Here is a 462,836-nt window from a genome sequence, read left to right as displayed (position 1 = left end):
TCTGGTAGGGATAAGGAGCCAAATGGTATGAGTTGTTGCAAATGAATGTACAAAATATGAAACAAACACTTCATTGAACCAGCATTTGTATCGTTGAATTAAAATACAAAGTTATTACAAATGAGTCTCATTGAAGGTCTTTTATTTTATTGCTTTCAATCGCTTTGGATGACAAACGGCATATCTTAAGGCTCAACCATTTAATACCCCATCCCTATTGATGGCACTTAATTTTGCAGCACATCTAATGCATGACAATTACACCACTTGTGTGTCTTTTATAAAATAAACTCTAAATCCGTTTTCTATCATTTCTTTCTCTCTCTCTCTCTCTCTCTCTCTCTCTCTCTCTCTCTCTCTTCACACACACACACATTAATTTAATCATTAAGTATCATATATATATAATAGTGATTTGGAAAGGGAGGATAAAACATAAAATTAAAGCTCAGTTTAATTGAAAACGAGTGCTCCACCCGTGAGCTCATTCAAACAGGTGGGTGCTATCAAACAACTACTTACATATGCATACATATAATATAAAATTAAAATCAAATTTTATATTAAATATTATATTATAAATAATACAAAAATTTAATGATAAATTAATGACAATAAGTAAATTAAAATATTTAGTTGATATAACTGATCAGTAAATATTTATCTTATAATATATAATATAAAATCATTTATGCAATATATTTTATATAATATATTAAGTATATAATAATATACAGTAATATTGATGATAACAAATATTTAAAAAAAATTATTTTAAAAATTATATAATTAATGATTAATAAATAAAAGATCAAATTTATTTTAAGCAAATTATTTTCATTTTCTACGCTAATAAAATAATAATTCAATAATTTATAATATTTTATAACGCTTTTTGTAATATCGTGTACTACAAAATATATATTTACTAAATAAATAGTAAAATTTACACTAATTATATAAAATGTCAATTTTGACACATTAAACAACAAATTATAGTCAATGAAAAACATTATATCATTTTATCCTTCAATATAATCATTATTATAAATAATTTTATTTTTGATATTTTATTTCTTTTTTCTTCAATTGTAATTTATCTTCAATTTATTCGTAGATTAAATATTATATAAAAATAAAAACTACAATAAATAAAAATAAAATTCAAAATTATTTGAATAATGAAAAAAATAAAAACATGAATTTTATTAATATTACTATTACTAAACGACTCTACTGTTTATATAATTTTACAATTTTAACCAAAATGATAACAACTCTACTTTCAAATACATTTTATTTCTATTCTATTGAATAATAAACAAAATTCTTGGATTATGACTTATTTTTATCTCTGTATACTTAATAACCAACAAATTATATACAATTCAAAAAAAGACGTCAATGTAAATCGAGAAAGGAGTTAATAAACTATAATATTGATGATAATGGACTTACATAGGAGTGTAGACAATAAGATATTATAAAATCAAATTAATTTTTAGATATTTATATACAATGTCGTAAACATAATATTTGAATATTGATTTAAAGGATAATATATATAACGATTCAAAATAAAAGAGATCAACAATTATTGTCTTAATATTATGGCGTCTTATTTGAAATACACTTAAATTTATTATTATTATAAGATTACTAATTATTAATTAAAACATATAATAAATTTGATTAATATTCAAAAGAATTGAGATAATAATAGTAATATTATAGCATTGCAAAATTTTAACATGGTCAATAATTATAACAATTTTTAATTAATTCTACATATAATTTAAAATTTAAATATTTTTTGATTATAATAAAATATAAATACAGTAATACAGTAATACAGTAATACAGTAGTAGAATAATGTATTAAGTTTTAGTCAACAATTTACAATTAAAACCCAGTGGTGTGGAAGCTATTATAATCACATATTTTTTCCTAATATTTATTATAATATAGTATTATTTATTTGTTTGTATTTTTATAAAAAATAGTACATTTTGTAACCTATTTATTGTATTATTTATAAACACTATTGATAAATAGTTTGCAGTATATTTTATAATACATATACCATTTTTCAAAGCAATAGGTAAAAGGATTTATTATATAATAAAATGTTAGTATAGAATAAATAGTATATATCAATAAAATTGTATTTTTAGAAAGATATCACAATATGTAATGAATAAAAAAATACATAAAATATTTTCAATCATTTTATTATTATTAACACAATAAAAACTATAAAATTAAATTCAAGGCAGAAAAATTACTTCCCAATCATTTTTAACAACATTATAATAAAAAAATATTTAAAATTGATAAATTATATAAATGCTCAAATTAACCAATGATAAATAAAACATAAAATACAAATACGTACTTAAAAATTAACAGAAATATCTTATTAAATATAAATTGAATAAATTTTTAAATGAAAATAAATGATAAATTGATTTTTTACTATTTAATTGAAATAGCGTTTATTATTTGGCTTTTATTGCTAGTATTTGTAGTGAAGATAACACATAAAATAGAAATAGATATAATATGTCTTTAAACAGTTGCCAAACATATTATTAAAACAATTAATGAATTGATTTATTAAACATTTTGTAGACTAGCCTTTTTTATTTAAAAAAACACTTTTTTACTAAAAAAATTTAATTAATGATTAAAAAAAATTTCCAATAATAGATTGAAAAATTTGTAATAATAAAAAACATTATAATTATATAATTTATATTATAGTATTGTGAAAATCAATTTCGTAAAATAATTTTAAAACAACTTTGTGTATTGTAAGCCTCGCCTATAATAAAAAACCCCTAAATGGGTACAAAGATTTTACATTATTTTTAAAATCACTTGAAGTCAATAAATATAAAATACAACCACTTTTTCTTGTGAAAGCATTTTTAAGCTGTTTTATCACAATTATATAAATATATTACTTTTAATTCCAGTTCAATGTTTCAAATTTTATAGAGAAAAAATGCCGAAAATAACTTTGATATCTATTTTATAATCTATTATAAAGCAATTTGAGATTTTAGTGCAACACTAGTATAGAATTGAAATTATATCATTTTAAATACATAAAACTAATACTATAGACAGTATACAATGTATTACATATATATTCTATATTTTTTAATAAAAAAATTATATATAATGAAAATATAAGCTCTAATAGTAAGTGACTGAAAAAATCACAATATTCTAAGATATTTGACTTGTGGTACAATTTGCAGAAAAAAGTATAATTATATAAAGATTGTAATGCAATTGAAATTAAACTTGTAATGGATATACAAATCTTATTAATTACAATAAAATATTTTAAAATTTTTTTACATTCATTAATGTTTTAGTAAATAAATATTTATTATAAACAATTTCTAATCATTTTATAAGTTTATTAAAAATATGTCTAATTCTTAAGCACTTAAAAAATAAAACTAAAATTACATTTTATAGTCTAAATGAAAACATATTTTTATTAAATGTATTATTAGTAGGAAAAAACATTGATATTTATGTTTATCTCACGTATAGTTCGAGATATTTTAATTCTGTAAATGTATTATAAATATCTAAATACTATATATATTGAGGATATTTTTATATAATAGAATTTTATACAAACATGATGTGAGCTGAATAAGTATAATATAAATTATGTAATTTATTTTTTTAAATATATTAAAAAATAATAAATTTTTATTTATTTAAAATTCACAATACAATAGCAATATTAGTTTTTGAATAAATTATTGCAAACAATGTTATACTTATAGCTAGAGATGGGCAAATAGAAAGTTTCTAATAAATTTCCGTGAGAAAATTTCTCAGGAATAAATTTCTATAGAAACTTAACTTTATTATTATACTATGGGATCCCCATATCTATAACTATTGTAATAATATATAAATAATGAGACTTACTACTACTCATATAACATTATACTATACACTACTACAAAATACTGTATACAAAATGCGATACCTATATGTAAAATAATTATTATTATTTAATAATAATCAGTTTTCTAAAATTTTAATAATCATGTTATTATATATATAAGAATGTAAAATAATTAAAGAAATTAATTGTTACTTTAATTAATAATTAAAATATTAAAACTAATATTTAACTATTACTTTTAAAAACAATGTATTGTTACATAATAACATATATCGAAAAAAAACAAAATTAATATGGAGATCCCATATATAGAAATTTCCTTTAGAAACTTTCTAGAAATTTCTCTATTATTTTATAAATTTCTCTTTTTTGCCAACACTACTTATAGCATAAAAATTAAAATAAAAAGTTTTATACTGTATCATGTAACATTTATTGATTAAAATATACAGTATAAAAATACGACTATACAATACACTTTTGAATATAAAAAATATTTTTAAAAGTGACAATTTAATTAAACAAGAAATAATATTATAAATTAATAATAAATATATTTTGATACTAATTAAGACTAATTGAAATAATTTCCATTTACAAAATAAAAATACACATTTTAAGTAATATAAGAAAAATCTAACATTAATTAAAATAATATAATTCACATAATATCACATTAACTACTAATAAATAATCATATGTTTACAATATAAATTAAAATGCGTTTTTCAAAAAATCTTTAAAATAAATCAATTTACAATTATTTATTTGTCCATCTCGTATAGAAACACCTATAAAATCTTAAACAATAACATATAGACATGTTTGGGGTTTACTTTCAAATTGCTATATCACATCCCAGGCCATCCATCTTAATGCGCGTGCATTTGTGATTGTTATAAAATTTTAATGTATCAAATAATGTAAAATTTTAACATTGTTTCTATCGCTCTCCATTCAACTTACCTTAAATTGATGTGTATTACTATAATTGTAAATAATTGTATTTTATAACATATGTATTTCATTGCTTTATTTATTAAAATGATATTAAAGTTTTTAGAGGTATACGAAATACAAAATAAATGAATTGTATTCTAATAATATGATATATATTTTCATTAATCTTAAATAATATGAATTATAACTAAAATTTATTATAAAAATATATGATAAATATTAATACATTATATACTTGCGCACTGAAATATGCAAAAAAAACCCATAAATACGATTAAATATAATAAATATCAAATAAATTTATACTTTTGATTTAAAATATAATTTTATATATTATAGTTTGGCTAAATTAGATACATATAGTAAAATATGCGAAAAATGTTGGAATTTTGTATATACTATATAACTTATATTGTATTTGTTTTTTATTAAAAAACCTTTCCTTAGTTTATATTATTAAACGATTTAATTCAAAAATACAATTAACGATGAAATATAGTGCTAACAATATAATACTACAGTATTTAATATAATAATTTTTAATACCCTATAATGGATGATATTGTTAAATAAAGAAAAAATTACAAAAAACAGAATAAACACTCTTTATAAACGCATTGACTGACCCCACCCTCGCCTCCTTATTATTAAGAATCCTATTAAATGTTGACTTTAAAATAATATAACATTTAACCAAATATATTAGTAGTTTGTAAACAGAAAAAACAAAATATCTTAAATCAAATCTTATGAATCTCAAAATATAATATTCAAAATCATACTTAAATTAAAAATATATCATTTATAAATTTTACATAATTTTCTTAAGTCAGTGATACTGAACATACTGAAAATAACATATTATAATATAATATTTATTATAATTTAAGTAAATAATAATTTTTAATTGCTTTAAAATAAAATAAATAGATATTGTACTAAATGTTATAGTTATAATTTTAAAAAAATATTATACAACCAGATAAATAATGATTTATTTTTAATAACTACATTTTTAATAAATGGCCTTAACACATTTTATTAAATATTGTCTATAACAGTATCGGCACAGTTATCTGAAGCCAATAAAAAATAATTAAATGTTAATTAAATGTTAATCAATACATTAATAGAAAAAATATTATTATAAGTTAAATAAAATAAATATAGTGAATAAATACATACATTATGTTAATTTACTATTTAATATAATTAAGTAAATACAATACATAATCTGTTACCAAAGTAATAACAATGTAGTGACAGTATTAACGTAATATAATATACTATTATATTTAATACTGTAAATGAAACATATAAATACATGTACTGTATTTATGTGCAAAAGTAATGCATTGTTTAATTTATTGTATTCACATTAATTCAATTTGACTAAATATGTTATACTTATTTTAGAAATTTTAATAACTAAAATAAATATAATAAATATAATAGTGCTTATATTTATAAATTTATGTATCTTATATAAATTGATATAAAAAATGTCTCATTAATTATACATGATTTTATACAGTAGTAACATAATCAGTATGAAAAATTTAACAATAACTATTTTAAATTAATTTAGATTTAGTAGTTTTTATACATAATTTTAAATAATATATTTATCAACTTAAAATAAATAAGTAAATTATATACATTTTTAATACAATTAATTTGTTTTTATTATAATATATTATTTTAATAACGTATCACAAATTATATATAATATAATGTAATATTGTTTAAATTATTATAATTAATCCATTTTTAAAATTTCAATTTTATATAAGTGCTTAAACCAAAATCATATACACTATGTGTATAGAATATGCACATCAATCAAATATTTTTACTTCAATAGTTTTTATGTAATATAATTATATAATACACAAAATGCGTTAATTGTTAAACCAATTATTTGTACACTTAAGACTTGTGTTACTATAGTTGTCAATTTTTATTAATAATATTTAATTATTAACTATATATTATTTTCAATTTTATAAAAAGTTACTTTTTATGTAATACAGTCAATGAATTAATTTTTAAATAAAATATATTATGGTAAAATAAAATATCAAATTGCTGTGTATTTAAATAAGTAAGTTAATTTAAATATTGATACATAAATATGAATATCTTGTAAAAATTTAGGTATTTATCAATAAATATGTAAAATAAAATTGTATTATTGTATGTAAATATTTGTAATTAATTTTATTTTATTCAATTCCACTTAATTCTATTATTATATTATATTAATTAATTCAAAATAAATTTAATGACAATAATAAATGCAATTAAACTCATTAACGTAATGTTTTGTGAAGGGATAGTTGGATAAATAGACGGTTCATTGGCTCATCTCTTATCAAAAAGTTTGTGACTTAAATGAGAAACACTCCGGGAATGACTGCATTCCTGTATAAACTTATGGGCCCAGTATGTCGCCAATGACACCAATTCATAGATCAGGTAATCTCACTAAACTGGTGTCATATTAGGGCCCGTTTGGCCACAAAGTTCTTAAAATGATGTAAATGCTATCCATTTTTATTTGCTTCATATAAAGTAAATGGTTTAACAGTATACTGTATTACTAAATTATATTTATCATATATTGTGCAATTAATATCAAGAGTTATCATTAAATATATTTTAGAGCAACTTTTTTAACAAATATATTAAATTGTTTTACTATACCTTTAAAGTTAAGATCAATGAACTTAAGATCCAAGTATTGACTAATTAATGGGATCGGACTCTATGTTAATCATATGTTACCAATTGATGTCTTCTTGGGTGATAATCATGTGTTTAATTAGTCAATCATATAATTGCAGAACAATTTAATATTTTTTGCTTTTACGTTGTAATCTAACAATCAATGATTTTATCAATTGGTAAACTATCCAATTAATAATGAAAGTCAAATAAAACAATCATAAACTTAAATATTATTTAATTAATTTCTAAATCCACTAAATTATTATTTAATACATATTATATATAATAATATAAAAATTTCTTAAAAAGAAATACATAACTTCAAAAAAATGTTATAACTTATAGTGAAATTAATAGACAAAAAAATAAGAGATTCAAAAAAATATTGCTTTCTATCGACAAAACAAAAAATAATTTGAAGTAAATATTACATTGTTGTGAACACCAACATAAATAACAAATCAAAGTTATATTTAAAGTGAATTCAATTCAACAAAAATACTAGAATTGAGTATACATTCAACAAACAAAGCAAATAAACATAAACTAAACCCAAAATATCGGAAAAAATCAAAATTAAAACAAATTTCTGTCTCAAAGTCTATGTCTGAAAACTAAAAACTTTTCTTTGCCGCCAAAGATATGGAGAGCAAGATATAGATAGATAAGTGACATTAGTATAAGACATTAGACATAACTAACACACACCCGTCCACTCCCTGCCCCGGAGCTAACACTGCCTTCAACTGTGAAGTAAACTACAAAATGATTATTATTTTTTACTTTTAACAAAAGTTTGTGCAAAAATAAAACCAAAAAGAAGTTCCGCTGCAATGCCTTAAGGGAGTCGAAGGACTCAACGTTTTTGTTTTAATTTTCTTTTATATTATATTATTGTACTTTAGATAAAACTAGACTTTAAATTCATGAATAACACCTGTATGTCAAGTCAACTAAACTTAACGATCTTAATATAATAAATCAGTCAACAATGTCATTGAATATTCACTTCATCATTGAACACTTTGTTTATTATAAGTATATACTAAAAAGTATAGGTACTTCATATGCAATAAAATTTATATAATAAACATGGTCAGTTATTAATTGATGGATAGAATACATGATATTTTCATTTTTATTAATTTACTTCAAATAAAAAAATCTATTTATAAATGTATAACAGTGTATATAATTTAGTTATGATTTATATACAATATTATCTAAATTAATAACAACAATAAAGTAAACATGAACTACACATAATAAAACTTATAATAGTCTAATTTAAATAAATGACAAAATATTTTGTTGATTTTATGCATATTGTTCAATGGTATAACTTTTATTTGATAACTCTGTCAATTAACTTTCACCATGTTTATTACTACTGTATAAATAGTCAACTTGGTAATTTAGTAAATTAAAGGCACTAAAAACTATGATAATAGTAATATAATTATTCAGAAATATAAGTTGTTTAACCCATTATATGACTAACAAACTCATTTGAAGTGTAAATTTTTTGTAATTATTATGTGATTATAAAGCAAAAAAAACGACAAAATTTTCTTAGCTTTTTATATTTTCAAATAAATATTACAAAAATAGTATAAATTTTAGACTAAAAACTTGTATACTGTATAATGTTTATACAATATAGTGTTTATTTGCTAGCAATACATGTGGCAGTTTAATTAAATCAATTTTTTTATTGTAAAATAACTATAAATATTGATTGTAGTTATAATTACTAAAAATTATAATTTTGTTAATTTATAAAATCACATTATAAATTTTGTAAAGATTATAAATCACAGACATAGCATTATAATTTATTTAAATATTTAAAAATAAATAAAATATTAGTTCTTATATTTTTTAAAAATCATTCAAAAAATTATATATCAATAAATTATTTGGATTAACATAAGTGTGTTTTTAATACATTTATAGTATCCCTTATATCCAAACATAAACTCAAATTATTAGTCAATTAATACTTAAATGAAAGATGTTTGCAATTAAATCAATGAATATATTGTTAACTACTGTATATTAAACAAACATTTTTCACAAATTGTAGCACAAATGTGATATATTAATTAATTGATGTCATAATTATAAATTTTTGTCATATATTTAATGATATTTTTGCAAAATATAAAACTATAATAAGTGCAATATATAATTAAATGCATAATTATTATATATATATATAAATCGCATCAAATCTGATATTAATTGTCGCTAATTTATTTTACCGGAAAAAGTATACTAAAAATGTGTCAAAATATAGATATAATTTGTATTACAAATATCTTTTTATTTTTTTTTTATTTAAACAATAATTATAACATTTGGTGATATATGAATGTATGAATATATCAAATTATATATACTGTATAATATCAATATAATATATAATCAATTAACTATTTAAATACCATATGCTATATACAATAAATTTAACAATTATTGCTTACCAATTGGTCTCCAATTAATTAAAATATTTAAATAATACACTAATTGGTGAGTAAAACAATATATCAAATCATATAACATTAATTAAAATGTATATTAAAAAACAAACTCATTTTATAATTAAACTAAAAAATATATGCAAATATAAATCAATAAAAATATATAATTGTTATATAAATGTATAACAAGTTGTCAAATGTGTGGACAAGTGTGAGAAAAACGGAGCAAACATTTGATTCATTTGTTAGTATTAATAGTCATTTAAAATATAATATTATTAAATGCATTGAAAGTCAACACTTGATTATATAAATAGATATTCATATTATTCATACATTATTTCACTCTTTAATAGCATTCGAGTGTCGTTTATGTTTGTGTTGCTATGGAAACATTGCTTCTGTGCGTTCAATGGGTTTTCACTTTTCAAACGCAATGTTTAACAATAAGTGACAGTATATTCAAGTTTTACTGTATTTAACTATATTTGACTGTATATTATATAATAACATAAATTTACTGTTTATATAATTTTATATTACATTAGTATATGTTGTCCACAATGACAGTGGCGGAGACCGTTGTCATGACTTGTAATCTTTTATTATTGTGTTTTATGTTAATATAGGTTTGACTTATAATATATGCCACAACCTGTCAATTAATAATATAATAACTTTATGTACTTTATATGAAAATGTGTCCTAGCTCAAAATAATTGTTTTGCTGCAAAAAGTAGGTTATATACAGTATAAATATAATTAAAAATTTTAAATTGTAATAATTAAATAAAAGTTTTTTTTTTGAAATCTATTTGTTTGCAAAACTAATACTACTATTATTTCAATTATGAGAACTTTTTATTAATTTTTATTTAACTAATAAATATTTTGCATTTTATTGTTGCATAATGTTTAGCAAAATATTTATAAATATTTAATTTAAATAATACTTAATGAAATAAAATAATTGATATTGCTATATTAATTGTCAATTGTTTTTTTCATATTAATAATATCATTAAATTAAATATAAAAATTATATAATACTGTTTATTATTATAATTTATTAAGCATTTATTTGAATTTTAAATTATAAACTATTTTATTAATTATTAATACCTGTATAACTGCATATGCCTGAGGAATTATATCATATTATAATTTACAATAAATTATTATCAAATTATCTGTACTTTAAAATACAAATAATATATAAATTAAATGTGACATTAATTATGGTTATCATAAATATACGTTAGTTTTCATATGATTAATAGTCTAATATTAATTGATATGTAATCTAATAAACTAATGATACTAGTGTTATATAAATTTGACGTTAATATGTAAATTGAAATTGAAATTTATTGATACTGTATTTGCTATATAAATAAATAAAATGTATTATAAATAATTGTGAAATTAAATAAACATAAGTACTAAAAAAGCATAAAGTTTTTATTATTATTTTATAAATAGAATTTCAAATTGATTTTTTGATGTTATTACAGTTTTTTTTAAAGTAATTAAAATATCAAAAATGAGGTAAAATTTTATATAAATACTGTTTTCAACATTTTATATTTAATGACTAATTCACACGAGAATTTTTTAAAGATAATCTTTTAAATAATATTTTATTTTTGATAATATATTCAATAATTTTTTGTGATGCTCTCGACAGGGGTTCTCTTTTATCTATACCCACCCTATCTTTTGAGTCTATGTTTTATAATTTAACTTTTTTTAAAAAAAGTTATTTTAAAAATATCTTTTAAAAATACTGAAAATATTTCCTGAAAATAATAAAAGTTTTTATTGCTGAATACATTTTAAAAGATTATACAGTATTTTGTGTTCAATTATAATAACATTAAGAATAGCAAATGATGAGAATAGGGTTTATAAAAATATCTATTTTTAAATTGCAATCAACTAAAAAACATTAATGTCTTTATAATTAGTAAGTTTTTATTTGAAATTTCTATTATGTTTCAACTTTTTAAAGTTATGAATTATGTAACAAAAGCAAATATAATTAATGAAAAAGTATTTGTTAATTTTAATTAAGTGAAACTAAAGTATAATTTATTTTAGTTTAATTATATTACATTATGATAAACATTTTTATGTTTATACAATACTTATATTATCTAGAAAGCTTGGTATATAGTTTACATTATATTGATATAATAGTATTTCATATATATTTTTATTATGAAAATACATTATATAACATATACAGTACTTATTTTAAACTTATAAACACACACAAAGTCAATATATTTTACAGTTTAACCTGATTTTTATATCACGTTAAATCTTAGTATTATTTATGTATAATTAATTATAATTTTTTGAAGACAATTTATGTATAACATACATATAGTACTGTATATAGTATCACACTACATATACTTATCACAATGATTAATTTATTAATTTCAATACACTATAGTTTATATAGTCAAAATATAACTAAATTAATTACTATTAGATTTCAATAACTTACTAAAAACAAAATATGTTAATTTTAAAAATCTTTAATTAATATCTAAATTAATATTTGTTTTATGAAATTTACACAATAATACACATAAGAAATACTTCTATTATATTATTATCGTTATTTAAAATATATATAAATTATAGGTTATCTCTCTTATTATCTAACAGTATATCTTTATTCAATTATATTTCCATTATTATATGATTTATAACATGTGTTCATCAATAATGAAAAACGATTCAAATTTTTTATATTTGATTGATATTTATGGAGTATTGATCTCTAAATAATACAAAAAACTACTAAATGTTAAAATATTTATTAATTTGAATCAATTAATTAAAGTGAGTCACATTATCATATGATAATATCAATGTATCAATGCGTGTCTACCTGTGCTGTAATGACATTCCCTTTCTTAATGAGCAGATCTAAGAAAACCTAAGTTGACTACCTGTGCATTATCAGAAAATGGCTTAATATTAATCATGAAAACAAATCACAAAATAAAGAGCATTTTGCAGATTTATTCGCTATTTGGTATAATTATTTAATATTTTTTATAATTTTAAAATATAAGTTTCATATTTTTATAACAATTTATAAAATATATTTTTTAGATTTTCTGCTATTTATATACTATATATATAATATATATATATATATATATACCTGTATTTAGAAACAAAATTCTAAATATATCATTATATTAATTTCATATTATATATAGACTATATATAATATAGTACATTGATTTTACACACAAAACACTCATTAATTATTATTGATTATCACATTTCATCATATTTTGGGAAAATAAGTATTTTTCAGCATTTATTCAGCAAAAGAATCTATTAATTATAATAAGTATTTTTGATTATAGAAAATTCTCAACAATTTAACTATTAATAAAAATTGTGAATTCCCGGAATCGACCTCTAATTATTGATATATCTTTATATCGACTTATAATATAAAAGTTTATATTACAATAATATTATTTTATTAAATATCATTTTTAATTAATTTATTTTATTGATATCAATTTTTAAATAGATTTACATAGCAATTTAATATAGTGTATATATATAGTATCTACAATAATGCTATACATTTATATGTTGTTATTATTAGTTACTAAATTTAATATTTAAAAAATATTTCAATAATAAATTTATGAATAATAAATGATTAAATTATATAGTTATATTGATAATTGAATAAAACACATTATATTAATTAATATATATTTCATTTTAAACATTCAATAAATCCATTTTTATTTATTGCATCCAAAAATAATTTTAAATAAATTGAAACATTAAAATTGATTGTAAAATGTTTGTACTTTTTGAGTACTCTCTATTAAAATAGTAGTTATTTACGTAATAAATTAAGCTTTTATTTAAACGAATTGACAAATATTTAAATATAATATAAATAAAACAATTATTTTACAGAATATTCTCTCATTTATAACTTTTATCATTTATATATAAGTGCATGATATACAGTATTTATACATAAGCATTATATATATATATATATTTATACATAATATTCATAGTAATTATATTATTCAACTATAATACTGTATTTATATAGTATTTGTAAACTATTAAGTTTGTTATATATTTATGTATTTATATTATGTATAAAATGTTTTGATTATTATGCTGTTATAGCTAATATATAATTTTAATTTTTCATATAGCTACACTACTTTATTGAATAATAAGTTATGTCGTTTATTATTTGTATACCTAATCTATATTAAATAAATTAGTAAATTGTAAAATTATATTTAATCTAAGAAAAATACAAAATATACTTTAATGTAGAAAATATTGTTAATACTATCATATAATACTAAATTTATAAACAATTTTCAAAAACTATATAATACCTTAATTTTTAATAATATTAATAATAGTGAATAACAATATTATTAATACTAAATGTAAATAACAATTCAAAAGCTTAATAAAAAACAAAAAATAAAACCTGTTTTTACCTGTTATTTCATGTAGTTATGAAAAATAAAAATATAAGCTGTTTTTACATAACTGTAAATCAAATTAGTTTATAATTTAAATGTCTTATAATTAACAAATTTTTTGTTTAGATACTCAAATTGCTTGTATCACTTGGTGTGCGATTAAGCTTATAATCTGATGCCTCAGAGTCTGAATTAATGTCGATCTCATCCTCGTCCACAACAATCACTCCCTCTTCTTCGTCATCGTTATTATTATCACATTTGTCATCTTTGTTATTATTTTCGGGTTTACTTATGTTAAATACTGGTGCTGTTGACAAACTGTAACGATCTAAACAATTTATTAATTTATTAATAAATTAAGTTATTAATTGTCTATTGAATGGTTTATTCAATGGTCTAATACCTGATCGAAGTTTAGGTTTTAATTCTTGACTATTGGTGTCGTTGTCATTGTTTTTAATTATTATTTCTAATTTTTCATTACGTTTTTGTAAAGCATTGACACTATGTAAGAGTGCATCCCTTTCATCCTCACAGGCCCTGACCCTATGCTCTAAACGTTTGATTGTACTCATGTATGTATCGCATTGTGACTGTAATTGTAGACATTTGTTTTGATAGACATGTATCTGTGCTGTCAGCTCCTGGATATCATGTTTGTTGTCGTGGTTTTGGCTAACAAAAACTTCATCGTTTTGTTTTAAATTAACTTTAATATTACTATTGTTGTTGTTTTTGGACATATGAACCAACTCTTCCTGAAATACCCGATACTCGACTTCATAGATCTCCAGCTGTTTCTTAATATTTAATGTAAAAACTTTTTCAAAAAGTGTTTGCATTTGCATCAAATCCATGACCGGCAACCTATCCTTCAGGAACTCCATTATAGATTCAAAACAATCGCATTCAAGTATTTCCTTAGAATACATGTCCAACAATACAAGTGATACCCGAAATATGGCTTCAATTCCCATCAAAAACAGGATATCTGTTTACAAAATGTATTAAATTAATTAGTATTTTACTAAAATTGAGTGTTAATTAATTGGTTGTTTTACGGCACCAACCAAATAGTCTGGTCACGAATGAGATGGCAAATTGTGACGCAAAGAGAGTCAAAAACCAGGGGGCAGAGTATAAGGTGGGTGTGATATCATGGATCTCAAAGTGATGATAAAGAGATCGGTTGTAATCGTATAATAAGCGCGTCAATTGATAAAATTGCATCTAATTTTTTAAAAAATTAATTGTAATTATATATAGTATTATATTGTAATTTTTATTTTAACAAATAGTCATTTATTTAATAAGTATTTAAATACAATGAAAGCGTGCATTTGTTTTATAAAGCAAAGACCTTATATTAATTGATTTTATGTTTTTATATAATCTTTTGCTAAAACAATATACCGGTATACTGTACACTGTACAGTACTTGTACTGTATATATGTATATATAATGTACTATATCTTATAAATAAAAATCAAATTAATCATTTTATTTAATAAATATTTCTATTATCATTTCATTAGGAAATATAACAAAATTAAAAAACAAAAAGCATATTATTAACAATAATTATGAGTTAAATTTCAATTACATCACTGTTACTATGATTTTGATTGTATTGATAAAAATAATACATACTTGAAGTCCATCCATATCTGGTTTATATTGTTTTCTCAGTTGTCTATTCATCAAAATATATTTCATCATTTCATATGAATCGTCTTCATTCAGCTATTTAAACATAAAAACATAAATTTAATATAATTTACACTCTTATATAAGTATTAACTTACGTGAAGTAATAGTATTCCCGCAACAAAACTCAATCCTTGACAGTATTCAACTTCCTTTAAATATAATTTTTATTAAATTTATTAATTAGTAGATTTTTAGTGTTAAATTAATTTGTAGTTTAATTACTAAATATACACATATACTACCTTATCGTAAAGGGAGTATGCTTTAAGTATATTAAACAATGATAACTGTCCAGTTCCCAATGCTTGTGCATAATAAGCAACTTTGGGAAATGTCCGACCTATTAATAATATTAATATATTATGGTTTCATTATTATTACCGATAATTTTAAAAAACAATATTTTAATCTATATAATAAAATCATATTATATTGTATAATATAAATAAATTGCTATTGTATTTGCCAATAACAGGTGCAATAATTAATGGGTATATTAAGTACTAAACACACCTCTTATAAGATGTATTAAGTAATTTTAAATAATAATATTTTAAAACAAGTGAAATACAGTTAGGAATTATAAATAATAAATATTTTATTTTGAGTTTGATTTTGATTTTCATGCTTATATGTTAATGTTGTATATAACGAATTAATATTAAATAAACAAATAATCAATTTGATGTCGCAAATAGTTTATTTTGCAATTAAAACGTAATAATTTTCAATTATTATAGATTAGATAAATTTTGAGTTTAAAATCCGGTATAGTTTTTATAAAGTACTACAAATCATAATATTATATAATTTACTTTAACTCACGATTAGCCTCAGAGAAAGTTATATCAATATATTATATGGACTAACACTAGAAAGAGAAAATAATAGATGAGAGGCACCTATTAATTGCTCATTTGTTTTACCTGATATTGCATTGCAAGCGTGATATTACTTTAATATAAGTTTTCAATATAAAACATTTTAAATACAGTCATTTGCATTGTACTAAATATTTTTTATACTGAATCCTTAAGTGAATTATTTTTCAACTATTTATAGAATTTCCGGATTCTTTCTTTTTTCTCAATATTTATTAATAATAATTTTAAAAACTTTTAATTTAAAAATATCAAAAATATAATTATTTTTATAGACTAATACATTTGTTAATTTTTAAGATCTATTAAAGCTATGTAATAACATTTTAAAAAATAATGGTATTAATATTGTATATATTACAAATATTATATCATAAATATTTATTATATCATATATAAATAAATAATATAATATTTAAAAATAGCATATTTACCATAAGTACTGTATATTGTGTATAAAATATTAATAATTTGTACTTCAATCACGAGTATTCGTGAAAATTAATTCTTAAATTTATTTGTATTCATAATTAAATAATTCTATTTTAAGTAAACTTTTAATATTTCAAAATATTTATATAAAATATTATTAAACGGCTTAAATCATAACAGTGTTTAAAATTTCAATTTGATAATCTAATACTACAGTATATTCATGTTGTCAATTAATTTTTTGCCATTAAGTAAACTTAAATTAGATTTTGGCAATATAAAGTTATTATTTAATTTTGATATATTACAGTATTTATAATACCCACAATACTTTTTTTTGTATTATATTGTAATAACTATTGTAACTTTGTTTAATAAATTAGCAAATATGCTTTAAACAATTTATGCAATACTAGTTATACAAATAGTTGCATCAATATTGCAATCATATTTTTAAAAGCTATAAATATTTATCAAAAAAATATATTATAGAATTAAATCTTATTTTTATGTTAAAACTGTTTTACAAATAGATACTTTAAAATAGTAAATAACAAGTTAGTCATTTTTACAACAAATATGTATTATTTAAAAATTAACATTTGATATATTCCCTTATATAAGACATACTCGTATATCATATTTTACAATATTTTTAGAGACCACACAAACTATTGATATTAACTTCCCTAAACCCCTATTGCTTTGTTGTATTTATTTGTTTCATAAAACAGTCATATAAATTATGATATTTATAAATTAATATCACAAAAGTTATTCAATTTTATATATAATACTCTATTCATGTGATATTAAGTTAATCTTGATCAATTATTTGGAAAATTGTACAATTTTAATCAATTAAAATAAAATAATATACTTTTTAAAAATACAGTATAAATTTATATTATAAATATTTCTAGTAAATACTTATTTCATTTAATATTTTATAAAATATTACATTATATTTCCATAAAATTGTATAAAAAGATAAACACAATTCATTAGGACAGGGAGTGAGTTAGAGAGGGGTCTACGATGTCTTCCTTAATCACATATTGAATGTTAGTGATCACGATCTGCCGGTGCGGATCACTATCTTTAGAAATATGTTTTATTTCTATCTAAATATAATGAGCTTTCCATTGGAGACACAAAAAAAATCAAGAGATAGAGGAATTCATTTTATGTAATATTATTTTATTATTTTTATGTCACGTTTTGAATTAAAAGGCAATCACTATCCTTATACCACACCTCTCACACAAATTTCTGGCACATCTTATATCATCTCTTTGTTACTCTAAAAATAAGGACAAAAATTATACTTTAAATCCAACTCTAATATAACTAAGAATTAGATATTGTTTTGTTGTTACCTAATTGTTGGACAATGGGTCTCACATTTAAAAAACCATTATAAAAATAACTTTATAATATAATCTTGGTACTTAAATTATTATTTAAACTAATTACTTAAGTTAATAAACTATTTCATTCTAAAAAATATTGATACAAATATAGTATAATTTATTTCATATTTTTGTCACTAAAAAATTAAATCTTATTTTTCTACACTTAACTAATGCTAATATAATATAATCTGGTTATAAGGGATTTTCATTTAGTTGTATAATTTATTGATTTTAATTATAAAATAACCAATTTTTAGTGCTATACTGTTTCTAAAAAATCTTAAGCATAACTAAGATTATAATCAGTTTATTATTTAATTATATAACTGGCACTCAATGTATGTCATAGTTGGGGTTAACTCCGTGAGAATGGGTCAGCAATAGGGATGTACCGAAAACAACTAAGTTATGGCTTATACTATATATATTACAGTATATACTGTAATATACAGTATTATTATAAGTTATAAATATAATAAATTGAAAGTAAATGTCTCACGTTATTACAAATTTAGCACAAATTACATGCAAACTATAATATTATATATTTGTTTTATTTATAGTAAATTAATTATAAATATAAACAACAATAGAAATTATAATTTAATTACATATATTAAATTTTTTTTGTTAATATTTATTCACAATACAAACTACATTATTTAAAAATACTGTGTGAATTATATATATTTCATCTAAAATATAATTAGAAATTTATTTTAGCTATTTTTGTAATAAACTTCTCATAAAATAATTTAATAAAATTTATAATATAATATTATGATAGAAAATTCTAAAAATTAAAATTAAGTTAAATCAAAACACAATAAGATTAAACATAAATAATATGCAAATCTTCGTATAATATTTATTATTATACTGTATTTGATGCTTATTTTGTTTGGTGTTATGATTAATCACGCAATCAAAACATTCATATTCGCATAAATTGTTTGTATGGTATAGTCAGTCATCACTTTATGTTATTATAATAATAATAATATAATCTATGGATAAGTATTAAGCATTTATTGTCCTTATTTTTCTCTCTCACACATTCATATAGAAAATACATTTTTATTGTGTGTGAATGTCATTTAAAACATATGATTATCAGTTAAACCATTGCTTATATTATATGTTTAGTTCATATTTAATGACCACACGGAATGACTTTTAGATTAGTTTTTTATATAAACATTACAAATAAGTTTTATTTTTCTAATATGACTTTATAAGTGCTTTAATCATTCACTTCTAACTATTATTATGTAATGTTTACTTCAAACTTTTGTTATACACAATGAAATTACTGGTTGACCACAATAACTTTTTATGTACCATATATTTTGTATCTTATATTTCTTTGGTTTAAAATACAATTTAAGTTTTTTTTTTGTTAATGTGGCATTAATTTAACTTTATTGCAAATTTTTTGAGTCTATAATGTGCTTAGAAATATTTTTATGCAATTTTATCATTCATATTATTGTCGAAAATTTCCTGTGCATTCAAAGGTATAATCAAAACATTAAAGTTTTAAATACTTAAATATTTTTAGATATTTTTATTATGTCTAATAAATATCAACACAAAGAAAGTTCCGATTTTATGCCATTTTAACAACAGTTGTGTGAGAAAAATCACTAATATATTATGTTTGCATTTATATAGTTATTGTTCGCATCATTCATTCAATTGATGTTTCTTAAAAAAACATTGTATTAAAATAATCTCAATATTAATATTATCATAAAGAAATAGCAAAAAAGTTTAGATAATCAATATTCATTGAATTTCTTTATATTTAATTTTATCTACAATTGCTTGCATGAAAATAAATTTACTCGTTCTAGTATTTAATTACTTTTTAAATTTTAAAATATATGCAATACTACAGGTATAAATTCAATTAATAATGTACCTAAATAACATATAATAAAACAAATCAAAATTAAGTTAAATAGAAAAATAGATGAAATTATACTAATAACAATTACTAATTATGTTTGAATAACATGTTATGCTAACCAAAAAATTTACTAAATATTATAAATAAGTAACCAATAGATTAATTTTTCAAAAGTATTTGAATTATTGTATTATACTAAACATAATCAATATAATTAATTCGTGAGAATTTAAACTAAAATAAAAGTATTGCGAAAATTATAAATGCATTTTTAAATGATATGCAAATAAATGGATTAAATTAAAAGCAATAAACATATAGAAAATTATAATAATTTCAAAATTATACATTGGGATCACTTTGTAGACTGATATATTATAAGGAAATGTTCAAACGTTTTATAAAATACAATATCTTTAATACTATACTCTTTCACTTTAGGCTATTCTTAATAAGTTATTTGTGGACAACTTTTAAACTAAACTTTTATATCTTATATATATATATATTATAGTAACATACAAAAAGTGTGTATATAATATATAAAGTATAGATATATAGGATTTATACGATAAAATTACATTACATAAGTAGTATAAGATATATACCTGTATACAGTATATATACTTAAATATAGCACCACTTAATAATAAATAATAAATGATACATAAAATGCACCAGTATTTTATGAAATTCAAATTATGTATTCCCATTTAGTACACATACCCTAACCATATCCTACTTATTTTATAAGAAATAAGATGACAAACGGATTTAAATTTTCGCTAAGATATACAGTAATATCATATAATATATTTAATACTTACATAACTAATTCATGCCATGATTTTAATCTTAATTAATTTTTTATTTGCAGTCATTACTTATTCATAAAGCGTTATATATACTATAAATTTATATATAATATATATTAATATATTATTTATCTAATATCTCCCGATAATAGCGTCGTTTTCTTATAGTTGACACCCATTTATAATTAATAGCATTAGTATAGTATATTTACATTTTACCTATCTTATTTTTGTCTAACAACTAAATTGAAAATATTATACTTTCAACATAATTATAATTATGTTAATATTAGTTATGAAATAATTAATATTTATCAAAAATATAGTTGATAACTATAAACATAAATTAATATATAATTTATATATTGGTTACCAAAAATTAAAAACAATAACATATGTCACGAATTTTGTTGATTAAATGGTATAATTCAAAACGTTTACATAAAAATCTCAATATTGTATTATTTAATTTGTATTGTAAATTACAATTTATAATATCATTATTGATAATTATGCAATTCTCTTAAACTATATTTATTAATAATAAATATAACTATTAATGTATTAAATTGATTAAATCGAGCAAAGGTTATCTATAGGTTAACTCTATAAATATGTATTTCCAATCAAATTTGTATCATATAATTGTTAAACCATATACTACAGTAAAATTTAATTAGTAATATTGAAAGTATTACACTAAACAATATGTTGTAAAAATATTGAAAAGTATTTAACCTATTTTTTATAAGCATAATAATAATATTATTAATTTTAATTATCTAAATAATAATTTAAAATCATCTAATTTATATGATTTTAATTATAAAATAAAACGATTTTCAAATTCGTAATATACACTAAAGATATATTAAAAAGAAAATTTTCTATAAAGTTTCTAAAAAAGTTTTATCTATAAGATCCCCATTTAATTTTGTTCTTTCGATATTTGTTATCACATAACAATACATTAGAATTATAAATAAATATTATTATTACTATTTTACATAATATTCAAAGTAAAAAACAATTCTTTTAATTACAACAACTAAAAATATAATTGAATTATGAATAAAATTTTACAAAACTATAATTATATTAAGTTTATATATAATGATTATGTTATACAATAGTGTAATGTATATTATATATCATTAATACATTAATAATTAATTACAATAGCAGCTATAAAATTAAAATTGCCGGTAAGTGGTATCAATGATAACTTTGTCATACATATATAATATAACTAATTTAACAGATATTTTATAATAATTTTGAAAATTTATATCAAACAATAATTAATTCATAATTATTCATTTAATATGTACTAGTTTATTTGTAAGATCTAATTTTATAAAGTTTAATTTTATTCACTTCAATAGCTAATAGATATGGGGATCCTATAGTATAATAATAAAGTAAAATTGCTTTAGAAAATTATTCGTGAGAAATATTCTTATGGAAATTTATTAGAAATTTCTATTTGTCCATCTCTAACTGTACAATGCTTTAACTTGTATTATTATACACTATTGAATGAACCAATGGAAAGGGTAAAAGTGTGGAACAATTTAATACACATAAAGCTATTGATATATTGCAAGTGATTGCAAAACATTATTGTTAAATGTGTTTTTATGGTAAATAGAGACAGAAAAAATACTTTTTTATATTATTTTTTTCTAAATTTAACTAAAATAATAAAACTACTTAATTTTTAAATTTAGAAATGAACGCTATATTTAATTATTTATTAAACATTATTTTCTTATTTTGTAAAATTATTATTTATTTTATAATTTAATATAATATTATTCATTGACTCTGATTTACTATTTGAATGATCCCTATTTAAATGCAATACTCATTAATTATATACTGTATGTAAATATTATTGTATATTCTTACTCTTATATTACAGTATATTATATTATATTCTTAAATATTAGAAATATAATGTATAATCAAATATACTTACTTTAAACTACATAACTGCCATCTCTTAAATATTATTATTGATATTTACATTATTTTAATATAATTTATGTATATTTAAATCATAATTTAATTAATTAAATAAAATAATGTATATTTATTTAATAAGTACTATATATATATTGTATAATTATTTAATTATGTTAACAATAAGTATGCAAACACTAACCGAGGTCCACAAGAATAGCATGTTGTTGTATAGCTAACTGTCCTAATAGTTGTCGATATGGGATGTCATGTATAACTTGTTGGTTATTGTCATCAGAATTACAAGTTTTGTAATAATGGGCCAAAAATAGCCAAACATCCGCTTTCTTATTTCTGGGAATTCCTATTATTAAATAAATAATTAAAATATATATAAATAATAAGCTTTAATAACCTTTAAATTAAAAATATTATTCAAATATAATTAAGTTGACTGACCCAAATGCACTGCATTCAAAATATGATCATATATTAGAGGTTTGTGATGTTTGTGGTCATCGAGTATAGTGTCCCAAGTTTTGGTTGCATCCCAGAGCTGAGTGGCATCACTAAAGTTGGGTATCTCATCGTAATCCAGTTTCAAGCGTTTGTCATTAGTTATACTTTGATAGTCTTTATGATAAAAAAACAATTAATTTAATAAACAAATATAAAGTTTGAATGCAAACCCTGAATCTTTTGATTTTGTTTATTCATTTTATTCAAAAGCATTTGTTGTCTGATAGCCGATCGCCACAAATCTCTGATCTCTTGTTTTGATCGGTGTTTGTGACCACTCATAACATTCATTTCGTATGTCTTATTGGTATTAAGTAACAAATTTGAATTGTTATGTTTGCTACTATTGGATGTGCTGTGTATGCGATTAAATATCGATTGTCTCCAAGAAGATGATTGTGAGTCATCTTTAGTACTGCTATCTGTCTTGTCATCCAATTTAGTTGTTTTTTGTACTGATTCTTCGTTAAGCTTAGACTGAGAACCAACTTTCATAAATATATTAAGTAATGGTTTGGGTCGGGTATGTGAAACAGGCAGCTTCTGGTGAAGAGCCAGAGATTCGCTTCTAATCATAATTTTTTCATCGCTATCTTTTGCTAATTCTGTTATCTCCGATAGTGTATTACTTCGAGGTCGTATTTGATAATGTAATGGTGAATCTTCTGTATTAGATGATAATTCATCTACCGGTGCTGATCGCTGTGAATAACTGGGAGAACTAATCAAACTTTCAGATGACTCGTTGCGACTTAACTGTTATAATAGCAATTAACAATCAAATTTATAAAAACATATCATTTAATTATTTATTTTTTTAAAAAAAAGTTCAAATATAAAGTTGATATAAATTTGTAAATTGCTTTTTACTAACTTTCAATATTAATTAAATATTAAATGTCTTACATATCTCGCTCTAAATTTGGTTAAATAACTATTGTCCAGTGTTTCTGATCGCTTCCTTATATGTGATATCCTATTTTTGTTATTATCTACCGGTGTCTTAACATGCAAACAATCCAATTGTACCAAACGTGCATTATATCAAATAGGGTTAGAATTGCATGCATAATCAAGCAGATATTTATAAGCAAAATGTATTGACATAACTGGCCAAATACTATATTACAAAACTTACTTTGAAAATAGATTCAAATGTGTTGGAAATGGATGTTTTGGCCTTTTCCTTGAACTTATCCAACGATAATCTCTTTTCTAACACAGACTTCTCCTGAAAGCCCGAATGTTGGTGTTTGCGTTGTTTTTCTTCACAACATTGCTTGAGGACAGTCATGTATAGTTTATTTTGTTGGTAAACCGTTTGACACATAACTCCATGACATTTACGGAGACAGTCTTCCCGATCTCTAGTGGTCAGCTCTTCCATACGGTTGACAATAATAGAGTGGGCTTTTTCGGCGCTCACACCTTCCATATCACAGCATAACCTATGAAACCAAAGCATAGGACATGTCTCACAAATGTATGTATTTCTCTGTTTACTTGATTTATAAGCGTTACTAAAGGCCTGTTTCAATGAATACATTATCTCTGCGACTAATTTGTCCGATTGACACATAAACACATGAATTACATAAGACTCGGGTGTGTTAAGTGTCGATTTGCGACATACTATACCAAAATGATCGCTATGTTTGATGCCTTGACAACAATGGGATATATTGCTAAATGTCTTGTTTAAGACTACTTTATGTTTATCAGTACTAATAAGACAGAGCTCTGACTTTCCGATTAGAAAAAGCATTGTTTTGTTTTGATAGCGTATACTTCTGGGTCGCGACAGATCCAGTGATCCGCCCGAACCAACCCGAGAGCGACAAATGTTTCCAACATTTTCACCCAAAGGAAGTGATAATTGCTTTTGTAATGTCAATTCATTATCTCCACTAACAGATCTTTTTCTTTCTGGTGATTGAACAGTTGAAAACATATTGTCAGTGTCAGTGTCGGGACAGTCAATGGTTTGTGTGGTTCGCTTTTGGTAATCACGAAACTCTCTTAATAGTGAAACTCTAGTTTCCGCGTCAAGACTTTGTGTATTTGGTATGAGTGTTGTCGGCAGTAAAAGATTAGTCGTTGTTTGGGTTGCAAATACCGGTGTCTCAATTGGAGGAACAGGTGATACGCTAGTACTCGATGGCGAGCGTTCACTACCCTCTTCAACCACTTTAACTAAGAAACGTCTTGTTGTGGGCAGTGTTATGGTGTGTTCAACACCGGCTGATGTTTGTGTAGTCGATGGCAAAGTTGTTTGATTAGCACCAGTCGTATCGTTTGAATTCAATTCTTTATCATTATTGTCTGAACTCTTATCCATAGATCCATTGTTAGTATTAATCTTATTTCTTTCGCTATCCAATTGTTTAAACTTTTCAATGGCGTTGTCAATAACCTCTGGAAGAGCTCTTTTTTGAGACGTCTATTAAATATCGCAATATATATATATATTAAATCGTTTTGTAATAAAATACTGATATAAATGCAAATATCAATTGTCATGACTTACTCTAATACTGCAGACATACATCACTTCATATTGATTACAATAAGACAATATAGTGTCCAATCCGGAAGCACTTCTAGTTTTTTGCAATCCCTGAGCAATCGTTTGTTTGTCAACCGATTCTTTGCGTGATTCAGATGTCGGAACAAATTCAGAATATGAACCGCAAAGACCAAAGTTATAGCCCAACATCTTATCCAAACAATTCTGTTAACTATTTTTCAATTCAATTCAATTAAACAAATATTCATTTAAACATTTTATTTTTTACAAATAATATTAATTATAATAATATATAAACTATAGAATAATTTTTTAATTATAATTTTCTAAAAAAATCAAAATTATTATTATAATAGTATTTACTATTAAAATATTATATAAATAAATTGAAAGATTTGCTAAATAGAAATAGGACATGGACACAATGTTGGACACAATGTTGGACACAATGTTGGACACAATGTTACATACAATGTAAATATAATATATAACGTCAATATATCAATGTACCCAACAGTCAAACCACATAATATTATTAGTATTTATATAAACTAATAGTGAAGTTGTTATCAAATGTCGTAATATATTGTTTAAACAGTCCTTGAATTGCCTAAAATATAGTGTTTTATGTGCGCAAGGGTTTGATCGGGTCATGTATTTTGTATCACCAAAATCTATATAATGTCACACAATATCTATGTTTTATCTAATTTTGTTTTAAAAAATTTTCCTAACTTTTGATGCAAATAAGTAATTTGATGAATAAACTTGTATTAAAAATATTATTTTTGGCAAAAGTGTTCAATTAGTATAACAAGTCATTCATATGACAATTATATAAGAATCGGAATTACAGTATAATAATAAAAGTTTGTAGTTATAGACTGTTCGGTGCCAACACATCCAAACACATCCAAACACATCCAAACATATCCAACACATATCCAACACATTCATGTATATGTAGTCTATATTTAAATATAAATACCATTATAGTAATTACTATACATTATTATGGAATATTCTATAGTATTACTTGTAATTGAATGTATATTTTAAGAGCAAATTCTAGTTAAATCTCGTTTATCTTTATTTTTAACTTTAGTTTTTCGTAATCACTATTAGGCTAACAAATTATAAACAAACAAAAAATGAATTAATTAATAAAATATAAAATTTTCATTTAAATGTATTATAAAAAATAATGCACCTTAGTATTTTTATAAGTTTAGTTTTATTAAATAAATATATATTAATATTGTAAATTAAGTTAAAATTGATTAAAATTAAAGTTCTTTTATTGAAATAATTAAAAACTTTAATTTAAGTCATTTTACTAATTTGAACTGATCTTCAACATATTGTTTACTATTTTATATTATTTTTTAATATATTTTAACAAATAATACTGTATTTATTAGGATACATATTATTATATTAGCTAATTAAATGATTTATTTAATTTATGATAATGTAAAGAGTATTCAATAAAGTGTATAGCAATCACATGACAAAAACTGGTTAGAAACCAGTACATTAATAAATTATATCTTATATTTGTAAAAGGGTTTAGTATAAAATTTTCCATACAATAGTGTTTTTATAAATAATTAGTCATTTAATAGTCATAAAATACTTATAATTTAATAATAATAGTTACAAATTAATAATAATAGTTATAAATTAATAATAATAGTTATAAATTAATAATAAGTTATAAATTAATAATAATAGTTATAAATTAATAATAAGTTATAAATTAATAATAATAGTTATAAATTAATAATAAGTTATAAATTAATAATAATAGTTATAAATTAATAATAAGTTATAAATTAATAATAATAGTTATAAATTAATAATAAGTTATAAATTAATAATAATAGTTATAAATTAATAATAAGTTATAAATTAATAATAATAGTTATAAATTAATAATAAGTTATAAATTAATAATAATAGTTATAAATTAATAATAAGTTATAAATTAATAATAATAGTTATAAATTAATAATAAGTTATAAATTAATAATAATAGTTATAAATTAATAATAAGTTATAAATTAATAATAATAGTTATAAATTGATAATAATAATAATTAAAAATAATAATTGCAATAAATATAAGTAATTTAATTAAAATGAGTGAAAATATAAGTAATAATATTAAAGTGAATCATATTTATACGGAAGAAGAGCGGTTTTGGATAAATCATTATTATAAAAAATTTGAAAAACAAAAGGATGGTAATTCAAGATTTAAATATGTTCAGGATAAATTTAGTGAACATTTCAAAACAAAACCTCCACATCGTATGACAATTCAAAGATTAAATAAACAATTTGATGATGAAAAAACTCTCCAACCTAAATATAAAAAACCTCACAAAAAAACAAAATTAACTATTGAAAATATTGAAATAGTCAAAAATGGTAAATATATTATTAATTGGATCAGATGGTAGTGCATGTAAAAGTAAATATCATTATATAATCTTAAAATATATTATAATTAATATAGGAATTAAAACTTACAAATCTGTGCGAAAAATTCAAGAATATTTAAAATCCATAAATATTGAATTGAGTGTTGGATCAATTCATTCAATATTAACAAAACAATTAAATTTATTTCCTTATAAAATTCAAATTGTACCAAAATTAACACAAATATCAAAACAATTACGTATTGATTTTTGTAATTTAATGTTAATTAACTTAAATGATGACAATAATTATTTGGATAATGTTTGGTATGTTTATTTTATTTTATTTATTTTTTAAAGAAATGTTTAATCAAACCTCTATTTAGACCCGAAGAGCATAAACTGCAAACAATGTTGTCTTTAACTTCTTTAATATATTCTAATTCCTGTTCGACTTTGACTTTCATTTGATTTAGGTTTTCAGACGAATGCAATTATCACAAAAATGGATATGTAAACAAACAAAATATGAGGATTTGGGGAACAGAAAAACCAGAAACGGCAGTAGAAAAACAGGCACATCCCGAATATTTGACCGTCTGGGTGGCCTGGAGTGTAAAATATGGTTTTATTGGGCCGTATATTTTTCCAAAAGAAAAAGGAAAAAAGTATACAATTGATGCTGATAAATATCAGTCATTAATTGAAAATTATTTTATACCTAATTTAAAGTTGAAGACAGGTGATAATTATTGCCATCAAATTTTTATGCAAGATGGTGCAAGTCCTCATACAGGTTTGTTTATTTTATACCTGTATATCTACCATTATAATCAAAATTTATTTTATTTAATAACTTTAAAATTATTGGTCCGATTGATCTAAATTTATAATATATATTAAAATATATCAATTAAAATATTAATTTCCAAAATTTGCTTAACCGCGCCTTTTTTATTTATATATTAGCATTTTCAACATTAGATTTATTGAGACATCATTTCTCCAATCGATTAATAAGTCTTAAAACCGACACTCAATGGCCAAGTCACTCACCCGATTTAAATCCACTTGATTTTTGTTTTTGGGGAGCAACTAAAACTGAGATTTATGATTTTCAAAATCCTATAATTAATTTAGACGATTTAAAATCAAGAATTATAAATGCATTTTCTAAATATAATCAAATTAATTTTAATTCTATTATTGAAAATTTTATATATAGGCTATATATGTATAGCCAGAAATGGGGAACATTTTGCTAACATAATTAAATGACGTATTTTATATATAAATTTGTTTACCATTTATTTGTTTGCCACAAACTATATTGAATACTCTATATATACTATATTATTGTTAATTTTAGTGATTGTTATTATTAAAACTACGAGTTTTATTAATCACTGATTAATAATTTAAGAGAAATTATCGTTTTAACAATAATAACACTTTTCTTACTTATGAAAGCAACACATGTATTAAGTAATTAAAAATATTAATTTATTTAACATTAAAAGTACTTTTGTATTCACATGTTTGACACGTGAAAAGTAAGCTATCATTGTAGACAAAGATGTGCACTAATTATATATTATTTCTAACAAATAAGTATTTATTTATAACTCAAAAATAGCATAATTTTCGATAACATCTTTATATTAAACTATAGTTACTATTAAATGATGAAATGAGTATTTTAGCTTTAATTCAAATGCATTTTCATTTTATACAATGTTTGCACTCAATTGTTAGTACATTAAAGACTCAAAAGTCATATTTAGAAATATACGAAATTATAAATGTCACTATTTTATCATCATTTATTTGATTAGCATAGAAGTATCAAATATATACTTTTCCAGCAGAATATTTTTCAATCAACTTATTAGAAAAAATACAAACCATAAAACTAAGTCAACTTTTTTCAACACAAATAATATGACTTACTGTACTTATACAGTATTACATCATATAATATACTGTAAAGATTAGTACAAGTATTTAATAGAATAAGTATTAATAATCTTTAATTAAGTTTCATTTTATTAATATTGATAATACATTTATGTACAAAAAATCTCTTATAAAATGTTTATCATTTATTTGTTATATTAAATTACTTATAAATTCACAAAATACTTAATTTAGTAGTTTAAAAGTTTTTATTTCTTTAAATATAAAAATATTAAATAATGTTATATAAACATTGAGAAGTTAAATAATTTTTATATATTTGAACTTCATATAAAATAAAAATATATTAATATAAATATAAAAATGAAATGAATAATAGTAAATTTTAATAATTATTTAAGTGTTACATAATTAAAATTTTTTATACCTGTAAGAATATACAATATTTTAATTTATATATATATATATATATATAGCAAATATATTTTATAAACATATAAATGTACAAAAAATTTACATCTAAATATTCTTAATATTTTAAAAATCATTTAAAACCTTAATATTTTGTGAAAAAATTATAAATCAGTCAATTCAAATTAACTATTCAATACAGATATACAATATTTATTGATATGCAATGCTAATTATATATTTAGTATTGTGAGTTGACTTAATCTACTGTATAAATAGACAATCACTGATACTATTTGAGTAATACATTTGGATGTAATTATAGTCACAAAAAAAATCAAAAATTGTTCAATATTTTGTTTATAAACTATTAAATATATATTAAATAGCTTTTTTACTTTAACGACAAATTTAATCAACTGATAAGATATGGAGATAAATATTTAATAAACTTTTTAATAAAATACACTACTATTTTATCAATGTTATTAATACTACTAATAATAGCAACATTACTAAAAATAGTTTTATACTAAAATTTTATACAATTTAAAAAACTTTTGCAATTGTAATTTAATTCATATGAATTATATTACGAAAAAATAGTCTACAAATACAGTTGTGTGGGGAATGTTTATACCGTATTCATAACATGTAATTAATACATTTTTTAAGTCTCAATTTTGGTAATTCACAATTATTGATTAGCAAAAATATGGATAAATATAGTCAATTATACCCAATGTAACTAATAATCATGATTGCTATTGTTAGACTCAGACATCAACTAATAATTAAGATACAGTAGAGAAATTGATTCCCGGGTAATACCATTTTATTGTGCACCGAGAGATCAATGGCAGTACTTCAACACAAATGTTTACAATAAAAAAAATTAAATTACGGTAATAATAAAATTGTTAATATTCGTGTTTTACGTGATTCTTATTAATTAATGACTATTTAAACAATTTCAAAATAATAATTTTGAAAATATAGTTTATATCTTTATAAGACATCAGAGAGGATCAGTTAAATAAATTGTGAAAATATAATACACAATGATAAAAATTAGTTGTTATGTATGATAATTTATAATATGTTAACATTTAATATAAGTCCCAATTTAACATTTTTCAGTCACCATTTTCGACAATTTTAACCAATTCAAGTCCAGAAAACATTTGGCCCCGACTTAGGTATATAAGTCACTGAAGATTGATCTGGAAGTCCAATGTCTGTTCCTTTAGGAGACAGTCTTTCATTTGGTTTTTTAGTTCCATATAAACGATTGTATTCTCGATCCAAAATACTTTCGACACTATTTTGTGTAGTTATTGGTGTCGTCGGTGTCGTTGGTTTCGACATTTCTTTAGGCAAATCTATTTCATTAGGTAAAGGCATTCTTGCCTTACCTTTAGAGCCTTCACCGACATTTGGCACGCGTTCATACAAAGGGTTGACAATACCCGTCTTAATCATAGCCATTGTTGGTCTAAAAACATATTCATAAGTTTTTTCATCTTTTGTAAAGCAATTGTTAACCTCTTGCTTATCGTGTTTATCATGACTACTAAATTTAGAAGTGGGTTTAGGAACAGCTGGTCTTGAAGGTGGAGTGGCCGGCAATGGAGGAACAGTGGAGCTATTATCATAAGACTCGACCATTTTAGCTACAAAACCTAGCATTACATTGTCCCGTCTGTTAATGGTTTTGGAAGTTCTTGGTAGTGGACGGGGAGGTTGTGTTGGACGAACACTACTATTTGAAGATATGGATGAGTTATTGCAAGAGTCAACTATTTTTTGCTGTTCACCGCCCGATCGCTTAGTCTCCGTATAGATGTCTTTATAATTATTGTCATTCGTAACCATCACAGGCACTAAATCTGGTTTATTATCGATAATTGTTTGCTTAATCATAGAATAATCGTCTGAACATTCTTTGGATGAAATTATCTTTTTAGGTGTTGTTTCCTTTTCATTCTTCATCATTACAATTGATTGTTCCTCATTAGGAAAGGGATGTACCTTAGCGTAAGGCAATTTAGGTGAATGCAATCCCAACGGCTGTTTATTTAATGAATTAGTATTACTATTGCTATTGATTTTATTATTAGTGGCAACAGTTTTGTTATAAATATTATTATTTCTAATATTATTAATAATATTATTATTTATATGAATAGTGTTTGCAGTGTTTTGTTTAAATACATAAAATAATGGCACAGAAGGTGAGGGAACGTCTGTTGTTACTGAAAGACCACGACTTCGTGTGTTCAGAGTTTTAATGTGTGATTGAGATTCATGTGATATACTTCTATTAAATGCTTCTCTTTTATCTATATTATTGACCAAATCTTCGATACGAATTGGTGGTTGACTCGCAGTAGATGAAGAGCCACTAATTGTAGCCCTACGACGCACCGGGAGTTTTGGTTTTCGTGGATACAATTGATAGACTGGTTTCGAGGCTGACTTATTATTTTCATCGTTGGGAAGGAAAGCGTCATCATCACCATCAGAGCTTGTTGTGGTGGTGGCGGCATTTTTCAAACGACTTCTTGAGGATCGATAGCCAGCTTTGAGGGCTGGGATCTTATATGGCTTGAGGACAATGACCTGACCCAATAAATTGCTATGTCGTGGTCTCTTCTTAATAGTTAATATAATTTCTGTTGGATGTTCTTTCATAGAATTGACCAGTTTTTGCAATTGCCATCCGACTACTGTTTGATAGCTCACCTGAACGATCTCATCTCCCTCTTCAATACGACCGCATCGGTGTGAAGGCGATTGAAATTTAATGCCACCGACGATATGAATACCAGAATATGACGAATGTATATGCATTCCCAACTCTTCGTCCGGTTTCTTCTTGACCGTCACGATGTCGAGTACAGCCGGTTGAATGGCCAACGAGTCGTTTAGTTCTTGTACTATATGGTCACAGAGTTCAGCCAATGTAAAGCAACTTTTCATTATCACATTATTAGGTCTCTCCACAAATTGGTCTCTTTGTGATGTCGACGCTAACTCAATACTTAACCTTAAAATTGTTTTGCGCACCGGTATGTAAAGATCTTGGCCTTCAAATGGATATCTATCGATCCATGAGATGAAAGCCTTAACAGAAGCCAATATATCGGAAACGGCAGATAATGTCTGTGTTGACACTCTGTCATCTTTGTCCTTATTATTGTTGTCTTCATTATTATTGTTATTAATAAACTCTTGACTTCGCTTTAATAGTTGATTATAAAGACCGCGAGATTTACAGCCGAGTCTAAGGGCTAATGACTGAAGTGTTTCCGAACCGAAGTTGTAGTGTAAATGTTTGAGAAGATCCACGGCATCTAAGATGAGCTCCTGATGACCCACTTTCTTGACATTCAATTTGTTTAAGTCTTCACATGAAAGCAACAAAAGTTTGCAGCCATTGATGTTGTTATTCAAGAAAAATTCAATGTGTTGTCCAATACAGTCGTCCAAACCCTTTAGCCAATCGGCCGTATTATTGGCCGTCCATTCGGCGACATTAATGTATGCCATTTATTATACAAACTATTACCACAAACAATGATCACTTAGATTATAGTCAAACACTTCAGCTACTAATCAAACTCATTGTATAACTTATATCACATATAATATACAATAAATAACTTTTTATAACAATATTGTTGAACACATTTAATACAATTAGCCGTATATTTAATAATAAATTAATATAAAGTTATTTCCACTAATAAGACAAACATTGTTTCGTTTCAATCAATGTAATCAAAAAGTAATGTTATTATAATAATATTATTATTGAAATTAAAATACTGTATGTTTGACAACACTGTAAAAGACAATTAAATGGCACCACTTGTAGAGTGTATTGCTATGTCTGCACAGACATCAGTGTCGCCTAAACTACAAGTGATAGTATAGTGGGAAAGGGACTCAACACTTGAGCTAACAGTCAGCTTATGGATAGACTGGCTGTAAAACTCCCAGTGCTCTCACACTATCTATGAATGTCTTTCACTTGCACTGGTGTTTGTAGAGATCAAATAAGGGATAGGGAGAGAGGTATTACTTATTCAGAGATTCAGGGGATCTCTGATTGAGAGAGGCTTAAGGTTGAGCCCATACACCAAAGCAATACATTGTGTGTACAACGGAAGCCGTCAGCTATAATGGTTGAACCAATACACGACAACCTTCATAACAGTCCACTATTAATACATTGGGTTTCATAAACTTGTTTTCTGGCCATACATTACACCATAAGATATAATGTATTAACAAAAAAAAAGTAGTTCTCATTATAAGTTTATTATTTATTATTAGATTTATTAATATTATGAATATTAGTTGCAAAGTAGTCTCACATCACACCCTCCCTGAACTTAAATGTTATTTTTTATAGCAATCTTAGCTTAAAATATATTTGCAATTTGCAACTCAACTTTTTTCATCAAATTGCATATTAAGCTCTCTCTCTCTCTCTCTCTCTCTCTCTCTCTCTCTCTCTCTCTCTCTCTCTCTCTCTCTCCTCATTAAAATATATGTTAAGAATAAATATAATTTATATAATACTAGAAAATGTGATATTTTATTGTCAAGCTATTGATAATAAACAATATACAGTATTTATAAATTAGATTAATTGTTATAAATAAACATTGATAAAGCACTTAAAAGGTTAGTAAAACATTGATAATACAGTTATCATTCAATGATAAGACAAAATCAAACATAAGAAATAACATTTTTATTAATATTTATTAATTTATTGTTTAATCATTTGATTTATTTACACAATATTTTTGATAACAAATGAAAACATAATTAATTTTATGTGAGAATTATCGATGCATTTCATTAAATAATTAAAATGAAAATTCATTGAATTAAACTTAAATAAATAAAATAATAGTTTGTAAAGTTTGTGAATGAATAAATTATAGTAAAATAATGTCAAATAATGAAAATTGACTTATAATTAATGTCTGGGTACAGGTGTTTTTCAGTGTCGGTGTCATAAATAAGGTGTGTATTCATTGATATAATTACTGTATAAGCAGTATTCATGAAGTTTGAAACTCAAAATATGAATCATACAGTATATAGTATATAGTATATACTGTATATACTATCATATATACACTGAATATTATAATTATTATATTATATAAATGCAATATTTATAGAAATTTCTGTAATAGTATAGATTTATTGTAATATATATAAATGGTTTATAAACATTTTTTTCAGTGTTTAAGTAGCACTGTATCTGTGCAACACATTTACTACGACTGGACATTACAGTATCTGTGCATTTATTGTACAACCATTGACTGTATCGTAGACTGTATCCTACAATTGATGGACCCTTACCCTCACTCTTCCCTATACTATAAAATACCAATTATATACCGACCGAGTGTTTTCACAGTACCAATACTTTTTGTCATCATATGGCTGAACCAAAAATTGGTTCCCAGGCTCTCTGGTCTCACTGTATGCGCGCGCTGTCAGTCAAGTCATCCTTTCCTTTAAAAACATTTTACAAATACTGTAGTTGTGAGTCACCGGGAGTTACATTTATACGGGCGATATGTTTAGTACAAACCATTGTTAACCCCTAAAGGCGCCCAAAGACGTGGCTTTAAGTCGTGTCTGCTTTTTGTTAGCAGATATACCGTATTGTCTGCCATATAGTATACAGTATTACAGTACAGTATATAACGTGAATTATAAATAAGATTTTTACTCACAAATAGTTGTATATGTGTTTAGAGTATAAATGAGAGATGAGATGGGGAGATGAAAGAGAGAGAGAGAGAGAGAGAGAGAGAGAGAGAGAGAGAGAGAGAGAGTAAGGGAGAAAGGGAAAGGGAAAAGAGTGTGTATTGAATTTGGCAAATGGTATAAAAATAGGGGTCAATAGTTTATATTGAGAGCCAGAATTTTATTTAAATAATGTTAAATATTTTATATACAAATGTGATAATACTATACATAATATATAACCAAATGTTATGAACAAATACAAGAATTTTTGTGCACTTATAAAAATTATATAAATAAATAATTAATCGTATATTTAGTGAATTATTGGACCTAAAATTGTTCTCAGTTTTTGATAATTTCTATTAAGTTCTTTATTTTTCTTTTATAAATTCTCAATTTCTCTATAAAAAATGTTTACTAATATACTAAATTATATATGCTTTATATATACACTATATATACACTGTATATACTTAGTTTTTAATTTATGATATTAATATCATACAGTATTAAATTTTAACATTGTTATTAAAGTTTGCCTTTTAGTACATTGCATTACAGTATCAAACATTATATTTTATGATTTTATATGAATTTAGTAACTTATTCATTATATATATATATATATCTTTCTATATATATATCTTATGGCAACGGATGGGTGGGGTGTTTAGGTACCATTCGTTGAGACTGAACGAGTGAACCATTAAGACACAAATCAATGAGAGAGTGAGTGAGTGAGTGAGGATGAGGTCAATAACAAAGTTTGTTGTAGTTTTTAAAAATAATACCCATTAAATCATATACTTTATAATATCTGTAGACTTTCAATAAATTATTAGTTTCTTACTTTAGACAATCCTTATAGTAATGGCAAGTGTTGTATATTATTATTGAGTGCCACAGTCGAGAGGGCACAGGGCATACATAAAACAAGTTATGGGCCCATATTATGTACAGTGAAATATATATATATATATATATATATATATATATATACGATGGTGTGGGGGTCACCATCCAGTTGTGTGCCATTCAATATACAGCATATATACTGTATATATAATAGTAAAAGTTGTATATACTTTATACCTGTATAAAGTTTTTCATTGCGTGCAAATGCTTATTATTAATAAAATTGAATTTACATTACTATTTGCTTTATTTCCACCACATTATGGTAGAAGTCAAACATATAATATAAATAGAGAAAACAAATGGTATTTTTAGTGAAAATATGACCAAATTTTGGATACTATTATGTTGTTGACTGCCTTCACCTTTGATAATCCCATTTATTTTAAGACAAGTGCATAGATTTATATTCATTTATTAAAAATATACCTAATGTACAGATTCAGTAAAATTGAAAGTTAAAATTATAAATTATTTTCTGGGAACACAAAAAAGTGATTATATATTAGATTACAATATTGTATATTAAAAACCAGAAATTATATACAGGTTTTTCATCATTTACTGATACAGTAGACTAAAAATGATAATTTTGATGGGTTTGGTTTTAGAAATAAGTTTATATACATCTTTGATTTTGACAAGAGGTTTGGCATCAGTGGCACAGGTGGCACATCACATATATATATGATGTATACCTATGCTCAGAGATATACACAAACATTATTTACTGTTTGCAGTCAATTTTGTTACACTATATGACTTGTGTAGTACATAGTGTACTATACAGTATAGTATACTGAGTATATACTGCACAATGTGTATATATATTAAACTAATACCTGTGGTATATAAAAAATAAGGATATATTTTTGGCGCAAAATTTTTACTATTCAATAAATACATGTTTCCGGCTCTCAGTTTAGATCCATATTCTACACCTGTTTGTTATTCCCATTGCTAACGTCCCGCAAAAATTACATTTAAGTGTATAGTTCAGTAATTTTTTCAGTTTCTTTATCATTTGTTGTTGTGTTAGATTAAGCCATAGGTATTACAATATTGTATCCCACCCCTGATGTTAAAAACAACAAATTCATGTATATTTAAGCTTAGCAGTATATATATTTTAAAATATCTATTGGGTTAAATGTATTAATATTTGCAATCAAAAATAATTGCATTATATTGTATATCTATACAAAGTGTTGCAATAATAATAATTTTTATTAATAAAAATGTTTTTCAAATTAGAAGAGCTTTAGTGATGACTTGTAATGAAAAATGGATATAATGTTTGTTTATTTAAGATTTTTATGTTTATTATATAACTGGTTTGATAAACACGTTTATAACTACAAAAATATTAACTTTAAAGATAAATACTGTACTATTTAAGTATAAACTTAACAAAATGTAGTATTATACAATTTTTAATCTTAGACTTATAAATTTAAAAAATAGAGTAATAATGTTAAGTCACACTATCTATAATAAGATACAATAAATATATGGAATTTAAATAATTGAAAAAATTCAAAACATCCGGTTTGTAATTATATTACTTAGACTATACTATAATACCACACAATAGACCACACATTAATGTAATGATAAAGAGTTTGATAACAATAGTAAAGCCGGGAATTCCCTGCAAGAAAAGTAGCGTTTTGTCTAAAATTAAAAAATTTCGCAATGCGTTTGTAATTTAAATGTGAAAGTTTGTAAAACATTTTATTAGAATTTTATAATAATTTAACATTTTATTTTAATATAGAAATCAAAACTAATTATCTAAACAACAATGTGCTACTAAATCACGATAACTATAATATAAATAATTTATTACTAACGATAACATCCGGACGCTCTGCATATTAAAAAAATTATATAACACATACACTCCTTATATTTATTTATTTATTATATATCTAATGTATTTTATCTGACATTTTATTAAAACAACTCTAAAATTGACAAAAACTATTTTTATAGAGAATTTTTCAAAACTTGAGCCAAAATAATATTTTTGAAAAATAATACAAAAGAAAATTTATTTAAAAAGTAGTGAATTCATTACAATAATAGTGTAAATCAAGTTTTACTTTAAAATGACTTTTCCAACACTACAACACTTTTATTATTATTTGAGTCTATTTTTGTGTTATTTTTAGAAAATGTATTTCAAATTATAAGTAAAAGAGTTATATAAGAGCTTAAAGTCTTAAATAAATTACACAAACTTTTGAATAATGAATGGAAAACATGTAAAGGGATTACTACTACTCTAATAGTCTATAGTACTGTATAGAGTCGATACCAATTGAATTTACACTAATTTTTATAAGTTATTATGAAAAATATTTTGTTTTGTTTGTATTTGTAAATATTTATCTATACTTAAACTAAATATAGTAAATTAAATCGATATTTATCATTTATAAGAGAAATTTCTACATAATTTAAATTTCAATGCTTTATATATTTTATACACTATAAATAATTTATTTATATAAATATTATGCAATTATTGCAATGTATACAAATTTAAAATATTTATTTACTTTTTTTAGTAATAAAATCTTACATTAGTTTAGAAGATTAGTAAGAATTACTAAAATATATAAATATAGTATATAATTGTTAATTATAATGTTGTTTAATTTATTTAAGTTTATTTATTAATATAATTTTGATTAAAAGTTAAAATTCTATAAAGTAATTGATTGTAATTGTGATTAAAATGTTATGAACATAAAATCAAATGATAAAATATAGAAATATTTTGCAAATTTTATTTCACATATATTTATTTTAAATAAATATTAATTGTATGTGAAATTAGTTTAAACTATAGGATTTGGGACGTTTGAAAACAAGTTATTGAGTAATAATAATAAATATTGTAAATTTTCAGTAATAATATATTTTATAATAATTATCAATACTGGATGTAATATAAAATAAAAGTAAATTAATTATCATAACATACTAATTATAAAATACATAAATTTTATTTACAAAAAATTTTGAAATAACATTTGTGTGAAGTGTTACACTTTAATAAAAGTAAAAATAATTAGTTTATAATTGCAATTAACATTTATCTCCAATAAAATAAACTCTGTTTGACATCCATTTTCATATAATATAAATATTAGTAATAATAGTGTATTATATCCAATACATAATAGTTTCCAAATATAAGTTTATTAAATCTTTTTTATAACTTTAAAATCAAAATTATTTTGAAAAATGTGAAAAACAGCTATTATTCAATATATTGTTTTATTTGATTTCAACTTTAACTCATTCATTCATAATTATTAAATAGTAACGGATCATTGATTATAATGATATGAAAAAAAATTTAATTAGAAAATAATAAACATTTAATTTTACCTAAAATTTAATAAACAATAAATCTAGTGTTGATAAAAAAGAGAAATTTATAAAATAATAGATGAATTTATAGAAAGTTTCTAAAAGAAATTTCTATTTATTGGATCACATGTTAATTTTGTTTTCTCGATATTAGTTATTATGTAACAATAAATTGTTTTTACATGTAATAATTAAAGTAAAAATTAATTAATTTAATTATATTAAACTATGATATATATAATAAAATTTTACAAAATTGGTAATTATTAAATAATTATAATTATTTTATATATAGATATCCCATTTTATATAGTAGTAGTACCAGGGTTAAGTAAGGGGGAAGGGGATAAGGCCAAAATACCCCCTAAGATCAAGAAATTGGGATTTTACCAGACTTTTTGACCAAATTGGAAAAATTGTCGCTTAAAACGAGAAGAAATGACCCCCGCCCTCGGCGCCGAATTTTTTTTGAAATTTATAAAAATTTTAATTTTATTTAATACTATTTTAGTAAATGTTTTTATGTTTTTAATATTTATATGAATCTAATTATTTTGACTTATGGACTAACTTATGGACTAACTTATGGGAACTTTATGGAATTTACATGGGAATATTCGRGAATTTAAGGAATTTTAGAGAATTTTCTATTTGATTTTGGATTTTTGAAAAAATTGCCTTTTAAAAATGTAATAAAAGTCTATACCCCACCCTATACCCCAAGAATTTTGCAGATTTCACCCCAGTCTACCCCCCCTAAAATCCAAACCTTGCTTAACCCTTTAGTAGTATATATATATCAATATTATTATATGTAAATTATAGTATTACAATAGCTTTAGATATGTGGATCCCATAATATAACAATAAAGTCTTCTATAATTTTTCAAATTTTCTATAAACTTTTTGAGAGAAATTTATTAGAAACTTTCTATTTGTTCTCTAAATATATCACTAGTTTTTGTTAATTAGTCACAAATTAATTGAATTCTAATGTGTAGTCAATTAAATTTCTAATTTTCTTTATAACAAATTAAATTTATCTAAAACTTTTGAAATCTTTAACTTAAAAATCAGTAATTATTTATTTGATAAGTTGAATGTTTAAAATATAGTTTAATGATATTAAGACAATCTGATGCTATAATATTGAATAAAATTTGCAAGAAATTCAAGTTTTTTAGCTAAAACGTAAAAATTCTTTGACTTTTGAACTAAATTTTTATTTTCTTTCTTTATTATATTTTTTATGCAAACATTTTTACGTTTTATTTTTATTTCTATTTTTTCAACTCATGAAACATAAGTATTGGGGGTTTTTAATGAAATACAGTATATTTTCTGTTAATATATTTATTGAAAAAACCAGTTCTTGAATGTTATGTAATACACAAATAAGTCGTTGAGATGTTGTGTAAGAAAAGGGGCATCAAATCACTCGTCAGGTGTACAACAGCTATAATGCATACAATATTATAGACTTATTGTATTGACTTATAGTACTGTATAAAACTATACATTTATTTTCATTGAGTGCCCTCTCATTTATTTCAGTCATCCATCAGAATCAACAAAAATATAAAATAGAAGAAAAATAAATGTATAAAAAATAAGGATTATATATACAGTATATATAATATATTATGAACGTCCAGAAAGAGGACGTTTAACGACTCATAATTCAAGAGATACTGGTCATGATTTGCTCCGGGCTATTTTTATATGTATAGTTTTAATTTATATGTTATAAGCAATAATATTAGGACCCTAAAAACAGGTCCCTGTTTTACATTATAACTATTATACAGTATATACTATATAGTGTGGACGAGTGTCTATCATTTAATAAACTGTATATTCAAGGTATACCAATTTATAATGCAATAATATTGTACTTTAAGCTATACAGTATCATATATATATATATATATATATATATTTACTTTTCATATTTTATTAATAATTTTTAATTATTATAAGTGATATTTTAAAGATAATTATTGAAAATTTATTATTTAAAATTATCGGATATAAATAATTTCATTTTAAACCATTCAAAGTATAAATTAGTTTGTCATTTGGTGTACTCCTTGAGTGCATTTGATATAAATAATGGTAAGCGTTGTAACTCCACGCCCAACAAAACTGAACCACAAGAATAGTAAACTATTGCCAACAAATACAAGACTTTCATCTCTCTCTCTCTCTCTCTCTCTCTCTCTCTCTCTCTCTCTCTCTCTCTCTCTYTCTTTCTTTCTCTCTCTCTCTCTCTCTCCTTCTTTTTTCTATTTTTCATTTTTTATGTAATCAGTCTCTAATAAGTAGTCCTAATTAGTGATCAAAATCTCTGTTTATAAAAAATTATGAGTGGAATCACCAATCATTTATATATAAACATTGATTTCAAGCCTATAAACAATAATCAAAATTTAAAAAAGTAAATTGAAATTTTATAATTATTGATAGTTAATATATAATGCGCCACAAAATTGTTATTTTAATGTTTGAAGTAAAAATTGACACAAAAACAAATAGATGTCCATCAAAATGATGATTTAGTTTGATTAAAATTTATGGAAACTAAAATAAATGTAAAAAATGATTTTTATTTTGAGATTTTTTATATTTATTTAAAAACAGTCTTTAAATAGATAATCGTTTATATTTATTATATCACAAAAAAATAATATTTATAAAAATATTAAACATTTATAAAAATATTAAACATTTATTTTGATATATTTTTAAAGATTTTATATAATTTAAATGTCTTATTTTTGGAATTACATATGTTTTATATGATATTTATATTTTTAAAAAATCATAAACAGTATATAATTGCATTTCTGAAAAATTATTAAGAATTTTGTTTTTAAATTCACAAAAAAAAATTATTTTAAAAAATAATTAGAAATGTTTTATCAAATAACTTTGTTAACAAATGATTAGTTTATATTAGGAAAACAGATATTTCTAATATATATAAGATAAGTAAACTACAGTATTAATATACTGTAAACCATTAGTAGTGAATCCATATAATGGATTCAATTGTTGATTAAATTAAAAAATATATATCTATATATATATAAATATATTAACGTATCGTTTTGATCAATGAATGACTTTAATAAACATTTTCAAATAATTGCCTTAAAGGACTCCTAAACGGCAGACACTATATCCTCTTCATACTCACTGTCCTTTCATTTACTATTAAATACCTGAGCCATGCATATGCAAGGATGGTTGTAAGGGACGCCAGTACTTCTGCATTAAAAAATAGCTATAAATCATATTTAATTTACAGGTAAACATCGAGTGACATATAAAATGTTAAAACCCTTTTATTTTTTAAATTCCTAAATATATATGTAAATAATTTAAAAAAAATAGTTATCACAAAATTAGTGATTAAACTAATAGAATAAATTGATCTCAAAAGTTATGATATATAGTGTTTAAAACGTTAACATCGGTTATACCATAAAATCTTATTCATTGAGTGATTGCTTGCATGTCATGTGTCTGTAAATTACAATATATTGTGAAAAGGAATGCATTTCCGATCGTTAATAACATTATGTAATAATAATAATAATATTAAATAAATAGTTAATCGTATAAGTCGTGAGCCTTAGCTATCAAACATTAGTTTTCCATTTGATTTACAATATAATGTAATTTAATTGTGAGATAAATAAGTTGAAACATTTAAATAAATCTTTCAAACAAAATATAAATGTAAAGAATGAATACACTTTTTAAATGTATTTTAATCGCAAACATAAACAAAACAGTAATTTAAAAATATTAAGCAATAATCCCATACAACAAATATTTTTGTTATATTAATGACGGGAAATATTAAATACAATCTAAATTTATTTCTCCAATAATTTACCAAATTTTATATCGAAATTTTAAGTGTCGACTAATATATAATACTATTTTTTTAATCATAGGTTTTATAGAATTATATAGTTTTTAAAAATTGGAACATTTTTTAAAAATGTATTCATTGATACACATAATATAAATTATAGACTTAAATATAGAGATTTAGTTTAATTATGAGAAGGAAAGTTAGACCACCGGCACAGGTATATTAAAAATAGATGAGAAAATAGAGAGGGGATGACGGTTAGGGCAGTTAGACATCAATTTATTATTTATAACTTTCCCAACAATTATTTATTAGTAAATTTATAGAAATACATTTTGTTATACTGTATATCAATATAAAATATATTTGTTACATAAAATTCAAAGTTAATAAAAAAATCATAATTATCTTCATTAAAACATTGAAGTGATGCCACAATCAATTCCATGCCATTATTGGAGCACTGGTAGTATGACTTTTGGTACGCCGTTTCTTTCTAAGAGACTGTTTGTCAAAAGCCTCCTTAAACAATGAAACTTCTTCATTGGACTCAAGTATTGAATGATAATAATGTAAAGAAGCTGTGTTTACGCCCACTATATCCTAAAAAATTAGTAATATTACAAATCTGAGTCTATTTTATATTAAGTTTATCTCAAAATGCATTAATCATTTGTGGTAAATATACAGTATGTTAATATAAAACTTGAAATACAAAAGTTAATACAACATTAATAAATGCAATAAATTATAAAAAATGATTAATATTTAATGATTATTCAACAATAAGAGGTATACCTTGAGATCTGTAACTGAACTCTTCATATGATGTCTTAATTGATCCAAAGTTGGCAATAAAGTTGGTGTCGACACAATTTGACCAAAGTTTACTCTTAATATAAAGCAAATACAACGACCTAAAAGCTCCACTTCCCACTTTCGGGCACACAATTGCACCAATACTTGTAATAACTCTATTATATAATTGAATGGAAGTGTTAAAAGAGTTTCTTCTAATTCATTGGATTTGATTCTCTTTAACACTTCTAATATATAACGATAAGGACAGTCAGTTTTATAGTACATCATATTAGGATTAGGTTGTGGTCGCATAGGTAATGGTTTCTGATCTTTAACACAGACATTGCATTCAAGTTCATACTCTTTAAGTATTTCTATTTCAGTACGAAACACATCGAGAGCTTCAATAAGTTTTTCAGCGCCTTTCACTGTTTCGATAGTTTTCTTAGATGGAAGTGCTGTCTCTTTGTTTGTTTCTCCGGCAATGACAGTCTCTTCGTGAGCAAACAATGAGTCTTCAAATTGTTTCTCTCTTTCAATTTCCTGTTCCTCCTCTAAAACTAACGGTTCTGAAGATTTTTCCCAAATTCTGATTGATTTATCATGTGATGCTGTGACAGCAAATTTGCCATTTAGACTGACCGCTAGAGCCCATACCTCTGCTTGATGTCCGGTTAATGTAATTATTTTCTCAAAGTTATCGGCGTCCCATTCCTTTAGAGTTTTGTCTTTAGATACTGTAAACAAATAATGAGTTTTTGGTACAAATTGGACACACATTATATTGTCGTCGTGAGCGAAGATTGACTTATGACAGTCACCGAAATCCATTCCCCAGATCTTAATGTTTTTATCTGATGAACCGGTAGCTATAAGTGAACTATCAGATGATATGTCCATTGAAAGTACCGGGAATTTGTGGCCATATAATGACAAAAAGAATTTTAAGGTATCGTAAAAATACAGTTTGACAGTACTGTCCAACAGTGAGATGGCAACAAATTTGCCATTTGGTGAGACCCTAACACACAACACTCCTTCATCCATCTTCAGAGTTCGTTTATAACCAACAATTAGTGATCTCGTGTTTGAAACGGTGTCTAATTGTAATTCAAAAGTCCAAAATTTAACTAATTTGTCTTCACTACCCGACACCAATCCCTGTGCATTCGGTATCAAACATATCGACCAAATTGGTAACAAGTCTTCCGAGGCGTCAATAGTATTGATAAGTTGTGCGGCATTTATATCATACATCTGTAATCTACCAGTCTTTGTGCCAACAATAACATATCGATCTCCCGGTGCAAACACTGAACACAAACCATATTCTACACCATCTGATATCGTTGTTATACATTTAGTACTCGATTTGTTCCATATCTTAACCGAATCGGAACTGACTGTCGCTAATGAAAAGTTATCCGAACTAATACTAACTGATCTGATATCAGTTCGATGGCCTTGTAATCGGAGACAACCATACATTTGTGGTTCACTTAATGGACGAAACGAAAAAAGTTCAATTGAATTGTCTGTCAAAAGTGCGGCCACTTTGAACTCATTCTTGACGAGTACGACATCACATGACTTCACTTTTGCACCATTTGTATGAATAAACTCCAATTTCTCAATTTCATCCGATAATGTCTTAACGTTTATCTCTTTGTCTACTGAATCCTGTTCTACCTCTTCATTACCACTCAAATCATTGGCGGTACTCTTAATTCGTCGTTTATTTGCTTTTTTAATGCGTCTATTAATCGATTTCTTCATTTCTTCTTCTGATCGAAGTTTAAAGCATTCAATTATGGCTTCTTTTGAGTGACATATCAATAGTCTCTCCGATGAATCCACAAATAAATTTGTCAATTTTTGTGTACTTTTTCTCATAATAGTTCCCAACCTCTCAATTATTAACAAATCTGACTCTTCATTCACCTCCTCTTCTATGTCATCGTCAATATCTTCATTACTGGTATTAGTTTTAATCTTAAGATCTTCTAATTTGGTACAAAATTCGTCCAAATTATCACTTTTATGAACAATATTCCAGACCTTAAGTTCACTATCAGAGGCACCGCTTATTAGTCGTCGATCTGAGTTATAGATAACAAAACTCCAAACTTCGCTTCGATGGCCAACTAATGTCTTAAAGCAATGTTGAGTCGTTAGATCCCAAAACTTTATGTAAGTGTCCTTTGATGCCGACACTAGTACTGAATGATTAGTCATAAATTGCAATTTAGTGACCACTCCTTTATGACCTTTTAGTCGATATAAACCCGATTCGTTTGTCACATCCCATACCACAATCTCCGTGTCTTTACCACCGGAAGCAAGTCTAAGTCCATTTGTGTCAAAACAAAGTGTGGTCACCGGTGACTTATGTCCCGAGAAAGTAACTTTTAATTGCCGACTATCGATATCGTATAACCTAATGGTCCCGTCAGCGTGTCCACTGGCCAACAATGCCGTATTTGCATTAGTGACTAAAGCGGTTACTTCACTCTTGCAATTGTCATCACTTAATATCATCACTTGTTCGCCAGTCTTCGTGTCCCAAATGGCCACTCGTTCGCACTGACCGGTGGCCACCACTCTATCAATTGATCCATATTTTGCATTATTTAAGTAAACAATGTCTGCATTTTGTGAAGCAATGCATCCAAACAGTGATCTTTGAGACCATCGAAGGTATTGTCGAGTGATTCCCATCGAGAGTGATATCAATGTATTTAAACACAATATACTGTTATTTATATGATATTAATTTAACATCACTTTAATTGATCACATGTTTGACATGCTTTACAAAACAGTACATTAGATTCATAAATGACGTTAAACTCTAGTACTCTATTGTATACAATGTATATATCGGTAATGTTTTATAATAGACATATCATTAGTGTTATTAAAAATATATATTCTGTTTAAAACCCGTTTTCAAAACAGAAACCGTTTTTAAAAACCAAATTTAGGAACCGAACCGAAACTATTATAGTTCCATATCTACTGTATTTAACACAAGGTTTGCATTATTGATATTTTTAATCAAATGAATAAAATTTAGTTTTAGTACAGTTATTATAATACATATAATAGATCGATAAAAATAGTTTTTTAATTTTAAATATAATTTTCAGTTTTAATGTCATTTAATCCCAATTCTTCGTTTTGTTCAAATGTTCGCTCATATGTAACCACATCGTCGGCATTAGTGATGAAACTATTACCGCACGGGTCGTCCAAAATGATAGTCTTTTCCAACAAATTAGATAACTTTTGACAAAACAATTCTATCTTTTTCTTAATGGATTCAATATGAGAGTCTCCGGTAATAAATGGGTTCGACTTTTTCAAATCATTTTCCATGCTTTGGGCGATACCTTCAACAGTAGTATATTTTCCCGAACCAGTCATTGATAGTTTAACGTCCAATTCGGGGATCTCTATGGCACACGTGTCCGACTATTTTCATATTAATTAACAGAAATCATTCTTAACTTTCTATAATAAATATTTAAAAAATACATACAATAACCACTTCTTTCTTGAGGTCATTTTCATCCTTAACTTTAAGAGTAATTCTAATGCCTTTCTCCCCAATTCCAGCGCCAGATTTGACTTCACTAGTCTTATGTCCACAAGAGTCACAATTGGTGGCCATAATTATAACTTCTTTAAAATGTGGAATTTCTATATAGGAATCAATGAATTAGTGATTTTTTAAAAATATGTCAATTATGACATACGTTGCACTTTCATGTTAGTGAATACCGGTACCGAACAATTGGGACAATTGGTGGCAAACTGAAGCACTTCATTCTTAAGCTCATTGTTAGGCTCGTCCTTTACATCGTTATCTGCCGAATAAATGCCTAAAATTTTATCTTCTTCTATACCCCGAATAAATCGATTACTAGAAACTTGTGGATCAAGTTCTGGAGAACAAAAACTTTCAATAAAACTGTTACCACTGATGTCATTCATTATCTAATAATAAAAATTTCAAATGATTGATCAATTATTTACCGATAAATTAATAATATGAATACAAACAAAAGTAAAAGGTTTAGTGCCGTCTTTTAATTGATTCAATTGAACAACAAAATCACACAATTTTTGTCGTGAAGAATCGTCATCATTGGTCTATTCACGAGAAGACATTAAAACTTTAGATTCAATGAGTCATAAAATTAAAGAGTTAAACCTGTTGTATGTTAAGTGTTAGTCCATCGATGGCTCTTTCAATGATACCCTCAATGGTAGTGATAAGTCCTGTCTGTTTCTTCACTTCAAACTCAACCTCTGGGATCTGAATCTCAGCCCATTCTGTCTTCACTATACGTCTCATCAAATCCTATCAATACATACAATCAAATGACAGAAATGTTTGATTGTGTCAAACCTGTGAAGTGTGGCATTTGATCTCAAATCTGATGCCTCGATCACCGATATCTTGAACGGGTTGTAATTCATTGTTGCTGTAGTGACAGTGCGGACACTCAAAGGATATGACCACCACTTGTCTGAAGAATGGAATCTCTGTCAGAAGCATTCGCGTCACTCCATTGTCACCGCAGTTCATACACAATGACTCCAATTGTCGGACCAATTGTTGGTCATCGGAGTCACACAACTCTGTCAATGAATCAAACACTTTGTCAGTCATTGTTATTAAGTTGTATCACATGTATAGCACATGTGTTGACATCAATACTATTAATATTAAGTTTTTTAAAAATAGTTGTATTTTATAATATTATTATAATTAATATCTCAAATATACAATAATTGCCATTAATTTGGTATTAATTTTAGTTTTAAATGATTGAATCACTTAATAATGTATTAATTATATAAATAAATTAACTTTAATTATCAATTAAATTATATATTAATTATTAATTATATGTTATTATTGTTGACGTACTTTATGTTTGAACTAATGGATCAAAAATGTAAATATTTATTATTATAAGTAAAACAATAAAACAATTGATTTGTTGCGAGTATTAGATTGCGTGAAGACTTGTTGACCACCGATGGCTCACTACAAGGGCGCCGCTTCTGAGGCCGGAAGGGCTCTCCAGTTGCAGAAAAAGAGAGAGAAGGCATTGGAAGAGTTAGAGCACAAGAAACGCAAGATTGAGGAAGAAATGAAATTATCATACATTGGATCCAAGTTTGCCACTCATTATGATGCCATTGAACAACAGATCAAGTCATCTACTATTGGTTTGGTTACATTGGATCAGATGAGAGCCAAACAAGAAGTGGCCGTCAAAGATAGGGAAAAACAATTAGCCCTCAAGAATGAAGCCATCAAACAGAAAGAATTGGATGAAAAAAGACAACAAAAGGAAAGACAAAAACAACAGGTAATAGACATTACGGTAATTGTATTCATAAGTCACTCATCTCTTTGATTACAGATTCAAACGCTTTCGTTTCGATTCGATGATGAAGAAGACAATGACAGTGATTGCGATACTGAGGAAAGTAATAATAAGTCACAAGTTATTGATAAGAGTGACCATTGTTTGGATACAAACGCTAAGAACTTAATATCAGAGGATTCAGATTCAGTTAGATTTTCTAATCAGTTATTAAGTTATTTAAAACTAAAATGTTATTTTGATTACATTAGTCATCATCAGCGACAACATTGGCACCAAAGAGGCACAAAATGATTAAGAATCCCGACGTCGATACAAGTTTTCTGCCCGATAGAGATCGGGAGGACGAAGAAAACCGATTGAGGGAACAGTTACGTCAGGAATGGGTTGAGAAACAGGAGAAACTTAAAGATGAGGACATAGAGATTACATTCAGTTATTGGGACGGTTCGGGTCATAGACGGTCAGCCATCATGAAGAAGGGTAATAGCATTTACCAATTTCTCCAAAAATCGTTGGAAACCTTACGCAAAGAGTTTCATGAATTACGAGCTGTCACTGCAGATCAACTCATGTGAGGACAATCATTGATTTATTTGAAGACTATTCAATAAATTCTATGATCTTTATTAGGTATATTAAAGAGGACTTAATAATCCCACAGCACTACACTTTTTATGACTTTATTGTGACCAAAGCCCGCGGCAAAAGTGGACCACTTTTTGCATTTGACGTTCACGAAGATATACGACTTATGGGTGATATTAATGTAGAAAAGGATGAGACACACGCAGGAAAAGTATTGTTGAGGTCATGGTATGAACGAAATAAACATATATTTCCCGCCAGTCGTTGGGAACCATACGACCCGACAAAGAATTATGAGAAATATACTATTAGTGACAAAATTAAATAAAAATAATTTTAACAATAAATATTCACTGATTTATTAAATACAAACTCATTTTATTGAAAATCTCACCAAATATTCACTTATATAATGTCATATATTTTAAAATATTAAATTTTTACTTAAATTTGGCGCTTTTATTGCTTTTATTAATATATTTATGATTACATTATTTATCCGAAAGACAATAAACATATATATATTTACTAATATTGATCATTTGATACTTTTATTGACTATAATATTAGGTTTTATATCACATTTTATCACTAAATACTTAAGTACTAAAATAATACGTGGAGTTAAAGGTTTTTTCAATGTCATACAACGACACTGTTTTCTCATATGAGCGCAATATGTGTATGTGTTATGCTATAGAGGCGTGACTTATTGTGATTGTATGCTTTATACACATTAATCGTTTTGTATGTATATATTATACATAATCTATAGTTAATATATGTTTTTTGTGTTATACATGCAATAGTGTTTTTATTGTCGTTCGGATAAATAATGTAAAAGTAAAATATAAAATAATAATACAATACTTTAATGCAGTAATGAAAATATTATTAATTTAATTAATTATTTAATTATAATCTATTCAATATATATATATATAATCATAATAAATATATTTAGTTTATTTAAATTTCATAATAAATATCTTTTTGAATTAAATTTAAATGAATAAAACATATATATTTGTGTTAACAACTGTAATAAAATATATAATACATTAGATAGAAGTGAAGTTAAGAAATTAGAAATATTTAAGTCATCTGTAGGGCTACTATTGACCTACAATTGATATAATGATGATATCGGGCTATGATTACCATTGATTAATACATACCCGACTAATGATATCCTTTTAACGACGGGATTCATTGGTTTTATCTGAAAATTTCTTTTTGAACACAAAAATAATTATATTTTTAAATACTTATGAATTAAATTTTATATATATTTGAATTATTTGAATAAACCAAACCTAACCTAACATACAGTGTATTCTATAAATAATTGATTTTCCAATTCCTATAACAACCAATTTTTCTAAATACAAAACAAAACAATTTAATTAATATATTTAAGTTGCAAAACAATATAATAACATAAATAGTTTAAATATTGACAATAAAAATGATTGATAAAGATGTGCCCGAAGATGATCACCAAAGTCCTGGACACGCGTTTGCTTTGCTTTTTCAGTCAATGCACGACTTAAACGATAAATTGTTTTCTATTGATTACCAGAAAGAGTTTGTCCGCCAATACAAGTGTCCGCCTATTAATCGCTATTATTTCTGCCGACAAACCAATTCTGGACAACAATTCTATACATTCTGTTCTTTGTCTTCATTTCTTTTACAAAAACTCAATGCAAACATCAAAATCAATGTCGAAGAGTTTGATGACCCGAATGTCACTATTAATAATATCATAGAATCGGCCAAAAATTTTATTGATGTCACTATTTATTACAATAATGCAAATAAATTAAGACTTGGTTTCGGTCACGAAGTCATCACTTTATTAAACAATTTGATCGATAAAGTGATTGATAGTAACGACAAAAACAATGATAATATTATAATCAAGGGTTGCGATGATTTTAATGATGAAAATGTTTTGGAAGAATTAACTTCAGATGACATCAATGCTATAGATTTGGTGGACGAAGACTATGATTACAATCTCGAAGGAGACAAACTTGAGATTAAAGAAGAAGAATTGGACGATATTAGAGGTGATATACAAGACGTTTCTATAATGAAGTCGGATATGGATTTGAATGAATGGAAAGTTGAAGTCGAAAGAGTTTTACCACAACTTAGGATTCGCATCGACCGAAAAAATATGGACAACGAGTGGAGAACTCATTACAACTTACTTTCGACTAATTATAAACAAATGAAGATATATTGCGATCAAACATTTGGTTCAATTGATACTCTTTTGTATGATTTGAGAACAAACGAAGAAAAAGTTAATTCACGAGAAAAGTATTTAAAACAACAATTAGAAGATGTCATCGAAGAATTTGTGTCGGTTCGCAGCAAAGTCTCCAAACTAAGAGATGATTACTCTTTGGTGAGCTCTGGTGTCGTCGAGAAGAGCTCACAATTAGCTGAAGTGACGCAAATGATTGATAGCATGAAACAAGAGATGGAATTATACGGCAACCAAATGACTGATTCTTCGCCACTAATTGTGGCTAAAAAAGCCAAAGAAGTGCTTAAAGAAGAGCTGAATGCTATAGAACTTCAAATCGGTGTCGCCGTACAGACACTTATTGTTAATAATATTAATTCAAATTAATTTTTATAAATAAAATATATTATTCATGGATGTATTCATATACTCTATTATTATTATATCGTCTCAATGAATAATTAGTATATTTGTGTGACTGTAATCATAATACAATTTTTAAAAATTCATAATAAGATTAAAATAAAATTTATTTATCACTTAAACAAGAATTATATTGAAAATTATAAATATATATATATTTTCAATCATTCTCTTTAACAAATTGTGTGTAAAATTAAGGACACTTTTAATGGTAATACATTTACAATGACTTGTGTTATAAAACAATTCAAGGATAAGACTGATGGGAATTAATTTCATTGTTATTTAAACAAACAAAAAATTGCTAAAATCTCTATTTAGTCGATTATTAACTAAATTTAATATTAATTTGATGAAATAATCTAACCATATCTCACATAATTTACTTGTGACTCAATTAATTTCTTATATTTCAATTAACTTATATAAAATAATAAAATACATTTGAATAATAAAATATTTAACATTTACGGTAGTTATATATATATATACAGTATATATATATATATGACCATATGAGTGCTAAATGTTACCAATCATTTCGATTACTTAACTATGAAAATTAAAATCTATATTTAAAATGGATTATAATGTATAACTGTTGGTAATATAAATAAATTTAACTAAATTAATAAATATTGCGAATCAATTAAATTAATAACATGTCATATATTAAGGTAGTGTTTAAGGCGAGAGCAGATCAACGAGAATCCATGTGTAGAGTCTTTTGAAGACTGTGTCGACCACTTTGTACTTAATATTATTTATGCCGTCTGTCTTATAACGCCTTTTACCACTATATAACTTCTTATATCTGTTAAAAATAGATAATTTATATTTTAACACAAATACTAAATAAGTAAAATAATCAAATGAGGTCACTATAAGAGCCGACACTTACCGATCGGGATTAGGTGTGTCTCCTTTATGTTTGAGCATTTTATATCTGGCAATGTTTGCCGAATATCTAGTTATCCTATAACCGTAATATCGGACTCGATTGGACCTGTTTTTCATAATCAAAGTTAAACTTTATTATTATTTTAGGTTACAAAAACAAAATCAACTTTCAGGTAAATTGACAATTAATTGTTAAAAAATACTGTAATAAGTGTATTATATTATTTAACTTACATATCGTCATCCTCTCCACCCCACCCCCAAAACTCGTTGGAGAAGCCATTAATTCTCTTGAATTGCTCAGTTGTAAGAGCACTGACACCACCGAATAGATCTTTATAAGGAAGTCTATGATAAACAATAATTATTAAATCTAATACAACAATAATTATTGTATATACAAATTAAAAAAGTACCTATAGTTAAATTTATCGATAGCCACCGACATATGTCTGGGTTGTTCTGGACATGTATATAGATTTCTATCATCTTCAGGAATCAGGTCCACGTCATGGAATATAAAGCACTGGTAGTCGTATTGTTTAAGAGCTTCTAAAAATCCAACGTTCATAAGCTTTGCCCGATTGAATTTGCCGTTTCCAACCTAAATATAATGTTTTATATGGACAGGTAGTCAGTCATTGGGTGTAGCAATGGACAGAAAGGATGTAAATGAAAAAAGATATAACAATTAATTATTATATTTTGCATCAATCATAGGCTTATACATAATAAAACCTATCATATAATCGTTTGTCTATTGTATAAATTTATTTTGTTAGCTATAAAACTAATTTCATTCAATCAAAATCTCGTTCAGTTAAACATGAAATCATAATCATAACATAATAATAGCATATTTATAAGTTTAATATTGATATGTTTTTAGTCACTTTTAAATATAAACATTACTCATACAGTATTAAATTTGGCAATAAATAAAGTTAATATAAAGTTACACTTAAATCATAATATTAATAAATTTTAATAGGAAACAAAATACATTATGGATATATACAGTATATAAGTATTTACTTAATGTACAGATATAACTAAAAATAATAACACAATGGACTCCTTTTAATAGTTTTGAAAACTAATAATACAAATAATATGACACATATTATAAATATATTGAATAAAGATTAAATTATTAATACTATAGTTAAAATTGATTATTGAAACAATTGTTTAATACAATTAATAAAACAAATACCTCTTCAACAATATATATGCCGTAATCGAGTTGTTGTCTTTCAAGAATGGGATGTATATTATATAGGAATGTTCTGAGATGTTCTTCACGATCACGATATGGTATAACAATTGCCATTTTGTGTCGCGATTGACAATCAGGTGGTCGATACCGACCTCCCGATTCCAACTCCGACATCATTTCCTCCAACTTTTCAAACAATGGACTCTCTTTCATCACTTTTAATCGACCAACTATTCAACAAATGATTTTAAAACTTAATATTATTTACTAATTATGATAAAAGCAATAAATGTAATAATTTGTAAAATAAAAATCAATATAAATAAGTTAACCTTGTTACATGACAACATTGTTTTTATATACTATTTTCTATATTTTCAAAATAAAACAAAATCTCATTATAAGTATATTTCTATCAAAATTTAATTAAAGTTTCAACGCTATGTTTTATATTATTTTTTAAATATATAACAAAATAACCTTAAAATGTTTACCTAAAAACTCATTTAAACTAAATTATAATAATGAAAACAGTTATATTAATGTGGTTGAGGTCATTGAATAATTTTATTAAACCAATTTTTTAAAAGTACTAAACTATATACATAGTACCGTAATTATAACTAATCAATTGTTAGATTATCCATATATTGTAATCAATAAATACATGAGAAATACAATAACTTAAAATAATGAAAGTGGGATAAAGATTGAGTGATGGCATCAAATAAAGTAAAAATATTGATAATAGACATAATTGGGGTCCTGTTGTGTCCAAAATAACACCATTCAATGTTATTTGTGTTGTATTTTTTACATTTGTATTTAGATTATAATAAACTACTTTAAGAGATAATATACTGTATATAAAAAACTGTATGAAAAGAAATACAACAACACTATAACCTCATTAAATGTGAATAGAAATTGTGATATTTATGAATCTTTAGAGAGCATTGCAGTTACTTTAACATCCAATTTAATTGATAACAAAAACTATTTAGTTTAAATAAAATTCAATATGTATTTACAGTCAACAAAAATATTTTTAAGGTATGTATTTTAATTATATAATTTTAAATACTATATTCAGTATATATATATATACATACATTGATTGCCAAAATTGGCCGATAAATCAATGTAAAGAAGGATCTCTTGTTTATTAATAGCTTCGGGACTATTAAAGTGCTCTCATTTTAGTTCACAGTATTTACAATACATTTATATATTGAAATAATTATTAGTTTTCATAGAAATGGGTATCAGATGTTACAATACAAGACTATAAAAAATTACTTCTGTATTTAAATCAACTAAAAATAGCATTAAATTTAGACAAAATAAAAGTTTTAAACTATCGGCGAGTAATAAAATGCAAATTATTTTAATTTTCTTTGAGTTAGATTTTATATAATAAAAATTATTTTATGCTAATATCGTTTTAATAATAATAATAATAATAATAATAATAATACAGTGTCTAATTAATAGACGCTTCAATATGTATTGAAATACTTGTCATATTTGATAGTTTCGCAAATTATACCCTAAACTAATAGTTGACGTCTAAATTTTAATGCAATATAATTATTAAATGAGTAAATTTTTAATGACAAACAATTTTAAAAACTTATTGTTAGATATTTGTTAATATTTTTTCATCAAAACAATGTATATTTTAGTAATATTGCAATTATATTGTCAACAAAAAATATTTTAGCTAAAACTTATCGATAATTTTTAAATTAATTACTCAATTATGCTTTTAGTAGGGCATAGCTTAGGGAACAGGTATGTTGTACTGTAGGACACACACAAACTATTCAGACATATACTGTAAACACGTAATACTAAATAATTTCAATTTAAATTGTAAATATTTTTTAGTACATTAAACAAAAAAATAACTAAAATGCTAAATAATTAATAAAAATAATATATTTAATGTAAAAATAACTACAAAAATCAATACCAAGTTTTGGCGGAACTAATGGACACAACGGCAGACTAGAAGTACTTTTTGATGTCAATAATGTATTGTTAATGAAGTCAACAATCGGGTCGACAACCGTATCGGAGGACATGTCCGCAGATGAGGCACTGGCAGACACATTGTCTGTCATTTTAATGGCATTCACTGATTGATCACTATTTTTAAAACTATTATTATTTAATAAATTATTATTAATAATACTATAATTAAAATAAGTCCCATATATTGTCCTATTAGTGGCCAACACGTTATGGACATTATTTGGTTGAACTAAATGTTGGTTCAGATGATGACCTTCAATGTTGTCCATTAACGACAGTTGTGACCATTGAGCTCCCGAGTTGGCGGCCAATACTTGACTGATGTTAAACTTGTGCCGAAAGGCCACAAAATTGGCCGTAAATTGCATTAATAGGAACACTAAGACTATGGCCAACAATATTTTATAACAGTTAGGCCGACACAGTGACCAACTCGTGGACGACATGTAAGCCACGCCACCATTGGGTGTCACCACTGAACGCATCAATAATGGCCGTTCAGGTAACGGTCGACCACCGCTTGATGTGGTCATCGGTTTTGTTGTCTTTCAATAGCACTCCTCTGTATATCAGCTCAACATTGTTTATCACTCTTTAATATTAGCCATAAAACAGTGTCCAATATTGTCGGACAATTGTCACGACCCGATGTGTCCGTTACGAAGATATTTGTGTCAACATATGGTCAGACAAACACTGATTTATCGTATGATCGGTTAGTTTGTCACTACATTAACGCCATTTCATAATAGATTTCAAATGCATTGCATTATAGCATACATTGAGTACTGACTTAACGCTACACACTGTAGGCAAACAACACAACTACTGAATGATGAGGAAAACAGCGAGTCTTTGATACCAATTGAATGCTATACTAAACAGTCGTGTGCTGTGAGAACCTACCAGTCCTTCATACAGATTACTACTGTACTATCACTTGTATGGCTCTCTTGTTGTTTATGCATTGCGTATGTATACAGTATACCTAAGTTATGACTATACAGCGCATGCCGTCTCATAAACACTACATTCACCTGAATTTGAATGCAATTTGCAAATACACAGCACAGGGATGTTGTAATACACAGCACAGGGATGTTGACTGATCACTGGTCTGACACTAGAGTGGGTACTCAGTTGTCTCTTCTTTGAAAAAATTAATTTAAACAATTTCATGATATAAATACAGTATATTTTATGATAATTTATATTATAAAATTTAATTTAATAAGTTTATAAACAAAATTAATTTAAATCTAAAATATATATTTTATTCATTATTATTAGTAGTAGTATTGGGTAGTATTGGGTAGTATTGGGTAGTATTGGGTAGTATTGGGTAGTATTGTGTTTATGATATGGCATTTATTAGGCTAATACTGAACCTATAAAAGTCAAACTTGTTTTGTAAAACTGATTCAAATGTGAATGCAATCATTTTTACACTACATTTCATAGACAACAAACACTTTCTTTGATTTATGTTTTTTCTCTATATTTTCATTTCCAAAAATTATCTATCATTTGATATACAACTTTAAAACCAAATTTGACAACAAAATAGTGAAAACACAAACAATCATTTCGCTAATACTATAGCATTATTTTTTGTCAATAAAATAATACTTATTATTATTACTATAAACCAGTATATATTGCACAATATATCGTGTCATTTGAATATTTTTTATAAACAGAAAATTTTCGTTTATAAAAACATATTCAAAAGTAATTTTATATCGTAAGACATGCAATGTATTATTGTTAACAAAATTATAGATATTTTTGATATCGGCTATAATAAAGTTTAATGTTATGTATTAAACAATTTTAAAAGTAAATTACAAACTAATTAATAATTCATTTATTTCAAGTAACTTATAGTTAAATAAATAAAGTTTTACTTAAATAACAATTATAAGTATAATTTATATTTAAATACTTTATTCAGTATTTTGTTATTAGAGTTGCAAAAAAAAATTTCTACAATGTTTCTAAAAAATTCTATTGTATTGCCATATTAATGTGGCTAATTTTTGTTATTTTGTAATTAATTTAGTTTAAATATAATTTAGAAATAACTAAATATTATATAGTAAAATAACTATTTAATAATTAATAATAAATGACTTAATTAAGTAAAATATTATATTAAATCTACTAAATTAATATCTGTCAACTATTTTAAAATTAATTTTTGTAGGTTTTTATTTTTTTATTATCAAATTTAATTAAAAATTATTTAATTAATGATAAAATTTTGCAAAATCTTACATTAAAAATAATTAATATATTTTATATTCAGACAGGACATATTTTATAGGTCAGGTAATAGGTAAGAGAGCGAGTGTTAAGTAATACATTAGTTTATACTGTATATGGATAGGGATAAAAGTGGTGGTGCCATTTATAGATTGGTTAAAAGTTATATCAATATATTGAAATTTTATTTGTATTGTAGTGTAATGTAAGTTTATATAATGAATATATAATACAGAATTACAATAATTGTTATATTAATATATGGAAATCTTTTAATACAGTGAGAAATCTAAATTTCTATAGAAATATAATCTTTAGAAATTTTCTAAGAATTTATTAGAAATTTTTAAATTCATTTAATGATTTTATTTAAAAATTTAAGTAATATTACAATATACAGTACAAATCATTAAAATGTACTACTGTAACTAATAATATTAACATCATATTATAAAGCAATTTGTAAACTTATTTTACACATAAGTTTATAGAGTTTATGTTATTTTAATATACACTAATCATTACATCAATAGGCATTTTGATACAATATTTTGTAATATAAAAACAGTCTAAATATTATACTAATATTGTAGAGCATATGCATAATAAGCTATTTTAAATGCAATATTCATAAAAATTACTTTCATTTTATATTTTGCTTTAATAGACTATAATTTGGAATAATTAGAAAGCAATTTACTAGAAGTAAAAAAGCATTCACTTTATATACAGTAAAGATTTTTTCKAAGTTTTGAAATAAATTGTATTTGTTTTGTTGAAAGGGTTTTTTGAGATATATATATATATATATATATATATATATATAGAGAGAGAGAGAGAGAGAGAGAGAGAGATTATGAAAGAGGTCTTTACACTCATCTCTAAAATTTTAATGTCTCAAAATTTTAGCTCTCTCTCTCTCTCTCTCTCTCTCTCTCTCTCTTTTCTTTATTTATTTATTTCTCTCTTTTACTTTAATTCACTTCGACTTCATCTCAACTAAAAGATTCACAATTTTGATAATTTAAAAAAATAACTCTTAAATAAATATTTTATTACTTAAATTTACATTAAATCTCGAAAATATTTATGAATACATCAACTTTAATGCTATACAATTTATATTATTTTTAAAAATAAACATAATTTTATATTATTATTGTTTGATTATTTGAAAGATATTGTACAGTATATAAGGTATATAATTTTCTACCAAAATATTTCAATAATTTTACTATTAAAATAAATCTCTATGGATTGAAAATATACCTTTAATATAATTTATATTTTACTGTGCAATAATATTATGTTTTAGCTATATAATCAAAGCAAATTATGTACAGTACATACAGTATATGGTATAATATAAAATGTTTTTTGTTGTTGAAAACTACTCCTTTATCTAATGAACTAAAATGTTATTAAATCAGATTATGTTATATATATATATATATAAAATATACTGTATTGTAATCATATATACAAAATCATATACTAATTGAATAAATAAAATGAGTAGATCTGACAATCATTGACTATCAAAATATATGTTATTTTTAAATGAAAAGTATATTGGATGTAAAATTTATTCATCATATTATATAATTGGTTGCAATATTATAGTATAATATTATATAATACAGTAAATGTATTAAAGTGTTTGTTTGACTGTAATAAAATAGTCAATAAAATATAGAAAAGCTGAACATTGCAAAATATACCTACACTATAGTAAATACCTGGGTAATATTTTAAATAAATTATTGTTTTTGTTACATTATTATAAAATAAATAAAATTATTTGATTCTTTCAAAGAGTAAAGTTAGATAAAAATATATAATTTATTTCAAACTAAATGCCTACATTTGAGTTATATATAAAATTATTTTATTGAAAAAATTATTAAATCAATTTATTTTAAAATTTTACAATTGTATTGATTTAAATAAAAGTAATTGAAAACAAGTTTTTTTGTTTATGGCTTTTACTAAACATATAATGCATTCGTATACAAAACTTTGAAATTACTTTGAGATGAATATAAAAACAGTGTAATAAAGTATAATTAAATTTTTATGGTTTTATTGCTTGTAATGCTGTGATGTAATATTTGAATCTTTATTATACATGAAGTTTATCTTTTAAAAAATTAATTTACAGATATTTTACACAAAACTTAAAATAACTTTTAAATTTTTACATAAATTTTATTTTATTAATTTTACACTTCATCTAATTTAATGTATCTAACTTTAGTTCATAATACTGCATAACAGTGATATCAAATTATTATACGATCCTTAATATTAAAATAACAAATATGTTACATTTGCTAATTTTTAAGATACTTGAAAATAATTGTATTTTACTCATAACTTTATTTATTTTAATAGAGACATAAAAATTTAATTGTATAATAGATATGGAAATAACACTAAAAAGTATAATACAGTATATTCTTTATTTGATATCAACTGTTGTATGACAATGCATGTGATATAAAGGAGTAATTTTTGAATTTTATAATTAATATTTTGTAAATATATACAAATAAATAGTTAACATTTATTTTGTCACTGTTGTTAATAACAAACAAATATCTGTAAGATTAAAAAAAATTGCAAAGTAAAGAGTTACTGATTACAACAATTATGATTAAATAGTTTTAAAAACTAAATGTTTGCATATTTTTTTATACAAAGATCTTCACAATCGATGTTTTATTTTCACTCTTTTACTTAAAAGCAATTTTCTATAGCTTTTTCATTGAAGTTCAACGACTTGTAAAAAATAAAAAAAAAGTTTATGTGTTTGCTGTACTGCAGATATAGTTTATAATAATGTTTAAGATTTGTCACGTAAAATAGGAGATAATCTTTAAATTTTTACCTACCAGTCCTTTTAAACTAAGAAACAAACAAATAATATAGTGTTATGAGAGACAATAAATGGAAAAGTCACATAAAATCAGTGAATTGTATATCTTTTTACTTTCAAGTTTTTTACACATACAATAAGGTATAGTAAAGTTATAACATAACATAGCATTGAATAATTTTTAGTTTTTATTTACTGTCAATGTTTGTTCACCAGGGAAAGGGTAGTCAACACTAAATAAACTCTTCAAAACTATCATTAAAAAAGGATACCTGTGCTAACATATACTAAATGCTCTTCAATTACTTCACATTATTATCCTTCAAAAATAATACGTAAACATAATAATATCGTATAATTATATTATTATTATATGATAGTTACAAAAGCAAAATAATGTTATTTGGTCAAGTTTAATTTGTAAACATTTATATAATTTTATGTAAATTTTTATAAAAATTACTTTCTAAACATTATTGTTAACTAAACTTAGTACTTACAACTTAGTACTCAATCATCTAAAAAGATATACAAGTTTAACACAAATAATAATAATGTATTATTTTAAGAATTATAAAATATATTTATATAAGATTTATATAAATAAACAGTTTTATTAATCAATTTAATTATAGTGACATTGTATTATATAAATATTATGAACATAACTAACTGTATATAATATTTAAAATAAAAATTACTGTTAATATATTATAATATACTGTAATAAGTTATATACAGTATATATACAATCTTATATAATATGACTTTAAGCAAAACTTATAGTTATATTGTTGTTTTATTTGTTGAAGCGATTAAAATAATTTTATTTAGAAATCTCAACACTCAAGCAGTTGTGTGTTTATCCCATTGTTTACAGATTTCAGTAGCAAATGATATTTGAAGTGATGAACCCCTATAATGAAAGGGTGGCAAACATTTGTCCAAATATATACAATTAGGTAGACATCAATCAAAGTGATATTTTTTATATCAACTATTATTATTGTTTGAAAGGTTTTGTGTTTTATCTAATAAAAAATAATATCAAGTTGTTTGGCACATAATATACAAAAAAAATATGTATGAAACGTTTGTTTTGAAATTATTTATGAGAATAAAGTTGATGGCAAACAATGAAACTATTTATTTGTTTGATTATTATAAATAAGTATATTTTAAAAATAAACAATGAAAACTGTTGGTGACTATATATGAATACATTTATATCTGACAATCAATAAAAAAAAATTATATTTACCATATGATAAAAAGTTTTAATGTTTTACCTCACAATAACATAGTTGTTGGTTCATATTTGTGATACAATATGTGATATTTGTAAATCAAATATAACCTTATATTTAGTGTACAGTATAATGTATAGCTATTTATTATATTATTAATATTATATATAGTGATTATGTAGGAGACGATATAGACCTAAAAATGGGTGTCAATGTAAATATCGCCCAAATGTATTGCTTTGTTTAGTTAATACAAGGATTTTACTCTTATAAAATTTATTATTATTGAAAATAATGAATTAATTATTTACTATATAAAATTTAAGTTAAATTTTGATCTTTAATTATTAAAATTTTTTATTTAATTGCTAAATATTGCTTACAAATAGCATACATAAAATAAATATATTAATAGTACAGTATATACTTAAGATATAGTATTTTTGTCATTTAATATACTGAACAATATTTATATTTTTTAAACTATAAAATACATGCATCACAAACACATCTATACAAATATATACACGCAATTCAATTGTATAATTTTGTATATAATAATAATATCTAATATTTATATTTTCAATTCAAAAATATCAATAATAATTGCTTTCAAACATGTGATTTAAAAATCAAATAATTTAATATTGTTATTTGATTGAACCAATTTTCTAAACTTTTTAAATTTAGATATAAAAATTAATTCAATACTGAATCATTTTATTTTAAAATCATAAATTATATGTATTAAAAATTTAGACTTAAATTTAAGATGTAACAATTATAAAAAAATATATACTACTGTATATATTATTAGTAATAGTAATATTTATTAATTTATAAAAATTGAGTATTTAATAGTCTTATTTTCTTTAATTTAAAATTTAATTTACATATTGTTAAATATCAAGAAATTTCTATATTAAAATTTTGTCTGTTTTTGTCCATTTCTTTGAAAGATAAGTTATTATTATTTTTTCAAATAATCCTATTTTACTTATTCATCAAATATGAAAAACCTGAGACACATACAGACATACAGTGAATTGAGATTACGTACATTACATAAGCGAAGTTCAACAAAATTTGTTAGATTTATAAGTTATACATTATATGGTATTATATTGTATAATACAATATATCTGGAAATAATTATGAAAAATAAGAAAAATCAAAACACAATATATGATCATTAAATACATATAATAATAGTAACTATTATTGTATTTTTAATATTCATTTGTTTATTAAACATTGACTTATTATAAAAATTTAATATAGAAATAACAATATAATTATACAAAAATAAATACAGTATAAACAATTGAAAAATGATTTTTGTTATTGAATATAATTTAGTTAATACATACTTCATCAAAATTATATTAATATAAATTAAATTAAAAAACAAAAATTTTCAATTTAACTAATTAACTTTATAATCACTAAAATTAAATTAATAAACTAAATTCAAGAAAAATAATGCTTATTAAAATTTTAGATATTATAAGTTTTTAATTAAAATTTTTAAAAATTTTTATTATTAGCAGAACTCTAATTTTAAACCATATTTTTACAATAATATATAATATAAATATCAAATACAGAGAACAAATAATTAATATAATTTATTATATAATACACAGTATTTACTGCATTTAAAGTCTTGTAATCTAAAGAAACAATTGATTAATAAACCAGTTGAGAATGCTAGAAAGCATTTCCATACGAACTCCTAAATCCTAATTAAAAATTAAATTCAGTATGACAAAATAAAATCAACTATAGTAATGTGAAATATAGATAGTTCAGAATACCAAAATTATCTCAACTATAATCATGTAGGGTATCAAATGATTCAGTATGACAAAATTAAAAATTTAGCTGTCATTTTCTCGTAGTTCTTGGAGATAAAAATTTAAATGCATATTTCTTATACTTCATTTTTGATGCTTTACACAAATCTAAATTTAAAAATCAAAAAATATATTTTTTAATTTTTAGACGCCATTATCTCTATGTTCCTGATGAAATATCAAAATTTCAATACTTATCCCATAGCTCATTTTTGATGCTTTATCAAAAAATAAAATAAAATAAATCAAAAAAAAATTTGTAGCAGAGTCTGGATTCGAACCACTAACCTATATGGGACAGACAGACAGACAGACAGACAGACAGACAGACAGACAGACAGACAGACAGACAGACAGACAGACCGACCGACAGACTTTTAGAATGCATATACGGACTCCTTTCAGGAATTCGTGAAAATAAATTATATTTATGACAAAATGTATTATTATTTTAAAGTCGTGATGTCATAAAATCTGTCTGACATTAGTTTCACTTAAATAGTTATAAAATATAATTTAATGTTTTTACTTTTAATAATTTAAAATTATTAAAACATTAATAAAATCAAATTGTTTTGATGTCGTCATAATTATGATATATAATAACATAATTTTTATTAGATTATAATTTGTTGAAAGTCATAATAATTATACAGTATATAAATACATAATTTAATATTACAGTAATTATAAAGTTTGAATATTTCAAGCCCTATATAAATAGGTTTGTAATGAATGACTGGAAATTGCTAAATAATGCTAAATAATGCTAAATATGTAATTTATATCTTTTAAAAACTTTAATGAGTTATAAATAAATTAATGCTATTATTAATTAAAGTAGCATTTTTACCACACATGATGGATACTATTTTTGACTGTATAAATGATAGTCACAAAATTAATTTAGTGAACTAATAAAATAAATTACCAATAAAATAAAAAATAATTTTAATGTAAATTTAAATATTGAATAGTTTTAAAATCAAAATCAATTAAAAAATTAAATGTTCAAAATATAAATTTCAAAAAAGTAATTTTTATCTTTATTATTAATAATGCATTAACAACAATAATAATAATTACAATATCTGTTGTAATATATATATACTTAAAGTGAGCAATAATGGGCCAAAATTTAAACATTTACTTTATTTGGTGAATAGTTTAGCCACATTTGAGTTGATTTATTAATTATTTGATGTCAATTGTGTTGTTGATTGTAATGACGATGACTTTTGACGACATTTGTTAGTCTTTTTTGGCATTTTTCGGTGCCTTAATGCAAAATATTAGGAACAGAGTATAGAAAATGAATGCACCCGTAATTGAAGCCAATGCATACATAAACAAATTAAGCTCCGGGTGTCGGTACCTGTTCTTCCTCAACCACTCGAGCACCTCATCCTCCTTCATGAGATCACCTGTCAATCAATTATATGGTAAATAATAGTCTTAACGGCTCAACAGTTAGTTTATTTTTGTCTATTGTTATATTATATAAAACAATAAAAACTTATTTATTTATATGAAATATACAATAGTTATGGATTAGTAAATTTTTTGTTGGAAATTCATAAAAACCTGTTATTAACTGAATATATTGTGTGTAATAAAAATTTTGTCACAAAAATATCATTAAAATAAATTTACACTTTTTTTCGTCTCATTTCAAAATTTCGTGAGATTTTTACAGTGTTTTTCTATAATTTTCAAATGTTATCTAATACTGAAGTGATTTGTGAGAAACATCTAATCATTTAAAGGATATAAAACCTAATATTTATCGGTTGAAGAACAGTGACAGCAATGCAACAATCATTGCAATCAAATAGTAGTAATTATTATTATCTTTTGATGTCTAACTAAATGATTGCTCAGAACTACTAGTGCTAAATATTTCTCACATTTTTATAATTTGATGTCAAATTTCATCAAATATCAAAATATCGACCATTTATTTTGCTGTTTCTGGTTATACAATAACAATAGTATATACTTACCTATAATATAAAAACTATAAAAATGTAATACTGTCATGCCATTAAATATATATATATGAAATTTAGTATATATTTATAAATAAATAATAAAAATATACCTCTATAAATTGCAGGAAATTTTTTCCTAAACAACACCAATGCGGGTACTTCACTGACCCCGTATTTACGCGCATAACGCGTGTCACGTATTTTAACAAACATTATATCTAATTCGTCGGCCTCATCGTCGATGTGCTCCAACTCATGCAATACTTCTTCACAATCATAACAATCCTTTTCATCTAAAATAATATTATTTTTAAGAATCAAATTATTGTTAATTTTTATTATTAACAAAATCTTAATCACAATTTTTAAAATGCAAAAATAGTTAATTAAATTTTATAACAATTTAAGAAATATGTTAGAATGTTATAATATTTTAATTAATATTTTAAAATTTACTTCTAAATAACATTACAATTACATGTATGCAAAATGCTATCCTAACAACAAATAGTAATTATTATAATGTATGATATGCTGATTGTTAAGTATATATTTGAATAATTTATGTTTGAATGAGTGAATAAAAAAATCAATTTAACAAAACTATTATGAGATGATGGATATGACTCACAGAAATAGACGGACACAAAGTCATTATCATTAAGAAGTTTATCCAACATTTTTCTGTTAACTTCTTCAATCTCATCCTTGATCTCAAAGACATCATTACTAGTCAGCCATTTGAGGACTTTCTCCTCATCCAAAAGATCGCCGTCATATAAGATGGGACTCTGTTTCCTAAAGTATGCCAGAGTTGGGAACGTATGGACGTTATACTTGTGGGCCGCCTTCACATCATTTACTAACAATCAAGTTATACAACAATTGTTTATTCATTAGTATAATGTTATTATTATTAATATGAATATTATTTATCATTACTTTCTTTTGATGACACACTAAACACCAGTGTTTGCTATTTAGTGAAAAGTCTACTTTTACTTACAAATGTTATTTTGAAATACTTGTTGTGTAAGTGAGTGTATTTAAAATTTCATAATAAAATTATCAATCTACTAACTTTCCAGTACTAAAGTTATATATCATTTTATATAAAAAATAATATAAAAATAATACTTTATTAATTATCACTAAACAGAAAACATTGGTAACATAACAACTATATACTATATACCGGTACACATACTAAATTAAATAGTCTTATGAAAGTCAAATAAATATTAAACAATAAGGAAATATAATCTTAATGATTTATTTTGTTAACACAAATAAAAAACTAAACAAATATATTTCATCATTTAAATATTTGTCATCTATGAATGCTATCTTAAATGTAAAAATCAATTATTAAATGCCAAATCTATAATAAAATCAATGCACTGAATAATTATATAGTATTTAGAATATATCTTAAGTACATATAATTACATATAATATAAAGTAAAGTAAGGGTTTATAAAGCATGCAAACCATTAACAATGCACTTGTCTTACAAATTACTATCATATACTGTATATGTAACTACTGTACTGTAATTTTAATAGTATTTTGTTTTGTGTGAAAATTTTGTTTTTTATTTTTTTCTACACGAATAATGTATTTTCAAAAAATAGTTATAAATATTACATAAATATGTATAATATGTAGATATATTAGACAATTAAGTGAAATCAATAAAATAGATGAATAATACCTTTAACGAAATCAATGCCAAAAAGGTCGGCGTCGTCGTCAATGTTCTGCACGTTTGGTCGATAACAACCAGTAGTAGTAGTAGTAGTAGTAGTAGTAGTAGTAGTAGTAGTGGTAGTAGTGGTCGATATTAAAGCATCAATTAAATCAAAACAATCATATATTAGCTTTTATAATATAATATATAATACATAATTTAATGGCACAAAACAAACAATGCATTAAATTTATGTTTTAATTAGTATGATATAAACATAAAAGCATTGTTTTATTATATTTTTTTCAACTAAAATCATAAATCATTTAATTTTCTTAAATGATTGATAGGAAAACATGTGATATACTTAATGGGTCTTAAAGTGCATTGAACTACAATAAAAAACTATCAAAACAAATAATAAAAAGTGTATAAAATTATATTAAAATTATATGTAAATAAATTCAAATATTTTTTATTTGAAAAATAATGTGTTCACTAGCATTACAGTTAATGTTTGGCTCTAACACTATAGAAATGCATTAAGTTTTTAGTTTTATTATTTTTTCTTAATAAAAGATTAATAGTTTTACAGTGAATGTCAAGTCCAGCGCACTATTTATACAAAATATAACTGACTTTTTGTGGTTATGCTTTTATATCTAAACAAAAACTAATTAATATTAATAATATTTTGCAACTATAGCTTTACTTTTACTACAGTATATGTTAAGCTGCTATCAACTTATTTATCATTTTATTGTTTTTGTTATTTGTTGTTTTTCACAAATAATTCATATATAATATCAATATATCATAATAAATTACTTTCTCTGTTAGTTTATATTGTGGTTTATATGTAAAACTATAAAAAAAAATTATGCGCAAAACTAAATTGAAAAACTAAAAATAAAAAATGAATTACGATCTAAAGGTATTTATAATATATATATATTTTGTAAAAATGAAAACAATTTGTAAATATTAAATTATATAAATTTTTAGTTATTCCTATATTTTGTCTGTTTTCCCGTTATTAACAAAAAATAAATTAACAAAAAATAAATTAAATAAAAATAAATTTTATGGTTACGGCTTCCAAATAAATTTAATTAATTAAATTAAATATTAAATATATTATACTAATAAAAATAGTGAATCTATGATAATAAAGGCTAAAAATATGATAAAAATAAATTATTTTATACTTTAAAATGAGATAATGAAAATTGAAATGAAATATATGTATTAAATAAAAATCAAATGATTCACATGAATATAATTATACCTCTAGTTCTTTGAGGACTTCCTCGCAATCATCGCAATCACTGTCATAGAAGAGAACGGCAAGAAATGGCGAATCATCGATCAGTTTCTCTAACATTCTTGAGTTGACGTCCTCTATCTCGTCGGCCAACTCTCGGTTGTCATCATCTATAAGCCAATCAAGAACTGCCTCTTCATTTCTCAGATCACCTAATGGTTGAATACCAGTACAACAATCATAAGAAATACAAACAATAGATTTTGTCAATTATTTTTTAAAATTAAAAATATATCTGAAATATAAAATCACACTTTTTTATAATTGTTTAAATATAAAGTTAAGTTTTTAATCAATTACTTTTCATACCATCATAGATGAGTGGATTTCCATTTCTGAAATATATAAGTGCCGGATATGTTTTAATGCCATACCGTTTGGCTAATGGTATGTCTTGTATTTTGACAAAATGGATACCATATATCTCACAGTCGTCGTCAATATTTTCCAATTCATCCAATACTATATCACATGCTCTACAACTGGGCTTATCTGATATTATTATATTAGATAATATAAACTTCAAATCCTATTTATTTAGTTAAAACATACAGAAAAAGACAACCAAATACTGTGTGGTTTCAATCAATTGTTCCAACAATTCTCTGTTAACTGACTCAATGGTGTCTTCAGTTTTTTGTTGGACCAACCATTGCAAGACATCCTCTTCAGCAGTCATGTCTCCCTCATAAATGCTGGGAATCTGTCGTTCAAAATATATGAGTGCCGGCAGGTCTTTAATGCCATACTCGCGGGCAATCTCTGTCTCTGCGGTCTTCACGACTAATAATAATAATTAAAATTTATTTTCCAAAAAATAGCAAATAATTTCCAAAAAATATCTCACGAGAAATGTTTGTAAATTTTATGTTATCTAATAAATCTATCTAATGATGCCTTAAATATCTATTATTATAAAATATTTAATTACATATAATTCCGTGTCTATCGGTATCCGAATCAATATTTTCGAGGTCTTCGAGAACAGCCTTACATTCAACACAATCCGGTGAATCTTTATATATATGTAAAAATTATATAATAAGTAAAATGCAAAAATAGTCAAATAATAAATTTAATAATAAATAGTTGTACACAAAAAAAGCTTTTTAAATATACTATTTTACATAACAGAAAGCACAAGCTTTCACTTTTGCTTAGCTATTGTGTTATTATTTAATATATATAAAAAGATTAAAAATATTATTATTATTAAAAAAAACTAGTATTTATAATTTATGTAAAAAGCATGAATGTTCATAAGTTATAAGTAAATGTATTTATTTTTTTAATGTTTAATAAGCAGATTGTTTGTGAAATCAATGTTTTACACAATTAATAGGATAACATATAATAAAATTTATCTTTTAAATAATCTACGAACAGAATATATTTAATTAATACATATTCAAATGAGTTGTATAAATTAAATAATTTTTATTTTAAAAAATCTTTAAAAAGTTATATATGATTATGTAAATTTTGTTAAATATTTTCATATGTTGTATTAATTATGCAAAAAACTATCAATTTCTAAATTAACGTAAAATTTTCTGACAAATCCATTTAAACTAATGTTTATATATTTAAATTAATTTAAAAATTTTAAAAAATATTCTGACAAATTATGTTTTTATATAATTTACTTTATTCATATTCATAGATATCAATATTAAATTATAACTGGTCTTATTTTGAATTTAATTATAAAAATATAAGTAACTTATATTTATATTTATTCACATTTGTTATGAAATTTATAAAAAATGTTATTTGAATACATTATAAACATTTTAGTGTAAATATAATAATATATAAGTCATTTGATGAAATCCTTACAATTGTTTTATAAATCTATTACATTTACTAAGTGATGTGTTTATACAATTGATGTATTGATTTCATTCAATCAACAATGTATTAATTTTATAAACATTACATCAAATAACATTATATGATTAATGCATTGGACAGTATAGTTATACACAATTTGAATAAAAATCACTTAAATAAATTGTAAAATAAAAAACAACAAAAGTTATACTATTTGTTATTCAATTTTGAAAATCCGGGATCACATTTGGGTGTTTTCCCTAAATCAACTCTTTTTATTATTTTACTTTATAATATACAGTGTATATATATATATATATATACTGTATTATAAATTTATTTATAAGTTACTATGCAATCTATACCACAATTAATTTTAATACATTAATTGTTGTCTATAACTTATAATAAAAATTTGCTTTATATATACTGTATATTATTGAATTACCGATTAAAAATTATCTAATTAATATTTTAAAGTCACGACTTAATATAACTTATAACCTATGTATGTAACAAAAAATAATCAATGATTATATTGTAAAAATGTTTGATATAATTGATACCAATGTTTGCACACAATATACTGAAACTCATTTAAAAGGTGTTTCCCATCATCTCTTGTGGCAAATCTCGGTCTAACTGTTCAAAACATTGTTAATAATAATAATAATAATAATAATAATAATGTTTAACATAAAAAACAAAATTTAAATATTGTTATATATATCATGTTTATTTTTATTATAGTTAGATTTTTGATTGATTGCAGTCCCACATAAAAATCATAACTTTATATAAAGATAATTCCTTTATTTTTAATAATAAAATACTGTTAATATATGTACTACAGTAATATGTTGTATACTATTTAAATTTTAATAATATTTAAGTTAATAAAATATTAAACTCTAACCATTAGCTTAATAACAAATGGTTTGAACTAATAAAATAAAATAACAAATAATTAGTTAAAATAACAATTAAAAAATTAACTAATAGAGTATATGATTCACAAAACATTTAATATACAATATACATTATATTACATATTGAATAACTGTATATTTCAATAGTTTTTTTAAACAAATTAACTAATTTTTAATTATATATAATAAGTTAAATTGTATTTATATTAAATAATAATAATTTTATAATAGGATAATACATGTTATTACAAATATAAACTTTCAAATTTAAATTCAAATATAAGAATTAATTAAAATATCTAATATAAAACATTTATAATATTGATATCTAATGAAAGTAAGTTATCAAAATATATAGATATAATTGACACCATATATTTAGCACTTAACTTTCAAATTTAAATTCATTGCTATTTTTGAATCTTTATAATTAATAATAAAAAAATGATTTAGAGATTTCTGGGAGTAATACAAAATTTGTTATATAAAATATTCGTTAAATTTAAATAACATCTCACATTATAGTTTATAAATTATAAAATATCTTCAAAATTTAAATGAAGTTTTCTTTTGAATTTAAATTTATATATTAATAATAAAATATTTTTGCTAACTTTTGTGTTATAATTAGAGATGGGCAAATATAAAGTTTATAAAAATCTAAAGCTATTGTAATACTATATTAATGAGACAATACTATACATATAATAATATATTATATAGTACACTACTATATAAAATGGGATATCTATATATAAAATAATTATTTAATAATTATCAGTTTTGTAAAATTTGATTCATTTTATTATATATTATATTATATTATATAATTAATTAATTTTTTACTTTAATAATTAAAATAATAATAATATTTAATTATTATTTGTAAAAACTATATATTGTTAACAGATAACAAATATAGAAAAAATTAACATGGTGATCACATAGATAGAAATTTCTTTTAGAAACTCTAGAAATTTCTATATTATTTTATAAATTTCTCTTTTTTTACAACACTAGCTAAAATATATAATTTATTTTTCATAATAAATACAAATCTTTTTAAAAATATTGTTTAACATTAAATTTTAATAAACAAAATCAAGTTTAATATATTGTAAGAAATAAAATTCTCAATTAGTTTTTTGTTTTGTTTTTTATAAACACCAAATCAATAGACTGGTTGAAAGCAAAACTGTATATTTTAATTCCACATAATTATTGAGAAATTTATTTTAAATAAATGTATTAAGTTTAAGACAGTATTAGTTGTTCTGAAAATTTTTGATAATTTTTTTATTTGGAAATTTTTGTAATCAGTTTTATTATTGAGACAATTCCTATTATGATAATAATTTTTGTGTATATTTTTAAGGCCTATTTATTATAACAGTAAGTTAAAAAACAAAACAGAATTTTAAATTTTTGTTTATTTTAGCATATTTTAAGTTAAGTTTAAGAAAATTAATATAAATAACAATTTCAAACATATCTTATACAATTTTTATAAATAAAACTTTATCTAATAAATTTAAATGTAATTTTTTCAATTAATCCTATTTCTAATTTTATCGTATAAACTTTATCTGTTACCATAAAAATATTTTAACAAATAATATATATAATTTTATTTTTATATCAATGAAATAATTTAAAAACATTAATATTTTATTATTTATTATACATTTAAATAATATTAATAAATGTATGCTTTAATAGATTTAAAGAAGTTATTTTATCCGAAAAGAGTATTAAATTATTATTTACTTAAATTTATATTTTACTAACATTAAAAATTAAAAAAAATATATAAAATAACAATATTTATTGTAATTTTAAATCAAATAAATGTGGAGATTTTGTTAAGATATACTGTTTAACTGATATGCTATTTCTATGCAATGTATGTATTATATAATGCAATACACAATAAAATATAAAATAATTTAAAAAACTAAAAATATTTAAATCAAGTACTGAATTAGCATTTTAGTCAAAATTTGTATGAATAAGACTAACACTACTAACATTGCACAATTACATAATTCAAATTATGTGGGTGCTATTCACCTCAAATATCATTGACGTCTAAAACTAGTCATAGTATTCACACGACTGTCCCAATGAAATGTGTGGTAAATTAAAAATACTTTCGCGGCACTCAATGTCTAATAATGACCTCCAAAATGTAAAAATTTTACAGAAAAATATTAATAATAATAATAATTTGCTTTTTAACACATTGTGTATGTATTTGTAAATCAAGCAAATTTCATGAATAATACAACAACAAAAAACTTTGATATCCATAATAAAATGTCTGTAGACTATAATATTTGTTATAATATAAGTATGTATACAATAAAACATATATAAGCATTAAGGTGAGAGATATTTTTTTATAAAATTACATATTTTTAGTAATAAACATACAATTTATGGAGTTATATATTTTTATATACTATAAATTATAGTCTATAATACAATATTTAAGATACAATTGTCTCTCAGCTGCAAACATATAATGTTGGGGAACAACAGCTTTTGTTATCATTTTTGAAGTTAATATTTCAGACAATATATAAATTCAATAAAAACTTATATTTAATACTTTTGTTTTGCTTTGAATTTATTGATTAAGTCTGAATATACTGTATAAGTACTTTAAATTATAGATTTTAGTATAGAAATTTATATTGTTAATTATATTAGAAATAATACCAATTAAATTATTTAAATTAAAATCAATTTTGTTATAAAAGACATTTATCAACACATCATAAACAATATATAAAATTATTTATTAAATAATTTTCTTATTATTATTTGTTATTATTATGAATACCGTATATTATATATTACTGAAGTTAACAAATTATTTTATACATAATTTAATATTTACAGCCAATATGTTGACCAATTGAGCTGTATATCAAAAATATTGATGTGTGAAACAAAATATGGGAGGTTTGGGATATCATCTAAAGCTCATTGTATATCATATTCTGTAAATATTAAAATATAATAAAAAATATTAGTTTTTATATATTGACTCACACCGTAAATGTCTTGTATAGTGAATGAAGCACTTGGAGATCCCTTTATAGCAAATGATAAACAAAAATTGGGAAAAAGGAGATTATGTACACATAGTAGTAGTAGTAGTAATAGTAGTAGTAGTAGTAGTACTAATCTGTTTGATGCAACTATTGTTATATCATTGCTCAGCGCTTATAATTTATGCGGACTTTAATTATTAATGTAAGTTATATTATCATTATTAATCTATCAATTGTACAAAATAAAATTGATTTCAAGTCTAGTTTGCCATTATTTACAATTACTTATATAAATTTATCAAATTAATCAAATTATTAGATTATCTAAACATTTAATACTAATAAATATAATCAAAGATGTACTATAGTATAATAATTTCATTATATATTCTTTATATAATTATATGCTAAAAATCATACTCGTATTAAATTAAAATAACAACAAATTTGCTATTTTTAACTTAACCAAATAAAATAAATTTTAAAAATTATAAAAATAAAATAAAAGTAATTATATATATAATTTATAGTAATATTTAGTACATCTCTGATAGTAACAATAAAATGAAAAAAACAAATACAAAATTAAAAATATATATTAATTAATGACTATTCACTACCTTTTAAACCATTTGTGCCCTTTTGAACACATTTATCACACAACTCCTTCTCGTCTTAAAAGAGTATCATTTGATTTTGGATTTTGATATTTGGTTTTTCATCGGTTTTCACAAAATGTTTAGGAATTTTTTGGTTTTTGGATTTGCATTCAAAATGAGAAGAAAAAATAAAAATAAATAAAATGTTTTTTAAATTACATTAAATATAATTGGTTACAACACTTGACGGAAGTGTATCTTTGAGATAATATGAAATAGATTTTATTGTTTAGTTATGATTGATATATACAAGTAATATGTAATAATATAATAATTTCTATTATTGTTTTACTAAACAATAAGAATAAAATATAATAAATTATAATATATCAATGCCAATATTTTAAAAATAAAATAAATTGCAATATTAATTATGCTTATATGAAAAATAAACAATATATTTATAAATATAAATAAAAAATAATAAATAGGATTTCACAATTAAAATCTGTAGTTAGTTTGATAGTATATTTATCATTTACATGCAATTATGTTATTTATAAAATAATAGTTTGATTGAAATTTTTTGCATATTACGATAATTGTAAAATACAATAATATATTTATATAATAATTAAAAAAAACATAATGCTTAACTTATTATTAAAACTGAATGTATATTATAATTAATTAATTTTTACAATTAAATGTGGTCTCATCTAACATATTCAACTAATTTTGCTTTCTATACAATTATTATTATTATAATAATTTTTACTTTACATAGTTTATACATTTTCAGGAAATGTTTAATTTAAACATATTTTTATTTACTATTATTTGTATTCAACTAATCTTTTGTAAATAAAAATTTCTCATTTTCTTTATTTTTATCATTTTTATGTCTTATAAAATTTTCTTATTAAAAAATAATAAAAGAATACTAAAATTAATTACTTTTCACACAAGGATTTGATAATAAAATATTTATAAAAGATAGTCTTTCTCATTATACAAATAAAATAAAATTTTAAAAAATTAATTTTAAATAAGATATTCATTTTAAGTAAAGACTATTCTATTGGATTTACATTACATTATATTTAAATTATATTTTTTTTATAAATGTTTAGTGAATCACGTGATGATCACTCATTAAAAATGTTTGACTAAAAATAATAACTGTATTCAAGCGACCCGTTTAGTCACTGCTCTATACAGTTTAGACAGGGTTAAGCAAGGTTTTGGATTTTAGGGGGGTAGACCGGGGTAAAATTTACAAAATTCTCGAAAAATCTTGGGGGTGGTATTGGGTGGGGTAAGATTTTTATTGCATTTTTAAACGGCAATTTTTTCAAAAATCAAGGGGGGGGTCAAAAGAAAATTCCCTAATATTTCCTTAAATTCCCGAATATTCCCATGTAAATTCGATAAAGTTCCCATAAGTTCCCGTATAAATTCACAGGAAAATAAGTAAAATTTCCAAAAATACAAAAAAAACTTAAAACAACAAAAACTTAATAAAAACTTAAATTTTAACAAAAAATAAAATAATTATGTATTTAATACTTAAAAATAGTTGATAAAAGCATTAATAATACACTATGAGTTTTTTTAGTATTTTAGTAATTTTTAACTTTTAAAATAATTAATTTTTTAAATAATACTTAATGATTATAGTTTATAGATATATATTTTTATTTTTTAATGTTATTTTTATATAAATACTGACTGAATACTAATTATAAAATTGAAATTTTTTTAATTTTTTAGTTAAAATTTTAAAAATTATTAATAAAACCTTGTAATATAAGTATTTATTATTTTATTAACTTCTTAAACTATCTTAAACTTATATTTATATTGTAATATGATTACTCTTTTCAACAAATAGGTAATTTTTAATTTTTTAGTTTAATATTTTAATTAAAATTATATTATTTTTAGATGAGTTTTAACGTTATTTTAACTTTTTTACTTTTTTAGTCCTTACCCCCCTACCCCCTCTTTACTTAACCCTGAGTATAGACTATTAATATTAAATGTAAACCATTCACAACATACACACCCATCTAATAAACTAAAATCGTTTATTTCAATCAAAAAATGCTTAAAAAATAATAAAATAAAACCAAAAACTTATTATACTGTATATCTATGAGCTAATTATATAAACAACAAATTTTCAACATTCAATTGAATGCATAATTAAAGTTTTTGTTAAGATTCGTATGATTTGATAGAATAATGAATTAAACATTTTATTTATATTAAGTGGTAAAATATAAACTCAAAAAAATCAAAATAATATAACAATTTATATTCATATGAAAATTGTTTACTCGATTTTTTTTAAGTTTTAATATTTATTTTTTGAACTTTCATTCTCTAAGTATAAGGAAGTCATTGAAGAGAAAAACCAAAAAAAATAATTAAAAATATGCTATCATTTCATAAATAAAGATATACTCATAAAAAATAGTTATGATAAGCACTCACAGAAATAGACGGCTAAATGATCAGAGTTTTCAATCAATTTTCTGAGTGCCGGTGCGTCCACGTCCTCAATCTTGTCGAGTGACGGGTCCTTTTGATTGATGAGCCAGTCTAAGATCTTTTCAGACCGTTTCAAATCACCTAAAAATTTATAGTTAATTTTATTAATTTAATTTAATTTTAAAAATTTGGTAAAATATCATAAATTATTTTTTAAAAATTGTTATCAATTCTCAATACCGGCATAAATGATGGGCTCTTCTTCATCTCCCTTCTTAAAGAATACGAGTGCCGGCAGAGCAAAGACACCATAGTTTTTGGCCAATTGTGAGTCGTCTATCTTAACAAACTTAATACCGGCGGCATCGGCCTCGTCGTCAATCTTAAAGCAATTGAGTTAATAATATTAAAATTAAATTAATAAAAAAAATTTACTATTAATTGCTTTATTTAATAAATTTAATAGATTTTATAATGAAATTACTTACTCTTTCTAACTCTTCGAGCACTTTATCGCATTGTTTGCAATCAGTTTTACTATAGAAAAGTACCGCCAAATATACGGTTCGGGTTAACATACGCTCAAACATACGTTTGTTAACCTTTTCGATGGCATCACTTAATTCCATGTTCTCGGGTCGGGTTAACCACTCTAGTATTTCCTCTTCATCGAAGAGGTTGCCTTCAAATTTGATATGTTTGCCGCGTCTGAAAAATACAAGACCTGGTGGTTGACGAATACCATACTTCTTGGCAATCAATTGATCACTAATTTTGACCAAATGGACGTCATAGTCAGCACAGTCATCATCAATCTTCTCCAAATGTTCAATTATTTCTTCTGATTCGTCGTCGTCGAGCTTATAGAAGAAAACGGCTAAATACTCTTTTTCAGCTATCATTCGGAACAGAATATCTCGATTGACATTCTCGATGGTGTCCTCATTCTTCTGCCTTATCAACCATTCCAATACTTCTTCTTCTTCATATAGATTTCCGTCATAAATGGAGGGAACCTTATGTTCAAAGTAGACAAGTGCTGGCAATTGAATTATACCAATTTCTTTTGCATAGTCATCGTCATCTGTTTTAACCTAAATATAGCCGAATTGTTAGTCATTTATGAATCTTAAAACAAAACAAATCATACAAAATGAATGCCGTGTTTGTCAGTGTCATCGTCTATATTCTCCAGTTCTTTGAGTATAGTGTCACAGTCAGGACAGTCATCTCCATCGTAGAAAAAAACAGTTATGTGATCGATATCGTCAAGAAGTACTTCTAACATATGTCTGTCCACAAGTTCAATGATATCCTCTTTGGCTTCTTTGTGATCAATAAGCCATTTGAGTACAGTATCTTCATCTTTGAGATTTCCCTCATAAAACTGTGGAAATCTATTTCTGAAAAACATAAGTGTCGGGAATGTCAATATATTGTACTCTTTGGCAACTTTAGGATCTTTGACTTTAACAAAATCAATGTCTTGTTCTTCAGCGATGTGATCAATGTTTTCTAATTCAATTAATACTTTATCGCATTCACTGCACTTCTCTTTAATGAACAAAACAGCCACATATGAGTTCTTCTCTAACATTTTATCCAACATTTTGTCATTGATTTCTTCAATTTCGTCCGGTTTATCCAATGCTTCCTCACTGGTTACCCATTTAAGTATAGCTTCTGGTTTACGCATATCTCCCTTGTATTGTACAGCTTCTCCATTACGAAAGAGTACAAGTGCTGGAAATTTATTGACTTTTGCTTGTTTTTTGGCCAAATTCAAGTCATCAGTTGTGACGAGTAATATTCCGTGTTCGTCAGTATCGTCATCAATGGTCTCTAAACTCTTATGCAAAATTTCGTCACAATCTTTGCAATTATTGGGCGCAAAGAAGACTAATACATATTCTCTTTCTCTGATCAAGTCATCCAATATTTCTTCTGTTACTTCTTCAACAGTATCTTCAGTTTTCTGTTTAATTAGCCATTGAAGGACAACTTCTTCATTAGTAAGATCGCCCTCATATACAGTTGGCAATCGGTTTTCAAAATATACAAGTATTGGTAACTCATCGTCAACACCAAACTCTTTGGCTACCGATTTGTCGTCTATTTTAACAAAAGGGATGTCATATTTTTCTGCGTCGTCATCAATCTCTTCCAAGTCCTTTAAAACACTAGTACTCTTCGCAGAGGAACTATCATAGAAAAGAACAGCCAATGAATCGCTGTTATCGATGAGTGACTTCAATGTCCGACTATTGACATCTTCAATCTCTTCAGTCTCTTGTTGGTCAACAAACCACTTGAGGACCTGTTCCTCATTCATAATGTCACCGCTGTATTGTGTGGGCACTTGGAATCTGAAGAATAAAATAACGGGAAGTTTTTTGATTCCATACTTTTCTGCCGCTTCTTTGTCGTCGGTCTTTAAAAATACTATTCCTTTTTCATCGCAATCGTCGTCAATATGTTCTGTAATTAATAAAATTAATTAATAGCTCTTACGGTTAATCAAAATAAATAATAAAATAAATATAAGATTAAAAGTTATGTTAAAATTCAAACCAATTATGATGTCTTACCCAACTCTTTGAGTAATTTTTCACTATTTTTATCTTTCGGTTTATAGATAAGAACTCCAATGTAATTATGTTTCTCAATGAGTAGATCCAGCATTTCATGACTGACTTCTTCAATCTCATCGGTCTGTGTTTGTCTGACTAACCATTCGAGTACTTTTTCTTCATTCTTGAGGTCGCCCTGATATACACTGGGAATCTTGTTCTCAAAGTAGACCAAAGTCGGTAACTCATCATCGATGCCATACTCTCGGGCAACGGTGTCGTCGTCTATCTTGACAAACAATATTCCCTTTTCGTCGCATTCGTCGTCAATATTTTCAAGTTCTTGCAGTACTTCCATTGATTTTTGATTGTCTCTATCATCTATCATATTAAATAAGATCACATTAATTGTTTTGATAATTAAATGTAATAAATGAATAAAATGTAATACAGAATAAAACTGCCAAATAACTGGATGAGTCAATCATATTATCCAATACTACATCTGATACGTCCTCTATTTCATCACTACTTTTCTGATGTATTAACCATTTGAGTACTTCTTCCTCTACCATTAAATCGCCTAAATTTTTATAATGAAATTAATATTTCAATGTTATTAATGTTTGTGTTTGTCTTTAAATTATATAATGAATACCCTGATAAAAGTTTGGTAATTTTTTCTCAAAATATACCAAAGTTGGTAACTCATGATAATCAATGCCAAAACGTTTGGCCACTTCAACATCATCTGTATAAACATTAGATAATAATTATGTTAATTAAATAAATTATCTATTAGACAAAAATTAATATTCATTGTTTAAACATTTTTAATATTACTGTATTAATGAGTCAGTTAATATTAATTATATCATTGACTTAGTTATATAATTTTATAAATTAATTTATACAATTATATAAAAAAGTCTAACTGTTATCTTAGTCTATATATTGTTATATTGTGAGATTACAACTATAATATTTATAATTAAAAAATTCAATAGTATATGATTATTTAAAGTGATTTATAATTGGTTTTCATATAAATTTTGTTAAATTTACTGCTTATTAATATAATAATTGCTTATTATTATTATAACTAATTGTTTAAAAGTAAATAAGAGTTAAATTTTGTATATAAAAACTTTTTATAAAATAATTAAAACATTTTGGTAAATAAACTTTTATTTTTGACAAACAGATAGTACTCAGATTTTTATTAGATATTAATAATATTTTAATAAACAGTTATCAAAATATTATTATATAAATATTTATAAGTAATTTAAGTAATGCCAATTGTAACATAACTGTATGTACTTTATTTTTTTAATTGCTATAATTTCAGCTATTTTTTAATAACAAAAAGATTGAATACCAAAATACAACTCAAATTTATAAACAAATTGTAAATAGCAAAGTAAGCAAACAAACAAACTTTAAATAAACTAATGAGATATTATCAATCATTACTTGATTTTTAAAAAATAACAGTAAAAACAAAATTTTCTAAATTAAAAAAGTGTGTATAAAATAAATGTCAAATAAATATTTTAATACCTATTTTGACAAATGCTATGTTATTTTGATCGCATTCGTCGTCAATGTTTTCTGTTGTATATATAATTTTAATTATATAAAAATAGATAAATAAATAAAAATATTAATATATAGTATTAGACTATAAAAAATCAATGACAGACCCAATTCTCGGAGCACTTCCATACTATCTTTGTCTTCGTCATCATCTATAGTATGTATTATTAGAGAGTAAAGTAGAGATTAGTTGAGAGTGTATTTGTTTGAACCATAAATTGCTTACCACTTACAGAACAAAACAGCCAAAGAGTCTGAACTTTCAATAAGTTGTGTCAGTATAGCTGCGCTCACGTCTTCAATCTCATCGGAGTCGTCGACAAACTCATCCGGTTCTTCAACGGTGTCCCTAAACTCCAAGAGCCAGTCCAACACTTTTTGCTCTTCTTCCAAGTTATCTGATTATACAAATTATTAATTAAAAAATTCTATTTATTTAGAAACACAATACCTGTGTATACAATTGGGATCTTTTTCCTGTAGTAGACCAGAGCTGGCAGTTCATCCAGTCCTGTGATAAAAACATGTAATCAAATACAATAAAATAATATGACATTTGTTTGCATTTTCCGTTTATGAATCAAGTTTTACAGTAAATCTTTGAAATTTAAAATATATAATACAAACCATATTCATATGCGAGTTCGGGTTCAGATATTTTTACCTAAAAAAATATAAAACAATTATAACTAAAAATTGAATACATTTTTCAGATTCATTACAAATCCGATGTTGTGTTGGTCGGCGTCGTCGTCGATCTCCTCCAAGTGATGCAACACTTTCTCACATTTCTTACAGTTTTGTTTATCTGTCATAATATTACCAAATATAAGAAATAGTCATCATTTAGCAGTTAAAAGTCATTATAACACTTACTAATAAATTATTATTGTTTATTTATATAATTAATTCATTTATTGCTATTTTACTATTCAATGCTTATGTGTTTTTATAAAAGATAAACTAAATCTTAACTAAACTTAAATTTTAGCTAAAAATAACATTTTTATGACTCAATTTTTTTTATAAACAATTATAATATATTTATAGCACAAATTATTAAACTTTATAAACACAATAAAATCATTGTTCAAACTGTCATTTAAATTATAATAAACTATTAAATTAAAAGTATTAGTTATTAAATGAAAGTAAAAGTTAGAAAACAAAGAAAACCAACAGAAAAGTACGGCAACGAAGTCGTGTTCATCGATATAATTGTGTAGTATTTTTGCATTTACTTCTTCAATCTTATCGGGCAAATCCATTGACTCTACACTTGTCAACCATTCCAATACTTCCGACTCATTCATCAGATCTCCTATTAATTCATTTTTTAAAAATATTTTATTTTATAATTTGTATGATTTATATTATAATTAAATTTTAAAATTATAATGAATTATTCAAATTTAGAAATATAGAAAATGTAAACAAATACTAATGAATTTCTTTGAAAAATATTCTTATTTAAACATTTCTATACATACTTTATATTCCAAATATATAGCAATTAATTTATAATATTTCATATTTACGGTTATATTTCTAATTATAAATTAATTTATAATACAAACCGGTATTATACATTTATATTACGATTTATATAATTCATTAAACTATACTACTAAATGAATAAAAATATTTTTATAAATATAACCTAAATCAAATATTTATTTTATAATAAAATATTTTTTATGTATTCTCAATATAATAATTAATTAATTAATTAACCACTTAATATTAATATAATTTAATATAACTAAATAATAAAAGTGTAATATAATAAAGTTTGATGTCATATAATCTATAATATATGATTATAAACCCGAGTTTACCTTCAAAAAGGGTGGATTCCCTGTGCCTGAAGTAGACAAGGGATGGGAATTGAGTGATACCATACTTTTTGGCGGCCGCTCTCTCAGAGTTCTTGACAAACTCGACCCCATATTTGTCTGCTTCTCCATCAATCTTCTCTAACTCGTCTAATATATCTTTACAATTTTCACATGATCTAGTATCTTTTATCAAATGTTTAAATAAATTTAAATAATTTATTTTATTTTATAAAATAATTTACAATAAACAAGTGCATCATTAACTTAATTATAGTGTATGAAACAACTTGATATCTAATTTTTAATCTATAAAGTTTTCTTTGTATAAGATATGAGTAGATAATTATATTTTTAAATTATAACATTTTATACTGATTAAATTAATTGTTTTTATTAGTAATTGTTTAAATATTATAATAATGTTTAGTAATTTCATTTTAATAATTATTTTATTTTACCAAGTTTTTTAAAAATTTACCACAGTTATAAAATAATTTAATTAAAATATTATTTTTAAATTATATGATTTTTAAAACTAAATTATAAAATATAAATTATTATTTTATTTAATGTATAATTAGAATAATAAAAATAAAGTTTTACTTGAAATTTATATTATATTATTTGATGAAAATTTCATAGTTGTTAGTTGAAAGGTGGTTAAGACAACCAAAAATGGAAAGTCCTATAAGTTTAAGCAACAAATAGAGGAGGAGTGCTATTAATATATTAGTGTATATTAGTTACACTAACGCATAACTGTTTGCTCTATGCTTATGAATCTCTAAAGTTGTAAAAATAGATTTCATTTATTATTAATAGTAGTATTTGTTAGATTTGAGGGACGAATCGTTTGATTTAAAAGCATTGGAAAAATAGATTTAATATTTAAATTTTATATTCAACTTTAAATAAAATAATTTTTATAGTTTATTATTTTTTTGTTAGATTAATAGATTTGTATTAATTGATATAATTTGATAATCTCTTTCACTATTATTCTCTTTATTTCTTTATATTCTCTATTTCTTGTTTTTATTTATCGGTTTAGTCAATAGTTAACAGAATCTAAAGCAAAAAAAAAAAATGTTTGCACAAACATTTTAAAGCATATCTATTTTAATCTAAATTATTTTTAAAAATTGAATTTGAGATTTAAAATGTGAACTATTTTTTATTTATAATATTATTATTGTGTTATTATTTATTATCTTTAATCACAATGAAAAACAAGCTAATTATTATATAAGTAAAAATATTGCTATTTTTGTAGATATATATATTAATGAACACAAATTGATTTATATATTAAATAATCTACGAATATATTAAACAATTAAATGATATAATAATTAAATGACTTACAAAAAAACACAGCAATGAAGTCCTGTTCGTCTAACAGTTTCTCTAACCGTTTTGCTTCAACTTCTTCAATGAAATCTGAATGAAGCGGAGACTTGCGTTTAATTGTATCAATACTACCACTCGTACACAATATCCATATCAATAAAATAGTCAATAATCTAACACAACTTAATTTTGAAGACATTGTCTGTTTGAACACACAATAACTATAATATAATTATTAAGTTAAAAAACAAATTAAAATTTTTAAATAATATTAGTAAAAATAGATAAAACAACACATTATTATGATTATATTTAATGACACTATAGTTTTAAAAACATGTTATTCCTGGAATAACTTTGAAAACAATTTTTTTTTATTTATATAAATGGATTATAATTTGATTATCACATGAGTTTCAATTGTCGATATAACTCTCTATATCTTTAAAATACATTTACAGAATATTATTGGAGAATTGAAGTTATATTTATCCAAATTATTAGTGAATATTCGTTTCAATTGAGACAACAGTAGTTAAATGTTTTTTAAGCGCACATTCAGTCACTTTTTAAAAATATTTTTTGCATTTGTCTTTGATTTTAGTGAATGCTTCAGCTGTAAGACTTCACTAAGTATTGAATATAAAATGAGATTTTTTTCTAAACTATGGTTAGTATAAACTTTTGGATTCACTTAAGATTTTGTGCCACTCGTAAGCATTACCCAAAAGGAACGGTATGTTTGGTGTATTTATAAACTCTTTTGAGAGTTAAATTGAAGTACACTATTGTTGATGACTTTAGTGTGTGTTTGTGTCACTATATATAGAAAAAATTAGTACTAAAGAAATGTAGTGTTTATACTGTATAATAATTATAACAAATATCTACAATCCTGAATATATATATTATATAATAAAAATTTAATATTTTAAAATATTGTTAATAAGGATAAATTTCTATAAAATACTAAAAAATATTTAATCTCAACAATTTATACAAGAATTTCATTATAGACGTAGTGAATCATAAATATATTTATTTAAAAATTAAACTAAATTATCTCAAAATTAAACTTTTATACAAAATCTCAATATATTCAGAAAATATTATATATATATATATATTGGACAAAATAATCTGTGAAAACATTAAATATCTTAATTAAGTTTAACTTTGATTATGACATGATATATACTGTGTGATCGATTATGTATTGTATTATTATTAATTCTGAAAAATGCTTTAATTTTTTTAAAATTTATTTTATAAGATATTATATTTATGTTCAGAACTGATACGGTTTTGCAAAACAACTAAAACCAAAACAATTTTTGAATAGTTTAAGTAAATGACTTTCAGTTTAGGTTTTTTTGGGAAACAATAATAGTAGTCAACATAAATACAAAATATATTACTATTGATATAAATAATTTAAAAAAATAAAAGTATTACATAAATTAATAAATCGTTAATTCACCATAATTGTTATTACTAATTTATTATATTTTTTACTATATTATTATTTTAAATTTTATCATAATAATTATTATTAATTAACATAGGATTTAAATTTTTAAACTATTAACTTATATATTACTAAACTTATTTTATAACGGTTTATGATTTTATTTAAAAAGGACTTCTAATAAAACATCTATTATATTATTTTGCATATAAAATGTACAAAATTTATACAATAAATCTAACAAATAAATAATTGTAGTATAATTACTGTACTATACAACTGTATATTAAAATTAATAAATCTATAAATATAGCATTAATTTAATAAATTTTGAAACTATGTCGCCATCTATTAAATAGTTATGAATTCTTTATAAAATATATGTTTTAAAAAATAAGTTTTTGAAAACAAATCTAAAATGGGATGAATGTTATAGCAATACATTTTCTATATAACGGCTCCGGGATGAGTGGTCAGGGATGAGAGGTCAGGGATGAGAGGTCAGGGATGAGAGGTCAGGGATGTTCGATATCTCAAAATCTATAAGAGTTATTGAGATTCAGTAAAATGTATAATATATTCGATACAAAATCATTTGATACGTGTTTAAGGATTTTATAAAAATTCTAATGTAATGAATAAAAAATACATGTATTTTCTACATACAAATACATACAATACATAAAAGTAATAAATAAATATATATTATATATAATCATTCTATTGGTCACAAAAAGACATAAAATTTTAAATAAAATATTTTTGTTTTCTTCCAATTCGTTGAAAAGTTATAACCAAAAAACTATTGAAATTTGCCCCAACTCTAGTGTCAATACAATTTTAAATAAATTTTATTTAAATCATTTACCATTGATTGCTATTATCTGAATTAAAATTATTTAATTTAATTAATTTTTTTTACATATTTGGTATTTTAGTAAAAATTAAAGTTTCTTATTTAATAAAACATTTCTTATTAATATTACTAATGTCTAATGCATCAGTAAATGTGTAATAAAAATAATTTATTATTGACTCTATAGATGTCACATATTATACTAAATTTTCATATGTTATACAATTTAATTGAATATTGTATTTAATGTAATGTATAGTAGAGATCGCAATCAAAACTAATTTTAGAAACCGAACCGTAGTTACGTCACATAAAATATATAATTTTATTTTTAAAATTTTTATAAATATAAAGTAATACAGAATAATCAAAATAAGCTATAATTAATATATTTTTACTTGAAATGTAATAATAATTTAAATATGTTTTATAATAATTTTAATATATTGTACAGTAATATTAATGGCAATAGTTTTAAAAAACTGTTTTAAACCGAAACCGTTTTGAACTCTACTATATTATAGTATTGTAAATTAATTTATAGTATAGTATATTAATATAGTAAATAACTATTAGTAATATAATTTATATCCTATATTAATAAAACTTTTGTATTTTATTGTTTTAATGCTAACTTTGAAACATTTATAATAATTAAAATTATAATTTATAAACTAATATTTTACTGTATTTTGTTGTTGTTATTTATACTTTACATTAAATTATTTTAAGTATAATTTCACATATTTAATTTAATATAAATTATATTTAATAAATAAGTAAAATATATGAAATTAATGAAAATGCTTGACCTATAGCTGTCACAAGTGATTGCATTGCAAACTATTTACTTAAAATCACTTAAGACTTGATTGTCATATACTTTGTGATGATTTTTGAATGTAATCTTTTAGTCAAATCTTAATCCATAACCAGAACTACAACAACATTGCAAACATTGAACGACACAAACATTGCCGACAGATATAGTATTTTTTTTGCTTATATTATGTATTTTTACTATATTTACTATATGTTAATCTTAAATATATTTTGATTTATATTTAAGTCGACACTAAGTTTTAATTTATATATAAGTTTAACTCGAATTTTGTAATGTATATAATAAACGGTATAAATGAGTCGTTTAAAAGCCAATTATTGAAAGACATCGCAATTTTTGTCCCATCAATAGAGGTGTGCGATAGCTATTTGAAGGGGAAAGGGATCATAAATATGTGGTGATTTGGTTTACGTAAATATTGCAAATAAGTGACGAGACATACATTTTTGCAAAATTTCTTAAATATTTCTTAAACCATAAAAGTGCCGATAATAATGTTGATTACTTATGAACTTTTCAATTCTATAACAATTTATATTTATATATAGAATAGTTTGATATTTATATACAAATATACTTATTATACTGTAGTTAGTTATAATTAAATAGGTTTTTAAAGACACAAAACAACAATTTTAAAATAAAATAATAAAACTAAAGTAAATAATTTTATTTATAAACTTTGATTATTATAAGTTAGGATTTATAAAAAAAATATTATTTTAATAGTGAAGTTTTAACGTACATACTATAGTTATTAACTATTTTTATTATATTAATTCTGTGTATATTTTATATAACAATGTAACTAATCTGGTATTAATTATAAAGAAAAAATGTCAAATATGTAAACTCCCACTATATTTATATACTTAAGTTAAACATAATATTATATAGTATTTCATTTATTTTAGTATTTTGTATATTTGTTAGTTTTTTATTATATATATTGACTAATAATCGGTACAAATATTTAACTAATCTTTAAGTTATGATATATTTCTATTACTAAAAAAATTGTAAATTTTACGGGATATAAGTAAACAGTATATTTTGGTCAAAAATGTCACTTTTGTTTTACTAAATATGTAAGTATTGGGTATTTGCGGCATATTTTCTTTGAGTTGTATCACAACTTAAAATATATACAAAATTCCTTATGTTTTGTTGTATCCGACAATCCATTTATAGTACAAAATATTTTTGTTTTTTATTTCCACTGATTAGTATCTTTGTCCTCTCTCTCTCTCTCTCTCTCTCTCTCTCTCTCTCTCTCTCTCTCTCTCTCTCTCTCTCTCTCTTTCTATATGTCTGTCACCTGCACTATAATACCTGTCGGTGCTCTTTATAATATTTGCCGCAATAATATTAATATTTTAATAAACTGTATATTTTGTGAATATTTATTTTAATTATATCTAATATACTAAAAATATCTATTTAAAAAATTTAATTATTACTATCAATGCGTTTTCATACAAAATAATATGTAATTAAAATATTTTTGTATGTTATTAGTAAAATATTATATAATTTAAAAACAACAATATTTTAATAAATGGTAATAAATTATCTAAATATATTAAAATAAAATAAAATATATATTTGTTATTACTTTTAATTATAGATTAAAATTGAAGTTTATTTTGATTTACTGTATTTATTTTATATAATTGTAGGTTAATAAACATTAATACTATTGTCAATATATTTATGTGTGAAAATTTAAAAAATAATAATTTTGTATTTTTGATAATATCTATAACTAATATTAAATAATTAACAAGTTTTATAGCTAAGGTTGATTCACAAATAAATACTAAGTTAGTAAATATTAGTGTTGGCAGAGACAAAATGTTTGTATAATACACGACCAATATTGACATATAAAACAAAAGTTAGCGCCACCTTATAATAAGACTATTGATTTAAGTAAAAATAAACATGTTTTATAATAAATATAAATTACATATGATATTATTTATTTATTTTATTTCTATCGTTTTTCTTAATTTATTTTTATAAAGTTAACAAACATAATTAGTTTTCTAATAATTATATTGTCATTAAATAATTTTTAGAAATTTTTTAGCATAATATATATATTAGTTTTTGAAATGTGTAGTTCAATGTATTGCATGTATTATACAAAAACAAAATTCAAAACCTTGTATTTAGTTTTGTGAATAGTATATATTAATATATAGTATAATACTGAGTATATAAATGGTAAGTTATGATTAATATAAATATATTGAATTTTGATGATTCATAATTATACTTAACAGTGTTAACACTAGACTATTAACTTAATAATACAATTTTAAACTATAGATATCTTTTACATACAATATTTGTAAATTATTATTTTGATTTATTGTTTTAAGTAAATCGATTAAAGGGGTTATTTGTTTATTATATTGTTTATTTGATGATTTCTATATTTGTATTATATCTAATAAAATAAATGCTCAAACCATTTGTGATTTAGTGAACCACTCTATAGATGTAATATTTACATAAATATAACCCATTTTGAAAATAATCAAAAATTATAGTAACTTATAGTCAGCCATAATATTATTTATGACATATTCCTCCCGTTTCTCATTCATTCAATTCATTTGTTGACTGAAATGCAATATTAATATTCAAATACACGCATGAAATATATGTATGAATAAAGTGATTAATTATATTTTTCTTTGCAATAATTTTCTCTCAACGCTTAACATAACATAAAGTGTGCATAAAATGCATATCTCATGAATTGATATTTTGGAGGCGTTTGAATTGCAAGCAATAGGCATCAATTGCACCACTATTTATCTGATATGAATATGTATATAATATTTTGAGGTTTAATTATTAATATATAGAAAAATACAGGTCATCTTTGATATTAATTAATATTACAATTAAAGTTGGTTTAAGCATAGTTGGTCACTAATTTAATCTTTAAAACTAAGCTGTAAAAACGTCAATATTAAACATAATTTTATTTTACATATAAACATTCAAACATTATCTGTACTTTTGTTGGTTTTAAAATATTTTTTGTGAAATATAAAATATAATTATTCTAAATAAAATTAAAGTAGTTTTTAAACAAATTTAACGTTTTAATTAATTTTTAAAGTTTTTCATATAACTTTATATAATCTTTGATATAAAAAACAATTATTACTATTGAACCAACCTTTGGTTTGATTGAGCAATAAATATAAGGAATAGTGTTATGAATACACAAATTTTATTAGTGATTATCCACGCGATTGACTCAACACAACATCCCTTATAGTAATTGAGAGTTGAAATCATTTGTTCAGAAAATTATTGCGTCAAATGTTTTATATAACAATATATATTAATATGTATAATATGGTTGTGAGTGGAAAGGGATGGTGAGGGCGAGGGTGAGCTATGTTTGTATGATATTATAGTTTTCACTTTATTCTGCATTTGTTCGTAAAATATACAACAATACTATTATAGCGTTAAGACCCGCACGTGTTTCGCACAGACATCTCATACATCTCATAATATTAGCTCTAATATTACTCAATGAACAGAGTCATAGAGTCAGGAGAGTAAAGGAAAGTAAGGGAGAGGTAGACAGTGATGTATATAATAATAAATGTTATATTAAATACTGAATACCACTGTATGTGAATAATAATCAATAATATGAGGAAAACTATTATAGCGAGGAATCTCTGTATATGGATGGGGATAGTTATGGTGGGCACAGACACTCATAAGCCACACGTGCACTAATAACAATAATCGTATAATAATTTGCCCCAACGTATGCCATAGACACCATTGGCCTCCCTGTGCACTCACTCACCCACTTCTATAACTTTAATACATTTGACAATTTTTATGCTTAATTCACTGTAACCGAGCAAACATTTTAATGAAATAAATATATTTAGCATTAATAGCATATAATTTATATAACGTTATCTAATAATATCAGGAAAACAGATGCTTACTATTAATTAAAGTGTGACTATTGTTGTGCAAAATTTAATACATTTCTTAGACAATAAACATTTTAAAAAGTGAAATATAAAATTATATTTTAATTTTAATTTTAATATCTATTTTAATATATTGATAGAATATAATGTTATATGATGATAGTTTGTTATATAATAATAATAAATTTATTAATTAATATTAGCCTTAATTAAAAAATACTCAGAAAGTTCTAAATATTTGATTACCAATAATATAACTTTGTGTGTCTAAGCACTTACATATGCATACATATAAACACTCAATTATTATAAAGTATTTTTATTGTTAAATTTATTTAATAGTGTGAAAAAATAATTGATGGTCGTTAAATGTGGTCAATTATATTATTTAGCAAAATAATTTTAAATAACCAAAATATTTTAAGATAATAATAATAATTCAATTTTAATAAATAATAATAGGCTTATAAATAAATTTAAAAAAGCTAAATCTTGTATTGATTTTTAAAATGTATTTATGCTGTATTTACAAATAATAAAAATGTATATAAAAGTTATAAAAATTAAATAAAAATGCTAACTATTTTTAAAATAAAAACTAATATATATATACATAACCTTTTGAGTATAAGTTTGAATGCTTAAAGGTTTCTAATGTATGATCAATGATTTTACACTTTATTTTTATGGTATTTATTTAAAATACACAACAATAAAAAAAATTTAAAAAATCAAAAGTCAATAACTGTTTAGAATTGTTGTTTATTAATCTGACATTTATCAAAATAAAAATATAAACGAAAATATTAACTATTTTACATAAAAAATATTGTTTAAAAACAAAATAAAACTGAGATTCAAATAGTTGAATGATGTGATGGATTAGTGAAGGCATTACTTTATTCACAGTATAAGTAATTTTGGTAACTAAAGTCTAAATAGTTGTTAAATGATTTTACAATAAATCAAATTTTTTATTTTTATAAATTATGTCAATAGAGTTTACAATTTATTACAGTTTATTAAATTTAACTAAAATGCATATGAATTGCAACTGACTTTAAGAAAAATTGAATAAAAATTTGTCTTTTTTAAAGTAAAAGTACTAAATCTTTTAATCTTTTGTATATGATTTGTATTTATAAAAACCCTATATAATTATTATATTACAACTAATGATGGTTTTACTTTATATAATTAAAGTTATATATAAACAGCATTTAATATAATGAAAATATTGCTTCAAATTAGTATATCAAATAATTTTTAACTCCTCGCTATCTTTTAGTATTTAATATAACACTGTATATTTCTCTCTCTCTCTCTCTCTCTCTCTCTATATATATATATATATATATCTAGAGAGAGAGAGAGAGAGAGAGAGAGAGAGAGAGAGAGAGAGAGAGAGAATATACTGTAAATATAATTTTTAATTAACAAATATTCAAATTTATGAATTTAAATATTAGCATTTTATCAAAGTTAAGATCACAGTATCTATTTAAATGAAAATTTGTTTGTATGTATACAACTCTACTTGTTTTGTATATTAAAGTTAATTTTACTGTATATTTTCAGTGTTTTGTAGACAAATATCAGTTTACAGTTTAAGTACAGTATTTGATAGTCATCTTTAGTACTTAAGAGTTCATATGCTTTATAAATATGCTTTAATAGTATACTTTATTTTATGTATTTTTATCCTATAATCAGTTGTATAGTATTACTGTATTATTATATGACAAACTGAAAACCTATTATAAAACAGGTAATGTATATAACAATTGTAATACTGTTTAGTAAATGTGTTATACATTGTTATAATTAAAGAATTGTTGTGTAAATACAGTATATATAAAATTCTGGTGAATGAGTAGTAAATTGAATGCAATGTCCTTCCCTTTTGCCAATAGTAGTAATAGTGAGTGAATGCGACCAAAAAACGCAGTTTTTATGATATTATATGATAGTCCTGTGCTTATGGTATCCAATGCTTGCTTTCTGTTTGCCGACTCATTGCTTAACGATCCAAATAATCGCATCGTTTGCTAAAAGTTAGCGGCAATTCATTTCTGGCTCTCGACTCAAGGCTTGCCATCAAATGAGTAGTGAATACAATAAGGCATATATAGTGTACAACCATATGAATGGTATTAAATGAAAAGCCAGTGCACATCATATCACTATTTCAATGGCTTTTGTAGTTGTGTTGTGTGTTTTGCTTAAACTAAACTATACTCTACCGAATTGATGTCTTTTGCCTCTCTCTCTCTCTCTCTCTCTCTCTCTCTCTCTCTCTCTCTCTCTCTCTCTCTCTCTGTCTCTCTCTTTCACTCACTCACTCACTCACCCACTCTCTCCTCATTCTCTCTTAGGTTCACTTAATAATAGTACTAATATTTAATGTATAGCTATTGAACCAAATAATAATAAAAAGCTATTGAAGTTAGAAAATTGCAAAACAACGGGTTTTCGTATAATTTCTTTTATAATATTAAATGCAATGATAGCACAGATAAATGACTTTTTATTTTAGCGTTCAGAGTATGTGTCGTAAGCTTTGACTAACACATGAGTGCGCAAACAATTGTCTTTTTTGGTGAATTACAATATAATACAAATCTTAAAATCACTTATTTTGTTTGTCAAGTCATTTAGTTATATTGTTAAGCTTCATATAATTTGTAAACATTATGCATGATTTATAATAAGATTTAAATGTTTAAAAAAATTAACAAAATAAATTTATGATAAATATTAAAACATTATTAATATTTTGTAATCAAATCACTGGATGATTTTTTTAAAAATTTACTCACATAAACAATGCTAATAATAAAATATATAAATATTGAATATAATAGTCAAAAATATTAATCAATTAACCAAACATTGTGTCTTTAAATTTCATTTTGGTTTGATATAACTTATCAATTTTTATTGCGTTTATCTTCACTTAGTTTATTACAATGTCTCAAACAACAAATACAACAAATATTTATGAAAATTAAATTAAATGTTTTATTAAATTAATAATAAGATATAATTAATAAAAAGAATAATCAAATTTTAAACTATTTTATAATTTAAAATTATTTAAACACAGATTATTTAATAATTATATTATTTCTCAAAAAACATGCTATAAATCATAAATTAATTTATAAGTAGTTTATAAAATATTATAAAATATTTCAAGTGTTCAAAAACAATTTAAGCATAACATAAATAAAACTTTTTCATTAATGTACTAAATTTCAAAAAGTTATTTATGATTTGAAGCGCTTAATTAATATCTAAATGTTTATAATTAATTGCCAAAAAACTAAAATATTTTTATAAAACATTTTTATTAAGGCATTGGTTAAATATAAATAATATATTTTTATTAACATCTGAATTTTAATAATATAAAAATATACAATAAAAACAAACTTATAGATAGATGAAAATTTAATCCATTTATGTATTTTTTAAAAACAAATTTATTTAATTCAATTAATTCGATATAATTACCATATTTACCAAAAACTATTTTTATTAAACTTTTTAATGATAATTCAATAAATACTGTTTAAATAACAAAATTAAAAATCTAATAAAATTTCAGCAATGCTTATAGTTTTCAATATTTTAAATACTAAAATTATAAAATTTATTTACAGTTCTACAGTTTACGGTTTTACAAGTTCTAACATGTTTTAAATAACAAAAAATTTAAAAATATTTATTATAAACTATGTTTACTATATAATATTTAAAATTGCAAATAAATTTTATAATACTATAATGGTTTAATTGTATTTTAATAAATATCTGTATGAAACTTTAAAACTAATTTTTATACGTAACTTATATAACAAAAATATAATAATAAGATTATAACAATTAAATTAAAATTTTCCAACAGTTTTATATTACAAAATGAATATATAATACAATACTATACTTTGTTAGATTTTATTATACTTATTATAATTTATAATATATTATATTTAATGTAAAATTGACTATTTATTGCAAATATATAAACAGTGATAAAATCATTATTTTGATTGACTTATAAGAAGATGAGATAATAATTATATTTTAGCATAAAATGCTTTCATAACAGTATAACATTTGTCTTTATGTGTAAATTATTACCCAAAATAGAGACTTAAGTAAAAGTGAAAAGAAAAAATTACAAGAATTTTTGTTTAGAAATTTTTCAAATATTATAATATAGTATTTCATAACTTATGCCTCTTTATAAAAATAGTATTAAAAATTCATATACTTTTATATACTATTTTTGCTTGATGAATTTGTGAAAAAATATTGAGAGATAAAATGATAAATATATAGATAAATTAGATGAAAGTATAAATTGTATATATTTATGTGTATGTATGTGTGTGTATGTGTTATAGTCTATAACTTATAGAGAGAGAGAGAGAGAGAGAGAGAGAGAGAGAGAGAGAGAGAGAGAGAGAGAGAGAGAGAGAGAGAGAGAGAGATTAGTAAATAGTAAATTGAATAAATGCTTGATTGTCAACATTTCATTTATGCTAAATACTCTTTCTCTCTCTCTCTCTCTCTCTCTCTCTCTCTCTCTCTCTCTCTATCTATCTATCTATCTATCTATCTATCTATCTATCTATCTATCTATCAAATATTATAGACTTATCTAATGTAGGCATAAATAAATAAAATTGACTATTGCTTAGCAATTGTGAGATGTATTGAACAAACTGTATATCTCTTTATCGGTTAAATTTGAAAGATGTACGGAATTTGGCGTAAAATGTTTCAAAGCAAACGGTATCCAACCTATAGTGACGGCCAACGAGACGCTCACAAATAGCGCTAACTATAATCATAGTATTATGCGAATAGAGAGAACAGGGATTGTTGGCGTTCCTCTGTATGCATGCCTTCCTTAAGTTGACTTACTTTTGATATAACATTCATAACAACACTTAAGTTTTACGGCTTTTGTATTGAATTTTTTTTCATTCGTCCCTTAATTTATAAAGAAAGTGAAAATAAAAATATTTGTCTTATTTTTGTTCACATAATACTTAATAACACACTTTTTATTTTTTGCAAACATTTCAATTAATTTCATTAAAACTATGTTATAAACTCTACTGATTTGCTTCGTTGCCATTCAATAACAAACTTTATCTCAATATTATAATACTTTATAAAGCCTTTGGCATTACTATTGGCAATAATCTATTGCAATAAAATTCAGTAACAATTAATAAGGCGTGGTTCACATATCACGTTCGCACTTTTTAAGAAATCTAGACCCCCTCCCTCCCCTATTTTTGCAATTGTTCGCATGTAATCATTTAAAAAAATTACGTTCATGTCCCTAACCGCTACCCCCACCACAAGAAATAAAATATCTAAATGCGAACGTTCTTAAAGTCTCTACCCCTCCCCTCCCCCTCGTTCGCAAAAGTTTGCTTTGGCTAACCCCCTCCCCTCAAGTGCGAACGTAATATGTGAACCACGCCTAAATGATGCAAAATTAATTAATAATTGCTTGTTATATATTTTTATTATTCACAGCAATAAAAATCAATGTATATGTAATACATATTATGTATAATAAAATCTATAAACTTTGATGAAATCATGAAAAATATAGTTAATTTGACAAATTTCCGAAACATACTTTAACATTGGAAAATAAACTATAACTCTATGTTTACCAATAGTATTATAAATTACTATATACTGTAAATACTATTGTTATGTATACTATATGTTAACTATATTTTTCAATGAATTCATCAAAGTTTATAGATTTTATTATACATAATATGTATTACATATACATTAATTTTTATCATCGTATTCATTACCCGTTATATACAGTAGTAAACTTATTAAAAACAATTGATTTTATATGCATTGCTCATGTAAATACTATAATTGATCTCTCTCATATCCATTTAATTAATATTTATCAGTGTTGGCAGAGACAAAATGTTTGTATAATACAAAGCGTATTATACAGTATAATACAATGTATAATACATGACCTATTTGGCTTAAAAAATTTGCGCCACATATTGTTAAAAGCTTTGAAATAAGTAAAGTAAAACATGTTTTATAATAAATATAGATTTATTATTTTTTTTATTGAATTTCTTTTTTATTTTAAATTATTTTACTATTATTATTTAGAAACAACGATTATAATAATAGTGCATTTTCTAGCAATTATATTTTTACTCAATATTTTTAATTAATTTTTTAACATAATATATATATTAGTTTTAAAAATTGTATAGTACATGCAGTACATTGTATTATACTATATTATAAAAAGTCAAAATTAAAAGCCTTGTATTTTTCCAACCCTGATATTTATACATAAACAATATATTAAATTTTATAACATTTTATAAATATTTGTTAATAAATTAAATTTAACATTTAGTATCAAAATTATTTATTTGCTTGAATAGATAAATATTTGATTTATTGTTTTATTGTATTATTTACTAAATTGAGAGTATTAACCTATTAAGAAAATACCATTACTTTTATGTTTGCATTATTGCAATGTTTAAGTTGTTTAAAAAGAGAGATGAGAAAAACCAAATAGACATTAATTTTATTTTTAAAGCAATTTTTCTCATTTTGTCTCTCAAAAAACAAAAATTAATTTTATAGCTTAACTATATATTTATATATATATATATATATACAAAGATAAGTTAAGATTAAAATATTTACTGTTAAGATAAGATCACACCTTTCAAAACACTGTTAGCTCTTAGCAGACACAGACACATCACCTGCAGAGCACATAACATGAGTATGTATTTTGTATATACCTGTCTGCACCCTCACTATCAGGTAATTTAATAAACTGCTGGAAAATTGTTTATAATAAATACATTGCAATAGTTTAGTACTACTTATTATTGCTATGCTTATTTACTTTTTAAATAATATCTGTGTAATACATATAATTTAATTTAATTAATTAAAATATAAATGATTTACTTTATTATGTTAATTAAATGCTTTCCTATAGTATACTACTATATATATACATATATATATGTATATATAATGATATCATGTATCAATGATATTTTTATTATAAAAATGTATTGATATACTGTAATAATTATATATTCTGTAAGTTAATATAAATTATTAATAAAAATATTTTTATCTTAAAATGTTATACACCCCTTATATATTTATATAATTTCCAATTATTTATAGTTAATCCCATAAACATCATTTTTAATCATTTACATGTTTAAATTGTTTGTTACTATTATGTAATAAAGTTAGTATTTATAAAGTTTATCGTTATAGTCATGGCTGCGATAAATATACTGTAATCAAGTAATATATTATATAATGTCAAATACAATATACTGTAGATATAAAGCAAATTACTACTGTATTTAAAAATGACTCTCTCATCTGTTTTTAATAGGGTTAAGAATATGTGCTAAATTTTTTTTATAGAAAACAAAAAGTATTTAAAAATAATTGTGAATTATATATACTTTATATATATAATTCACAATTATTTTACATACTTTTTGTTTTCTATAAATTTATCAAATTGATAAACATTATTATTAATGACATTCAAGTCTTTTATTTTTTAAGATAAATTTATTTAACAGCAAAATCTCTTTGAGAGAAATATTTTTAATAGTCATAATCATTGCTCTTTGTCTACACTAAGTAATGAACGGTTAGTATTTCAAAACTTTAATTGAAATAAAAGAACTTTTTTGCTAAAAGACTAAAAGTAAATAACTATTTATTTAGAAATTTTTATCTTAACTTTTTATATATAAGTGACAAATACTCAAAAATAAAATATAAGAGAATTATATATTTAATTTATACATAATATTATATATATATATATATAATGTGAAACTGAAATCTTGTTGAATTAGAGCCAATTTTTGTTTTTTTCATTATATTTATTAAACTAAATTGTTTCAATTTTGTTTTAATAATGTCTTTAACTAAACCACACTAATTTTAATAATAAGAAAACTTTTATATACTAATGAGCAATCAATAACTTAATAATAACTAATAAAGTAGACAACTAAACAAAATTGTCAAATCACAATAATGAATATATCTTTAAAATTATGATAGTTTTACATTTTATTTTTAATTAAAAAATTAAATATATTATTATTTGAAGTGTTATATTGGAAAAAATTATAAATTATATTTAATAAATAATATATAATTTTTATAAACTTAATTAAGAAAATTTATATCATTTATATTATTTTATATTAATAAAACGTTGATCTATTTATATCAGTTATAATAATTACAGTATTTGTACTTTACTTATGTTTTGCATAACTTACTAAAAATTTGCTCAATTAATTTAGTACGAGATTAATGAAATGTTACATAATATATAACTCAAATAAAATATAGTATTTTTTAAAACTTTAAATTTTGTACACAAAATACAAATGACAAGAATTTAGACAAAAATATACAAAACAAATATAAAACAAATACTAATTTAATGACAATATTTAAGTGTTTATGTGTGTGTGTATGTATGTATGTATGTATGTATGTATGTATGTATGTATGTATGTATGTATGTATGTATGTATGTATGTATGTATGTATGTATGTATGTATGTATGTATGTATGTATGTATGTATGTATGTATGTATGTATGTATGTATGTATGTATGTATGTATGTATGTATGTATGTATGTATGTATGTATGTATGTATGTATGTATGTATGTATGTATGTATGTATGTATGTATGTATGTATGTATGTATGTATGTATGTATGTATGTATGTATGTATGTATGTATGTATGTATGTATGTATGTATGTATGTATGTATGTATGTATGTATGTATGTATGTATGTATGTATGTATGTATGTATGTATGTATGTATGTATGTATGTATGTATGTATGTATGTATGTATGTATGTATGTATGTATGTATGTATGTATGTATGTATGTATGTATGTATGTATGTATGTATGTATGTATGTATGTATGTATGTATGTATGTATGTGTGTGTGTGTGTGTGTGTGTGTGTGTGTGTGTGTGTGTGTGTGTGTGTGAGTTTGAAAAATAAAAAGAGATATTATTTTGAAGTCTTTATCTCTTGACTCTAATAATAAGTTAAAAATTCATTATAACAGCTGCCAGTGCTTTGATAGCATATGAGATCCCGACCAGACATGCATTAGACTGACTGAGAGACCATATTATAATATGTGACTACAAGCGGATAAAGAGAGGCAAACAGTGCACACAATTACTTGGCTAATGAATAGCAAACCGCACGATAAGGTCAGCGAATGAGAAGAGACACATAATATAAGCATTTCCTTAATTAGGAGTTTAAAAGTGGCTTTCATTTGATTTTGTTAATGATTTGATCCACTCTTTCATGTTTTTCAAAGATGCCGTTTGTTTTGAAGACATTTATCCAATGCAACTAAATATGTGCTACCATTAGATTAATATGTGTTACCATTTAATTGTCTGTATATATCTATTGATGAGATCCTGGATAATGCCAGTGCCGACACCGATCTAACAATACTATGAATCCGTTTATGTTCAAAGAATATATGATTATTCATATTCATGTGTTTTATTTAGTAATTTCTGTGAATATCCTTTAAGTGATTAAAACTATTACAGTGTTATTCATTTATTATTGGTATCAGTTTTACTGCAAACTCGATAGCCATCAAAGTGTCGGTCAATTACGTGGGTATGAAAGCTCTGGCGGTTATCAATAATGTATAAAAAGGAGTGAGAATTGCAAACTTGCAGTTAATTTAAGAGGCATTGGTGTGAACAGTGGACTCAATGAATGCATTACTCACACATTTTTGGCATTATTTTTGATTATCAATTGTTGGAATTTTAATAAATATTACCCAAAAAAAATTTTTATACAGATATTACATAATAAATGCGTTAGATTATTTAAATTTTTATTTTAATATAAGTTTTATGTTTGGTTATAATAAAATAAAACAATTTATGTTGCAAATATATTGATAAACAGTTTGATTATTTTATTAGATTTTCTATAATCTATATTAAATTTTATGCTTTTATGAGATCAAAATTGTCTCCGCATTTAACAAATAGGACTAAAACATGTCTTCTAATAATTCTCTCTCTCTCTCTCTCTCTCTCTCTCTCTCTCTCTCTCTCTCTCTATCTATCTATCTATCTATCTCTTTCTGGTAAATTGTTTGATGACTTGAATAGTAATATATAAATTAATTGGAAACAGACATAAGAATATATACATTTATACTGTATATCAAATTATACAAAAACTATAGTATTTTATACCAATATATATGTTGAGACATACAGACGGTATTTAAGCAGCCGTGAGAGTCATCACTGGGGCTAATCTATAAATAAATTGTAATAAATAATAAATAAAGTATAAAGATAAACGACTATATATATGAAACAGTAGATATTTTACTGTAGGAGTCATTTAAGCATCATTTTGAAGTATACATAATAAAATTATAATGATTAATAAAGAAGCCAGGCTATTATCTTTAAACTAACCGCATATCTATACTTTAAGGTGGTCTCCCTCTTAAAAAATATCACAAATAAATATATTGTAAGTAAAAACTTTTTTTGGGAAAAAATACTCCTGATATCACTAATGCATTGCTTTAAAAAAAATCTGTTTGCTTTTTAAGTGGCAATGATATGCGTTTAAAATTAAGTTAATTTTTTTACTTTGAGTTTTAGTGTTTTTTTGCTGACATTTATATACAATATACTTTATATATATATATATTACTTTTTGTTTTATAAATTTGTTTAAAGTGTTTGTTTTTCTCAATTTATAATTTGAATATTTATACTTTAGTATAGTGTATATAACTCGACATTTAACACTATGTGACAAGTAATTTGTTTTGTAAAAAATATGTGATTAGCTTAAATAAATGTAATATTAATTAAATAATAAAATTTATATTGAATAAAAAATATATTTTATTATTATATACTAATTTATATTCAAATACAATATATTTTAATATATTTAATTTAAATAATAATAATTTGTTATATTCACAAAGTTGTTTTTATTTATACAATAATTAAACTGTAAACTGTTTTAAATGTAATTTTTATTGTATACTTATATAATAATTTTTTATTTTATAATTAGATAAAAGTATTTAATTTACTAAAATATTTATAAGTTTATGTTTAATGAATTTATTAACATTTAGTGACTAGTATTGTTTTAATTTTCTTTAAACAATAAGTTTAATATGTTTGAATTATATACTTAAATGATAAGTAAAAACACATTACTAAACTACTAAAATAACATATTTTATCTTATAGTTAAATTATTATGCAATAATAATAATTTATAATTAATACAATATTATAGTTACATGAATTATAGGATATTGTAGTTTATATTAAATATTATATAATGTACAGTACAAATAAAATGAGATTAATAGTATAAGTGCCCAAAATTATATTATATTACAATATACCGGTACAATATTAATATATTTAATGCAGAATAACAAGCTATGGATTTATAGTTAAAACGGTAATAATTTAATAAAATAAAATTTAATGATGTGTTTATGAAAGAAATTTTTTGTCTCTCTTTAGAGAAACTTTTAAAAACTCAATGTTAATAAATATTAAATAAAATTACATATATTTGGCACTAAATGTAAGCAAATATTGTAAATGTGTTTTAGTGAATGAGACTATTAAATGCCACAAAACAAAAAACTATTTCAATGTTTTGTACAAAAAAATGTGTTAAAGAATGTTGTGTAACATATTAAGGGACAAACACTATACATCTAATCCAATATATTACACTCAAATAGCATACAAAAGCACTGGTATTTTATCACTTTCCTACACATAAAACACTTTAATCCCTTATTTTCATTTATTTCACTGTTAATCAGTCCTCAAATCTAAACCAATGATTTAGGGCCTCATTTTATAGACATTAGCGGACATACTTATAATATGGCAGATCATAGATATAGATCATAGGATTGACTGTTGTCAAGGACTCACACACATCAAGATGTGAGAATATACTGTATATGTAATCCTTAGTGATGTTAAATGAGAGAAATCTCTCTCTCTCTCTCTCTCTCTCTCTCTCTCTCTCTCTCTCTCTCTCTCTCTCTCACGCATACACACCACATACATATATACATACATACATACATACATACATACATACATACATACATACATACATACATACATACATACATACATACATACATACATACATACATACATACACACATACATACATACATACATACATAGACATACATACATACACACCACACTTTCTCTCACTCACTCACTATATTTTAAGTAGGGATATGCATCATATGTATCATAAAATATTGTGAATCCTATTTTGTTACGCTTTCAAACCTCTCTTACTATTAACGGTATTCAAAATGAAGAAAACTCAGCACACATTTTGGGGGTAAACAGGGATGTAATCTACGGTCTCTCTCTCTCTCTCTCTCTCTCTCTCTCTCTCTCTCTCTCTCTCTCTCCTCTATCTGAATGTTATAGAAAGAGCATAGCATTACATGATAAATGATGTTTCATTTTTGTTTGCCAGTAAGTAATGAACTAAACTCCTTAGATATACTATAGTGCTTATACACTGTTGTGTTCACAAAACGGTACATTACTTTGTTGTACAATAAGTCAATGAAACAAATATTTAAACAAAATTATGACAAAGAATTTAGTGTCTCATCAGATATCAAAACATTAGATCCAAACTCTTTTACTCAAAGGTTTGTATTAAAATTAAGTTACAGTAAATAATAGTATTTAATGGTATTTAAAATTTGCAAATAATAAAAATAAAAAGATAACATAAGAGAGCACTAAGCGATACTAAATCTATAAAAATTTTATTTTTTCAAAAAGTTGGGCAAAAGAGTGTAAATTTTTATAAATTTTTGTCAATTATATAGTAAGTATGATACGTATGGGTGGGATGTTTACTGTCAAATATGATTGTTTCCGACTATTGATTTTGTTTTGCCGTCTCTTTCAACACAATTCATATCATATGATCATATCATAAGTCGAGACAAAAAAATATTTGGTTTTATATCATTGAGCTTTGCTTTAAAGTTAAGTAAAATTACATTTTAAGAGATAGGGAGGAGATTGAGTAAGTGAGTGTGTGAGTGTGTGAGTGTGAGTGAGTGAGTGAGTGAGTGAGAGAGAGAGAGAGAGAGAGAGAGAGAGAGAGAGAGAGAGAGAGAGAGAGAGAGAGAGAGAGAGAGAGAGAGAGAGAGAGAGAGAGAGAGAAAGAGAGAGAGAGAGAAAGATCAAGCAAAGTGAATGAAGGGGATAGTGAGATAGTGAGTGAGAAATATGCTTTTTTGATAAGTTAGTGACAGTTAATTTTCAATGAATTGGCAGTTTGTAGGGTTTGTACCAAAGAGGGTATTGTGACAATCAAACTGAATACTGCTTTTATCTGTATGTCGAGATTGCAATGGTATGTCTAGTTTTCAATATAGCATATATTGCACAGTATATACTTTATTGGATTTCTATGTGTTTTTGTGTATACAATATTTTATAATACAATATATGAGGAGCCAAAAAATATATGTCATAAATATACTACACAACAAATTTTATAAATAATGCATTTTTATAATTTACATTAAAAATATAAATATTTAATAATTGATTTATAGCTCATATATGATAATAAAAAGGTTAATACCTTATCAGCACTTTAAACATATTGTATATGAATGCAACAAATAATTTTTATAAGATAATTATTGTTTTAACAAACCATATAAAATTGGCGATTTTAGAAAGATATGTATTTATATTTAATATATATTATATTATATAAACAACATTGATAATATTTTATTATATAATTACATTTTTATCAGTGTCTCGCAATGATTAATGTGTATTGCTATTGGTATGACCGATGGATATTACAAATGTAATATCATATCAACAATGCATTACTCATATTGTATTATAATTTTAATAATTATAATTATTAATCATTTATACTATTTATCAATGAATTGATATCTCTTTCAAATCAATTAACATAAGTTTGTTTTAAATGAATTTCAAATGATTTCATTGATTGATGAGTTTAATAAGCCTTCACTTGTTATATAATTTGTTGAATATATTTCTCGCAATTACTTGAACCATATATTTGAGTTGTTTATCAGATTTAAAGTATTTATCAAAGTTTTTAGTCTGTTTTAAAGCGTAGTATTTGTTTTGTTGGTTAATTGAATCAATGTTTTCAAAACCAATAAAGATCTTTACTTGAGTCCTGAACTGTTGTGTCGAGTCCTATAAATATATAAAGAAATGTTGCAATAATATAGATAGTCATTGAGTAAAACATTTACAAATAAATATATAAATATAATATAATTAATATTATTATCATATATAATATTATTAAATTAATTCTAAACTGTAATTAGTAAAGTAAATTATGCTATTAATTAAAGTCAAAAATTTATTTATTAGTATTTCATTTTCTATTTAAACTCGTTGCACAAAATTAATAACTGTAACGCACAGTAACAGCTAGAAATCTACCAGGATCATTAATATAAATTTATATATATATATAGATATATTGTATTTTCAGAAATAACTAAAGTTTTCTGTAGTTTTTTTACAAAACAAAATACCATTAATGTATTAAATGAGTAGTATTTCAGTTTTGGAAATGTATTTATTAATGATTTGTTTGCTATCAATGGTCACAATCTCCAGCACATGACTACAAACTTTTTTGTGGCAATTAATGCGTTTAACTCTCAAGACTTGAAAAAATTGAGTCTATTTTTAAAGACAGCTTTATTTTGTGATTTTTATATATGATATTTATTTGAGAATTAATGAGACAATATTGTTGTTTTTGCATTAAGAAATAACTTTATTTTTAAGTAAGAGATCCAATGGACTCAGATATGTCTGTCTATATTTAATAGTTTAATAGTAAAGACAAATTATTTAAAAAATAATAATTAATTATGACTTAAATTAATATATTACTACTATTAAAATTTGATTTAATAATAAATTTTTAAATTTTTAGACAATGTTTTTATTAAATATATAATAAAGATAATAAAAAGTAATCGAGATGAAATTATCAATTTAATTATATGATATATTTATATTAAATCTTTGTTACTTAAATTTTATTTTATTTTTTAAATAAAAACAAATGTTTTTATGATGGGTTTGAATTGCTCTTTAATTGACTCATTAATTCACTAAATCCTTTAATAATCTAAACACTGATATTGATCTAAAAACATAAAAAGTTAAAATTAAATTTTCAGTAAAAAGAGTCCTAACTTTATTAGTTTAAGTCTAGTAATTTAATATATTTACTCTTAAAGAGTATATATAAAAATTTATATATATATCTAAAATATAAATATTGAACTTATCATTTGATGTATTAACTGTCTTATATCATACTATATGTTTACTTTGACAATAATGTATTAAAAATAATAATAGTTCTCTACTATATTATTAGGCAATTCATCATATCATATATATACTGTATATACGATATTGTACTGTAATATACAGTATATGCTATTTGTCTATATTAATTGTCATTAAACAACAAATAAATCTTTAAATTATATTTCTATAGATATTACAGTTCAATTTAAATATCCAAATTAAGTTTTAAAATAGATAAAAGAAATCTTAAAAATTTATTGATTTGTGATTTTATTAAATTTTATAATTTAGCATTTAGTTAAAGTAACAATTACTCTCATTTTTTTAGTACTCAAGCAATTATAAGCAATAATATTATAAATATCATATATTCACAAATTTATTCAAAATATAATGGTATATTAAGGCGTTTAATCCCATTTATATTAACTTTCAAAGTGTTATTAAACTTCAAAAGACAATTATTTAATTGTCATCGTTGTCGGGGATGCTGTCGACACAGTGCTCAGGGAATCAGGCTTTCCATTAACAATGTATGGGTTAACTAATAATACAATAATACAATATATAAGCGATACTCAAGTCTGTAATGTATTGTATGTGTTGAGCCTTTTTGATGGCATCACTCACTGCGATATTGTGTTGAAGGCATCGCACTATATATTAGAAAAGTGATGGCAATAAATGTAGTCAAGCATTGAATGAGTGACTGGAAAATAGCGAAACAAATTTCAATACAATACTTAATATAAATTATATTATATTGCAGTTTAGGGATTCATAGTGTTATATATGATATAATTCTATCAACACTAACTTATTTCAATATTTTAAACTAATAATAATTATTAAATTATTCAACAATAAAAAAACTAGGATAAATATTAAAAATATAATTATCAACTGTTTTAATTTTGTTTAAATATGAGTTTTATTTATAATAATTTTAGTATTCTTAAAACTTTAAATAATTAAATTGTCTTAATTCAATTAAATGTCAAATAGATTTTGGGCAAAAACTTATGTTTTCAAAAGTGACTTTAATATCAATAGACTATTGATGTTTTGATTATAAAGGATATAGAAATGATAGAAATGGCAAAAGTATGGAAAAAACTATTATTGAGCTCTTTTTTGTTGTTAACCGAGACATTGCGCGTGTCAGCACTGGTATCATCAAAAAGACAGCACAAGTATCATAGCATTGATGCAAATATAGACTCAGTTACACATTTTCAAACCTATATATGAATAGTGTGTATTCCGGGTATGTTATCTAATAATAATAATGTATTGCTAAATAATTATTATAAGCAATATATGAAATGCGTAACATGAATGTAGATATCATATATTTATAATAAATACTTATTATAGAAATGAGCATGCACTATTATTTAAATGTTTAAAAACTGCCCCAAACCATCACCAGTAGTACATATTATGGTTATATTTGTTTTAATAAGCGATATGTACTATAAATATAAATACTCACATATTGTCTATGATCTGGCACTGACAGTAATACGGGTACTATAAGGTACTGAAACCTGAATGAAAATATATGAACAAATATGTGGTCCCTTTTTTTTTGTCAATTAAACATTTGGTATATGCAAACCCCACATAATTATTTGAGACAAATATTATTTGTGACAAATATTATCTGTTTTGATGGTTTGGTGGACGCAGTCATCGATATGTAGATCTCATGCATTGATTCGTCGATAGTTTGTATAACTCGTAAAAGTTGTTTTGATCTATGAATTGACCAAATTTTTTGGTAATAATGTCGACAAAAATAAATGAAAAACAAAATAAATAGAAGAAAATATTTTTAGATAAAAAACTATATTAAAACTTATTGTATAATTAAACATCTGATCTTATTATTTGTATTTCAATTATAATATTGATATTAGATTAAGTTGATCTAAATATTTTTATATTAGTATTATGGATATATTGATAGATAATCATCACATTAGTTAGTAATGCATACCAGACATGGCAGCACTCATAGCGGCCCCATAGGCAGCACTGGCACTATAATTGCTGGGATCAATAGATGGATGTGCCGCAAAGTTCATGGCCGACTCGTGGTAACGGCTAGTAGTTGGCCAACTCATTGTATCATTTGTCGACTTATCAAAGCCCGAACACGTGGCAGAAACCGGTGTTAAACGTGTTGACCTCATAGATGCCGGTTGTAACAATAGTGAGCTATATTGGGCATTGAATCTATTGCTGGCGGCACTCGAGTAACTGCTTAAGTCATGTATGGATGCGGCAGCCCTGTGGTGATGATGAGCACTGTATGGATTAGCAGCGGTAGCTGATAGAGTGTAATGCCAGGGATCGTTCTGATGATGTATGGAAGCTGCGTGTAATGCACCCGAATGGTGGTAAGCATCGGCATATAACTCATGCATTGGTGCTGACGATGAAGTGCTCGGTGTCGGTAAACAAAGTGCCGATGAGACCGATGATGAAGATGTGGTATGACTTGAATGATGGTTTGCTGAGAGCACCGGCTGATGGTTGACATTCCAAAATGATGGCGGAAAACTTCGCTGAGACATTGGCACCGGTATATCTGTATTACCATTACACATAAAAACAGTTATTTTACTGGTTTATATTTATAAAAACTAATTGTATATAAATCAAGTATAATGTAAGATACATACTATTTATGTTATATAAACTTAGCAAACAATAATTAACAATAATTTTTATGAGTTTGTTTTGAAAATTTGCTGAAACTAACATTTGAAGCGCTTTTAATGGCATTGTTTGACACAAGACTACGAGTTTTAATAACTTTGAAACAAAATTTTGCAAACAAAACAAAAAAATAATGATTTACATTTATGTGTTTTGTATTTTATATATTACAGATACTTTTGACTTTCAATTGCTATATATTTATCTTTTTGCAAAATTTATACTGAATTTGTGTATCAACGATTCAAAATATTTATATTTTAAAAAAACATTGCAAAAAACAGTGTGTTTTTAAGTTAATTATACAAATAATTTGTTTTTGTCATTTAGTAGTAAATTATTATCTAATTTCGTTTCCATAATGTTTACTAAATTATAGAGCATTTTTAAATTTTATGAATAATTAAAATTAAACGGGTAATGAAAATAAATTAATATATAAATGATGTAGAATATTTTATCGCTATCGTAATTATTAAGTATTATCTTTTTCAAAAATTTATGTTTATATAAAAAAATTTAAAAATTACTACAATAATAGATAACAAAATTGCAAACAAAAAACTTGGTTTTATATATAAATAAGTCTTTGAAAGACGACACATATATTTAATCTTTACTGTTTATCCCAAGACACGCATCATTAAAATGAGTGCCCAAATGAACGATAGGTTTTGCGGCAAACAAACACACATACAGTGAGTTAGTGAGTGAGTGAATAAGTGTATGTTTGTATATATATATATATATATATATATATATATATATATAGAGAGAGAGAGAGAGAGAGAGAGAGTAATACAAACGCCAAATGTCTTAACGACTTGAATTACAGTAACTTTTTTGTGTCTCAAAATATATAGTTAAAAGTAATTACTTTTAAGGAGTTTACATAATTAAAAAGCAGTCCAAATGTAGCTCCTAATGAACGGACACATGGATATGGATACAGTATAAGTGTATTTTCATTGTATATAATATAATACAGTAATATGAAAAAGCCTTTGATTTTTATTTATTAGAAAAATTCAATGAAAAAGCTATATATTTAAATGTAGACTACGATATATATAATGTATAACATTTATAGTACAACTATTCAAAACAATAATATCTTTTTATAAAAATAGAAATAATTTAATTATGCATTTTAATTTCTTTGTATCATTTATAAATTATAATTAAAAAACTCATTTTATAGACATTTTAATATTTAAAACAAAACAACTTATGTCTATATTCTTTTTCTATAGCAGTGATTAAAATAATTACAAATAAAACAAATATATATATTTTTATTATAATTTATGTAAAGAACTTTGACAAACTTATATTTTACTGTCATATTTGTATAATTATATAAATTCACAAATAATAATGTTTAACTTTTAAACAAAAAAGTTATCATGATAACACTTAATTTTATTAACTTAATTCACTTAATGATAACTGTTTTATATTTAAATAAAAATAATTTTATAGCATTTACTTTAGAAAATATTATTAATTATAAAATTCATTACTTATATTTACTTTTAAATTTAAATATAAAATTAGATTTAAGTCAATAATAGTATTAAAAAACATAAATGATATTTATAGTATATAGACAAATGTTTAATTGTTTTTTAAAAAATTGTATTTACTTCAATTTAAAAGTAAGTTTAAAAGCAAACTATAATATATTAAAATAATTTATAGATATAACTAAAAATTTAGTTTTAAAAATTCTAAAATGTTTTATAATAAAAAATTATTTAGCATACTAAATACTTTTAAATATTTTAATAGGTTTAAATATTAAAAGAAAAATAAGAATTATAAAGTTAAATAGTTAAATAACTTACATACTATACATATAATATCATATAATTTGAATTTATAATATAATATGATGCTAAAATAGATTATTTATTTATTTCTATAATATTTGATAGATTGCAATTATATTTACAGTAGCTCTATAAATGATAATAATTTATATACTATTATATCATATAATATAGTAAATAATAACTACTGTATTTATACACATAAACAAACACACATTTACATACTGTAGATACAATGTGCATATAATATTATATTATTCGACATGTCATTCAATAAAAATAAAATTATTAAGCAATTCATGATTTTTATAATTATATATACAATGCAAACATATCTGACACACTGAGAAACAACATAATGATATTTTGAATAAGATTATTATATACTGATAAAATCTTACGATAATAATAATTGTAATAGTATTTATAGTTTTATGATTATTATATTTAGACTTAATTGTAATACATATAAATAGTTTTTTTTTATTTATTTCAATTTTGTCTTATAGTAAAATAACTAGTTTTATATATATATATATATATATATATATTGTAAAACTAATTCAAAGACGAGATAAACTATTGTATTCAAAGAAAAACATATCTGAATTTCGTTCAAATTAGTAAATTGCAAATCAAAGGGTAAGAGATTGAATTTAATTAAACATTAGGCGATAGTATGTATTGGTGTTTGCATTTGTTTATTATAAGAGGAAGTGTCGTAGACTATGCACATAGAAAATTGGGTCCATATTTCTCTACATATGTGCCGTGTATTTAACGTTTGGTCCCTCACTTTAGTATCAAATTCAGTGACAGAATATTCTGATAAGTCATCAAAAGACGGAAACTTGAGGTCTGGTCGGCACTGACCCATACACTCTCCCTTTCCATGCTTCTCACTTTCCACTCTATGTATTCATATATATATATATATATATATATATATATATATATATATATATATGTGTGTGTGTGTGTGTTTAAGAATTAAGCTTATATATATATACTCTATATGATATAATATGTAAAAATGTTATATATTTTAAACACTAATTTAGAAAAATTAAAAATACTGTAACAATAAAAAGTTTATCAAAATATTCATATAATATAACATTTTAAATTTAACTAGTACTTATTATATAAAATGTTCAATTAAAAAATATTGTTACAATGTTTACAATTTATAGTATATATCTTATTTTTAGCAGTTAATTTGATATATATAAATATATTAAATAAATTTAGCATACATAAATAAAATTTTGTGTTAAATAGTCTACAGTATTAAATGTACTTAAGAGCACTATATAAATGTTGATTTAAATTTATGTATGTAAATGTTGGGTCAGTTTTATAAATAATAAACGATATTCACTAAAGTTACCGCAATTGTAAATCTATTATAAACATACAGTACATACCATGCATTCAAATAATGAATAACAAAACTTATATAATATTTTAAGTTATATTAAACTTAAAAGTAATAATCAATTTCTATATTTCATGATTGTTATTAATGTGACACATTGTGTAAGATTTACAGTATATATAAATTATATATAATAATGAATTAAACTTTATAAATGATACTGTAATTGATTTTACTTTAAAATATATAAATAATTATCGCAATAAATAATTAAATAATACCTTTAGTTTGCTTATCATTAGCTGAGTTGTATGTCTGTTGATTAAGAGCTCTGTTGAAGTGTTGGTCGACAACAGATGAAGTATCACCAGAAAAATATGTATAAACAACACAATTGGCGGATAAGTACTGAGCATCACTGGCATTGTCTCTAAGACTATTATTATTATTATTATTATTAGCACCGGATTGTGTACTTAGTTGTGGTCCACTCCCGCCTCCACCTGAACCTCCAGCAGATGATGAAGAAGAAGACGAGGCTCTTGTGTTAGGTATAGATTCTTTAGGTGATGTTTCCATGTTTTTACGGGAATTAGATGTCGATGACTGTAAGGGTTGGAGTGTTAAGGGTGGAGACGACGGGTCGAGTAGTTTTCTGGACGACCCGGTGCTGCTAATGGCAACTGTATGATTGTTGGCCGTCATCAGTGAAGATGTTGATGACAGCGAACTGTTGTCACTGAAAGCTAGTGCTGAGCGACTGCCTGTTGTGTCCATTGGCGTGAAACTTGTGGCGCCAAATATGGAAGCAGTAGTTGGTGACTGATGGTGATGATGGTGGTGGTGATGACCACTGGCCGGTGATGGCCGTTGCGGGTATGGAAAGTAACTTGAATAAGGCTGATACATCACTTGGGAACAGCTCATGACTATTAGCACCCAAAGGCAACGTATCGTATGTTCTTATATAACACTTAAGTGTCTCTCTGTTTACACTTTATTTATTCACACAATTTTCACTCTACTATTGGATCTTAATTTAAAAGTCTTTTCAGTCACACATATATTTATATTTATATAATTTAGTTGACTGTCTGTCTATCTGTTTGTCCGATAGGGTCTTCACGAGGACTAGTGATGAAATACACAACCATTACTCTGAAAAGCATTCAAACTTGATCTGTAAGGACAGCACTGGTAGGAGTGACAAACTGGTGATCCACACATAGGCCACACCTACTCTATGCTGCCATTTGAAGATTATTTTATCTATTCTCCAGTTCTGCTCTCTGACAGTTAGTTTGTAATATTGCTTATTATCGGTTATATCAAAGCACTCACCGCTGCCTTTGACTAAACTATGCACTGTTAGCTATAAACTATACGTGTTATTCAATAAGTCTTTCTATATATGAGTTTATAAAATATAACAATAATATTATATAACATATTATTATTAGAAAGTGCTTCTATATATATATATTATTAATTTTATGCATTTTAATATAAATACATTATCTGTGTGCTCAGTGAGATCACTAAACTGTTTGTCTCAATACTATAATTTTAAATAACATTGGGCTTATAATGTTGATATACTATATTTTTTAATATAATAAAATATGATATATACAATACAACATCACAAACACAACATTAATGTCAAACATATAGCAATTTGTAATGTATAAGCCTTTTGCTAAAAGGATATTAACTGTTTTTTTTTGTAAATAACTCTATGATAATTGAAAAATCATAATACAGTATAAACAATAAATACAATTATCGGTATATTAAAAACATAATTATTTATTTTTCATAATATTATTTTGTATTTAATAAAAATATATATAATTAATACTATTTTGTCTATTTTAGCAAATATATGACAATCTATTTATGGGTAAATCTTTTGTCTAAAACCACTATATAAGTGACAGCACTAACCATACATTTCATGTCTGATTTGTCTGTGTTTCACGACTGCAACAAATAGACTAAAATTGTAACACAAATTCATATTCAAATAAAATGATACATTTATTTTCAAAATACATTATTTTTTAATGTACTGTAATTGTGCTCCTAATAAATATTAATACTGTAGTTACCGTAAAACTAAAATGAAATGTTTTACAGAAAAAATTGATTTATATTTATATTATGAGATTAAATAACATAAAAAATATTTTTCTTAATTATTCAAAATCTAAATACAAAAATTAGATGCAATATACATGAATTAAATGATAAAATATAGAATATACGATAATTCTATTAATATGATTACAAAATACCATGATATTTAATCTATATTAAAATATTTATCAAATATGATATTATGTAAAATCTTTACATTTTCAATGAATATATAAGATATATATTATAAATTTTATAGAATTTCAATATTCCTTATATTTTTGTTGTACAACATTACAACATCTTTCTAATACTGCATCTAAAGATATAATACATTCAATATTTTTTATATAACCAATTCAAGAGACTATAGCATAAAAACAATTTATTATTATTAAAATTTTTTAAAAATATATTTTAGTAAACTTTGTAAAATAGTAAAATATTCACTTATACAAACTCGCACACAGTGTTGAGTAATATTGTATAACAGTTTATATTATATATAAAATTATTATCTTTTTGGGAGTTGTTGTTTAGTGATGTGCGGTAAATAACTTATAAGAAAATGTCAGTTAAATTAAGTTATATTATGACGACTAGTATTATATCAATTTAAGGAATGCCTACCAAAAAACTCATTTTACAAAACCCTGTAATAGTTTGTATGACAAAAAGCATTGAAAAATGCAATGTTTGCGCCTTTTTTAATAATATGCGTTACGCCCGATGTTATCAAATCAATGAATGCATTAACTAATAGTAACACTCCATCTCATACTTTGTCTATCAATGAATGTAATAATACGGCAAAACATCTAAACAATAGGACCCAAAATAAGTCGCGTAACTTAAATATTTTCTGTCGTTTATTATTATTATTATTATTATTATTATTATTATTATTATTATTATTATTATTATTACTGTTATTTTATTATTTTTTATTAGACAAAAAATCTTTTGTTTTGGAAATAACATCACAAACACATTGAGATATTTTGTATAAACTATGGTTTAAACACTCAATGTCTACAAAATGGATATTTGAGATATGTTTGTGTAACAAAATATGATGAAAATGCAACAAAATTTACAATTAAAAGTGCTTTACATAACAATTTAATTTAATAACTCTATTTTGTTACTATTTTTAAACAAACAAAAGCATCAAAATTATGTTTTAATATACGATAATTGCATTATTTCTTACATATTTTAAAACTTAATAAAATGTTATTTTTAAATTGAAATGTGATTTAATTTTTTAAATATATAATATAAATTTTTAATAAAATTTTTATAAATTGTTATATTATAGACTATTTTTATAATTTTATTACTTATTAAATACTCATTCTAAATCATATATATATAAGTATAATAAAATATAGTAATCAATTTAAGTTGCATAAAATTAAGTAAAAAACTTGTTTAACACTTTTAAAAATTGTGATAATTTAATTTAATATTTAAAATTATCTAAAATTTTAAATATTTATCTGGAATTTACATAAAAATATTTTTAATAAACATCTCATTTTATATTCATATAAAATTTGTTTTACAAAAATACATTTTATTTATAATTTACAGACTACTACTTACATACTTTCATATTCAAACACAGTTTGACACATATAAAAGATTACATATTATATAAAATGTTGAGTCAAATGAGTGCAGTAAGTGTGTGTGTGTGTGTGTGTGTGTGTGTGTGTGTGTGTGTGTGTGTGTGTGTGTGTGTGTGTTTGTGTGTGTGTGCCATATATCACAAGAATGTTATGCCTATGGCTCTAATAGTTTATCATTTGTCCAAAATATAAACTTAATTATAAGTCTAATGTTTATGGCAATAGTACTTATGGTAAGCTTAAGCGTATATCTTAAGGCATTTAAAACATTTCTTATTTTATGTCATTTAAACGATTGTGTTTAGGCTTTTAATATACATAACAAAACTGTTTGCAATATTTCGTCCAAAAATCTCGAATCTCAGGAATTTCAGTCCCAATGCTGTCATTTTGTCGACCAATCTATAGATTAGACGCTTTAACTAAATATTACGAATACTTTTATTATTATATAAACACATACTATGTTTGACTGTTATGTCAAACCACTGGTACTCTGTTATCCCATTATTATTATATTAATATTATATTGCATTGTATTTATACATTTCAATAATTTGTTTGGCGTTTATTTTATTTAATAAATATAAATATAATTTTTATTTTATTTAAATATTTACAAATTATATATTATCATATAATAAAATACTAATCAAATTTAAATCAATTTAGTTTAATTAAAATAATAAATAATAAAAGTATTTAATTTTAGTCAATATCATTAAGAAAATTCAGTTATCTTTTATTAAAATAATATTTAATAAAAATAATTATTAATAATAATTGAATTTATTTATTAAATTATTTGATTATTTGAAATAATGTCGACATCTGTTGTTTGCAAATATAACTGTTGTTTATATTTAAATGAAAAGATGTCACTATTGTTGTGAAAATCTATTAAATTAAAAATATTATTAATATTGAATTTTATGTTCAATTTTATTAATTATTTCATTTTTTATTTCATAAAATTCAAATTTTATTATAGCAATGCATAAAAAGCTAAATTATAATAAATAATTATTTAAAAACTTTTTAATTTAATATAAAAATAAATAACTTTTTAGTTATTTTTAAAGTGATTTTTTAAAACTGTATTCAATAACAACATTAATTCAAGATAAATCTTAAACAACAGCAATGATTGCAACGATTTTATTAATTATTATTATCTTTATCTTTACATTAGATTCAATGTAAAAAGTATGGATAGATATGGTGTATGCATTTGGGAGAGTATTCGGTTAAACATGTATTTCAATCATTAGTTTATATTAAATATCCGTTAAACCATACATTCAATTTAAAAATGACCAAGCACATAATTGTAGATTATATTATACTCAACATTATTATAATTGGTCATTTTTGATGAATTGTAAAACTAACTAGATAATAGTAGATATTAGTCAACTATTTTATGTCGATGCTATTATCTAGTTAGTTATAATAATGTTGAGTATAATATAATCTACAATTATGTGCTTGGTCATTTTTAAATTGAATGTATGGTTTAACGGATATTTAATATAAACTGATGAGTGGAATACCTGTTTAACCGAATACTGTCCCAAATGCATACACCATATCTACCCATACTTTTAACAATCATTAGATTTAATAGTAAATTAAAACAATTTCAAAGTCTTATATAATCTAAACATTTGTAATATAATATTGTAATTCACTATTTTTCAATCCAATGTATCGATTGACCAAATAATTATAATTATCAGTTATTATCGCCGATGTTTAAGACTCTCTCTCTCTCTCTCTCTCTCTCCTAAATACTGAATAAATAATACTCAATAACACTAATCTGCTTTATTGTTTAATTTGTATTATCATGATATAGTAAACTATATTATTTAAATATACACCAAATTATAAATACTACTCAAATTAATAACTTTTAAGCTATTTTTTGGTGATATTCAAGTGAATTCTAAGCAGTGTTGGAAAAATACAAGGTTTTGAATTTTTATTTTGTATAATACACTTTGTATAATACACTTTGTATAATACACTTTGTATAATACACTTTGTATAATACACTTTGTATAATACACTTTGTATAATACACTTTGTATAATACACTTTGTATAATACAGTACATTCTATTATTACACATTTTAAAACTAATATACATTATGTTAAAAAATTTAAAATATTCAGTAAAAATAAAATTGCTAGAAAATGCATTACTATTGATATAATCGTTGTTTTTTAGTAATAATAATGAAATAATTTATAATAAAATGAAATTCAATAAAAAAAATAATTAAAGTAGCAGGGGCGGTTAAGCAAATTTTGGAAATTGATATTTTAATTATAATCAAAATTTATTTTATTTAATAACTTCTTAAAATTATTGGTCCGATTGATCTAAAATTTAATATATTTATGTAAAATTATATTATATATTAAAATATCAATTTCCAAAACTTGCTTAACCGCCCCTGCTACTTTATATTTATTATAAAGCATCGCTCACTTTGCTTATATCAATGTTTTTAGCACTATGTGGCGCTATTTTTTTTGTAAACCAAATTGATCATGTATTTTACATTGTATTTTACATTGTATTTTACATTGTATTTTACATTGTATTATACTGTATTACAATATATATAATAATACGTTTTGTATAATACAAATATTTTGTCTCTGCCAACACTGATTCTAAGATAATCATATACTTCATATATATTATTAAATTTCTCTCTTTCTTTCTCTAACTTACTTACATTCAATGAGTGAAATTAATGCTCAATTGTCTACTCATTCAAAACAACCAAATAAATTTATATACAGTATAATACATGATGTACTACATTATATTGAGAGAGAGAGAGAGAGAGAGAGAGAGAGAGAGAGAGAGAGAGAGAGAGAGAGAGAGAGAGAGAGAGAGAGAGAGAGAGATAGCATACAAGTCTACACGTGCTTTATTCACACGACTAATCACTTTTAGGGTGCATTTGAATCATTTAGTGTTTGATCATTGTTTTTATATGCCATTAATGGCAATGTAAATGCTTTTTTAAATAAAATTAAAAAACAAAACACTTTAAAGTGAATTATTGATCTTATTTAATATAATGTTGTTTGTGTGACAAAAATATATTTTGAAAGATAATCACAATTTGTTGATGTGATGCAAATAAAGTGATGCAGAAATTCATTAATAAAAAAACTATCCATAGTTTATGTAAATTATGATAATATATTATTTAATAGGAATTTTATTCTAAGACTAAAATTAATTTTTAGCATTTCAATCAATCAAATAGTTTAAGTTATAATTTAGCAAACTTTACAAATAATGAATTATTTTATTTCATTTTAGTGTACATTATATTATATGATTGATAGAATTAAGTAAATAATTTAAATTAAAATTATCACACAAAAAATTATTTATATTATTAACTAAAATTATTATTATTATTCGTGTTTTTACTGACATATAATTATATATATATATATTAGTGAAAATCCACTAAAAATAAAAATAATCTTATATATATTTTATCACATATTTTTGTAATATACTTCTATCTATAAAAACACTTAGAAATTAGTTTTTTAAACTATATTTTTGAGTGTTATTTAAATTATAAGCAAATATAGTCAGACTTTATAAAAAAAATTAATTAAGTTTTTTAATATAATAGGATTAATTTTTCAATTTTGAGCATAAGTGAAAAGTTTTGAATAATTTAATTTTACGTAACACTTTTTTTAAAAACATTCATTTAAGTTATTATATAAAGTATGCCATTTTTATTTTTTATATTCTATATGTTCTTTATATATATATATATATATATATTTTAATTAAAATAATGTTTGATTTTAAAATTAAACTAAATCTGAAAATATATTTTTTAGATTATTTATAATAATAAAGTATATGCTTTTAAATATAAGAATTCATATTAATATAAAATTTAAATAATCTAAAAATAGTATTTGATGAATATTTGATAAATAATTAAATTTTAGTTATTATAATATAAAAGTATTGTTGTTATAGTGTACAGTATTATACAACTTATTAAAGATAACTTGTGTGAAGCCAATAGAACATAAAGTTATTGAAGCGATTAGCTAACTGTGCGCTAACTGTGTGGCCAGTCATACATACTTAACATTTATAGAATATTGTATTATATTTCTATATAATACCGTATTATATACCATATACAGTATATCTAACTAATATATATATATACTTTGGCAGACAGTGGTAGTTAATACAGGTTTTACTTTTTCTACTTCACTGATGAGTTGCTGACATGCCATAAAACCTGACAAATTCACTCACTGTACTAATGGGAGAATATATCAGCAAACGAGGGCAGGAGATAGATAGATAGATAGATAGATAGATAGATAGATAGAGAGAGAGAGAGAGAGAGAGAGAGAGAGAGAGAGAGAGAGAGAGAGAGAAAGTAGCATTCAAGTCATCCGACTCCGATGAATATAATCATACAAAAAGTTTGGGTTTTTATTTATCAACAAATTAGACATCAATTTTTGTGTTTATATACAAAGTATTGTTAAGTTATATGTGATGAGCACAGGGATGGGAATCGGCGCAGATTCTACAATAAAAAACTCAATTTTCCGCCCAACTTTGCCATACAATTGGCAAATCAGACACAAAATTAAATAAAATGGGACTCAAGTGAGAGGCTATTAATTTAATGGTGAACTGCATTCTTAATGAATGTCTGATCCGACACTTTCATGTTTGGCACCATTATGTATGACTGTACTAATACATGTATATACGGTATATATTGTATGCTTTGTATTGTATGGCATCTGTTACTAATTAACCTTTTGCTGAGACTTTTATTTTAGCCAACAATGTGATGAACAGTTAACCATTGCTGACATTAATGTTTGTTATACAAAGCAAATACTGAATACACTTAAACCATATAAAACACATTACAATGCAATGCATCGCACAATAAATAGGTTTTACTTTTACTTTATTATATCACGCAATAGAGTTTGAAATGAGATTTTAAAACAAACTTATTTATTGTTTATGTTTTGCTTTACATTTAAGTAATTTTAATTGTTATTTTATTAATTTGAAATATACTGCATAGAATATAAATTATATTATCAGTTAATAATTTTATTAATTTTTTAAAAGTTAATATCAAATAAGTTAAAATAAAAAATTACTTATAAAAATTAATGAGTCGTATATAATAGTTTTATATAAGAAAAATAATACAATGAAAAATAAATTTTGGTCATAAAATGCATTGAATAGTTTGTTCAAAATTAAATTTAAAATATTCATGTATTCAAAGCAAAAATTGCAAATTTAATGCATAAAGTAATTGGAAAAAGGATAACATGTATTATTTTATTTGATTATTTATATGCGTAAAGTCTTATAGCATGCAAAGTGTTATAATGTTTGAAATCTTTTTTAATATACTTTTTAATACATTTATTTTTAAGTAAATTGTTATAATGTTGAGTATTGTGAATCAAATCATATTTATCTGTTTGACATCAATGTTGTTATCCACTTATCATTTCTTGCTTTCTCACTAAATATTTGTTCACTTTTTAAAAATTATACTTTTTATACAAACTATACAAATAAGAAATAATTACATGTAAAACATATAAAACATGTAAAACTGTAATTGTATTGATATAACAGAGCAGAGTTGAGTTGCTATGAGAAAGGATGCAGCGGTTTGTTATATAAATGATACAATAAATATAGGGAATAGAGGGAGAGGTCAGGCTTTTTTATGCTCACTATGCGCTATCATATACTCTAAGCAATGGATTAGCTATTAGATTGTGGGGTTAATTGCATACACCTTTCCATCAATAGTGCCATACATTATACTATGAGACATCAATGTGTGTGTGAATGAATGATTAGCTCTACTGAACAGTAAGTGTGCCCTCAGCTCATCATTCATTATAATGTTATATTACACATACACTCTGTCAACAAAAGCATGTATCGGCTATTATCTCAAATCTATGATTTAACATTTATATAATGAGAACCACTGGTACCTAATAATATAATTTTGGAAAGCCATTTGAAATGTACAAACAATTTGTTTAACACCAATAATGACCATCACATTTAAAACATATAATTTACACAATATTTGTACACCTTTTTCATTGAATTCATATTTCAAAATAATCTTTTCATATGTTGGCTAATATTTGATGGCATCTATGGATTAATAATTTAGGCTACGGTTTGGCTAAGAGTAATGAACACAAAGCACTGGCACTACAATAGATGTAAAGCTTATTCATATCATTTGTCTTTTATATAGCGGAGTGCCTCCAATGCATATACTATAATAACTATACATTAGTGTACTCAAGCCATGTCAGGCCTTCATCAACACAACAAATGATCATTTAATAAAAGCATCAAATGAAACATTACTTGTATTTATTATTATTATATTGTTTGTATTACTTAAACACATTAAATATGTTAAGATTATGGAGTGTTAGCTATTATGTGATCATTAACTAGAGTTACATTAAAATAGTTAAAATAGCATAATATTTAACGGTTGTTAAAGTCATTTAGATTTTTATTACTATATTTCAATTAAAATAACTTTTCTTAATAGTTATTGGCAATAATTTTCAAATAAATTTATAATATTTTTTATTATTTTCTAACTCTAAAATCAATACTCATTCTTGGAAATAGCATTACATTTATCATCACAATTATGATGATTGCTATAATTTAGATGATTTTTATTACTTTTTACTTAATATTATATGTACTAAAACTAAGAAAACAATTTCTCAGCGCTGATAAAACGCTTATTAAATAAATAAATAAATATATATATATATATTAATTTATCATTTTTAATCAAAGATCTCTAACTCTATCTAAACAATTATATTTAATTTATAAGAATCTTTAAAATTGAAAATAAAAATCTATTATATGTTAGGTTTTTATTTGATTATATGATAAAATATTGATAAAATATTAAGATTTCAACTAAATCTTATAATCTTTGTTTCTTAATTCTTATAAGTGTGTGTTTGTTTGTTTGTATATATATCGCATTTTTATTGAAATTTTAAAATTAAGATTTGGATAAAACATAAAAATAATGTATAGAAAAACAGAACCAAAAATGACTTATCTCTTGAGGAAACAATGGAGAAAATGACTGACAAAGTATACAATTTTTAAATTTTCACTTCAGATTCGGATAGAGTTTATTAGAAATATAAAATTGATTTGTCTGTAAAAGTAATTACTTATCTTTACATAAATATAATCAAAATGTCTGACAAAATTAATTTTAGTAAATTTTAAATTTCAAATTTAGATAAAGCATTAAAAATTAAAATAGGACTCTAAAAATGTAATGATTTCTAAGCATTCATTAAAAGCATAATAAAACAATATTTAAAATTGATTCCAACTATAAATCATAAATAACTTAAAAACTTCTGCATATGTGAGGTATAATATGATAAAGTTTTAAAAAAGGCAGACATAAACAATAGATGCCAATTTTGATAAATGCCTGCCCTGAGCATCTATTTTTTATTTTATATTTTTAATTGATTAAAAATTGTTTTATCACTGTTTGTTGGTATGTTTGGTATACCTTCAATTATAGGGTAATCTCATTAGAAATGTCTATTAATTGTATATTTAATTAAATGGTAAAAACACTAAATTACGTTATTTATATGGTGTTTGTCATTTAACTTTGACATTATGGCGGCTTTCTGTCTTCACCTTAAAACTTATTTTCGGTTAAATCATTGTTCACCCGTTACCTAACCTGGTTTAGGCCTCGCAACCTAATCCTATTTATAATGGTATTACACATCCCTAATCAATAAATCATCATTAATTTAAAATAGATTTGATTAATAATGAATATATTAGATGCCTATTTAATGTGTTATGTGTCGATAAAAAAATTACGCCATACTGTCAAACTTATAACTTATAAGACACTATTGCCACTAATGTTACACTGCATTCATGGGTATAATAACGCAATGATAAATTTGTTTTGGCAATGCTAACTTTATTCTCAATGTTGTTAATGGTGTTAATGGTGTTAATTACAGTATAAACATTTAATAATAAATTAGTTTATTAATAATTTATAAAATTTATTTATTTATTTTAATTTAAATAAATATTATCCTCAGAATCAGATGTAATTATAGATTAATTAATTTAATTTATTATATATAAATTGTTATTATATAATAATTGTTTCTTTATTGGTTTGACGGGATAAATATATTTTAATAATCATAATATTTATAATTATTTTGTAATCTTTTGGTTAAAATATAGTTTTAGCATTATTTATAAGAATAAAAATACGATTTACTTATTATACTAAAAATATTTTGAAAAATAAAGTGTTATTTATCATCATTTATAACATGCAAATACCGGTGAAAAATGCATTTACATGTTATTGATGTTATGTTGTTGTCGTTGTTGTTGTTATTTATATTAAGTAAAGTGCAAGACGTCATCCTTTGAAAAGTAATGCATAACAATATTTTAAACAGTTTTATATCATAAGCTTATAAATTTGTGTAAAAATAAAGTTGTTATATATTATTATTATATTATGTCTATTATAATGTTATACACAATAAGATTTTCAAACACTTTGACACAACTTTTAAGCTATTGAGACATATGTGTTGAAGAGTGTATTCATTCAAAATACTTAATCTAACCTATTTTTATTAACATACCATCATTTAGGCGGCTTATACTAAAAACCATTAAATACCATATTATAAACAAAATAAGAAAGTTTATAATTTGACATAAAAGATAGATAATAATAATACTCTTAAAATTACATTATGTTTCAACTACACTATATCTACAATCAATATTTTATTCTGTATTTTTGTATACTTTTGAAAATTATGTTTTATATACTTTATTTTTTATATAAAATAGCTATAGTATGGTATAAATAAATCTATTGACAGTAAAAATAATATATATACAATATATACTTCCTATAAATTTACGCATTGTAATATAAATACAATAATAATTAACTTTTCAATTTTGTACTGTTCATTAAAATAATTTGATTAAAATTTTTATTTAACTTTTTTTAATAACAAATATTTTAACTAGTACAAATAACTCATATTCATACATAAAATAACAAATATCGATAACAAAATTTTTATTTATTATTGAGTCTAAAACAGTATTAAAATGGCAATTATTTTAAATGAAAAATGTATTTTATAGTATCATATTTTACAAACACTATTTATTTACAAACAATATAAAAGATTGTATTATATTATTTATAAAAATGTTTGCATATATTGTACAATACTATTGAATATACTGTATACCTATTTTAAATATTTGTAAATATAGTTTTCAAAAACATATATATTTATTATTTATTGATATATACTTTGCATGAAATCTACATAACATGTCGTGTAGTTGTATTTTTTGAAATAAATGCATTATTGGCTTATTATTTGAATTACATAAATAATACCAAACAATATTGTATGCCTTTTAGGGCTGATTTTAGAGAAAATTGAAGTTATATCTCACTTAAACCATAGAAATATATAGGTTTTGTTTTTGATATATATATAATGTTTTTATATGTTTATATATATATATAAATTTAATAAAAATCTAAATTTAAGTATTATTTTAATATAAATTTAACAATTATATAACTATTGTAGTAAGTAATCTATTTTTAAACAAAATATTTTAAAATTTATTTCGAAATTATTTTTAGAGAGAGTCTTAAACAGCGGCGCCGACGACGATAGAGGCGATGCTTTTAATCTCAATTATCTGGTCAACAATACCTTGGATTTAAAATTGACCAAGGGCAATGTTGTAGATAATTTTACATTAAATAAGATTGTAATTAGCAATTTTTTAATTAATTGCATGAATTATAAAATATAAACTATAAAATATACAGTCAACTGCTAAAAAATTTTAAAAATGATAATCCACTGCAATTATCTGCCTAATCATGCAATTAATTAAAAAATGACCAATTACAATCTTATTTAGCTTAAAATTATCTACAAAATTGCCCTTAGTCACTTTTAAATCTTACTTATAATAAAACTTATTGTTGACCAGATAATTGAAATTAAATGAATCGCCGCTATCGTCGTCGGCGCCGCTGTTTTAGACACTTTCTTATTTTTATACTAATTTTTAAAATGTAAAACACTGTATATAGTATATACTGTATAATATACAGTTGTTCCATACAACACAATATATTAACAAATACAGTTGCATAAAAATATATTTGATCATACTATTTAAATTTATATATATACATATATTTAATTAAATTTAATGACTTAATTAAATATAAATATTTATAATAGATATATTATATTAACAACATACATGTTTTATTTAAAAAAAATTTAAAAAGTAATTTAGACTAATTTGAACATCTAGTAAATAGGAAACTATTAATTTATATAACAAGCATTAGTATTAGTGATTAATTGTTATGGATCTCACATTTTAGGAGCTAACTGTGCAATCTTTGGTTTATTAAGAAAAAAGATAGTATTGTTTGAATGGGATGTTAACAATCTTGTGATCACTGTTTCAAAAGAGGAGTTGATTACTAACAATGAAGTAACAGTACATTTCATTGGTGACTGTTTGCTATGTTTTATAAGCTGTGCATATAGTGTGCAAAGCTATCTCATGCATCACAGTTAGGCATAGAGCACCTGCACCCTTTCCCAAAGCGTTTATACATCACTATACCTTATAGTTAACTATAACATTCGTGACATAGTGGCAAATGCAAAGCCCTGAAAAATGAAAGCCTGAGTTATCTATGGTTATGACTGTGTGTGTGTCTATTGAAGCTCATGCGTGCCATCCTATCATCTCACAAACAGTGAGGAGCACTGGGATGTGCAAATCTACTAAAAACTATAGACAATCAACTATTTTATATATGTTTTGCGGTGAGTGTATGAATGTTTGTGTAAATTTGATGTGACCTCTCATCCAACTAAAAATTACTAAATATAAACGTCACTTCGTTTATAACATTCAACTTTTAAAGTTTTCAAATATTGTCTGATTTCACACTTTTTTTTGTTTTTATGTTACAATTCACTCATTGATTGTAATTAGTGATATTCATCGTTAAATTATCTAAATTCCCTGTAATCATACTAATTGGCTATATTGTTAACATTAAAATTAAATAAATAAATTTGAATTAAAAAAATAAACAAAGAATTGGGTGACAATGTTATTACCCAATTAGTTAATAAATATATTTATCCGCAATCTTATGGAAAAACGTAAGTAATTTTTATTTTAATTGATGAAAAACTCATGTAAATATGATCTTTAAAAACATGTTGTTTACTATAGAGTAGTAAAAACTATAATAATATTCAGATTAAAAGATTTAATAAGATATATACCTAACTGTGCCAACAATATAGGCGATCGTTTATTAGACATTCCGTGCCGGGTATGCGGGGATCGCAGTTCTGGCAAACACTACGGCATTTATAGTTGTGACGGTAAGCATCATGTTTTGCTGGGATTATATTATTTTTGTCCATATCATAGTTTAACTATAGTATATCAATATAATTATTTCTTATATTGATGTGATTCTCATAATTTTAATTTTAATTGTAAAATTAGTAAAATTTTGATTAGCAAAGATTATTATGATTTCAAAATAGTAAAAAAATTATTAAAACTAATAAAACTGCTGTTATTATAGGTTGTTCGGGATTTTTTAAGAGAAGCATTCATCGCAATCGCATCTATACGTGCAAAGCACAGGCAGATCTAAACGGCAAGTGTCCGGTTGACAAAACACATCGCAACCAATGCAGGGCCTGTCGGCTCAAAAAGTGTTTTGAAGCGTCTATGAATAAGGACGGTATGAATCTATATATTATATTGTTATTATTATTCTTTAATTGTACTTTAATATCATATAAACTATACTTTTATATATTTTTTAATTTATATATATATATATATATATATATATAAATCTATGTATTGTTTTGCTATTTAAAGTATACAACTTTATACTGTATGCATAAATATTTTTTGTACATCATTTAGTATAGAATATTAAAGACTTGAATATAGTAAATGCAAAATTATTTTTATAGTGTATGAAAATCTATAATAAACTACAATATATAACAATATGCATCTCATGTGAAAATTCGCGGCTGCAATAAGTCTGTAAGCCGTAAATAATAGTGTTTTTGATTAGAGCACCGGGAGTTTGAATAACATTGGCATAAAAATTGGTATTTTTAATGCTTTTAGAAAAGTGAATAATAATAGTGTTTTAGATAGTATTGTGTGTGTGTGTGTGTGTGTGTGTGTGTGTGTGTGTGTATGTGTGTGTGTGTGTATGTGTGTGTGTATGTGTGTGTGTATGTGTGTGTGTATCTGTATGTGTGTGTGTATCTGTATGTGTGTGTGTATGTGTGTGTGTATGTGTGTGTGTGTATCTGTATGTGTGTGTGTATGTGTGTGTGTGTGTATGTAAAAAAAATGTTATTTTAATGCCTGAGGTTATATAACATTTCGATGTTAACTGTACATTTTATAATACAATTAAAATAACTTATATAGTTAAATGTTTTATACATTAAAATATATTGCTTTTTTGTATAGATAAAATTTTTAAAAGACAATTTATTAATTTTTTATAATATTATATAATTTCTAACTCTCAGTAATTTTAGTTTATTTTTATTAAAATTGAATAATTTTAGTAAGTTTAAAAAATATATTAGCTTCAAAATAAACAATTTTATTAACAAGAAATTAGTTATTAAATAATTATTTTTTAGTTTAAAATAACTGACTAAAACTTTATATCAATTTTTAAAATTAAGTTAAATAAGCAACAGATAACGTAATTACTTTATTTTATTTAATTATTTGTAAATTGTCACTAAAGTTATTATTTTAATTTGTAATTTTAAAAATTAATTATAATTTAATAAAATTATTTTTATTGTTAAAAGTACAAAGTTTATATTTTTAATTATATTTTAATTTATTCAAAATTATTAGTCATATTATATAAAATTTATAAACTTAATTTTATAAAAATAGCAATTTTGTTTAAATAAATAACAAAAAATACTGTATAACGGATATATTAAATATGTTATTATCAATAAATCAAACATAGTATTTGTCTGTCTTATTATAACATTTTGATGTTTTAATAGACAAAAGAGTTTTGTGTACATAATATATGTAATACAATTGACTGATGCCCTCATATACCATATATATATATATATACTGTATATATATATAGTGAGGACAATATTTTAGTAAAACATTTGTATGGATGAAGTGTTTGATATCGTGAACTGAACGCTAACAATACGGGACTACAGTCAGAGAGAATAGGATGTCTGGGAACTGTAACATAAGTGCAACAATATTTTTAAATGTATATATCTGTTATGTTATGTGAAATGAGTACTTAGATATTGGATGTCTGTTTGGGTGCCGTTAAGCCATATAGTTAGGTAGTTAGACATAGATGTTATGCACTTGAATTGTAACCTAACGTCATATTACAAACATTGATACAGAAATAAGAGATGAGATGAAAGCACAGGCTTTAAGATTTGTTGACCGAACCATCGCTTAGTTGTTTGATTGTTGTATAAAACTGTATGACATTGTATGGCACTGTACAACACTGTAAGGTCTGTATAATATTGTTAGCTATCATTTGGTCTATACAACAGTTTATCGCTGTTTTGCTTATATAATACTCAATTTCAGTAATCATTAAAAACGCATTTATTTTATTTATTTTTTTGTCTCCAATGTTTATCTAAAACTTATATAACATAAATATATAACACGATTATACATATGTGTGAATCGACATCAAAAATAGTAAATCTCGGCCTTTTGCTATCTATATGGTTAAGTAGCACTTGGCTCACACTCTATACCTCTAGTATTTACACTAATAAATGGTTTGAGTAACAGTTAAGCTAACATTTAATCCATTGAGTTCTCAATTTATATGATGTTATGATCGCCTTATAATTTTACTCTCTTGTCAATCGCTATAACTACAGCTCTCTCTCTCTCTCTCTCTCTCTCTCTCTCTCTCTCTCTCTCTCTCACTCACTCACTCACTCACTCACTCACTCACTCACTCACTCACTGTCTCTCGCTGTATGAATATATATCATAAAAGCCCACTTAAATTATCACATTTATGACAGACTTTTTGCACATAAAAGTAAAACACTTATTAAAGATTTGTTGCTTAGAAACAAAACGAATTTTTGTAAAAAGATTTGTTTGATATCATATTTTATTTGATTAGAGTATTACTTTAAATATTAAAACACTTACCTTATTTATATCATAATATAATCTATGTTTTGAATATACCATATAATGATAATTGAATTTGACATTTAAGTAAACATATAGTTAATTATATATCAGATAAACAGTATTATATACAGTAGCGATGAATCCTATCTAAAAAAGCAATTGATTTTTACATCAAATGCATTGCCTATAAAAAGCCAATGAGAAGAGCGCCTTAAATGATACTCAATGGCAATGCTGTGCATAACTGAGTTAAAGGCGCGGCATATCTTTAGCTCCGGTGTCTCACAGGCTATGACTACAATAACTACTAAAACATTAATTGTACAGTAAATATGCTATACTTACAAATGTGACTTAAAGCATGAATATCACTCATTCATTTACTAATATTGTTAATTTTAATAATATATTATTTTTTAATAATGTATAAACTATAAGTAATAATTACAGTAAATTAATACAATTATATCAAATTACTGTAAACCATAAAAATACAATAATATAATAAAATACTATAATAATACAATTATTAAGTATGCAATTCAAGTTATTTGACTTATCTATTAGATAAAAGATAATAGACATATTTTTTAAATTTACAAAATAAATTAATTTTTCATTATAAGCAGTATTTAATAGATATAATATTTAATTACATAATGTAAATAAATAGAAAAAATATTAATTAATTTCTTTTTATAACAAATTTAATTTAATGTTCTGATAATTACAACTATAAATTAGATATTATTGTATAATATGATTATAATAATATGTTTTACTAAATGTTAAGCCGTTCAACACGAAAGAGGTCCGCGAAAACCAAAGTTTAGGGATCACAACGATTTGAAAACATTACATAATCATCAAAACACCATTTCTGCATTGACTTCGCCTTTCAATAAAACAATTGCTGTATTAGAGAGACACCATCACCACCAACACCAACATAGCAATAGTGGTCACACACACCATATAACATCACATCAACCACCAGTTTCTCACATAATGAGTAAAATACCACCACTTATATCACAAACTACTGAGAATAGACAGGAACTGCTCAGTGGGTTGTTCTCTAACAGTGCTAATAAACCTGACACGTGTACACCAATCGGGTCGTTGATTAATAGTGGATTGGGAAGCACTGGTAATCCCTTTTATGATAGTAGTAATACAACTGCACCCCCGGGACTGTTGCAAATGCTTTTGAATGCAGAGAAATCTCAGGAATTGATTTGGAATAGCATTAGAAGCGGTGCTGTTATTAGTCATTTGCACAGTTCTTCAGCAAACATGCCATTTGGCATAAGGAGTATCTTTGAAGATATGACACCCCAACCAAACCCTTTATTTTTTCCGTCATTCCTATCGAGTGCTTCCAATTCTCATACTATTTTCCCGACAACACTCAACACCACAACAACGACACAGCCGTCTCAGTCAACTACTCCATCATCAACTGGTAGTGGATCAAATGGTACTCAAACACCTGAAACTGATAATAGATCAATTCCAAGAAACTGTACTTTTAATAATCTACCATTTCCTAAACCATTGGCACATTTATCCACCAATAGTAGTCCTCACTGGGATTCTGTACATGAAGTGACCGCTCGCTTGCTATTTATGGTAATCCGTTGGGTTAAGTGTCTGCCAACGTATAGGACATTATCAAAAAATGATCAGGTAAGTGTAGGTGCTCATTTTTGTAAAAACACAATTTAACAATTTTTTATTATAGATAACATTATTAGAAGATTCGTGGAAAGACTTATTTTTGTTAAATATGGCCCAATGGTCGGTCACACTTGATTTGGTGTCACCAATGCCAGGAGCGCCTACTTATTTGTCTCGTGCTATCACTAATTTCAAGTCTAATGACACTCCAAATATGTCAGCAGATATCCAATACATACAGGAAATTATGAGACGATTCAGACAACTATCACCGGATGGTACTGAATGTAGTTGTCTTAAAGCTATTGTACTTTTCAAACCAGGTATTAATCATATAATCAATTTATACACAAGTTTTTTATATAATATTATAATAATTATAAACTAATTATTAGTATCTTTTTATTGATCTCCATTTATAATAGAAACTATAGGTCTGTGTGATGTTCAACCGGTTGAGATGCTCCAGGATCAGGCCCAGTGCATACTCGGTGATTATGTCAGACATAAGTACCCGCGACAACCCACCAGATTTGGCCGATTATTACTATTGATTCCGTGTTTGCGGGCTATTGCTGCTAATAATGTGGAAAAATTGTTTTTCAAAGAAACTATCGGAGAAATACCAGTTGAAAAGTTATTGGGAGATATGTATCACATGGAAAAATTTGAATAATTACCAGTAATTATAAAATCAATAATTATAAAAGTTTTAATTACTATTAAATACTAAATAATACTTTATTTAATATTATTAACATAAATTCTTTAAAAAAAATTATTGATTATTAATTTACTATTATTATTATAGAATATTCGTATAATTTATAATAGTAAATAAAAATATAAATTACTATATATTTAAATAGAATTATGTGAGTGAAGCGTCAATTTTCGTACAATCAGTTTATACAGTATATAACTTGAATACTCAACTAAAAAGTATCAATAATTTTTATGTAAATTAATGTCTAAAAATGTCTAATATGTATAATTGTATTTTTGCTTTAATCTCATATATTAGTTTATGTTTGTATACCTGTATAAATTATATATTTAATTCAATCAATTATATTAACATTATATAAATTAATCTAATTCTCTAAATCACATCACTTTAAATAAGTTATAAATATTTGACATTTGTTTTTAGTGCAACATTTTCGATAATAGACTCTTAATTAACTTTATATTAATGTAAATATAAAAAGTAAATTTACACGATTTTTATGTATCAAATTGTATCATCATGTAACACTGTATATATTATTATATGTAAATTTAATTCATGTACAATTAATACAAAAAAATGTTTCATATTATATGATCTAATTATCAGTATTTATGAAATAATAAATGTATTACAGGTATATAAACAATAATTTCTATGTAATATTAAATTCAACAATTAGTAAATCTTCTGATTATTAAATAAATTGTCATTTTATGTTACCCATAATAATAACCTCTTTAAAATTATTTAATTTTATTTATACTTTTATGATCACAATTAGATAGATAGGTTCAGTTATTATATTTTAAGTTATTATTAACATAAATATCATTATATCAATTTACAATGATGTTAATTACTTATTGTCGAAATGATAACAATTTTCTTAAACATTAAATATTAATTAAATTTTATAATAATTTTTAGTGTTATATTGTTAATAATATAGAGTAATGATAAAGAAAATTAAAAGTAAACAACTACAGTATATACTAAATAATTATTTGGTGTAGTCATTGCAAAAAATATAGATTTTATAGTTAACTTTGGTTTATTCATTCATATACCGGTATAAACTGTATACAATAATATAATATACTGTACTGTAATTTACACAGTATATGTATAATTTCATGTATTCATTTTAATAAGTATAATTATTATAATTTAATTAAAACACCAGTGATATTTTTCAAATTTTATTTTTAATATTAAAAGTACACAATTACTATCACAACGTTAACGTATTATCGGCATTATTATCAATTTTATTATAGATTTTAACTAATATAGTAAAATTAATTATACAATCTATTACTGTTTATGTGTTCGTTTATTTTAATATTTTAAAAATTAAAGTTTGCAATGTCTAACTAATAATAATATTTAATAATTTAACTATAAGTATAATATAATTTTATTATATTATAAACTTTAAACTGGTTTAATAAACTTTATATATTATGTAAAAATGATATAATGTAGAACACATTATAAAGAATACAATAGAGATCTATAATTACTTTCCGACTTTTATAATAATTAATTTTTATGTATCTAAAAATAATAACTTTAAATTATTAACTCTGATATTTAAAATTGAAATTTGAGATCTTATGAATAATATATTTTATACATTTTTGTTTATTACTAAATGTCTTATTAATTTATGTGAAATGCGACTACAGCTTAGACTAAATAAGGTATAAATTATGTCGTATAATATATTAATAGTATTTAAAATATTTAAAAAACAGTTGAAGTGAAACTTAACTAAAAATATAAAATAATTAGTGAACCAATAAATAAAGTATTATTATTGGACAGGACTTGTTAAGTGTTGCATAACATGAAAGCATTGGTATTGGAGTGCAATGACAGTTATGGGCAGAGATATCGTGAACTTTCACTTTTCCTTTGACCTCATTTTGCTGACAATAACGCAATTATTAAAAAAATATGGCATAACTGTACTGGAAATGTAATGGCATAGCTGTTATACAACATTTGAACAATTTTTATTATTTTGTTTTATTTGCTTATTTATAACTCAGACGCCTACAAATTTTGATTTATAAAACGCATAAATGATTTCATCTTAACGTTTATTAGTTTATATGAAGTTTTCAGAAAAATGAAGATCAGTAAAGTTGTTTATAAATTGTTTGAAAATACCTCAACAATTGGCATATCATATATAAGCAAAAGATATCTAACAGTGCCTTCAATGAGAGAAGCCATCACTAAAGCCGAAATATGTTTAGGTTATTCAATCAAAGATCTTTGTATTAAACAAAATTTTAATCAAAAATTTACACCAAAATTATGTGATACTTTAATGGATAAATCTAGTAGTCATCCAGTGTTAATGGCAGACAAGTAAGCTATTTATAAAAGTTTTTTTTTCTTTAACATTGTTAGTATTATTAGTATATTTTTGAAATAATTTTTAATCATATTTATATGATTAATAATGAACTTGATAAATGTATTAGTATTGATACTTTCAATTGATTATTATATAATTTATTTGAAAAACATTTTATTTTATTTATGCCATATTTAAAAACGGTGTTAATATGAAGTTAAAGTAAAAGTTTATTAAACAACAAAATAATTGTATGATTTGTCCTCATTTAGAAAACTGGATCCTGAGATTGAGGTTAACTACAAGAGTCGAGCTTTGCTTACACTATTGCTGGCGAAAGTAGTATCGACTCTACCGGAGCCCAAAACGACCCCTCAATTCAAGTTTAACCTCAATTTCGACAGTAAATTTGGAGCTTCATTAACAAAACAATTACTTTTGGCAGAAACTATTGAATTAATACATGGCGGGTGTGTTTATCATACAACGGGTGTCGCATCAAATAACTCAGACATTACTTCCGGTGCCGATAATAAACAAACTGTTGAATTCTTATTAAAAGGTAACCGAATGGCTGTACTTAAAGGTAATCTTATGTTTTCAATGGCAACAAAAAAATTAGTGCAACTAAAGGACAGTCGAGTAACGGAACTTATGAGTAAAGCTCTTCGGGATTATATAGAAGCAGAATATTTGTCGGTTAAGTTAAAAGAACAAATAGCTGTCGCAGATGTCAACAATTTATTAGATAATTGGGTTAACATTACTTGTATGAAAAATGCAAGTCTTTTAGCTCATGGATGCCAATCAATGGTATACTTATCAACAAACTGTGAAGATATTAAAGATACTGTCTATAAGTTTGGAAATAGTGTTGGATTTGCTTGGAATATATGCGATGAGTTGGATCTGTTCAACAAACTAACCACAACTCAAGATAACTGTATTACTAATATTGATTTTATATACACTTTACCGATGCTATTATACTTTAAATCTAATCCACAACTTTTATCGTATTTTAATCAATGTAATGATAAACAAGTTTTTATTAATACTGTAAGTATTAAATTTTAAATATAAAAAAAATTATAGATTTAAATACTTTAGTTAAATGTAAAAACTTAATAAATTATTTATCTTCTTAAAATGATTTTAATTAATGTTAATGATTTATATGAATAGTTTGTAATATAAGGTCAAAAGTGTTAATAGTTTATCTCAATGAAGTAATAATTAATTTTGTTGAGCATTAAAAATAACGATAAAAATTATTTATTTAATAATTATAATAATATTTACTACACTGTTTACAGTATTAACTTTACTTATAAAAATGTTACATTATTTGCATTATTATCATAATAATGAGGCATATAATTGCAGTATTAATACATAAAAATTAATGTTTAAAAAATTATTATTATTAACTTATAAATTAGTAAACCTTTTAACAGAAAATATTAATTAGCTGTAATTAAGATAATATAATTTATAATAGTGTATAGTTCAGTAATACAATGTGTATATTTAATAATATTTAATGCAAGCATTTATTTTTTTCAAATTAATAAAATTAGTGATTTTTTCTTATAAAACAGATTATCAATGAAGTGAAAGCCAGTGATGTGATTAAAAAGACTCAATCGCTAATAGATTATTACTCAGACCATGCATTTCATCAAATAAATACATTTACCGACTCCGAGGCCAAGACTGCACTCATTAATATCATATTAGCACTAAAAATATTTTAATATCCATTGTATTTATTTATATATTATTAAAATATATAAATATATTTCACTCATTATTTTTATTTTATAAATTTTTATCAAAAATGTTTAATATTATAATATATTACACGTATTTGTATTATATGTATAAAAATATATTTTTAATTTTATTTGTATTTGATTTTTAATTTTTTTTTTAAATTGTTTTAAGAAATCTATATATATATATATAATAAGACAATAATTATATACATATCACTACATATGTATATAATTTATATGTGTGTGGGTGTATGTGTTAGCAGATTTTCAATTTGCGAATTTTGAAATTCTGATTTCAGATTCGATAATAACATCAAAAATAAGGTATAAGATATCAAAACTAAAATTTTGATATCTTTTCATAAACATAAAGAAAATTGTGATAAATTAAAAACAGAAAGTTTTAGCTTAAAGTTAAAATATAATAATAGTATTATATCTAAATGCAGTTAAGAATATTTATAAAATTAAATATAAATTATTTTATTAAAATATAACGGATAAATCTTTTAAAAAATTAATTGCATCGACAAAAATGTTACACAACATTAATATAGCACCAGAATAAATATTAAATCAACAAAATAATACTTTATTATTTTTCTAACATAAATTTTATATTAAGTGATAATTTGAAAGTTATTTATTATTTAATTGTTAATTATTTTTTAAATCTTAACGTTTGATTGATTTAATAGACTGTATTTTATTTAAATTAAAAGATATTTCACATAATTGCGATAAAGTTGTCTTTTAAATATGATAAACATGTTTTACAAATAAAATTGAAATTTCAGAGCTGACTATATAAATATTACTTCAATATTCAAACCAATTGCTAATTATTTGGGCCAACATTTTCACTGGAATATAACTGTTCCCTACTTTGAAATAACAAAACTTTTCATTTGTTAAATACTTCACTTTTTAGCATTTAATTAACAACTGATACCACTTAAACATGTTGTGTGAAACTTAGATTCAACAAAATATTAAAATATTAATTTAATCCTAACTGTTTAGTCAAATCATTATATAATTTAATTAATGTTTAAAATTGTTTAATATATAAAAAGATTTTTAAAAATTTTGTCAATTAATTTTTATGTTTATAAAACAATTAAAAATCTATATAAAACTAATAAGTGAATTAAAAAATGAAAACAATGTCTCGTTTTATTAATATATCAACAAAACATTGGATTGGTTTTGGACAACAAAGGATTATTAATAGCAGAAATAATGGCTTTAAAAATCATTTAAACTATTCATCAGTTAAAGTATATGAAGTGCTGACTGAAGGCGAGAAAGTGGTGGGGTTTCCGATGTCTTACTTTAATGTCGATAATTTACTTCGAGATCAGTTAGATCTGAAGACATTCACATTAGATAAAGTCAATACTCGATATATTGCCGAAAGTAATCATCCTATTGTCGACATTGCAAGAGATATGTTTGATAATCATAACCACTTTGAAACAAACATCAGAAATAATAAAATGAAAAATTATATTATGGATAACACAGGAAATATGCTATTATTACTGTTAGCTAAAGTAAGTCAATGTTTGCCATCATTTAATTCATCGGATAAAACAATTATTAAAAAACAAAACGATTTCGTTGAAATTTATTCAATGATTAATAAAGCATTGTTTATACATCACGAGGCTGTCATCAATTTACCGGTCAATACAACATCAAATACTCATCAAATAACTACAAACCCAGTCATCAAACGTCTGAATGACGCCAACAAGATATCTATTTTAGGCGGTGATTATCTACTATCCTATGCTATTGTAAAATTGGCTAATTTGGTCAATAATAACTCGGCATTAAAACTGATTATGTGTGCCATTGATGACTATTGTATCTACCATTTTAACAATGATAAAAATGTTGATCAAATTGATATACCATCAAATAAAATGACAATATTTGATTGGGAAGAGATGTCTGGATATTCACTAACAAAGATGTTGGCCTATTGTTCGCAAATTATGTTTTTATTGGCCAAACATTCAGATAGATATCAAAAGTCAGGCTTTGATGTCGGATACTATTCACAACTTGTCTGGAATGTAATCATTTATTCAATTTATTATTTAATTATTTTTATTTCTTTATTTTATTAAATCTATTGGTTTATATTAAAGTTAAAATATGAAATGGATATTTTTATGGATAATACCGATTATAATGATGTCCCGATAAAGTTAATGTCAGCACCCGTTATATTTCATATGCAAAGTGATCCTAAATTTTATGACTATTTGTCACAAATGATTAATAGTAAAGATGATATTAATAATAATTTAGTAAGTTTTAAATTTTGTAATTTTTATAAAATTATTTATCACAAATAAAATTATTTATTGTTATCATTTTATAGATCAAACAAATTATATTGAAAGGACCAGCCATTGACATATGCAATAGATATTTGGATTTATACACAAATAAGGCAATAAAAGCTTTGAATGTGTTTCCTGATTGTACTGCAAAAACCATTATTAGAAATGCAATTTTTGCTTAAAATAGCTGTTTATTCTCTCTCTCTCTCTCTCTCTCTCTCTCTCTCTCTCTCTTCTCTCTCTCTCTCTCTCTCTCTTTTTCTTTCTCTCTCTCTCTCTTAGAAATATATAATAAACATATTTAATATTTTAAACATATACAATATTATACTTCATTATACTATAATATACAGTACTATTATAGTAAAATTTTAAAAAATACATTTTTTAAATAAAAATTAATCTAATATATAGTGTTTTTAAACTTGAACATTACTTTTGTATTTTAACTTAAATGAACTAATTAATTATTAAAATTGTTAATATATTGAATACATAATTTATATGCAATAATTAAGAATATGCAAAATAATATATTTTAGTTTTTATTTTTTCTATAATTTGAAATAAATATATAAACAGAGTTAATTGTTATTTATTAGAAAATTATAACTAAAATTAATAAGTACAACCAATATAAAATACTCTAATACTGTATTATTATTATTGTATAAAATATATTAAAATCATGACAATTATTTAAAATAATTTATAATTTTTAAATACATAGAATAAATTTTTATGTGTAACATATATTCAAAAACATATATAACTCAAATTTATTGTTTTTATATGACTCGGATATATTATCTAAGTTTGAAATAAAAATATGCAATTATGTTTTATTATATGTTTTAATCATTAAGTAAGATTAATAAATACAGTATATAATTATAAACATTATACAATTGTATGTTTTATTTTTCCTGTTAACTAAGATCTCAGATGAAAAAAACATCTTAAATAACATTAGTCTGAAAATTAAATATTTAAATATCAAAGAATTTAATGTAAATTAGTTAGTAATTAATGATAATATTTTAGATGAGCAATCAATTTTTTTTTTTTGAATAACTGCAGTAAATATAAAGTAAACTATAAATATAATAAATATTCACTGACTTTTAAATATAAATCATCTATTAATATATAGTATCATATGTTATATATTCTCATTAATAATAATTTATAATCTATTTCTTCAAAATAAACAAAAATAATATAATTTATAAATAATAAATATATTGAGAAATATAAGATATTGTATATAAATTAATACCATTGTACAGTATATAATATAAAATTTTTGTTTAAATATATATAACGAGATAACACTACTGTATTTGTATGACATAACAACTTGTGAACCGTTGTTTAAATTCCGGTATTGCAACCAATAGGAGAGTTTCGGTATTTATTTTGTTGCAATCAATATTTTAGTGCCAAATAAATACCAAAAGTTTTGCTATCATCTCATTTTGTGTATCTATCTTTTTTATATTTTTTTATTAATTAATTATTATATATAAATATTAGTTAGTTTATATATATGTGTTTAAAATAACATTTGTACCGTTATATGTAATATTTACTGTAATTATATACCGGTAATACTACTTTATATACTGTTTATCCATCGATGAGATGTGAAATAAACAATTTCTGGTTTATTCAATGGTAAGCGTTTACATTGAAAGGGAATCATAACTATAGAAATCTCAGAGTAGCCGATAAAAACACTGTTATTTGTAGCCTACAATACAGTAGTGAGTGAGTGAGTGAGTGCGTGTGTGTGTGTGTGTGTGTGTGTGTGTGTGTGTGTGTGTGCGTAAGTGTGTGCATTGGATTGCATCTACAGCTGACTTTCAGTGTGTTAGTTATGATGATTGAGACTGAGCTCTAATGCCTGAACCTCGCAAAGTGAGACTAAACTACTATTACTGTTGTGGTAATCATTTGGAGAGTTCTCTCTCTCTCTCTCTCTCTCTCTCTCTCTCTCTCTCTCTCTCTCTCTCTCTCACTCACTCACTCACTCACTCACTCTCTCTCTCTCTCTCTCTCTCTCTTATATCATTACCAGAGAAGACAGTCTTAAGTTTACATTAGATATGAATCTTACTTTTACTTTCTGTTAACTCATAAGGATTCAGTCCATAGGTTGTCTCAATACAAAAAAATACCAACAAATGGACGAATAGGTTGTTTGGAAAGTAATTTTCAATATTCAAAACTATAGCATTGAATTGTGTCGACAAAAATTAACAATCAATACAAATCATTCAAAGTTATGGATAATATTATTAGCAAACCTTGTAATAACAAAATTATTAATAATAATTCAGACGTTCATAATAGCAGTGTTACGGAAGCCAAGGATGACATATATGAAGTTCAAGAGATTGTTGGGATGAAAACTGAAGAAGACGTGAGTTAATTACGATTATTCATATCATTTCACAATTAAATTGATTTACAATTACTACTATTTTTATATTTCTATAATTTTAAATGACATTTATTATAACTATACTATATATTATTTTCTCATATATTAGATATCATATACAGCATACTTGAGTGATAAAAATATTGTTAATAATATAAAATTATAGTTTTTGTAAATCATAAATAAATTTTACTTTAATTAAATTAATTTATAACCACTACTTTAGCATTGGTTATCTTCAATGCCAACTATGTAATGATCTATTGATGATAATGACAGTTAATTATATTTATTTCAATTTTTATTGTGTTTAATCAAAATGTTTATCATTATTTTTATAAGCTATATTATTAAATATATTTTTTAAATGTTAGTTATGTTTTAGTTATCGTTTGCATATAATTTGTATATTATATTTATACTATCTTTTAGTTAAATACATACTAATAAAACTGCTTTATTAGTAAACTTATAGTAGATTTATATTATATTTAATTTTGTTTAGCGTATTGTGTTTTTAGTGAATAATAATTATAATGTCAAGTGATGTCAGTACTACCCCATCGACTCTAACATTAGACTCTTCCTGTAAAACATACTCTCGGTTTGAGTGCACACTGAATAACATATTGGTTGATAACATTTGATAATATATTTTGTATAAATTATGCCAAAACTGATTTAATTAGTAGTAATAATAAATTTATAGTATATTTGAGAATGAGTTTTAATATTTATTTTTATTATATTTTTAATAAAAAACTTTTTTATATACAAAGCATGAGTAATAAGGAATCAATTGTTTAGTAAATGAATTGCAATATATCTTATGATAAATATTCTGAAATTACTTATAATTTTCATTACATTTATTAATATTATCACTAATTTGGTTGTCTTTATATATAAAGACAAGTCATATACTGTGTACAGTATGTCGTGTCTGTAAATGTAAAGGTATATAAATTAGAGTTTTTGTTTTTACAATTTTCCTGTCTATCTATTGAACTGTAATTTACTGGTTATACCAATGCCAACAACACCAGCACTGGTAGGTAGTAATAGTTGTTGTTGTTGTTGCTGTAGTCGTAGTTCTAGTATTGAGTGTAGTTCTGGTATTATGTAAGTTAACAGAACTGTGTATTAGTGTGAATGGCATTCACTACTACTACTACTACTACTACTACTACTACTACATAGTATGTATCAGTGAAGTACCAGAACTGGTGAACATTACCATCACTTCAATATATACATTGCACTGTGATGTATGGTTAGTGAGTGAGTGAGTGAGTGAGAGAGAGAGAGAGAGAGAGAGAGAGAGAGAGAGAGAGAGAGAGAGAGAGAACTCTGGGAATCGGTTAGTTGTCTATTGAATACATACACTGAACATCCCTGCGCTCGAAAAAGTGGTGATCGTCTGAATAGAGAAAAATCATCGACTATTGCATTCACCACATAAACCATATAATAAAGCTTCTGTAGTCCAGAAAACTCAATCCATCACTAACTGTAACACAACCTTTTCCACACATACCAGTGCATATAAGTGTGCAGTATATGTATGTACTGTATGTGCCGGTGCTCTTCAAACATTAGAATATTGCAAACACTGAATACACTATTGATTTAATAAGAAATAGTCGATCAAAACCACATCTCATATCTCTTCCCTGTTTTCTATACACACAACTCATTGCATTACGACTAACATTATGTTTGTCCCTTCCTTTGGCTTACTTTCAATAATTTCTTACTTTTCTACTTATCAGACAATTATTAGACAATTTCAAGATTCACAGCAATTATTTACAAATAATCATTAAATAAATAAATATAAAAATTATAGAAATAATAGTATTCATAATTTTAGGCATTTTGTGTGAAAATCTCTAAATTTGATAAATTTCTTAAATTTTTCTGATATTTGTATCAAAAATTAATATAAATTTCTTTATAATAATAAAATACATTTTTTTTTGCTGAGAGATTAGTTCATATTAAAGTAATTTTAAAGAAATCATGAAAATTAAAACTATAAAATATAATGAAATTTTTTTATTTTATTATTGTTGTGTATTAATTATTATTTAAACATTCGGTAAAATTGCAGATTTTTGAAGTTTTGACATCTAAATTATATTTCTATTGATTTTAGAGATAATATATTTTATAGGATCCGACAAATTGATTGTCATAATTGAATCTTATATTTTAATGAATACCATTAACACATAATCTAATCTAATATTAATATTTAGATTAATTACAAAAATTGATTTTTTTTAATTTAATATTAATTCTATTTTTTACCCCAGTTTTCATTTATTTAAACTATATATTTCAATTCCAGAATTTTTATAGTATAGTTATAGTTTACTTTTTCTGATAACATTCAAATATTTATCTACACTAAAGATGGTTTGATTTTTAATATTTTTAATAATTAACTTGTATTTAAAATATACTGTACTATAGAAAACATAACATTAAGTTAATGATATTTAATTACAGACAAAATTAATTAGTTTTAAATTATATAACAAAAACGTAATAAAAATAGTTATACCGTATTATTGATCAACAGTTCAGACGTAGTTTTGTAGACATTGAATGAAAATAAAAAGTTTTGTCTCAAATCATAACTACACCTACAGTACTGACTGTACATTTAATATACATTATATTAATATTTAGTAGACTTTTATATTTGTACAATATTTGATTACATCAAAAACATATTGTATAATACAGTATATATATAGCATATAAAGTTTTAATAATTAATGAAATATTATCTAATATTAAATTTATAAATTATAGGACACAACAGTATTTAGGGTGCGATGGAAAGGTTATGGTCCTCAAAGTGATACCTGGGAACCGGAGTCTAACTTACAAACTGTTTGGAAAATGGTTGAGAAATATAAAAATAAAATGAATAATAAAATGTCATTACTCTCAACAAATAACAAGCGAAGAGGCAGACCATCGACCACTTGCAGTAATACCAGTAATAACAGCACAGATAATAGTCAATCAAAGAAACACTCTTCACTACATATAGTCCAACAAAAACAACAACAACAACAACAACAACAATCACTATTAAGTAAATCTATTAAAAAACATAAGACTACTCTTAAATTAAATATCAAATTAAATAATACAACAAATGAAAAGACAATTGTAATGAAAAAGATTCATAAGAAACGATTGAAATACTGCTTTACTACTGAAAAAACGAAAAATACTTTTTGGAAAGACTTAGAGGAAGGCAAGATTGATGTCTTCAAAGAAGACCTCTATAGTCGAGTCAAAAGTAGGGCCTCTTCTCGGGGCAACTCATCCGACAATTCTCCAAAACAAAGTAACAGCTCTTCACCCAATTCATTGAAGGAGTGGGCAGACAATGACTCTAATGATATGATCGATGAAACTAAAAATATCAACAATGAAGAAAAAGACGACACAAATAAAGATTGTCTGTTAAACACAAACTTAAAGGAAAATTTATATAAATCTAATGATTTAATGATTGCTATTAAAAAATGTGATAAAGAGTTAGTCAAAAGTTTAATGGATAATGGATCCGATATTAATTGTAAATTCATTAATAATGATGAATTCACGCCTTTGATGATGTGCTGTGAAGACAATAATATAGAAATGACTGAATTTTTACTAAACAATGGCGCTCTCAAAGACATACAAAATCTTAACGGGGATACGGCATTAATAATTGTATTTTTATTTAATTATTATGCGATTATCTTTTTTATTAATTATTTATTTTTACACAACAGGCCTGTCGTAAGGGTTTTAAAGAGATTATTAAGTTATTATTATATAACGGATCCAATTTTGCAATAATTAATAATATAGGTATAAATGCCTTACGAATTACCAGATATAGTGGTCAACAATCAGTACAAAAACTTCTATTTGATTATATATCGAGGTATTGATTAACAAACTAATAGTTATTTATTGTTTAATTGTATTAATAAAATTTATATAATTTTTAATTTATAGACTCGCGCTATCACTAGAGGAACAGGTGATGAACATACTGTGCAATACAGCCACTATAGTTAACGCACTTTTTCCCATTCAATGCTATTCAATGAGTGAATCCAATCAATTCAGACTTTCATTTGAGTTTGATTTGAACATTGATTGTCAACAAAAACCTGGTATTTATTATTATTATTATTATTATTATTATTATTATTATTATTATTATTATTATTATTTTATTAATAAATATCTTAAACTTATCATAATAGGTGTGGGTTATATTTTGTTTGCGGCTAACACTAGTATTACAGAAAATGACATAAAATGCCGATTTTTCGGAACCGATGTCATTGAAGAAGTTGTGCTCAATGGTAGAGTACAAAAACCATTAACTGAGGTATTAATTATAAAACAATTAATTGAAAATTGATTTATTGATATAATTATTTGATTTATTTAAAGGGTTCGCAATACGTTTTTTCATTTTTACCACTAGTTAGGGGAACCAATGAGTTAGTAATGAAAACTATTGACAATATTGATAATCATTTGAAACTAGTTGTCTGTGCGTATGAGATCAAACTTATTGATAATGAATTGATTGATAATAATAATTGTGATTTTGATAAACATAATTAATTTTATTGAGTTTAGGGTTATTTTAATTTAATGTTTTTTATTATTATATTCTATTTATTAAATGTTGTATTTTTACAAGTTTTGTTAAGTTTAAGTTTTCAATTTGATACTACTGTATAATGTTATTGTTGTTTGATGTTGTTATACCATACTGTATATTAATATCATATTTGTATTTACAAATTTTAATAAAATAATTTTTCAATATTAAATTATTACCATTTAATTTAATTGATCAAATAAAGCAAAACTTACAATTAATCTTTTATAATATTTAATTTATATTTTGTTTTAATCTCAATTTATGTACAAACAATGTCAAAGTTATATAATATAAGAAAATTGACAAAGATTGCGGTAATCTATAAATTAAATGAAACTTAAGTTTTGAGATAACTTTCCACTCAAGTAATTATAATACTGTATAATAGACTCAATAAGTTATTGATACCTAAATTATTGTAATATTATCTTAATAACCATATTATCAAATTTTATCAAATTTGGCTAAAATCAAGAAAAACTCTCCAAAAATTTGATATTAAATTTTCATTATATTATAATTACTAGTTTTGAAAATATATAACAATATGTGAAAACTTTAGAAATATAGAAATATAGACATTAAACGATGATTAACTCATGTGATAATCAGTTTAACACTTAAGTTGATTCCATTCGATTTAACTTAAATGATGCACTAATTTATTCAAATCAATATCAAATCAAATGGAATCAACTTAAGTGTTAAACTGATGAACACATGAGTTAATCATCATTTAGTTTGTGTCTATATTTCTAATTTCTAAAGTTTTCACATATTTGTTATATATTTTCAAAACTAGTAATTATAATATAATGAAAATTTTATATCAAATTTTTGGAGAGTTTTTCTTGATTTTAGATAAATTTAATAAAATTTGATAATACGGTTATTGAGATACAAACCCGCAAACAGAACAAATTGATTTTAGAAATGTGTTTATATCTAATAATATTAAATAATTATCTTAATATCTGGAAATAACTAAAATGATTAACTTTTATGACTACTGTATACTGGGTTTACTGTACGGTAACACCGATTGTGGATCAGTCGTGAAATGAGCTACAAGTTTGACAGATCTAAGACCTTATCATCTATTATCAAGTTATGTTAAAGTTATACCAAATATAAATCAAACAATTCATATTATAAATTAATTTTTCACATAATTATAAATAATGCAATTAATACTGTATATAAAAATTAAGTTTCATTTGTTTGTACATAACTTGTATATACCGTATTGTATCGATAATACAAAATTTGTGAATTACAAATCATGTGAAATTACAACAAACATTAAATTAGTTACATATTAATGATAATGCAATCATCGATTTAATTTACATTAAAAAGTAATGGACTACTTGGGTATCTGTAATCGCATTGATTATTCTAATTTGAGGTGAAGTTAAAACCACAGTTTAAATAGTCACAGATAAGACCAGTTACTACCCTTCCCTTACCAAACAAGTAAAGAGATGATGAAATAAAAACATTATAATGCATATGGTTTTCATTAAAATAAACATTTGTTTAAAAAATTTATTGATTAACGGTAAAAATTTTAATATATGCATAAATATAATGATTGATATGTTATCTTATTATTATTTTTTATATATTACAATAAATACATTAATTATCAGTATTATCATTATTTTCTTCATTGACTTCATGTTCAATTCTAACGTGTTCTTTAAGATCTACTTCTCGGGCAAATGTGATGCCACAGGTGTCACAATCAGATGGTGATTGATAGAGATATATCACTTCAATACATCCATCTTCAGTGCCATATATAAGCCGGTCTTCAATCTGAACGAATGCCGTAATCCTTCTTCCAGATGATCGCCACTTTAGGTTAAGTTTTGTGCCATCGATGCAAAAAATTTTGCCCAAATGACTGCTCGCTATGACATAATCTTTGATTACTTGCAAACAATGAATGCGACCAATCATTTCAATATTTTTTAGGACATTCCATGTCTATAATAAAATCAAATATATATCAGTAATTAAAAACATACGGTAACTATAATAATATTTTTTATTGAATACCTGATTCAAATCGTAAACATTTATTTTCGACTTATTGTCTAATTTGTTATTCTTGTCTTCATTCTTGACTTTTGGCATCGAATAAGAAACAAATAAATGATTGGATAATACTTTCATAACAATAGGAGGGTTCATATTGACACTCAAAGAAGTAAGAATTCTTTCATTGTTTTCAATTGAATCACTTGTATTTAAGACTCGAAGTTTATTTTGAGTGACAGTAATAATGGGTTCTATAATTGTATTATCGATAGTAAAGATTGGTTTAACACAAACCATATCATAAATACGTTTTCCTGAGTTAACAACAAATGTTTTCCATTGGCGATCAGCTGATGATTGTTCATCAATTTCATGAATTGGAGATAATTTAACGACAACACCACTACTTAAGCCACAAAATATATGAGACCACTTGTAGTCAATGCAAGTAATTTGATCGTCCATTTCAAGAGTATTGATTAAAATACCGGTCTCGACATTAAATGCCCGTAACTTCTTATCTTTAGAGCCGGTATACAACAAATATGTGTTGTCTTGTTTGGTACACTCTATGATAATCATTGAAAACACAATTTCTTCATGACCTTTATAGGCCATAATATTAGACTTGTCGTCAATACGGTATCTTAAGACCGAAGAATCCATAAACGACACAATCAAATAGTCCTTAAATGATTTCATTACTATAATACTAATACTTTTGGATTTAGGTCCTGATTTTGATTTGATTAATCCATTAGTGTAAGTAACTGTTGGTTCGTATATAATGTTTTCAAAACCACAATATTTTATTTGTTTCTTTGTTGGTGACGATGAACTACTTGTGCTTTCATTTGGTATAACATTTTGTTCAGTTTGTTCACAAACTGTTGATCTATCACCAGACGTGTCTTTATTCAAACTATTTGCATTGGATTCGGAACTAGCAATCGACTCTTTTGTGGCGTCTTCTCTCTCTTTCTTTACTGAAATCATGGGTTCAATTTGTGGTATATTTTCATCATCACTATCAATGGTAACCAATTCAACATCATTTGACTCATTATTACAAATAGTATTGTCATCTTTGTTTGTGTCTATCAATTTAGTGTTAATAGTTGTATCTTCTCTTAATTGTTTATCATTTATTTCATTATTTTGTCGATCAATGGCATCACTTTCAGTAACAGTTGTCTGTTTATTATGAGTTTCCTTACCAATAATATCCAAATCAATTTTTTTCGATAAAACATTAAACACTTCACTATCAGATAGATCCTCCTCTTCATCATTGGTTTGTGGTAAAGGTGTTGATTCAGATTCAACACTACTTCTATCATCAGATTTTTTAACATTTTGTGTCGTTTTGTTTGAAGATTCGCTATTATCAGTGTTACGAACTCCTCGACCACAGGGTGTCCTTACGGGTCGAGATGTTCGGACACCACTTGTGACTGAATTTTTAAAAGTATTTTGTGCTATCGGTTGTCTACAAATGCGATTAACTTTTGGTGAAGACAGCAATGGATTTGAAGTATTAGTGCTGTGTTTTATGGGATGTGGAGTTAGCTTAACATTAGTTGTCTTAATGGACTTATTAGTCGGTGTATTATTGGTACCTGTTTTAGAAGTCTTTGATACACAATCAGTGGTAAATCGTGTTTTCTTAATATTAGTACTATTAGATCCAAAATTGTTTGATCTTTTAATAGTTGGTTTATAAATAATAGATTCATTATCATTAGACTTATCCTTTTGCATATTAGTGATATCACTATCACTTGAAGGTCTGCTCAATGGTTTAGATGAGATTGTATTGTTACTCGAAGACGGTTTTGGACTGTCAGCTCTTTTAGACGTTTTGTTGTTCGTTAGGTCTTTAATGGCTAAAATTAATTCATTAGTCTTCTTACCAATTTCTTCTTCTTCAGCAACCAATGATTTCTTCAATTTCTTAAGATTTTCCCTAAAATTTATCAAATTCTCAAACTCTTTCAATTTGTTATCCAATTCTTCGATTTTATTTTCGGTATCATTTCTTTGCTTTTTAATCATTTCTTCTTTATCTCTCGTTTCACTTAATTTGATGACCAATACATTGATATCATCTTTAGATTCATTAGTAGTTGTCGTGTCAATGGATTCATCGGTCTCTTTATTAGCCGATTTTAAGATATCTTGGAGCTGTTCCACAGTGTAATCACATGGAATCACTCCATCCCAAACATTCTTTTGTTTTGAAGTATCATTAGTTTCGGGTGTCATATATACGGGTTGGTTCGCTTTGGCCATCATATCATAGGCCTGTCCACGACTGTCACGGGTCGGAGTCAGTGAATCGTTTGGATTGTAATTATAACTTAAATTTTGAGCCGAAGTGGTCATCAATGATGTATTGAATACTGGCGTCATATTTCGTTGACCCAAATAACTGCTTCTTGGAGTGAAATGTCTTTGATTTCCCATATTTGGCATCAGATTCACACCCATTGGATGTCTAAGTGGTTGTCCATTCATTGTCGGATACGACCGATGGTTGGCCATTGACTGCTCATTCATTGCATAGTGTTGGCCATCAAACGGCAAATTTTGACGAATGGGTGGCGAAACACTTGCTCTGCGTTTCATTTGATGGATCTGTTTGTAGTGATTATCACTTTAAACACTTGAAAGAGTCAACAATTATATATAAAATCATTGAAATTGTTTCAAACAATGTGTCAAACAATGTGTGACTTATTGTTTGAATTGAAACAAGTATTGAGTCATTAGATGACTGTTTAATATTAAATGTTATACTTTTAATCACACATTCATTGTATTGTTGACTCATTAACTCAACTTTGATTCATACGATTCACTCACTAACTCACTGTTCATTTACACTGAATGTCACATAAATTATGTTACTTTAGATATACTGTACCTTAAGTTCAATTACTTTCAATGAAATCAAATTAAAGTTTTAATTTTAATAAATAATTTTCAAAATCTTTTTTAAACTATTAATTAATAATTTTAAATTAATAAATATAATAATAATTTAATAGAAAATAAGCTTTTATTAACAAAATTATCTCAAAAAGCATTTATTTCATTATTAAATAGAAAAAAACAAATGTATTGATGACTGTAATTATAGAACAAATACTTTAAAAAACTTTTGATTTTTAAAATTTTAATACATTTTTGTAATAAGTTTATAATAGGTATAATAATGTTATAATTAATGTTATTTATGATAAATTTTTCAAATATTTACAATAAATGTTAAAAATTTAACTTTTTATAATAGTTTAATAAATAATTATAAGTTATGTTTAGTTTTCAACCAGTCTTTCCACTCCATAACAGTTGATTCAGTTCTTGTAATTTGTCTGCAAATCATTGTCGCGTAACAACTTGAAGGCAAACTCATTGATATTTTAAGTGCTGTTTTCTCTTCACTATCACTCGTGACACTTGAAGTCAACTTATCTTCACATTTGTTGCCTTTAATTAAATCAAAATCACTGGTCACGAGAGGAATATTAGGATCTTTATATGTAATCCATTGATAATCAAAATCTTTTGGTCTGACATAAAGTTTACGATAAGAGCCGCAAACTAACCACTGTTTAGGCAAATTACGAAATAAATCAATAGATATATTATCTTCAGCTAAAAGTGATTCAATATATTTGCCGATACAATTGGTTGGCCAAACAATATCGCTGCCAACAATTGGGATTACAATATTATAAATTGTTGCATTCTTTATATTGTCTTCATTGACCACAACTATATTTTTATGTTTAGAATCGGTATCACCTTCTGGTAAATCTAATTGTATTAGATCTCCGATCACTACTTGATGTCCAAATGTCTTAATTCTATACGAAGCTGTCTTATTCCAGATATAACTTTGATAACAATGGACGTACAAAAGTCTTTGATTGCGACTCATTCCCGTGCAAATGGCGCCCATATAGTCAGTGGGTGCCACTCGAGATAAACCTTTAAGAAGTGTTCCCTCAGGTGTCCATTTAAATGGGAACTTCATATAAACTAATTTAGCATTTTTCGTCTTTTTCCACAAATCAATGCATTCATTAAAAGTCGGAAGTTTTGGATTATTGTGTTTTTTATCGACGGCTTTAGGAGATAGTAATTCATTGACAACTTGTTCCCAATTCTGACGAAGAATATGTATTCCGATTACATAAGGCTTTTCATACTGATGTCCAAAGCGCTGCATTCCATAGTAATTAATGGCACCAAAAGTCTTAACATTATTAAGACTTTTTTCAGCATTTTCTCTGTCACTGCATTTAACATCTCTTAAAACAATATTAAAATGATTTCCCCAAATGATACCCAAATTTAATGAATTTTGAGTAAACCTAAAGTGTCCGACTTCTATGTCGCGACATCTTTGTGCGACAGACCATATCCTAAGTGCCGGTACTTTCCAAGCGGTCACCTCTTGAGTTGTAATGGCCCGCTTGTCTTTTGTGCCGCCGATATCAAAATTTTTGGCCGAAATATTCAATTTTAATGCTATTTCATTGATTGCTTGTTGTGTTTCTTTGTTTTCTTTATATAAAACAAATTGCATGTATTCTCCCTTATCTTTGGGCCAATTATTTCTTTTTCTGTTTGCATTTTTATCTGCTTTTTTAACGACTATATATTTATCAGACCCTTCATCGACAGTATTTGTATCGAGTTCTTCATAATTATCTTTAATTGATTTATGAATCCTAGTTCTCTCCGATTTTGATAAATTAGTCACTAATATCTTTACTGAATCTAAACTCTTATTACAAATTTCATTATCATTTAACTCAATTGGATCTTCATCTGTAGTGTTGCCACTCTTACAGTCACTAATTGGCAATTGTTTCTCATCTAAATCAGTCAAATCTATTTCACTACTGTCGATCCCATTGTTTTTATTTTTATCACTATTTATCGATTCCAGCAATTGTTTGATATTATCAATAGTGTTGACGTCAAGAACTTCATAAATATCGAGTACCGGTACCATCTCATCCTTAGGAGGAGTGACATCAGTTAAGCGCACAATTTTACCACTTTTTGATATCTCGTAAACTAAAAAATCTTCGTAACTATTGATGAAAAAATCATTGAATAACTGAAATAATTGAAATATGTTTGTTATTTGAAAACCAACCGATTTTTAATGATAGCGTCAAAGGGCTTATAATCGGCAATAAATTCAGTGATACCGACATCACTTTCATCAAAGTCACGGATCAACTTTGAACGCCAAGCATTGGTTGCGGTCTTATCCGACTCTGTATCCAATTTGATACGTTTACTGACCGGTATTACATCCGATTTAATGGCCAATGAATCCATAATTGATGTCAATTTTAACTTATTTAATATACTTTTTGACAATTGATGTAACCGTGCGGTCATTAATCGTACGATTGGTTAGACATTGGTCTCCGAAATAGACATCAATTGAATGGTTGGTATTGTATTTGTTTGTCATGTGTTTGTCACGTGATATGAGTGCCATCTGTTGACTGTTTGTAATGTTTATAATGAATGTATTGGTTGTGAGTTTCTATACTATACTATACTATACTATACTATACTTAGGGTTAGATTGAGATTCCCAGGGAGGGAAGTTCCCAAATAAAATCCCTCCAATTTTCCCGGAAAATATGGAAAATATATTATATTCCCTCCCTTGATCGTTAGAAAGGGAAAATATAATTTGTCATACATTATAAAGTACCTAATCTCAATGACTATGTGTTTCAATTGGGACCAGTATGTTAGCAATAACTCAATCAAAATATGATTCAAATATTATAAAACATTTAGTAAAAATATTAAATACATTTTGTAGTCATTTACTATACAAACGTGTTTTTAATTAAACATTATGTAATGTGAGTTATGGTACGATAGGTGGTACCACAAGGAAATGTCTTCCCAGGGAATTCCCAGGGAAGAGGGAATATAAGGAACTTATGGATAATAAGACGAGGGAGGGAATCTGATCTAACCCTAACTATACTATACTATAATATATGTCTATATTCTCCACGCAATCACTTTTGGCACTCATTTGACACGTCTTTTTCAAACACGGCTTCAGTTGAAAGTGTCTTCAATTAACCATTAAATCACTCATCAAATCACATCTTAATAGTCTTTTGGTAAATATAAGAGTTTTTTCAATTATTTGAAGTAATAATTATCAATAATTATTGTTATTTATTACTTAATTATCAATGAGTCAAATGTGTATTTGATATTTAAGTCGCAAATCAATTGATATTTAAAACCCTTTAGAGGACATCTGTTGTGTGACATCTTGTTTGGTGATATTATTGTCTTTATGTCCAGCGATGGCTTCAAGCAATTCGACAGCTTCTTTCACGGCAGTCAACGACGAGTTTTCGCATTTGGATTTAAGCGGCAAATTGATTATTAAAGTCAAGTTCGGCGAAGAGATCCGTCGCATACCAATTCATAATGAAGAGATCACTTACGATGAACTCATACTTATGATGCAACGTCTATTCAGAGGTAAACTCGAGGCCACCGATGATGTCGTTGTTAAATATAAGGACGACGACAACGATTTGATTACAATTGCCGACAGCAGTGACTTATTGTTTGCCATTCAATGCTCACGTATATTGAAGTTGACTCTCTTTGTTAACGGACAGCCCATGCCTTTAATGACAGATGAAGTCAAACTGATCCGCAAAGAATTACAACATTTTCGCAATCGTTGTAATTTTCTTTTAGATCGTTTGGAAACACCGGCCAGAAGTCTTATCTCTAGCGATGAGAACACTACCGCTGCCGGCGATGAAAGAAATGCTGAACAGACAAACAAACCGCAAATTTCTCAACAACCACCCAAAGAGTTTGATCCATTAAAGGCTTTTAAAACAAGTGAAGGATTCCAAAATGGACCGATAAGTGAGGAGAAGCGCTCCGTTACACCCGATAGTGTGTCGAGTCTTTCCTCTCAGAATAGACAACAAAATTTGAATACCGGTAATATCTCCGCTCCCGAACTAAAGCCTTTGGGAAACGAATCGCAAACACAGTTCCCACAAAACATGAATCAATTGCCACAACAACAACAACAACAGCGTTTTGAAATACAAGCTCAACCATATCCCGGACAATTCCCACCACCTAATCGTCAAAATCCCGCGCAGATTCCACTACCAACAGCACCGACTTCTGTCTCTAATGCCGTATCAGTTTCTGGAACCGGTTACCATGGACACAATCCTCAATCTTTTGGTTCAAATCAACCACAACTCAACCAACCATTTGGTGCACCACCTCAATCTCTTGTAAAGCCACCATTTGGTGCACCACCAACAATGGGACAATTAGGAGGCGGACAACCGTCAGGCCCACCGCCTAATTTATACGGAAGTGGAGTACCGCCTACATCTATGCCATCTGGACCTCATAGTTTTGGGGCACCTCCGACAATGCCCTCTGGACCACCACCTACAAATTTTGGAGCTCCGCCGACCAATTATAGTCACCCGAGTCCTGTTCAAGGTTACCCTGGGGGACAACCACCACAATTACAAGGACCTGGTGGACAACAGCCACAATTACAAGGACCTGGTGGACAACAGCCACAATTACAAGGACCTGGTGGACAACAACAAATGCCATCACCACAACTTCAGCAATCTTTACCTCCAGGTTCATATCCAGGAATGGGAGGACCACCGCCTCCGCCACAAATGGGTGGTATGCCCGGAATGAATCCTTACTCTCGTGGTATCGGTGCTAATAGACCTCGATATCCACCGAATGCAGGGTTTCCACCGATTTCCCAATAATATGAACAAATAATTGTAGTACCATTGATGGACAATGGATTTATTGATGATTATTAGTAATAAATTGTATTTTAAATATATTTTCACTCTACCACTTATAACACGTTAAATAAATGTAATTGCTTTCAAACATTTATTGTTTTCTCAATTATTTAAATAAAAGTTATTTTATTTGCTAATAAACCATAAATTTATCATAGTTTATATACAGTACTATTACTGGTAATACTGTACTATAAATTATAGTCTATAATTAATATTTAATTGAATGATAACAATATACTGTAGTACTGTATGTCACACATTGCATAACATAACATAAAATCTAATATAATATCATTTATGTAATGCTTTTAATATACAGTTATTTGTGTGAAAAAGGCATAAATTTATACAATGTTTGTAATGATGTAAACATACAATGTTTGAGAGATATCGGTGTTATTTAATGACATTAATCATCACATAATTAATTGCTTAAGACATTGATTACAATCATAAATAAATATATTAATTGTTTGACTAACGACTTACGTGTCATAATGTTGTCATCAATTTGTAGACCACTTCGACAGATGACTTGTACTTTTAATTCTTCAGTCGCGCGAATTGTTTGTAATTGTAGTAATAAAAGACTGTTATCACAGCAAGTGACCAATGAATCCACTGATGCCACAGTTGGCAATACAAATGAGGTATTGAATGGACAATCAAGACATCGACCACGAAGAGCACTATTGTATTGTCCGGCCAGTGATGACCGCAAAGTGGAAAAAGTGAAGACTATTTGTAATTCAGTGGATTCAGTGGTTCTCGACTGCGAGGATGGCGTCGCTCTCAATAAGAAAGTATGAAATGAATTATAATTATTTAAAACATTGATATAATATAACTTTCGGTTAACAGCCTGAGGCCAGACTCGGAGCTGTTAAGGCCATTCAAACCATTGATTTTGGCCGAAGCGAGTGTGCAGTTCGTATAAATTCAATGGACAGTGGCTTTGCTGAAGAAGATTTAAATGTTGTATTTTCTGGTCAGAAGATTCCGCAAACTATACTCTTACCGAAAGTTGAGACCAAAGAGCATTTGGATTCAGTAAATATTGAATATTATTTTAAATACTATATTAGTTATAATTTTAATGATTTATTTGTTATATTATTAAGTTTTGTGAAAAATTGGTCAAAGCATTGGGCAAAAGGAAGACTGAAATTAATTTGATTACATATGTTGAGAGCGCTAAGGGTTTACTTAATCTTAAAGATGTGGTCACTCATGCCATTGAATTGTCTGAATTTCATTTGTTCTCATTGGAGGCCATTGTTTTCGGTTCCGATGACTTTTGTGCATCAATTGGTTTGTTATATTAATATAATATATGGAAATTCATAGTCAACTACAGTATAATATTATACGTTATGTGTATATTGTATAATAGGAGCCACCCGTTCTGCCGGTTCATCCGAGACTCTAATGGCCAGACAACAAGTAGTTGTTACGGCCAAAGCATTTGATTTACAAGCAATCGATGTCGTCTATATTGATTTTAAAGGTATTTAGTTAACAAATTAACTGTAATATAGTCACTGAATTATAACATTACTATAATTTATTTATAGATTTGAATGGTCTTAAAGCCCAATCACAAGAAGGCGCCCGATTAGGCTTTACTGGTAAACAATGTATACATCCATCTCAAGTACCAATTATTGAGGAAGCGTTTAGTCCGTCATCTGATAGAATTGATTGGGCGACGAAACTGATCCATGAATATCAAAAATCTCAGAGCGAAGGAAAGGGAGCTTTTGTTTTTGAGGGACAAATGATAGACAAGCCGTTACTGTTGCAGGCATTGAATATTATTGATATTGCAAATGCCATCAAACAAAAATAGTTTTATAATAAAGTCTATGACTGTATATGTATTTTATAGCTATTTAATTAATTATTTGTTTAATCATTTTTCGTAACATTTTGAACTAAAACTGTATTTTATTAGTGATGATTCAAATTGTGATATCAATTATTAGTTTATTAATGAACGAATAGCATACCTTATTTCCCTTATTTGTTTAATTCCCTGAATGAAAATCATAAAAATATGAAAATTAATATTTTAATACGGTAGAAGTCGCATTTTTTACCACCCCTGGTAAATTAAACGAGGGTGTGGGAAAAAGTAAAAATCGGGGAATTGGGAACTGTAATACATATTTAACGGTAATCTATTAAAAACGGTGTATTTAGTTAATTATTACCTATAATTAATTAGTTATAACAGTGTTTACAATTAATGACATATTTGTATATATTTATAGTATTTTTACATACTATAAATAGATAGTATATTCAAAGGTTTTGCAACGATAGAGACGTTTAAATAGAAGGGGGAAATTAAAATTGTCACAAAATATTTGTTCATATGGTTAAAAACTCGCATTATTCCCCATTACAGACATTTCCATATTGGAGAAAAAACACGATTTTACGGTATCGATATTATACAGTCGATACAGTATATGTTAAAAAAAATAAATAGATATATTTATCATTTTTATAAGCTATATTTTATTATTAATCAACAAATATAATTATTGCCTGTAAATGCTGGACATAAATATATATTACCGTAATTTTAAAATTCATTTAAAAAATAAAATTATTAGAATAATTAACAATATTTAAAGTATATATATATAAAAATATTGTTTCCTTAAAACCCAATTGAACTGATCATTGCATGAAAACAGTGTCAACTATTAGCACTGTTATCGTTGAACACATTTGTCATATCATAAACCAAATGATAACATTTCATTAGGAAGTCCATGAAATCATGTCATAAACTTATTCTTCAATCATTTATTCACTATTAGACTATTGATCCCATCAGACAAATGTCGTAAAAATAAAATAAAAGTCCCAATTGTTATGCAATGATCTGAGTTCAAGAAACTCGACCCCAAAAGATTTGTTTAGAATATAAGGAAAGTTGAGAATAGATTAAAAAGCAGTTATAAGTTTTGTCTATAATTAATATTAAGATAAAATGTATGTAATTATAATTAAAATATAAGTTTTCTTTAATGGCGTGTCCAGTCAAGTACAGGCCATTCAGTAGGCCTCAGCTATTAGGCTTAGCAAACAATCCATAAGTGATTTCATAGTTCTTGAAGCGACACACCTGTAGTTCTTTGCGATAAAAGTTCTGAAACTCAATGTCTTGAAATTCTTTATGAGAATTGTATGCCGAAGATAACTGTATTCAAACAAATAGATATGTATTTAAAATTATGATAAACTAATAACTCCTATCGTAAAGTATACCTCATTAGCACAGATAGTCATGAGAAACTTTCCCGGAACAAACACTTTAAGCAAACGGTTCACCAAATCCGGGTATGAATTATGCGGAACATTAGTCTCAAAGCTCACGTAAGAACAGTGGGGTTCAGGTGTTATATGAATTGTTACATAATATCCCTTTTTAATGATAGATTATCAATAAGTAAAACATTTTAATATTTTTAAATACATACCCCTTTAATAAGTCCATTCATTGAATATCCGCACGGATCAAACAAGAAGTCATCGATGATCATTCCGGGCAATATCTTATCGATGCCCGACTTTTGTGTCGCCTCTTTAGCTGATGAACACACATCACGGCTAAAGATTTGCATAACCTTTTGATCCAAGTTTTGCATTATTATCTCAAATGTTTGATCCGGCGATTGGATAAAAGATTTTGACTTAATTATTGGTGTATTCAGTGTATATAAGTTCCAACAGTCGCTATTTATACGACCCATACAGAAGGCGGCGCCGTCTTATATATTAATAAAATAAGTATTATTTAGAAAGATATCAATTTTAAAGACAACTAAACAAACCTTCAAAAAGATTATCCAAAGCCTCGACTTCATTCTCAAAAGTCCGGTGCGAGTCGTCCTGAAGTTCCGGACGCATGAAATTCTTACGCGAATAGAAAATATCCTAAAATGATAACAATTTATTAATATTTTTAATTTTAAGTCATCACTTGTATGATTAATATTACTACTAATACTTACCACTACTTCATCAAAACCAGCCACTTGTTTGACCAAATATAGCATCGGTTCAATGCATCTCAAGAGAGTTGTGGATCCGCACGTCTTGATTATTATGCGATTCTTTGACACAAACAGTGAACTCTCACTACAGAAACAACGATCCAAATGATCGCAAAATTTTTTAAATAAATGCAAAACGAGATTAATTTTGTATTAATACACAAAAATTGTTATTTAAAATAATTTTAAATTCAATGGCCGTACTCCGTAGGGCCTGTAAAAGATTGCACACTTGGGTGTTATACCCACAAGTGACAGCCCCAACCGTACCTCTACGTGCCGGCATATATCCAGCTAATCACTAACAACTCACTATAAAAACTTAGTATATTATTGAAGTTATTGTAAAACTATTTTATAATAACTTCTTAAGACTTATATATGCCTTAAATAATTCCTATAAAACTAGTCTCTAATACCGTAATCTGTCTCAAAAAATTGCAGTGCAATTATAAGTGAAATTAATCGACTTTAGCCCCAATTATTCATAAATTTATTATTCAATTATTTGACATTTTAATTGATATTTAATGTTTTACTGTTTAAATAGGCAATTTAAATATCAATTTCATTTTGTTATCAATACCTAAAAAGGTGTTTAATTATAAACTAATTTTCAAAAACTTTAAATTTTTATATATTTAATACCAAAAAATATTATACTACTGTATAATATATAGTGTACCGTAAATTTATATAATAATATTGAAATATGTTAACGAAACGCAGTATAAATAGACATTATTATAAATTAGTTTACTATACATAAGTTGCAGTAAATGGGGGTGTCTTTGATTATTTTGGCATAAAATTGCAATGAAATCTAAATGATTTCAATTATAATCTTATTACACTTAATGAGAGAGACTACGGTATTAATAGTTGTACCGGTAATTGTGTAATTAACACATTTAATACTGACTCATTGACTGGATCATTTTCAATTTGTAACTGTGGGGGTGACACCAATTGTTGTGCACATTTGCACTTTGCTATAATATAAATATTTAATCAAATTAAGACAACTATAATAGATTTTAATTTAAATATTTTTATCGATAATAATGATAGACAAATATATTATTATAGTATTGGACATATACTACCTCAACACATAAGCATCCAATTGTTCATTGCTTTTAAATGATATAATTTTGCAATTGACAAAACTTAACAACGAGTCCCACGCAGACCTATACATTAAATTATCAATTATTAAACAAAATAAATCATTTATTAATAGCTCATTAATTACTTAATTTTTGATAACAGTGCAAACAGATATCAGTGTATTATGTAATCAATTATAAAATAAATACTAAATGTCTAATCATTTTTATTTCAAGGAGTTTTTTCTCAATAAAAACAAATTAATTTTATTTATCAGTTTATGAATAATTTATCAAATATTGTTTAATATATGACATTATACTACATGTATAGACACAACACATTAATTTCAATGAAATTGCATTTCTCACTTTCACTATATATCATATTTATAACTATTGTATAAAATATAGTTATTGTAAATATTAAATCAAATTTTAGCATGCTCATATTACAATATATACAAAAAATAATGATTTGTAAATAATATCGTTGTAAAAATGATTTTTTAAAATTGTTTGATATTTTTGCCAAATATACAAAATAAGCCTCAATTTTATGTTAATGGCTGTAAAATATGTGACAAAAATGTTTAACTAAAGTCACATTTGATAAGCACTGAAATATTTGAGATAAAACTAACACTTAAAGGTCATCGAAATACAACTATCCTTATACTATAAATAATATATATATATATATAGAATAATGACCATGATCATTTTGTTATATACTTTTATGTGTATATCAAATTATTAATATAATAATCATATTAAAGTATAATATAAATATAAGTGTAATGACTGGTAATTACAATATCAAAGACATACATACCTTTGAATATTTCTGAGGTCGCAGTCGTTATGGTTGTCCTCATATTTGTCAAACCAGATCTCGAGGAGCTTTTCTGTGCCTTCAAAAAAGCCACAAAAGTCTTGGGAAGTCATTATTGACGATAATAATGAATATTTGTTATAGTTTTGTGTCGATTGAAGTATTGGTTGAAATAAATGACTTTTTTGTTGAATCAGTCAATGTATTGAATGTATTGAATGTCTTAATGGTCTGAATGGTCCCAAATGTATGCAATTTATAGCTTCAATTGAAACGATCTCTAACTTCGATCCTGACTTTTACTGCAATTTTGTGACAAATAATAACGTTTTACACAAATGAAGGCAAAGGGTTCAGTCGTTTACATTTGTTACCAATACTTACATATATGAGAACCGGTAGGGAATTATTAGGCTTCTCATAAAATTGATGTCTAAATACAGACACGCGTAGAATATGAGACAAATGTCTTGATGTCATCACTATATCTGATAACTGTATGTCATGACAACGGGCATCCCATTGGCTACCTGTGCGCTATATTCACAGCTATTTATCAAATACTGTATTAGTATTGTTATACATATACAGTACTGTAATTAGGGTTCGGGTAAATTCATTCCCTCATTTTATTTATCAAAAGTTACCAATTTTTCCTATTCCCTGTTTGTCAATCTATTTCCTTATGCTATAACCTATTGAATTCTAAACAACAAATTTTATTAAAATAATAATTCAATCAATTGAGAAAAAAATAGCGCTAGAGATCGTCATTTTAGTATTATGGGTAATACTAGAGGTCCTGTACTACTACTTGACATTAGTTTACATTTGATATCTATGGTAACTAAATATTTGGTCAACTTTTTTGACACTACTCTTAAATTACGTTATCATATTTATTGCTTACACAATAGCTTAATAGCAATAAATATGATAACGTAATTTAAGAGTAGTGTCAAAAAAGTTGACCAAATATTTAGTTACCATAGATATCAAATGTAAACTAATGTCAAGTAGTAGTACAGGACCTCTAGTATTACCCATAATACTAAAATGACGATCTCTAGCGCTATTTTTTTCTCAATTGRTTGAATTATTATTTTATAAGATTTGAATAACAAATGTTGTATTAAATTATATTTTGAGTGTTATTGTTAAATAGTAGCACTAAATTCATTAAATTCAAACTTATTTTATGCACAAAAATAAGATTTATTAGTTATTGTAGAAATAGAAAATAAAAGAATATGTTTCCTATTTTCCGAGAAATTGCAGGGATTTAATTAGGGAACTTCCCTCCCTTGGAAACTCAAACTGTACTAAACTTTATATTGTACAGTATGTATACTATGCATGTATTGTGTATTTGTGTGTGATATGTGTAAATTTATGTGTAAATACTGTATGTACAGTATTTACTATATTTTGTTACTTAAGCCATCTATTGACAAATATAATTTTGCTAGCTTATTTACTAAATATAAAGTTATATACAGTAGTAAATACTGTAATTATGCAATTAATATTAAATTACTGTAGACTAGTACTGTATAAAATTTAGTAAATTGAACCATTATCACTTATAAGTTAGTTATTATTAATTAGTTAATATTGAATCTATAAAATAACTATCAAATAACTATCAATTAAATAAAAGTGAACTAAACTCTCTCACATAACTAACTTATAATTTCCTATTAGAGTACACTCTTCACACTTATATACCTTATGATCATTTTTTGGTGATAATTGTGTACTTAATTTGTCTGATAATTTATTTTCAATAAATCATTTATATAATTAATCAATCAATTTATATTTGTAACTATTTTTAACAATTTTAACTAAATTGATACTAAATTTCTATTGAACTTTAATATAGTTTGCACTTTAAATAATAAATTATTTTAAAGAATTTTAAATAAATAAATAATTTTTTTTATATATAAATAATCAAATAATGAGATAATTTTTTCATGCATTTTAACAAATATTTAAAACAAATTATATAAAATATAACTAAGCAAAATATTTTTTATATAAATAATCAAATAATTTTTATTTTGTTTTGAATTATAATTTATATTTATAAAGTAAAATTATATAGATTTATTAATCAATTAAATTTTTATGTACATATTTACAAATGTAAGAATACATAACTTATTCATAATATAGTATTTAAAAAGTGTGTTAAAGTTTAAAATTATTATAATTATTATTAATTAATCGTCTGATTATTATTTATATTTTATGACATTTATAACTTTGATGTATTAAAATAAATTGATTTTATAGTAATTATATTATATTCATTACTAATTATAAATACATATAAATTATGTTTAAATTATATAGTATTACATTGAAATAACAAGGCGTTAATTTATGGTTAATTAGTTATATTTGTTTTCATCAGTTTTCATCAAATGTTTTATTATAAAATAATTTATTCATTTTTAACAATTAATGTTATGTTTTTATAAACTACATGTAATAGAATGAACATGTTCAAATTATAAATATAAATTCAATACTATTATTTCTATAAGATAATCTAGAATAATAGACTATTGAAATAATAATACTATTAATTATTCAAATTTAATATATTTCAACAAAAATATTTATTGTGAACAATACTATTAAATATACAGTAGAACTAAGTATATTATAATTAATTATTTTATTTAATATTAAACTTCACGATATATTTTTTGAAGTTATCTAGATTCAAATAAAGCATATAATTATGTAATACTTACTCACACACACACACACACACACACACACACACACACACACACACACACACACACACACACACACACACACACACACACACACACACAAACAAACACAAACGAAACAAAACTTAATTTAAGTTAAAATTTAAAATATAGAATATAAATACTGTAATTTAATATTTTTGTGTTTTATAAAAAAAATGTTATATTAATTAGTATCGGTATAATTATGCTTTTTGATTCTAATAATATAATTTATTTCTATAAATTAAAATTTATTATCATCTACAAACTTTAATTTATTTGAAATAAATATTTAAAAATTTATTTTATAACAGAATTAAAAATTTATTGATAAATTGGTATTAAATTTAACATAAAAAATTATTTTATTAAATATATGTAATTTATATTTTCTACAATAGATATAATATGGTATTAAAATAACACTTATATTATAAATTTATTAAACATTTTGTATAAATTTCATACATTATTATGTAATTTCAAGCATTATTTATCATAAATTAAATAATCTTAATTTTGTAAAAAACATTTTACACTAATCTCTACTCTAATATAATTTTTAAAAATATAAATATAAACATTACTAATATACGAGAGTATCTTAAAACTCGACTGATTTCGACTATTGATACTATATATTAAATATATAGTAAACCTATATAACAGCATCGACTGTTGGAATAACAAAAATTTCTATCAGTCGATGCTATTATCTATTTAGTTTTATAATTAATCAAAAAATGACCAAGTACAATAATGTTTAGTATAATATTTACATTTTTACATTTAAGGTATAGTTTACAAGATATTTAATATATAGTATCAATAGTCAAAATCAGTCGAGTTTTAAGATATTCTCCTAAATATAGAATATAATATCAGTTTTCTTGATGTTATTTACTATATTTTGGAATTTTTACAAAATTTTAACAAAAATTAAACATGGAAAATTTTATTTTTGCTTTAATGTTCAATATAGTAATTATATCACACTTATTAGATATGATGAATGAAATATTATATAATCAGGGTTAAGATTATTTGGGTTCACAGTGTAATGGATGGGAAAATATTTTATTACATTTTTGAACGCAATTTATCTGAAATTTTCAAATGAAGGTATAAGTGTACCAATAGGTCATAAGATAATTCCTTATAAAATTTTAAAGTTCCCAATAATTTATAATTCAATTTTAATTAATATTCACATTATTACAATTCTTTTACCTATTTTTATTTAATAATTCAATTAAAATAAGTACTATTATAATAAAAATTAATTAACATTTGTTTTTAAAAGTAGCAGGCGCGGTTAAGCAAATTTTGGAAATTAATATTTTAATTGATATATTTTAATATATAATATAATTTTACATACAGTATATACCTTTATATTATATTTTAGATCAATCGGATCAATATTTTTATAGTTATTAAATAAAATAAATTTTGATTATAATGGGAGGTATACAAGAAAAATCAAACTTTGAACCCCCAAAAAACACCCGTCCTTGGGATTAATTGGTATCATTTTTTTTTGGTGACATTATAATTATCAAGAGTGGATCTGCTCCTCAAAAATAATCTTAAAAATTAATGACAAATTAATTGACATAAAAATTAGTTTACAATATGTGACTTAACTGTACTCTATTGATAATAATTATAAAAATATTAATTATTGATTTTATTAATTATTGTTTAATAAAAATGATTTTTAATAATTTAATGTTATCCACACTTTCCTAAAAACATATATTGATAATTATAATGTCACCAAAAAAAATTGATAATAATTGATCCCAGGGACGGGTGTTTTTTGGGGGTTCAAAGTTTGATTTTTCTTGTATACCTCCAATTATAATCAAAATTTATTTTATTTAATAAACTATAAAAATATTGATCCGATTGATCTAAAATTTAATATATATATATTGTATGTAAAATTATATTATATATTAAAATATATCAATTAAAATATTAATTTCCAAAATTTGTTTAACCTCCCCTGCTACTTTTAATTCAAGGGTTCATTTCTCGTTTTTAGGCAATTTTATTTATATTATTACAAAAGCCTAGGAGTGCTAAAATGCCAACAATCTTGGTCTCTGGGGGTAAGTCGACCAAACCCTTCCCTATCACTTAATCTTTAATATTATAGAATAATAAAATATCACTAGAAATATAAACTGAATTATCGGTAATAAAATAATACTGTTATTATAAGAATATATTTTAAAAGTATAAAAATAAATAATAGAAATACAATTTGTTAGTATTATTAACAATGATTTAATAATTTATTGGATAATATATAACTAAACATAACATAAATATAACTTTATATTTGATATTAGTAATAGAAATATTATTCCAGTGTATCGTATGTTTGCTTAAAAATAATTTTAAAAAATGTCAAATTATATTATATTTACTGTAAATACTGTATAATAAGTTAAATTATTACAAAAAATAATATAATTTAAGTATAATTTTAGAGAAATCAAATAACAATTATTTAGATTTTATTTTTAAATTACAATATCGTCGATACCTTCTGATGAGTCCTCCGCGACAATAGCACTATCGAGGTATTAGTTGGGACGCAGTTTGTGGTCAAGTGTTAAAAAGTTTGTCAGTTCGGCAACAATAACATCGAGGAAATTGTAATTTAATAATAAAATCTAAATAAATATATTAATAGTTTTATGGTTTATATTGTGTTAACCGGTAAACGTTGAGCTCTAGTCAAGTGTTGGTCTCTATGTTAGCGGTGTTTGTCTACAGTATTATAGAGAGTGTGAGCACTGATTGAATGATAATTTTGTCGTCATTTTTATAATACATATAATAATAACAAAACTAATTGTCATTCAATTGAATTGTTTTTTCATTTATTTATTATATAATTAAAACTAATTAATGAATCAATAATTGAGACCATTATTGACAAAATCAAACCAAATGAATGACAAATGATTTAATTACAAGAGAGAAGAGACATAACAGTGACTGACCTGTTGTTCATAATTTGGTCCCATTTTTGTCAGTCTTCAGATCAGTGATGTCGACATCGCAGTCGTCATCGGAAGCATTGTTTGCGTGCACGCGATGTAACTCAAGACATCCATTTGAAGAGCTATCACAGGGACAACAATTGTGTAAAGTATGGATGAGTTAAGGGGTAACAAATGAAATGACTAATTGATTGTCTGAAATGTATGGACAGGAATGTCGCGGAGCCTTTCCTATCGTTAAGTGTACTTATTGTCGAACAGAGTTCCAACAGGAAAGCAAATCAAGTGTTATTTCCATCTGCAAGAAGTGCGAACAAAATGTCAAACAATATGGAAAGGTATGGATTAAGTGATAGAAATAATATTACTATAAATATTGACACAATTGGTTGAAATCACTTGTTTTGTTGTTTTTTTTTTAATTGGTTAGCCGTCTGCATGTGATTATTGTAATATCATTGCGGCTTTTATTGGGTCGAAATGTCAGAGATGTGCCAACTCGGAGAAGAAATATGGACCACCACTGACTTGTGAACAGTGCAAACAAAGGTGTGCTTTTGACCGAAAAGATCCCGAAAGCCGTAAGAAAGTTGACGGCAAACTGTTGTGTTGGTTATGTACGCTGTCATACAAGAGAGCTCTCGCCAAAGCTAAACAAAATGACAGCTCTATCCGTCACACATCCATATCTGCACTTAAAAGTAGTTCTCGGTCTTCAAGTAGACATCACTCCAAGTGAGTCATTAATATCAATGATTTTTAAATATTTATAAATTTATGAAATGATTTATTTTTAGAGATGAGCTTCGGTCACACCATAAGCACCACCATAACCGTCATTCTGTACCTCAAAACAGTTCCAATTCGACGGCCACTAAGAAACCAAGAATTGACTTAACTAAGCCATCAAACGGCACTGTCTCCAATGTGACCAATTCATCGACGTTGACCACTACATCATTGGACTCAGCAATGGACCCCAACTCATCCGAGACGATTGCTACTGTGGCACAGCTTAGGGAACAGATATTAGCATTGAATAAACAAATAGAGATTAAGAAAAAGGAGTTAATTCAAAAAGATGTTGAGGTATATAATATTATTGTTGATTTTTTAGATATGTAATTAATAGTATATTTATTGGACTATCTGTCCAATAGATGAATAAATTGCGTTCAGCGCACAGTCAGGAATTGCGTGAACACAGAGAGAAAATTACTGAATTGCAGCGCAAACACACCGATAAGGTTCAGGACTTACAGCAAAAAATAGCACAACTGTCCAAACAGAACGCCTCCCTCTCGAAAGCGGCTAAAAAGAGTGCGGTCACACCCAGTAGTAGTCCATTACTATGAGGCAATCCATTTGTTGACCATCAGGTGTATGCCTTCTCTCATGTCTTTAATAAAATCGATATTAAAGCTCGTCTTGAATGTTAAGAATCACTTAAATAATGTATTTCTTTATTTTTAAGGTAATTATTAATTATTTAATTATTTTTTTTAGTATATAATTATTTTAAATTTTTCTTTTATTTATTTGTTTTCATATCAAATTTAAAACTATTTATAACTTTTTATTTTTATTGTTTAATTGTTTTTGACTCTTAATTATTGATTTAAAATTATTTTATAACGTAAAAATTATGAATTTTAAAGTTTAAACTACAGTATCATTGCTTTCATTTTAAACTACTGTAACGTTATTAGAATGTATTTTAAAAACAAAATATATTTATAAAAAGTTATCTTTATCTTTAATATAACAAAAATTTTATAATTATCGTTTAGTTTAAGATAAAACTATTTTAGCTAAAAAATTATTAGTTTATGATTATAATTTATTTCTTATTTGATATTATAATTTTAAATAAAAACTCGTACCATATTTGATATTTTAATGATTTATTTATTAGTACATTGGTTTGAAACGATTATATAGATGGGAATGTATTGCAATTGTTTGTAATCTAAATAGATTTAAACAAACATTATTTTGGAAAACAACTTCATATTCCAATCAATTATCGTTTAATTATTAGAAAATAAGTGAACAGTTTTTGAGTTTCAAATTGACGACTAAATCACAAAATATTTGAAACTAAATATTGACTGCAATATACACCTGTTTTTATAAATTATACATTAAATTTATTTACATTTATTTCAATTAAGATACAGTACTGACAAAATATAAATGATATAATACTAAAATATCAGTTATATATATATAGAAACTTTATTATAATTATATATTTATATAGAATTCGTTAATTTTTCAAACAGTATTATATTGGTAGTTGTTTTTTAGTAAAACAATATAATGATTTTATCCCATATTATATACACTAGTAAACAATATTATATAGTTATTAAATAATTTTGTAAAATATAAAATAACCTTAAAAATATCCCACTTTGCTTTAGTTAAAATATAAACTGTTGGCAATGCTATTTTATTAATTGTAAAATATGAAAGTTTAGGTTGATCATATTTTACAATATTTAACAAATTTTAAATACTCAATATTTTTTATATAATCATTTATTTGAATTAGAGTTAGACAATAACAATATACAGTGTAAGCAAACTACAGTATTAACCAATTTGTTTAATATTATTCAATTTCAATGACTGTTTTACCCCTCGCGTGACCTCTCGCTAGTCTATTAAAAGCCAGAGGTATATCACTAAAAGATATTTTATTTTCAATAATTGCTTTGATGTGATTTTTCTCAACTAATTTGGTGATTGTTTTGAGAGCGCAAGGGTTGGGCCAAAAGTAGGCCCACCGAACACTGTGACCATCGATACAACTTTCCATTGTTTGCTTAATAGCCGTGAATGCAGATAAGCCACTGCCTATTATAAGTCCAAACTGATCGGTATTATTCAATAGGGGTGTAGAAAGTGTCACATATTTTGCTGATTTCCATTTGCGTAAATACTTGACACCAAACTCTGGCTTTAAATCCCGGTGCTGTCCAATACTAGCAGCGTTTAGTACCAAATCAAAAGTTCCTAAATATCCGATCAAATCATTTGAATTATAATCAACACATTCATCGGCACCGGTATTGCTAACGACAAAATCAATTGCATCGGCAGCACATGTGGTGGTCACGTGTGCGCCCCATGTCTTCAATAATTGAATAGCAAATGAACCGACACCTCCACTACCTCCTAGTATAAGAACTCTAATAATTGTAAAATTATGGTAACAATAGAGTAAATTTAGAGTCAAATTAATTAATTTACCTTTTATTACGAGCATTCAATTGATTCAAACCTCCGATTGTATGCAAAGCCGCCCAAGCGGTCAGTCCTACATATGGTATCGCAGATGAGTCTATGACCGATAAATTGCTTGGTTTTAGACATAACTGTTGTTTCATAATATCAGACAAAATGTTTAATTTAAAATGAAAGCAATCATACAATAAAATAACATTAATTTCAATTTAGTCTAATCTTAAAACTATTTTGTCTTATTATTAATTGTTATTATTATTATTATTATTGATTATAGTTATAATGATATTAGTTATTAATTTAGTTAAATATAAAGTATTAATTAAATGCTTAATATTTGAAAACAGATTACATGGCTTTGATCGGCGACAATGAACTGTGAGAGAGTGCCAGACCTCCAGAAGGGAGGTAAAGCCCCCCAAACCATATCTCCCACTTTGTATTGAACCACTTGATGCCCGCATTCAACTACTTGACCACAAAAATCTCGGCCTAAAATAAGTGGAAGTCTATCATATGTGATGGCATCGACTCCATAATCAGTGGTCATCTGAAGCACATCCAGAAGTGATCGGCCATAACCCGAGCTCATGGCTAAGTCAATGGGATTAACGCTGGAAGACATGACACGAACCAACATTTCTGTTGGCTTTTGTATAATAGGTTTGTGACAATTGATATTCAATGACAGTGTTGTGTCGTTCAATGTCTTGGAGTAAGCATTTAATTGCCAACAATTCATAGCTGATTCAGTGACACTGTTTGTCGCAGTGTCCGACACTACATACCGTAGCGGACCTGTTGGCCAACATTGTTGGTGTCGACTAACAATGTGTTTAATGTTTGCTAACATTGTTTTATTAACTATTGATAACATAATTACAATTAATTGTTGTTCACATAACCGGTCAATAAGTCAATGGGATTCACATGTTATCAGATGTTTGCAAACAATTGATTACAACAACAATGTATTACAACTTTGCTGTAAAGCATTGTATAAACAGTTTGACATAAATGTAATCATCAATGGGTTGTACTCTCAATACATTACAATATGTATTACAGTAATAGTGTAAATGTCAAACCATTTAACACATAACATAACACTTGATCTTAATGTACATAATGTATATAATATTAGATAATTATATTTATTATACATTATTTATTTAGATTCACTTTTATATAAAATTATAAAATATTTTATACCACAGTATTATATATTTTTTAATTTATATTTTTAATATTATAGTCTACTATTATTACTATAATTTTTCTACAGTTTATTTATATGTAACATTAGTTCAAACTTTAAAATCCAGTTTAAAAATAGAGGTATTAACTTAAATTAATTATTCAATATAATTATTATATATATAAAAAGTAACGTTAAATTTTAATAATTTTCTCATTGAATCAATTAAATAAGAATCTAAATAAATAATAAAATAGTAATCAATTATTGAAATGTTAGATAGCATTAGCAAAATGAACTTTTTGAAAGTGTTTGAAAATAATTTTTACCCACTTTTCAACTAATTTTAAACTCATTTATTAAATTAAAAAAATAATTGTTTAGACAATTCTATTCTATTTTCGATAGAATATCTAAATCTATGTTTAAATTTTTAAAATTAAGACAATATATACACCAATTTTTATGTTCTTAAAGAGACGGGTCATTTTTATCCTTTTTAATATATATATTGTATTCAGGGTTTTAAGGAAATAAATGCCTGCCCTGGCAATGCCCAAATAGATGTCATAAATGCCTTTCATTTTGGGCATCTATTTTATTTGTCTGCCATTTTAAATTGCTAAAAAGCAACTGTATTTATAAAAATAATGTAATTTAGTGTTTTAGTGTGTTAATTAAATTTACAATTAATATACTTATTTCCAATGATATTATCTTTTTACAAAATTAAAGCTATACAAAACAAAAATACAAGCAAATATATTATAAAACAATGTTTTATAAATTAATTAATTATATAAAATTAAAATAATAGGTATTACCACCTGAAAATAGATTCCCAGGGTATGGCATGGCATAGGCAGGACAGGCATTTGACAAAATTAGTATCTATTGTTTATGACTGCCATTTTTAAAACTCTGATCGTATTATATTGTTTCACATTTTTATTTAAAAACTATTTCAATTGCAAACGCATTTAAATGATTTCTTAACAAATATATTGTATTTCCAAAGCGATTAAAACTATTTAAATAGTATTGTATTTCTATTTGAATATTTGTTATTTCAAAAGTGAATTTATTTATTTCATATATTTATTAGATTTTTATATTTTAAACTAAACTCAAAAATATTTAACTATTAATGACAATATTAAACAATGAATCTTAAACTCAAATGATAACACTTATGTAAAACATATGTTTACACATTTCATGTAAAACAACGAAATTTCAAGATTTAAATTTTAATGGCTATCAATAAAAAAATTATTTGTTTTTGTTATTATAAATATTATTGTAGTTTTATTTAAAAATATAATTTGATTATTATATTTATATATTAATAATGTTTAACTTTAAAGACCCTTTATATCATATATTCTTATCAAAAGTCCAATTAATTTGTTGTAATTTTCGGTATAAGAAAATAAAGAAAAATAATAAAAAGTAAATTCAATTCAATTATTAAACTAAACTTGAATTTTTGAATACCTGTTTAAAAATTATTAAAATGAATGCAATCTTATTGTAATAACTCATAACACTTACATTAAGATTGAAAATGAAAATACAGTTTATTGTAAAATATATTATAATAAATTTAATATATATAACCATAAATTATTAAAACTAGCATTTAATTAATGGACTTCTTCAATGTCTTCATGTGATTCTTGAGATAATAAAGGTTGTCGTGGTTTCACATGACTCTCACTATTGTTGTCATCAATAGAATTATTATCTAATTCCATACCGATCTCATCGTCACAATCCGACCGAACCTTATTAACCATTTCTTCTCTATTGTTGTTTTCTTCCATATCCTGGTTGTCCTCATTGTCTTCATTTGATTTGTTTGTAATATCGTGTGTCTCTTCGTTATCAGATTCAATGCTATCGTCAATTCGTTCTTTAATTTTATTTTTCACTTCTTCAGAAGGAATTCGATCTAAAATTAACTCTCGAATCTGAGTTCGTTTAGTCTTAATTACTTTGGGATCAAACCAATCAAGTAAACCATTTTTTGGGTTAATTAATAGTTTTGCCACTAAAGTGTCGGGATCTTTGAGGAACTGTTCGATATATTCCAAAACAAATAATCCACAATCACTTGAGTTGTTTTGTTTGGGCACATGTGGGCTAAAGTCTCTCATTCCAGCTGTGGTTTTAACCTTAAAAGACAGTTCGCTATTCTTTTTGTCTTTCCATTCGTATTCAAGAAAATCACGCAATGGTTGGGATAACTGTTTCTTATAACTACTGTTTCCTAACGAATCCATAAATATAATACAGGGTCTGACAAAATAAATTTTTATTAGTAAAATGTTATAAAACTATTATTATTTTCTCAAACCTCTTGTCGATGCCTTCAATGGTCTGATTCTTAGAATTGGGACTATCTTTCTTAACAACCTTTTGAGTGATTTCTTGGACCAGATTATGATAACAGACAATCGCCAGAAACCAATGCGACTCTTTTATTATTGGAAACACCAGAAAATCTTTGGTAAATAAATCAATATTTTTTGTCCATTTTTTCAGTTTTTTCTCATATCTTTGTTCAAAACTGTATAATAAACAACAATTAAAATATTAAGAAAATTGTTTTATAAAAGTATCAAAAATAAGACTGACGTATACGGCGGCTCTTCGTTAGTAAATATGTTTTTCCTTTTTGTCGGACGTTTTTCAGTGAGTTGTATAAAAAATAATGTATCAAATATGTGGACTCTTTCACACATATTTTTTTCTAATAGCTCTTTATAGTAATATCTAAATTTAATTTAATTAATTAATAATAAAATTTATATTAAATATATAACAATAGAGACCTCAGATAGAAGTTAACGACGTTGTCGTTTAGGAATTCTTCGCGATTCAAACAAAGAACATCGTTTCCAATCACTTGAATGCCATTGGGTTCGTCTTCAGGATAAGTAAATATCACTTTACTATTTATAAATAAAAATTACAATTAATATAAATATATTTAAATATAATAATTATTAATTATTTACTCAAATTGAGAATCTAATAAATTCTTCGATTCGATGATTTCCTCTTCGTCTTCGTCGTCATCGATTTGAATGGTCATTGGCTGAGGAATTGGTTGATATCTCGATCGAGTATTTCTAGTAACTGGTGAAGAATGTGAAGAATGCTTTAGAGAGTAAGGGTTAGGGGTTAGCAGTGATTGAGATGTGTTTTGCATTTGAATCAATCGATCAAATTGTTGACCACTTATTTGTGAATCATTAAATCGTTTGAGTGTTTCATTTATAAAAGCTTTTACAGCTTTCAGGTTCAAAGTTTCGATTTTAATTTCTTGATTTTCACATTTTATTTGATCCCGTAATCTATTATAAAATGTATCTGATATACACTCTTTCAATACTATTATAATAAACTTCTCTCTTTTATCTAAATAAAACGATATATAATTATCCAAAAAATTAAAATCAATATTTAGTTGTCATTTAGACATTAATAACAAAATTAATAAAAACCTTCAGAAGTAGTGTTAAATCGGAGTCCATTTTTAGAACTTTTTCCTAAATTAAGCGATTCTTGAATTTTATTGTTTGACTCATTATTTGGTTCAACTAAAAGTGTTGGTTGGATGGGATCAGTGCAACACTTTAGGCTTACAATTTCATTGTAGGGAATCATTATATGATATTTGAATTTACTCGCAGAACAATTAGGCGATACATTTGTAAATTTAATGCCATCGTCGGTAAACTCAAMAGTTTTAACTTCTGCCTTATAAGTGCCAAATAAGACATATTGAGGTAAAGTGGAAGTACCGAAAATACTTTCATTTTCATGTTTTGGATGAACCAATAAATCGTTCTGTTTATTATCACCAATCACTTGAAGACCAACATTATCATCGATATCACAATCTTTCCAGTCATTACTGAACAAAGATCTGCGTTGTAATGATAATGATGTAGAAATTGGTTTCAAACAGTGTGGACATTGTCTTCCTTCTAAAGAACTGTCAGAAACTTGGTCGCAATGTTGACATTTAAAGAGTTTATTTGACAATAAACTCGATCTACTGGAAGGACTTTTACTGTAATTATGTGTCTCTAAGCAATTATTTGCTGATTTTTGAACATCTGGCACATCGATGATACTCTCCTCTAAGTCAATACATTCAGTACTTGTTAGAGGACTTGTGGTTCCAGATAAATGGCGAATGCGTTGGTTTGGTTGAAGACTACGCTTTGGTGTTTCACTAAGACTATTAAGATTTAAATTGGGATTAGTTGTCGAACTCCTACTTTGGTTGGAAGTTCCATAGAACTGATTGGTCGATATAGATGACTGGAAATGAGATGATGACCGAAATGATGAACGTCCGCTACAATGACCACAGTTTCTACCATTGATAGGAGAGGCCGATATTTGTCCACAATTTATACATTTGTTTTGCATATTATTCGGTTGTAGAGATGCTATAGGAGTAGTACTTATATTAGTACTGTACACTTGGTTTTGCGCTAATATCACCATTTGTGGTGATTGACTAATGATGGCACCCGACGGCTTAATCATTATTGTATTTATAGTATTAATAGTATTAATAGGGATTAATTGGATTATATTTTGTTGTAAATTAGGTGTATTTTGAGTGCCAAATGAATGGCAATTAGTTATTAACCTATGATTGCTATCATTAGTCGGTGTAATACCTCTACGGGGAGTGACGGACGACTCATTTGCCATCGAAGAGTTCATATCTCGTCTTTCCGGAGACTTAAAGGCTTTCCAGACTTTGTTTACTGAATCCGTTAAACGATTAATAGCTTTCTTAAATAAAGTGTCTTTATTTTGAATGGACGACTGGTCTAACACTTTACTTTCAGATGAACTCTTGACTCTCTTTGGCGAACCACTCAACCAAATGCCTTCAATGTCGTCATCACTCCATTCTTCAGTAGTTTGTAATCGTTTAGACATAAATAGACATCAATATCATCGACATATCAACAACAATGTCATACAATTGCACTGAAAAACATAGAAAATCTTTTATTATAAGATTCATATAATAATCATAAGTCTTACCACTTGATGATAATGACAACCTGTTTACAGATCAATATTGGGATCAATTGTGATGACTAATCACTAATCATATAACAAATCAATTAATATATAATACAATCACACATACAGTTAAACATAAGCCAAACACTCAAATGTGTGACATATTATTCAATGCATAATAACGATAGAGTTCTCTACTGTACACTAATATAACTATAGTTTTCAATTACCGGTAAATTATAAATAACTTAATAATTTATTTTAATTATAATTTTAATTAATTATAATAATAATTTATTATTTTATTTATATTAATTTTTATAATAACTACATTGCATAACAACTGTATTGCATTGAATACTTTAAATGTTTTATTTGATATAATTTATATGTGAATAATTGTAACTTTTTTCTAACTTTATATTTGATGATATAGTAAATCAATTTAAATTAAAAACAATAAATGATATAAACTAAACAAACAACATATTATACACTAACTTAATGTCATTTTCCTTAATTTTATTGTAGATTTAGCGTTAAGTGTCTAAAGTTAATAAATTATACAAATAATCAACAATTTTCAACAACAAAATAATTCATGTCTTAAATTTATCGCTAATTATATTTTCTTTGATGTCTCCAATTATTTAAATTAAGTAATAAAACCATTAATTTTATAATTTAAATATTTTAATTATAGCTAAGAATTTTAAATAATTATATTTTAATAAATAATTAACTCTTTGATTGGATCGCAAACTTTATTCAAAATACGTATTAATACAAACAAGAATGTTATGCAAGCAATTAGTTCTTCTTTTTGCTGACACCAACGGTACGACCTCTTCGTCCGGTTGTCTTAGTGTGTTGTCCGCGGACTCGAAGACTAAAAAAATTAAAATGATAACATCAAACACATCACTTGTAAACACCGGTGACAAACCCCCAGTAATGTCGAAGACCTCTGTGGGCGCGAATCTTCTTAAGCCGTTCCAAGTCTTCTCTCAATTTGCTTTCCAATGCATTGGACGTCACCTGAGAGTACTTTCCATCTTTGATATCCTTTTGTCTGTTGAGAAACCAGTCGGGAATCTTGTATTGTCTGGGATTTGACATTATTGTAATCAACTTCTCAACCTTTAAACAATCAAAAGAAATAAGTAAATCATAACAAATGATAACTAAATAAAACAGACCTCTTCTTCAGTCAGTTCTCCGGCCCTTTTGTTGAGGTCGACGTCGGCTTTCTTGCAGACAATGTTTGAAAATCGCCGACCGATTCCCTGTCAAACATTAACATCTGTTAATAACTGGACATAAATAAGTTGATCCGTCATTACCTTAATGGCAGTCAATGCAAACATCACTTTACGTTTGCCATCAATATTGGTGTTCATAACACGCAAAATATGGTTAAACTTCTCCGGTATTACTAAAGACTGTTAAATAAATCATATTTTAGTTAATTTAAAAACAATTGTAAAGTAAATGATAGAAACAGACCATTGTTTCGGTGATGTCTTCAACAGTAAGTCAACACTCGATGTAATCAAACGTGAAAAGGAAGTCAAGTCTTAACCGGAAATAACACAACAATTGGTTATATAGTCATACAGTGTGACTGACATACTAAACATTTGTCACATTTCCTATATTTTATCATTTTATTACTTATTATTACATATTTTAATAAATATAGATTTAATTATAATTTTTAAAAAAAAATTTTATATTATTATTAAATTAATATTAATTATAATTAAATATCTTTTTAATTGACTATATTGTATAAGTTATATATCGTTCACAGACAACGTTACAAATATCAATACTGCAGTAATAATACTGTAAATGCATTTCAATGTGTTTTAAATGTTATTTTCAAAACACGTGAATCAAGTGATCAATTGATTGCCATTTAAAGCGATTCACAAATATTAGTGATTTGTATTGACTTTGTTTCGGCCAAACAATGGTTGTCATCAAAGACAAGAGTGTTATCAATAAAATAAGGTAAGACTTGTGGTTAATATTGTGATAATATAATGATATAAAATATTTGTAAACAGAAAGGCAAAGACACGCAAAGGAAAGCGATTTCTTGAGTCTCGAGAACCACAACTGATTGAACAAACAAAGACTGCAATCTTCTTGAGGTCTGCAAATGCCAGTCAACGATGTATTGATTTAATTAAAGATATCGTAAGTATTGTCGTAAAAATTATTATATTTTAACTTAATTTACCATTAATTTTGATAGTGTCTGCTAAAGAAGCCCAACAGTGTATTCTTCAATCGGTATTTGAATATTAGATTAAATGAATTGATATTAAAATTTAACATTTTATTAATTATTTTGGGTTTGTTTTGTCTTAAGGAAAGAGACATATCATCCCTTTGAAGACATCACTTCCATTGAATTTATGTGTAATAAAAACAATGCTTCGCTATTCATGTTTGCAAATCATTCGAAGAAACGACCGAACAATTTGATAATCGGTCGAACATTTGATGACCACATCCTTGATATGGTTGAGTTGGGATTTGATAATTACAAATCATTAAATGAGTTTAAGATACCTAAGATAGCAATCGGCACAAAACCAATAGTTTTATTTAGTGGTCAACCCTTTGATGTTGAACACGATTATCAACGAATTAAGAACTTATTGGTAGACTTTTTCAGCGGACCTAATATTGAATCAATTCGTTTGACTGGTTTAGAACATGTCATACAATTCGTGGCATTTGATGGAAAAGTATTTATGAGAAGTTATAAAGTGTTGCTTAAGAACTCAGGCACTCGATTGCCACGTATTGAACTCGAAGAGATGGGTCCCAGAGTTGACTTCACTGTTCGCCGAACACATTTAGCCTCACAAGACTTATGGAAGCGTTCACTAAGACAACCGGAAGTGTTTAAGAAAAAGATAGTTAAGAATATCAATAGAGACAAATTGGGCTCTACTTTAGGTCGCATTCATATGAGACGACAAGATTATAAAAGTTTGTCTCTAAGAAAGACAAAAGCTTTTAGAAATTCATCAAAAGAGAAGAACATAAAGAAAAGTCTCGTTCCAACTGAAGACTCAAATCAATTATTAGGTGATAATGAAATGCCACCAAAAAAGAAGGTTCGCTTTGAAGGCTAATAATTTTTATCTATTTTAGTTACGGTTATAAATTCAATCTCTATATACCATACCTTTTATTATTACGATAATTGCATTACTAAACTGTACACAATTGTAACGATATCGTTACCTATCGATATTTATAAAGAATAAATTAAATAAGTTTAATAACTTTATTAATAGATATATGTATATTACAATACGTATACATAATTTATATTAACAATTACGGTATATATATACTGTATATATAAACAAATTAATCAAAGAAATTAAAAATTGGTTATTATATTAGATAAGACTAACAAACTCTTGAAAATAAATATAATCTCTCACTAATTGATAGATTAAATGATTACCAAATCAACTAAATTACCCTTTGGTTGTGTCATCTCTTCGGGAAAGAATTCGACGATTGTGTCGAACACTTTGGTTCTGTTCTTATAATTAACGTCGGGATCAATGTATTCGTTGAGATTTGTCTTGATTTCTGTTTTGAATATATGTGAAGCCAACGATTGAAACTACAGTAAAATATGTTAACAAACTATCGGTAATTATAATAACATTTATTTGAATTACCAAACGTTTCTCTTCAGGATCTGAATGATTGAATATCGACGACAATTCATTTTGAAGATATTTGATGGCCAGCGAACCATTCCTTTGGATTAGTTCTTTGAAGGTTTGCTCTCTAACCAATCGCTTACATTTTCTAAGCAATTCTTTTGTGGACAATCTTTTAAGCTGTAAATTATCATAAATATAGTGATATAAATCAGTGATAAAAAAATAAGTTTAACAAATAAATTAGATTTTATTAATACCTCAAGAATCCAGAAATCATCTAATCTTAATTTTGGCGATTGATTTTTACCCGGATTACCTCCAAACAAATAATGACATTTATTGAAGTGATCGTAAACCAATTGATGTGCATATCGTGGACACGGCTGACTCATTTCATGACTCTCATCATTGGTTATGTTTGTTAAAGTCAGATCACATTCACTACAGTTGCTATTATTTCTACTATTCGTACAATTAGTGTCCAAACTATTATCATTTCTATAAATACAAGACCAACGATTGTCGAGTATATCATAGATCCAAAATGAGTTCTTAATTGTCTCCTCCGAAGATTCACTTTCTTTTTCTTTATCCTTATCTTTATCTCTACTCTTTTCTCTGTCTTTATCGATATTTAGTCCCTAATTATTATAAATGTAATATATTTTATAAAAATATTTTACTACAAATATTATATTTTATGCCAGTTATTACTACCAATAATTTGAATACATACCGCTAAAACATGTATTTCATAGCTATCCTCATCAATAGTGGCCCTTTGAAAATATCCCGAAGCGGGTAATTCAGATGTATGGCCATCGTTGATGACTGTAATTTCATTGGTGTCCACATTATATGTAAAAAAATCATTCAAATATTCTTTATGTCTCTGACCACCAAAGATATATAATAATCTCAATTTTTGATGAAAAAGCATTGAGTGACCAATTCGTGACTTTATTCCCAATTGAATATCAGATGTTTCGCCAGTTGTTAAGCAATCGTCTCGAAGTTTATTCCATTGATTTTTATTAACATTATAAATATAAAGACCACTAAATAATGGTTGATCCACACAATTGACAAAACGATTCGCTAACGAACTATTAAAACAAATAAAAAATAACTATTTTTCCAATAAATTTATTCCAATAAATACATCCAAATATTATTATACAAACCACGTAAAGATTCGGCCGCCAAACACATAGATAATATTCTTTTCCAAATCCATTGACATTTGGTGATCAAATACAAGAGGTGGACCACCAATACATGTCGTATCATCCGTGATAAGCGACCACTTATTCATTTGAATGTCATAGATATAAAAATCACTCTATAATGCAATAATAATATTGTTTATCTAATTACCGGTTATAATACAATTATCGAAACTTTAAACTATAACTAAATGTAAAACCTTTAAATTATCAACAGATGTGACATCTGGATATCGGCCCAATGTATAAATTTTTTTCCTGATTGGATCCAAACACATCTTATGACAAGATCTAGCAGAAGGACCGCCTTCTAGACAAGTATTTCTTGATATACAACACCATTCTTTGGCTCCAATATCATATGACCATAAGTCTGCTAAATCTTGAGTGCCATCCCATCCTCCAAATAAGTAAATAATTTGTGAACAACAATCAATACACATTTGGTGTCCGCCTCTCATCCCCGGCTGTATATTTTTTGTCTTTGGTAACAATCTTTTCCAAATGGGTCGGTACTCTTGTTTACGTATAAATGGATCAAATAGACGACTATCAACCACTTCCTGTAACATCTTCTCAGAAGAATCAAAGTCTCCTTCGATTACTAAAAGTTTGTGAAGTCGTGTCAATAGTTGGTCTTCTAATTGAATTTTAGTTCTCTTCTGTAAAGACTCAAAAGCTTCCGAACAATTCTTTTGTCGCAAATGTTTGAGACATAAACGTATGGCTTCTCGTTGTCGAAACTCATTCAACCAATTAAGAGAGTCTTTGACTAGAATGCAATCGTCATAACCTTTAAGCTCTACAAACCAAAGGCTGAAGTTGTAAATCCTTCCCCACGTTTGCATCATTAATATCTTCACATAACGACAGGGAAACTCATTTGACATAATTTGATGTTTTAATTGAAATGTTTCTGGATTTTCATCATTGGTAAGCACTTCATCCAGTATTTCAATCATTGACTCTTCAGTCATTCCGCCGAACACTTTAAATCGTTTAACATTACAGACGTGTTTTGTCTTGTATTTACCAAAATGTATTTCAGTGACAATCGATGTCCGGACCAATTTCAATGTGATGTACTAAACAGTAAATCGTAACAAAATATAACAAACAAATCAATCAATTATTGTCTAATTGTCACCAAACCTGTGGCGCGCAATAAGATTCTGAAGACCAGCGAGAGTTAGGATCGTTTGGATTGTCCACAAGTATACCACTAATTAAAACAAACAACTATTAAGACAATCATTTCAATTATAGTCAGTCTGTCACTCACTTCGGCGGATATTTCGGTGAATAGCCGGACACGTCGTGTACGGTATACTCAAGAGGTTTGCCGATTTTGGCCATCTATTTGTTACTTAATAACAATCAATCACTTTATTAGACCATCAAATGTTTGGTCATCACAACCGTAGTATCAGATAAACTATAAATTGTTGGTAAATATTAGCAAAATTTGTTAATTAAATCAATTTTCAAAACCAAATCAAAATACAATTCAATAGACTTTCAAAACGTCATGTTTTGGTCACATTTTGTTATACTTTCATACATTACGTCTATTTTTCTCACTTATTAATAACCACTTTATGTTTATTGCAAACCATTAACACATAAAATCAATTAATCCCCAAATAATTACTTTGACGTCATTTATAAGAGAATAGAATATTAAGCAAAATATTATTTGACATTCAATTGTATTGATTACGATCACACATATAATAGCCATAAAGCTATACATTTAAATAATACATTAGTGATTGGCTAACACATGTATGCTTTATGTTTAGTTGTCTAAAGTTATGCTATAATTTAGAGTGAATGACAACAAACAACAAACAAGTTGTTTGAAAGCAATACAAAAGCACTGACAGTGTCTGCAATGTTGACAACAATTAACTATTTATTTGTTTCATTAAATGTCTATAAAGTTATAATCAATTAATTTTGTTTAGTATATCATAACTTTAATTATTGTATTTATTGACTGCCATTGAAATTATTTGTAAAATAATTGTTATTTTTGTGGATAATTTTTAATCATATTTAATATATGTTTATCATATAATATATGATATTTTAATAACCAAATCTCATATTCATATTAATGTTATTTTAGTAATTGATTTAATTAATAATATTTATAAATAATTTTAAACTAAAATTAATTATTACGATTAATGGCAACTAATTCATCGATGTTTAAGGTAATCATGTTATCAATTGATTTCAATGATAAGTCATATTAATAATGGATTCAATTATTAAGGAGAAGGGCTCTCTTCAGTTTGAGGACGTGTGGCCACAGATGAGACCAGTGATACTTAAACTGTTGAGACAGGAAAATGTGACCCGAAGTGAATGGCAGGACTTGTTTTGGTGGGTGATGTCAATCATTTGATTGTATTTATCATAACTGATATGTTGTTTAACAGGAATGTCCATTCAGTGTGTCTTTGGGACGAAAAGGGTGCCAACAAATTGCATATTACTCTCAAAGATGATATCCTAGACTTCATTCATACACAACAAATGGTATGATTCAAACAGACAGTTCATTAACATTAATATATCTAATGTAATATATGATCAGTTAGTCTAATGCTTATTAATATTAATTATCACATATTTTACTACAGTATAGAAATCATATATAGACTACTATACAGTGTATACTATAGTGTGTGTCATTTACTTTTAGTATTTTAAGTACCGGTAATTTTCATTGTTTTATAAAATTACGAATTATGTTAAAATAAGATAAAAAAATATTTATGAAAATTTTAGTTAAGTCATCGTTTAATATAAATGTAAATTATATTTATTCATTTTGTTATAACATTTTTTATAACAGATTACAATACATATTTTAATGCAGTGGATAAATGTCATTGTATTTCCATTATGTAATAATAATTTTTATCTCAACTAAAAACTTGTTTCAATCAATTATTTAAAGTGCTATAAACTATAGTATAGTATAGTATAGTATAGGTATTAAATTATATTAATGTTAACTAAGAAAATATGATGTGCTGTGAGTTATGTTGAAGTAGTTATCATGTGTTAGATGGGGTCATAAACTCATCACTTTATTAAAGTCCTTGAATTATTGTGCAATAGAAGTATACAAATAGAAATGGGTTTAACTTTGAAAATGGTTTAAACTAAATATTTTTCAATATTTAAAATAAATAAACTGTTTTTACAGATCTTTTACACAAATTTTCGTTGATATAAAACGATAATTTTTGATTATATATATATAGAGAGAAATTTGTGTTAATTTAAAATTAAGAATCTGTCTATTCATTACATTATATATCAATTCAATTGTATGTCCAATATTTGTGTAAATAATTATATATTGAATTCACTAACTAAACAAAAAGCATAAGTAGAATATTATAAAGTTTATGTTATTCATTCATAGGCTATAAAAAGTATAGTAAAGTTGACAAAATACCCCATACTTTAACATTATATTACAATTTATGTTTTTGTGTCTAAATATTCTTAAAAGATATTATAGAATCTATATATTGCCATAAATTGTATTAATTAGTTTAATACCACTAAAATTGAGCTTATTTTTAGAATATATAGTCTAAACCATAAATAGGTAGCCGTTTCTAAACTAAATAGAATATTATTATTATATTATTATTACAATAACAGTGTATTTAGTTAGAAGTCACACATGTATTTGATTGTGTATATGACACTGTATATGATCCATGTATTTGATCACTCTATTGAAAAAGGATTTTTATAGACACTAAATTTTTTTTAATAAAAACGTTATTTTTAAGTAATTATAACAATTTGAGGTGTCATTAATACACAATACTTGATAAACCACATGTATTATTATTGATTTTAAAATATATTGGCACAGTTTTTACATAAAATGTGTTTAGCACAATTTTAAATATTATTATTTTTATCTTTTTATTTATGACTCGATCAAAATAATTTCTGTCATTTATAAATTAATAAATTTTTAACCAATACATACATGTATATGATATAAACATCAATTGAAAAATAGTATATTTTGTTTAATTTAATAATACTTTGGTTATAATAATCATATATTTATTGTGTAGTTATTTATAAAAATAATACATAATTTATAAGAAAATAACAATTGTATTTTAGTTTTTTTAAATTATATTTTTTCTTAGAACTCAAACAAATAAAATTGTTTTTTGCTAGTTTTAATATTATAAATATTTTTTAATTGTGTATATTGTAAGAAATAAAAGAAGATTATATCTATATTTTTTTTTGTCATTTATTATTGACTTATTAACATTAAAATTATTAAGGGTACTTCATAATACTCCAATTTAAAAATAAGCATATAATGTATTAATTATATTTTTAAATATTTTATATATAAGTCTCAAGTGTACTTATTTACTGATGAAACTTTTAATAATTTAATTTTACTATTTTTGAGTCATCACTTTTTAAAAACTTAGTATAATTTAGCAAAACTGAGATTTTACTGAAAGATTGCTTTTATTGTCCATATCTTGGGAACCAATTATCATAAAGTGACCAAATTATGAATATTTAATATAATCTTCTAAATGTTTATAAATAATATCAAATTATAATATTATATATTTGTTATAATTTTTGATCAGCTATTAATAAACTATATACATGTAAATTACATGGTGGTTATGATACTATATATTATACATTTTATAATATTAATAAAATTATTATATAACTAATTTATTTATATTAATTATTGCTGATTTCAGTTTTTATTATTAATAAAAAATATATTATTGAATTTATTAGAAAGACAATGACTTTTTTATATCATGTGTTTTTAATGTAAAATTAGAAATTTTTAAAATATGTTTTTATTATATCTTTGCTATTTTCTAAATTTAAATAAGTAATTAAATAAATAAATGCATAAATAAATATGAAACTATTTACTATTACTAATTAAAATATTTAAATATAAGACTATTATAAAGTTTATACAGTATAAGGCTTTAAAGTGTTAAAAATTATCTGAATATTAGATCAATGTTGGCATTTGACTGCATAATGATTTTAATAAAGATAATTAAAATTGTTTGATTCAATTTTATAGAGACCTTGTTTTAGACTATACTAATGTTATATTTTGAAAAATTTATAGAAATGTAAATAACAAACAAATTATATATATTATTAAATGACACATTTATTTATATTTTGACATTTTACTAAATATTATATTTTTGTTACATAATTATTGATTTATTATTATTGTTAATGATTAGGACGTTATGCGACACCACGAAGACCAGGCTTTACTCAAAGCTTACATAAATTCATGGAAAAAGTTTTTTAGTCAGTGCTCATACCTACCCATGCCTTTCAATCAATTAGAACAGGCATTGCTGAACAAACCACCCGCTAATAGTACACAGAAAAAGATCAATAATGAGGAAAGCATTGTTAGAAAGGTATTGAATGAATGATTTGATAATAAATAGTATGATATTGTGATACTTACCGGTAATGTAATAATAATTGATTGAATTGTTGACAGTTAATGTTAGACAGTTGGAATGCCAGTATATTTTCTAATATAAAACATAGACTACAGAACAGTGCCATGAAATTAGTTCACTCGGAGCGCACCGGAGAAGCATTTGACTCTCAATTAGTGATAGGCGTACGCGAGTCTTATGTCAATCTGTGCTCAAATCCATCCGATAGACTTCAAATTTATAGAGACAACTTCGAGAAGGCCTATCTCGAGGCTACCGAAGCCTTCTATCGCACCAAAGCGCCTGAATATCTCGAAGCCAATGGTGTTCAGAGTTATATGTATTGGGCAGACATGAAGCTCATGGAAGAAGAACAAAGAGCTTCTCGTTATTTGGAGTCATATCCCGGTTCTTCACAAACGGTTGATTTAATTTTAATTTTTTTTTAATTAATATTATTTAATATTTTTAAATTTGTTTTTAGCGTTTGGACTGTTGTGTTAAAGTATTAATTACTGCATTTAAAGATATTATAATAGCTGAATGTCCGCTAATGATTAAATTCAATGATACTGTCAGTAAGTAATTGATTTTGACATATAATTATAAAATAAATTTAATAAATTAATACATATTTTTCTTTGAATTAATTAGAGTTGCAGCTAATGTTCAGACTTCTTGATAGAGTTGCCGATGGAATAGTACCAATGCTTCAGTTTTTGGAAAGCCATATCATTGAACAAGGATTGGCTGATATGATGGCATCGGCAGAGATTATAACTCAAGATTCAGAAAAATATATTGAACAGCTTTTAGAGTTGTTTAGACGGTTTAGTCGTTTAGTTAACGAAGCTTTTAATGATGACCCGAGATTTCTGACCGCAAGAGATAAAGTATTTGAATGAATTGAAATTAATAGTATTTATACGATTTATACAATTAATATTATATATCAGGCCTTTAAACAAGTTGTAAACGACACATCAGTATTCCGTTTGGAGCTTCCGACCCGACAAAAGATGTAAATTTCTTAAAAATTATAAATTAAGACAAATTGTAGTATATTTTTTGTTTTAGTTTAACTGCAAATTCAAATAAAGTTCAACCCGAGTCTCGATGTCCTGAATTATTAGCCAATTACTGTGATATGTTGCTCAGGAAGACACCTATTAGTCGAAAACTAACTTCAGATGAAATTGAAGCCAAACTTAAAGAAGTGGTAAGTATTTTTAGATCTAATTTATCGGTAATATGCGTTAATATATAAACAATATTTACAAATTTTATTTTATTAAACCATAGTTACTTGTATTGAAATACGTCCAAAACAAAGATGTCTTTATGCGCTACCATAAGGCACATCTAACACGACGTCTTATATTAGATTCAAGCGCTGACAGTGAGAAAGAGGAAAATATGGTTGAATGGCTCCGGGATGTCGGAATGCCAGCCGAATATGTAAACAAATTGGGCCGAATGTTTCAAGATATTAAAGTGAGCGAAGATCTAAATCAACAGTTCAAGAATGCTAATCGATTGAGCCATCATTTGACTGATTCAATAAATATAAAGATATTAAATGCCGGCGCCTGGGCTCGGGGTAGCGAAAGAGTTCAGGTCTCACTTCCCATCGAAATGGAAGATATCATACCAGAAGTCGAAGAGTTTTATCGTAAACAACATAATGGCCGTAAACTTCAATGGTATCATCATATGTCTAATGGAACCGTTAGTTATTATATAAATTAAATTAAAAATATAATAAAACTAATTTGAATTGTTTGTTAAAATTTATAGCTAACCTTCGACAACAATATTGGAAAATTTGATTTAGATGTGACTACTTTTCAAATGGCTGTCCTATTTGTTTGGAATGACCGGCCATTTGATAGAATTAGTTTTGAAAATCTTCGTTTGGCGACTGAATTACCTGATCCTGAGCTCAGAAAAACATTATGGGTTTGTTTTGTCATTACTTTACGAAATATCTTTAATAATAAAACTAAAATAAAATTAATTTTTTTATAATAGTCTTTAATAGCGTTTCCAAAACTCAAACGCCAAGTACTTCTCTGTGAGTCTGATGTTAAATCAATCAAAGACTTTGACGACAGTACTATATTTAGCATTAATCAAGAATTTGCAGTCATGTATGACTACTTATAATAATATACATCATTATTGATTATTAATATTAATGTTACCATAATTATTGAAAATATAGTAAGAATGGCAAACCTCAGAGGAGGGGTAAAGTTAATCTCATCGGACGCTTACAGTTGGCCACTGAAAAGTCACGAGAAGAGGATAATGAAAGTATAGTTCAATTGCGAATACTACGGACACAGGAGGCTATTGTGACGATAATGAAAATGAGGAAAAGGATGACAAACGCACAGTTGCAGACAGAACTCGTAGAAATACTTAAGAATATGTTTCTTCCGTCAAAGAAGATGATCAAAGAACAGATTGAATGGCTTATTGAACACCGATATATGAGACGCGATGACGACAATATCGGTGTCTTTATATATATGGCATAATTATTATCATATTATTGTTTTTAATATTATGTAATAATTTAAAACTCATTGTTTTTGTTATTGCATTTTGAAAATCTTTCCGTGAAATTATCGTTTTATGTACCGTTTAATTAATCATTGTTTATATAGTTTCCATATGATATTGTCATTTAAAAAATATCATATTATTTGTATCAAATTAAACATTATATAAAAATAAAATTAGTGGTAAATACACTTATTTTATATGTACCACACCTAACGGTATATGATTTACAGTAAATTTATGGCAATTTGATTCACTAGTACAGTACTACTGTATACTATGTAGATAAAGATGATCTTATTATTTACCGATATATAAAGTTATAAAAGTTTTATTAATAAGTACAGTATTGTGCTCTCAAAAGATAAAAAATAAAAGAAACTAAAGATAAAAAGTGTCAACAAATTGGTGCCAACTCTTTGACAGCATTTGTGATATCAATAGTTTTAAATAACTTAATATTAATTATTTTTAATAATTTCATAAAAAAAATTTTAATATCATGGATAAAACATAATTAAATTAAACATTACTATTTAACTAATTGATATAAAAAAATTATATATTAGAATAAATAGATAATTGAAAATTTCTGCAATTTACAATACTGTATATTAACTGTAAGCAAAAAAGTTATATAAATTATATTTTATTAATTAGCATAAAATTTATAAAATAAGCTCACATTTGTTAACCATTTTTTCAAGTTATTTGAAAACATCACTTGTCTTGTGTGTATATTTGTGAAAAACTAATTTTATATTGAAATTGTATTAAATTCATAATAGTTTTGTGTAATATATGGGTACAAACTCATTAAGACATGTGTTTTATGATTTTACACTAAATTATGTTGAAATTTAATAAAAATATATTAATTAAATAGAAATGTCAAAATTGAATTAATGCAATATTTATATTTATTAAAAAAGTATCATGGTTGTTATTTCTAATAGTATTTTATATTTATGTTTATTAGTTATTGAAATATACTGTACTTTAATTTAAATGATAAATAAATATTATTTTAATTTCTATTAATACTATTAAATATAATTATTTAACTGTAATTATGAACAATATTTGTATAATAGATGTCTCTGTGACTAAACTCGAGTGCAATACCACTGCAATAGTACTCTAAATGAGTATTAAATATTCAATTATATATGACTTATGAAACGTGTCCTATGTTTGCATCACATGTTTGTCACTATTAGTGAACATATTTACCCATCAATTGTCACATTTGTGTAATCAGTTTGTTATAGATTTGAAGAGTTGAAGAGTTTTTCACTTAATTATTATCTAAATGATGGCAAATGAAAATAATTTAAACGGTGGTAATGGTATAGCAAGTGGTGATAATAATGTTGAATCAAAAGTGGATTTAATTAAACGTAATCTTCAGGTATTTTGTGTTGAAATTGTTAGTCAAGTAATTGTAAGACATTTGTTTGTTTTTATAAACAGGAAGTTTTGGGCGAAGATCGTCTCAAAGAGATCCTATTGGACCGGGATGTGCGTATCTATTGGGGAACGGCGACCACTGGCCGACCACATGTGGCATATTTTGTGCCGATGTGTAAAATCGCCGACTTTTTGAAGGCCGGCTGTGAGGTGACGGTGTTGTTCGCCAATCTTCACGCATACTTAGACAACATGAAGAGTAGTTGGGATTTACTTGAATATAGAACACAATATTATGAGACTGTTATCAAATCGATGCTCACCTCTATTGGTGTTTCCATCGATAAACTTAAGTTTGTTAAGGGAACTGATTATCAACTTAGTCGAGAGTTTACTCTCGATGTTTATCGATTGTCATCGATGGTCACCGAACACGATGCCAAAAAAGCCGGCGCAGAAGTGGTCAAACAAGTGGATCATCCGATGATTAGTTCATTGCTATACCCAGGACTACAGGTGCTTATTATTTAATATTTTTCTAAACGTTTTAATAGATTAGTTAAATATTAAATTATATTAAATAATAAGGCATTGGATGAAGAGTACCTCAAAGTGGACGCCCAGTTTGGAGGTGTAGATCAAAGGAAAATATTTACTTTTGCTGAAAAATATTTACCTCAAATGGGTTACACTAAGCGAATACATTTTATGAATCCAATGGGTATGTTGTCATTTGAAGCAATGATTTTGTTATTTTTCTAAGTATACGTTAAAATGTTGATCAGTTCCGGGTCTGTCCGGCGGCAAAATGAGTTCATCTGAAGAAGACTCAAAAATAGATTTGTTGGACACACCACAAGATGTCAAAAAGAAACTCAAGAAAGCTTTCTGTGAGCCGGGAAAAGTTGAAGACAACGGTGTTCTTGCATTTGTCAAACACGTCATCTTTTCACTGTTTGATTCATTTGAAATCACTCGAAAAGAAGCCTTCGGCGGTAATCTTGTTTATAAAGAGTATCAAACACTAGAAGAAGATTTTGTCAAAGAGGTATACATTTATTATAATTTTATGAATTAAAATTAATGAAATTGACTTATATTATAACAAATACAATTAGGCATTACATCCAGGTGATTTGAAAAATTCGGTTGAAAAATACTTGAATCAACTATTAGATCCAATTCGGCAAACATTTAATGATCCCATACTAAAGCAACTAATAGATAAAGCGTATCCTAAACTTGATAAAAGTAAAGTTATTCTGTGTTTACAATACTAATTACAATCTTAATTATTTTAATGTTTGTTTGCCAATAGAGGGAAAGCCTATTACTCCAAAAACAAATAACAATAAACAGGGAAAACAAAAAACAAAAGGAAATAAAAAAGATGAAACAAAATCAGATGAAACAAAATCAGAAGAAACTGAACTCAAACCAACATAACCTAAACTACTGTATAAYCTAAACCTCAATGAAAACCATAAGTTAACTATAGATATAGCTTTAAATGTATAAAAGGTGTACATATAATATACGAGATTTACAAATTTGTTACTTATTTTTTAAGTACAAAATTGTAAGCATTTTGACCAAATAAATACCACTTTGATTAAGTGTTAAATGTGTGATATTATTAAATATTATATGTACTGTATTTAATAAACAGCATTTTTGATTACAATATATAATGAATATTGATTTTGAATTCAAGTAATTTTATTGATTCGTGTATTTTTATTCATTATTTCTATTTTGTTGTTGAGTTTAGAGTTTTAATTATTAAAAGTTATAATTTATAACAAAGAGACGGCAATTATCGGTATATTAAAATTATACTTAAAATATTTACCGTATAATATCTGTACTTAAAAACATTTTGATATAAATGTCAAACAATTTTTTATTAATTAATCCATAATATTTTTAGTATGGTTTACATCATATCATTATTCAATATTACGGTTTCGTATACTAGATTATAATCTAATAATACAAAAATATTAAATATTGACCATGGTCATCCAAATAAATACCACATTAATCACTAACAATTGGAAACTAATATGATTGTATGAGTAAGGCATGAATAAAGCCTTCACAAATAAATTAGTATTAATAGTAATAATTTGTTAACACTTTAATCAATAGATTTTTACCACAAAATTTTGAAATTGCAACCAAAGTGCTTGTATTAATACTGTAGTATTAATAATATGCATAAAACCTATATTGATCACGTGATTAACATGTTTTTTATTTATATACTGTATGAATATAATACATGGTATTGTAATTTATAATTTGTAAGATATTTATTTTATTACATTTAATGCTTTAATTTAACCAAATTATAATTATTTCAAAATATTAAGTTTATAAGCGATTAGTTAATTAATTGTGATAATCATGTCATCGATTGTACGCTATAGACATATACGAGAAGATAATCATTATATTTATTTAGACATTCAATTGTATAATACTTTTTTGATGTAATCATTGATAAATCAATTAAAATTTTATATAATTTTACAGACAATTTGAACGACGGGATACTTATTTAGATATAGATTGTCGACAATTCAAATTAATTATATTAAATGCAATCAAATCATTATTTGGTGAATTTGGTCTCAAAATAAACATTGATTTACTAAAATATAAAGATCAAGATTTAAGAGCCTATATCCGTATAAATGCTAAGTATTGATAAATAATGATAAATAATGACAAATGATTTGAATATTAATATATTTAAAAGTAATTATTTTATTATTTAGAGATTTAATTGCCGTTAGGAATGCATTGACAATGTATTCAATGTTTAACAACAAAGTCTGTGCTTTTACTATGAATCGGGTTTGTATTGAACTTATACTCTGTCTGACCACTCATTGGTAATTATGATATCAATCAAGTGGTCAAATGTAGACAAAACATAATTTATATTTATTATTAATGTTTAACAGATAAGTCATTCATTATCTTCACTGGCAGTCGAGACAATTAATCCTTTAATAATTGAATGATTTACGGATAATATATACCAACGAAATTACTACATAAACTAATTAATAAATGCAAAATTATATGATAAATAAATTTTATTTAACTCATTTAATGAAATTATGATTTTGATAAAATGTGTTTGAGGTCATCGGGCAAAGTGTTAATTATGTCATTTAAAGTTGACCTCAATTTATATACAGTTTGGTCACTCAAAGGCAAAGAATCGTTCTCAGCTAATGATAATTTTTCTTTGAGTCTTAATATTAGGTCAACCACTTCAACTTCCGCCTTATCGCGAATCCAATCCATTAGATTAGCGCCAGATATTGCTTCCATATGAAGCACCCGTAACTTTTGATTGGCCTCTTTAAGACGCGAATCATACCAACTAATAAAGTTAGGACAGCGCAAGAATTTACGGTAGAGACCAATCCAATCACCTTTGATATTACTTGTCAATTGAGGACCACTTGTTTCTAATGACTTTAAGAAGTCGTCGGGTCTGAAGTGTTGCAGAATTGGTGTTTTCTTAAACGGCGAGACATTCTTTTGCAATGGCATTAGTGAAGCGAAATATCTCTCTAAAGGTATTAAAAAACTTTGTGTCAGTTCTATAAAAAATCTTCTAAGAAGAGCGCTCTGGACTTCTTGTGGTCGTTTCATCTCAATTCCTTTTACTAATTTCTTAAGTATTTCGCGGTCTTTTTGAAGAAATGGTTTATATTTGGTATAAACACCAGTCTTTGAATCCAAAGTCTTAATGATTCCAGTTTTCTTTATTTTATTTTTATGATTGTTTACTATAAATATACAAAATGATAAAATTTTATGTTATAAAGTTATACAGATTAATATACAGTATATACAGTATATAATAGTATTTGTATACCTGAACCGTAGTCACCAATTCTGATAATGTGTGGCCAATGCTGAAGAGTTTTAGCAAAGAATGGATTTGTAACGCCTAATATCACGGGTGGACTATATATATGAATAAATTTAGTTCAAATGAAAAAATATAAATTTTATTAATAATACAATACTAACGGTGACTGTGTTTTAGTAGTATATTCTTTAAACTCCGAGTCATGAATTGTAAAGAATGGTCTAAAATCGGATCCATATTTAATCGGCAAAATGAGACCAACTAATGATTGGACAGTTTCGGAACAAACATCAGGAGTGGATGCCATTACTGTAATCGGTTCACATGTGAGTATTAGCTCCCAAAGTAGTTGAACATGAGTTATGATTGATGCCAAGGATTTATATATATTTAGCTCATAAACTGATGGTATGACTAATGGATAGGGAGTTAATGATTGTTGTGAAGATGAGGATGAGATAGAGCTGTCATTTAAAGCCGTTATACTGAGTGATGGATTGGGATTCTCTGTATTTGGCGAGTGATTCAGTTTGTCAGTCTTGTTTGGTATTGTTATTTGAAGAATGACACCCAAAAGTGGCAAATTTAATGTCGATCCCGGAGTTGGTGGCGGCCACTGGTCAATGTCGTGACACGCTTTAATGAAATACAATAATACAAACACATCAACAATACATTTATCTATAAGTTTAACATCCAATGCATACCAGCTTCAAGACTGGCGTCACCGCATTCAAAGAATTGTGGAGCCATTAGTTGAATAACTTGAGAAAATAAGCGAACAAATGGAAGTCGAGTTAAGAAAACCAAAGATTTTTGGAAATATCCGCGACGGGCGGTCCTGTCCTTCACTTGACGGAAGTATACGTAACCATAAAAGTGTGTGCCATCGACCTAACGGTTTATAACATTTAGGTATCATTTTTTATTTATATTTAAATTATAACTCACTTGTAATGGTTGATAACAATTTTTATTATAGTCCTTATAAATTGATACACTTTTGCGATGAATTGGACAAAGTCTGGTCCGAAAGTGGAACTGTGTGTCACCCCTACAGACATCAAAATAATATATTATATAAATATATTCAATGATTTAAACCAATCATCTTATGTACTCACATACAGCCAGAGTTTGAATCGGGAAAAGATAGATAACATATGTTTGATATCTAGATATTAATCAATAAAATATAACAATCAATGCATTAATGTATTAAATGTGAGCACAAGTTGAGTGTAACTGACCTCCCGTTCCGTCAGTTTAACTGATGCGGGATATATTTGCTGCAATAGATAAACCATTAGATGACAGTATGGTTTGGGATGTCATACCTGAATGGTTTGTCCCAACTCGATATCAAACGCAACGATTGCTATACAATACACCCATTGCTTGAACCGATCCAAAGGAAGAATAGTTGTCTCAAGACTAGTCATATCGTCAACCAATTCATCAACAGTACTGATCCGTCGATCAATTGACTGCAACAATGACTTCTTATTGCAGATCGTGTCTACAGATTGGTCACTATTTTGCTCCACTTCTTGGGCCATCATTTAGTATATCATATATCATATGATATATCAAATTAAATCATATTTTCTTTCATTTATTCAAATATTATTTCAATTAACAAATTACTTAATATTATATCACAATTAATATCATTTAAAGTATTTATTATATCAAATATATGTATAAATAAAATAATAAATTATTTAAAAATATGGTTTTTAACTGAAGTCAACATAAATATCATTAATAATAATTAATATAAGAAATAAAACATTAAATCAATTAAAAACCATTTATTATTATGTTTTCATTCATTCATTCATTGTATCGACAATTCAACGCATTTGTCAACAAATAATGGCATTCAATGGCATTCAATAGCATTCATATGATATGCAGTACAACAACAACAATGTTAGTCAACAGTGACCTCCAGTTTCTAGTGTTTGACCCATAACTACAAAGACATCAAACTTGACCTCAATTTTCAATCAAATACTAATATAATGAATGAATATATTATATGAAATACAGTAGTATTACATATGTTTGCAATTTTGTGTGAATTTGATTCATAACATGATATTCATGATTACTGCTAAACATAACTTTTATATGAAATTAGCAATGAATTAGTTATAAATATAAATTTATATTATAGTTAATGTAGTATTTTGTCATTAATTAGTTATTAGTTATGGTTAAGTGTCAGCAAATATTTCATAAAATATAAAGTTTATCACAAATAGTAAACTTTAATTAATTAATTAAAAAATTAAAAACTATTTTCACGAATTCCTGAAAGGAATACGTATATGCATTCTATAAGTCTGTCTGTCTGTCGGTCTGTCTGTCCCACGAGGACATAGGTTCGAATCCACTATCCGCTACAAATTTTTTTTGAATTTTTTTTGTTTTTTTCTTATTTAAGTTTATTTTTTAGGAAATTGAAGAAAATGGTGTCCAAAAATTAATTAAAAAAAAATTGAATTTTTTTTTGAATTTTTTAAAAATTTTTTTGAATATTGATTTTTAATTTTTTTCGTTTTTAAGTTTATTTTTTAGGAAAATAGTAGTTTATTTTGTAATACTGAATCATTTGATACCCCACATGACTATAGTTGTTTATTTTGTCATACTAAATCGTTTGATACCCTACATAACTATAGTTGATTTTATTTTATCATACTGAATTTAATTTTTAATTATGATTAGGAATTCGTGTGGAAATGCTTTCTAGCATTCTCAACTGGTTTATATTAAATATGACAATCATTTTTGGGAGGTATAAGTTTGGCCGACTATCACGGAATCTATGAGAAGTGGACTAATCGTATTAAACGGAGACTTTAATATATATTTTTAATCAATATTAATATGATAATCAACCTTGATAATTTATTTTCTACTCATCTAATATTATTTATAGAATTTGAAATATACTGTGTATTTATAATAAACAATGTAATAATCAATATTTCAATATTATAATATAGAAATATATTTTATTTAATATTTTGTTTTATTTGTACATAATTTATATAACATAAAAATAGATAAAAACTCTTTCGGTTTATAAAATTTCGATTTTTTATATTTACAATAATAATACAAATATTTTAGACAATTTATTAGGAAATCCTAATCCGGTTTAATCTAATATAAAATATCAGTATTTTTATAATTCATTTTAAGTTAGGATTCCTAAAATATTTTGATTAATATATTATGTATTAGTACTGTATTTGTCTACTTTTATATCTAACTTCACTCCATACAAATGCATACTAAGAAACTGACAAATTATTACCAATAATAATATATTAATTAATTATTGTTTTATACAAAACATAATTTATACAACAGTTGTTTGTACAGTATATGTATAGTATTAGTTGAATATAATATTCATTCATTCATTGAATTACATAGTAATACTAAACATATGATTACACAGATATACTGTTATATTATTTTAAGAATGTTTATTATTTTATATTATATAATATATAATATATATAATAGTTTATTACATCAGTTTTTATTATAGTTTTATTATTGATTCTAAAGCTTTTAAAACATAAAAATTCATAATTTGTACGATTTGTTCAATCAGTTGAATGAAATCATTTACCGTTAATTTCTATATAAAAATTACTTTTAACAGAATATTGTTTTATTGAAAAGTTTTATTATTTCTTTTAATAACAAAAACAAGAATCAGTAACAAATCACAAATTTATAAAATCGGTAATAAATTAATAAAAAAGCATATTTTACGATATAGTCTATAATAATTTGTTAGTTAATGATAATTTAAGTCACAATAAGTGATCATTTGTTATTAAACATGATTTAGATAATTGTGATTAAACAATGTTAACAATTAATAAATGAAATGACACAATCTATAGTATTGTTTAATTACTAGATGTTAATCATTATAATATTAATTCAAACACATTATTAATATTTAAAAATAGTCATATTAATAACTAAAGTAAATAACTAAAATATTGCCATATCTTAATTTATTAAATAAAAATTTATAGCTTAATTAAAACTAGTGATATATATGAATAAATAAATTATAAAAACACAATACCGTACAAAGTTATTAGTAAAAAAAATATGCAGTTTTAGTATCAAATCACATGTAAATTTATTTGTAAAAATAAAGTTAATAAATTTTATTTAAAAGTAAACTTTCTTTTTAGATGTCATATAAAAAGCCATTGAAAAATGTCTAATAAATTGGCAATAAGTGGTCACACATGACATGCGGGGAATGTTTTGTGCAATCAATCACTTGTTAGAATAGTTTCTTTTCAAATCTAATTTAGATAAATAAACAGAAAATAAAATAAATGGGATAAATATTATTTTAGTTATTAAGATAATTAAAAATATAATTTAGTTAAAAGTTTTAGATAAATGTTTGTGATTTGTAACTAACGAGTAGAGGCCGTGAACTCCGCCTTCAATTTGTGCCGAAGCGGTCCTCTTTTCAAATCTTAAATCCCCGGAATATGTTTTGACTCTGTTATCAAACAAATTCATTTGAATCACTTGTGATAAAACAATTGTCAACTATTGATGACTCACTTCATAAGCTCTAAACTTCTAATACCCATATCCTGTGATCCATATTTGAGTCCAGTTACCAGATATGGGACAAACCTATGGATGGATCCCTTGTCGACAATAGCACCTGAAACTCCTTGTGCTACTCTCACATCATCATTCTCTCTATAATAAAATTAGACTTAAAACCAATTTTAAAATAATTAATTACTAACCCTTGGAAGTATCGTTGACGACTGCCTTCACCGTCTTTAGATTCCATGGCATCAATAGATCCCATACCTCTATATTTTTTTACTCTCACACCATTAGAAAAATAATATTCTCCCGGAGCTTCTGTAGTACCAGCAAGCATTGAACCCATCATTACACCTGATGCACCCAAAGCAAGCGCTTTAATTATATGGCCAACAGTGGCTACACCACCGTCGGCAATTGTAGGCACACCAAATTTGCGGGCATATTTCGATACTTTATAAACAGCGGTAGCCTGTGGTCGTCCACAAGCCATTACCTCTTGAGTAATACATATTGATCCCGAGCCCATACCTACACGTAACCCATCAGCACCGGCTTTAATGAGATTCTTTGCCTGATCCATAGTGACAACTAAGATAAACAAATAAATATTTTTCGATAAATGAGTCAACTTTAAAAAATTTAGTAAAAATTAATTACCATTTCCAGCAATAACTTGAACGTTAGGGTATTCAGTTTTCATGTATTTAATCATATTTATTTGATACACTGAATTGCCTTGAGATGAATCCTATATCGAGAAAATTAAATTAAAAAATATATACAATATATCAAAAATAATTTAAAATCAAACCAAAACAATGACATCAACTCCAGAATCGACTAATTTTTTAAGTCTATCTTTATCTCCTTCTCGAGTTCCAATAGCAGCGCCCACTAAAAGTTGTTTATTTTCATCTTTGGAAGCGTTGGGATAATCTCGATGTTTCTTAACATCAGTTCGGGCTATAAGTGCCGTTAATCTGTGGTCTTTATCAACAATCGGTAACTTTCCTTTTTTATTCTTCTCGAGTATATCATTGGCATCTTGTAATGTAATGCCATCGCGTGCCACAACTAAGTTATCACTAGTTGTCATCACAGAAGATAGCGGTTCATTCAAAATATCCTGAGTCTTGAAGTCAATATCACGTGAGGTTACAATACCAAGGAGTCTACCACCGAGTTTGCCATTATCTGTAACGGGAATGCCAGCAAAGCCACGCTCTTTCTTAATGTTTAAGACATCATTAACTTTGTTGTTTGGTCCCAAAACTAGAGGATCTCTGATAAATCCGTGTTTATATTTCTATAATAATATAAGTATCGGTATATAAGTATGTTTTAATACTTATTCATCAAACATTCACATTATAAACATCAACTAATTTTACTAAATTTGTTTTTATTTGATAACTGAGTAAATGACTAAATGAAAACTTTGGTCAATAAGTGAAATCAAATTAATTTCAAAAACTATTTTCAAGGCTCTTCAGTTCTCACTGATAATACATTTATAACTAATCAATAATTATCCATTTAAGCAATCAATAAGTCTAATAAACAGTTATTTTATTATAATAAATATTTTTCAAAATTCATTTGCGATTAAATTAAAATCGGGGAATATTCCCATCAATATGTTTTGATATAAAAAAAACTTTTTTAAAGATAAAATATTTTCAAAAAATTTAATGTTTAAAATATGTTTTACTTATAAACAAAATCAATTAATTTTATAATTTTTACATAAATAAGTAAATACCTTAACTTTGAGTACTTCTGCCGCTTGATATTCAGGGGTACAGTTGTGGTGAATAATACCAATGCCTCCGCATAACTGTTTAAAACATTTAAAATTATTATATTTATAATATTAGGATTATATTAATGTATTATATTTAATAGACTTGATTAATAAACTATTAATAAGATATCAATAAACTTTTTTTTAATATTATTATTTTTAAGTATAATTTTAATCAAATGTTTTTCTGTTTAGAATATCTTATGTATAGTTTGACAAAAATACAAAACTTTTCATAAGTATTAAAAATTAATGTAATTATTGTTATTGTATTAATTGATTGATTAAATTGATGATAAACTCACAGCCATAGCAATAGCCATCTCTGATTCAGTCACTGTATCCATAGGTGATGACACCAGTGGTGCCTTCAATTGGATCCTTTTAGTTAAGTTTGTCGTCAAATCCTAAAATATTTTTAACAATTATCTTATGATTGAACAATATATGAGATAATTAATACTTACGACATCTTCGGCACTGAAGTCAATATAACCGGGAAGGACAAGAAAATCACTGACAATCACATATAATCATCAATTAGTCAATCAGTTGGTCACTAATCATATAATCCTTACTTATAAGTGAGTCCATCGCCCGAACCGAACAACTCTTGTGCCGACAGACCGTCAGACTCTTCGTTGTCACTGAGATTGTGGTTGTAATTAGACATCTTGTTTGAGGTGATAATTGAATGGTTGTCCAAATCAAGTGATGATCAAAATGAGATGATTTTCTGATGTTTAGTCACATTAATACCAAAAACAGTATCTCTTTAAGCAATCGATTAGATGTTATCATTAAAAGTCAACACATTTTCATTGATTCTCAACCAATCATAGCATCGATTAAAACATTTGCCAATCAATTGATTTCTTTAAATAAATATATTTTCTATTAATTTGCTGTTAATTATCGAAACCTTGAATTCAAATATATTGATTGCATTACATAAGTATTCAATATATAATCAATTAATTGCTTCACAAATCAATTTAAATTTAATATCATTATATAAACACATTTATGTCTGTTATTTGAGACAATGTGTCGCTTATTAATAGTCAATAAAATAAAAGCCTTTTAAATGTTTGTTGATTTAAGTAAACAAATGTGACTCTCATATGATATGACTTATTGTTTTGTTATGATTAGTATTACACTATTGCACGCTATGTTAGACCAAATCATATGATTGTATTTTATTACTTATAATGTTAACTAAATATCATATACTGTACAGTAGAAAATGTACATGCACATTTTTCATTATTAATTATTATATATGTATATCATATTTATATACGGGACCGGTATTACCGGTAATTCATATAAAAATACAGATATTAAACAAATATTGCATTTACAGTACAGTACAATGTATTTAATAATATTTAATTATTTTTATTTTATTTAATAAATTGGTTTTCTTAAAAATCATTGAAATAGATTTTATCCAATAATTGTATTTGTATTATAAAAAACAATTTTGTTAATAAATTGCTGATAAATGCTTATCACATTTATTATATATATTAAATCAATATATACTTTACTGTACTTCAAGAGATAGTGATAAAAGTTTTAAAACAACATTTTAATTAATTATCACTAAGTTTTTATTGATTTTTAAACTCGGAAATCTTAATTTATCTTTTATATATTGAAGTACATGAAATAATTATATAATTTTTATAATTTATTTACAAGTTTTACATTTAATAACTTGTAAATTTTTATTGATTGTAAAAATTAATTTATTTGTTTAACTCATCAAATAAAGCAATTACATTAATAATATAAATTATGCTTTAATTTATATTATATAATCAATATTAATATAATATAATATTTAAAAAATTGTTTTTAATGCTGTTTTTAAAATAATTTTTGTGTATAACAATTTGAAACCAGTTTTATATTTCTATAATTAATACGCTTATGTAAAGTGAAATTTAATACTAATTTTGTATAATACATAATAAAATATTATTTATTTATATTATATAATATACAAATGAATGAATGAATTAAATTAATAATTTTGGTAAATGTATTGCCACTCAATTATAATCCAAATTACTTATGGTTTGTGTTGTAATTTATATGAATATTCTTGTGAATCGTATATTTCCAATATATTTGTCTATAAATGTATCAATTCTACAGTATTTCATATTTTATTAGTAGATATAGTGAGACATCAAATGTTATTTTATAACACATATCTGACTAAAAGTTGAATGTTTATTAATAAAATGCAATTTATATATTTATCTTTTCAATTAAATAAAAATTAATTTATTGACTACTAGTTATGAAAAACATGAAATAACATATTTAAACATTTGGTGCGTTTATTTAAATAGAAAACTATAGGGATATCCGTGAGCTTTACTCCTAAATATAGAGATAAGCGAACTGAAGAATATGGCCACTAATCCCATGCCTATGATTGCCATAACTAGAAATACATTTATAAAATATATTTAATAATTTATAATATTTTTAATTAACATACTTTTCCTCTTTTTCGAGTCTCCCTTTCCTTTCATGGCTTCGGTCATCAAAATCATACCAAAAGCTATCGCAGCGTCTGTTAATAAAATAATCAAAAATGATTTGTTTTATTATTTGTTTATTACCGGTACTATCGGTAATCCATAATAACATACTTAAGATAAATATAATATACGTCTCTATAACAAACTGTCCGCTACTACTGCCGTGAATATAGGAAACGCCTTTATTTGTGCGATGCATAAGCGGAGGTCCGCGGATGTGGTTCCACATTTGGCCGGAGGTCATGGCTAACACTATTGACTGTATATTATGATACAAAATAGTTACGGCAATTGTACTGTAAATTTATAATAACTGAATCAATCAACAAACCAGTGCTGCCAAAGCCCAAGAGGTCCTATTGTAGAGGAAATCTAAGTTATTTCGTCTCATATAAAGAAGAGCACCGATCAATGCAAAGAGTATGAGTAAAGCTAAGGTTCCCGAATAGTTGGGCGGACGGATCACTCGGATTTGAATATCAGTCTTCTCGGCAATCCATCGGGCAATAGTCTCGGCTCCAAACCCGACCCGTTGAATGTCCATTTGTTCCGATGACTTGACTTTACCCTTTTCAGAGAAGTATAGGAAAACGGGCGCCGAATTCAATCCCAATGACTGAAACACATCGGAGCCCTCGTCGTAATCAATGAGTCCAAAGAAAAGTCGGGAAGAAAATTGCGGTGAATATCGCCAACTGTTGGCAACAATCTGGAACTCATCGTTGGCTTGTCTACAGATCGAGCACTGTCTTTGCGGTGATAATGCAGTCATCATCACTACAAAAGAGTAGTTCCGTGGCATTGACTTCGAGCCAATCCATTGCCGAAACTTTTCGCCATTCAGTCGAATAGTCGGTCGTTTGAGCGACAGTTCGGTCAACTGTTGAACTCTTTCGCCGAGAGTTTGCTATTAATACCAATTGAATCAATTGATTAAACAATTGATTTTCATATCATTTGTTAGATATCATTGATTTTTACCTCTTTTTTCTTTTGTGATGAAACTGTCATTAATATCAAGACTGTAATCACAGTCAACACTAACAACACTTTGCATACAATTGAAGTCAAACTCATGTTTGCATTAATTGTATTGAAATTAATAAATAAATTGTTAGTTGTTTTGAATGAATGTTACGATTATTGAGTACACGTAACACTTCTATACACTTACACTACATTTGCCTACAATTGCCGGTCTATTAATAAACAATACACATATAGTGTTACAATACTTCATATCATTTATATTTAAAACATTATATTTACAACAGGGTTAAGCAAGGTTTTGGATTTTAGGGGGGGGGTAGACCGGGGTAAAATTTACAAAATTCTCAAAAAATCTTGGGGGGGGGGGGTATTGGGTGGGGTAAGATTTTTATTGCATTTTTAAACGGCAATTTTTTCAAAATCCAAAATCAAGGGGGGGGGGGGGGGGTCTAGAGAAAATTCCCTAAAAATTCCTTAAGTTCCCGAATATTCCCATGTAAATTCAATAAAATTCCCACAAGTTCCCGTATAAATTCCCGGGAAAATAGGTAAAATTTCCAAAAATATAAAAAAAAACTTAAAAAACTTAAAAATTAACAAAAATTTAAATTTTAACAAAAAATAAATATTTTTTAAAAAAATTTTTTAAAATTAATAAAAACTTAAATTTTAACAAAAAAAATAAAATAATGTATTTAAGATTTAAAAATAGTTGATAAAAGCATTAATGATACACTATGAGTTATTTTTAGTATTTTAATAATTTTTAACTTTTAACATAATTAATTTTTTAAACAATACTTAATGTTTATAGTTTGTTATATATTTTTATTTTTATACAAATACTGACTGAATACTACTTATTTAACTCAAATTTCGTTAAAGTTTAATTATATTAAGTACAAAATTGAAAATATTTTTAAATTTTTTATTTAAAATTTAAAAATTATTAATAAAAACATAAGTATTTATTGTTTTATTAACTTCTTAAACTTATATTTAAATTGTAATATGATTACTCTTTTCAACAAATAGGTAATTTTTAATTTTTTAGTTTATTTTAATTAAAATAATGTTATTTTTTGATGACTTTTAACGTTATTTTAACTATTTTTAATCAATAATTAGATTTTTATAAATATTAAAAACATAAAAACACTTACTAAAATAGTATCAACTAAAATTAAAATTTTTATAAATTTCAAAAAAATTTTCGGCGCCTTCGGCGCCGAAATTTTAGAGGGGGGTCATTTCTCCTCGTTTTTAAGCGACAATTTTTTCAATTTGGTCAAAAAGTCTGGGGGGGTAAAATCCCAATTTCTCGATCTTAGGGGGGGTATTTTGGCCTTACCCCCCCCTACCCCCCCCTTACTTAACCCTGATTTACAACTACTATATAATTATAATTAAATTATATTTATTTATTGATTAAAATCATTATATTTATTAAGTAAATAATTGTATTACTCTTATTTTACAATTAATCATATTATTATATTTATTGTTTATTTAGTATTTTAATATACTTAATAATTTATGGTATTTAAAATATTGATATATATATATAAGTTTAAATCTGTTATTAAGTAAAGATTGCTTAATGTTATTACTTATAAGTAGAAAATAAAATATTAATAAAAGTAATAAGTGTTGGGATAATCACTGTATTTATATAAACGATTCATTAATGGAGGACTCATTAATGCGATACCGAGAGGGAGGCTCTTCCCAAATGGCAGATGAGGTGCGTTTTGCATACCTCGGGTGCAATGGTTTCTTAGGAAACATGAGATCAAAATCTAATTTAAAAGCATTGAGCAAAACATCTCCCGAACCAAACACTCCTTTAATCTCTTTATATATTTCTTTGTATGGCTTACTGTATTGTCTGTGCACTTGTTTAATAAAAGCCTGACCTCTGGCCCAATTGGGTATACGTTTACGGGGCTGTTGTTCATCATCGGTCTCATCTCCCGATTGTACTTCACTTATATCGTAATTGTCGAAATCGAGTTCTTTAGGCGGTGGAGTCATTTCATAACTTGAAGTATCTTTAGGTTCGTCTTTGTTTACTACAAATGTTTGATCCTTAGTAAACGTTTGATTTTGAACTTCAGGTTTGGCTACAGTTTCATTGACTTCCACTTTTTGAGGAATAACTGCATTAGCAGACGTTGATATCATATGTTTGGCTGTGTCTTCGGCACTCATTTTATTGATGACAACTTTTGGAACTAACTGTGAATTAGATTCACATTTCTTAATGAATGAGTTGGCCACAGCTTTTTGTTGAAGACTGTTGTTGTGTTGTTGTATAAGTGCAGCCAATCTTTCCTGTTCTTTAATTCTTTCCTTTTCCTGTTCCTGTTTTCGGGCCAACTCTTGTTGTTTTTTCAGCTTTTCTTCCATTTCCTTCATTTCTTGCAATTGCTTTCGCCTTTCATTTTCTCGTGCCTTTTGAAGTAACTCTTCTTGTTTTTTGCGCATTTGTTCTCTTCTTTCTTCCTGTCGTTTTCGTTCCCATTCTTCTCGTTTATCTTGTTCTTTGCGAAGCCGTTCCGATTCTTTTTGTTTATTTAATTCTCTCAATTCCGCGGCTTTATTGGCCTTTTCTTGAGACTTAAGTTTCTTTTCATTAACAGTTTGCTCAATAAGTATTCGTCTCTTTTCCATCGCTTTCTTTTCCTTTTCTTGTGAAGCCAATAATCTTTGTCTTCGTATATCATCGGCCTCTTGACGCCTCTTCAATGCGCTGTCAGTCAGAGTTTTGGTGTCTGGAAGTTGTCGTTGAATACGAGATACGACTCGAACTGATCGAGCAGATGAACCACCGGTCACTCGTTTGGTAGAAGTGTCCGAATTGCTGGTGTTAGCCACGAATGCACTTTGTTTTGCTGACATAAAAGGATTCTTAGAACTTGTTTGTGGAGTCCTTTGACTCGTTTCCGCAACTCTGGACAACATTCGTGATTGAGCTCGAGTTGATCGTTGAGTAGTTTGTGGTGTAAAATAAAGTGATTTCTTACGCTTTTCTTTGGTCGCAGTATTGGTAACCAATGTTTTATTAGTTACAGAAACTATAGAATTCATTTTGGAATCCTTTCTGTCCATCGCATCGAAAAAGGCTTCCGTTTCTCTTTGATTATTACCTCCGTCTTCGTCATCAGTCATCCATTCATTGTCCGATTCGTTTGCTTTATTTATTTCTTCATTAATTGACAATTCAGACATCATTTCCGATGCCGTCAATACTTTATTTTCGCCAATTTCTTTATCAACTTCTTGCTGTACTGTCTCTTGCTTTTGGTCGACAATTAATTCATTAATAACTTTGTCATTCAGTTTTTCGGGTGAATGGTTGACAGTCAAGATATTTGGCAATTCTATGTCTTCATTGACAATCGCATCCATCACAATATCAACAGTTTGTTTGGCCGCACCGTCCACTTCCATTTCCTCGACAGTTGTGTCCAATCGAATTGTCGACCTTTTCGGTCGTTTACTAAACCTACGGGGAGTAGCAATGGACACATCACGGACTTTACATCCAGAAGGAAGTGGTTTTTTATTAGACGTGAGAACCAGTTGTCTGACGGCCGCCGTCACTGAAGATCGCTTTCGTTTACTCGTACGACGTAATGGTGTCCGCAAAGTACGTGTTTCGCTAATATCACTGAAAAAATCATTTGATGTGAAAGTAATTATCATTGAAATGACAATTAATGGTCAAATAACTCACGTTTGTATAAAGTCTGCCATTTGTTTGGCTGAATCAATGATGAAGTTAATGGTGTCATTGTGTGCCGATAACAGTCCCGTCCACTCTTCACGTACTTTGTCATCGATGTGACCGCAGAGCAGATAGTGTTCATCAGTGGACACGAATGTACCCATCGTTTAGTTCTTCAGATGTTTTAATCAATGGTTTCTCTCTTTTCACACAAAATGCGCCTAAAATTCAACTCAAATCAGTTGAAAGACATAAAACAAACATAAAGTACGACAAACACTGTTTACTGAAGACAATCAAATCAATTGTTTTGACAACAATTAGACACCTTTGGTGATAGTGATGACCAGCAATAGTGGTTCAGGTGATGACCATCGATGTCGACAATGTCCTTACTTAGACACTATCAATAGAGGTGTTCTTGACTTCGACTTCGAGAAGCTATGTTCGGTGTCTTTGTCACAAATCAATTGTTATGCATGTCTTGTCTGTGGGAAGTACTTCCAGGGTATGTCTTAAATGTTTTATATTGTTAAGCAATAAGATTGACATTTTAATTGTTATTACTTGGGATCAGGTCGTGGTATCGGAACTCATGCATACATGCATTCGGTATCTATTGGTCACCACGTGTTTCTTAATTTAGATTCTTTGCGTTTCTATTGTCTTCCCGATAATTATGAGATAATCGACTCATCACTCGATGACATAACATATGTATTGAATCCGACGTTTACTGCCGAACAGATCCGATTGTTGGACACGAATGCCAACAATTCAATAGCTTACGACGGGACGGCATATTTGCCGGGAATTGTCGGCTTAAATAATATCAAATATAATGATTATTGTAATGTTGTTCTTCAGTGTTTGTCACACGTACCACATCTGAGAGACTATTTTTTAAATGAAGACAATTATATAAATCATATTAAACGCAATTCTAGTTCCGATTATAACTCTTTGTTAGTCCAAAGATTTGGTCAATTGATCCGTAAGTTATGGAATGGTTCCAACTTTAAGGCTCACGTTTCGCCTCATGAGATGCTTCAGGCAGTTGTGTTGTCATCTCATAAAAAATTTCAAATTACAGAACAAGGTTTGTCTTAAATGATAAATTGATTTGATTTTTATGGTTTATCCGTTAAACAGGAGATCCAATTGCTTTTCTTTCATGGATTTTAAATACACTTCATTTGGCACTTAAAGTAAAAAAAGGTACGAAACGATTAAAAACGACGGAAGCTTTGGACAAGAAAGACAATACAAGTCATGAAAAAGTGATACGCGAAGAGTCTTCGATACTTTATTCAACATTTAGGGGCAAAATGAAGACTTATTCGCGAAAAATGATTCCAATTGATAAAACTATTGATGAAAGACTTCAACTAATGCTTAGTGAGGAATATAGAGAGAAGTGCGAAGAAACACCATTTATTTACCTAACTCTTGATCTTCCGCCACAACCTTTATTTAAGGATGAATTGAGCGATAATATCATACCTCAGGTCCCGTTATATACAATTTTAGCGAAGTTTAATGGTATTAATGAAAAGGAATATAAAACATATAAAGACTCATCAATGAAGAGATTCGAGTTAACAGTTTTACCCAAATATCTCATTCTTTATATCAAAAGATTTACAAGAAATACATTTTTTATAGAAAAAAATCCAACGATTGTTAACTTTCCCCTAAAAAATGTTGATTTTACTGAACTATTAGCTCCCGAAATGAGACACAATAAGAGTATTTACGATTTAATTGCTAACGTTGTTCATGAAGGAGAGCCCGAAGCCGGAAAAGGCACCTATAGGTGCCATGTCTTACATCGGGTTTGTTAATACTTTTTTGTCAATACTATAATACAATATATATTTAATCACTTAATTATTTTACAATTAGGGAACCGGAAAATGGTTTGAATTGCAAGATCTTCACGTTTCGGAAATTTTGCCACAAATGATAACTTTATCGGAATCTTATATTCAAATTTGGGAAAAACAAATTATTATCGAATAATTCATCGATATTTATATTCATTATTAAATTATCTTAATTATACTTTATTATTACTGAATGCATTGTAATTTACAATAAATATTTTTTTAGTACCGGTATTAATTTTTAATATGACTCCAGATATATTTAGTATAATTATCTATTTATAATTTAAATATGACCTATGGTTGAGAGTACATACAGTATTTTATAGCATAATAATTAATTTTTTATGATAATTAATTTTAATAATTAATTTAAAACATTATTTTTAAATGACATTATTTTTTATATTTTTTATTAGTTTATGTATTTTTTAGTAATTAGTATATAATTTGACAAACGGATGGTACAGTATATTGAAAATAGTCACAACTCAATACAAAGAAATAAAAATGATTATAATTATTATTATTCAGGTATTTATAATAAAATATAAGAAAATTATAAAAAAAATCTTACATTTACCGGTAGTTAAATTTTTATCATTAATAATTTTTATTACTTTCAAAAATTTAATAAAAACAATTGAAATTTTGAATAAATTGATGAATACAAAAAATATACTTACCGTAAGTACATTATACTGTACAATAAAGTACTGTATAAACCTTATCATACTTTAATACCTTACCGTAATTTTTTAGTATTTTATTTTAGTTTTTTAGTATATAATATATTAAAAACATAACTGTATATACAATTGATTATTTTCTATGCACTTTTAAATTACGGTGAAATACTGTATATGTTATTTGATTGTATTAATATTATAAACATTTATTTATTAGTTTTGCTTAAATTTTCTTTAAAAATAAATGTTATAAATAAACATGAATTTGCCATTAAATTCAATTAGATTTTTCATAGAATTTTCTTTTAAAATGTTGATATTTATTTATTTTACAGATGTTTAACCATTGAGTATAAGACTTTAAATGTATATAAACTACAGTATATATGTCCTGTATTTCTATATAATATAAAATCCGAGTCAAAAATGTTTGACACGTTTTTTGTCTATAAATTTTAAAGTAATACTAATAAATTTATATAAAATTTTGTTGTTTTATGTAATCATGGAACGGATGTTATAGCATTAGCAAATTTTTTTATATTACGGCTCAGGGATGCGGGGCCAGGTATGTTTTATATGTCGAAAACTATGAATGATATTGATATTCTGTAAAAAGGTTAATATACTAAATACAAAATCATTTGATATATCTTTCAGGGATTTTCACAAAATTATGTTGTGTTTGAATAAAAAATAGATAAAAGTATGGTTTAAAATAAAAGTGTCAAGGTATTTTGTTATAGAATTAATTAATTTTTATTTTATATTTCATTAAGAATAATTAGTTTATTAGCAATTTTTAATGAGAATATTTAGTTTTTAAAATATTCAATTAAAATGTTTTTTCTATTATATAATTTTTTATATAAAAATGTTTACTTTTATCTGTAATTTATTCAAATATAACATAATTTTCATAAAATTCCTGAAAGACGTTTCAAAAGATTCTGTATTTTGTATAAATTGTTTATTAATTCCAGAGTTGAATAAAAACTAAATAAAATATTTTAATAATAATAGTGTATATAATAACAGTACTCTTTAACAATACAATACCAAAAATGAATTGTTATTCTAGTTATTAATTTAATTTTCTATTGAATTTAGCGAATGTCTAAAAATGTAATATATTTTAACTAGTTTTTAAAAATGGCTAAAAGCTAAAAATTATAATTTTACTAAAAAAATCACATAAATATTTCTAATAAGAATATATGTTATTTTTGCAAATAATTAAATAATATGACAATATTTTTAATAAAATTACTAAAGTCTAATTTCTATGTTAACATGAATTAAGTTATATTACTAATTTTAATTTGTACATTTTAAAATTAATTAAATTATATTATGATGATTAGCTTAAACTTTGATCTACAATTATCATTTAAATTTTTTTTTTAAATTAAAGATTTAAAAAACACATAAATTGCAAACATGTATTTCTATTAAATGATTAAAATAGATAAATACTATAAATATTTTAAAAGTTGAATAACTTTTAATCATAAAATCATAGACTAACCAATTTTACAGTGAAATTTTCATTATATAATTCATCTCTAATATTAGTTAATAATATACACTAATCAGAATAGTTTTAATTTTTTTTATAAAGTAGACATGTTCAATAAACATATGAAATATTAACTATTTTAATTAATAATACTTTAATAATATCAACATATTTTGATATTTAAAAAACTAATTTTTGTAATATCATTTTTAAATACAAAAAGCTTGAATTATAAAATGATTAAAATTTATTTGAAAAGTAAACACATTGGATCAACATATCTGATAATAAATAGATTAAAATTTAACTGATTCTCTGATTCTAATATTTATTTTTAAAAATTTTGAATTTATATTGTATTGTATGAATAATTGTTTGTCTTTCCAAATGAAACGATGTATTTTAAATAGATTTAATAATTTGTAATATAAATCATCAATTTTTGAAAGTTTATATAAATTAGAGTCAATTAAATTTCAATCTATTTATTAAAAGATATTGATATATATATATATATGCATATATATAACATAACATGTTGTATATATTGGTTCTATTTTTATAATAACTAGTTATCTCCACGTAATAAAATGTGTATCAATAGTTAACACGTGCAACAATACTTACGCGCTTACAGTTTATTATAAACAGTATATTTTATTTATTAATTTTTTATGTAACCAGAAATGTTAATTTACATCTATTTTTATAAATAAATTAAATTTTTATATTAATTTGAAATTAACACAAATTTTAATTTCTAACAAAACTAGTTAGATCTCCACGTTATAAAATGTGTATCAATAGTTAACACGTGCAACATTTGCGCGCTTACAGTTTATTATAAAAAAAGTATATTTTATTTAATAAATTAAATTATTAATAATCGCGCGACACATTAAAAGTAATTGTTAGCGTCACACAAATATGGTACAAACATTGAACAAATTATATAGTAGTATAGATATAGATAGATAAACAACTATTTTTATTTTTGCCTTAAATTTTAAATGTAACATTATTTATTTTTTAATGTTATAGAATTTTTTTTTAAATTTTTAAATTAAAACAATTATAATTGGATTAAATCATGACTAATAAGATTGAGTTAAAAATATAGATATAAACTATTGTGTGAATCGATGCAAACATAATGTTATTTAACTTTTATCGTTGATTCTTATGTTTGTATGTAACGCGTGGTCAGCATTAGTGATGATCACTGATTCTCTATATATTGTTATTGACTGTACAGACAATTCTCGATAAACATTTAAGTATTATTAAAAATATATAATATAAACAATTTTATTTTTTACGTTTTAATTTTTACAATACTTCAAAAAATATTTTATACTATATAATGAAATACTATATGAATAAATTAAATTGAATGTGATTTATATTGTAAAATATGAATGAAAATGTATTGAATAGTTTGATATAAACGCGATTAGTGTGTAGTTTGATCTCAATTGATATGTAATAATAATCTAATTTGTAATTCAAAGGTCTTCATATGGTTTGTATGTTTTTTGCCGGTGGTATACATCAGTCCTGATTGTGGCCTACAGTTGATTGTGTCGATTGTGTGCCGACAGTACAGTAGAGCCCAAACTAAAGCAAACCTAAAATATAGTCAACACTAGACTTACACTGCATTTGGAATTCCCTTCGAGTAAGCGCTCAGTCATTCATTGAATTACAGCATTGCTTACAATTGATTGAACACAACATAGAGTTGTGTTGTGTTGAGTCAAACCCTATACATACCCCGTATAGACATTACTTGTAAAACTCAGTGATGTAGACAATTGTGTTATTTGTTCCCTCATTAAAGTGAAACCCACATCATTACAGGCATTATTAACACTAAACTATAACTCAATTTACAGTTTACCACTATTTCCATATTCAATACCATTTCTTACTAACTTTTCATATGATATCACAAACCACTACATCTCACAATTGATACACTATTCAGACTTTTCAAATATATTCATATTATATCATATAATATGTTGTATTTTTAAAATTTTTACTTTTAAAATATAATATATATTTAGAATTTATTTTTTATAGTATACTAACTATGGTATGGTATATATACTAACTATTGTATACAAAATTAACATTATATTAATATTATATATATCTTTGTTTAATTAGTTTCTTATTCATTGGACTCTAAAATTAATATTTAGACCAATTGACAATCTATTGCCATCATTTACATCATTCAATTGATTTAAGTAAGTATACAATTATCAGTTATTTAAATTATATATAATTTAAATAAAATAACTTAAATTGTTAAAATAAAAAGTGAAATATTTGTTTATTTTAGGTTTATAATAAAATTATATGTCTATAATATATGCATAGTTATAATAAAGTATGATATTAAACAATTACTGCAATAAACATATTTTACAAAATGTATTTAGAAATTAGACTATAATTTAACTATAGAATTCATATTCATAGAATTTAATAATAATTTATATACTTTAGTTATGTTATTAAGTTATGTTTGTTATAAATATTTTTAGTAAGTTAACATAACTAAAAAACAAATTAATTTAAAATAATTTGATTATACTATGCAAACACTATTTTTTATAAACAATTTTGTAATTGTTAGCAATAGAAATATTTATTTGCATTTATCATATTTATAATACTTCAACTATTAGTATTAATACAGTATACTGTACTATATGTTAGAAATCTTTTATAATTGTCTTAGTTTTTATTAATATTACATAACAAATGAAATAAAATATGTGAATAATTGTGAACAATGTCCTAAACAATATTTATTTGTCTTTTTATTAGTTTTGTAAATAGGATTACAATCGACAACTGCTTTACAATATCATATGTACTGTAAGTTTTCAAATATAGTGAATACACGTGTAAATCAATGCATACATTGATTTCATTGATAGTTATGTTGACATAAAAGACTACTGAAAAGAGGTGTAATTGGATTGAATTTTTACTTTAACTTTAAAACTATGATCATTAGCTATGTCTATATAACATGTATATAACATTTGACTGAAATCAACTCAATTTACACGATTGCAGCTAATATTATAGACTATAAACATTTGATTACACAATTTTCAGCATAATTTTAATTGTATTTAATAAAATATTTATTTAAACATTTATTAATAAAATTTTTAAAAAATGCATTGTTTAACTAAACACAACTGCAGTATATTTAATAAATGAATTGATAAGTTTGTAATAGAGATGTTGTATAACTGTAAGTACTGTACTGTATATACAGTTATATATAAAATATAATTCAATTTGGATGTTATGATAATATGGAGAGTCATATGATTGGCTGTGAGGCGGATCACAAGCACATCGACCGGCTTTATGCCAGTTATCCGCACACCTCGTCGTTGTTGTTATATATTGTTTGTAGAGATAACACGTCAAACAAATGGGATGTTCTTGAGATGCCAAAGAAAGAGGGATCGACAGTGAGGGAGACATTCATAAAGCAGGAGATGTATAAGCATTATATGAGATAATATCTAATCGCAACTAATAATCGGGTCAATGATATTACCAACAATATGTCAAACATGAAGAATATGTAAAGCAATCTCCAGAAATCATCGCTACCTATGTTTAGCATATGTTTGACTTATAACTTAAGTTATAGCGATAAATATAGTTAGCTCTGTTGCCAGTGTTTGTGCTAACCGTCCAAATTGCAAGTGATTGTGTGTATGTATGTGTCTGTGTGTGTCTTTACCTATGATACGTTCGGAGCGCTTCCTATTAAAACAATTATCATTGAATACCTGTGACACAGACTGTGCGTCACCGGTGTCTGCATCGCACAGTCTGCTATCCAGTCCAAACAAATCCCCACAATTAAGTATTGAAAAGGTATGTCAATTATTATTATTATTTTATACATATTATATCTTATAATTTTATAATACTTTTAATTTTTAATTAACTAAATTACTTGATAACATCTACAAACAATACTGTTAAAAATAATTTTAAACAATAAATAATTACTACATATATTAATAATTAGTTAAAAATTGCATAATTTAATATTAAAATAACAATTTTAAGTTTTATAAGATCATACTATCATAGTTCTACCTATACTATTTCCATTGAACATTTTTAAAAAATTTTAGCATAATATTTCTACAAATAATCAATTAAATTTTGTTTAGCTATGTAATAAAAATCTACTATTTAGTAATAATTAAATCTATTAACTCAATTAAATTCTTTATATTGTATATTATAAAATTATCAGTTTAACTTAAGTTTCGTTTCATATATGCATGCGATCACACAATCATATACAGTATGTTATAGTGGTTGTGAAGTACATATAGTCTATTGTTAAGACATGTAAAGCTAGTAAAGCATTGAATAGCCTAACACTTCATCATTTTGTCGTTTACTCCATTGTCATCTGTCAAGTGGACCAACGGCGACAATATCCCAGTGCTAGTCCCGTGTTGTTAGTGGTAGTGCCTCTCCAACGAGGGGTTACCAAATAGGGCTTTTCATTTTGTAACACATTTCCTACTGATATATGTCTTTTATTCAATTCATATGATGCTTATGTTTGGTTGTATTTCATGGGATCCCATATAGTCTGTCAGAGATCAGACATTCATAACTGGCCATCCATTGCCTGTCCCATAGCCGATAGGGCACACCATATGATGGTTGCCTTTTCACGCTTTCTGTGTACTCATATTCTGGACTTTTATAACAAATTGTAGTATTGACTGCTATTGACTGCAATATATGTATAAAATATTTTCAAGTAGTTTCCCATTTACTCATTCATTGCTTCACTTTATTGTTATAATGCCTTTTGACAGCATTTTGTATTTCAATGCTTTTTATTAACTCTAGACTTGTATTAAATGTTTCCAATGATTTCGACAATATTTTTGTGTTTTGTGTTACTATTATACTCATAGAAAAAGAGAGAAAGAAAGTATATATAGTTTATGTTTGACTGACTGAGTGTGTGTGTGTGTGTGTGTGTGTGTGTGTGTGTGTGTGTGTGTGTGTGTGTGTGTCTATGAGAGAGAGAGGGAGAGAGAGAGAGAGTTCTTGATTTTATATTTCTTCTAAAACAATATTTTTTTCTTACAATAATATATAAATAATATATAAATAATTTAGTATATAATTTATTATATTTAAAATAGTCATAAAATATTTGAGCATATAAATATATAACTTTTAATTAAGATATTTATAATTTATTATATATTAAAAAATAAATTAAATATTTTAGTTAATTTTTTAGAATTAGATAAACAAGTTATAATAGAAACTAGCATTTGAACTTATCTAGTTGAAAATATTTAATAGCATCAAAATGAGCATTATAATACAGTATAATACAGTGTAATATATTTATATATATATAAACATAATTTATAAAATGTCATACAAATAGTTAGAGACGACAATTTTGGTCACACAATAAAATAGATTAAGTGTACGTCAATGCAAAGTCCAGACACTGTGTCTGTGGTACCGATCCTATCATTCAATAGGTTTTCTATACAAAACTGACGAATACAACCTTAAAGGCATGATTTGCTCACAAAAGACTTACACAAACAATAAGATATAACACTTTTGTCGACTCTTTCTCAGATGATGTCGACAATCAATAGCATATGTGTTGCTTACAAGTGATTTAACTAACACTAAGCTAAATACACAGTTTGTAGTTATAATATTGTTATATAAGTGTTTGAGTTACTGTTTTTTGTAATACAAGTTATGTTATTTATTTGTCATTCATCACATATGCTGCAGATATGTTACGGATGCGGTTCATCATTGGCCACATCACCTATAATTGCATCAGTGTCTGGTCATCATCAATGGCATATCAATTGCTTAAGGTATTTATTAATTACAAGCACTCATTTATTTAACTTAAGTATTAGTAAACATTTTTAATGTATTAATTTATTCTCTATAATTCTGTATTTTTGCTTTATTACTAACTCATAAAAATATTCAATATATTAAAAATAAGATATTAATACATCAATTATTAAAAATTATATCATAATATTTGATATAATAATATGATAATATATAAATATAATTTTATGATATATTGATATTATAGAATAATTACAAAATATTCAATTTTATTTTTAAAATTATATAACCTAATTTAACACTAATTTAACATACAGGTGCTCTGAATGTGATCAATCATTAAGTCACTGTCGATCTTGTTATCTTAAAAACGGACGGATATATTGTAAAAATGATTACATAAAACTTATTAATCAAACTATTAAGTGCTCAAAATGTTACCGACAAATCTCACCTTCAGATTGGGTAATAAATCTTTATTACAATTTAACTATTTTATTAAATAATTTATAATACATAAAAATAATATTTAATTAACAAAAGATTATAATATCAATAAATGTTAGGTCAGGAGAGCCGGTCCTCACGTTTACCATTTGGCGTGTTTTGCCTGTGATTTATGTCAGCGACAACTCAGTACTGGAGAACAGTTTACAATCGATAATCAGACAAATGACAGTAAATTATTGTGTAAATTGCATTTTGGTATCACTAATGAAGGTAATTACCAATTATAACATCTCTCTCTTGGATATTAAAAATTGTATAAATGCTTACTGAAGGCGAAACACAAGATGCCTCGGTTTGTAGCGATGAGTCCAACTCTGGACAGACAAATAAATCACAGTCAAAGACAAAGAGAGTGCGGACAACATTCACTGAGGAACAGTTGTCTGTACTTCAGGCCAACTTTCAGTTGGACTCAAATCCCGACGGCCAAGACTTGGAGCGAATCGCCGCTCTCACGGGTCTTTCGAAACGTGTAACACAAGTCTGGTTTCAGAATTCACGTGCGCGACAAAAGAAGTACATGAATAAGAACCGGTGCGGAAATGGTGGCACTAATTGGTCGACAGCTAGTGATGTGCACCCGTCGACTAACATCGACACCAACTGGTCATTAGGGGATTCCAATGCCAGTCCCTGTTCTGATGAACATTCCTCTCCATCGCCGCCTATAATCTGATTATTTGCCGTCAATTGCACTAAATAAGCAAAAGTCAAAAATACCTCATTTTTAATCATTCCTTCAATTTATTACAATAACTTAATGATATCACACTTAATTTATTTTATAATTGTGTATAGATTTAAATACTAATTTATTTGTTTTTTATTGCATTATTTAAGTTTACACTCATTTTTAATTTGTTGTTTTTAATTAAATGATATTATAAATAAAATTATAGTTATGTTAAAATTTATTGTATTTTGATTTACTAAAGAAAATATTTAATTAATAAAAATTAATTTTAAAATTAAAAGTAATGAAATGCTATAAATAATTTTGTTGTTGATACCCGTATGATATACTGTAAATATTATATATATATATATACAATATAATATACAGTATTGTACAATACAATATAGTAAAGTTATACAATAGTTAAAGATAGACTAAAACTTTATAGATGAAAATATCTATTAAAATTTGATCCTATATTGAAATAACTTATACTGTAGGCTTATATAGGATTAAAACATAGATTTTTTAGCCTTTTATTTTTAAAGCAGTCCTATATTAAAAACGTAAGAATATGTGTTATTAGTGATAACTTATCACAATTTATTTAATTTGAAACTTACGTTTATATTAATTTTTATTACTTTATATTAATTTTTAAATTCATAAAATATTAAAATACAAATGTTTTTAATAATATTATTCTTTTTATTAATATAATAATTTAATTAAATAGAAAGTTATTTTTCTATATTAAATTAAACTGTTAAATATCTGTACAATTAAATACTTAGTAATTGTTATCAATTTTACATCAATAAAAACCTATATGTAATAGAGTATATCTAAACAAAACAATTATATTGAATATAAGCTCAATTGATAAATTGATAAAATATAAATAACAAAAAATATTGAGGCTTTGATGGCAACTAAAAGATTGATTTAATAAAGTTGTGAACACATTAGTCAATTGGAGACTCGTGTATATCGGATCATCAGAAGAAATAAATTGGTGTAACGGGATGTCTGTCTTGTGATGTGTGGTGAATGTACTCAACAAATACACAGTGGAGTCAAATATGTGTCGACTCCGACACCAGTCGTTCAGACATTCAAACAGTTCCGCTCCGTTGGTCTTTGGCTTTAAATCCAATAATAAGTTTGCATTTTTCGACGATAGCACTCACTTATTGTACTCAATATATACAGTAGTACTTTGTGTTAGTCATACTATAGTAGAGTTACATTTATTTTTAGTATTTCCTAATCTTTGTTAATAAGATTTATTTAAAATCACAAAAAAAAAGTTTTATTATTTATTAGATTATCGTAACTTTATGATATCATATTATATATTGATATTAAGTTGTATAATAAATAAATAAATTTTAATTAAATGTTATTAAAATTATTGTATATACTTGAATTTTAACAATTGAAAATATAATTTGAGTAATTTGTTCACAAATATACAATATAATAATATCGATATTATTTTAGTCATACAGTTATGTAATAATATATATTTATAATAATTATATAATATTAATAAGTATAGTGTATTTAAAGCCAAACAATTTAGCAAATATAAAATAGTGAGAATTATCTACTAATCTAAACATCTCTCATGTGTTGCACTGATATTCAGTTAAGCTTTACTACAATTATCACAAATTCCTATCGACCGACAATTCAGTCAAATAATACAACTTAACACATGAATTATTGTGAATATAAATAATTTATATATATATTTATTTTAAACGATACACAAAAATGAATCAAATTTCAATCCAATTCATATTATAAGATTAATTTGTGAAAAGTGACCATGGTAATGCATTTAGGTTATATATAGTATACTGTGTTTTTTATAAATAAGTAGTGGTAAAATTGTTATATATAAATATTAAATACTAAATTTTTTGTTGTTAAAATTGTTTTCTTTATTCAAACTTTGTATTTCAAATTATACCTTTATTATGTTTCTGTCATATCATAGAAATTTTAATATATTTAAAAAATAACAACAATTGCAATGTTTTGTTTGTAAAGAAAGTTGAGATTCTAAGGCATATTGTTATCGGATTTGTCGATTGCTTTCCGATTACATCAATTCTAACACATTTTCATCAATATTTGTTTCATTGGAAAAATATAAAGTCATTCATCGAAAGCACTCTAGTTTTGTATAATATACAGTATGAGTAATGGTTTAACATTAATATGTTAAATTTATCTTGATACTATTTAGTTAATTAAATAAACTCTTTTTATAATATATTAATAAATACATAAATATATTACCACTTTATTGTTTATAAATATATATATATTATATATCGTATATTCAATAACAGACAAACTTTATTAGAAACCCATAATTATGGTTATATTAATATAGAAATGCATTAAAATAAACTATAAGTATATTTGAAAATTACAGATTATCAATGCAATACATACTATGGGTTTCTAATAAAGTTTGTCTGCTATTGTTGTATATTAATATCATATTAAAGAATTTATCCTCAAATCAAATGAATTATATTGTGACACAACAAACAAAGTATGAAATAAATTGATAATATATTAGTTAAATATATAACTAACTTTAAATTACATTAATAATTATTAGATTATAAAAGTGATAAATTAAAATATTAACAAAAATCTAAAACTGATATAATTGAAAAGTTGTATCTAAAAAAACTGAAAAAATTAATAACATTGTTTGATGTTTGAATACTAGTAAAATAAACATTTCTAATCAAATATATCAACAAAATTAAAGACAATATTAAAAATTTATAAAATTATGTTTTATATATTAAATTAATATTTTATATTATAATAATTATATGATACCTAATTTATTTATCTATTTAGTAGATATCTAGATTATCTAGACTAGATATCAATATGTGAATTTTAAAGTTGAAATTTTATTAAATTAAATTGTTTTTTATGTATTCACCTTTGAAATTGAGATTTAGTTTTAATGTTAAAGTAAAAGTTTAAAAAGTTATACATTATATATATATAGTTACATAATTTATAACTGATAAAAATATAACTATATATCAATATATCATTTATAAGGATTAATAATCTTAATCCACATCTTAGGACTGTATACCCATAGCACTGTACAGTATAGTATATGTAGGGTTTGTAATGATCCCAAGGGAGGGAAATTTCCCATTAAAATCCCTCCAAAAATACTTTATTTTCCATCCCTGGCTCATTAGAAGGAAAAATAAAATTTATATTATTACAAAAAATAATACCAAAACTTAAATATTTTAAATAAGATTTCATTGAAATATTCAATTCTTTATTTACATTATTTACCAATAATACTGAAAATAGGATTTAAAATAACATTTGTTTTTCAGTCAATATAATAAAATGTGTTGTTTAGGGTTCGATATGTGGTAGCAATAAAAAGTATTGATTGATAGATACAATTTTAGTGCTAAAAATTAAAAATATATATATAATTACACGAATATATAAAATTAGTAAAGCAATTATAGATTGTCGCATATACTGTATATTTAGCGTAAGCTAAGCTTTATATTTTAAAAAATTGGTTTCACTGTAGTCTTGATAAATCAAATTTCAAAGACTTATAATCTTATAATTTTTATATACTGTATAACTTTTGATATATAAAAAATGGATCAGTTGTTATCTTTTTAAAGGTCTATACAATAGATTCATAACTTTTACTTTTAATATGTTTGACTCACTGTATGTCTAGTATGAAATGATGGATCCATTTGATTATTTTTACTAAATTAAAGTCACTTATTGTCCAATATGTGTAACTTATTGCGAAAAAATTTCAATCATGTCTTCTATAGACAAAAAATTAATAGAAATTAATAGACATTTTTGTTGTTTGAAAAACTCAATTCCTAATCACAGAAATTTTCTGACCAAAACTTTTTGAACGGTTATATCTTTTTAACGATATTTCATATTAAGATCAAACTTATTAATATGTCTTTGAAATGTGATGATCAATACTACTGTAAAATTAATTTTATAAATATACAGTTTATTTGGCACTAAATATAAATGGGATATTCTGTATGTAAATAATAAAGTCAAGTAAATGATAGTTGAGAGTAGAGTTTATTTATTGGTTAATTGTATTATTACTAAATTATAATTTGGGTTAAACAAGGATTTCCATTATAGAAGGGGGTATTAAATGGGGTAAAATGACAATCACTTATAAGACATGTTTAATACAATAGTCATATAATTATAATAATAAGTATATTCTTAAGTATTAAAATTAAATTAAATTTAGTATTAATATAAAAATGAATAATAATTATTGTTTAATACATAAGACAATAGTCGCCATCTATTGAAATATTTATTACATTAATTGACAGTCAAGTGATTCAGCATTTAATATACAATACATTTGAAGATATTATTAACACTTTTGGTGACAATTATATCTATTGTTGACTATTGTTGACAACTATGACAGTTATGGCCAATACTACGGATGCGATTCGTGATAAAGCACTTCAAGATTACCGGAAGAAAGTGTTAGAACATCGGGAGATTGAACAACGACTCAAAGAAGGTATCAATATATTAACCACACAATTGAATCCATGACAATACCTAATCATTTGTATGTCTTATTTCATGACCAGTTCGCGAGTCACTCAAAGATGTGACCAAACAGTACGACAAAAGTGAAAACGATTTGAAAGCATTGCAAAGCGTCGGTCAGATTGTCGGCGAAGTACTCAAGCAGTTGACTGACGACAACTTCATAGTGAAGGCTACGAATGGTCCGCGTTATGTGGTTGGATGTCGTCGACAGTTGGATAAATCAAAACTGAAAGCCGGTACACGAGTAGCACTTGATATGACAACTTTGACTATCATGCGATATCTGCCTCGCGAAGTGGATCCTCTCGTATACAATATGTCACACGAAGATCCGGGAGATGTTAACTACAGCTCAATTGGTGGTCTCTCCGAACAGATCCGTGAATTACGAGAAGTGATAGAACTGCCACTTCTGAATCCAGAGTTATTTCAAAGAGTGGGTATTACTCCACCGAAAGGGTGTCTATTATATGGTCCGCCCGGCACTGGAAAGACACTCTTGGCTCGAGCTGTAGCCTCACAATTGGAGGCCAATTTCTTAAAGGTTGTTTCGTCAGCTATTGTTGACAAATATATCGGTGAAAGCGCACGACTTATTCGTGAAATGTTTAACTATGCTCGCGATCACCAGCCGTGTGTTATCTTTATGGATGAGATCGATGCCATTGGTGGCCGTCGTTTCTCAGAAGGAACCAGTGCTGACAGAGAAATCCAGAGAACACTTATGGAACTACTAAACCAAATGGATGGATTTGATTCATTAGGTCAAGTCAAGATGATTATGGCCACAAACAGACCCGACACATTGGATCCGGCTTTACTTAGACCGGGCCGTTTGGACCGTAAGATTGAGATTCCGTTGCCTAATGAACAGGGAAGACTGGAAGTGCTTAAAATTCATGCACAACCTATTGCTAAACACGGAGACATTGACTGGGAAGCAGTGGTCAAACTGAGTGATGGCTTCAATGGCGCCGATCTTCGCAATGTTTGTACTGAAGCCGGACTCTTTGCCATTAGAGCTGACAGGGATTATGTGATTGAGGAGGACTTCATGAAAGCCGTTCGTAAGATTGCCGACAACAAGAAGTTGGAAACAAAACTCGATTATAAACCTGTTTAATAACATTAATATTTTTAATTGATTTGTATTAAATACATAATCAAACAATGTTTTTATGCTAATAAAATACATTCATATTTAAGAAATTATGTTTAAAACATTTATTGTTTATTTAAATTATTACAATTTGTTTGTGAAAAGTATAATAATTATTATAGACTTTTCTTATGTTTTATCCAATAATTTAATCGACTTTTGTAACAATATTTTAATGTTTGCTTATTATATGTATTTTTATCCACAAATGCAATATTAATACAGTATTAATAGATATATGAATCACGTGACATATAATTTGTTTTGTATATATTATACAGTAATCACTGTTTCATAAGTCATAACATTTATCGCATAATGACTGCTCTATTGACCCGATTTGTGGCCACAACCCGACCATCACTGGCCAGACATATGACTGTAAGTGATTTGATTGTTTTGTTATTGGATTGCAATTATATTAGTGTCCGCACAGATGCGAGTTGTAGCCAATTGTGGCAATGATTACAACAAATCATTTGGTCGATCAATACATTCTTCGTCTTCAGTGAACAATACAAAAGCAAAATACGGCGGAAGGTATGAGTGGACAGTTGTATTGATATTTGTATTTAACTGATTGCATAAATCTCAGATTTATGGTTACTTTACTTCCCGGCGATGGTATTGGACCTGAAATGATGAAATACGTGAAGAAAGTATTTAAGTAAAAAATTTTATGATATACTGAATACAAATTTAATGCAAACTCTGATAACTTTATTGTAATTTAATGAAAGAGCGGGTGGTTTTCCCGTCGATTTCGAAGAAGTAAATCTCGACTCGACTCACGAGGACTTTGAGAACATGTTTGAAGCCATCACTTCCATCAAACGTAACGGCGCTGCACTTAAAGGCAATATTGAGACGAGAGAGCACTCAAAGCACTTCTTGTCGCGTAATGTTGAGCTCCGACTTCGGCTCAATTTGTTTGCAAATGTGATTCACTGTGAGTCGCAAACAGGCATTCAAACTCGTCATAAAGATATCGACATATTTCTCATCCGACAGAATACTGAAGGAGAATACAGCTGTTTAGAGCACGAGAGCGTTGATGGAGTGGTTGAGAGTCTTAAGATTATAACCAGACAGAGGACAGAACAGATCTCTAGATATGCCTTTGAATTTGCGAAGAAAAATAACAGAAAAAAGGTTACCTGTGTTCACAAGTGTGTATCAATTAGCAGTCAATTGTTACTTGAGTTGCTTTAAGACTTATTTTTTTACTCTTTAGAGCCAATATTATGAAATTGGCCGATGGATTGTTCCTCAAGATCTGTACAGATATGGCTAAAGAATATCCAGAAATTGAATATAATAATATGATTATTGATAATTGTTCGATGCAGGTATTAACATAATTAGGCATTATTTAACAAATTTATTATTTTTAAAATAATCATTTTATCAAATTATAGCTCGTTTCAAATCCAAATCAATTTGATGTCTTACTATTACCTAATCTCTATGGAAATATACTGACAAATCTAGTTTGTGGACTCGTTGGCGGACCTGGTATTACATCGGGTCGTAATTATGGACAAACTTATGCAGTATTTGAAACTGTATTATTAAAAATTATGGAAAAATTTAAATAATTAATAAACTAATTTATAAAATTTTGATTTTAAAGGGCACACGAAATACAGGAAAATCAGTTGCCGGTAAAAACATTGCCAATCCGTTAGCTATGTTTAATGCAAGTGCTGACCTACTCGAGTACTTAGAGCTACATTCATACGCACAGATGTTACGTGAGGCCATAGACAAGTGCATCAATGAGGCCAAAGTTCACACACCAGATATCAATGGCAATAATACTACCAGTGATGTCGTAGACTTCTTATTAAATGAAGTCATTCAAAAAACAAAACACTAGTCATTGATGTCTTACTTTAGATCTGATGTTTTATGTTTGATGTTTACATTTATATAGTATTATGTTTTTGTTGAATGTTTTATTGTCTAAATTTGTTTAATAACAAAACTAATTTGATTTATTCTTTAGACAATTAACGGTAGTTATCGCATAAATTATTGAATAAGATATATTATAAATAAAGTTAAATAAAGATTGATTAATAATTATAAAATAACTCACAAAATAATTTTATGAATATTTATTAGAAATATATATATTCTTTAAAACAATATTTATTAATTAAAATATTTATGTAATATTATTTTCAAAATATCATTTTTAAATTTTAATTAATCGCTTATATAGATATAGGGTAATTTAATATTTTATTTACCTGTAATATTGTAACAAAATTTACAAATATTTCAAAATTATTATTTGAAGAAATATTTGAAGTTATTATAAAACCAGTTAAGAATGCTAGAAAGCATTTTCAGAAAAAAAAACTTGAATATCATTGAAAACCATTAGTTTTTATAAATTATAGCGGCTATATAGTATAATACATATAATATGACAATGTCAAAATATACTCAACTTTAGTCATGTAGAGTATCAAATGATTCAGTATGCAAAAATAAACAACGAGTCATGTGATGTATCAAATGATTCAGCATGACAATATAAACTCAACTATATCCATGTGAGGTATCAAATAATTCAGTATGCCAAAATAAACTCAACTATAGTCATGTCTAGTATCAAATGATTTATATAACAAAATAAACAACTATAATGATACTTTTAAATAATAAATTAATTTTGATCTATTATACATTATTTTTGATGCTCTATACAATTCTAAACGTTAAAAATTTCCTAAAATTTTTTTTATACATTTGCCGCCATTTTTTGAAAAAAAAATAATGCTGATTTATTATATATTATTTTTGATGCTCTATATAAACGATAATCTAAATGTTAAAATTTTTACCTAAATTTTTTACTTTATCCGCCATTTCCTCTATGTTCCCGAAGAGATATCAAAATTTTAATGCATATTTCTTATGCTTATTTTTGATGCTTTATTCAAATCTATACTTAAAAAAAATTTTCTTAAAATTTTTTTTATTTTGGCCGCCATTTTCTCTATGTTCCCGAAGAGATATCGAAATTTTAATACAACTTTTCAATAGATTATTAGTAGTCCTTTAACCGAATCTGAAGTCAGAATTTCAAAATTCGCAAAATGAAATGCTACAGACAGACACACACACACACACACACACACACACACACACACACACACACACACACACACACACACACACACACACACACACACACACACACACACACACTAAAAAGGCTCATATAGATTTCAGAAAACAAAACTTTTCAAGTTTTTTTTTGAATATTGACTGTTATATAAATAAGATGACTTAGTATATTATATTATAACAATAAATTGTTTTATAATGAGTTATAGGAAAAATAACTAACAAATAATTTATAAAAATTCAAATAATTATTACCATTACATAGTTTTCATAATTTCTATATAAATAATTTTATAGTATTTAATATAGTATTATACAGTAATACAACTGAAAATATTATGAAAATCTGTAATTAACTTAAATACATATTTAATACATTTAGTTAATACAATATACTGTAGTTATTTTAATTACAATAATTAACTAATTTATTATAATATATTACCTGTAATTGTATTTACAGTACAGTAGTGTAACGTTATTTGCGAGCATTTTATTAGAGTTTTAATAATTAGATTTGGAGTCAAAAATAAATCAATTATTAATTAATAAAAAAATTGTTTTATTTAAAGGAAAATAAAGTAATAATTAAATGTTGTTTTTGACAAACAATTGCTTTAATTGTTTTATTATAAAATTGTTTTTGTATTATCAGATTATTAGATCAATTGTCAGCTAAAGACAAGGCATACAAATAACATTAATCGATGGCTACTAACGGATCCGCAACTCAACACAAAACTATCTATGAATTCACTGCTAAAGACATCGATGGCAATGATGTAAATCTTGAGAAATATTCTGGTTTTGTGGTGATTATAGTGAATGTTGCGTCCAATTGTGGATTCACTAAAACCAATTACAAAGAACTCAATCAATTGTACGAAACCTACGAACAGAAGGGTCTCCGTATACTTGCCTTTCCCTGTAATCAGTTCCTCAATCAGGAACCGGGATGTGATGTCGACATCAAAGAGTTTGTTAAGAAGAACAACGCTCGCTATGACTTCTTCAGTAAAGTAGATGTGAATGGAGACAACGCTCATCCGTTGTGGAAATGGCTTCGGGAGCAGCAGTCGGGTATTTTCGGTAACTCGATTAAGTGGAACTTTACTAAGTTTCTAATCGATAAAAACGGAGTTCCCGTCAAACGGTTCGCTCCAATCACTTCTCCCAACAAAATGGATGCCGACATTCAAGCCGTTCTTAATGCCACTGATTAGTCACTACCAGACTATCTCAACATTTATAAGTGTTTTATATTATTATTGATTTCTAACAAATTTGGTGATACTATTGATACTATAATATTGATATATATAATCAATTAATTGTTTTCTATAATTTTATTTTTAAGAATTTATGCAATTATTATATACTTTTTTTATTTGATAAAGTTGTGTACGATTGGCATGTTTTTTATTTTTTATAATTTTTTATATAAAATCTAAATATTATGTAATATGTATACATTGTGTGTGTAATTGGATGTATAATCTACAGTTAAATCAACATTTATATTATCACAATATTATATTATGTTATAGACTATTATTACTATAATTAATGATAATATTCTCAAATAATGCAAGAATTATTGATTTGTTCTCAAATAAAAATGTTGTTAAAAATGATAGTTTACTTAATATGAAACATCGATTTTTACATTTTCTCATAACTATCAATATATCCACAACTTTTACACGTCTTTTCATAGCATTCTTGTTCTTCATTATATACTTCGTCATCGAAGTCATGGCAATGATTGTCACTTTGTTTAGTGTATAAACTGCTTCTAACAGTCATTCGTAAAGTTTTTATTTTCTTTTCGTATTGTTTTTCTTTACGTCTTTTATTCATTTCAAGTCGTTTTTCTCTCTCATCCATCAGATTGTCTTCATTGCCCCAGACTTGGAGAGCCCTGTCCTCGATCTGTGATCTCAAATACAGTTTCATATCTCCTTTTGCAAATTCATGCGGATTTTTCTTCGCGATAAATCTGAGCGATGGCTCTCTTTTGTCTAAATCACAGTCTTTTAATAAATATTCACTTTTGGCTTCAGTTCTTGTAATCAATGAATGTTTATCCTTAAGATCTCTACACAAATCGCAAGTTTTTAAAGAGAAGTGTTTCATCAAAAAAGATTTATTGAAATCTTGATGACAATCAATGCATTGAATCGTTTCATTCATATCATCGTTTTGGTCATTGTTTGATGTTTTCGCCGGACAAATGGTGTCTTCATCTGAATCACTATCGATGAGAAATCCTCCGCCAGAGTCGAGTCCAGCTGTCGATTGTTTATCTCGTACTGACTGAGAGTACAATTCATTTGTCGATAGTTTTTGTGACTTTTGTTGTCTTAAGAGAAGAGCATTCTGTCGTTTCCTTTCAATGTCAGCCTTCTGTTGATCTGTTAATTCAGACATTTTTGGTGATCAACTGGTCATCAAATGATCTTCAGTTACAATGACTTGTGTATAACATAACGTAATTTAATACAAAACAAAGTATTGTCTGTTTTGTACAATAGATGTCTCTATAATATAGTCTATAGTATTGACTCAATTGAGTACATAATGAGTGCCATTGAGTGACAAATTCATAGACAATATGGCGATTGAGTGACTAATTGAGTGAAACAGTGATTGAATATAAGTCAAGAATACAAGACAATTGTGACCATAAGTGAGACCAACTGATGCCCCGATATGATGATAGCCCTACCGGACACCGATCCGGTCAACACTCACCACTAGATCATAGAAGACCAGATCACAGAAGACTTAAGAGTCCAATGATGGCTGACACGAGACGACGACCACAACGTGACAGTCCTATGAGCTCTTCATCGATGAGGACAATGAATCCACGAGACAATTACGATGATTATCGCAACCATTCATCGGCTAACAATAGTGGTCATCACAGAAACACTGATGGTTCAGGTGGTGGCACTGGGATGTCAATGCCCTATAAGATATTGTGTGTCTCAAACATAAGTAACAAATACAGCGATAATGAAGTGCGAAGTGAATTGAATCGTGAGTTTCATCGATTCGGTGAACCAAACATAAAGTTGGTGTACGACGACAACACACGACTCGCATACCTTTACTTTAGCAACTATGATGACGCCCGCGATGCCAGACATGCAAAGAGTCGACTCTTTTTGTTTGACAAACAGATTATCATTGACCCCATCTATGACCGAACCATTCAACTGCCCAGAAGACGATCAGTTACTCCCGACTATCAGATGTCTGGTTCTCGTCGAACTAACGCTCGACCTTTGTCTCCACCAATGCCAAGACGACCGCCGCCACCACCCGGAAGGAACAATGACATGAAATATAATATGCAGGTATGGATCGTATGATTGAATATATTTACCATAAGTTTTGTTTTGATTGTATTGTATATTGTGGGTACAGCAGCCTCATCGAGATAACCACCGGGAAATGCATCCTATGCGTAATGATTACCATCATCCAGGAGGAGCTGGTGGTGGTGGAGGAGGAGGAGGAGGAGGCAGTGGTGGTGGTGGAGGAGGAGGCGGAAGTGGTAATCGTCAGCAACACAGAGATTCCAAGAAGGAGAAGTTCCCAAATTATTTAACTCATGTTTCTCCAGAAGATGACGAAAAGTCAACGCGTACTTTGTTTGTCGGTAATCTTGAGGTAAACATAAGTGAATCGGATTTGCGGCGTATTTTTGAGCGCTATGGCGACGTAGAGGACATCGACATTAAGAGACATCCTCCCGGAGAGGGAAATGCGTTTGCATTCATAAAGTTCCTGAACTTGGATATGGCTTATCGGTCAAAGGTTGAGATGTCCGGTCAGTATATCGGCAAATTTCAATGTAAAATAGGTTACGGAAAAGCCACGCCTACTACACGTATATGGGTCGGAGGTCTGGGTCCGTGGACTTCGCCGAGTCAATTGGCCACCGAGTTTGACAGGTTTGGTGTCATCAGGAAAATTGATTTTGTTAGGGGAGAGAATCATGCGTACATCCAATACGACACCATTGATGCCGCACACTCTGCCTGTTCTAAGATGAGAGGCTTTCCATTGGGCGGACACGATAAACGTCTTCGCGTGGATTACGCTGATCCCGGACCATACTCTTTCATTTCACCATCACATGGAACAGGTGTTAATGCAGGCGCTGGAGACCAATATGCGACACCAACTGGTCCTCGCAAAGAGGATAATGGAGATGATTGGGCGCATACAGCTAAGTATGGGCAGAATGCTGGCGATTATAATGAGTCCTTTGAAAGAAATACACCACAAAATAGAAACCGAGAATTTAATGAAGAGATAAAAAGAGAACGTGAAGTGATATCAACAGCAAATAATAATAATAATTATGACCAGTGGTGGGGTGACAGTACTACTGCTGGACAATACTCTCCTAATGCTGAAAGACGTCGACGCCGTACTCCAGAGGACGCAGAACCGACACTTAAAAGACAACGTCGTAATACAGATTCGCCCACACCTGGAGACGACAGGTCATTATCTCCGCGCAGACATTCTTTGTTATCTCCAAATTATGAAACCAATGGAAAGGATGATAATGGCGTTGGTCTTAAAGTGACTGTCAGTGACAGTGTGTTGACAATTCAAGAGTTGGCAAAATGTTGTCCACCCGCTTGGAATGGCGGACTCATTCTTAAAAGCAGTTCATTTCCATCTCGTATGTTGTATTGTGCAGGAGATTCACAGCTCGTGGATCTACTTATGAAAGACAACTCAAATCCTGAACAACCAGTGCTTAGAATTACACAACGTTTAAGACTTGAAAGAGGAAAGTTGGATGATGTGAGTCGTCGTATGTCTTTAGCTGGCTCTTCAGGTTATTGCCTGCTTCTTACAACAGGAGGTGCTGCACAAAGTCAACCAACAGGACAACTGTCTGAAGATGGAAGTGCTATTCAGTTGAGACCACTTAAGAATTTGGTAACATATTTGAAGCAAAAAGATGCCGCCGGTGTTATAACATTGACCAGTGCTAAGGATGTCGACATAAAGGGAGTGTTGTATTTGTTTCCTCCCTGTGCTTATGCTATTGATCAGCTAAAGAAAGTGGCGCCTAATTTGTCTATTGAGACTAATCTTAAAGAAGACTATCTGGTGGTGGTTGTGGTTCGCGGTACCAATTGATGTGACTATTTGTGATCCACACGTTTATTATTTGAATATTTGTGTTAATTTAAAATATATTTAGTGAAAATGTCTCTCTTGTGCTCTTTTGAACAAATATTGTCTTCAAATTAGTTATTTGCTAATTATTATCATTATTATTATAATACTATTATAATTACTATTATCGTATTATTGATAACTAAAATATCAATATTTAATGTTTACTTAAACTTCAGTATATATACAATATATAAATATATATGCATTATTATATATAACACTATAATATCTTATATATTGCAAGTATAGGTTTAAAGTGTTTTTATGATTAATTTATAGACATGAAGACATCACTGATCAGTGAATTAAGTGTAGAGAAGACACATTTAATTGTTATACATTATAATTGTGAATCAGATTTGGATATATGATTGTGTTTAAATTAAATGAATATTAAATCAACAAAATTAAAGAAAATTGTGTCATTAATTTTAATGAAATTTAAGTGAAAATAGATTGGTTTTGTGGCAAAAATTTGTGTTAATTTATTTATTTATTGCATTTTATTTTTTATCGTTTGAATATTAGATAAATTCTTAAATAAGAGGATATAATTGTAGGTTAAATGATGTGTTGTCTTATCAATTGTTTAGTGATTCTGTGTTTCAAAGGTGTGTTCATTTGTGATATAAATGACATCCAAAAAAAGGTATACAAATGAGTGAAATTTGTACAAATCATATCTCAACCCTATTTTAATGAGAAATCACTGAATGATTGGTAATATTTTGTTAATTACTAGTGTTTAAGGGGTTGTCATCAGGCAATTAGTGTTGAAATGTATGAATAAATTAAGTGAGATTTGATATGCATTTCTAATTAAATTAGACATCAAATCATATGATTTAAAGTGATTGTGTTTTGTGTTAATTGTTGTTAAAAAAGAATCGTTTATTAGTTTGATTAATAATTAATGAGTTTATAATATTTTTGTGATATTTTACTTGAAATTATTATATTTGAAATTCAAAGCGGGGCTCATGTGTTGTGTAGACTCAGGTAAGTGCTGCTAAAACTCGATGACAAATATATTATGACTTATCTGTGATATTTACTACTGATTGACCAACAAAATGATATGAGATCTTATTTTTGTGCTATATTTGAAATTTGTTTCATTGATTGTAAATAAGTATTGCGACAAATGATTATTTAATATAACGGTTTGTATATTACTGTGAATTCTATATATCTGTTTTGATGTGATATTAAGTTTTCAAATAAAGCGTATTATACTGTATTTTATAAATAAATTTCAATAGTGTACAATATAATGAAAATGCATATACAGTATTATGTATTTGTAAATTAGTGTTGAAATTGTATTGCAAAGTGACTTAACTTAAGTTTGCAATAATATATCAAAATTTAAGTTTTAATAAACATTAAATACATTTAATAATAATTAATTTACACAAATTGTAAATTGATTTTTGTCAATATGTTAACTATTTTATTAACAAATTATTAACAAATTTACATTGCGACAAAAACGGCTATAAAGTTTATGAACAGATATTAAACTTGATTTATTTCATTCAAATATAAAGTTAACATGGACAAATTAACACATACTTTTAACATTGTATAGTATTTTGAATAATAACATTTTAGTTACTTTGGCTATTGCAATATTAAATATTATTGTTAATTTGTCCATGTTAATTATAATTTTGAATTAATTAATTCAAGTTTAATATAAAATCTGTATAAATCTTCACTGTATATTCTAATTATATTTTATAATCAAATAGTTTTAATATATATATATATATATATATATATAATAAAAAATATATTAAAAACAAATATATATATTTATAATCTCTATTGTTATTTCTTTATTTTTAAATTGTCAATTATTTTTATGATTGTTTTAAATGTCTATCAATAACATTAATAGTATAGGGAGTTCCCGGCACTTGATTTTCAGCAAACTTTACATTTATCACATAAAGTCCAGGTTTTGCTGTGCGGTAAGTAATACTGACTGTGCAATCGTTATTATCTTTTTGAACCATCAATACTTTGGACGGACCATCAAAAGAGATAACAAGTGAGCCATAGCCAGCATTTTTAGTGTCAATTAAGAACTTATTCCACATACAAGTCTTGGCTGATTTGATACCGTTTCCTGTAATGCGAACCTTTGAAGAGTCACCTATTTCATGGTCACACACATACATTGAGAAAGGGCTGCCCATTATATGGTGTTTACATTGCTTTATATTAACTAAATGATTGCCACTTTGTTTCGGCACAAATACGACCGCCAATTGACAGTTATCGAGTTGTTTAAGACTACAATAATCCCTAAGACCCGATGGGGTGATAACACTCGCTGACATTGTATTGCTGTCCATTTGCTGGCAAATAAACTTATTTACTTTAACATTATATCATTACAATGTCATCAGATTAGAAAAATTTAAGACATTAAGAGATAATTAGTTGGAATTTTGTGATAATTATAGAAAAAGTGATAAAAGTAGTGATCATTCGCCACCAAATACCAGACCAAAGATGAGTGCAATTTCAATGAAAATCAAGTCTTAAATAATAATTATATTTACATTTGATTGAAATGATTAACTCTTTTTTTACTTTTGATCAATAGTTATAAATTTAATATCAGTTTTTCATTTGATGGCACTTTATTTTTATATTAAATGTAAATTTGTTTTATATAATATCAGATATATAATAATTTAATTATATTATTATATTTAATATATAATAATAATAAATAGTTAATTTAAAATATAAGTTAATTATTTAATAAATATCAATGATTATTAACTAATATAGTATATTAGTGATTATCAATAAATGAAAAATTAGTAAAATGATGCCATCAAATGAATATTATTAAATGTATAATGAGCTCTAATTTATTAATAATTATTTATATCTAAATTAAATCTAGAAAATAAAATGTTAAGCAATAGTATAAATTTTAAGTAGCAAAAGGCCGGCATTTTTATAAATATAAAAATTAAAATAAATATAAGATTCTTATACATTAGCTTAATATTTAAGAGCAATAAATAGCGTATTCAATGAATTGTGTAATTTGTGTCTAATAATAGTTGTTAGGTTTAGAAAATAATAGATTAAATAAGTTTATAAAATAGTAATACAATTGAATAGATTTGACACAAATTGTGTGTCAATTTGGTAGAGTTGTCACAATCATAACTCCTATCTAACTCACCGTAAAGTTAAACACACCATTGGGCACGACTTGACCGCCGTATTTAACCTCAATGGTATACTCTCCCGGATCGCGGACCTTATATTTAACACTGAAAGTGCCGTCACCTTTGGGCACGACTTTGCAGTCGACATTTTCTTGAACTTCTTTAGATGTGGCCGTTTTGGTCTCACGTTTAGTTGTTTTAATGATCCGAATGGTACCATCAGGAAGTGTTTCGGTGCGTTCGGTACTCGACTCAGAAGCCTCTGACTGTGAATGAACTCGTGTCACCCGACAGGTCACCTCTCCATTACCACCGGCTTTATCGGCAGCTATTGTTAGTGAATATTCTTCATTTGGCGCTAATTTCTCTTTGAATTTTCCTATTAATTATTATTATTATTAATAAATATTATTTTATCAAATATCCCAATTTCTACCTTTTATCTCAACTTTGTTGATATCACCAGTTGGTTCACTTTGGACAGTAATCGGTGAATTTGGTACTTCTTCGCCATCATATTTGACAGAAATAAGATGTTGGCCGACATCTTCGGGTACATATCTAATTTTGAAAGTGCCATCGTGGAAATCAGTCTTCCAATATTTCATAGGTTTTTTATTGGGACCTAATATCTGGACATCCAAATCACCGATTCCCGCATTTTTGGCGTCAACTGTGAACTCTTGTGGAACACTAGCTGTGACTTTCTTGTCGAGTCCGGCGCCCGAAAGCTTAATGTTTTTAGGCTCTGACTTCTTCTTAACTTTCATTTTGAATGGACTAAAAATATATTCGTTTTATGAGTTATTTAAAAACTGAATAAATTATATACTTTTTTATCTAATCAAAGATTACAACATACCTGCCCTCAATGTCTTTACCGCCATAAGTGACTTTGACATCACATTTACTTCCTTCAGGTGGTGGTACATAACTAACAGAATAAGTGCCGTCTTTGTTATCTTTGATCTCTGGTTTTTGAGCGATAGGTCCCTTATCTGAAGTGACCGCAACTTCTAAGGGAGCCTTAGCTGATCGCTTGGCATTTACTTTGAAAGGTAGTGATGCGGTGGCTCTACAATTGTTAGGATCAACTCCTGGACCCGAAGCAGTAACTTTTGAGGCGTCCACTTCACTTTGCACCGGGACTTTGAATACACTTCCTGTTATACAGTATTTTAGAATTATGTTACGAAATAAGAATAATAGTTTTTAATAAACTATACCTGGTATATTTTTATCAGCAAACTTGATGGCAATATCATAGACACCTCCTTCATCGGGTATATATTCCACAGTACAGGTACCGTCTCTATTATCCTTACACATGACTTTTGCTTCATTAGGTCCTTCAACTGATAGACCAATTCCTCCATTTCCCGCATTAACTGTTTCAATAGTGAATTGATTTGGTTGGTTAACAAATCCTTTTTCAAGTCCCGGTCCATAAGCTTTAACTCTTTTAGGATCGGCTCCATGAGTGGCTTTAACAGTGACCGGTGATGCCCCTGGTATGGGCTGACCATCAAATTTAACATCAAAGTTATATTCGCCTAATAAATTATAGACAAAAAATGTTAGATTTAAATATTCTATATAATACTAATACCTTCATCGGGTAATATATATTTGACTTTATAAGTGCCGTCATTGTTATTGTCGACTTGAGTGCTAATCTTCTTTCCTGAAGGACCAGTGATGATGGGCTCAACAGCTCCGTCACCAACTTTGTCAACATCACTGGCATTCACAACGAATGAATTGATACAATTGACAAACTGGTCTATGATTTGGGGGCAAATATTTTATATTATTAGCGTATTTTTGAAGCCAAAATCAAAATAAATAATTAATCAATAAATAAAATCAAAATTTTAAATAAACAACAAAATTGATTAAACTTCTATTAATGAAATGTTTTGTGCATTCATTTATTCTAGTTTTTTCTAAACAATTATATTAATTAATTAATACAATTGAATACAATGAATATTTCATAAATTGAAAATATCATATATTTAAAAATATGTTAAAATAATAGATTTTTAAAATAAATATTTGATTATTAGGCTATAATTAAGTGTACAGTAAATGATGACCTAATATTATTATTCAGAAACAAATGCCACTATTTATTAATGATATATAAGAAGATGATTTGATATTTTTGTCATCACATGTAATTGATATGTAATATTTGCCGACAACTGTGACCAGGTATGTGACAGAACAGGTGCCGTCACCGTTATCGTCATATTCAACAACTGCTTGTGACGGACCTTCAATCACAACTGATATCTTTGCTATAGTGTCAACATTTTTGGTGTCAATGAGGAATTGGGATACTTTATTGACAGTACCGTGACTTAGTCCGGGCCCATAAGCGCGTATAGACTCACATATATCAGACGTTTCATTTTTATAGACATATACATAATATGGTGAATGAGATGTATAGATGCTATTAATTAGGATTGAAATGGTATGGTATCCACATTGATGTGGTATATAATTGACTAGAAAACCATCACAAGTTGAACTGATATTTGGAAGATATGACTTATTGTCAACATTTGTTATTATCACAGATATCTCATCAAATTCATTACAATTATCTGTATCGATGCCCACCCGGAACTGTTGCAATGTGTCGACCAATGCAACTATATTAAGAAGTGTCAGTAACCGGTCATCAATATCTTTCTTTTAAATTAAATTAATTTTTTTACAAATAAATTTTTGTAACAAAATAAATGACAAAATAACACTTATTAAATTTTTAAAAAATGTTTTAAATGTTCATTCAATAGATAATCTTTAAAATTAATTGATATGTTTGTTGTTTCAAAATGTAATTATACCGTACATTAAGTATTTAGAAAACATGAAAACTTGTAGATTAAAACATTTAAATAACTTACTTGTTTCGAGTCCATCCACTTTAACTTTGCTGACATCGGCGGGTGGCGTAACTTTAATATCAACAGGTGATCCGGGTACTGGTCTACCGGCATAAGTAGTGCTAACTTTGTACTTTCCTGGTGCAGGTGCCGTGTACTCGGCTTTATATTGACCATTGTTGAGGTCAGTAACTTTAATTGGTATATCTTTGCCTTTTTCATCTTTAATAGTTGTGATCAATTCACCACCACCTGCTTGTCGGGTGTCAATCATGTAATGTGTTGGCTGTTTTGGTTTAACACCTTTAGAGACCCCCGGTCCCGATACCTTTACCTACAATTTAAAATAAGTTATTTAAAATTTAATAAGATTTTAGAAATTTGTTTCGTATAATGAAATTGTAACCTTAGAAGCATCGGGAACACCACCAACACTGACTCTGAAAGGACTGTTAGGTACAGCTACGCCACCATAATTGACTTGAACAGTATGTTTGCCTAACTTATCCGGTTTGTATTGTGCTTTAAATGTTCCGTCCTTATTGTCGGTCAACTTAATTGGCAATTCTTTATAATCAGAATTAGTCATAATAGACACGTCTAGCGGCGCTTTTCCAGCTTTTTTTGTGTCAATAGAAAATTCAGTTGGCGTTGCAATGACTACACCTTTAGGAGCTAATCCAGGTCCAGATGCAACAACAGCATCGGGATTATAATCAGTTTTGGGTATAACCATTGGCATAAATGGTGAATTAGGTATATCTTCACCATCACAGGTCACATGAACAGCATATTCTCCCGGAGCTGTTGGATGGTATTCAACTTGAGCCGAACCGTCACCGTTATCTTTGCATTCAATTTTGGCATACGATGGTCCCTCAACAGAGAAGCCAAGTGTTCCCGTCTCTCCATTTGTGTCTACAGTAAAGCGCGCCGGGTGTCCAACAACACCGCCTTTAAGACCGGGTCCATACGCTACTACTTTTGATTCTTTCATCGGCGATACCTGTACTTCATACGGACTCTGAAATATCTCCTGACCCGCAAAGTTAACAACCACTACATAACGTCCCTCTTTAAGAGGCTTATAATCGCAGTCATATGTCACACCGTCCGGTAATTTTCTAACACTGACTTTAATTGGTTGTCCATCAGGTCCCAAAACTTTAACTTCAGGAGTTCCTGCTCCGGCACCCTCAGTAAATACTTTAAACTCTGCGTTATCATTGACACGTATGCCAGTAGGTTGAAGACCACGTCCCAGTGCTCTCACTTTTTCAGCATTACATGCCGGTGCAACTTTCACATTGAAGGGACTATGAGGTACTGGTTTACCAGCAAATAACACCTCAACTTTGTGCGGACCCTCCAATTGAGGTGCATATTCACACTTATATTTTGAAGGATCGTCGTCATCCTGTCTAACTCGAAGTGGTACAGAATTTGTCTTTCCTTTTGGATCAGTTATCTGTACGTCAACCTGTCCAACACCTGCGTCTATATTTATTTAAAGCAAATATTAACAATTTATTAATTTAATAATAGATAATGATTCATAAAAAATATTGTAATACCTTTAGTGTCAATATTAAAAGTAGTAGGCGTTCCGACTTTAGTACCGGTAGGCTTAATACCTGGTCCGTCACATTTGACTTTAGATGGATCTCCAGCCACACCTTTGACTTCAACAGTAAAGGGTGATTTCGGCACTTCCTTACCAGAAAACTTTACAATAACCTTCATTTTGTTATAAAAATTATTAATTACAAAAAATATCTGAATAAAATATAAACTAAATTTTAAAATTAAAATCAATATGAAATTGCAATTGCAATTGTGCTTTAATAAAAATTTCAATAACTTATTTATAATAAGATGCTATATATGAATATACAGTATTATATTCTAAAAAATGTTAAGCATTTCGATAAATATTAATACTATGCTATAAGTAAAGCTTTAAGTTGTGTCAGTTATTTTGTTTTTGATTAATAATTATTAAATGTAATGCAAATCATACTTTGTGTGCCCCCTCTTGTTGTGCAGTATAGGAACAGGTATATGTTTTTCCCGGATCGTCATTAAACTTGACCTCAACCGGAGTCTGTTTGCCCGACGGATCCTGAAGAAAGACCTGGACATCTCCCTGACCGGCACTGAATGTGTCGACTGTAAAGCTAGTTTTAGCGCCGACATTGACACCAGTTGGTTGAATGCCGGGTCCATAACATCGGACTCTCTTAGGATTATGTCGCGGACGAGTTGGCGCTCCGTCCTTGAGTTTTGCTTTTGGAAATTGTGCCAAATATGTCATCATTGAAAGCTCATCCACTTTGGGATTTGTAAGTTCTTCAGGTGTGACGAGTTGAGGAACACTTAAAAATTGTTCGGCAGTTTTCATGGCTTCCGTAGCATTTTTAAGAGCGTCTTCAGGCTTCCAACGTTCCCAATCAGGACAGAGACCGGGAGCACACGCGTCAACCAATGCACCGATAGCTTTACCATTGTTCCAGTCAGTCGTAAAGTTGTTTATGGGAACGTCGGGTACTTTATTTTGAACCCATTTAAGCAAACGTTGCTTCGGTGTGGGTCCGCCCTTCTCCTTATACATTGACTCATCCTCTCCCTCCCACATCGGCATTGATATAGAGTAGTGTAAAATCAATGTCCACATCACACCTAATATTAACTTTACTTTTCCATCGACTACATCTATACTATCTGTTTAAATAATTTTAAAATTATTAATTATTATGTTTAATAAACATTGTTTATACAATATATAGCATAGTTATATTTTATTAATTAAAATATTTTTTTTTATTTTATCACTTATCTATACTATCTATATCTATATCTATATGCTTAATTATTTTTTTAGTTATTAATATAATATAATAATTTAGTCAAAATATTCATTTAAATAGAAATTCAAATATAAATTTACTGTTATATACATAATAATAATTATTATTAAATAAAAATTATTTATTATTTAGACTTGATTTACATAAATGAAAAATAGTTGTTTTTAGTATAACTTTCAATATTTTTCTTGGCTTTTAAATTATTTTTAAAAGAATATTCTTTTCACTAAAAACTTAATTTGTTTTTTTTTTGTGGAATTTATTTATATTTGTTTTGTTTGTCTTTTTGTCAAATATAAGATCATTTTTTATTTTTATTATTTATTTTATTTAAAATTATAAATGAACATTTTATTTAATTATACATTTATAGTGTTTACATCAAGATGAATGCATAAATTAACAAAATTTGTTTTTTTTTATTTGAGTAACACATATAAAGTGTACAATTAACACAGTAATCTTGATATAATAAATATAAAATAAAAGTTATAAAATAAATATTAGCTTTTTAGCAAATCTGAAATGTATTTTTGGCTCTAAAATAATTATTTTTAAACAATTCTAACCACACATAATAAAGAAATATAATTTATATATAAAATGGTTTTTCATTGGATGCATTAAAATTGTTTATAACTTTAAATTATATTACTAATAAATTATAAACATTAAGCAAGAAATTGATGCTATTTTTATTATAAGTATACTGTTTATCTATAACAAAAATAAAACACTATTTTTCCCAACATTTGTAGTCATCAATAATATATTGATTATATATTATGACATAAAGCCTTGTTTATCGACAAATTTCCGTTACTTGTAAATCTCGTGATACCAAATAAACTTATGTTTAAAATATACACTTTATTAGTACATGGGTTATGCTAATTATCTACATTAACTAATATTGAATTACACACATAAACTTAAATATATTCAGATAACTATAACTACTATTGTTTGAAAATATTTTAATTACTTTTTCAAAAAAGTTATGAATAGAAAAGACTAAAAATAATTTCTAATAATAAAAAATAAAATCTATGCTTAACTTTAATTCTAAACAAAATAAATTTAATATCAAAATTTAGATAATTTTTTTTATAATAAACTTAATAAATCAATATTATTTAACAAAGCCAATTATTAAATTTATAATTTATTTTAAATTATTAAATGTTAACAATTATTGTATAAATTAAAAAGGATGTAAATATAAGGCAAAGATAAATGCATTATTCATAGTAAATTAGACAATAGATGTGAAAATTTATAATAATAATAATAATGTTATACTGTATATCAAATAGGAAATGAATTTTAAAAAGAATATACAATATATGCATTGTTCATGAATTAAAATTTCAAAACTACACCCAATTGTGAATAAATAAATTAAAAGTATTAACTTATTGAAAATAATTGCAAATACGACAAAATAATATCAATGTTTCCAATAGTAAACTAAATTATAATTTTACAATTATTGACCTCAGCTTTCTCTCTCTCTCTCTCTCTATCTATCTATCTATCTATCTACTGTATCTATCTATCTATCTATCTATCTATCTCTCTCTCTCTCTCTCTCTCTCTCTCTCTCTCTCTCTATCTATCTATCTATCTATCTATCTATCTCACTCACTCACTCACTCACTCACTCACTCACTCACTCACTCACTCACTCACTCACTCACTCACTCACTCACTCACTCACTCACTCACTCACTCACTCACTCACTCACTCACTCACTCGCTCACTAACTCACTAACTCACTTAAAATGATTTAATAATAATAATATAATGTATTATAATACTAATAATTTATTTCTTGTTTGTGATTATAGTTATCAATGATAGTTAGAATTAAACAAATAAAATGTTATAGACTTACCAATGTTGACAATACGGATCTTTTCCTGATTCTTAAGGAACTGTATGGCAATATTGACATTCTCGAGCTTCTGTGCCCTGACTTTTGGTCTCTTGTTATACGGCGGTAACTTCTTGCCGGATAACACTTCGACCAGTGCTATGAGTCGCAGACCATCGGAGAAATCGGTTCCCAAATCAGTGGCAAACTTATTGACTGTTCTTAAGTGTTCATTAGCCCATCTAATTGTTATACATTGTTATACAATAATATTATTTAAATAAGTTTATTATTCAATTAAAGGTCATTTGCATACTATATATAGAAACTATAATACATGTTATAATACTAATATATTGTACATTATATAAATGCTTACATAAGTGAAAAAATAACTACAGTATAATATATATTTAAAGAAAATACGATAAAGTTTTTCTATTTTCATGCCAGCAATAAAATAAAGTTAATAATATTAACAAATTTGTTTTTTTTATAGCAAATAATATGAAAAATATTTATATAAGTGATTGGATTAGACCTTTGTGTGAATACCTGGTAAATGTGTTTTGTTGTATTTTTTTCCAGACGGCATCTTCAGCCAAGTCCTTCGTCATGATGTCTTCCTCATCGTCTCCAGTCTTGGCCCGACTGCCTCTACGAATAGGTTTGTCGTCGACAGGCATTACTGTCAAGGATGAGGATTATCTAATGTACACCCAATTGGCAAATAAAAGGGATGTACGCTTTGGTGACAATCAATGGCTTACTGTCAATGAATATATGGACCAAATGGTACTATTGGTCTTATGTGTGACGGATCACTGCTTTATTATTGTATGCGATTACGTTATATAATTCAAAGTTTTTACACAACAGTGCACACAATTTTTGTTGTTTATTTAATTTTACTATTAAGATATTAAATAGTAGAAAAAATTAAATACTAAATAATTATGGATTTAGATAGAAATAAATTATTACTTTAATTTTCAATATTTTTATTTGATTAAAAAATAGTTTTCAATGGATTCTTCAATAATTGAATTTAATATTTATAAATTTGTTTCAAACTTTTAAAAAAGTTTTTACAAATCAATTGTTTTGCAAACAATTCAATTGTATATGCGTTTGAACACTTATTTGCAATTAAATAAGTTACTTAGTATTCACTATACTATATATTATATTTACAAACACATACACAGAGACGGTATGTTTATAATAAAAGTGTTAACACTTAACTAAATAGACAGAGATATTAATGTTATGTAAATCTGCTTCGACTCCCAGTCAGTCCTAATTTGGATACAGATATGAGATTATGTGACGAAAGTAAGGACTAAGAGTATTGAATTGAGAGAGTAATTGAAACTTAAGGGAGAAGAGAGAGAGAGAGAGAGAGAGAGAGAGAGAGAGAGAGAGAGAGAGAGAGAGAGAGAGAGAGAGAGAGAGAGAGAGAGAGAGAGAGAATATTATAAAAATAATTATGTAAAGTAAGTAAATTTTTGTGATTTCAAATAAGCATAAACACAATGTATTAGTGTATTAGTAAAAACATTTTTGATGATTACATTATTTTAAAATTTGACATTTTTCAAACAGCTATGTCATACAGTAGTATTAGCTCGTAATGACAATACAATTATAAAATTTGAATTTTATTTAATACTAAAAAATAAATATATGATATAATTTATTATTACAACCAACATTAAAAGTTGCTTATACTATATAATCAATTGTTGTACTGTACTGTATATAATCAGTATACAATACATATACAGTATCAGTACAATATCATATTTACACTGTATATAAATTTATGTATAAATTTATATTATACAGTAGTATATAAACATAAATTTATACCGGCAACTTATATACCGCATAATATTATAAAATATTGTCAATATAAATATACAGTATATAACTTAATAAATAAACTTAGACATTTTATTTTAAAAAATCATTTATTAATTTTGTCTTATTTATTATAATTTGAAATATAACTAATAGTTAATTTTATGGTTGTGAAAATATTACATAATACACAAACAAATTTACTAAAAATAGTACATTAAAATTATTATAAATGAAATTTAAATTAACAATTTTGAAAACAAAGTATGTAAAATTATCACAAAATTATAATTTCAAATAATCTATATTCCAGTAAATTAGTCTATTAGCAAATCACTAATATATTTAAAATAAAACAAACAAAGCATTGAATTAAAACAATTATAATATAAAATTATCTTTATCATTACAATCATTATGATACTATGAAATATTTATAAAACAATTATTTTAATAATATACATTTTCCATAGTTATCATAATACTGTATTAAATAACGCAATGGATATTAGATAATATAATACTACATTTGAATTGCTCAAAATAAATATTGTAATTAAATTTATAAATATAAAAACTTCATAAAAATAGAAGTCTTACTTTAATATTATTTTTTATGCATTCATTCAATCAATCATTCTTATAAATTAATCATTTAAATAATATAATTTTTTAAATTATTGACTTAAAATATGATAATAAAATTAACAAATTATAACTATTGGCATTAATGGTGCGTATTATAAAAATTAGACATTAACTACATATAATAATTGTAGTATATATGCAAATTAAACTAAATCCTAATATATAATATAAAACATTAGTATAATTAAATCAAAATTAATGTTTAAATATTTTATTCTTTAAAAAAAACTTAAGAATAAAAATACCGACAAATATAAGATATAACGCTATAAACAAAAAATTGCACCAAAAATATATTACAATAAATTATTGATTACTATTATCGTAATTAAATAAGATATAAATTAGACGGAAGTGTCAGTTGAAATGGAGACAAAAGAGGCACCAATTGAGAGACGCTTTTTAATTAATATTTTATTTTACAAAAAAATATTATGTCAATAAAATCTATAATTTTTGTTATCTGTTCAGGTATTGTAATACACACTTAGCTAAAAATCACAATTCATTGGTTCCAGTCACTGAAGACACGGATGGATAGTATGCCATCACAACAGCAATCAATAACATAATGAGTGGAATGATGGCACATGCAGTCGCCTATTAATAATAAAAAATAATATTTAATTCATTAATACATGACTATATAAATGACTTTTATTTAAACTTTATAATTAAATTAAAATTACAAGTTTTAATAAATAATAAAAATATAAAAACTTACAATTTTATTCTGATATGATATATTGTCAATCTCTTGGTTGGCATTAATAAGATCTTCATTTAAGGCTTTGTTATTATTAGTATATTCTTCACATTCTTGTTTCAATTCTTCTAATTCTTTATTGGCTAAAGTGAGCTATTGGTAGACAGAAATAAGTTATAAACATTCAATCATCAAATTGTTTAACAATATAATCATACCTTTGAATCAATTGTTTGTAATTGTTGTTTGGCATCATTGTATTGTTCCTTCCAATAGTTATCTCCCCTATTCTCCAGTTCCCCATTAATTTCCTGTAATAATAAAAACGATTTCTGCAAATACTCGTAATCGTCTCTAAGCTTCTGGTGGTCGGTTCGAGAAGAATAAAGTTGTGTATCAATTGTTTGTAATTTTGTTTTTAACGTTTGGCATTCATTCTGTAGTTTTTCATTTTCTTTAACAGTTTTGTCATCAATGGTACTACTTGTGGACAAATTATTCCGCGACGTCCGCAACTCTTCATTACAAGAATAGACTTTTCTGCGCAATAGTTCTGCTTCTGTTTGACTATTTTTGGCAATCAATTGTTGTTCACATAATTGCTTTTTACAAATTTCATAATTATTGGCATATCTTTGCTGAACTTTGCGCTCTTCTTCAAGTAAAACCCTTAAACTACTCAATTCATCGTCTTTAAGACCTAACAACCTCTCGCTATCACTCATTTTAATCATCAATTGCTTATATTCTTGAATACTTTGTTTGCTTTTTTCTTGTAAGTCGTTGATTTGATTTTTCAATGTCTGTATGAATGCATTTCTTTCATCAATTTCTTTGAGAGTCTTCTCTATTTTTTCTTGTGTCTCATCCGACTCTATTGACAATTGCTTCGTTAGTGACCTTAAGTTCTCTAATTCAGTGACAGTTCTCGACAATTCTTCATCTGTTGATTTCTTTGATGCTCGAGTTTCGGCTAATAATTCTAATAATAATCGCAATTAAAAATATTATTACAATATCATAGACTTATATCTTAAGACAAAACAAACAAATCGCACGTTAAAGTGATGACTAAATAAATCATTACTAAACCTTTAAGTATGATTAGTGCACATGCAGTTTGACGTAACTTATAATCATAGATACGATTCCACTCTATTGTTAGTTAGTTGTTATTCATATAAAAACATGCATTAAAATGATCGACAAAATCAATGACAAAACAAATATTAATACATACAATACAAACATAAAACAAACAAACAATCAAAAATAATATTAGATATAAAAATGAAATTAGTATCTAATTTAATATTATAATAAAAAACCTTTTAGTAAATCAATTTCCGATTTCAATGGTTGACTAGACGTTTGCTGTGATGCTGTTCCCAATACCTGGTCATCCAGTGTTTTCATGTCTTTCTCTTCACTTTTGACACAATAATCAATTTCCTCATTAATTAATGTCTCATTTATAGTAATATCATTTGTACTGTTAATCTCTCCATTAACCATTAAATTATTTATATAATTTTGATCCGTCACCGGTAGATCCATAGCTGTAGTTGACTGTTTCAAAGTAACAGTACTATCGCTAAGTTTGTCACAAATCATTTCTCTACTTCCGCTTAGATGTTTGGCTTTTAATCCATTAAGTTCTGCATTCAATTCAACACATTTGGTATTGCTTTGCATTAATTGTTTTTTCACTTTTTGCAATTCTTCACTTAACATTTCATTACCATTAATGGCATTGTTATTATCATTAGTTCTATCAATTGTTTCGTTGCAGACATTATTATTGACACAAATGCCATCATTGGCCACATTTTGCGTTTGTTTAATTACATCCAATTGCAACTTAAGTTTCTCTAATTCAAGATTTGCAGAATCACTTACGGCTCTCAACTCTTTTATAATTTCATTATTTTCTGTTTCTTTAGTTTTCAATTTTGCAACCAAATCCTCTAAGTCTTCTCTTTCTTTGTTAGTCACCTCTAATAATGATATTTTCTGGTCTTCAGTAGTCTTTAATCGATTGACATAAGATTCAATTTCTTTGGTCAACTCATCGTTACAATTTGCCAACCGATTAATCTCTTTAGCGCTGACGGTCACTACCCCTTGAAGTCGATTGCATTCTTCTTCATGACTACGAATCGACACTTCATATTCATGCAGTCGCGTCAAAATAATTAATTTCTCTTCCAATGTCTTCTGAATAGCCTCTTTGGCTGCAGACTCGTACTTGTCTTTATCGTCAATTAATTTAAGCATTTCTTCGCGTAATACCTGAACTGATGAGCTATCGGTGCTATCAGTACTCTCTTTATTTGATTGATTGCTCATCTGAGATGAATTAAGACATATTTCAAGTTTGTTTTGCAGTGTTTCTATACGACTAAGTAGACGGTCCTCTTCAACAAGTGATTTCCAGGCCGTGTTGGCCGACTCGTGAGCACTTGAGACTACCCTTTCTAATGTCTCTAATTTATTTTCAAGTATTTGCTCTCTATGTAGAGCTTCGGTAAGATATTGAGACAATTCATGTAATTGTTGTGAACTGATGTGAACAGTGCTATAGTTTGAGTTTGTCGTATAGTTCTGGTGTTGTTCTTGACATTTGGCTTCAGTGCCGTCGTTGTGATACAACTTAAGAGTCGCTATTATGCATCCATGGGTTACTTTACGTTGATTTTCCATCACATCGACACCAAACTGCACGATATCACCCGAAAACACCTCCCGAGGCTGCGACTCTTCATTAGCAGGACTGAGTCTAAAGTTATTGACAAACGTGCCGTTTGAGGATCGGGTGTCCTTCAGGTAAAACTATTTGATACATATATTTAGTGATTAATGTAAGTAAAAGTGTTATAAATATCTTTAACTAAATTATTGATAATCATATGAAACCTTATGATTGTCGACCCAAAGGGAGGCGTGATTTCGGGACAACACTTTGCAGTCAAATACGAAGTTGTCATTTGACGGCTTACTTCTGGCCACAGCTCTGCCCACTTTGACGGGTGTCGAGCCCTCCAGATATACCTTTCTTTCAGTAAATGGATGTGAGTTCTTGCGGCAGATGAGTAACACCTGAGCTGACGATGCATTTGTCGATTGACCCGTTTGTCCCGCATTGAGGCCGTCAGTAATGGCGGCCATCATATTGTCCTCAATGTTAGTGCCGTTGATGTGTTGTTCGGGTGCCGACCGATCGGCGGGTGAGTCTTCGTTGCCATTGATTAACATATGAAAGACTTGATCGATGTCTCACTCAATACTCGTCTCAATCAATGTCTTCAAAACCAATGCATTCAACACTTCAATACATTTATCTATTCATCAATGCATTCATACAAACATCAAATGGTAAACAAAACATTACAAACATTCATATATGACATTACACTTCAAGTCATTCAATGTTATGCAATACATGTACTGTATATTAAATACACTAAATATACAGTAGGTATGAGTTATGAGTTACTCCTAATCACAGATCCGAAGCATTTGAATGTTGATAATAACAATATTGTTAGGCAACTATCTTATCGCTTTAGATAATGAGACCATTAAAAAAATAATAAATAAATTAATTAAATTTTCATAAATTAAATTAATATTCATTTTTTTATTTATAATTGATAAAAAATACTTGAGTATTTAAATATTTTTTATTTAATTTTTATTTAATAATATAATTTAATATAAAGTTTGTGGGCTTATTTCGGCTTATAAGCTATTATTCAATATATTGTTTTATTTGATTTCAACTTTAACTCATTAATTCATAATTATTCAATTGTATCGGATCTATGCTCCTAATGATTAATACATCAATTTGTCTATTAATATGATATTAACATTTAATTTATACCTTTAATAATGTACTGCAATGTTAACGGCTGTTAAATATATGTGTTTAGACTAAAGTAATAACAAAATAATAATTACAGTATTATATTGAAAATTAAATTTATTATAAATTATATTATAATTCTAATTATTAATATAAATTTATTTCTATTTGTATTTTATAATATTGTTGTCTATATTGAAATGGGAAAAATAAGAGTGTACTGTAATAATAGTTAATTTATCTTATTTTTACATTACATGAATGATTAAAGTATAGTTAATTTAAATTAATATTTAAACATTATAACCTTACATTTACAATAACTATTACAATGTTAAGTATTAGTGATAATTTGTAATCAATTAATTTTACTTAAATCATTGATACTATATGTTCATAGATTATCAAAAGTTGTTTATTGGTGTGTTACCTTGATCAATTAATATTATTAAATTAATAACCATTACTTTGTTACATATAAATAAAATAATAGCTAATAAAAATTAATATATTAATAATAATACTTTATTTATAGTTTATAAAAATGTAATTAATAATAATTAGTTGCAACCAATTTAAAATAAATAAAATATAAACTTTGTTTTTTAATACAAGACAATTTATTAACATATTATTAATTATATAATGAATTTACATATTATTTAATATTATTACACTCTTTTATTTGAATTATTACAATGATATTTACAATATTTGATTTTTAGACAATGTTTTTTGTTATTTTGATTTAAATAAATTATTTATATTTTATATAAATTAACAAGTTAAATAATGTAATGAATATGTGCAAAGTGTTTTAACTGCATAATAGTTTCATCTTAAATAAATATAATGTATATACAAAACATTATTTTAAATTGTTATAATTATAATAATTATTTTTAATTAATATACTGTATATATTAAGAAATTATATGTTTGCGAGTTTTTATGTTTAAAACACATTTAATTAACTCTACAAACATCTAGTGATTTTAAAACATATGTGCATATATTTTATATATCTATATATAATATATATGAAATATATGATATTGTATATAAATATTAATTTTATTATTTAATTATAGTGTTTAAAGTAAACTTGATTTGTTATTTTAATATAACCAATAAAAACAATTTAATAACAAATGGATAAAAATAAATTTCATTTATAAATGTTCTGTATTTTAAAGGATTTAATAGTATTGAAAATTTACAAAAAATTGTATTACATTATAATGACAACGATATTTAATAATAATTATTATTAGAATAATATTTAATAAATATATATTTGTGTAATTTAAGAATTATATAAAAGTTAAGTATAATAATGTTAATAATTATAATAATAATAATTATAATAATAACAATAAATTTTCACTTAATAAAATTAACACAGATAACAAATTGTATATAATATCCAGGTTCCAGGTTGCATACACTGAGGGAGCTGTGAGGCAACTGAGAGGGCACCTCCCATACTCCTTGGGCATTTCGGCTATTAATAACATATAATTAGCTTATAACATTGGTCAAAAAGTTTTATTTTTAGTATAATGTCCTTAATTGTTGTTAATTACATCAATTGTCTATAACATTCATTTATCTTCAAATTGTTAAATAATTTTTGTGCACATTTTGCTAATAAACCTTTTCATATATTGATTTTGTTATAAGTAATTATCTCATAAACTTTTAAGAGATAACAATTTGTTTCAAAATTTATTTAAATAAGATTTATTGATTTTATGTTAGAGTTTCGAAATTTTAACAATTGCTAATTCAGGTCCAGTCCCACCCACCGGAGCTGCCGATGAGGTGCCGGCTGTTTGCGAATATAGTGTTTCAGTACTGTCAGGTATGTTAACAATAGCTACAGTTCCAGACAGCGAACCCGGGTTTGAACTATTGAAGGGATTGGTAGACATTGGATTGTTTAAAGTGGAACGTCTGTGCAATGGACCGACACTTATTTGGTCGACGACAACACCGCGGCTCCTATTTTTGGCACCAGAATAGAGATCGGCTTTTGTCGACTCAATCGGCAAATCATTTAATTCTTCTTCTTCTTCTTCCTGTTCCGTCTGTTCGTTGTGTTTCTACAGTTAAAGTAATATATTTATATTAATCAATCATTTATTAATGTATTAAATAAATGTTATACACATTTAATCACTTTTAATAAATTAAATTAAAATAGATTTTAATTTTATATCCATTTATTGTCATTAGTAATAATTATCACTAATTAATTAATTACTAAAATAACTATTAATAATAAAATTTACATTTTTTAAACACTAAATTCTAGACAAAAGATGGAGACATTAATTCAATATTGAATTTTGTATTAAAAATAATTATATTTAAAAATCTAAATGTAAAGCATTGTTGATATGAAATATTCCTATAAAATATATTCTATAATAATGTATAAATATAACCAAAAGTATGAGTGACAGGTTAAACATAAATTTTACAAACTATTATTTTAATAATAAATATAATGTTAATTGATTAATTTAAAACACTTTTAATATCATGAAATTGAAATATAGTCATATACAATAAATTAATAGTGCAGTTTGCTTTTTTAAGTTATTTAAAAATTTTATTAAAATAAAGTCAATTATTATATAATATAATTATAATATATAAATTAAAAAGCTAATAAAACATTTAATATGCAACTTATTAAATTCTATTATTAATAAAGGATAAATGCAATAAAATATTAAAATTTATATATGATATTTTAAGCATGTCATATAATTATTGAAATTATATAAATGATTATTGAAAATATTAAGTGATGTTACCGGTGCTCAAACGGGTCGCTATTTAATATAGCGGCTAATGTATTACATTGAAGTATAATTGTTATATAATTTATATTATTGTAAAGGTTAGCACTGTTGCAGTTTAAGTATAAGAGTTATGAAAAACTATATTAATTTGTTGAATGTTTGGCTGACTTTTACTCTGACTTATAGTAAATACCATTTCAAGGAATATCACATCTTATGCGAGAATTCTATCGCAAAGCGATTCCCAAAAGAATCTCTACTATTATTATAGAGCAATGAAATCACTTTTACCACTATTATGATAGCACTCAATAAATCAATTGAGTACAACACCAGTAGATATACTAATTAACTCATAAACCATATACATATCACAAATATATCCTAAATTTATCATTTTATCGGTATTATATGCAGAAAGACTATTACTATAATATACAGTACTATTTTATAATACAATATAAAATTCAGTTTCATATAATATAAACATTCTTATATATAATTAATACTAGATATTCTAAATATATATTTTCTTATAAATATAAATGTATTTAAGAAAATTATATTAAAATTTTTATAATTAAAAAATAATTTATGTTTTAACAATATAAGAATGATTTTTGGTATTTTGTATAATTTAAAAAAAATTATATACTGTATTAATTAAAATCTAAAATAAGGAAACAAATGTATTAATATAAGAAGGAATGTCAGATAAGTAAAAGAAAGAAAAAAAAGAAAGAGAGAGAAAGTTATTGATTTATTTTTGGACAAAATTCTGTACGTTTACTACTAACATGTCTGCAAAATAAATAATTCAAATCAATATAGAAATTAATAGTAACTTCTCTTATTTGTGAAAGGTCATAAATTAATCTATGATATTTATAATTATAAATAATAATTATTTATTTCTTTGATGTATTTTATTAATTAAGTAAAAAAACATAAAAATGTATTAAAAAAATTTTTAATTAATTATTATGACATAGATTAAAAATTGTTACTTATTTAATAAAATTTCACTTATTTATCTATTAAAAGTCTAATATAGGACTTAAGTCAACATTTGAAGATATTCTAATTTATCAATAGATTTGAATAGATTTTATGTAAATTTGCTAAAAATCTCATAAATATAATATTTGAAATATGTCTTACAGTATTCTCTTATATTTATAAAATGTTTTACCAAAATAAACAAAACAATTCAAAATATTTTAAGGAATCAATAAGTGTTGATCTCCTTTAATTTGTTTTGATTTTATTGTCAAAATAGCTTATGGCAATGCTTAGAAATTAGATTAAAATTTTTATTATATCATTTATTATAATTAATTATGAAATAATAATAAATGAAATTAATATCAATAAAATATAAATAATTTTAACTAATTTTAGCAAACTATTGATTCGACAGATTTAAAGATTTATTGAGATTAAAGATGTCTACAATTAAACATAAGAATAATTTGTTGTAATTAAAAATGATGAGAAATAATTAGAAAATTTTGTTCATTAATTCTTTAAGAATTAATATTTAAGCGAAAACTATTAAAACATGTAATTAAACAAATGATATAAAAATTCAAATCAAGCATACAGTATACTATACTGTATATTATGGGTCATTAAGAAATGTTTGCCATTATTTTAAATTATGTGCAAATTAATATAGTAATAAATAGTGCAATATTTGAATATATTATATTTTTATAATTCTTATAAATTTGTCAATATATCAAATTATATAATATCAGTACAGAATAATTTCAAATTATTAAACATTTAAAAATTTAATGTAAATATTAATACAATCTAAAACATATAAAAAATAATAAAAAAATTAATTAAGTAAACTTTGCATAACATTTACACAAATCAAATTTAATTATATTCATTCTTAATTTATTTTTATAATTAGTAAAATGCAAAAGTAATATATAATATACATACGATAGATAATATATATATTTTATATGTATATACAGTAAATCATAAGAACAACATTTAATGATAATATAAATTAAAAATATAAATTCTCGTAATTTTAACATAAATTCCTAATTAGTGATTATTTATAAAGTATTCAAGATAATAGATTTTAATATTTTATTTTATCAAAAGTTTATTTAATATATATTAATATAATTAATAATAAAAATATTGAAGGCATACCTCATAATTTCTTTTGCCTCCACAACAGGAACTTAATATATTTCTAGCTGTTCTTCCCGGTGCTATGGCTATGGATGCTACCGGTGATAGCGGTGGTGTCGATGACAATCGATTTGGTTGACCATTATATGGCACCTCAAGCTCCACAAACTCCCTATCCTATTGTTTTTATATAATTAATAGTTTAGTTTAACAATGATTACAATATAATTCATTTATTATTACATAAGGATTAATATATAATTAATCAAAATAGAAAATACAAATATAAATGTACAGTAGTTTCTAACATAAACCTAATCGCTATTTATCATTAAACATATACTTTTCATGTCATTATGCTTTTATATTTACTCCCATATCAATAACCAAATGACATACTAATGATTATCAATTTTTGAGTCTAATGTCAAGTGAAATAACATTTTCCTTATATATGTCTCGCATTCAGTAGTAAAGCGTTTGCAACAATGAATCAAATGAAAGTATTGTATAAAATGTTTCAAACGATACAATATTATAGTTATTGTGACATAAGTCAACACAAAATAAGGTTGACCTCCCTTTTCATTGAAAACCTATATTTAATAGTTGTATCATTTGATTTGAAAACATTGCAAAGCAATCATTTGGTAATACAACTAAAATCTATTGAACTATTCAATACAATGTCAACATTTAAATAATTAATATGTTTATGTTACACATAATTATATATAGATTTAATAATAAATTATATTTCATATAATATAAATATAATTGACTTACAGTTGTTTTTTCTAGACATTGAAGCAGATGGTGATGTTGTAACTCAAATATATCTTCAGGTGAGTCGTCGGTGTCGAGTCCGGCCTCTTGAGCGGCGAGTCGGGCTTCGGTCGCCTTCTTTTTACTAACAAATGCCGCACCACTCGTAGCTTTGGCGATACGAATCCGAGCCATACGTGCTTTCTATAAATTTATTTAATATTTCAATTTAATCAATAATTATTATAATTTTTATTTAATTTATAAAATTTTAACTTATTTTAAACTATAAAATTAAAAAAGATATATTTTAAACATTATAGTTACTAAAAATAAATTTTGTAATATATACAGTAATAAATATAATTTTTAATATAAAGATATATAGTCTACATTTTATTTTATTTGTTTAATAATATAATTAAATTATTGTAGAATACGCATAAATATTAATTAAATTAGTATACTAATTAATAAATATAAATGTAACATTATCAATATTTATAATACATTAATAATATTTTAATTATAAATTAAAATTTACATTTAGTTTAAGGTATCTTTTAGAATAAACAACTACTGTATATAAAAATAATAAATAATGTAAAGTAATTAAAATATTTGTTATGTAACTACTGTATATGTAAAAAAGCAAATGATAAATTTATAAAAATTGTATATTTTTTATAATAAAAATAATGTTACATATTAATACCTGTATAATTCAAAATTTTACTTTAAAATTAAATACAAATCTCATATATATATATATATATATATAATTTATATTAATTTATATAATTATTATTGTAATTCAAATTATTATTATATGGGTTAAGTATTTTATTGATAAATTTTCAAATTATAAATAAAAAATAAAACTCATCATATTAACAAAATTGTAACTTTATCATTATTAGAGCATTTCAATAAAAATCCAATAAACAAAATTTTATTTTAGAATTTTTCTTGAAATATTCTTTTAAATCTTTTGTTGTTAACTAACAACTTATATGAGGAAAAATTTTATATTAAATAAGTAATATAAAAATTAGCTATTATTATAGTTAATTTAATAACTTTTATTTAGGCTCAACAGTCTTTATATGTATTGTTTTTATCTGTTTAAAATATAATATTATATATTATATATAATATACTGTGTATATACAGTTTAAATAATCATATTACTGTTATATTATAGGTGAAATATAAAGTTGCTATAATATCAGATAAACGAAAATTTTTACATTTTGTAAATTGTGATATTTCAATATTATATACTGTATAAAAAAAATAAAAGTTATAGTGTTTGCGACTAAATCCTAATATAATTTTTATTAAAATATTGTAAAGACAAAAAACAATGAAGTTTTAATATTAACAAATTAAATATTTTAATATTATTTAATTTATTCATCAAAATTTAAAAATATAGTTTATATAATTTATGCTATTTAATAAATTAAAAATTAATAATTTCTATATGTAAAGCAAAAATATTAAATAAAATAACTTTGTATTGAATATGCATATGATTTAGATTGAGTGTCAAAAAAATAAAATATAAATATTTGAATGTAAAATATAAGAATGCAATGAATTCTAGTTTATTATTTTATTGATCAAAACTCATAATTTTAAAACAAAAAATTATTAGTCATATAAAAATTTAATATCATTTAGATGTTATGATTTAGTGGTATATCATATTACTTGTTCTTTACTATATTGTGTATGTTTAAAAATATTTATAAATATAATTTTTAAAATTACAATATACTTTATAATAATTTATTATATAAAGTTATATCCAACATTGATTATATATACTGTATACAAGTTATATAAGTGAACATAAAAAAATATTTTTAGTGACATTTTTGCGGACATATTAAACACAAAAAACCTAAACTTATCTTAAAATTATTATAAATTGAATCAATAGACAACTATAACATCTTATTTATTATAAAAAAAATCCAATATTTTGAACTTACATTATAACAAATTGTGTTATATTGTTGTGGAAACACTTTTTGAGTGATTGAGCATCATTTGAATTTTTTTTTAATATAAGTATATAGATTTATATACACAATTATGGCATAATTTAAACCTAAACTTAAATTTAAATTCAGCACATTTTTGAGTGTACTTTATTACATAAAATTTATTTATAAAAGATATTCAGAATATAAAAGTTTATACAATATTACTTTTTAAAAAGTGAAGTAATAATCTAAAATGTTTTTTGAAACAATATTAAATTTAAACAATTCTATAATTATTATTTAATTTACATCTAGATATAGTTTATAATATAATATAATTTTATAATATAAAGTTTATATGATTATAATAGAGCCAGACATTAATATCGTAATACAGCTTAATAACAATTTAATATTTTAACAAAATTAAAGTTAACTTATAATATAATTTTTTAATTAATATATATATATATATATATATAAATACAGTAATAATCTTTATTTATATTATCTTAATATAACTTAATTTTAATAAATAAGTGTTATTTATAGTCGATTTTATTTTAACATTACAATAATAATAAATGAAATAAATTTTAATAAAATAGTAAATAAAATAACAAACCTTTTGTGCTTTTCTTTTGTCGGCTCTTTGGTTTTGATGATAAATGCGTGAAAAGTTTGATACAATGACTGGGACAGGGAGTGCAATGACCAGTACACCACTTAGTGAGCAAACACCACCAACTATTTTACCAGTTATAGTGGCGGGTACCATATCACCATAACTGATATTAAATATACAATTGTTTAATTATATTATACATTTTCATTTAAATAATTATATATGTAAACAAATTTTATTGTAAAATTTTCAAAAAAAATAATATAATTTTATATAATATTTATACTGTATTTATTAAAAATTGCCAAATATATATGTTAAAATTGATTTTGTTTTTTATATATAACCAGAAATATAAATTGATATGTTTTCAATTAATATAAGATTAGTAGTATTTTGTACAACAACTCCAAAAGCATTCATATGTTTAGACATCAATAGAAATTGAAATAAAGTTATTGTAATTTCTGAGATACTATCAGTCGGTAAATCTCATAAAAAAAGAAATTTTAACTTATAAATCATTTCGATTGACTTTTAGATAATTTAAACAATTATTGTAAAAATGAGAGTTTTGTAGAATAAATGTCATTATAATCATCAAAAATTAGAAATTAAATTTATATAAATTAGTTCAAAAATTGTTAATAATCACTAAGCTTTTTATTTAAAAATTTTTAATGTATAGAAATCCTTAAAAGATAACCACTGTTTGTCAATTAGTAAAATAAATTTTGAATATTACTTAGAGAAATACTTGAATTTTAAAATATAATGAAATGAAATTTCTATTAATATATATATATAATATTGATTCATATATGTAATAGCAATTGTGATAATAATGTAAATCTTAATTAGAAAATAACATTAGAAAAAATCCTATTAATAACAAAATATTTTCTATAAATGGCACTAAAGAGAGAAGAGATTAATTAAATGCTAAAAATAGCTCACAAAACCAAATGACCTAAAAATTAGCTCACATTTCACATCAAACTATATATATATCTTCGTTTCGTTTCTTACTCACTCTTAAATACACATTCAATCACTTATATATATATACTGTAAAAATCATAAGCAATATATTTATCATATATATTCCGGTATATATATTTGAATATATTTTAATAATAAATATATAGTTTAATAGTAGCAATGGATTTACTAAAATAAAAGAAACCTTAAAATAGAAGCTATTTTTGTATAAACTACATAAAAATGCATAAAATATTTAAGTGTTTATAATTTAGATTTTGTACAAATGTAAGCATCAAATCAAAAGATATAGAAAGACATGTATTATATAAACATTTTGAACATTTGGTAAAAAATTCTTGTCTCGAAGTGACTTATGTTTGGTCGAGAATAACATAAAAAGTACTGCAATTTGCCAAATGTAGGGCAACTGCTATATGTGTTATATGTTATGCGCTCACTGTATGAGGCAATTGCTTTTCAGGTCGACGTTACTATAAATAGATACTATGAAAACACAATACTGTTGATCATCAATATAAAAGATGCGAGAATCACTTGAACACAAAAAAAATAGATAGATAGATAGATAGATAGATAGATAGATAGATAGATAGATAGATAGATAGATAGATAGATAGATAGATAGATAGATAGATAGATAGATAGATAGATAGATAGATAGATAGATAGATAGATAGATAGATAGATAGATAGATAGATAGATAGATAGATAGATAGATAGATAGATAGATAGATAGATAGATAGATAGATAGATAGATAGATAGATAGATAGATAGATAGATAGATAGATAGATAGATAGATAGATAGATAGATAGATAGATAGATAGATAGATAGATAGATAGATAGATAGATAGATAGATAGATAGATAGATAGATAGATAGATAGATAGATAGATAGATAGATAGATAGATAGATAGATAGATAGATAGATAGATAGATAGATAGATAGATAGATAGATAGATAGATAGATAGATAGATAGATAGATAGATAGATAGATAGATAGAGCTATTATTGACATCAAAGTGAAAGCCTCTATAGTTACAAAGTCATGCATACTGTACTGTATAATAGTTTGACACTATATAATAGTTAGAATAAAAAGTATAGTATTTGCAGGTAAACTACATTTACTTAAGAATCAGTAGTCAATATAAAATGACAAAAGATTTGCTCAAAATAACTATAAATATTTTTTCTAAAACTAATACTTATTTCGACAAATATACAGTATATATACCGATATAATACTCTTTAATAGATTCATATGACTGACTTAAAAATCTACAGTTTTTTCATATTATATTATATTAGATGTATTTTAAAATATATAAATAATGTTTAATTTATATAATTATATAATGTATTAATACAAGTATTGACAAAGATTATAAGTTTGGTAGATGAACTTTTATTAATTAATTAATTAAAATTATATTATAATTAAATTTAATATTAATAGAAAACAAATAAATATTTAAATAAAATTATTCAAAACTATAAATAAGGTTATTTTGTATTAAATTTAAATGAATACTATTTAATGTATATATATATATACTTGTATACATTAAAGTACTAGTATATATATGTGTGTATGTGTGAGTGATAGAAATATTTGTTAATGCAATAATTGTAAAATACTAAATTATGCATAATTAATGTATAATAACAAATTGTCAAATTGCTAAAAAAGAAGTAATATATACAAAAAAACTATAAAAATAGATCATAAATTCAATTCAAATACTATTTAATTTATACGCAAATATAAAGTGTCATCAAAACAATAATATGTTAAATATAAAGACAAAATGCAATAAAATGAAATTATCTGTAAGTCATAATAATACTTATAATACTTATAATACTTGCAAACTTTTGTGTAATATTTATATAATATTGAGAATCAATAGTAATAGAGTGCTCTCATAATAATAGGCAACTTATTTAAGCACTGAATAGATAGAGAATAATATTCAGTATAAAGAATACAAAGGATATTAAGTTTTTGTCTAAATAGAGAAAAGTATGATATGTTATGATATTTTAGGCGATAAGTCATTTAGGTTATCGATATTTATAATGTATATCAAATATATATTATATTTGCTTTATACTACTGTATACAGTATATATATATATATATGTGTGTGTGTGTGTGTATGTGTGTGTAAAGCTATATATTTATAAAGTATAAAAATACAGTATACAATGTCTATAATATTGCAATATTGAATAAATGTGAATCACATGGATTGATGGCCTAATTTGTTGGTACAAACTACTGATCAATTGCTTTGAACCAAATAGTCGATGACTATGACATTCAATAGCCTCGAGTCTTAATAGACAAAAAAATATTTGAATCCTATCCTATGTGTGCTATCATAGCATTTAACACCAATTCTTCCCAAAGCGCGCACCAGTAGTTTGGGCTCTAGAGTTGTGATAGTTATAGTTGAAAGAAAATTGCAATCAATACAAGTAGTTGTGAAGTCTATTCTCTACAAAACATAATATTAAGACATTTTTTGTGTCATAAATACGTCACTCTTATTACAGGAGATGTGGGATATGACTACCCGTTTCATCTTATTTTTTAATGACAGCTAAACTTTTATAAAAAGATTTCTACCGATATATATATATGTTATATAATGTTATCGTTATCTTAAAAACGTCTCTTTTAGATATAAAATAGATATTTATTTAGAAAATGTCTGAATCTATAAAACAATATCTTTATCCTGCATTTGACAGTTTCTTGCAATAAAAAGTTTATTAAATTATTCCTTAAATGTATGTAATTAACAGCTAATGTTAATTATTTAAATTTAATTATACTTAGTTTATTTAAATTTAATATAATATCTATAAATAATTTAAATTAATAAAATAAATAATATTAAAACATAAACAAAATTGTGTAAATATCTTATAAAATTTTAATAAATATCTTATAAATTTGTATTAAATTGCTATAATTAAGTTAAGCAATAATATAAAATGGTTACATTTGAAACACTACTTATAGTAAATGTTACTATTAATAAGCGTCCATTTAATAGCAAATAAATCAAATGTGACTTTTGGCTATTAATTCAATAAAAGTTTCCAACAATTCATTGCTAATGCAATAAATGATTCAATAATTTAGTCAAACATTCAAATTAAAAAATAGTATAAATACATTAAATGCATATACGTTTGAATAAAATCTCACATTGGTGTATATAAATAATTTTATTACGTTTTATATTACATATTAATAAAATAATATAATTAATAAATCACATAATAAACTAAATATCTAATAATAATATTAAAAATTTTATATATAATTATTGTAAACACAAAAATATAAATTTGATAATGTATGTAATGCTATATGTTTTAACATTTTTGTAAATATATATATATGAATACTTACATTAATTATAAATGTATGTATAAATGTATTTAAACGACTATTATTCCATTTTTATTTTTAATTATTTATGTGAATAATTTTTACTATTAAACTAAATTATAAAACTAAATAATACCAAAATATTATTTTAGATATAAATTAGCAAAGAAAAAATTTCTAGAAAGTTTCTCTATATTATTTTTCATATATTTTATATAAATAATGAATATAAATAATAACTAAATATATTTATATTATTTATTGTTTGTTTTTGAATTATATTTAATTCACATCTAATCAATAAAAATAAAATATTAAATTTTTTTAAATTATTCTTATAAAGACTTCAAATAATGATACAATACTTGCTTTAATTTTTTTAAAATTATTATTATTATAAAAATATATATAGAAATTATAAACTATTTAAACAGTAAAAATAATAAATAAATAAAAATTGATGCAAACTCAACGTAAATATTAGCGATTAACAGCAAAAATATTTTTTAAATGTAATTTTATATAAAATGTTTAAATAGATTTAGTGGACATTAGATAATAAATAGTAAACATTTGATGTTAAACTTATTTCACATTTCATATCACTTCATAATAAATGCTATTTTCTGATAATGTGTTCATTCAATGAATTAACACAACATTGAGTTTATTAACGACAAGTGTTTGTCATTTGATTAGACAACATATTCATTGCATTCATGTTTGTGTTCAGACATTACATTAAATGAGTAAAACTACTAAATATTATCACTGGTATTCAACTACAAGACATTTAGACATTAAATAGTGATATGAAAACAAAACAAAAGCTAACATAATATTAAATGTAACATAAGTTTGAAAAATGTGTACAAAAATGTAGAAAACAAAATGTGTTTCATTAAATGTAATTTTAAAAGTAAACATTTATTTTATAGTTTATTGATTTTCTTCCTTATAAATAGTTTATTAAATAATTTAAACTGCAAAAGAATTTGTATTATACAAAAAATATATAACTCAAAAAATTTAAAGATATTAACAGTGACGGTCACTTACAAATATTATAAAAAAGCTTATTAATTGTAACTTTTAATTTTAAATATTTATATGAATATATTGTTATATTTATTTAAATTAATAAATTTACAATTATTTTATCAAATATTTTCATTTAAACACAATAGAAATAAATACTTTTTGCATACATTTTATTCTATGTTTTATTTAATGTAATATAAATTTAGAGTATTATTTATCACAAAAATTTAATTTATTAAATGTTTCAAATATTTTGTATTTACAAAATTTATTTCTCTTTTATCTTAAAGCTTAAAACAACAAACTTTTTAAAACAAAAATACAGATACTATTTGAGGTAACTTTTCATTTATTTATCTTACATTTATTATCAAAATAAAAATTGAAAAGACGGACACAAATACTGTAATTTCGTTAATATTTTTAAATTAAATTATTTTACTCATTGAGTAAATGTGTGTTTGTATTCAGAATTTGCTTAAAAATGTATTATAAATCAATTCCTACAGACATTCAAATTTCATTCAAATATAACGCCATAAATTGAATAAATAAATGAAATAAAAAATATGCATATATGTATAAATTTGTATTTTTTTATTTCATCAAATTTTTGTTTAACAAACATTTTAAAAACACAAATAAAACCATCATTTAAATTGCTTTTTACATATTTTTTTATGTAGTCAGAGTTAAAGCATTCACAATATATGTAAGTTTGTAATATAACTTATTATACTGTAATTGTATTAATATGTACTGTTTTTATGTGTATGTGTGCGTTAAATGAATTTCATACAAAACAAAACAATATTTTTAATCATTATATATTTATTGGTATATATCTTCAATTATCTGATAGGTAAATTATTAGTTGGTCTCTATAACGTTAATTATATAACAAATTAATATAACAAATATAACATTACAATTTATTAAGGGATAAAAATTTTAAATAAATTATCAATATTTTAGACATGTTTTGGTGGTTTTCTACAGTTAATGTTAAAAATTAAACTTACAGTATATTAATACTGTATATGTTGTGTACACTATTACTATACAAACTATTAACTAAATAGTATAAAAGGGTAAAAAATAATTTTATTAATAAAAGTTTATTTTTGAATGAGTAATGTATTTGATTAACATTACTATACACTAACTAAACAAAAAAGTTAAATTCAAAAATCTATCATGATAGCATTAAAGAGAACTAGAGGTAAATTTATATATACTATACAGTATTAGCACATATTATTAGTATATAGGGGTACTGTATATAATATATATAGAATAAATAATTTTTGTTTATATTTTTTTAATTATATTTATTTTTAATTTAAATCACAACGTTATGCGAAAATCTCCCTTAAAATATCACTATTATTATTAGTAGCATTCAGAAAATGACACTTATTAGCAAACTATAAGATAAAATTACAATTTTAATAAATTACAAATACTGTACAAATACTATTACAAAAAATTGAATAAGATTTTAGTTAACAGTGAATTTAATGATTTCCAGACATAAAAGTAGTTTTATCAGATTTTTAAAACAAAAAAATAATTTAAATAAAAGTGAGTGAATAAGAGAGAGAGAGAGAGAGAAAGAAAGAGAGAGAGAGAGAGAGAGAGAGAGAGATTGGAGAGATAAAGGAGAGAATTTAATAATAAAAAATATATAACGTAAAAAACTATAATATTTATTTAGTATATATGTATATAAAAGTAATTTTCTCTGTCCCCTATAAAAGCAATGCCTTAAAAACACTCATTTAGTAAATAATAAAGAAGTTTAAAAGTGAGATAAATAGCTTTTTTAATATTCACTTTTATAACTATTCTATAGTTAACTACAGTATATTTTGTATGCAGTGTATAATATATACTAAATATGAATATATGTGTTTATATATGTGTACTCAAACATTAAGCACTCACTCATATTAAACAATAAAAAAAGTCTACTTAAAAAAGATCATTACTATTATTATAATATTATTATTAATTTCGAGAATATAATAATAATTATTATACATTAAGCTTAATAAAGTGCAATGTGTTCACAAATTTATTATTATTAAAAAAAGATTTAATTTTATTGGAAAAGTTTGTAATGTTATATAAAAAATTTAATGTCGAAATTAGACAATAAATTTTCAAAATAAGTGTTTATTTGTAGTGATATCTCAAAGCTTTAAAAATATACTTTTAATATAATTATAAATATAATATTATTCTTAACCAATAAATAACTACTGGAATATTAATCAAGAGTTACACCCAATGCATTAATACGATATTATATACGAGTAAATAAAATAATTTATATTAAAATACTGTTATAATTCAAAAATAAATGTGTTTTATATTATTTTATGAATTTAAGTTTTATTTCAATATTTTAATAAAAATAAATTTTAAATTGACATATATTTAGTAGATTAGTAGAGATATAGACTTTATATACATAAGCTATGTACTTTAAAATATAATTAAAAATTTAATTTTAGTTAAAAACTATTGCAAAATATCAATATCTGTAAATTTATTAATAGATACATTTGTTAATTCATAACATTATATTATTATTATTATTATAATTAATAATAATAATAATAATAATAATAATAATAATAATAATAATAATAATAATAATAATAATAATAATAATAATAATAATAATAATACTCTAAAGATAATATAAGTTTGTATCAATAATAACTTAATAAATATTTTTTATAAAAAGATAGAAATAATTTTATTAGGAAAATATATTTGATAAGAAAATTGTTCAATAAATTCATTGGAGAGTTAGCCAAATAAATGTAAAGCTATAAATTAAAACCAAAAAATAAGTTTAGTTGAAAAAAATCAATAAAAAAGTGAATAAAAAATTAGCGCCACGTCTATAGCAATGGCAATACATCAGAGGTTTGAAGTTTCTGTTACTGATTTAGTTGTCTATAAAATACACAAAATTCCTTATATATTGTATATACTGTACTATTGTATGTCCAATAAATGAAACTCATTATTATGTTTTGGTTTTTTATTATTTGGTCAAAATGTTTAACCTTTTGTAACATTCTCTTGAATTTTTGTCTTATTTAATAACAGTCTATTAAATCGTTTGTTTTACACAATAATATTTAAAACAACTAATTTTAATTAAACAACAAATTATATACTAATTTATACTATTAATATATTTTTATTATTACTGTATAAACAAATTACCCGTATATTAATTAATTTTAATTTTAATTTCATGTATGAAATGAAGAATATGTTTAATAAAACTCAAAATTAAAATTATTTTTCAAAAAAACATTTGAATAAAATAATGTTTTATTAATGAACAGTATTTAAAACAAAGTTAAACATAACTTAAAGATAATTCAAAATAAAATGAATGTTTTAATTGAAACAAATATATGGAGTAATCAATTAGTGACCACATTATTGGTCAATACTTTACGTTTTTGATTCAATTGATTACGTAATCTCTTAAGCAAAGCCTCATTTCGTTTCTTTTGTATAATCATTTCTAACTCAATCTTTTCGTTGTTCACTTCAAGACATTGTTTCTCATCGATAACAGTCTTCAATTGTGTCTCACGAGTGGATTTCAATTGTTTTAAATTAGTCATCTCTGTTGTCAACTGATTAGTCTTTTCTTGTTTTGTCTGTAACTCTAATAACTGATTTTCCAATCGATTTATCTCTTGTTTGATAATATATTCCTCTTGAGTCCACTCATGAGTTAATTTTTGCCAATAATTGTTTTTATCGTCCAGTTGTTTGTCAGCCTTATCGACCACTGTCTTGAGCTCGACCTCAGAGTCAAGTGATAATCTATTCAACTCTAGTTGTTGTCTCTCAAAATCAATGGTTAACCGATTCAGTTCTTCGGCTAATCTTTCATTGCGTTTCTCTTCAATAACCAATTTGTTTTGATTTTGTCGTACATTGAGATCTACTTTATTGAGTGACATCTCATAGTCGACCACTTCTTGTCTCAAACAAACCAATTGTTGTTCAAGAGATGCCATTTTAGTGGTGAGTTGTGTTTCCTCTGTTTCCATTATCACCAGTTTATCTTCATTGGACATCGATTGACACAATTTACTCATTTTTAAACAATTACTAAACAATTAGTGATTATTAATCATTAAACAAATCATTAAACAAATCATCAAAAGTCAAGACTTGCATCAAATGAGTGACAAATCAATGATAACAATCAAACACTTTGTTGTTGTATTGTCTGCAATACACGTGTTGTGCAGTCAAGTCATACTCATTGGACTATAGATTGAATCATTTGAATGATCACTAATTCATTGCTTATTTGCTTTCATATTAACTATAAAATACAATACAATTATTATTATTATATTATTTTTGAGAAAGCTTTCCATGAGATTGACTCCAATTTTTCAAAAAAAATATATTTTATTTATTAATATTTATATAATTTAAATATACTTGTTAAATATTAAATTTTAATATACTATAGTTTTCTCTTTAATTAATAATTACAATTTTATATGACAAATATCAATATAGGTGATGACAGTATATAATATATGATAATAAGTTATCGCAAAACATCAAACAAAAATATGATAATAAAGGGAAACCATTAAAATGACATTTAATAAGAAATATTTAATCACTTCAAACAATATCGACAAACAGTCAATTGACTATCAATTGCCAGTATTAGACATAAATCATAATTTAATTTTAATTATTGAAACATTTAGTGAGTATAAACTTGTGTTTTAAGTAAAATAATTAATATTTTAAATTTAAATAATGCCAAAAATAAAGGTCTAAAAATTATAAAAACAATTTACGTGTTGAAACAGTCAAACTATTTTGCATAAGATATTGCTAGAAATCAATACCTGTCGTGAATATTAAACTACAGTTTCACATAAAATATATGTATATTTAATTTATTATACACTGTAATTTACAGTACATTTATTTAAAATGTTTGTTATTAATGCATTTGTATTTATTTGTCATTTTTTCAAATAATTAATTTATTATCATATAATTTATGAATATGTTATATAATAGTAAAAATAATATAAAAATATAGTCATTTGAAGATAAGAGTATAATTTAAATAAATGTTTTGTTATTTGCATTTTTAAATCATTATTTAGAAAAAAATCCTCATTAGACCAGTTAGTGTCAATGAAATTCAAAGCAAATTGTAATAATCTAATAATTGACTTTTTTTTACAAACAATTCAATTACATTACCATTACTATTGTGTTTAGTATAATATTGTTTATTATAAATATATTTAATAAAAAGCTTTTTATCATTGTAATGTATTTTTCTTAACAAAAATGTTATATCAATTAACAATTTTGATATCAATTAAATCAATGATTGATTGAATGATTGCATATATCTAGTCATTGAGTGTTTTAGTTGATAGTATTGCCATTTAATGATAGATCACTTAATGGCTTTATAAAAAATTTCAGAAAAAGAGGACATAATGTTGTTTTCAATGAAATTAAGAACCTACACATGCATGGCGTATGTATGTATGTATGTATGTATGTATGTATGTATGTATGTATGTATGTGTGTGTGTGTGTGTGTGTGTGTGTGTGTGTGTGTGTGTGTGTGTGTGTGTGTGTGTGTGTGTGTGTGTGTGTGTGTTTGTATGGGTATATATATATGTGTATGTGTGTAGCTGTGCCTATTTATTTACTGTGAGTATCTATGTATTTGATACATACACATAGTATTACATACGCCTATAAATCCTATCTCTAACTTATTTGATTTGTGAATGTCATTATATATTTTTGCTGCTATTAACAGTACATGCAATGCTATTAATCAATACTTATACTGTAAGCAACAGTTTAAAAACAGAGCGAAAAGTAAATGAGTTATAGAAAGATATTTACAGTAAAAAAGTTAGGAATTTAACAACTGATTGATTGCCTTTTTGTTACAACTCTTAATTGTTGAGACAGTTTTCGTGTCATTTCTGAAGATTTACACTAACAATATACTGGTTTATCACAAATTTATTTTAACAAATTATACTTATAGTTAAAGACAACATTTATATATTATTTGTTTTGGTTTTTTCCATTAAGTGCTTACACAATGTAAAACATTGCACAATAAGAAAGAGAGAATAAGAGAGAATAAGAGAGAATAAGAGAGAATAAGAGAGAATAAGAGAGAATAAGAGAGAATAAGAGAGAATAAGAGAGAATAAGAGAGAATAAGAGAGAATAAGAGAGAATAAGAGAGAATAAGAGAGAATAAGAGAGAATAAGAGAGAATAAGAGAGAATAAGAGAGAATAAGAGAGAATAAGAGAGAATAAGAGAGAATAAGAGAGAATAAGAGAGAATAAGAGAGAATAAGAGAGAATAAGAGAGAATAAAAATATATTTAGTGTATTAAAGAGAAAGAAAGAAAGAGAGAGAGAAAATTTAAAATTGAATGGAAATTGATTTTACAATTTTGTTGACACTTTAATACAAAGAGATTCAGTAAAAAATCATTATTTTTGCTTTGCTTCAGATTTGTTGTCAAATCTAAGATAAATCTAATGCAAGTTTGGGTGCACTCACATCGTTATCAATAATAAAAGTACAAAAATAATATATTAACAATTTATACACTCAAATATATATATATTTTAAAAATAATACATATAATTCAATAACAATTTAGTTTCAAATTATTATGATATTATGCTTATTTATATTATAATCTAATCATAAAATGATGTGAATAAACTTAAATAATGAGAATATATTACTATAATTATAATGTAATAAAAAATAGTAAATGTATCAATAATATTGTCAATTAACAATATTATCAATATTATATTGATAAATAATTTCTAAGGTTGTTTAAAATTTAATTATATTATTAGGATTAATTTTTAAATAAAAAATACTATACATTCAAAATAATAAAATATAAGACATATACAATACAAATAATAGTATTAATTATAATAAACAATAAGAATAAATGTTTTTTTTAATTTGCAGCACTTTTAAAAATTATTTTTAAATTTTATATTTCAATTTTTATAAAATATTTACAATATTTATTGATTTATTATATATAGACTTCAAATGTCAAATTCTAAAAATATACTGTATTTGTATGACTTCAGTATAAAATGCCACTATTTTTTATGTAATTAAATGCAGTAATAATATAAAAAATTACTTTAACAAAAACTATGAGCTAAACTTCAAATACAGGATTTTAAAAGAAAGATACTTTATATACTGTACGTATGATTGACATATTGAACTATTTGTGCAGTCAAAAACAGTTTATAATATTTTTTAAATGATAGCATATAAAATATGAGTTTTTAAACTAATATTTTAAAGGTTTTTTATGTATACTGTGTATAATCTAATATATAGTTTAGATTTCAATTTTTAATCAATAATTTATTTGCATAATACACTAAAAGCATTAAGTAAACAATGTTTTATTATAATAATATAACATTCAGTGAACAATGTGATGAGACTCTTATAAAACAAAAATTTTAAAAAATTTGAGAAAGGCTTCAGTATTTAGTAAATACTTTAATGTAATTACAAAATTCTTCAGCAAAATTAAATATACAATAATACATAACTCATATTATGTTTAGATTAATTTTGAATAACACTTTTAAAGTAATAAAAATATTTATAATAAAAAAATATTACAAATTAAAAAATTTCTTCTATCAATTTACTTATAATTACATTTATATTCATGCGGTATCTCTCAATTAGTTTTTTTTATCTATTAAACCTTTGGATCAAATTGTGTTATGAATTAGTTATTAGACTAAATAAAATAAATATAGAAATAAAAAGACAATACAATTGATGTGTAAATTTCTTGTGTTTTATACTTATAGCACTTATATAAACATTTTATTTTAATAAATAATAAGTTACGTTATGACAATAATATATATAGACACGTATAGGCAAACTAAACAAATTGTATAAATCATAACAATAGGGACATATACACACACACACACACACACACACATGATATATATTTATCAATATATAACTATATATTTAATTCAATTTGACTGCAATGGGTCTGCATTTGATCGCTGGGATAACAACATAATTCTGGTGTAGATTTTATGGAATTCATTTAATGCCTGTCTATATATACACTTGGATTACAATTTTTCTGCTTATAATTCCATACTATTCTTGTCAATTGATTTTCTATACCATTCCTATATAAGCTACCAAATCAACTAAATGTGTATTGACTTTACGCCCAATATTTTTTCATAAACTACATGAGTGTGTGTATGTGTATGTGTGGGACTGAAAATTTTATAGTCCAATTGAAAACGCTGATTGTGAGAAATGCTATCCCCTATCAACAAATACTGTATATTATTTTGTTATGGTATCACTAATTCAGTTTACAATATAATAGCCAAAATTGTTTTCATTATTATTTTTTTATGATTAGTGGTAAATCAAATAATAGTTTGCAAGAGAGACCAAACATAATATAGCCTAACATTGTTATAAATATACAATACATGTATTGCAAACAATGTATGTGAAAGTATGTGTGACTCGAAACCACAATTACTGCCAAAACAATGCATTGTAGTGATAACAGACTGACCAAACTGTACCACTTTATGACATTTTGCCAATTATTTATTAAAATTATAACATTAATAAGCTTTACTATAACTGGACATAGTTTGAAATCATCAATCTATCAAATTTAGACTTAATATATTTAATTACATTATATCAACTCATTATTACACTACTATTAGTTTAAGTATTAATTTAATCTTGATATTTGAATATGAATTATATAAAAACTAAATATAATACATTAGTGTATATAATTAATATTAATAAATTTAAATTAAGAAGTTGTATTAAGTATTCAAAAACACTATATTTTTTAATACTTAAAGTATATTATTATTATTATTATTATATTATTTATTTCACAAAATTAAAATTTACACGAATTAAAATACTAATCATCAAAAGTTATACATAATTTATATATTTGATTTAGTATTTTTGGCGGATATAAGTATCGGTAATAATTTATAGAAACCCTGCTCGAGATCTACTCTAAGTCTAGCGCCAGTCATAATGATTTTTCCACTTAAGAAAACCAAAATAAATAGATCTGGTTTAACCATTTTAATGGTAAGGGCCGGGAACAGTTCGGGCTCATACAGACAACCTCTTTGGTTGAGTTCAATCTTCTCGAAACTTATATTGAAATCCAACTCAAAACTGCCAACAATATTGACAATTGTGAATCGTTTGAAGTGGACATCATATCCCAATTTTTGAATAATTCTGGCAAATTTTCGGGCAGAAATCATGGCATTGGATTCAGTTTTAGCTCCGGTACACATCATTTTCCCTGAATTAAAGATCAGTGCTGTAGTCTTGGGTTTCCTAATCCGCATAATCACTGCATTCAGCTTTTGTTTATTGTATTCACAATTAAAACAGTTTTTTGAGATATGCGTCAAATCTAATCGTGTGTCCAATTCAACTCTTGCCACAACATTTTGCATTTTGAGCACTGGTTTGCCATCACTACCCCTACAGATAATATTAGCCACATTATGGTCTTCACTAACATCATTGCCATTTGCTTTACTTATGTTAGTGTCTGCCCTAATGGACATCAATGATGAGTTGGTTGTATCAGTTGGTATGTCACTCAAAGTGTCCGACTTTGATTGAGCGACACTTTCGAGGCATAAAACAGATGCCATGTTTTCTATAGCACCGATAGCTTCATCTGTAAATCTATTTATCCGACTGGAAATTGACATTTTTTCACATATATTATCAATATAAGTGCTACCAAAGCAATATTGATCGACAGTTTTAGCTAAATCTTCAACAATTATAGCAATATTGCAAATAACTGATACACTAAATCAATACTTGAATTTTACATAAAAATAAAAAACAGTTATCTACTAATCAAAATCATAGTTAAGACACATTTTTAATTAATTTTTATATGTACTGTAGTTGTTATATATTGACAAAATAAGAGAAAAAATATTCACATATTCATATTGTAACTAATAATGATATATAATTTAGTAAAACTCTAATCAATTTCAAAATATATTTATTATAACTAATGTTACTGTTATAGTTATATTAAAGTTTATTAATATACAAACTTTTATAAATTTTGCTGTTAATATAATTAATTAATTAACTAATGAGTCATTCATTATATAATTGAATAATTCGTGAGATGTTTTCTTTACTAGTGATGCATACAATTAATTGCATTTGAAATTCAAACTGTTAATTGAAATACAGTATTACAGTATATTCATTATTCAACGATAGCTTATCAATAAAAACAAAATTAGCTCTTTATTATTATTATTATTCTTGTTATCATAATATCATAATATGATACTATTAATATATTATTAATATATTATTAATACCTGTATATAACAATATGAAATAATTACATTCATATATATTGTATAGTAAATTCATTTTAGAATTAATGTATTTAAATTGAAATTAATATATTTATTCCTATAAGAAATTATTGTATTTTTGAGTCGTCTAATCTCTCAAAAGGACGTGAGTTCGATTCTCCCTAAAGTAGGCATTTCTTTATTGTGCGATTTAAGTTTTAAATGAAAAAACACAAATAACACTAGTTATTAAAATTGAATAGAAAAACATGAAATTGAAGTAATAATACTTGTAGTTCTCTTGTCATGACATCCATTATCTGATGGATCAGTTTCTGTATATTATTGTCACTACAGTGTAAATAAGCTAATAATAAAATTGATGATTGTTGACTATTACTGATGTCCACTTGTGGTCTAATATCTTATACAATACATATACCATACAATTACTTATTTTACAATTATAACTTAAAAATTTTACAGTTATTTTAATTTTTTCTAAATGAGAAACATTGAGTTATTTAAAAAAATAATTTTGTGTATTAAATTAAATTAAAAAACTGTTAAAATTTCGTTGTTTTGCAAAATATATAAAATTTTACAAATCTAATTAATAAAAATGAAACATCAAGTCAATCTGCTAAATACTTCATTTAATAACAACATTTTATAACATAATTGCATAATATTACAAATATTTCTGACATTTACATAAACTTTTATTAAAGTATAGTTTATTTTTAATGTCTTAATTGATCAGTTCATTTGCTCTTCAAAATATCAGACAATACAAAAATTATACTATAAATACAATATAATTGTTTATAAATGTTTAGACTAAATAATATAATTTGTTTAGAAAATGCTATAATGTTGAATACTAATTTATTATGAATGTGCTTAAGGATCACCAAATATTTCTAAATACAATTCAATAAAAATTATTTTAATTATAAAGATATTTAATTTAATTTTTAAAATATAATTAAACGTAATTAAAGTTAAGACGTCAATATAAAATGTGTAAGTGAGAAATGTAAATTTGGATAAACATGTTTTAATAGATAATGTATTAAATAAAACATTTATCTTAATTTTGAGTGGAAAGAGTCTAAACTACAAATAATATGCGAAAAACTCAATTCATACTAAATTAGTACTATTTATATAAATATTAATAAATATTGCACACAATATATGTAATTATGCCGATGTGTGCGTTAAATAAATAACAGTAATAAGAGTTCATACAATATCTAAAGTTAGAGTACAATATAATAAACAAAAATCAAGTATTACTTAAACCATAGTTAGTTTATTATATAATTTCTTAAATAATTTAATGTCAGACACCATTATATTCATTATTTATATTATAATATTGTATATAACATAACTAAGATTGTGACGCAAATACTATTTATGATTACTTTCAATTATTTTAAATATCATTAAAATAATATTTGAATAATTATTTAAATGCAGTTTGTTCAAATCATATAATTAGATAAATTAAAATTTTCAAAAATAAAATGTTATATAAAAAATTAGTTATTAAAAACTTGTTATGTAAAACAATTTCTATTTAATTAATTAATTTATAATTCATTATTAGTTGTGAAATATATAATTAAATAAATAATTATTATATAAAAATATTAAAAGATTTTTTTATTCTAAGACATTCAAAATTGACAAAAATAAACATTTATATTACATTATTAAAGTACAAGTATTAAATATTTTTTCTGACATAGTATTTAAGTATAAATAAAGTATATTTATTATACAGTATATACAGATATATTGTATATGTTTTTATATTTAATATATTATGTAGAGTACTGTCTAAATGAAGACCCGGAGCACTAACGCTTGATTATGCGACTCACATATGTTGAAGAATATTCTGTTGTTATTTTAATATAAATTTTTAAATGCAAACATAAAAAATATCTTTAAATTAAATTGTTATAAAAATTTTATTAATATAATACACGTATTTTATAAACTACTGTATATATAATAAAATGAAGTACTTTTTTCTTTTTAATAATTTTAAATTGAATACAATATGTACTTATTATTAAATGTCTTATAATATAAAGAAAATATCAATTTTATGGAACTTATTCATAAAATCAATAAACTATAGTATATATAATAATACAAATATATTATTGTAAATTTTTAACTATAATACGGTATTATATCATATAAAATAAAAAGATTTTATATTGATATTTACGATTTAAGATTTATTTCTGGTGTATTAATAGTTTTTAAAAGGTTATTAATTTATTCTTAATATATAAAATAAAATAAATATTATATAATAAATAATTTAGATATTACTAATAAAGTTATTAAATTTAACTAGAGAAATAATTTTTTGTTAATTTTACATTTTATGTTAAAACTATAATAATATAACAATTATAAAGCAAGCATATACATATTTATTTAAAGTATATTGTTATTATGTAAAACATTTTACTTAAAAATAGTAATAATACAACTTTAATCGTTTTTAATTTGTGGATAAAATACATTTGGATGCCATTAAATTCAATAATGACATTGTCTAACAATACATTTATGATTGATTAATAAATGTAATGTCGATGACACAATTTGGCCATAACATACATTTTATCAATTTATGTCATAGACATACCATTTAATTGTCATTTAACTGCTAATGCTTTAATCATTTTTACAATTAATTTATAAATATATTCAATATTGTCTGATTTATCATAAAAATTAAAAATAAGAAACGAACAAAAATATGTAATAATTTTTATTTTAATCATTGCATTTATTATATAATTCAGTTAATTACAATTCAGCAAATTGCATAAATCTTAAATCCAATATTTTAATTGTATTCTTACAATTTTCTAAATAAATAAAATTAACTAACTTATTACTTCAACAATTATTTTTTAAAAATTAATATACTGTACATAATGTAACACATAAATTATAAACCTTCAATATACTGTATATAATATGTGTAAAACAATATGATTTCTCATAAAAAATCTTTTTAAATAAAGTATATTTAAAATTGAGATATCATTCTACAAGTTTGTATATTTTTCAATACTTAAATGTACACATACTCTTTAAGTCAAAAATTTATGTTTTCCATTATCAACTAAATGTATGTTTTGTAAAAAGCGTAAGATTTTTATTTACAAAACCTTAAAATACATAATATACTGTTTTTCACAAATATAAGATATTATAAAGTATAAAATTTTACTGAAAGAAAAAAGAGAAAAAGGATAAACGAAATATATATATATATATATATATATATATATATATAGGGAGAGAGAGAGAGAGAGAGAGAATGCAGAATTGCAAATATATAACTTATTTATAAAAATTTTCACGAAATATTTATCTAACGGTAGAATCCATTTATATGTAATCTTAAAATGACTTTACTTTTATTCAAAAATAGTCTCAAAGTATGTAAGGATTATTTATTCTTTTATTTCAACAATTTATATATATATAAATAAAATGCGATCTAAATTATAAGTTATTTGAATGCATAGTATAAAATAAAAATACAGTATTTATATTGTATTGTGTTTGTCTTATTTATTTATATATACTTATTAACATTAAAATTAATTAATAAACTATTTAGAAAATAATGTTAATGTAAAATATTAATTTATTGTAATATAAATCTGACAGAATCTTTATAATATATGTATTTTCATTAAGTTTGATTTATTTTTTATTTATAAGTAATTTTTAATATTATAACTTTAAATAATATTTAATTTAATAATAATTAAACTTTAAATATAATCTCAGTTTGTTGGAAACTTATTTTTAAATGAAAATATATAATTTTATATTCAGTATATATCTACTGTATATTAATAGAAATGTATCAAATAAATAGATTCATATTGAAATACATTTTGTGGTGAAAATCAATTTCAATTTGAAGTTTATCACATTTCCTAATGTTAAATGTTTGATAAGGTGTGTAAACTGTATATATACAGTACTGTGTATATACTTTATATATACTATATTATATATATATATATATATATATATATATATACTGTATCTATACTGTATATACTGTATATACTGTATATACTGTATATACTGTATATACTGTATATACTGTATATACTGTATATACTGTATATACTGTATATACTGTATATACTGTATATACTGTATATACTGTATATACTGTATATACTGTATATACTGTATATACTGTATATACTGTATATACTGTATATACTGTATATACTGTATATACTGTATATACTGTATATACTGTATATACTGTATATACTGTATATACTGTATATACTGTATATACTGTATATACTGTATATACTGTATATACTGTATATACTGTATATACTGTATATACTGTACAATACAATATTTTAAAGATTCAATAGCTTTGAACCATTCGATAGATTGACTTGAAATCAAATTTATAATATATTCATTGTGATAATAATAATTGGAAAAAATACATTTTACTTAAAATTAATGTTTTTATGTATTACAGTTTATAGCAATATATTTGGAAATTATAGTGAGAAATGTATATAATTGATTACTTAAATATTTGTAAAATAAGTAATACACTACCAAACAAAAAATAGTCGATCAATAATTATAAACAGCACAATGAATGTCATATATATTGCCGAGTATTGCATTTGCCTGTAATTGCGGACATTTATAACACATTTATTTTGATAGCATTGTATTTGTGCGGCCACTCATTTAAATAGTGACTCAACTTAAATAGGAAAATCAATTTTCGCTTTTATATTATACTATAATAAACAATATAAAGTTAAAGACTAAGAGAGAAAGAGAGAGAGAGAGAGAGAGAGAGAGAGAGAGAGAGAGAGAGAGAGAGAGGAAAGGTGGTATGCAATAGGAATTTTTATGAGCAATTTCTTGAGCACATATACAGTATATTACAATATATAGAAATCAGTGCACAATTGTGCCATTAAAATATCAGTAATTTACACATTTTCACTGACCAATATGTTTTATTAAAATTACATTTTTATAATAATGTAATAAAGCAATATAAAACAAGTTTTTATCATTACTATCATAAAATTTATATCGTATTTTACATTTTATATGTACCGGTATATATCTATAAGTCTTACTGAAAAACTATATTATTTATATTTATATGTTAGTATAATGTTTGCTTCTGTATACTGTTTTTTATTATAATATTTTTAAATAACAAATATTGCCAAAATACTATATTATATTAATATTTATAAAATTTAATAATTAAAGACTAATTTGCAACAAAAAAAGCAATAATTACAGTTAACACATAATATAATAAAAAAAATTCAATAATAACACAGCTGTGATTATTATGTAAACTATCAATTTTAATATTATATAATATAATTAAAACATTAAATACTATATCTACACTAAACTCATCATTTAATTTTATTATTATGATATAGTGTAGTATATCTTTAAAATTTTAATATTAAATAATAATAATTTATAAAATTCTCTTTTAGTCCATTATGTTGCAGGAGTTATAGCATATATGATAGTATATCCTAAATATAGACTTTTTAATATTTAATTTTTATATCAAAATAAGTTATAATATTTTGGTATTTGTATGACATAAATCTGATTATTAAACTGTTGCCAACTTTTTAATTATTTTCTAACATAGAGTATATTCAAAATATGAAAACCGTAAAAATATTTTTAAATTTTATAAATCAAATTAAGTTCATAATAAGTTTTAACAAATATGACTTTAGATAAAAATACTATACTGTATATCGTTTACGATATTAATAATAAAATAATAATTTATAAATAATAAATCAAAATAAATTTTTCTAATATTTTACAATATTATTTATTGTATTGTATTGCAGTGTATTTTACATTACATGTACTGACTATACATTGTATTGTATTACTGTTATATTTAATATTATATATAATATTTTAGTTAAACTGGTGTTACACTACAGCTAAAACCGATCCATCTATTTATACGACATAATAACAGCAGATGTTAAATTCAAATATTCAAAACATGATTACAATTAAAAAAAACTATATATTAAATTGTGTGTTAAATGTTATTTAATATTTGATATTATATTTGATAAAAGTTTTCAATAAAATTAATAGTTAAATTATAAATTCTAATTATTGATATATACTGTATAAAGTAATATTTTAATTTTTATACGTGGAAAATAATTAAGTATTTTAAGTAATATCATGATGTATTTATCATATGATATATTTGCTATTAATATACATAAGTTTGAATAAAACATTTTTATTAAGAAGATGTATAATTTATATTTTTATCCAATAAATTAAAAAAAAATCTTATTTTTAATTTATTTTAAATTTTAAACAAAATTTCTATTATAATGTTAATTTATTTTTATCCAATTTCATATAAATGTCAAACATTTTTATAGTAACTATAAAGTTACTTTATTATAATAATGTTTTTAATTAAATTTACAATGTAAAATTTTACACAAATATAGTAATTAATAATAAAAATGTTTGTTAAATGTAATGTTTTTAAATATTTTTTAATCAATTTAATGTAAATACATATATTGTATATAATACTTCAAAAAGATAAAAATAACAAATTAAGTATTAGAATTTATAATTTTAACTTATTTTTAAAATTTATATAAAAATTATAAGTTTATTTATTTTTTAAATTTAATAAAATAATATTATTAAAGTATTGTATATAAATTTATTATTCACAAATTAGTTATTTTAATGATAAATAAATTATTTTTAAAAATTGATTTTTTTACATATAAATAGAAACATAATAATTGGATTTTTATAATATATATTTATATGTATTTAAAAAGTTTTATTTTATAAATTATATGTTATATATATATTTTTAATGTTTAATTATATATACTTTTAAATATAACAATTTTTATTTCTGTTCATCCAATAAATTGTTTATTAAATTTATTTTGCTATATAGAGTACATTTTAAAATAACTAGACTTTTATTGTATAAAACAAACAAAGAGATGAGAGATTGAAAAAATGTTTTCTAATATACTATAGAAAATGACAAATCTCTCACTCTCTCTCTCTCTCTCTCTCTCTCTCTCTCTCTCTCTCTCTCTCTCTCTCTCTCTCTCTCTCTAAGTGTATTGAAAATAATAGTTTTTTAAAAAAGCATAAAAAACTTTAAATTGTAGTGTATTTAACAAAATGTCGATAAAATAAAGTAATTTATCAGTAAAGTAAATGACAGGAAAAAATTCTATTATTACATAACTATTCAAATAATTTATTGTAAATAGTTATATTGATATATATATATATATATATATTGAATTAATATTATATCATAATTCATATAATAATCTATTAAATACTGTAATCTTAATCAAATGATTTTGTTTATTAAAACTGGTATTCAGTGAATTGATTATATCTAATTAATTTTTAATTTTATAGAAATTTATAAAATAAGTTTTTATTCAAAAGTTTAAGTTTCATGCATAAAATTAACTTTATAATTCGCTTAAATTACAGTTTACTTTTATTGCAGTTATTAAATTTTAAAGTAATTTAAAATGTAAATGTGATAATAAAATTGGAATTGTTATTAACAGTATATTTAATATAAATAAAATATTTAAATAAATTAATACAATTATGGAATAAAAATTATCAGTTAAAACATAAAGAAAAACTTATGATACCAGACATAATTTTTGTAAATAATTAAGTTTTATAGTAATAATCAAATTAAAATTTATGAAAACATTTAATTTTGTTAATTATAATATAAATAACTATTGATTTGGGTTTATGTATTCACAGTTACTAAAGATGTGACAAATTCTTAGATATGTTTTTCAAAAATCAATTTCTATAGAAATTCTTCTTTATTGTTATACTATGGGATAAAGATATTATAATACTGTATTATTGATAAATAATTTATACAACACTATTATAAAAATGGGATTTTTATATTTAAAATTAATAAAATAATGTTATTATTAATATAATTTGTTATTATAAAATTTATTCAGAATTTTTTAATTTTTATTAATTGAACAATTCTGTTATTTTGAATATTAATTAAGATATTAATAATAATATTTAGTTATTATTAATAATTATAAAATACTTTTACAATATAACAAAAATAGAGAAAAAACAAAATTAACATGGGGATCATATAGATAGAAATTTCTTTTAGAAACTACTAGAAACCTTTCAACTATTTTAGAAATTTCTCTATTTTGCCAATACTAACAATTGCATATTAGAAATTAAAAAATTTATTAAAATCAATTGAAGACACAGACATAAATCGGCTAAATATATGTCACAAATTGTGAAAAGTTTTTATTTATTAGTTGATAACTATTTTTCTAAAATAAATAATATTTATTGATATAATATAAAATATATTTAGATATAATAAAGTAATTTATTCAATAAAAATTACTCAAATAAGATCTTTTTAGATAATCTATACTATTTAAATATGTATTATTATAATAAGTATTTTTCAATTTATTCAAAAAATTTTATTAAGAAAAAATATAAATTTATTTATAATAAAGTTCATATATCTGGTTAGTTCAAAGCTCTTACGATTCAATTAAGATTTTATTTATAGATACTATGTATTTGGGAAAATCAATTAAGTTTGCGTTATAGTAAATAAATTTAAGCTAAATAATTTATATGAAGATTAAGGGCAAACATTTCAATATAGTTTGTATAAAATAAATATATACTGTATAGTATACCGAATATATTTATGTAATGTATGTGTATTGTTATTGTTTTTTTGTGGCCAAAAACATCACAATTAGGAAAAAACCTTCAACTTGTTATACAAAACACTCATTTATTTGAGTTAACTTTTGAAATGGGAATTAAACGGTTTAATCAATACGTGTGTCGGACAGTATCTATGAGATCTACAAAACCTACTAATACTAACTCAAATAGATATCAAATCTTAGTTTAACTGTTTATTTTATTTTATTTTATTTTAATTTATTTTATTGTTTTTTTTTCTTAGAAATAAAACATCGCACGACTTACGACTTATAATACAGTAGTAATTCAGAGTTATTAAATTGATTTAATACATACTGTATATTATACTGTATAAACATTATTTAAAAATAACAACATATAAAAATCATGTAATATAATAAAAATATGATTTATTGAATATATATACTATATATCTATCTATTAATATACAGTAAATATCAATACATTTCTTAATATCAACATATGATGATAGAAATACATAAAAAAAATTTAGTGTTAAACATACAGTATATAACTCTATATTATTATTGTGTACTAAACTTTATTGATGTTATTTAATAATTTTGAGTGTATAAAATAAATTGAATTGATTAAAATTAATTTTAATTTTTAACTATTGTTGTGCACATGTAAGCCGTGACACAATTCAATAGAAATTGTTTAATGTATTAAATAACTAGACTTTTGTGTCGGTGACAAAACTATTACAATAAACACATCCCAGTGTTGAACACAATCTATTATAATCTATTAAAGTTGTATTTTTATTGAAAGTCTCAATTATGAAGACCATATTAGCCCTATATAATGATATATTATATCATATATACGCCCATATAATGTCACATATTTATGTATAAATGCATTTTATTTAAAATTATATATAAATTATCATTGATATTAATCTCTTGTGTATATACAGTTGTATCCAAGGTTTATGCATATGATTAATATTATTCACGTATGATTTTATGTTGATTTTCCAACATAAACACTATTAACTATTTTATACATTTAAAAATATCCATTTGGTTAAATATATATATATTTATTATTTTAAAAATACAATATTATACGTGCATTAAATAATTCTATAAAATATTGTCTATATTTTAACAATTATTTGTGTAAAAATGTAGAAATATTAATAAATTTTAAGAAAATATTTTATGTAATTATATAATTAAATAAATAAATGCAAAACGATGTTTAATTATACATTATTGAGATAAAAGTATATTTATGTCGACAACACTTATTCAATATAATTGTGTTGTTTCTCACAACATCTTCACTCATGTATTAGTATTACAACAGTAACTCATTTGTTCAATAAATCAGTTCTTAAGACATGTTTTATGTGGAAATAGCAATAAACCATTGGTTAGTTTGATGTCTCATAATAAATGGATTGCAATGAACCACAAATCTATCATATATTGTATTAATCAAAGTTACACTCAAATTCATGTAATCATTGATCGATGAGATATTATGTTAATTAATATTTTGATTTTTCTTATGTAATGTGAAAAACATTAATCATTAAAATAAATTACTAATCATTAATAATGATATTTAACTATTGTTTCTAATTTCATACAATATTCACAAATATCAATCACTAATTATATAATTTAATTTATTTTTTTTTTTAAAATTACACTGATTTTCACTAAATTTTCAATTTTTTGTCAATAATAATAATATTCATATTTTTAATTACCTTAAGCTTAATATTATATAATTTTTTGCGATAACGTGTCGATGTTTTTTCATTGTATAAAAAAATGTCACAACATTTTCATTGTTGCAAATAATTGTTCATAGATTATGGTTTTGTTAATTCAAAAATGTAAAGCTCTGAACGGTAACTAACTTTCCTCTGTATAGTAAATAGTTAATTATAAATTCAATTCAATTGATTACAATAACTACAATATAAACTATAATTCAAAAAACAAAAATTCAAAGTCTGGTTATAATAGATAAGGCAGTAAATGAATAAAAGTTTTATTAGTTTATTTGAGTATTTGAGTATTTGAGGTCAAATTGTATTTTATATTATAAATAAAACTATACTCATTTTTTATCAAAATCTTGATTACATTAATTTCTGATTTTAATTCCAGTATATACTGTATTAAATAAATTAAAATTATTTCATGCTATATATACAGCATATATCAAAAATATATAATAGATTATAAATATAATTGCTGTATATATTATCCCATTACTGTTACTAAATATACTGTAAATTTTACAATGTAAAACATATTTCTAAACATTTTTTATTTTTTTGTAATTAATATGAACACGGAGTTGTACTGTATATTTCAATGAAAATTACATTACTATCGAATTAATTAATAAGAATATAATGATTGCACTGATATTATAACAAAAATATATTATTCATAAATAAGGTATTAATATATGTCTTATTATTATTATTTTTTATTTACAGAATACATAAATAACAGCTTAGTTAATAAACTAAGAGTATTTTAAATATAAATAATATTAGTAATAAATTATTTAATAGATAAATAAATAATAAAATTCATGCTAATAAAATAAAATTAAAAATTAATTTTAATAATCTTTTTAAATTATAAACAGTATTTTAAATATTATTATAAAATAACAATCAATTTATTTCAAATTTTAGAGTTTATGTAAATATTAATGTTTAGTTACATATACATTGCATTTATTAACATTGGTTTTAATCAATAAAATTATATAGTATTTGCATTACAATACATATAATGATGACATTTTCAAAGGTCATTCTTATAGATCGCTTTGTTTGAAATCAAAATTCAAATATTATGTTTAATTATAAATAGGGTTTTATTTTTACACATTTTTAAATTTTATTATAATAATAATTTTAAATTAAAACTCCAATTTATGTAAAATAATTATATATTAATATTTTGTATTTATATAATTCATGTAATGTAAATTAGTTTAAAATAATAATTTTAAATTTATATTAAGATATTTGAAAATTTGAATTATTTAATGTTTTATATGTTTATTGTAACTTATAAAATTATTAATGAATTAAGTAATATTAACTTAGTTTATATATTTGCAATAAAAATTGGTTAATTTATATTATTAACATTTGTTAACTATCTAAATTTTATTTAATATGTAAATTATAACTAAAATTTGCTCAAAAATATCATTTTATTACATATTTTAATATAATATTATATTATAATAATTAAGATTAAAATAAGTATGTGTAATAATAAATTATTATTATTATTATTATTAAAAAGCGATGTACCAAAACATTAATTTTTAAATAAAATTATTGAATTATTATATAAAACAATTTTAGTTTTAAATAATAATTGAATAATAGTAGTTAAATAACTGAATTTATATACATTAATTATAATGTAAAATTACATTATGTTAATAATTACATAATACTCTACATCAATATTTTTTAAAATAATTTATTTTGGTAAAAGCTATATAAAAATTTAAATGTAACTAATAAATATACAAATAAATTATATTTTGTAAATATCCGTTTTTAATAAAAATAGTTGTTATTAATTAGTAAATAATTAATAATAATACTAATAAATTTTCCCAATATTTTGTATTTTAGCGTCCATTTTAATAAACATATCGTTATTACTGATCCGTTGTAGTAAAATAAAAGGTTAGTTGTCTTTAAAAGACAAAGGCTTACAATTTATTGTATTATTTTACTATATTTAGATTATATTATAATATTATATAAATATACTCAACAATATTGTATTATCAATAGTGCTATTCTAATATAATCGAAATTGTTTAATATTTTATTATACATTTCAAATATTTACATTTATATTTAGTAAACAAATAATATCCAAGTTTATCATTTGTTACTTCCAATTATTAAAAAATAATTATTATTACATTTATTAATTTATGTTTCAAAAGTTACCATAAAATATAAAAAGTGAGTGAACATACTTTTATTAAATATTATATTATGAATCTATTTTTTATTTTGTAATATATATATATTCTATTGCTATGACCCAATATTTTTCACATAATGTATTTGAATATATATATATATAATATAATATAAAATATATAATATAAAATAATATAAAATATATATATATATTTATTGAATATTATATATTTTCTAACTACCGGCTGATAAAATAATATTTAAAAGCTTATATACTTTGCATGTACTCACGGTTTTTTTGTGGCAAATTTTTGTACATAAATATAGATTTAATCATATATTTATTATATGCTAATGCAATGATTAACAAGTAAAAGTGAATTAATTATTCAGTCATAAAATATTTTATTGTAATAACATATATACATATACAAACTGTATGTCATATCAAACTATAGATTGATTATTATATCTAAAATTGTACCTAAGTACTACATAGTAAATAATATGTATTTATCAAGTATTGTTTTTTATGTTAAATACAGCAAAAATATAGTCATTAATTGATTTGAATTTATAAATCAATTAAAATCTATGTTAATGATTGAGAATTTAGCTAAAATAAATATAGTATACTTTAAAGTCATAGTAATATACTTCTTAGATATTCCAAAATAAATTAAAATTTTTGAGTATTCAAAATATTTATACTTTATAATTTAAAATAAATTATATATTATTTTTTAGTTAAATAAAACTATTGTTTTATATGCAAACGGAAAACAAAACATATTGTCATATATCACACATTTTGTTCATTAAATTCTTTATTTTCAACTTATTTATAATTTCATTTAAGTGAACCCAAAGTGAATACAAAATATAAAGTTTTAATAGTAAAATCAGTAAAACATCTGTTATTACTGTATATATAGTATCAATGAGTATTAAAATTGAGTCCAACACTTCAATATGACATTTGGTTAATAACCAAATATTGATGAGTATCTGATTATTTTGAACTATCACTGAATTAGTGCATACATTGATTGCATTTACAATAAGAATTCAAATCTTTATGATTAGGTCTACAAGTCATAGATTATATGCCATATAATGTGTAACTAAACATTGATTCTTATGAATAAATATGTTTTAAATGCTTGTATTATAAAGTATTTTCATTTATAAATATTTATAAAGTTTGCATCATTTGTAAAATAAATTATGATTTTAAAAATATAAATAACTAAATACCAAACTAAATTAACTATACAAAATCCCGTAATTTAAAAACATTAAATTTTACAATAAATTTTTCTAAATAAGATTAACAATAATTATAATAACATTAACAAATAAAAACTAATATATTATTTATGTATGCATTAGCAAATGTAAAATATATGATATAACTTGACTTTGTTTGATATAATCCTTCAATTGGATCTTTATTATCAATAATAAACTTTTATAAATATAATTTATTCATCAGTATGTGAATATCAATAATACATAGACACAAAATTACCAATAAGTAAATATGAAAGTTGATCCATAATTTATATATTAATAATACTAATAATAATTTTGACATATGTTTTATCTAAATTATCTATGATACTTTATCAAATATTTATTTATACATAAAAATTAATTCTATTTACTAAATGCATATATAAATATGATTTAACTTTAAAAACTTAAATTTAAATATAAATTTTCTTTTATAAATTGTATTAAAGCTTAACTCACTTCGTCTACAATTAAAAACATTAAATTATTTATAAGAGAAAATAATTTACTAACAAATATAAAGTAATTTAAATGCATTAATAATAATTTCATTATGTAAATGGCTATACTATAGTGGTTTTAACCTAATAATTAAATTTAAAATTCATTAGAAATATTATGAAAATTAACGAAACAAGTATAAGAATACTCATGTAGTCGTAGTTTTCATTTAACAATTAAATGAAGTGTGAATTATAACAATTTAATGTATAAAATCAATAATTAAGTCTTAAATTTAGATGTTTTTTGTTGTTTGCTTTTATGGCAAACACTTTAACGATTGCTGTAAAACAATAAACAATGCATTAATAGAGAGCACCTGAAAGGGTACTTCATGTCAATACAGACACAAAAAAATAGTGCCGTAAAGTCTAACATAAAATACAATTAATGTTAGATTTAGATGTTTTATACTAAAAATGGCATATCTTATGACACAAAAATTGTTGTAAATATTATAGTATAACATATTTTACTGAAGTTTACACTACAATACTAGAAATAAATGCACTAAAGTGTAAATAATAATATTATTAAATTTGCTAAGTTTCTCCATTTTAATAATAAACACAACTAAAATATATTTATATAAAAAAAATAAATATTTTTAAATATTAAAGAAAACAGAGAAATTAAAAGATTTTGGTAAGTATTATACACTTGAAATCTCAATTAAAATTAATTTTTATTTAATATATTTTACATGATATAAAATTTAAACATTACTTTATTAATCTGTAAAGAATTAGTTTTAAAAAATAATGTAGAGTCTATCTTATTTAAATGAAAAAATAATTATTTACTAAAATGCAATCATTTTCATCTAATTTTTCTTTTTAGTGTTCTTATTGTGTTCATCACATAATAACAATAATTATTTTAAATATTTAAAAAATTTATAAAAATATTAGTTGAAATATATAAAATGCAATATTTTTATTATTGACTAAACTATATAAATATATATATATATATATAAACATTTGTTATGAGATTAATTGTAAAATAAATAGAGTATAAATATAATAACATTGCAAATATGGTAACATATCTAATGTTTTGCTTTGTATTTGTTTTACACACACACACACACACACATATATATATATATATATGTTTTTTCATAAAAAACTATACATTATTTATACCGAGCATATACTGTACTTATGGTTGCAATGCTGATGGCATTGAAAGGCTGGTGAACTAAAAATAGCATTTAATATAATACTGTTCACTGTTTTTTGTGCACATATTCAGTCACTACTATATAGAGAGTGTGCATACAGTGAGACATTGAAAACGGAAGAGTCGGCACTCTCTCACTGTATATATGATTGTATGAATGTATGTATGTATGTATGGCTGCATACTCTCTATAATTTTGTTATATAATTCAGATATTGCTTATATTGTGTCTAAGTATTCAATGTAAATGCCGTCCAAAAACAGTATAGTTATGCACTCGTTCAATGTGTGAGAGAGAAATTGAAAGAGTTTGCTCACAAGTCAGTCATTACTTCAAACATTACTTTAATTTCAAAATTTTATCATTGGTTACTAAATATGTACAAACAATATATTATTAGTGATTTCATTTTTTCTTATTTTAAAATAATTCGAAATTTTAATTTAAGTTTATATAAAACTAAAATGTATTGATATAATACTATTGTTGAAATAATATTATTAATATATTGGAAAAATAACTCTTTATTACATATAAAATCTAATTTAAATATTGGAATTATGATATAAAATTGTATTATTATATATTATATTAACAATAGCTTATAAATATGCATGTTCGATATATATATCATTTTTGTACTATTTAGTTTCTATTATATTTTCAATTTAAAAAATAATTTTTAAATTTTTAGTGGAAACAGCTTTGATACATCAAAATAATTAATCTAATTAATAAATATTTAAGTTATTTAACAATAATTATTACAGTTTTAGTAATTCCAATATATAAATTAATTTTATTAATTACATAAACAAATTATATTAAAATAAGAAAACTTGTTATTAAGCTATAACTACAAAACAATTAATGAAAACTTGTGATAAGTGTCAAAATACATTTTCGTGACTTTTGGTAATTCATGATTAGTAAATGTAATCAACAAAATTAATTAAATTAAATAGAATTTTAAATATATAGAACAAAAATTGATAATTTATAGCATAAATTAAAAACTAATTTGCATCTAAACATAAAAGTGTAATTTTTAATAATATTTAACTTTCATCAACATCAATTTCTAATTTACTATAAAAATATTACTTTAATAGAGTCAAGAGATCATTTGAATACCTCTATTCAAAAATATCGTATATTTTACATCATTAATAATTTGTATTATAAATAATGCAAATATTAACTAATGTATACGGGTTTGTGTAAATAGATGTACACAATAGTGTCAATAAATAAATGAAAAATATCGCAAACATACAAAAATACAGTACATGTAAAGTATTAAATATAAATAAAATACATTAATATACATGTCATGGCTCTAAAATTTACAAATCTATAATAATTGTTTATTCAATCTATATTTATGATAAGTTTTGTTTGATACTTATAATATTATTAATTATGTAATTTTATATTTAGATACACATTTATAATAAATCATATGAATAAAATTATAAAGTAAAACATATAGATTAAAACTTATAATATACTGTATTGTTAAATTATCTCCAAGTTTACTTTTTGTCAAAATTAAAGTTATTTAAGATATAACTCGGAGGTATAATAATGAAACATAAGTTACTTCAAAATATTATGTTGTATTATATAATTTTTTTTACATAACATTTCACTTTTATATCATTTTTTACTAAGTGGTTAACGAGTTAAGAGTGATGACACTATTATTGCATAAGTGGACAAATGTGTGGAAGTTATCACAAAGTTTTATGTGTAAATATGTGCAGTTGTTTTAAATGAAAAAATACTGATTATAGTTGAAAATAATAAATTGATTTGATTGACAAATTGATGATCACATCTGTGATGACTAACAGTTAATAGAAGAATAAGACAATTAAAGACAAAGACAAAGAAAAAGAGATATAAATTGAGTGAAAATAAGAAATATGATCTGATTTGTGGACAACAGACTATATATTAGCTAAAAGTAATTTATTTTTATTTCTCAACATTTCTAATAGAGTCGATTCAGCAAAGAATTCAATAAATATATATATATATATATATATATATATATATAGTATTTATAGTGTCTATAAGTATTAGTATATCTGTATATTTATATATAGATATAGTTAGAAATAATTGTGAATGTCTTGAAGTCAAACATAAATTTCATTTCAATAGTGTTTGAATGTCTTTGAACTCATATCAGTGATAGATGTTTATAATATTGCTTTCTCATCACTATTTGATAAACATTTTACTATTACTACTAAAATAACTTATATTTATGTATAAACATAAATAAATAGTGATTTACAATAATTTACTAAAATATAATAAATGCACAAAATTTTTTAACTTAATATTTCATTTAAAGCATTTATTAAAATTAGTCAATTGGTTCACTTTTTATGATAAATATTATTCAAATACGAAGTTTATTTGAGTTGAAAAATAAGGTGAAAACAAAAGATACACAAAAATAGTAAACAATATAAACATTTGTCACATCTAGAGATGAGCAAATAGAAATTTCCTTGAGAAAATTTCTAGTAGATTTATCAGAAATATATTTTTATATAAAATTTACTTTATTAAATATATACTATGTGATCCCCATATCTATAGGCTATAGCCATTGTACTGCATTACTGTATTTACACTACATATTAATGATACATGAGATTGATATACTGTACACTACAAATGGGATCCTTATATATTAAATTAATATAATTATCTAATTATAATTATTGTTTTTATAAAATAGTCATAATTCAACTATATTTTTAGTTATTATTTGTAATTATAATGTCTTATTATAAGATAACAAATATCTAGACAATGAAATTAACCATGGGCATCCCATAGATAGAAATTTCTTTTTTTTGCCAACTTTAGTCATATCAAATAGTTAAGGGCTGTACTATAAAATATATCTAAAAATATATGATAAACTATAATAATAAATTTGTAAAACATTTTTGCATACTTTTTCTTAACTTAATGTATTATTTTCTCAAATCATTATTTATTCATATTTATTGTAGTTTTAATTTTTTTAGAAAATATATCAGTTTTTATGATATTTACACAACTACTGATAAATTTATAAAAATAGATAAATTGGTTATATTTAAGTAAAAACATTGCAGTTTGAGCTCAGAGTTATTTAAAATACAGTAATATGTTAGTTGTATTAAATATTTTTATAATATAGACTTTTATATAATATATTAAAAATTAATTTAAATGATAGTTTTTAAAACAAATATAAATATAACTTTTAAATGGACAATTTTGAGTGAATAGATTTATAAACTAAAAAATAATATTATTTGAGTGATATTCATCAACATACTATATAAAAAACAAAAAATAAAATAATAAATTGGAAAATATAATTTTGTTGATATTTTTTTATTATAACATATTTAATGTAATAAAATAGTTATTTGATTTTCACAATTAGACTGTACTTTGTTGTTTGATTTGCACAATGGGATGATTTGCACTTTATTTTAAGAGATCATTAAGACATCATTAGTTTAATAAGAATTTATATATAAATACAAAAATAAATGAAAAACAATATTCAGATAAACGGCTACTTATTTGTTGATATCTTAAACAAAAAATGATTATTAATTTCTGGCCATTAAATACTGTTGCTTTAGTATTGTTTCAAACAATTATTTATATATTAAAATATTATAAAATATTATTATATATTTTTTAATAAAAACAAAATCATTTTTTAATTATAAACTAATTGATTTATAACCTGAATTGAGTAAATGTCACAATTATTTTATGCAATTGAATTGTAATTCATTTCTTAAATATATTATCGTTAAATAATTAGTGAATGGATTGTTTGCGCGCTTATCCATCACATTATAAGACACTATGTATTTATTAAGGATTTCTCCAAACCATTAATAATATATAAATTTATAGTTTGAATTAACTAATGAAAATTGCATTTATTTTATACTTTAATCTTTCACTTGATTTACAGTTTTTAAAAAATAGCTTAATCTTTAATTTGTTATCTTAAATTAAAATGTAAATGTATAATACTTTTTTTTAATATTTTTATCTTTTGAATATGAAATAATAATAATTATTATTTATGAAATAAAGTTCTTATAGATAAATATTTTTATTTTTTGGTAAATGATTAAATTAAATAATGCAAATTATATAAATATTCATTATTTGTTTCAAATATTGATATGTATATAACACTTCTGTAGAATTTATTGCAATAGTTTTACACTTTTTGTAAGCAGTCATCATAATTATTAAAAATTATATGTATTTATCATATATTGTGTTTATAACACTATGAATAATAAAACGATAATATAATAAATCAAAATATATTAAATTATAAATTTTATCAAGTATTTCAATTTATAAACATTAATAAAGAATAAATTTATTTATTTATTTTGAGTAATTTAGATTAAGTTTAAATAAAAGATGTATTAATGAAATGCTCATACAGTACAGTATGTTTTATACATTAGTTTAATACAACAAATTATATATATTTCTATACGATATACTAAACTAATATCTTAAACTTTATTGTTGTTTTTTAAATGAAATAAACAATTTTTTAACTTTAATTACTTTTATAATACTTAACTTAAATTTTTTTATATAATTATTTAAAAATAAAATCAACGTAAATGATTATTCAAACTTTAAATGATATTGAATACCATTTGCTCTTATGTAACATTTAGATACAGTATAATAAGTAATTAAATTTGTGTTTTTATAAATAAGCAATTGATATTTATAAGGCATTATAATATAAATATAATATAAGATTGCAGAACATAAAAGTATTAATATGCAATTAAAATTATTTTTGTCAATAAAATTTCTTAAAATATTATACATATAAATTTCTATTTTTAGTAGATATTTTCATTATTACTTTTGAAGTCATAAATTATTTATAAATTAATTTTTCTTATAAATCAAACAAATCAATAACAATTAAATCTTATTTTATAATAAATAAATTGATTTTAAAAATCTGAGACAGCTTCATAAAAGCTATAAAGTAATTAATTTGTATAATATATCAATACTAGATTTTTTAAAATCATAAACTGTTAATAATATTTGTCTACACAAATATATTATATTAAATAAATAAAATTATTTTCTTAGTGATCACTAAATGAAGTCAAAAACAACTAAACGATAAATAAATAAATAAATTTATATATATTTATATTCCAAATACAGTATAATGTAAATTTATATGACTATGCTAACTATGTACTATGCTAATTTTTGTTTCAAAATTTTTGTTTGCAATAATCACAATTATTTTAATTTATTATAATTTTATTAATTTTTATATATTTCTATTTTTAATATTAATAAACAATATATTTCAATTACAAACATACAATTATTTTAGTAACAACTATCTCTTTCTTTCTATGTGTGTGTATGTGATGTTTGTATTATTTCTCTTTCATTTTGATTTTATATCTTTGTTTGACTTATAAAATATTTGCTATATTATTAAGTTTTTGTTTTCAGTCTTTATCTATTATCCATAGATTTAGTCTCAGTATTATTGTATAACATATACTGCACTCTTACAGTATATAATAATCAAAAAGACGACTACAGTAGTAGTGTTATTGGTCGACAAAATCAAGTGACAAACAATTTTAAACTTTACTAATACTTATATATGCTTTTATGACAGACATGTCTTACTTATCTATTTGAACCAGTTTTCAAAATTTGCTTCCGATTACACACACACACACACACACACACACACACACACACACACACACACACACACACACACACACACACACACACACACACACACACACACACATACATACATACATACATACACTACATGAACTAACTTACTGAGTAAATCTCAATATTTTATTAAACCTATAGAATTTATAAATTTCCTATTTGTCTTAATATCACATTATGTGATTTAGATATATATTTTTTATTTAGTATAGTTATACAATATCTTATAGTTTTGTCATCAATTTATTATTATTTTTTAGTTAATATAATTTTAAATATATTCTAAAGCTGTCAAATATTTACAAAATGCCAAAAAAAATTTATATCTTATTTGTATTTAAAATTGATATATACTGTATATATAAACTGAATAATATAAATAGATAATTCTATTTTATATATAATTGTTTTGCTTTTAAAAGATATTATAAGTAGAATATTTTTAATTATAACTAGTTTTTGTCAAATAAAATTTATTTTTGGTACATATTTTATAATAAATATTTATTTAAATAAAATTATTAATATTTTGCAAATATTTATTTTATACACCGACACTATTTAATAATAATTTTAGAATTTAAACAAATAGTGTTTATCTTAAAAACACAAAAACCATATTTCAATAGAAAATACAGTAAAAGAGTTCTCACAAAAACATTTCTATTAAATATATATACAGTATATCATTATATATATAAAGTAATGTCATGTTTAATAAAATTATTTTTTAGATGACAACTATAAATGTATTGGACAGACATTGAATCGGAAATCGATGATATCCTATGTCCATACAATTGATTGTGTGATCCATTGTGTTGTTGTTATTGTTGTTATTTGGTTCCTAACCAATCAAAAGACATACTAAATATAAATATATAAGATATTGTGGGAAACAAACAAATCCACTGTTTTTTGATAGTTTTTTGTTGATAGCATATATGTTGAAAATCGCAAGTTATACTATATAAATATATTTTTTTATATACCAGTGGTTATGCCCTGAAATTTAGTCTAATATAATACATGGATATAAAAACAAAAATCAAATTAAATCACAAGATACAAAAATAACAACACTAGCATACAGTATATTATAGGTAAAAAAGTAATGCAATTTGATTGAAAACTTAATATGAAAACAATAATATAAAAGATATTTGAAGAAATTGAAAAAATGTTATTTCAATTTTATTATAAACTCTTTTTGCTCATAACTATTGCAACTAAAACTTGATTAAAACACATTTCGCTATTCAATAACTTTTCTGTAATAAATAGTATAATTTACTGAATATTTTCTTTTTGTATATTTTCACATTTTATCTTTTATACAACTTTTGCACCAAATTGTAATATTTTATTGAATTATATTTAAAACATTGTATAAATTATTATTTTTTAAAAAACAAATTCATAGCTCGTAAAACATGTTATAAAAACATATAATGTCAAAATATAATTAAATGAAAATTTACATTTTAAATATATTATTTTATATCTAATAATTATATTCATTATCGTATATTTATGTACAAACTATAATAATATATTGTATAATATACAATATTATATAAAGATCTAACGTATGTAACATTTATTTATAAACCTTAGTTGTTAATAAAAATAAATAATATTAATTGTATTAACAATTAACTGTATTAATCGTAAAACAAAAGAAAAGCAAAAAATTGCAAAAAATAGAGAAATAAATGATTAAAATTTTGTTCGCTTCTTAGTGTTGTCTCTCATATATCAAATGATATGAAAATAAAATACTTGAGGCGTACGGCATAAGAGTTTTCTCAAACATACAAACAGTATACTTGTGTTTAGTAAAGCCTATGCTTGTGGTGCACTGATTTGTTGTGTCGGTGTGTTGTACTACTAGTGCTGAGTCTCGCTTTATGCCATCTCTAATGAATTGTCGGGTTCTAGAAATTATTGATTCACTTCAAGCACTAAGTGTTTGTATGATGTCTTCAATGAGTCACTATATGATTGTGTCACACATACACATAGATAGATAGGCAAACAGACAGACACACAGTAGAGAGAGAGAGAGAGAGAGAGAGAGAGAGAGAGAGATGAGTTATGGCAACTAAAAAAAACATTTAAAGTATTTATAAACAAAACTCAATTCGTTGTCAATTACTTTTCTATTAATTTATATGAAAAATATTTTTAAGAATTTTACTGTATATTTGTAAGAAATGAGATAACATTTGCTTCCATATATGTAATACATTATCCATAAAAATATTGTATTTATTATTTATGTGGTATTTGTGTTCATTTTAATTTAATTTATACACAATTTATAACATTATAAATAAAACGTTATACATATTTTATGTATTATACGTTATACATTATTATACATATTGCATTTTTATTAACATTCATTGTATATTTTTTAAAACCCATTTTGATATTTTACTAAATAATTAAAATCAAAAAATTCGAAATTTCTATCAAAATAAAATTATAAACATATTTAAATAATTGAATTGTTTTTTATTAACTATGATAGTGACCATCAGATCATTTTATATCATATAAATAATAATAATTTTTTATAAAAATGTCTAAAATTAATTATGTAAAGCATATTTGTGTCTATTAAATAAATTAACCATTCATATAAAATATAGAGTAAAAACAAATCAATATATTAAAAATATATTTTTAATTATATATTCAATTTAAATATTTTCTGTTATAATAAAAATCTTCACAAATTATCACTAAAAACTAATTTTACATTTTTAAAAATTAAAGCAATTGATCTAGTTTATAAAATATACATTAATAACACATTAGAAATTAATATTAAATATATAATTAATTTAATAACATATAAATTTATATGCAATAATTTTATATTTTATTTTATTACATTAGATTTGTTTTTTAATATATATAGTATTTTGTAATAATAATTTGTTTATTATAATTTTAATATTTAATTAGCTTAAATTTAATTATTTTATAACATTTGTATTATTTTTATATCTATAATAGTGAATAATTATTTTTATTTAATATAATGATATCTATTTTGTTTTTTATTGTTTTATAATTAATTTTTTAATTAACCTTTTTAAATATTATTTTAAATTATTATTTTAAATGAACTCTACGAGTACTTTAGTTGAAACTAATCTATAATAATATAATATTTATAGTATATATATATACTGTACTTATAAAAATTATTTATATATTTTACATTTTTAAAACTTTTTTATTTTTAAAAATTTTATTAAATCAAATTAAATATTATGATTTTATTGTTTACTCCTAACTGTTAAAGTTCTAAAATATTATAAGTTAAAAACGTTTTATTGCTGTTTTAGTGTTTTTTGTGTCTTATATTAGTTTTGTTGTTGTTATTTTTATTAAATCTTATACTATAAAAATTTATTTATTTCACTATAATCAAATGCGAAATTAATTAATTATATAAACAAATAGATAATTTATAGCTAAATTAACACATATAAAGAATAAAACTTTAAAATAAATAAAGACCTAAAAAGCAATAAAGTGATAAAATATTTTAAATATGAGATTTATTTGCAAACAAATTTAAACAATATCCCTGTGCTTAGCACTTCATACTCGGTCACATTTATTAATATTTGAGTTGTTATATTTATATTATTTAATATTTAATATAAAAATTTACTTATTTTATAAATTTCAAAAATGTCAAAAGTTCAGATAAATTACTAACGATAGTATTAAATTCTGAAAAACAAATTTATTTATATATTGATAGAAATAATCTTAATAATTAAGAATAAAAACTATTTACTTAATTACAATATTCTATATTTTAAAATTTTAATATTACTATAATATATTATAATATATATTATTATTAATATATAATTTGTAAAATATAAATATTCTTAAAATGTTTTTGTTTATGAAAATTTGAATTATTTTATAAATTATTGAATTATTGAAGATATATTGAAATATTAATGTCTAATCAATATTTTATATTATTATTTTTATTATAACTTTATATTACATTTAATGATATAATTATAAAAATAAGTCTATTGTTAGACAAGAGAACGGCTTAACAATTTCAATAATTGAAATTATTTGATAAATTCAATGTTTAAGTTCACTCAACTGTAAATCTAAAGCAAAGCTTATATAATACATTTATAATAATATTTTAAAATTATATTAAATATTCTCATATCTAAAATATTTATTTAAAATAATCTGATAAAAACATTAGATATATTATATGAACAAATGAGTAAATGAATGAATGAGTGAGTGAGTGAGTGAGTGAGTGAGTGAATAAGAAAAAAAGAAACAAACAAACAAATAGAGAGAGAGAAAGAAAGAAAGAGAGAATCAATAAAATAATAAATAAACAAAAAAAATATTTAAAATATAGCTAAATGTAAAACTTATTAAAACTAATTATTTAAAAAATTATAATTTTATTGTTTACTCGACAATATTATTAAATATTTATTGATACTCAAGCTTATATAATAAAAAAATAAAATTATATTAATATTTAATTAAATGTCCAAAAATAAATGTTTTATCATTTAATTAATATAAAATTATAAAATGATTACACAAAAATACATTTTAAAAGTTTTATAACTTATAAGATTTACATAACAAATGGTCTACGTTTTTGTCATTGTTTTTTAATTATAATAAAAAAATGTATGGACGTCTGTTAGGTGTGTTTTATAATAAGACAATTATAAGTTGTTTAGCATTTCTATAATCTTAAGTGTTTAACTATACCTTAATTTCCGATTTTCATTTCCGGACTTTTTTCTCATTTAGTTATTATTTATTTCAATGTACAAACATAAGGTATATTTATGATTTGTAAGTAATATCTATAACTGTATGTTTATGTGTACATTGTATTACAGTATGTGTTAGTGTATGAAATATAAACTCTCAATAAAAGCATCGTTTTGTGTGTAAATCTCGTAAATTTATGACATGAAAAAAGTTTTAGTCCCAAAACAACAAAAATAATGTGTGAAAACCTTATCATAATTCCAACGACTCTCTTATATGTGTTATATCCTTTCTTTACTAAAATATTATATTATATCAGATTAAGAGTTAGAATGTTAAGAGAGAGAGAGAGAGAGAGAGAGAGAGAGAGAGAGAGAGAGAGAGAGAGAGAGAGAGAGAGAGAGGATAAATTTAGCTTTAATTAGAAATAAGAGACCATAAAATGGTTGATCCATTTGATTAAAACACAGTATCAGAGTGTAACTTAAGACTGTGAATACCATAAGTAAAAGTAATTTATCACTCTTTTCACTCTTACTCTCTTTCTTTCTTTCTTTCTCTCAAATTTTGATACCATACACTTAATATATAATTTCAAAAGCAAAACTTTTTAAAAAATATTTTTTCATAATTATATTATATGCTTATTGAAGTAAACAAAAATTAATAAAACATACTAAAGGAAGACATTTTTATTTGAATTCTTATAACAATATTTTATATGTTATACTGTTTTTGATTTTATTAATACACATAAAAACATTTGGATATTTATAGTAAAATTGTTATTATAAAAGTATGATATTAAAGTAGATCATAATCAATACAATAAAAATATACTGTAGTCTATTAAACATATAACTTAAAATATATTTATAGACATTAAGTTAAAATCGTTAATATCATAAATTTGTTAACTAAAAACTATTTAATTTAATTAAGCATTGTATATCTTAAAAACAAATACATTATATACGGTGTTTATTATAAAAATTTTTATAATATTATACTGTATATTGCATAACAAACACACACACACAAGAGAGAGAGAGAGAGAGAGAGAGAGAGAGAGAGAGAGAGAGAGAGAGAGAGAGAGAGAGAGGTCTATTAAGTACATATATGCTATCTTTAATATATATAAAAAATGCGTACATATGGCATATCTAGCACACCATATATGTGTTAAATAACAAATATTATATAACAATTTTGATAAACACACACAATATGTACAATACATACTATATTAAACATACACACTATGTGTTTCTTTAGTCATGCAATCAATAGTTTTATCGATGACAGAAAGTGTTTTAAATGGATTAATGTTTAAATATATACAATATATTATATAATATGAATATAGAGTATAATTATAAACTAATAATATAAGAGTGCATAAAATGCCATTATTTTTATTATGTGACAAATATAATTCACTCGTGATTTAATTTATTATATAAACTGTATATATGTTACAATATAATACTCGAGTCAAAGAACTTAATATTAAAATTTTTTTAAGTATTAAAATATTTGTTGGTTTATAATCTTTTTATATTTTATATACAACAGTACTATCACTAGTTTGTTATAAAAGTAAATGTTATATTGATAACAAACCTAAAATTACAGTGCAGTATATTAAACAATATAAAGTATTATACGTACACTATATTTATATTCACATTATTATTATGGAACCAAAAAAACATCGTTTTTAAGGTCTTTTAAAATAGTATTTTTAAATAAAATAAACATAGTTTACATGTTATTAATTATATATCTTCGTTGATAAATTATACACATTTATAATATAAACGTCAATAAAAAATATGTATATATTTTTAACTTATTTTATATTTTAATAAATATATCTACACTTTTGAATGAATTCAGTTACTAATATCTATATATTATAATGATATTATATGATTGAATGAGACATAAAATATTTGTGTGTTACGTGCCATCTCTTATACACACAAACTGTATAATACATACAATAACCAAATGAAACTAAAAATGTGTTTAGCTTTTCGCGTAAAAATAGCTCACATTTAAAGTCATTTTTCACGTTTTAAAGCCAAAGATTCAAGAGTTAAATTCTTGACATACAATATATTCCATACAATATTGATATGTTTTAGTAAAGAATATTCTGTAAAATATGATTTGTGTTTTCCTAAGAATAAGAGAATTGCGATCATATTTCTTATAAATTAATCCGATTAAACATAGATAATGTTTACTGTCTTTAAAAATTGTGTAAATCCATAGCAAACAATATAATTTATATCAATTGTTTTTGCTTTTAAAAATAATTTTAACAAATTCAATAAACTGTATTAAGCTTTATTTTATAGTATTTATTATGATATTTTAAATAAATATAACTGTAATTTATATTTTTCACGAAACATAAGCATTAGTAATAATAATAATAATAATAATAATAATAGTAATATTCAAATGATATTTAAATAAAATCAAAATGTGCTTAAATTGCAAAATATGTAAAATACAATTACGTATTCAAATATCACGAGTTATAAAATTCATGTCATTTAATCTCAAATAATTAAATTTGAAAAATATTTTTTTTTGTTAAACATAAAAATAATTTTTATTATAGTTTTTACATAATAATTTATAAAAACAAGCATGGTTGAAATTGAAATATTATAATTGATAAATTAAAACATTGTAATATCAATGTCTATATGAAGTTTCATGTCTATCACTATGAAATGTCTTTCAACACATCAATAATATGAGTGCAACAAAAGGAAAACATGTAAACAATGTATGAATGACTCAATAAATTGTCAATAATTTAGGATATTTTGTCAATATTAATGTAGTTTTGTTATATTTATGATTCCCTAAATAGATATTTAATGTCTAATATTGTATATACACTTATAAATACATATATAAAGTTCTCAAATATGTTAGTTTCGGTAAATAACTAAATTAAACAAAAAAGATATAAACTTGTTTATTAAATATTAATTGAGAGATAATTGGCATTATTATCGTTTTAAATTATTTTATTTTATTGGCAATATTATAGCGCATATAAAAATATTAACTAAAACTAATATATTAACTAATCATAATATAAATAATGGTAATAATGATTACAAGAGTTGAAAAACATGTGAGACATGACTTACCCTAAAGTAGTCATTGTGACGATGGTATACCAGAAAGCGGCCGGAATGCTGGTGAAAGTGGTTCCGAAGACATTTTTCTCGGCGTAAAACATAACTGTGGCGAAGATAATAATAGCCATCGCCAGCGAAAACACCAAAAAGCCTAACTCTGAGGCACAGCTCTTTAGGGTATATCCTAGTATACGGAGGCCCTGTGAGTGACGGGAAAACTTGAAAATACGGAATACTCGGAACACTCTTAAGGTGACAAAAGCACCGGACACGTCATCATTGTCTTTGATAAATAGTCCGATATAATAGGGCATTATAGCAACCACATCGATGACGGACATAACTGAGCGCATAAATTTGCAGCGAAAGGGCGCCGCATAAAGACGTAAAAGATATTCAGCCGTAAAGATCATAACACAAGCCGTGTCCAAACAGAAGAACGCAACTTTAAAGGTATCGCCACACGATATTTTATTGTCGGGATTACCATCTTTATGAGTACAGGGAACTGTCTCAACAACATTGGCCACGACTGACACTGCTATGAAAAATCCGGTCACATAGTAAAAGACGAGAGCGGCTGTCGAGGTGTGCGGGTTCTCGAAGGCCCTCCACATCTGTTGCCGTATTGTTCCCTTTGGTGCGTCCTTTTGATTCTCATTGTCCGATAGTCTGTCGTCAAGCATTCTTTCGGCGTTTTCTCGTTTCCGGTCTCTATAGTCCTCATAACAACAATCGCCGATAACATCAGGTATTATACCAAAGAAAGCAAGTTCTTCATCGTAAGACATTAGACATTCATGTTTAGGATAATGTAGTTTTCCTGTGCGGTAATAATTTAAAATATGTCGAAAAATATCTGGATCTCTGTCAAAGAAGTATTCCTTAGAGTCTTCATCATAAAAGAACTCTCTTTCATTTGATCCGAGAAGAGTGTCCGGGTATTTTTCGACGGTATTCCTCCAGGTCTCAAACCGTCTTCCGCTCACATTTATAATAAACTTTTCGTCTTCACGTTTTCGGGACTGACGGGAAATGGGTGGCGCCGGTAATGGATTGTTGGCAATGGGAACCCAGCCAATAGCGGCCGCTCTTGCAAATGGCAGCCAAGCGGCCACTGACGCCATATTGGCCGCCGAACCACTTGTTTGTTATTATCAGATGTACTTTTTTATTGGTTACCACCGGTAACCGGGAAATGGTGTAAATTATTATTATTAAAAATAATTTGTCGGTGTGTTTATCAACTATGAACTACCAGTGCTTGAGAACTGTTCACTAATTCACTACTTCACTACTTCACTACATGAATAGTGTTTGTGTTGACTGAACGGCAGTTCATATCTCAAAATAAGCAAAAAGTTGGAAAGCGTTCAACAATTTCTCTATCTCTCAATGCTTTCATACAATATATCGCATCCAATGTTTGTATGGCTATGTGTGTGAGCTCTGTGTCAGTGTGTGTGTGCTCTCTCAGCACAGTTAGTATCCAAATGGTATGTGTCGGGTGCTACAGATCTCACTGTGTCTGTATGTGTATATGACGTAAGACATTGTATCTATGACTACGAGCACTGGGAGCTCATAGTCATCAGATATTTTGTGATAAAAAACTCAAAATTATTGTCAGCTCTTCATGTCTTGTCTTGTATTTTGCATTTTTTCAAATTTCTGTCATTTATTATTAAATCTTAAGATTTCATGCATTGTACGGTATATCTCATCATAAGTCAGTCAACCAGTCAGTCATTCATGTCTTTGAGGTCAACCAAAAGGTTGGCCATTGATGGCAATTGATAGCCATATTCAATAGGTTTTCATTTTAAGTTATATTCAAAAACAAAAACAACATAAAATAATAAATTATAAAACATATATTGAAATAAAATATGAAGATTTGTTTTAATATAAGACGCCTTTCAGTTCAAGAATAATGATTTATACAATACTCTTAAAGATGAAAAATTATGCCCTCTTTTATAAAATCATTGTTTCATACTATTTCTTAGCATTAGGTTTGCCTAAAATATTAAATATAAATAGCTTTCTATGTTTTCTCCATCATGTTTGAGACATCAATAATCTATAACAAGTGATTACTATTTAACATATTAACATCTTTTGCAATAATACAATATTTTATTGAAAATATTTAATGAATTATTATTATTATAGATATCAATTGCAGATATATTTGCATAATAATACATAGTTTTAAAAATATTTAAATTGAATGTATCAAAATTTTCAATAATGTAATACAAGTATTATACAAATAAAATAAATAATTAAATTAAACTTGAGTTATTATGTAATATAAATTATATTATAATACTATATAATCCTAAATTTTATAATAAAAATAAAATTAACTTTTAAGCTTATAATAAGTTATTTTTTATATAAAAAACATAGAATTCTAATTATAAATGTATTGATTTTTATATTAATATTTTGTTATACAAATATGTTTTGAAAACAACAACAAAAAATAACAGATATTCTCACTCATCGATAATATAGTGTAATATAGATTGAGATATGTTTTTAAAAGGCAAACAAATCATTTGAAATACAAATTGCGTGCAATTTTCAATCGATTAATAACCAAAACACGAGATATTGTGATTTGAAACACAAATAACTGAAACATCACTGGAGTACTCATATATTGAATACAATATTTAATAAATTAACATTATATGCTTACATAATGCAAAACAAAGGTGTGAAATACATAAGCAATTGATAGATCACTAAATTAAAGGTAAATAGCATATAATTAACATTTATGTGCATATTATTCATAATAATATTAATACAAATGCCAAGTGTCTAAGTATTGTACGTTTAGTCTTGTAAATAAGTGTCATATTTGCAAAGTATAGCACATTTTATATACTTTATATAATATTAATGTAAAAAACAAATATAACATTAGAGTAGTGTATACTTCATTTAAACTTCTGACCTAACAATTAATCAATTTTATTGACAGTAAAATAAAAATTTCTACGTTTTATATATTTATATCTAATTCTCTGTCAGCCTCTGGTTGTACATTCAGATCTAATATAAATCAAAAACAATATATCTATAAAACACACAATAAATTTTATGCTATAGATTTATATGATTAGATATAAAAGCAAACTTTTCTAATAATAGAAAATTTTATCGACAGTTTCGGTAATATACTGTACTGTATAGTAAAAACTATACAACCGTTTCACTTGAAGTTTTCAATATGTTTTCAAACGGCAGCCCTTAAAGAGCACTTCCATGTAATACATTTTCAGACTACTGTTTCACATAATGTATATTAAATAATAAATAATGATATATTCAATGTACATATCTATGCATTCATTCAAATTGGATTTTATTACTTAAAAAACAGTATATCAAACACAAAATGATTTATGCAGATTTGCAATTTAAATAAATTTTTACAATTAACATTATTACATTTATTATAAATTTATAATAACATTTTTTAAAATAATTAGTTTAAATTATACAAAATTTTATAATTAACTTTGATTCCTTTAACTAAACCTTTATATAATTTAATAAATAACTAATTAAATATAAAAATAGTCAATCTCTTAATTTACATTTAGCTAGAATATTAATTTATTATTTAAGTACTTGAAAATATAATTATTAAAAATAATTCAATATTTACTAGTGTTATTCTAATAATATTTTCCTAAAAATATGAAAAATTTTCTAAACAAGTAAAAAATTATTTTCAAATTTTTATACTACATGTATATGTAATAAATATTTTTACTAAAAATACATGTATAAACAAAAATCATTACATAATTATATTTAATGCAATTCATACAACTAATAAAATACAAAAGACTCGATTTTTGTTAATAATTCATATAATATTATTTTTGTTTATATACTACAGTATATTTCTTTTTTAAATAAAATCTATTATATTTAACTGATAACTTTTTTAAAATAAATATTTAAAAAATATAATAATAATTATTATTATTATTTATATAAAATTTCTACAAAACTTGTTAAAACAACTTTTTATTACATTATAAAAAATTGAGAGCTTTCATTAATAACAAATAAATTAGAAACTAAAACAATGTCGAGAATCTTGATATAATAAAAGTTTTAAAAATAAAAAAATTAATAAATAGTTAATATAAAGTTAATATATAAAGAAATGTATAATATATTAAATTAAATTAGGAGTTTAAATTGACATAGAATATATAATAATATCTGATTTGGTTAAAAATAACTAAATTTATTTAATTCATTGACAGGAAAAATATATAGTTGATTGATATTTAACCTAAAAATTTCTAAGTTTACAGAAAATTAGTGTAATAACGATATTTAAACTTAATTTTTATAATAATTTTTCACTGATTTTACTTTCTTGTGTAGTTCTAATTTACCATGGTGCAAATTAATACATTAAATCAATTTATATTAAAACCAGCAGAGAATGCTAGAAAGCATTATCAGACGAACTCCATATAAATTGATTTATTAAATCATGTAATATTGTATATAAATTTATGATATAAAAGTTTTAATATTCTTTAATATTATAACTTTTTTAATTACATTACACTAATAATGAACAATAATATATGTGTCAAATCATGTAAGGTATTAAATGACTAAGATATAGAACAAAACTTTTTTAATAACAATTAATATTACTTTTTAATGTTTTATCTAAATCTAAACTTTTAAATATTTATTTTAATTTTGGCCGCCATTCCTATCCTAAATAAATATGACAATTTTGATGCTCATCCTCTATATCTTATTTTTATGTTTTATCCAAATCTGAAGTCAAAATTTCAAATTATAAAATGGATTTACGGACACAAATATAGAATTCAGTATAGAATTCAGATTTGTACTCCTTTTAGAAGTTAATGATAAATTATAACAATGATATTATGATTTATTTGTAAATAAAAATAACAAATATAATATGTAAATAATAGTTTATATTTGCGATAATTTTAGTTATCGCGTTAAATGATTAAAATGTATGATGTATTTATAAATATGATTATTTAACATTATCATCATTCATAAGAGTATATAACAATAAGAAATGTGCATTTTTTGTCCATATATGTATCATAAGTAATCATACAGTTATTATTATTATTATATTTTTGCAATTCCTAACATTACTGATATGTATTGTTAGTTGAATGTTGTTTATCTTTTATACGTATGTATTGAAATTTATTGTAATATATAATATAACATTTAAAAATAATCTGAATTTATTACAATTTATCAAAAACTAATATATTTTTAAAAAACTATATTCTTATTAATTTTATATTCATTATAATGATATAAATATTTATAAACAAAATATAAGTTTTCAATAATATAATAAAAAAATATAATTCTATCATTAAACAAATGATAAAGTTAGCCTAAATATTTTTATAATGTATAGATTAAATTAAAATTAAACACTATTATTATGGAAAAATTGTTTATTTCAACTTTTTAAAATAATAAATTTGAGCACTCGGTTACTTGATATAACTTATACTTAAAAATACAAAATAAGGAAATGATTACTTATATTTACATATACTGTATATAAACTAAATCTCTTATTAAAACAAGTATTGCCTTATTGTTTAATTGTATATTTAAGTTTTTAAAATAATTACAATTTATAAATTTATTATAAACTATGATTATTTGATACATGATTTGACACTTATTATAAATACATGTTAAATACTGTATAATATTCTCATCAGATATTATAGTCAAACATTTTATTAGATATCACGGAAAGTGATTAATATAATCAAATAATCAATTGTTAAATGATATATTAATGATAATTTATTAATTATTTTAATTATTAAAATTGTTAGATAGTTAATATTAAAATTAATTTATAATTGAAAAAATTATATAAGAGTATTAGTTAAAAATAAATCAATAATAATTAGTGATGATATTTTCAATATATTATTTATTATTTGTAAGCATAATATTGTTTAATAAAACGTTTATATTAGTAGTTTATATAATATAGATAATTAAAATAATCAAATAATTAGCTATTAAGCAATTATAACGTTATTATACCATTCAAATAATTAAGTATTATAAAGTCTGTGACAGAAGGGTGCGAACTGGTTTTTGCTTAATATCTCTATAACTAATTGATCTAGATCAATAAAAATTTTATGAGAAACATGGAATCCTGGGACGTATAACTTAGTATAGTTAGTTTTTATAGATTTCAGCTTATGTAGCTAAGCACCGGTATGTGCCATATCTCTAAAACTATAATAAATAGCTAAATTCTGATAATGTGAATTTAAACTAGGTGAAAATTCATTAGACACGTGTTTCGGTAATTTTTTAAAAAATTAATAAATTTTAAACAAAAAGCAAAAAAATGTAAAATTTATGATATTTTGATATTATCTAGGAAAAAAGTGTCTAGGTATTTTGTTATGAAATTAATCTATTATTATTTGTTATTTTACAAGGAATAATTATTCTATTTACAATTTTTAATTATCATGCTTAGTTTTTGAGATATTAAATAAAAACATTTTTACCATTATATAAATTTAGTAACAAATATAATTAATAAAATTTTATAAGAAAATATTATATAATAGTAAAAATGTTTTTCTTTAATATCTCAAAAACTAAGCATGATAATTAAAAATTGTAAATAGAATAATTATTCCTTGTAAAATAACAAATAATAATAGATTAATTTCATAACAAAATACCTAGACACTTTTTTCCTAGATAATATCAAAATATCATAAATTTTACATTTTTTTGCTTTTTGTTTAAAATTTATTAATTTTTTAAAAAATTACCGAAACACGTGTCTAATGAATTTTCACCTAGTTTAAATTCACATTATCAGAATTTAGCTATTTATTATAGTTTTAGAGATATGGCACATACCGGTGCTTAGCTACATAAGCTGAAATCTATAAAAACTAACTATACTAAGTTATACGTCCCAGGATTCCATGTTTCTCATAAAATTTTTATTGATCTAGATCAATTAGTTATAGAGATATTAAGCAAAAACCAGTTCGCACCCTTCTGTCACAGACTTTATATACTATTAGCAAAACAACTATCTGGTACTGAAAAAAATGTAAATACCTCTTAAAATAATTGACAGATTTTGATGCGATTTGTTTTAAAATAAAGGTTAACTCATCCGATTGATAAATCAATTAAAATATAATAACAAAAAAATAGTTTTAAAATAATTAACTATCATTTTAAGTAAAAAGTTTTAATTTCCAGCAAATGCTATGGAAAAGGTGAGACATTAGAGGTAAATGTTATAGAATGTGATGACATTATTGATGTAATTCTACATTACATTACTAAATAAAGACATAAAAATTATATTTTTTTTATAAAGTTTTGTCTGTAAAGTAACTATTAGTCAAACAATTTTTACATTTTTGTTTAAACTTGCAATTTGATTTGAAATTGTTAATACTTTTTTATTATAATTAGAATTAATTTTTCATTATAAATAAAACAATAATTATAAATTAATAATAAATTTTAATTTGTTTATTACTGAATGTATTATGTATTAGCTTAAATATATTTAAATTAAATACAAATAAATACATTTTTAATAATATATTGTTGTGATGTAATTTTGTTGAAAATAATATATAATTTACTAATTTTATAAACATATAAAACAATTTAAATAACTTTAGTAATTATTGTAATGAAAGAGATTTGACATTAAATGATAGTTTTACAAAACATATGAAACTAAATCTTTAAAAATCTATTATTAATTTTCAATATAATATTAATGAAAAATTAATACAAACTGTTTCTAGTCATAAACATTTAGGCTTAATATATAATAATAAATTATTGTTGAAGATTTGTAATGATATAATTTACAAATCTTTTTCAAAATTAAAATTTTTATAATTTATATGTAAAAAGTGTAATTATAAAACTATGTTAAAATTTTATAAAAAAAACTTATATTTTTCGATAATAGAGTATTCTTTTAAATATTGGGTTTCAAACAAAACATAATATAATAATATTGAAAACATTCAAAGATTATGACTAAATATATTTGTTATAAATGTGAAAAACAAACTTAAATTATGAACAAAGACTAAAAATTTTAGATTTAAAAACATTACATAAACGTAAATAATTTAATGCATTAAAACACTTTTAAAAAATTAAATGTAAAACTATACCAGACCATTGATTTAGTTATTTTAATTTTATTAGACATCTAAAAATGGTCTATATATTAGAAAACATAATAAACATATAGAAATGTTTGATAATTTTAATTTTAATTATAATAAATTTATATAATTTGCTTAATAATGATATGAGAAAATATAATGACTTTAAATCATTTATTAATAATTTGAAATTTTATTATAAATACAACAATCTTTCTAATGTTACAAACATTAATACAATTTTAAAAATTAAAACTTTAACCTATGTTTAAAAAAAGAATTCTTAACTTATTACTAAAAAATTTAATAAATAACTTTTTATAAAAATTAATTATAGAAAATAAGTTTTTATAATATGAAAATAATAATATTTTTTATAAACAATACTAAACATTATATAATTTAATACATTTATTGATCAAAAGTAAAAAGTGTTATATTATATAATATATAACTCTATAAAAATGTTTAATAAGTTTCACTCAATATGTTTGGTCACATCTGCTAAACCTCTGGAGTAATCTATTTCGCGACATATTTTACAATTTACACGAAACAATCGATGCATTATATAATATGATTATATAATAATAGACCAGAAAATTTACAGTATTAAACAATGTTATAATACTATAAATTTATTATTATTAAAAAACAATTCAAAATATATTCTAATATTTCACTTAATAGTTAAAATTTTTTGGCAAATATTATAATAACAAATAACATAACAATTTTTATATATTTATAATTTTTCTTTTTTCTGTTTCAATATTTTTTTTATTAAATTTTAAAAATTCAATATTATATATTTATACTGTTAACAATATTTGCATTATACTATAATAAAAATATAATAAAGCTATAAATTAAATTGTAATATATAGAGATGTGAAATAATAAATTTTAATAAATTTTCCTGAGAAAAATTTTCAGAAATATTTATAAAAATCATATTTTGTTATATTGTGAGATTCTTATATAAAATATTGTATAAAAAATTAATACATAATATGCAAAGTTTATAATACACTACACATATTATATAGAATTGATATAATTTAAATTATTATAAATTTTAGTTTTTGTAGAATTTTAATTATATTTTTTCTATAATCATTTTTAAATAAGTGTAATAGAAAAATTTAAAAATTCGAAATTATTTTAATAAAATAGTCTATTATTTTGTAATCTTTCAATAATCAATTAAAATTATAATAGTCATTAGTATTATTGATAAAAATATTAGTTATTTATGATATTTAAAATTATTTAATTAATAATTTTAGTGTTAGTGTATTACTAGATAAAAACATATCAATAAAACATATCAAAAGACAGATGCAAACAATTTAATGTCAATCTATTGATAAAAGTTTAAAAAAGAGAGAACTTTTCTTCAATATAATCATCAGTTTATTTTTATAAAGTCATAGAAAATTATTAATTTTTTTAGTAAGTCATTATAATTATTTAATAATACATTATTACTTACAAATAAGTGTAATTATTTGATATAACATTAATTCTCTTAGAATTTTCATATTTCTACTTATGAATATTATTTAATAAATGGAAACTTAAAATGAAAAAGTAATCTTAAATTAGATGATTACAAAAAACAAAATCTTTAAAATCTTTAAAATAACATTTTCTGATAACTCATGAGTGGAAAACAACATAAGATTAATAACACATTTGTTTAGTTGAAATATCTGTTATAAAAAACTTATATTCATAATGTAGACAAAGATTTATTTACTATTTATAGAGCAAATAGAGGGCACAAAACTTGGAACAAACAATACGTGAGTCCATTAAATATATTTTCACGCATCAAATCATATGCTTTAACATTGAATTGTAAATAGTTTTGCCAACCAGTGAACAGTCAGTTCACTACAATTTTATTGAATTGAAAAAATATATCTAAATAAACACAAATATCAATCACATAAATATAAATACTGTATTCACATAAATATTGTAGTCTATATTTTACTGTATACATCATATGTATACAAAAAAGACTATTTTTTAGTTTATGATATCTATTTCAAAGCCATTAGAAAGAAGTTTCTCATTCATTCATTTACTCAGTTATTCAATGATTCATTGAAATCAAAAATGAAAAGTTTAACCAAAGAATAAATAAGCGATTGTATTGTAAAAACAGGTTTTATTAGACTTGAAAACACTTACTTATAAAAATTCCAAATATTTTTCACTTTTTATTTAAATATATTTTACTTTAACAGTAACTCACATAATTCAACAGTAAATGTTTACAAATATTTGTATTTTACTCCTTTTATATAAATCTAAATTTATTTTCAATTTATTTGTCACTATATATCGTTTTAATACTTATATTTTTTAAAATACTGTATATACACATATTTATATATATTTACATATATATATATATATATATTAATATCTGTTTAAATATACTATTAATAGTAATATACAGTACTTTTTATATATAATATTTATAGAGAACCAAAATTAAATGACATATACATGACTTATGAATAATTGATCAAGTTGCTTTTTGAAAACATTATTACAGCAAACCATACATTTAAAGCATAAAATAGTAATTATTCTCATTAAATATAATGAAATTTCTAGACTTAAATACAATATAATATTATACCGTACAATTCTATACAATATAATATAATATAATAGATGCAAAATTTTTCTTATGACTGAATATTAATTATCTCTTATTTTTGTCAAAAGTTTAACTTAAATATTGTGCGGATCTCTTAGTTTTGAAGTGTCGACACATTTATAATTGTCGTGTCTTTTTACTTATGCTTAACTAATCATAACATATCATATCAAATATCAATATTACATGTTATATAATATAGTGCTTTTAGAGACTGTCTTTCCATATTAAATATTGACTGGTTTTACATGTATTCTCATTGCGTGATAACAGTACATAAATATTAATTTTATTATTATAAAAATTACAAAATGTTTATAATAAATTTTACTTAATAATTATAATGAAAATAACATAGATATTTATATAATTTATTGTTAATAAGTTAGACTCTGAATTAATATATCTAATGATTTGCTATAAAATAGAGTTCACATCATTTTGTGCTCTTTTAGCAAATTTTTGTAATAAATTAATTGTTAAGTTTTAATTTTTTAAAGAATATTTTGTTTTCAATTTAAATAATTTATTTATAAATCTTTATAATTAATTATTATTAATTATTATTATTGCATTTATTGCTGTGAATTATATGATATAAAATGTAAAGTTTATTAAAATGAGATTTTATTTAACGATGATTGCAAACAATTAAATATCTTTGGATCTCATATTATGTTTGCAAATTGCAATTCACTTCTCAGTGAGTGTCAGAGCCATTGCCTGAATTAGTCTCCCAGTGCTCTCTGTTTGCAGTATTAGTGCTATCAGTGCTATGTTTGCTGTGTTCAGTCTACCGGTGCTGTTGTTCTCCAATAATGCCTGTAAGTTGACGTCAATGGGTATCTCTATGACAACATTGACCAAAATATTTAAGCAATTTGTGTCTTATTTCTTCACTCTATTCGTCACTTCAATTGGCGATCATTTCATTTATAATGTAATGAATATTCTTATATAAAAATTGCTTCAATAATATCTATCAATTGATACAATTATTAACACTATATACAGTACACTATATGTAGATATTCATATCGATGCAGATTTAACACGTTTGCATTGTTATTATTGATCTTATTTTATAAATCAATTGTTATCATAGTTAGCTCTATACGAAACTATAGTTAAGGTTGCAAATCATGGGTTCACTGAGAAACAGAGTTACTTTTAAATAACCAACTGTTTATTTGATGATATCTGTGTTATATAAATGAAGTGTTAGTTATTTATAGTTAGTTTTACAGTATATTGTTGGTTGTATTTATTGCCCGATCAATGAAAAAATGCTTATATAAATGAGAAATTACAATTTTATCTTATTTTGTTATTACATAACATTTTCACTCATTACAGTTTTTTGCACTTGAAGCTCAAATAGCGCCCAAACTTATTGATGCTATTTAGGTAACTGCACTCAGCTCAGGTACATCACAGCTATTTTTAGATCATCACTTGTGGCCTCTCATTGATTTACTCCATAAATATAAGACACCATTTTTTGCAAAAGTGTATATTTTATTGTAATAATTATATATCAATATAAATTATCATACATAAAATACCTGTATTTTAGACATTATTATTTTAGTGAATTTTCAAATTCCCAACAAATCAAACAACAAAATAAACAAACATTATTTATAAATGTCGTTAAAATATATTACAAAACTAAATCTCTAATTCTCTAATTAAAGTTTCATATGTTTTTCTATAAAATTAATTTAAAAGCATAAAAGCATTGATTCAAAACAAATTTTTACAAAATGTCTCATTATTATTATTATTATTATTATGCTTTTAAAAGCAAAGTAATAATCGGATCAAAGAATTTACGTCAAATGCGGCTAAAATTGAAATCATAGCAAATAAAAATGTCTGAAAATTTAATTTTATTTACAATTTGTATACATTATATTATATTATAAAAGCACTGTAGTATATATAATACTACAGAAAACTTATTTCTAAAATTTTAAAAATTTACAAAACATATAATATTTAATAATATAAGAAATTCAAGTTTATAATAAAATTTTATAGCTATTTAAGTGAACACATTTTAAAATATTTTTTATATAATTAAATTCTGCAGTATATACAATATAGTAATGCAATGGCTATCCAATACTAAATAATATATAAATATTCTTAATATCTATTCATTGTATTATTTTTCCCTTTTCTTAATTAACAATTTGCGTGCACTCAAGCATATCAGGCAATCATCTAATCTATCAAATAATATAATCTCGAGTCACACACAACTCGTTTATTTACATCTATTTACTAAAGAATTTGGAAAATAAATTATTTTATGTTAAAATTAATTATTAATTATTTATTTCTAATTTTGACCATTGCTTATATATTATTTATTTTATTATTGAATATTCGATTATTTAACTTTATTTATTCGTGAAAAGCATTTGTAAAAACAAATATAATTTATTGCAATAAATAATATATTAAACAAAATTATTATTATCAATACATTTTTAAAAACAAATTATCATAAAAATTAAATTGTGGCAAATATTATTTGTGAAATTTTGACAAACAAAATATTATACATACTTACGCCAATATATACATTATATAATAAAATAAAAAATAAATAATTTGAGTTAAAATCAACTTATTTTTATAACTAACAAAACATGAATCACCACAATATATTTTTTATATAATTTAACTTACATACAGTATATAAAAATAATATTAAATTAAATTATTAATCCATATAATAAAATTAATTAATATAATCTTTTATGCTTTTAATTTTATTTATAGTTTTAAATAAACTAATATTATAAGTAACATTTATTAAATAAATTAAAAATCATTAACCAATTTTATAATGTGTGACCATTAGTTATCATTATATTTATAGTTCAATATATCATAAATGACTGATATTTTCTTTGCTTTACTTTTTGTTTAAATTTGTTTACAACTTTACATACATCTCATGTCTTCATATTTGTCAAGTCATTCACAATTTATTTAATGTCCCGGAAATCCTTTCAAATAATGTTTTATTAAAATTTTTTAAAAAATAATTTAAACTTATTTACAATTTATAAACAGTTATTTTTTAAATAAGCTTTATTAAAAAATTTAACAAAAAAATGATAAGTATATCTTGTACTAATACTATATTTTAAAGTAGTTAAAATAAGTTATTTAGTCTAATACTTAAGTATAAAATATTTATAAATTATTTTGTGAAATTGATTAACTTATTGAATAATTGCTAATTGATCAAAATTTTAATAAAAAATACCAATGAATATAAATTATAGCTATATGTCAATGAAATGCAAACTTTCATTAAAGTCTAATGAAATGCATTAACACAACGCCTATTCAAGCATTTACTGCCCGCTCTAAAGCACAGCATTTGCTTAATATTTATTAATTATAGTAATATGTATTATAATTACAATTTATCGACTTATGCTCTAAAAAGGCATTTATAACTAAAATGACGCCTATTTATCAAACTTTTTGTCACACAATGTATAATATAATCATTTTATTGGCTTTGATTTATAGTCAAAGCTTTACCATATGAATAGTATTTAAAACTTGCATAACATGAGTGATTTACAATATATTGATGTATAGACATAGATGATAACTTTAATAATTATTTTTAAGAAAAACTTTAGTATTTTAAATATATGAATTTCAATTACTATTTTTAGTAGTATATAAAGTAGTATATATCTATCAATTGTCTAATAATAATAAAGTAACATGTAACTCTAATGATCTTACCATGCTTTACAATATACAATGTGACCATTAATTTAAATATTTTTAAAAATAACATTTTCAAGATTCACACCACGACTAAGATATTAAAAATAAAATTTTTTAAAAAATGAAAACCATTATTATAGCGACGCTTTTAAAGATAAGGTAAATATAATACATAAAGAATTTTACAGAAAAAATGTTACCTTTTGTTGAAACTTTTATCTCAATTTCTGAATTGTTATGTGTTTTCACAATTAAATTAATTTTTCAAACATTTAATAAATGATTCTAAATATGTCTTAAAATCACAATTAAAACATTAAGTGAAATAATTAATAACTAGATATATTACTTATATTATTTAGGTTACAATTTTATGATCACAAATAGATACAGTATTATCGTATGTAAAACACTTACAATACAAATGTTACAGTTATATGTCAAATGACCAAGTTAATATTCTGTCAACTTATGGTTTCATCTATATTTTATATAAATATAATACAATATAAAATAATTGAAACCAGTTTTTTAATTAATATTTTTTTCAAATAATCTATTAATTAAATAATAAATATTTACATAAAATTTGTATTTCAATCTAAATCAATAAATTCAACTTAAATTAAATTTGTTTTTGCTATAAATTAGTTATAAAAATAAATAGTTTGTAATATTGCAAGTAACTTATATTAACTTATATATAGTTTTTTATTTTAAAAGTTAAAACATAATTAAATTTTAATTATTAATTATATATATATATACACTAAAACACAGTATATTTGGTTACGACTATTGTTATGCATTCATATGTCAAAATTATAATGAATGAATTTAATCATTATTAATAATATAGTATTCATTGGTTAAACAGATATTTTGAGCAGAAATAATTAAAATTTTCAATTAATCATTACTTTGAAACAAACAAATGTCTTATTATTATTTGTGAAACAATACCAAAGTTTCCTTTAAAAATTAACGAAACTTATAATTTAAATAAAATTACATTTCAGTTGAATTGTTACTAAAAAATTGCATTTTTATTTTATTCTATATATTATTTTATATATTCTATATATTTATTATTAATATTTTAAATACATTTTATGATTTTACAATATTTTAATAAATAATTATTATGAGTAAAATACAATCATTTAAATGTAAATAATTAATTTATATTAGTGCAAATAATATTTATATATTACCGGTAAGTGATTATAATAAATTTATTTTTCTAAAAAATTATAATTTTATAAAAACAAATAATGTTAATTATCAACCCATAGGAAAAATTAATATTAGATTAATATATAAATAAAATTAGATATCATTGCAGTTTTACTGTAATTATTTAAGTTTTTCATTTATTTCAATCCTTATAAAATAAAAAATACTAAATTAAATCATTTGAAAAAACCAAAAACAGTTTCAATTAATACCTGAAAGATGTTTATAAGACATTACAGTAGTGCTCGAACTGATGGGTAGTTTTGTTTGTTGTATTTCCGACTTAATCATTGGTATTTCAATGACTTTCTTGTATGGTTTACCTGTTGTATACTTCATCTCTGATTTATATATAAATTCATACTTAAGTCCATCCATTTGATTGAAGATATCAGTGAGTGGTGGTGGAGGAGGCGGTGGTGTGTGTGGAGGACTCATAGAGTGATATTCTTCACGTAAATAAATCGATTTCTTATATTTTGAATCCATTTATAACTTTAAAACAATTTATAAAATATTTATTCTTTTACTAATTTAAAACTATTTAATAATAATAATAATTACATTAAACTGTAGCCTAATAAATATGAAATTATTATTTCTATTAATCAATTGAAGACACAATGCCCTTATGATTAATGCAATATCACGTCTCATACCTGTATTTTATAAACTCATAACTTCTACTTATATGTTATGTTACTCTATATTAACAATAAATTTATATTTGATTTTTGATATAAAAGAAGGAAAAAACATTATAATAAATAAATAATTTTTGTTATTAAATGCAAACAAACAAACAAAACAAGTGATGAGATTTTAATTTTGATAAAACCGGAAAAGATTTTTATTTGAAATGTAACTCATTTTTGATACCGAGTGTGAAACAGACAGACACTAGTCTGGAAGCACTCTGTAGTGTATTTCAAGTGTAGGACTGAGAGGACGGGGAGGAATGGGACGATTTGGGTTATACATAGCCTTTGATTTTGTTTGAGGGCTGTCTTTAGTAATTCTATGTCTTTCATATTGAGTTTGTGTTGAAGTTGTTTTCTTGTGATCATAACGTTTACTGGTGTCGGTATGGCTTTGATAACCCGTATCATCCAAATCGATATCTTGTGTTTGTGTTTGCTTTTCCTCTTGCTTTTGCTTTTCCTTTTGCTTTTGAGTTTGTCTTGTTTGAACATTTGACGGCAATTTATATCCAAAGAAGTCTTTCGGGTAATAAGCAATGACACCACCAAACTCTTCTTTATTCCATAAGCCATTTGGATCAAATTCTTGACTCCGATCTTGAGTCTGTGTTTGTCTATTCTCTTGACTGTGTCTTGTTTGGACATTAGACGGCAATTTATATCCAAAAAAGTCTTTTGGATAAAAGCCAACAACACCTCCTAACTCCACTTTATCCCAAAGCCCAGTTGGATCAAATGCTTCACTCTGGTCTCGAGTTTGAGTATTAGTCTTACGACTCTTGCGTGGACTCCAATTAGGTCTTTTAGTTTTGGATGGAAATGGAAGACCAAAAAAGGTTTTGGGAAAATGCCATTCAATACCATTCATCAGTTCTGTATCCCAAATATCTTTCGGTGCAGTACTTCTATAATCATCTTGTGTTTGCCTGTCCTCTTGACTTTGTCTTGTTTGGATATTTGATGGCAATTTATATCCAAAGAAGTCTTTCGGATAATAGGCAATGACATCACCAAACTCTTCTTTATCCCACAAGTCATTTGCATCAAACTTTTGACTTTCATATTGAGTTTGTGTTGAAGTTGTTTTCTTGTGATCATAACGTTTACTACTGTTGTCATGGCTTTGATAACCCGTATCATCCAAATCGATATCTTGTGATTGCTTTTCATTTTGCTTTTCCTTTTCATTTTCCTTTCGAGTTTGTCTTTTTTGGACATTTGAGGGCAATTTATATCCAAAGAAGTCTTTCGGGTAATAAGCAATGACGTCACCAAACTCTTCTTTATCCCACAAGTCGTTTGGATTAAATTCTTGATTTTCATCTGGAGTTTGAGTAGAAGTCGTTTGGTTCTGAGCAGTACTTCCACTTCTACTGTCATGACTATGATAACCCGTGTCATCCAAATCTACATCTTGTGTTTGTGTTTCAACTGATTTGGTTTGAAAAGCGCGTCGACGGACATCTACTCTCTTTCTTATAGGAAATCCTGAAAATGATTGGGATCTAAGTTTGTGATCAGTTTGACTGGTGGTAGAAGTATTGCTGTGACGAGGGGTCAGATCTTTTTGGTGTCGAGTTTGAGTACTTTTAGTACTCGTCGGGTAACTCATTGGATGTTTAACTGATTGTTGAGTAGGAAACGGCTGTCCAAACAATGTCTTCGGTAAAAACCATTTGCCTTTTGGAGCAGTCGTCCAAAAGTCTTCATTATTATTATATGTTTCCTTTGAAGCCATTTGTATTACAGATTAACGCAAATATTAAAAATAATTTCAATTCAAATCTAAACTTATTCTTTGAATTGATTTTTGAATTAACAATTTAATTACAATTTAATTATAAGTATTGTTCAGAGCGTGTGTTCACAGAAACAATAGTTTTATTTAATGTTTACAGTATTTGTTAAATAATAAAAACAATTTTTATAATTAAATTTATAGTTTATAAAAGTAGACATTTTATATGACATAAAGTGGTTAATCATTAATTAAAACAATCAATTAATCAATCAATGGTCACAACTTAAGAAATATGATAAAATGAGTCTACTTTTTGCCAGATTTCTTGATCCCTCCGCTCACAAGTGGACCCTTTTGACCGGCTTTTGCTGCCATTTCTTTCAACTTTTTTTGTTCTTCCTGTTGCTTCTTCTTGAACTCCATATCTGATTCATCTATTTCTTTGTTATCTTTCTTCGGTTGTTTCAATGGTTTCTTTTTACCACCTTTTGGATCAACATATATGTTATGTTAATTCATGTGAAAGACGTGTTACACTTACCCTCTCGTGAAGACATTGTATACTTAAGACAACAAGTAATAGCAATCAAATCAATACAAACTTATGGATCAATTGGTGTAAGTCTTGTGCAGTCTTTGCCAATCAATGTATTGAATATTCAATCAATTAGTAAATGTATTGTTTGTTTCATTCATATAAAACGTCGACAATATCTAGATTATAGTCTGTACTGTAAATTAGTTCAGTTATTAAAAACTTTTATTAATATAAATTTATTTGATTTTTTAATTTACGGTAATTAGTAATTACTGTATAACTTAACATTAAATACAACATTATAGTACAAATATTTTGCAATTTATTATAATATCAATAATTATTACAAAACTATTATAATAAAAATAAAATATTCATAATTTGTTTATATATTTATTTTATAGCATATTTTAATACATATTAAATTTAATAAAATTTATTGATTCATCTTTTCGTTATTATTATTATAAGTGGATTGCAATACATTATCTAATGAATCGTAAGTCCATTTGGGAAACACTCTCTTATATAAATTCATGAGAACCGTGTCCTGAGAGTTGAGTTGTCTGTCAAAAACACATTTCATGTGTCCGTGAGTTCCCAATGGTTCCCTTATATGTCCTTTGCGACCATACTTTGTCCGCAACTCTATCGGCTTAAACCACATAATATCATCTCTATTGAAGAACATGTATCGGACGACTGCATGTTTTCGATTGATTTTAAACGGATGACCGCTTAATACAATTCGCTTAACAATTACACGATTAGGATTACAACTCAATAGAGAACCGGTGGCCACCAATTGCTGAGAGCCATCTTCTCTTTGTTTATATACGAGCACCGATGAGGGCGGAAAAGTTATTGGGGCGTATAGTGTGGCCACTACTGGCACATCACTTCTCATAAAGCGCTCCAACTTATGTTTATCTCCATTAGTGTGGGCAGAAAATATAGGAGAAGCTCTGAATCGACGACAACCCAAATGAAAGATAAACGATTCTTTTGATTTGAGTGATTCACTAAATGATGAAACCTTTTTGATGACCAAATTGATTGTCGACATCCTGTGCTCGTGTTCTAAGAGACTGTAAAGTATAAGTGGTTTCTTGTTGTTGTTGCCATACATTTCATAAACAGTTTTCGGACAATTTATCACATGAACGCAAACAAACCAACCGCTTTGAGCACCCGATTCGTCCGCATTRAAGACACGTTTTTTAGTCCGTAAAAAGTTTTCAAACTGACAAATTCTGGAGTAATCTTTCGGTAAATTTTCATTGAAATCCCACGTAGATGTTCGGAAACTTTTAAGACCACGATATCGGGCAAATCGAACTTTGGCCGGTTGATCAATAGGTGTGTCTACTTCATCGGGAAACATTTCATTCAATCGTTGATCTTTAAATTTCTTAAGGGCCGCCTCTTCTTCAGTGATATCAATTTTTTGGTCATAATTTGCTTCATTAGTGGTTGTGACAGACATGGTGTCCATATCATCATCTTTATCTTCATCTTCACTATTTTCATCAACAGAATCTAATTCATTGTTTGCCTCCATAATCATGTCTTCCTCATCAGACTCACTATTATCATTGGAACTATTATTGTCATCTTCATTGTCCAGAATCCAAACCGCTTGATAATCGGATGTGCCTTTTGGTACTTTTTTAATGCTCTTTTGACTTTCTTGTGCGGCATTCAATTCCTCTGGTGTTGGCCACGTCTGTTCGCCCTCCATCGGGTCTACAATGTTCTCAAAATCAAGAGTTTGTTGTATAGTTGGATCAGATCTCAACACAAATTCTAAGTTAGTGTTATTATCATCAATATTCATATTACTAATAAGTTTATTATTTTTTCGATTAAACAGATTTGGATCAGTTAGCACTTCAATAACATTCATCTGATAGTCACCAAAACCAGGAATATGAACCAATGAGTTGACATCAAGAGCTCTGTTTCTCACATAACCCCATATCTTAAGAGTACCTAACTGTAAGTCATCACTGTTTTCACTGAAGTCGAGTCTTTCTGCCAATACTTGAGACCGATGTAACCGAAATGCATTGTCTTTTCGTTTACAATTTGATATGAAATGAATCAATTGTAACGCTTCCGAAATAGTATCAACACTTCGCAACTTTTCGTCGCCAAACTTATTATTAATAAATTTTTGTATCACTTTCTTCACATCATTTTTCTTCTTTAGACTCAAACCATCCAAACCGTGAATTAAGTGTACAGTTGTCGGCAAAATATGACTATATATTGCGTCTAAAATCGGATGATTGCCGTCATCTGTGGTATCATTGGGTGAATGCAAAAGTAACAAAATGTCGGTCACTTTTGCCGCATCGAGAGATGAATACAAGTCCTGATTATCCAACAAAATAAACTCAAATCTCGTCTTCAGTTTTGGAAAACTGATGTGAATATTGCGATCATTTTTGTCACAATTGATAATACAATTTGGGTCACAGTTGCGGATCAATTCAAAGAATGAATCTTTAATTTTGGTGTCATCAGCGGTGTTCATATCCAAAATAGTCACCACAATGGGTGGACATATATCTGTTTGGGAACCAATACCTCTTTTGTTGGCAATAGTGTCGTATCGTTTGTTTTGTCGCAATTGTTTCATTTGGTTACGTCTTTCGTGGCGTTTAATTAAATCCTTACGTTTGGTCACATGTTTAATGTCTTCTTTGCGACCTTTATTGGTCGTATTGATGGCCCGATTAGATCGATGTCTACCAAACTTGTGCCGCTTGTTGTCCTGTTTGAAAGGACCCGATCGGTGAGTCTCCTGTGCCATAATTATCACCACAATTGATCACTAATTGATTCAATGATTGATAATCAGACAAAACATGTGGTTTAAAGTACTGCACATTCAATGATATTGTAATGCATTTTGAGAGACATCTGTTGATTGTTTGACACGAAAAGTCGTTAAATAATACAATCAATCAATAATTGCTAAAAATCTCATATAATTTATTAAAACAAAATTAAATAAATTATAACAAAAGTTAAATAATTAGTAAAATAATTAAAAATAATAAATAAATAAAACAAATGCTGAAAACGAAAATGAATTAATGTATTAATTTATGAAAACAACTTTCCCTTTAAGAGTTTCATATCTTTTTCATAACTGTTTTTCTCTAATTCTTGAATTATCTTCAACTCTCGTTTAACAGTCTTTTCAAGACTCGGATCTAATGTTAAAATCCGTTGTAAGTCATGTTTGGCTTCCAATAAATTCCATACTTTTTGATGACCTTTTGATCTTCTGAATAATGCTTTCGTGTTGTTTGGCTCTCTGTCGAGCACTTGTGTTGTTAAATCAATCACCAAATAATATTCTTCCTCAATTAGCTTACACTGTGATAGATTAGACAACAATGGAATCTTCATATCATCTAATTGTTTCCAATCTTCATCTCCCGGTTTCTCTCTTAGGAGTAACTGTTCCACAATAGACAAAGATTTGCTATAAAGTTGTGCCGCTTCTGAATACAAACCATTAGTGTATAATCGGTTTCCTTCAGTGCGATACTTAGGGATTGAATCTAACATTTCTTGTGGACTCATTTGCCAAACATCTTTATCATAATTTTCTGGATTTTCAACTTTCAATAACTCTATTGTAAACTTAAGAGGACTCGGATGTAACACTAAATCATCTAAATCTTTGTGACCCAAACCGCTTTTAACAGCCATTCCTTTGGTATAACATCAAGAGATTAAAACTGTTTTGTTATATAAAATATAAACGAATTACCACAACAATGATGTGATGGCATCTGATCCTCATTTGAATCATGAGGTGAATCTGTCTGTTTTGCAAACTTTCGGTAGCACTTTGAGACAAACGGATAATCAGTACACAAGAGTTTGTCGGCCACTAATTGTGACACTTCATTGACCCGCATATGTTTGATCCATTCTTCCCATAGGATTAACTTAAATTTTTTTCCGATAATTAGTTCCATAGGTTTACCAGACTTTTTGCTCTCATCGATGACTTGTTCCTCTTGAGTGCCGTCATCGCTATGTTTGACTGTTTTGAAATGAAATGTCACCTATAAGTGGTTTTAATATCAAATACAACGGATTATCATTAAAATGATTGATTGTATTCATTGACCATTACTTTAGTGCCATCAGTGAAGTCTGGCAAATGACCACTTCCTGGATATAAGATTTTACGACTCGATATCAAATCAATAGACATCTTCATTGATTCACTTTATGACCAATTGGTGTGAAATATAAAAAATAATTTAATTAATATAACAATTGATATCAATTATAGTCTAATTTATTGTAGATTTAGTCAAATTGTCGGCAATAACTGTAATATCAATCTAATAGTGATATAACTGTAAACCTATTGTATGTAAACATTGCGTGACGTCTRATGCATAACATTCACTCAATTATAGTGTTGTAAAGTACTGTACTATAGTGTATACTATAGACTATACAGTACTATAGACTATGTATAAACTTTATACTGTATTCAATTTAAGGTACATTTATTTTACGGTATATTAATAATTGAGTCAATATTTTAAAATAAAATATTTTATTGCTTTCAATCAATATTTCAATAGTAATGAAAAAATAAAAACAAATATCATTAGATAAAATTTTAGACTATTGATGAAATTAATTGAAAATAATTACTGTATGTAAAGATAAACTATTCAAAATATTTGTTGAAAACTAAAAATTTATTTAAACAATAATCATTTTCAAGTAACTGTAATATTTAGATAAATAATTTAATGATCCGTTTGATTATTCATTAATGTGATATTTTGTATCAATTGTTTGGATTGATTAATCGGATCTATAGGTTTAACCGAAATACAAGTCGACTTAACTCGTTTTTCTTGATTATATTCCTCAACTTTAGAACCAATTCTAAAGATAAATGTCTTGAAATTTAATGAAGATATTGCTAATTGATATTGATTTGGATCCGACTCGAATACAGCACTTAATTCTGTAATAGATTTGCCGATAATCTTTTCGGCCACTTCTTGGAAAACAGTAATCCAGAGTTCGCCGGTGCAGTCAAAACAACACAAAGATATCATTAGACGCCATTGAAATTGTGATGAATTATTACCACATTTATCACAATAATAGAAATTATTCTCTTCCCTAACTTTCTTTAAGCAGCCATTGAGTCCACAAGACTTATACAAGTGTTTATCCCAACGATTTGTTGTTAATATAGTTGCCTTACAATTGTAGTATAAAACAGAGGTGTTTGATATCGACGTCTCATTAATTTGACATAAATATTTGATATCACTTTTTGAAGTGATGTCTTCTTTGACTTTACTCAATGGCGTAACATTTATAACGCCTCCTATGTTGTCATACCAACCCAACAGAATGTGGGCTTCGTTTATGTCGGGATCTAATTCAATGACTGAATTTTGTACACAACTTAATGTCTTTCCTCGAAATTCTCCGATCACAGCATTCTTTACGGCTAATACTTGACCAACAATTGCTGACAATTCTTCGGCCTCTTTCTCCCAAAGAGTTAGTCTAACTTCAGACAGTGTTTTATCGACCAAACATACGTCTCGTTTCTTATATTCTTTGGTGTTCTTCTTTGATGTAATGGTTTGAATGTCATCAATAGATCTAATAATACCAATGATATCAACAGATGCGCCAATATTTAGTGTCACGAGTTGACCAATTGGTATAAAATTAAAGCGCAAAGGAATGGTATCAAACAATTCTTCACAAACTTCTATAACTGAATCAGAATTTAATGTTATTTCATAATCTGACTTAAGATTAGAAAACTTTTTATTCGCTGATTTGACATTTCCTCTATAAATCAAATAAATTAAATCTTTTTCAATCATATCGTAATATTTATCGCATTCAACATTGAAAGCAGTGATTCGTATTTCCGATGAGTCGTCGGTCGCGTCAAATGAAAATAGTTTGCCATCTCTACCGTCTTTTCCTTTATATTTGCGAATCGGAGTCTTAGATGATATCCTCACTCTTATCACAAAATTGTTAAAGAATGGAGTGATTGCATTGATTGGACATACTTTCGACTTATCAATTGAAACCACTTTTATCGTACTATTAGTATCATTGCAAGTGTTGGTCAGTGTTCTCGGTCTGTAGTTTGCATTTGTTTCAGTAAAACCATTGCTGACACTCATATCAATCACTGGATTCATTGGTCTGTCATTAGTTTGAATCACTCCTTCAATTGTATCTTTTGTAGTGTTAATCGCATCGCAATTGATCTCAAGTTTTTTATTTAGATGACAACCTTTCATAATAATAATTAATAATAATAATAATAATAATAATAATAATAATAATAATAATAATAATAATAATCAAATCAATTATACCAAATGAATACTAAAATGAGACAAACCTTTGACAATAGTGTCCAACTCTGCAATGATAAGCACCTGAACATCACTTTCGTTGACAGTAATGACCGAATAATTGTTAAGACGAACCACAGAATATCTGTTGAAGTGATTGTCTTTATATTTATCACTATTTTCTTGACTTTGTTTGATGACAGCCGTCTTAATCAACTTAATGCCATCCCATAGATTGCAACGAATGGATCCGCTCGGCACCACTCTTGTGGCCATTATTTGAACAATGGGTCGTTCATTCAAACAATTATTAGTGATAATCCTCTCAAGACTACCGCCACTCAACTGTGGTATCATTTCAAGAGTTGGATACGAAGTCATCACTCAAACAGTTGTCAATCAAATCAAATGATAAACCAATCGATTCTTAACTAATAATGTAATCAATTATTCTATAAATTTATACTAAATGTTCATTCAATCACTCAATCAGTTAATACTATAGTTTTGCGCCAAAAATACCAAATTTATGTAAAAACAGTGTATTTAAAGCAAAACATTTGTCACTTTTTAATAGTTTAAGACTAGCTTTTCATTTACAATAAAAACAATGTAATAAAGTACTAAACAATCGAATAGATATATAAATACTAATTTTTGTAAACAAATGTATAATAAATAATAACGTCTTATAATTTGTCAAACATTTGATTCAAATAATTCAAATAATTTAAGTTAACGTATGTTTGGCTTAAGACTATCACCAACAGTGGATCCGTTATATTCATGTTTGAGTTGTTGTCTTTCAATGTCTTTAATGACTCCCAAATGCATTTGCTGTCTATCCCTTTCCTGTTGATTGTGAACGTAGTAAATGAGACCAACGCTGACCACAATACTAGCCACTAGTGTGACCCGAGCTCGGGATGAGGACATCAATGGATTTTATCTCAATGTTATATATATATCACTAAATTATAGATAAAATTGATTTTATATAATTATATCAATTATTTGTGTATCGCTAACACCCAGTCATACGACTGTCTGTGCCGTTAAGTGGCAAAAGTTGTCATCAAATTATATCATTAATACTATTAATAGTAAACTAAATTAGAAATTATCTTAATTTAAATATTAATTACAAATACTTTTGACAATCAATGTATTGTTTATTAATTAAATGTTTGTTAACATAACATGTAATGTATTGTCTATTCAGCAAAAGTCACACATGTTTTACGTCAGTTGTTGTGTAATACAAATGTCTGCTTTAAATCAAGTCCTTTAAGTCTGAAACCAGTTATAAACTCATAACTCTTATCAAAAATAGTACTAATACTTAACTACTGAAAACCGTAAATATGGGACTTTTATAAATTAGTCTAAATATTTATAATTGGTTTCAGAGTTAGACTTAAAGCCCACAATTATACAATCAATCCTCACTATAACGACAATTACTTTTGATTTTTTAATTTATTATAAATTAAGTTTATAACCAAATATTAAATTATTATTAATGAAATAAATTATTTATTAAAGTGATGTCAAAATTATAAAATCAAAATCAATAACAATCAATGAACCACTGGATTCAATGGTTCAGCTTTAATGGTACTGAAGTCCAATTTATTGTCCAAATCGTCGTCAATCTCGCCGATGACAGCTCTTATCAATACAAAAGAAGAAACTTATTAATCACAAGAAAGTACTCATCAGACAAATAAATCAAATGAATGAAAAAGTGGTAATATTTATATCAAATGTTTATAAAATTAAAAAAATAATAATAATAAATGACAGTAATGTCTCACACGTTATCTCCTCTAACGATATACAATCCAAGAGCCACGTGTTCAACGCCATGGGATGTGCTGTAAACACGTTCGTGACTGTCATCTAATATGACATTAACTGTTTGGTCAAAGCCTTTAAGGGTTCCCTTTAAATGACAACAAATCAGACAACAATCACACAACTATTGAGATCATATCAAACAAAAATCAAACACCAAAACAATTGAATAATTATTAACAGTGTCTTCACACTCACCACAATCTGTCGGCCATCGGCTGTGATCACCGAAACTGTGTCTAAAAATATCAATAAATAAAAACAATGGTTAACTCTTTCATAATCTTAATTTAAGTTACTATTATATTATACTTACGATTAACATAAGACTCAAGTGTTGATGACATTGTGATGACTATGATATTTGGCGATCAATTGGTGGATCAATTGGTCAATCAATTGATAATTAAAATCAATGAAGAATTATATCTGTTTTGAAATGATTGCAAAAACAATACATGTATTCAATAACAACACATTCACAACATATGTGACACATATTTGTTGTATTAAAATACTGTATAATATTATATTTAGTTAATAATAAATTATTATATTATATTAATATAACTATCAATTAAAGTTAACCACAAATATTACAATTTTTAAAAATAAATGTTTATTGCTTTACATTTGAATGGATTTATTTTCAAAATTTTTTTTACAATAATAATTATCGTAACGTTTGTCTATAGTTTATAATCTAAAATATTACATAATTTGTGAACAAAATATTAAAGTTATTATTGTATTAATTGAAATAATATGTCATTGAATGCAATATTATTGTAAATAAAGTATATTATAATAAATGTATAATAGATTGTCAATCAACGCATCCATTGATTATTGAATTGATTTAAAGTAAACACTAATACAATGTATTAACGCTTTTGTTATTACTTTTGATATTATTTTGAATATTTTTTTAGTAATTAATTACACATTAAATGATATATTAATTGAAAGTATGATCAAAATGAAGACAATATAATAATGGATTAACTAAATTGTGATGTTTTATTCAAACCATTGTTATAACTGAAATAAAATAACTTAAGTAATTAGTATCGGATCAGTCGTTAAGAGATTATATAAACTAAGTAGTGATCAATGGATTCGGGACTTTCTGATGAAGAGTTTCAACGATTACAGGTTTGTCTCATCTGTTTGATGACTAAACAGTGACACAAATCAAATATCTATTATTATTATTATTATTATTATTATTATTATAGACTCAGTTATTGGAGTTAAAGACAAATAACTATGCTTTAGAAGAAGATAAACGAAGACATCTGCTAGAGATCAGTCAATTGAGACAACGGGTCGATGAGTTGGACAAACAATTGTCGAGATTACAGACTGTCAACAAAATCAATCCGTTATCTTTGGCCAGAAATATTGCCAATAAAGTGGACAATAAATTGCGAGACAAAGATAATGAACATTTGATGATTGAAAATGAGAATCTGATCCGAAAGATTGAATCACAAGAACAGGAGTTTACTGTTACCAATCAAACACTTAAAGAGGAAATCCATTCATTGATTGCGACCAATGATGCGCTCAAAAAGCAATTGAATTCATTTCATTTGCCAAATGATTGCGATTTAGGCGTTAAGTCTACGATTCGTAATGAAGATAATTGTGAGACAAAAGATAATATTATTACTATAAGTACCGATTCTAACGCAAATCCCCTGTCGTTTGCCATTTTGGCAGAAAAAGAGAAGTTAGAGCTTAAAGTTTATGACTTACAAGATTTGGTAAATAAATTGCAAAAAGAAAAACAATTATTTGGTACTGAAATGCAAGAATTGAGAAATAAATTGCAAGAATTGGAAAATATTAACAAAGAATTGAGTGATTGTAATGATATAATTGAAAGACAAAACAGTTTGATTGAAGAAATGAGAGAACATAAGACATCGATTGAACTTAAATTTAAGACAAACTTTGATGAGTTAAGAGCTGAACATCAGATTAATATTGAAAGTCTTGAATCAAATATAAGGGTGTCTGAAGAGACTAAAGAAGAACTCGAGAAAAAAATCAGTGAATTAATTGATAAATTGAATGAAATGGAAAGTATTCGCAAAGAAAATGATAAAATGATTAATGAAGTCGACTCTTATAAAGAAGAATTAAGTTTTTGTCGGACACAAAGTGAAGAAACTATTGAACGTCTGGAGAAACAACAAAAACAACATTTGGAAGAATTTAATGAAAAATATACGAAAGAAATTGAGTTAATAAGACAGRAATGTAACGAATATGTGATTAAAATCTTTGATTTGGAAAAACAAATCAAAGATCTAAATCAAAAGATTGTCGACGGAATTGAAGATCGAAAAATACATGAAAAGAAAGGGGTACTTATGGTTAAGGAGTTGAAGAGACAATTAAATTCTGAACGAAAACGTGCCGATAAATTACAAGAACGTCTCAGAGAACTATTGAATGAATCGACGTCTTCCATATCAACTGATATTCAAAGAAAACAAAGTCATAATGGAAACGATTCCAGTAGTGTTGGCTCTTGGAGTTTCATGTCTGCTAAAGACAATAACTTTTCGCACAACCGATCAATGAGTATACATTCGGTCAGTTCTGATGGTCGCGAATCTGCTACTTCACCCGTTAATCCTGTGGTAACTGTCGATGAARCAATTAATGAAAGAAACGGTTCTTTGTTAGAAAAAGAAAACAACGAATTGTTGTCTAGAATTGCAAGTTTACAACAAGAGAAGTGGATTCTTGAGGAGAAACTCAATCAATTAGAGCTAAGTATTAATGCCATGAATGAAGATATATCCCGAAAAACTGATATAATTCAATACTATTCAATGGAAGGTCGGTCTACTCGACCTAATTCTCAACAGTCGATACTTCACAATAGCGACAAATTAACGGTAAAACGTGTCGTCGACTTTATTAAAGACAAAGGCGACGAAAGTATGCGTGAAATAAACCGTAAAGTGCAGCGAATGCTTGAGGAAACACTCACTAAAAATATGCATTTGCAACAAAACTTAGACTCCCTGTCCCAGGAAGTGGTCAGACTTAATGACATTATTGATAACAATACAAAAATCTCAAGTTTCACCTCAAAAAACTGATTTTGTTTGCATTAAGTTAATCGATGAGCTAATTATATTTTTCTACACTAATGTTATTATATTTACGGTAGTATTCGATAGTTATTTGTATATAAGATGATAACATTTACTATTTATAATTTAATGTTTCAAATGAATTAGTCGTTATAATTGTTGGCATTTTTGGGGTATTGTTAACATTCCTAACTTAAGGTATTAATTCAATTATAGCCTTTAATTGTATTTTTATTATTTAATGTTAATGCATATACAGTACCACTTTATATTGTAAGTTATATCGGAATATATTTTTATCAATTTGTAGAGTATATGAAAATTTATTGGAATTGTATACAATATTTCACTAATGAATATAATATTTGTTAACTTATTCACAAAATATTCTACTCTTGAAAAGCTTTAAAATTTTAATTTAAAAGCATAATATCATGTGTTTTAAGGATTATTTTTTTGTAAAATAAAGATATCTAATTAACAATTCGTTTACTCATATTATGTGTCATTACTTGAATTTGACTAACAATGCCTTCGCCTAAAATATTAAAATCTTCAATAATAGCCTCAATATTTGTCACCACATTTTGTGTACCACTTTTATCTGCAGTAGAAGACAGTATACCGCCTTTAATTGAATATGTGGTAAAAGATCTGCTTTCAAATACTGATGGTTTCCATAGGACACCAATTTGACGGCCACCGAAACAGTCGTAGAAAAAGAGGGCAAACTCTGAATAACAACTTCTTAATAGATTTAGATATTTGTCGATTGGATGGAAATCTGTTATTGGCATTCGTTGAGTGAACTCTGTGTTGAAATCTTTGACCACAAACTCGTATTTTTCAGGAAAATCTATGCCTTGTATTTGATTAGGTATTTGATGTGATTTTAATCGTATAATAATATCATAGATATCCAAATCAGGTCTAAATATTACCTATTAATTAAAATTAAATTAATAAGACTTAATATTCAACTAAATTACTAAAATTAATACTTTTGGATTAACTTCCAATGGATTTTCCAATTGATATTTCAACGTATTTCTGGCCACAATTGCTAACTTTATAAATCGATTCAAAATAATAGGATCGGGATATTTTTGAGTCCATTTAGACCATTGCTTATCATAAGCAGTGACCACAAACATTGGCGGATAATTTGGTCGATCTTTAGTAAACTTTGTTATTATCTGTGATATTGTTTCTTCATTTAATTCGTTATTAAAATTAACAATTAGTGGTGAAATTTTCCAATTGTGTTCACATATCAACGACAAAAATCTGAAGAAACCACAAACTGGAGAACTAAACAATTATAAAATTTAAAGTTAATTTAATCTATAGTTAAATATTATAATAAAATTATACTTTGGAACTGTATATGGATGTGAATTCAAGAAAATATAAGCCACTAATAGATCTAAAACAATATCTTCAAAATAATAAGACAACATCTGTGCTGATATAAAACGTTTAACTAATCGACAGGTAATACCAAAACAGAGATGTTTTCGATTTAATGCATTTAAAGCACTGTTTATTTTAGGCAACACTTCAAATGTATTTTCTAAATCATCGGCCAATTTGTTTTCAATTCTCTTTATCTGTCCATCACTTGTAGTCATTTGTCTCAATAAAACCAATTCTTTATGTAAACTAATGATAACTCTGAATACAAATCCTTCTTCATATATGTCAACGTAATCAGTGTTGGCATATGATATAAGTCCGAACTGTTCCGATAATTTTTGTGCCATTTCAACATAAAAAGATGCCTTAACTTTATAGAAAGCATCCAAAGAATCGGGCCATTTGCCACTTCCCTCCAAATTAAGTATAACTTTCAGTGGTTTAAAATATTTGGGAACTCTTTCGTCAATTAAGAGATCAAATAAATTAACATTTGTTTGATATTTGTATGACTTTTCACTATTTAAAGGTATCGGCGGAAAGACCTAAATAATAAAATTATGTGAAAAAATACTTATTTAGAAATATATTCTATAAATTAACTCACATCTGTGCCACGAAATACTGAATCAATTGATTGAATATTTGTTATCATTAGTGGCAATCCATCCAATGTTCTTAGCTTTTTAGCTAATGAATCAAATCGATGTGAAAGAGCTATAGAAAATTCTTCAGACGTACCATAAATTGTATTTTTGTTTTCAAATTTTAGATTTGTAAGACTAACTAACGGATCCAACAGTGAAGTAGTGGCCAGAAGTGAATCCGTAGGAATTTCCAAAATATTACTTAATATATATTTCAACGAATTTGCTATAATTTGTCTCTTTTCACATAATTTTTTTGCGTCCCAATAGACGGCTTCACAAATAGAGTTGTCCTGAAATCGTCTCAATTCAGACTTTTCTCCCCAAAAATCTTTAAATTCTTTAGCTTCTGTGGTGTCAGCCAATGGACCTCTTTCTATATTATTATATGAATATTCTTCATCCACTAACAAACCAAATGTTAAATATTTTCTGTCATTTGGATGCGGAGGTGACTCATCAACAGTCCATTCACAGCTGTCATATGATTTTGACTTATGTTGTAATAATGAGACTCTTTTATCTACAACTCGTCGAAATAATGGCACTAAATGTCCGACAAATGCTGTAATAATATCATCGCAATTGTCTATTATGTCATTTCTTATATCAGTTACTTTTGAACATTTCAAAAGTGGTTCAACGCATATGCTGTTTATTAACACATAATTTAATAGAAAAAATTACGGTACATGTAATTAATAAAAAAAATCGTAAACAAAAAATTATTATAAAAAACTTACTGAAAAAGTATATCAAATTTTAATTCAAAAGAAATTGATTTTATAAAAATCGTCTCAAAACTGTTTCTATCCGTTGAATCCAAACATTCAACCGTAAGCTTTGATTCGTGTCTTAATCTGTTGTATTGATCAATAGTAATATCCCAACAGAGATTGTGGTGACCACTAATATCAATGAAAACAAGTGGAAAGTATGTCATGTAATAGTCAATTGATTCATAGACATCGTCGGTCAATGAAATGCCTTCAGTATCCCATTTGGATGTGGCTTCAGATAAATAAATTATAATTAATTTTATAATTAAATTTTTAAAAGTATTATCTAATAATAACTTACAAATAGCTAATAATGTGTTTCTAAATATTTGGATACCATTTAAATTATTATTAATTTTTTGTCTTTCAATCAAATGACAAATAAATAGTGATAACGGAAAACAAAACTCAGTCTTCAATAGTCTTTGTTTGAGCCAAATCTTCAACATTATTAGCGCCTCTTTAATGTGTTGATTGTGTTCAACAGTTTTGGCTAAATATTCATAATTTAATATAAGATTCATATCTTGAAGAATGCTTGAGTTGTATATAGGAGTGGCAAAGTCATCACTAATTGAATCATTAATATTAAACCAATTGCTGCGAACATTATTCTTCTCCGGTATAAAGCGTATCAACCGATAAACTTTTTGGTCACTTTTAGGATATGCTGTCAACGATAATCTAAATCTTTTAGCTAAGTGTTGATCCGATGGCGTCACCAAAACAATAGGTTTCATATGATTTCCATTAAAGTATGTAAACTTCATGTCACCAATTAGTTCCCATGACTTAATCATTTGACAAATATAACATATATAGAGAGCTCTTTTGCGAAAGTATCTATGGTTGAGATTGTCTTGTCTTTGCCAACATTCAGTCGGTATTTCAACGGCCAAATCGACCACAATCTGTGGTCCGATTAATGTTTTCAAATCATAACTACCGATAATTTTGATCACTTTTGGTGTCTCAAAGTTAAACACTCCGTTGACTTCAAATGGCTCCTGAATTATAGGCACTTTCAATGATTTACACCACAACTGATCCGTCAATTGATAACTTTTGCTGCTCTTAATTGATCTCAACTTAGACTCAAATTGTTTGATCCAATCATTAATTTTTAATAAAAGTTTGTCTTTAACTTTGACTTCATTTAACAATTCTTTGACCATTAATTCAAAACAATTGCTTTCAATTTGTTGTGCATTTGTGGTCAACAAATTAAATTCATTGATCGCATCCATTATCACAACAATCAATACTTCAGTTCTAGAGTTGTCATCAAAAGTCGTGTTTTTGGTCAACACGTGCTTTGCTATTGACATACAATAACATCAATACTATTACTGAATGTTTTTAATTTACAGATATTTAAAAAGTTATAACATTTTTATTGTAAGGATTGTCGTATTGATTGATGTATTGATTGACATAATTTATTTACAAATGTTTTAGTTTTAATTTAAATTTAATTTTATTTTATTTGATATTTTAATTTATATTTATATCAATTAATTTATTAATCAATTAAATTGAAATATAGTTAAAAAGCAATACTATGGCAAATGAGACAATTTTTGATGACAAATAGGTTTAGCCATTAATGTAATGGCAGTACAGTCTTGTATGTCTACTCTGACATAATCTCCCGCTTCTATTAGTTTAAGACTACTCTGGTTTTGGTCGACCACAGGAATCACTACTTTAGGGACAATTACCTTAAGATTTGCTTCATTACGACCGTAGAGATAGTTATCACTCTTTTTGCTCACATTTTCAATTAAAATTAACTGTTGTTTACCTATAAATGATTTATTAATTTCAAGAGCGATATCTCTATACAATTGACTGATTTGATTGACTCTTTGAATTTTGACATCACTGGAGACATCATCTGATAGTTTATGAAAGGCATGAGTCCTTTGACGCATACTATATGCAAAAGTAAAGGCAGACATATATCTTACTTTTTGCATTATATCAACAGTTAGTTTGTGGTCGTCATCTGTTTCACCACAGAAGCCACAAATGAAATCACTAGAGAGGGCACAGTCAGGTATTAGTTGACGGATGCGATCAACTAATGCTAGATATGCCTCACGAGTATATCCGCGTCTCATACGAGCCAATACTTGATTACTACCACTTTGTACGGGTAAGTGAATACAATTGCAGATATTATTATGTTTTCGGATTACATGAAGCACTTCATCTGCAAAATCTTTAGGATGTGGAGATGTAAATCTGATTCGCATATTTGGATCAACTTTTGCCACCTCATCGAGTAATATATCAAATGTAAATCCACGTAAACGAGGTTTATATACAGTCTTAAAGCCGGGAACTAATGAGATACTCGTATTATTTGATTCATGAGACAAATCTCGATAACTGTTAACATTTTGCCCTAAAAGAGTAACTTCTTTGACACCAGAATTAGAGAGTTGTTTCACTTCATTAACAATCGACTCAATAGCTCGAGACCTCTCTCTACCTCTTGTAAAGGGAACGATACAATAGGAGCACATATTATCACATCCTCTCATAATTGATACAAAAGCAGTGACTGAAGATTTACTAATTGTTGGCATTATATCGGAATAGGTTTCATCAAATGATAGCAACACATTGACAGCATTCTGACCGGTCATCCTATTGATGGCCAATAGTTTCGGTAAATCACGATAACTGTCGGGTCCGGCAATAATGTCAATTAATTGATGTTTTACAAGTATTTCAGTTTTTAATCGTTCGGCAATACATCCCAAAAGACCAATTTGTTTGATCTTTCCGTTAATCTTCAAAAGTGACAACTCTTTCAATTTGTTCCACACCTTTGTCTCGGCGTTCTCTCTGATGGCACAAGTCATCAGAAATACGATTTCAGCCTTTGATTAATACAAAACAATTAATCCAATCATCCAATAACTTAATGATAAACAATTACATCATTTATATCGTCCACTAATTCATAGCCTGAGTTCTTGAGAACTGTTGATGTGATTTGAGTGTCGTTGACATTCATCTGACAGCCGTAAGTGCGGATGAAAACTACATTTAGATCCGAGTAAATAAAAATTTGACTTTTTTATGACATCTCAACGGACATACCTTTGGCTCCGTTACCATTCAAATCATTTTCGTTGATATAAGGAATCGGCAAATTTCTGGTCACAACAAATGGGTCGAGAATTGAATTGGTTTGAGAAGTGGCCAAAAAATGTTGTAAATCGGGTCCACTTTTTAATTGAGGCCTCGATGACGATGAGGCCAATCGTCGGCATATTCTTGGCCGAAATGTGTCGACAAATAACTTATTTAAAATACGATTGTATTTAATCATAACTTAATTGATTTATTCTATAATTATAAACAATTAATAGTTTTAACAATATTTTTATTTCATATTTATATGAAAACATGTGTTCAATAACTTAGCGCTCAATTCAAATGCAATWAACAATGTGTTTGAAAAGTTTGTCAAAGTTTTGTATTAATATTAAAGTTATAAACAATTTATGATAAGATATATCAAATCAATACTCAATTGGATCTAATTTACATTCTTTACTTAATTCTTGAAGAATATATTCAGTGATAATTGATTGACCACTATATTTAAAGAAACCTCTAAATCGGGATCCCTTAAGTAATAATTGGAACCATAGATGATCTTCAACCCACATATTATTGAATGGTATGTCTTCAATATTAAACCATTTTGGCATCATTTCTGATAATATACAATATATGATAATCAATACATTCACTAACCATAATATATCATATCATATCCTAAACTATAACAAACAAACCATCAGATTCTTGGACTTCTCCCCAATAATCTTCGGTATGAAAGACATGAATTTCCAGATGTTTGGGTGCMGTCAAGTCGTTAACGAACTCAAAGCTCAAAATCCCGACTTTCTTCATATCATTACATTTGAGGTTTGACTCCTCAAGAAGTTCTCTACATATGATATGAAACGGATCCGACAGTTATAGCACTTTTAGTATTAAAACAATGCAACAATTGTTAGCCAAATATTAACCGTTTGGCCGCTTCTTCGATGGTTTCATTCATTTCTACTTTACCGCCGAATCCATTCCATTTTCCGCAACCGAAACCCCGCTTCTTGAGTCCCAAAAGAATTTGTTGACCAGATTTGGTCACCAATACTAACGTGTCTTTTCTAATGATTTTTGTCATTACCAGAGATGGTGTGAAAATCAAAATTATCTAATTATTGATAAAATTAAGTATTTTATTCAATCAAATATATAATCATTGAATTAGTTTTCAATTCATAATAATTAAACACATGATTACTGTATCACTAATTGACTATATTATGGGTTATTCATAAATAGTGTTATAGTTTATACTAAAAGTGGAAATATTGAAAATACTTATATATTATTAATGTAGTAATGAGTAGTTTATTGTTAATGATTTTATGGGTTGTTATTAAAGTTGATGAAAGTTATAGTTGTTTTGTATTAACAATAAAAGTGCCGACAATTGTATGTTATTATGTAATACTAGTGTAACTACAATACAATGCAAACCAATACTACTGTATATATACTGTACTATAGACTCACCCAATGATGTGTTGGTCTTACATATTGTTTGTTTAATTTAATTGTAATCACAATTTGATACCATTTGATGATCATTACTATAATTACATTTGTTTTCATATAAATTAAGTTATAATTTATTTTTGMAAATTTTAATTAATTTATTTAAAAACAATAAACAAATGAGTAGTCGTCGCGGACAACCCGATTGGTCGGTACCGGTCAGCGATCGGATCTCCAATAAGTTGGTTCTTCATAATTCATTGACCCGACAGAAGGAAGAGTTTGTGGCAATGAATGGTCGCACCATTACGTGGTATAACTGCGGTCCCACTGTCTATGACAGCTCCCATATGGGACACGCAAGAAGTTATATCTCATTTGATATCATTAGACGAGTTCTTGAATCATATTTCAATTACGATATCTTCTTTGTCCAGAACGTGACAGACATCGATGACAAGATTATTCAAAGAGCTCGACAAAGATATTTGTTTAAACAATACTCGGATAATATCGGACAAAATAGACAACAATTTTTGATTGATATCAATGAAGCTATTAATCAAATGAAGAGTAAGTTAGACGTTGAGACAGATATGGAGAAGAAGAATATGTTAACAAAATTGATAACTAATGCCAACGAAGTTATTAATAAAACAATGGATTTAAATGCAATACTTGAACACAATTGTATCTCCGATGTGTTGTCTCAATGGTTGGATCGTATTAAAGGTCATGAAGTTAATGATAATTCAATATTTCAATCTCTGTCCCGAAAATTTGAAGACGAATATAATGAAGATATGAAAGCATTGAATATCTTAGCTCCCGATGCCATCACTAGAGTTTCAGAATTTATACCCGAAATCATTGAATACATAGAAGTTATCATAAAAAACGGATTCGCTTATGAATCAAACGGATCCGTATATTTCGATACAAATAAATTCAATTCATGTGATCAACATTTTTACGCCAAATTAGTTCCCGAAGCTTTTGGTGACAGTAAAGCCTTAGCTGAAGGAGAGGGCGATCTGTCACATGTGTCAGATAAAAGAAATGTCAACGACTTTGCTCTTTGGAAGAACTCCAAACCCGGTGAACCATTTTGGTCATCACAATGGGGTAATGGACGTCCCGGATGGCATATTGAATGTTCGGTGATGGCCAGTTCAGTAATTGGTCGACAAATGGACATACATTCGGGTGGTATTGATCTAAGGTTTCCACATCACGACAATGAGATGGCACAGGCAGAGGCTTATTATAACACAGGAAAGCCATGGATTAACTATTTTTTACATTCTGGACATTTGACTATATCTGGTTGTAAAATGTCTAAATCACTTAAGAACTTCGTTACAATCAAAGAGGCCCTAAAACGCAACACTTGGAGACAATTGAGATTTGCTTTTCTGTTACATTCTTGGAAAGATACCCTCGATTACAGCGACAATACTATGAATGATGCCATCAATTTTGAAAAGTTTGCAAATGTATGTAAATATTTATGAATTGTTAATATAGATGTATTATATAGTAGTTGTTATCTCATATAAACTTAATTTATAGGAATTTTTTCTGACGGTTAAAGACTTGATTCGCACGAGTGATAAGTCTATTGTGAAGTGGACTGAAAAGGAGATCTCATTAAACAAAAAGTATCAAAGATTGTCACTCAAGTTGTTTCTGTTTCTAATGTTTTCTTTAACTCTAGATATCATGATTTAGTCAATAATATTGACTTTGCATTGTGTAATAATATCGATACTCAGACTGCATGTAAACATATTAAGGAACTGATAACTGCCACCAATTCGTACCTTCAGGAGTGTCCAAAATCACCGAACATAACACTCATTACAAATATTGCCGGTTATATAACATCGATATTTAATGTTTTTGGTGTCGGGTCTAAAAGTCATGGCTTGGGATTTGCAAATGAGAGTTCTGAAAGTAGCGATAGAGAGGCAATAGTTATGCCATTTTTAGAAATAATTGCAAATTTAAGAGAAACTTTCCGAATCAAAGCAAAAGAATTGGCAAATAAAGATTTGTTAACAATTTGTGATCAATTACGTGATGATGTACTWCCAAATGTTGGCGTACGTCTTGAAGATTGTGAAGTGGGTGATGGACTAACCAAAACTAGACTCAAACTCGTCGATAAAGAAATTTTAATGAAAGAAAGAGAAGAAAAAATAAAAGCACAAGAATTTAAAGACAAAGAAAAAGAGAGGAAACTCAAAGAGAAACTATTGGCTGAATCAAAAAAAGAAGAAGAAAGCAAATTGTGTCCATTGGTTATGTTTAAGACTGAAATCGATAAATATTCACAATTTGATGACAAAGGGTTACCAACTCATGACAATGAAGGCAAAGAGTTAACCAAATCTGCACTCAGAAAGGTATCAAAACTCTACTCATTGCAGGAAAAGAAACACAATCTCTACAAACAATGCACTAAATGTCAGGCTATTTGAATCAAAGTAATAGATATATTCAACAAATAACTTATTATAACGTTTTGGTAAATATTTTTTTTTAATTTAAAAAAGAACATTCATTTAATTATATTTAAAATTTTCTAAATTAACTAAAATTAATATTACCGTTTTGGTTAAATTTTAGAAAATTTAGTAAAAATATCAGATATGGAAGATTTATTAAATTTTAAACTAAATAATAAACTTAAATTATTTTGAATKTCATTATTTATAAATCAATATAAATTTTATTGCTAATTAAATCTTAATAATTAATACCACTATAATTATTATTTGATTAAAAAATATTGGCAAAAAAACAAATTATAAAATTCTTAATATAAAAATTAATAATCACTTGAATTTCTTGTCACTAAATTAACTACAACTAAAAAATGTTGATATAATTGCAATAATATTTAAATATACATAAAATGTATAAAAATTTTAATAATTAACTAAAACTAAGCTAAAAGTATGAATAGATTAAGAAAAGACTAATCTTTGGCTGAATGTAAGGTACGCTTAGGCACTGAATATTTATCTCCTTTTCTACATTTGGGACAAAACCACTTGCCTTTAGGTTTGTGAGACAAATGAACACAAGGAAAGTGAAACCATTCAATGGGACAAAAAGCATTATCACAGCAAATCATTTCTCCATAACTCACTTGACTACACAAACAATAGGTCGGTTCATTTGGATCGACCGGTTCCCCGATAAACATGTTCTCAACGCTTGAACTCGACGTATGGTTTGAATTACTTTTGCCTTTCTTATTGCTACTACTATTGGATGTATTGCTTGATGTCCTCTTCGACTCTCTTCTAGTATTCATTTGATTACCATTTATATTAGAATTGTTCAAAACTTTCGGAGACTCATAAATTTCATTGTCATTACTCGATGATGAAGAGCTCGAAGATGAAGACATCGAATCGCTAGACTTATTGTTAACCTTTTTGTTGATTAAATTATTTGTTGAATTCATTTGTTTGTTAGACTTAACTTCAATTAGACGTTTAATTGGCTTTCGATTAGATTTTTTGGCGCTTTGTTTCACCGAATGCAAACAATTCTTATCTTTCAATTTGGCCACCATTTTGGCCACTTTGGGAAGTGTTGCCCGTCTACGAGCCATATCTCGGTAATAGTTTGCCATTGAAAGACCAAAATTATGACTTTTCGAATATTTCTTAGACTTAATTATCTTGTTTTGTGTCACTTTCGGCACATATGACTCGTCATTAGTATCTTTTATATCAATTATTTGACTACTTTTTACAGCACAAGCTCTGCGAGGAAGCAATCGTTTGTCATTAACTTTGCCGTCACTCTTGTCTTCATTGTTAACATTTTTAGTGTATTTCTCCTCTTTTATCTCAAAATTGCTGGCATTTGAGGAATGATAGGTTATGTTAGCGATGGGTTTGTTGTGACCACCATTTCCATTGTGGACAACATTATCTCTAACAATACTATTAGGCCTACTATTAAATCTCATCACTTCTTCATAATCTAAATCCAATTCTTTAGCTTTCATTTCAATCAAATCAATGATTAGCTGTGAATATCTAAGCTTTTCGTCGGCCAACTCTTGTATTTGAATCAATTGTATCTCAATCTTCTTCATCAAACCTCTTCTTTTATCAATCATGACTTGACTTTGAGGATAACTAATATCTTGTTCAGTGGTCAACAATTTGTTATAGTTATCGAGGTTTTGATCCATTCTGTTGATGAGTTTAAGGTAGTTGTTGTGTATGACATGAAGTTGAGTGACATGTCTTGAGATATCATTGGGAATATTGTCCACTAAATCCAGAAATGTCTGTATGTATTGAGCCATCGCTTGCGCTTCAATTACACTCAACGACCCATTCATTGAAGTCATTGTTTTTTTTCGCTGATTATCACAAACGTCTTGAGATCAGACAAGTATGGTATCACTTGTTGTAATCAAATGTTTAAAACAATTAATTTGTAAATTAATTAATATTCAAGTGATTACCAATTGAGCACTCATTTCAATGTTATTACAATTCAATCGTATATTATATCCAATAATATATTAAAACATCAATCAATCATATGATACGATCATCGCTTCAATAATACATTTATTAATATTACAAGTCATGAACTTTTCAAACATTCAATGCATTTATTAAACATTACTTTTAGATACCCTTTAATCTCATTATTTTATTGATACTTCAATTTTAATGAAATTGTTTTTTTTAATAAATATAAACTAATAAATATATCAAAATTGCAATACAAATGATGTAAATTTGATTTATTTGTATCAATAATAGCAATAAAATCAATATAATGTTTGTTATAATTGATTGAAAGTACACGTCATATGCATTGAGTTGTTGTCATATCATATGATATACAGTATTGTATAATATTGTAGTGAATGACAACCCATTAAACAACACGTGTATTAAAATTAAATATAATTTTTAAAAAATGGTTAAAATGATTGTATTTTTGTTGTTTATTGGATTGTTGGCCGCAATCGCACCACTTATATCGGGTGAGTGTACGGTCTCGTCGACAACGTATTCAACTAACGATGGTTTAGTTGTGGCCAAAGTGGCGCATATCATACAATTCACAGCTCAGTGTCCAAACAGACCAAAAGGTATGACCATTACTGACCACTACTAACTCATATATGAGATGTAATAATAATGTTATATTATTTGATTACTTGTGCCGMAGGTCTTCCACTATATGCTGATCTCAATGGTCAGACATTAACAGTGATCCGATCTGATGAGTCATCTACTGGACAGTCGTCTTATCAGGTGATGATTTGTCAATTAAGTATTGTTTACTCAATGACCTATTGGTTATAAATAGATCTCATGGACTGTTGACTTATTGAAGTCTTCTTCGGGCAGTCACTCGATTGCCATCTATGACGAGGAGGGCTTTGCATCAGTTCGTAAGGCCCAGAGAGCCGGCGATTCATCACAAGTGAAGCCTTTGTTTACTTTAGATGTAAGCCATTCGTCACCATATAAGGGACCTATTGTTCAGACAGAACTTGTGGCCACTTTGGCAGCAATCGGTCTTTGGTGGGCCGCGTATCGGGCAAAGGGAAAGCTTATGGAGTAATTGATTATTAGTAATGATTTTTATAGTTAAATATTTGAAATAAAATATAAAATATAAAATTATTTGTTTTATACGATTTATATAAAAACATTTACTTATAAACAATTGAAATTTTTAATATAGTTTATACGGTATAATACATACTTTACATACTTTAACAAAATATTTTTATTTATTTTTACTTTACATATAATATATTTTAGTTTTTTTTTAATACTACCGGTATTTAAATTACATAAAATACTAGATTTTGTCTATTTTGTTAAATTATTTTGTTTGAAATACAGAGTAGGCATAAACTGTAATTGAGTTAAACCTATGATTATTAAATGACAAGAATTTGAGAAAAGGCAGAGAGAAGTGCGAGAGACGCCTACTCTCTCTCTCTTTCTTTCTCACACTTTATGTGTCAGTTAAGTCAGTTTATAGCAATATTTCTGAGTTAGACAATTGAGAATAACTGTGAGGTTTGGCCATATCATTGGTAATGCCTTTTCCAGGAATAGGCTGTAAGGCCTTTCACTTTGACACCACTGTACACAATGTTTGGGCTTTTGTTTTCATTTGATTTATTTAAATAAATTTTTACTTATTGTAGTTAAATATTTTTATGCTGATAAGCTTTAAACTTATTATCTTAAATAAGTTGGTTTAAATATTTAGTATATAAATCATATAAAAATTATTAAAATAAATTGTGAATTTTATTATGATTTACTTTAAAATCATCAAATAAAGAGTTGCATCGATGAGAAACAAAAATGAATTTCGCTTATTATTATGGATTATATTGGGAACCATTGTATTCATTGTCGGTCTCATTATTAGCATAGCTAAGCGTAAGTATAAATATACCTAAATTTATAAATAATATATACAGTATATAAAATAAATTATATAACATGAAAATCAAATATACAATCTGTTCAATGTGTTTATATAATTATATTAATATACTTTAGAGATTGAAATGTTTTTTTTTAAAAAAGCTTTTTAGATTCAAATACACATATTAATATATTATTCTTTATATTACTGTATAATATTAGTTAATATGAAAAACTCTTGACATAATATAAATTATTATTTAACAATAATTGCAGCTAAATAAATAAGTTTTTATTGAAATATTTTGTATGAATCATATTATTTATAATATTTTATATACTGTATACTTATAATTAAGGAATTCCGGGTCTATAGTACTCTATACAGTCGATTCCTTACATGAATTTTATTTATTTAATCAGATGAGCGTTCGCTTAGAGAGAAAAGGGAACGCCGTTTGCTTGAGTTGATTGAAGCTCAGGATAATCAACAGCTAAGACAGTCCTATATAAGAAATGTCTGTTACGATCAATACGGATGGCGTCCATTAAATGATAGTTTATATGAAGTCAAAGTTACATCTTTAGCTAAATATTTGGATCACCTCATAGTGGATGATATAAATAAATTGATTTATTGTTTTGTACCTAAAGTTGCCTCAACTAATTGGAAACGCGTACTCTTAGCCATAAATATGAAACCAAATGAAAATTATAATGAATTGAATCCATTGGATATTAAAGGCAATGAATCACATGTACCACAAGCTTTTAGGACATTAAACCAATACAACGATACCACAGAAATAACATATAAATTAAGATCATATTTGAAGTTTATGTTTGTTAGGAATCCTTATGAAAGACTGTTATCTGCATTTCGTAATAAATTTGAAGACACTTTCAAAGACTATTTTCGTGAGAGATTTGGTAGAAAAATAGTCAAACAATTTAGACAACAGCCCACCAATGAATCACTAGAGAGAGGACATGACGTGACATTTGAAGAGTTTCTCACTTATATATCACAATTGAACACTAGTGACCACAATCACCAATTCAATGAACACTGGAGACCAGTCACTAACTTATGCTTTCCCTGTGCTATAGATTATGATGTTATCGGTAAGTATGAGACACTGCATAGTGATGTACAGCTAGTCTTACGAAAAGCTCGTATCAATCATTTAATACAATTCCCTAAACGTGAAGACACTTACAGTAACCTACCGTCCAGTGATCTTATATCACAATACTATACTAATGTATCGGACATATTAATTGACAAATTAGCCAAAGTTTATAATCAAGACATTACACTATTTCAATACAATTATGACATACGTATTAATCATAACATTAACAATAATTTGATTAACTCATCAAAATCAGTGATTGTTCTGCAAAACAATATTTTAATAATATTTAGTATTTTCTGTGTTTTATGYTATAAATTAATTAATATATTTTGTATTTTTTATAAATAGATAAATAGGTTTTCAAATTAATTAAAATAATGAATTTATAATACATGTAAATTTATATCAATAATAATGAACATCATTACAATCATGTATTTAAAAAAAAGAAATTTATAATTTGTTATAAATTTGTTATGATTTCATTTTTGATAAAATAAAAACCTTTTTCATAAAAATTTATTAAACATTCAGTAAAAATAAAATATCGTATTAAAACAAAATTTTACTTTAAATAAAAACCAATTTTACTATTAATACTTATATAGCAATAATTACGAAATTGCTTATTTATACAACATTAGGTTAACAATCATTAATTTGATAACTATAATAAACTATAAATACTTAATAATAAATATTAAATTACAATAATATGAAAATATCTTAAATTTTAGGAAATAAAACATAATATTTAAAGATCAAAAGGCACTATAATGTTAACAATTTAATGCTTTAACAGATAACTTAATGTATTATTTATTAATTTGCATATAAAATGTTTAAATAAGTTCCGACTTAATTCCAAATATATAAACATATTTACAAAATTACTCTATATTTTCAATGTATTATAAATTGTTTTATATAAAAAATCTTTAACAATGCTATAATAGAAACTATAAAAATATTACCGGTATAAATCAATTTGTTTGGAAAAATGTTAAAAATAGTAAAATTTTTAATAAATTAAATATTCAATAATTAGAACATTATATTGTTTTTATGTTTTTTATATATACTAAACATAATTATCAAAAAATAAGTCATCTAATGGTCATTATAGAGGGCTGTCCTCAATACCTAATGCTTGACTCACTTGAAGAAAATATTGATTTTTTAAAGGCAGTGAAAATTGTCTCTCAGAGTCAATGCGATGACAATATGAATATGAAGAGGTATTTCGTCTGTTTATTGATATAACAATTGACTCGACTTTGACTTTGTTATCATTTTTTTCTCTATTGATAAGTTGATTGTCTGACCATAAATTAGTCCTTAATTTTTTGTCCACTGAAAACACGTGGCCTTCAGTTGAAAATATATATCGATGTGAGTCTCGATTTACAGGATTATCGAAATCAAAAAGCTTTAGTAAATTAAAATACATTTAAATTATGATAATTATCGATAAAAGTAATTAATAATATATAAAATCAAAGACATACCAAATACAAGTATTTACACGTTTCGCTTAAGAAAAAACTTTCCATTCGATCTTCGAGTGATTTATCGATAACATTGTGAACGGTTCCGAAACCACATCTAAATAATTAATAAAATATAAAAATATATAATAAAGTAATAAATGTTTTCAAATAACGAACTGAGTTCTCGTATAATTGTTAAGACTAAACAATATATCTCTTCCGACGTGAAGATAAAATGGGTTTTTTGTCGCCTGATATAAAAGATATGTTGATTCGGCTAACTCTGGTCTTAATGGATAAAACGAGACGTCGGCACTAATTCGATGCCAATTGAATCGCTCTGGAAGTACGCCATACTTACGCCATATGTTATAATATAAAGCGTGACCACAAATTGCTTCCTCTATATCACCGGCCAATACTTGGACGCCAGCCCAAGAAGCTTGTAATGAATCAATCCATAGAGTAGATGTGGTGCCATCAAACATGTTTACATTAACATATAGCGGATGATTACCAGAACCTCTATTACAATGAGGTCTTCCTTTTCTTAAATATTTTTTTATTATAGTATAGCTTTCATTAAACATTCGGTAATCTTCTGATTCGCCAAACAATATATATGACTAAAGATAATTACAGATAATTACGGATAATTAGAAAAATGAAAAACACATAATTTAGAGTAAATTACTAACTTTTAAAAGATATTCAAAGAAGGAGTCGAGTCCAGCTCCGAGTCCACTCATTTTGTCGATCCATTCTGCAGTTTCTACGTCTATAATATTTCCTAAGAGTCCCGTTTGCTCGGCTCTCATACGCCATAAGGCTTGAGTGGCCCGTCGGGCAACACTTTCATAAACGGGATCACCTAAGCATAAACAATATATATGAAAATTATTAATATATCAAATGAAATACAATTTTAATATATATCACCTAATAATCTACTCAAAAGTCCGAACTCCAAAATAAGAGAACCGGCACCAGAGGTACACGTATGCGATTGACACCAATTGCATTGATCACCGCTGGGAACTCCTGTTCTTAAATTGACTCTTGGATATGGAAGACCAGTCTTGCTTTTATCAAAGGCTTGAAGCAATCTCGTGGCCAAATCGTGAGCCAATTCAAGCAATTGCTTCGTATAAAACTTTGGTCTGAGATCACCAAATGGTTTGTTCTCATCTTCAATGAGAAGATGAGCTGATATTAAAGCACCCAACACTCGGATATTGGCCTCAAACACCTGTATGATGTTGTCCTTATCAAAAGACACGTTTTCAATGACCAATTGTACGGCTCTCTTGAACTCTGAGGCGTTCTTCATCACTGCCAAAGTGTCCAAACAATCAATTAATGTGAGACAATAGTCGCCCAATACATCATTGATATTAATGTTTGACGGGTCGTCAACATCAGGTCCTCTACCGGTGCAGTCGATGGGGTTGAGTTCATCTTTAGGAAAGGCATAAGTCATGTAAGAGTCGTAACCAAATTGAAACATCTGTTTGGCCAAAGACAGCGTTTCCAACCGTTCATCTTCACTAAAGTGACGGTACTTTCGGTCGTAAAGACCCGATCGGGTCCTAAATATATGGTAATGATTGTCAAAATTTTGGTCATCATCCGTGTAAACCTCATTGTCATCGGTGGTCACTTTGGTCACCAAACATGCAGTGAAAGACACAAACAATAAGACACAGAAAACTTGTTTATAATGACTTTGATTTGCCATTTGTTTAGTTTATTGAAATGTTTGACTAAATATTCAGACATTGTTTGACATCATTTCATTGATTATTCATTCATTTGATACTCAATTCACTATTTTATTAATTATTTAATAAACTATTGATTCAATCAAATGATAATTATATTAATAATATGATTAACAATAACAATGTTATGCAATGTTATGTTATGTCATCATTGCCTACATTTCAATATAATTTTAATCACAAATAACGTTATCATAAATTCTACAATAGTTTAGTCAAAAGTTTTATATTGTATTTAAAAAATGTATGAAAAATATAATTTATTTTATTATAAAATGTTTATACAAATGAATAAAAATTTACAAAATTAAAATCTTAAAATCTTAAAATCTTAAAAATTTATGTCAATATGTTTGACAATCAATTGCATTGATGTCTGGATCTGATATGTCTTTCGAGATCTCGTCTACGAACCAATACTTTGGCGCATAGTTTGCACTGATATGTGTGTTGGGATGGATGTGCTGAGTGAWGATGTGTGTTATGTAGTCGTATATGTTTATTAAGATTTGATGGATCACTGAATGGTCGGCCACAGTATCGACAACGCAATGGCTTTTGACCGGTATGTGTGCGCACGTGTATCTTCAGACCATATTTACGGGTATAGACTTTACCTAAATTTGATTATCAAAAATATCAATAAATAATTATTTTCCAGTATTTTAATTTTGATTATTTTACTAATTTTTAATTTAACATAAAATTATATATATATATATATATATATTAATATACAGTATTCCAGTATATGTATACAATTATTTTATGTATACAAAAGTACTTAAAATAAACTTTTATAAGTACTGTCTAACTTTTTATTTGTAATAAAAATTACAATTAGATTTTTAATTACTAGACATAAAGTTTATAATATATAACTGCAAAAGTAAAGTAAATAAAATTAACATAAAAGTTGAAACTGACCGCAATATAGACAGGTATGTGCTTTTTGTTCACGTATTGTACGAATTTGTTGTCCATTTGTGATCATTGGGTTAGCATTGAATGAATTATTTGTTTGAGAAATTGTTATAATATTTGTTTTTTCTTCATTCTTACACTCCATTGTCAGATGAATCTTAAGAGGATTTGGTTGACAATAACTTTGTCCGCATCGATGACATTGATAACAATTTTCATTGATTATGTTAATAGGATTAAGAAACGGTATATTCAATGCTATAATGAGATCATCCGAAAGCCACACTTTAAGTTCTTCTCCTTTTTCAATATTTCTTATTGTCTTTAAAACCACTGATGACTTATTTTGAGTTAGAATTGCTGTCAAATTTTGTTCAAAACAATTTTTGGCTATTCTTACAAATGGTAACCAATCTATTGAATGATTAACGCATAGCATACCAGTTGGTGATAGAAATGCCTATAAAAATCATTATTTTAAATTATTATATAATTCATAAGTAAAGTAAATAAAATAATAATAATTAAAAAATTATTATTACTTTTAAAGAATAAGTAATATCTTTAGTTGAACTGAATATTCTTGTGAGACATAGTTTTGAGAAGAAGGGTTGCGACCAAACATTAGTCGGAATACTAGTGTTGGCAATAATCGCCGCTTCCATACAATTAATGTCATAATTTGTTTGGTCACCACTATCTGTGTCTTTGGTGACCATAGAAGTCATGTCATTATTTAATAAAGTTTGATATGTAATACATTGAATAGCTTGTGTATCCATTGGACTCGTTATGCAAACTGATTGCATTGCAATCGGTGTATAGGATCAGAGTCAACATCACCGCAAATGGGACTATCATTTCCTCCACAGCTGTTGAAAGTTTGGGTAAATATATTGTTAGCATCTCTTTAATGCTGTGAATAATTGAAGATCACTTGTTCTACATCTCACTCCATACCAGTCCTATACTATAGTATAGCCTATATTAATACAGACTGTCACTTACAGTCCATCCTATTTTATATTTACCAAATTTAATGTTTATTTTAAAATAAATTTAATCTTTTCAATAATTTATAAAAAAAATTGTTTAATTAAAGTATGTTTTATATATTTAATAAATTTTACGAGTAATAAATATTATATATTTATTTAATAATTAATTATAAATTCGTATAAAATTATATTTAAAATAAATAATTTCTGTATTCAAACAAAAGTAATGTAGCTTTCAATGCTATTATTATTATTGTAACAACTTTTGAAGTTATCAAACAAAAGTCGTGCACCGGCTATAGCAATGTACTGCACAACCAGTGCTCATATCAATAACTGTTCCTTCAGCTAACTGGGAAAATGATCATCCCTTTCCAGATGACGCCAAATATATACCCATTTTCATCATATTATATCTTTGTCACACATATAACATATTTTAAACACTCAAATTCAAGAGTAAGTGAGGAGAGAGAGAGAGAGAGAGAGAGAGAGAGAGAGAGAGCACTCTCTGATAAGCAATAGTATTGTATGTTTAGTCCTCCACTCCATACTTATTATATTTGGGTCCCTATTGTTAAATTTGAAGGCCTGAGCGCATCAAATTAGAAATAGCATCGCAGGTGACACACAACACACAGTTGGCACACACTTCCCCACCATATTATGTATATTATATTTATATCATATATACTTTATTAACACATCTTTCTCTCTCTCTTTCTTTCTATCTATCTATCTATCTATCTCTCTCTCTCTCTCTCTCTCTCTCTCTCTCTCTCTCAGCATATATAAAGAGCTGGTACTCGAAATCACTTATAAGACTTATGATCAGCCATTTATCAAAACATTTAATGGTTTAGTTTTCTATAAAATACTTGTTTCCATAAGTTTTTTAAAAACTTTATTTTCTTTAAAATCAATAAATCTTTAGTATTGATATACTGTACAGCATTTGTTTGCTTTTTAGACATTTTATAAAAATGAATATACAATATATTCAATAAAATTTAATATTTATAAAATCTGCTTAGGTTTTACACTAATATAAAGTAATTAAACTAATAACTTATACTTTTATATAAAGTTATCTTAAATTAGTTAATATCAATTAATAATATCAATATAAAACAATGAATAAAAAACATAGAGTTTAAAAAATATATAATTTACAGATCTATTGTTGTATAGTTTGATGCAGTCATAGCAGGTGACTGTACATCACAAGTGGAAGCGACAGTCGCACCGGTATTTGTGAGTCAAGTGGTGAGTGTGTAAACCCCGACCACAACAAAGTGAATCACAATTATTCTCACCAATCGATGACTTATTGCAAATCCAAGCACTGGTTCCCAATGAGTCAGTCAATGTATTTCTATTAAAATAGTTTTCAAACTTAACTAAATAAACCAAATCTCTTGTTTTTTATATCAAATTCTATGGTTTCTTATTTTAAAAAATATATATTTTCAAATATAACAGCTTTTTTGGTAAAATTAAAGTGACACTTGTTTTGCTTTTGTATACATTGTTATCAATTGGTTATCAATTGTATTTAATATCTTCTAACACGTGTGTGTGCTCTACACAGACCACTCATATCACAACAATTACATCGAGATATCAACAATTCTTTGACACATTTTGTATAGCATTTAAAATATAGTCAATTAATATTAATATTAATAGAAACAAAATATATTAAGGAATTTATAATTATTGAAATAATACTTCTATTCATACATTAGTTTTATTTAAATTTATTAAAGATCTCTTATTTTTTTAACTTCGACCACATATTGCTTATACCAGAGAGTGATTTGGTTGTCGTTGACATATAATATGAAAATACAGTATAAATTGTGTAATTGTGTATAGATTGTATAAAATACAGTTTATATAGGATTTAAAGCATATATTGATAATATAAAATTACATTTAACATAATATTTATAATTATAATAAAATGAATTAACAAACAAAATAATCAATTCATTATCTAATATATTAATTAGATTTCGGTTAATTTCGTTTCCTAGCATTTCTAATATATGTTGTTTTTCTTTAATTGGAAACAAATAATTACAACAAAAAATAATATTTTTGAAGTTTGACTCATGAATCTATATTTTCTAAATAATCTTCATTTTAAATTTTTACATAAAAATATTATTAATTATAATCACAATTATATGATTTGTATTAAACATAGAATTGTATTTGTTATTTGAGTTTTTCCTTTTCTTTATGTTTATTTGTTTTTAAAAATAATAAATATAATTATATAATACTATTATGTCTTATTTTGTAATTTAATTGATTAAATATTCATAATTAAACTATTAATAAGAAATTATCATATTACAAAAATATTTAATTAATTTTTTTATATAATTACAATTATATCATAAAATAATTTATTTTTATCAACTACCCCTCGTTACAATCTACTGTATATTTATTTTTGAAAAAAATAATATTTAATTTAAAATGTATGATTAAATAAAATGTATTTGTATTCGTAAATATATTTACTCTTCCTATCGTAAAATAATTAAATAATTAATATTACAAATTTTAATACAACTTTTAATTAAAAATATATGATATTCAAGCAAAAATCAGGAACTATAAAAAATTGCTTAATTTGTTTATATAAAGATTTATTATTATATAAATATAATACTAATAAATTTAATAATAATACTATATTTTATTACATAGATAATGAATAAATGTATATTACAATTGCAATTTATAATTATTGTAATTTAACTTTTTTTTTATAAAATCAATGAGTTTAGTGGTGACAAATGCATTGTATGATTAGTATTGTTTAAGTACTGTGAGATCGTATAAGCAGTTAACGCGCGACCGAATGCACGCGCAATGCATTCATAGAATTTGAGTTATTTTAAAAGCAATTTTATTTACAAATTAATCAAAAGTTGATTAAAAATATTAACTTATTTTAAACTAACAAATATTTGCCGACAGTTTTCATTAGTGACAGACTTATAGCATAAACTAATTAATATATTAACAGAATTGTTGAATATATAGACAAATATCTATAAGAARACAATGGAAGACAAGTCAGAGACAGGACTTATAAGCGGTGACACAAATCTTAGTCTATTGTCGATTGCAAGTGCTTTACGCCGGGGATCGCCATTAAATGAAGGCATTAATCAAACAATTGGTGACAAAGTCGTCAGTAAACTCATAGGTGTTGCCAATACTGAACAATCATCCGAGTTATCTATCAATGAAACAATTGAACAAATGTCTGATTTGTCACTAAACAAAAAGAGTGAAACACTTCAGTCAATTGGCAACCGATTGGCAAACAATGGTCTGTATATGGAAGCCATCAAATACTACAGCAAAGCCATTGCATTTTACGACGAAGACTATAGGCTTTACTGCAACCGAAGCTTTTGTTATGAGAAGCTTATGAAATATGAAGAGTCGTTGGCCGACGCATTGCGATCAGTCATTCTTATGCCAACCAAACCTAAGCCTTACTTCAGACAAGGAAAGGCACTCATCGGTCTTAAGAGATACTCAGACGCAGAAAAAGCATTCATTAAGATATTGCAGATCAATGGCAACTGTGAAGACACTAATAAAGAACTTCTTAAAACACGATATTTAGCGCTAAGAGATTATGGTCTTAATATAGAAGACGCATCACTTGCGGCCATCAATTATAATAGTATAGAAGTGGCCATTAAAGCATCGGAAGACAAAAACAAAAAGATTGCAAACAATTTGTTGACTAATAGGAGCACTTCTTATGATAGCCTAATGGACCCAAACTTATTTGAAGACAACAAGCAATCAAATCAGTGTAATCATCAATACAGACAATGGATGCAATCGGAGAAGCAATCAATTTCAACGACTAAAAATCACTTCAATGGTTATCGACGATCTCAAAGTCGACCGCCTGCAAGACAAACGTTTTCGTGCGTCAATTGTAGTCATTCAAGTCATACAAACTGTTCAAACGCTTCAAAGTCACCACAATATGTACACAAAAGAAGCCAATCAGTTGATAATGCATTGCGTGTCAAAAGACAGGATCAGGTATTTGTAAGAAAGCATAAGATCGCTGAACATCGGTTACCAAAGAATTTGTTCGGTTATAAAGGACTATGGATTGGAAACGTATCGCCTGGTTGTCGGCCATCGCTTTTATGGTCAATATTTGCCAAATACGGACCACTAGACTATGTGAATGTAGTGCCAAAATCTTACTGTGCTTTTGTTAATTATTTTGACAAAAACTCTCCGCGTATTGCAATCGCTTCACTTTATGGACAAACCGTTTGTGGGGTTAGTAATGGCGAGCGTCCGCTGGTCTTCAGATTTATTCCATCAAATGATCAAAAAGACTTGCATTATATGCGTCCGTATCAGCCAAGAGGTACCAATGAGTGCTATTTCTGGCGCACCACTGGATGCAAGGATCACAAGTGTCCACTACTTCACTATCCAATGTGTAAAGGCATTGATTTCCAGCCCTGGATGAACAGGAAGTTTAAAAAATAATAATACATAACATTCAATATATTCATCACATATTAATTTATTAAATACTTTTTAACTATTATACAATAATATTCATATTTTATAGTATTATAATAAATTCTCAAATATATTGTAAATTTATATACCACTATATAATTCATAATATCTATTTAATATATGAATTTTGTAATAAATTTTTTATTTATGTTAGAAACATAATTGATAGTACAGTAAGTTAATTGTTTACTTGCGATTTGCCGACCAATTTTGGCCATTTTAACTATACATAACCCGAAAAAACATAGCTTTACTAATAACTAAAGAATTTTACATACTGTATGAATTTAACTTTAAACAAAACAAATTAAAAAACAAAACTAGAATTAATAATTATTTCTATTACATTATTATATTGAATTTCATATTTATAATTTAAGTATCAGGAAATTAATCAAATAAATTAAATAATCATAAAATAATTTTAATCAAATCAAACAAATGAGTTTAGAAGTGTGTCGTTGTTAATATAATTAGTGTCACAATCGGTTATAATAAGGCCTTGAGTTTGTAATTGTTGCAAAAGATTTGAATCCAATTGGAAAACCTGAGATAATAGTGAACTATCCATTTGAATACTATTACAAGTGTTGGATGTGTTTAATGGCAAAGTTATTACTATATCTTCACCTAAAGTATGATTGGTTTGAGACACTAATTCAATTAATAAAAAAAAATTATTAAGTTTCAAACTAAATGTGATTAAGTGTTTACATACCATAAACATCTACTATATCATTATCATTAGTTTCTAATTGTGGTAACTCTGATGGCACTGTAATAGTAGTTTTATTTTTGTTATGTTTATCCAAATGAGACTTGAGATGACCAGAAGTTCTAAAATGTTGATCACATTGTGTACATTTGAATGGCTTTAAACCTTCAATAAAATAATATTATAATTAATTTTTTTAAATATTAAAAGACTAACTAAAATATAAGATAATAAAGTTTATACCGGAATGGATTCTTTCATGAATTTTTAGACTGCCGTTTGTGGCAAAACTTGTGTTACAGACATAACATTTAAAATTTTTCTCTCCTTTATGTGTAATCAGATGTGTATCGAGTGTTGATTTGACAGTAAATCGTTTTTCACAAATATGACAAACAAATGGCTTTTCCCCGGTATGTATGCGTCGGTGTCGCGTCAAATCAGACGCCTTTTTGAAAGTCTTTGAACAAAATTCACAACTATTTGTTCCATCATTTATGAGTTTTTTAGATAAATCTAATACTGATTGCTTAACATTCTCATTGACTTCCATTTCAGACATTGTAACCGATGAGGAATTATTAATTGTTTCAAAATTTAAATCGTGGTTTTGCTGAGAACTACTATCACTTTCACTAAGGGATAGGTTATAAATTGGATGAATGGCTTCAATGTGTTTATTTAAAGCTAACCAAGTGGTACACTTTGTTGGACAATGAGGACAAAGTAAACCATTTGATGAGTGGACAGTATTGGTGTGTCGTTTCAATGAGTTTTTTGTCACAAACTTTGCTAAACACAAATCACAGCTAAAATTTTTGACTAAAGAGTGTGAATGGATATGAGTATTGAGTACACCGCGAGTGGCAAAACCTTTTTGACAATAATGACAAACAAATGGTTTTTCGCCGGTATGTCTTAGATTGTGTTGCCGTAAATGTGATCCACTCTTAAAAGATACGCCGCATAACTGACACGGAAACGGTCGCACACCGTCTGTACCGACATTAACGTGAGTTATAGGCAATGATAGTTCACTCAGTTCTATAACATTAGTTTCTATAGGAATCGCTAATTCATTATTAGTTTGCAAAATATTATCATTTGTATTGATCTGAACTGTTATTTCTAGGGCTGATTTGTCTATTGAATTAATATGTTGTTCTTTACCATCATTTTTAAGAGTAGTTTCGTAACCATTTATCTCTTTTTTTCTCTCTTTCATTAATTGTAAAGCAAATTCATTTTTGTGTAATTTTATGTGTTTTTTACAATTAAAACTTGATTTAAATGTCTTTTGACAATATGGACACATATAAGGTCTGACATCTCGATGACAAATCATATGTCGAGTAAGTGATCCTTTTGTGGAAAAAGCAAACGAACATTCATTACATACAAAAGGTTTAACTCCAGAATGTGTTTGCAAATGATTTTTAAGACTGCCTTTAGTCACAAAATATTGGAGACATGTTTCACATTGAAATGGTTTTTCTCCGGTATGGGATCTGTTGTGTTGTGATAAATGTGATGACTTTTTGAACGCTTTGTTACAATAAAGGCATTTATATTTGCGTTGTTTAGCCTCTGCTTCAGATTCCTCCTCAGGTTTAAGCCTTGGTTTTACAAGTAATGAATTATTATTATTATAAGAGTCAACATTGATAACAACGGGTCCATCCAATTGAATTCTTGATAAAATCGATTCATCGATATCTTTAAATCGATTTGATTTTAGATTGTTATTTGAATTCTGTGTTGATATCAAATCTATGTTTTCATTGTCATGAATGCTGAGATGTGACTTCAAAATAGCTAACGTACGGAAAGTAATATTACATTTTGCGCATCTGTATGGTTGAGCACTTGTATGTAATCTCAAGTGCACTTTCAAACTTTGTGATGTTGTAAAAGACTTTTTGCATATCTGACAAATAAAAGGTTTGACAACTCCTGAGTGTGTCCTCAGATGTGCCGAAAGAGTACCTTTGACTGTAAAGGCGCGAAAACATTCACTACATTTAAAAGGCTTGTCGTGAGTATGGATTCTCATGTGTCGGATTAAATCACTCGACTTTTTAAAATCTTTATTACAGTAAAGACATTGTCTGTAACTTGTTTTACCAATTTTACGAACAATATGTGTTTGTTGAGCACCAGTTGCCGGATCAAAGATCTGTGCAATTTGTTTATCGTTTGTTTGGCTGTCAATTGACTGATCACTAGTTTTTATGACATCTAATGAAACATTTTCTACATTGCTTTCTAAGGAAATCTTAGTGTTTGTTAGATCAATGTATTCTGGGTTTTGGTTTAAATTATCTTTAGGTTCTTTAAGTTCTTCAATTAGATGTCTTCGGCTTATATGGCAGTTAAGAATACCAATTTTCTTGAAGACACAGTTACAATGCGGACATTTAAATAGCTGTGAGGCCGGCAATTCTGCTTGTGGTGCGTGTAATCGTTTGATATGAGACCTCATATTTCCGCTTTGATTGAATTTGGCTGAACAGAAACGACACTGATATTTGCGTTCACCGGTATGTTTGGTGCGATGGATATCCAATGAGTTTTTCTGATTGAAAGCCGAACCACAAAATTCACAAACAAATGGTTTTTCTCCCGTATGTATCCGCAAATGTCTAATCAATTGACTATTCTTTTTGAATTGTTTACCACAAGTGACACATTTATGTCCAAATTCTGTGCGGTCTATGTTTGATCTATACGTCCGATGTTTGAGTGATGACTTGATTTTTATATGAAGTTTTTGATGTTCTTTAAGTTGAGACAAGTTTGAAAACATTTGATTACATACTGAACAGTGGTGTTCATCTTTGGTTACACTAATGGATTTGGATCGAGATTTTAGACACACCTTTTTGAACGCATTTATATGTATATTCTTAATATGTTTATTGAGATAATAATGTGACGAAAATTGTTGCGAACACTGACCACACGTCAAGAAATCGTCTTTTTGATGGACAGTCAGATGTGACTTAAGTGATGCCAAACGAGCAAAAGTCTTATGACATTCACAACAACGAAGTTTTGATGAATCAGTATCTGGTTTGTAGTGCTGGCCATTCATATGCAACCAATAATTAACTTCAATATTAAAACTTTGGTCACATTCGGTACATTTAAATGGTTTGTCTTCGGCATGAAGTTGAGTGATATGACGTCTAATATGTTGTAATTGATTGGCTTTATGTAAACAATGGTTACATTGATAAGTATCACCGTTTTTAGTAATGTCCTGTGGATCCCAATCAGTAGCTACTTGTTGGCCATCTTCGACTAAAACGGGAATAATTTGAGTCTTGAGTGCAACTTTGCGATGCTTTTTATACTCTTTCCTATCGTTGACCAAAACATTTGATGACTTAAATACATTATCTTTTAAAAGCAAAGACATGCCATTCAGTGACTTGTTTTGAGAGCTGTATTTCGCCGAACCAGTGGTCACATCGATTGGTATAAACACTTGATTTATTGGCGAAACGTTGGTCTCATATAATGTCATTTGATCGGTAAAACAGTCGTCCATTTCAACAACTGATGCTATACTAGTGTTGTGACCATCGGTCAGATTGTTGGTCACTGTGTTAACCAACAATGTATTTGTCGTATAAATTGGATTTATGTTGTCGGCTGAATCTGTGGCCAAAACTTAATTAATAAGGCAATCATATGTATTTGTTGTATTAAAAATATATACCATCGATGGTCATCATTGATATGTCAATGTTTTGGTCAGTGGTTTCGGTAATACTGACTGTTGAAGCCATTCAATCAAATGATCAATCAATCAATCAATTAATGATTGTATTTCATAATCAATACATTTATCACAAATTTTATAATAATATCAATAATAAACAATTATTTACTCACAAAATACGTTTACACATAAAGTTATATACATTTGTTATAAAGTTTACAATAATTGATTAATACTGTATTAATTAAGAAATTTATTTTTATACAAATAACTAAAATATATTATTAAAATTATGATACTATTATAAACATTTAAAATTATTAATAAAAATTGTTATATACGATAATATATATTATATAATTTGGTGCATAATTTTGTATTAATACTGTAGGTTATAAAATAACTAAAATATAATTAATAATATTTTTCATATTAAATTTATATTAAATTATAATACCATTTATTAAATTATTTAAGTAAAAATGTTATCTTTATTTAAAATTGCAATAATAAAAATTTAATTAATAACATAATTAGTAAATAATATTAGAGAATATAAAACAATTATATAAATGCTATAGTGATTAAAATTTGTTAATTAAAAGATTAGACTTTTACTAATTGGCAGTGATTTGAAATTTGTGATAAATGGCAGTGAATTCAAGTGAATTGAATTTAAGTTTACGACAAGTCGTACTCATCAATGGCATTGTCTTCATCGCTATGAAGTGAGTCATTGTCGAGATCATCGTCGGGATCGTAGGCTAAGATGGGTTGGCTTTTATCGTATGGCTTATAATTAGACAAATCAATTGATGGCAAATATTTATTAGTAGTCATTGAATTTTCTTCATCTGATTCATCGCTATCAACACCATTTTGATTGCGCTTAAGATCTCTTAATTGTCTCATCTTTTTGCTTATTCGCGATTCTTTGACGGAACCATTAATTATTTTATTCTTAAGAGTACAATCAATGTCTTCATTTTCATTCAAATCCATATACTTAAGAACCCAATCCTGAATCATATTATCAGTCAATTCATTATCAATTCTATCAATAAAATCATTAGATTCTTCATCGGAGTCATTACTATCTCTTTCAATGACAAGATTTAGTAGATTATTATTTTCGTTATCAATGAATTCACATAAACCTAAATCTACTAAAAGCTTACTTAAAGCTGTGAATTCGGTTTCTTTTTTATTGTCGGCCAGAAAAAGACGAATCATATGAGATGACTCTTCTAAGATATTTTTCTGTGCGATTGCCATCAAATACTGGTCGTCATCATTACGAGTCAACTCACAGATTTGGTCGTAAGTTATCTCTTTGCTCACTTGTTTTACACCAAATAGAGACACTTTAATAGCCTGAAAGGGCAACTCTTTGAGATATATGTCACGAATTAAATACAAATTATCTTTTGAAACATTGCGAACAGTTTGGCCGTGATCTACAAGAAATATATCTACTTTATCACCGTTTATGACCAATATTTTGGCCCTATTTAATGTACTTTCATTATAAACTTTATCATAAAATTTATAAAAACAGATCTGTTGTTCAATGATTTCAGTCAATGGTCTCAAAGTATTCAAACAAGACATCCATTTATCCTCTAATTGTTGCAATCGATTGACTCTATTCTCGATAATAACATAAAATTCTTCAGTAGAAACCCAATCACTGACCACAACATAAGTGGTTTCGTCGACTAAACACGAATTAAAGGCCACAGAATTGAGAAGAAAGTTATACCAAATGTTAGTAATCTTGTTATAATCAAAGTTAACATTTAATAACTTTTTATTGTTATTTTCGGCAAATTTATGTTTAGTCATGTAATCAATAATATTTGTTTCGAGTTTTACTTTTGTGTTTTTCATTTTCTTTTGAACATTCATTCGATTTAACCAAAAGACTCCATTGTTTTGTTTAAGAATCCAAGCAGTGATTTGACTTATTCTGAAATTATCGACCAAATCATACAACTTTTGAGTACTTCTAAAATCCCATTGAATCTCATTGTCGATGGGCTTTATTCCACATAAGTATCCTTTAAATGCAAGTCCTGGATGTGTCTTAAGATGAGCCGGAAGTTTAAACAATTGTCGTGAATTCGATCGCAATTTGTGGCCAAAATCAATGCAAAAAAGTTCGACTTTCTGACTGTAATCATTGGAATTGTAGTCTTCATAAAAATTGAGATCATCTTTGCCCAGAATTTTAGTTAAACAAACTCTGAATACTTGTCCACGAATTGAAATGCCATAAATTTCAACGTCAGATAATTCATTAAACAAAATAGTATTATATGACATATCTTTGAGTGAAATCAGATCTCTACTTAATTGTTCATAAATTACATCATATTTCTGCCATCGACCAGATTTATGACATTCATTACGAAATTCAATTATCCGAAAGTAGAATTCATTGGCATTCAACACATAAGTGATTGTTATTTTTATTTGACCATTTGATGGCAATGTTGGAACTGAAACAGTCTTTGTGGCAAAAGAATGCATATATGGACAGTCATATGATTCAAAAGGACAGTCATTTAATGATGAAAATACATTACAAACGGGTAAATCACAAATATTAGTCAACTCATTGGGAATTTTAATTCTCATTCTTTTCATATATGAAATCATATGAGCCATGTGTTGCTTATCTTCAGGACTGAAAATAATATATTGATTTAGTTTATCTGTATTTTGAACATTGAATACTGTCTTATATTTCTTGAAGTAATCTTTCATTAATTGAAATCTATCGCCAAATGTCTTATCAAAATGATCTGGAAGTTTATAGTGAACAATGAACTGACACTTTTTAAATCCCGCCACTTGTTTGATAGCCTTATCATTAATTAACAGAATATATTCACCGCTTTTCCAGACTCGACGAATCTCTTCGACCTCATAATGTGGAGTCAAATGAGTCACTGTTCTTGTCTTAAATGATTTGCTTAACAATCGTTTAACAAATTTTAACTCATCTATTGTTCTAAAAATGACGGCTATTCTCATCAGTTTTTGGTTAATTGCATTCTTCAATATCATTTGCAATGCTTCGTCTCTCTGTTCTTCATTGATTATTACAAGATTGCACTTAACTTTAAAAAGGATTGAGAGTTCATAGAAAGAGCCAAAACAAATAACAGGATGTGTCTGAATCTCTTTAGCAAACCATTCAACACCTTTAGTCCATTTTTCTGAAAATACCAGTGTTTGAAACGCTAAGACATCTTTTTTATCATTTTCATCATTTTTACAATATCTTCATTAAAAATATAATACAATTAGACAAAACATTATCAAAAATAAAAAACAAACCTTTGTTTGGCAAACTCAATGATAATTTTTCGGATTGTTGTTAAATGAATATTAAGGCAAACATCGGCCTCATCTATAATTAGGCATTTGGTTGTCGAACATCCAAAAATCTGTTTCAATGCATTTCAATCAAAATATATTAAATTAAAATATATTATACAACAATACCTGGGCTTCAATAGCTTTGAGTAATGGCTCGGGAGTGGTCACCAAAATATCACAACCATTTGCAAGAGATGCATAMAGTTTGGTAGCATTGGATGAATTCATTGAAATAACTTTAAGTGACTCTTTAATATCCGGGTCTCGCCATTGTTTGGCTTGACGTGCGATATCATAGGTTTGTCGAGTGTTACTACATATGACAATAGCTCCGATACCCGCTTCTTCTATTTGTATCTCAGTATCTTCTTGACAATCAAACCAATTCATAAGTGGTATTAAATATGTATTAGTTTTGCCACTCTTTGGTCCCGAAACACAACAAATACTGTTGCCTTTCATAATAGACGGCCACAAATGCAATTCAAGTCTAACATCTTTACATTGGATTTTCTTAAGTCGACTCAGGAAACACTTCTGAAATCCAAAAGCCTTTTCGTACGAATCATAAGGTTTTGGCGCAGAAAAGTCAGAGTAATTAAGATAAGTGTCCTCTGATTCGTTCAAATCTATTAAATAACAAATGTTTTTGTCATTAAATATAAATTCAAATATTTTGTTTAATAGCTAAATGTTTTCTACCGTAATATAATAATATTTAGTAATTATACAACAATTATAACACTAGTTTTAAACATTTACAATAAATTATATGTTTAGTATTTGTATATATTATCTATTTTTATAAATTAATAATTTTCTAATATATATATACAATCAGCAAAATTTATGTTATACTGAAAATGTTGATCTCTTAAAATAATAGACTCATTTTCATACACTTTATTTTTAAATAAAGCTTACCCTGATTGATGTAAACCCGATTGATAAATCAATTAAAAAATATCAATAAAAATAGTTATTTTAAAAATAATTTTAAATAAAAAGTTGAAATTTCCAGCAATTCTAATGTATATTATTCAAAAGTTATATCCATTTGAAATAAATTTACAATTTCATGTAAAATTCCCATTAAAACCTATAATAGTTATATTCCTAYTGCTAATGAACTCAAGTCCTTTACAATAAGTTTTTGCTTATATATCCACCGAACATAACCAATGAATGTTAAAAACATTAGACATTTAACTATTTATATCAATTTAAATATAATATATTACTTATATGTGAATTGAGTACTAAAAAGTTCGCAAACTATACCACATGTCCACTCAACCCCTGCCGACCTTCCGTATCGTTTACAGCACTGGTATAAAAAAATACCAGTGCATATGTAATGAATCACTACTAGTGATTAAACTAATTAGTGGTATCAGCAAAACGATGGCATATCGTTCACATTATCATTAGTTTAGTGTTTTTAACCAAAAAAGTGAGCAAAAACTTACATTTTATTAAACTTTTAAAAATATTAAATGAGTATTAATTCGGTCTTATTTTATGTTCAATTTTAAAAATTTGAAACAAAATCATTTATCTATTTTAATAGAGCGTAAAGTTTAGCCACTAATCCTATTATTTCAATTACATTCAAATAAGAAATTTAAAAAAACTATAAATAGTAAAAAATCATTTTAAAATGTAGTTTAAACCGATGTATATTAATATACTTAAAAGTTATCACAATTATTAACAAAATGAAAATAAAAAACTTAAATAAAATTCTGTTATAAAATCAAAACAATGCGATAAATGTTTTTACTTTAAATAGCAAACAGTTTAACACAAAAATTAGAGAAAAGTGAAAATATTTCAAAATATTGTAATTTAGTCATTAATTTTTAAAATTAAAGTAATCGACAAAACATTATTCATTTAATGAATACAAACCTATATTATAGTATTGAAAGTCCGTTTCCAAGTACTCGATGTCCTGTTTTGGCGGTAAAAAGACACTTCGTGTCCAGTTTTGTGGTTCTTCGATGACTTCGACATCATTGTCTTCATCGGATTGTTTGTCCCAAGACTTGTTTGATTGATTGTCATCTCTTGAATCGAAATATGAGTCGACCATTGATTTAATTTGATAATCGGTTAATACATTATTGAGATTAGAGTCTTGAGTGTGGTCTCTGTCGATCATCATATCAACCATTCCTTCATTGTATTCATTCAATGGCACCGATATGTTATCCAAACCCTTCATCACATTTCGTCTCTCAATACCCGCTCTTTCGTATAGATCTTCGCCCGTGAAATGAGTGGCCACACGAGTGGATGACAAATATCGGATCTCATCGTCGCTCAGATCATTGTCTTCTTCATTGTTGCCATTCATCTGATGAGTGGTACTACTGGTCGATGTCATTGCTGTCAGTCATTCAATCAAACCATTGATCACACGTTTGATTAACTGTTTGTCTAAACAATGTGTGTCTCATATACTCATAGACTCTCACTCTTTCAATATAACATTACATTTAAAACTGACGCAATTCTACACACAAATCAATGCCATCGTATTTGTCACTAATGTAGTCAACATAACTGGTTGGTCATCCATTCAAATATAATGGCATTCAATTGACCACATATTTGAATACTATAAACAAGTCAATTGAATGTCGATGGCCTCTATTACTGTGATTGTTATAATGATTTAGCGCCAAATGTTGTGATTGAATGACAAGTTTGTTATTATAATAATAATAATAATATTGAGTTAATTATTGAATTATTTGTCAACTTATTTGTCAATTATAGTTCAAACACACTGTATATTCATCGTTAATATCAGTCATTGTATGCAATAATATGTCACACATTCTCACCAAAAGTAATGTCATATTTTGATACACTTTTGAAGACTATTTATGGTAACAGTGTTTGTGAATCAAGTTATTGATAATAATAATAATAATACTGTAATAAGCGTTGAATAACCTTATTGTCAATGAAATAGTTGTCTATGAATTGATCCAATTGTGGTGACAGTAAGTGATGGATCGTAATAATCGTTTCAATAGAGCAGAGATGAGTTCATATCGCGACCAACAGTTCAAAGTAAGACATGACTTGCAGTTGTAATAACAGATAACTTAGTGACCAATTGGTTGTATTTGTGATGAATAGGGCAGTCGTGAAGATCAGGAAGAGTTGTTGAAAAAGTCTTTGACGCTATACGTCGGAAATCTGTCGTTTTATACGAGAGAAGAACAGATCTATGAGCTGTTTAGCAAATGCGGACAAATAGCGCGACTCATAGTTGGTTTGGACCGAAATTACAAGACTCCGTGCGGTTTCTGTTTTGTCGAGTATTATAACCGAGAAGATGCCGCAAATGCCATCAGATATGTCAACGGCACACGTCTTGATGACCGCATTATACGTACCGATTGGGACACTGGCTTTATTGAAGGCCGACAGTATGGTCGCGGAAAAAGTGGAGGACAAGTGCGCGATGAATACAGAACTGATTTCGATGAGGGCAGGGGTGGGTTCGGCAAAATTATGTCTAACAAAATGAGTGGTCAAACCTCTTGAGTTTGTCATAAAATACTTGTTTCTAATTATATACTTTTCATTTAATACATATATCATTATATCTTTTTAATACAAATAAAATTGAAATATTTATTACTGCATTATAATTACCTCAATTTAAACAAAATTAAATTACCAATAAAATACAATTACCATTAGATAATTATACAAATATTTAGATCTAATGTCTTCATATGATTCATGTCTTTCATATTTATAGACTTGATGTGACAGAATTGGGCAAATGTTTACACAATTATTTAAAAACTATTTATAATTAATTTTTAAGACAATTATTAGTGATTTTTATGAATATTCTTTAATCATTTAAATTGTTTATAAATTTAAAAAACGAAGTCATTGTCAGTTAAAAAGTGAAGTTTAATTGAATATATATTATATAATATTGTAGTAATAATTTTTATTGCCATAAATGTTTGTATAACTTAATAATAAATAATTTCATATTTAGAGATTATCAATTTTCATAATAGGTAACTCATGAAAAGTTATTTAAAAAGTATTATTACAAGTACCGGTATAGTGAAAACATCATAAAATTAAATATACTATAACTTAAAATTATTATTATAATAATTTATATAATCAACTTATCGATAATTAACAAACTTTAATTATTTTAGAGATTTATAAATACAGTATTAGTTGAATGATCTCAAAGAACCAGATGATCGCGTTTACTATTGATTGTGTACTCATTGAGGACACTCTTATCGATGTCCTGTTGTCGACACTTGTGTTTAATAGCCATCAATGCCTTCAAGTCTTTCCACATTTTTAATTGTTTCATATATTGTGTTTCATTGCTCTTAAAGTCCTTTTCTTGTTTTTTTAGAATATCTTTTTCTAACTGCTGTTCATTTAAATGAATTTGTATTTGATTGCTATAAATAAATTCAAACTACAATTAGATTGTATTAAATATGTAGTAATAAATTGCATACAGAATAGAGTTGTGTTGATCTTGAGGGTCATCTGAGACATAGAGACCAACTTCACGATCGAGTAGTTTTTGTTTTGCTTCCAATACTTGAATTTGACATTCAGTGAGATATTGTTTAGACTGAAGAGTATTGATTTGTTTATTAATAATTTCAATGTCTTTGTCTAATTTAGTGACACTTGTTTCGAGACCGGCGGCCACTGAATCATATGCCTGTTGTCTCTTATAGTACTCTAACTGTAAGTCCTGACACTTTTGTCTCATTGGTCTCAAATCTTTGATAATCGGAGCAAGAATTGTCTTTTTCTCATTGATTTTTTCATTTAAATCTTTGAGTAGTTCTATCAACTCATCTCTTGTCTGAAGTTTATTGTCATTATTGACTTTATTTAGTGTCTGTTCTTGCATTGAGAAGTAACCACTTATACCTTTGTGTTCCTCTAATGCAATCAATTTATCATTTATTTCTTTGTCTTTAGTCTTCAGCACATCCAATGTGTTTTGAACTATTGTCACTTCAGTTCGCATTTCTGCCAATTCGTTGCGTTTAAGTTTATATTCATTGCTTTTATCACGTAATGTATTAGCAAATTGTTTTAACTTTCAATGTCATAATTAATTTTAAAAAATCATTTATTAATTAAAAAATCATTTTTAATATAATACTAATCTCATAATCTCATACTGCTTGTCCTTTAAGTGGTTGATCTCCATCTTTAAGACCACTTCTTTTATGTTTTAGTTCTTTTTCCATTTGTTCCAATTCTTGTTCCACATCTTTAAGACATTGAGCCGTTTCCTCTCTCTTTTTCGCCACTTGTAATGCCTTGAAATTAAATGAATAAATAAATTACTTAATTAAATAAAAAAAAATTATAAAATATAAATATAATAAATAAATTACATTTTGTCGAAATAAAGCCATTTTATCGGCCATCGGATCGTTGTTAAGCATTTTATTTTCGACAATTGTATTGATTTCACGATTTAAAGTTTGAATTTGAAGATTAAGTTTGTTTAAGTAATCATTGCTTAGGTTTGGCTGCGACTCAATCTGTTCGATGTCTTCAACATATCTCTTCAGTTGTTGCAATTCAGATGGTAAGACCTCATCAATTAATTGTTGTTTGATTTTTACTTCTTCTTCAAGTTTAACAATTAAATCTTGTGGAGAACCTGCAGATTGAAAGTTGTTTTTGTTATCTTTTAATTGTTGTTCAATTCGCTTATATTTGTTGTCGATTTGTTCCGATTGGACTTCTTGTTGTTGCAATTGATTAAAGATATTATCGTTTTTGCTTTTTTCTTCTTTGTATTCTTTAACTAAAGCAAAGTAATCGGCATTACTGTTGATATCAACTCTTCGTTTAATATTATTGAGCTTTTGTGTGATCTGTTCTCTCTCTTCTTCCATTGATTTGACATCTTTTTGGATTTCATGAACAGAACTGATACTCTTTTTCAGACTTTCATACGAATTATGTATTGTCTTAAATTCATCAATCATTCTTTGATACTATAATTAAATAAAATTAAAAAATCACTTATAATTTATAACAAAAATTGTTTTCAATAAAAAACCTGTTGATATATAACAAGGACGTCGTGATCGCCTTCAACTTCTGGTGATAATTCAATTTTCATTAAAAATTTTGAGAGATATGCCCTCTTCTTAAGCGCTGGTAGTTTATGAAGAAGCCAACCGAGTATATGAGTGGTTAGAGTCCGATCGCCTAATATCAATGCCTGACGAAATTCACTCCTATTTTTAATTACAGATTATTATTATTAATTAAAAATATTTATTTCTAATTTTTAAAAATATTTCTTACGGTTGAATATCATTATGAGGACTATATTTCATAATTCTTAACATTTCCAATACATTTGATACAACTTCTTCTGGTTCAAAGGCASGAAAAGAGTCGCTCTTAAACTAAATTATTTATATTTACATTAATTAAAAAATTAAATTAAATAATTTAAACTAAAATGTTCAGTAGTATATAAATTTACAAAATATCTATTAAGATATAGATTGAAGACATACTGTTGGATCAATCTCTTCAAACACCTTCAATAAAATATCAATTCTTTGTTCGCCTCTTAACGTATCATAGCTAACAATATTTAATCCTTTATTAAACGGAGATTTGTTTAATTCGTTTATAATATATTTAATTTCTTCCATAGCTTTCAAACAATTAAATTTATATTTATATAAATTAAAATTTCTAATCAATAATAAAAATGTTTTTTTTAAAAATAACAATTCAATACATCGGTTGCTATGATTTTGCAGAAATTCAAAACAAAACAAAATCACTTCTTAAAGAATAAATGAATATTTTAGTGTATTTTAAATACAATAATAATTTTATTGTATATTTAAATAATCAGATCATTTAAATATCTTTAATAATGGCTTTATTTTCTTAAAAGATTGGTTCAAGAATTCCTTGTGGATATAGTCTCTCAGGTATGGGTCGGAAGTCATAGGCCTTAATATCATTGCCTTCACGTGCATTGTATTGACCACTAGATTGATAGACTGGTAGATCACTGTTTATATCTTGTATGTCAGTCTGTTTACGAGTGACCGAATTGCCAGTAATTAGAGACACAACTCTTGAGTTGTCTTTTGTTTTTTGAGCAGACAATGAATTCACAGTACTATTCAACGCTTCTTTTATAATGAAATCAAATGAATTGATTGTAATGACAGCTTTGCTTTGGCCAATAACTACAAGACATTGGCCACTATTAATCACTAATGAATTTAAGCCACGAATTAGTCGGTGTTGTCCTCCAGAATGAGGATTATTTAATTCAATATCTGTTGTCTGTATTTTAAGAGACGATCCTTTAGTGAAGACAAAACCTCCACAACTGTCTCCTTTGACGATTACAATCGCATCTTTAGATTTGACTAAAATAATCAACAATTTGGTTGAATTTCTGATATGATTTGCAATTTGACACAATTGATGATCATTTGGATTAACCAAAATTGTTCGGATGGTACCAGCATTTGACTCTTTGCCAGTAATCTCATGTGATGTCTGTCCAATCATTTTGCCTAAGAATGTGGCCATAGGTTTGCATATATTTGGTCTCTTGTCGTAGTAAATGACAAACTCTAATATTTTATGTGATCTGAATTTTGCTGCCATTTAGTGATAATTTTGAAATAGTTTCTTAATTACTTCATATTTATTGGATTTTACCGTAATTACAGTATACAACTGATTGATTTTTAAATTTTATTGCTTAAGAGTAAATCGCGAACTTAACAACATTATGCTATATTTATGAAAGTTAATTAAAAAAATAAAGACTAATCATTTTATCTATAATTTAATATAATAGTTTTGTCTGTTTGTTTGTTTGTTTGTATGTGTGCACACTTCCTCAACAACCATTTTTTAATTCAAAGCTAAAAATATATTGTTATATTTTCAATTTTAATTTAAAGCAATGTTATTTCTATGGGAAATTTTAAATGATTATTGAGCTCAGGTAGGTTTTAGAGACAGGTAGGCAGGTGCTGTGTAATAACATATTGCTATATTATATGAGTTACAGGTTGGCTCCTCAGATTTCTAAATATTTTTCTATTTTAATCCTTTAAGTAAACATAGATAAGGACAGCAAATAAATTCCAGCGTTTAAAGTATAACATGTGATACATGTATAACAAATGAAATCAAAAGTGCGCGCAAAGTGTGACTAAATAAAAACACATTTTAGATATAAATAAATTATTATTATAATTATTTATTATAATTTTATTTAGTTTATATATATATATATATATATATATATATATATATATATATATATATATATATTAAAAGTTAATATTAAATAAGTGAATTAAAATCATTAAACAATAGTATTAATAAACAGTTATTTGAATAAATTAGTGTCAATAATATATAGTACTGTTTTGGAATTAGAATTGATTAAAAAATCAAATAAAGTAATTAAAGAATTGCAAGAATTTATTATTAATCCTGAATTGAAAACTCAATTACAAAGTGTTGCATCATTTGAACACATTTGTCAAAATATTACTTATTTAGAAAAACAAGAATTAACAATTAAACAACAAATTGACGTTATTAATAGATTGGAGTCAACATTATCAAATGATTATTTAAAAAAACTTCAATCATCGCTTAAAAATAATCCTAATATTAATTTTTTTAGAGATAATGTATTAAATAATGAATATAAATTTGTTTCTCTAACTAATGTAGACTGTGAACGGTCTTTTTCAATATTAAAAAATATTCATAGAAATAACCGTACATTTCTTGATAACAATTTAGAAATGTATTTACTTGTAAATTATAACAGTTTTTTATTTCAATAAAAAAAATTTTAAAATCCGACATAAATTATTTGCTATGCTTATTTTTTAAAATAATAGAAATATGTTTTAGAAATCTGAGGGGCTTAGTTACAGGGCACCGGGAGGTAAGCTACCTGTGCTAAATTTTTATAAAATTTTCTCAAATGCAAAAAATTTTCAATTTTTATTTAAAGCAATGCTATTTCTATGGAAAATTTTAAATGATTATTGAGCTCAGGTAGGTTTTATGGACAGGTAGGCAGGTGCTGTGTTATTACATTTTGCTATATTGTATGAATCACAGGGCACCGGGAGGTTAGTTAAAAGCGAAAAATTTTGTAAATTTTTTTCAAATGCAATTTTTTTCACAAAAATTATTAAACTTTTAAATTTTTATAAAATTATTTAACTATACATAAAAATCTAAAATTCTCAAAAGTTTAGACGTATTATTGTGTATTGATTATAAAGTTTTGTTACATTAGGTTAAGTAGTTTGTTATATAAAACAAATTAGGCAATCATTCGAATTACTTATAAGTATTTTAAAATTAGCAAAAGAATTGCACGACTATACATGTTGCGCGTGTAAAACTAGTAGTAGTTTATATTAATTAAATTTTATATAATATTAAGTATTTATTTAATTAAATTATTAATTTAACACCAGTATACCGTTACATTGTAAATAAGTAATTTAAATTATAATAACTTAATTTATTATAATTGATTTCCAAAGTGAATTACATTCATAATCTTTAAGATTAACATCAATTACTTGTTTTTTATTAATATCTCCACTAATCTGACGATAAGATTTGGTGCAATTATTAGTGCAATCACTCATTTTGTGCCAATTTGTTTGTCTAAAATACAAATATAGTTAATATTTTACATTTAAAAATTATTATTACTTATTGTATGCAAAATTAGAGATGATTTTAATCATTTTGAATGATACACTTCTGTCGATGTGATTAAATGCAATGTTTTGATAAAAAGGTACACCAAATATAGCGTATGATTCAAATGAATGACAACTACCCATCCATTTCCCGCACCAAACATTTTCAAAAGTTCGCCAAAAAGAGCTTGACTTTGGGTTACCCTTATATGTCCAGTAATATTGATAAATATTTAAATTGTTGTTATAATTCAATAATTTATCGATAAATTGATGTAAAGGGCAGACAATATAAAAATCTCCTAAAGCTATGCCTATTGTACGGCTCAACTGATTCTTGTCGTTTCTGTATTTACTTGAGATTCTGTTGATATAATAATTGGCTATAATCTCCGCTAATAATAAAATTAAATTTTTTAAATTTTTATATAAATTATATAATATAATATTGATATTATGGTGTTAATTATAATAAGAAATAATATAAAACATTATCTATAATTTTTTCATATAAATTTAAAATAATGCTAAAAATATTATAGTAACTATTATTAAATATTTAAAAATTAATTACATATTTACTAACCATTAATAGTAATATTGGTGTTTGAAATTATTTTGCTGACATAACTCTCTAATTTGTCAAATGTTTGATTAAATGACAAATTCTGGCGAACTTTTGGTCCAAACATATGTTTATCTTGTAATGACAGCATCCATGAGCCCTCGTCATTGGTATAACCAAATAATATCGACAATTTTGTATCAATTTGTTTTTGAGTAAATAATTTAATAGAAAAATTATCATCATTAACTACAGGTGCTGATACTATAAATGGGTCGATTGAATATTGCTTAACATCACTCATAGCTGGTAATTGATTTCTATCTAATTTAACCAAACAATTCAATACTTTATCAGTGATATTATGTTCATTTCCCATACAATTAACATCTTTAGCATAATTAATCCAAAATTGTTGGGCATTTTCGGGTTCGGAAAGCCAACTGTGCTCTAATGGTGAACCACTTAACATAACAGCATTTTTAATTAATTTGTTACTTATTGGAGATATTATATGAAATCCAACTGACAGTGCTCCAGTAGACTGTCCCAATACTGTAACTCTAGTTGGATCACCACCAAAATTATAAATGTGATGGTTTACCCATTGGAGTGCCATAACCTGATCATACATTCCTAAATTTTTTGAGACTTTATCATTAGGAGTATAAATAAATCCATATAAATTAAGTCTATAATTAAAAGTGACGACAACTACATCTCCCAAAGCAGATAACACAATGCCGTTATAGTTTTGTTCAGACGCTGACCCAAATAGAAAAGCACCGGTATGTATGTGCACTATAACTGGTTTAAGCTGAGTGTCATTTGAATTCAATTTAGCAGAACTCCATATATTTAAATAAAGACAATCTTCACTAAAATTATAATTATTAAGTTGCAAATGATTATCTTTTTGAAGACAAGGATTAGGCCAAAGATTGGCATTAAATGTTTCATTTGTTTTTGGCAATTGAATCGGTCTTTTAAAACGCAACAAACCTATTGGTGGCAATGCATACGGAATGCCTAAAAAGGTGGCAATTTGTTTGCTATCATACGTTAGTAAATTGCCGACAAAGTGTCCAATAGTGGTCGAAACACTAATTTTATTATTAAATAGATAAACATTATCACTTGATTTTATTTCATTTTTTAAATAATAAAAATAAACATATATTATGAAAAATAACAAAACAATTAGTAAAAAAATTATTAAATAATTTTTTTTAGACATTTTCAATTCACATAATAAACTTTATTTTTAAAATTTATGACTTGAAGTAAGTAATTATAAACAATTTTGCAATATTTCCTATAAATTTTAACCACAAAAATAATATACAGTAATAAATGTTAGGTAATGTTTAAAAATAAATTTATATTATTAATTAAAGGTCTCTATGTTTGCGATAAAAAATAAATGGTTGTTCTTCTAATACCAAACCGTTATCTTTAAGAGATTTAATAAAGGCTTTGACCTAATATTTATAAAAATAAATTTAAATAAAATATTCTTTTAAAAAACAGACAAAAACGTATACTTTAATTGATTTGTCGGACTCGTGTTGAGTACTGACAAACACCTGATGGATACCACTCTCCAGAGCTCTCATCGCTAATATGTGACCCAAAGCAGAGGCAGCAGTTATACCACCAGAACTGAAATATCATTTTTTAAAATGAAAACTAATGACAATTAAAAAACATCTTTAGTTCAATAAACCTCTTTAGCTGTTGTTTAATGGCAGCCTCTTTAGTGGACGCACTGACTATAACCCTTCCAGAGTTGTGGACAATCTTTGCCATCAAATGTTTGCCAATCACTTCAAAAGAAATCCTATAAAAAATAAAAATCAATTGCAAACCAAAATCAAACAATTCATAAATTATATGATACACTAAATGTTAACAATTGTCTCACTTATTATAATATGTCTTCTCTGGTAAATCCAACTCAAATCCCAGTGGTTTATACTGAAGAAGCAATTGTTCCAAATTTCTTGGATTTCTGTTTACCACTCGTGTCTTCAACAGTGACTCATTGCCATCGATTGCTAACTCTTCGGGTTTCACTTCGACATCACTTGACAGACGAGTAATTCGTTTGTTGTTAACTAACGACGACATGAATCTTGTGTGTGATGTCTGCCAGCAATGTCTTAGACGACAATAAGATATCAATTGTGGTCTTATTTGAAACATTTTGATCGACAATATGTTTAAACATGTGATTCAATATAAATATTAATATTAATACCATTGAATGCATCAAAATATACTTTTTAGACATAAATTACGTCAAATAATATTCACTAATTTTCATAAAATTCAGTGAATATTTAGATTAGAATAAAAACATAATTTATTTTCAAAAATTTGATAATAAATTTTAACATTAAATTTAATTAATAATATTTGATAGTCTTATGGCTGGCAATCGGATCCATCGTTTCGGAACAATCTTCAGCCGGTATGACATGAATTGAGTTACCATTGAATAACAATATCTATTGTTTTACAGAATGGAAGGCCTGTTAAAGTCAGGCGCCGTCTCTAAAGAGAGTAAACCCATTTGGTTTGATGTCTATCAGTCTTTCAGACCGCATATTCAGCCTAAACTCAACCGACCTGTTGATGATGACCAACATATTCAAGACATTGTATATCCCGAAGACTATATCAGAGCGTAAGTATTAACTAATTGTATGGATATGTTGTCTGATATGTTGTGTCATTTGACAGTCGATTTTACGCTCAATACGGAAGTGTAGGTCTGATTGATGGTCTCAACCAAATCAATAGATCCTATAAAAGTGTTTCACAGAAATTTATCGACAATTATATATCAATTGCAAAAAGTGATGACACACTCACTGATGACCAACTGTTTGCTATGGCCTCCGATGCCATCACAAAGGATGGAATACGTCTTAAACATTTCGAGACGACATCTGAAGACATTTCCATTCAAAGAATGTCAGATAAAGATGAGTCTAAACGTCAGACAAGGGATAGTAATAAACAAAATATTTCACAAATTGTTTTGTCTGACGATTAGATTCACTTATTTTTAAATATTTGTAGTCATTATAAATCATTTATAGTCAATAATTTGCATAAAATATTCAAATAAAAAATGAATTATTCATTAAAAGAGTTAATTTAAAATATTTGAAATATTTAAAAAGTTTGTTATAATTGAAAATATAGTTTCCGTGAATTTTATTTCAGATAATAAATAATAAATATTAGTAAAAATATATTATATTTAATGCCAGATTTAAATTGAAATGAATAATTATAAAGTTAAAAAATCATAAAAATCAAGTGAAACTAACATCAATTAGAAATACATTTCATTGATATAATGCAATCATTTTTTTAGTTTTCTTTAGCTTTCTTTAGTTTTAGTAAAATAAATAAATTAAAAACTGTGAGACATTAGACCACAAAATCATGTATTTCATTGATCTTTATAGTTATTAATGGATTTATGTTGACAAATGATTATTTTTAAAACATATTTTAATTAAGTCTAATATCTAGAAGCGATTAATTTGTTTTTAATAAAATTTTAATAAAAAAAATAATTATGAATTTATAATGAATTTCCTAAAAGGGATTTTTTTAGCTCAAAGCTATTGTTTGACGAGTATTTAATAAAACAAATGTTATAAAAATATTAATGATTTTTGAAGGTAAACATTTGATTATAATTTATTGATTTATTGTTATTTTTTAAAGAAAGACTTTTAGTTTTGTAAGTTTTATAGTCATTGAAACGTTTTAACACAACAGCACATAACTCTTTACCAAATTATTAGGTTAAGGATCTAACGGTGCTAACCATTATTGAATTTCATATTTATCATAAAATTATCATAAAATTTGTCAATTTTATGAATAATCGTTTAAATTATACGGTACCGGTATTTACATTAAAGTTGTTTTTATTTTTATCCAAATTAAATATTTTAAAATCACTTTACAAGAATATTCTAGTAGTTGACACATTTGTTTATAAAATAAAATGAGACTTAAAATCAGAAAACTTACTTTTAATATATATATATATATATATATATAATTTTCACATATGTACTTTAAATTCAATTAATTAAATTAATAAATAATAATTATGTTTGATAATATCTAATTAAATATTGATTCATTATTTAATAGGATATAGCTAAATTATACAGTATTATAAAAATAAAATTAAGTACAATATTGTAACTCTAATACAAAGTTAATAAGCTTATACATAATAATATTTATACTAGTATTACAAACATATAAAATATTAATTACTGTATTATCATGACTTGACAGTTATTTCAAATTTAATAAATATTACTATAAATATAAACAATAATTTTAATGATTAATCTGAATATATATATATATATATATATAAAGTACAGTAGAATAATCTATTAAAACCTATAACACAGTTTGTTTTATGCATTGTTAAATAAYTTTTGTGATACAAAAAATAAAATATCATTAAAATAAAATTGTATTGAATAAAGTTTTATATGTTTTACAGGTATATTAAGTTTTCCTTTTATTTTTGTTAAATACTTGATTATTTTATAGCCTAAAAATTATAGTTTAATTCAATAAATTTGATAGAAATCTCTATAAAATACCTTACATTTTCACTTTTAATGACCTGACCTTCAAAAATATTACCCAAAACTATTTGGTGTTCAGGATTTTCTTAATAATTATTTYAAATCATTTTTAACGACTTTGCAAAACCTGTTGTGAATATTTGATTTGATGTTTAATACAAAGTATATTTGCCTTAAACAACAACAACTAAACAATTTATTTACAATTATGTCTCATATAATATACTCTAATAAGACAATTAGTTAGCAATTGTTTTAATTGTCATATCCATCACTATTTTTATTTTTAAAAATCCATTGACAACTCTTTAATTGAATTAAAATTTTAACTTAAATAATCTGTTAATATATTTAAATAATTATTAAATAAAATTAATATACAGTAATATATTATATGTCCACCCGTTCCCCTTACACCTGGGAATTAGAAAACAGGTTTAAAATAATGAACTTAAAGTATTGATGAAGTGGTAGTAGTAGTAGTAGTTTTGAAGCACGTGATAGTGTGTATGGAAGGCACAGGTAGTGTACTGTAAATAATAGGGACATACAGTGTGTGCGTCAAAAGCATAGCATAAACATAGCATTGAGTGAATGACAGTCTAGCAGTCAGTCTGTGCTCCGATTGTTTGAATCAATACTTTCAAAGAGTTGTCTCAACTCTTCAATGTATTAATCGATTTGTTGAAAGACATTTCGATATATTTCTATTAATTTATATATTAATAGTAATCATATTATTGACAATGTATTCATTTGATGGTTAAATTCAAGTCCATATACAGACAATTATACCATGACTTCATCAATAGTATTACAGTTGACATCAGTGGTTGAGTCGGACGACAATTTAAATAATAATAATACAATTGGTTTTCATCCGGTTGTCATCAATGGCAAGAAATGTCGATTCAATTTGAATACAATTAATGAAAACATTATTTGGGAACAGGAGTTGACCAACACTTATAACAATAGTAAGTCATTATATTATTTATTACTAATTAACTATTTATTATTATATAATTGATTATCACATTTATTTATATCCCATTCAATGCTTATCTAATATTTTTTACTCCCATTAATATTAAATCGTTATTTTGATATTTATTTCATACTATTTTTAATTAGTCTATTGTTTTATTTATATCAATAAGTAATGAATTATTTTTGATATATTCAAAGAATATTCTTTAGTTATTTCAAATTGAATATATAGTGTAATTGGTTTAATGTCAACTTTAATTTATTGTTTTAAAATCAATATTTATAATAAGCATATAATTTATATATAAATTGAAGTTTATTTAAAAATAWAAATATATTATATTCCATAATAATATTAATATCAAAATAGCATTTATTATTTATACATTATTTATAGCAATTATTGTATTGATTGAACTTCAGTGCACTGCTATATGAGTTGGCAAATTATATTTATATAACAGAATATTCATTATATATGCAAATGTATATTTAATTTATATTATAACAAAATGTTAGTTAGCTGTTATTGACAATACATTTGTGACAATAAAGTGAAAAAATCAAAGTTATTTAATAATTACTATTACGTCAATCAAAGATAACAAGTATTATTGAAACAACTCATTATACTCAGTTATACCTCAAAAGATAAGATTACATAAAAACTGATAATATCGATGACCACAAATTGTCACAATTTACTGACATTTACAGATATTACTATATAACCTTATGTTTTATCACTGTATTAGTAATACATTTTATAAGTACAAAAGTGTTATAAAATTTGAAATGTAATATTAGATTATAAGTTAGATTTAATTTGTTAATGAATTTAATATTTAATTAAAATTGTATAACTTTTTAATGAAAATTAAGTCACTAATATTATATCTATTATGAAATGAATTCAAATATAATAATGCATTTTTAATAAATTTAAGTTTAGGAAAGGGATGCCGGAATTGTTTTGTTATAGTTATTGTATTCGTATTTTTAAAAATGAATCATAAATGCAATTCAGATTTTAATGCAAACAATGTTAACATACAAAACAATATTTTTAATAAATATTTTTTTAACTTAAATAACATCAATATTATAATTTTTAATTAGTAAACATTTGGTTTCCGTGTTCTAATAAAATAATTAAAATAAAACTCATTATAATTTACACAATTTGAAACAAGTTTTATATATATTTATTTTTAATAAAATAATTAATTAATACAACAGTATTTCTAAAAAATGGGTGTTAATCAGTAATAATATTTGTTGTAATGATGACACGTTATTTTGTAAAATTACAATTGAAATTAGTTATAATGAAATATAGTATATTAACTAAATTATGGTCAACTATTAATTTTATTGTAACATATTAGGAATAATGTTTTTATTGTTATTATCAATGATAAAGCAAATTATACTTATTGTATAAAATTGTTTTCTAATTTAAATTAATATTTTACAATAATTAGTTATTTTATATAGTATAAACTATATTATGAATATTATTTTTTTATTATGTAAATCATTTAAATATAATATGATTATTTGTGAATTAAAAATTTATTGCCGTTTTTAATTAAAGTTATTACTTAATCATAAAACGATATTACATTATATGGTTTAAATGCCTTTAATCAGGTGACGAGTGACACAAATAATTCATTAATTTCAGCAATAAATGCAATTTAATGTATTTGTTTTATAATATTATAGTAATAGTTCGTGAAAATGCATTTTTTGTGACGATTATGAAACTCTCTCTCTCTCTCTCTTTAATTTAGCGAAAATTCAAGAATGAAATTCATTAATATAGTCTTAATATTATTGTAATTAAATGTTTATAACGGGAATTGAGGGAATTGAGGACAGGGATTACTATTACATAGAATATATTTTAAAGAAAAAAAAATCATAATTTTCTTAAATATTTTTATGCAAAGATTTGGCAATATCTATGAGTAACAGACAATGCGTTTAATTTTGTTATTATTTTTAATGACAGTATTTCTTTAAAAAGTTATGTAATATAATAATAAACTATTCTTGTAATACAATAATAACATGTTTTGCATATAAAAAAGTCCATAGATTTCATGATCTGTCCGTTCAATGATGTGCTTATGCAATACGAGTCAAATTACGGATATGTATATTATTATTATTGTATTGTATTTTGAAGATTTGGATTCATTTTAAACATTTTATTATTATTATTATAATTATCAAAATTAGGTCATAGAAAGCTTTATAGTTGTCGTGAGTATACCTGTATGTGTGCATTGAAAAAGATAGAGAGAGAGAGAGAGAGAGAAAGGGAGGGAAAGTGAGTGCCGGCAGTGAAAGTCGGTCTCATAAAGAATGCATTCAATATATGGGATGCTTTTGGGGTCACCGAAAGTAAACGTCAAATCAATAGTTACTGTAATATAACTATAAGTACAGTATAAACAAGTGGCTCAAACACTATCTGTTTTACATTTAAATTATGTTTTTATTTTTCTTTAAGGAATTTTCATAATAATTTATTTTTACACTAATATTATTGTTATTATTTAATGTGAAGGTCTTTTCACATACAAAGGAAAAAAGTGTGTAAAATTCAATTTTAGACAATTTTTGCACAATATATAAATTATATATATTTGTGTTTCCTATAATTTTTAAAATTATTACTTTATATGTCTTATGGTATATAATTTAATGGTTTCCTTTTTCAATATATATATATATATATTATATATATATTATACAATTGTATTTATTGTAAAATAATAAATATAGCTATATTGCGATATAATCTAAAAATTTTAATGTTGATTATACTTAATTTAGTTACTTAAATTATATTCCATTATATTAGTATCTAATTAAGTTTTAAATTAAAATTATAAACCTACATTATGTTTTTYATATGTATAAAAAAATATTTTAATTACACATTTAATTATATAGTATTTTTATGTTATGCTATTTTAATTATAATTATTTAATATTGACCTTATCTCAAATATTCAATGGTTAAATCAAAAATATTTTGTTAGATATGTATACATACAGTTAAAATTATGTAATATCAAATATTGAAATTACGAATAAGTGATTTWTTATATTATAACTACTAGATGTCAAATATTATCTAATAAATTACAGTATCATATAATATAAATATAATTAATTTCTAATTTATCCACGAATTATATAATTATTATCAATCTTTATTATATTAAAATTTACTGTCAAATTATGTTATAACAATTACAACTGAAATTCATTGCCTAAAAATAAAATAAATTATAATCAATATAAAATACTATAGAATTGCAATTTAAAATGCTATTTATAGTATTTTCAAAAATATAATTTTTCATTATTGGTAAACAATAAAATGGTAATTAAAAATTAATAGTATTTAGCTTTCATTTAAAATGCAATACTTTGGCTTTAGTTAAGTTTTTAGTATAATTTATAGTATATATAACTTTTWWAAAWAAATTATTTTTAACTTTTCATTTGYGTTTTTTGAAAATAATTTTGTACTTTAATAAGTATTAACTTAGTTTTAATTAAATTAATGAATTAAAAATATAAAAATKAACTATTTACATATTTTAATAAATATGTTTTTGTTAATAGATAACTGATCATAACAATATATAAAATTATTTAAAAATAAAAAAAATCAAYTATAATTGATTCTATCTTTAATTTATACTGTATTTTTGTTTTTAAATCTCAAAATATAATAAATTTATAATCTGGTTTATCACTTTTATAAATTTAATAATTAAGTCTATTTTCAATGCATTTTAATGTTATTTACAAATAATGTATTATTGTTTATAACATATGAAACTTCAATGTCATTTTATAATATTTATTAAGAGTAAAAGTATTTCTATTATTAGAAAAACGATGAAAACAATTATTAAGATAAATAATATTTGGAAAAATATTATGATAATAATTAGTTTATTTATAAATTGATAACAAAAGAGTTTAGCTATCATTTAGTAATATAATTGACACTACATTAGCATTGAGATCGCGTTTATGATTACTAATTATTGTCCTTCACTAATATTTATTAATATATAAATTATAGCATTATTTTTATGTGAGATTATATTTTACTATTATTTATTTTTCTTAACAATGTATTGCCGAATAGAAACAATTATAATATAAATTAGTTTGTTTTTAAATAATGAAAATCAAATTTATTGCCCAAAACCCTAAATAAAGTTTGAAATAATTTGTATTTATTTGTTGTGGCTATTCCTTGAATATTAATATATGTATTAAATTTAATTTATTAAAAGTTTTCAATGCAATACATTGACATTGCCTTATGAATTGTGCTTTACATATATCGGAAGGACTAATCATTTATAGGAAGTGTTATTGAAAACTATTTCTAATTAGTTTTAAAACAAAGATATTTAATGAAATAAACGATTATTAATAGCTTATTATTATTAGTCATTAACTAATAACCACAATTAATTAATTAACTATTATTTAAACATATGTCATATTTGTTAAAATTTTATTTCGACAGTTTTGTTTGGATTAATTTAATGATTTTTTGATAGTGTTTTGCAACAATTTAATTATTAAATTAAAATGTACTCTCATTTTAATAGACAAATAGGAAGTCTAATATATCTTCATAAACCTGTTTGATATGAAGAGCACACAAATGTTACATTATTATCCATTTATTTGTTGTATCAAAACGATGCCAAATCAACCAACTAATTGATAACTGGCTTTTTGTGTCCGATAACTCATTCTCAATGTACTACTGGTGTGGATTGACCTGACCCTTACATTTGCAGATATCAATTGCTGATACAGTAAAATGAGAGCAAACATTATACAGTATTAGATTTATAGCCAGCAAAAAGTCTTCAAGTAAAACAATTATTGATAAAAAAAGTTTCAATTTTGTTAAATTATGTCTTATAAAGTTTAAACTTAAAAAACCTTTAACGATAAAACAATAAATTAATAAACTTATGATATATATTATAAAACCAATAATGTGTGCAATAATAAGGCATTTAGTTGCAGATTAGTTTTGAAATAAGACTAAATCGATTATATAATCGATTTATTATATTTAAAAAATAACATTTTATTAGCTTTAATATGGTTGAGTAATTTATATTTTTTAAATAAATTTTTGTTAAAATAAAGTTAATAATACAATTATATATATATATATATATAATTCTATTATAATTTGTTTTTTTCTTAACAAACTTGAATCAGCCATAGAAAAAATATCCCTATTTTTAAAAAATAAAGCATAAAGAAAATATTTTGTTTAATTATAGCAATTATTATTTTGTTTTTGTTTTGAATGGTATAATTGGCATACAATATGTGTGAATATCCAGTCCAATGCTCTACGAGTAATGCAAATATTATAATATGACATGAGAAACATTATACATTAATTCAAATATTGGGTTAAATTTTTTAGTTTAATTAAGTGCCAAACTATTTAAAGCTATTTGATGTAATGTAACTTTTTTAAATAAATAATTTTTGATATACAATAATTTTGACATTGATTTGACCCATCAGTACATCAAACTCTKTATTATTTTTATTAATGGGTTTTTCTTGATATCATATCATATTAAACTAATTTAATAAAACATTTATTATTATTGCAGTGATTATATGCGCTACAATTCAATGACTTAGTGAATCCTTGACTAAATAACTTTTACTTTATTAAACTCAGTTATGATGTGGTTTTGTTGTTGAAAGTTAGACATTTAATTTGATAATAAAAACCTTATAATTTATTTTAATTAAGTTAATGATTTTTATTGTTTCTATGAGTAATAAATTTACAATTTGTTTTAATTACCTGATTAGAAACTAATTACCTGACTAGAGATATATACAGTATATAAATTTATTATAATGATTTTTTTATATAAATTTAATATTTTTATTTATATTATATTTATAAATTTTTACACAAACGAATTTATAGATAAAGTACATACTAACTGAATGTCATTTTATTTGATACAAATTATGATATAATTATACAGTATATTAATGTTAAATATTAGGCAATAAATTATATATAATATAATAAATATCATATTTAGTAATTTTGTTCTTTAAATCGTAAAATACATATAATTTTATTTTWAAAAACTACAAAATTATTCACTAATGCATGAGGAAAATTGTGTAAAAAACAAGTGAATTGTGTAATTACATTACATATGGAAATATGTATAAAAAATAAAATAACTATTAGTTACCACTCAAATGGATATATGATATGAAACCATAGATTATATGATATTTGAATTTTACCAAAATTGTAAATTACATAAATCTTAGTTAACATATTTGAAGTTTTTTGAAGTGATTTTACACATTTAATATAACTATAATTTAAAATATTGACATTTATCTATTATGTATTTGCATTTAAATTCTTCTATTAAGTACTGTAATCATATATTTTATAAATATTGGAATAATACAAAATATTTAGTCACAAATTTGTTTATTTTGATTATTGCAAATACATGAATATAATTGTTAAAGAATTAAAGCTAAAGTGAAAACAAATTTTGAGAATAATTTAGTTAATATAAATAACAAATAAAAAGTTATGGATTTAATGGTATTATTTAGACAGCTTTATTTTTATAAATATTATACATACTATATGTAGATTTAAAATATATGGCAAACTGAATGCCAAATATATGCTGTCTTTTAGTAAATTGTTATTTTGGAAAAATACATTAAAAATATTTACATTTCATTTGTTATTATATCCTTCAAAAACATTTTTATAAATTAATTTTCTATATATTTAACAATAATATTTGTTTTATTTTATTGATAAAGTATAAGAAATACATGTACAGTACAGTAATTATATTAAATGATTATATGTATATATTTAACAGATTGAAGTTTCATTAAATTTTATATTATATCAAATTAAGGCAATACTGTTTTATGTCATGTTAATGCATTTATTGTATTAAAATATATTGCATAATAGAAAGATAAACATTTTTATTATTACTAAATACTAATGTAATTTATGCAATAAATAATTTACTTTGAATTAAAATATCCTGTAAACAATTATTAAGATATTAACTTTCATAGACGTGTCAATTATTAAAATTTTATAGTTATTACGAAATATATTATTTGAATAAAATGTAATACACTTTAATTAAGACGATAATACATAATATTGTATAAATTAGACAAAATTTGTATAAATGATGTAATTTGTAATTTCTATTTGAATGTATAGCGCGAACAACAATCCCGTTATCACAAGTGATATCAGTGCGGACGTGCTTTTGTCCGAAAATCAATACCAAGAAATTGATCTGCGATTGTGTTGTAAACGATATCTTAATAGACGATCCAATTGAACATAAGGTGACATTTGTTAAGTTATATTATGCCATTCCTATGGGAAAACACGGTTGGAAAGTGGAATTCCTTACCTTTCAAACTGATCACACATACACTGATAGCGCTCTTTTCAATTATGTTAAAAGAATACGTGATATTATTGATGGTATGTTTTTAATGTAAATAATTACTTAAATTTTGAAAAAAACAATTATTAATAATTAGGTTATAAGAGACCGAAACGTTTACTCGTATTTGTGAATCCATTCGGTGGTAACAGAAAAGGGCGCAAAATATATGAGAATAAAGTATTTCCAATCTTTAAATTGGCGTCAATTGAAGTGGACTGTGTTGTCACCGAACGGGCCAATCACGCAAAAGACATTATACTTGACCCACAAATTAGGATTTCAAGCTATGATGGGTTAATAAGTGTTGGAGGGGATGGTATGTTTGCCGAATTGTTAAACGGGCTATTGATAAGAACACAGAGAGACAATGGTATTAATTGGCACTCAGTTGATAACAGTTTGAAACCAGCAAAAACAGTTTTGGGTGTAATACCTGCCGGTTCTACAGACGCAGTTGCTTATGGAACCACTGGAATCAATGATCCCATGACTTCTAGCATTGCTATTGTTTTAGGCAAACGACTGAATATTGATGTCTGCGCTGTCCATCACAGAGGAGAGGAAAAACTTATCAGATATTCAACTTCATTCTTAGGCTATGGTTTTTTTGGTGATACTATAGCGGATAGTGAATCAAATAGATGGATGGGACCTAAGAGGTATGATTGGGCCGGAATTAAAAAGTTTATTAGACATAGACTTTATTCCGGAGAAATAAAACTTTGCATTGAACCGAGTGATGGCTCTCCAAAAGATAACATCATTTGTACCAATAAGTATGTATTTAATTAAAACATTAAATATTTTTTTAAATCTAATTATTATTGATTATTAATATATACTGTATATTGCATTTTAATTATAGTTGTGAAATATGTGCGAAAGCAGTGCTGAAAAAGAGAGATCAACTCAATGAAGATGATTCTCCCGGTATTTCGATGATTATATTAAACACTGTTTTATATAAAACTTATTTTATATTAATTCATAGCTTGCATATCAATACGCGGCAAATTTCTAGCCATTAATGCGGCCACAATGACCTGCCGGTGCAAAATGACCAAAAACGGAATCTCACCCAAAGCTCATTTAGGCAATGGCTGTACTGATCTGATTTTGGTTTCGCAGTGTTCAAGACTCGAGTATTTAAAATATCTGTTACGCACTGCTATGTCATCTAAAAGCCCGGTTAGTATCTTATGATTTACTAATATTATCTCAAATTTATTGAATTTACTAAATAATTATAGTTTGATCTCAACTTTGTTGATGTTTATCGAGTTCGTGAATTTGAATTCAATCCGATTGTTGGTCCCAACACTATATCTACAAATAGGGCTCAATTAATGAACGCCAGTGTCTGGAACTGTGATGGAGAAGTAGTGGATGAGGCGGCCATTCACGTCAAAGTGCACTGTCAGCTAATCTCTGTATTTGCCACAGGAATCGATGTTCAGGGATAACTAAGTGCTAACTGTTCCACAAATTGTATTATTTACTTTATGACGGCTTATATTAAGACCTAAAATAGTTTTTATTTTTATATTTTAAAGTTTTTAAGTGTCGTTTTTATTAAGTATAAAACAAATGACAATTTTGATTGGATTTTAATTATTTTATTTTTATATCTATATATTATTATTATAACATTTAAAATATATAAATATACATCATAAGTATTGCTCAACATTTATTTTCGTTTTTTAAAAACATTATAAAAAAAGATTTAATACAAACAAACATTTGTAAATCGATTTATTTGTAATAATTGTTTATCAATAGTTAAATTTATGTAAATAATATAGCCTTTCATTTATTTGTTAATTACGTATATATTTACGTAAATACTCATCATATGAGTGCCAATAATTATACCTTTATATACGGTAATTGTTTAATAATCTATGTCTGATATATACCTGTATTTATTGCGCACTATTAGACATCAGTGCTCACAAAAGGCTATTCAAATTTAATGAATGGCACAAAATATTTGTTACATTAAATGCTAATAAAATTTGATATACAGTATCATTAAATTGTCAAAAATATTTATACGAATCCCGCAGGAGGTATGTCTGCAAATGTTTTCGTATAATTTGATGGAAAAACAGCCAAAAACTTGTATCGCTCTCCCATTTCCTTGAGAAGCATATCGACACCACTTTGTAAATCTTTTTTCTGCTCTTCATTTGCCTCATTCAACAATTGCTAAAAATAAAAACAAATGAATTTATTATCGATAAAAATAATATAAGTAAAGCTTACTGAAAGTCTCAAATCAATTCCCAAACTCTTAAGGAAATGTTGTTGAGTAACAGTTCCAAAAACAGTTGCTTTGTCTTTTATGTGTCGCTTGAGATATCCGAAGTCGACATCGGCGGTCAAGTCAGCGGTTCCCGGTTCTCGAAGTGGATCCCATATTTGGTGGTCCCTAAAAGCTCTAAATGTATCTCTGTTTTGTGTATTGTTGTCATATCCATAATCACACGCCAAGAAACATCCTTCAAATAATAAATTAAATACAATATACGGTACATGTATTATACAGTAGTTTATATCGATTATAATTTTTCAGAAAATAATTATAACAAAATTACCATCAATTTTCATAAATGATTTTATCATAAAATGTCAAAACATTATGTTTTGTATATTTAAATTGTATATTGAGTTCATAATATCAGTGAATATAATAAATTATTCATTTTTTAAATATTCCAGTGAAATGTTGTTTAATATTCTAGTTTTTGTACATTTTATTTTAATGATTTTTTATGTTTTATGATAATTAAATTATTGATTTTGTCATTATTAACAGTTAAATTCAAATAAATAAAGTTATTTACAATATGTGTGGCGTATAGTGTATTCCTTCTAAATGAATAGGAATGAATAATTAAAAATATTTTCCTAATTTTACGGTAAAATTTGAGGAATTTTATTTGGAAAATTTCATTTTTTCAAAGATGCCTAAACTATTTATAGCTTTAAAGAAAATAATTATTTACAACTCAATGCAATTATTACGATAATATAAACAAAATAAAATTACAATCGATTTACAGGTTTTATAAAATTGTATATAAAATGTCTATTTTATATACGAGAATAATATAAAAATAAGTATTTAATTAATATTAATTAATACCTGGATTTTTATGACTAAATCTATTGATTACTTGATCCATGACAAGAGCTGCCTGTGGACACACTTCCAGATTGTCAGTAGAGAGTGTTGGGTCAACAAATAATTTGGAGGCCGGGGTGTCATTGTTTGCTATAATATACCGCAATTCGTTATTCTGGTCGCAATCAATCAAAACTTCTCTCCATTGACCAGACGGTGATTTCTAAATTATATACAATTATAATATTTACAAAATATTATTAAATAAATCATAGAAAACATACGACAAACTTATGAATGGGAAGTGCGTCCAAAAACTCGTGAGCAATAATAGCCGTGAATCCAGACTTGACAGGCATTTGATCTAATGATCGATACCAAGTGATAGGAAGACCAGTCTGAGTGAGTGCACTGTGACGACCATCAATGGCATTCTCGTTGCGCTCAATCAGACTAACGGTTCCACAGATATTCTGTTCTTGAATTTGTGTCAAATGCGGTGAGATTTCTATCAAATGCAATGAAGTGACGTCTTTCGAGTGTGAAAACTGTGACATCACTCGTCCGATATCACCGGCCAGTGTTCCCCTTCCGGGACCCATCTCTACGATACGCAATGGTTTAGGACATCCATATCTCTGCCATTCATTTAAGATCCAAACTGCGATCAACTAATTGTATAAATAAATACATTAAGACATTATTTGATTCGTTATAGTAATCAATATGTTGACAAACCTCTCCAAATATTTGTGATATTTCTGGTGAAGTAGTGAAGTGTCCTTTAGATCCAAAGACATCTGCATTCATATAGAAACCAGAGATGGGATGCGTTAATACCATTTGCATATACTCTGCAACAGTCAGTGGTCCACAAGCAGTGATCCGTTGAACCATTTCATTACGCAAAGACATCTCTTTGTGTTTGACTTCAGTCGTMTTTTTGTCGACATTTCGGTTGATTGGCGACCACTTGTTGGCCGCAATCGATATACATCTTACTGATTGTCTCTGTCTGTAGACATTAGTCAGTATTGCCATCGATTTGGCAGCAAATCCATTGAGACGAGAGGACACAACAAATCCATTCATTGCATTCACATTGACATCAATTGATGAAATCACTAATTTTTTGGATCAATTGAGTGATAAAAGTTGTGATCAAATAATTGACTGATTGTTTTCAATACCAATATTAACATTAAAAGTCACTTTCAATTCAATCAAACAAACATTACATACGTTTCAATCATTGAGTCGTAGTTTCAATCAAAACATCACTAAATGTCATCACTTTTATTATCACTATATATGAGATCCCTTTAAGTGATAAACAATATAACAACTCATTTAAAGTGGATATCACTGACAAACACAACAAATGAGTTAAATATTTAATCAATTAATTGTTGTTTTTATTAAAAACAACAATTAATCAAATATTTACTTAAACTATAAGTTATCAGTCAATGACAACCACACCAAACATAAGAGTAACGTTATATATGTGTGACTCTACATAGGGTTTCAAACATATGAGTCGTAATGTATGTGAATATGATTTGATTGTGTGTTCATTACGTGACTATAAACATGTGATAAGCAGTGCATTGATGTGTGATTTGTATGCAATCAACACATTATGTATTAATATTAATACAAATGTATTATCAATACAATAGTCAATAGAAAAATCAAACCATTTATTGATTAAGTATTTATTAATATATAATTCATATCAACACTAATATAGGTATAGAATCTATACTATAGATCAATGTCTGTCTTATTATTCATATTACAGATAGTTTGTTRCAAATAGCTATTAATATAAGATATAGCTCTGGGATATAGCTCTGGGATATAGCTCTGGGATATAGCTCTGGGATATACCTCATATGCATGTCCTTCAAAGTTATGCATTCATTTCAATATTGAATATCAATATATGAATATAAATGATAAGTGAATACAAGTTTAGATATTTATATGRTTTATATGGTTTAGTTGTTGTGAACAATCAATTTATATGTAAAAGTATTGACAACACATTTTCTTCAATAACTTTCAAATATTTATATTATAATTAATACATTAATACATTAATATTGTTAAATACAATATAACCATAACTATCAAATAGTATACAGTTGTTTGTAAATTGAAAGCAATGTTAGCTCAGGGATGTTGGATATGTTATGTTATTTTAAACTATATTTTCATACAAATTGTTTACAGATATATCACTGAACATAAAAATTACAATTATTTTATTGTTATAAAATTAGTTGAATTAAATTGATGGACAATTGATGCCTAAACTGCACTTTTGGTATAACATCAAAAATTAAGTTTTTTAATTAAAAAACAATTATTTATGATCTAAAAAACATTTATTGTTAAAAATTAAAGCGCGGAAACTTGTTTTTGACAATTAATTTTGATTACAATTAATATGAAAATAGTATTTTAGTTGTTTGTAATATACATTGTATTAATCGTTGTGTTGCTTAACATAAACTAAACTTAATTTCAATAAATATACACTAATCTAATACCACTAAATCTATCGGCCATTATTTTAACCCACGCCTAACTAACCATTATAAACTTTTATAAACTTTTATAAACTTTTATAAACTTTTATAAACTTTTATAAACTTTTATAAACTAATTAAAATTAATAATTTACAATAAAAATTGTTTGTTTTCAAGACATTTAAATACTAAATTACTTTTAATTATCCTCAAAATTAATTGTTAAAAAACAAGTTTCCGCGCTTTAATTATTATCAATAAATGTATTTTAAGACCTAAATAAATATTTTTCATTTAAAAAAACCTGGTTTTTGTTTCGGTTAAAGACATGATATTTTGAAAATTTTTTAGTTATTCGCCATTTTGACCATTTTGACCATTTTGACCATTTTGACCATTTTGACCATTTTGACCATTTTGACCATTTTGACCATTTTGACCATGTTCACAATGTTCACAATGTGAACATGGTCAATTTTGAGAATCATCACATATACATTATTTTTTATGTAATACCGAATCTGAAATCAGAATTTCAAAATTCGCGATAAATGCTATACAGTGTATAGTATACACAAACACATACACACATACTGTATAGTATACAGTGTATACAGTACATACACACATACATACACACAAACACATATACACACACAAACACATACACACACATACATACAYACAMACACATATACACACACAAACACATACACACACATACATACACACAAACACATATACACACACAAACACATACACATACATACATACATACATACATACATACACACACACACACACATACATACATACACACACAAACACACACACACACACATACATACACACAAACGCTTGTATAGATTTCAAAAAACAATTTTTTAAAAATTTATTCCAATATATGTTTTTCATATAACTATAATATATATGAATTATTGGTCAMTTTGTAATTATTTTGATACATAATTTTAAGTAAAAAACTTATTTTTAACTGAAAACATTTTGTAATTACAATACTAGTGAATTGGTGTACAATATATCGATATTGTTTCGGTGGTTAAACTGCACACCATCATCAATATCAATGACTAAAAACAGTGCACCGGTGCTGATGATGCTGTGCTGTTTAGCCACAGAAACAATATCGATATATTGTACACCAATTCACTAGTATTGTGATTACAAAGTGTTTTCAGTTTAAAATAAGTTTTTTACTTAAAATTATTTAATATGTAAATTTTTGGTAAACTATGCTATGTTTATATTATAATTAATAAAATAAATGTAAAGACTGGTAATTTAATATAATTAAAGTTTTTTATTGATTTAATTTATTTTAATTAAAAACGTATAAAGTTTGTAGAAAAATAAATTACAAATAATAGGTATTTAATTAATGATGTTAAAAATAATTTAATAATATAATTAATAATTAATATTGTACATTTTTTGTCTAAAATAAACAATTTGTATAATTAGTCCCAAAATTAAAACATTGGATAAAATTTTTAGTAARTTCTAAAGTTAAATAAATAAATATATATATATATATATATAGGTTGTAAAAATTAAGGCAAATTAAATTGTCCAACAAAATTGGTGACAAACAAAAATATAATAACATTGTAAATTAGATAGACATCAATAGACATGAATTGTGGGATTCAAATATTGAGAGTTAAGTTTCTCTCTTTTCTCTCACTTATTGTATGTATATTTCAAAAGGAAAGGTATTTATTCAGGTCATTATTTAAAGGTATTTATTGACGGCTCATTCGCCATATATATTCACTTATGTATGTTTGGTATATATGGTATGTTTGTATGTTTGCAATGTATTTTCAAAGACCATATATTGACAATAGGGCTCACAAAAGGTAATACTGGTCTACAAATGTTTTTGTGTGTGATTTTCACTAATAGCTGATACTTGTGGACAAGTTCTGTCAATAGCTAAGAGATATTGCTTATGTGCTATTCATACTATTCATACACCGCAATAAAGCATACAACTTGACCGACACACCGGTACCCACCGGTGCCCAGCGTGTCCTTTATTGCGGTGTGTGAACAACATCAAGACCTATAAGCTATACCTCTTACCCATTGACAGAGAAAACTACTTATACATTGTCCACAAGTATCGGCTATTAGTGAATATTCACACTGAGATTGCTATGAGTTATACCGTATAGATCTTACAAATACTATTGCCCTCATGTGAATTGAATTGAATTGAAGTGAATTGAGAGATATATTTTCAAATAACTATTCAAAGTACTAATGAAACAATACATTCAAACATATTTCTGATTAACTCATTTCAACTGCTTTTCATTATATGATACTTCACTTATAATTTATAAATATATATATAAAACATACCATTTATGATAATCTATAACATATATAATAGATCTAATATTTATATATCAAAATTAAAGTATGTATTGTATAGGATATATAACTGTATTTCGTTGATAATCTTAACATTTATAGTYTATTGTAAATGATTTTTTAAATTAACTCATTCTTTCTAATTTATTACGTTTGTTATCAAATATATATTTCTGGGCAATAAATAATATTTACTAAATATTTTATAGYACATACATATGCATTGCATTAATATATTCTAATTTATTTATAATATGTAATGATAATTAATACCAGAATTATAATTTTCTTAATTAGAAAAATAATATAAAAATAGGTTAATTCTATGATCAATTATATTAAAAATCACACACACACACACACACACACACACACACACACACACACACACACACACACACACACACACACACACACACACACACACACACACACACACACACACACACACACACACTTACATTCACACATACTGTACAAAGTTATATATATATATATATAAGTTAGTATCTATTTGTTGAGGATGTTTTACAAATGTAGTTTTGGAGTGCCTCTCAAAAATCCAAATGTAATGCCTATGAGGTGTAAAAATGTGTAAAATGAACAACTTTTTTACATTCAATACGATATAATGGCTTAGAGTACCCCACTGTCAGGTTTTAAATATTGCGATACACTATTATAAGGCTCACTAGTATTGCCCTTCACTAACACTTTTCTCTCTCTCTCTCTCTCTCTCTCTCTCTCTCTCTCTCTCTCTCTCTCTTCTCTCTCAATTCAATACATTTGCTCTCATACTCTATACTTTAAATACCTTATGTCTCGACCAAAATAATTATTTTTCTTTTCTTTGGCAAAACCTTTGCAATAGTGCCGTATATTAACCCATCTCATACTCATTCTCTTCGCTCTCTATGCTCTCTATGTTCTCTATGCTCTCTCTCTCTCTCTCCTCTTGTTTCAGTGGAGGAGTAGCTAAAATGGTAATGAAGAACAAAAGAGAAATTATAGCCAATTGAATGAAAATATACATTAATTTTAAAAACAAAACTTAAAATTTAGAAAAATTTTAAAATTGTTTTTCAAACACCAATTTAAGTGTTCATTTAAAATAAGAATTGAATTTTAAGCTTTCAAACAAAAATGCTTAAAATATACACTTTAAGGGGTCTCACAWATAATTAATGTTAAAAAACGATATATTATTATAACTCTTTTATCTGTTGTCGTGATGTTTAAGTAGACATAATAATAAACAGAGAAATATTTGTATAATTTTTTAGTGACCATTATATGCAAAGTTAATGTACATCTATTATATGCCTGATGTAGATCTTGTTTATATAATTTTGAGACATTAGTTGTCTAAATTGGTTGTATTTGATTGCCGGTGCACATCATGTGTTTGCTCTATTTATTATTTAAAATTAGATATTTATGATAATCATAATACAAGAGTCAAATGCATTATACAGTATTATAATTATAACATCAAAAATTTGTTTGAGTCAGAGCTGTCCTTTTAAAATGCATAATAAAATTTTTCTCACAAAATTGACTTATATTTTTGCTTTTGTAAAAACAATTTCAAACATTATAATTATTTATTAGCAAAATACAGACAGTTGAGATGCTTTATTAAAAAGCTATGTAGCGGCACATACATACAGATATTCCGGTGCATAACACCTAAGCTGTTATGTATAATATCTAACAAACAATGAGTTTAAGGCACGGGAGAGACCACACACGCTATACATCAGAATTTTGGTAAAATTTATTTCAAATATTCTTCTCTATTATGCATTATATGTTGTTTATTGCTATTAAATGCCTCAAGCATTTCAATAAATTAATGCATTATATAATAAGTAATAAAATTCATACATTTATTGCAATCACTCAATATTTGCTTTCACGTGTGTGATGACCGATGTCTTAATTAGCGTGTGTTATGTAATAATAATAATAATAAATAAGTGAATAATAATTTTATTGTTGTTGTTGGTCTGTATATAAGCAATATATTGCTATATTTAAGTGATGCTTTCAATGTAATTGTTGTTTCTTTAATAATCAAATATACGGCAAAACACACGCAAAGTGCAACTCCACGCCTAAAACATAACACAAATTGTTGTAATACTGACTGTAATACTGGAGATCAGGCAATCACGACAACACCTTTTAGACAATATATACATACAGTATATATAAATAAAGAATATAATGTTATATACAGTGTTGTGTGTAATCAGAAAACGGATCACAATTACTATTATTGTGTATCTAATGTTATTTAGTGTTAGTTATATATCGGGAAACCGACGTTTTTTTGCTCCGAATACCAGACTATTGATAGGCTGTCCAATGCAAGCCTGAACCGCCCTAAAGGACTTACGGATTGGCTTAAAGTTTGGTGTCTCTCTCAGTGATACACACTCTCAATATACCACCGGTGGTGTTGTTATATTCACACGTTTTGTGGTAAATGCTATTCAATATACGCTTATATTTGAAATCTCAGTGTTTGTCTCACTAGTAGTGAATCACTTAAACATCATTTCATGTGTTGTTGAGATGTATGAACTCAAACACAAACGAGAATTTCTCTATTATTTAAAACGATAATAGATTTCTCTTTGCTTTCAATTATTTATCAATGAAATAGTTTATCGCATCATATCTTAGTTGATGTATACGTTTGGCTAATTTTTCTATCGTTTATTTATAAATTGTTTTATTTGTGTCAAATTATGTGCCTTATATTTAGGTAAAATATTGTGTCTTTTATTGAGCAAAGTTTATCATCAAAATAAAACCAGAAAAATGATTGCATTCAATGAATTTTATATTTTGTTAATTACATCTTTGATAACACTCACTAATAGTCAGTCAATGGCCAACTGGATGTAAGTTTACTTCAAATTATTTAATTTTATTAATTAAGTTATAGTATGATTTTTTTATGCTGAAATTATCTTAATTATTATAATATTTTTAAATCTTGAATTCAACAATTATTACTTTTATAATTCAAGTTTTATATAATAATATTTATTTAAAGTTATTATTTAAAATACTAAAAAATACAGTAAGAAATTAAATATGACATATTGTATCTCACAAATAAAAATAAATAATTTTATAATTTTACTAAAATGATATTAAATTACTTAAATAAGTTAAAAAAATTATTTAACATTTAATSTTCTTTGAAAGTATTATTGTTAAAAACATATTATATTAATTAATATTATTCTGATATTTTATACTATCACTTGACGTGTGTCACTCATCAGTAATTATATACTAAATATAATATCTAAAAATCGCTTAATAAGTGGTTTATTTAATGCATATTTATAAATTGAATATTATATTACATAATACACCACTACTTATCTAACATATATTTTTGGTCAATATTTAATAATAATTTTATTGTAATCATTAATAACAATAACTTTGTTAACTTATTTCTCACATTCTCTTCTATAGTCTATTGGGATTTACATATATGACAATCTCATAGCACCGGGAATTTTAATGCTTTACGGATACAATAAATACCCAAATTTAATATTGACTTATAATTATAAATTTAAAGAAAATATTTTTATAAAATCAATACAACAAACTTTTACTAAAAGAAAAAATATGTAAATATCTAATATAAACATACAGTTTCTCTATATACTAAAAATACTAAACTCACTAAACATACTAGTTACTTTTGACGCTTACCTCTAACCTCTAAAAATAATTACACCTCTCTCTCTCTCTCTCTCTCTCTCTCTCTCTCTCTCTATTTTTGTGGCTAAATCCGTGACCAAATCAATGGCAATGTATTGCCCAATGAGACACACGACCCCAGATATCATCAATTATAGAAATGCCTCGAAATAGTGGTGAATAACTTCCGAAAATTCATTATTATTGTATAAAAATATAAATTAAACGAAAAACTAAAAATTGTTTGCCTTATAATTACGTTTTTGTTGCCAATCTAGTAGTGTAACAATAACTTTTGATTACGTTTATAACAATAATAATAAAATCAATTCTCTGAAACATTATACATAAAAATGTGCCAAAAATAATAAACAAAAGAAAGGACTATAAATAATTTCAGTGTTTTTATGATTGATATTAATTGGTAGTCAAATGTGTTTTTGTTGTCTCAGTTAAAAAAATTTAGCAAAATTTAATGGCGTTTATTGCTGGCTATTATTTTTTATTTTACTTATATATATTTTTGCACTTTTCTTGAGTCCAATAGAATAAGTTATTAGCCTTCAGGCGCTTTTAAGCACCCGTAGCTATAGTTGTATGTCTATCCATCCATATGTATATATAGCCTGTATTTTAAATTTAATGTAATGTTTAGTTTTTCTTAACAGTAAAGAAAACTTCTAAATGAGAAAATGCTTTAAATGTTTATAAGTTTTGTCTATAGAATTGACTTAAAGAGAGTGAGTGAGTGAGTGAGTGAGTGAGTGAGTGAGTGAGTGAGTGAGTGAGTGAGTGAGTGAGTGAGTGAGTGAGTGAGTGAGTGAGTGAGTGAGTGAGTGAGTGAGTGAGTGAGTGAGTGAGTGAGTGAGTGAGAGAGAGAGAAAGAGAGAGAAAGAGAGAGAAARAGAGAGAGAGAGAGAAGAGAGAGGTCTTAAATAGTATAATCCATTAGAGTCTCATTGACTCTTATATATTTATTTTTTACATTTTAACATACAATATAACAATAATGTTACAGAATATTTTAAATATACAACACTATGAAAAGTTAATTTGTTTATAATTTTTATATTATTCATTAGTTTTTKATATTAAAATGAAAACACCAAACATAGAAATTTGGAAATATTTTTAATAATAAAATTCAGTTACAAATTATGAATTTATTTTTTAACTTCATTTTCTGCAAAAATTTCTTGTGTCACGACTTCAGTCAATGTTAGCCCAAAAGATAGAAATTRTAAACTTTGGAAAAAATTATTAGTTTTACTATTGAAAGTCTCACTTATTTTAGAGACTCTGAATATAATATATAATATCAGTTTCGGTATGTTTTTCATCAATGAATTCATAGTTGAAATGCTTATACAGTACTTATTTATATCAGTTGTTCATTAAATTTCCTATTTTTGAGTCAAACGCCTCTAACTTACAGATATTACAAACAAATTTTTTTTTTGTATGAATAGTGAAAATGAAAAGTTTTTCTACAATTTTTGTGCCGAAAATTTTCATAATAATGTGTGATAACTGTTATTAGAGTTAGTGCCGAAAAAACTCATTTTAACAATAAATAGTTATATTATATTTAGTATTATGTTATCAATATATTTATTAATATATCATATTTTCAAGATTTTTTATAATAAATAGTTTTTAAGAATAATATTCTAAATAATAAATAAAACACTTTAAAAATTATGTATTTAATAAATAGGCACTTAGGAATGGTAGGGGTAAACCTTCCCCGGACTCCCACACAAAGAAATAACATTTTTGGAGCAAATTATGTTAACAATTATATATCTGAAGATCCAATGAGACAGCATATGATGCGCACAGATATTGAAAGACATATGGGACAGGCCATGGCATCTAATGTAGGATCAATAGGACAGGTCATGGCCTCTAATGTAGGATCAATAGGACAGGCCATGGCTTCTAATGTAGGACCATTAGGACAGGCCATGGCCTCTAATGTAGGATCAATACCAACTAATGGCATATCAAACGGCATCTCAAACAGTGTGTCCAACTCTTATTCATCGTATACTTCATCGCTGGATTCACTGTCCCATTCAAACACAGTTGAACAACACGAGAGTAGTAGTTGCGCTAAAATGCCTGGACTGGTGTCCAAACAATTGCAAGTATGTGAGGGACATCCTAATGCTATGTATGCAGTAAGTGAGGGCGCCAAGAGGGCCATCCAAGAGTGCCAAAAACAATTCAAAAATGAGCGGTGGAACTGTACCACTGAAGGAGATAAGTCTGTATTTGGACACACTTTACAAAGAGGTTTGTCTCAAACTATTGTAACAATTATTCAAAATGAAAGCATTTGTGAACATTTTAAATCAGATTTGCCGTCAATTGTGTGCCATTTGGTCAACACTTGAACGACAGTCCCGATAACACTAAGATCWTAGTGGTGTCGCTAATACATACACTTTATAAAATAATTACTTTAAAAGTTTATAAATAATTTGATACTACAATGAAAATCAATGTAAAATGCAATAAACATTTTAATAGCTTAATTTTAACATTTACTACAAGATACTTTTATGTTATAAATGTTTATAGAATAATAAAAGTATAATTTAAAAACATTAAATAATAATTTAAGATATATAAATGACACTTAAATATTAAAATTTTTTAGATTTTATAATATTAAATATATTATACAAAACATTTACACTAAAGTAGTATAGATTAACGTTTCCCTATATTAACATTAATGTATAGATATAGAGAGTGAAAGCTGTTTAATAATTTATACGTGAATTGTATAGCAATTTAAATATAAAATGCGATTAAAAGAGCAAAATAAATGAGAACTAGGAGTTTGGGTCGTTATGTTGTTCACGATATTACATTAGTTTGAAAACAACTCAGACTATAATTTTGAATGAATTTCTAATTGAATATTAATTTATTAATTGACATAAAGTTATTTTAAATTGAATCATATAGTGATTCATTATTTACGAATTTTATATTAATGATACCTTAGTGTCTGATGTTATGATCATAAATGCTTAAAATTATAAATATTAAATAATATGTTGGAAAGTATGATTAAAATATAAATGGTATGTCCGGACAGGAAGCAGGGAAACGGCATTTGTTTACGCCATCACCAGTGCGGGTGTCGTTCACGCCATATCACAAGCGTGTTCGGCCGGTAACCTAACCGAGTGCTCGTGTGATCTTTCACCGCAAGGCCATAACAACCCGGAGGGCTGGAAATGGGGCGGTTGTTCCGATAATATACGGTATGGCATGCAATTTGCCAAAACCTTTGTCGACGCACCCGAAAGGGCCGCCAGAAAGAAAAACCGAGACATCCGAGCGATGATGAACTTACACAACAATCTGGCCGGTCGTCTGGTATGTGGACAACTGTTTCTACCATTTATTCAATAATCACAATAACTGTTACTTTACCTTTCAATTAGCCGTCAATCTAAGCTATGTCTATACTCTGTAATCTATAATTTATTTATTTATAAGTGCTCTTCAATTATTGATTTATTTGAAAACTTAACACAAGAGGCCATATATTAGTCAAATATTAAGGCAAGAAATTGATTTATACAATCATTTTTCAGAGAAAGAGACTCTCATTTCATAGACCAGTAATAGTGAGAGAGATTCATAACATTTTGATAAAAGTATGAGATATGGAGTGTTAGAAGTCAGAGATGTCTTCTCAAAGACATTTAGATAACAGTGCCCTGAGTTGGCTCTCATAGACGTGAGTCAACTACAAGAGTATATCGTATGSGATGTATATATGTCTGACTTGAAATTAATCAATTGATCAGTTTATTCAATAATAGTCTTATAATATGAGTCAACAAAAAGATGGTTTGTATGGTATTTATGGGGAGTACACGTCAATCACGCTTAAGCTAATTGTGATCAAAATGAGATACAATATTTCATTCAAATATAATAAACATTTGAATACGAGATTTGAAACGCGATTTCAAACAAATCAATGCAATCCTCTTTTGATGCAAAGTCCCAATTGTCGACATTTGTTATTAGCAGAAATAGTTTAAGAAATAAATGTTTTATAATTACAAAAATCAAAAGAGATGTGTGTGTGTGTGTTGTTCGGAAGCTGTCATATTTGTGCAAATTTCAAGTAATTTTCAGATGAATTGCTACTTTCATATCAAACATAGACGTGATATGAATATATGTGTCATCCATTTCCAAATATTTCTCAATACTTGAATTTATTTCTTATATTATTTCTATGTTTTCTGAAGGGCTGGGAATCAGCATATTTGAAGTGAAAGTTATTTTTGATCTCAAAATATAATTAGAAAGAAATACTTTATTTTATCAATTTATTTCTTTGCTATAACTTATATAATATGTTTTATATTATCCAATGGAGTCTCGATTCAAGATTTATGACTTCAAARTGCTTAATATATAATAATTTTTGCTTAAAGCTATCGTACGAATTATTATTATTATTATTAGAAATGGCATTTGATTTGAAGTCACTGTCAAATAAAAAAATATATAAAATCTGCTCTCCTATAATTCACTCATTGATTACTTCATTATTTATAAAAATATAAGATTTTAAAATAAAAATTATATGAAAAAATAAAATATAAAATAAAAAAGTATCCATTAATTTAAAGCGCGATTACAGTATTTGATAAATAATTAACTTTATTATTAGAAATCTTTCAGAATATGAGTGAAAATAATTATAAAAACTATCATTTCAATAGATTAGATAAATAAATTTAAGTTTTAATTAAATGATTAAGATTTCCCCTCAAGTTTTCATTTAATTTTATACAACTTATCAATAAATTTTTAGTGCATATATTTGCATTTAATTATATATAATATATTTATTGTTTGTCATAAATGAGTCAATTATCTAAAATAAAATAAATATAAATTAAAAAATTTGCTAAACTTTTAAAAACATTTTATTGATGATAATTTTGAAGTTAACACATCTCGTATAATAAAATTTTATTAAAACTGCATATCTTTTATATACGTAAACTTAAATTCAATATTTATTATTAATGCTTTTGATTGTGTTTTGCATTTAGTTCTGTTGTATACAACTATCAATCAAAATTATATACAGTATATACTGTTGTAATATAGAATATAATGTACAGTATATTTATTATATTGTTTTATATTGTGTTATCTAAATTATTTATCATACAATCATTTTTATCTGATTTTAAATGTTGTTTATGAAATACTGATATCAATCTACTCTCTAATATAAATAGTAAAATATATACTATAGTATAATATAGAATTATATATAAAGGAGAGTGCATTAAAATTGAAATTACTTTAAATAGTTATATATAATATCATAAACAACTGAAAGTTTTAATTTTAATGATTTTGATTGTGTTAATGAACGCATCAAATGAATGCAATTATAGACTAACTTTAAACACTATAACATTGTATATTTGTCTCACTGTATCGTGTATTAACGTATAGCTGTTTTGTTAATAAAAAATAGTATTATAAAGACAGGAAATGTTGTTTTTATGGCCACAAAATTGTTATTAACATAAATGAATCATTAGTGAGCCATCAAATTCAAAAGGCGTCACTTTATATACCTCATTGAGACACCTGTATTAAGGCACTGGTAGTAACACTAGTACTGGCTTTATGTTGTTTGTCCCGAAAAATATAACGTTTTATCATTACTTCACTTATTGTTATATTAATTCTTATTACTATCTCTCTCTCTCTCTCTCTCTCTCTCTCTCTAATACACACAAACACACACTTACTTTTGACTAAATCAGTCAATTTTACAGCATATATGATAATATAGTAAATGAAAAACAGATGGAAATTTATATAATTACTGACCATTGGTTTGACAAAAGTGTTTTGAAATTCATATTTTTTGTCGGTTTAATGACAGTCTCTTCCCTTTTTCCCTATTATACTGTATTATATATTAGTGTAACACTGACTTTCAAAACAAATAATAAAACAGTATTATTAACATTATATTATACTTAAGATAAATTATGAGATTGTTTTAAGTTTACCACAGTTAACATCTTATCGCAAAACTATATTTATTTATATTATTTTGTTAATCATTAAGTACTGAATAAACTCGAATTGTTTGAAAACAAATGCTTTGTAAACATGATTGTCATAATTGAAAATTTCAAAATCAAAAGTTAAATTTATTTACAAACTTGTTAACTAAAAAGCTATATTTTATTAAAATTTATATATTAAAATATAATGTATCATATATTTAGCTTTTTAAAAAGTTTGTTTTTACATTAGCTAATATTTTACGGAGTGTTAGTTTACGATATATTGGTTTAAATTATGATTAGTTTAGTATTGTTTGTTGTCATTACAGACAAAATCATTTTAAGTTTATTTTGTATTATGGATTAGCAAAGCAGAGTCCAGACGATTGTATCAAACAATTGATTAAACGCTTAAATCTAATGATCAGACATGAGATACAATTTTCTGATGAGAAATGAATTCTTAGAGTGAATGAGCAAAACAAATGTTTTTATACTATAATCTTAAATATCTGAAAACTTTGACTTCAACTACAAAACTAAATGTTTTAGTGATGTATATTTTTGTTGTAAAATGTATTTATAAATTGTTTATACCATTTAAAGCATTAGAAATACACAAAAAAAGAAAATGATGTGATTATTTCAACAGAAAATTACACATTTAGACGAATTTAGACATTAAAACACATTTAAACTAATCAGTGTTTGCCAGTTGTGATTAGTTGCATGAGTATTACATAAAAGATTATATATATATATATATTACATAATTTTTATTATTTACAATTTATTTCTTTAGATATTATATAAATAATTATCATTTTGATTATATATTGTCGATAAACCTATTCATACTTAAAACATTAATTTAAMATGAGTTAATGAATATATAAAACTATTTTAAATTTGGTTTAAGTAATATGTCATTTATCACTAAACGGCAAACATTTATATAATATTACATTTCGGAAGAAAAGAAAAGTTAATTGCATTGCATTTGTATATCGAATAACAAACTTTTAGTTCATTTTTGCTTTTAAAACAAATGTTGCAAACATTTTATGTCAATCCATGTCAACAATTATTTTAAGAGATATTTATATTTTAACAATAATACTGTTATTTTTAATAATAATAAGTGTCATAAAATGCATGAAAAATTTATTTATTATAGTTAAGAAATTAAAATAAAAGTTATAAATAAAAAATCAATTTTAGCTTTCAGCGTGAATGACAATTAGTTGTTTTTGAAATACATTAATTATATTCATATATAAATATTAAGTTAATTAATGTATAAATACCTCTAGAGTTTGATGATATATAATACAATACCGTATTGTCAATACATTTGTTTGTTTAAAGAGATATTAAAAGTTAATGTTTTCACTCTTAGGGTGTTCTCGTTGAGACTGATGTGTGAATATTTGAAATTTGTTTTAAATGCATATAATTAAACGCATTTACTTGTTATTAGCAAAAATTTGGTCACACCATTTTTGACATTGAAAGTCAAGTTTAGAAATGAAATATAAATTTTCATAACTTTGTAGCTATTATTTCCATTACAGGGCAAACATTGATTTGACTTATTCAAGTAATGGTAATGTTTTTATACAATATTAGTTCAAAATGATCGTAAATCAAGATATATACAATAATTTGTTTATATATAATAATTTATTGCTTATTTATTGTCAAATAAGTTATGTTTTATAATCTCTTAAATATTTAATAAAAAGTATACAGTGTTTTATAGTGATATATATTTTATTGTTTAAATCTTACAAACTTTAAACAAACCCTATTGAATAATATAATAGAAATATATATATAATATATACTGTAATATAAAAAGTTATGAATACAAAATGAAATACCGTATGTTTCACTTAATTCAGTCTAATATAATGGATGCAAATAAATAGAAAAGTTAATAAATAATTATATTTTATATGAGGCTATTGACTATAATATTTATACGAAATATGAGTATAGCATATCTTACGAGCAAATTATAGTCATTCACTTTAAAACTGATTGCCCATTGAATTACATTATTATAGCAATTGATTTCTTATAAAGAAATGGGAATTCAGAATAAAGTTTTTTTGGCTTTGATTTATGCGCATAACTATAGGACACTTACAATACTAATACTAACTTTACTAAAATGATGACCAAAAACATAACAAATAAAAGTATTTGAATTATTTATGATTGCAATTGCTTTCATACAAAATAACATTTTGTTTTTTTTGTTGTACACTGCCTTTTATTTTATTATTTTTTTATTATTGGTAAAAATCTTTAGTAATTTATTTGTCTTTTTTTCTTCACTAATATTTGAGTCGCGAGAGAGTCATAGACAGTGAATGTGTGAAATAGAGAGAGAGAGAGAGAGAGAGAGAGAGAGAGAGAGAGAGAGAGAGAGAGAGAGAGAGAGWGAGWGAGAKAGAGAGAGAGYGAGTGAGAGAGAGAGAGAGCACAGCTATTCTTTTAAGTCTCTCTTTGTTTTATCGCTTAAATCTGAAAAAAAGTATTTTAATCGCTCACAAAATTTTCAGTATTTATTATGTGTTTAAAAATTGCTTGATTTTCAAGTTTAGACTTAGAGAGAGTACATTCATAAGTTTGTTAGTCATAAAAACTTAAACTATACTATTATAATAGTTAATATAGTATAATAACATAACAACTTAAACTATAATATATAAGTAATGAATTAATATTTTGTTTTAATATTCAAATGCAACAGAAATATATCAAACATTTTATAGATATTTTATGCCAAATTAAATGTAATGTCCAATGATTTATTAAATATATTAATATTTCATTAATAGTCAATTCAAAATCAAATGGAGTTGAAATGCCGGTGCCATGGAGTGAGTGGTTCTTGTGAATTGAAGACATGTTGGCGGACATTACCACCATTTAGTCAAGTGGGACACGTGTTGAAGCAAAAGTATGAAAGTTCAGTGCAAATATCACCGAAAGCACGCAAACGGCTCCGACCTAAAGGCAAAGTGAAACGCAAGGTTCCCGTTAGTAAAGAAGATTTGGTTCACATCCATAAGTCGCCCAACTTTTGCATTCAAGACTATAAAAAAGGTATTTTAGGCACAACTGGTCGACAATGCAATAAGACATCGACCGGACCCGAGAGCTGTAATCTTCTATGTTGTGGTCGTGGATATAATACCCAAATATTTAGACAAGTGGAAAGGTGTCAGTGCCGGTTCCACTGGTGCTGTTTTGTCACCTGCTCTGGTATCTATCAATTTATGACTTGCACTCTAACTTTTCAATCATTTCATCTCTAAATGCATTTTTTTCTCTTAATTAACAGTTTGCGAGCAAATGGTTGAAGTCTATACTTGTAAGTGATTTGAAACATAAACCACTGTAAATGACAACCAAATATAAACTAATATTCAATTATAACAAAACCAATCAATAACTGGTCTGATATTTGCGTGTTTCATGTGATGAGACATATTTCTGGAAATGTATAAAAACTAAACTTATTTTTTATAAGTTAATCGTTTAATTGCTGTGATAAAACATTTTTACAATATTAGTATTATTAAATAATATGACACTATTAATATTATAAATAACAAATATATGACTCTATATATGTATGCTATAATATATTATATATATATTATTTCAACTAAAATCAAAGATTTTTTGTTGATTCAATGAATGAATTAACTATAATAAATAATTTATAAATAAATTTTAATGTCAATATGCTTTAAATATCAATATGATAGCAATTTGTAATATCAACTACAGGCAACTATTAATTTATAAAAATTATATTTATAATAATTATTTCAACATTGCATTAAATATGTATTTAATTTATTTTAAATTGTTTTTAGTCAATAACAGCTAAATCTAGTTACAAATTTACACTTTAATTATTTTCCATAAATTGTTGTATAAAACAAAATATTTTAAAATTAATTTTGTATAGTATTTATCAAAATTGAATAAATTAATAAAAATAAATATTTTATAACTTATTTATATTTTTAAATAAAAATATAATTTGATGTTAAATGCTGACAAACTATTAATATAAAGTTGAATCAAATGTATTAAATCGATATTAAGGTAATTTAATTTCATTTAATTGATTTCATCTTAATAAATATAAATGGTTTTTATATAATCTTTGTTTTAATATAATTCAAATATAACATCCAAGATCAAATAATTAAAATATAATTATAAATAAATTTATATAGTGTATAGTTAATAAATAATACTACAAAATTCTATATAATTTTCTTTATTAAATCATAAGTTTTGAAAGCAAATACTTTTAATAATAATAAAATGTTGATTAAAAATTAAAAATAAGTATCAGGAAAAAAATAATTGAATTAATATTTTAAATTAAAATAATAATATTGATGTTTTATTATATTATATGATTGTAATTTAATATTGATTATGTTAAAATACATAATTTATTATAGACCATATTTAGTGATGTACATCGAAACTGATGTTTTATTGCTAATTAAATATATATTTTTWAAATTTTACTCACAAGTAAATCACAAGTAAGATATTGAATTTAGTATTTAGAAAAATATGATGAATTGAGTGCATATAATAAATCTTATATTTATTAGACACTTCTGCTTAATTAATATCATTCAATACTCTAAATGAATTAAATTTTAATAGAAAGGTTATTATTATTATTATTATTATTAATTTAAATATTTGTAATAAAATTAGTTATAACTTATAAATAAATCTAAATTATGATTAAAATGAGAAGAAAACTTAATTATAAAGATAAAAAGTATGTAAAGTATAAATTAAAATACAGTAATTTGTTTTAAATTTTAAATTTATTAGTTTACTATTCATTCAAAACAGTGAATTCAAGCGCAACAGTAATAAGTAAAAGTATTTAATAAAATTACAATTAATATAAAACATTGCGATTCATTGATAACCAATGTTGCACTAAAAACTAACCTACAATAATGAAATAAATTTTAATAATATAATCTCACCTGTAGTTTAAATATATTATAATAAATCAGTCATATAATTAACTCTATTATTTAAACTTATTTATTATAAATTTAAATTATTTAATAAATTATATAATATTACACACAAACATAACCACAATCACTGCAATATKCCGTAACACTTGCACTCAAACCTCACTAATTGTAAAGACGGCTCAGAGTCTATCAGAAATATATCAAATATATCGTTAGTTATTGCAATTAATTTAGTTTAATTAATAAATTTAACAATTTTAAGTTAAAGTAAAATTAAAGTTATAAATCTAATTAAATTGAGTGTCAAGTATATAAAATTAATTTGATTTAACTTTTCATTTAAAATCATTTTATTAACGCTTGTCAATTATAATTGCATTGTGTATTATTATACAGTAAATTGTTATAAAACTGTTAATTTGTTATTAAAAGTTTATAATTAGCACTACTTGTTAGGATTTAAATTTAGAAATAGCTAATTTGTATATTCAATTGAAGCTGATTTTTAAATTGATTTTCTAAAGTATCAATTGAAATAAAAATTCATATATTTTATAACAAACTTGTTATTATTTTTATAGYTAACAACAAAGTAAGATTATATCTTAATAGAAATTTGAATTGACTCAAATCAAATGATCTCAAGTATCATATATTTTTATTATAATAGATTGTTTAAAAATTTAAGCATTTAATAAAAAGAATATAAAAATAATGGATAAAAAATAATGATTTGTAAAAACAATACTAATTTAGTCTCAATATAAAAAAAATATTCTAAAGATTTTAAATATTTTTATAATTAAGTTACTTATTTTACAGAAATATCTATATTATAAAACATTAAACATTTGTATACTTTTAACACATATAACTTACTGTAGTGGTATTAGACAGATATATGATTGATTGATTGACTTGTCATTGAATATTCAATTTTTCAAATTAATAGTTTTTAATACCCACTTAAAACAAGGAACAAAAAATAAAGTAATATTTATTATCATATTTTTTAAAGTATTTAAAAATATTTTTCTATTTGTTTGATAAGATGTGGTTATTTTTATTTAAATATCCTTTTAAAACATATTTCAAAATAATTTTTTATTCATGTTTTAACCTTTTTTATAATTAATATATTAAACTTTTAGTTAGCGTTTTAATTCAATTAAATTTRGTGAATCAATTTACTAACAATGAAGTTATTAATTTTTATGATTTTTATGTTAACATATAATTTTTCATATCAACAAACTATTGATATAATTGAAAGAGAGAGTGATTACACAACTAGTGATGTGACAATTGACATAAATGTCAATAAATCCGATGTTTTGTCGGACTATGACTCGGGATATACAATAGCTGAAGATTTGTGTGAAATTGACGAAATAATCGACAAATTGCTTCCGGATGACTATCAACAGTCAAAACAAACAAATATAAGCTCAAGAGTTGATCACATAAATCAAACGTTTGCACAATTTGATCGCATTATGAAACTTGTGTCAAACTACTCAACAAATTTAAGTCCAATATTTCAGAAACTAATGGCTCGGTTCTCGACTATTATATATGAGATTTCATTAGAGCCCTTATGTATGGCATCATTGGTTACAATTGCCGAAGCAATAAACAATAGGCATTTATGGGCACTCAAATGTATGACAAATCATTAGTATTATTATTTACTTATAAATTGTATTCAAAAACTTTCAATTTCCAATTAAACTTAAAATTTATTTTAGCATTTGCTTGATTTATTGATTTATTGGGAGTTATTGACAAAAATAATTTATAACATTACATTTAATATTAAACTGTAGTTATTGACTCTATGGGAGGCATACCATCCGGAATATTGGAAGGCGTGTTGTCGAGTATTGGTGAATATAATGAGTGTTTAGATATTAAAAGCCCCGCAAACAGCCAAATAGCAATCACTGGTCAGTACTGTTTGGCAAAGCCTATAATACCTCATCCAAAAAGACATACATATAAAAGTGGTGAACCATTCAATAATTTATTTTCACTACCCGATCAATTTGTCGATGAAGTCATAGATGCACTTTATTTGGTTAACGGATCACTTATTAATATAGGAATATGTATTCCCTCTACTTGTAAGCCATCAGATGTGGAAAATGCAATAAATCAAAGTATAAACATTCATAACTATAACTATAATAAAATTTAATTACAATATTTAATATATATATATATATATTTATATTATTTACTATAGTATTCTTCCCATTAATTCAAATGCCTATTCAAATAGGACCAATATGTAGTATCAAGGATGCACCCTTAATATTAGATAACTATCAGTTAATGGCACTGTAAGTAACAGTTTATAAAATTCAAATACTGGTAAATGTTTTAATATTGAAAAAATATCAATAGATCTATTTTTCTGACATTGCTATTAATAACAATATTGGCCGCTATTTATGAGTACTATATAAGTTCATCTTTATTGCCGACAAATAATGTCGATAATAACACTTTAAAGATATCAAAAATATCTCAATTGATTATATCGTTTTCAATCATTTCCAATACAAAAGCAATGTTCAAGAAATCTACCAAAAAGTTTGTTAACATTGATTTCATCAGATTTGTTATGTTATTGCAAACCATTCTTATGCATCAATACTATGTGTATATGTTTTGGAGTGCAATACCATTAACCAAAAGATTGATGACTGGTATGACCAGTAAAGTGGGAACGGATTATAAATATGCTTTCCTTCGTAATGTACACAATACTGATTTTTTCTTTGCTCTCTCGTATGTATTTATTAAATAATTAATAAAAAATATAATCCATTATTTAATATTATTATTTTATAATTTTAGTGGACTTTTAACGGCCTATAGTATGATTGGTGCTCTTGAGAGAAGCAAAGGAAAGTTTAATTATATAAAATATATTATTAATATATATTTGCGATTTTATCCATCAATATTTGGCGTAATACTAATGTATTATATATTACCACTGTTGGGAAGCGGACCCTTTTGGCACAGGGCTGACACTCAATATGTCGAGTCGTGTCGAAATCATTTGTTGTCTAATCTATTATCTTTCAATTATTATATACTGGATTTGGATGAATTTGTTCAGTCATCGATGGTTTGTTGCATTATATTTTAAAATTAAAAAAAACTTTTAAAACATAATCCATATATTGTTTTGTAGTGCAATATCGCCAGCTGGTGGGCCAACACTTGTTTTCATTTACTACTATTGGCTCCGATATTCATTATACCATTTTATAAATCACGAAAAATAATTTATTTCAATTTATTTCTTATTATTTTGGGAAGTTTATTGAGTTTAGGACATATATTAGTAAAGGGAATTCCTGTAATGAACCAACTGTCCAAAATGAATTCAATATTAGAGGAATCATTTTATTCAATATTCTATACCTGGCCTTTCATTCATCATATATCGCCATTTGCTGTGGGAATTATCACCGGATATTTGATCCGAAAGATGCCAAACATATATCTCGGCGGAAAAGTTGGAGAAACTATTTTATGGATTGTTTTTCCCGGTCTTACAGTTTGGGGCTTTCATTGGACGCAACAATTAATGAAAAGCGATGTCGATATTGAAAACTTTGTTATTAATGAAGTTTCCACTGAATTAGAAGTTTATCTTAACCTAACTTTTGGCAAATTATTTTATTGCTTAGGATTTCTATGGATATTCTATATGTGTAGTACTGGAAGAGCCGGTAAAAAATCAAATTATTTTAATTATAATATAAACTAATTTTTTATTAATTGTTTAGTATATTTGAATAAATTGCTATCCTGGTCATCACTAACTCCAATATATCGTTTATCATTGGGAATATATTTAACAAACTTTTTACCACCAATTTATGCACTGTTTTCATCAAAACAGATGATTGAATTAAATGACACTTTAATGGTAAGTATTATATATATATATATATATACAAAATAAATGAAATATATAATTAAGTACAATATTTTGGTTACAGTGGACTAATTTTGCATTCAACACTCTAATAACCATAATATTAGCTTATATTTTGTACATATTGTTTGAAAGTCCTGTACTTAATATATTAAAGATTTTACAAAGTAATGATCATAACTTATCAATTAATAAAAATGATAGCAATAATAATCATAATACTAAAAATATGACAAGTCTTTAAGGTTCTTAAAAATTTTATTAATAAAAACAAACTAAACATTATTAGTCATATGACTGTCATTTATTATGTCTAAATTATTTATATCTAAAATATATATCGTATATAATTAATATTATAATATTTTTAGTTTAATCGCTATTTCTAATAATGTATATAATAAATAAACCAAATATACTGATGACAACATTAGCTAAACTTTTATGAATAAGATTAAAATTATTGGTATAATATTGTGAACAATGAGATGAATCCATGAATATATCAAACAAGTGGTGAACTATTTTAACGGCTTCTATGGTCTGGTTTTTAGTACACAAACTTTTGGTGGCATTCAATTGGTTTTGTCGACACATTTCAAATGTCTTATACAATGTGCTACAAATATAAATATAATATAATAATATAAATTTTAATATAAAGTATCTTGAATTTTACAAAATAATAAATTTATATAAAAATATTTGATTGTTATCWTAACTGAAATACAATCAAACAAATGAAGACATACTTGCATTCATTTTTATTGATATCCGTAGCCATCAAATGATCAATTGATGAGATATTGGTATTACTTTGAAAGCAATTCATAAAATATGATGCATTCCAACAATTAATGTTATATAGTATTGCTTATACAGTAAGTTAACAATTTGTAAAATTTATATTACAGTTAATATTTAATAAAATTCAATTTTATTATTAATAAAAATAATTTACCTCTCAGTAAAACTTTATCATCGATTCCAATATAATCGCAGAGTTCATAATAAGTCCAAAGGAAAGCCATATTCCACTTATCAAACCTATCTCTGCCGTCATCAACACCACAGTCACCATCAATCACATCACTCGTACAGTTCAAGGTATCATCAATTGAACTGATATATTGATATTCATTATAATTATTAATAAATATATTAATATATTATCGATTAAATTACTTGCAAAGAGCTTCCAAATAATTATTCGATAATTTTATATTTAAACTATTATTTCTGTCAATAATTTGTTTGAAATTTATGTTTAAACCACTGAAACACGTATTAGCGATCTGTGGATCACATTCATCATCTCCTATAACTTATAAATAAAAGTTACTTTAGTTTAATATTTTTAAAAATACATTATATTTAATATTAATACCAAAATGAATTAATAGCAAAAATTTAAATTTTAAAATCATTATTTCTAGTAATTTACAAAATAAACATGGTCTATTAATATATTATATATAAAATATTAATTCATACAAATTCATACAATTATAGAGTTCGATATTTACTGTACTGTACTATAATAATAAACATTGAAATGAAATCAATTAGTTATTATAGTATTGTAACAAATTAGAGGATGTGTTAAAGGAAATGCAATTACAATTTGTTTGTAATCAATGAATATAACATTATTATTACTAATCTTTTTTGGTAATCCATATATTAATAGCTATTGTATCCTAAGTTTATAACTAGAGACACAACTTTATACTAAAATCCACTTTTATTTTGGAGTCTGTGATATTATGGAAAAACATTTTTTAGACAAATCTCAATATAAGTTATAAAACTAAATGAAACACACTTTTTGTTCCTATAAATTTAGGCACAAAATTATTTACAAACAATAAAAAATTAATGCAGTTTATTATACTATGAAAGAGATCGTATAACTTAATTAAAACTTTATTAGTTTTTTATTGTCTGTAAAAATATTTGTGTAAATAATTTTATGCTTATATTAAATCCTAGTTTTAAGTGTTAGTTCTAAAAATTTTTATTTTTAATCCTAAAGTTCTAGAAATAATGTATTTTTTTAAAATTTATATTAAATTAAATAAAAATATCACCATTATTATATTAAATTTTAAATACATAGCAAAAATTTAATTTACAAATACTTATAAATAATTTGTTATTTACATATTAAGCATTACATCACTTTTGACATTTATAATCATTTAAATCTTATACCCCTAAGATATTTAATTTTTAAAATTTTTGCCAACTAAACCCCATATCACCGAAAACTTTGCTTAACATTGATATAAATATAGATATAATTTATTTATTTGTAATACTACATAAACATAATACTATAAATAACATTTTTAAAATCCAAATTTTAAAAATTAAAAAAATTAAAGTAGCTTCAGACCTTTTGAATTATTTGTAATATTTTTTTGTAACTAAAATTATTGTATATTAATCTTAGTTGAATATAATCTTAATTAATGTATAATTTAAGTGAAAACCCTAGAAAATCTTTTAGTCTTATTTTTGGTACTTTTAAATACTAGAAAGTTGTGTCCTTAGTTATAACTTATGTTATTGTAACGATTGGTTATCACATAAATGGTATTATTTTAACTGTTTTATTATTTAAAACACTTTATATAAAATATGAAAAAACTTATTTTTTCGAAAAAATTGTTAAAATTTTATTTTCAAATCGTATTAAATTTAGATATTAGCACTTATTTTAATACATAAATTGCATTATTTTAATATTTTCAAAATGAGCATGCTAATATGTGCTAATATATTCTAATATATGCTTTTATACAGTGAATTTTTTATCTAAGTATCAAGATAAAATTAATAATGTGTCGAAAACTACTTAACCAATTTTAGTGTTGTTTAATTTAATTTATACATTAGACGATTGATGAATAATAAAAATTATTTTAAACTTTATATGTATACAAAAATAACCGCTTTATAAATATAAAATCTATAGTTTTAAGAATATTTTTAATAATTTTAATTTTTGTATATTTTAACCATTATCTTTTATACCAATTGTATAAAACTAAATTCAATAGTTATAAATAAATTACTTAGATCTAATTTGAAATATTATTAAGAAAAATATTTTTTTTTTAAAAACTAGATGCTTAAAATTTTAATTTTACAAATTATATAAATTATAAAATATTATTTTTAATTCACAAATCGGGATTGAATTTATAAAATAAAAGAAACCGCATTAAAAATATGTCAAATAGTTTTATTTTGATACTTAGATATAAAATTTACTGTAAATTATATGTTATAAATTATAAGACATAAACATAGACATAAAAAAACATAATGTTGTCCATACAATTGACTTTAGATATTAATATCAATAGATTATAAGTTATAATTTATAACTTAAATCTGATATGGATATCAAAGTCATATAGATGGCGTACACAAACATGATTTGTTACATTATTGGTGTGAAATTGTATTATTGAAACCCAATATTCGTTTTACTGTACATTATTGTAATTAGTCATAAGTCACATATGTGTCGGCCATCGCATGTGTGAAATGTGCGCAAAACAATAATATATTAATAAAGTGTGTGTTGTGTTGAATGGCAGCCATAAGTAGTGATTGTGTTGTTTGAAGCCATTGATTGAAACAACTGTTTCGTTATTATTACTAAAACATGACTTTCAATAAAACGCATTTCATTTCAAACCAACAATTTTTAAGACAATTTAAACAATATTTGATACCATTATCACTGTCTATATCTTGATTATAGTGTATATAATAGTTATATTTTAATAATCAATTGAATAGATTTAGTAAATTTAGTGAATATTTTGTGGAAAAAATGCCCAAAAACTCAAACTCTCGACGCAATAAAAAAGGTTTGTTTTGTCATAACATTTGAATTTCAATGCATTTCAACACTCAATGTATTACATAATCAATACGTTTAGACAAACAATAGTTTGTTTTGATTTGAAATTAACACTATTTATGGATTAATTGATTGAAATGACATTATAATTGACAACTATTTGTAATTTAATTATTATATTAATATTAATTTAAATAATTTGTTGATCCATATGTTTGAGACAATTGTTGTGATTATAGTGTAATACAAGTATTGAATATCTTTGTCTTTAGGGTCTAATGTCGTGACCAATCGGCGCGAAGACCTGCGATCAGTTCTCAGCGATGATAACGATTCAGCCATTGCTGACAACATGTCTGTCATTTCGTTGACTTCTTCGGCCAAATGGGACAATGGAAGCGATGACTTTAACAATCCAACTGATGATATAAATGATGACACAAACAACATGTCTTATATCGATGACTTTGAGTCCAAATTGATTGAAGCGATCGATCAGACGAGTGGTAAGAGTGCCAAAACAAGACAATTGTCTTTGGATTCCATCAGAAAAGCATTAACCACCAGATTTTGCTACGATTTCCTAATTGATAGGTTAGCTATTGATTGATATCTAATTATATAATATATTTGTATGAAACTGATTGACTAATCAATAATTATTAGGAAAGTAACGATTGGAGACGTATTGGAACATTCAGTCAAACGAAAGGGTGAAGAACTTGGATCAGCTGCTCTTCTTTCGAGTGTTGTATTGATAACATTGGGTTCAAGTACTGAAAGTGATGCTATGTTTGTTGAAATTGAGTCACATTTGATTGCAGCCATGACTGACGCTTCTGTATCACCAGTTATCCGATCCAAGTGTGCCATCGCTTTGGGGTTTGTCTTATTATTTATCACTATTTAATTGATGACTAATTGTTATATTTATTGAATAGTTTGGGACATTTCATAACAAATAACGGATTAGATTCAGTGGATTCAGTAATGGATTTGTTTCAATCTATATTTGGCGCCTCATTCTTCAAAGGTAACGGTGCGGTCCCAACGCATACAAACGAGATTTCATCACTTCATGCCAGTGCTCTTTACTCGTGGACTCTACTCTTGACTTTATACACACCTTCAGCTGCTATACATATGGCTGAAAGACTAGCAAAAAGAATATCAGAATTGTTAGACTCACCTGATGTTGATCTTAGGATTGCTGCCGGAGAATGCATTGCAGTGTTGAATGAAATATCACGAGAATGTGATGAAGACTTTGAATTCGATGAAATGGATTTATTATGTGATAAATTGCGTGCTTTGGCCACTGATAGTCAAAAATTTCGAGCGAAAAAGGATCGGAGACAACAAAGATCTAGTTTTAGAGATATCTTGAAGGCTGTTGAAGAAAGAGAGTCTCCAAATATGATGATAAAGTTTGGCAGAGAAAGACTAGTCATTGATTCGTGGTGTCGGAAGAGACAATACGATGCCTTATGTTATGTCCTCAAATCGGGAATGAATTTACATTTAGGTATTTTATATTTATTTGTTTCTAAAATCATAACTAAAACTTTATTGATTTATAGCTGAAAATGATTTATTGAGAGACATCTTTGAATTGGGTGCACCGCTATCAGCACTAGACATCAATTCTAAGTTAACAAAATTTGAAAGAGTAAGACATAATTATGTCATTAATTAGCCATCAATTTAATGTAACTTTTGCTATATTGCAGAACATGTCAAACATTGCTAGTTGTAAGGCTCGGACTAAAACTCGAGGTAAGCTTCGGGACAAACGCGCCGATGTTATGGCCTGACTGGAACTCATGTTAGAAAACTGCTTTAATTAAATTGGTTTAAAATGTATATATTATTTAATTAATATTAGCTATAATTTATTGAATAATATTATAATGAATGGATTGCATTTTACATAATTAATTACGATTTGTTTTTATTATAATTGATAATATATTTTTCAAAATAAATCATATTTCTGTTATGATAACAAATAGTTGAATAAAGACATATAATATGGATAATTATTATGTATTTGAGTTAATAAATTATACCTGTTTTGTAATAATTACAATTATTGCAATTTTATATATACTGGTAATTGAAATGATTTGATTTCCAATGAAAAATTAATGAGTAATAAACATATGGATAGTTTGTGCAAATATCATATGAATTAATTAATGAAACGAAACATGAGTTTGTTTTTAAAAAAAATGATTTATATTTTTATCAATGATTGGGAACAAGTGTTTTACTTTCAAAATATGCATTTAAAACAAGTTAATGTAAAATAAAATTTTATTGATTACCAACAATGATAATGAAATACAATGCATTACAATAAGAAATTATTTAGAAATTGATGTATTTGTTCAAATAAAGGCTACATTTGAATAAATATATGATATATAAAACTAAAATTGTATATAAAATAAAATTTACAAATACAACAAATGGCACATAAATTCATTTCATTATCGATAAAATATAAATTATTTGATTGCAACTATAGGTAATTTCTTTTAGATTTGTTAAAACTTTGTATTTATGATTACTATATAGTACATGCTTTATACAATATATTAAAATATGAATTTAAATGCTATATATTTATAAAAATATCTACAATTACCAAATTATATAATGTAATATTATATTTATAAGTCATAATAGGGACTAATTTCGCAATTTTAAGGCAATTTATACCACATTTTTGRTTACAATTAGATTACATTACATTATGATTGACGTGGAAACACTGTTATTAGGATTCTATAAAAATAAATGTTAAATAAATCTTATTTCAAACCATAAAATTTTAGGATCGCTTGTATTGGCGCAAAACGAGATCAACAATTAAGTTAATTAAATGATAAATTATTAACAATGATTTGTGAAGTATGTGTAGAGCCTATTATTTGGCTTAACAGGTGGTCTCATATGTCGAAGATGTTTGTGGTTTAATATTGTCGTCATATACTTTCAATGGTTTGACTTGTAATTCATTATAGTAAGTATTGATGGGATAATTGATATATGTATTGCACTTATCGAGGTCTACCTGTTGTTTGTCTGCGCTTTTTTCTAACTGTGCAATAAGTGACTCGATTTCATAGACCAGTTCTTCAAATGTTGGTCTCTGTCGCGAGTCATCACACCAACAGCGCAACAATACATTGAAATATAGAAGTTCGGGACAATAGGCCGGTCGTGGCATACGACGGCTCTGTTTTAGATAATTCAATATTTCCCAGTTGTCTACATCGGGATATGGAGTGACTCCTCGGGTCAAGAGTTCCCATACGAGTACACCATAAGACCAAACGTCAGTTTTAGTATTATATGTACCCTTTTCTAGACTCTCGGGTGACATCCATTTGACCGGTAATTTGCATTTTTTGTTATCACTGCTATAATAATCTCTTTCATAAATATCTCGTGAAAGACCAAAGTCTGCAACTTTGACACATAAGTCTGAGTCAAGCATACAGTTTCGGGCGGCCAGATCCCGGTGCACGAACTTCTGACTCGACAAGTAATCCATACCTATTAAGCATTTACAGTCATATATAATAAATTATACAATCATTTACTAATTCATACCTTTAGCTATATCGATGGCAAATAGCAATAATGTCTTAACAGTTGGATTATTATTTTCGTTTCTTATATATGATAATAGGTCTCCATTTAACATATACGGTAAGACCACTATAGGTGTCCCTTCGTCCTCAAAACACACACCTATTAGTGTCAATACATTATGATGTTTGAAGTCTTTCATCATAAGGCCTTCTTGAAGAAATGACTCGACATCGTCGCCGTCGCGTATATTAGCTATAAATTGAAATTATTGCTAACTATTGCTAACTATTTTTATTAAAAAAAATATTTAGTTTATATATACAGTTATGTAAAGTTTTGGCGGCCACTTCCCGCTCGGCATCCTTTTCTGGTGCACTCAGTATTCCCTTATAGACACAACCGAACTGTCCCTTTCCGATCTCATACTCAAGTCTTAAGTTATTCCTATCGATGTAAATATGTTCCGATCGTAACAAAGCCATCGTTTCTTCGGACACTTGATATCTTCGTTCAACTGATAATAAATGTGTTGATTCTCCGCGAATATAATCTATGTTTTTTGGATGCAATCAAAAGCCATTCAATGCAAAAGCCATGCATTTTATTCACTTATTTTTGCTAATTATTATATAATAATTAGCAAAAATAATCAAAACTAAAGCCATTGCCAATATACCGATTCCCCATTAAATAATATATAACCCAATAATTATAATTTACATGCATATCTACAGTCTATATACAGTATGTTTATAATTTAGATTATAAAAATTGGTTTTTGATTTCATTTGATAAGTTTTTAAATATTGATTGTATTATTTTAAAAAACCAATTGCATTGAGATATAATTTAGTGATAATTAAATCTCAAAAACATATTTAAAGAATGTTATATGAATATACAATATTCATGTATATAAAACATTTCAATTGATAGATATTGTATAAAATATATATTTTAAATCTATATTTTATACAATATGATATCTATTGTAAATGAGATGCTAATTTTTAAAATTTTAGTGCTTTTTATATTAGCTAAAAGTGCAAAAATAACATTTTAATATAACATACCATTGAAAGAGGGTTGTGATACATAAGCCGGACGACTATCACTGGAACCGCTATCGTTAGCCGTGGCGTTATAAATGACTTGAAGGGGTGGCTTCTCGTTGTTATTTAAAAATCTTTTTCTATAGACAACTCCGAACACAATTATTGCACATAAAATTAATACCGTAAACACTATAACCATAATTAAACCGATCCCAAGTGGATTCACATGTTTTGGCACAACTTCTATTAAACCGGGACTTTAAAATATAAAAATTTATTTATTATATAATATATATATATATATATTTAATAATTATCATTAATACCTAAAATGTATGGTTAATCCAACATTTATAATGACTTCATGTTTAGTATCAAGGTTAAAAAAATTATGATTATCCATAATTTGACATCTAATTTCATCATAATTTTTAGTATCGAGTGGTTTGCATATGTGTTGACCAACTTGTATATCAATGGGATATTCAGTACTTAAGTCTTTTCCTTTAATGGTAACAATTAATTCATTTTCATAAACCTGGCTAATATTATTTTCAAATTTATCAAATATGGGGTTCGGATAATAAATCATTTGAGTGGTGTGTGCATTAAGACCAGTATGTTTGACGCCGTCTAATATAAATCTTAACTGTGCCTCAATTGGTATCTTCTTTTTAGGTGTGGGTAAATTGTCATTCAATGATGGTGTCTGACATGACATACTTGTTCCCGATTTGTTTGTCCAGCACTGGCCTTCCATAACAATAGTTTCTTTAGTATAGGTTGCAAATGAAGTTATCATAATCTTTGGTTTTGCCACTGAATTCAAATTTTCGCCGAAAACAGTAAAATTTGTTTTTCCACTTTTAATGGTTGCTTTGGGACTATATTTGGTGATCTTAGGGTTTGGTTTATATGAAAAGTATTCACTCCATTCAATAACCGAAGAGTTCTCCACTTTTTCATTATTAGATGTTTTCAACGATGGTTTAGTTATTGTCTTATTTTGGTTTACTATGTATTCAAATGAATCGATAAATAATTTAATACTGGTGTCAGTGGACGGTGAAGATTGTCGACCAGAAGTACAGCTCAAATCATTGTTTTCACTTTCAAACTAAAACATTAAATATATTATCAATATTTGAATAAACAAAACTTATTTTAATCAAATAATCACTTCTTTGCATTCAACTCCTGCCAAAAATATTCTTCTATTGGAACCAATAAGCAAATTGGTTCCGACGAGTGTCACATTAGTGCCTCCATCGATGGGACCATACGAAGGATTAATACCCAACAATTGTGGTTCAAGAAATTTAAAGTATTCACCCGATTCTGTGACACCTTTGATGTCAAAATTTCTTCCGTGTGTTTGTCCATTGAAAAGGCTGTGAACTTTTATATTGATTTTTCCTGTAATTATATTATTACTATTTAATAACTATTCAAACAAATATATTATTTTAAAAATACCGAAAACTTCTTTGGGAACCGACTTAGTTCTGCATTCAATTAAAGTCATATTCCAAGAAACGACATCACACTCTGTATCAGCAATTGTTATATTGATTTTACTATTTTCTTCGGAAGCGAGTTTCGTTCCCAAATTATGGCCAATAATTGTAATAACAGTTCCACCGCGTGTTGGACCAGAATTTGGTACAAAATAATCAATTTCTGGCGGACACTCAACGTTGCTCATGAGTTCTGGATTATCACATTCATCAGTAGTGGCACAATAAGATCCACACCAACCACATTTCAATGGATCCACTGTTGATAAACAAGACGCACAATCAGTGTGCAGTGAACACGAACCAAATGGGAACTGAATCACCTGATTATCTGATAAAAAGTATAGATTCTTGCGTTTGCTATCAAATGCAGGATTAGGACGTATAGAGCGATCTTTTGAGGTATGAGTGGACACATTCATCTCAAATATAATTTCTTCCGACTCTTTTGGGTCGTCCAAAATAATTTTCTTAATTATACCATCATCTGTACCAATAGCAGCAACAGTCCTGTCGTTATGAACATCAGTGGCAAGAGATGTGACTAAACCTACAACACATAATCAGCAATACATCAAATACAACAACAAAAATGCCAAAAATGCCAAAAATGCCAAATAAACTAAATTAATATTATAAATATTATTACCATTAACTGATTTTAATAATACTCCATCCAATTCACGATTGCTTACTATATACCTATTAAGACCGGTTCCACAGAAGTCGTCCCTTACATCTGATTGTATTATTCGACAATCCTGTTTCTGGCCGAGGATTAGCTCAGAGAGATAAACTTTATCATTGGTTTGGCCACTAAAGCATTCTTTTGCCGCATTAGTAAAGGCTCTGTTAATATGTCGTAAACTGAAGCCACAAATAACTGTACCCAAAGTCTTGTTGATGACAGTGGCCATTGACGGCACACCCATTGAAAGGAACAACGCGTCAGCATTACTATCACTTGTGTCTAATTTCTTATTATTTTTTGATCCCATTTGTCCCAAATAAGCAGCGGTTACAACAAAGTAGTCTTTCTTATGTAAATTAGTTGAAGCATTAGATGAACACTTTAATGGTATCTCCATATAGGAAAAGAAATCGTTATCCTTATGACAAACGCGGATCAGTTTTGTTCCGTATTCTGAGCTAATTGTGTTTAATGGTTGTGTGGACACAAAATATGAATATATAGAGTGATTAAAACCATAGATGTATTTGACATTAAATGTCTGCTTATATGACGAAACAAAGTCCACTTTAGTAAAGGCGGCGTCCGAGTCGTGGGATAATGTAAAACCTTTTTCGGGATCAACCGATACTTTATGAGCCATTGTTTAAATTATATATAATATATAAAAATAAAATTTCAAATTATAGTAAATGTTAGTTAAAATTAATTTTGTTAAATATAGAGTTGGGATTGTTTGTTGAACCACATACTGTACTAATTAGTTTTGTATAATTATTCAATTTATTTCAATGGATATTATACTACTTAATATATCTCATAATTGTTAATTTAAAAGCTTTTTCAATGCTATATTATCTAAACAATTATTGTTGACTTTAACCGACTTTAGTACTAACAAATATTTTATTTTCAAAAATAATTATTTATTTCTATAATAACACACGTTTTGTACATTGAATCTAAAATTAATTTTTATTTAAAAAGACATAATATATAGATATACTGTAATAATAAATGAATAATGAAATTGCTTTTAATATTAAAAATACAAAAATAAACCTGTCTTATAATATATTTGCTTTATTTATTACAAATAATTATATTTATAATTACTATGTCATGGCTTAGATTTTCAATTTCATCTCTTGATGTTTTTATAAAAAAAAACAAAAAAAAACTTTTGTTGAAATACGAGATTACTGTTTAATATTCAAAACTATTGCAAGTTTTTGTTTTTGTAAAAAAATAAAAATCAACAAATAGTTTTGGTTACTAACTGATGAAATACATGTTTTTGTCAAACAAAATAATATGTAAAATACTAATACTTATTAATTATTAATAATTAATAAATAAATAATTTACAAGAAATTCAATATCTATAATACAGTGTGTGTTAAGTGATTCATTAGGAAAGTATGAGAAACGGAAACGTCTTTATAGTCGACTATAAGAGTAGCAAACATTACCGGCTATTAATAGTAAAGGATTTAAACCTACGCTAATATATATATAATTGTAAATAAAACGTCTGTAACTAATTGATTAAGAGTCTGGGATGTAGTGTATGGATCTAAACGCCCAAAAAATCAGGTTTTTTAACCTCACAAATGTATCACTCATTCACAACCTCTTTTAGTCTCATCTCTCAAGAATTTGTACGTTATTTTCTTAAATGAAAAAATATTTATGAAAAAAAAGTTTATTTCAAACTCAAGGCTCAACTCAATTGAATGACTAGTTTTACTAATAATACTTAAATAGCTAAATAATAAAATAATACATGAATTAATTATATTTGTAAATCCTTAATAAAATTCTGATGAAAACACAATGACTTTTGTTATGTAGTTCTCGTAACTATGATTATCAAAATTAGTATATATTAGTAATTTTAGTTATCAAATGTTAGATAAAATATATCACCCTGACAATTAATTAATTAGTTCCATGCTTARCTATATTCATTATAAATTAATAAAATAAAATTAATATAAAAATATTAAATTTTAATAATTAATTAAAACTTTAATTTATATATCTATTTTTATCGGAAAATAAATTAGTTAATTGTAATCAGTTAAATAAAGTTAGTGTTTTGTAATTATTGTAATTGTAAATAAAAGTCAATATATTTTTAGAATATATTTAAATATTATAATAATATTGATTAAAATAAATAAAAGATATTTTAAATATATAAAAGTAAATTTAATAATTTAAAAAAAAAAATAATACAAACCGTTGTTCTTTGCCGTCATTTTTCGACTCGAAAGTGTCGGCGGACTCATCTCAATAGGTCTGCCGTCATAAGCGTTGGCCACATAGAGATCAGACTTCCGATTACCGAACGGCGCGAAAAAGGCAACACTTGATGTCCGACTCGACACATAATTCAATGTCTCATTTAGTTGTGAACCGCCGTACAGCAGATGATATCCCGATATATTGGATGACTTAAATAAATAGCACATCCCCTGATAGGCCGTACCGCACGCCAATAGAATTGGATATTGTTTGTTGTCGTAGTTGAACAGTAAAACTTGATTGTCATTATCAATAAGTCGTCTATTTTTATGACATTCGTGTGGCGGCGGATAGCACTCTATGTGGTCATTGACGGGTCCCGTGCGGTACTCTTCAATAATTTCCAAATTATTTGGTGATAATTTATATATGAAATTACGTGCGCCGACAATGACCTCATTATTGTCTCGATTGACGACTACCCGAAATGCGGGCGTATTATTGTTGAGAGTCGTTATCTGCATATTCCTGATGGTCTTCAGCGGAACCGACACTTGAGCCCTCGTCTCCAATGATAATAATAATAATATAAATTTGATGACAATAAGTGAGGGATGAATAATACAACCATTATTTGTACGTTTGTTGTCCGCAACGGGTATTATATAATAAATATTCATTGTATTTATTACAGTATTATTATTATTATATAAATTTTGATTTAATTGGCAATAATATGTAAAAATTGTTTAAATGAGTCAAATGTGATGAATGGACTGTCAATTTGTGCCATTTATAGTCATAATAATACTGATTTGTCAATTAAAATACTGAAAATATTAAATAATAGATTAGATTTGATTTTCATATTATATTTATATATTAATATTATTTGAATTATATCATATTTATAGTGCTCTAAACAGTAGTATATTATACATCAATTTAACAGTAATATTAATGCACTTTTAACTAATGTCTATCATAAATATACTGTATATAAATTATATATCATTTAAAACTTTTAGATATAAACATTAAATTAAAATAATTAATGACTAAATTAATAGATATTTAAAATTTGTAAACATATACACATTAAATATATAATAAACATTAAAACATGACAAACCTTTTGGTATTGTATTTAAGACTCTGTTGTGACAAAGTTAGTGACTGACAAACTGCTAATTGGCTTATCATATAATAACGAGTATATGTAATGTGATAATTGTAAATCCATTAGTTAGCAACCATATCGATAACTTCAATAAACATTTAAATACTTTATTATGATATAAATATTATTAATACACAAGTTTTTTCACTCTTGTGCTTCATGTTTGCTGTTACGACACATACAGGCAATTGGCAGCCAATCCATACATTCATATACACAGAGGGAGAGAGAGAGAGTAAACTTTTTGAAACATTTAAACCTCGAAACCAGTCAGCCCTCAGACTTGACTATAATATGTTATGCTAATGCATATAATGGTCTAAAATATTTTGTTTATAAACTAAAAGTGATACACCAGCCCTACCTACCCGTGCCCCACATGCCTGTGCTCTCTCTCTCTCTCTCTCTCTCTCTCTCTCTCTCTCTCTCTCTCTCTTCATGAACTCTGTGCGCAAACTTCGAAATATTGAAGTTTCTAATCAATTCTTAGACTACTATTCCTTCTCCTATACTATGCTAGTGTAGTGATGTGTCAACTCTACTAACAATAGTAAATCTGATAAAAAAAAGTAGTAATAATATAAAATATCTGGTAAAAATAGTAAAAGTAAAAACAGATGATTAAATCAAATATTATTTGATCAAAATCACGAGCCATTGATATTTGCAATTTCTAATCCCATTCCCAATAAATAATAGTTAAAACAAAGTTATAGGAAATGTTAATTACTTTTAATTTTATTTTTAGAGATACTATGCGCTAAGTTTTATTGGATTGCATTTTGAAGGAGAAATTCAAAGGAAAGGCTGCCAACAATAATACCTGTCCTGTCGTCACACATAACCTGTATTTCATTACACAATAACTATTCAATTGAATTGAAKGCCAGACAACAGTATTGTAAGAAATAATAGGTTTAATAGAAACGAGAGAGACATCTGTTTTTGCTTTGAATTCCTATAATATAATACTTATTAAAATTATGTTATTAATACAGTGTTATAATAGTTTGTTATATTTAATTAAATATTTATTATAAAATTATATTTAAAATTATTATTGAAATATTTAAACATTATTAATAAAGTATAATATATAATATCGTTTGTAAAATAGCTGAGACTGGTTTTTACTTAATAACTCTATTAAGATATTGGAGTCCAACCAAATTTTTTTCAACTTTGGAATTTCTGGCAAATTATAATAATATAGAAGTTTTCATGTAATTCAGTACAGGTATGTAAGGACAGGGGTGTATTATATTTGGAAAACTATAGAACCTAGATCATTTGTGACTAAACCATTTTGTACATAATTTAGATTCATTTAATACGTGTTTCAAGAAATTTCTTGAAATTATTTAGTTTATTCATAAATTACATTTGAATATAAAAATTTAGATTTTTAAATCATTAATACATAAAAAATACAATTGATTGAAAATTATTTTAAATTATCAATCATTTTGAATAAAACATATTTTATATTGAATACAATCAACTGGCAAAAGTACTTTTTGAAATATTAATTTAAATGAAGTTTCCAATTATAAACTAATAGTATTTTGTATTTAATTTATAAAATAATTTCTTTATGTTATAATAGAATTTATTAGTTATAACGGTATCTCAAAAAGTTGTTGTGATAGCTAATTGTATTATTGTATTCAATATAAAATATGTTTTATTCAAAATAATTGATAATTATCAATTTATTTTATCAAATTCTATGTATGTATTAATTAGGTATTAATCATTTTAAAATCCAATTTTTCATATTTAAGAATAATTTATGAATTTATGAAAATTTGTATATTAAAATTTATATTAATACCATTTATAATTTGCCAGAAATTCCATATTTGCATAAAATTTTGTTGTTGAGCTCAATATATTGAAATAGATATTAAGTAAAAGCGAGTCTCAACTGTTTTGCAAATGATTTTTATATATATTATATATAAATTAAAATAATTAAAAAAAATAATAATTAGTAAAACTATTAATAGTTCTTTCCTTATACTGTATAGCAGTTAATAGCGAAATCCAAACGGATTTCGATTTTCATTATTAGTCTACAGTTATTACCGCTTAATAATAATTATAAATATTATTTATCTATAAGTATATCAAAAATTAAATTGAATAAAAAATTATATTAAGATCACTTGTAAAATAAATGATTATATAAATTTATAGTTTTTTTGCAAATATTATTAAAGTTTTCTATATTTGCTTAAATCATATTTTACTTTTTGTATATTTTCGGTTATGGTTTGGATTTTGTTTGATTTAATTTGATCTCTAATAAGAGGTAAACAACCAGAAGCTGGATATTATAAAAATAATTAAATATAACTGTTATTCAAACTAATAAAATGTATTAAATTTAAAACTGTAATTATTACGAATTTAATAATATATTTAATTTTATAATAATAAAAAATTTAATTATATGTTTATTATTTTTCAATTTTTAATAATTAAATAATTTTTATATCATAGAAATTAATGTTTTATTTATTTATAAACTGGAAATTTATAAATTAATTTTATAAAATTAGTTGATTATTTAAAAATAATTGATAATTTATTCAAAAACTAAATAACAAAAAATATATTATTTATGATTACATCAACACATATATTGGATTAATTAACTAATTATTATTAATTATTAATCAGAAATTAATGGATAAACAATTGGTTTTATATTAATATGCTTTATTGAATTTATTAAAAAATAATCTATTATTAAATTTTAATAATTGTGTTTTTTAAATTCAATGTCTTTAAAAAACAATATCTACTTTTAATATTAATAAATGATATACAGTATAAATAGTTAAAGTTAATAAATATAAGATTTTCTGTTAATAAATATTATTTTTAAAACTTTAATTTCTTTTGATGACTAATAAATATTATCAATTTGTTTATAATAAATTAAATTATCAAAAATTTAGTTTATATTTAATGACATTAAATCAATATTAAAAGTTTAATAAAACTATAAATTGACTACTGATATAAAAAGTATTTTAGTTAAAATACTGTATATTTATTGTATATAATAAATAAATAAAGCTACCAAAATGATAATAATATTGAACTGTATTTAGTAAAATCTCATAAAAAATTGACTTAAAACATAACTTATGACAATTAAAGCATTTATTTATAATTTATAATTTGCAAGAATTTTGTCTTATTTATGACCACAAAAAATATGTATTGATTTTTATAAAATAATGTTATAATACAATAAATATATATTGAGTATATTTTATTTAATATTTGTATAAATTAACTATTACTAAATATCACTTAGTTTTTACATTTAAAATCTATTTGATCTTACAGCTGTTTGTTAAGTTATTATAAAAATACAATATATAACTTATTATAACTTTAACAATTTTTATTACTAATTAGTATATAATGTGCCATATTTTTTTGAAAAATATACATAATTGTTATGTATTATACTATCTATTGTATGTATTTATGCAAAATATGTGCTAAATCAGTTTTAAATTAATTTTTTACTATAAAAAATAGGCTTAAATTAATTAATAAGTAAAGCATACTTAAATAGCTAACAATTTTTTAGTTAAAATGATCTAAACAGAAGTTATTTAAATAATTATTAGTATTTTATTCAATATTAACAAATGTCTAGGATTTTGAACGATCACATCCCACAATCACTTGACAAATATATTTTATATAATTATGTTCAATAAATAGTTAATTTATTGGTTTATTTGTATAAATTATTTTCGTCGATAAGAAATACATGGACTTATTATTCATTTCCTCCTCATTTTTATATTGAAAAAACTACAAAATTAGTATTAAATATAATATTAATCAAAATATAGATCTTATCCATAAGTTTCCTCAAATAAACATTATTTTGATTGACTAAAAATATATATATAATAACATTAACAGTAGACTTATTTAGTAAATTTTCAATAAATATTTAGCAAATTTATAAATATACAAATAAAATAGCAAAAAAATATTCAAACTTAATTGTAAATAATGACTAAAATTATTGTTTGTTTTGTAATGTTTTATTTAAATTTACTTAATTATCTAAGTTTTGAGACACCATGTGGTGAACCAGGAATTCCCAACAATGGTTATCTCAGATATTTGTCTAATCAAACAATTACTGGACAATCAAATCCGGGAACAGTTGTCCAATATTTCTGTAATTCAGACTCAATATTGTTGGGTAATGAGAGGCGACAGTGTTATCATAGGGGTTATTGGGACAGTAAAGTACCACAATGTACTCAAACCATCAAAATTAGTCAATTAATAAATATGACGATATTTGATATGAAGATTAACCGCAACAAAGACTTGATGAGCGTATTTGATGACCAAATCAATACTTGTTTCAAACTAAACCCATTTAAATCAAACGATCATTTATTAGAAGTTTATTTAAATAACAAAATTCAAATCAAAGGCATTCGGATGTCATTTCTTCAAAATAGCGGTCAAATATCAAATATTTCAGATTATAGTCTAAAAATTGGTGATAAAAGTGAACAAAAATTGTTTGAAATACAAAAATCGTTGACAATAAGTAATACTTCATATATTAAAGTATATCTTCATAAGTGCATCGGTCTTATTGGTGCTGATTATCTAAGATTTAATTTTGCCAAAGATTTTGATTTAATTATTTGCGAAATTCAAATCTTTGCCGTCGACTATAATAAMGGACTGAGATGTGGATCACCTGACGTACCATTCAATGGATACGTTAGGACTAAGTTTATAAATAACAGTTTAATAGCAGAGTTCATGTGTAACTTAAACCATGAATTAATTGGCAAACAAACGATTAGATGTGAGTCATCTGGTCTGTGGTCAGCTGTGTCTCCTATCTGTCAAAAAAAGCAAAAACTAAATATGAATTCAAGAAATATAACTCTTAAACATAATTCAAATGTCGACAAAAATGACAATAAAATGAATACATGTTTGCCATTAGTGGAGAGTAACGGGAGATTCAGTTTCACTGATGGCCTTAATATTGGAAGTCAAGCCATTCTTCAGTGTAATAAAGGATATAATATTTCAATGAAGACTAATGTCTTTCAGTGTCTTTCAAACGGCGTTTGGAGTCATTTTCATAATTATAGTCAAAATTGTATACAAATTGAGTGCACTTATAATGATTTGTATGAAATTCAAAACATATCATTTCAAAAATCATCAAAAAATGCTAAATATTTGACACAAATTACTATTTATTGCAATAATAATGATATAAAACATCAAATAGTTTGTGGAGTAAATGGTTTTTGGGTAAAACCCGATGATATGGATAATTATCAAACAATTAGCGATTTTAATAAATTATGTCAAACTACTGAAAATATTTCATTATTTTATAAAAATTTATCAAAAAATAAAAGCTATAATCATATGAAAGCAGAGAAAATGTCAATTAAAATGTTGTTAATAGTGTCGACATTGACCGCAATTACAACGACTCTGTTTTTATTCATATTATTTGTTTTAATAATTTATTTAAAGAAAAAATCAAATAATAGCTGTCATAATGATTATCGGCAATCGTCACAACCGACCAATGAGTTCTCAATAATTCATATCAAACATAATGTGGCAAATAGTCAAACAATTAATGGACCAAATAATACATTAAGTGGTCAAACATTTTATGGTTCAGACACTCAAATGGAGACTCGGTTTTCATCGAGTGTTGTATTGGACTCCGGAAGAAAAGCATCAATAATACACACATATAGTGAACCAATTGATTTCAACATTAATGGACAATATTTTATGGACCAATCTATTACTGAAAACGTCTATTCAGAGCCTTTCAATGCCATTGAAGACAATGATATTTATTCATGTGATTACAAATCATTCAAAATATAATATTTGAAATATTAACAAATGGATACCATCTTCACAAATGTTGGACATTGAATGACATCAAGTATTAAATGAAGTTAAGCTAAAGTAATATATTATTAAATTTAACTCCAGATATAAAAATAAAACTCTAGATTATGTATACAATATACCGTATATATTGTACTGTATATATATAWACAAATCATGTGCTATAAATAATTAAACAATTTTATTATTTGAGCGATAAGTAAAAGTAAAGCTTAATATCGATCGACACATCGATAATAATAAAAACTTTTTAATATTTATCAATAAAAAATAATAACTAAAATTAATATAATAAATATAACATCAGTTGAGAAAAATATGAGAGACCCTTATATAAAATTATGTTTTTAATTAAATAAGTTGTCATAATCGGCATTGATTTGATCATAGATTATACAATATTAATGCTTAATATCGCTTATGGCWTCAATAGCTTAATAAACTACTTATAAACAAAAAATTTATATCATTTGTGTATTAATTAAATAAAATGCATTTTGAAATAAAATATCATTTTTCATGTTCTAAAAACAACTTTTTTTGTTAACAATGTTTTAACGTTAGTCTTTATAAATGTGTTATCAATTAGTGTGGATCTCAAATAAATTTTAACGAATCTTCGGTGTCAGTGTCTGCCAGCCAGGGATGGGAGATGCAGTCGCGAGCCTTTGCTCTTTTCAATGGATCGTACTCTAGCATTGGTAAAAGGAAATCAGTGAACTGTTCCGCTTTAGACGGTTCCCAATCATATTTCTCAAGTAACACATCATAGAGAGCCCATGGTTTTAATGAATGAATATTCCGCAGTTCTCCTAATATTTGATGTTTTAATTAATAAAATAATATTTTTGTAAATTAAGTTAAAACAAACCTCTTTTATTAAAGAATTCACGTGAGTATCGACCGGCAAACGCAATATTCTTTGAGATGGGACCTAACAGTTCAATAATATGCGCTAAATGGTCGTCATCTCGGGAATACTCTTCCGCCGAGTGTGGCTCAAAAAGGTAGTCTCCTGTGGCTAATTCAAAAGCCATACAAGCAGTGGACCAAATATCTGCTGGAGAACCATAACCGGCGCCGAGTATTACTTCAAGACATCTATATTGACGAGTCTGAATGTCTTCTGTGAAGTGGTGATCCTTTTTAAGTAAATATTTCATTTCATTTTAATTAATATATCACTCATTCATTAATCGATTAATTCAAGCAATACCTCCCAACAGGCGTTTCCAAGATCTGCTATCTTAACATTAATATCACAATTTTCATGTGAAGGATCGGGTGAGCGATCCCTCATTTGTTGYTGATCTGAATTAATTGATAAACAATCAATTTATTAAAACAAAATTGTGATACACTAACTACCATAACTCCCATAACTACCTGGGCAACTGGACACACGTCTAATTCCAGTTTCTTTGCATTTTTGATAATTAGGAGCCAATGTACTTTCCGAACGCTCTAATCGATTCCGCATTTCATTAGGTGGACAAATATTTTGACCGTCGGTAACATTAACTCTTATGTGCGAATCCAAAGGATGTCCGTTACGCATATCGTGACCGGAAGACTCAGTCAATGATGAGATGTGATTTCGATGATGGGATGGTTCATATTGTGAAACCTCTTCATCCAAAGCAGCAAGTCTTTCGCAACCATTTCTATGTCCACAATTACCATCACATTCGTCGCCTAAATGTGAACAGTCATTACCAGCATTCAATTGTTCCCTGAGTTCTACTTCAGCCAATTGCTGCATTTGAATCTCTCGAATTTCGGCCACTTTTTTGGCTTTCTTCTTAAGCTTCTTCTTCTTGTTTTTGGACATTTTAGAAGATACTGAAGGACCTAATCCTCAAAAAATTAATACTTCGTCTACAAATGCAAATAATAATAATGATATAACAAACCTAATAGTTCTTTAGGTGCCGTAGATATGAGAGATCCCGGGAGTCTAACACCCATTTGCTGCCATTGATACGCTTCGTTAGCCAGTCGTCTCACATAACTTTCATCGACAGTCAACAGAATATTCTCTGGTTTAATGTCGGTGTGAATTATTTTACATTTTGTATGCAAATAATCCAATCCCTCTAAAACCTAAATTAATTTAAGTATTTATGTGATATTATTAATAATAAATTCAAAATTACATAAAAATTAGTATAACATTACTTGTCTAATAATTTTCTTGACATTAGAAATAGGGATTCCTTCATAATTAGATCGGATAATGAGTTTCAATAAATTATAACCCAAAACTTCAAACACCATACAAACATCTAGTAATTTAAAATATAATTAATTACATAACAAAAATATCTGTGTATGACATACGTGTCCCGTTAACACCATTTATCTTAAAGTCATCTAAAAGTTTAACCACTCGTTCACCAAATGGGTCGTCGGGATCACTCTCTCGAACCTATAATTAATACAATCAATAATAAGGATTATCTAATTTTTGTTATTTATAAAATGTGTTAAATAAACTTACACTTTTCAGTAGTTTTATCTCATCAATGGCTGTCTCAGTATAATGTGATGCGCTTTTGACAACTTTTAAAGCAACAAAACGTTTGTCACTAAAAGCAATTCAATGATAATAAAAAAAATAATTACAAAACATTAGATAACAACAAAAGACTCGTCACTCTTTATTTAAAAACATATGTCAAGTGAATAATGATTTTTTAGATTTAAAAGGACTCAACAAAAAAAATTATTTAATACATTAAAATACATTTTGAGAGTAAATATTGTATGTTTTAAATGGATAATTTATAGCTAATATATATATATATATATATATTCAAATATTTTTTCAGAGAAATGTAATGAGAGAGAGAGAGTGAGGGGAAGTGAAAACAAAATAGTCATATATTATAATATAAATGAATATAAATAGCATACGTGAGGTCCCAACAGAGCCAAACAGTGGAGAAGTGTCCCCATCCGAGCTTACGTACGACACAATATCGATTGTTGAAGACATCACTGATTTTCACCGGATGGTAACCACCCTTCACGTAATCATTTGGATCTTCCTGTTCRTCCTCATCATCTGAAGCAATAGCTTCTTCATCATCTTCATCGTCATATGTCGCCAAAGGAGGACTTTTGTTATCTTTTCTGTTATTTCGATACATTAAACACAAACAATAACTTAAATCTTATAAAATAAAATTGTTGTTTTTTGGTCACTTTTGCTAACATTAGCCAACTATAAATGATACGATACAAAAAGCATAATATATAAAAACTTAAGATCATTATTTAAGTGCCAAATGTGTGTTTTCATTAAATATAAACAACTAAATCATGATATGATATATAGGCTCCAATACTTACGGCCACAATTGTGGTAATAATCGGCCGATTTGTGGAGCTTTTGGAGGCATTGACGGTAATATATCTCTACTGTCAATATCACACATTATATTATTGACATCACAATCATTTAAATCTATATTATCACGAAATAGTAGTGAAGTACTACTGGATGTTTCTGTGGGCGCCAATAGAGTAGTACTTATTGTGTGGACATGAGTTCCACTATATTTATCGTGCATTTGTTGTAGAGCCCGTTCGCGCGGATTCATATCACGTGCACTAATATTGTTATTATTTATATTTATATAATTACTATTCATTGCCATAGGAGTATCGTGTTTAGCGGACATATTACTGTTAATTACTGGTAATTGCCGTTTTATAGGACGGGGATTACGGCGCCTTTGATCGCTGGGTGAAGGAGAGGGTCTTTTGATTGGCGATGAGTCCAATTGAAGCAATTGCTCCGATAGTGAGGGCTCAGGCATTTCAATGGTATCTTTCAATTAAAATGAGTTTTTATATAATATACTGTATATTTTACACAATATTGTGGTCACTCATCAAATTAATTACTTGTCGTACAAAATACATAAATTGTTATAAAAATGCATTTTCAGAGGTTTTTTAGTTATAAGTTAATATTAAAATCAATCTATAATGTCATGGATTACTTAAATAAACAAATTTGAAACATAACAGCTATGCTATGAAACAGAATGTCATAAATTATAATTATATTCAAAATCTGCTAAATTCTTAAACATTTATTTTATAAGTTTTTTCATTTTTAAAAACATTAATTTGCAAAATATAAATAATTAAATGTCTATAATGATTAATTAATGCAATAATTAAATTGCATCATTTTTTATAATGAGAAAAATTGCATTTAAATTACTGGATTATAGTTTAAAAAAACTTATTCTTTCGTAATCATTTTATAACTAAAAGATACTCARAACAAAAATAACTCATCATTAAGAAATTGATTTAATTGGATCAAACTAACTATATATATATATATATAGTATACTGTTATATATAATTGTATTTATACTGTATATGATATATTGAGTTTACAAGTTTGCCATAAGATAAATGATTACCAAAAAAGTAAACTAAGTGTATATAAGAATTCAATACAATAAACACATGAATTATGAGTGAATTTAAGTACAAAAGATGTTAGTCTTTAGATAAATCAATAGAGATGTGGAGGTATGACACTAATAGAGACCAACTCTATAAAGACTCTTCACTGCATAGCTAACTGTGTTCAAGAAATTATATGAAATTGTTTTTAATATGTTGTCTAAAATGTATAAATTATTGATTTAATATAACAATTTGACATTTACTAGGGTTTATAACTCGTAAACATCTACGTATGTGTTGATAATAATTATTTACTCGCATAAGTCATTAATTATATAATTTTTGAAAAGCATATTTTGTATTATTATTATCATTGAATAAGTAATATATATATATTAATGCATAAACTAAAACAAAATTCTAATAAAAATGTTTCTAAATATAAAGGAATGTTTGCATTATTTATATATAAAGTATGTATTGTATTATTTATAAAAATAGGTATTGCGCTAAAACTATATTAATATGTTTTATTTGCAATTAAGTTATGAAAGATATCACATTAACTATTTAGTATAATCTCTAAACATGTTTTTTTAATAAATTTAATATAAGTGAAGGACACTTCTTGTCAGGCATTAACGAGAAGTGCTAACAATACTAATAAAAGTCAATTGACTTAAAAATAATACACACAAGTAATCAAAATGAGTGATCATCAAAATGTTATAGTAATGAAACACAAATAAAAATTATAACAAATATCATAAATTTAATATACCATTAGTAGAGATGGCATAATATGTATTATGAACATTGCTATCAACAACATTGGTCTCATTAGTAGCGGCAGAGTTGTGACCAATAAATGATTGGTCGCAATGAAAATAATTATTATTTATTAGTGATTGTTGTGGACTCTCAAATAAATCATAATTTGAATGATAATATGAAGTGGGAGGAGATAGAGGCAATTGATGGATACGGGGCTCATCGTAATGATAGACACTGTTATCAACCGGTTCGGTATTAGCTCTCTTAATATATGGTCGAGTCATTGATCCGACCGAAGCCATGTACGATGCCGTCCATTTGGCCGCACTTCTCAAATATCTTGAGGCTCGGTCATGAATGCCATCCATTTCAATCAATTCAAAATTATATTCATTTTATAACAACATTTGCTAATTATATTTATCACAATAAATATTTTTTATTAAATAAATTAAATAGTAAATTATAGTTGAATTTTATATCATTAATATTAGTTTTTTTGTATGTTTTATATTATTAGTATATCACTAATTATTAATATTTTGCATAAAAAAATATTTTATAATAAAGCATAACAAATACTAAAATAACACACTATTTTATACATTAATTGATACACTGTATATTAATTTTCTATATATTAATTGTACTGACAAAAACATAGGTTTAGTACAATTGCAAAGCTCATAATTAACATAATAATGCAAATAATTTWAAAATTATTTATATTATTATTATTAGTAAATAATAAGCAAATATTCAATTTTAGTGAACGTGTCCGATAATTATATTAAAATTTTTATAAATTATTTCGTGCAATAATAACAATAATAGTGTTTCTATCAAATAGGAAATGGATTTACTATTTGGTTTTCAACTCATAATTATTGATATTTTTCAGACTCTGAATGACGAAATGGGATAATAAAGTCTATGTTGATCTACAATACAATGTAAAGTCAACATACGATAGGCACTGATACTATATATTGAAAGCCTATTTGCCGCACAACCGCACAATTGTTGTGTCCTCTATGCACTTGTATGAGCTAACAGTGCCTCTTGGATTGTACGGTTGTGCTCAAGAAATTGATCGCAAGCTTATGATAGCTTCAAATATATGTAGTGTTGTGTTGTCAGCAATTATAATGCTTACATAACATTAGAAATTTTCATTACAAAGCAAACTATTTAAAATTAAAACCAATTATGCTATTTTAAAATATCAATTAGCACTCATTCATACATTTATTTATAAAAACATTTAAATTAAAAAAATTAAACTCATTTCTTTCCATTAGTACTAAAACATAGTATAATAACATATAAACTGTATATTGTATAATACAGTAGATACTCAACAATTTAATCAATCAATAATGTAATTTTTTTACTGGATGATTTTTAAATTATTCTATAATTTAATGTTTTAGAGGTAAATAAATTAACAGCAAATTCAAAACAATCTTTTTGTTTGCTATAGCAAATAAAAAATTATTTAATTAATATTTGAAACATAACAAATCACTATATTTATATATAAATATGATTTAGTTTATTTACACAGTATTGTATATGACAAGTGATATATTTTAAGGGGAAGGGGTGCCCCACATAAACAATTATCACTAAATATGTCTATAAAAATTAGGATATTTACAAACTATTGTTAACCAAAATTGTATACCAATTGAAATAAATTTAGATTGTGTGCATATGTATGCTATTGACTTAAGTAAGCGCTTAAAAACAAATAAAAACTATAAACACATTGAGTCATGAAATTAGTTTTCAAGTTTCAAACTAGTTTTATACAATAGTTTTTATTTACCGGTAATACAGTATATATACATATTTAATACAAATATTGTTTAAATTTTTCAAAAAACTCATTATTCAAAACGCAAACACAGCCTAACATAATGTAATGTAATATCTTTTACAAGACTACGACTTTAAGATATAAATATTTGGCACCAAAAATAAAGACAAAAAGTGAAACCTATTTTTATAAAGTATTTCACAAATAATTTATTGTAAAATAAGTTTAGAGTAAAAAAACAAATGAAATGCCAAAAATGTGACCAAAATTTATTTTTATATGAGATATTATCGTATCATATAGTCATATAAATGACAATAAAATAGCAATCAATGATAGTATTCAAACCTTCTCCTGTCATCGGCGGTAGTATTCTTGATATCATCACTAGTATTATGGCTATTATTATTGGTATGACTATTGGTCGTCACATTTGTCTTCTTGTGTTTGCCTTTCGGTGCTTTCGATCGCTTTTTCTTCGCCTGAATGGCAAACACTGTCCAAATAAAACAAAAGTAGACATGAGTTGAATCAAATGATAAATCAATTAACAATTGTCTTGGATTTGTCATTAGATGATACATACCTTTGCGGTTCTCAACCCGATTCATGGTATCACCTGATGGTTAGCAATAGCTAATCACAACTCGTTTTTCACAACTAATGAGATAACAGTTAAACATATAATACAAACAAATGTCATGTATTTGTAATGAAGACCACAATTAGCTAATTGTTAAATCATATGAATCATTGCATATTTCAATGGCATATATCATATCATATATTTGGTTAAAAGCATTATCAATGATAACAAATGAATCATTTACAACATGATTGATGAAATTAATACAATAATTAGTTATCAAATGATAATCATTTCAAACAATTGTATCATTAGATCACATTTGACGGCAATGTTTGCAGTGTTTGTGTCAAAGCACTCAATGATCGCCACATTTGTCGACACTTAACGTATAGTGTGTTGTGTTTGACTACCCATTCATAATAACAGCTGTTTATTATAACGAACTTTATGTGAGACCTCTCTATACTCTATAATGTATATTAAATTTATAATACAGTATAGTATTAGTTTGAATACTGTATTRAATATATTAATAATTGTGTGTTCTATACACTAGACTAACAATAATTGGTTATTTAAGTTAAGTTTAGTTACTTTTATGACAGCAATAATACAATTAAAACAATTAGGTATACTCTATAGCATCACTACAATTATTGTACAATTATTTGTTTACATAATTATTAAATTAAACTTAACTTAACTTWACTTAAATGACCAATTATTTCTAATATTCATCATTATCGACTTATAACAAATATAGTATTACTAACGCTTAGTATTAATTTAATAGTTAATTCAAATACATTGAATATTGCATAATAAATTATATTATTTAACTATTAATATAAAAAACTTTTAMTAAACTTTTTACAAATATTAATATTAAATATAATTATTGAATTACAAAAGTGTCTATGTTAATTATTGTCATATTTTATCTAGAACAAAATATCAATTAAAAACAATTTTCTAATTATAGTTAAATGTTAATATTAAATGATTCTAGACTTGTATACAATAATTGTATTATTAAAGAATATATTTATAGTATTTTGTGTATAATTATGATTATGTTTAGCGGACATGACTTTCAAAAGTTTTAGTCATCAACTTATAGTCCATTTCTGTTTACTTGAAATTCTAAGAAATTCTAACGAAACCTAAAATATTTTAATTTAATAAAAGATTTGTCTAATAATTTTAACAATTTAAATAAATGGTCACATTTTGTTTCAATTGTGATAATTTTATTTATATGTGTTTCATATTTCAATTATTAAATTCAATAAAATAAAATTTAGTAAAATTTGTCACTTATTATATATTCATTACACTTTTGTCATAGATATATAAATTATAACTACCGGTATATTTTTGATTATTATTGTCTCATATTTTATATTTTTGGTTGTTATGTAAGCATTATAATTGCTGACAACAAAACATAACATCACCTATATTTGATGCTATCATAAGTTTGCGATCAATTTCTTGAGCACAACCTTACTATCCAAAAGCTAATACAAGTCCTTAGAATTAACACAATTATTGTGCGGTTGTGCGRCAAATATGCACGCAATATAATCTACAGTATTGTATGCAAAATATCATTATTATTATTATTATAGCACGAAATAATTCATAAAAAATTAATATAGTTATCGGACACGTCCTCTAAAATTAAATATTATTAGCTTATTATTCACTCATAATAATAATATAAATAATTTTAAAATTATTGATATTTTTATGTTACGTTAATAATAATTTTTCCTAATGTTATAGACATCATATAAACTTTTGTTTGTACTATTAATATTTGAAAAGTTAATTTTATTATACAATTTTTCAATCAATGTATAAATTGTAATATAATAGTGTAATATTAATATTTTAATATTTATTATAATCTATTTTACTATTTATAAAATATATTTTTACACAAATAATTTTAATATCACGTATACTTAAAAAATATTAAATAACTTTAATATTACTGAAATACTAAATTTCATATTCAGTTCTTATGATATAATTAATAAATTCAACTATAGTTTAGTATAATTAATTGGATAACAAAAACAAAGATTTATTAAATTGTGAGAAAAATATAATTGATTTGATAAAAACTATATTTTTTAAATTGAAATTGATCATGGTCAATAGATCATGGTCAATAGATCATGGTAAATTGATCATGTTGAATTAATCAATATGTTTTAATTAATCAATAGTTTGTTGGTGTGGGTCTGGTTTGAGGTTCGGGTTTGGGTTTGTTTTCGGGTTCGGGTTTGGGTTCGGGTTCCTCCTGGTGTTCAAAATGTAAGTTTGTTTCTAGTATTATGTAATAATAATTGTAATGATTTGTGTGTTTAGTATTATAATAAAGTTGTGTGAGTTGTCTCATACGGTATAATAATAACAATAATAATAATAATATAAATGATTAAAAGTGAGACTAATATGGACTCTAATGAAGACAATCAGTCGGGATGTCTGACCATTGGATTAAATAATTCACAACAAGAAGTGATTGTTGATAATCAACAACAAATTGATTCACTTATTAAACAATTAGAGAACGAACGCAATGAACGACACAAACTACAAGAGTTGTGYGATTTTCTGGTCAAACAAAATGACAATAAAGTGGATGAAAATGTGRTGACTGTTGACAAGGAAGCAGAAGTCTTGAACAAGAATTATATGATTGAAACGGAGTCTTTGGGCGCTCAGGTCAAGCAAAAGGAAGCGCTAGAAATCAAACTGAAGACTGTTATTCAAAAACTGAAATATAAATTAAACAAATCGGAACAATTGGTCAAAGAGTTGACACAAAAGGAAGGCAATTGTCAAATGAAAATCAATGACAATGAAAACCACTTCAATGACGACCACTTAAAGAAGCAAAACGAAATTGATTCCCAAATAATTGAACTCAAGAAACAACTCGAAGAAAAAGAAACTGAAATTTTCAATCTCAAGCAAAAAGATAATAAAGTGATTGAAAATGTTATAAATGTTGAACAAGTGATGACTAGTGAGAAGGAAACAGAGTTAACCACAAAAATAGATGAATTAGAAAATGAATTACAAGAATTAAAAAGAGTTCACTCAGAAAGTGAAATGAAATTATCTGAATCTGAATATGAATTGGATATCATGAAGAGGAACTATACCATCGAAATGGAGTGTTTCGGGGCTCAGGTCCAGGAAAGGGAGACATTGATTGAAAGATTACAGACTAGAAATCAAAAGATTAAACAAAAACTAACCAAATCTGAAGAATTGGCTAAAGAATTGACAGAAAAAGAGGAAAGTTTTAAATCAAAAATCGACGAATGCGAAGGTCTTATCAAATACGAGCAAATGAAGAGTCAAAACGAAACTGATTCCCGAATATTTGATCTCCAAAAACAACTACAAGAAAAAGAAAATTTGTTTGAAACTGAGTTATTAAAACTTAAGACACAAAATACTAAACTAATTGCTTTAGAGGATGAACTCAGACAAAGAAACGCTGAGTTGGAAATGAAATTTAATTCAAATAATTTTGAAATAGAAATAAATAACTGTCGAAAACAAATTGATTCACTTATCAATCAATTAGAGGCTGAGCGCAGCCAGAAAATACAGTTTCAGGATTTATATCAATCAGTGGCCAATCATACAGATGATGGACATAGTGCTGATCAAGTGAATCAATTATTGGCTCAATTAGAGTCTGAAAAACAATTACATTTAGGTTTGTCTTATTTGAGGTAATTTTTTTTATTAATTTATAAGATTTTTTGTTTGTATATCAATAGCTCAAAAGCAAGAATTAGAGTTAAGATGTAAGAAATTTGCCGCAAAATTCAAAGTCAAAGAAAGGGAAGTAAACTCATTGGAAGAGAAGTTGAGAATCGCTAAAGAAAATGCATCGAAAAATGTCAACGAAGAGCAACTCATTGATAGTGATAAACGTATTGAAGAATTAGTCAAAAGAGTGGATGAGTTGCAGTTCACGGCATCCAATCTCGACTCCGCTCTTCAAACTGAACGCCAGAAACGAAGAGAATTGGAGTCAGAAAAGAGTCAATTCTGGGGACAGACACCATCACTGGCCAACAGAAATAGTGATTCAATTACCATCAATTCTGACACTCAATCGTCATTTTCATTGCTTATTGATGAGGGAATGGCAGATAAGAGTGGATTGAGTTCTGCAAAACGTTTTATAAGCAAACAGAGACACTATTTGATGAAAGGTCCGACAAGTGCTAAATATAAGCGAATAGCGATTATTGTATATTTGGTTGTAATTCACGTGTTATTTGTCAAAATGTGCCTTTTCTAACACTATTCAGTTTTCAAAGTTTTCAAATATTTTATAATTCAAATAATATAATAAATTATTTTTGTTATTTTTCCATTAGATTTGATTTTATTCTGTCGTATTTTTACACTAAATGTAATGAAATGTTTATTTTCACACAAATAAAAATACATTTACTGTATGTAATAATTTAATTCATTTATGTTTTATTTGTAAATTACCGGTATTCCGATTTTATACATATTATAAACACAATTAATTTTTTTAAAGGCAAGTATAATATTATAGTAGTTTAAAGAGATTGAATTTATATGATTCATATTATACGTTATTATAACAATACTTTTATATTTTATACAATATTGGTATGAAATCAGGTTAACGATAATAAATGTGAATATTAATGGTAGTACAGTATATATTATTTGTATTTTACATAATAAAAGTAATACATATTTTGTAATAAGAATGAATTATTGTTTTATTAAATATATTTTTCAAAAAAATATCATTTAAAACTTTAATTTTTATTTAAATAATTATTAATTATTAATTTATACATTATAAATTTGTTACTACCGGTGTTTGTACTACAATGTTCATTATTAGCATTAAATTTACAGTAATTCTCTTTAAAAATTATATATATATTAGTAAATAAAGTCTTTCTATTTTGTTTTATATATCATATTAAATAAACAAAATGATTATATTATGAATAATCTAGATTTCTAAATTTTAAAAATTAACAATGTAAAGTATGGGAATTTTATAACCTTAAGTTTATCTTATGTTAATTAAATTTAATAGTAATCATATACAGTATTTTTATACATAAATACTTATATTATATAATTAATACTCAATTAACTTCTTAGACGTTTTTATTAAGATTTGCAATTAATTTTGGTATACTATAAAAAATGTTTATTCATTAACCTATAACTAAAGATACTAAATAATATTTTATATATAATTTTATGTAATCTAATAAACAAGAGAGAATCTTAAACAACGGCGATGCTATTAATTACAATTATCTGGTTAACTTTTATTATCTGGGTAATTGAATTAAAAAGTGACCAAGTGCAATGCTGTAGATAATTTTATACTGGATAAAATTGTAATTGGTCATTTTTTAATTAATTGCATTATATGCCAGATAATTTACAGTCAACTGTTTAAAAAATTTATAAATGATAGTCGACTGCAATTATCTGGCAAATCATACAATTAATTAAAAAAATGACCAATTACAAGTTTATCAACTATAAAATTATCTACAACATTGTCCTTGGTCACTTTTTAATTCAACGTATTATTAACCTGGTAATTGTAATTAATAGCATCACCGCTATCATAGCCGTCGCCGTTGTTTAAGACTCTGAATAAATAATTTTATTTTATTTTTTAATTAACCTGTAATATGATATTGATTTTATTAGTGGTAGTATTTTATTATTATATCTATAATTTTTAATTTGAAAACACGATGTTTAATAAAATATAAGAACAAAAATAATATTCACTTAAAATCTTATATTTTAATAATAAAATAATATTTTTATGTAATGAATGTCAATTGAATTGTCTTTTATGTTAGATATGCTTTTAATATACACTGCAACCCCTGAAGTGAAAGAAATTACAATTTTCATATTAACTGTTTATAGCGTTATTATTATATATATTTTTTGCAAGAAAATTATGTACTGATAATTGTTTTTCTCTCTATTAAATAAAGTAAATTACAGTATAGTATGATATAAAAAATTCTTAACATTAATATTAAAACAGTCAATAAAAATTTCTAAGCAATAAATTGTATATTTTATTGTATACTGTATTTAAAAAAATCAATAGATTTGTAGGTTTTAAGAAAAATCTTAGTTTTAAACATTACTTACAATCATTTATCATGCGATGAAATTTTTATTAAAATTCAATATATGCTTCACTCGCATAATTGGCAAACTTTTCAATAATGAATATCAAAATWTTATAATAACTGATGGTTTTGTCTAATATTTTAATATTAAAATAATGTATTTCATTGAATAAATCATAAACTATTTTTGCATACACTTAAGTTATTTAATTAATAATTTGTTAAATAATATTCTCCAATATATTTGATGAGATTAAAACAGTATCTTACAATTAAAAATTTTAACTAACATACATTTAAGTATTTACTTATTAATATAAGTAAATACTGTATGACATATTGAAATTAAAATATTTTACATAAGTGTATTAATTGAATCTAGAAAATTATATTTTAACTAAAATAGACATACTGTTCATATACTTTTCATAATACTGTATCATAGTTAGGATTGTCAGGTTAGACATAACGCGCCGGATTTATTGACATCATTTAAGTGAAATATTGAGTGTCTCTCAAATAAATTATTAAAATAATATATTTTAATTATATAAAATATTCAGTTTTTAATTTAATATTTATTAACTATTAAATAATTTTAAAGCTATTAATTATAAATTAGTATCTGATATTTGTGATTGTAAATATTGCAAATATTGTAAATAAAAAATATATTTTTATTAATAATTAAAGCATTTATTTCACATACAGTATATATTTTTAGTGATTATTTAAGCATATGTTTTTATGGCATATAACAAATATATAATATTTGTATCAATATGTAAATTATATATTAATTAAATTTAATAATGTAATAATTGTAATCTCCGACAAAATAAATTACAAAACCTGGATGTTGTAATTGTAGTATATATTATATACTTTATAATACTACAGTACATAACAATGTTATGAATTTATTATTTAAACATTTTTATAACACAGTGAGAAAAGTGCAGCGGAAGCGCCACTGTAGAATGAGTTTTCAAAGCTAATGGACCAATGAGAGACGAGATTTTATGCGCAAAATTTGAAGCATGTTGGCGTAAAATTGTGAAAAATTCAGTCGACCAATGAGAGACGAGCTTTCAGGCGCTCACTTATAAAGTTGTTTGTGCATAGCTTTGAAAAGTAAAAAATTTTCTCAAAAATAGTAATAAAAGTGTACACCAGATGTTGGGTCGAGTGCTTTTTGATTGATTTGATCGAAAAAGTAAAATCATTACTCGAAATTATAAGTCATGTGATGTTTTTGTTGATGGAAATCGTTGAAAAGTAATAATTTTTCTCAGATATTGGGAAAATATTGTCCACCAGATGTTGGGTCGAATGTTTTTTGATTCATTAGTTCGAAAAAGTAAAATTATTACTCGACATTATAAGTCATGTGATGTCATGTGATGTTTTGTAATTTTGAAAAATGTTGAAAAGTAAAAATATTTCTTAAAAATAGTAATAAAATTGTACATTAGAGTTGAGTCTTGAGTTTTTTTATTTATTAGTTCGAAAAAGTAATATAGTTACTTAAAATTATTAGTCATATTTTATTTTGATAGCTTATTGAAAATTATTATAAAAAGTGGGTTTATGTTTAGTAATTTAAAATAAATTTTACATGTTTTTCAAAAATATTTTAATTCTATGATTTTATTTCAAAATTTTAATTTTAACACCAATATTCAATGTATTATATAAAATTTTAATAAACAAAGCAAAAAATTATTATTTRAATGATTCTGTTTTATTTATTTTAGWAGAACTGTAAGARTATAAKTTAMTCTATAAAACATTTTTAAGAAAAGTTGAGAAAGTAATAAAACTACTTTATTATATAGTAACATAATATATAAATATAAAKAAATAATTTTTCTTTGATASTTGWTGATARTCTTTAGTCTTTAGTCGTAGAGCTAACATCAGTGWCTTGAGAAAMATATTTCTTATATTTTCTAAAAGAATTTTTGTTTTTTGAAACATGATCTCTTAAATGSTTTCCACAGCGGTTATCAAATTCACGAGATAAGCATTTCTTTTTAGTTTTAAGMGATTCCAGTGTTTCAGTGTTTGAAAYATTKATCGTTGGTGAAATCTCTTTGCGACAATCAGTATAACAACAGACAAACTTTCCTTTATTAAGTCCTTTCGAATAATGTTYAATATAAACATGYTTTCGRTAAWWTTTCAAATTAATACATATTAAATTACATTGATAACACTTRAAATCASTTGACATTATGATTAATTGATTGATTGTTTTATTAATTATCAAATAAATATTGTGATATAAAGTTAATACTAAGTAAATGATAAATAATGATATATTTGTTCACTTGAATGGAAAATAAAAACAAAATATATATATATATATATACTTAAACATAAAAAAATTATAATAATATATTTATTTTATATAAATTATACAACAACTATTAAAAGTTTACTAAAAGTGCGTAATTTTTTGYTATGCATTAATATTATCCAATAATAGTTGAGAATCAATAAGTKTTGACGCAAAGTTTATATCTACTGCTTGTATTATTTGTTTTAAACATTAACTTAAAACTAAAGTTTATTAGTTTTTTATTGTGTTTTGTTTTAATGTGCTTCTACTGTATTTCTAACAGTGGTTAAGTGAAGAGATTACATTTCAAATATGGATGACAAATCGTGTTGTAAATCGGGTTGAAGATCTCGAAAACCGATAAAGTTTGGGATCGACGACAACTAAACTGTTACCACTAGTAAAAAAATCACTGAAGAGTTATTATTATAGGCAATTATTAGTCATTCACCGGATCGTAAGTAATTATGTTTAGTTTTTTTAATTTATAAATTTTATTTTAATTATAATTAAATAACTAAATAAATATAATAAATATATGGTACACTAATAATATTATTTCTTAAAAGATATGATTAAAAGAAAACATTCGTCAGTTAGTGGMTATAAAACAAGTGGTTCAAATGCCTAAATACTAATGTCATTTTTGCCATCAACTAAAGATGATTGTGCTCTTGAATCGATAGACAATCTGTCATCACATAGTGATCAACAAATGACTGATTTAATAATCAAATTAAGACCACAGTTACCGATATTCGATAGTACTGATGATGACGAAAAGAAAGTATTTTACTTACTTATGTCGTCTGACTATCAGTGCACATTGACCAATGACTCAGAAAAACAAGTCATATTCTATGTATTCAATCATCACTATCAAGTCTATAATGAGTTAAGTTCAACAAATCTAATACAAATAATATTATATATTAATACTATATTTAACTCAAATTGAA

General features: G+C 25.1%; 70 protein-coding genes across 83 annotated transcripts; 29 read left to right on the top strand and 41 right to left on the bottom strand.

Moving 5' to 3' along the window:
- Positions 1 to 14,643: 14,643 nt before the first annotated feature.
- Positions 14,644 to 27,043, bottom strand: LOC128960866 (TBC1 domain family member 1-like). 2 transcript variants are annotated; one of them, XM_054307014.1, is made up of 12 exons: positions 26,806 to 27,043; positions 25,417 to 26,718; positions 25,185 to 25,280; positions 24,449 to 25,034; positions 24,219 to 24,392; positions 23,962 to 24,123; positions 16,582 to 16,679; positions 16,435 to 16,488; positions 16,280 to 16,372; positions 15,699 to 15,858; positions 15,032 to 15,619; positions 14,644 to 14,956 (listed from the first exon to the last, which is right to left on the bottom strand). In XM_054307014.1, the coding sequence occupies exons 1-12, from the start codon at positions 26,992 to 26,994 to the stop codon at positions 14,748 to 14,750; spliced, it is 3,711 nt and encodes a 1,236-aa protein (XP_054162989.1). In that variant the 5' UTR covers positions 26,995 to 27,043; the 3' UTR covers positions 14,644 to 14,747. The 2 variants fall into 2 exon arrangements, with proteins under 2 accessions (XP_054162989.1, XP_054162990.1); XM_054307015.1 differs by lacking the exon at positions 25,185 to 25,280.
- A 5,683-nt stretch (positions 27,044 to 32,726) lies between these two features.
- Positions 32,727 to 35,349, bottom strand: LOC128961531 (connector enhancer of kinase suppressor of ras 3-like). Its single transcript, XM_054307779.1, has 2 exons — positions 33,725 to 35,349; positions 32,727 to 33,448 (listed from the first exon to the last, which is right to left on the bottom strand). The coding sequence occupies exons 1-2, from the start codon at positions 35,109 to 35,111 to the stop codon at positions 32,727 to 32,729; spliced, it is 2,109 nt and encodes a 702-aa protein (XP_054163754.1). The 5' UTR covers positions 35,112 to 35,349.
- Positions 35,350 to 45,833: 10,484 nt separating this feature from the next.
- LOC128961977 (WD repeat-containing protein 3-like) lies at positions 45,834 to 49,179 on the bottom strand. The gene is made up of 2 exons (XM_054308320.1): positions 46,330 to 49,179; positions 45,834 to 46,134 (listed from the first exon to the last, which is right to left on the bottom strand). The coding sequence occupies exons 1-2, from the start codon at positions 49,048 to 49,050 to the stop codon at positions 45,970 to 45,972; spliced, it is 2,886 nt and encodes a 961-aa protein (XP_054164295.1). The 5' UTR covers positions 49,051 to 49,179; the 3' UTR covers positions 45,834 to 45,969.
- Positions 49,180 to 49,419: 240 nt separating this feature from the next.
- LOC128961978 (zinc finger protein ZPR1-like) lies at positions 49,420 to 51,055 on the bottom strand. The gene is made up of 6 exons (XM_054308321.1): positions 50,747 to 51,055; positions 50,549 to 50,698; positions 50,398 to 50,487; positions 50,091 to 50,331; positions 49,874 to 50,034; positions 49,420 to 49,806 (listed from the first exon to the last, which is right to left on the bottom strand). Exons 1-6 carry the CDS (start codon positions 51,008 to 51,010, stop codon positions 49,465 to 49,467), a joined length of 1,248 nt encoding a protein of 415 aa, XP_054164296.1. The 5' UTR covers positions 51,011 to 51,055; the 3' UTR covers positions 49,420 to 49,464.
- Positions 51,056 to 51,248: 193 nt separating this feature from the next.
- Positions 51,249 to 52,653, top strand: LOC128961015 (protein FAM50 homolog). Of its 2 annotated transcripts, XM_054307215.1 has the most exons (5): positions 51,249 to 51,299; positions 51,358 to 51,719; positions 51,774 to 51,926; positions 51,989 to 52,311; positions 52,371 to 52,653. In XM_054307215.1, the coding sequence occupies exons 2-5, from the start codon at positions 51,384 to 51,386 to the stop codon at positions 52,651 to 52,653; spliced, it is 1,095 nt and encodes a 364-aa protein (XP_054163190.1). In that variant the 5' UTR covers positions 51,249 to 51,299; positions 51,358 to 51,383. The 2 variants fall into 2 exon arrangements, with proteins under 2 accessions (XP_054163190.1, XP_054163189.1); XM_054307214.1 differs by lacking the exon at positions 51,249 to 51,299 and having other exon boundaries at positions 51,314 to 51,719.
- Positions 52,654 to 53,805: 1,152 nt separating this feature from the next.
- On the top strand, positions 53,806 to 55,281 carry LOC128961530 (intraflagellar transport protein 57 homolog). The gene is made up of 2 exons (XM_054307778.1): positions 53,806 to 54,948; positions 55,207 to 55,281. Exons 1-2 carry the CDS (start codon positions 53,866 to 53,868, stop codon positions 55,279 to 55,281), a joined length of 1,158 nt encoding a protein of 385 aa, XP_054163753.1. The 5' UTR covers positions 53,806 to 53,865.
- Positions 55,282 to 55,548: 267 nt separating this feature from the next.
- Positions 55,549 to 60,112, bottom strand: LOC128961940 (beta-1,4-N-acetylgalactosaminyltransferase bre-4-like). Its single transcript, XM_054308267.1, has 6 exons — positions 59,103 to 60,112; positions 57,125 to 57,357; positions 56,325 to 56,512; positions 56,143 to 56,256; positions 55,910 to 56,014; positions 55,549 to 55,822 (listed from the first exon to the last, which is right to left on the bottom strand). Exons 1-6 carry the CDS (start codon positions 59,695 to 59,697, stop codon positions 55,693 to 55,695), a joined length of 1,365 nt encoding a protein of 454 aa, XP_054164242.1. The 5' UTR covers positions 59,698 to 60,112; the 3' UTR covers positions 55,549 to 55,692.
- Positions 60,113 to 68,505: 8,393 nt separating this feature from the next.
- Positions 68,506 to 89,075, bottom strand: LOC128961959 (uncharacterized). 3 transcript variants are annotated; one of them, XM_054308300.1, is made up of 25 exons: positions 88,704 to 89,075; positions 87,339 to 87,521; positions 86,681 to 86,821; positions 86,223 to 86,308; positions 86,128 to 86,164; positions 85,952 to 86,011; positions 85,734 to 85,898; positions 85,608 to 85,652; positions 85,465 to 85,515; positions 84,560 to 84,652; positions 84,353 to 84,484; positions 83,920 to 84,282; positions 82,482 to 83,809; positions 81,820 to 82,425; positions 81,572 to 81,713; positions 81,335 to 81,472; positions 78,857 to 78,910; positions 73,347 to 73,430; positions 72,968 to 73,198; positions 72,725 to 72,907; positions 72,380 to 72,567; positions 71,116 to 71,161; positions 70,033 to 70,263; positions 69,512 to 69,694; positions 68,506 to 68,834 (listed from the first exon to the last, which is right to left on the bottom strand). In XM_054308300.1, exons 1-25 carry the CDS (start codon positions 88,885 to 88,887, stop codon positions 68,662 to 68,664), a joined length of 5,127 nt encoding a protein of 1,708 aa, XP_054164275.1. In that variant the 5' UTR covers positions 88,888 to 89,075; the 3' UTR covers positions 68,506 to 68,661. The 3 variants fall into 3 exon arrangements, with proteins under 3 accessions (XP_054164275.1, XP_054164277.1, XP_054164278.1); XM_054308302.1 differs by lacking the exon at positions 78,857 to 78,910; XM_054308303.1 differs by lacking the exons at positions 85,952 to 86,011; positions 86,128 to 86,164; positions 86,223 to 86,308; ... (1 more) ...; positions 87,339 to 87,521; positions 88,704 to 89,075 and having other exon boundaries at positions 85,727 to 85,790.
- Positions 89,076 to 110,221: 21,146 nt separating this feature from the next.
- On the bottom strand, positions 110,222 to 118,281 carry LOC128961529 (probable serine/threonine-protein kinase DDB_G0282963). Its single transcript, XM_054307777.1, has 3 exons — positions 117,636 to 118,281; positions 113,420 to 114,013; positions 110,222 to 110,271 (listed from the first exon to the last, which is right to left on the bottom strand). The coding sequence occupies exons 1-3, from the start codon at positions 118,279 to 118,281 to the stop codon at positions 110,222 to 110,224; spliced, it is 1,290 nt and encodes a 429-aa protein (XP_054163752.1).
- A 14,233-nt stretch (positions 118,282 to 132,514) lies between these two features.
- Positions 132,515 to 137,947, top strand: LOC128961528 (protein dissatisfaction-like). The gene is made up of 6 exons (XM_054307775.1): positions 132,515 to 132,524; positions 132,672 to 132,752; positions 132,962 to 133,123; positions 136,385 to 137,280; positions 137,336 to 137,594; positions 137,697 to 137,947. The coding sequence occupies exons 1-6, from the start codon at positions 132,515 to 132,517 to the stop codon at positions 137,945 to 137,947; spliced, it is 1,659 nt and encodes a 552-aa protein (XP_054163750.1).
- Positions 137,948 to 140,079: 2,132 nt separating this feature from the next.
- Positions 140,080 to 144,689, top strand: LOC128961527 (uncharacterized). Its single transcript, XM_054307774.1, has 6 exons — positions 140,080 to 140,383; positions 140,645 to 140,934; positions 140,995 to 141,402; positions 143,426 to 144,234; positions 144,310 to 144,471; positions 144,546 to 144,689. Exons 1-6 carry the CDS (start codon positions 140,139 to 140,141, stop codon positions 144,687 to 144,689), a joined length of 2,058 nt encoding a protein of 685 aa, XP_054163749.1. The 5' UTR covers positions 140,080 to 140,138.
- Positions 144,690 to 146,580: 1,891 nt separating this feature from the next.
- On the top strand, positions 146,581 to 151,625 carry LOC128960934 (M-phase phosphoprotein 8-like). Its single transcript, XM_054307102.1, has 6 exons — positions 146,581 to 146,932; positions 149,777 to 150,697; positions 150,760 to 150,914; positions 150,989 to 151,149; positions 151,243 to 151,370; positions 151,436 to 151,625. The coding sequence occupies exons 1-6, from the start codon at positions 146,795 to 146,797 to the stop codon at positions 151,610 to 151,612; spliced, it is 1,680 nt and encodes a 559-aa protein (XP_054163077.1). The 5' UTR covers positions 146,581 to 146,794; the 3' UTR covers positions 151,613 to 151,625.
- A 1,611-nt stretch (positions 151,626 to 153,236) lies between these two features.
- LOC128960865 (putative uncharacterized protein DDB_G0282133) lies at positions 153,237 to 156,511 on the bottom strand. Its single transcript, XM_054307013.1, has 2 exons — positions 153,720 to 156,511; positions 153,237 to 153,647 (listed from the first exon to the last, which is right to left on the bottom strand). Exons 1-2 carry the CDS (start codon positions 156,327 to 156,329, stop codon positions 153,297 to 153,299), a joined length of 2,961 nt encoding a protein of 986 aa, XP_054162988.1. The 5' UTR covers positions 156,330 to 156,511; the 3' UTR covers positions 153,237 to 153,296.
- Positions 156,512 to 157,008: 497 nt separating this feature from the next.
- On the bottom strand, positions 157,009 to 159,230 carry LOC128961526 (pseudouridylate synthase 7 homolog). Its single transcript, XM_054307773.1, has 2 exons — positions 158,878 to 159,230; positions 157,009 to 158,812 (listed from the first exon to the last, which is right to left on the bottom strand). Exons 1-2 carry the CDS (start codon positions 159,126 to 159,128, stop codon positions 157,009 to 157,011), a joined length of 2,055 nt encoding a protein of 684 aa, XP_054163748.1. The 5' UTR covers positions 159,129 to 159,230.
- Positions 159,231 to 159,745: 515 nt separating this feature from the next.
- LOC128960933 (protein TFG-like) lies at positions 159,746 to 161,650 on the top strand. Its single transcript, XM_054307101.1, has 2 exons — positions 159,746 to 159,880; positions 160,017 to 161,650. The coding sequence occupies exon 2, from the start codon at positions 160,073 to 160,075 to the stop codon at positions 161,546 to 161,548; it is 1,476 nt and encodes a 491-aa protein (XP_054163076.1). The 5' UTR covers positions 159,746 to 159,880; positions 160,017 to 160,072; the 3' UTR covers positions 161,549 to 161,650.
- A 270-nt stretch (positions 161,651 to 161,920) lies between these two features.
- Positions 161,921 to 163,442, top strand: LOC128961525 (citramalyl-CoA lyase, mitochondrial-like). Its single transcript, XM_054307771.1, has 5 exons — positions 161,921 to 162,396; positions 162,455 to 162,643; positions 162,715 to 162,904; positions 162,987 to 163,100; positions 163,168 to 163,442. The coding sequence occupies exons 1-5, from the start codon at positions 162,091 to 162,093 to the stop codon at positions 163,440 to 163,442; spliced, it is 1,074 nt and encodes a 357-aa protein (XP_054163746.1). The 5' UTR covers positions 161,921 to 162,090.
- A 784-nt stretch (positions 163,443 to 164,226) lies between these two features.
- Positions 164,227 to 167,918, bottom strand: LOC128961309 (S-adenosylmethionine decarboxylase proenzyme-like). The gene is made up of 7 exons (XM_054307531.1): positions 167,608 to 167,918; positions 166,770 to 166,856; positions 165,622 to 165,748; positions 165,442 to 165,544; positions 165,088 to 165,377; positions 164,876 to 165,031; positions 164,227 to 164,807 (listed from the first exon to the last, which is right to left on the bottom strand). Exons 1-7 carry the CDS (start codon positions 167,718 to 167,720, stop codon positions 164,673 to 164,675), a joined length of 1,011 nt encoding a protein of 336 aa, XP_054163506.1. The 5' UTR covers positions 167,721 to 167,918; the 3' UTR covers positions 164,227 to 164,672.
- A 5,272-nt stretch (positions 167,919 to 173,190) lies between these two features.
- Positions 173,191 to 177,049, top strand: LOC128961308 (protein FAM76B-like). The gene is made up of 6 exons (XM_054307530.1): positions 173,191 to 173,550; positions 173,614 to 173,739; positions 173,832 to 174,136; positions 174,199 to 174,490; positions 174,562 to 174,875; positions 177,001 to 177,049. The coding sequence occupies exons 1-5, from the start codon at positions 173,449 to 173,451 to the stop codon at positions 174,754 to 174,756; spliced, it is 1,020 nt and encodes a 339-aa protein (XP_054163505.1). The 5' UTR covers positions 173,191 to 173,448; the 3' UTR covers positions 174,757 to 174,875; positions 177,001 to 177,049.
- Positions 175,986 to 177,694, bottom strand: LOC128961304 (reticulon-4-interacting protein 1 homolog, mitochondrial-like). Its single transcript, XM_054307525.1, has 3 exons — positions 177,006 to 177,694; positions 176,660 to 176,784; positions 175,986 to 176,598 (listed from the first exon to the last, which is right to left on the bottom strand). Exons 1-3 carry the CDS (start codon positions 177,528 to 177,530, stop codon positions 176,019 to 176,021), a joined length of 1,230 nt encoding a protein of 409 aa, XP_054163500.1. The 5' UTR covers positions 177,531 to 177,694; the 3' UTR covers positions 175,986 to 176,018.
- A 1,792-nt stretch (positions 177,695 to 179,486) lies between these two features.
- LOC128961292 (uncharacterized) lies at positions 179,487 to 183,082 on the bottom strand. 2 transcript variants are annotated; one of them, XM_054307510.1, is made up of 8 exons: positions 182,934 to 183,082; positions 182,558 to 182,876; positions 181,364 to 182,320; positions 180,875 to 181,277; positions 180,689 to 180,808; positions 180,492 to 180,629; positions 180,211 to 180,423; positions 179,487 to 180,152 (listed from the first exon to the last, which is right to left on the bottom strand). In XM_054307510.1, the coding sequence occupies exons 2-8, from the start codon at positions 182,823 to 182,825 to the stop codon at positions 179,498 to 179,500; spliced, it is 2,754 nt and encodes a 917-aa protein (XP_054163485.1). In that variant the 5' UTR covers positions 182,826 to 182,876; positions 182,934 to 183,082; the 3' UTR covers positions 179,487 to 179,497. The 2 variants fall into 2 exon arrangements, with proteins under 2 accessions (XP_054163485.1, XP_054163486.1); XM_054307511.1 differs by lacking the exon at positions 182,934 to 183,082 and having other exon boundaries at positions 181,364 to 182,411; positions 182,558 to 182,649.
- A 563-nt stretch (positions 183,083 to 183,645) lies between these two features.
- LOC128961315 (40S ribosomal protein S18) lies at positions 183,646 to 184,529 on the bottom strand. The gene is made up of 5 exons (XM_054307536.1): positions 184,422 to 184,529; positions 184,259 to 184,357; positions 184,115 to 184,201; positions 183,862 to 184,055; positions 183,646 to 183,804 (listed from the first exon to the last, which is right to left on the bottom strand). The coding sequence occupies exons 1-5, from the start codon at positions 184,422 to 184,424 to the stop codon at positions 183,726 to 183,728; spliced, it is 462 nt and encodes a 153-aa protein (XP_054163511.1). The 5' UTR covers positions 184,425 to 184,529; the 3' UTR covers positions 183,646 to 183,725.
- A 190-nt stretch (positions 184,530 to 184,719) lies between these two features.
- Positions 184,720 to 186,222, top strand: LOC128961311 (ribosome production factor 2 homolog). The gene is made up of 4 exons (XM_054307533.1): positions 184,720 to 184,931; positions 184,988 to 185,120; positions 185,179 to 185,216; positions 185,296 to 186,222. The coding sequence occupies exons 1-4, from the start codon at positions 184,891 to 184,893 to the stop codon at positions 186,068 to 186,070; spliced, it is 987 nt and encodes a 328-aa protein (XP_054163508.1). The 5' UTR covers positions 184,720 to 184,890; the 3' UTR covers positions 186,071 to 186,222.
- A 143-nt stretch (positions 186,223 to 186,365) lies between these two features.
- Positions 186,366 to 189,407, bottom strand: LOC128961297 (muskelin-like). Of its 2 annotated transcripts, none has more exons than XM_054307518.1 (8): positions 189,131 to 189,407; positions 189,001 to 189,070; positions 188,049 to 188,933; positions 187,807 to 187,964; positions 187,359 to 187,728; positions 186,880 to 187,263; positions 186,635 to 186,799; positions 186,366 to 186,576 (listed from the first exon to the last, which is right to left on the bottom strand). In XM_054307518.1, exons 1-8 carry the CDS (start codon positions 189,202 to 189,204, stop codon positions 186,400 to 186,402), a joined length of 2,283 nt encoding a protein of 760 aa, XP_054163493.1. In that variant the 5' UTR covers positions 189,205 to 189,407; the 3' UTR covers positions 186,366 to 186,399. The 2 variants fall into 2 exon arrangements, with proteins under 2 accessions (XP_054163493.1, XP_054163494.1); XM_054307519.1 differs by having other exon boundaries at positions 186,384 to 186,542.
- Positions 189,408 to 190,041: 634 nt separating this feature from the next.
- Positions 190,042 to 195,910, top strand: LOC128961296 (cullin-5-like). 2 transcript variants are annotated; one of them, XM_054307517.1, is made up of 13 exons: positions 190,042 to 190,067; positions 190,130 to 190,239; positions 190,296 to 190,395; positions 193,155 to 193,340; positions 193,427 to 193,789; positions 193,852 to 193,945; positions 194,022 to 194,260; positions 194,324 to 194,388; positions 194,445 to 194,586; positions 194,670 to 195,095; positions 195,165 to 195,326; positions 195,399 to 195,517; positions 195,592 to 195,910. In XM_054307517.1, the coding sequence occupies exons 1-13, from the start codon at positions 190,059 to 190,061 to the stop codon at positions 195,908 to 195,910; spliced, it is 2,334 nt and encodes a 777-aa protein (XP_054163492.1). In that variant the 5' UTR covers positions 190,042 to 190,058. The 2 variants fall into 2 exon arrangements, with proteins under 2 accessions (XP_054163492.1, XP_054163491.1); XM_054307516.1 differs by lacking the exon at positions 190,042 to 190,067 and having other exon boundaries at positions 190,112 to 190,239.
- Positions 195,911 to 197,103: 1,193 nt separating this feature from the next.
- LOC128961305 (tyrosine--tRNA ligase, cytoplasmic-like) lies at positions 197,104 to 198,968 on the top strand. Its single transcript, XM_054307527.1, has 6 exons — positions 197,104 to 197,346; positions 197,409 to 197,861; positions 197,934 to 198,066; positions 198,131 to 198,393; positions 198,464 to 198,596; positions 198,664 to 198,968. The coding sequence occupies exons 1-6, from the start codon at positions 197,248 to 197,250 to the stop codon at positions 198,789 to 198,791; spliced, it is 1,209 nt and encodes a 402-aa protein (XP_054163502.1). The 5' UTR covers positions 197,104 to 197,247; the 3' UTR covers positions 198,792 to 198,968.
- A 1,500-nt stretch (positions 198,969 to 200,468) lies between these two features.
- LOC128961300 (protein DENND6A-like) lies at positions 200,469 to 202,840 on the bottom strand. Its single transcript, XM_054307522.1, has 8 exons — positions 202,581 to 202,840; positions 202,494 to 202,532; positions 202,368 to 202,417; positions 202,195 to 202,297; positions 201,951 to 202,137; positions 201,405 to 201,879; positions 201,247 to 201,338; positions 200,469 to 201,157 (listed from the first exon to the last, which is right to left on the bottom strand). The coding sequence occupies exons 1-8, from the start codon at positions 202,803 to 202,805 to the stop codon at positions 200,475 to 200,477; spliced, it is 1,854 nt and encodes a 617-aa protein (XP_054163497.1). The 5' UTR covers positions 202,806 to 202,840; the 3' UTR covers positions 200,469 to 200,474.
- Positions 202,841 to 205,298: 2,458 nt separating this feature from the next.
- On the bottom strand, positions 205,299 to 208,436 carry LOC128961302 (inosine-5'-monophosphate dehydrogenase 2-like). Its single transcript, XM_054307523.1, has 10 exons — positions 208,252 to 208,436; positions 208,141 to 208,189; positions 207,979 to 208,080; positions 207,632 to 207,706; positions 206,681 to 207,175; positions 206,527 to 206,617; positions 206,064 to 206,457; positions 205,870 to 206,013; positions 205,721 to 205,804; positions 205,299 to 205,598 (listed from the first exon to the last, which is right to left on the bottom strand). The coding sequence occupies exons 1-10, from the start codon at positions 208,344 to 208,346 to the stop codon at positions 205,577 to 205,579; spliced, it is 1,551 nt and encodes a 516-aa protein (XP_054163498.1). The 5' UTR covers positions 208,347 to 208,436; the 3' UTR covers positions 205,299 to 205,576.
- A 1,471-nt stretch (positions 208,437 to 209,907) lies between these two features.
- LOC128961310 (tumor suppressor candidate 3-like) lies at positions 209,908 to 211,458 on the bottom strand. The gene is made up of 5 exons (XM_054307532.1): positions 211,219 to 211,458; positions 210,569 to 211,144; positions 210,349 to 210,496; positions 210,195 to 210,269; positions 209,908 to 210,137 (listed from the first exon to the last, which is right to left on the bottom strand). The coding sequence occupies exons 1-5, from the start codon at positions 211,312 to 211,314 to the stop codon at positions 210,031 to 210,033; spliced, it is 1,002 nt and encodes a 333-aa protein (XP_054163507.1). The 5' UTR covers positions 211,315 to 211,458; the 3' UTR covers positions 209,908 to 210,030.
- A 1,422-nt stretch (positions 211,459 to 212,880) lies between these two features.
- Positions 212,881 to 215,127, bottom strand: LOC128961298 (inner centromere protein A-like). Its single transcript, XM_054307520.1, has 2 exons — positions 214,967 to 215,127; positions 212,881 to 214,900 (listed from the first exon to the last, which is right to left on the bottom strand). Exons 1-2 carry the CDS (start codon positions 215,119 to 215,121, stop codon positions 212,896 to 212,898), a joined length of 2,160 nt encoding a protein of 719 aa, XP_054163495.1. The 5' UTR covers positions 215,122 to 215,127; the 3' UTR covers positions 212,881 to 212,895.
- Positions 215,128 to 215,291: 164 nt separating this feature from the next.
- LOC128961303 (U4/U6.U5 tri-snRNP-associated protein 2-like) lies at positions 215,292 to 217,077 on the top strand. Its single transcript, XM_054307524.1, has 4 exons — positions 215,292 to 215,465; positions 215,535 to 216,056; positions 216,110 to 216,792; positions 216,863 to 217,077. The coding sequence occupies exons 1-4, from the start codon at positions 215,300 to 215,302 to the stop codon at positions 216,977 to 216,979; spliced, it is 1,488 nt and encodes a 495-aa protein (XP_054163499.1). The 5' UTR covers positions 215,292 to 215,299; the 3' UTR covers positions 216,980 to 217,077.
- Positions 217,078 to 222,837: 5,760 nt separating this feature from the next.
- LOC128961524 (LIM/homeobox protein Awh-like) lies at positions 222,838 to 226,162 on the top strand. The gene is made up of 5 exons (XM_054307770.1): positions 222,838 to 222,972; positions 224,902 to 224,990; positions 225,294 to 225,441; positions 225,543 to 225,696; positions 225,759 to 226,162. The coding sequence occupies exons 1-5, from the start codon at positions 222,838 to 222,840 to the stop codon at positions 226,160 to 226,162; spliced, it is 930 nt and encodes a 309-aa protein (XP_054163745.1).
- Positions 226,163 to 230,541: 4,379 nt separating this feature from the next.
- LOC128961306 (26S proteasome regulatory subunit 10B) lies at positions 230,542 to 231,955 on the top strand. The gene is made up of 2 exons (XM_054307528.1): positions 230,542 to 230,777; positions 230,851 to 231,955. Exons 1-2 carry the CDS (start codon positions 230,672 to 230,674, stop codon positions 231,933 to 231,935), a joined length of 1,191 nt encoding a protein of 396 aa, XP_054163503.1. The 5' UTR covers positions 230,542 to 230,671; the 3' UTR covers positions 231,936 to 231,955.
- Positions 231,956 to 232,226: 271 nt separating this feature from the next.
- On the top strand, positions 232,227 to 233,871 carry LOC128961307 (isocitrate dehydrogenase [NAD] subunit gamma, mitochondrial-like). Its single transcript, XM_054307529.1, has 7 exons — positions 232,227 to 232,352; positions 232,408 to 232,511; positions 232,567 to 232,638; positions 232,712 to 233,140; positions 233,206 to 233,320; positions 233,390 to 233,536; positions 233,605 to 233,871. The coding sequence occupies exons 1-7, from the start codon at positions 232,290 to 232,292 to the stop codon at positions 233,848 to 233,850; spliced, it is 1,176 nt and encodes a 391-aa protein (XP_054163504.1). The 5' UTR covers positions 232,227 to 232,289; the 3' UTR covers positions 233,851 to 233,871.
- A 1,736-nt stretch (positions 233,872 to 235,607) lies between these two features.
- Positions 235,608 to 236,432, top strand: LOC128961314 (phospholipid hydroperoxide glutathione peroxidase-like). The gene is made up of 2 exons (XM_054307535.1): positions 235,608 to 235,693; positions 235,768 to 236,432. The coding sequence occupies exon 2, from the start codon at positions 235,820 to 235,822 to the stop codon at positions 236,333 to 236,335; it is 516 nt and encodes a 171-aa protein (XP_054163510.1). The 5' UTR covers positions 235,608 to 235,693; positions 235,768 to 235,819; the 3' UTR covers positions 236,336 to 236,432.
- A 207-nt stretch (positions 236,433 to 236,639) lies between these two features.
- LOC128961313 (DNA repair protein complementing XP-A cells homolog) lies at positions 236,640 to 237,636 on the bottom strand. Its single transcript, XM_054307534.1, has one exon. It carries the CDS (start codon positions 237,540 to 237,542, stop codon positions 236,775 to 236,777), a length of 768 nt encoding a protein of 255 aa, XP_054163509.1. The 5' UTR covers positions 237,543 to 237,636; the 3' UTR covers positions 236,640 to 236,774.
- Positions 237,637 to 237,695: 59 nt separating this feature from the next.
- On the top strand, positions 237,696 to 240,466 carry LOC128961294 (RNA-binding protein spenito-like). Of its 2 annotated transcripts, none has more exons than XM_054307513.1 (2): positions 237,696 to 238,477; positions 238,551 to 240,466. In XM_054307513.1, the coding sequence occupies exons 1-2, from the start codon at positions 237,815 to 237,817 to the stop codon at positions 240,285 to 240,287; spliced, it is 2,400 nt and encodes a 799-aa protein (XP_054163488.1). In that variant the 5' UTR covers positions 237,696 to 237,814; the 3' UTR covers positions 240,288 to 240,466. The 2 variants fall into 2 exon arrangements, with proteins under 2 accessions (XP_054163488.1, XP_054163487.1); XM_054307512.1 differs by having other exon boundaries at positions 237,697 to 238,477; positions 238,548 to 240,465.
- A 1,477-nt stretch (positions 240,467 to 241,943) lies between these two features.
- Positions 241,944 to 242,841, bottom strand: LOC128961523 (filamin-A-like). The gene is made up of 2 exons (XM_054307769.1): positions 242,225 to 242,841; positions 241,944 to 241,952 (listed from the first exon to the last, which is right to left on the bottom strand). Exons 1-2 carry the CDS (start codon positions 242,690 to 242,692, stop codon positions 241,944 to 241,946), a joined length of 477 nt encoding a protein of 158 aa, XP_054163744.1. The 5' UTR covers positions 242,693 to 242,841.
- Positions 242,842 to 243,223: 382 nt separating this feature from the next.
- Positions 243,224 to 252,084, bottom strand: LOC128961289 (filamin-A-like). Its single transcript, XM_054307507.1, has 12 exons — positions 251,944 to 252,084; positions 251,729 to 251,881; positions 251,195 to 251,415; positions 248,450 to 249,150; positions 248,004 to 248,166; positions 246,836 to 247,926; positions 246,451 to 246,763; positions 245,139 to 245,312; positions 244,756 to 245,082; positions 244,392 to 244,692; positions 243,966 to 244,309; positions 243,224 to 243,908 (listed from the first exon to the last, which is right to left on the bottom strand). The coding sequence occupies exons 2-12, from the start codon at positions 251,857 to 251,859 to the stop codon at positions 243,535 to 243,537; spliced, it is 4,140 nt and encodes a 1,379-aa protein (XP_054163482.1). The 5' UTR covers positions 251,860 to 251,881; positions 251,944 to 252,084; the 3' UTR covers positions 243,224 to 243,534.
- Positions 252,085 to 254,122: 2,038 nt separating this feature from the next.
- Positions 254,123 to 257,872, bottom strand: LOC128961291 (sarcolemmal membrane-associated protein-like). The gene is made up of 5 exons (XM_054307509.1): positions 257,307 to 257,872; positions 255,719 to 257,222; positions 254,609 to 255,372; positions 254,409 to 254,543; positions 254,123 to 254,284 (listed from the first exon to the last, which is right to left on the bottom strand). The coding sequence occupies exons 1-5, from the start codon at positions 257,643 to 257,645 to the stop codon at positions 254,183 to 254,185; spliced, it is 2,844 nt and encodes a 947-aa protein (XP_054163484.1). The 5' UTR covers positions 257,646 to 257,872; the 3' UTR covers positions 254,123 to 254,182.
- Positions 257,873 to 259,944: 2,072 nt separating this feature from the next.
- On the bottom strand, positions 259,945 to 313,644 carry LOC128961521 (potassium voltage-gated channel protein Shal-like). Its single transcript, XM_054307768.1, has 6 exons — positions 312,201 to 313,644; positions 266,616 to 266,778; positions 264,018 to 264,200; positions 263,250 to 263,408; positions 260,067 to 260,363; positions 259,945 to 259,956 (listed from the first exon to the last, which is right to left on the bottom strand). The coding sequence occupies exons 1-6, from the start codon at positions 313,316 to 313,318 to the stop codon at positions 259,945 to 259,947; spliced, it is 1,932 nt and encodes a 643-aa protein (XP_054163743.1). The 5' UTR covers positions 313,319 to 313,644.
- A 17,877-nt stretch (positions 313,645 to 331,521) lies between these two features.
- On the bottom strand, positions 331,522 to 334,054 carry LOC128961295 (pre-rRNA-processing protein TSR1 homolog). Its single transcript, XM_054307515.1, has one exon. The coding sequence runs from the start codon at positions 333,935 to 333,937 to the stop codon at positions 331,556 to 331,558; it is 2,382 nt and encodes a 793-aa protein (XP_054163490.1). The 5' UTR covers positions 333,938 to 334,054; the 3' UTR covers positions 331,522 to 331,555.
- Positions 334,055 to 334,233: 179 nt separating this feature from the next.
- On the bottom strand, positions 334,234 to 335,573 carry LOC128961520 (AH receptor-interacting protein-like). Its single transcript, XM_054307767.1, has 3 exons — positions 335,282 to 335,573; positions 334,910 to 335,210; positions 334,234 to 334,850 (listed from the first exon to the last, which is right to left on the bottom strand). The coding sequence occupies exons 1-3, from the start codon at positions 335,366 to 335,368 to the stop codon at positions 334,234 to 334,236; spliced, it is 1,005 nt and encodes a 334-aa protein (XP_054163742.1). The 5' UTR covers positions 335,369 to 335,573.
- Positions 335,574 to 335,915: 342 nt separating this feature from the next.
- On the bottom strand, positions 335,916 to 338,022 carry LOC128961519 (replication protein A 70 kDa DNA-binding subunit-like). The gene is made up of 2 exons (XM_054307766.1): positions 337,562 to 338,022; positions 335,916 to 337,450 (listed from the first exon to the last, which is right to left on the bottom strand). The coding sequence occupies exons 1-2, from the start codon at positions 337,893 to 337,895 to the stop codon at positions 335,916 to 335,918; spliced, it is 1,869 nt and encodes a 622-aa protein (XP_054163741.1). The 5' UTR covers positions 337,896 to 338,022.
- Positions 338,023 to 339,064: 1,042 nt separating this feature from the next.
- On the bottom strand, positions 339,065 to 339,857 carry LOC128961316 (U6 snRNA-associated Sm-like protein LSm8). 2 transcript variants are annotated; one of them, XM_054307538.1, is made up of 4 exons: positions 339,688 to 339,857; positions 339,570 to 339,610; positions 339,332 to 339,495; positions 339,065 to 339,185 (listed from the first exon to the last, which is right to left on the bottom strand). In XM_054307538.1, the coding sequence occupies exons 1-4, from the start codon at positions 339,716 to 339,718 to the stop codon at positions 339,095 to 339,097; spliced, it is 327 nt and encodes a 108-aa protein (XP_054163513.1). In that variant the 5' UTR covers positions 339,719 to 339,857; the 3' UTR covers positions 339,065 to 339,094. The 2 variants fall into 2 exon arrangements, with proteins under 2 accessions (XP_054163513.1, XP_054163514.1); XM_054307539.1 differs by having other exon boundaries at positions 339,332 to 339,459.
- Positions 339,858 to 340,221: 364 nt separating this feature from the next.
- LOC128961299 (GRIP1-associated protein 1-like) lies at positions 340,222 to 342,769 on the top strand. The gene is made up of 2 exons (XM_054307521.1): positions 340,222 to 340,526; positions 340,610 to 342,769. Exons 1-2 carry the CDS (start codon positions 340,485 to 340,487, stop codon positions 342,491 to 342,493), a joined length of 1,926 nt encoding a protein of 641 aa, XP_054163496.1. The 5' UTR covers positions 340,222 to 340,484; the 3' UTR covers positions 342,494 to 342,769.
- Positions 342,770 to 342,914: 145 nt separating this feature from the next.
- Positions 342,915 to 346,678, bottom strand: LOC128961290 (nucleolar protein 6-like). Its single transcript, XM_054307508.1, has 6 exons — positions 345,631 to 346,678; positions 345,294 to 345,561; positions 344,511 to 345,201; positions 343,862 to 344,448; positions 343,489 to 343,798; positions 342,915 to 343,428 (listed from the first exon to the last, which is right to left on the bottom strand). The coding sequence occupies exons 1-6, from the start codon at positions 346,655 to 346,657 to the stop codon at positions 342,961 to 342,963; spliced, it is 3,351 nt and encodes a 1,116-aa protein (XP_054163483.1). The 5' UTR covers positions 346,658 to 346,678; the 3' UTR covers positions 342,915 to 342,960.
- A 210-nt stretch (positions 346,679 to 346,888) lies between these two features.
- Positions 346,889 to 348,757, bottom strand: LOC128961518 (mitochondrial tRNA methylthiotransferase CDK5RAP1-like). Its single transcript, XM_054307765.1, has 3 exons — positions 348,444 to 348,757; positions 348,280 to 348,383; positions 346,889 to 348,220 (listed from the first exon to the last, which is right to left on the bottom strand). The coding sequence occupies exons 1-3, from the start codon at positions 348,673 to 348,675 to the stop codon at positions 346,889 to 346,891; spliced, it is 1,668 nt and encodes a 555-aa protein (XP_054163740.1). The 5' UTR covers positions 348,676 to 348,757.
- A 111-nt stretch (positions 348,758 to 348,868) lies between these two features.
- On the bottom strand, positions 348,869 to 349,642 carry LOC128961517 (oxidized purine nucleoside triphosphate hydrolase-like). Its single transcript, XM_054307764.1, has 3 exons — positions 349,385 to 349,642; positions 349,148 to 349,302; positions 348,869 to 349,065 (listed from the first exon to the last, which is right to left on the bottom strand). Exons 1-3 carry the CDS (start codon positions 349,540 to 349,542, stop codon positions 348,869 to 348,871), a joined length of 510 nt encoding a protein of 169 aa, XP_054163739.1. The 5' UTR covers positions 349,543 to 349,642.
- Positions 349,643 to 349,871: 229 nt separating this feature from the next.
- On the top strand, positions 349,872 to 352,413 carry LOC128961472 (cysteine--tRNA ligase, cytoplasmic-like). The gene is made up of 3 exons (XM_054307717.1): positions 349,872 to 351,415; positions 351,492 to 351,580; positions 351,637 to 352,413. Exons 1-3 carry the CDS (start codon positions 350,099 to 350,101, stop codon positions 352,400 to 352,402), a joined length of 2,172 nt encoding a protein of 723 aa, XP_054163692.1. The 5' UTR covers positions 349,872 to 350,098; the 3' UTR covers positions 352,403 to 352,413.
- Positions 352,414 to 352,857: 444 nt separating this feature from the next.
- On the bottom strand, positions 352,858 to 354,544 carry LOC128961473 (inhibitor of growth protein 2-like). The gene has a single exon (XM_054307718.1). It carries the CDS (start codon positions 354,298 to 354,300, stop codon positions 352,903 to 352,905), a length of 1,398 nt encoding a protein of 465 aa, XP_054163693.1. The 5' UTR covers positions 354,301 to 354,544; the 3' UTR covers positions 352,858 to 352,902.
- A 255-nt stretch (positions 354,545 to 354,799) lies between these two features.
- On the top strand, positions 354,800 to 355,602 carry LOC128961474 (translocon-associated protein subunit delta-like). Its single transcript, XM_054307719.1, has 3 exons — positions 354,800 to 355,059; positions 355,140 to 355,225; positions 355,281 to 355,602. The coding sequence occupies exons 1-3, from the start codon at positions 354,885 to 354,887 to the stop codon at positions 355,536 to 355,538; spliced, it is 519 nt and encodes a 172-aa protein (XP_054163694.1). The 5' UTR covers positions 354,800 to 354,884; the 3' UTR covers positions 355,539 to 355,602.
- Positions 355,603 to 356,286: 684 nt separating this feature from the next.
- On the top strand, positions 356,287 to 358,255 carry LOC128961516 (carbohydrate sulfotransferase 11-like). Its single transcript, XM_054307763.1, has 3 exons — positions 356,287 to 356,377; positions 356,789 to 357,709; positions 358,242 to 358,255. Exons 1-3 carry the CDS (start codon positions 356,287 to 356,289, stop codon positions 358,253 to 358,255), a joined length of 1,026 nt encoding a protein of 341 aa, XP_054163738.1.
- A 369-nt stretch (positions 358,256 to 358,624) lies between these two features.
- LOC128961515 (ER degradation-enhancing alpha-mannosidase-like protein 1) lies at positions 358,625 to 360,898 on the bottom strand. Its single transcript, XM_054307762.1, has 5 exons — positions 359,934 to 360,898; positions 359,693 to 359,865; positions 359,172 to 359,620; positions 359,013 to 359,109; positions 358,625 to 358,933 (listed from the first exon to the last, which is right to left on the bottom strand). The coding sequence occupies exons 1-5, from the start codon at positions 360,730 to 360,732 to the stop codon at positions 358,625 to 358,627; spliced, it is 1,827 nt and encodes a 608-aa protein (XP_054163737.1). The 5' UTR covers positions 360,733 to 360,898.
- A 237-nt stretch (positions 360,899 to 361,135) lies between these two features.
- On the bottom strand, positions 361,136 to 362,427 carry LOC128961514 (PR domain zinc finger protein 13-like). The gene is made up of 3 exons (XM_054307760.1): positions 362,242 to 362,427; positions 361,703 to 362,159; positions 361,136 to 361,392 (listed from the first exon to the last, which is right to left on the bottom strand). Exons 1-3 carry the CDS (start codon positions 362,425 to 362,427, stop codon positions 361,136 to 361,138), a joined length of 900 nt encoding a protein of 299 aa, XP_054163735.1.
- Positions 362,428 to 365,646: 3,219 nt separating this feature from the next.
- LOC128961402 (uncharacterized) lies at positions 365,647 to 367,259 on the top strand. Its single transcript, XM_054307636.1, has one exon. The coding sequence runs from the start codon at positions 365,782 to 365,784 to the stop codon at positions 367,252 to 367,254; it is 1,473 nt and encodes a 490-aa protein (XP_054163611.1). The 5' UTR covers positions 365,647 to 365,781; the 3' UTR covers positions 367,255 to 367,259.
- A 464-nt stretch (positions 367,260 to 367,723) lies between these two features.
- LOC128961513 (zinc finger protein 236-like) lies at positions 367,724 to 371,885 on the bottom strand. The gene is made up of 4 exons (XM_054307759.1): positions 371,730 to 371,885; positions 368,249 to 371,668; positions 368,009 to 368,170; positions 367,724 to 367,944 (listed from the first exon to the last, which is right to left on the bottom strand). Exons 1-4 carry the CDS (start codon positions 371,797 to 371,799, stop codon positions 367,724 to 367,726), a joined length of 3,873 nt encoding a protein of 1,290 aa, XP_054163734.1. The 5' UTR covers positions 371,800 to 371,885.
- A 387-nt stretch (positions 371,886 to 372,272) lies between these two features.
- LOC128961951 (putative ATP-dependent RNA helicase TDRD12) lies at positions 372,273 to 377,779 on the bottom strand. Its single transcript, XM_054308288.1, has 4 exons — positions 377,031 to 377,779; positions 375,246 to 375,748; positions 375,078 to 375,187; positions 372,273 to 375,021 (listed from the first exon to the last, which is right to left on the bottom strand). The coding sequence occupies exons 1-4, from the start codon at positions 377,506 to 377,508 to the stop codon at positions 372,414 to 372,416; spliced, it is 3,699 nt and encodes a 1,232-aa protein (XP_054164263.1). The 5' UTR covers positions 377,509 to 377,779; the 3' UTR covers positions 372,273 to 372,413.
- Positions 377,780 to 378,027: 248 nt separating this feature from the next.
- On the top strand, positions 378,028 to 378,778 carry LOC128961018 (nuclear cap-binding protein subunit 2-like). The gene is made up of 2 exons (XM_054307217.1): positions 378,028 to 378,203; positions 378,273 to 378,778. The coding sequence occupies exons 1-2, from the start codon at positions 378,141 to 378,143 to the stop codon at positions 378,681 to 378,683; spliced, it is 474 nt and encodes a 157-aa protein (XP_054163192.1). The 5' UTR covers positions 378,028 to 378,140; the 3' UTR covers positions 378,684 to 378,778.
- A 581-nt stretch (positions 378,779 to 379,359) lies between these two features.
- LOC128961512 (intraflagellar transport protein 81 homolog) lies at positions 379,360 to 381,838 on the bottom strand. Its single transcript, XM_054307758.1, has 7 exons — positions 381,698 to 381,838; positions 381,480 to 381,583; positions 381,229 to 381,409; positions 380,552 to 381,163; positions 380,333 to 380,473; positions 379,649 to 380,247; positions 379,360 to 379,588 (listed from the first exon to the last, which is right to left on the bottom strand). The coding sequence occupies exons 1-7, from the start codon at positions 381,836 to 381,838 to the stop codon at positions 379,360 to 379,362; spliced, it is 2,007 nt and encodes a 668-aa protein (XP_054163733.1).
- A 3,110-nt stretch (positions 381,839 to 384,948) lies between these two features.
- On the bottom strand, positions 384,949 to 386,553 carry LOC128961511 (cholinesterase 1-like; the record flags this gene model as incomplete). The annotated part of the gene is given in 3 exon segments (XM_054307757.1): positions 384,949 to 385,158; positions 385,160 to 385,302; positions 385,539 to 386,553. Coding segments are annotated over 3 exon segments (1,368 nt in total), but the record flags the coding sequence as incomplete, so codon positions are not given.
- Positions 386,554 to 386,821: 268 nt separating this feature from the next.
- Positions 386,822 to 387,715, bottom strand: LOC128960943 (39S ribosomal protein L18, mitochondrial-like). Its single transcript, XM_054307115.1, has 4 exons — positions 387,397 to 387,715; positions 387,199 to 387,312; positions 387,017 to 387,134; positions 386,822 to 386,953 (listed from the first exon to the last, which is right to left on the bottom strand). Exons 1-4 carry the CDS (start codon positions 387,675 to 387,677, stop codon positions 386,864 to 386,866), a joined length of 603 nt encoding a protein of 200 aa, XP_054163090.1. The 5' UTR covers positions 387,678 to 387,715; the 3' UTR covers positions 386,822 to 386,863.
- A 132-nt stretch (positions 387,716 to 387,847) lies between these two features.
- LOC128961510 (probable 28S ribosomal protein S23, mitochondrial) lies at positions 387,848 to 388,533 on the top strand. The gene is made up of 3 exons (XM_054307756.1): positions 387,848 to 387,945; positions 387,997 to 388,161; positions 388,218 to 388,533. The coding sequence occupies exons 1-3, from the start codon at positions 387,902 to 387,904 to the stop codon at positions 388,531 to 388,533; spliced, it is 525 nt and encodes a 174-aa protein (XP_054163731.1). The 5' UTR covers positions 387,848 to 387,901.
- Positions 388,534 to 390,698: 2,165 nt separating this feature from the next.
- LOC128961982 (ceramide kinase-like) lies at positions 390,699 to 400,293 on the top strand. Its single transcript, XM_054308326.1, has 6 exons — positions 390,699 to 391,089; positions 398,436 to 398,708; positions 398,768 to 399,449; positions 399,539 to 399,603; positions 399,665 to 399,861; positions 399,924 to 400,293. Exons 1-6 carry the CDS (start codon positions 390,909 to 390,911, stop codon positions 400,134 to 400,136), a joined length of 1,611 nt encoding a protein of 536 aa, XP_054164301.1. The 5' UTR covers positions 390,699 to 390,908; the 3' UTR covers positions 400,137 to 400,293.
- Positions 400,294 to 400,481: 188 nt separating this feature from the next.
- On the bottom strand, positions 400,482 to 403,064 carry LOC128961983 (protein arginine methyltransferase NDUFAF7, mitochondrial-like). The gene is made up of 5 exons (XM_054308327.1): positions 402,542 to 403,064; positions 402,088 to 402,474; positions 401,825 to 402,026; positions 400,942 to 401,177; positions 400,482 to 400,884 (listed from the first exon to the last, which is right to left on the bottom strand). The coding sequence occupies exons 1-5, from the start codon at positions 402,893 to 402,895 to the stop codon at positions 400,726 to 400,728; spliced, it is 1,338 nt and encodes a 445-aa protein (XP_054164302.1). The 5' UTR covers positions 402,896 to 403,064; the 3' UTR covers positions 400,482 to 400,725.
- A 6,535-nt stretch (positions 403,065 to 409,599) lies between these two features.
- LOC128961886 (protein Wnt-16-like) lies at positions 409,600 to 420,120 on the top strand. The gene is made up of 5 exons (XM_054308194.1): positions 409,600 to 409,653; positions 412,194 to 412,774; positions 413,589 to 413,872; positions 419,412 to 419,838; positions 419,918 to 420,120. The coding sequence occupies exons 1-5, from the start codon at positions 409,640 to 409,642 to the stop codon at positions 419,953 to 419,955; spliced, it is 1,344 nt and encodes a 447-aa protein (XP_054164169.1). The 5' UTR covers positions 409,600 to 409,639; the 3' UTR covers positions 419,956 to 420,120.
- Positions 420,121 to 422,806: 2,686 nt separating this feature from the next.
- LOC128961509 (uncharacterized) lies at positions 422,807 to 424,770 on the top strand. Its single transcript, XM_054307755.1, has 6 exons — positions 422,807 to 422,811; positions 422,884 to 423,272; positions 423,437 to 423,769; positions 423,856 to 423,952; positions 424,017 to 424,403; positions 424,473 to 424,770. Exons 1-6 carry the CDS (start codon positions 422,807 to 422,809, stop codon positions 424,768 to 424,770), a joined length of 1,509 nt encoding a protein of 502 aa, XP_054163730.1.
- Positions 424,771 to 429,140: 4,370 nt separating this feature from the next.
- LOC128961893 (interferon-related developmental regulator 2-like) lies at positions 429,141 to 431,367 on the top strand. The gene is made up of 6 exons (XM_054308199.1): positions 429,141 to 429,455; positions 429,721 to 430,042; positions 430,115 to 430,330; positions 430,390 to 430,973; positions 431,029 to 431,117; positions 431,179 to 431,367. Exons 1-6 carry the CDS (start codon positions 429,419 to 429,421, stop codon positions 431,260 to 431,262), a joined length of 1,332 nt encoding a protein of 443 aa, XP_054164174.1. The 5' UTR covers positions 429,141 to 429,418; the 3' UTR covers positions 431,263 to 431,367.
- Positions 431,368 to 432,141: 774 nt separating this feature from the next.
- On the bottom strand, positions 432,142 to 439,917 carry LOC128960957 (hepatocyte growth factor receptor-like). 4 transcript variants are annotated; one of them, XM_054307139.1, is made up of 10 exons: positions 439,697 to 439,917; positions 438,560 to 439,394; positions 436,273 to 436,944; positions 435,583 to 436,173; positions 435,287 to 435,522; positions 434,433 to 435,223; positions 434,125 to 434,363; positions 433,374 to 433,565; positions 433,070 to 433,303; positions 432,142 to 433,012 (listed from the first exon to the last, which is right to left on the bottom strand). In XM_054307139.1, exons 2-10 carry the CDS (start codon positions 439,242 to 439,244, stop codon positions 432,390 to 432,392), a joined length of 4,263 nt encoding a protein of 1,420 aa, XP_054163114.1. In that variant the 5' UTR covers positions 439,245 to 439,394; positions 439,697 to 439,917; the 3' UTR covers positions 432,142 to 432,389. The 4 variants fall into 4 exon arrangements, with proteins under 4 accessions (XP_054163114.1, XP_054163111.1, XP_054163112.1 ...); XM_054307136.1 differs by having other exon boundaries at positions 433,374 to 433,601; positions 439,697 to 439,916; XM_054307137.1 differs by having other exon boundaries at positions 433,374 to 433,601; positions 436,273 to 436,923; positions 439,697 to 439,915.
- A 6,094-nt stretch (positions 439,918 to 446,011) lies between these two features.
- Positions 446,012 to 453,715, bottom strand: LOC128961480 (SRSF protein kinase 3-like). Of its 2 annotated transcripts, none has more exons than XM_054307725.1 (11): positions 450,921 to 451,314; positions 449,060 to 449,540; positions 448,622 to 448,840; positions 448,206 to 448,293; positions 448,046 to 448,133; positions 447,884 to 447,990; positions 447,619 to 447,808; positions 447,092 to 447,556; positions 446,922 to 447,016; positions 446,577 to 446,847; positions 446,012 to 446,517 (listed from the first exon to the last, which is right to left on the bottom strand). In XM_054307725.1, exons 1-11 carry the CDS (start codon positions 451,279 to 451,281, stop codon positions 446,303 to 446,305), a joined length of 2,580 nt encoding a protein of 859 aa, XP_054163700.1. In that variant the 5' UTR covers positions 451,282 to 451,314; the 3' UTR covers positions 446,012 to 446,302. The 2 variants fall into 2 exon arrangements, with proteins under 2 accessions (XP_054163700.1, XP_054163701.1); XM_054307726.1 differs by lacking the exons at positions 449,060 to 449,540; positions 450,921 to 451,314 and adding exons at positions 453,084 to 453,231; positions 453,322 to 453,715 and having other exon boundaries at positions 446,015 to 446,517.
- Positions 453,716 to 455,699: 1,984 nt separating this feature from the next.
- Positions 455,700 to 457,695, top strand: LOC128961014 (CAP-Gly domain-containing linker protein 1-like). Its single transcript, XM_054307213.1, has 2 exons — positions 455,700 to 457,072; positions 457,137 to 457,695. Exons 1-2 carry the CDS (start codon positions 455,770 to 455,772, stop codon positions 457,664 to 457,666), a joined length of 1,833 nt encoding a protein of 610 aa, XP_054163188.1. The 5' UTR covers positions 455,700 to 455,769; the 3' UTR covers positions 457,667 to 457,695.
- The last annotated feature ends 5,141 nt before the right edge of the window (positions 457,696 to 462,836 follow it).

The sequence above is a fragment of the Oppia nitens genome, unplaced genomic scaffold, assembly GCF_028296485.1.
Source record: "Oppia nitens isolate AA-2021 unplaced genomic scaffold, nextdenovo-longstitch-racon4-pilon3 scaffold5_pilon_pilon_pilon, whole genome shotgun sequence".
NCBI lineage: Eukaryota > Metazoa > Arthropoda > Arachnida > Sarcoptiformes > Oppiidae > Oppia > Oppia nitens.
This window is presented reverse-complemented; position numbering and strand designations above follow the sequence as displayed.

Bases quoted from the DNA above. Each gene is read 5' to 3' on its own strand.
- LOC128961297 (XM_054307518.1), bottom strand. From the start codon at position 189,204: ATGGCCAAAATCGGCAAACCTCTTGAGTATACCGTACACGACGTGTCC. The intron at 187,965-188,048 runs GTTTTACATTTA...ATTGCATTATAG, and splicing joins CATCTGTTGATAATTTAAAG to AGTGATTTTTATATCTATGA. The intron at 187,729-187,806 runs GTTTGTATAATA...TTGTTTTAATAG, and splicing joins GGCGGCCGAATCTTTACGTG to TTCGTTAGCGAATCGTTTTG.
- LOC128961310 (XM_054307532.1), bottom strand. From the start codon at position 211,314: ATGAGTTTGACTTCAATTGTATGCAAAGTGTTGTTAGTGTTGACTGTG. The intron at 210,497-210,568 runs GTTTGTTGATTG...CATAATATACAG, and splicing joins CTTGGGCTTTGGCAGCACTG to TCAATAGTGTTAGCCATGAC. The intron at 210,270-210,348 runs GTATGTTATTAT...TTTTATTAACAG, and splicing joins GTATATTATATTTATCTTAA to ACGCTGCGATAGCTTTTGGT.
- LOC128961523 (XM_054307769.1), bottom strand. From the start codon at position 242,692: ATGGACAGCAATACAATGTCAGCGAGTGTTATCACCCCATCGGGTCTT.
- LOC128961510 (XM_054307756.1), top strand. From the start codon at position 387,902: ATGGCTGGCAATCGGATCCATCGTTTCGGAACAATCTTCAGCCG. The intron at 387,946-387,996 runs GTATGACATGAA...ATTGTTTTACAG, and splicing joins TTCGGAACAATCTTCAGCCG to AATGGAAGGCCTGTTAAAGT. The intron at 388,162-388,217 runs GTAAGTATTAAC...GTCATTTGACAG, and splicing joins CCCGAAGACTATATCAGAGC to TCGATTTTACGCTCAATACG.
- LOC128961298 (XM_054307520.1), bottom strand. From the start codon at position 215,121: ATGGGTACATTCGTGTCCACTGATGAACACTATCTGCTCTGCGGTCAC. The intron at 214,901-214,966 runs GTGAGTTATTTG...TGATTTTTTCAG, and splicing joins ATGGCAGACTTTATACAAAC to TGATATTAGCGAAACACGTA.
- LOC128961296 (XM_054307516.1), top strand. From the start codon at position 190,112: ATGGATTCAATTATTAAGGAGAAGGGCTCTCTTCAGTTTGAGGACGTG. The intron at 194,389-194,444 runs GTAAATTTCTTA...TTTTTGTTTTAG, and splicing joins CTTCCGACCCGACAAAAGAT to TTTAACTGCAAATTCAAATA. The intron at 195,327-195,398 runs GTTTGTTTTGTC...TTTTTATAATAG, and splicing joins AGCTCAGAAAAACATTATGG to TCTTTAATAGCGTTTCCAAA.
- LOC128961530 (XM_054307778.1), top strand. From the start codon at position 53,866: ATGCACGACTTAAACGATAAATTGTTTTCTATTGATTACCAGAAAGAG. The intron at 54,949-55,206 runs GTTAATAATATT...TGTAAAATTAAG, and splicing joins TCGCCGTACAGACACTTATT to GACACTTTTAATGGTAATAC.
- LOC128961893 (XM_054308199.1), top strand. From the start codon at position 429,419: ATGCCCAAAAACTCAAACTCTCGACGCAATAAAAAAG. The intron at 429,456-429,720 runs GTTTGTTTTGTC...CTTTGTCTTTAG, and splicing joins CTCTCGACGCAATAAAAAAG to GGTCTAATGTCGTGACCAAT. The intron at 430,043-430,114 runs GTTAGCTATTGA...AATAATTATTAG, and splicing joins TACGATTTCCTAATTGATAG to GAAAGTAACGATTGGAGACG.
- LOC128961307 (XM_054307529.1), top strand. From the start codon at position 232,290: ATGACTGCTCTATTGACCCGATTTGTGGCCACAACCCGACCATCACTG. The intron at 232,639-232,711 runs GTAAAAAATTTT...ATTTAATGAAAG, and splicing joins TACGTGAAGAAAGTATTTAA to AGCGGGTGGTTTTCCCGTCG. The intron at 233,141-233,205 runs GTGTGTATCAAT...TTTACTCTTTAG, and splicing joins AAGGTTACCTGTGTTCACAA to AGCCAATATTATGAAATTGG.
- LOC128961302 (XM_054307523.1), bottom strand. From the start codon at position 208,346: ATGTCTAATTACAACCACAATCTCAGTGACAACGAAGAGTCTGACGGT. The intron at 206,618-206,680 runs GTTTGATTTTAA...TTCTCGATATAG, and splicing joins GAGTTGATGTCATTGTTTTG to GATTCATCTCAAGGCAATTC. The intron at 206,458-206,526 runs GTAATTAATTTT...TGTTTATCTTAG, and splicing joins TCAAGTTATTGCTGGAAATG to TTGTCACTATGGATCAGGCA.
- LOC128961509 (XM_054307755.1), top strand. The intron at 423,770-423,855 runs GTATAAACATTC...TATTTACTATAG, and splicing joins GGAAAATGCAATAAATCAAA to TATTCTTCCCATTAATTCAA. The intron at 423,953-424,016 runs GTAAGTAACAGT...AAATATCAATAG, and splicing joins AACTATCAGTTAATGGCACT to ATCTATTTTTCTGACATTGC.
- LOC128961521 (XM_054307768.1), bottom strand. From the start codon at position 313,318: ATGGCGTCAGTGGCCGCTTGGCTGCCATTTGCAAGAGCGGCCGCTATT. The intron at 266,779-312,200 runs GTAAGTCATGTC...ATTTAATATCAG, and splicing joins GTCACAATGACTACTTTAGG to TTATGGTGATATGGTACCCG. The intron at 260,364-263,249 runs GTATGCCTTCAA...CTTTAACTGTAG, and splicing joins GAGGCAAAAGAAATTATGAG to AAACACAACGAACAGACGGA.
- LOC128961529 (XM_054307777.1), bottom strand. From the start codon at position 118,281: ATGAGCTGTTCCCAAGTGATGTATCAGCCTTATTCAAGTTACTTTCCA. The intron at 114,014-117,635 runs GTATTATTTAAT...ATGGTAATACAG, and splicing joins TAATGATAAGCAAACTAAAG to ATATACCGGTGCCAATGTCT. The intron at 110,272-113,419 runs GTATGCATTACT...ATATATTTATAG, and splicing joins TATGAGTGCTGCCATGTCTG to GACTCGACACAACAGTTCAG.
- LOC128961525 (XM_054307771.1), top strand. From the start codon at position 162,091: ATGTTGTCATCAATTTGTAGACCACTTCGACAGATGACTTGTACTTTT. The intron at 162,397-162,454 runs GTATGAAATGAA...TTCGGTTAACAG, and splicing joins GCGTCGCTCTCAATAAGAAA to CCTGAGGCCAGACTCGGAGC. The intron at 163,101-163,167 runs GTATTTAGTTAA...ATTTATTTATAG, and splicing joins CGTCTATATTGATTTTAAAG to ATTTGAATGGTCTTAAAGCC.
- LOC128961289 (XM_054307507.1), bottom strand. From the start codon at position 251,859: ATGCCTGTCGACGACAAACCTATTCGTAGAGGCAGTCGGGCCAAGACT. The intron at 247,927-248,003 runs GTATTACAATAT...AAATAAATATAG, and splicing joins TTTTAATATTGACACTAAAG to ACGCAGGTGTTGGACAGGTT. The intron at 244,693-244,755 runs GTATAGTTTATT...ACTGTATAACAG, and splicing joins TGCTGATAAAAATATACCAG to GAAGTGTATTCAAAGTCCCG.
- LOC128961531 (XM_054307779.1), bottom strand. From the start codon at position 35,111: ATGGCATACATTAATGTCGCCGAATGGACGGCCAATAATACGGCCGAT. The intron at 33,449-33,724 runs TTAATAATATTA...ATAATAAACCAG, and splicing joins TCATATAAATAATAATATTA to ATTTAGTGCCTGTGATGGTT.
- LOC128961316 (XM_054307538.1), bottom strand. From the start codon at position 339,718: ATGTCATCAACACTTGAGTCTTATGTTAATC. The intron at 339,611-339,687 runs GTAAGTATAATA...TGATATTTTTAG, and splicing joins ACTTGAGTCTTATGTTAATC to ACACAGTTTCGGTGATCACA. The intron at 339,186-339,331 runs GTGAGACATTAC...TGTATTGATAAG, and splicing joins ATCGTTAGAGGAGATAACGT to AGCTGTCATCGGCGAGATTG.
- LOC128961526 (XM_054307773.1), bottom strand. From the start codon at position 159,128: ATGACCGCACGGTTACATCAATTGTCAAAAAGTATATTAAATAAGTTA. The intron at 158,813-158,877 runs GTTGGTTTTCAA...TTTCATCAATAG, and splicing joins GACGCTATCATTAAAAATCG to TTACGAAGATTTTTTAGTTT.
- LOC128960943 (XM_054307115.1), bottom strand. From the start codon at position 387,677: ATGTTTCAAATAAGACCACAATTGATATCTTATTGTCGTCTAAGACAT. The intron at 387,313-387,396 runs GTGAGACAATTG...TATTTTTTATAG, and splicing joins GAGAAGACATATTATAATAA to GATTTCTTTTGAAGTGATTG. The intron at 386,954-387,016 runs GTATACGTTTTT...TATAAATATTAG, and splicing joins AGTCCGACAAATCAATTAAA to GTCAAAGCCTTTATTAAATC.
- LOC128961313 (XM_054307534.1), bottom strand. From the start codon at position 237,542: ATGTCTGAATTAACAGATCAACAGAAGGCTGACATTGAAAGGAAACGA.
- LOC128961314 (XM_054307535.1), top strand. From the start codon at position 235,820: ATGGCTACTAACGGATCCGCAACTCAACACAAAACTATCTATGAATTC.
- LOC128961473 (XM_054307718.1), bottom strand. From the start codon at position 354,300: ATGACTTCAATGAATGGGTCGTTGAGTGTAATTGAAGCGCAAGCGATG.
- LOC128961300 (XM_054307522.1), bottom strand. From the start codon at position 202,805: ATGATGGCCCAAGAAGTGGAGCAAAATAGTGACCAATCTGTAGACACG. The intron at 202,298-202,367 runs GTGAGTACATAA...TGATGTCTGTAG, and splicing joins GATTCAAACTCTGGCTGTAT to GGGTGACACACAGTTCCACT. The intron at 201,339-201,404 runs GTTAGTATTGTA...TCATATATATAG, and splicing joins ACTACTAAAACACAGTCACC to TCCACCCGTGATATTAGGCG.
- LOC128961306 (XM_054307528.1), top strand. From the start codon at position 230,672: ATGACAGTTATGGCCAATACTACGGATGCGATTCGTGATAAAGCACTT. The intron at 230,778-230,850 runs GTATCAATATAT...TTTCATGACCAG, and splicing joins TGAACAACGACTCAAAGAAG to TTCGCGAGTCACTCAAAGAT.
- LOC128961940 (XM_054308267.1), bottom strand. From the start codon at position 59,697: ATGACCACATCAAGCGGTGGTCGACCGTTACCTGAACGGCCATTATTG. The intron at 56,513-57,124 runs GTATTTGTTTTA...CATTATATTTAG, and splicing joins GCATATATATTGTTGAAGAG to GTTGGAAACGGCAAATTCAA. The intron at 56,015-56,142 runs GTAAGTTAAATA...TATGAAAAACAG, and splicing joins GGTGGAGAGGATGACGATAT to GTCCAATCGAGTCCGATATT.
- LOC128961524 (XM_054307770.1), top strand. From the start codon at position 222,838: ATGATACGTTCGGAGCGCTTCCTATTAAAACAATTATCATTGAATACC. The intron at 224,991-225,293 runs GTATTTATTAAT...TTTAACATACAG, and splicing joins TGGCATATCAATTGCTTAAG to GTGCTCTGAATGTGATCAAT. The intron at 225,442-225,542 runs GTAATAAATCTT...AATAAATGTTAG, and splicing joins AAATCTCACCTTCAGATTGG to GTCAGGAGAGCCGGTCCTCA.
- LOC128961516 (XM_054307763.1), top strand. From the start codon at position 356,287: ATGAGAAACAAAAATGAATTTCGCTTATTATTATGGATTATATTGGGA. The intron at 356,378-356,788 runs GTAAGTATAAAT...TTATTTAATCAG, and splicing joins CATTATTAGCATAGCTAAGC to ATGAGCGTTCGCTTAGAGAG.
- LOC128961474 (XM_054307719.1), top strand. From the start codon at position 354,885: ATGGTTAAAATGATTGTATTTTTGTTGTTTATTGGATTGTTGGCCGCA. The intron at 355,226-355,280 runs GTGATGATTTGT...GGTTATAAATAG, and splicing joins CTGGACAGTCGTCTTATCAG to ATCTCATGGACTGTTGACTT.
- LOC128961518 (XM_054307765.1), bottom strand. From the start codon at position 348,675: ATGATTAAATACAATCGTATTTTAAATAAGTTATTTGTCGACACATTT. The intron at 348,384-348,443 runs GTATGTCCGTTG...ATCTAAATGTAG, and splicing joins GAATGGTAACGGAGCCAAAG to TTTTCATCCGCACTTACGGC. The intron at 348,221-348,279 runs GTAATTGTTTAT...TATTAATCAAAG, and splicing joins TAGTGGACGATATAAATGAT to GCTGAAATCGTATTTCTGAT.
- LOC128961303 (XM_054307524.1), top strand. From the start codon at position 215,300: ATGACCAGCAATAGTGGTTCAGGTGATGACCATCGATGTCGACAATGT. The intron at 215,466-215,534 runs GTATGTCTTAAA...ACTTGGGATCAG, and splicing joins CTGTGGGAAGTACTTCCAGG to GTCGTGGTATCGGAACTCAT. The intron at 216,793-216,862 runs GTTTGTTAATAC...TTTTACAATTAG, and splicing joins GGTGCCATGTCTTACATCGG to GGAACCGGAAAATGGTTTGA.
- LOC128961977 (XM_054308320.1), bottom strand. From the start codon at position 49,050: ATGGGAATCACTCGACAATACCTTCGATGGTCTCAAAGATCACTGTTT. The intron at 46,135-46,329 runs GTATACCTCTTA...CTAATTTTTTAG, and splicing joins GTTCAGTTACAGATCTCAAG to GATATAGTGGGCGTAAACAC.
- LOC128961294 (XM_054307512.1), top strand. From the start codon at position 237,815: ATGCCCCGATATGATGATAGCCCTACCGGACACCGATCCGGTCAACAC. The intron at 238,478-238,547 runs GTATGGATCGTA...TTGTGGGTACAG, and splicing joins ACATGAAATATAATATGCAG to CAGCCTCATCGAGATAACCA.
- LOC128961513 (XM_054307759.1), bottom strand. From the start codon at position 371,799: ATGGCTTCAACAGTCAGTATTACCGAAACCACTGACCAAAACATTGAC. The intron at 371,669-371,729 runs GTATATATTTTT...TTTTGGCCACAG, and splicing joins ATCAATGATGACCATCGATG to ATTCAGCCGACAACATAAAT. The intron at 368,171-368,248 runs GTATAAACTTTA...ATTTTATTGAAG, and splicing joins TCATGAAAGAATCCATTCCG to GTTTAAAGCCATTCAAATGT.
- LOC128961308 (XM_054307530.1), top strand. From the start codon at position 173,449: ATGTCGACATCGCAGTCGTCATCGGAAGCATTGTTTGCGTGCACGCGA. The intron at 173,551-173,613 runs GTATGGATGAGT...ATGTATGGACAG, and splicing joins AGGGACAACAATTGTGTAAA to GAATGTCGCGGAGCCTTTCC. The intron at 174,137-174,198 runs GTGAGTCATTAA...ATTTATTTTTAG, and splicing joins TCAAGTAGACATCACTCCAA to AGATGAGCTTCGGTCACACC.
- LOC128960865 (XM_054307013.1), bottom strand. From the start codon at position 156,329: ATGAAACGCAGAGCAAGTGTTTCGCCACCCATTCGTCAAAATTTGCCG. The intron at 153,648-153,719 runs GTATTCAATAAA...ATTTTATTATAG, and splicing joins ATGTTTACGATTTGAATCAG to ACATGGAATGTCCTAAAAAA.
- LOC128961015 (XM_054307215.1), top strand. From the start codon at position 51,384: ATGGCTCACTACAAGGGCGCCGCTTCTGAGGCCGGAAGGGCTCTCCAG. The intron at 51,720-51,773 runs GTAATAGACATT...CTTTGATTACAG, and splicing joins AGGAAAGACAAAAACAACAG to ATTCAAACGCTTTCGTTTCG. The intron at 52,312-52,370 runs GTGAGGACAATC...GATCTTTATTAG, and splicing joins GTCACTGCAGATCAACTCAT to GTATATTAAAGAGGACTTAA.
- LOC128961309 (XM_054307531.1), bottom strand. From the start codon at position 167,720: ATGACTTCCCAAGACTTTTGTGGCTTTTTTGAAGGCACAGAAAAGCTC. The intron at 165,032-165,087 runs GTATGTATTTAA...ATCATTAAAAAG, and splicing joins TGAATGGACTTATTAAAGGG to GGATATTATGTAACAATTCA. The intron at 164,808-164,875 runs GTATACTTTACG...GTTTGAATACAG, and splicing joins TGACTATCTGTGCTAATGAG to TTATCTTCGGCATACAATTC.
- LOC128961402 (XM_054307636.1), top strand. From the start codon at position 365,782: ATGGAAGACAAGTCAGAGACAGGACTTATAAGCGGTGACACAAATCTT.
- LOC128961519 (XM_054307766.1), bottom strand. From the start codon at position 337,895: ATGACTTCGTATCCAACTCTTGAAATGATACCACAGTTGAGTGGCGGT. The intron at 337,451-337,561 runs GTTTGTCTCATT...TTATTATGAAAG, and splicing joins GTTGGACACTATTGTCAAAG to GTTGTCATCTAAATAAAAAA.
- LOC128961959 (XM_054308300.1), bottom strand. From the start codon at position 88,887: ATGTCTTCAAAATTAAGTTGTGTTAGATTATTGACTATTTTATTGATA. The intron at 86,822-87,338 runs GTAAACTCGGGT...ATGAATTAATAG, and splicing joins GGAATCCACCCTTTTTGAAG to GAGATCTGATGAATGAGTCG. The intron at 83,810-83,919 runs GTAAGACATCAT...TATTAATTACAG, and splicing joins AAAATTACTCAAAGAGTTGG to AACATATTGACGACGATTGC.
- LOC128961527 (XM_054307774.1), top strand. From the start codon at position 140,139: ATGAAGATCAGTAAAGTTGTTTATAAATTGTTTGAAAATACCTCAACA. The intron at 140,384-140,644 runs GTAAGCTATTTA...GTCCTCATTTAG, and splicing joins CCAGTGTTAATGGCAGACAA to AAAACTGGATCCTGAGATTG. The intron at 144,472-144,545 runs GTAAGTTTTAAA...ATCATTTTATAG, and splicing joins ATGATATTAATAATAATTTA to ATCAAACAAATTATATTGAA.
- LOC128960933 (XM_054307101.1), top strand. From the start codon at position 160,073: ATGGCTTCAAGCAATTCGACAGCTTCTTTCACGGCAGTCAACGACGAG.
- LOC128961304 (XM_054307525.1), bottom strand. From the start codon at position 177,530: ATGTTATCAATAGTTAATAAAACAATGTTAGCAAACATTAAACACATT. The intron at 176,785-177,005 runs GTAATCTGTTTT...ATGAAACAACAG, and splicing joins TTGTCGCCGATCAAAGCCAT to TTATGTCTAAAACCAAGCAA. The intron at 176,599-176,659 runs GTAAATTAATTA...TACAATTATTAG, and splicing joins TTGAATGCTCGTAATAAAAG to AGTTCTTATACTAGGAGGTA.
- LOC128961528 (XM_054307775.1), top strand. The intron at 133,124-136,384 runs GTATGAATCTAT...CTAAATGTTAAG, and splicing joins AGCGTCTATGAATAAGGACG to CCGTTCAACACGAAAGAGGT. The intron at 137,281-137,335 runs GTAAGTGTAGGT...TTTTTATTATAG, and splicing joins CATTATCAAAAAATGATCAG to ATAACATTATTAGAAGATTC.
- LOC128961291 (XM_054307509.1), bottom strand. From the start codon at position 257,645: ATGTTAATCAATGGCAACGAAGACTCACCCGCCGATCGGTCGGCACCC. The intron at 255,373-255,718 runs GTTTTTTATTAT...GATTATTATTAG, and splicing joins GGAAATTGATTTACTAAAAG to AATTATTAGCCGAAACTCGA. The intron at 254,544-254,608 runs GTATGATTATAT...GTCTACCAATAG, and splicing joins TACAAACAATTGATTCAAAG to CTCACTTTAGCCAATAAAGA.
- LOC128961305 (XM_054307527.1), top strand. From the start codon at position 197,248: ATGATGGCAAATGAAAATAATTTAAACGGTGGTAATGGTATAGCAAGT. The intron at 197,862-197,933 runs GTGCTTATTATT...TTAAATAATAAG, and splicing joins TGCTATACCCAGGACTACAG to GCATTGGATGAAGAGTACCT. The intron at 198,597-198,663 runs GTAAAGTTATTC...GTTTGCCAATAG, and splicing joins GTATCCTAAACTTGATAAAA to AGGGAAAGCCTATTACTCCA.
- LOC128961290 (XM_054307508.1), bottom strand. From the start codon at position 346,657: ATGTCAATAGCAAAGCACGTGTTGACCAAAAACACGACTTTTGATGAC. The intron at 344,449-344,510 runs GTGAGTTAATTT...TTTATTATTTAG, and splicing joins CAGTATTTCGTGGCACAGAT to GTCTTTCCGCCGATACCTTT. The intron at 343,429-343,488 runs GTATTAATTTTA...TTTAATTAATAG, and splicing joins CATTGGAAGTTAATCCAAAA to GTAATATTTAGACCTGATTT.
- LOC128961515 (XM_054307762.1), bottom strand. From the start codon at position 360,732: ATGGCAAATCAAAGTCATTATAAACAAGTTTTCTGTGTCTTATTGTTT. The intron at 359,621-359,692 runs GTTAGTAATTTA...AATTATCTTTAG, and splicing joins TCTTTGAATATCTTTTAAAA to TCATATATATTGTTTGGCGA. The intron at 358,934-359,012 runs GTATGTCTTTGA...AATTTACTAAAG, and splicing joins CGTGTAAATACTTGTATTTG to CTTTTTGATTTCGATAATCC.
- LOC128960957 (XM_054307136.1), bottom strand. From the start codon at position 439,244: ATGAATATTTATTATATAATACCCGTTGCGGACAACAAACGTACAAAT. The intron at 434,364-434,432 runs GTATTAATGATA...TATATTTTAAAG, and splicing joins GGATTAACCATACATTTTAG to TCCCGGTTTAATAGAAGTTG. The intron at 433,013-433,069 runs GTATGAATTAGT...AATGCTTAATAG, and splicing joins TGCCATCGATATAGCTAAAG to GTATGGATTACTTGTCGAGT.
- LOC128960866 (XM_054307014.1), bottom strand. From the start codon at position 26,994: ATGTTGGGCTATAACTTTGGTCTTTGCGGTTCATATTCTGAATTTGTT. The intron at 16,373-16,434 runs GTAAGTTAATAC...ATGTTTAAATAG, and splicing joins CGGGAATACTATTACTTCAC to CTGAATGAAGACGATTCATA. The intron at 15,859-16,279 runs GTATGTATTATT...TTAAAAAATTAG, and splicing joins CAGATATGGATGGACTTCAA to ATGCAATTTTATCAATTGAC.
- LOC128961311 (XM_054307533.1), top strand. From the start codon at position 184,891: ATGGTTGTCATCAAAGACAAGAGTGTTATCAATAAAATAAG. The intron at 184,932-184,987 runs GTAAGACTTGTG...ATTTGTAAACAG, and splicing joins AGTGTTATCAATAAAATAAG to AAAGGCAAAGACACGCAAAG. The intron at 185,121-185,178 runs GTAAGTATTGTC...TAATTTTGATAG, and splicing joins TTGATTTAATTAAAGATATC to TGTCTGCTAAAGAAGCCCAA.
- LOC128961018 (XM_054307217.1), top strand. From the start codon at position 378,141: ATGGATCGTAATAATCGTTTCAATAGAGCAGAGATGAGTTCATATCGC. The intron at 378,204-378,272 runs GTAAGACATGAC...TGTGATGAATAG, and splicing joins ATCGCGACCAACAGTTCAAA to GGCAGTCGTGAAGATCAGGA.
- LOC128961886 (XM_054308194.1), top strand. The intron at 413,873-419,411 runs GTATGTGGACAA...TTTCATTAATAG, and splicing joins ACAATCTGGCCGGTCGTCTG to TCAATTCAAAATCAAATGGA. The intron at 419,839-419,917 runs GTATCTATCAAT...CTTAATTAACAG, and splicing joins CTGTTTTGTCACCTGCTCTG to TTTGCGAGCAAATGGTTGAA.
- LOC128961978 (XM_054308321.1), bottom strand. From the start codon at position 51,010: ATGACTGACAAAGTGTTTGATTCATTGACAGAGTTGTGTGACTCCGAT. The intron at 50,699-50,746 runs GTTTGACACAAT...ATGTATTGATAG, and splicing joins TCAAATGCCACACTTCACAG to GATTTGATGAGACGTATAGT. The intron at 50,332-50,397 runs GTTTGTATTCAT...TTTTATTATTAG, and splicing joins GCACTAAACCTTTTACTTTT to ATAATGAATGACATCAGTGG.
- LOC128960934 (XM_054307102.1), top strand. From the start codon at position 146,795: ATGGATAATATTATTAGCAAACCTTGTAATAACAAAATTATTAATAAT. The intron at 146,933-149,776 runs GTGAGTTAATTA...TATAAATTATAG, and splicing joins GGATGAAAACTGAAGAAGAC to GACACAACAGTATTTAGGGT. The intron at 151,371-151,435 runs GTATTAATTATA...ATTTATTTAAAG, and splicing joins TACAAAAACCATTAACTGAG to GGTTCGCAATACGTTTTTTC.
- LOC128961982 (XM_054308326.1), top strand. From the start codon at position 390,909: ATGACTTCATCAATAGTATTACAGTTGACATCAGTGGTTGAGTCGGAC. The intron at 399,604-399,664 runs GTATTTCGATGA...ATTAATTCATAG, and splicing joins CAATGAAGATGATTCTCCCG to CTTGCATATCAATACGCGGC. The intron at 399,862-399,923 runs GTTAGTATCTTA...AAATAATTATAG, and splicing joins CTATGTCATCTAAAAGCCCG to TTTGATCTCAACTTTGTTGA.
- LOC128961315 (XM_054307536.1), bottom strand. The intron at 184,056-184,114 runs GTCTGTTTTATT...GATTGTTTAAAG, and splicing joins GAGAACTGACTGAAGAAGAG to GTTGAGAAGTTGATTACAAT. The intron at 183,805-183,861 runs GTTTGTCACCGG...TAATTTTTTTAG, and splicing joins GGTCTTCGACATTACTGGGG to TCTTCGAGTCCGCGGACAAC.
- LOC128961520 (XM_054307767.1), bottom strand. From the start codon at position 335,368: ATGAAGATGTCTATTGATTTGATATCGAGTCGTAAAATCTTATATCCA. The intron at 335,211-335,281 runs GTAATGGTCAAT...AACCACTTATAG, and splicing joins ACTTCACTGATGGCACTAAA to GTGACATTTCATTTCAAAAC. The intron at 334,851-334,909 runs GTAATTCGTTTA...GTTATACCAAAG, and splicing joins GCCATCACATCATTGTTGTG to GAATGGCTGTTAAAAGCGGT.